General features: G+C 40.4%; 8 protein-coding genes, 1 non-coding gene and 1 pseudogene across 14 annotated transcripts; 6 read left to right on the forward strand and 4 right to left on the reverse strand.

The window, feature by feature from the left end:
* Positions 1-474: 474 nt before the first annotated feature.
* Positions 475-58173, forward strand: KMO (kynurenine 3-monooxygenase). Its single transcript, XM_086693489.1, is given in 16 exon segments — positions 475-600; positions 21771-21840; positions 22944-23041; positions 24240-24329; positions 31177-31225; positions 34707-34794; positions 36142-36307; positions 40216-40287; positions 41116-41237; positions 42950-43097; positions 45277-45334; positions 47338-47420; positions 55599-55700; positions 55792-55851; positions 57186-57317; positions 57320-58173. Coding segments are annotated over 16 exon segments (1461 nt in total). The 5' UTR covers positions 475-546; the 3' UTR covers positions 57389-58173.
* OPN3 (opsin 3) lies at positions 58002-108684 on the reverse strand. 3 transcript variants are annotated; one of them, XR_015245891.1, is made up of 7 exons: positions 108476-108684; positions 90463-90642; positions 89276-89457; positions 87715-87767; positions 87193-87340; positions 86960-87085; positions 62598-62730 (listed from the first exon to the last, which is right to left on the reverse strand). XR_015245891.1 is itself a non-coding variant. In XM_025926307.2 (4 exons), the coding sequence occupies exons 1-4, from the start codon at positions 101683-101685 to the stop codon at positions 59901-59903; spliced, it is 1209 nt and encodes a 402-aa protein (XP_025782092.1). In that variant the 5' UTR covers positions 101686-101820; the 3' UTR covers positions 58002-59900. The 3 variants fall into 3 exon arrangements, 2 of the variants coding, with proteins under 2 accessions (XP_025782092.1, XP_086549616.1); XM_025926307.2 differs by lacking the exons at positions 86960-87085; positions 87193-87340; positions 87715-87767; ... (1 more) ...; positions 90463-90642; positions 108476-108684 and adding exons at positions 58002-60164; positions 67534-67853; positions 101313-101820 and having other exon boundaries at positions 62479-62730; XM_086693490.1 differs by lacking the exons at positions 62598-62730; positions 86960-87085; positions 87193-87340; ... (2 more) ...; positions 90463-90642; positions 108476-108684 and adding exons at positions 97111-97190; positions 101313-101816.
* On the reverse strand, positions 94789-101452 carry CHML (CHM like Rab escort protein). The gene is made up of 2 exons (XM_025926306.2): positions 101313-101452; positions 94789-96883 (listed from the first exon to the last, which is right to left on the reverse strand). The coding sequence occupies exon 2, from the start codon at positions 96854-96856 to the stop codon at positions 94895-94897; it is 1962 nt and encodes a 653-aa protein (XP_025782091.1). The 5' UTR covers positions 96857-96883; positions 101313-101452; the 3' UTR covers positions 94789-94894.
* Positions 108685-108873: 189 nt separating the features above from the next.
* WDR64 (WD repeat domain 64) lies at positions 108874-255493 on the forward strand. 2 transcript variants are annotated; one of them, XM_086693487.1, is made up of 28 exons: positions 108874-109212; positions 115426-115556; positions 132297-132399; positions 133667-133770; positions 136867-136896; positions 138097-138207; positions 140670-140884; positions 146458-146592; positions 166148-166227; positions 177123-177262; positions 206096-206222; positions 209203-209351; positions 211645-211768; positions 213993-214168; positions 215999-216172; positions 222497-222627; positions 225641-225742; positions 226788-226857; positions 228477-228513; positions 229063-229202; positions 231314-231419; positions 236394-236452; positions 239932-240041; positions 242925-243113; positions 245153-245258; positions 248025-248105; positions 248940-249050; positions 254967-255493. In XM_086693487.1, exons 1-28 carry the CDS (start codon positions 109068-109070, stop codon positions 255048-255050), a joined length of 3270 nt encoding a protein of 1089 aa, XP_086549613.1. In that variant the 5' UTR covers positions 108874-109067; the 3' UTR covers positions 255051-255493. The 2 variants fall into 2 exon arrangements, with proteins under 2 accessions (XP_086549613.1, XP_086549614.1); XM_086693488.1 differs by lacking the exons at positions 108874-109212; positions 133667-133770 and having other exon boundaries at positions 115451-115556.
* A 37698-nt stretch (positions 255494-293191) lies between these two features.
* On the forward strand, positions 293192-293381 carry LOC112863233 (U2 spliceosomal RNA). The gene has a single exon (XR_003223890.1). It is a non-coding gene; the product is annotated as a U2 spliceosomal RNA (small nuclear RNA).
* A 15756-nt stretch (positions 293382-309137) lies between these two features.
* On the forward strand, positions 309138-347427 carry EXO1 (exonuclease 1). 3 transcript variants are annotated; one of them, XM_086694719.1, is made up of 15 exons: positions 309141-309331; positions 309694-310131; positions 312058-312231; positions 313100-313219; positions 315945-316068; positions 317070-317207; positions 318371-318583; positions 320210-320397; positions 321202-321298; positions 326269-326494; positions 330871-331114; positions 336812-337592; positions 340786-340887; positions 344278-344471; positions 346879-347427. In XM_086694719.1, exons 3-15 carry the CDS (start codon positions 312071-312073, stop codon positions 347018-347020), a joined length of 2730 nt encoding a protein of 909 aa, XP_086550845.1. In that variant the 5' UTR covers positions 309141-309331; positions 309694-310131; positions 312058-312070; the 3' UTR covers positions 347021-347427. The 3 variants fall into 3 exon arrangements, with proteins under 3 accessions (XP_086550847.1, XP_086550845.1, XP_086550846.1); XM_086694721.1 differs by lacking the exon at positions 318371-318583 and having other exon boundaries at positions 309138-309331; XM_086694720.1 differs by lacking the exons at positions 309141-309331; positions 309694-310131 and having other exon boundaries at positions 312080-312215.
* An 11248-nt stretch (positions 347428-358675) lies between these two features.
* On the forward strand, positions 358676-362362 carry LOC112863216 (microtubule-associated protein 1 light chain 3 gamma-like). Its single transcript, XM_025926332.2, has 4 exons — positions 358676-358733; positions 358844-358899; positions 359056-359171; positions 362155-362362. Exons 1-4 carry the CDS (start codon positions 358676-358678, stop codon positions 362360-362362), a joined length of 438 nt encoding a protein of 145 aa, XP_025782117.2.
* Positions 362363-395419: 33057 nt separating this feature from the next.
* Positions 395420-397879, reverse strand: LOC112863122 (large ribosomal subunit protein uL11-like; annotated as a pseudogene).
* Positions 397880-402573: 4694 nt separating this feature from the next.
* Positions 402574-403875, forward strand: BECN2 (beclin 2). The gene has a single exon (XM_025926328.2). The coding sequence runs from the start codon at positions 402574-402576 to the stop codon at positions 403873-403875; it is 1302 nt and encodes a 433-aa protein (XP_025782113.1).
* Positions 403876-446085: 42210 nt separating this feature from the next.
* On the reverse strand, positions 446086-451863 carry MAP1LC3C (microtubule associated protein 1 light chain 3 gamma). Its single transcript, XM_086693778.1, has 4 exons — positions 451728-451863; positions 451571-451626; positions 451287-451393; positions 446086-449196 (listed from the first exon to the last, which is right to left on the reverse strand). The coding sequence occupies exons 1-4, from the start codon at positions 451783-451785 to the stop codon at positions 448992-448994; spliced, it is 426 nt and encodes a 141-aa protein (XP_086549904.1). The 5' UTR covers positions 451786-451863; the 3' UTR covers positions 446086-448991.
* Positions 451864-461328: the final 9465 nt, after the last annotated feature.

Below are 461328 nucleotides of genomic sequence, written 5' to 3' on the forward strand. Positions count from 1 at the left end.
TTAAAGACAGTCTGAGAGGACCCTCCATGTGCTTGTCCTTACTGGTCTTAATGGCAATAATCCATGCACAGTTGGATTATGACTGTGTCACAGTTGTGACACGAAGCCACCTGTCTCTCCTAGAGAAGCATAAGATGCTTTGGGACTTCAGATGAGGGCAGTTTCATTCATGGTTAGTCATGAATGAAAATGAAAGTAAGAATGCATGCTTTAGAAAAAGAGGGAAAGCCTCAACACTGTACTTTAAAGAAAATCCCCTGTCTTACACGTAAGGTAGAGAGTGGGTGTCTTCACTTGGCTGGATTTTTCAAAATTTGGTTATTGCAATGAATTCTCTTTTTTCTTAAAGCTGAACAGTTTGTGCTTTAGGCTACTAAGGGGTTAAATGCTATACTCTAAGTTCAAGGGGAATTAGCCCTGCTCAAATCGCTGCTGGTTAACACAGGCAGGGCTCTGGGCAATATAAAGGCGGGGAAACCAGCGGCCAGGAGACACAGCTTCCTTTGTGACAGGAGCTACAACAATTATAAAAACACTTGGGCAGTCATGGAATTATCTGATATTCAAAGGAAAAAAATAGCTGTCATTGGTGGTGGCTTGGTAAGAATCTATTTGGATATATTATTCCTGTTAGTGATATTGTATTAGTTGTCGTTATTCTTAATAATTATTATAAATCACTTGTACAGATTGTTCATCTTCTTGTGGGACCTTTCTGATATTTAAAGACACCTACTTTAAATGTGGTATCGGTTTTCATGTGCTGTTTCTTAGGAAAGGAATTTTATTTCCATGAGGTACAAAAGTGTCTGTCTTCCCTTATCATTTCAGATTAGCATTTCCTAAAAACAGAAAATAGAGCAAATTGGATTTGATTTATCCCCATGTTGACTATGTTTATAGAATAGATATTAGGGTAAATAGTCATTTTAATCAAAACATTTGCCTCATCTGGTGAATAACTCAGTTTATATTGTCTAATAATAAGAATAAAAGCTAATGCAAAATCATTATGTTGGATGTTTGCAAGTTATTTGAGTAATTCGGAGTAGCACCTATTTGGTCGCCTGACTTACTTGGCTTGTCCAATGGAGCACGTAAAGTGATAGAGTGAGGGGCTCCCATGTCACTGAGCAAATGAGATTAACCTGCAAAGTCTTGCCCCACACCTAAAAAATGGGGGTGGGGGTTCTCTTCTGCAGCCATTGTTATCTTTTTTCTTTTCTTTTTTTTTTTTTTTTTAAAGATTTTTTTTTCAACGTTTATTTATTTTTGGGACAGAGAGAGACAGAGCATGAACGGGGGAGGGGCAGAGAGAGAGGGAGACACAGAATCGGAAACAGGCTGCAGGCTCTGAGCCATCAGCCCAGAGCCTGACGCGGGTGACGCGGGGCTCGAACTCACGGACCGCGAGATCGTGACCTGGCTGAAGTCGGACGCTCAACCGACTGCGCCACCCAGGCGCCCCGCAGCCATTGTTATCTTAACAAAGCTTCTTCTGTTTACTGTGGGGCTGCCTGAAGTAAACTATATTGTTTTCCTCTCTCAACGGAACTCCTATTTTGGAATAAAAATATCACTACTAGTAAAAGCTTAATCATTTTGTTTTCACCTTTGCTGTAATCATTTGCAGGCTTTTAGCTCATAAGAATTCGTTCATTCATTTACTCAACAAAAAATTTCTTAAGGGCCTAATATACACCAGACACCGTTCACGGCTGCATATAGATTAGTATAGTTTATACCACACATATATTTACATAGTATATGACAATTTTGTCTTTTGTTCTGCCTTCGCTATGATCTTTCCTCAAAGTACTGTGACAGAACATTTCTGGTTCTAAATTTCAAGATGCTAAGGAATGTTGTCACATGCCATGTTGGTAAATACACGTGACATATGTTGTCATTTCTTTATACTGGGCTTCAGTCTAATTCTTTCCTATCAAAATGTTGCATAAAGTGAGAATTCATGTATTCAGTGCAATGGGATTGAGTGCACACTGTTTGCCAGCATTGTTTTAGTTACTAGGAAGACAGTGGTGAGCATTCCATGGAGGTGAAGGAGAGTGGAGGAGAAAACAAATACATCATTTCAGTGAGAGATAGACCCTGTAAAGAAATGCAAATAGGGCAAAGCTGTAGAAAGTCCTCACGAGTGTCCATTTAGAGTGTGGTCAAGGGTGGCCTTGCGGAGGGTCCTGAATAATAGAAGGAAGCAACCATGTGAGGGGCTACAGAAAGCATTCCAGGCAGAGGGAAGAGCCTGAAGGGGAATGCTGAGGTGTTAAGGAGCAGACAGGAAGGCAGAAAGAACAAGGCTGGAGAAAAGAGAGATGAGACAGCCAGATCCTCCAGGGTCTTAGAGGGCGAGGCAAGAAGACTGGAGTTTACTCTGAGCACAATAGGAAACCGCTGGACCACTTGAGGCAAGAAAGTGAGTTCTGATTTGAAAAGATTCCTTGAGCTAGTGTGAGGAGAAGGCCTGGAAAATGTTAAGACAAGATAGACCCATTAAGAGGCTGTTGTGTTTGTCCAAGCCTTGGACGAGGGTAGCAGCCGTGACACCTCTTAAAATGTCGCTTATCAAAGGGGAGATAACTATGTGGTTGCATATATGATTTTGGAAGGCATAAAAGTGTGACTGTCATCTGTGCATTTCTCACTGAATAACATTTAAAGTCTTCATCATGCAGCCACTTCACTATCTGGGCACAAACATGTGCTAGAACATGGAAGACATGTATTAGAAGCAACTAAAATTCCTCTGCAAAGGAATTCTATCTACCTTATTATGCAGGCTCATACCCAGGAATCATGTTTGATTCCTTTTTTTTTCATTTTATGCAAACGCCTTTTCTTTTACTCCCCTAGTAAGCCTTAGTGATTTTCTTTTTTTTTTTTTAATTTTTTTTTAACGTTTATTTATTCTTGAGACAGAGAGAGACAGAGCATGAACGGGGGAGGGGCAGAGAGAGAGGGAGTCACAGAATCGGAAGCAGGCTCCAGGCTCTGAGCCATCAGCCCAGAGCCTGACGCGGGGTTCGAACTCGCAGACCGCGAGATCGTGACCCGGGCTGAAGTCGGACGCTCAACCGACTGAGCCACCCAGGCGCCCCAGTGATTTTCTACTCAAAATCGATTTCATCTCCGGCCATTGCTACCATCTCAGTCCAGGCCATCATCATCCCTCATCCACCTCCTGTGTGAGCCCCCAGCTTCTCCTCTTATCCACAGACAGTTCATTCTCCACATAGCAGCCACAACGGTCTGCTTTGATTTAATTTATTTTTTTATTCTTGAGAGAGAGAGAGAGAGCATGAGCAGGGGAAGGGCAGAGAGGAAGACAGAAAGAATCCCAAGCAGACTCTGCACTGTTAGCATGAAGCCTGATGCGGGGTTCGAGCTCACGAACTGTGAGATCATGACCTGAGCCAAAATTAGGAGTCAGATCCTTAATCAGCTGAGGCACCCAGGCTCCCCCCACAATGACCCTTTTAAAACATAAGTCTGGTAATTATCACTCTTCGCTAATACCTTCCAATGGTATCCCCTTGCAAATAAAATAAAATCCAACTCTTTACCAAAGGTCCTAGTTGAACTGAGCCTGTCTACCTGCCTGGCTTCACCCTTTCCCTGTTTTATGTTTTTAAATATTATCTATCAGCAACCCAAAATACACACTTTGTTTGTTCTGGGTTTTAACCTATTTATTAAATGTCAACTCCAACTACAATATATAAGCTCATATTTACCAATGTATTCCAGTGGCTGGAACCATGCCCTCACTACTGAATGTTATTATTTAGTTAGTATTTGATAGATGAATAAATAAGAGGGATGAAAATTCTCTTAAGGATATGAGCATGAAGGACATGTGACAATGGACGAAAGCTTGAGTATTGAGCATATTATGAAAAAAAGGTATTAAAGCAGTTCAAGAAGGTTAAATTACATCCATAGAGGACAAGTTAATTTTCTTGCCCATATTCTTTCTTGTGTCTTTTTGTTCACTTTCCAATTCTCTTCTTGCCCATGGGCCATATGCTAGTACTTTCTACCGTCTACCACATTGAAGGCTCTCCCTAGCCCCTAGGGGGAAAATTGCAACATAGTTAAGAGCTTTCACTTAGAAGTCCAAAGAAAACAGTGAATTCGACTTTTTTTCTTTTTCTTTTTTCTTTTTTTTTTTTTGGTCCAGTGGTGGCCTTACCTAGTGAAAAGTCACCCTCTAAGAATTGCCCTTGCCTTGCTGTAAGTGGCCGTCTGATCCTGTGATAGACCAATTAATTTCTTTTCTTTGAAGACAAGCCAAATCAAAGAGGTCAGAAGGAATCCACAGATAAATGAAGGAACTCTCATTGAGAAACTAAAGATGAAAGAAACTAAACCCTGAAAATTTTACAAAAAACCTTAATCTGAATATTTAGAAAAATCACTGTACGATTTAGACATTTTCCTCTTTCTGTGACACACTGCTTCCTAAACCCTTCTCCTGCAGATGGGATTACCTCCTGGCAGCTGAGGGATCAACCCATAAAGTCCTCTTGCCTCCTGGAAATGCCCACAGGGTTTTGTTTGCTTTTATCATATGCTGCATTCTATACAAGTCATTGATATGCATGGGTTATTTCCCCATGGAAGACATTTAACCTTCTAATTCTTGATATTGTCTTATCTTTGGGTCCTGCTCCCTTCCCTTTTATAAAGGTTATCCCAGTGCCTTATACTGTCAAACACACTAACATGTTTTGTGTGTTTGAGTTTGCTTTCAGAAGAAAGTAAGGAATCATGCATTTACAACTTGTGGGCAATCAAAAGAAAGACAATGTTTTCCATCAGAATGGTGTCATAAGGAATGTCATCCTTGAAAAAGGATTTGAAAAATAACCTCTGTGTTTCAGGCTACAGGTGTAGCTTTCCAATTCTAACAAGTTAGCCTCAGGGGAAAAAGCCCATAGAATCTTCTTTATTCTGTGTTATGTTTTCTGGTTTTTTTTTTTTTTTTTTTAAGTTTATTTTGAGAGAGAGAGAGAGAGTGAGAGCACAAGCGAGAGAAGGGCAGAGAGAAAATCCAGAGCAGGCTCCACACTCTCAGCGCAGAGGAGGATGCAGGGCTCAAACTCATAAACCGAGACATCATGACCTGGGCCGAAACCAAGAGTTAGCCGCTCAACCAACTGAAACTCCCAGGTGCCCCTATGTTTTCTCTTTTTGTAAAGTGACAAGCCAGTGAAGTCAAAAGAAAGTCTATCTAACCTGTCCAGTGTCCTCAAGCTATGTTCATCCTCAGGTCCTTGGTATTCAGAAATGCTGCTTCTGATGACTATTATCAGTGTTTAGCAATATGATAGAAATGGCCGAGCCGAAGGGCACTCTTTGGGTGACAGCTACAGCTCCTTGAGGCCTCGTTTTCTGTGTGAAGCCAGGAGCATTAGCTGAAAGAACTACTGAGGATTCCAGGCTCAGCTGTCACCACTGTTGAATGTGCCCACTGTTGTAGCACACATTCCAAAGATGTATCGCAGGGTGTCATTGAAGGATTTCTTCTGTCTCCTCTGCTGATAAGCAACCCCACTACACATTGTTTTGTGATTCATTCTCCCTATGATTGTGCTAGCAAAATTCTCCTTGAAAAGGTATTTAGAGGTTAAAGTCTTTCAAAATAGTCGATTGAGGAGAATAGCAAATTTTATGACTTGTTGTCCATAATCATGACCTGTCCGCTGGTATTCAAATCAGGTTAGTGGCCTCTGTTGATGAAATTGCCTTAGAAACAACTGATCCTTGACTCTAGGAGAGGGTGCGTGTCATGTCTATAGATGTCAGGTTCCCTCATGGATTTATAGGCTTAAAGTGGTCTTGAGGCTATATTGGCACAAGAATGTGTTTCTGTCCTGTATTCTTGGGATCTTTTGACCTCACCAGGCACTCTTCGCTCAGCTGATTGCAACAGAAGGAGCATTTGGTAATGAGGGGACTATAATCACTTGGGAGGACAGGAAATACCACAGAACACCAGATCGCTACCTCTTTTAACTCTAAAATTTGACTGCTTCCTTTTCACACTTTCTTACCCACACACCTCTAGCTTTGTTCCCAATCTGGTCTTGACAAAAGTAGAAATCAAATGTCACCTAGAATTTTTACTTTTGCCAAATATCCTAGATACGTCTAAACCGTCGATTATCTATAATCTTAGGTCAAGGCCTATAGATAGCCTGGTTCAAGTGCACACTTTTTATTTTCTGCAAATGTTAACAAGACAAACCATGTAAAGAACATAATTACTATGAGCCTTTATTCTTATTCTTATTTTATTAATATGAAAGTAAATAAAACTCTATTCACTCTACTCTTGACTTCTACTCCCTAGTCACCGAAACCTATATATGAGAAACGCTCATTTCTGCACTAATATCTATCCCTTCTTAAAATTTTTTAAAAATGTTTATTCATTTTTAAGAGAGAGCATGCGTGCACATGAGCAGGGGAGGGGCAGAGAGAGAGGGACATAGAATCCGAAGCAGGCTCCAGGGTCTGAGCTGTCAGCACAGAGCCCAATGCCAGGCTTGATCCCATGAACCAGGAGATCATGACCTGAACTGGAATTGGGCACTTAACCGACTGAGCCATCCAGGTGCCCCCACACTAATATCTATCTAGCACCTTCTACAAACAGGAGTGGAGTGGATTTCTCTGTGGCTGTAGAAGTCATCCTGAATTTGCTCTATGGCTAGGGACAAGTTTTGATCTGACTCTGTAGCTTTCCTCAGCCTCTTTTCTAGTTCTCCTTGTGCTTTGATCCCTCTCATCCAACAGGTTTATGATTAGTATTTAGCTGTATCTCTAATTCTCCAGGAGGTTTGACTAACGCTTTGAGATTTTTTTTTTTTTTTTTTTTTTGCTACCCAGACTCTTTTTTTTTTTTTAATTTTTTTTAACGTTTATTTATCTTTGAGACAGAGAGAGACAGAGCATGAACGGGGGAGGGTCAGAGAGAGAGGGAGACACAGAATCTGAAACAGGCTCCAGGCTCTGAGCTGTCAGCACAGAGGCCGACGCGGGGCTCGAACTCACGGACCGTGAGATCACGCCCTGAGCCGAAGTCGGACACTTAACCGACCAACCCACCCAGGCGCCCCCCCCCCCCCAGACAGACTCTTAAGGTGCCTCATAAACTACACTGTTACCTATGTAACACAGAGTTTGATCATTCACCCCTCAGTTTGCTCATTTACTGCTGTGTGAGCAGTACCCGCAATGGAACCAACATCTTTAGGGAGCTCAAAGCTTAACTGACTCGAAGCTTAACTGTCTGTTTTGCTTTCCTTATCATTTGTCCCCAAATACTTTTGGACAGTTTGTCCATGATCCACACATACATCTGTCCACTCAAAGAGAAAAGTCCTCACATATGAATGATTGTTGTCCCCTCATATATAGGGATCACTCACTGTTGGTGGTGACCTAACTTGGTACTTCTTTTCTGGAAGACAGTTTGAAAAACTCTGTATCTATCAATAGTCTTAAAAATGTGTGTGTGTGTGTGGGGGGGTGGATTTCAGAAAGCTGCACCAGCTATTTCGCTCTCGAAGCTGGCCTCAGAGAGGTATTGCCTTCAGAGGAACAATTATCCTTCAACCTAAGAGAGATGAAAAGCAATTAAGAATCTTTAACGTGGTCTCTCAAAAACACCAAGTCTGGGGAAATTCAAAACCTGCAACAAAACCTTAAAAATAATCTTGTCCCACACACTCTCAGTTTCTTTCACCTGCTTTGTAGCTACTCCAAAAACAAAACCAGAGAAGATCAGGCAAACTCCTACAACAGTCTAGGCTGTCAGCATCCTCTCCCCAACTTATTTCAGACCCCCTTCTTTCTCTCCACTCTATCTGCTTTCATTCCGCTATTATCTTTATTCCTCCCTGGTGCTAAGACCCAGGAACCAATGGGGCACCATTTCATTATCGCAATTTTATCAAAAGAAATAAATGGGTGCATTATGATTGTTTATAATCCAAAAAATTAAAATACTTTAATGTCCAAATATAAGGGCATTGCATACAAGGTAATGTAAAGCAATTATTTTAATATTTTGATTTAAAATATTTTCTGGGATTTCCTGGATGGCTTAGTTGGTTAAGCATCAGGCTCTTGGTTTCAGCTCAGGTCATGATCTCACCGTTCATGAGTTCAAGCCTTGCATCAGTCTCTGTGCTGATGGTGCAGAGCCTCTTTGGACTTCTCCCTCTCTCCCTCTCTCTCTCTGTCCCTCCCCTGCCTATGCTCTCTCTCTCCCAAGATAAATAAATAAAACTTCATAAATAAATAAAATAAATAAAGTATTTATGACATGGAATATATTCACAGTATACTATTAATTTTTTAAACAAAATAATAAAATAAAATCTACAATATGCTACCATTTTTAAGAGAAATATTATGTTTTATATACATAGAAAATTTTAACACTGGTTCTTCCTGATGGTAAGAGTGTGGAAGATTAGTTTTTTCCTTCACATTTATCTGTGTTTTTTAACTTTTTTATTTAAAAATGTTGAGTTCTTACTAAGTATCAGGTATTGTGGCTTGGACTAGAAATAGAAAGAGTGATAAAACATGAGTCTTCCCAATATCATTACTCTCTGGGCACTTACAGCCTATGGGAAAGTCTGACAGGAATGTAAGTAACTAATTCAGTTCATTGTGATTGATATTAAAACACATATATTCATACAGATATCTGCAGAATTATAGATTCTCCTCTTTTGGAGGAGGAGAGGCATCAAGAAAAATGGCACTGAGAACATGAGTCTTGAAAGAAGGCTAAGCATTTTACAGATACAGAAAGCAGGAAAGGACAGTTCAAGTAAAGGGAACATTATATTCAAAGGCATGGAGTATAAAAACGCATGGCGTATTCAAGAAATGTGCAGTAACTTTGGTATGCCCAAGACAGAGAATGGCAAAAAAATGAATTGAAAAGAGAAGTTGGGGTCACATGTAAGAATCTTTTAGTTCATGTTAAAAATTTGGGACTTTTTTCTGCAGACTTATGAGGAGCTAATAAAGGATTTTAAGACAAAAAAAAAAATTCATCCTCTAATTTTTGTCTCCTAAGAGACACCCCGGCCAGTGTGGAGTATGGCTTGAATAGGTAGAGACTGGGAAGATTCTTGGAAAACCATCACAGTAGTCCAGATGAAAGGTCATGACTTCTTTAGAGAAGTGTCTATTCATGTCTTCTGCCCATTTCTTCACTGGATTATTTGTTTTTCAGGTGTGGAGTTTGGTGAGTTCTTTATAGATTTTGGATACTAGCTCTTTGTCCAGTATGTCATTTGCAAATATCTTTTCCCATTCTGTCAGTTGCCTTCTAGTTTTGTTGATTGTTTCCTTTGCACTGCAGAAGCTTTTTATCTAAATAATCCAGTGAACAAATGGGCAGAAGACATGAATAGGCACTTCTCTAAAGGAGACATCCAAATGGCCAACAGGCACATGAAGAGATGCTCAATATCACTCCTCATCAGGGAAATACAAATCAAAACCACACTGAGATACCACCTCATGCCAGTCAGAGTGGCTAAAATGAACAAATCAGGAGACTATAGATGCTGGAGAGGATGTGGAGAAACGGGAACCCTCTTGCACTGTTGGTGGGAATGCAAATTGGTGCGGCCACTCTGGAAAACAGTGTGGAGGTTCCTCAAAAAATTAAAAATAGATCTACCCTATGACCCAGCAATAGCACTGCTAGGAATTTACCCAAGGGACACAGGAGTGCTGATGCATAAGGGCACCTGTACCCCAATGTTTATGGCAGCACTCTCAACAATAGCCAAATTATGGAAAGTGCCTAAATGTCCATCAACTGATGAGTGGATAAAGAAGTTGTGGTTTATATATACAATGGAATACTACTTGGCAATGAGAAAGAATGAAATGTGGCCTTTTGTAGCAACGTGGATGGATGTGGAAAGTGTTATGCTAAGTGAAATAAGTCATACAGAGAAAGACAGATACCATATGTTTTCACTCTTATGTGGATCCTGAGAAACTTAACAGAAGTCCATGGGGGAGGGGAAGGGAAAAAAAAGTTACAGGGAGGGAAGGAGGCAAACCATAAGAGACTCTTAAAAACTGAGAATAAACTGAGGGTTGATGGGGGGTGGGAGGGAGGGGTAAGTGGGTGATGGGCATTGAGGAGGGCACCTGTTGGGATGAGCACTGAGTGTTGTATGGAAACCAATTTGACAATAAATTTCATATGAAAGAAAGAAAGAAAGAAAGAAAGAAAGAAAGAAAGAAAGATCATGAGGACCCTAGAAAGAGAATGGAGACTATGAGTAGGAGGTCTATTTTGAGAAAGGTTCAAGAGGATCAATAGGCCTTGTTGCCTGATTAAATGTATATTGGCAAGTAAGAGGGGTGTTAAACATTCTCCGAAGTATCCTGGTTGGTTGAACTAGTGGGCAGAGTTGCCATTCTCTAACATGGAATCCAGAAGGTGGAGGTTTGAAGCCTGAGGGAGGGGAATAAGTTGTATTTGAGGCATGTTGAGATGGAGATGCCTGTAAGACCCCCAGGTAGAAAGAGGTTCACTAAACAGACACGAGTTCAGGAGAGGGATCAAGGCTAGAGAAAAAGTCCTAAGAACACTCACAGTAAGTGTGTGTGACATTCACTTTTTCATCATCAGAGGAGGACAATCAAGACTACTTCTTGGCTTCAAAGAACAAGTCCAGATGATACAGGCTGGAGAGTTCAGGCTAAGGCTTAAATATTAAAACATATATGCAATAGCACTCAATTCTAGCAGATGTAATCATTACTACTCAAGTATGAAGACATTTTTATGTGCTAATTTCACAGTAAGTGCAGTTAACAATCTGGTTCTTTTCATTACACTGATATGTCCAAAGATCAAATTCTTGAGAAATCAAAGTATCGTTCAATGAGTGGGAGATATAAACAGGCTTTTCTGTTTGGTGACAAACTTAGGAAGGCCTATGATTCTTAGGGAGAGTTTTATGTTTCATTAAGTCAAAAGTAGTCAACACCATTTAACATTACATTATCAGATTAATTTCAAACAGATAATAAAGAGGCATAAAATGCATGAAATTTTTATAATTATGATGCTCCTTCCTACTAGGGTCAGGATTTATAAATTAAAAGGTACAGTTTTCCTGAACAATCATTGCCAGAGAGGTCACATGAGAACCCGCAGAAACTTGGCGAATCTTCTTGCATAAAAATGAGACAGCTAAACACCAGAGATGCATACTTCAGTATTTACATAAAAGAAATTTTCAAATTTTTTTAATGTTTATTTTTGACAGAGAGACAGAGACAGAGCATGAGCAGGGGAGGGGCAGAGAGAGAAGGAAACACAGAATTTGAAGCAGGCTCCAGGCTCTGAGCCATCAGCACAGAGCCTGACTTGGGGCTTGAACTCATGAGCTGAGCCATGAGATCATGACCTGAGCTGAAGTCGGAGACAACCAAGTGAGCCACCCAGGCGCCCCTCAAACGATGTTTTTAATTAGTAAGTTAGGCATCAATATTATGGGCCAGGGTGGGGTCAAACATATGACTTGCGAAAAAGGAAGTCAGAAGAGACAGGAAAAGAAGGCAGAGAAACAGAAGAACAACGGGGTCAATCCATAATTATGTAACCAAGGAATCACCTCAGAGCTCTGTTTATGTACGAACAGGCTTGATTAGTTGTTATTAAAGCTTTTAACTTGCAAATTATTCTATGATCAAACAGTTTACTCTTGTGGACTTTTGGTGATTCAAAATAAATATAGAGACATTTCATAACTGTCTGCAAACTTAATAGAACCACCCTGTCTCCGTCAAGGCTGACCTCCAAGAACGCACATCATGGAAAGCCTGTGCTGCTCCTAGGTATCCTACCCTGCCCCATTTCTTCTCTCCTTTCACCTCTCTCATCTCTAGTTATGCTGAGAAACCAGCTTAACTGAGAGTCTGTGGTGGGCTCACAGTGGTTTACACACATTTTCCCTTCCATTTATATCTTTATGCCTTATTAGCTTTTTTGCCAGTGTAACAACTAAAGAAGGTGCTGACAGTTCCAATTAAGCACATTTTACAGAAGGTGAGAAGGGGAAATAAAGGTAGAATGAAAAAAGCACTTTATTAGCTATGTTACTAATCCTTCTAGCTGAGCTTGTATAACACCTACATATATATGAACACACTGTGGTCTTGCAGAAGACTTTTATTTACTTTTCTTCTTGTTTATTAATTATAATAAGAAGTAGTAACTCACCTCACCACTTAACACTAGAGTTAACACATTGCCAATGACATCTATCACCCTCTGTGCTAATTATAAACATTGCCCTGAATCTTGTGTTTATCATTCACTTGCATAAGTTCTATGTATATATGATATATTTATCTCCTATAAACACACATAAATAATTCACATACATGCTTCTAAAATTTACATGTATACATATATCTGTGGTTTAGGGTTGGTTGTCTTTATTTATCAGAGTGCCATGCAGAATGAAATCATCTGGGGCTTATTCTCTTCACTTATAGTACTACTAAAATATTCATATTACTTCCTTTCATTGTGTGAATATGCCATGATTTATTTTTCATTCCTCTTTGATGGCCATTTGGGCTGTTTCCAGTATTTTTGTTTGCCTGCTTTAGTTATGAAGAGTACTGCTCTGAACATTCTGACTTGTGCCCCCTAGGCATATGCCTTAAAGAGACATTGCAGATTTGTCAGATATATGAGTATTCAGTTTGACAACATCATCACTAGTAATGTATAAGAGTTTCCACTGGGCCTCATTCTCTCTAACACGTGATTTTTCATGAACCAAGATTATGTTTAATCCTATTGTGTCCACATCACTTGGCATTCCATCTCCCCTTGCCCCATGAGGAACCATGTATATGTGTTCAGTTGGCGAACACACAAGAAATGTTGGGTACTGGAGAGGGATCAATACCTGCCAACCTTAGAAAAGGCTGAAGAAGAATATCCACTCCAGGCAGCTTCCTCTCCCCAGATCCTGGAATCAATATGGGTCAAACAAAAGGAGCCTAAGAAACTCATGAAAGTAGACCAGTGGCCCCCCACTGGCTTGGAACTGAGTCTATTCTGAGCACAGTCACTGAGACTTGCTTTTACATCCTTTCTTGTAGCTGAGTTCCCAGGAAATGGATGAGGGCATTTCTTCCTTCTGTCTACTCTTAGATTATTTCCCACCTCAGGTTTTCACTGATCATTAGTCACCTAGATTGTGGCTTGTATGTGCTCCTTCTTTGACCTGTTTTCCCAATAAGGAAGATCAACTTCCACATTACTAGATGTAGCTTTATTCCAACATTCCTGACCCTGTTGGTCTCCTTATCAATATCCTTCCCAGTCTTGCTTTCCACCATAAAAGGAGCAGTTAGAACTATACACTGTGAAAGAAAGAGACATTTCTCAAGCCTTTATCTTTTTTTTCAGGGAGACTTAGTCCATTTAGGCTTTATTCACTTCTGTAATTGTTTTCTAATCTTCCAGATTTATTTTCACTAATACAAACTTATCACTACTATTGCCCTTACTAGATGTTCTTTAACACACAAATGAAAGGAATATAGATAGACAGGAAAGTTTTCATAAGTTGGAAGAGAGCAGAGAAGTAAGAAATTTAACATGTTTGTGTTTAAAAGAAGTAAATCAAAGGAGCTATAGTGGGGGAAAACTGAGTCTAAGGCTGTGCTGGAAAGAAGTTAAAAGTTATGGAAAAGATGTTAAGACACACAGTGTTCTGTGCCAGGCACCGAGTCATACTGGTAGTTGAGGCATCTTGACCACTGCTGAGAAAGTGATGCCAGAAATAGAGATGAACTCACTTCAGATCGAAGAATTGAAAGGAAAGCAATCAGATTGAGGGATTAAAAGAACAACTTGTAATGATCTCTTCAGACACATCAAATGCCAGCAAAGAATGTGTTCATAATTTCAATAGTGGCTACATGGGAAATAAATGGTTTATTTATTATGACTTTTGTTTAGAGCAGTTTTAGGTTCACAGCAAAATTAAGGGGAAGGTACAGAGATTTCCCAATATTTCCAGCTCCCACACATGCATCGCCTCCCTTGTTACCAGCATCCCCCACAAAATTGGGATATTTGCTACAATTGATGAGCCTACATTGACACATCACCATCACTCAAAGTCCGTAGTGTACATTGCAGTACATTCTGTGGGTTTGGACAAATGAATAATGACATGTATTTGCCATTAGGGTATAATATAGAGTGTTTTCAATGTCCTAAAAAATCCTTTGTGATCCATCTATTCATCCCCCACCCCAACCCTGGCATATTTATTTTAACAAAATAATTGAACAGGGATTCTTGGCTGGCCTTCCAGAATATTAAATATGTGAACTGCTTTGCAAAAAAATTAAATTTGAAACCTTTCTATGCACATAATGATTAAATAGGAGCAAAGTTTTAAAAATAACTATCATCAGTCTACAGAAATTGAATGATACGAAGGAAGTTTCGTGGCCACAGTATCAATGAATGGTGACAGGAACCCAAGCTTGAACCATTGGATTATTTAAAACAAAAACAAACAAACAAAAAACAAACATAGGTGCTTAGATGTGAAGGTGATTTGGAGCAGAGTAGGAAACACTGGCATGGAAGAAATAGAAGGCAAGGACTCGTGTTAGCCTGTGCCTGCTCCTGTACTGACATGCCCTGAACACTGAGCTGGTGCACGGCCCTCTCCTTAGCTCCTAAACCACCAGGGAGCTGCTGAGAACCTCTGAGGCCTCCCACCTCTGGGCTCCTGGAGGGAACCGTGGGGAGTACCCTCTCCCAGATGTGCCCCCATCTAGCTCTGTGATTCCTCTCTCCAACTTCTCACTGCTACCTTCCCTTCCAGAGGGTCCTCTGGATGTCAGTTTTATGGTAAGCAAAATTTCCAGTGTGTTCACTTTACTTGTTGACTTTCCCCTGAAACTCCTGGCTTTAGTTTAAAACTTGCGGCCTTCTCCCACATCTTGAGTATGTCTGGATGGGGAGTTGGCATGGTATCCTTACTCTACACTGCAACTTCTGGACTTGTAGGCTTCCGTGTTATTTGCAAGCCTTCTGAGGCTTGTGTCATCTACTTATACTCCATTCTGTTGTTGTCAATCAACCTGAGTCACTTCCCCCCAGTACTGAGGATTCCAGCACTTTCACATAATCTTTTTTCTAGATCCCAGCTCCACCATTCACCCTGAGGGACTATCAACATTCACATGGTTGACCCATGCAGTTCCCTAGCCCCTTAATCTTTGAACTGCATGCTTCCAGTTTCTTCAATTTCCACCATACTTCAGCCTCCAAGTCCCATGACCCGTGTTGGACTTGGACCTTGTCATCCCACAGCACTGCTCCATCTAGGACAACAGAGCCAGACCTTGGACTCTGATTAAAAACCTCCTCACTCCCTCACACAGTTGCCTCTACTACATCTGCTCTTCACAGGGACCTCCTACTTCTCCCTGTTCGGGAGCCTTCTGCTGCTTTCCTTGCATTTCATCCAACTTGGTGGTTACTGTCCATCAGTTCAAATAAAATCTTCAAGTTTTTGCTTTCCATCCCATCCAAATGGCCAAAACCCACCCTTCCTTGGTTCCAATGGGTTTCTTCCTCTGCACAGTTCAGTGCTGCAAGAAAAAATACAACCTAACCTCACATCTTGGTGCCACTATAAATTCAGTCTTCATCTTCAACTGTATCTCCAATGGTATCCAGACACACTTCTATTTTATTGATAAAGCCCTCATATTCTGGAACCAGACTGGATCCATTTGAATCTCCACATCAACTTCAGCACTCACTAACTGTGTAAACTTAGGTAAGCCATTTCACTTCTCTGTGCCTCAATTTCTGTACGCATGAGACAAGATAACAACAGTACCTCCTGAAGGAGGTACATGGCTGAAGTGCAGATTAAAGGAGTAGAGCAGTATACATCATGACCACTTCAAGGGCACTGTCCATCATCAGTATTGTTTCCTAAATCAGATTTGTTTCATTCTCTCTAGTAGTTACTTTTAATGTTTATCATGTGCATCTTCTACTTAGAATCCTCCTCCTTCAGTTACATTTTTTCTCCTGGAAGTCATACCCTATCCCACTCCACACCCTTAATTTGACTTGAGCCTCCTTCCTCGGTACTCTCGTAGCTGAACTTCCTCCACTATATTGTTGATCACCTTGTGTGGTAATTGACTGTAATCCCCTTGAGAGGCCTGGTATATCTTGCTCTCTGTTGTATCCCTAGCACCTAGCACATGGGTAGCACATAGGAATATGTGTATGTGTGTGTGTGTGTGTGTGTCAAATAATATTAGAAAAAATTGAAGACCTACATAGGACTGTGAGCTCCCTGAGGCAGCTATTTTCTCTGGATCACTTTTAATACCTAGCAAGGAATAGATATCTTGTAATACTTGGGAAGCAATAAGTATTTTTCAAATAATAATTTTTCTGCATCTCTTGAGAGTTGTTTTTATATTTCCAAGAGGATTCTTACTCTTTATCAACTTGCTTCTTCTCTACATATCAAAATAGTCTCATCTTTCAAAGCTCAAGTCAAAAGTAATGTTTTCCAGGAAGTTCTTTACCAATCCCTTTGTTCTGGTTATCTTTTGCTATGTAACAAACCACTCTAAAGCTTAGTGGCCTAAAACAATACTCTATTACCATGCCTCACAGTTCTGTGGGTGGTCTGTCATATGGCTGCAGTCATGGAGGGCTTGACAAGCTGAACGTCCAAGATGGTGTCCTCCCATGATAGCCAATGGGTATGAGCTGTTGGTTAGTAGACAGCTCAGCTGAGGCTCTTGATGGGAACTGCATATGGCCTGCCCTTGTGACTTGGGTTTTTCACACATGGCAGTCTCCAGTTATTTATTCTTCTTAAATGATCACTGGCTTCCAGAAGGCAGGAAGCAGAAGCTTGCAGGCCACCTAAAGACTATGCCTGGAAAAAGCTCAAGTGTCACATCTACTGCATTTTACTGATCAAGGTTATCACAGACCCTCCTGGATGCAAGGAAATGGAGAAATGAATTCCATCTTCTGATGAAGGAGTATCGAGGTCATAACTGTAGAATAGTATGTAGGATGGGATATACTGTTATGGCCATCTTTAAAAAATAAAATTTGACACATTCCTCAAGGCAAAATTTATCCCTTTCTTGTGTGTTCTCTAGGCATTTACCTTTTGTTTTGTTTTGTTTTGTTTTTTTAATATTGATTTCCACCTCAGAGCCCAGAATTATTTTGCTAGGAAAGGTCTCTCAACCTATAGCACACAGAATACTTGGAAAATTGAATAAAATTACATGACTCAAACATACAGTAGACCCTTGAACAATCAGAGTTCGAGCTATGTGGGTCTACTTATATGTTGATTTTTTGATAAATATAGTACAGTACTATAAATGTATTTTCTCTTCTTTATGATTTTCCTAATAACATTTTCTTTCCTCTAGCTTACTTTATACATAAGAATACAGCATATAATATACATAACAAAATTTGTGTTAATGTGTTATCGGTAAGGCTTCGGGTCAACAGTAGGCTACTGGTAGTTAAGTTTTCAGGGAGTCAAAAGTTATAGGTGGATTTTTGACTGTGCAGGGGGTCAGCACTCCTAACCCCCATATTGTTCAAGGATCAACTATAATTATTCTTGGGGTATATGTAAATATTCTGTGATTAAATTCATTATATATATTTTTAACCAACCTATATTAGAAATTTAAATGATGCTGGGTATCTGCAAAATGTTTATGTAAAAAGTGGGCATACTCAAAAATGGTTTACTAAGTATTAGTTGGTTTATATGTTTGTCTCTTCTTAACTGAATTAGGTGTTACTGCTCCCACGGACTTAGCTTAATAACCTTTAGATCTCTAAAGTGTAGTAGATTAAATCATATATCATAGCTGCTCAGTAAATTTTGGCTTGGTTTGGTTAAAAATTTTATTTAAAAATTTAAGCTCTACCATTCATTTATACAATCAACAAATATTGATCAAGTACTTATTCTGCTACAAACACAATGGTAGAGGCTAAGGATAAAATGGTGAGCAAACCCAGTTTGCAGCCCAGGAGGGTAGACAGATATTGACCACACAATCTCCCTAAAGCTGTAAACTTCCAATTGTGAAAAGCTTTTTAGTTTCTGCGGTCTGCCAAATACCACAAACCAAGTGACTTAAAGAACAGAGTTTTGTCGTCTTAGAATCCTGGAGGCTAGAAGTCCAAGATCAAAGTTTCAGCAGAGTAGTTCCAGCTCTCTCTCCTGGGCTTGCAGATGGCCAGCTTCTCCCCATGTCTCTTAATGTCATCTTTGCTCTCTATGTGTGTCAGTGTTCAAATCCCCCTTTTTATAAGGACACCAGTCATGTTGGATTAAGGTCCATCCTAATGACTTCATTTTAACTTAATTTCCTTTGTAAACATCCCGTCTTCAAATAAGTCACAGTCTAAGGCCCAGGGTTAGGACTGCAGCATGTGAGTTTGGGAGCACACAACTCAACCCTTAACATTTTTCAAAGGAAAAGTCTGTAGCACCATGAGAACTTAAAAGAAGGGGGTTGAGGTAGCTTGAATGAGGAAGGCTTCCTCGAGGAAGTGAAACCAAATGGAATCCTGAGGATGAATGGGGGTTTACCAAGTAAAGAGGGAAAGGAAAAAGGTTCTTGGCCATGGATATAGTATGTGCTAAATTCTCTGGTGGCAGAAAGAGTGTGGTGTGTACAAGCAGTTGAAAGAAGGCTATATGATCTACATAGTTTTCAAATATTGTGGAGAAAATTTGAGGCCTAAGATGCATTTTTCTCTAGAGAGGCTTCTGTTTGCTTCTGTCAGGTGGCTGTGGTTCACAGCAGTCCCAGATGAACATGATCCAAACAGGACTAGGGATGATTCCTAGGCAGTCCACTGTCCCTTTGATCATTGGCTCATTTCCAGTTTACCTGACTTCCAGGATGTACCTGTTTAGAGTCCTGACTCAAAGCCTGGAGATTTATTAAACACTCCCAAATCAGGGTTGCCGTCCTGAGTTCCAGACTTTATCCATCCAGTTTCATGGTCATAAACTCTGTTGAAGTTCCCAGTGGGTCCTGCAATTAGTAGATACCCTCAGACATGGCTCCAAACATCAAGTTCATCTCTATGTTTCCTTTACCTCGTAGCAGAAGTTAGTTCAGATAACCCATTTCACCATTACACCAAAAGGCTGCTTGTGGAGAATAGGTTGGCTGCTAGAATAGACAGAAAGCCTGACATTGGTCAAGCATAATGCTCATGATATGATAGAAGTGTAAGGGTAAAAATGAAAAGAAATAGGTAAAGAAACATTATAAGGTAGAACTGGCAGAGCTTGGAAGGGATTGGATGCAGAGAATGAGGGGGAGAGAAGTCCCAAGGATGACACTTCGGTTTCTAATTTGAGTAACTAGATGGATAGGATAAATGGATATCATTCATTTACATAGGAATATGTGGAGAGAATTGACACAATGCAGGGCAAAATCACACGTTTCAGTTTGGAGCCATTGATTCTGAGGTGCTTGGAGATATTTAGGAGGCTATAGCAATGAAACATTGTATGCATGAGCTCAAGAAGGAGATCTGGGTAAGAGATGAAAGTCTTTGAATCCCCATGGATGTGGATGATGGACTAGGCTGGAAGCTTGAGAAACTCCAATGTTTGACGGTCTTTCCTTGCAAGGATGAAAGAGAAAAAGAAGGAATGGCCAGAGATGTATGAAGACAACTGGAAAAGAAAGGAAGGTTAGGGTGTCAACAAGAGAGTTAGTTAACAACATTCAATGTTGCTGAAAATTCTAGTGTGATCACTGAATATGGATGATCTTACAAAATATAAGTTGTTAGCAATGAGGTGGTAAATAAATTGCTATAACCTACATAAAGCTGTCAGAAGGCAACACTATAAAGTCTTCAGAAGACAACAGACAAAAAATTCTTCATAATCTCAAAGTAGGAAAACATTTCTTAAACAAGATACCAAATGCATTATTAATAATGTCAAAGATGGATAAAGGTGACTGCATTAAAATAAAGAACTCCTTTTTAAAAGCCACTGTAGAGTCTCACACTTGAAATGAATAGGACAATATGTCATCATACTTCAGTAACAAAAAAATTCTTTAAAGATATTATAAAGTTTAAAAGGGAAGCCACAGAATGTAAGAAGACATTTGCAACATTTAAAAATGATGAAGACTGTACTCAGATCTATGAATAACTCAAGTTATCTGTAGGAAAAAAAGACAGATAACCCAATAGAAAATAGGCTAGAGGCTTAAACAGGCACTTTATGGAAGAGATCCAAACAGCCAGTCAGTATATGAAAAAGAGTTTGACCTTTCTAGCAGTCAGTCATATGCAGATCAAAACCAAGTGTTTTCCTATCTTACCCATTCACCAGAAGATTTAAAAGTTTGAGAACACCAAGTGCTGGCAAAAATAGACTGTCAGAAACTGCTGTTGAGAAAACACACTGGTACAAAATTTCGAAACAGTTTGACACAATAAAGGTGAAGATACATAAACCTTTGACCAGGAATTCCACTGTTGTGTATGAACCCTGCAGAAAATTTATGCACCTCTGCGCCAGAATACATGTACAAAAATGTTCTTTGCAGCATTGTTAATATTCCTGGGCCATCATTTCACAATGTATACACTTATCAAATCATGATGTTGTGTATGTTAAATTTATACAATGTTATATGTTAATTATATTGCAATAAAACTGGATTAAAATAGGGGCGCCTGGGTGGCACAGTCAGTTAAGCACCCAACTCTTGATTTCGGCTCAGGTCATGAACTCAGTTTTATGAGTTCAAGCCCCACATTGGGCTCTGGGCAGACAGTGCAGAGCCTGCTTGAGATTGTCCCTCTTTCTCTCTTTCTCTCTCTGCCTCTCCCCTGCTCTCACTCTCTCTTTCACAAAAAATAATAAACTTGAAAAAAACTGGGAAAAATATTCCCAGAGCAGAAACAGCTCAAATGTCCTTCAACAGTAGAACAGCTAAATAATCTGTGAGATGTTCATGCAATGAAGAATCATACAGTAATGAAAGTGGGTGACCTGGAGTTTACGTGCAGCTGTATAGACGAATCTCAGAAGCATTATGTTGAGTTAAAGAAGAAAAGATACCTAAGTGTGATTCTAATTATGTGATTCAAATGCAGACAAAATTAAACTATCCTGCCTTGGGATATATACCTAAGTGGTAAAACTATAAGGAAGCAAGGATGGATTATTACAAAAGTCAGAATAACATTTACTCATAGGTGAAAGGCTGGGAATCTTAATTGGAGAGCAGGTAGGGGAGGTATGGATGGGTAGAGTGGTGGTTATATGGATGTTTGCTTTCTAACTATTCTGTAAACTGTACACATTTTAAGATCTTTATGTATGAAAGTTATATCTCACTATAAAAATTTAAAAAAAACACCAAAGCTACCTCTTGAAATGATACCGTTTAATCCTGAGTTAATCCCACTATTTTTCCAATGGTGCTTTCTGGTAGTGACTGAATAAATCGATGTGACAGCCAAATACAGTACAAATACAATGACACATTGATGCTGCACTTTACCAGTAAAAATTCCCTATATTTGTGACGTCAGATAAAAATATGAAAAACGTTGCTTTAATTCCTAGGTTGGATCATTAAATGCATGCTTCCTTGCAAAGAGGAATTTCCAAGTTGATGTATATGAAGCTAGGGAAGGTAAGACATTACAGAAAATTATGAGATGTGGTTCTGATTCTCTGACTTCTTTCTCATTACATTTTCTTTTACTGATATAACCATCGTATATCAGTGGTATTTCAGAATAGCAAGAAAAAGATTTCCACTGTAAAACATTCCTCTATCATTTTTCTCTTTCCTTGTGTGTGTGTGTGTGTGTGTGTGTGTGTGTCCTTTAGGTATTTTATTTTTTTATTTTTATTTTTTATTTGTTAAAATTTTTTAATTAAATTTTTAATTTACATCCAAATTAGTTAGTATATAGTGCAACAATGATTTCAGGAGTAGATTCCTTAGTGCCCCTTACCCATTTAGCCCATCCCCCCTCCCACAACCCCTCCCGTAACCCTCAGTTTGTTCTCCATATTTATGAGTCTCTTCTGTTTTGTCCCCCTCCCTGTTTCTATATTATTTTTGTTTCCCTTCCCTTATGTTAATCTGTTTTGTCTCTAAAAGTCCTCATATGAGTGAAGTCATATGATATTTGTCTTTCTCTGACTACTAATTTCACTTAGCATAATACCCCCCAGTTCCATCCACGAAGTTGCAAATGGCAAGATTTCATCTTTTTGATTGCCGAGTAATACTCCATTGTATATATATACCACATCTTCTTTATCCATTCACCCATCAATAGACATTTGGGCTCTTTCCATACTTTGGCTATTGTTGATAGTGCTGCTATAAACATGGGGGTGCATGTGTCCCTTCGAAGCAGCACACCTGTATCCCTTGGATAAATGCCCAGTAGTGCAATTGCTGGGTTGTAGGGTAGTTCTATTTTTTGTTTTTTGAGGAAACTCCATACTGTTTTCCAGAGTGGCTGCATCAGCTTGCATTTCCATGTCTTTACATTTTAAAAAGAAATTTTTTTTTAGAAAGAGGAACTTCATTTTTTTTAACCTCAACTATCTAAATTTAACTTAATACAAAATTACTACTGTTAGTGTTTTCTTTAAAGGAGTTAACAAGGTCTTTTAACTTGGTCCTGAATGCACCAGTTATTCAGGTGCTATCTGCTCACTCTGTCCTAAGATAATAATGAGCTGTGTGTAATACAGAGTCTACTTTCAATGTCTTAGATCTCCGAGTGGCTAAATTTGCACGTGGAAGAAGCATTAACTTGGCCCTTTCTTATAGAGGACGGCAAGCCTTGCACGCCATTGGCCTGGAAGATCAGGTACCTTGTTAATGTATTTTCCTTGTAAAAGATAATACCTGCCATTTTCCAACAATTGCATGCTCTTGATTTCATCCAGGCTCAAAGCACCAATTAATGTCAAGAACCTTTGCATGGAAACTCAGTCTACAAAGGTTTTCAAACTTCTAAATTTGGCAGGAGGGTGAACATTGGGCACTTGAGGCAGCCTGGGGAACTGGGGCATGATGAGGGCAGGGGGATCCTGTGACTCTCCCTGATGATCTCTTCCGACACTGGGTTTGCAATCCAATGGTGGGTCTCAGCCTACAGGAAGTGTGACCTGAGGTTGCATCCAGGATGACAGGAGGCTGGCCTACAAACCTCATTCTTTTGACCATACAAGTCCATAATCTCTTACCCACAATTCTGTACTCCAAAGAGCTCTGGAAACAGAAAACTTTTCATCACTGATTCAGCAGCAAACTTGACCAGATGTGACGCTTTCTATGGCTTAAAAAAAAAATCTCGGTTAGTGTGAATATGTTTTGCTACAGATATTTGTGCTCTGTTTTGGGGTGATGCCTCAGAGTCCACTGGGCATTATGTGATATCCTTAGAATTACCTATCTAAAATTTGAAAACTTTAAAATCCTGAAACTGATGTGCCCTCAAGGGTTTGGGTAAGAATTATGGGTCCTCATGTAGTCTCAGCGTTGCCAAACTTCTCACTGTCTAGCAGTAGCGTGGAAATATGAACAGAAGTAATATATTTTTCGGCTATACTTTTGCTGACAAAGTGCCTTTTCAATGATCATATAAGCAGTATGGATGTCAGTTCTATTTCCAGTTTCCTCAGATATGTGTGTGGGAAAATACCTTGCATGGGGTTTTGGGAGTCCTGGGTTTTACTCCTCATTGCATTGCTCTGTTTTGTGATCATGAGAAAATCACTCAGCCTCTCTGACACTGACCCATTTTCCTTAATTGTAATATGTGATTTAGACCAGATAAAAGTTAAGTCGATTCCAAAAGCTAAAGGTTAAAAAAATCAAAAATTAAGTTCTGCAGGAACATAGCTTTCCTTAAGTTTCTACAACACCGTGCTTCCACGGCTCTTTGCATTATTTTTTTAATTTTTTGAGAATATTTGAAAACTCACATTTTAAAACCGATATCTATCTTATTCTATGATGCCATATTATGCTAATTGAAATTGATATTTCTTGGTTTATTTCAGATTGTAGCCCAAGGTATTCCCATGAGAGCAAGAATGATTCACTCTCTTTCAGGAAAAAAGTCTGCAGTTCCCTATGGGACCAAGTCACAGGTTGGTTTACCCTGAAGATAATGTTTACTTACGTGGAGTCTAATGTCTGGAACTTGACCCTTGCTTATTGGCCCTTCCTGTCTCTAGATCTGTCTTTGACATTGCCTGTGTCGGTCTGCAATTTGGACACATACACTAGTTAATAAATTAATCCATAGGAGATGAGATGCTTACAATAGGGCTCAGTTTCTAATAACCATTCAATAGAAGTAAGTTACATTGTCATCACTATTAGGCTCTTTGCCTCTATGCATTGTTCATGGTGGCCTGGGACACCCTTTCTCTCCCATCTCCTTTCAGTTACACAGAGAAGATTACTATGTATTTATTGTCAAGCATAAAATGCAAGAACAACTCTAGAGGGTTTTACACTGTTGTTACCTTCTCCAAACTGACTCTCTTGCCCTAAATTTAACTGTAATGGAATTTAGAGAATGAACCAAAAATGTGTTTAGTGCTATATAATTTCTAAAACAACAGAGGCCATTTGGTGAAATCAAGTTTACAAAAGAAAATCCATTATTCTGCTTTGTGTTTCTATTATCTTTACACAGTAACACACGGAGTGGGGAAAGTATGTATTTTTATCTAATATTTATACCTTCTAAGTTTGTTTCTTTGAGACAGAATGAGTGTACCAAACAGCTATCAACCAGAGAAAAACTCCAACTTGCTTTTCCAGCAAGGCCTTATTTTATTAAAGGCAGAGCCCAAATGAAGTTTATATTCTTTGAGTCTCTGAGCTCCCACAGAGCTCCCACTGCAGGCGGATTCGCGATTCTCAGACTCCTCTGGGATCCTGTTAAAGTGTGGAGTCTGATTCTGTAGGGCTAGAGTGAACGTAGAGATGATGCATTCTACACACACCCAAGTGGTGTCCATGCTGCTGCTCCATGGACCACACTCTGGGCAGCAAGAGATGAAGCACATGTGCTCATGGGAACAAAGTCTGTGTGGCTCTTGTGAGGATACAAGTGGCTGAAGCACTTCACACCCGTTAGGATGCTACTCTCAGAAAACAAGAATGAAAACAGAAAATAACAAGTACTGGAAAGGATGTAGAGAAGTTGGAATGCCTGCGCACTGTTGGTAGGAATATAAACTGCTGCAGCCACTGTGGAAAACAGTGCAGCCATTCCTCCAAAAATTAAAAATAGAATTTCCCATATGATCCAGCAGTTTCTCTCCTGGGTATGTATCCAAAAGAACTGAAAGCAGGGACTTGAAGAGATATTTGAACACTCATGTTCATAGCCGCATTACTTATAATAGCCAAAAAGTGAAAGTTACCCAAATGTCCATCAATGGAGAAACAAAATGCGGTGTCCATGTATGTAAGATAATAAAAAAATCTATATTGGTTTCTACCCCTAGTTCCTGGCACAGAACTCCTAAAACTCTTGTAATGTCCTAAGTGATAAGAGCACTAGGAGATCTTTTCTTCTAATATTTGGTCTTTGATTGTAATTCCTAATCCAGAGCTCCTAAATCCCTTGGAATTTCCTGGGTGATAAGAGTGTCTTTTGTTCTAATGAGGTAACTCTCAGTGGGCTCCTGGATGGGGGCTGGTCACCAGAAAGACCAAGCCTTAATTAGAAGTTTGGAATTTTCAGCCCCACCCATCTGAAGAGAGGGGAGAGGGGCTGGAAGTGGAGTTAATGATCCAACATGCCCATGTGGTGAAGTTGCCACAAAAATCCCAAAAGTATGGGGTTCAGAGAGCTTCCATGTTCGTGAACACACGGAGGTACTTGGAGATGGCTCACCCACAGAGGGCAAACACATATCTTGCCCTACACGTTTTTCCATCTAGATGTTTATCTGTACCCTTTAAACAGTAAGTCTACTGTTTTCCTGAGTTCTGCGAGCTGCCCTAGCAAATTAATTGAATCTGAAGAGGGGCTCATGGGAACATCTAACTTACATCTGACTGGTTAGAAGCCCAGTTGCAAACTGTATTGCCATTGGCATTTGAAGTGTGTGTGGGGGGGAGTGGGGGGTACAATCTCATGGCACTGAACCCTAACCTTTAGGATCTGAGGCTATCCAGGCAGACAGTGTCAGAGTGATTAAATTGTGGGACAGCCAGCTTGTGTCACTGAGAAATGGCCTGGTGGAGGAATCTCCCCCCTCCCCCCACCCCGCGAGACACATCTGGTGTCAGAGTGTTGTGCATGTGGTAGTAAGTGGGAGGAAAGAAGACATTCACCAGAGGAGAAGGGAGGTTTTCTATACAACATACACTGGAATACTATTTGGCCTTAAAAAAGAAGATTCTGACACCTGCTACAACATGGTTGAAACTGGAGGGGACTTTATACTAAGGGAAATAAGCCATTCACAAAAGGACAAATGCCAGATTACACTTATGTGAGGTATCCAGAGTGGTTAAATTCATAGAAACAGAAAGTAGAATGGTGATTGCCAGGGCCTGGAGGGAGGGAGAAATGGGGAGCCATTGCTTAGTGTGTAGAGAGTTTCAGTCTTATAAGATGAAGATTTCTGTGGATGGACGTTGCTGATGCCCATACACAGTGTGAATGTATTTAATGCCACTGAACTGTGTACTTAAAAAGGAGTTAAAATGGTAAATGTTATATCATATGTGTTCTCGATAACATGTATTTAAAAAGTGGCAGAAAGGAAAACATTCCAACAACTAAGGGCCTATGGGAGATGGGAGGGAGTGGGGAAAGATCCATTTTTTTTCCATTTAGTGACTTTCTAAAATAGTAACCTGCTTATTTTTGGCATGGTAAAAACATAGGTACAGAGTCTTAATGTATGAGCCAGGCAGGAGAAGGAAGGGGAAGAAGATCCACTGATCATCCCTGATCAGATAAACAGTTTTGGATAATTAACATGTCCTGTTCAACAGGCCCCAAGCTGGGCTTGGCGTTGTAGGAAAGGAACACAAGGTTTACACATAGCAGTCAAGGGTAAGCTATACGTACTAAACGTATCCTGTCATAAACACTAACTCTTCTGTGTTCCATACTGCGTGCTAGTGCTGGTTACTGAGGACTGGGAGAGGAGCTTGTAAGCATTGAGGGCAGACGGTAATCAAGTTCTTGCAAAAAGAACTCTGAGAGATGGAGTGCTCAGCTGTATGGTTTGGAGAAGGAAGAAGCTTCAGTTTTCCGAGAAGACCTCACGGAAAAAGCGAGGATTGAGGCGGACATTTTGTTTAAATATTAAATCGACAGCAAAATAGTGTTCTCCCAATTAAAGGAGCATCCGTCTATGGACGGAAGTTGGGTGAGACAAGAACTCTAAAAATATATAAATGTTTAAGTGCCCAGTGTGTATTGGGTAAGAACACTTGTGATGCACTTTCGCATTACAGAATCATAGCGTGATCAGCAACCTTGGATTCCTTGAATCCAACCACCTTGTTTTACGGATGATGAGACAGGCTGCATGAGTACATGAGGTCAACATCAAGGGAGGCACGGGCAGGTGTCCTCACGGACAGTGGCCAGCGCAACATAGGTGTTGGAGGAGCTCCCAGGAGTGCTGGGCAGTATTGCTAAGTTGTATTATTGCTTTTGCTAAATTGAGAGTGACCACAGTAATCATCCCTACCTTTGTCTTGGATTCACAGGGAGTTAGCTAAGAAGGCCAATTCTGACATCATTGCCTCCCCAGAGATTGGGTCAACAAAGTATGAGTAGACAGAGGAATAAAATGTGGTTCAGAATATCGGAACATTAGATGAGCAGAGGGAAGTGGACCTGAGCACCAAACTGAGTTTCTTACCCCCAGCACTGGAGTGGGGGTGGGACAGCTTCATTTCTACTGGTGCCCAAGAGGGTGAAGGTGTTGGTGGGAGTTACCATATGGGACCTTCAACACAGAAGAAGCAGGAAGTGATCACTCACCCACGGTCCTGTCATTCTCAATTCTTAAGAACTCAGTCAGTGCTAAATTTGCAGCCACGTTTCTTTCTTTGGTTTGCATCATTACTCTTATGACAGGGTTGAACATGGGGCCTCCTTTAAGAGCTACATAAAATTGCCTTGAATCACTCAATTCCACAGCCTGTGGAAGTCCAAAGCCCTCCCCATGACCCCAGGATTTCTGCAAATCCCCAGGCAGCCCATCTTCTGTTGGCATCAACCTTCTCTGAGCCTCCTTCCTCCAGCTGTTGTATTCTCTGCCTTTCCTCCCTGGCAGGGTCCAGACTCTTCCAGTCTTGCTCATTCCAGCCATCTCCCTCCCAAATTGTCCTGGGAACTATCAAAATATTCTCTGACATACAGAGCAGGTCAGAGCCCCCCAATTTTTTTTAATTATGCAGAGAAAAAATTTTTTAAATTTTATTTTAATTCCAGTGTAGTTAACATACAGTGTTATATTACTTTCGGGTGCACACGATAGTGATTCAACACTTCCATATACTACTAGGTGCCCATCAGGATAAGTGTACTCTTAATCCCCTTCACCTATTTCTCCCATCCCCCCCACCTCCCCTAGCTCCCCAGTTCCTATGCCCCAAATAGAGGAATAGAGCCCCCTTAGTAGAACACATTCCCTTTTACAGGCTTTCAGGATATAGGGTGTAAACATGTTTTTCTAAAATATCTGAAAAAGTCAGCACTGCAACTCTTGTACAAATCTCCAAAGGAGATTATCAAACTTCCTTTAGGTTTCATTGTTAATGTTTTGGTTACAAGGACCTCTTTATACTTCCTGACTTGTTTCTTCTTTTTTTAATCACTGTTGTATTTTATTAAGGACATTTGTGAAGGTTCGTTTGAAACAACCTGGTCTGTAAAATACAACTGAGTCACTAAGCAACAACAGACAGAAGCCAGTTTCAGTCTTGGATTAATGTTGAATTCATTTATAATTACTCTACTATATGTCTAGGAAGAATACATAGGATTTTTTAAAATGCAATATGATGAGTAAGGACAGTTGAATACTGACTCACAAAATAGACTAAATTGTAGTCATTTGAGCTGCTATTTTAAATTTATGGCTGCGAGCTGACAACCAGAGTTCTTTTTTGTTTTTGTCATTGTTGTGATAAATAAGTTCAATAAAGCTATCCAGACAGGAAATGTGGAGCTGGACTATGAGAATTATTTCTTTGTAGCCTTCACCAGAGATGCAGTTCCCCCCCCCCCCCCCGCCCCAGTCTTATTGAGAAACAATGGATGTTCATCACTATATAAGTTCAAGGTGAACAACGCTATAATTTGATTAACATGTGTGGTGAAGACTTGTTTGTTCTTATTTTTTCTTCACAAGACCAACTTTTTAGAATAGGCATTGGAGAAGTGGGGCTTGATGGGGGAGGCTCTAACTTTCGCCTGCAGATGCCAGGTAGAAGGACAGGGACTCTCCACAGGACCCATGTGTGTATCAGTTCCCAAATGAGGCAGATGTCAACCAAGCCTGGCCACTGATAAGGAAAGAATAGCTTCCCTCCGTATATGAGTTTCCCTAATTTAAATGTTTCCAAACATATTTTGAATGGCAAGTGTGGTTTCCATTGAAATTAGGTCATTAATGACACAGAAGACTGGAAAACAGAACAAAAGAGGCAGAGAATGAAGTCCTGTTCATTTTAATTCATAGCAAAGACACAGGAAGCCCCTCTTCAGTCATTGCCTCTGTAGCATGACCGAATTGTTTTTACACCAACTGTAGGGTTCACTGTTAATATTAAATGTCTACTTTGGGGTGAGGTGAAGATTTACAAAATGAGCGTATTTGTATGAAATGATGTGATGTTTCAAAATTTGGGAAACATACGCTTTAAAGTTTTAAAGAATAGGTTCACCCTGAACTGTGAGGTTGTATTATGACTTTCACGGGCCCTAGGTGGGCACTTTCGCCTTTGTGGGTCCCTCTCCCTCTGAAACAATAAATATTAAAAATTAGATTTTAGGAGGGCATTGGTATAAGGATGAAAATAACCCAGGCTGGGGTGCCAGGGTGGCTCAGTCAGTTAAGCATCCAACTTTGGCTCAGGTCATGAACTCACGGTCTGTGGGTTTGAGCCCCATGTCAGGCTCTGTGCTGACAGCTCAGAGCCTGGAGCCTACTTCAGATTCTGTGTCTCCCTCTCCCTACCCCTCACCTTCTCATGCTCTGTCTCTGTCTCTCAAAAATGAATAAACATTAAAAAAATAAATAAAAATAAAATAACCCAGGCTGGATTCATTCTCATAGATTCATTACCTTTATTTTTTTTCTTCTAATTTCAGTATAAACTAAAATTAAAACATTTTCGTGAACCCCTAAAAGTATGTGGACCCTGGGCATTGTGCCCACTGTGCCTTTTGGAACAGGCGGCCCTGTTTAATTGTCCTATAAAGTCAGAAATAAAGAACACATGTCCCAGGGAGGGCTGACCCTGCTTCTATGCACAATTTCCTCACCATTACCATCCCCCCCCCCCCAACACACATTCCTTTCACATTTAATGAATGCCTTCCAGGTAGTCTCTTTAGGAAAAACCACATTTATTCCAACGTCGCTGTCATTACTGAAGTTTTTCTAACACATCAATTTGTAGATCTAAGATGAAAATACAAGATGTTGTTAAAACTATCTTAGTAAAAATAACATTTTTGCTATAAAAGAAGGATTTGGTTTTTATAATATCAAACCTTGAAAAAGCCAAAGTTGTAACTTGAACCTTGTTTTATATGTATTTGGTTAAAGTGTTTATTTTTAAAAGGCTAATTAGCTAAATGGTTATGAAACTAAGTTGGCAAACTTCTGCTAAGTATTTCCTACTGCTGAATGAATAACAATGAATAATGTGAATAATAATGAATAATATTTGTCTATTCTTCAGAAGTAAACAGTATCTACTATATTTTTCTTGCAGTATATTCTTTCTATAAGCAGAGAAAATCTAAACAAGGAGCTGTTGACTGGTAAGTCCAATGCTTTATTCCGTTGTCACTTTCAGTAAAGCACGTAAGCCTAACCCTGTTACATGATTCACTGGGATTTGCTTACTATTCCTTTTCATGGGTTATTCATGGGTGATTAAGGGCAAGGCTATGTACAATACAAAGTCCTTGAAAAGTAGTAGTGATGCGTCCTCTGGCATCTCTTTTTCATCTTGTCACTGATCTAAATAAAAATCATTTGTTCAACACACGTTGAATTCCTATTGTCTTTTCAACACTGGAATGAATGAGTGTTCACCCCGGAAGAACTCATGGACTAGAGGAACAACAGACACCCTCGAACGATTTGCAAAAAGACACGATTAGGTCTTCACTATGGAAAGATCAAAAGCAGTAGTTGAAGGCTGAAGAGGGCTGCAGTCTTCAGAGTATTATGATAATCCCTGGGTGCATAAAGCCAACCCTGAACTTAAAGCCAGAGCACAGGGGCCAATTTGTAGGAATTGTAGGAAACCAAATAGCAGAGGGTGTAGGAGGTTGAAAAAAAGGAAGGCATAAAACATACCTTGAGGACTCTAATGTGTTACAGACACACCCATTAATGGAGAAGCCACTGGATTGCAAATTAAACTTGCAGCGTGGATGATCAGTGCAATCACTTGCCAGGTAGCCCTTGGCCATAACAGCTTTTTCTCCTCTTCAGTATTTGTGCTAATTAGATTCATTCCCTGCAGAACATAACACTTGAGTAATTCTATCTTTTTTTACATTTTTTAAATATGAAATGTATTGTCAAATTTTCCATACAGCAGCCAGTGCTCATCCCAAAAGGTGCTCTCCTCAATACTATCTTTTAAATCAACTCCTCTCTGTAATCCAGCAGCCTCTGAGTTCTGGAGAACAGAGTTTCTACATGACTATCTGTGTTTCTCCCCACCCTTCTACCCAGAATGATTCTGCAGTGTTTCTGTTGAATTGAATTGAGCTGGCAGGAGGTGTGCTGGGAAGATCACTCTAGCTGATTCACCACGGACTTCAGAAATAGGGCTCAATATTCTTCTTAATTTTACTTCTTGACTTACATTTGCAAGACCATCTTTTGGATGGGTAGATGGGGGGGGAGGTGGCTAGATATACTGATATTGATCTCAAGAAGCCACAAAACAGCTTTTTAAAAAGTGGTATGGCCAACCTAAGACAATCTCTTTAGAGCATCTCTGAATTTATTAAGAATGAGAGCAAACACTCACTGAGACCCCGGGGAGTGTGTTAAGTGCTCTATAGAGCACTCTATAGATGCTCTATAGCGCATCGATTTTTATAACCCTCCCAACAGCTCTGTGAGGGAGGAGCTCCTTTTCCCTCAGTTTGACAGGGGAGGAGGCTTCTCATGTTCCCCGAACAGCAGCCCACACTGCTAATAAGTGGTAGAGTCTGTGCTGGAGCTGGATCTGTTACTCCAAAGTCCACGCCTTTATCTCCTAGAGTCAGTGCCTCCAATATTACACATGAAATATCTGCTAGCAGTAGGAGCTACAACCTGGGAAGAGCTGATCTTGGTGGACAGACCAGAAGCTCCCATACCTGGTTTTCCTTGGGAACGTTCTGCACAGTGTGCAATTTCATAAATGCCAGAAATATGTGAATAAAGTGTACACACATGGACTTTCTCTTTTTTTCATTTCACTTATTTTATTTTTATTTTATCTTTTTTTTTTTATAAGTTTCAAGTTTTTATTTAAATTCGTTAGTTAACATATAGTGTAATATTAGTTTCAGGAGTATTTAGTGTTGCATAAAATACCCAGTGCTCATCACAAGTGCCCTCCTTAATACCCATCACCCATTTAGCCCATCCCCCCCCCCCCCCCCCCCCCCCGCCGAACAGACTCTCTTAACCTCTAAACGTTGTTTGGCATATAAACTCTTTCACACAGCTGTCCTTCCTTTACACAAACATGTGAGCTGCCAGCTCCATGTGCAAACACTCCCTCCTGACTGCACAGCCTCCCCTCTGAAGGTGTGGTAACAAAATCATTCCCCTGCATCTCATGTAGGATTGTTTCATGGTTCACTGTCCAGGGCTGGGAGGGAGGGGTTTGTTAATAATTGTTAAGCAAAGCAAGCAGGAAAAGGGCATGCAATCAAGTAAGTTTGATAAATCCTGCATGAAACAAGTTTTGAAAGTTTTCTTACAGTATTTCTCAGGGCCTTTATTCAGCTAGTCTGCATTGTGGATTTTCTAGGGCAACACTGTCCAAGATTTGGCCACAAAGGCCAGCCACTTGTATAATTTAACATTTTATATTAACCACATTTAAAGGCCTAAAAAGAAACAGGTGAACTTAATTTTAACAATATATTTATATCCAAAATATAATCATTTCAATGGGTCATCAACGGAAGACAGTGATGCATGAGACCTTTTTTATTTGGTACTAAGTTGTCAAAACCCAGTGGGTGCAACACATCTCCATTTGGACTAGCCACATTTCAAGGACTTGAGCCACATGTGGTTGAGGACCAGGACCGCACAGCCTAGAAGGTCAGAGTGTTAGCATTTTTCCAATCACTCTGACCACATAACAGTTTTTTCGGGAGCATATTCCAGGACTAGTGTTCTGTGGAAAATTCTTTGGGATGTATTAGTGTACATTAAAAAATAAACGTAATTTAATTTAATTTTTTCAAGAGTTAAAACACATTTAGGGTTTATAAAAGATATCCTTAGTTGTTCAGATAAATTCTGATTTCTCCATAGTTATTTGTCAAAAGATTTCTTAAACATAGATAAGTAGATCTGACTTGTAGCTTTAAGAAGAGTAAATAACCTATAATTATAGATCTATCCATGAGAATTAATAGAGGCAAAAATCATATTTTACTGCTATGGCAAGAATATGATAATTCATTAATTTCTATAGATTGCTAACAGGCAAAATAAAAAAAAAAAAAGCACCAGAATACTTTGATTCTATTTATTGAGAAGTTTTAGATCTTGTTACTCATTTTTTCCCTCAGTGTTCCAGTGTTTGATTACAAAAAGAATTAGTATCAAAATCTATATCTGTGACTTGACTCAGAAGTCTAGAGAACTACTAGAAAGAGATATAGAATGAGGCATAGCATGAGAAGAGGAGTTTGGCTGAGTATTTCTAATCACAAAATCCGAAACTAGAGGCAAATTTTAAAATATGTGATGCCTGCTTCTTTTCCAGGGTGACAACCATCACAGTAACGTAAGAATTTGCATAATGGAATTAGTTGTATTTTTTTAGATGAGGATAGTTGATTTGTATTCATCTCTTTTACTACCAAATTATCCTAGAACATTTGCCAAATAGTTGTCAAATTACCACTTTGTGCTAATTCATTATTACAGTCTTAAGAATAAACATCTCTATCATTACTGTTCTCAGGAAATAATAACAATTTCAATTTCATTAAGTGAAATAAGAATTGGAATTTCATTTCCATTTGCTCATTTTCTTTGTCTCCTCAGCTGTTGAGAAATACCCCAATGCAAAGGTGCACTTTGGCCACCGGCTGTTGAAATGTAATCCTGAGGAAGGAGGGATCACAGTGCTTGGGTAATCAGTGGTCTTGACTGCAGAGGTGAAGGGTTAGAGCAGTGAACTGTATCTGTAAACTTTGTTCTTTGGCTTCTTTGAAAGATTTAAATGATTACTGAAAGAGACTCAAAGAAACATCAAAAACCAGCCTTTGGATGACTTCTAAATACCAACACAAGTGATTCTTCTTGATTCTCGTGCGGGCTCAGCATCCTACCATGTTCCACACTGGTAGCCACACTCTTCAAATGCTCTCTGTCCTGTGTTCCCTCTCCTCCTTCTGGAAACTATTTGCCTCTCCTTGGCTGCCTCTATGTCCTCTAAAGTTCCTAGCTCCATGTCCCATCCTTGGGACATGTCATGGATTCCCAGTCCACTCAACCACCACTTAAAAATTCCCTTTGCTAAAATGAACCTCCCCAGCCCATGCCTCTGTCTCCCCTCTCAATCCTTCTTTCAGTACTGATCCATGTTAATGTTCTGTTAAACACCTTCACAAGCACCGCTTGCCATGCTTTCAAACATATCTTAAAACTTGACCATCTATTTCTCTCCAAGCATGTCCAGTCCTGACCTCCTTAATGCCGTTAATAATTAGAATCATTCTTGGTGTGCCCTTTTCCTTACTTTCTCTCATTAAATCTATGACCCTGCCCCATCTTTCTTACTCCCCGGTTGGGTTCAGAGCCTATGTCTTTCTTCTGAGGCCTAAGGTCCCTGGGTTCTCACACTTGCACACCCAGGCTACTGCAATCACCTTGTCCTCTCCTTGTCCCCTCCCCCCAGCACTCTGCCTCCAGTTCAATACCTCCAGTGCCGAATAAGTTTTCCTAAATTACCACTCTTCATTCACCATCCCCTCAATGGAAAAAGTTATTTTCTCTTTTGCCAGAAGAATGTATTTAAACCTTTTGTCTTAACATTAAAAATTCTCTTCTTCTCCTCCCTCTTTCCTTCCCCATATTGTACTCTTTTTCTGAGCTTGTCTTCCAATACCCTCCACTCACACTAAACACACTGTTCCTGGAAAGTCCTGTGCCATCTCTGCCCTGGTCCATCCCTTCCCTCACTCTGTCTTCTTCTCAAGACTCTCCCTTTGTGCAGGGGACTCAAGCCTTAGTCACATTTCAGTGGCCTGGCATGTCCTTATTAATTGGTGTACTGGTGTTATTCTCATTCTCATGAGCAACACCACCATAGAGATGAGGGTTGTCATCTTTATATCTATCAACTCTAAGCTCAAAATCAGATACGTACAAGTGAGGAGTGGCCCCCTTGAGTTGCTACTTTTTATATCCAAGAAGAGGAACAGCATCATTTTTACCACTAGATTATTTTTTTTGGATGGTTCATTTTATTTTTCAGATCTGACAAAGTTCCCAAAGATGCCACTTATGACCTCATTGTAGGATGTGATGGAGCCTACTCAACTGTCAGAACTCACCTCATGAAGAAACCACGCTTTGATTACAGCCAGCAGTACATTCCTCATGGGTACATGGAGCTGACGATTCCACCCAAGAATGGGGATGTAAGTCCTTTCCCTTCTTTGGCTCCTTCCCATAGCCCTCCTGCCCCTTGGACTAGTGAAGATGCATATTCTAATGCACTTGTTCTCAACAGCATATTTGGATGAGTTCTGAGGTCTGCTATAGTCCTTTGCAAAGAATAATAAGTTGGGTATACAAGTATCCTTTTAATATAATTTTGGGGATCCTGGATGGCTCAGTCAGTTAAGCATCTGACTCTTGCTTTTGGCCCAGCTCATGATCTCATAGTTTGTGGGTTCGAGCCCCTCATTCAGCTCTGTGCTGACAACCTGGAGCCTGCTTGGGATTCTGTCTCCCTCTCTCTCTGCCCCTCCCCTGCTTGCATTCTCTTTCTCTCTCTCTCAAAAATAAATAAATAAACATCAAAAAAAAATAACATCACTTCTCTCCCTTGCCTTCAAGATATGCTTTCTTGAGTGGTCAGGAAAGGAGAGGAATTACAGCTACCCTACTGGGAACACAGAGGGAATTTGTCTGACATAATAATGTCATTTTTCTCTTTTTTCTTGGTAGAAAAAAAGTGGGTCAGGAATCATTCTGTATACTGACAATCCAGAGTTCTTATACTCATGATTATACCAAGTAATGATTATTAAATCAAATGAATAGCAAGCTAATGCAAAGAGATTTTCATTGCATGTTTTCTCATTTCCTGGTTCCCAGGTTAAAACCTATGGGGCTTGAGGCAAATACATCATAGCTATGTTTTATATTGTCGTAGCAAATAAATGTAGAATCTTATTAAGGGAAGTTAAAATACCAACAGAAGCAATAAGGATATTGGCTTATAGGTAAAGATAAGTAAATAGCACTAATTTAAATTTGAGTTACATAAAGAACATCTATTTTTAAGGTATTTTTAAGATGTAATTTATCCTATCTGAAATTCACACATCTATAACATAGTTAGTCAATTTGTGATAGTGCTATTATATACTAGGTATATACCAAATTGTATGAGCCAGTCAAATCTATAATATATCACTAAATCATTGTTTTCCTAGTTCTTCCTCCTGGTCAGAAAAGTATTTAGTAATTCTTAAGTGCTAATTTTACATTTTTCAGGTGAACTTTGTTCTCATGGCCCAGGATCTGATAATTCTGGTTTACAAGATAATATGATTCTGTTAAAAATTGTCCCAGACTAGGGGCCCCTGGGTGGCTCAGTCAGTTGAGCTTCCGACTTTGGCTCAGGTCATGATCTCACGGTGTCTGAGTTTGAGCCCCGTGTCGGGCTCTGGGCTGATAGCTCAGAGCCTGGAGCCTGCTTCAGATTCTGTGTCTCCCTCTCTCTCTGACCCTCCCCCATTCATGTTCTGTCTCTCTCTGTCTCAAAAATAAATAAACATTTAAAAAAAATTGTCCCAGACTTGAGTGGAATCAGGCCTTTTAATGTAGATTTAAGATAGCCATTTATTTTCTAGCTGTTCATATTTAATAGTGATAATTATTGGTTAACAAAAACTCACTGCTTTTAATTTAATTTTTTTTAATTTACATCCAAATTAGTTAGCATAAAACTCTCTGCTTTTAAATAAGAAACACCGTTTTGACATAGCAATGGGACCCAGGCATGGGAACATTTTAATACGTCCTCAAAATAATCTCAGGAAAACTAATTTCCTTTCCTCCCTCCCTTCCTCCCTCCCTCCCTTCTTTCTTCCTTCCTTCCTTCCTTCCTTCCGTCTCTATCTCTGTCTCTCTGTCCTGCCCCTTTTAACGTAACAGACTCTTTCTTTTTTTTTTTTTTTTTTTTTAATTTTTTTTTTTCAACGTTTATTTATTTTTGGGACAGAGAGAGACAGAGCATGAACGGGGGAGGGGCAGAGAGAGAGGGAGACACAGAATCGGAAACAGGCTCCAGGCTCTGAGCCATCAGCCCAGAGCCCGACGCGGGGCTCGAACTCACGGACCGCGAGATCGTGACCTGGCTGAAGTCGGACGCTTAACCGACTGTGCCACCCAGGCGCCCCAGACTCTTTCTTTAATGTAACAGACTCTTCATCTCTGAGGACTGTGGAGTGGGGGAGAAAGATTGGGTGAGGGACAATACTGGGTGAATATTGAGGGAGTGCTTTTGAGAATTTAATGGGAGGCTCATCTCAAAGCTGCTTTTGCACAGCAAGTCCCTGTTTTGCTCAGACTTCATGTTTGGAGAGACTTGTGGTGAGCGCCCAGTGGGGTTACGGGAGCCTGACTTTGGAACTGCTCTTGGATAAAGATATCTATTGAGAGCATGACTTGGTAATAAAGAAGCTGAAATTATAAAGGATTATTGTATAGCCATGAAATATGTGTGAACATCAAAATCTTCTTGGTATCATAGTTGCTACATCAAAAACAATGTACAAATCACTATACATGCCAATGGTGAGGACAGGGGGTACATATTGTCTCCCAAACTTTTTCATCAGCCATTTTAACGATTACTAATGCAGTAAATGATAAATCAATTTCAACTGCCATTTCTCCACTCTTCCTTATCTTTTGGAGTTCTAAAAGGTCGTAGAAGTGGTCAAAAGATAGCAAGAGGGAAAAGCAATGACTTGTGCCTCATCCAGACTGGTCTCCTTATTCACACTTCCTAAATTCCTTCCCTAAAACATTGTTCATTTCTGCTGCCTCTGCTTTGCTCAGCAAGTTTACCCCCACCCAGAAGCCACTGTCCTTCTCTTCTTATCCAATCAATGAATCCTTCCATACTTTTAACCACTTCAACCCCACAGATGTCTTACCTGCCCAGCTTTTATTTCCTATACTTCTACCTCAGCATCTGCCTATTCACCTGTGCCATAACCTGAGGCCAGACAGTTATGTACTCACTCATTTCTGTGTCTGTGTGTTGAGCTTTCTTTGAGCCACTGAGATCAAAAGCCAGGAAGAAAGACACAAATAACTCCAACAGAGTGTGAACATGCTGGCTAGGAGCCTAGGCTGTGCTTTATGTGTTTTTACCATGTAAGAGACACACATGGCAGGGGCTCCACAACCTTTGTAAAAAGTAATGCAAACTCAGAATGGTTGGAAATTGATTGCATGTTCTTATGTATATCATACCCCCGGGAATCTCCAGAATTTAGGTCGGTAGATATGCCCAAGCAATCAAAACTCACTCAGGCTCTTACTGGGTTGTCACGGGGTCACTAAAGAGAACAGATTTCTTTCTATTATTTATGCTGTAGGAAAGAAGTGATAAGAGGCTTGTTTGTAAAATTTTATTTTTCCCATGAAATGTAAACTTAGGACCTTTCCATTATACAAATACGTCCTCAAGTAAGGTGAAAAATAAAGTATAAAGATAGTACACACACATATATATGTACATATACATATATAGTTTGTATATGCATATATAGTATGTACATATATATATGTATGTGTATACGTGTGTTTTTGTGTGTGTGCATGGAAATAGAGAGAACATCTTATAGTATGTTCTTAATTCTTGATTATATCTGGTATCAATTATATCTGATACCACCTAAGTTACATGAGTTTGTAAAGTCAGGACAGAAAACATTTTTAAGACCATTTCTACTTTATTTATTTATTTTTTTATGTTTAGTTTTTTGAGACAGAGTGTGAGTGGGGGAGGGGCAGAGAGACAGGAAGACAGAGAATCCGAAGCAGGCTCTACTGACAGTAGAGAGCCTGATGTGGGGCTTGAACTTAGGAACAGTGAGATCATGACTTGAGCTGAAGTTGGACGCTCAACTGACACCACCCAGGTGCCTCACCAGTTTCTACTTTAAATAACAGTAGATGTGCTTATCATCATGTGTATGATACTATTTGAGTTGCTATGGAAACAATTATAACATAAGCAGAAACAGTTTTATAGATGTGCTGCATTAATGCACTAATCAAACATTATACTTTTTCCCTACAGTATGCCATGGAACCTAATTATCTGCATATTTGGCCTAGAAATACCTTTATGATGATTGCACTTCCTAACATGGTAATACAGAATTTGCCAATATAATTTTATATCTGTAATTACTGTTTTTCACTACATACTTTCGTATTTTGCATGTATGCCTAAATTCTTTTGTACTTAGCATATGTATACCTAACATTATTGTTTAGTCTCTTCAGTGATTACATCATTGCAACTTTGGGGTTCTTGAGGAAAAACCTGAAGGAATTCCAATTATTTATAGTGGAAAGGAGATTTAATATATATAAATGATAAGCGATAGATTGTGGATGGTGGTGCCTGTCATCTCTCTCAAGACGGTGTACGAGGAAATGGTGTGCAAATAAAGTCAAAGAGATTCGGGTTCTACATGAGGCAGGACTTCCAGTCTTTGAGGTCTCTGGGACATTGGAATATACATTATCAAAAAAGAGCACGGCTGTTCTTCCATTAGACCCTAGAGACATTTTATTTTTTCGTTATATATCTGGCTCTGTATTTCTCTAGTTGGTCTATTTTCCCTTGGTAGCAACGCTGATGCCCAGTGCCTCTTAACACTGTTTGAAAAGGAGAGAGAGAGGGAATCAGTGGGAAGAAATTCAATCCAACCACTATTCAATCCAACCTATTAGTAACCCAAGGAGTGTAGTGTTGGCTCGGTGAAAATGGCTGAGGTTTACCATGTAGAAATTCTAATAACTGAGAAGCTGGGGAGTAGCTGGGACTTGGTGGGGCTTTTCTCTGGGAATGAGGTTTGGGAAGGACGCCTTTCCTGTCTGCCTGGACATTCCTCCCAGGTGCCCCTTGGCCACAGCAAGAACCTGAGGGTAGGGCTCCCCACGTTCTCTCACACGCTTCGTCTTCTTGCAGAACAAATCTTTCACATGTACTTTGTTCATGCCCTTTGAAGAGTTTGAAAAACTTCTAAGCAGCAGTGATGTGCTGAATTTCTTCCAGAAGTACTTTCCAGATTCCATCCCTCTAATTGGAGAGTAAGTTTCAAGATGTGCAATTGTGCCTTTTGCTCCACTGTTTTGGTTTATTCAAGATTCAAATAAAGGTCATGCACCTAGCTTCAGTTTGGATTAAATGTGACTGATCCTGATGTGACCTGGACAGGAAGCCTGCCTTCGGGCAAAAGTCTAAGTGGGCGTTGTGCTGTGAGCAGGGATTCTGAAAACCCCGTACCGTGGTCAACTTTTCCTGAGAAAAACAAGTAACCCATGTCCCCAGGCCTTTCTGCCTCCTGGGCAGGCTCTCAGGTTGTGCTGCAGAGCTGGGCTGTGCCTCCCTCTGCTGGTGGACACACAGGTCCAAGGCCCAGCAGATGCAAGTCTCTGGTTCCCCATGTGTTGGGGCCCTCACAGTAACATGGTAATAAATAGCAGTACCTGCCCCAAACGGCTGATGAGGACTGGAGGAGTTCATGCCTATAAATCATTTGGCACAGGACCTGGCTCATACAGAGCTGCCCGACCGGTAGCCAGCTTGTTAGCTGTCTGGTTTATGACCCATGGCCTCTCTGGCCCCTGTCAGCGCCACCCACCCCACCGGCATGTCATTTGGTCTCATTCTGCTCCCCCTGTCCCTCCCTTGAATCCAGTCCATTCTCTGCCTCCAGCGATGTTTTCGTGGAGGCAGCACAATGGTGCAGAAAGCACGATTTAATGCTGCTTCTGCCCCTTACTCCCAAGCCTCAGATTTCTTATCTTTTCAACGTTTTTTTTTTTTTTTTTTTTTTTTTTTAATTTATTTTTGGGACAGAGAGAGACAGAGCATGAACGGGGGAGGGGCAGAGAGAGAGGGAGACACAGAATCGGAAACAGGCTCCAGGCTCCGAGCCATCAGCCCAGAGCCCGACGCGGGGCTCGAACTCACAGACCGCGAGATCGTGACCTGGCTGAAGTCGGCCGCTTAACCGACTGCGCCACCCAGGCGCCCCAGATTTCTTATCTTTAAAACGGGCATCAGGATAGCTACCTTTCGGGGCAGTCATGACAATGACATGCACTATGTAAAAGGGATGACCCACTACCAGCCCAGAGCAAGTCTGTTTAAAACTGTCAGTTTTCATCCTTAGCTACAGATTTGGTGTTTGCTGATCCCTCCTCTGATGTTGAAGAGAAATCTCCACATGCTGCAATTTTAGTCCCTATGTTTCCTGCTTGTTTCTTCCTCTCCAAACAGACTTAAAACTCTTGAGGGTAGGAGCTGTTTTTCTACTTAGAGCTGCCACAAAACCTAGCTGGATATCGATTGTCCGCTTCCAAGTACACATAAATTAGCACTTCATTTTAATCTTGGTTTTGGTTCATGTGGTTTAGTCAGATGCACAACATCTTAATTTTTCCAGAAAAAAACTAAAACACACCAGAATAGTTGAAAAATTGCATGACCTGGACACATGATAATAAAATCTCATGGCACATAACACACACATATTTCAAATTATTAAAATGCAGTCAAACCTATTCTTTTTGTATGTGATTAAGATCATTGCAAACAAAACAGGTAAATGGAACAATGAGATTTCAGGAACTAGGAGAAACGTCGGTTTCTCCATTTCTTGTGTTCTTCCTGGCATTTTTTTGTGTGTTTCCCAATAAAATGCAACGGTAATGACGTCAGTCCATCTGAAAGAATTACGCAGGGTTTAATACCCAATCTAACATAATGGTTATGTTCTGATTGTTTTCCTCTTAAGGCAAGCCCTAGTACAAGATTTCTTTCTGTTGCCGGCCCAACCCATGATATCCGTGAAGTGTTCTTCTTTTCACATTAAATCACACTGTGTGCTGATGGGGGACGCGGCTCACGCCATAGTGCCCTTTTTTGGACAAGGAATGAATGCAGTAAGTCCTTTCTCCCAAAGTAAGTCTCTGACATTTTCCTGGGTCGGTCTCAACTGAAAAATCTTAGCTAAGAACCATGTCTGTGACTATCCTCACCTAATCTCTGACAAAACAATCAATTCCACAATCCTGCCAACGGTTGAGATTGATCACTAACTATAGTCAAGCCTTGGATTGCTTGATCCAGTAATTTCATGCAGGAAAGAGCATAAAGCTTAACATGGTTTCTATGCAGTTAGAAAATGTATTGATAGCTTGAAATTTGAGAACTCGCCTGTCAGCAATTCAAGACTTAATTGAAAATTTTTTTTCTAGAGATTATGCCTAAGTATATAAATGTTAGGCTCAAAAAAGAAAAGAGCCCAAACTGTCTTTTGTTTTCTCCACCCTTTCTTTCCAAATGAAAGGAAAATGCATTTGACAGAGTTGAGTAAAACTACGAGGGATTCCTGAGTGGCTCAGCCAATTAAGCATCCAACTCTTGATTTCAGCTCAGGTCATGATCTCACATGTTGTGAGTTTGAGCCCTGCATCAGGCTCTATGCTGACATCGAGGAGCCTACTTGAGATTCTCTCTCTCTCTCTCTCTCTCTCTCTCTCTCTCTCTCTCTTCTCTTTCCCTCTCTGTCTTTTTCTCTTCTTCTCTGCCTCTCCCCACTTTTGCATGCGCTTTCTTTCTCCTCTCTCTCTCTCAAATACATAAATAAACATATAAAAAATTTAAACAAATAAAACTATGAAACAGATTTGATGTTGAATACTATTGCTTTCATGGAAGTTTCTAAAAAATATTTCAGGAAAGAAATAGTGCTCAAGTATTAAACATTAATTTCAAGGAATCCTAAAATGATTATCTAGACAGACAATTATTTTGTGTATGTGTGTTTGATAACTATAGCTTTATAATCACAGTCTTCTTTTTTTTTTTTTTTAATTTTTTTTTTCAACATTTATTTATTTTTGGGACAGAGAGAGACAGAGCATGAACTGGGGAGGGGCAGAGAGAGAGGGAGACACAGAATCCGAAACAGGCTCCAGGCTCTGAGCCATCAGCCCAGAGCCCAACGCGGGGCTCGAACTCACGGACCGCGAGATCGTGACCTGGCTGAAGTCGGTCGCTTAACCGACTGCGCCACCCAGGCGCCCCTATAATCACAGTCTTCTATTGTTTCGGTGATTGAGATATATTTCAAGTATAAGTAGGCTATAAATCTAATCAATTATAGTTTTCCACAAAGTAGTGGCAAACATTTTGTTTTATAAAAACATAAGAACATACCAATTTTAGTAAGCTGGATAAGGGCCCAGGCTCCGGCAGTATGAGGCCCAATTCAAATCCTGTCTCCAGGATTTATTGCACTATATTCTTGCACAACTAACTTAACTACTTTCTTGTCTGTAAAATTTGGTTTTCAATAGTGCCTATATCATAGAGATTCTTGTGGAATAAATGAATTAATTAAGTAAAAAATGTAAAAGTGTTATTATTTCAGCCTATATGAAATTTTACATCTCTAAATTCCTGCAGCAATAGTCTATATAGCTGATAAGTATCTTTATTTGCTTCAGATGTAATTTCTATAATTGATGTGAAATTTTTTTTAATATTTACATATTTTTATATTGTCAGTAAAACTATCATTTGAATTCCTAGAAAGCAAGAAATCTATCTTTTGATTTTCTTCTCTCCACTTCGTTTAGCGTACAACCTTATTAGGGTTAATTTTCTGGACTTCTTGACATTGGAAGTTTACTTTAATCTTGGCTTAAGGGAACTAAATTAATATGTGGGTTCTATCCTGTCATTAATTGCTCTAAATGTGAGTCTTAAAGACCTGATTAGTTTAAATGTGACTCGAATATTCATGGTAGAGCAATATAATTATTCTTGCTTCTTAAAGAAGCAATGGAATCCTTCAAAATTACATGAGTAATTTAAAATTTTGGTCAAATTCCAAATCATTGTAATCAATATGCACCAGGCAAAGACAATCCATCAAGCATGAAGTTGATGGTCTTTTATAATTGTAATTTAATGCCAAGTGTGACTAAGCAGCTGTTGTGTGCAGGTTGAAGGTAAACATCCTATGAATTATAGTCACTGATGGAAAGTCTGTTCTAATTGCTCAGAAGCTTTCATTATTTCCAGATGATCTTTTTCCATTTTTTCTTATTTCAGGGCTTTGAAGACTGCCTAGTATTTGATGAGTTAATGGATAAATTCAATAATGACCTTAGTAAGTAAAATTTTTCAAATGGACATGGACTAGCCCTATCGATTAATTGTGGACCTATTTTTCACGCTGGATGATCACAAACCCTTGATACATATTTCCTGTTCAGGATTATAATTTTTCTATTACCAGCCTATGCCACTGTTGCCCATGTCCAGACAAGGAACACCCAGAGAAACAGGGAAACGGTTTCTTTTAAGGTCTGTACATGGAGGCCTGTGCAGTGATCCCCACAAACAACATAAAAGCTCCCAAGACCAACATTTGGCCAAGATATGCTCCTTATTCTTCCTTTCCATGAGGAGACCCAAACCTGCACCTCTTACAGCATGCCCCAGAAACACTTTTAGGAGTTCCAGCACTTCCTTGCATGTTGCCTTATCAAAATGGCAGCTTCTACTTCTATTTGCCTTTGGTTAAAGCTGATTCCACCAAATATATTGATGTGACAGAGACTGATGTCTAAAATTTTTATATGTAATGTTGAAATTAAATTAAATGTACACCATTTCATCTGTAAAAGAAGTTACAAACAATAGCCTGAGACCTGGATAACTTTTACTGCATCTCAGAATCACATGGTCTCAAAGGCTGCCTCCGAATTTAAACCTGTTTCAGGTAAGGGATAGATCCAGAGAACTGGCTTTAAACCTACCTCCAGATTCCTGTCCTGACTTTCCAACTTATTAGCTGTGAGACCTTTGGAAAGTCATTCCAGCTTTTTAAAGTCTCGGGTTTTCTTGTTTTTTTTTCCATCTGTAAAGTGGGGACAATAATACCAACTTCAGAGAGATGTGAAGATGAAATAAAATGATTTGTGTAAAGCTTTAAAAATAAAATCCTGGCACAAAATGAGTTCACAGTAAATATTTGCTATGGTGTTATGGGAAGTCCTTGGACACTGGTGTCTGGATCTGAAGACACTAGAGGGTCCAGGGTAAAGTTCTTCCAGTTTTCTGCCTTCTTTGTTCAGTCATCTTGCTCAGATGTTCTGGATCCAGAGGCATTTATTTTCTTACCTCCCTTATCAGCCCTGGTGTGATTGGTCTGCATATGATAGGGCTGATGGGATGGAGGGTTCCTATATCAGAACATACTGTCAACACTGGTTTTGGTTACTGCATAACAACAATCAAACAGTACTGATTATGACAATGATACTCATAACTAGCATTACTGGACATTTCATATGTGTTGGGTATTTTGCTATGTTTTTTAATTCATTTTCTCATATGGTCTCCATGGAAAACATGGGGCAAGGGTACTATTCTTGTTCCTTTCTTACAAATTTAAGCTTAGAGATGGTGAAGTGACTTGCCCTAAGTCATATAGCTACAAGTGGTATAGCTGGCACTGGCAACCAAGTTCTCTGACTTTTGAAATGGCATCCTTAATAGCTAGCGTTGATTGGCCATGTGGGAGTTATATTAGTTAGTCATTAATTTATCAAATATTTATTCAGTATTTACCATTTACCACGTTAAGATTTCAGACATGAGGAAAATAGGAGGCCTCCTCTGGGAGATCACAGAAAAATGATGGAGCTGATGGTTAGCTGATAAGGTCGCTTAGGCGCAATGAAACAAATGTGCATGGGGTAGCAAGAAAGGACAAAAAGGAGAGTAGCAGATTCTAAGCAGGTCTGGGGTGGTCACTGACAGTCATTTCTATGAACCGCTGTCCATTCTTAAAATAAAAAAAAAATAATGATTTGGTAACCAACAAATATATTATGTTAACTTCATCGTAAGTTTTATTTAATCACAATAGGTAATGCCTATTACTATGAATGTGTTACCATTCAGTATTCATAGATTATCGGTCATTCAGCCTGATCATCCAATGTTCTAAAAGATTAGAGAGAACAATGGTAGAGTACACACCATTTAATTTGATCGGTGTAGAGGCCAGCACATTCTTACAGACGATAGTGGAATAGATGTATTATTCAACTTGGTTGAATGTATTTCAAATTGGTTGGATGTATTATTCAACTTGGCTCCTAGGTGTGTGTCTTCCTGAATATTCAAGATTGAGAATTCCAGACGACCATGCAATCTCAGACCTGTCCATGTACAATTACATAGAGGTGAGTGAGGAGGTTGGGCTCCATTCCATGTTAAGTGTACTCTTACACATAGAATTGTTGAATCACTGTATTGTATACCTGAGACTAATGTAACACTGTATGTTAATTATACTAGAATTAAATTTTTAATTTTTTTTAAAAGAAAAGACTATTTGTTAGAATATCAGTGAATGATCTCGTCATGTTAAGTGTACTCTTAATGCCCTTCACCTATTTCACCCATTCCCCCCCCCCCCACCTCCCCTCTGGTAACCATCTGTTTGTTGTCTGTAGTTAAGAGTATGTTTTTTGTCTCCTTTTTTCTTTGTTTTGTTGCTTAAATTCCACATATGAGTGACATCATATGGTGTTTGTCTTTCTCTGACTGACTTATTTCACTTAGCGTAATACTGCCTAGCCCAATCCATGTCTTTGCAAACGGCAAGATTTCATTCTTTTTTATGGCTGAGTAATATTCCATAGTATATAGATACCACCTCTTCTTTATTCATTCATCAGTTGATGGACACTTGGGCTGCTTCCATAATTTGGCTATTGTAAATGATGCTTCAATAAACATAAGGGCACATATATCTTTTTGAATTAGTGTTTTCATATTCTTGGATAATCCCAGTAGTAGAATTATTCATTCATATGGTAATTCAATTTTTAATTTTTTGAAAAACCTTCATACAGTCTTCCACAGTGGCTGCACCAGTTTGCATTCCCACCAACAGTGCATGATGGTACTTTTTTCTCCACATCCTTCTCAACACTTGTTGTTTCTGTGTTTTTGATTTGAGCCATTCTGACAGGTGTGAAGTGATATCTCATTGTGGTTTTGCTTTGCATTTTCCTGATGATGAGTGATATTGAGCATCTTTTCATGTGTCTGTTAGCCATCTGCATGTCTTCTTTGGAGAAATGTCTATTCATGTCTTCTGCCCATTTTTAATTGGATTATTTATTTATTTATTTATTTATTGGTGTTGAGGTATATATTCTTATATTTTGGATACTAACCCTTTATCAAATATGTCAAATATTGCAAATATTTTCTCCCATTCAGTAGGTTGTCTTTTAGTTTTATTGATTGTTTCCTTTGCTGTGCAGAAGCTTTTCATTTTGATGTAGTCTCAATAGTTTATTTTTGCTTTTGTTTCCTTTACCTCAGAAGACCTATCTAGAAAAATGTTGCTAAGGCCAATGTCAGAGAAATTACTGCCTGTGCTCTCTTCTAGGAGTTTAATGGTTTCAGGTCTCACATTTAGCTCTTTAATCCATTTTGAGTTTATTTCTGTGTATGGTGTAAGAAAGTGGTCCAGTTTACTTCTTTTGAAGAGAGCTGAGCAGTTTTCCCGACACCATTTGTTGAAGAGACTGTTTTTTCCCCTTTGTGTATTCTTGACTCCTTTGTCAAAGGTAAATTGGCCATATAATTGTGGATTTAGTTTTGAGCTTCCCATTCTGTTCCATTGATCTATGTGTCTATTTTTGTGTCAGTGCCATACTGGTTTCATTACTTTAGCTTTGAATTATATCTTGAAATCTTGGATTGTGATACATCCAGTTTTACTCTTCTTTTTCAAGATTGTTTTGGCTATTTGGGGTCTTTTGTGGTTCCATAAAAATTTTAAGATTGTTTGTTCTAGTTATGTGGAAAATGCTGTTGGTATTTTGATAGGTACTGCATTAAATGTGTAGATTTCTTGGGGTAGTATGGACATTTTAACAATCTTTGTTCTTCCAATCCATGAGCATGGAATATCTTTCCATTTGTTAATGTCGTCTTCAGTTTCTTTCATCAATGTTTATACTTTTCAGGGTATAGGTGTTTCACCTCCTTGGTTAAGTTTATTTCTGGGTATTTTATGATTTTTGGTGAAATTGTAAGTGGGAATGTTTTCTAACTTTCTCTTTCTTCTACTTCATTATTAGTGTATAGAAATTCAATGGATTTCTGTATATTAATTTTGTATCATGCAACCTGACCAAATTCATTTATCAGTTCTAGTAGTTTTTTGGTGAAGTCTTCAGAGTTTTTTATATATAGTATAAAGTCATCTGCATTTAGTGAAAGGTTTACTTCTTCCTTACCAATTTGGATGCCTTTTATTTCTTTTTCTTATCTGATGCTGTAGCTAAAGACTTCCAGTGCTATGTTTAATGAAAGTGATAAGAGTACTATGTTTAATGAAAGTACTATGCTTAATGAAAGGACATCCTTGTCTTGCTCCTGATCTTAGGGGAAAAGCTCTCAGTTTTTCACCATTGACTCGGATTTTTCATATATGGCCCTAATTATGTTGAGGAATGTTACTTTTATACCTACTTTGTTGATGGTTTTTATCATGAACAGATATACTTTGTCAAATGCTTTTTTCTGCATCTATGGAAATGATTATATGGCTTTTATCTTTTCCCTTGTTGATATGATGTATCACGTTGATTGATTTGTGAATATTAAGCCACCCTTGCAACCAAAGAATATATCCCATTTGATTTTGATGAAGGATTTTTTAACGTACTGTTGGATTCAGTTTGCAAGTATTTTGTTGAGGATTTTTGCATCTATGTTCATCAAGAACATAGGCCTATAGTTCTTTTTTTTTAGTGGAGTCTTTATCTGGTTTTGGTATGAGGGTAATGCTGGCCTCATAGAATGAATTTGAAAACATTCCTTCCTCTTATATTTTTTGGAATTTTTTGAGAAGAACAGGTATTAACTCTTCTTTAAATGTTCGGTAGAAGTTGCCTATGAAGCTGTCTGGTCCCGGTCTTTTGTTTGTTGGGAGTTTTTTTTTTTAATTTTTGATTCAATTTCATTATTGGTAATTGTTATGTTCAAATTTTCTATTTCTTTCTGATTCAGTTTTGGGATGTTATATGTTTCTAGGAATTTACCGCTTCTTCTAGGTTGTCCAATTTTTTGACATCTAATTTTTCATATTTTCTTTGTCTATAGACAATTCTTTGTCTTTCTGTGGTGTCCGTTGTTATCTCTCCTCTTTCATCTCTGGCTTTGTTTATTTGAGTCCATTCTCTCTCTCTTTTTATGAGTCTCGTTAAAGATTTATCAATTTTGTTTCTCTTTTCAAAAAATTAGCTCCTGGTTTCATCTGTTCTATTTTTTTAATTCTTATTTTATTTATTTCTGCTCTCACCTTTATTATTTTCTTCCTTCCACTTTTGTTTGTTCTTTTTCCATTTCTTTTAGGTGTAAGGTTAAGTTGTTTGAGATTTTTCTTGCTTCTAGCGGTAGGCCTGTACTGCTATAAATCTCCCTCTTAGAACAGCCTTTCTGCATCAAAAAAATGTGGGGACCATTGTGTTTTCATTTTCATTTGTCTCTATGCATTTATTATTCCGTCTTTGATTCCTTGGTTGACTCATTCATTATTTAGTAGCATGTTACTTAACTTCTATGTATTTATGTTCTTTCTAGATTTTTTTCGTGTGGTTGATTTCTAGTTTCATAACACTGTGGTCAGAAAAGATGAATGGTATATGACTTCGATCATTTTGGACTTGTTGAGACTTGTTTTGTAGCTTAATGTGTGATGTAATGTGGGGAATTTTCCATGTGCACTTGAAAGGAACGTGTATTCTACTGTTTTAGGATGGGTGTTCTGAATACATCTGTTAGCTCCATCTTGTCTAATATGTCATTCAAAGCCATCCCTTGTTAATTTTCTGTTTGGATCATCTATCCATTGATGTAAGTTGGATGTTAAAGCTCCCTACTATTACTGTATTCCTACTGATTACTTTTTTTATGCTTATATTAGATTCTTTATATATTTGGATACTCCCATGTTGGTGCATAAACATTTACAATTACTTTATCTTCTTTTTGGATTGTTACCTTTATCATTATGTAATGTTCTTCTTTGTCTCTTGTTACAGTCTTTGTTTTCAAGTCTATTTTGTCCTGAATAAATATTGCTACCCTGGCTTTCTTTTCACTTCCATCTGCATGGTAAATGCTTTTCCATCACTTTACTTTCAATCTGCATGTGTCTTTAGGTCTGAAATGGGTCTCTTATAGACAGCATATGCGTGAGTCTTGCTTTTTTATCCATTCTATACCCTATGTCTTTTAATTGGAGCATTTAATACATTTACATTCAAAGTAATTATTAATAGGTATGTATTTATTGTCATTTTGTTGTTTGTTTTATGGTTGTTTTGTAGTTCTTTTCTGTTCCTTCTTTTGCTGTCTTAACTCATGGTCTCCTAGCTTTTGTTAGTAATATAATTGGATTCTTTTGTCTTTATTTTTGCATATATATTACTGGCTTTTCATCTGTGGCTTATACATAACAAAGTATGCATATATTTTATATTAAGTCTATATTAAATATGCATATAAGTCTATATTAAGTTGATTGTCTCCTAAATTTGAGCCCATTCTAAAAGCACTAATTTTCAATCTTCTCCCCCTACCCCACATTTTAAGTATATGGTATCACACTTTACATCCTTTTATTTTGTGGATCCCTTGACTGATTTCTATAGATTTACTTATTTTTACTGCTTTTGTGCTTTCTACTTTTCTTACTCTTGTTTATGGTCTTTCTCTTTTCATTCAGAGAATCCTTTTTAACATTCCTTGTAGGGCTGGTTTAATGTCATTAATTCCTTTAACTTTTGTTTGTCTGGGAAATTCATTATCTTTCCTTATATTCTGAATAATAGCCTTGTTGAATAGTGTATTCTTTGCTGGAAGTTTTTTCTTTCAGCACTGTGAATATATCATGCCATTCCCTTCTGGCCTGTAAGGTTTCTGCTGAAAAGTCAGCTCATAGCCTTCTGGGGTTTCCCTTGTATGTAACCATTTTCTTTACTCTTGCTGCTTTTAAAATTCTCTCTTTATTACTATTTGCTATTTAGTTACTATGTGTCTTGGTTTGAACCTTATTTTTGGGGTGCTCTCTGTGCCTTCTGGATCTTGATATCCATTTTCTTTCCAAGATTTGGGAAGTTTTCAGCTATTATTCAAATAAATTTTCTGCCCCCTTTTCTCTCTCCTGTCCTTCTGGGATCCCTATAATACAAATATTATTGTGCTTAATGGTGTCACTGAGTTCCCTTAGTTTAATTCCCTCTAGTGGATTTTTAATTTCAGCTATTGACTTCTTCATCTCTGATTGGTTCTTTTTTATGTTTTCTGTCTATTTGTTGAGGGTTTCACTGAGGTCCTCCACTCTTTTCTTAGGTCCAGTGAGTATCTTTATGATTATTACTTTAAAATATCTATTAGGCATATTGTTTATCTTCATTTAATTTAGGTCTCTTAGTCTGATTTTGTCCTGTTCTTTTATTTGGGACTTATTCCTCTGTCTTCTCACTTTATCTCACTCTCTGTGTCTGTTTCTGTGTGTTAGGAAAGTCAGCTACATCTCCTGTGCTTGAAAGTAGTGGCCTTTTGAAGAAGAGGTCCTATAGTGCCCTGCAGTACAATGTCCCCTGTTCTCCGGCACCTGATACTTCAGGGTGTCTCCTATGTTCGTTGCCTGTACCCTGTTGTGGCTGAGCCATATTTGCCTTCAGTCCTGTCATCTGCAATGTCTCTCTTTGCCTATTGTGAGCAGAGTTTTGTCACTGTGTTGTTAGTGGGCCAGTCTGGGGTTACCTTGGGTTTGAGTTGAATCAGAACAGGTGTTGGCCAGAGGTGTGGTACCATCAAACTGCAGGGCTCTCTCCCTGTTTGTCCCCTGAGAAGCTATTTTTGATGGGCAGGGCTTGCAGTCAGATCAGATGTTTGCTCCCAGCCCACTGCTAGGGCTGCAGTTGGACTGGTATGTGTGGTTATATTCCTCTCTCCCAGGGCAGGAGTCATTTTGGAGTGGAGTTGGCCCATTGGGGCTGCTTGCCACTGCCAGGCTTTGGCACTGATTTGGAAGGACTCCTGCCAAAGGTGTGTTGGAGGGGGCGGGTCTGCAGGAGAATGTGGGAGTGGATGTGCTCTTAGCAAGGTAGGTGGAGAATGTTGATGCTGCCTTGGTTTCACCAGGTGTCCATGGGTTGAGGCTAGGGGACAGGGGAGGGAAATGGCATGCATCAGCTCTTTTTTTCTTGAAGAAGTCTCCCAAGGATACCTGTCCCTCCAGCATATGCTCTGAGATTACTAAATAAATCTTCACATATTTCCCAGGTATTTTGCAAACTGTTGCTTCTGTGCTGTGTTGTATATCAGTGGGGATGTTTGTTATACTATCTCTTTAAGGGTGGGGACTCAGTTTCCATTCACCCTCTGGCTCTCCCCCAGTAAAGCCCTCTGATTTTTGAGGTTCCAAGCATTAAGCCCCACTGACTGTAAGAACTCTCCAAGATAGGCCCCTCTGGTTTTCAAATCCAAATGTTATGGGGATGCCTGGGGTGGCTGGTGTAGGGTCTCCTCCTCTACCCTCTCTGTGCCAGCAGTGTCCCTCCCTCTTGCAGATAGTCCTGTGGGTCAGTTTGGCTTCTGGCTGTGTCTCTGTCCTTCTTACATTCTTTGATGTGACCTCTTCTCTACTGTGGAGAGTCTGTTCTGCCAGTCTTCAGTTAATTTTCTGAGGTTTTTACACTGATGTGGTTGTTATCTGGGTGTATCCATAGGACCAGTTCAGCCTGGGAACTCCTACTCTGCCATCTTCCCCAGAAGTCACAAATGTCCTTTAATTTTTCTTTGCCCCAGCCCCATTGCATGCATGCTGAATGAGAACAAAAAGAAAACACACACACACACACACAAACACACACACACACACACACACACACACACACACACACACAGAGCCTTCCCTACACATGCATGGATTGTGATAGTAGACAGTGACAATGACCCACACACATCATCTCCATCTACATTTTAGGGACATTTAGGAGGTAACAAAGATGAAAAATTATCTGGTTTCAATCACTGATAAATTCACAGGCTTAAACCTTAAACATTTGGTAGAGCTAGTAATATGCTATTTTAATGAAGATATAATTTTTATATGTATTAATGTATTAACAAATTGGAGGGATGAAGAGATAGTAAATGACCTTAGCATTCTTAACATTATAAGTTGCAAGTTTAGAATAGCTTTAAATATTCTTTGGGGCCTTATGCACTGAAAAAAATACGTATATATTAAAGATATTCATGGTCAGAAGATTAACACTCAGAAGAAAAAACACAGTTACATTTTGAGCCAGTCACATGAAAAGCTCACAACAAATACTTATGGTTACACTTTTTAAATGATCAAATGAAAAAAATTTCAGGATAAATTTAAAGAAAAGAGTGTAGCTGTTTTCCTTCTTTCCTGAAGAGAGATAAAAATAAAGTGGACTTTAGTTTGAGCAGAATTATTACATATGTGGTGAAGGAAGTTCTGTAAGATACCGAAAATCTTCACTGTTGTAACTTGCTTATGTCTTTCTTTATTTTTTGAATCTTACAGACATTTATTTCCTGAAATATGGGCATCACTTATAAACAGAGCTTATGATTAATAACAAATGAACAATAAAAAATAACAAAAAAAATTATCTCACTTTTTCTTCCCTTCCCCTATGCTTATCTGTTGTGTTTTTCAAATTCTACATGAGTGAAATCATATGATATCTGTCTTTTTCTGACTGACTCATTTTGCTGAGCATAAGACACTCTAGTTCCATCCACATTGTTGCAATTGGCAAGATTTCATTCTTTTTCACTGCCAAGTAGTATTCCATTGTATATATATATATATATATATATATATATATATATAATCTTCTTGTGTCCTTAAAAATGAGACAGCTACAACAGAATATTTGTTCTGAATATGGAGTAAGTCAAGAAAGACATACCTTCAAGGATCTCTTCTTTCCATGAAGAAGATTACAAATTAATCAGGAAACAATGACAATTAGTCAAATCTTTGGTCCCACAGACTATCCCCAGATCTGACTGAACAAGATTTTTGCTGAAATAGAGTTCCCATATTGCCCCCTGAGCAAAATAGAGTTCTATAACATGTTTTGTGCAATTGCTCAACCTTTTCAAGGTAATGTCTTATACTTTTACTGAAAAGGATTGGAAATAACTGCTAAGGAAACAAGAATTTGACTACTTCGTGTCCAGATTTGCAGTGAATAGGAATGAAGTATAATAATAAGTTGTAGTAAATAAATAAAGGCTATTCATTTGAGATATTCGTTAAGACTCTTACATTATTGCAGATGCGAGCACATGTCAACTCGAGGTGGTTCATCTTCCAAAAAACCATGGAGAGATTTCTTCATGCTATTATGCCATCTACCTTTATCCCTCTCTATACCATGGTAAGGTCTGGATTTAAGACATCTCCTCATTTTATTCTTCTGTTTATCCATTAAAGAATCACAAGAATACTTTTTTTAAACTTCCTTATAGGTTGCCTTCTCCAGAATAAGATACCATGAGGCAGTGCTGCGCTGGCATTGGCAGAAAAAGGTCAGAATAAATTGAAGTTCATAGTGGTATGGTTATGATTCTTCAGGCAAATACAGAAATGATGTGATAGACACTAAAAGTTTGCTTCCAAATAAAAACTGTCCTGGGTACACAGAGGGAAAAGTGCCTAATGAACAAAATTACAAAAAGAGAAAGAGAAAGAGGGAGAGAGAGAGAGAGTGAGGGAGTGCTTCTGAAGGGAAGAAATTCAAAAAAGAAACAGATGCTACTATTTCTAAACTTCTTCCTTTATTTTAGCAACATGACTACTTTTATTTAGCAAATTGGCTCTTGCTTCTGAAATACTCTTATGGATTTAATTTCTAAAATTGGACAGAATTGAATCACTTATAAAACACAATCTAATTTCAATGTAATGCCATAGTTTATTTTGGGAAGTTGACCCAGAGATGTCACTAAATAGACATTCAGAATTCTGATCTTCAGATTTGGAAATCTAACAACTTTATTCATTCAACAAATGATTTTATTTAACATGTAGAGACAGAGCTGAGCATGGTGATGAATAAGCAACAGCCCCTCTCCTCATGTAGCTCAGAAGCTGGTGAAGACTGGTGGAGAGGCAGAGCTGCCCTGGAGAAGAATGGGAGTGGCCAGGGTGGGTGGGGATCCATGGGGCTGGAAGGCAGCCCACAGGTGTGAGAATGGCCAGAGATGCAGCTGGGACGGTAAGAAGGACCTCAAGGATTTTGAATATTATATTGAGGGAAGCAGGGAGACCAATGGAGGCTAATAGATTCAGGTGTGGATTTTAGAAAGATTGCTTTGCTGTGTGGAGCCTTGATTGGAAGAAATCTAGATTTATTCTTACAAAGATGAATAAAATAGGATCCCTGCCCTCAGGGAGCCAAAAGACTACTAGGAGAAAGACAGTGACACCAATGAGAATGCAGGAAACTTAGTGCCAAGTCAATTCTCATGGAGACTTTGTGCAGGTTCTGAGCAGTGACTGAGTCATTTGTGGCTTCAGCACAGTACTCTTCTAAAATAACACTCATAACTCTTTTTTTCTAAAGTATGTGGGGTTTTTTTTTTTTCATGGCTATACACAGGGAGACTGCAAAGAACTCTTTATACAGAACACATGGACTCAGTTATTTCTGGGAATGGAGAAAGGACAGAGATAGGAGGAAAGCTCCAAATTCTAGACCTTACTGGTCATTGTAGGCCTTGACCTAGTGGTCATTCAATTAAATTGCTGTTTCAGGTTAAAGAATAAAGAAGAAATTGTATACTCCTTGGTTGTTTAAGAAGGAAGTCTTAAGATTTTAATCTCTGGACAAATGAAATGAGACTTCTTGCTGTTTTTACAGGTGATAAATAAAGGACTCTTTTTCTTTGGAACACTGATAGCCATCGGTAGCACCTACCTACTTATGTGCTCCATGTCATTGAGACCCCTGCACTATGTCAGAAGACCATGGGACTGGCTCACTTACTTCCAGAAAACAGGACCTGTTTTCCTGCAAACTCCATGGAGTCACTAAAAGAAATTCCCAATGTCATTAGCAGGTGACATAAAGGTTCTGAAGTAGCAAATAGTTTAATTTCTTTATAACCAAAACTAAGGATCAAAACCATGTTTCTATCATCATATTTAATTCACTAGTGCAAGATATATGCCAGCTTACAATGAAATTCAGTATAGGATTTCTCTGTGTTCGTTGAAATTATTGGAAAAAAAAAAAAAGAAAAAAAAAAAAACAACCCGAAACCACCAGTTAAAGTTGCAAAAGGCAGTTTTCCTACAACACTACACATAGGTGTGGTCATTCTAAATATAAAAATGCAATGACTAAGATCTCTTTCACTTCTCCAAAAGTAAAACACCAGAGGCCTTGAGGAAGACAGACCACATCCTTTCTTTAAAGGACATAAAGAAGGTCATCATAAGATTGACTCAACACCTAGGACTAAAAATTACAATTTGGCAAACATGTTAAGTTCACTTTTGATCCCCTGGATGGAACTTCTCCAACACAGAACTCAGATTCACGTGCTAAAACTAGAAATGTAAATGAGGAATTTGGGGCACTCTAGAGAGTTACAAAATGAACAAATTTTACTTCACAGTCTTCAAAGGCCAGTATTACCTTTTGAAGATTAAAAAAGGGCCATTAATGCCATACTAAGTGAAGACTAAGAAGAGTTTTATTTACAAATTAAATAATATATACAACAGAGTGGAAAGGAAATAAGGGAAGACAGTTTTCATAGAAATTATTCCATTTAAGACTCCCAGAAGCAGTTTACTAACTTGCTATGGCAGAACCAGCAATAAACTTGATTTTGAAAATTTCATTTAGTGAAAACATTTTCTTTGGTTCTTCCTTCTTCAATAGGCCAACTGAATTACTTAGAAGTCTTTCAAACATGATTATTTATGTAGATGCTCCACTAAGTGGGATAGTCATCTAAGAAATAAAAACTAGGCAATACAATAAAATGATTCAGTTTCTGTTTTACATTGTCAAAGAAATCTTTGAGTTCTAATAATCCATGTTAAGTCTAAACAATGACTTATGGGGAAATGGCCTCTTTACTAACACTGAGCATTGATTGTCCAGTAGACTGATTGAAGAGCAAAAGAGATTAAATAATACACTTTATGAGTACTGTTTTACACTTACTTTCACCCCCTTCAAATTAGGTTTCATTTTTTGCTTGGAACTTCTTTTCTAAACCCAAAACTCTTGGCAAAATTGTGGCAAGTTGTTAAAAAGGATAATCTGGCCAAGTTATGTTTGAAATGAAACAGATGGAGATACCTATCTGCCATCAACACATCCTTCTTCATGTACACCCTCTGATAATGTATGATATCTTAGATGCTATGATTAGCTTGAAATTCACCATCTTTGCTGTGTGCGTTTTAATAACCCTTCGATAGCTTGCTTAGCAGCATATTCATCTGAAACTCATCTTTATCATACTGCATATATGGCAAGTCTTTTGTTTTGGAGGAATCCAGGGCACTGAATTTCTTTGTCACCCTAGAATTGACTCTGATAAATTTTATTGGTCAAACATAGGATGTGACAGTGATTAGGATCCAACACTACAGAAGATTCGAGATTTCCTAGTGATTTCACATGTGTATGATACAAAGTTATTTTTACAGCTATTTTTGAGCTGTAAATACAGCTAAGTATTTTTGAGAAAAACATCTATGTGCCTTGGAAAATAGTGTCATTTAAAAAAATATATTCAAAATGAAAATTTCCAACATGTTAGAAGTTGATGGTGCCAGATGCCCATCTTGTGCCATAAGTGATTTTTCATTGTGGTAAGCACCCATTGAATTAAAACAATTTGTCTTGCTCAGTTGTTTCCAGTGGCCAGAAAGCATATGGGCAATTCATACTTCCTGCTGGGCCACAAAAGTTCTGTTGATATTGTGGGGCCCTAGGGTAGGCTGCCCCAAAATATGCCACAATCGCATAATGATTACTTTGAATTCAAGTTATTAAGAAACAGCAAGTGTATAAAAGATGCTCTGACCTTCCTTTGTTCCCCTGAAAGCAGGAAATCTCTCACGCGAAAGATACCTCCCTGCACCAGAAGGTTAGAGGGACATCTGTATCATCAGAGACAGAGAATTCAGGGCTGAAGAAGTCTACATAAGCAAACCTTGTTACTTTTACTAAATTACTACCCCAGCCCAAATTCTGTTTAGAACTCTGCTAACTGAAGCTCCCAAACATAAGTTTCTTTGTCCTGACAATTCCTTATAGATTTATGTTTCTTTGTCTAAAACGTATGAAAGCTGCATGCCTTGCTCATTTCTTTGGGTCTCAATTTTATTACTTGGCCTCCTTGCACACAGAATTAAACTTTTTTTTCTCCTGTTAATCTGTCTGATGTTAATTTAATTCCTAGACCAGCCAGAAGAATCTTGTAGGGCAGAGGAAAATTTTTCCTCTCCAACAATATTAACATAGAATGAGGATTCCAAAACAGTCCTTATAATGGAAGCCTAAAAGTGGTTTTCAATACAAGGCCTTGTCTTTCATTACCACTATTCCTTCCTATAAAGGACGGACTTGGATTACATCAACTTTTGACACACTGGTTTTGTCACTGTCTTCAACTGACAGTGATTCATCACTGGTGATGATAAAAATGATGGAAGAAGAATTAAAAGTCACTTTTTTCTTTGGCCTGTCCCCATCTTTTTGTGACATCACAATGGGTCTGATCTGCATTTCACTCCCATTGGTTGGTAGGTCCTTAGCAGGCCTCTGGCATCTCAGCAGTCGGAAACATAGCAGTTGCAGAAGGGATCTTCGAAACTGGGCAGGGAAAAAATAAAGTTGAATATTAAGGCCCTTAATCTGGATTAACATTCAATAAAATTAGTTGAGTTTAATTTTGGTTGTTCTTTTTTATTTGTTAGCTTATGTGTGTATGGGGTTAGGTGGCAATGCTCAGATGTACCTAAATAAACCTGGAGTCTTATGTTTTCTATTTATTATAATTCTCATTAACAAAATCATATAGGACTATTATAACCTCTATGGATTCGAGTTTCATGCACCTTCTATGAGGGCAACTAAGTCCATTTCTTTAAGGAAGTTTGAACATCAATGCCTTCCACAAATATTCAGTGAGCACCTACTAGGTGATAGCCACTGTGCTACAATTTGGGAATATTTTAGGGCAGCAAAGAATGACAAGGCCCTTCCTGCAGAGTTTACAGTCTGCTGTCTCACTAATTTTCTGTTAACTAGGAAAAGAATTTTTTTTCTATCAAGATTACAAAGCATTTAGAGAAAAAATACTGCAGTGGAGAATGCTAGCATTCACCAGTGCCCATGATTCTTCCCTCTGTCCTGGACACAATGCTGAACCATAAGTTATTTAATTTAACTTTTATCCCCTTTTTTCAGAGCAAAATACATGGGCTTATTATACATAGGCTTTCACAGATCAGGGAGTAGTAATGAAAATTATGATAACCAGCTACATTGGTTTCTGTCTTCTTTAAACCCCACTTATATACAAGTTAGTATTTAGTTTATACTTACACTCAAAAATATTTGAGACTATTTCTTCATCAAATTACTGTTTATCAGGTTAAGTGCTAAAGATACATCATTATAAGGGTTTAGAATATGTATGCCAAAATATGTTTTCCCACATAAATGGTGAGCTCCTTGAAGATAAGGACTATTGTTTTATGTATTTGTTTGTTTTTGTTTGTTTATTGTATCTTTTAGACTTCTAGTTCAAAGTGTGCTCCTGGGAACCAGAAACATGGGAACCATGTGGAAACTTATCAAAATGCAGAATCTCAGGCACCCAGCATAGCAAATCTGAATATGCACTTTTGTTTTCACAATCTCTCCAGGTGTGGTGTATGCATTTTAAAGTTTTCCAAGAACTAATGTATGACCTATTGGCCCAGAGGAAGAACATAAAAAAACAATTGTTAGGTAATATATTTAAAACGTACTTATTTGCCTGTCGAGGTGGTAGTTCTTAAAATATGGAGGTCTTATACTTCTTCAGAAAATCAGTTATAATCTATCTTGCTAAAAACAATTCACATGTGAACATTCTTAAAAAGTTTTACGAGCAAGTTTCAGGGTTCTCATGACTCTCCTAAAGTCAATTCAAGTAATTCTCAGATTGTAAGGACTCCAAGTTGAAATTCTCTGGGTTCAAGTAAACAGTTAATGAAGGCAACATGAGAAAGAAAGATCAGTGAATACAGATCGAAACCATACGAAAGTAAGAAGAGAGAGGGAGATTTAGCAGTGAATATTATAAGGTTAATTGAAAAAATGCCGTTATTCCAAATTCTTGAGCATTAGTAGCCTGAGTAGTTATTATTATCTGATATTAGTGTGATCTGTTAACTTAAAATTCCAATGGAGTAATTAACTATTATTCATAACTTTTAAATTCTCTGATTTTTAAACTTTGCAACTTAGAGGCTTAGCTTCATAGCAATCATAATGAGGGCTTTCTTAGTTATAACTGACAACCACCAAGTCAAAACCTTTCTACCAAAGAAATAAGCTTCCCATTAGATCTAGAGGAGTTTCTGAAGCCAGATTAATTTGAGCTACACACTGGCCATGGTACATGAATAATAACCCAACTAATTGTTAATAGTATCTGTAACCCCAAGTGGGGAGCTATGTGTGTAGATTTTGGTATTCAAGCAAACAAGATTGGAATCCAGGCACCAATAATTCCTGGATCAGGCAAGTCATTTAACTTCTTTGACCTATGTTATAATTTATAAATAAAGTAAGGAATAGTATTGGTGCCTGTCTCATGGTGTTTTGTAAAAATAATGGGTAACCTCCATAGTACTATAAGAATTTTAAATGAATTTTAACTTTGAACATAAAATGTTTTCTGATAAATGTTAATTTCAATAGATTTTTACTTAAGATCTATTGGTAGATCTTAGAATTTTTACTATTTTCTTTGGGAATATCTTACATTTCTTCCTGAACACTTTAGTTTCCTCTAAAATTCTTGATTTAGGTTTTTATCACTGAAGCTCTTCTGAATAACCTCTATAAAAATATTATATTTCCAACAGTCACATATGTATAGTGAAAACAATGAGTTTATTATTATTATACTTACCTTTCTTATCATGAAGATATAAATAACTGGATTATATACAGTACTTGATTTAGCAAAGAGATATGAAACAATTGAGACTGTTGGAGTGACCAGGTGTCCATAACCATTAACCACCAAGAAACAGATCACGATATAAGGCATCCAAAAGATCAGGAAGGTAGATATCATTAAAAAGCACATTTTGGCCACTTTCTTTTCATATCTTAAAATCTTAATCACTTGAATTGTCTGAAGATCTTCAACACAACGAAGCTGCAGAAAGAAGAAAGAAAAGGTTGAAAATGAAAGAATCCTTTTCTTATGCTGTTTCAATAATAGATATGCAGACAACAAACCATAATGCTCCACTTCTCAAACCAGGCAGAAAGCATGTGATGTCAGTTGTGCCTGGTTAAGCTAGTCTCGATGAAACTTAATTGCCAGATGAATTCTTACTGCAAGCTATGGTGACTTCCAACTCCGAGCCAATGACTATACTACAAAGTGGGATCTGATGGGGACCTTGCTTATGCTTGGTTTCATCAGGACTCAGGTGCAGAGAATGCTTGTAGCCATATCCGTGTAAACTCAGCATATCTGATCTTAATTTATCCCCAGTAAAGGCACTGAGGAACAATGGTCTACAGTCTGAAAGTCGTTCAGGTTTCTTAAAGTTTCCTTAGAAGTTCCTTTTATTGTTATTATAAATGTATTTTTAGGGGGTGGGGGATAATATTCCTCTACACCAAAATCATGTTTTGAATAAAATAGTTTTTTCTGACCATTCTAAAAGGCTAATTTTGCTACAAAAATACAAATTTTTTTTTAAATTTAAAAAAGGTATTGTACATACTGTTTATACTTCATATATAATTTTAAACTGGGAAATTTATTGCATTTCAACAAATGTTCCTTTTGAACAACAAATGTTCAAAAGGTGTTACTTTTATTCTAGCATTGTCATAAAAATTAAGGAAAAAAATTCCAAATAAATCAGAACATGTGCTTATAGTATTTAAGAGTATATTTGAATTGATGTAGCTAAATTATTTATACTATCTAAAATTATATTTAGGAAACTATATTAGTAGAAACACATATTCATATCCACAGAAAATGGAAGGGTTAATGGGTGATTAAAGTGATTGAGTTTTTTAAGAGTAGAGGGAATGTGTAGGAGTGGGCGTGGTTGTCAAATGTCTGATACCATTATTTTCTGTGTGTGCAATTCTATTTAAATTTTTTTCATGTTTTGTTTTATTTTTTGAGAGACAGAGAGAGACAGAGTGCAAGCAGGGGAGGGGCAGAGAGAGAGGGAGACACAGAATCAAAAGCAGGTTCCAGGCTCTGAGCTGTCAGCACAGATCCCAGCGTGGGGCTTGAACCCACAAATACAAGATCATGACCTGAGCCAAAGTTGGACGCTCAACCAACTAAGCCACCCAGGTGCCCCATGTGCAATTCTATTTTAAAAGAAACTATTTTATTTAATATGATAGGATATTATTCTATTTTCACAACAGCATTTTTTGGGGGGTGGGTGGGAGATTTCCCCCCAAAGTTTTTAAGAAGGTTGTGGAGTTCTAGTAAAAGCTCTGGATTTGGAATTAGTTCTGGGTCCATATCCCAGATCCACCACTTTTGCCCTCTGTGTGACATTAAGCAATCAATTACTTCCTCTGAGAATCAAGACTAAAGGACATTCAAATGAATAACCTATTAGAGTTAACAGAAGTTGGGTCCCACTTCCATACATATGACTTTGTGGGATTGTTCTCAAGATTATTTGTTTACATTGGAATTATATTTGAAACTAATATACTTCTATGGATTTGTACTTTTATGATACTATAGGATATTAGGAATCATGAGTTTTGGCTCCTCAAAGTTTCAACTAACAAGTAATAAGATGACAGTTCAATCATCCATCCCCAATTCCCCACCACCTAGGGACCCACAGACTCATCTCTACCTTTTCTGGGTAATTCAGTCCCCATCCTCTTACCATTTTTCAAAGCAGAGCCCGCATTTATCATCTTGGGATTACATGTATGCTGCAGAAGTTAATTTAAGGAAAATATTGGGCTATACTTTCACAGTTCCTCTTTGGCATAAGGATATGATTCTAATGTTTTGGATTATTTGGGTTTGTATATGTGAATATACAAACATATTGACATATTTGACATATTGACATATTTGAATATGTCCATGATTATTTTTCATTTATCTCTTTTTTTACCTCTCTGTTTTATCATTATCTATTCTTTCACTCTATTCTTTCAATATTTTCCAAATAAAGAGCTCTAGTTCATGTCTCGCCCTATTTGTTCAATCATTTGAGTGTATTTTTCAAAACTGTTGTGGATGAAGCAAAAGCACATGCACAGTTGAATTTGTCCTGAAGGATGAACCACTTAAGACGATTCCCCATGTAGTTCCAGTAAAAGTGTTCTCTCCCTACACAAATAGTGCTTATTGATCCAGACACCTGCAGATTTTCAACAACTTCACTGTGAGTCCTCATTCTTATGTGAGAAGCTATTTCTCCATCACTGCTATGCATCACACCTCTGGATGAGGAAATAGAGGTGATTATGGTGCCAGGTTCTGAGTGGAGAATATTGCTGTCTAGAGTCAAATCTCTTTACCCTTGTACCACTTCTCCTTCCTATGAACACTGCCTGTAGCTCATTCCAAAAATAGTCTTTGATCAACTATTGTTTGAAAGTATTGTTCCAGCTATAGGTGAAAACTTAAAGACTGGGTCTCTGCTTTTAAGGAATTCACTGTATGCTGAGGGTGACAGCACACATGTTACTTCCGTAGGTGATACATGCCATGGAGGAGGTGACCAGAGAGGGATATGGGAACACACAAGATGGGTAACTGATTCAGATTGGGTAAGGGCTAGAAGATCCTGAGCTCAGACTTCTGAGGTGAGTAGGAGGCAGCCAAGTAAGGTGGGACAGAATGTTCCAGGGAAAGGAAACGTGTCAAGGCAAAGAGGTAAAAGAACCCATGTTAAGTTCTGGGAACAAGAAATACTGCACTTGGCTGGAGCCTGAGGTAGCAAGAGGGAAGGCATATTAAGAAATAAAGCTGGACATGCAGATAAGAGATGGCCTTGCAGGACCCTGGTAGTCATACTCAGGGGCTTTATATTTTTAAATCATGAAGGTAGGGGAACCTCTAAAGGATTTTAAGCTGGGAAATGACTTGAGAAAATTTGTATTTGAGAACAACTACTCTAATGGAAGTGTATAGAAAATGGATTAGATGAAAGCAAGAATAAAGGAAGAAAAACTAGGGCCCCTTTGAATTGAGTCTGTGGCAATAGGAGAAGGGATAAGGGACATATGGAAAAATATTTGAGGTTGAATAGATGAAATCGATAATTGATTGGGTGTAGAGGAGACCTGGATGAGGAATAGTCCAAGATTTACTCTATTATTTTTGGCTGAGGAATAATGACCATTTACTGAGAAAGGGAATGTGGAAGCAGCAGATCTAGGGGGAGGGATGACCAATTCGTCTTCACACACATAGAATCTGATGAGTCTGGGGGCTATTCCAGTGGAGGTGTGCAATAGGCAACTGACTATGGGATCTGACAGAGGTCAGAAGAACATCCTGGGTCAGAAATAGAGATTCCAAAGTCACCAAGCTATTGTTAGAAGGAGAAATCCTAAGAGCATATGAGATGCCGAAGGCCAGTGTGTAGTATGAGAAGAGGGCTAAACACAGAATGCAGGTAGGCCTATGGGAAACAGCCCTTGGCAGAGACCTAAGAAGATGGTCCGGAGTCAACAATAACTATAGGAGAGAATGGGGTTCTAGTGGAGGAGAAACCATAGTTCGGTGGAAGTTGTCAATAACATCACAAGTGTTAAATGCCACGGATGCCAGGAAAAAAATAGAAATGTGCCCATTGGAACTAACATTTAGTATATTATCAATTACCTCAATGAGGGCTGTTTCTGTGACAGTGTGATCAAGGAAGGAGACCAATTTGCAACGGGTTAAGGAATAACGACTAGCTGAATGTAAACTACAAACTCTTTGATACAGGAGCTATAAATTACACAGTGTTGTATTCTCAGTGCTTAGTAAATATCTTAGCTTGAGCTCCCCTAACAATATACCCTAGACTGAGTGGCTTAGACAACAGAAATGTATTTCTCACAAATATGCAGGCTGAGACGTTCAAGGTCAATGTGCCAGCATGGTGGGTTTCATTATGGGACCTCTTTTCTCAGCTCAGAGATGGCTACCTTCTCAATGTGTTCTCATATGGTAGAAAGAGAGATGGACAGAAGGGTGGAGAGATGGAGGGAGGAAGGGAGAGAGAGACAGAGAGACAGAGAACCAGCCACTGGTTATGATTTAAAGTGATGTATGTCAAGGCAAAGAGGTTTTATCTTTTTCTTTCTTTCTTTTTTTTCTTTTTTAATAAAACGTGAAAGCTAGAGGGGATTATCAAGATGAGCAGGAGACTGATGAGCAGGAGTTCTGAGGAAAGAAGACACAGAACAGGAAGACACAGTGAGTGAGTAAGGAAAACATACATGGGTAAAGTAGGAGACTGGCATATGGAGTGTGCCCCATACTGTCACTTCAGACTCCTTGCTAGCACCCAACAGGAACCCTGCTGGCAGTCAGTTCTTATGCTTTATGATTCAAAAGTGATTTCCAGAAAAAAATATCTGTACTATTCTCTAGTGGGTTTATGTGACCTTTGAATGAATAAAATGATAGGAAGTGTGGAATTTCCTTGGTTAGAGTTCTTGAAGTCTACGAGTGCTGGAGAATGCAGGTGTTCTTCATTGTTGTTGATTTTGTCTGTCTAGAACCCCTTTCCTTCCTCTTTGTGGTTTAGAGAGTGGCGTATATAGAGTAGATGTCATTCCTCATGGGTCTTTTAGCGTGCACAATTATATCAAGTGGGAAGTCCGGTAGAGCTGTTTTAGCTGCAGACAACCACTGTTCATGTAGGAAGAGTTTGACTGTTTTCCACACAGAATTTTCCACCCTGGACATAGTTTAGGGGAGGGACATTTGAAGTCTTCAACTCACCATGCGAACGGAATACAGAATATGGCCATAGCAATGGGCTATGACGCCCACAGGCACCACCAGGCAGCCAAGAAATAAGAAAAGCACAAAGGAGGAGTCATTGGCGTCCTTGGATTTCCAGTCCACAGAGCAGCCTAGTCCGTGTACATCCAGGATGTACCTGTTCCAGCCCAGCAGAGGTGCTCCAGACCATGCCAGTGAGTACAGCCAGATGTAGGTAATGGCCCTCCAGGCCCAGGAAAAATTGATCACTCTGGCATGGACCACGCGAATATAACGTTCATAGGCCAGCACAGTTAGGGTGGTAATGGAAACAGTCCCTGAAAGAAGAGAAAGTGGGACAGTGTAACATGGAGCAGGGGAAGACAGACATAACAGACAATTCATTGCCTACTGGAGACACATTACAGAGTATATGGAACCAACAACGGCTCTAAAAGCTGACATATCTAAGAGGAATAATGCCTCACAGTCTCCAGGAAATTTGATTGGACACATATTTACCCAGAGAAGAAAACAAATGGTGTGTGGATTGCAGCAGGACAAAAAAGCCCTAAAACCAGCTCCGCCCCAATGATACAGGTATTGTGTTATACTTCCTGCCAAAGAGAAACTCTGAAGAGAGTCGGGGAGAGTCACTGAGTGTCTCACTTGACTTTACCTTTTCTCAGTTGTGTCTGACTCAGGATTGAAGATAAAATTAAAGTGGGCTTCACAAGGATGAACTGGCCCAAGTTATGGTACAAGTATTCAGGGAGCTGCATTAACCTTCCTGCTAGCAGATATCAGCCTATGAACTATTCTCCTGCAAGACTGCTAACAAGGGAGTGAAGCCTTCTGTGTTCCCACGGTCTTCATTTATACCTCCGTTTTGCAACAGATACATGAAAACAATATTATTTATGTCTCTGCCTCTTCCCAAAGAGTGATTTATACATTCAGTAAGCTCCTACTGAGCACCTACCACGTGCCAGTCACTTTGCCAACACTGGAGGTTTAGAAGTGACAGAAAAGTGGAAATCTAGGTGCTTAGAAGGAATCCAGTTGTGTAAATAACAGTGAGATGGCAGGAGGTGTAAAGGCTACAATTCCCATACAGTGTCCTGTGGGAGTCACAGAACAGGGGGCCTTTGTCAACCAGGCAGGAGAGGCACATTCCAGGAAGAATTAAGAATTACGTACTGGAGCATAGAGACCATTTAAGGGTCTAAACCAGATGAGAGAATACAGAGGTGCCAGGGCTCAGAGCATACCGAGGAGAGAAAAGGTTAAAAGGAGCAGATGAGACCATACATAATGAGAAAGACTTTCAATTTCTTGATAAGAGTTTTTGTTTCTTTTTTTTTGGTTCTTAAAAAACAAAAACAAAAAAACTTTTCCTGTATAAAATAGTAAATTATAAAATCTGTTACTCCATCATGTGTTTTTTAAGTGTGAAGTAACAACAGTTAAGTTCTCCTTTTCCTCCTCCTTCTCTTCTTTCCTCTGAAAGGGCACTCATTCCTGCAGTGGTAGAGAATTCCAATCCTAGTTCAATGTATGGAGATCAGCTTGAAGGCCATTTCAGTAGTCCAGGGGCCCGAATTAGAGTACCTTTAAAGGTATGAACAGCAAAGTCTAGCTGCCAGAAACAATTGGTGATTGGTATCAACAGAACCCATTGGTTTATTGAATGTGAAGAGAAAGGGGAAAAAAGGAGTCAAGAATAACTCGAGAGATTTATAACCTGCGTGATGATTTGAGGGTGATTACATTAACAGAGGTCAAAACTACCAGGTGTGATGAGCAGATATAGGGGAGAAGATGAAATGTGAGCTCCCTAGAACACAACCAGCATAAATATTTGTTGAATGAGTGAATCAAGAGGGGTTGTATGAAAATGGTCCTAATGGAGAATGAAAATAAGACCTGTCTCAGGTAAGTAGGGAGAAGTGGGCAGGGAGTGGTGGTGGCGAGCTTCAAGAAGCCTGGAGTGATCCTAGCTCTGTGACATTGGCAATTCATACAATCTCTTTAAGTTAGTTTTGTTTTGGTACTCATATAATTGAAAAGCTCTTGACATCATCAAATTTTGTGACTATGCATCTATAAAGGTATGAAGGGAAGAGGTCCTAGACTCAGAAAGCCATTGTCAGACCACAGTTAATATCCATTTATACTGACAGGTTTGTTATTGTGGGGAGGACAGCATCCCAGTGTCTGATACCTGTGATGTTTAATAAATGTTCATTGAATAAATGAGTGAACGTTTAGTAAATACGCAAGTGACTGGAAGAATAAGACTGGGTTTTGTCATATGGTAGAGGAAATATTTCAGGAAGTAGTGTTATAATCATAAATAATGAAGTTCAGATTATGTTAAGTAATTCTGGACACAAGGAAAATACCAAGTTAGATATTCTGCCTTCTGAACTAAGAGTCAACTTTCACCTCATTAAATTTTTACGTGAAGAGTGATACCATCTTTTCTTTAACTGACCACATTCCCAGAAGGTAACCAAAACCCTAAAGATAGTGACATAATAAGACTCTCATGAAATATTGATGGTTTTATTTAGTTTACAAACTTTCTTATCAAATATAATGGTATTTAATTATATAATTGCCTTTAAATATTAAAATATAATTTTTGGCCTTCAACTCTTAATTTACCTTGAGTATGATTTAGGTCTTCTTCGGCAAGAAAACTTGCTGCAATTATGTTGTAGGTTAGCAAATCCCAGTATACCTTATAGATGCATAAGTAAGTTCTTCTGATTAAAGGAATAAGCTGCTATAATTTTAACCATCAATCACGTATTCATCCATGCATCCATCCATCCATCCATCCATCCATCCATGAACATACTGCTTATCCACACGTGTCAATCAGTATGCTAGGAAATAGGTACAAAGGGGAGTGAAATAAACGCCTCATAGAACTTACAGTCTGCTAGATAAGAGTGATGATGTAATCAAGTCAAACACGTAAATTAATGACGTGGTATCGAGGAGAGAGAACATGTGAGGGAGGAGGCGGCAGACCTAGAGTATTTTTTTTAAGTTTGCTTATTTATTTTGAGGGAGAGAGCATGTGGGGGAGGGGTGGAGAGGGAGAGAGAGAATCCCAAATAGGCTCTGCTCAGTTCAGAACTCTATGAGGGGCTTGAGATCATGACCCTAGCTGAAGTCTAGAGTCAGACGCTTAACTGACTGAGCTGCCCAGGCATCCCAAGGATGTGGCAGTATTAACTGGGAGTCGGGAAAAGCCTCATTGTACCCAGAGCTGAAGTATGGAAAAACCCCAGCTCTGTGATAAGTCAGGGTACAGGAGTGGAGGAATTTTCCCTCTTATTATTTAGGTCAAAGAGGTAAGAGATTTTTTTAAATGTGATAGTTTTTGGCCATGCCTGTATCATAGCAGGCACAATGAGCTTCCAAAGCCTGAATTCAGTTGCTGACATTCAGCACCATAACCAGTTAGTAGTCCCTGAATTTCCCAGTTTTTCAGGCCTTCCCTGACTGCATGGGTACATAAATGGTAAGCTTGTTTGACTAAGTCTTCTGGGGTGACCCATTTGAAAAGACCTAAACTACATCCCTTCCTTAAAATTGTTTTTTCTCTTAGCAATTATTTACTCATAAATTTTGGTCCTGCCTGAGTCAAAATTATGTTCTGTATTCTGGAGAATGAGAACAAGAGGACTGTGTGACAACTACTTCATACATACATCATAACTGATGTGGAGCCTAGCTCTCTATTCCCTTAACATTGTGGACAGGGAAGGGGAAGGTGACGGCCCCACCATGAGCACCCATCATATGTGAGGCCCCGTAATGGTCACACTACATACAGTGTCCCTCTTTGTGAAAAAGGAGTTTGGTGGCTCACAACGTATAAGAAATCAATAGGTGGCAGAGACAGTTTTGAGAACCTAGGACTGACTCCAAAATCCATAATTCTGCCTTTATCCACCTGTTCCCACAAGCTCTGCTAGGAGTAGCATGATGTCCCTGCTCTCCCTGCAAAGCTGTAGACTGATCACATATGTACTGTGTCTCCGCGTGCTGAGAATGGTCTTCTAGGAGGAACCAGAGATGCACGGTGCCTACCCTTGAGGAGACTGCAATGCTGTACATTCTTGTAAAGCCGAGACCAGCTTGATGCAACATTTGAGGGCAAGATAAGACGATAGGAAATTGGATGTTAAGTTTACCGTGCAACAAGCCTGAAAAAGTAAGACTCCAGTGGATTATGCTGTGGGGATGGCATCATGAAGATGAAGATTAAGCTGGGTCTTCAAAGATGGAATACGATTAAGAAACAGAAAGGACCAGGGCAGGCATGCTGGGGTGGAGGAACTTCTACAAAGGCAAAGTGGCCCTCCTGGAATTCTTGCACAACTGTCAGACTCCAGATGTGTGGAGAGGTACAGAGGCCAGGCACGACCAGGTCTGTTGCAAACCTGCCTGTGTCTTCTGTGGCTGGCTTTGGACCACAGCAGAGATCTTCGGCTTTCTTTCCTATTGCTTTCCCTAATAGAGTTTTGAAAACCTGTGTGCAATCTCATATATTTTTTTATTTTTTTTTAATGTTTATTTATTTCTGAGACAGAGAGAGACAGAGCATGAGAGGGGGAGGGGCAGAGAGAGAGGAAGACACAGAATCCGAAGCAGGCTCCAGGCTCTGAGCTGTCAGCACAGAGCCAGGCATGGTCACTCAACCGACTGAGCCACCCAGGCACCCCTGCACTCTCATATATTTAAAAAGCTATTGTGGGGTGCCTCGCTGGTTCAGTTGGTTAAGCGTTCAGCTTCAGCTCAGGTCATGATCTCATGGTCCATGGGTTCAAGCCCTGTGTTGGGCTCTGTGCTGACAGCTCAGAGCCTGGTGTCTCCTTCAGATTCTGTGCCTCCCTCTCTCTTTGTCCCTCCCCCACTCGCACTCTGTCTCTCTCCCTCTGTCTCTCTCTCTCTCAAAAATAAACACTAAAACAAATTTAAAAAGGGGCGCCTGCGTGGCTTAGTTGGTTGGGCGTCTGACGTTGGCTCAGGTCATGATCTCACAGTTCGTGGGTTTGAGCCCCACATCAGGCTCTGTGCTGACAGCTCAGAGCCTGAAGCCTGCTTCAGATTCTGTGTCTCCCTCTCTCTCTCTGCCCCTCCCCTGCTTGTACTCTGTCTCCCTCTCTCTCAAAAACAAACATTAAAAAAATTTTTTTAAAGATATGCTAAATTTTTTCACCTTAAGTTTAAAGAGTTGTGTAATATAAACACTTTAAAAGAAAACTATTACCCTGTTTTTTCAAATAGATCAAGTAATTCATAAATATGTTAGTGATTTCATATTTACATCTCTATCTATACACAGATATATATAGAAACACACACACAGAAAAGATCAATCATTTAAACTTACATTTCCATCCCACTTTTCCCCTAGTTTTATTCTAGTGTAATATATTGGTCTGACTAAAAGATTTTAAATTATTTGTCTTTTTCTTCTCTATTTAGAAGTTGAAATTTTAAATTTCTTGGATAGTAAGGCTCTAAACGTCAAAAAAAAAAAAAGGTCTTATAGAGTGGGTTATCAGTTCCTATTAGTATACAACTGATCAAAATATTCCATTAAATATTAGAAGAATTAATTAGAAATACCTCTCTTAAAGTGCAGCTTTCCCTCCCCACAAAGAATAGACCTATCCACAAGTTGTTCTTCCCTATGCTAGAATGATAAATTCTCTTCCTACTTTTCCTGTTTATAAAGTTAAAAAAAGATTTCTTGATCACACATGTATCCAGATCCGATGGAAGGAATTTTGTTATCTTTAATTCTTACTGATTATAAGACCATTCCTTCTATATTTAATTATTTGAAGTCTCCTGAATTTATATGCCAAAAATCACAGTGTGTTTATTGTCAAAAGTTGTATTTAATGATCAATTTTGTTAACAGCAAGTAACTGGAGGAGCACCTGGGTGTCTCAGTAGGTTGAGCATCCGAGTCTTGATTTAGGCTCAGGTCATGATCCCAGGGTGGAGGATCCAGCCCCACACCTGGCTCTGGGCTGAGCATGCAGCCTACTTAAGATTCTCTCTCTCTCTCTCTCTCTCTCTCTCTCTCTCTCTCTCTCTCAAATAAATAAATAAATAAATAAATAAATAAATATAACGCATAAAATTGGAAACCACCTAAGTGGTCATTCACTTCCTCTAGTTCTTCATCAATATTTTAAATTGTCCCTTTGTTTGCCATCCTGGAATTTCCTTTCACCTCTCCCTGGTAATTTTCCACCATAAGAGTTGGGACGGGCGAGGGGTTTATCTTTCGGTGTGAAGTGGGAGATGGGTGATGGAAAATGGGAGATGGGAGGGTCTGGATCACAGGGAGCTGGTTTCTAATACAAATTAAAGTTGAGAATTTCGAAGTTGATTCTCTTAAAACTGCCCTTGCCATTAGAAAGAGTCGCTATCGGGGCTCCTGGGTGGCTCAGTCCATTAAGAGTCTGACTTCAGCTCAGGTCATGATCTCACGGCTCATGAAATTGAACCCCACATTGGGCTTTTTGCCGTCAGCACAGAGCCCACTTCTGATCCTCTGTCCCACTTCTCTCTGCCCCTCCCCACTCGTGCTCTATCTCTCACTCAAAAATAAACACTAAAATTTTTTTTTAAAAAGAGCTGCCATATCGCAAGCAGCATGTATACTTCAATTTGAAGACAGAAGTCTATACAAACTTATCTCGTTGTCATATTATGGAGACTCGCCTTAATCCTCGGCATGCCTCAAACTGCCAGCCACATTCAAAACTGGCTGCTTTGACACCACTGTTCCCTCTACCTGAAATGCTGCCAGAGATCTCACAGCCTGAGGAGAAGACAGACATGTAAGGTAGTAATTTCAGGAATGGGGTAAGTACTAAACCAGAACTGTGTCTGCAAGCAGGAGGATGCAGTTGAGGAAGAGCGTATCTCTGCCTATGGAAATACTGAGGAGGGTTGAAGTGAAAGCGATATTTGAATTGATGAGTGAAAGAGAGTTTATCAAGTTGACAAGAGTGAGGATATTTCAAGGCCAAGGATATAGCATACAAAAAGCGTGGAAACGAAAAGAGGTATCCAAGGGTTAACTCTGCGCATTCGCTTGAGTCAAGTCAAGTTCTTTGTGATATAACTTGATGACAATGCATTCACTTACAACATTTATCAACAGGCCAATATCATGCACATGCAATATACCAGGCACTGTGCTAGGAAATGGGCAAAGATAAATTATGAAAGAAATAAACAATAGAATGATAAATTCTATAAGAGATGAATGTTTCTGAGGCCAGTCTTGGATTCAACTTCAGTTTCCATACATAAATACGTATCACTCTGGGAAAATTAACATCTATGAACCTCGATTTGCTTACAGTAAAATAGAAATAATAGTACCAAAATGCTGTCTCATCATGAGTGTGTTTGTATGTGTATTAAGTGAGAATATGACTGTATTTAGTAAGATGGTAATATATAAGGTATCACTATTATTATTGAATAGTTGAGTATCTAGGGGGAAAATTAAGTGGTAGAAATTGGACACAAGGAACAGAAACAGTCAGAAGAGCTCTAGAGCTTAAATATATGAGGACATACGGGCACTGGGATGGCTCAGGTGGTTAAGTGGCCAACCCTCGATCTTGGCTCATGTCCTAATCTCACAGTTCATGAGTTCGAGCCCTGCTTCGGGCTCTGTGCTGACAGTGCAGACCCTGCTTAGGATTCTTTCTCTTTTCCTATGTCTGCCCCTCCCCTGCTCTTTCTATCTCAAAAATAAATAAATGTTTAAAAAATATGAGTATATTAATAATTCACACAAATACTCAAGAACAGTCATTCTCCCACTTTGGCCACTAGATGTCCACATTGAATCGCTTATTTATAGTTCAGTGGTCTAGACTCTGTCATGCACTAAATAGAATAAGTGCATGGAAGATATAGTGACTGGACCTGACTCCAGATCTGTTAATACCTGTTAGATTAAAAAGTTAATAGGACATGGTCTATGTCTTCAAGGAGCTCACACTCCAGAGAAGGGCGCATAAGGAGAAACTACAAATCCAATAATACAAAGACTCTCCAGTTTAGATTTCCTCTGGGAAGAAGGCACTGAGTCTTGTGGATCAAGTACATTTTAACCAGGCAAGTAAGAAGGGATTAGAGGGGAAAGGACTGTCAATCCTATTCCAGGAAAAGGGTAACAGCTTCTGTAAACACATGAAGACCTGAGGAAATTTGCACAATTTGGGTTTCTGCAAATAATTCAATATGGTAGAAGCAGAGAGCTCTAGAAAGAGAGAAATGAAAGACGAGGGACTCTCCCAGGAAGACCCTTGAATGTCATGAAAGGAGTTTGGGATATAACCTGAGGACTCCAGGGAGGCATTGCAATGTTTTTGTTCTCTTACATCACTATACTATTATTACTATTTCAGAGAATTTTGTTTTACTTTCTTTTGGTTTTGCTTTTGCAGATTTTCCTTCTGTAAGGTCCCCTCTGGATGAGATGTGGAAAAAGGATTGTGGGGAGGGACAAGTCTGGCTATTGGGAAACTTACCGGAGACACACCATTCTGGTGATGAGGAATGGAACTGATGCAGAGACACTGGGGAAGGAGTGACAAGGAAGGTCAATAAATTTCAGGGATGTGAATCTCTTCAGACTGTGGGAATGAATGAAGAATCAGGACAAGTCTTGGGTTACTGGTTCGGGTGAATGAATGGTTGGTGTAGCACTGATTTGGAAGGAAAATGGATGAGATGGATCTGGGAAGGAAGATGATTGGGGGATAATGCACTTCACTGTGGGTTTCCTGGGTGATTTTGAACAAATCACTCAATGGTCTGTGTTTCGAATTCTCTACCTATAAAACGAGACAACTATTAAACCTACCTTGTAGCAGGTAAAATCTTACAGATCATACAGTAAAATCTTGCAAACTAACTGTGTGTACATTTTCTCCAACCAATGAAAATCCTAATTTTGTTCATTCAAAAACATGTAATGATTTGCAGAAAATTTCTAAATATGCAGCTTAATTACTTTCATACATGTAGTAATGGAAACAAAACTCTTTGAAGTTGCTTAATAAAGATACTACTTCATTAATTAGTGACCTCCACTTATTTGAACATTAAATAAGGAAAACAATATATTTAATATGCCTGAAAAAGCTTATTCTCTTAGGCAAGTAATGAATTCTTCTTTGAAATCTTTACATTGCTTGGTTGAGTAAGCTTTCTTGCTCCCTTTTACTTAATTAACAGGTAATTTCACCCAGGTAACATATTGGGCGTACTTCCTGGGCATCAGGTACTGTTAAGCAGTCTGTCTGCTTAGGACAGTACCTGCTTTAATCCTCACAGCTCTGTAAGACATGTGGAAATTATTATCATCCCCATTCTGTAGGGGAAACTCAGGTAAAAATGAGTTAAATAACTTGCCCAGGTCTCAAACTAATAAAAAAATAGAGCCAAGACTCAAATCAATACGCTTTCAAAGTCCACACTATGCTATCTCATTTTCTAAATCCCTTTGGTAATTACCAAAAATTTATACCAGTATAGTAGACACTAGAGAAAGCATATATAATCCATGTGTTACCTACTACATATGTTCTGTAATCTTGTCTACATTTGATATTAAAAAGGTAATTTTTTAAACTCAAGTTTTTAAGCTGAAGAATGTAAAGGAAATTAGAGATGACCATGCTAATTTGAATAGATCCCCAACCATTGGAAACCCCAGTTTCCATTTGATCAATAAAAGCAGTTCTTAGAAACACCCAAATGATGCAGGGTCTTTAGTACACATATTTTAGGCATTCATCAGCTGTCTATTAAGGACGAAACTTCGTTGTAGTTAATAATTCCTTCTTCCATCTCTGTTTCCCTCCCTTTTTCAAATTGCATTTTTCAATTGTTTGTTCCCAAGACAAATTTACTGTTCTTCAGGGTCAGTACACAGACTCAGTTTCAAAGAAATCAAGCATATCATGAAGGTTACAGCTCTGTGGGTTAAAAAGTTATGATTTCAGGTAAGCAGCTTAAACAGAGATTTTGTGTTGACTGCCATGTGGAAATCCAGCCACCATATGCTTGTTGTGCATTAAGAACTGGGACCATAAGAAACTCTTAAAAACTGAGAATAAACTAAGGGTTGATGGGGGGTGGGAGGGAGGGGAAGGTGGGTGATGGGCATTGAGGAGGCCACATGTTGGGATGAGCACTGGGTGTTGTATGGAAACCAATTTGACAATAAATTTCATACTTAAAAAAAAGAAAAAGAAATTATTTAAACACACACACACACACACACACACACACACACACACACACACACACAAATGGAACTGAGACCAAAAAAAAAAAAAAAAGAATAAAGAAAAGCTTGGAAAAAATTTAAAAAAGAAAAAAAAAAGAATTGGGAATCCCCCAAACACAAGGGTCAGTGAATCCTCAGAAGCGAGGGATTCCACCAGGCATCCCTCAGCGTGGGGTCTGTGGGTCAACTTCTCAGAGTTGACGATGTCTGCAGTTGATCGTGTCTGCACTATCGTCTCAGTTGTCCTTGCTCATGCTGCCTTCACTGGTATTTCAAGGGAGTGCATTTTCGCTCCCATTAAATCTAGTGATTTTTCACAGGGGAGGCAGGAGCAAATAGTTGTTGATGTTGTTGGCAAAATACAGGAGAGTTTGTCTATCATGTGTGTCCCTCCACCGAGGCTACCTTGGCATCTGCACAGTAGCTTGGAAATCATCCCAGGCTCATCTCCCCAAAGTTATCTTTGATTCTTTCAATATCAGCACCTCCACCTCACCTTCTTGGGCTTCAAACTTGGCTCCTTGTCTTCCTATTGCTCCATTTGGAAAGATAGCCCAGTTTTAGACTGTTTACCTTGTCTCTGATTTGACGGTTTTAGGGTTTGTTTTGGGGAGAGGGGAGAGCTCCATCTTGGGATATGTTCTCATTAGAACTTACTCTATATTTATGTCTGTTTGCCGGGGGAAGATATTGAAGAAGATAGCTCACACTGGGGAAAAAATGGATAATCATTACACTAACAGACCCCCAAAATACCCATTATGACCAGTGTGTACAGGTCCAGTGCAAAAGGACAGTTTGGATATAAAGTAACTGCTCTGCGGTCTGAAAGAGTGACAACATAAAACAGTCCAATGGAAGAATCTGTCAGGAATTGCGGTATTCTAAATTCTAAAAATTCGATTCTAAATTCTGATCCCAATTCAACTGCACTCATAGAATGGGAATGGCTATCACAAGTAAAATGGGAAGCATACATTCTTTATTTTTACCACTTAATCAAAATGACTTCTTGAACACGGCAATCTCGATCTCATGATAATCCGCTGCAACCTACCCAGGAAAGCTGCATCAGAGAACGCTCCTCTGACGGGACCTTGCCTCTTCTGGTCCATGTTAGGAACATGTAGACTTGTTAAGACTTCCGCTTCTCCTCTTTCCTCTAGCTCGCGTTTCCATTTCAAACTGACAGAAAGCTTTACTTTTGAAAAATCTCTAAACTTATCTCCGTGCTTCCTACCTCTCACTATTCTCAGGCAGGCTCACATCCCACAAGTGATTGCTCTGACTCTATTCCTAACTGATCATTTTTTTCCCTTTGTCCAGACTCATCGTCTCTCTTGCACAAAATACCAGTTAGAGGCTGGACTTGGTTTATGTGTCCTCCCAGATTTCCTTGACCCAGCTCACAAGCCCCCATTCTCCAATATGGGCCGTGACTATCTGCCTCACTCCCCAGAAATGGGAGTTCTGACTACAGTCACACCTCAGCTGGTGCTGCTGCTGCTGCTGCTGCTGCTATAGCAACCACAGGCCTCTGTGCACCTTTGCCCTCACTGGACTGGACACACAGAGGCTCTGGCTTCCCCCACTGCTGCTCTGACCCAGTTAGCCCAGCCCAGAGGCAAGGGGTTGTTAGTACCTCATGGAGCATAATGGCACCGTATGAGTCAACAGACAAGAAGGGGCCAGTGATTAAATTGCTTGCACCCCCTACCCATTCCATGGGTTATTTCAAGGTGTGCTAGCTTCATACAGCCTCTCTAAAGATGTCCTGCAGGATGAAGCAATCAGCTGTTTTAGGGGAAGTTATGGGCAGCCCAGTGGTGCATCCTTTGATATTTGGAATCCTTTTTTCCTTGCCTCTTCCTTGACTCTCTCATTCTTGATTTCCTGGATATATACTCCTCTATAAATTATTAGTCCATATGTTTTGCCTTAGGCATTATTTGGGGGGAACTTGTAGTAATAATCTTACAACCTTCGTAATCTCCCCTCTGGCATAATGACCTGCAAAGCTCCCTCTGCTTAATGTACTGGCATTCAAGGAACTCTGATTATTTTTTCCACTACCTACCCCACCTATTCTTTCACTATTTCTAACTTCCTTAGTGCATACTACACCCTGCTCATGCACGGCACAGAGTGTACATTCATGGTTGCTGTTTACTGTGTCCTGTATTGTGGTCACCATTCTATATTCTCATGTCTTATCTTCCAGTTAACTTGTAAACACCTCAGACATAGGGATCATGTCTTTTGTGTCTTGGCATCCTTCCTCGCTTCTGCAATGGTTAACAAGAGATTATTATATTTTTTGATGATAAAAGTTATGTATATATGGCCATATTTCTTCTCAAATAAAGAATAAAAACACTGGAGTAAACACAGGCACCCCTGTAGGTAAGCAAACACTAATGTGAAATGACGCTTAGCAACAGTCACAGTCAGATTTCAAAGAAAAGGAAAATATTTCTTATGGAATATAGCAATATATAGAAGAACAAAAAACCAAACCAGCTCTCTGCTATTTTTCCTAAGGGATCCCGATCTCAACTCAACCCACTATTCAATAGTCATCACTTGATATCTTCTGACTATTAAAAAGTCCCTACAAAATATTCATTTTTATAGATATCATAAAGTCAAGTGGTATTCCTGTTAGATTTGTCATCTCTTGTTCTCCAGTGACAATAACAAATTATAACACCAATTTCATATGGTGTCTTATAATTTTCAAAGTACTGCCCCATGTATGTTTATCATCAGTTCTTCACAGACCTGTGAGGCAAGGCTCATGTCCTCATTTGGTTAGGGTGTGAGAAAGGGGGCTGGGATTTGGGATGAGCCTAAGGTCATAAGACAAATAACATCTTGCTTGGAGGAGAGCCCACCTCTTCTGACTGCTAGTCCAGAGGTCTATTCAGATTTTCCTCAGAAAGATTTGACTAAGTGAGTTGGTTGTGATCAATAAAGCAGCATGAAGTCTTATGTTAACTCTATGGAAAAATTCAACACATGAATGAATTGTGGGATAGCCATGTGACCCCCTGCATGCAACGAAGATTCTAGTTTTTAAGTACTCCTTCCTGGATTATGAATCCGGCACCAAGATATGAAAATCTGAGATAGCCCAGAAGAGCAAATTAAAATATGAGGAAATCTGAGAAATACAGAATGAAATCTTAATTCAGTTATTCACAATTTACCAAACCCTCAAAGGGCTCTCAGAGTTTAGGTTTTACAGCAGGTGGTAACACCCTGCTTCCATTTCAAAATCATTTTCTATCACCTTGTTGCTGATGCAAATGGAGAGTACTGAAATACAGCCAATGACCAGTGTCACTTTTCTCTCAAGGATGAATACAACACACTCAGCTTTAAGTGTGTGTGTGTGTGTGTGTGTGTGTGTGTGTGTGTGTGTGTGTGTTAAGTAACTAATCAACTAAAAAGTGTGCTATGAGATACCTAATGACTATAAAAGGAGAATGGTTACAAAAGATAACAAGCTTGGCAGAATGTGTTAAGGACAAATATAATTGCTGTGTCCCCTGGGCCGTGCAATGCTGGGACACAATGCTTGAGGTTTAAAAGGCACATTTGAAGGATGCCTGGGTGGCTCAGTCAGTCAAGTACCCGACTCTTGATTTTGGCTGAGGTCATGATCTCACAGTTCATGGTATTAAGCCCACATTGGGCTCTGGGCTGACAGCGCGGAGCCTGCTTGGGATTCTCTCTCTCCCCCTCACCCTTTGCCCCTCCCCTGCTCACACTTGCTCTCTCTCAAAATAAATAAATAAATATTAAAATAAATAAAGAAAAGGCACATTCAGGAGGTGGGCATGTAAGGTAAAACCTATCTGTGACTACTGTGGAACAGTTTGGATAGGCAAGAAAAGATCATTTTCTTGTGAGTCATCCTGAGCTGGGAATATCAAGTGGAAAGAAGCTAAAGAAAGATTTACAAGTATTCTGCCTAAGGCCACAACTCAAAGCTAGCAGGTGCTGCAGTGGAGCTGATTTCCAGACCCATTCGTATGCTACTGTTTCCACCTTCTCTCCCACATTGTCAGATTGGGCTTCATACGGATTCTCCCTTGATGTTTAATTTAAAACCTTCTACATCTGAGTCTGTCTCCCTTGGTGGGAAGAGTGACTCCAAATGCCAGCTCTTGAAATAGCCACAAATGAATCTCCTGGAGAAGTTGTTTAAACGTCGGTTCCAAGGCCCTGCCCATGAAGATTCTGCTTTAGGGGGCCTGGAATGCAACCCAAGTATCTGCATGTTTAAGAGACCCCCCTGATGATTCTGACTGACTTTGGGAATGGTAGGTCTAGATTAAAATCAAATCTCCTTTAATATAATCTCTCTGTGGCTATTTGCTCATTTCCCAGGTTTTCCTTCATAGACTCAACACCAGTGGAGGAACACAAGAAACTAGTACTTCATTTCACAAAATGGAATCCCACAGGGATACCGAAGGCTGCGTCACTCACAAAGCTCCAGCTCTGAGGGAGGGGACCTTGTCTATGTAGTATCGACAGCTTTAAGTTTCATCATAGTTTACTCACCTCTAGCTTAATTCCTGTCTGCCCTTGCGTTTTGCAGTTCTGTATAAGCTGCCCCACTGCCATGTTTAATAGAACCAGATGTAACATAACGGGAAAATAGCTGAAGGTGATGTCATTTGGAAAGGAGCTTTTATAAACCTAACTAAATGGCCTTGTACACGTGAAGCCTGCCCTGGCCTAGCCAGTTACCGAGACTCCAGAACCCATTAGAAGTGAGAAGTGTGTTGGAAAGATATGAACAGCAGTTTCTTCACAGAAAGGGAAGCAGAGTAAAGACTAATGTTACTTCCTAGGCAATTTTCTCATAGTAGGGAGAGTAGAGTAAATCCTGTATGCATAAGAAACTTGAGGCATATTTTAGGCAAATAAGATAAAATTATTCCAGGACAAGTCACAGCTTAAAAGCAGACAGGTACCATGCCAGGAGCGTCTAAATCTTCCTTAAATATTTAAGTTGCTCTAAACATGTGGGGCTCTGAGCTTACTACTGGGAAAGCAAAGTCATCATATATGGTCCCTGATGTGAAGGGGAAAAGGCAGCACAGAAAGACAAACCAAAATACAAAATTGTATATTTGAAATTCCAAATGAGACATTCAAACCTATGTGCCATAGGAGCTCAGAGAGAGAAAAGATCACCAAGAAACTTGGGGGGGGGGGCTTTATATAAAGGGGTGGGACTGAAAGATAATTAAAAAAAACCCATTTGAAAATTTACCCATGCCCACCAGTTCCAAATTTACTTATATGCCCTAGAGCAGTGCTGTTCAATAGAAGTATGTGAGCCATATATTATTTAAGTCTTTTAGTGGCCACATTTTATAAAGCAAAGAGAAACAGATAAAATTAATTTTGATAACATTTTATTTAACCCAACATATTTAAAATATTCCAATTTGTTATCAACATAAACTAATTCATGAAATATTTTGTATTTTTTTCATACTAAATCTTCACAATCTGGTGTGTTATCTCAGTGTAGACTAGTGACATTTCAAGCACTCAAGAGGCACAGAGTAGTGTTACCATGTTGAACAGCACAGATCTAGAGAAACTCTTGTACATTGAGTAGAAGATGTAACTAGGATGTACTTTGAGGCACCATTTATTATGTTATAGTGAAAAACAGGAAATAGCCCAAGGTCCATCAAAAAAGGGAAATGGGTGAATAAATTGTGAGCAAAAGAACGGAAGCACTGCTTGGCTTCATGTTACATTCATGTCTGCAGTGACCTCTAGGAGGGAGCAGGTGGATTGAACTAAAGAGAGAAATACATAGATGTAAATGTTATCTGTAATTTTTAATTCTTTAAAGATAGGTTAAAATAAAATTAGGAAGGTTCATCTCTGTCCACTGTGGGTGGCAGATATATGGGCACTTTATCACACCCTTTGCACTTTTCTGTATTTAAAAAGTTTTAAATAATTTACAAAATGAATAAAATTCCTTGAGAATATGGAGGTAGCAAGTGGGAGGCAATCAGAAGACAGGCTCTTTAAACAAAGAACAGAACGGGGTGGTCACAAATCAAGAGGCAGCTGGGTTGGTGGCTAGACGGTAAACTGGTGGGGATGATCTGGGAGTGGGAGAGAAGACTCTGAATATGAACCAATAGCCTAAGCTTTACACCCCCTGCCCTTCTGAGTGACAGCTGAGTTCCATTTGGCAGCCTCCCTGAGGGCGAGTGTAGAGGGACCAAAAGATTTCACAGGGAAATGAGGGAGTAATGCTTTGGAAGCCACAGGGATACTCAGTGGGTCACCTTCTCTACTCCCTGGCCCTGAGGTCTACGGGGTATGTCAAGAGTTCAGCTAAGCTACTCCATGCCATTGCTGCCTCAGCATCCACTTTGTTTGGCCAAACAGCCTTCAGGGACTTTCACAGCAGCCCCTCATGCACCCTAGCCCCAGGAAGTAGCCTACAGACAGAAGTTCCTCATGTGACTTTCCCAACAGCCCTTGCAAGCAACAGTCTCCCCTCCCTGCCTGCCTCAGATAAGACCTTTGTGTAGCATACCCACACCACACTCTTTCTGGTTTGAATTGACCCATCTTGCCTTGACTGGGGAACCCCAAAGCACTCTGCCCATGGACCCTAATAAAGGCATATGTGCTAGGGTCCTGCCTCTCCCTGCCAGCACCCTGCCTTGATCTCCCTCTGTGACCCCTCAAGGTATGTCATGTGCTTCCTCCAGGACCTATGAGTAATAAACTATCTCAGCTTCTCTTGTGGTCTGTTGTTGAACCCCAACTCACCATCCAGCACCCTCTATTCTATTTAACAATGTTCACTTAGCAACATTATAATAAGGCATTGCGGCAGCGGGGGGTGGAGGGCAGTTTCTGCTTGGTGGTGGGAAACCAGGGTCCATGGGGGCTGCCAGCATTAAGGAAAAGTAAGGAAACAGAGATGTTCAGGGAAGAGGCTGAAGATACAAGAGAATTTGGTGCTCATGAGGAGAGGCTGAGCACACATGGCGGGAGCTCAGGATTGGATCAGATGGAGAAACACACCGGTCCATAAAGATTCGGGTCGTCACTGACCGGAGAGCCTTTCCCTTTTGGCACCAACTGGTCTCAGCAAGGATGTGAGGTATGATGGGATTTGTTCTGATAATCTTCAGGGGCAAGAGGAGGTCAAGAGTGTTTCCAGAGTCTGAGTCCTGAATGATTTGCTTGCTGGTATGTTGATTTCTGAGACATCTGCTCACTGCATATCTTTAGATTACTTTCAATTTTTGACTATCCTAACAATTCTGTGAGGAGAGACAGTACAACATAACCATCAAGGGTTTCAGTCTTATATCCTCCACTTTGTATGAAGCCTTGAACAAATTAATTTTCTGGGGCTTAACTCTCTTTAACTGAATAATGGGGTAATAGTATCTAACTACCTCACAGTGTTGGGATAAAGATTAAGAGTTAATATGCATAAAGCACTTATAACAATACTTAGCATGTAGTACACACCTAATAAGCATTAGTCATGGACATTATAATCTATCAGCTATATATTTCCATACATCTATGATTACCTCGTTAGGATAAATTCTTGGCAATATGATTGTTGGGTAAGATGATGGACAAAATTTTAATGCTTTTAATACAACTTGCCAAAATATGCACCAGAAGAAACATTAAATCCCATTGTATCCAACTAAATACCATTGTATCATCAGATACTTATTTTATTCCTACTTATTTATGTCACAAGGCATGACAACCCACTACCCACCCATCAATCAATTACAGTTGTCCTCTGTATACTCACCAACCCAGAATGAGGGAGTGGTGCCTGGTAATCTGTAGTTTAGAGATGTTCCCATTTGATTCATAAATACTCTTCAGTTTAAAGCCATTGTTCTAGAATTTTATCAACTGATAATCAACTGATAAATGTTATCAATTTAAATCAATTGATTAATGCTAAAACATTAGTATACCCAACCTTTTTGTAATACCAACACCTTAGACCAGGCTCTTTTTGAAATTCCCCTTGGCTTTTATAACACCTCTCCTACCTCATTTCCTATTTCTATGTCACTGTTTTTTCCTTTAGGGGAAAAAAAACCTGGATATTTTATATAACTGGGAAGTCTAAAGTGGCACTGGCTGCAGGCACATTGTCCAATAGAAACAGAACATGAACCATGTAAACTTGGGGTCTGAAATCATTCATCAGAGTGCTGCCTCTCTCCTCTCATCATTGGCTTGCTTGCTCTCTATGTGGCCTAAGTCTTGGATGGGCTCTCTGGTAATCAAGGTACTGGTAGCCTCTGACTCACACCCTTGAGGCTTAACAAGCCCAGGAGAAAAAAAAAAAAACAAACAAACAAAAACAAAAACACACAGACAAAAAACAATGTATACCCAAGAATCCTAGAATAGGAATCTTCCCCACCAGGAACTAATCCAGGAGCAGGAGTAACCACATCAAACCCAGCAGAGTGCCATGTTTACATTCCCAACATGTCCCTATCTACCAGTTCCTTCTCGACTGTCTTCTGATTTCTCTTCCTTCCTCAAAGCATTCACAACCAATCACTGAGTCATGCTGATTTAATGTCCTCAGTTGTTCTCAAGTCTGTCCTCTGTCCTAACTGCTATGACCTTGGTTCAGACTCTCATCATCTCTTTCCGTAGCCTTCTATCCGGTCTCCTTTCTACATTTCTGCTGCCCTTGGATTCATCCTCCATACATATCCAGATGCAGCCCATTTCCTTGCTTAATGACATTAAGTGCAATACCATTAGGACAAAATCAAAAATGCCCTAGCATACAAAACTCTCTAAGACCTTCCAGAACTACTCCTGATCCTTGTACGACCAAACCAAACTCGTTTGTTTTTCCTCAAAACCTGTTTCCAATTTTGGTTAAATGTGTTCCACTCATTAAGTACCAATGCTGAAAATTTAGTCATTCTCAGCTCTTTTCTCTTTCTTTCTATGTCCATGTTTTTCTGTTGCACTCTGACCGCCCTGCCCAGGCCATATATTTCTCCTCTTTACCAGTCATCCGCGGAGTCTCTGCACCTTCCCAGCTTCTCTCCACATTGCCATCAGGTATCCCTTTAAACACAAGCTTTACTTAGAAAAACTTCAGCGGCTCCTCATTATCCACTGAATACAAGTCCCCTGGTATTGAAAATATCACAGACTGGAAATTAGTATGATTCAACACAACTGAAAATTATCATGGTTCAACATGATTGATACTTTGGGCCCTATCCCCTGTGCCCCACCTCTCCACATCATGCAGGCAACCTCATTGTCCCCATGCCTGTTTCCTCTGTTCTCCGTGTGTGGAATGCTCTTCACAATGGCCTTTAGAAATCCTTCTCAATCTTCAGGGCCCTGGCTTTTTCTTCCATGAAGCCTTCCTAGATTTCCCTAGTCAGACAAAATAAATTCTCTGTGCATCCATTGAAGTTTGTCTATACCCATACCTATATCACAGAAGTGATCACAGCCTGATGGATGCAGTAGTGCACCAGTGTCAGCTCTAATGGCATGGGAGTTCCACTATTTCCCAATTCTATAACTTTGGGGAAATTATGAGCCTGATTTCTCATCTACACATGGCAACGTTAATACCTGCCTTATCTTAAAAATGAGATGATATGTATAAAGATATTAGAATAGTTCCTGGCACCTGTTCCTGGACTTGCTCTGACCCCTTCTGAAAACCCCACATCACATCTCAGTTACACCTGTGCATTCTGGAGTCTGACTCCCTGGCACTGAAGCCCAGCTCTATCACTTACCAGCTGTGTAGTTTTGGTCAAGTTCTTTGTCTTTGCAGTGTCTGTTTCCCCATCTGCAAAACGGGGATAATAAGTGCATGTACCCAACTGGGCTGTTATGAGGATTAAGTAAGAGGAATATAGCAAACACTTAGAGCAGTGCTTGGCATAGAGGAAGTGCTCAGTGTTAGTTACAGTTACTATCTCTGCATTTCAGGGATCCAGCAGAAAAACTGGAGGACAGTGTTCCATAAATGTGTCATTGTACTGAACCCTGTTTCTCTTTGCAGTGTAATTTAGTTAAGGTTCTTCCCCACATTAACAATGCAAACCCATTCCATTACAATTTAGGTATTGTTTTGCTAACCCCTGTTTATAAAATGTCAAGCTCTACACTCTCTCATTGCTTGGTGAACCATTAGTGAGTGTAAATGTGGGTACAAATCAATTATGGGTGGTTTATTTAGTCTTGGATTGGCTTCTCTGAAACTCACAAGATATTATTATATACATGTAATTTGATTAATTTGCCTATAGCCTGTCAAGTGAACTGCACCCCTCTAAAAAAAGTGTATTAAAATATTTTTATGTTGATTTTGAGGTAGTTGTTTGCAATATATAGAAAGATATCATCTAAAAGAATAAGTTAATATTACAAAAACACTAAAATAAATATCATCCTGCATTTCTATAAATGTTTTTGCAGAATTATTTTATTTCTGGATGTAATGATTAAAAAAAACCCCACAAAATCTCTAATCTATACTGACAATTGGGGCAGGATGAGATATATTCTCTAATTCTCTGAGTTTTGTTTTGGAGTTTGAGTTATCATAATGCTTCAGAAGGAAGCCACTGTTGATTATTGAGAGGGGCAGACAGGGGTGTGGGGGGGAATACAGGGGAGCAGCCAGGACTGCAGTTCCCACTGACAATGACCCTGCTGAAGAAGCACTTATAGTCAGAAGATGTGGAAGAAAAAAGGTAAAAGAAAGAAAAACAAATTCATTATAAATATTCAAAACTTGACTATAATGAAGTTTCTCAACCTTGGCACAATTGACATTTGGAGCTGGATAATCCTTGGAGCGGGGGGGGGGGGGGGGGGGCGGGGAGGGGGGGGCGGGGAGGGGGCTGTCTTGTGCACTGAAGAATGTTTAGCAGCGTCCCTGCCTTCTACCCACTAGGTGCTAATAGCACCCCCTTCCTAGTTCTAACAACCAAAAATGTCTCCAGACATTGCCAAATGTCCCCTGAAAGGCAAAATCACCCAGGTTTGAGAATAACTACCTTGATGGGAGAAAATTAGTAAAGGTATTAGGTGGAACATCTTATAGATTATTAAAAACGTTCCCTATTTTTAGGTATTTTTATTGACACACGTAGGCTTATCATAAAACTGATGATCTGTACTACCAATAAAAAGACCCCAGACCATGGTTCTGATACATTTCCCCAGAGATTAGCACCAGGAGTCCTCTGTCTGGGATGAGGTGATGAAGGTAAACGGGTGACAGGGAAGGAAAGAGGTGCTTTAAAGTGCCAGTTGGTCTTTCCAACCAGCAAATCTATTTTTGCCCACCTGTGAGGTGCAAGACACTGCAGAGAATGTGGAGGTACACTGCACTCAGACTTTCCTTTAAAGATTATACTTCCATGACAAATGACTTCCCACCTTCTGCTTTTTCCTTTTAATAAACACCTGGTTGGTATTTGTTTCAACAGAGGCCATTAAAAATAGTGTTATGCAGTCAGAAAACGGGACTGTTAAAAGAACAGAAGGACATACAGTTCATTTCTCCATAATACTTCACTGAAATCATTTTAGGAAATTAACAATTACATTAATTGCCTAAAAGCAAGATTCTCTGCTCTTCCTTGGCAGTACATTTCCCCCCAATTTCTTCTTTATAATTGGTAATAGAAATGCTGAAATTAGGATAAAGACTTTAAACTTGTCATCATGATGAAATTAACTTATAATGCAAAAATAACACTTCCCTATACTGACTTAGCAATATTTCTACTTTTAACTATAGGGGATGAATAAATAAAGGAACACAAGTCTCAAACAGACATGGTGTGCTCAAGAGGTTTAATTATGTGGCGAGTAATAAAAAGAACTGGCATAAAGTCCATGGCACTAACATCCGCAAGCATTCCTATTTCCTGAAAACTAGAACATGCCGAAAGATGGATCTCCTGACCCAACTGCAAACAGGTATTTACTTCCTATTAACCTTTGTCAACACTGAACTTCTGAAGCCATTGTTTCCTCTGACGGCAGACATGCCTTTATTCATATTAGTTTTTCAGAGTGTGTTAGAGTTAAACACATATTTAGCAACAGCAAAAACAGCAGGGAGACAACAGCAGGAACCAGCAGACACTGCCTATGAGAGATGAAGCTCTTGAAATAAGTACCAGGATACAGTCTGCTTTGATTTCGGGCGTGAGCTTGAGTAATCCTAGCCCTTCACCCACTTCCAACCCATCGTCCCCCACTTTAATGACACAAATCTTAATTTATAGGAAGATCTTTTGCTTTTTTTGGAAAACAAATGTACGCTCAGATTCTAGGAGCCACTTTTATAATAGTGATTTCTGTGTTACACACTCTTACATGCGACAGACCGCTCTGCTGAGAGTCAGGCAACCTGGCAAGTTCGACTTCGATTCTAAACACTTACTACAAGTGCGTCCAGGTCAGACACTCAATTCCTCCTGGTCTTATCTAGAAAATGGGTATAAATACCTGCCCTTTCTTACCTGACATAATTGTCCTGAGGTTCATGTAAGAAAAGGTAGTTGTCAAGAGAAAAAAGCACTGTGTTCCTACCGGTGCTGTGGCAGAATTGCTCTCATAATATGCATGTTACAGTCCAATTCTTTCAGCTGAATCAGCTTCTTTGTTCATGCCTTAGAGAGCTGGCGGTATTGTATCCCCTGCTGTTAAAATGTGAATACATTAGGTCATTGGTTAAAAGAATAAGAACTATACTAGAAGCAATGCCTCTTTATGATGAAGGTAAAAATACTGAAATAAAAATTTTAAAGTCTTCAAAGATGAGGCAACTACCCTAATGCAGTAAGAGAATGACTTCTGTTTGTGCGCCCAAGGGGAAGGAAATAAAAATAATCCTAATCAGAATTTCTTGACCTTGACACTTTATGATCTGCTTCATCGTTTTGGTTTATTTACACTTCTGACTCCCGGGGCTCTCAGTGCCCTGGGCTCCTGGGACCCAATCTCTTGTACCTTCTCTTTACACCTTCCCCTGAGCAACACAAAAAACCTCCGATTAATGTCAGAAACTTAATTAACTGAATGTTAGCTGAAATCGATTTCAGAAAGTATTAACTGATCTACCTTTTAACTCTTAAACTACTTGTTTCCAACTGTAGTAAACGGTTTGGGCACCCTACAAAGGAATGCTGTGCATCTCAAATCAGATTTCTCTTTTTCTTCTGGGGAAGGGAGTGGTGGTAGTGATAATGGAGAGTATGATGGATAGAAAACGTTTATATTCTCATTAAGATAAGAAGGTTTTATGTTCTCACAGAATGGTTCTCAGGTACAAAAGAACGTATCCATTTTTCTATTTTGAACTCTTAGAGTAATGTCAATTCATAACCCATAGTTGATATTCGACTGATGTTTGTTGAAGTCAATCATCTTGTTTTGGATCTGTCAGGCTGACAGGAAGAAAGGGTCTGGTAGCATCCTCAGTCCCCTGAGATTTGTCCTTAGCTGGTCTCCCTGAGAACTCCTGAGATGGAGGCTTAGCCATGTCTGTGAATCCAAATCCATCCTTCAGTTCCCTGGCATTCTTGGATTTGGGTCCACACTTAACTTAGTATTTAATGTCTTCATATTGATGTCCTAGAATGCCTTAATATTATTTCTATTATTTCCACCCTTGGTTCTGGGGTTTCCATTAAAAAAAAAATTGTCACAGTGTACCTTCTTATTTCTTAATACTGAGCAACGAAGAAAAGATACAAAAGATACAAAATCCATCCTAACCAAGAAGTCCCTTCCATCAAGAGTTGTAAAACATTCTGTCCATGTGTTTGGAATTATCTTTTGACTTTAACATTTTGACTCTAACATTTCTTTTTTTTAATTTGAAGGAGAATTTTAGAAGTTTCCAAAAAAAAAGTAACTTTATCACCAAATCAGTAAACCATGTTACCAATTATTTTTTATTTGTATTGCACACAATATTTTACAGAAAAAAAATAAAGAACCCCTTATTGTTAAACTCCAATTAATTACATGTTTTCTTCTGATTCTTCTCAATGTAGATACCTAAATTTTTACATAAATATAATCAGTACATAAAATAATTTAACACTTTTGAATCTCACTTAACATTTGTTCATACAATTTTACATATAGCAATATCATTTAATGACTATATAACAGTCTACAACAGCAATACCAATACATCAAAATCTGCTCATCCATTTCCCAATTTGGGGCTTTTTTTTTTAAACCCATATGAATGAAATTGCTAGAAATATCTTTGTATAAGTAGCTTATTTTTCTTTTAAATACTTCCCTAGGCATATGCTATTCGAAGTGAGTTGATCTAGCAAAAAAAGATTGGTTACAGAGCTCTTGTTGTAATCATCTATATAATTCTTTTAAAAATTACTAATATAATAATGCTACTGACACGAAGATACGTGAATTTTAAAATGTTTTGCTGTATTAGCATAAGCTAGGTCAAAGTTGTTTCAATTTGCATTTTTAATACTATTTAAATCTGAATTATCATTCCAAGAATTCACTTTTATTTGTAGCTTCTCATTTGTACTCTATCTTTTCATTAATATGCTTAGTAAAGAGTAGAAAGCCTTATGGATTTGCATCTACTTTTTAAAAAACATTAAGCACTTTATTCATGTGTAATGCTAGCAGCTTTTTTTTTTAACCCAATCTTTTCATTTTCTTCCTGTTTGGTGTCCATTTTTCATTTTTCTTTAGTTGATCTCACCTACTTTCCCAATAATGTTTTTCACTGCCATAAAGTTTTTTTTGTACTGCTGGGATGAGAATTGTAGTCTTTTTATTTTTACCTTTATAATCAACGTTTTAATTCATCTGGAATGAATGGCCTTATCATATGTAAAGTGGGCCCGATTCTTTTTTCATACTGACATCCAGGCTAGTCTTTCCACCAGTAGTTATTTCATAATTACTTGTTTTTTAATTGGTTTGTCTTTAAATCCTAAACTTTCTAAATATACTATGATGCTGAGTAGGGAGTTTAAGGGCAAGACTCTCATCGTTTTCCCCTAAGTTAAAAAGACAAATGTATCTTTCCTTGCCTATTTTCCTACTTTACACAATTCTGTCAAATTATTCAAAGTATCAGTTGGAATGGTGAGTGGAAGTGTAATAAATGTATATATTAATGTCATCTAGGGGCATTCCTTTGGATAGGATTTCATACATATTACCTAACTTAATCCTCACAATAATTCGGCAAAGTATAGTTCTATAGATGGTGAAATTATCTTGATGGGTTTAAACCTAAAAATATACCCCATAAAACCACTTTATCACATTCAAAATATGCATAAATATTAAGACCAATTCACGACTTGTTTCCAGTAAGCTGTAAATTTCTTAAATCTTTTTCTCCTTTTCCTCACCTTTTAGCCTAGTAACATCTGCATTTCTTATAAACATGTTGTTCAGATCAAAAGATACTCTAAAAAGCATTACTTTGTCAAAACTTAGCCAAATTCTGCTGCCAGGAGCTCCACTGCTCTAAACTATATTTTTAATTAATCCTAATCTTCCCATTTCCCTGATGAGAATCAGCTGAGAGACCCGAGTCTGGAGCAATGCTGCACTGACTTCCAGGAGCATGTTTCCCCTCCCGCGGTACAGGCACTCTTATAACAGTTAATGTTAGAAGAAAGCCTAGATTCCACTGTTGGCTCTTCTACACGTACCAGACCCTGAGCAAATTATTAATAATTGTCTTTCTTCTTTAAAAATCTATTCACTATCAGCCTCACAGGGTTGTTGAGAAACTGTAATTAGAAAGCACAATAAGCGCCTAACACATAGAAATGCTCCATTCCAGAACAAAAAATTGGCTTAATGGGCTCTCTTCCTATAGGATTATCATTCTAAGGAACAGAAACAGGAGACTGAAGTGGATGGAGTTTACCTCTTCTCGCAACTCCACAGATATTCACAACTGTAGTACAACAGTTTTGGCTTCTGATGGTTCTAGAAAAAAAATGTTTCTGTTGTTTAGAAATCTATGGATGGTTTTGAGAAACCATCTGTAATCCCAGGTTAGAAATGCCTCACTCCATTTCTTCTTAGGAATTTCATAACAGCCAATCTGAAGTACCTTTTCCTGGGGGCAAGATACTTTTTCCTTTTGGCCTGAGTTAGAGTTGTTGGAAGTTCTTTTCTTTTAGGTGCCAGCACAGGGCTCTGCAGCAATTTTCTGAAGTATTAAATCAGAACTAACCTTACGCCCTAGATTTCCTTTGGGACAAACTTCCCAAGAATGAACTCTTCAATGACTAAATGAATTCTCCAGCACTTTCTGTAATCTTTTGATTGTGGTGGTGTCCCTGACTCATAGGTTAACAAGAGTCAAATGGGGGAACTGAACAGCAAAGTGGAACTGAACTGCAAAGTGTATTGTAAACACCAGACCTTGACAAATAAAGGAACATGCAAAGCTAATCTTCTAACAGTTGGCACTTGCGTAAGTTGCTATTGCTACCATCATGTCTATACATTGATATCATATACAAAACACCCACATAATTTACTGTGTAACTATTCAGAGGTGGTAGCAACTGTAATAACTGCAAAACTAATTAAAATATTCCTTAGGTATTATTGTTGTTATAGACAAATACAATCGGAAGATCATTAGTAGATATATATTACCTGCCATTAAGCACAGTTGCTAATATGGAACCCTCACTTATACACCCAATACTAAAATAAAGTTAACCTTGTCCAACAGTCAATCAGTTACTGATAGGTTAACAAAGACATCCAATGACTGATGTCTCAAACAGAACTAAAGACAACATCTACACAGCATCCATCATATAACCAGTTCTAATTACTCATATAGGAAACTGTCCTCTAAATGAAAATACTCTGATGCCAGGACGAAGGCCCAAAATAGCACTTCCAGTTTGCTTCTTCCTAGTTTTCAAGATGTTTCCCTGGGCTTTCTAGGTTTTTGCTTCCCTCAGAGGAGTCTAGTTTGGCCATGATTATGTTATTGGTTCCAGAAACCTCTGGTTGTTTATCATCACCATCAAAGATAATGTCTTCTGGATTTGGAGGTGGGGGACAGAATTCTTCACTTGGAAAGATCTCCCGGAACAGTGTTTCAGCTTGCTTGACCGCATGCTCATTTCCCAGTCCACAGTCAGGCCCAGAGCAGACATAAACATTGGACGGTAAGCCATTATATGAGCTTCTGCTGACTCCGGAGGAATCTCTCATATTAAAATAAAGAGCCCACAAGAGTCTTGGCTTTGTAAGTTCCTCCTCATTTATTGCTGCTTCAGTATATGGAGTGAATAGTTTCTTTACTACTGACTCTAAGTCTTCTCTTGCTGTTTTAGAGGAGGAACAGGTCAGATGTACCAGATAAGTGTCTTTCATGCATGTCATGGTTGAAGAACATAATTCAGTGACACGAACGGCACATGTTCCTGAGTCCGCTGGAGGCACTATCAAAATGGAAATTTGCTGATCTGAATCTGTCTTTAGTATAGATTGATCTGTAATGAGCACTGCCCTGGAGATCTGCTTATACTGTATATTTGAGCATGTTTTCTCAGAAAGGTAACTATCCTCCACAATAAAATATTTAGCATTTATTCTTTGACCTAAGTGATCTATAATTGCTTTACATCTTCCAGATTCTTTGTCAACTACAAGGCATTGAACTTTATGGCGAAGACAATAGATTCCACCAAAAACTGCACACATCCTGCAGAAACACTGGGGAATTTCTCCTTGGCCATATAAGGGAAATAAAAAGGGAGTGTTGCCAAACCGTCCAAGACACTGAAGGAAGTTTTTTGTTGCTTTAAGGCCATCTATTGTAGTGCAAGATGATTCTGTCATTGCAATGGAGTGCAGTACAAAATGCTGGAGGTTGGGGGTTAATTTTTTAGTTTTTAAGTACTCTGAAAATGAGCATTGCATGAAAGCTTGGTATTGGTCAGGATGTTGTTCATAGTCTAAACAAAATGTAAGAAATTTCATTAGTATCCTCTTTTCAACCATAGTGAGTTCTTTGCTATTGAAGACATCTGCTCTGGAACAAGGCACCTGTTCTACTTTTCCTTCTCGAAATGCAAGAATCCTAGTGACATTTTTAAATTCTGCATAACGACTAACATTTGATTTGATTAAAAGATCAATCAGCAACCCTTGAGAATACAGGAGCTTTGATACCAAATCAATATTAAACCTCCTGCTTTCTTTAACTATTTGAGAGTAAGTAATCCTCTTTCTCTTTAGTTGATCAGTGTTGTCTTCCTCTATAGGTTTGTTTTCATCTGTATCTCCACCTGAAACTGTGTGTCTACAAGTTTCATCTCCACAATATTTTTCTTCTGCCAAGGTGCCCTCTACACCACTTACTTCTAGTGAAATCTCTCCATCATTTTTTGGAATGTCTTTGGCAGGCATTTCGTAGCTAGTGACATATGAGTGTGTTTCTTCAGACAAGCATGCAGAATCCAGAGGTTTAGTGAGAGTACTAGATGTCAGTGAGGAAGGATTTTTCTGCAGAGCATCAGTCTCTTGAATTTTGTCATCCATATCCTGATTGGCGTAACAAAAAACTTCTGTGTGTTGAATGGTTTCATCCGTCTTGCGCAGAGTGATGGCTTCTTCTGTTTCATGAATCAGGCCTTGCCACGAGGCAGTACTTTCTTCTGCAACATCACTCTTTTGCTGGTACTCCTTCAACCAGGAGAGCAATCCTGAAAAGTTGAAACTTGCCCAGTTTCCTCCATAGTAGCTTCTTGAATCGAGATGCAGAACCCTCTGACCACTTCTTGAACACGCAGCTGCAAGGATGGATTCAGGCAGACCTGTCCCTATTATGATCACATCGAATTCTGTGGGGAGACTGTCCGCCATTCTGGAAGATAAAGCGTCTGCTGACAACTGCCGATAAAGGAAACACGTATGAGTCTAGGCTGAGGGCTCAGCTGGGACGTGAATGTGCCGTAATAAATCTCTCCTTGTGGTATTCCAGTTCATCCCAGAAGTACTGAGGCTGCAGGTCCTAGCTGTTTAACTGTCACCCTTTCTTAATACTGTTTTCCTTAGGTCAGTAGCATAAAAATATGATAAAATATATCTAATCACATCTGAGAACACTAAAACGGATGTGTGGTTTTCATTTCTGTATTTCATCTTAGCAGTAAATGTCAAAATGCATCACACATGCATTTGTGACTGGAACTCTTCTCTGAAAGAAGAAAATTCAAGAAAGAATACAATTGTAAACAATATTAAGAGAAAAGTAATTTCATGCAACAGCAATTACAATCCACTGGAGTCTGATTTGTTGTTAGGACATAAGCCTCTATGAAAGCAAGTCATTAAATGCTTTCTTACATATTTTCTAATTTCTTGAAAACAACAGAGATTTACCCCCCAAATTACATAATAATGAAGAGGGGACATCATAATGTCCCATAAAAATAAAGAACTTTCGTAATACAATTCTAGAAGTTTTGCTTTTCTTTTTTTAAACATATATATTTTTTTACATTTATTCACTTTTTGAGAGACAGACAGAGTGCGAACAGGGGAGGGGCAGAGAGGGAGGCACAGAATCTGAAACAGGCTCCAGGCTCTGAGCTGTCAGCACAGAGCCCAATGTGGAGCTCAAACTCATGAGCGGTGAGATCATGACCTGAGCTGAAGTAGGATGCATAACCAACTGAGCTATCCAGGTGCCTATAAGTTTTGCTTTTTCTAATACTAATATCTGAATAAAACTATACAGAACTGTGAGCTTAGACTATAAGAAATGCGTGGTTCCACCTGTTTATGGAAACAGACTACATACTATGTGCACATTGTCATGACGAGGAATATTTCTGTGGCCAATTTAGTCAGTGGGTGTTTTTAGAACAGCTGAATGAAAGACATTTCCGTGCCAAAGCCTCCCGTAGGATCTCGTGGTAGCATCATGAGACTATTTTAGTGAATTAACCAGATTATTGCAAAGGGATTAATTCAGTGAAACAACCAGCATTTTGAAATATTTAGGTGCATAAAAGGTCTACTGAAGGGAACATGCATTTATAACAAATCTTTATATGAACGTACATACACACGTGTTTTTAGGTGTAAGTTAAAAAGGAGAATTTCTGCCTTTCTAAGTTAAAATATATTTATATAAATAATACCTACTTGTGAAATCCAAGTGAGCATGAGGTGGCTTGCATTTTGCCAGCCTCTGGCTCTGTGACCCTGAATCTCTGTATCCCAACATAAAGGCCTATCTAAACATCCTCTGCTAAGATTAATATGTTATTTGGATTTTTGGAGGGGGTGGGAGGTGGCAGTGAAGAAACCACCCCCCACCCCCCCCGTTAACTTCTGGCATAACGCTGGTTATACACCATGCACAGAACATTTGTGTGGCTAAAGGGGCAACAGCGAAGGGGGTGTAAGGCATACTGCCCTGGCAGTTTTCAGGCTGACACACTACATATACACCATGTGATGTCTCAGCCGTCATCGTCATCGTGCAGCTAGAGGGGGCGTTCTTTGAGCACTAATGTTCCCTACCAGTACACTCACTGAAATCTAGATCAGTACTAAATGGGCCTGCCTAGGCTAAGATGACAAATTACCTTGGACATTTGTAAAACAAGCCATTCGACCGAAAATTGGATTAAATCGACTAGTTCACTGAATGGACTGGTCAGTTTAAGTGAAATGGCGATCTTAACAGTCCTGTCTCGTCAAAGCCTCTGCCTCAAGAATATCAGGGATTCTACTTGCTGTCAGCATTCCCTGAAAAAACAGGAACTGAGCGGTGAAATGAGGCAGCCGCCCAGCCTGTTCATACATGTGTGTATGCATTACTTACCCTGCTTTCTCCCAGCAGGGTGTGCAGAGGAAGACAGAACCCAGGAAGGTATATGAGGAAGTGTAACCACACCATGTGCTTATTATTGGCTTAGGAGACAGAGCAGAAGATACAAAGCATAAGTGCTAAAACCAGGCGCCTTCTAACCCACAGATGTCCAAAGAGTCCTCAAAACGCCAAGCACATAGGACAGAACCACCTTAAAGAACATTTAGCTCACTCCTCCATGACATAACAAAACTGATGGCGGGAGAGTTTAGTGACTGGGAAGCTCCATACAATCGGTTAGCCAGGCGACAGAGCAGAACCCACTCTCGTGTCATCAGGCCAGTGGGCTTTCCACTTGATACGGCAGTGGAAACAAGCAGCCACTTTGGGAATTTTTAAATTTCCTCCCCCTACAACACTCCATGTTAGTTCTTGCTCAGGGAGAATGGGGGGTGGGGGGATGTACCCTCCCTTTCTTCGACTTTAACTCTTATCTAGGAGCACAATCCTTGGAATTTACTTCACGCAAAGAAATTCTTAATCCTGGCTAAGAACTTTTTAAGTTCTATCATAACTCCACTGTTGACTTGTCTCCCAGGGCTTAAACAAGTCTCTGAATCTCTTAGCCCAGAGTTTCCACCTCTAATTTAAAAACAGGGATAAAGTCATGGTCGAAAGCGTAACTGTATGCGCAGAGAAACACAGAAGTCAAAACACCATGTGGTGAACGTTTCTACCAGTTTTAGATAATCCCTTCTGACTAGGATGGGACCTGAGCAGGGAGAGGAATGAAGGAGGAAAAAGCAATGAAGAGAAGGAGACGCAGCAGCAGAGTGAGGTCACAGAGAGGAGATAAGGAAGAGGGAGAATGCTAGCACTAATAAAGAACTCCACACACCCTGTTTTTAAAGCCCCAGGCACAAAGTCCAGGTAGAAACAGAACTTCCCAGCACATAAAGAGCGCTTCTTGGAAATAAGAAATTTCATGTCTGTGATCAAACACCTGTTGCCCATCTCAGGGAGCGTTACTGATGATACTTCACAATTAAGCTTCGATCACCCTCTTTCTGAAAACTTAGCCTGCCTAAAAAATTGCCTGGCAGGTATTTTAAATATAAATAATATAATCACCTAGCCATCTATATTACCACCTACGTACACTTAACAGCCCCCTCCCAAGTTTCAAATCTTTGTATAAATGAAATTCTCACATTAATGCTTATTGAGGAGGGGGGAAGTAGTATTGGAATATTAGAATCACTGAATCAATCAAATAAATGAAATCATGATTTCTATTACTTTTTTTCTGGTTTCCTTTAAAATACCAAAGAGTGAGTTATATCAAATATTTGGGTTTGCCACAACATAGGAGATTGGTGAATAAGAAAATTTCTGATAATGCTGCAAAGATTTTGTTCTCAAAAACCTGCCAAGATAAAAGCAGTCATAAATTATCAATACATTTCAGGATTTTTTTTTTTTTTAAGGAACTTTAAGACCTGAGAAATACACATTCTCATTTCACAGCCTGTACAAATGAAATGCCTGGAGCACACACAAAAAGGTACTTGCCAAGCTTAGAAAATCATGTCCTCAACGATACATTGGGTAGATCATCCTTCAAAATGTCAAGTCTCAGTGAGACTTGAATCTTCCACAGGATTAGGAATATGGTTGAAATGAATCTTCATTTTGACAATCAAGTTCTACTTTAACGAAATCTACTGGCTGCACAGCTAATTATTTGTCCATCTAGGGTGGGATTCTCAGAGCCAGATGTAATCTCACCTTAGATTTTGGTGTGCTGGAACCACTAAGGAGGTAAAATATAGTAAAAATAGCTTATGAGCCACAAGTCAATTTGCATTCTGAAGACCTGAATGAAGCTCTTTCACTTCCTAGGAAGCATTCAAAGGTTTACATCTGCTAATGAGCAAAATTAAAGAAAAGAAATACACACTGCCACTCGGCTACATTTCTACTTCTCATTTTAGAAAACAGTATTGAGTGAATTAAATCTCTTCTCATCCCCCTCTCCAGCTTTCATGAGTTACTTTTTCTTGAATCTGTTGACTCTACAGCCCCTCGTTTCTTTCCTCAAAGTGTAAAGCCGCCGTTTCGTGGCCTGTTGAATTATATCGGGAGGTGAAAACAGAGAAATGAGATGAACTGGACAGTGGCTGGAGGGAGCTGGGAAGGAGCTGGGGCTGAAGCCGGGCCGGCTGCGTTGCAGAGGGGCGGCCACAGGCACAGAGCCGGGGCCGCCGCAGGCCGAGAGGAGGTGAAGGAAGGAGGAAGGAAAAGCCATGCGGCGCGGGGCGGACGAGCGGAGGCGAGGCCGGCGCGGGAGCTGAACCGCAGGGCGGGCTGGAGGGGAGGCCGCGCGGGGAGGAACTGGGAGTGGGCTGGGTGGCGAGGGGACGCGCAGAGACGGTGGCAATGCAGGGAACGGGAAGTTTTCAGAGGGGAGGATGCTTTCCTCCCAGCCCAACTCACCGAAAAGGCTGCTGCTAAACCCGTCCCACACGCAGCCCACGGTGTCCCAGACCCAGCCGTTCCTCAGGCAGGACACGAAGGTAAAGGTGACCCCGAAGAGGGACACCAGCAGGTCGCTGAGGCTGATGTTGACCAGCAAGAGGTGGGTGGGAGTGCGGAGCCGCTGGAACTTGTAGTAGAGGACAAGCACCAGCAGGTTGTTGCCGACGCCCAGCAGCCCGATAGAGCCAAGAAGCAGCGCCAGGCGCTCATAGGTGCCCGGGCTGAACAGCGGCGCGGGGCTGAGCGTCCCCGCCGGTCCCGGCCCCTCGGCGCCCGCGGCCCCGCCGCCCTCCCAGTGGCCCTGGCCGCCGCTACGGTTCCCCGAGTACATGGCCCGGCGCCGGCGCGCTCGGCGGCCGCGGGGCTCAGCCTCCTGCGCGGGCCGCGGCACGCTCCGCACTGGGTGGGGCTCGGGCTCCACCGCCCGCCCCGGCCATTGTGCGCGCCAGGACCTCGACACGTCACCAGAGGCCGCCCTCCTCCGCCCCTTCCGCCCGGCCCGCCACTGTAGTCCCGCCCCCTACCCCGCGCGTCGCGTTCCCGCCTCTCCCCGCTCCCCCGAGGCCCCGCCCCCTTCCCCTGGGCGCTCTCCTGTAGCCCCGCCCCTATCCCCCGCGTCGTGCGTTCCCGCCGATCCCCACACCTCTAGCTCCCTCTCGTAGCCCCGCCCTCTTCCGCGCCGCGCGCCCGTATAGCTCCGCCCCCTACACTCCCGCCCCTCAGAGCGTCTAGTTCCCTGCGGCTCTGCGCGCTCTCAACCTCCTCATAACCCCGCCCCCTCCTTCTGGCGCTTTGCAGCAGCTCACCTCTGGCGTATCCTCTGCTTTGCTCGCTTCTGGGGCTCCAGACTCTCCTTCCTGGCCCCAGCACCCACTGCCCCAGCGTGTGCCCGCACTAGTGGACAGCAGTAGGCGAGCAGCGAGGAGAAGGCAGTAGGGAGGCAAATCCACCGCAGTGGCTCCGCACATCCCATCTCCCTGCACCCAGCTTGAAAGCATCACACCCATGCACCCAATTCACTCGTGCATTTTCTCGTTTATAAACATTTATGAGCGCCTGCGCCTAACACAAGCTAATGAGAGGGTAGGTGAGGGCCTCCCATCTTGGGTTTCTCACCATCCCAGGAAGCTGTAATAACTTACTGCTAGCCCGCAACATTACTCTCATCTCACACAGGTAAGTGAGCCCCAGGCTGGACCCCTAGGCCCGCCATCGTTGTCCTTCCTGTCCTGTTACTGAGGCCTGCCAAAGCTCTTCACTGGTGGTGACCATCCAGGCTGTGCTGTCAAAGCTTCAACCTAAATCTAGCTGCTATAGAGAGGTAGGTGCTATATTTAGAACACACATTTTCCACTTGGCCTTTTCCCCAGTAGCCATGAAAATATAGTACAAGTCAAATATAGGTTGTGAACGTGATCATAGTCTGCGAGGGCTGCACCGCTGTCCCTGCACAGCCTGTAACAAGGTCCCACAGGAGGACCACAGTCCTGAGCCAGACCTGAAGGTGGCCCTGGGTGCTGGTGACAAGCACAGTGTGGAAGGGCAAAGGAATTGTCCTCTATGAGGGTGTTTACCCCTTCTACCCCTGTTCAAAAGACCAGTAGAAAATCACTAGCTTCACTGAACCCCCATCCTAAATTCCCTGGAAATGCAGAACCAAACAGGGCGGGGTGATCTCTCCACCCTGGTGCATTGAGCAGTAGCTGGGGGGGGGGGGGGGTTCCGCCCTCAAAACCTTGATTTGCCTTTAAAGATTCCAATCTGGACCTTTAAAAAATTCATCTAATTAAAAATTATTTTTTAATCTTTATTTTTGAGAGAGAGAGACAGCATATGAACAGGGGAGGAGCAGAGAGAGAGGGAGACACAATCTGAAGCAGGCTCCAGGCTCTGAGCTGTCAGCGCAGAGCTTGATGCGGGGCTGGAACCCACGAACTGTGAGATCATGACCTGGGCCAAAGTCGGACACTCAACTGACTGAGCCACCCAGGCGCCCCTCATATAATTTTATATTTTAGATGTATGCAAACATTTAACAAGTTCTAGATGTTTAATATGTTTAATGTTCACTATGTTTTCATCACACTTCCTATCTAGTCTACAGTAAGTTCTCAATAAATATTTGTTGAATGAATAAAGGGCTCACTATATTTTTTTCTAAAGCATTCATTCATTCATTCGTTCGTTCATTGGTGCTGAGTCCCTGCCCTCACAAAGCTTACATTCTGGTAGTGCTGGGATAGATAATAACCAAGTAAGTACATGTGTAGTGTGTCAGATGCTGATATGTGCCATAAAGAAAACATAAGGCAGAGAAAGGGTATGGGGAAGAGAGCGCAAAGATTATTTTATACAAATGGTTATGGATACATGCTAAGTTCTGCAGGCACAGGGAGCATGTACTGGGTTAGGACTGTTCGTAGCATTTTGGAGGAAAAACAAGGAAACCAATGTGGCTGGAGCAGAGGGGAATTAAGAAATGAGGGCAGAAATATGGGTGACCAGTGACTGGGCAGATCATGCAGGGCCATGGCCATTTTGGGAAACCTATATGGAAGAAGAATAATAGCAAGGAAGGAAAAAGAGGAGTAAGAGGCTTTTGGCAAATGCGTAAGGATTTTGATAGAGTCATTATTATAATACTATTAACTGCTAAAGATATTTATTGTACTCCACAGAAGCAGACTAATACCAGAAATATGATTTATATTGTCAATAATGATGTATATTTTTATTTATTTCCAGAAGTATGTTATGATAGGAGATGGCAAAATACCACACCTTAAAAAGCAAGTGCGTAAGGACAGACATAGACCAAGGGAACAGAATAAGCAAGTGCATAAGGACAGACATAGATCAATGGAACAGAATAGTCAAGATATAACCCTTCACGTATATGGTCAATTGATTTTTGACAAGGCTGTCAAGACCATTCAATGGGGAAAGGAAAGTCTTTCCAACAAATGGTGGTAGGAAACCCTGATGTCCAAATGCAAACAAAAAACAAACAAACAAAAAAATCAAGTTGGACCCTTCTCTTATACCATTTAGAAAAATTGACTCAAAAAGCAGCAAACCACTAAACTTAAACACTAAAACTGTAGAACTCTTAGAAGAAAACATAGGAGAAAAGTCTTCATTGCATTGGCTTTGGCAATGATTTCTTCAATACGGCACCAAAGGCATAGGCAACATAAGAAAAAATACATAAATGAACTCCAACAAAATTTAAAACTTTTGTGCATCAAATGACACCATCAAGAGAGTGAAATGACAGTCAATAAAATATTTGTGAATCATAGATCTATGAAGGATTAATATATAGAATATAAAAAGAACTCCTGCAACTCAACAATAACAACAACAACAAACCCCAAGCAACCCAATTCAAAAATGGGCAAAGGACTTAAATAGACATTCCTTCAAAGATATACAAATGGCCAACAAGTGCATAAAAAGATGCTCAATATCATTAGTCACTACAGAAATGCAAATCAAAACCACAATGAAATATCACTTCACACCTGCTAGAATGGCTATTCTCAAAAAGTAAAAACTAAAACAAAAAATGGAAAATAATAAGTGTTGGCAAGGATGTGGAGAAATTATAACCCTGGTGTGCTGCTGCTGAGAATGTAAGATGGTGTGGCCACTATGCAAACTGTGTGGCAGCTCCTCAAAAAGTTAAGCATGGAATTATCATATGATCCAGTAATTACATATATCTATCTATCTAATCTCCAAAAGAATTGAAAGCAGGGACTTCAACAGATATTTGTACACTGATGTTCATAGCAGCCAAAATGTGGAAATGAACCACATGTCCATTATCAGACAAATGGATAAACCAAATGTGGCATAAAATGGAATTGTATTCAGTCTATAGAAAGGAATGAATTTCTAGTACATTACAACATGGATAAACCTTGAAAAAATTATGCTAAGTGAAATAAGTCAGACACAGAAGGACGAATATTGTATGATTCCACTTACATGCGGTACCTAGAATAGGCAGATTCATGGAGATGGAAAGTCAGGGGCTGAGGACTGAGGTGGGAGGAATTGGGAGTTAGTGGTTAAGATCACAGAGCTTCAGTTTGGGATGATGAAAAAGTTCTGAAATAGACAGTGGTGATGGTTGCATGACATTGTAAGTATGCTTCAAGCCACTGACTTGTGTACACTTTTATGTTATGTATATTTTCACAATAAAAAAGTAGATGCAAATTGTGCCTGCATTTCTCAGAGTAGGAAAAGGAAACAGATGCAACCAGCTTATTGAGCAAGCCGGACTCAGCAGGTGTAAGCAGAAAGTAACTTTACTCCCTCCCATTACTGATTTCAAATGTCTTCTCTGCACCTGTTCTTTAACTGCCTTTGAATGATATTTTATGAGGTTCCAAAGCCTGTCTTCCTTGATTGGTAAAGTTGTCATCTGATGTTGGCACCCTCAGATTGTGGCAGATTTTAACTGCTGTCATTTTCTAGGGTGATTCGTGGGTTCTTTTGAGGACCTGAAGTGACAGAGATCTTTCTCTCACAAGTCCCTTGACAGAGGTAATGCCTTTGCCAGCTGTCTGCTTGCATCTCCACCTAGGACCCTGGTTAGGGCCCCCGGACCCTGCAGGCAGTCTTCTCCAGTAGGGGCCCTCAGAGTCTAGCATCTGCTCCTCTCGCAATGTATGCATTCTAGTCACACCAAATTCTGGGTGTGGACTGCTGTGGAGAACTGGCCAGCCTCAGTTTCTCCCCTCTGGTGCCCACTGGGTAGAAAGAAATCGAGAAAAGTCTCGGCCCTTTGACTGCTCTGAAATTCCAAGGAACTGTTAACTAGTGCTCTCCTCGATCTCCTAAGAAACTACCTTCTCTTCAGTAGTTTGAAGGTGAGAATGAGCTACTACCTGCAGAACTGGCTTCCCAGTATCTCTGTGCATCTTCCTGCATGGACTGTGCAGCCCTGTCCTTTAGAATGGGGGAGTTCTTCAGTTGTATTGTGGGGCCCCTTCCAAGGCATCAAGGGGTCCATTTTAATATCTTCCTACAGTGGAGCATTAAATCATCCATGTCCCTATATTCCAAGCAAATCCTTTATAAAATACAAGGGGGCAGTGAGGGGGAATGGAGACATGTTTTATCTGTCATTCTTGCATGGGATCACTGATAACCCCCAGCCTTCCGCATCATACACATGTCATGTGAGAGGGAACTTCAACACTTGCACAATCAAGTAAACTTCCAAGGACTGGGATGCATGCTTCCCTACTCTCTCTAACCTTGGTCCCTGGTGGGAAACAGAGCCCTTACAGAAATATCTTGCCACCTTTTGGGATGAGCACTGGGTGTTGTATGGAAACCAATTTGACAATAAATTTCATATATTAAAAAAAAAAAGAAATATCTTGCTAAATATATCTGCATCTTTTCCTGCCTTATGAAACATAATTTAATGAATGTAGTTGAATTAAAAAAGAGAGGGAGAGAGAGAATCTTGCATGTCTTCAGTTCTGAATGTCAGTTCTCCTAGTGCATATAGCTCCTCAGATGCATAGGAATCAGCTTGATGTATAAATTGTGTATCTGTCCACATTCCCCTTCCCCAATGCAGACGTTTAAACAAATGCATACATTTGTTTAAAAATGAAATTTCACTTAGAACCTTGCCCTTAAAAGCAGAGAGAGAGAGAGAGAGAGAGAGAGAGAGAGAGAGAGAGAGAGAGAGATCTCCACACCAATACCCATTGTAGTGAAATTTTTATACACTTGGGAGAAAAAGAACATGTATAAGCTTCCTTGTGTGCATGTGTGTAAGGGGCAGGGGATAAAAACAAGTTATGTACAAAGAATCAGGGATAGACTAGCTTATGATTAGCAGCAGAAACTGATTTGAAAAGACTTCTTGTAACAACATGAGAAACAAAAGACAGCGGAATAAAATCTTCAGAATATTAAACGAAAGTGATTTCCAACCTAGGATTCTATACCCAACCTAATATTAATCAAATGCAAGAGAAGGTTAAGAATATTTTCAAACATGCAAGGTATAACAAAAATGTATTTCCCAGGCACTATTTTTGTACGTAAGCCACCAAAATGAGGGAATAACAAGAAAGGCATAGGAGATTGGATAAGGAAATTTCCCAAATGGTGGCAAAGGTGGAGAGCAGTATGGCAGCTATGCCCTGATACACAGATGGCATCAGTCCAGGCTTCAGGAATGTGACTCAAGAGACAGGCACATGGAGGAGTGACATCAGGATGCCTTCTCTTGTATCATCTTTTTAGACTAGCTCGGGGAAACCATTTCACCTTGTAAATGTACTTTATTTTTTCAAGTTTATTTATTTTTTAGCAATCTGTACACCCAACATGGGGCTCAATCTCATGATCCTGAGATCAAGCATCACATCTTCTTCCAACTGAGCCAGCAAGGCACCCCTCTAGAACAGTTTTTGATTTACTGAAAAACAGAAGATAGTGCAGACAGTTCCCATATACCTTCTCACCCAGTTTCTCTTTTTATTAACATATTGTACTAGTGTACTTGTTACAACTGAGGAAACAGTTTTGATACTCGCTAATAACTAAAGGCCCCAGCTTAGCCAGATTGCTTTAGTTTTTACCTAATGTCTTTTTGTGTTCCAGGATCCCAACCAGGATGCCACGTTACACTGAGTAATCAAATCTCCTGAGGCTTCTCTTGACTGTGATAGTTTCTCAGACATTCCTCATTTCTCATGACCTTGATAGTTTGAGAAGGGCTGGTCAGGGTTTTCTGTTTTGTTTTGTTTTACTGAAGTATAGTTGACAAACAATGTCGTATTCATTTCAGGTGTACAACATGTGGCTTGACATTACTCAATGCTCACCATTATAAGTGTAGCTATCATCTGTTACCATCCTATATCGTTACAATATTATTGACTATATTCCCCATGCTGCATTCAACTAATAACATCTTGAAGAACTTTCCTCTCAATCAAAAACTACCCCTTCCCCACTCCTGCCTCACTTGATCATTTCCACTGAAGGTCAATGCATAAAGGAAGAAGAAACTTCTTTATTCCCTAGGACCTCTAAAGATAACTTTATTTGGGACAGAAATGACAAATGCTGAAATATACCTTCATCTTGAGAAGTTTTTGGTTCCATATCCAGCAAAGCTACAAGAATGAGTGGTAAGGTGACTCTCCACAGCATTTTGAGGAAGGCAGATGGTTTGAGGTAGGAAGAGATCTAGGAGAGGGAAAGTAATGCCAAGTTTCTTTCACTGGCCTTTACCTATTCGACTTCCCTCCAGATAGTGTACATACACACACACACACACACACACACACACACACACACACACACACGCCTGCACACAGTTTGTGGGGAAGGAAAGCTTAATGCCCTCCTTATGAAGGAAGGGGAGGTGACAGAGATATTATGATGCAATGAGGGCCGTTTGAAGGACACTGGTAACATTATGAGGTCAGGATACTTACTGAAATGTTTGCATATGTGAAATGCATTAGATTAAGTCAGCGTTCCTCCCTGCTAACATCCTAGTGACGACTCTGACTCCTACCCACAGTATGGGATTTTAAGACCGAAGGAATGAGACCTGGGACAAAACTGAGACAGCAGGGAGGCATTGTACCAACTGGAAGGTTTTCCAAGTTGGCAACTTTGTGCTATTTATTTCTGTACAGAAATAAATAACTCTATGTCCCTATGGATATCAAGGAGGAAAAGCATTTAAGCACTGCACTTCAGATTAGCAATTTCAAGACAGCCTTGAAAGGGTTTGAAAAATTGATTGAACATGTAGCAGCCCAGAAAAGAGATGAAAGAGCAGGCCTGTTTATACAAAAAGAAGGTAAGATCAGTGATTATAGGGCACCCAATTGGGTCTGTGGATTAGAACTGTCCAATGTTTTAAGCCATCAAAGAGAAGCAATGTTGCTTAATAGCAAAGACATTGACTGGGAGGCCTGAGTTCTGACTCTGTCCCTAACTAGCTAAGTCGTCCTGGGGAAGCTTTGTTCATTTCCTTGAACCTAAATTTGAGACATCAAAAGTAAAATTAAGGGGTTTCATTAAGTGGCATCTAAGAATTCTTCTGTGGGATCTACCTCTGATGTCTTGCTGGTTGACCTGGGATTCCCAGTAGTGCACAGTGACCATTAGCGAGCCATAGAAGCTGCCCTGCCACCTCTTAAGGGTATCATGAGACCATAAAGACATTCATAAGCAGGGCAAAGTTTTTCTGAAACTTTTGTTCACTGCCTGGGCCTCCCCTTATGTCTCTAGGATGGAATAATTTGGAGCATGCCAAGGTAAGGGGAACAAGGTAGGCAGTGGTCTGCCATGATCATTAACAGCAGAAATACCAACACAGAATGGAAAGTACACCACCATGGTCAGGACTCAAGGGGACAACTTCGGGGCACTGAGGACAGCAGTGACAAATAAGGCTTAACAGCAGAGTAAAAGACTAATGGAACAAACCCTGCTGTTACAAGAAAAGCAGCAGAGCCCATACAATTAATTGCAAAGGGGTCAGCATGGCCAGCCTCTTAATGTGCCAGGCTGGACAGCCACAAATGAGTTAAATTGTTGACTTTCCATATTCAAACACAAAACTGGTATTATTTGAATAGTGTTTAACAATTTGTAAATCACCTTTAAAAATATAATTTAATTGATTCTCACAACAAATATTACTGTTATTGCTATCACCCCCATTTTACTTGTTAAAGGTTGGGAAGTACAGGTACATCTGCCCAAGTCACTCAACCTCTATGTGTTAGAGCTAAGACTCAGGGCTTCTGGATGTAGTATTTAGATGATTGTGAACTTGGCTGGGCTTTCTAAACCTGTAGACAAAACTTTTATTTTTTTTTTTTTTTTAATTTTTTTTTTCAACATTTATTTATTTTTGGGACAGAGAGAGACAGAGCATGAACGGGGGAGGGGCAGAGAGAGAGGGAGACACAGAATCGGAAACAGGCTCCAGGCTCTGAGCCATCAGCCCAGAGCCTGACACGGGGCTCGAACTCACGGACCGCGAGATCGTGACCTGGCTGAAGTCGGACGCTTACCCGACTGCGCCACCCAGGCGCCCCAAAACTTTTATTTTTTAATTTTTTATATAGTTAAAAAAATCTTCCCCAGTCTGTTTACCTGTAATTTATCTGTAATTGATTTTCCAAACCCTTACCACTTTTGTTGAATCCTGTCTGGATCTCAGCTCCCCTTGGCCAAGCTTACATCATCATAAGAAAAAGCAATGCCAAAAGACAAGAATTCTCTCAAACTCCCTTTACTCCACTTCTGAGTTTCCCAAACCAGCACCTGTCATTCTTCGATCCCTCCTCTTCTCCAAAGCTATCACTCTACTGCAACAACTTCAAAATCTCCTTTTTTTTAGCTTTGTCCTCTCAAACTAAAAATACACCCAAACGTCCTGACCTTGACTTGTTCTTCCCTATAAGCTACCACTGTATGCCTTTCCTTTGATTCACCGCTAAATTTCCCCACAGTGTCACCACTTAATTTTCAATCTACTCAAGTCTGACTTCTCTCATCACTTTGCTGAAAATGCTCTTACCAAGGTATTTCATCACCTAATGCGGCTGCCGAATTCAATCAATTGTTTTCATTTTCCAGCTTACTTGGCTATTTCACTGCATTAGCATCTTGCTGCCTCTGCTTCCAGAAACTGTCTCCTTCTGCGTGTCTCATCACACCTCTCTTTTTTTCCCTTTCTCATTCTTTCTTTGCCTCCTTTTTTTTTTTTTTTTTTTTTTGAGCCTTGCCTGTGTTCTCTATCAACCTTAAAGCAGAGACTCCACCTACATAGTCTCCTGAGCCAGATATCTTGCTATATCCTTTGACTATTTCATGATGGTATCTCACTCTTGGGTTATTACAACAGCCTTTCAATATAATAGTCTTCTTGCCAAGTGTTATTGCCTTATTTTTGAATTTTTTTAGACAGAGAGAGAAAGAGAACATGAGTGGGGGAGAGGAGGAAAGGAGGAGAGAGAATCTTAACCAGGTTCCATGCTCAGCTGGAAACGAAGGCTCGATCCCACAACCCTGGGATCATGACTTGAGTCAAAATCAAGAGTGGGATGCTCAACCAACTGAGCCACCCAGGTGCCCCAAGAGTTATTCTTTTAATTTTTTTTTTTAAACTGCCACATTGCTGGCTTATTAACTCAGCTTTAAAGTCCATACATGTTGGGGCGCCTGGGTGGCTCGGTCGGTTAAGCGTCCGACTTCGGCTCGGGTCACGATCTCACCGTCCGTGAGTTCGAGCCCCGCGTCAGGCTCTGGGCTGATGGCTCAGAGCCTGGAGCCTGCTTCCGATTCTGTGTTTCCCTCTCTCTCTGCCCCTCCCCCGTTCATGCTCTGTCTCTCTCTGTCCCAAAAGTAAATAAACATTAAAAAAAAATTAAAAAAAAAATAAAAGTACATATATGTTAACTTGACATTCGGGGCTATTCTCAGCCATGCTTCAATCTACCTTTCCAGCCTCAGCTCCTGGAACTTCCCTTCATAAACTTTCTGTCCTAATATGAACTTTTCAGCATTCCCAATGACTTATGACTCTGATTTTGCATGTGTCATTCCCCAAGTGTAGAGTGCCTTTCCTCCCTCTTTTGTGCCTATAACTTTTGCTCATCTTTTAAGACCCAAATCAAATGTCATCTCTTTGTCAGAACTTTCCCCAGGCAAAGCCATCCTTAGCACACTGTTAACTTGCCATCTCGAGGAATTTCCCTGCTGCACCTAACCTGCTGAAATGTGTGTGTTCCTGCCTCTTCTTTGCCATAGCACTTGAACTGTGAGTGCTTTGAACGCTTTATAACCTTATGGTTAGCCCAGAGTCTTATATCCAGGAAGTACTCTTGAAATGTGTGCTAAGCAAACAAGTTAACCTTGCTTTCACTTAAAGCTTGCAATCACAGGGGCGCCTGGGTGGCGCAGTCGGTTGGGCGTCCGACTTCAGCCAGGTCACGATCTCGCGGTCCATGAGTTCGAGCCCCGCGTCGGGCTCTGGGCTGATGGCTCAGAGCCTGGAGCCTGTTTCCGATTCTGTGTCTCCCTCTCTCTCTGCCCCTCCCCTGTTCATGCTCTGTCTCTCTCTGTCCCAAAAATAAATAAAAACGTTGAAAAAAAAAAAAAAAAAGCTTGCAATCACAAAGCCACATTGAAAAATTTCCTTCCTCTATAGTATATATGTTTATGTGTACGTATATGTAAATATGTATATATTTTAATAGATATATAGCAATATATATTTTATATAATATTATACTATAATATGCCACAGTATAATGTACAATAGATATATAGATATACAGTATAGATTTGATTAAAAAAAATAAGTACAGATAAATTTCCTTCTATGAGAGAGGGACTGACCTAAAAGATTGAGAAAGAAGAAATATAATCTTAACTTTCATCAGACTTCTAATACTAGCATATATTCATATTTATTCATAAGTACTGGAAAATAGGGTCTACTTCTCATGACAGGCAAGAAGCTAAAAACTAGAGAGAATGTTTTTTTTTTAATTTTTTTTTCTTTTTTTTTTTTTTCAACGTTTATTTATTTTTGGGACAGAGAGAGACAGAGCATGAACGGGGGAGGGGCAGAGAGAGAGGGAGAGACAGAATCAGAAACAGGCTCCAGGCTCTGAGCCATCAGCCCAGAGCCTGACGCGGGGCTCGAACTCACGGACTGCGAGATCGTGACCTGGCTGAAGTCGGACGCTTAACCGACTGCGCCACCCAGGCGCCCCGATAATGTTTTTAATGTAACAGTGTCTATCTCAAAAATGATGTCAAGGAATTCACCCAAGGAATTCATCTGTGTAATACTACTGTTCGATCATCTTGTCAAGTGACCTGAGAGAATTAAAATCACCCAGGAAAGGAAAGTTTCATCATCCTCATCCAGTGGCATTTACAGTGAGACTCATTTACAAGGAGACACATCATACTCACAATGGTGTGAATTTAAAGCAGCTAAACTATTTGAATATCTCATAGGAATTTTACATTTAATATGACCAAGAGGGAATGCTTTATTCTCCCCCCTCCAAGACCCATGGTCCTTCCTCAGTTGCTTCTGTTTTGGTAAATAACACCAATACTTGCTGAGTTTTAAAACCAAAACCATGAGTGTCATTCTAGACCAGGATTTCTCAACTTTGGCACTATTGACATTTGGGGCTGGATGATTCTTTGTTCTGTGTATGTGTATGTGGGGTGAAAGAGGGGCTATCCTGTGCATCGTGGGATGGTTAGTATATCTGGCCTCTACCTACTAGATGGCATAGCACTTCCATTCCTAACTGCAACAATCAAAATTGTCCACAGTCAACATTGCCAATGTCCCTGTGGGAGATAGACGGCAAATCCTCCCCTGGATGAGACCTGTTGCTCTGGAATCCTGCTTGTCCTTCACTCCCCACTCCTGCCCCCAACAGCTTCCAGTTATAAGTCTTTGTCATTCTACTTCCAACTATATATCGCCATCGCCAGTGCTACCTCTCAGTGCCTACATCACTTATCACCCAATTGAGGACACTTTCAAGAGTGAAAGGGGTTGTTATTATTAACTAAGTTGAGAATATCAGTATAAATTGGACTTTCCAAGACAGCCCAGGATGTACATTGGCTAGCGCATCGTTCTGGCCAAGGCTCCACTACCTGAATCCCAGATTAATGCACTAGCCCTTGCTAGGTTTATAGCTGTCGCTCTTATAGCTGTCACTCTTATAGCTGTCCTTACAGCAGCCAGTGTGCTTTGAGAAAAGTTTAAGGCAATACCTTACCATCATGCTTACTCTCATACTTAGAATAAATTACAAACTACTGACTCCAGCTTAACCCTCCTTCTTGGTAATCTCACCTCACAGCGCTTTCCCTGTCCTCACTATACTCCATATCCATAGACCTTCTCAGAACATGAGTCTTTGGTTGGCCTCTGCCTAAAATGGTGTTATCTAGCTTTACACATGGCTGAATTCTTTTTGCTTATTAGGTCTTAGCTTAACTGTTTTTACTTGTGTCCTTAGAGAGGCTTCCCTGCCCACCAACACTGATAGATAGAGAATTCTCTCATAGCTCCCTATTGGTTTCCTTCCTAGCACTTAGCTCACTCTATACCTAATAACTTTTACTTTGCTCCTAAGGTATAATATGCATACATTGGAGCCCAAAGAACACAACTAATCTTAAGTATATAGCACAGAAAATTTGGACATTGGTAAACATACCTGCAGCCGTCAACCAGATCCAGACAAAGAACATTTCTAGCATCCCAGAGTCTCCTCATGTCCCGTCACCTCTCACATTACATAACCATTAATCGAATGTCTATCTCTAGTAATTAGTCTTGCCCATCACAATCTGTAAATACTTTATTTGTTGGTTTACTTGTTGATTTGCTGTGTCTTCCACTAGGACATAAATTCCCACAGGAAGGGAACTTGTCTATCTAATTTTGCATTCTAATTCCAGTGTCTAGCTCAGTTCCCACACATAACAAATTCTCAATGCACCTTTGCTTCTAATTCCTTCTTGCCTTTAGACAGAACAGTAGCTCCCAGGTGAATCACCAAGTTTGGCAAAATCAATATTCAAGTATAGTGTGTGTGTGTGTGTGTGTGTGTGTGTGTGTGTGTGGTGTCCAAATAGGTTCAAAGAACCTATCAAGAATTACTCCCTTTCCTTGAAGATGGGCTCTAGCAGACACCCTTGATTGGTAAAAATTTTCCTGACAGGAAGGAAGTAATTCACCTTCCGATCTTTGTATTCCTGAATAAAACTCGTAAAATAGTTGAAATATAAGTTTTGGAGGAAAAACTAAACACCAAAGTAAAATATTTTCTTCTAATATTTTAATCGACTAGTTCTGTTTCTAATTAAAAAAGAACCTTAAAATGCAGCATAATCTGGTTTTAATAGGTTGAAATAATGAAATAGATTAGAAAATAGAAAAAGGAGCTGAGAAATGCAATATAGTCCTTGGAGTCTGATAACGATGTTCCTGCACTTTGTTACGATGCAGATGCAATTGATTATGACAAGTTTTATGCAGCCGTGGAGCAACTCTTTGGTCCAGAAGTGAAGAATCAAGATGTGAAATGTTTTTACAGGAAGCTCTGCAACAACCCTGATGTGTCTGTAGACTGGTGTGAGGTAGTCATTTTTCATGTTCATTGTATGAAATCTGGGTATTATTTCTCTTTATTCAGGATGAATAATTTAATCAAAAAGTTACTCCCACAGGGGTTAAGCTCACAATGTGTACATGGTATGTGTAAATTCCATAAAGATATGGCCACCATTAGGGTGCCTGGGTGGTTCAGTCCATTAAGCATCTGACTCTTGATTTCAGCTCAGTTCATGACCTCACAGTTGGTGAGATCAAGCTCCGCATCAGGCTCTGTGCTGACAGTGTGCAGCCTGCTTGGGATTCTCTCTCTCTTCTTCTCTCTCTGCCCCTTCCCTGCTTGCACATGCTCTCTCTCTTTCAAAATAATAATAATAATAATAATGATAATAATAATTTAAAAAATGATGTGGCCACCATCCCTAACTGAAAGTGAGTTAGAGGTTTAAGTGTATTATTAATAGGTAACTCTTAGACTGAGCCGCCAAATGGAAGAAGTATACATGCCATAACAATAACCAAGATGTTAATTGCCTTGTTACATTCTAAATGAAATACTCCTTTTCAATTGTTTCATTGTATACAAATATAATACAGAGAAGAAAGAAAAGGATTATTGTTGACCACCTCTTACATTTCCTGAGTCTCTTCCTTGTCAATGTATCATTGAATGCCTTCCACCATTGCACATAGAAGCATGTTTGGTGAAGTGATCTATGTATCATGGCAAAGGAGAAAGGATGCCTCTGATCTTTGTTTAAACTCACAGAAGGCTACACTCTGTAGATATTTTTACAAACCAGATTTTTCTTATTCTAAAAGGATTAAGGTAGCTTACAATTTTAAAAAAATTGCACATGTGCATACAAAGCACTTAAAGTAATATTAAAAATTAACAGGCTCTTTTTATTAATCAGTAGATACCATAGACAAAATGAAAAGATTTAGAGGATTTGACTATCACTTATAATAAGCTAGTAGATATATAAAAATAGAACTTTGAACCCAAGTTATAGGTAAGACACATCTTCTCAACTATATGTGAGGCCATCAGAAAACTCTACGTGTATAAAGCTAAAAAGAACATTTCAATAAATTCCAATATAATAAAATTATAAACCAATAATAAAGATAGCCCAAATCCCCAAGAACCAATCAAACAAGAAATAATCAATTAGCTTTGGGGAAAAACTGCAAACAAAAAAAGTCTATCAAGCCTTTAAAGACTACATAATTCCCACATTATACACATTTTTGTACAATTTAGGAAAGGCTGAAAAGCTATCCAACTCATTTTACGAGACTAAAATAACATGAATTGAGCAAAGATAAAATGTCAGGGAACTATAGGCCAATAGTACTTATTAATACAAATGCTAAAGTCCTAAATAAAAGTTTAACAAGTTGCATCCAGCAGCACATTAAAAAATCATTCCCGGGTAGAATTTACACCAGAAAAAGTAAAGGCAATTTAATATTAGAAAGTCCCATAACAAATTTCATTTAACAAGTTCAAGGAGAAAAAATAATACAATAATCTTAATTAAAAGTTAGCAAACCACGACCCGTGGGCCAAACTGGACAACCATTGTTTTGTGAACAAGGTTTTTTGGAACACAGCGACACTCTCGCATCCACATACTGTCTGTGACTACATCTGTGCTACAACAACAGAACTGAATATTGTGACAGAGTCTGCAAGATTTACTACCTGGCCCTTTTCAGAAAAAGTTTGCTGACTCCTGATCTTAAAATAACATAAAAATTAAAAAAGATATTTGATAGAAATTCAATAGCTATTCTGCTTCTAAAAAGAAAAAAATCTTGGCAGAATAAGAATGATAGACATTCCCTTTAATTTGATTTAAAAAAAAAAAACTGTGCTCATTTTCTGTAGCTGCTGTAAAAAATTCCCACAAATTTGGCAACTTTTGCCCTCAGCTTTATTGACAAACAACATACTGTGTAAGTTTAAGATACACAACGGATTAATTTGTACATTTATCTATGTCAAAATGGTTATCGCCGTGGGGTTAGCTAACACTGCGATCATGTCACATAATTTCCGTTTCTTTTTTGTGGTGAAAACATGAAAGATCTACTCCCTTAGCAACTTTGAAGTGTATAAAGCAGCATTTTTTTTTTTTTTTCAACGTTTATTTATTTTTGGGACAGAGAGAGACAGAGCATGAACGGGGGAGGGGCAGAGAGAGAGGGAGACACAGAATCGGAACCAGGCTCCAGGCTCTGAGCCATCAGCCCAGAGCCCGACGCAGGGCTCGAACTCACGGACCGCGAGATCGTGACCTGGCTGAAGTCGGACGCTTAACCGACTGCGCCACCCAGGCGCCCCTAAAGCAGCATTTTCAACTATAATCGCCAGATTATAACTATGATCCCCAGAATGTATTCATCTTATAATTGGAAGTTTGTGCTCTTGGCCAGCATCTCCCCTCTTCTCCCATCCCCCATCCCCCAGAAACAACCATTCTAGTCTCTGTTTCTGACTTCAGCTTCTTTTGAGTCCTCATATGAGACCATGTCTTTCTGTGTCTGAGTTAAAACCTTAGCATAATGCCCTCAATGTCTGCCCACGTTGTTGCAAGTGGCAAGATTTCTTTCTTCCTAAACTTAACAACTTCAAGAAACACATTTATTATGTCACAGTTTCCATGGATCAGGATTCTGGGCACAGCTTAACTGGGTCCTCTGTTCAAAGTCTCACAAGTCTGCAATCAAGGTGTTCTCATTTGGAGATTCAACTAATGAAGAATCTGTTTCCAAGCTCATTCCAGTTGTTAGCAGAAATCATTTCCTTGTTGTATGACAAAGGGACTAAACTTTGTTTGTTTGTTTGTTTATTATTTTGAGAAGGAGAGAAAGTGAGACTGGGGGAGGGGACGAGAGAGAGAGAGAGAGAGAGAGAGAGAGAATCACCAGTAGGTTTCACACTGTCAGTGAGGAGCCTGATGCAGGCCTTAAACTCAGGAACTGTGAGATCATGACCTGAGCCGAAGCTGGACGCTTAACCCACTGAGCCACAAGGCACTTACTAAGGGACAAAGCTTTTTATTGGCTGGAAGCTGGAGACTAGAAGCTGCCGTTATTTTCCCAGAGGCTGTCTGCAGTTCTTTGCCATATGACCCGCCACATAGGCAGTTCACAGTTTTGCTTCTTCAAGGCTGGCAGGAGAATCTCTTCTCCAGAGGCCCCCCCCCCCAAGACAGTCTTATACAATGTAACAATCATGGGAGAAACAGTCCATCACATTTGCCTTATTCTTTTGGTTAGAAGCAAGTCACAGGGTCTATGCATACTCAAGGGATAAGGGTTATGCAAAGGGGTGACTCATTGTGTAGAGGGAGGGGAGTTACTTAGGATGTGCTCACCCTAGAGACTTATAGAAATCTATTTAAGTAAGGACCATTTTTAATGGTGAAATGCTAGAAACACTCTCATTAAAGTTAAGAACATGAAAAGGATGCCTGTTATCTTTACTACCCTTCAACATTTTACTGGAAATTGTAAGTAATGCCAAGACAAAAACAAAACCAAAAACAAAAAAAGGAAAAGGAAGTAGCATGTAATAAAAGTGTAATAAAAATATATAAATATATATAATTAAAAATGCAAATTGTCATTATTTGTAGATAATGTAGTTGTCTACCAAGAATACACAAAGGAATCACATGACAAACCCTTAGAACTAAGAGAGTTCAAGAGAATTCAAAGAAGATAAACATGTCAGAATCAATAACTTTCACAAACATAAACAATAACTCACTCCCAACATATGCACATAAATGTAACAGGAAGTTTCCATTCACAAGAACAACAAATAGGGGCCCGGGCGGCTCAGTCAGTTAAGCATCCAATTTTCGCTCAGGTCATGATCTCATAGTTCATGAGTTTGAGCCCCGCATCAGGGCTCTGTGCTGACAGCTTACAGCCTGGAGCCTGCTTCATATTCTGTGTCTCCTTCTCTCTCTGCCCCTTTCCTGCTCACGTTCTGCCTATCTCTCAAAAATAAATTTTAAATTTTTGTAAAAAAAAAATTGTTAAAAAATCAAGAATAACAAATAGTAGAAAATGTCAACAGATAAATCTATCAAGGAATGTATAAGCCTATCACACTTAACTGAAGGATTAAGAGAAGATCTGGAAAATTATTAAGGCACTCAATTTACAAAGATCTCAATTGTCCCCAGTAATTTGTTAATATTTATAAATGTAATAATTCAATAAAATAGATTTTTGGAATTAATACAGCTAAGCTAATAGATACCCAACACATCAGTAATTGAATTTTAATACATCTCTTCTCAATTTAATAATTCTTATAAATATTTCAGGTTGCTTTTAGAAATTGAAAAACATTCTCACAAACTTCTGGTGAGTACTAACAAGCCTGGAAGCTTCCAGTCTCCAGATTAGCATGAAGATTCTACTGTGTACCATATTTTTAAAGCTTTTTCTTTTTTCAAGAAATGAAAAGTAAAAATACGATGTTCACTTAGATCTTTACTTGATTATGATATCAAAAGCAAATATATGAAAGCACCATATGTATAAAAATATATATCTAGGTGGAAGTGGAAAGGGATTACCAGAGAACAAGGCTCATGTATCAAAGACAACGAATTGTAATTGCCAAGCTTACTTCTTTTTCCTTCTTTCTCTCCCTCCTTTCCTCCCTTCCATCTTTCCTTTTTGTTTCTTTTCTTTCTTTTTTTTAAAAGCCTGTTGTGCCCATGGAAATGTTTTAGCAGAGCTTGCATTATAAATATTTAAGCCTTCTGGGGGCGCCTGGGTGGCTCAGTTGGTTAGGCGGCTGACTTCGGCTCAGGTCATGATCTCGCGGTCAGTGAGTTCGAGCCCCGCGTCGGGCTCTGTGCTGACAGCTCAGAGCCTAGAGCCTGTTTCGGATTCTGTGTCTCACTCTCTCTCTGACCCTCCCCTGTTCATGCTCTGTCTCTCTCTGTCTCAAAAATAAATAAACGTTAAAAAAAATAAAAATAAATAAAATAAAATAAATAAATAAATATTTAAACCTTCTATTCAATGGTCACTTTTCCAACATGCCTTGGGTTTTCAGCTGAAGATTTCTGAGATTTCCAGCATGGTTACCTGATTTCTATACAATGGTGACCTGTTTTTCTGGAACTACCACGAATTAATGTTTGTGTTGCTAAAATTAGAGTGAATTATGGTCATCTTGTCAGAATACACTAAATGGAACTTTAAAGTAACTGCTGGTTATTCCTAAAGATAGAACACCTGAAATGAAGGTTGGGCCAGGACCTGATATGCTCCCTGCTTAGATGGTTCAGGTCAAACCAGACAGCTGTATTAGTAAGACAGTCAAAGAATGACTGAGAAACATTGGATTGTTTTTCCTCAGTGAAGGTACAACACAAAATCTCAAAGAAGCTTCACTAGGAGAGACCATCATCCTTGAGGTTGAACCCTTAGAAACTCTAGACCTGCACTGCCCAAAACACTTTGTCTAGCTACATGAGGCTATTTAGTACTGGAAATGTAACTAGTCTCAATTGAAATATGCTGTAATTGTAAGATACACACCGGATTTCAAAGATGTAATACACAAAAAGATTATAAAATATCTTACTATTGGTTACATGTGAAATTATATTTTGGACACATTGGATTAAACAAATACACTATTAAAATTAATTCTTTTTTTTTTTTTTACATTTTTTCATGTGGCTACTGGAAACTTTAAAGTTATATATATTGTTCTCATTATATTTTTATCGGTAAGCACAGAAAATGTCAAAAGAGACATAGAAGGAATTCCTCCTCATCAACAAAGATGGATTTTTGTTGACAAACAACTGAAAGATGGACAGACCATAGAAAGTATTCAACTTTGTTCTTTGGGAACAGTATCAGAAAAAAATAAGAAGATATTTGTCGTTGTTCTCCAAGAGCATAAGAATAAGAGAAAAAAGTTTAATATAGTGTGTTTAAATATCACAAGTTCAAAGAACATGATATAAGTAGCCACCATGATTGGAAATGTTTATCTGAAGAATGCGATGTCAAATTCTTTACTGTCAACTAGTTCTACAGAGAAGTCAAATGTACAAAACGTCCCTTTTATTTGGGCACAAGTATAAATAGAGGCCCAGATATCAAATATGTGAATATTTGATATATTCATATATCTATATATATATATAATATATATATGTGAAATTATAAATTCACATATATATATAATATGTGAAATTATAAATTCAGCTAATTGTTAAAGCAAATATGTTTTATCCTCCAATTTTGAAAATATGCCTTGGGGCACCTGGGTGGCGCAGTCGGTTAAGCGTCCGACTTCAGCCAGGTCACGATCTCCCGGTCCGTGAGTTCACGATCTCCCGGTCCCGCGTCAGGCTCTGGGCTGATGGCTCGGAGCCTGGAGCCTGTTTCCGATTCTGTGTCTCCCTCTCTCTCTGCCCCTCCCCCGTTCATGCTCTGTCTCTCTCTGTCCCAAAAATAAATAAACGTTGAAAAAAAAAAAATTAAAAAAAAAAAAAAAGAAAATATGCCTTAATAATGCCCTGGAAGTCCACGTTAGAATTTAAAATTCTCACACCTTGCAGTTTCACACTAAAATATAGAGACAAGGAGAGAGTTAACGCCAGCCCACCTCCCTTAATTTTGCACCAATGGCCCCATCCCACATTATGGGGGACCATGCATGCACATATATGGATACCTCCAACCCATATGTCTAAGCTCCTTCTCCATCAGCACTCTGCCTTGGGAACTCTTCAGTCCTAGGGGTGCACAAACCAGTGGTGTGTGGTCCACCCTCATGAGGATGTACCTAAAAGAGACTTCATGGGCCTGAAAGGAGGCTTGGAGCCCTTTAGGCAGGGAATTCTGGGGCCTCAGGAATCTAGGACATGGTTTAAAAGCATGAACTCCTGGTGGACAATGGCCCCTTAGCATCATGAACTAGAGTGGACCCTCTAAAGCTGAGCTAACCAACAGTAGCCACAAGTGCTAGTTACATTTAAATTAAATTAAATTAAATTAAATTAAATTAAATTAAATTAAATTAACAATTCAACTCCTCAGTTGTGCTGATTACTTTTCTAGGGTTCAATGAGGCCAGAGACTATCATATTGGATAGGAGAGATTACAGAAGAGTCTTGCCATTGCAGAAAGTTCAAATGGCTCTATAAGCATGGGTCCCAGGGCATGGATCTAAAGCAAGATTGCAAGTGCAAAGACAGTTGTTTTGTCCTTTTTAATCTACTAATTCAATAAAATAGAAGATAAATACACATATGAGCTATCTATCTATCTATCATCTATATCAACAAAAGCCCTTAACCACTGAAAGACTCAAAAAGTTTGAGAAATCAAATGAACAATAAAACAGTCAGTAATTTTGCAGGAATACAGAAATGGCTGTCTTTTTCCTAAATTTTGTAAGTGTACAAAATGAACGTGTATTTCCAAGGATCTGGGCTCAGTCACACTGTGTAAATCCTTTGGATATTGTCCCACCTATTGGTACCTTAAATTCTATGTCACTAAACTTTGAGTAGCCATGGTGTTGACAATCATCCTTACTGTTCTCAATTTTTTAATGAATATTTCTCACACACTCAATGGTTCATGTGCTGGAATTTCTAATGCGATATTTTTGGATCCCTAAAAATATGCAAATGAGTATATAACAAATGATTCATGTTGGGGTGCCTGGTGGTTCAGTCGATTAAGCATCCAACTCTTGGTTTCAGCGCAAGCCGTGATCTCACGTTTTCATGAGTTTGAGCCCTGCATTGGACTCTGCAATGATGCTGTGGAATCTGCTTGGGATTCTCTCCCTCTCTCTATTTCTCTCAAAATAAATAAATAAACTTAAAACAAAAACAAAACAAATGATTCACGTGAACATCAAATAATTTATGCATTTCAAGAAATAAAGAAGTCTGTTTATATTATATCACACACCTAGATTCAGGAAACCGATGCTCAAACCAATTAACTCTGGTTAATCCACTTACCTGGAGTTCTACATTAACGGATAATTTGGCCTCTGTGTATTTTGTCGGGTTCTCTGTTTTGAAGAGAGAGAAATATGTTACAAATGATTTGTTGTAAATAAACAAAACACTCTTTTGTTCTTGAAATAAATGAGTGAATGGATGAATTCAGTCAATCCAGATTGTTTCATTGCGTAGATGAGGAAATGCAGCCTTGTTCTTTCCCACATCTACTCTCTCTTTCTCCTTCTCCTGACCTTTCCTGTTAGAACACCAGAATTATCTCACATTTGTTTTTTCAGACACCTCCTTTTTATGTTCTCATTTAATCTTCATGACAATCCCCCCCCATGTAGATTATGGAGGATAATGTTATTACAATAATAAAGACGAGGACAATGAAACACAGAAAGGTTAATTGACTTACCTAAAGCCACAGAAAAAATGAGTTTTGATCCTGGATCTGAGATTTTCTCCTTCTCTGTCCAGTAATTTAATATGACATTATTCAGTCACATCACTTGGGTCCTTATAAATCACACACAAGTTTAATACAAACACTTGTGACCAGCCTCTGCACACTGTATGTATATAAAGGATAATGAGGTTGGAGAAAATAGTTCAGGAAGCCTCTTTTATTGTTCTGTCATTTTCGTCACAAACTATCTGTGCCAATGCTCCTAAGAGGCATTTCTATTTTGAGCAATGTGACCTAACCTTTCTGAGCTTCAGATCCATCATCTGTAAAATGGAAATTCAGTGCTGGAAGATTAACTTTTTTTCAGTTTGGATTACCATTTTTTTTTATCAGCCAGTGTTAATCTTATCAGGTAATAAGAACTAGGTTTATTCTTTTAAAGTCAGGCACCGAATATACAAAACTGTTTCTGAATATAAATTTCTTTATGGTACCAATGTCACAAAAAGGTACACTTTGTTTTTCTAGGTTTTTAGATGCAAATACACTTTTCCCCCTAGGTTTTAGATATAAACACAGTTGGAAAAACGGACATTTATAGAATAGCAAAAAATTATAATTCAACTAAAACATCTAGATCTCCCTTTTTAATTTATAAGGAGAAAAATTAGATGTAAAGAGATCTAAGTAATGTGATTGTCTTAAATTTATCAAACTAGTCACTGGGAGATTCTGACACAACAACACAATGTTAGTCTATGTTTCCAGTGGGCGATTCACAAACACATTTTTTTTCTGGGAGCAGACTCAAACTAATTTTAAAAAGAGGCATGCAACACCATATGGAATGCCTATAACGGTGTTCTCCCAAAAGTGAATTTAAAGTGAGTTATTATAAATCTAAAACTGTATCTGCTAACTTCAAAAATATTTTTTAAATGCTCCAGGGTAGGCTAAAAAAATAAGGTGCAGAGAGGCTTTCATTTTCTTCTGCTTTTTATTTTCTTTGAATATTCTACATATTCCTTATGTAATCAGGAAAGGTATAGTTAAATAGATGAATCACTTAAAGCATGGAGCAAGTCCTTTAAATAACATAATTAAAAGAAAATTAATATTCTAATGCATTCTTAATAGTTATATAGTTATAAAGTACTCTAAGCATGTCACATGCACAATTACCTGTCTAAAATCTGAATTGTTATGCAAAAATTCTCAATAAGATACTAGCAAATTGAATTCAACAGCATATAAAAAGAATTATTCACCATGATCAAGTGGGATTCATTCCTGGGATGCAGGGCTGGTTCAACATTCGCAAATCAATCAACGTGATACATCACATTAATAAAAGAAAGGATAAGAACCATATGATCCTATCAATCAATGCAGAAAAAGCATTTGACAAAATTCAACATCATTTCTTGATAAAAACCCTCCAGAAAGTCGGGATAGAAGGAACATACTTAAACATCATAAAAGCCATTTATGAAAAGCCCACAGCTAATATCATCCTCAATGGGGAAAAACTGAGAGCTTTTTCCGTGAGATTAGGAACACGACAGGGATGTCCACTCTCACCGATGTTGTTTAACATAGTGTTGGAAATGCTACCATCAGCAATCAGACAACAAAAGGAAATCAAAGGCATCAAAATTGGCAAAGCTGCAGTTAAGCTTTCACTTTTTCCAGATGACATGATATTATACATGGAAAATCCGATAGACTCCACCAAAAGTCTGCTAGAACTGATACATGAATTCAGCAAAGTTGCAGGATACAAAATCGATGTACAGAAATCAGTTGCATTCTTACACACTAATAATGAAGCAACAGAAAGACAAATAAAGAAACTGATCCCATTCACAATTGCACCAAGAAGCATAAATACCTAGGAATAAACCTAAGCAAAGATGTAAAAGATCTGTATGCTGAAAACTATAGAAAGCTTATGAAGGAAATTGAAGAAGATATAAAGAAATGGAAAAACATTTCGTGCTCATGGGTTGGAAAAATAAATATTGTCAAAATGTCAATACTACCCAAAGCTATCTACACAATCAATGCAATCCCAATCAAAATTGCAGCAGCATTCTTCTCGAAACTAGAACAAGCCATCCTAAAATTCATATGGAACCACAAAAGGCCCCGAATAGCCAAAGTAATTTTGAAGAAGACCAAAGCAGGAGGCATCATAAGCCCAGACTTTAGCCTCTACTACAAAGCTGTCATCATCAAGACAGCATGGTATTGGCACAAAAACAGACACATAGACCAATGGAATAGAATAGAAACCCCAGAACTAGACCCACAAACGTATGGCCAACTCATCTTTGACAAAGCAGGAAAGAACATCCAATGGAAAAAAGACAGTCTCTTTAACAAATGGTGCTGGGAGAACTGGACAGCAACATGCAGAAGGATGAAACTAGACCACTTTCTCACACCATTCACAAAAATAAACTCAAAATGGATAAAGGACCTGAATGTGAGACAGGAAACCATCAAAACCCTAGAGGAGAAAGCAGGAAAAGACCTCTCTGACCTCAGTCGTAGCAATTTCTTACTTGACACATCCCCAAAGGCAAGGGAATAAAAGCAAAAATGAACTATTGGGACCTCATCAAGATAAAAAGCTTCTGCACAGCAAAGGAAACAACCAACAAAACTAAAAGGCAACCAACGGAATGGGAAAAGATATTTGCAAATGACATATTGGACAAAGGGCTAGTATCCAAAATCTATAAAGAGCTCACCAAACTCCACACCCAAAAAACAAATAATCCCGTGAAGAAATGGGCAGAAAACATGAATAGACACTTCTCTAAAGAAGACATCCAGATGACCGACAGGCACATGAAAAGATGCTCAACATCACTCCTCATCAGGGAAATACAAATCAAAACCACACTCAGATATCACCTCACGCCAGTCAGAGTGGCCAAAATGAACAAATCAGGAGACTATAGATGCTGGCGAAGATGTGGAGAAACAGGAACCCTCTTGCAGTGTTGGTGGGAATGCAAACTGGTGCAGCCACTCTGGAAAACAGTGTGGAGGTTCCTCAAAACATTAAAAATAGACCTACCCTATGCCCCAGCAGTAGCACTGCTAGGAATTTACCCAAGGGATACAGGAGTACTGATGCATAGGGGCACTTGTACCCCAATGTTTATAGCAGCACTCTCAACAATAGCCAAATTATGGAAAGAGCCTAAATGTCCATCAACTGATGAATGGATAAAGAAATTGTGGTTTATATACACAATGGAGTACTACATGGCAATGAGAAAGAATGAAATATGGCCCTTTGTAACAATGTGGATGGAACTGGAGAGTGTGATGCTAAGTGAAATAAGCCATACAGAGAAAGACAGATACCATATGTGTTTACTCTTATGTGGATCCTGAGAAACTTAACAGAAACCCGTGGGGGAGGGGAAGGAAAAAAAAAAAAAAAAGAGAGAGAGGTTAGAGTGGGAGAGAGCCAAAGCATAAGAGACTGTTAAAAACTGAGAACAAACTGAGGTTTGATGGGGGGTGGGAGGGAGGGGAGGGCGGGTGATGGGTATTGAGGAGGGCACCTTTTGGGATGAGCACTGGGTGTTGTATGGAAACCAATTTGACAATAAATTCAAAAAAAAATCTAAATTGTTGAAAGAGAAATTTGACATCCTTGAGGCTATAGATCATCATACGAAAGATGTTTTCTGCTCTTTAAAAACATTACAGGGGCGCCTGGGTGGCGCAGTCGGTTAAGCGTCCGACTTCAGCCAGGTCACGATCTCGCGGTCCGTGAGTTCGAGCCCCGCGTCAGAGTCTGGGCTGATGGCTCAGAGCCTGGAGCCTGTTTCCGATTCTGTGTCTCCCTCTCTCTCTGCCCCTCCCCCGTTCCTGCTCTGTCTCTCTCTGTCCCAAAAATAAATAAACGTTGAAAAAAAAAATTTTTAAAAACATTACAAACATTGAAACATTTCCTTTCAAAATGTAAAGCTTTAGCTGTGTCTTTTTTTTTTTTTTTTGAGAGAAAGAGACACAGTATGAGCAGGAGAAGGGCAGAGAGAGAGATACAGAGAGAGGGGGAGACACAGAATCCGAAGCAGGTTCCAGGCTCTGAGCTGTCTGCACAGAGCCTGACCTGGGGCTTGAACTCACGAACTGTGAGATCATGACCTGAGCTGAAGTCGGGCGCTCAACCGACTGACTCACCCAGGCTCCCCTTTACCTGTCTCTTCTGAAGGAGTTTATCTGGTAAAAAGGTTTTTAAATTTTTCCTCAGAAAATTGTAATTTTTAGCATCCTTTGGAAATCGCTTATGGTAAGCATTGTACTATTGTGTAACATTATAAGAAAAAGTAGCACAATTTGTCATTTATAAGAGCAGATGTCCTGCAAGAGGGCACGTACCTATCTATAGATGTGACTATAAAACACACGTATGACTGACTGCATGGACAATGTGCTGTCTGTGCAGGTAGCAGGGGTGCCCAGTGGACAGTTTTCAGCTAGTAAAGAGGACACCTGAGCTCTGCTTCCCGTACTGTCTCATAAAATTGGGAATGATATTTACTCGAATGTTGACTTCGATTCAGTTCCTACCCAGCACGTGGTGCAATCTAGGAACTTTCTAATCTTCCGAGTTCCTACGTAATCCAATCATGATTCCCTCATCTGATTCTGACACCAAAGCATAAGGTTGGGGAATTATTAGTATTTTACAGATGGGAAAACTTAGGCACAGAGAAATGAAAGAATGTGCCCGAGGTCACATGACCTGTAGGTTTGGAACCTGCATTTGGACCCAAGTGCTAGTCTAAAGCACCAGTGTGGCCCCTCAAAGGACATCCTCCCACATCTGTTCTCAGACGTTTAACAGATATGTTCTCACTGTCTCTGTACGAATTTCACCAAAATTACAAATTGAGTTAAATGGCTATCTGTAAACTGCTTTTAAAACAGGGGCGCCTGGGTGGCGCAGTCGGTTAAGCGTCCGACTTCAGCCAGGTCACGATCTCGCGGTCCGTGAGTTCGAGCCCCGCGTCGGGCTCTGGGCTGATGGCTCAGAGCCTGGAGCCTGTTTCCGATTCTGTGTCTCCCTCTCTCTCTGCCCCTCCCCCGTTCATGCTCTGTCTCTCTCTGTCCCAAAAATAAATAAAAACGTTGAAAAAAAAAATTTTTTTTAAAAAAAAGAATCTCTTGTGGTTTGCCTCCCTCCCTCTCTGTTCGTAACTATCTTTTCCCCTTCTTGTTCTGTTAAGTTTCTGTTAAGTTTCTCAAGATCCACATATGAGTGAAAACATAGATCTGTCACTCTCTGATTCATTTCACTCAGCATAATACCTTCCGGTTCCATCCATGTTGCTGCAAAACGGCATGATTTCATTGTTTCTCATTGCCAAGTAGTATTCCATTGTATATATAAGCCAATTTGACAATAAATTATATTCGTAAAAAAATAAAATTATAAAATCAAATATAAGTATCATAGACACATAGAACGTTGTTTCAAATTAGGTGACAACAGTTCTCCTACCCCTGCGAAAAACTGGAATTCATCAGCACAGAAATAACATCATTAACATCATCATTTCACATTATTATCTAAAACTAATCTCACACTATTATCTGGAGTTAAATTGGTTGCTAGTGTTTGTCATTTTTTGTTGTATTTTGCACAAGTAATTTAAGTTATACTGAACTGCATTTTTATTTATTTTACTTATTGTTTAATGTTTATTTATTTATTTGGGAAGAGAGAGAGAGAGAGGAGTGGGGGAAGGGACAGAAAGAGAGAGAGAGAGAGAGAGAGAGAATCCCAAGCAGGTTCCACATTCAGTACAGAGCCCGATGCGGGGCTCAATCTCAGTCACCATGAGATCCTTAGTCAAAATCCAGAGTTGGACACTTAACCAACTGAGCCACTCAGCACCTCGGAACTGCATTTTTAAAATGAAGATATGATAGAGAGAATTCTAAAGGTGCCCTCCCACCAAGATTCCTGTGCCCTGGTTATTCAATCACACAGTGATTTTGCCACAAAAGGATTTTGCAAATGCAATTAATGTTACTAATCAGCTGAATTAAAGTAGGGAGATTATCCTGGGTTTTCTGTGTGGGCCCCATGTAATCACAGGAATCCTTATGAACAGAAGTGGATGGCAAAGGGGCTTCCAGATGCGAGGGGGATTTGAGGGGCCATTGCTGGTGTGAAATGGAGGGCCCATGTCCTCGTCTGAAGAGAGGCCTCTGGGCACTAAATGCAGCCCCAGCTCAGCCAGCAAGGAAACAGGGACCTCAGGCCAACGACCTGAATGAGCTTATAACAGATTCTTCCCACGTCTTCAATAAAGAACACGTCTCTATGGATATCTGGGTTTTAGCCCATCAAGACCCATGTTGGCCTTCCATGGAGCTATGAGCCACTAACTGGGTGTTGTTTGAAGTCCCTATGTTTGTAGTCACTTGTTTTGGTAGCAGCAGCAAACCGGGAGAAAGGGGAAAGGTGTCAAAATTCAAAAAGAGTGTGTCTGCTGTTACAACTACGGAAAACCAATATGCAGCTGTAAGAGGAACTCAAGTTCAACAGCAGTGGGAGGAGTTACAGCACTTGGAGCAGGAAGGTGGAGATGAGAAAAGCAAGACAGGGACTAAGAGTTATTTCCCATGATTGCCCTTCGGAGGCTTGTGGTATTTGTGTTTTTAAGATGTGCAACATTTGAACATGCTGAAAGGAAGTCCGGAGAAAGGGAGAAAGAAGGACTGATAAGGGGAGAGGTGACAAGCTCTGAGGGTGGCATGGAGGCAGAGAGCAGGTGGAGAGATTAGGACAAGAGAAACACATCTTCCTCTGAAAGGGATGGAAAGGAGAAAGGGCATGTCCAAACCCAGGTTGGGTTTGTACATAGGGTGGCAAGAGATGCTGGGGAAACTCTTGCCTGGGGCTTGCACTGTCATTTGAAGTGGGAGGTGAGGGCAGCTGTTGAAAGTGAAATGATGGTGGGTGTGTGTTTGGGACACGAGTGCAGCAAGCTGGACCCTGGTGCTGTGCACCATGAGCCAGATCAGCTAGAGAAGCACAGGATGACAGTCACCAAAGCCCCAGGAAGGTGGAGCTCCTCAACGATTGGTGGCCACGTCCAGCAAGCTGGGAGTTTTTCTCTGGGGGTGACCAGCCCCAGTGGTGTGGGTGCAAGGCACACAAGGGGTCGTATTTACCCAGCAGTGGGGGTTCGATTCCTCCCTCTTCTCTCCTTCCTTCCTTCCATCCTTCCTTCCTTCCTTCCTTCACTCCTTCCTTCTTCCCTTTTGTCTATGCATTATACGTGTGTATCAAGTGCAACAGAAACCATAAATCATATGGTTTATGATTGCATAATCATTTCATAATGAAATCATAAATTTCAGAGTTACTCCAAAAAATAAAGCCAGAGAAATATTCTGTGTCATTAGTTTATTTGAATTATACTTCTGCTTATTCATAAGACAATTGAAGGAAGCTATCTAATTTTTCAAATTCCTTGGAATTACATAATTTGACAATTTATTCACAAATAAAGACTACTTTTCCTCCCCAGGATTCTTTCCTAGTAATTTATTTTCATGCCTACAGACTAGGATTTGGAAAGGTTAAATAGAGAAACTGCACTGTCTCTTAAATGCAAAACTTCGCTGAGTAGGGATAAAAAACTTGCCCAGGAAGATTTATGGAAAATGGGCAAGAGTAGTCATTTGAGAGTGGCCAAATTCAATGTTAAGCTTCTCGGTTGGGACCCTGTATGATGACGGCTGATTTGCCTTCCAGACAAAAGTTAGCTCCTAAAAGAACTATCAGTCTGAGCGAGGACATCAGCCTGGTACACCAATTCATCCATCAGAAAGAAGAATCAGGGGGCACCCGGGTGGCTCAGTCAGTTAAGTGTACGACTTCAGCTCAGGTCATGATCTCACGGTATGTGAGTTCGAGCCCTGCATCGGACTCTGTGCTGACAGCTCGGAGCCTGGAGCCTGCTTTGAATTCTGTGTCTCCCTCTCTCTCTGCCCCTCCCCCCTCATGCTCTGTCCCTCTGTGTCTGAAAAATGAATAAACCTTAAAAATTAAAAAAAAAAAAGAAAAATCAATAACTGTTCAAAAATCATGCACCATCAGCACATGGTGTGTTGAACATAATTAACTACCTTCTCTTGCTATGGGCCATGCACTGGCATTTATAAAGCAAGGTGTTGACTATTCATCCAAATTAAACTTTAAATTTAACCAACATCAAATCTGTGACTTTACAGCCAGTTTTGAGATCTTCTACATGTTCACGTGTGTTGTTTGGCATTTTAGATCTTTGGATACTTCTCCTCTGAAGAAGATACTCTTGCTTCCCAGATGGATGAAGACAATTTGGTTTTCCTTGTTTCTAGAAAACAGCGAGTTGTCATTTCAGGTGATATTTTTAATTTCTTTTCCAAACCAATATGGGTTTTAATATTTTCTCAAAAGTAAATATTAAGAGTAAAATAGAAATTGTACGTGAGGTTAGGTTTGAAATATGATCATTGCTCTAAAGGACCCTAAATAAAGAATGTTGGGGGGAAATAATTCACATTTTTCTGGAAAGGTTCATATCTCAAGTGAGTGCAAGCTCTGTACGATGGCACCTCAATACTGCATGCCCAAGCACAAGATGAAATCAAATTTCCTTTAAAATTTTCTTAAATTTCATTTTTTTTAGTAATTAGAACTCCTTCCTACACTTCCCTTAATTATCGCATGGAAGTTTAACCCTATATCTCTAAAACTGTGAACTTGGGCCAATCACAGAGGAGGGTCATCTCAGCATAGAAGTCTCAAGAACTTACGTCATTTCTTTTTCAATTTGAGCCTGGGACCCATCCCTCCCCTCTGTTGACACTTTAGGTTTTCTTTCCTTTCTTCCCTCTGGGGAGGAAGAAGCCCACAAGGAGGAAGGCAAACCCCAGAATCTGCCCCTGCCCTCCATTTCATCCCAGACATTCTGAGATGAAGCATGTAGTCTAAGTCACATCTGGTGTCTCTTTAAAAAGAGCCTGAACTTCCTGCAGTCACTTGTGAACCACGCCCACCTTTGTCTTCCAACCTTCCTCAGCCCAACCCTTGGACCTCACCAGAGCTCATCATCAGGCCATGGAAACGATCATCAGACAACCGAAGCTAGGCAGCTGTCCCAGCTGCATATATGTGGTTTTATGAATTCAGTACATAGGCAAAGGAAAATGAAAGCGTCCAACGTTGTTTTCAAAACAAAGTAAAAACTAATGAACAAACAAACAAAGAAAAAACCCTTAACAGTATTAAGGTGGTTTCATTCTTTTATGCTGGAAAGCCTGAGATCATATTAGACTTTTATTCTGTGTAAACCATGAGGGTGACAGTTCAAAGAAAGGATTCCTGAAAGATGTGGAAATCTCAAAATGGAATGATTCATGAGCATATACACATTTTCTCTGGGAATCCATGCACCACATTGAATTGGAAAGGGTTACAGGTTCAGTTTAGTATCTCTGGGGATAATTAAAAAGTAACACTTGCTGGTTTTTATGGTTTTATTCTACTTTACTTTTTCAGCAAAAAGGTAAAAAAGATGCTTTACTCTTTCTTTGAAAACAAACCTAACAAATTAGTTTTAGGATCTTTAGTGCTGGGAGATGAAATGAATATTATGTTGTTGACAGGTAGTAGAAGACGGGATGTGATTAAATGCATCGTCAAGATCCCTCAGTTCGATTTACTAGTAACAGCTTCTCAGAAAGGATTAATAACAGTCTTTAATAGCCAGGTAATTTGAAAGTTGGATTCTTCCCTCTTCTCTCCCTTCCATCCTTCCTTCACTTCCTTCCTTCCTTCCTCCTTCCCTTCCTCCTTCTTTCTTTCCTTCCTTCCATCCATCCTCCTTGCTTCCTCCCTCCCTCCTTCCTTCCTTTCTTCCTCCTTTTTTTTCCTTCTTTCCTTCCTTCCTCTTTCCTTCCTACCTTGCTTCCTTCCTCCCTCCTTCCTTCCTTGCTTCCTTCCTCCTTCCTTCCTTCCTTCCTCTCTCCTTCCTTGCTTCCTTCCTTCTTTCCTCCTTTTTTCTTTCCTTCCTTCTTCCTTCCTCCTTATTTCCTCCTTCCCTCCTTCCATCCTTCCTTCTTCTCTTTTGTCTATGTGTTGTAGACACATATGTATCAGGTGCAGCAGAATCCATAAGCCATATTTCAGAGTGACTCCAAAAAGTAAGCCAGATGTCACTAAAATAAGGAGATTGCCAAGTTTTGGAGCAATTGCTGAGATTTTGGTAACTGCGTCTGGCAGTCTTCCTCAGGGAGTCTTACTGAACCATGTGGCATCGGCACAACTAAAGGATGATCCTGCAAAATTTCTCGGATAAAATCAGAAAAATTCACAAGCCACGTGATTTTGTCATAATCTTAACAAGTACAGAAGGTCCCAACAACAACCTTGGACGTGGAGTTAAAAGGTGGCTCATATTCCGGCTCCTCTGTTTTACCAGCTATGCTGTTAAACAGGAAACTTAATGAGCTGGCTGACATGTTTTCATGTCTCTCTCGCGTTTACAAAATGAAACACCCAGACGGGTCTTCCCTCCCTCGGAGCGCTGTGGGGGAGGTAAATGAGATAATGAACACAGAAGCACTTTATGAACGATAAGTACCCCTGCTCCTTACAATTATTGTCACTCGGTGCTAAATTTGTAGGTTTCAGGCTTCCACTTTCAAACTAGGAGAGATTTTATTGCAACATATAATGTTACAGACTACACAGTGTTTCACTATAACATTGAAAGGAATGGTGTTAAAGATCGAAAGCAAATCATTCCACCTATTGGTTCATTTTCAACTAGAGACAAGCTTTATACGAGTAGAATATATTTAAAAGAACCATCCCATGATTACAATTTCAACAGTAGTGGTTAGCCCTTCCGTGATCAGAGCAGCTGGGTTCTGGCAGTGGAGAAGGCTGCCGGGTCCCTGAGGAGGTGTGGTGGCAGGTGCCTGGTGGGGGATGCGGGGCTTGGCTGCCCTGTCCAGCAGGGCCCTTGTCATCTGGCACCTGGGCATGTTTACTTATTACCTCCATGCCCGACTCCTCTCAGAACCTGAGAACTTTTCTCCTGAGGTAGCTATGCTATTGGCAGGAGTTAATACGTACAAAGTGCTTGTTTGGCATCACTGTAAGTGCTCAGGAAGTGTCGGCTCTTACAATTATGGACAAATAGTGTGAAAACAGAAATGGATTGCCTCGTATAAATATGAAAGCTTTTCTCCACCTCTTTTTCTCCCTGGTGCCTTCTAATTTTTTAGCTTTGTTTCCTCAAAAATAGAGTAAGATGATATGTAAAGAAGAACATGAGAAGGAAAATAATGAACTTCATAGTGAAATAGTTCAGGATTATGTGAAATAAGTGAGGCGGCATTTTCATATTTCCAGAGACATCACGCCCATACATGCATGCATGTGAGCACACACACTCATTTACACGTTTATAGATGAACACGTGCCTACTCACAAACATGCAGACACATCTGTTTCTTACAAAAACCATGCAACTGGAGAGAAAAATTGCTTAAAAACTAATTTTTTTAAAGATTTGATACACCAAGAATAAACAGCATTTTGAAAGTTGCATGTTTTACAAATAGGATGACACATTCTGTGAACAAAATAATTGGTAGGGTAGGTCACAGGAATAGTTTATTAAAAGGTAGTCATTAATAATGCAAAATATCTCAGAATAGGTTAATCCATAATTTAGGCTCAATGTAAAGTACAATAAACACAGTTAAGGATATTCACGATGCTCTCTAGAGGGGTTGGTAATATAGACTGTAAATGTCATTAATAAAAATTCCTGCCAAAAGGCTGAATTTTAAAAATTCAGAAGATATTTATAAGGGTTATTGAACTTTTAAACATGATAAAAGAAATTTAAACACATGCTTTCCACTAAAGATAGAGGTAGAGAAATAGAAGAGGAACACCATGGGTGTTCTGTTCTCTGCTCACCAATTTCCTGAGGGCACTTAATTCCTCCCATCTGGAAAAAAAGTCCCGGTTGGAAAAAGCCTCTTTGAACTCTTCAGATGAAAGAGTCTGATGACCGTGACTAACAGTTTTAGTGATCTAATTTACTTTTCCCCCTTTTCACGTCTGTTCCTTCTGGGCAGCCTTTTTCTGTACTTTTCCCAAGACCACATGACCATGCAAAAGATATCAGGTCATTAATATACTTCAAATACTTACCTTGACCTTGAAAGCAATTAACATGCCCTAAGGGGAGATGAGTCTGATCAGGTTCATTATAGCTCTGCAAGGACTAAGTCTATGATTCTCAACCAACACAGTACAGGGCATAAGATTCATGCAATAGATACTTAACCCAGTAAAAGAGGAAGCACACAGGTAGAATGTTCCTAAGTCTCTCAGGAACCTGAGAGACAACTTTCAAATGAAACAGTATTTCTCTTTTCCATTTCAAGCTGTATTCATATTGACCTATCTAGCATTCCTTTGGACTACTCTTGACATTGCTGTTAGTATTGTTTTGCATTCCCAGTTTTTGATATCCAGTGTTGCTCCGAATAACTAAAGAATGTAAGGCAGTCTGCAAACAGGGAAAAACCATCAGTACAGTGTGAGACTCTACAGGCACAGTCACCAGGCTTTAATGACAAGCCACAGAAGCACAAACTGTGCCCGAAGCAAATAGTGAATTCTTCCACAGAGCTAGGTTTTTAGGGGAAAGGAGGAAATGCACGGAAGGCATACATGACAAGAGAGAGGAAACTGTGGAGACAATGTGTTGTTTTAAAGCCAAAATTCTCCATTTTAATTGTAGTGTCAACTAATTTTCATTATTCTCTTCCTTTGTTCATAGATGAGAGTCCAGACCAGCACCACTGTTAAGGTGAGTACATTTTATAAACTCCCAGTGCAGTCAGATTTGGGGCTGAGGGCATGGATCCTCAATAACTAATCACAAGCTCTATGCAGTGCCAAGTAGGCCCTAAGAAGATGTTTTCGTATTGTATGTCTATTGACTAGGACCAAAACTAGACCTTGAGCAACAGCAGAGGACCCTCACCTTGCTTCCTGAAGTTAAATTTATTTCAGAGAAGTGTTCAGAGATATCAGTCCCTGGAAGCTTCCATTTAAAAGCCTCACCAAAGTTTTTCCGGGCAGCTGCTATTGAGGAATGTAAAACCTGGACACAATCCAAGCTGTGAGAACAACAGGGAAATGGCCAAGGGATATAATTTGAAAATATTGTATTGGAAACTCGAAAATAGCATTGAAAACTTTAGTGCAACTTGTAATTTATTTAATCCATATCTCTAAGTGGAAAGTGACCTTGTGACGGTTGTAAAGCTATGATGAGCTGGTTTCAGAGTCGCACGATGGCTTTACGAGAGATGGGGACATGTCTGCCTTTCACCCTGCTTATAAGCACTGAATGCCCTGAACTACACAGGATGGAGCCATGCCGTCTGGCAGAGGAGCCTTTGCTTCTTAAGCTGAAACAGCTGTTGGAATCCCTAACACGCGTCTGGAAGGCAGTGTCCAGCACAAGTAGGCACTCATAAGTGGGAGCTGTTGTGCTGGCTTTGTCCTGTGTCTTTGACATGACAGATCCCACCTGTGCCAACTTGGTGACTTTAGGCAACACAAGACAAACTCATTGGACTCAACTTAGTTATTGACCAGATGATCACTAAGCTCTTTTCTGGCTAAAAATTGTATGCATGGGGACAGGATCAGAGAACTGGCTTAACTTGGGCTCCCCGTGTCCCCATGAAAAGGTGTTCTCACGAAAGTAAAGAGTGCTCACGGATGCCTGCTCTGTGGGTGGCTCTGTGCATCCAGGGAGCTGCAACAGACATGAGCTCATCATTCTCGCGCTGATGGTGCTGGAAAACTCAAGAGTCAAGTGTGAAAGATGAGAGCCTCTCTTCTAGACATCAAACCAGAGATGTTGCAAGGCTCCCCTGCAAATACTGGGGCAAAGTGAGGCTTAAAATGGAACTAACATACCCTTTAGTAACCATCACCAAGTGATAGACTAAAACATATTATGTCCTCCTCCCCCAATTCTGTGTTTTTCTACCAGGACACCTCCTGGATCACAGGATGTGATTACCTCTCACAGCTGAAAAGAATTGTTGCCACTACAGAAAGGACCATCATTGTCTGGGATTATAAAGCTCAAGGCAGTGGCCAGGTACTGTGCCCAGAAAAATACTCCTGGTCCTGAGGTTGTCTTTTCCATCCTGGTAGGATATGAGCTATCCACTTCCTCTACTGAATGTCAGTTTCCTCATACATAAAATGAGGCAGTTTAACTAATCAAGTTCATCATTAAACAAGTTCAGCATTAATATTCTGTGAGTCTAATTAAAAAGGAACATTCTTTTCATTTAGTGCGTATTTAATTTGGTGAGCAAAATAAATAATTTTGTCTTCTTTTGTTTTTGAGAGAGAGAGAAGCTGATTCCTTTCTTCTTTATACCCTTCTCTGAATTCAAGTATTAGCTTTTTGATTATGCTCGTGTTATCAGGTTCATAGCCCTTCTTTCCAGTTCAGCTTCATTTGGTAAGAAAATTACTAAAAATGAAGTGACCAATTCTGGTAAAATATCTAAGGGGAAAGATGTCAATATTATCCCTTCAGTGGGCGGAAATGTTACCGTTTAAGCAGTTTACAATATTTATTGAGCATTTGCAGACATATAGAAGTAACGAACACATTCCCTGCACTCAAACAAAACTGGTCTTGAAGGATCTCATGAAAAAGCATAATATGTAATACAACGGTGCAACAAATTATGCATTTAAAAAAAAACAAAAACAAAAACACAAGGGCATTAAGAGTTTGGGGAGAGGCAAGATTGTAAAAAATGCCCTCAGGAAGCAGGATCCTTTGAAGGATGAGGAGGATTAAGAAATAATTAGCCTTCCTCTGTGCCTTACTTGTCCCTAGGCTCAGTGGAAAACTAAACTTCTCATTCTTGTCCCCATAACCAGCTAGTGATGCCAGGATGACTTTAAAGAAGATAGGTTCTTGCTTCATGTACTTTATTATGTGATGTGTTAGGTCTCATGTTCTCTGCGGTTTGATTGCAATGTCTTCTCTGTCCAGTTCTGTCCAGTTTTCACTCCTGTTTTCCACCCCATAGAAGCTTCCAGATCCTTGAGAGCATCTTCTTCCACTCTCTGTCCCCTTGCCTCCTTCTCTGCCTTCTTGTCTTCACGACCTGGATGGAGCATCTGGGCTAAAGCCATCCCCACCCTCCATTTTCCTAAATCCTTTGAAACTCTAGTACTGATAGATGTGACAGCTTTTCTCTGCTTCTTCACGGCGGCTAATACCTCCTGGAGAAAAATACGAAGTCACACTGTTTGGCAGCACTACAATTCAGGGTCCGCAGACTCATCTGAAGACTCACTGGCTTCTGTCAACCTCTTTCTTGCCCCTGCAAATCACTTTCCCATCCCTGTCAATATTCCAAAAGGCCATTATTGTCCTCAAGCTCTGTCCCTTTCAGCAGATGGACTTGACCCTATTTTCCTGAGGAATCTGAGTCTATGAGGCTTATCCTCTTGTAAATTCTAGCTCTCCCACCTACAGCTTTAATGAGGACATTCTACTACCTTTCTTTCTTCCTTCCTCTCTCTGGGGGCAAATATCCCATCCCCTCCACCCTCATCCAGGACAAGGCTCTTTCCTTTCTATCTTTTTGACATTCAATTCTCCTTCTAAACCATTCCTTTCAACCACCTCTGAATCTTTCTGTCAACCAGTTCATATCCCAGATCAAAGGGCACCTTCCCTGACTATGGGACCTACAGTGGCTTCTCCAGTCACCATCACAGCACCCTGCTTTATTTCTTCAGCGCACTGCCCATGATCTTAAATGATCTGCTTCTTTATACCTGTATTCCTGCACTAGAATGGTAGCTCCGCAGAGTCAGAAACTTGACTTGTTCATTCCCACATGGCCCATGCCTACAATAGTTCTTGGCACATTGTAGTTGCTCAATAAATATTTGTTGACTGACTGAATGAAGCTCTAAATATATTCAAGTCTCACACATTCTAAATAAAATAAAACAAAACAGTTGTTTTAATAGTTTTTTTTTTCCCCTCTCTCTTAGGTAGAGAGTGAATTCTGAGAGAGCACTCGATATATAGCCCAGTGAACCCAATCCAATAGCCCAGAGTCAGCTTGATAAATGCTTGCTGACTATTTCTGGATGAACTTGGCTGTTAGGATATGTTTTTCCTGATAACTCCTTGTAAAATAATTGGGGTGTTAATACTTGATTTTCCTATTTACCATCCAGGTTTATGTCCCTGGTCTTGTAACACCCCAACCTTGTTACTTCCCATAAATTTGGGACCCAGTAACACTACAGAAAATCTCATTACATATTGAACCAAAGGTGCCTCAACCTTTTCCCTACAAACCCCCCAAAAGCACACTGATGGGATCATGGTGAATGGTCATTAACTTTTACTTGGTTAACTTTGGACATTTTTTTTTCAAGTTTCTTGAACACCGTGGGAGTATCTAAAATGAGATACATCAGAAAGTAAAACTTGTATCAAATAATAGGGCAATAGTTAATATGTGGATAGTAGAGCAATGTAATAACTTATTAAAAGCATTCTTCTGTTCCTAGGAAAACTATTTTGTCATAAAGCCTGTGGATCACTGCCTCCTTTGTGTGTGCGTAGTGTCTCTGCCTGACCAGGTCTGCCGAGATGACATCCTCTTGGGGGATGATGGTGGTTTCGTAAACAAATTCACAGTAAATAGTGATGACTTTGGACTGAAGCAGGCAAAAGCCAAAAAAAAATTACAAAACCAAGTCTTAGACTCAAAGAACTTTAAAAGGTAAGGGTAGTACATGGGCAGCTCAATTGTTTTAATATAGACTGTGTTCAAGTATTTATATAGTGAGCACAATGTGCTAGACCCCGTGGTAGAGATCTAAAATGCCAAGCTGAACAAGAAATGACTCTTAGGTCAAAGAACTTGCAGTGTAATTGGGAAGAGAAACGAGAAAATAATTAGCCCCTGAAATTTCAATTAACAATAAATCTATAGGTAATTGAATAAACGAAAGAGTTAAGTGAAAAAATTACATCATGAAAAAACTATAAAAGACATGTATGACTGTTTACTAGCACCTGAATGAAGAAGAGTATAAACATGAAAGCAGTGAATGCAAAATTCAAAGAAAAAATTGGATATTTGACAAAATCAAAATTTCTGGACATCAAGAGATAACATTTTAAAATAAGCTAGCATAAATATTTATAATAAATATGACAAATAATGGGCTAATACTCTTTAATAGATGTTGGAGTTTTATTAAAAAACAATAATTCCCTGAGAAAAATGGTCAAAGACTATGACCAGATAATTCACACACAGGCACTCACAGTACAAATACTCAATAAACATTTCAAAATGGTCATCAGGCAAAAATACTAACAATTATGTCCAAGTGATGAGATTATAGGTGATTTTTATTGTCTTTATAATTGTGTTGTCTTTGAAGTTTTTAGAGTAAAGCATATATTACTTTTATTAGCAGAGAAACAAATTTTGTATTAAATATATCCTCTCTCTTAATCAAAAAAGTACAACTTAAAATAAGATACAAATTCTCATTTATAAAATTGGAAGAGATTAAAAATGGGGGAGATTTTATGGATGGGCATTCTCCCACACTATTGGTGGTAGAAAGTATGAATTAGATCCCTTTCTGGAGGGAAACTTGAGCACACACATCAAGTGTCTGCATAAACCTTTACACATTAGGACCCAGGATGTACATGTGTTTAAAAAAAAGTATGGTTATCACAGCATTATTCCCAGCAGTAAAGTATCTAGTGTCCAACAATGGAGGAATGATTAACTTAAATGATTAAGTCAGTTCAATACTGTATAAATGTATAAAAGCTCTAATACAGTTTCTACAAGTATATATTTACCTATCTTATAAATATGTCCACATAAATATAATACACTTATATGTAAAATATATTTTTTGTCAGACTCCTGTTTTTTGTCAGATATTTAAAGTATCAAGAGCATTCAGTAAATCATAGTATTATCATAGTAGGGAATGCCATGCACTCCCTGCTTGTTTTTTGGGTGTGGAGCTTGGTTTTGGGTGTGGAGTATTGGTATACCTAATATAATATTAGGTAAAAAAATTAATTTTTCTATGTACATATGAATTCAGTTTTATAAAAAAAACACATAGATGTGTAGTATATTTCTATTTAGGAAAATATCGAATGTAAATATCTCAGTATATTAATAATGATTCTCTGTGGGACTTTGAAGAGGTGATTTTTATTTTCCTCTTTATGTTTTTCTACTTTCTAAATTATGCAATGAAAATTTTTCTTTTCTTTTTTTGAGAGAGAAAGAGGGCACAAGTTAGTGACGGGCAGAGAGAGAGAGAGAGAGACAGTGAGAGAGAAGTGGGGCTTCCCTGAAGCGGGACTCGAGCTCACCTATGTGGAACTGAAACTCAGGACCTGTGACATCATGACCTGAGCCAAAGTCAGATGCTTAGCAACTGAGCCACCCAGGCACCCACAAAATTTTCTTTTAGAATAAGAAAAAAAAAATACTTTTAAAAATACAGGATTATATTTTGTCGTTAATGTAACAAATATTTTATCCCAGAGTTAGAATATGCAATTTAAATCTCAAACTATTACAATTAGCCAATTTCTTAAAAAAAAAAAAAAAAAAAAACAATTAGCCAATTTCTGAAATCCTGATAATGACACAATAATTAACTATCTGGCTCCATTTTCCATTCTTCATATTACTTAGTTGCACAAGAGTATTAGAATCTGATGGGGAATTCCTAATATGTGATGTGCTACTGTATACACTATCAAGAATTTCATTCCACGAGAAAGTCGGGATAAAAGGAACATACTTAAACATCATAAAAGCCATTTATGAAAAGCCCACAGCTAATATCATCCTCAATGGGGAAAACCTGAGAGCTTTCCCCCTGAGATCAGGAACACGACAGGGATGTCCACTCTCCCCGCTGTTGTTTAACATAGTGTTGGAAATGCTAGCATCAGCAATCAGACAACAAAAGGAAATCAAAGGCATCAAAATTGGCAAAGATGAAGTCAAGCTTTCATTTTTTTGCAGATGACATGATATTATACATGGAGAACCCGATAGACTCCACCAAAAGTCTGCTAGAACTGATACATGAGTTCAGCAAAGTTGCAGGATACAAAATCAATGTACAGAAATCAGTTGCATTCTTATACACTAATAATGAAGCAACAGAAAGACAAATAAAGAAACTGATCCCATTCACAATTGCACCAAGAAGCATAAAATACCTAGGAATAAACCTAAGCAAAGATGTAAAAGATCTGTATGCTGAAAACTATAGAAAGCTTATGAAGGAAATTGAAGAAGATACAAAGAAATGGAAAAACATTCCGTGCTCATGGGTTGGAAGAATAAATATTGTCAAAATGTCAATACTACCCAAAGCTATCTACACATTCAATGCAATCCCAATCAAAATAGCACCAGCTTTCTTCTCGAAACTAGAACAAGCCATCCTAAAATTCATATGGAACCACAAAAGGCCCCGAATAGACAAAGTAATTCTGAAGAAGAAGACCAAAGCAGGAGGCACCACAATCCCAGACTTTAGCCTCTACTACAAAGCTGTCATCATCAAGACAGCATGGTATTGGCACAAAAACAGACACATAGACCAATGGAATAGAATAGAAACCCCAGAACTAGGAACCACAAACGTATGGCCAACTTATCTTTGACAAAGCAGGAAAGAATATCCAATGGAAAAAAAACAGTCTCTTTAACAAATGGTGCTGGCAGAACTGGACAGCAACATGCAGAAGAATGAAACTAGACCACTCTCTCACACCATTCACAAAAAGAAACTCAAAATGGATAAAGGACCTGAATGTGAGACAGGAAACCATCAAAACACTAGAGGAGAAAGCATGAAAAGACCTCTCTGACCTGAGCCACAGCAATTTCTTACTTGACACATCCCCAAAGGCAAGGGAATTAAAAGCAAAAATGAACTATTGGGACCTCATCAAGATAAAAAGCTTCTGCACAGCAAAGGAAACAACCAACAAAACTAAAAGGCAACCAACGGAATGGGAAAAGATATTTGCAAATGACGTATCGGACAAAGGGCTAGTATCCAAAATCTATAAAGAGCTCACCAAGCTCCACACCCAAAAAACAAATAATCCAGTGAAGAAATGGGCAGAAAACATGAATAGACACTTCTCTAAAGAAGACATCCAGATGTCCAACAGGCACATGAAAAGATGCTCAACATCACTCCTCATCAGGGAAATACAAATCAAAACCACACTCAGATATCACCTCACGCCAGTCAGAGTGGCCAAAATGAACTAATCCAGAGACTATAGATGCTGGCGAAGATGTGGAGAAACGGGAACCCTCTTGCACTGTTGGTGGGAATGCAAATTGGTGCAGCCACTCTGGAAAACAGTGTGGAGGTTCCTCAAAAAATTAAAAATAGACCTACCCTATGACCCAGCAATAGCACTGCTAGGAATTTATCCAAGGGATACAGGAGTACTGATGCATAGGGGCACTTGTACCCCAATGTTTATAGCAGCACTCTCAACAATAGCCAAATTGTGGAAAAAGCCTAAATGTCCATCAACTGTTGAATGGATAAAGAAATCGTGGTTTATATACACAATGGAGCACTACATGGCAATGAGAAAGAATGAAATATGGCCCTTTGTAACAATGTGGATGGAACTGGAGAGTGTGATGCTAAGTGAAATAAGCCATACAGAGAAAGACAGATACCATATGTTTTCACTCTTATGTGGATCCTGAGAAACTTAACAGAAACCCGTGGGGGAGGGGAAGGAAAAAAAAAAAGAGGTTAGAGTGGGAGAGAGCCAAAGCAGAAGAGACTCTTAAAAACTGAGGACAAACTGAGGGTTGATGGGGGGTGGGAGGAAGGGAAGGGTGGATGATGGGCATTGAAGAGGGCATCTTTTGGGATGAGCACTGAGTGTTGTATGGAAACCAATTTGACAGTAAATTTCATATATTAAAAAAAAAGAATTTCATTCCAATTATAATAGGTTCTTGGAGTAGAAGCTGAGACATATATTTTCTTTCTCTGAGATGTGTGTCACCTGTCAGAAAATTACATGGCCTCTTTTACATTCCTGCTTCCATTAGCTGAATGTTAGAAATTTGAGGAATCTGGGTACAGTTAAATAAATGCTAATTCACATTGGTTCTTTTGGGTGATTATTTACATGTAGATGATTTACTCATGTAGATGATCATAATGTACGTTATTTAAATTATTAAGACTGACATGTATAGATAAGCTGAGTGTTGAGGCATATTCTTACACCAAACAGATTCTTAAACCCAACAGAATGAAAAGGACTAGGGCCAAAGGGGTAATTAAATTCTGGAGCCATCATAATGTTTTCCTGCAGTTGATATCCACATAATACATTTATATCAGATGGGTGGTGGGGGGGGGTGTGGATAGGAAATACTGGTATGCAAAATGTTGTGCAAATTAAAGAAAAAAGTAGCCAGCACCCAGAGTCCAAAATTAAACGCAATCCAGTATGGAAAAAAGAAAGCTCTCTATTCTGTTTAATCTCATATTGTCAAACATCCCTGCCTTGAGTTATAAACACGTCCATTCCTCAACTAGAATCTAAAGAGCTTGGGAACAAGGATTTTGCCTTAGTCATGCTTATGTCCTTTTAACTGGGATACAGTAAGTGCTCAATAAGTGTTCATGAATGAGGAAACAAGTACACTGTAATATTTGAGTAAAGATAACACCAGGAAGATGGCTTCTTCCAGTTGAGGTAAGAATTTTGTCATAAAAATTTTGGCCCGTAATGCTAAGCGTCTCACTGAAGTGTCCTGTGAACTGGTGAGCAACACTTTGGCAAGGCTGTCGCAGCTTCAGCTTCACCAGTGACTGGGACTCCAAATTTCTCAGTTTTCCAGTTCTGAAAGTGTTCATGGAAAATACGAAAGTGCATTGACTCACCTAAAACCATATGAAACACAGTCCTTTTGGATGACCAGAATTTACCAGTAACGTAAGGATAATAGTGCCCATATTGAACAAGGATTCTTCTGGAGTATTCCTTTAATTCTGAATCTACAGCTCAAAATTTGATGATAAACTTTTATTTTTCCTTTAAATACGCCATATGATAAAAATTTAGTTAAACAGTTAAAAGTGGTATAATGCATTCGATGGTCTTGTGGTTGCAGGCTTTACCACAGTTCAGAGTTTTGACTTGGTTAAAATCAAATGAAATGCTCAATAGGAACTCAACATAATGTCTCTGTGTGTCTAACATAACACCTCCTTTTTTTCTTTTAATTCCCAGTGTTAAAAGGAAGCTGCATAATGACTGGGTTATGAAAATTAGATACATTGCAGCCCTAAGTTGCTTTGGGTCCTGCTCCTTAGACAGTGTCCATTCATTGGTTTTGGAATCCTTGAAGAGACTTGAGGATAATTTGTAAGTACAATAGTTTGTACACATGAACATTCTGTGACTTTCAGACCTTTTACAAGTAATAAGCCTATGACAGTATGGAGCTTTTTTAGAAAACATCAGATCTTAATGATTTCATTTGTTTGACAAGATTAGATTTTTAAGAGGAAACTGAAATCACTCATGCAAATCTGAATATGATGTGTCCTTCTCACAACAATTTTGCTCATTTGTTGTTTATTGACACAATGTATTGGAATAAATCAATACAGATATATCTATAGTTTCCCAGTATAGTTCGGTTGGTAAAACTTTACACTGTGAGGGGCACCTGGGTGGCTCAGGTTTAGCATCCGACTTCAGCTCAGGTCATGATCTCACAGTCCATGATTTCGAGCCCCACGCTGGGCTCTCTGCTGACAGCTCAGAGCCTGGAGCCTGCTTAGGATTCTGTGTCTCCCTCTCTCTCTGCCCCTCCCCCACTCACACTCTGTCTCTCTCTCTTCCTCAAAAATAAATAAACATTAAAAAAAATTTTTTTAAGCCTTTACACTTTGAAAATTATTCTTACAGGTCAATTGGCTAGCCTGTGACTATCTATAGCACAAACATCATGTTCCATGTGTAATAAATACATGAAATGGCTTTCTTATAGACAGGTGAATTTGAATAGTATGTAGCTTTATTTTTTATCTTGTTAAATATTCATTAATAACTATTAATATGTAATAACATTATAACTATATAGTACCTATGTGGGTTTCTTAAGTTTGTTTATTTATTGTGAGAGAGAACGTACATGCAAGTGGGGGAGGAGCAAAGAGAGAGGGAGGGAGGGACTCCCCAGCGCGCTCCACAATGTCAGCGAGGAGCCTGACCCAGGACTTGATCTCAGGAACCATGAGGTCATGACCTGAGCCAAAATCGAGAGTCACACATTTAACCAACTGAGCCACCCAGGTGCCCCACTACACTACTTATGTGTTAATTACATTAATATATGCTAACTGTAAAGCAGACACTATATTTTAATTTTCAGTTTTAAAATGCATTGAGTTATATGCTTCAACACGGATAAACCTCAAAAACATTATGCTAAGTGACAGAAGCCAGACACAAAAGACTGCATATTGAATGATTCCATTTATATCAAATGTCCAGAAAAAGCAAATTTATAGAGACAAGAAGTAGATCAATGAGTGCCAGGAAGTGGCAGTGAGAGCAGGGATCCCAAGTGGGCACAAGGGATATTTTTGGAATATTGAAAGTGTTCTAAAACTTATTTTGGTGATTGTTATACAGCTGTATAAATTCACTAAAAACAATTGAACCTACACATGGGTGAATTTTATGTTATATAACGTATACTTTAACAAAACTGTCTTTAAAAATACATAGACACTTCTAGTTTCCAGTCTGGCACATAAAAAGTTTGGAAGTCATCACTCAGCCCTAACAACAGGTAAAATAAATAAGTAAGTAAGTAAGTAAATAAATAAATAAATAAACCAGAAAATCAACACTTCTTCTTAAATCCATCAAAGAAGTGAAGTCACAGATCAAACTGCTGCCCCCAAATTTAGAGAGACAAGCAGGTATTTACTAAGAATCACAACTTACCAGAGCAGAAATCCACAAGCAGATACCTCTAGGAAACCAACATACTGTGATAGGAAAACATAAATCCCTGGGGGCTCAACATAGACAAGTCTAAGAGTTAAAAACTCCAGGGACCCAGTTATAGGGGTTCCCATACTTTTGTGCATTTTATTTCTGGGACCAGTTTCTCACAGTGAATATTGGACAAAAATCCTCTCCTGCTTCTGACAAGGGAAGAGGAAAATGCACCACATTCTGTTCTTTTTAACAAGTTCCCTTCAGCAAAACTACCGTACCAGAGCCTAAACTATTGAGGTTTTATCAGAGAAACTGATAGAGATCAGAGAAATGATCTGATCAGGGAGATCAGAAGGGAGACGGGAAATATCCACCTCTAGCCTACTCTAGCTTTCCACAATGGAGAAGGGACAAACCCAAACCTAGCCCACTCCAGCCATCCTGACCTACCTAAGGGGGAGGAGGGCTGCAGAACATTTGTGAAGTCTTCAGTTCAGAGGACAGTCTTACTAAAAGACTGAAATCTAATCAAAGGACTGTAGACCACTTCCCTTTCACCCCACCCACCTTACAACCACATTACTAAAGGATTATTTGCAGCAATTCCTTTTTTTACACAATACATTCAGTCCTACTATCAAGGAAAACAAATTACAAGGCATACTAAAATGCAAAAACACAGTTTTAAGAGATAGAGCAAGCATCAAACCAAACTCAGATATAGGTGGGATGTTGGAATCAGCAGACCAGGAATGTAAAATAACTATGAGTAATATGTTAAGGGCTCTCATGGATAAAGTGGACACCATGCAAAAAAAGATTGGGAATGTAAACAGAGAGATAGAAATTTTAATAGAGTCAAAAAAAGGGGTGCCTGGGTGGCTCAGTTGCTTAAGCGTCTGACTTCAGCCTAGGTCATGATCTCATGGTTCGTGGGATCAGGCCCCACATCAGGCTCCGTACTGACAGCTCAGAGCCTGGAGCCTGCTGCAGAATGGGTCTCCCTCTCTCTGTGCCCCTCCCCCGCTCTCACTATGTCTCTTTCTCTCTCAAAAATAAACATTAAAATTTTTTTTAAAAATCAAAAGGAAATGCTAGAAATCAAAAACACTGTAATAGAAATAAAGAATGCCTTTGACTGGATCAACAGTAGACTGACTACTTGAGGAAAGAATCTCTGAACTTGAGAATATGTCAATAGACACTTCAGAAATGATAAAACAAGGGACATCTGGGTGGCTTAGTCGGCTAAGTGTCTGACTTCAGCTCAGGTCATGATCTTGCAGCTCACAAGTTCAAGCCCTGTGTTGGGCTCTGTGCTGACAACTCAGAGCCTGGAGCCTGCTTCAGATTCTCTGTCTCCCTCTCTGCCTGCCCCTCCCTCACTCTCTCTCTCTCTCTCTCTCTCTCAAAACTGAATAAAAACATTTTTAAAAATTAACAAATGGTAAAACAAGAATAAGAGGTCTGAAAAAAAAAAAAGGAATAGAATATCCAAGAACTGTGGAACAACTACAAGAGTTGTAGCATATGCATAATGGGAATTCTAGGGAAATGAAGAGAAAAATGAAAAGAAGAAATATTTGAAGGAATGACTGAGAATTTCCCCAAATTAATGTCAGATACCAAACCACGTATATAATAAGTTCAGAGAACACCAAGCATGATAAATGCGAAAATAACAACAACAACAACAAAAACACTGAGGCATATCATATTCAAACTCGAGAAAATCAAAGATAAAAATTTTTGAAAGAAATCAGATGGAAAAAAGCGCCTCACCTTTAGAGGAGGAAAGGTAAGACTTACATCCAACTTCTCCTCAAAAAAAACCATGCAAGATGGGGGCGCCTGGGTGGCGCAGTTGGTTAAGCGTTCAACTTCAGCCAGGTCACGATCTCGCGGTCCGTGGGTTCCAGCCCCGCGTCGGGCTCTGGGCTGATGGCTCAGAGCCTGGAGCCTGTTTCCGATTCTGTGTCTCCCTCTCTCTCTGCCCCTCCCCCGTTCATGCTCTGTCTCTCTCTGTCCCAAAAATAAATAAAAATGTTGAAAAAAAAATTAAAAAAAAAAACCATGCAAGATGAAAGTGCAGTAAAATATCTGAAGAGTTGAAACAGAAATATACCAACGCAGAATTATTTTTTCTGCAAAATTATCCTTTCAAAGCGAAAGATAAATGAAAACATTTTCAGACAAACAAAAATTGAGTGAATTTGTTGCCAATGGACCTGACTTGCAAGAAATGTAAAAGGAAGTTCTTCAGAGTTGGGAAAAATAATGTATGTAAGAAATCAAGATCTAGGGGCGCCTGGGTGGCGCAGTCGGTTAAGCGTCCGACTTCAGCCAGGTCACGATCTCACGGTCCGTGAGTTCGAGCCCTGTGTCAGGCTCTGGGCTGATGGTTCAGAGCCTGGAGCCTGTTTCCGATTCTGTGTCTCCCTCTCTCTCTGCCCCTCCCCCGTTCATGCTCTGTCTCTCTCTGTCCCAAAAATAAATAAACGTTGAAAAAAAAATTAAAAAAAAAAAGAAATCAAGATCTACATAAAGATAGGAAGATCATTACAGAAGGAATAAGTGAAGGTAAGAATAAAAACATTTATTTCCTTACTCTTAATTTATCTAACAGATAACAGTTTGTTCACAACAATGGCAACAATGTGTTGAGATATATACAAATATATGTGATCAAGGTATATACAACAGCACTGACAGGAAAATTTATAGCATTAGATACATATATTAGAAAAGAAAGATCTAAAACTAATACTCTAAGTTTCCCTTAGGAAACTAGACAAAAATAGAAACTGTCCAAAGTAAGCGGAGAAAAAAAATAAAAATTACAACTGAAATCAATAAAATTAAAAACAGGAAATCAATAGAGAAAGTCAATAAAACCAAAACCTGGTTTTTTGAAAAGATCAATAAAATTGATAAGCCTCTAGCCAGGATAACTAAGAAAAGAGAAGACACAAATTGCTACTATCAGAAGTAAAGAAAGTAACATGACTACAGATCCTATGGACATTAAAAAAATAAAAGAATATTATGACCAACTCTATGCCCACAAATTTGATAATCTAGATAAAAATGGACCAATTCCTTGAAAGATATAATCTGTCAAAACTCACACCAGAAGGTAAATAATATGAATACGCCTATAATTTCTTAATGAAATTGAATTAATAATAAAACTTTCTAAAAGAAAAAGCATCAGGCCCATGTAGATTTAATGGTGAATTCTACTGTACATTTAAGGAAGAAATTATACCAATTCTCTACAATCTCCTGCAGATAATAGAAGCAGAGAAATACTTTCAGACTTGTTCAGTGAAGCCAGTTGTACCCTAATACCAAAACCAGACACAGGCATTACAAAGAAAACTACAGACCAGTGTCTCCCAGGAGTATAGATGCAAAAATCCTTGACAAAATATTAGCAAATTGAACTTAATAAGATATAAAAAGAAATATACACCATGACCAGGTATGCAAGCCTGGTTCAACATTTGAAAATTATTTAATATATCCATCATATCAACAGGCTAAGAAGAAAAATCAATTATCACATCAATATATACAAAAAAGCATTTGAAAAAAATCTATTCATGTAAAAACTCTAAATCAAGACACAGACCTTGTATTTCTCTCTCTCTCTCTCTCTCTCTCTCTCTCACACACACACACACACACACACACACACATCTCAAAATGGGCCAAAGATGTAAATATAAAACCCAAAACTATAAAACTCCTAGATGAAAATCTAAATAATCTTAGTTTTGGCTGTGACTTTGTAGATTCAACACCAAAGGCATAATCCATGAAAGGAATGAATGATAATCTGGGCTTCATTAAAATTAAAAACTTATGCTCTTCAAAAGACACTGTCAAGAGAACAAAAAGACAAACCATAGACTGGGAGAAAATATTTGCAAAAGGCATATCTGATAGAGGACTCTTAGACCAAGAACTCTTAAAACTCAAGAATAAGAAAACAAACAAATTTTAAAAATGGGCAAAAGATTTAGACAGACACTTCACCAAAGGAGGTATACAGATGGAAATAAGCACATGAAAAGATGTTCCACATTATATGTCATTAGAAAAATGCAAATTGAAGCCACAATGAATATGGCAAATCCACAGCTAATACCATACTCAGTAAAAGCTCAGTTTTTCCTCTAAGATCAGGAACAAAGATGCCCACTTTTGCATCTTCAACATAGTATTTGAAATCCTAGCGAGAGTAAGAAACAAGAAAAAGAAATGCCTTTTAGGCATTCAAATTGGAGAGAAAGTAAAACTGTCACTATTTCCAGATGACATGATATTATATATAGAAAGTCCGTGGGGCGCCTGGGTGGCTCAGTCGGTTAAGCGTCCGACTTCAGCTCAGGTCACGATCTCGCGGTCCGTGAGTTCGAGCCCCGCGTCGGGCTCTGGGCTGATGGCTCGGAGCCTGGAGCCTGCTTCCGATTCTGTCTCTCCCTCTCTCTCTGCCCCTCCCCCATTCATGCTCTGTCTCTTTCTGTCCCCAAAATAAATAAACATTAAAAAAAAAAATTTAAGGGGCGCCTGGGTGGCGCAGTCGGTTAAGCGTCTGACTTCAGCCAGGTCACTATCTCGCGGTCCGTGGGTTCGAGCCCCACGTCGGGCTCTGGGCTGATGGCTCAGAGCCTGGAGCCTGTTTCCGATTCTGTGTCTCCCTCTCTCTCTGCCCCTCCCCCGTTCATGCTCTGTCTCTCTCTGTCCCAAAAATAAATAAAAGTTGAAAAAAAAAATTAAAAAAAAAAAAATTTAAGAAAGTCCTAAAGACTCCACCAAAGAGCTGTTAGAACTAATAAATTAATTCAGTAAACTACAGGATACAAAATCAATATACAAAAATCAGATGTGTTTTTATAAAATAATAATTAACTATTGGAAAGAGTAATAAGAAAATAATCCCATTTACAATTGCATCAAAAACAATGCAATACCTATGAATAAATTTAACCGAGGAGATGAAAGATTGAACACTATAAGACATTAATGAAAGAAATTAAAGAAGATACAGATAAATGGAAAGATATCCCATGCTCATGAATTGGAAGAATTAATATCATCACAATATCCATACTACCCATAGCAATCTGAGGTTCAACATAATCCGTATCAAAATTCCAGTGGCATTTTTTTCCCCACAGAAATAGAGCAAGCATTCCAATATTTGTGTGGGACCCCAAAAGGCCCCCAAGTAGGTGAATCAGTCTTGAGAAACAGTAACAAAGCTGGAGGCATTATGCTCCCTGATTTCAAATTGTATTGCAAAGCTATAGTAATTAAAACAGTATAGCATAGGTCTAAAAACAGACACACAGATCAATGGAACAGAATAGAAAGCCCAGAAATAATCCCACACAAATATGATCAATTAATTGTGGCAAAGAAGCCAAGAATGCACTATGGGAAAGACAGTCTCTTCAATAAATGGTATTGGGAAAACTGGACAGCCACATGCAAAAGAATAAAATTGGACCCCTATCTCACACCATACACAAAAATGAACTCAAAATGGATTAAAGGCCTGAATGTGAGAACTGAAGCCATAAAACTCATAGAGTAAATGTAATGTAAGTAATGTAAGACATTAATCTTGGCTGTGATGTTTTAAATCTGACACCAAAAGCAAAAGCAACAAAGGCAAAAGTAAAAAGTGAGACTATATCAACCTAAAAAGCTTCTGTGCAGCAAGGAAGCCCTAAGAAAAATGAAAAACCACCTACTGAGTGGAAGAAAATATTTGCAAATCATATAACTGATAAAGGGCTAATATCTAAATATTATAAATATTTATACTTATATAAAAATATTTAATTTAATTTATTTATATAATTTGTTTACATATTATATATTTATATATGTTTTATATATAAAGAACTCATACAACTCAAGAGCAAAAAACAATCCAATTTAAAAATAGGCAGAAGATCTGAATAGAATTTTTTTTCAAAGGAGACATACAGATGACCAACAGGTACATGAAGAGGTGCTCCACATTACTAGTCATCAGAGAAATGCATATCAAAACCACAATGAGACATCACCTCACACCTGTTGGGATGGCTAAAGTCAAAAGTACAACACCAAATGTTCATGAAGATGTAGGGAAAAGGGAACCTTGGTGCATTATTGGTAGGAATGTAAATTGGTGCGGTCACTATGAAAAACAATACAGAAGTTCCTCAAAAAATTAAAAATAGAACTACCACATGATGCAGTAATTCCACTTCTGGGTATTTATCCAAAGAATACAAAACATTAATTCAAAAAGATAATATGCACCACCATGTTTCTTATAGCATTATTTACAGTAACCAAAATATGGAAACAAAGTAACGATCCATCGATGGATAAATGGATATGAAAGTTGGTACATAAATACAATAGAATATTATTCAGCCATAAAAAGAAGGAAACCTTGCCATTTGTGACAATATGGATGAACCCGGAGAGTCATACTAAGTGAAATAAGCCAGACAGAGGAAGACAAATACTGGATGGTATCACTTACATGTGGGATCCCCCCCCAAAAGTCAAACTCACAAAAACAAAGAGTAGAAAAGTGGTTGCCAGGGGCTGGGTTGGGGGAAATAGGGAAAAGTTAGAAAAATGTATAAACTTGCAGTTACAAATGAATAAGATCTGAGGATGTATTGGCGACTATCATTAATAACACTATATTGTATAACTGAAATTTCCTGAAAGTAGGACTTAAATGTTCTAGAAAGAAAAAAAAGGAAGGAAGGAAGGAAAGAAGGAAAGAAGGAAAGAAGGAAAGAAGGAAGGGAGAAAAGAAAGAGGAAGGAAGAGGAGAAGAAAAGAGAATGGAAGGGAATAGAAGGGAAGGGAAGGGAGAGAAGGGAAGAGAAGAGAAGAGAAGAGAGAAGGAAGGAAAGAAAGAAAACAAAGAAAAATACTCAAAGTGATGGTTATGTTAGTTAACTGGATGGGGAGGAATCCTTTCACAATGTATATACATATCAGATCAAAAAAAAAAAAAACCTGAAAAGATAAAAACAAAACAAAAGACTAAGGGTCAAAACTTAAAACAATAAAAATCTCTTCTTGATAATTTAATTCCCTTCTTTAAAACTCACTGTAATCATTTTTTATGAATTTCAGCTCTTCTATGTAAAGAACAAGAGATTGAGTCTTACCTATAGGACTTGGCTTTTCCCCTTTTACATTAGGGTTAAACTAAAATACATAGTAGAAAAAATAATGAATAGTGTTTCCCTAACAAAACACAAATGGTAACTTCCAGGTCCTTCCTATTGAGTTTTTTAACGAAATTCACAAAAAGTGAGAGAAAAAGATAGCCTCTACACATACAGGGCTAGAATTTTAATTTAAGAAACAGACTAACAAAATTAGAAATGTTATGGAAGAAGAGAATATCACATCTCTGAAATGACTGACTGCCCTCCATTTTCTTGAAAGTTGTAATCTTCATGAAACATATTTTCCCATCATCCAGAAAAAGATAAAAAAATATTTATCTTGACGTATAATATATTGCACTGAGAAGTGAATTAAAAACTTTTCACAGAACATTAAAAATAGTTTCATTTCTTAACACCAGATCTGATTCCATAAATATCATTTCTATGGCATAATTAATTTTCACTTAGTTTCTGTAACATAATTAACTACTAGTGATTGCACTCTGACGTTTTAAGGGAGTGCATTTCTGAAACATTTAATTAAGAATAGATGCAACTTAATTTCTAATTGATTTTGTATTGTGTTGGCAATTCATGATACATTTATAACCATAAAGAAGCATTTGTGAAAGCACATGAAATATAATATGCCCTGTGTCCTTATAGTAGATATATATTCTACTTCAACATCCAGAGAAAGGATTTTCATTTCCAAGATACACAAATCTACACACATGATTTTACCCACACAAATATTTCCAGTACATTCACCAGGGTAATTCTAACCATCAATATGGCGACCAGAAAGCTATACAGGCCATGTAGTTCAGCCTTGAATCCAGAAGTGTATCAGTAATTCAACAAATATTTACTAAGCCACTATGTGGTAAGCACTGTGGACAATACAAATATGTTTAAGTCGTGATCCCTGCCTTTAAATGCTTAAAATCTAGGTAAGATGACAAGAAATACAGACATAAAATCAGTGCCATGCTGGAGTCAGCTCATATCAGTTTATGAGAGCTGATTGCTAAGATTTCAGGAATTTGGCAAATTTCTTAAACACTGCCATCATTTAAAATTTATATAAGCTCAGAATTCCAGTATATTAAAACCAAAAGCAATAAATACTCCAAGCTCATCACTTTTTATTTTACTACATTTTACTATTATGTATATCCTCAAGGATTTTATGTCCTTAAGAACATGGGAATACTATATAATGGTGTATAACTGTGTATCTTTTCCAGACTCCAAGTTCAGAGACGTCACATTACTCATTTGAAATTGGCCACCATAGGAATATTTATACAATGAAAAACAGCAAATGTTATAAACAAATGCCTTCCCCCACCTCCACTTCCCTGGCCCCTGCTGAATATTAAACATTTACCAGCACACAACTGCATAGGATAATTCACATTGCAAAGCAAAGCATGTTAATTTCAGTTGAATGGTTTATGATTATGGGCAAATAGGAGCTTAGAAAAGAGAGTGATAAATGATAGCCCTCAAGGAAGCCTATTGGAGATAAGAACAAGCCTTATATAGGGGATGATGAAAATAAATTTAACAGAGATTCTATTAAACAAGAAAGGTCATAGCAGCTAACAATAAACATGCCAAGTCCATTTTTGGATGAATTAGGTGGCTTATTTCTTCTTAAAGAATATCTTTACATTGATGTGTTTAGTTGGGTATTGTCAATCTCACATTACAAGGTAGAAGCCCAGGGCACCTGGGTGGCTCAGTCTGTTGATCAGGGGCCAACTCCTGATTCTGACTCAGGTCATGATCCCAGGGTCATGGGATCGAGTCCTGGATTGGTTCAATGTTGAGTGTAGAGGTGTGCTCTCTCTCTCTCTTAAAAGAAATTAAAACAAAATGGAAATCAAAAGATTAGGCTGAATAATATTGACAAGCACCTAGAAGTTTTGTCTTCAGAATCCCCGGTATCCCTCTCTCTGGCCTCTCTGTCTTACACTGTTGGCTCTTAAAAGCTGTGACTCTCTCTGCGCCTTCTCAATGACCTCACTGAGGCCTCTAATACTTCATCTCCAAATTTTGTCAGTTCTCTCCTTGACTTTCTTGTCTCCTTCCTTACCTGGACCCCAGGTAAGTCATCTGAGCTCATGTATCACCAGCATTCTCTGCCCTGCACCTCATCTACCATGCACCCCATCTGTCAAGCACCAATCAGAATCCCAACCCTACTGCTCCATAAAGTCCTTATTTCACCCTCTCTGTTTACCTCAGACTATCCCCACCTCCATTGATGTTGGCCCTTCATGACCACAAAACCCTAAGGCCTTTGGAGTAATTCCCAACATCCCACATCATTTGGAATTTTCTATATCCACACCTATCCTTGATCTTTCTTTTTTGTTGAAATAGAAAAGCCTCCATTGGTGGCCTTGCTTTTTTTTTTTTTTTTTTTTTTTAGCTTGCTAATCTGTTTGTCCTAGTCTCTCATTTCCACCTACAATACTTAAGTCTCTTCTGATGTGAGTGATGCTTTTCTTGACCTATAACCTCCTTTGAGCTTTCATACGACACTTTCCCTGGAAAAAGTACTCCACAGTCACCACTTCCACTACCTCCACATTATTTGTTCCCTCCATAACCTTTTCTCATGCAGCGTCTCCCCTTCTACTCTGTAGAAGGGACTCTCAAGTTGGCCAATGATGTCTACATTGTCAAACCAATGGAAACTTAACATATCAGATAGCCTCAGGGCATTTGGCATTACTGATCTCACTCACCCTGAAACTCTATCCTCTTAGCTTTTGGGAAGCCAGAGTTTTCTCCTGGTATCTTATTATTCTTTTTCCTATGACTCCTCTTTTTGTATTTGCTCTTAAATGGGGTGTTCTCTAGAGTTCTGTGCTTAGCTAACTTTATTTTTTTTTTAATTTTTTTTTTTCAACGTTTATTTATTTTTGGGACAGTGAGAGACAGAGCATGAACGGGGGAGGGGCAGAGAGAGAGGGAGACACAGAATCGGAAACAGGCTCCAGGCTCTGAGCCATCAGCCCAGAGCCTGACGCGGGGCTCGAACTCCCGGACCGTGAGATCGTGACCTGGCTGAAGTCGGACGCTTAACCGACTGCGCCACCCAGGCGCCCCACTTTAATTATCACTTTCTAGGAACTTCTTGGGTGATGTTCCTATTGTCTAACATACGAACATCTATATGCTATGAAACCCAAACTATGTTGAACTTTGTACTTCGTATACCTGCTCACCATCTCCACTTGGATATTTCATAGCCCCTCAAACTCATGTTCACGACTGAACTTAAATCCTTCACCTCTTAAGCTATATATTTTACAGGATTTTTAAAATATTTTTTCTTGGTCCATCCAATTACTATGATCCATCAACTCATAGGCAGAAATCTGACAACCCCATATGATTCCTTCCTCTGTGCCCGCAAACAACCAATCAACATATCCTTCTATGTTCTCTTATAAACACTCATTGAATCTGTCTTATCTTCTGTATCTCTATATCCCTAGGCTATCTTCAACTAGCCTCTTGCCTCAGTTTTATCCCTGCCAAGACTACTGTCCCTTAATCTTCCAGAGTATTCTGATAAAGATGATATCCAGCCATCTCAATAACTTTCACGTTTTCCATCCCCTGCCATAGCATCTCCATGGTCTAGTCTCTTCCAGCCTCTCTACCTCATCCCCTTCACTGCCTTTCACTGCCTTGTACTTAAGCTCCTGTAACTCTGAGTTCGTGGCGGCTCTCAGGGTAGGAGCATGTACATGCTGGGATTTTATACCTGTTTGGTGCCTTAAATACTCTCCCCTCTCTTCCTCTCACTTCTATTCCCTCAACCTCCACAATCCTTTTGTTTGTTTGTTTGTTTGTTTGTTTCATGGAAAAGAGGAAAGTTTTTTGTTTTTAACTTTTTTCCAATTTTATTGAGGTATAACTGATCCCATAATCCTTCAAGGATCAGTTGATACCAACTCTCGGAAATTTTCCTGACCTTCTCCCAGAACCTCCTTTCCCAACTGATTTAGGTATCCTTTATGTGCCTCAGTCTTTTTATTTATCTTTTAATTATGATTAAGGGTGTGCCTTCCCAAGACACTAAGTTTGTCGAGAGCTTTTACTATATCTAACATTGTCTAACCAATTGTCCTATAATTTGAGGAATTTGATGAAACAAGAAGAAGCTCCAGAGTCTGAATCTTCATTTGTTCAGTAAATACTTACTTATGAGTTAGTATATTTGAGGCATTGTACTCTGTGCTGGTAATTTAAAGATGAATAAGACTAGTTCCTTGATCTTGTATCTGATGAGAGAGAAAACAAATAGATTCCCACAGAGGCTGATAAGTGTCATGATATAGATATTAGAGAGGTGTATGGGAGCAGAAAAGAGTTCTTAGAGCATCCTACATAGGATTTTGAAGGGAGAAAAATTGGGGAAGTCTTCCTGAAGAAGGGCTCATGCATGCTGAGTTTTGAAGACCTGATAACAATTAGCCAGGCAAAGCTATTGCATTGAGAGTGGATAAATAGCCCCATTAAAGAAATGACATTTACAAAGGTGTGGAAGTGAAAAAGAAAATGGCGAGTTCTAGAAACTGTAAGTGGATCAATATTATTGGAACACAGAGAGGGAGAAGTGTTGGGAAAGATGAGGAGGGACAGGGAAAAAATGAAAAAGCCAGTATATTATGCTGAAGAGTTGGAATATTAACCTGAGAGCTATAGGAAGCTATTGAATGCTTTGGCAAGCAGAATGGTCAAAGAAGTATTTTTGACAGACCACCTTAGCAACACGATGGAGAATGGATTGGGGAAAAGCAAGTTGGAAAGGAGAGAACTGGGAATATAGGGTAATAATTCAGAAAGGAACTGATGAGAGCTTGAACTTAACCAGTGGAAATAAAAATGGAGAGAGAAGAGATTCATGTAAAATTGATAAGAATTGGTGACCTACTGGATAAAAGAAATAAAGAGAGAAATCTAAATTTCATTTTTTCACTTGTAACAATATTCATTGAATGACTATTATAGACCAAAAACTGTTCCAAGAATTGATATAATGGTATACAAAAAAGATCAACTCTCTCCTCTCCTGGAGCACATATCCAAGTGGGAAAGACAATCCTATAAATAATAGAAATTTAGGAAATGAAGTAAGGTTACAGGATAGAGTGACTGCAGATAGTATTTTGGATAGGATCGTCAGGAGACACTGCTCTGAGGAGCTAACATTTGAGCAAAGAACTGAATGAGGTGAAGAGCAAATCATCCAAGATCCAGAGGAAATCTTAGGGCAGTAGCAGGCTGCTGGGTTTCTGTCTGGGAGGCCCATTTGCGTGGCTAAGCTATTTATTAAGAGAGAATGTTAGTAAAGGAATAAGTTTATGAGGAAGCAAATGACTTCTAATGTCACTTCTGCCACTTATTTCTTGGCCAAGTGGTCTTGGGCATGTTACTTATCTGAACCTCAATAGCCTCATTAATGAATGGGGAAAATAGTAACTTTGTTACCTCCCAGGACTTTTGCACTGCTCAAATGAGCTGAGATGAGTGAAGGTCCCTTGAAACTGTAAAATACTGTAATAATTTAAAGGTTTATTATTTGCTTATAGATGTTCATGCTCTTTCACAAAGAATTGATTTTTAAAGAACACGTTGATTTCCATGCACTGTCAAAACCCATAATAATGACAATACTGGGAGGGAAAGAAAAGCACTAATATTTTTCCTTGGGGAACAAGTTATGATGGGGCACATATTCCCTTTTTCCAAAGCTTAGGATCTATCTATCAAGTGGTGATTCTTGTGTTAGATTTTAAACAAGATGGTAATCTTCCTGATCTCATTTAGATTGTATGCCTTCTTTTTGTGAGGGAAAATATGCCCTTCAACTAGCATGATTCTAAGCCAATCTAATTTCTTTTCTCCCCCAGTGGAGTAACCTCAAGAGCAGGACTAAGTTGTTTACATTCTCCTTCACTTATTGTATTCCTTTTTATCCTGGATTCCAATCCATTTTCCCATGCATGCATGCACAGACATACACACACACACACACACACACACACATACACACGTACACACACAACACCATTCTATTGGGTTCAATGTATCTTTTTGTTTATACATTTTCTTCAAAATCTATATTTGTATGTATTTCTAATTTATGTAATGGTATTATAGGGAATTTAAATTCCTAGTCTCCACAGTGTTCCATAGATTTGGTACTTAGTAGTCATAAACAGATTGCTAGAAGATTTTATTTTCAAACTAGCCAATACTTCTGGTCTTTGCTCTGAAATCATCTATTTTGCAAGAGTCAGGAGTTTGTCTTTGAGCCCAATTCTGAGCTTCCTAGTATTTACCATAACTTCTGGAATGTGGTTGATGATACATTCAGCCTGAGGGAGTCAGGAAACTGAGATAAAAATACTCAGCCAACCTCAGCAAACGGTGATCATCGATCCATTCAGTAAGATTATGGCTGAGTTTTTCAACTATTTCCTTGGGCCACTCTCCTAAATCTAGAAGCTAAAGAGATTTCTCAAGTGATACAGTATAATAATGTTTTCCTGAACTGTCGGTGCCACTGGAGAGTCATCTCAATAGAAGGAGAGTCAGGTCCATTTCATCCCTAGATTCAACATATTCCTATTTCTGCAATTTCCTATAATGAGTCTTAAGTTGAGCCCGATGAAACTGCAATTATCCTAATACGTAATTGGCCAGCTGTTAAAATGGGAGCTAGCACAACTCCCAAGAAGGCAGGAAAAAACTCCTCTCAAAAAAATTTCCATTTCAAACATGATTACCATTTTGGTTATAATTTTGTATGGTAATTTCACAAATGGAGTTTTGTACCAGCAAGAAAATGAACATCTGCAATTAATTATACCATGTAAAGCATATGGGCCTGTTGCAAGACATAAGTTGAACCTTTAACCCTTCGATAGCTTGACAACTTCCCAGAGATGAACAACTAACTATTCAGCGTTACTTTTTCTCAGTTACCCAACTCAGAGGCAGGTTTTTATACTTGGAAGTATATACTGCCTCATAATAGGGTCGCTGTGGACCCAGACAGAGCTGGTTTCCATCCTAGTACCACTAGCTTTCTGAGCACTGAACACCGTGAACACAGTAACATTACCTCTTCTTAATCTGTTTCCCCGTCATTAGATGGGAATGAATGTACCTACCTTATAGTCTTAGGAAAATGACCTAAGTTAACTCATGTAAAGTGAGTACATGGTTAGTACTCAATAAATGTAAGTTCTTTTTTTGTTCCCTTTGTAAAGATGCTGAAAAGCAGCAAAAAATGAGTGTGAATACTAAGAACAGGTGAAGCTACTATAGAGCTGTCGTGGTTTGGGCCTTGTGCTCCGGCATTGAGAGTAGGGGTCATAAAACCACAAGGACCAAATCCATTAGGCCATCTGTTTTTGTTACATCTGCAAACCAAAAATTATTTTTACATTTCCAAATTGTTGAACAAGTCAAAGGGATGACCCATTTCATGACCCATGAAAGTTATGTGAAATTCAAATTTCTTTGCTCATGAAGTAGTATGGGAATACAGCCATGCTTACTCATTTATGTATTATTTATGGCTGTTTTCATGCCACAGTAGCAGAGTTGAGTAGTTGTGACAACAGAGACTATATGGCAAAGTCTAAAATATTTATTATTTGGCTCCTTAAAGAAAAAGTTTACCAACTCCTGATTTAGTTTTCTATTGCGTACTTACTTGTCCCTTGGGAATGGGCACACTATGGATCAGTGGCAGGTAACAATGCAGAGTGTGGGCCACTTAAAAAAATACCTTGATGTGAGTCACTCTGAAATTTCCTATTTCACATTCTCAAGGAGAAAACAAAAATACCTTCTTCCTTGCATCCCGCCTTCACTTCCACTAACTATCCTTACGTCCAAGGGAAGAAAAGATAGGAAGACACCCTACTTGCTCAATGGCCCTTCTTCATCGATCACAGGATCTCCCTGGAGTCCCTTTGTGTCTGGGCACCATCTTCCATCCAGTAAACAGCACCAGTCATGTGACACACATGCGCTAAGAGTCACCCCTTTAACTTCCTTAACTGACCTCTTCCCTCCCAGGCTTGGATTTGTGTAACAATAACAGGGAAGCTGAGGCGAAGGACACTATCATTCAGTCAGGGCCTTTTGAGAGTAGAGTGAGTTTTTATTTTTACTTTTTAAAGAAATTGTTAGAAAATGTTTCTCTTTCAGAAGTGCCATTGTCTCAAGAGTAGCAGGGAAAACTTCAGAGAGAACTTCCCAGAATCAATACATTTCTATTCTCTGTGATTCCAGAAAGGGGTGTTGTCTATCTGGTGTTCATATCTTAAGGATATTCAAACAAATATTTATTGGGAGTCTTCTATGCTCAAAGTGCCATGGTGGCTACATTTTCTTTTCTATGGAATGGACCATGTGGGCCTACCTTGTACATGAGACTGAGGCTGGTGCCATCTTGCTTTGGGGGGTGTTTACAGATAAGGGTTCACTGAGGCACCCTGGCCCTGTTCTTAACCTTCTGATTAAGAACAACTAGAACATTTTTGTAGGATGCTGAAAGTACTGTGAGCCTGAGGTGATGTGCTTTCCATGCCTAATGGACACATTCTTCTCTTGCCAGAGGGACCCAGGACAATGGGGAGGGGTGACACCTTTCTGTGTGGTGAGGCAGTGTGAATGTCCTGTGAGACACAGTAGATATCTTAGAAGCTGTGCTAACACAAAGTAGCCCAAGAGGCTGTGCTGTTGGTACAAAGTGACACCATAAGAGACCGTGTTTGGAGACAAGGGTAGAAGAGAGTGATGTCTTTCCTGGTGTGTAACCCCATAAAGCTTAGTTCAGTCAGTCAACCAACTACAGTTACCAAGTGTGTCATTGGCAAAACTTGAAATGAGTCACCCGCCAAAACTTTCTATTTCTTATCTGGGACATTTAAACATTTTAAAAATTCTAAATTCCGACTTTAGATTTCTGTTACTACATTGAGGCTTCTTTTCATGAACTTTGGGGAAAAGAAAGGGGAAGTATTTTATGTATGGATTTGGATCTTCAAGATATAATATGAAGTGAAAAAGCAAGGAACAGAATGATATATGCTGCCATTTGTGCTTAAGAAAAAAGGAAAGGAAATAACACACACATCCAAGGCAAGAGGAGATGAAGGCCAGCTGCTGTCTTTCCCCTCCCTCCCTGCTTCAGTGCCTCATTAATTCCTGATCCAGGGCTCCCTCCAGGTGTCCCTCTTCACATAAACACGTCTCTTCCTTCACCCCATCTGGTCAGATGCAGTAACAGCTTTCAACTATTGCTAGTATCAGAGGTCAGTATTATTATTATTATCTCATCTAATGAACAAGGAGGCATAGAACACCTGGGTGGCTCAGTTGGTTGAGCGTCCGACTCTTGATTTTGGCTCAGGTCATGATCTCATGGTTTGTGGGATTGAGCACCGTCTCTGGCTCCATACTGAGCATGGAGCCTGCTTGGGATTCTCTCTTTCTCCCTCTACCCTTCTCCTCCACTCATGCTCACTGTCTCTCTCTCTCTAAAAACAAAAACAAAAACAAACAAAACAATAAGTCAGAAGGCACAGTGATGAAGCCAGGATTTAAGCCCACACATTTTCACTGAAGCCTGGGCTCTTTTAAGTACAGCACAATACTACTCACAGATACTACATTAGCACTCAAAACCTATATACTAAAATTATATGGTAGATGCTATATGCTACAGGGAAAATAATATGGCACCAGGAGAGACAATAACACAAAAAATACTGCTTAGTTGGTGGGGGCAAGAGGGTGGAGTTGAGGCAAGGCTTTTCTGATAAAGTAGCTTTTGAACTGATGCTCACAGAAGGATGGGTGGAGAAAGGCCGGGATCTCAAGCAAGCACATCTTTGGCCTGTGCAGAATGTCTTATGGGGGGAGTGAAGGAGCTTAGTGTGGCCAGAGGGAGGGTGGCTAGAGTAACATGGCTGGATCACAGCATGAAGGGAAAGGAGAAGGCATGGAACAAGCCTGGCCACCCAAGGCCATGTGGGCCAAGTGGGCCAGGTGAAGGAGCTTGGATCCTCTTAGAACTTCAGGAAATCCCTGGACAGAAGTGGTGTGCTCCGATTCAGGTTTTAGGGGTCACCCTGGCTGTCACATGACAGCAGAACTTGAGGTGGGAATGTGGACAGGAGAATGGACATGGTGGAGGCTAAGAAGTTAGCAGTTTGTTGTAGAAGGTCTGGTCAGAGGGAATGGAGGCTTTAACCTGGACACTGTAGTGGAAACAGGAAGCAGGGGTAATATTTCAGTATATTTTAGAGGACTTGACAGAAGGTGGCGTGTGGGTGGTGGTAGAGGAGGATGTGTCCAAAGGCATTCCTGGTGTCGTGTTTACCAAATGGACTCAGTCAGCCGCCCAATAGCCTTTCTGGATTGAGAATGGTCGGTGTCTGACAGTCCTTCCATGAGCACAAGCATAGTTCCCAGGGTGGAAGACTTGATTTCCCACTAAGCAGAAAGAATACAAAGCGCTGTGGTAAATCACATTATGGAATGAATGGATTCTGTGGGCCAGTGAAGATGTCATCATTACTTACCATACTTCCTGATTTACAACCAGCTTAGAAATGAGTCTACTGAACATAACCTATGTATAAGTTAGAATTCGCTTTATAAAGAAAAATGTAGAAGCTTTACATCTCATTTGTGTTTCCCAGGCCTGTCAGAGAGTTCTCCATGCCAAGAGGAGCAAACACTTTTTGTTACTGTACAAAGGCAAACGTGATTGTCACTGGAGGTAAGGAAATAGTTCATATCATACAGAGATTTTCTACTTGGCAAACAGCGCTCTCCTTGATTAATATGGTGGTCCTCATAAGCCTACAGAATTTTACTCCTAGGAAAACATTTTAGAGAATTAAAAAATTTGCCTAAATCTGTCAGACTTTTTCTTTGTGCCTTCTGGATTTGATGGCACACTTAGAAAGTTCTTCCTTAGCACCAGAATATGTGATACACTTTCTCCTGTATTTACTATAGTTTTTTATTGCTTTATTTATATTTTACCTTCAGACCTTTAATCTCTCTAGAAGTTATTTCAACATGTGAGAGCATGAGTTCCTAGACTGGGTCCCCCAGGGTTTTAAAGGAGTTCTGGAGGCCCCTGAAAGCTAATGACACTTGTGTGTCTATGTGCATTTTTCTGGAAAGGTAGTTCCAAATTTGATCAAATCTTCAATGGGATACATGACCACCAAGGTCAGGGGCCAGTGTTTTAGAGTTAGGAGAAAAGAGGCCAGGGAGCAAGCCTTGAAACACACTAGTATTTAAGGGTTAAGTATGGTGTAATATAGGATACAAGGTCATCTGTGGAGAGTAAGGGAAAGATGATATTATAAGAAGCTTGAAGGGGAAAGTGGAGGATGAAGAGGTTCCTTGAGCCTCAGACTCATCGCCTATAATCCTGGGGGTTATCCAGGAGGATGGCTTTGAGCCTGAGCTCTGGAGTCAGACCTTTTGGCTGCAAATCCTGGTTGTCTTTCCAGCAAGTTGTGTGGCCTCGGGGAGTTTAGTTCATTCCTTTAAGCTTCCATCTACTGGAAAGTGAGACTGATAATAGTATCTATTCATAAGATTATATTAAGAATTCAAATTCAAATAAAGTACTTAGCACATAATAAGTGCTCAATACAAATCTACAAATAATAATACTAACAATAACAAAACCCACATATGGTGGTGTTTAAGATTAACTGAGATAATGTATGCCTGGCACATAGTTGCTTTTCAATAAGTATTAATTCAATCCATCTATAACACACAGGCAAAGTCATTTTGGCAAACATATGGGGGTTTTATTGGAATAAAAAGAACTCAGAGGTTCCAGTTAGGAGGCTGTTCCAGAAGTCATGAGTGAAGTGGTGAGGGTCTGAATTGTAGGAGCAATGGAAAAAGAAAAGAGAGGGCCAGTCCCAAAGGCCTGGGAAAGAAACTAGTCATAAAACCTGAAGTAAGAATGGCATTGGGATTAACAAGACGGATCAACCAGCTGCAAGTGTGTAAAGTAGGAGAAACAGAAGAGCAGCAGCTGTATTGTCACCCTCAGAGATCAGGAAGAGGTTGCTTACATGGGAACGAGAGCAAGCAGATCTCAAGTTTGAACTTAAATGTCACATGTGATTAGACACCCAAGAGGATGCTCCTTTTGGTGATGAAAAAAAGGCCTCGTTGGATGTAGGGGATGTGGCGGCCCCAGGCTGCCTACATGTGTGAGAAGAAGAGCTCCTGGGGTACCTCAAGGAGATCGGAGTCACCTTAAATAAAGATCACATAGACTTGAAAGATGTAAATGAACAAAACAGAAACTCAAACAAACATCAAGAAAATGGCTTATACTGGAGATCTGAACTTTATCAAGGGAAAGAGCAAACAAGATTTTTAAGAAGCAAGCTGTCACCAACAAACATACCATTTGGTAAATTCTTAGAGCAAAAATATTTATTAAAAGAGCAAAACTGTTCAGTGAGTAATGCAACTGGATCCTTCAAATTCCTTCCCCCAAAACACACACACCTTTATTTTCCTATCAAGAGTTTCCTATCATGCCTCAGCCCTGAAGTGCAATATTGATAAGTACAGTCCACCTTTCAACAATGCAGTGGTCAGGGACACTGACCCCCTATAGTAGAAAATCCCTACTTTAAGTGACTCTTAACTCCCACAAAACTTAGCTACCAACAGCCAACTGTTGACTAGAAGCCTTACAGATAACCTAAACAGCTGATTAACACATTCTTTGAATGTTTGATGTATTATACACTGTATTCTTACAATAAAGTAAGCCAGAGAAAAGAAAATGTTATTAAGAAAGTCATAAGAAAAAAATACATTTATAGCTCCATAGTGTATTTATAAAAAAAAAAATCCTCATATAAGTGGACCCACGCAGTTCAAACCTGTGTTGTTCAAGGGTCAACTGTGTAAAGATAGTCACACTGTCTCTGCACACCTGGGTAATCTCCCCCGAGGACATAAAGCTAAAGTTTTCTTCAAGTTTATATTTGAAGTTTATATTGAAATTTGTGCTCAGGTTTGGGCCCTTTCACAACACTTACTTAAAACTAGTTTATGGTTTGAATATTATTTTTAAAAAAATATACAGTAGTCTATCGAAGAGCAAAACAAGTAAAAACAATGCACTAAAAGTTAGAAGAGCTGGGTTTAGTCATAACCTGGACACTAACCAACTTTCTGATTTTCAGCAATCATGTAATCTCTCCCATTGCTCACTTTCCTTATCTGGTAAACAGAGGAAGTTGAACTACATCAATTCCAAGATTCCCTTGAGCTTAAAATACCCTGATTCTATTGTTTAAGGAAATTCCTGTTCATAGGGAGATAAATTAAAATGTTCTTTGGAAATTTTGGAACCCAGTCTGCTAATTAGGTATTACTCAATATATAGTCAGAGCTTTGTGTACTCAGAAAACTGAGGCATTAATGCGCCACAGACTTCTAAATTTCAAGCAAGGACATCAAGAAAGTAAAGCATATGTATAAGGAGTCTGCAGAGTAGTATGTGGGAGTCATGGCTTGCACAGGGGGCGAGTTTCCTGATGCATGGTGATGATAATTCTCAAAATGAACAGGGATCCAAGTCTTTAAGCTGTGCTAATTGAGGTTATCTTTTATTTATTTTTTTAATTTATTATTTATTTTGAAAAAGACAGAGATGGTGTGAGCGGGGGAGGGGCAGAGAAAGAGGAAGAGAGAGAATCCCACACAAGGCCTCACGCTGTGAGCACAGAGCCCCACACAGGGCTCAAACTCAGGAACTGTGAGATCATGACCTGAACCGAAACCAACAGTGAGATGCTTAACCCCCTGAGCCACCCAGGTGCACTGAGGTTATCCTTTAAAGAGCCCCGCACCGAAGTCTAGAACACATAAGAGATCACATGTTTTCAAAAGAAGTGATGTCCTTCTTTCACAATTTCTTGATCCCCATTGCCCTTTGCTGAGCCAATGACTGTCTTGGCTTATTCCTTGTGAGGAAATGATGCTGACCACTCATCAGAAGGAGGTAGGGGTGTTCTGGGGATGAGGGCAAGAGCACAGTGGTCCTGGGACAGAGAATAGAACTACCATGGACTCTGTCCCCAGCATGGCATGTCTTGAGTTTGGTGAAAATATAGTGGCCTCTATCCTAATTCAACTCAGACCCTCCTCAGGAAACCCTATAAGAAAGCAAAATAGCACAGCTATAGTGAGTTCTGATTCCTAAATTGGATTCTTCTGAAAAGACAAACTGTCACTTCCATCTTAATCGACTCCTTTGAACAGCCCTTTGTTCTCACACAAAATAATTCAAAATGTAAGAATTGACCAGGTTTCATATATTTTGTAATATTAGGTATTTTAATCATTTCTGAGGGGGAAAAAACACAAACGTGTTTGGTAAAATTCTGGAACTCAAACCACTTCAGTGTTTATGGAATACGGTATTTGACCTTCATTATAACTTCAGTGGTCATTATATTATAAGATGCCCAGCTATAGCTTTGAAATCTTATTAATTATAGGTTTTCTAGCTTTCTTACAAAACCAAAACATCTAGCAGTATGACTGACAGGCAACTGATACTTTTCACCATGCAAAATTTATTAAATTGTCACAGTTACAGAGCTTCTATTAGTAGAAAATGCAATTCCTCAATAACTGAAAACACATTTTCCTCAGGAGAATACTCTTGTTGATTAGTGACTCAGCCAAGCACATTGCTAAATGTACTGTATGTACCAGCTGATGACTCAAAATATACTATGAAAGTAGCTTTGCTAGGCATAGTTGAATGTGTGAAATATGCAGGGACATTTGATGAGCTTGAAAAAATAGAAGCTCTTGCAGGGAGGTAAAAAAAAAAAAAAAAAAAGCCAAACCAGGACAAGGTATTTACAAAAACAAAACAAAACAAACAAAAAAATTGCAAACTTCCTGAGCATTGTTGTAGTGACCATGAAGAATTTTTTTTAAAGCTAATACCCATCTCTATTGGCATTTTAAGAGCTAAACTCCTACTTTGGAAGTTCCAGTGTATAAAAACAATTCTCTGCCATCCAAGGTAACTTGGAGGCTCTGCATGCACTTGTTAATATTTCATTCAACAAATATTTCTTGCACAGCTTTACAGACTAGACATTATGTGTCATAGAGATCAGGTTGTATTTTAACCTTCTAGAATTCTAAATTTAATCATACAAATAAGACATATTAATACATAACTATAATACAACATCGATCATGAGTCAACAGATTAATAATCGTAACAATAACAATACAGATTAAGCACTGTAGACATTTAGAGCTTAGTATCATGTCCCTTTCTGATCATTCTGGCTCCAAATAACCACCACACAGACCACGTAAGGATTCCATTACTATCAATAAAAAACAAACCCAACTGGAAGACTCTGGTAGCACACAATGGGTTTCTTTCATAATGCACACTGGACAAAACTCTTCGTTTGCCACATTTCTCAAGTCATAATCTTTTATTGTATCCCTCTTCCTGTGTCATACAAGTCACAGATTTTCTTCTGAGGATAGCCTGGCTTCATCCTCCAGGAGTGGTAAAGCCCAACTACCTGTGGGCCTGAGGCTCAGGTTCTGAACATACTTGCCAATGAAAAGAGAATGCAAGGAAGATACTGCATTATAGGAATTATTCAGTATGAATCATGTAGCTGATAATCTGGAGTTTTTCTCATTACCTTTACAAATTCCTGGTTGCTCTGTACTCTCACTGTAGTAATACCCTCCCTCCACAGCACAAAATCATAAAACTTTAGAATGGGAAGGAATCTCGGGAGATCAAAATTTTGCAGATAAGGAAACTGAGGCCCCAGAAAAGAGAATGGTTTGCCTCAATTCATCATGCAACCGGTCGTCTCGGAAACCTGAGCTCGAGTCAGTTCTCTTTGCTCCCAGCCCCTTTTTGCAACCCCTGGACCACAGCAATCTGGTTGACACAGTCTCTCCCTCCCTTGCTTTTCTCTCTGCATTGAGCCAGCTCATCTCATCAAGAGTGAGGCATTTGGATCCACTGACTCACCAGCTGAAATAGGAGCTTGCTAAAGGAAAGAAAATCCTATCTTTGTATGTGGCCTTATCTAAATCACAGTGGAAAAAAAAAAGGAAGAGAGAAACTAAAATAAATGAAAAATAACAAAAGAACAAGGAATTAACCCTTTATGACCCATAATATATCATTTATAGTAGAAAATCCTACCTTCAGATTTGAAATATTTTCTATGAATGCTTACTTTACATCCAGATCACTCATGCTTGCCTTAGTGGTTCTACTAGATTATAAACTCTCAAGAGCAGGGCATGTTTTGTATCACTGTGAATGCATTCTTCTCTCTCTCCCCCAAACATTTCATATAAAATACATTGCACATGACAGCGATTTAGAAGAAGAAGAATAGAGTCGTAGTAATAGTCCACTCATAGTCCAGGAACTGTTCAGATTATCCATGTATGACCCCATTTAATATCACAATAAGGTTATGACAAAAGTTCCAGTCATCTCTGATATATATACAGATGAGAAAACCCAGATATAGAGAGATGAAGTCACTTACTTAAAGCCATAAGGCTAGTGAGTGATAGAGCCAGGTTTCAAATCAAGGTAGATTTTCCCCACATACATATTTTGTAAGCACTCCCTGAGTGACTCTACTAGCCAATTCATTCGCTTAGCAAACATGTATTAAGCACTTGCTATTTGTCAAACCCTGCTGTAAATGAGAAATATAAGACTCGCCAGATAATGAGTAAACAGATATTTAAGCAAAAAAATAATAATAATTAAATAGGGTTTGTGCTATAAACAAAACAGGAAGAAAACAACCTTAGAATGGGGAAGAAATCCTAACACCATCTGAGGCTGGGGAGAGTGATCAGGGGCAGCTTTAGGGAGGAAATGTTGGAAATAAGTTCTAGAAAGTATAAGTTTTGGTCTTCTGAAAAAAACTTTCAGTAGGGTCAGTATCTAGAATTTTTTCAACATCTAACAAAATGCCAAGCATGAAGTAATTTCTTAAGATATTTTTTTCTTGTTAATAAGAGCAACATGAAAGTTTTAAATTTAACAAAACATCCCCCTTACCCACTTAAAATATCTTGGTCACCGTCTTGGTCAGCTTAGGGTACCATAACAAAATACTATAGGCTGGATGGTTTAAACAACAGAAATTTATTTTGTCAGTTTTAGAAGTTGGAAGTCCAAGATCAAAGTACCAGCATGGTCAATGTCTAGTGAGAGCTCTCTTGCTGGCCAGCACATGGCCATTTTTTCCCTCTATCCTCACATGGCAAAGAGAGAGAAAGAGAGAGAGAGAGAGAGAGAGAGAGAGCATGAGACCTAGCTCTGTGGTGTCTCTCCTTATAAGAACAGTAATCCCATCATTAGGGCCCAACTCTCAAAACCTCATTTTAACCTAATTATCTCCCAAAGACCCCATTTCCAAATACCATCACATTGGGGGTCAAGGCTTCACCATAAGAATTCTAGGGAGACATGATTTAATCCATACCAGTTGCCTGAGAAATAGAAGGTAAGAGTCAATTGTGTCCTGAGATTTTTCAGCCTGTCTCTACTAAGATTCCATAACCCAACGACTTCTGGAGTGGAAGGAATCAGGCGAACATTCAACAAAGATTTATTTTTGTTTGCATACATGTTTTCCCAGTCTTGTGCCACTTGATAGTTAAACTTCTGAGCTAGGATTCAGCATCCCAAGGTTGAAGTTGTGGAAGTTGTTCAATAAATATTTGAACTCCCACTGTAGATTACACACTTGAGATACTATGATAAAAAAGAAAAAGTTCTGCCCTCGAGTGGATGGTAGAGAAAAATGAATAATTAATTATAAAACATGCTGGGGCAGCGAACACATAGGCAGGGGCACTTGGTTTTAAAGAATATGAAGACATTTTGAAATATTCTTGGAGGTAAAGGTATGCTAAGATTTGAAGAATGGATTGGAATACTCAAAGGAGAGAAAGAAAATACTATGTTCCTTTTTCTTTTTATGGAACCTGGCAAAATAGTCATAGAATTATGAAAACATTTGTGTCTAGAACATTTCTTTGGTCTATAAATGTCCAGCTGGTAAGTTATCTAATTCTCCTCCCTAACTGACTGGTGTGGATAAGTGTATTTCCATAAAAAAATCCAATTTATATCAGCAAATTCATCCTGTGGGTGGCCAAATATGTGATACCTGATTAACTCACATGGCCACTTTGAATTTTGTATTTTTTAATACACAAATTGTGTCTTATATAACGTATATATAAATTATACCTTAAGTTATAGTGTTATTGTACAATCTTATTTTTCTAGTGCCCTGAAGGTCCTTGATAATAAATTATCAAGAATGTGCCATAATATTCCTAATGTGATACCATTTTCTGATATGTGATTCTGGACAAATCACACTTAAATCATTAAAGTAAAGTAAATCATTTAATTGAAAATCACTTAATATGTAGGAGTTAGTTTCTTTTCTGATATAAGAGAGTTGGATTATATATTCCTAGGGTTCCAACTTGAAATTCTTTGATGATTTTATATGACTCAAAATGAGATTTAATTATTTGTGAAATGGGACATCCAATATATTAAAAATATTCTGTATTTGGGGGGCAACTGGGTGGCTCAGTTGGCTAAGGGTCTAACTCTTGATTTCCACTCAGGTTATGATCTTGTAGTTCATGAGTTCGAGCCCCGCATAAGGCTTTGCACTCTCAGCATGGAGCCTACTGGGGATTCTCTGTCTCTGTCTCTCTCTCTTTGTTCCTCCCCCACTCATTCTCTCCTTTCTCTCTATCTCTCTCTCTCTTTCCTAAAATAAATAAGCTTAATAAAATAAAAATATTCTATATTTTGTAAACTATTATACATGGTTTAGGTTGCTTGTTTAAAATAGATTACAACTACGCATTAGATAATGCTGTAACAAATTGTCACAGACTTTGAGTCTGGAGTTCTCTCTTGTCCAGCAAGAGAGTGGACACAAAATTGAATACGAGAGAGGCTAATGTCCAGGAGGATACAAGAACCCTGAGTAAAGATCTTTGCTCGGTATTTATTAGGATCAGAAGGCTTAAAAATGTGATGGACAATAAAACAGTGATCATTAAAGAGACAATAAAACAGTGATCATTAACTCATGTGTGTGAGAGAAAGGGGGTTTTAAAGGTATGAGGTGTTAGGTGTTAAGATCAATACAAATCAAAGTCCTGGCACTGAGCACATGGCCATTTACTACAGGCACCAGGTCCTGTATCTGTTTATCTTAACTTTTCTAGGTGCTAAGACAAATAGAACATGCTACCTCAGGGTTAACAAGGCATTTTTGTTGTTAACTAGCTCTCAGCCCTTTCACCTTGCTGCAGCAGCTTTCCACCTCTATCTGTTCTTGGACAGTTTCCTCCTGTGCAAGGGGCTTTCCACTCTGCTCTATGCTTTGTTCTACTCTGGAGGCACTTTTACCCTGTCGCAGCTTTCCACTCTAAGCCTTGTTAACCCATTGGTGCAAGGTCAGAGAATTCTTAAACTTATTCCTTACAATAAATCCCAAAATGTATAATGACTCAAGCAAAATGGAAATGTATTTCTCTTACTCATGTCAAATCTGATATCAATTATCTTAGTTCACTGGCTTAAAGTCAGTAATCTGATCACACCTAACTGCTAGGGAGTCTGGGAAATATAGTCCAGCTGTGTACCCAGTAAGAGACAATAAGAGTTGGTAAACAACTAGCTAGTCTTTATCATAAAAGTGGATGTGTGTGTGTATGCATATGATAATAAAATTTTATTAGGTTTTAATTTTTAAGATCATCAGAATTCTAATAGACCATGGGTAAAGTCTATGATTAAATAATTCATAGGAGGAGATACAATAGCAGATATACGTGGGAGAAAAAATTCAGCAGCATCAGTTGTCATATAAATTAAATAAAAACATAGTGTCATTTTAGACATTAAAATAGCAAACATTTTAAATTATGATAAAATCCATTTGCTGGCCCAAGTTTGATGAAACTGGTATAATCATATATAGTTGATGGCTTTGGAATTTGGTATGACCATTTTAGAAAACAACCTAACAACATGGAAATTTATCCTCAATAACAATATCCAAAAGAAGAAAAAAATACGTAAGTTGCTGAATAAAGTGAAAGACTAGAATTAGCAGGAACATTTATTGATAGGAAATGTTAAAAAATGATGATGTAGCAGCCAAAATGATAATTATGAAGGTGTGGACCTGTGCTTTTCCACAAATGCAAAAAAAAAAAAAAAAAATGGTGTGTGTGTGTGTGTGTGTGTGTGTGTGTGTGTATAATATGAATTATATTGAATATATAAAATTTGTATTTTACAAAAGGATACAAATTTCCAGTGATAAGATGAATAAGTTCTGGGGATATAAAGTCTACATGGTGACTATAGTTAACAGTATTGTATTGTAGAGTTGAAAGTTATGAAGACAGCAAATCTTAAAAAGTTCTGACGACAAGGAAAAAAGGTAACTGTGAGGTGGTCATGTGTTAACTAACCTCACTTTGCAATATATACTTATATCACATAATCATGTTGCATACCTTAAACTCACACAATGTTGTATGTCAATTATATTTCAATAACCCTGGGGGAAAAAACAGAAAGCAACTTGCCTTGTAATCCCCACATATAATAACATGGTTGGCCTCTCTCTGCATTCAAGATAGCATGCTGTGATTTCTTGGTAAAAATACATTTTAAAAAACAGTGATTTTTTTTATTTTTGAAACATTTATATTATATTTTTTAAATGTGTATATCAAAGATAAAAGTAATAGTGATTTTTTGTTGTTGAGAAATGGTAATCTAAATACCCCCTAAAAATAATTCAACGCATTTCAATACGAATGGAAAAGTGTTTTCCTTAACTCTGAAAATAAAAAGTTTATTTTTAAAAAAGAGGGAGAAAACAGTTAGCAGTGATTATCTATAGGGAGGTGAAGTAGGGATTCTGAGGGAAAAGAAGACATTTTTGACAAAATTATAGCCTTTTGTGTTGTTAAATCTTTTACCGTGTATGCATATGATTTTAACAATTAAAAAATAGTATGTATGCTATGATAGTATGTGTAAATTATAGATGCTTATGGATATGTGCTAGAAGGGAAGATGGAGACAGGAAAACAGTTGATTTGTTATAATGGTAGAGATTATGTGCAGTTTTCCTCTTCCTCTCAATGTGAAGACAAAAGAACATCTGTCTAAAATACCTTGGGAAGTAAATAAAATATAAATAATACATTAATGCATGAATGAGTGGGAAAGTACTGAATCAAGAAAAGGACTCATAAAATATTTATAAGAATTCACATTCGTGTGTGTAAATACAATTATTGCAAAACAGCCTGACAGGAGGAAGTGGCCCTGAAGCAAGCCTGGCCTCTTAGCAAGTCGATCATAGACGGCATCCTGGAAGAAGAAGAATGTGATTTGGTATTAGAAGGTTGAGAAGGATATGATTGAGTGAGAGGCACTTTTTAAACTTTGACCAGCTGTCCGTACAGCTGCCTGTATCCCTGAGAAAACGAATAACCTCCCCATGTCCTCCTTGTTAGGAGACGACAAGGTACTCCGGTTGTGGCATCCCAACATCAGCACCAAGCCGGTGGGGAAACTTGTGGGGCACATGTTCAGTATCACCGAGATTGTAACCAATGAGAAAGATCAACACATCATCAGCCTTTCCTCTGCAAAGGTAACAGAAAACAACATAAATGAAATAGACCGTTTTTTCCCCTTAAAATCAGCCACTGGAAAATCTAGAATACATACAATTTTTGACTGAAATAGCTGCTTGACACTGAGAAAAATACTGTCGATGTGGAGAAGGAAATGATGAGCCACTGTTCTGTTTCTGCTGATGAGAGCATGTAAAAGAACATGATTAAATATAAGCGTTAAAGGAAGGTCGTGCTGGAAAGAGACCAGGCATGGCTCTCCTGTTGCAGACAGGACATCATCAGCAAAGACAGAAAGCATGACGGTTCTGTTGCTGTTATTACACAATGTCTTAAATGTTCTAACCAATGTGCTAAAATAAGAAAAAATGAGTTATGAATATTAGATATATAATGACTGAGTCATTATATTTGCAAATAATAATGATTACCTCCTCAAAAAATACAACAAAATCAGGTCTTAATTTTTTATTTTTTAAATTATTTTATGTTTATTTTATTTTATTTTTATTTTTTAATTATAATATTTGGAATTTATTTGCCTGCTGATTAAACACATAGACCAAATATATATGTATGTTGTCTGTGTAAGACAGTTGGGGGAAATGAGAATACTAACTGGATTTTTATTTATTTATTTATTTATTTATTTATTTATTTATTTTTAAATATATGAAATTTATTGTCAAATTGGTTTCCATACAACACGCAGTGCTCATCCCAACAGGTGCCCTCCTGTATACCCATCACCCACCCTCCCCTCCCTCCCACCCCCCATTAGCCCTCAGTTTGTTCTCAGTTTTTAAGAGTCTCTTATGCTTTGGCTCTCTCCCACTCTAACCTCTTTTTTTTTTCCTTCCCCTCCCCCCTGGGTTCCTGTTAAGTTTCTCAGGCTCCACGTAAGAGTGAACACATATGGTATCTGTCTTTCTCAGTATGGCTTATTTCACTTAGCATCACACTCTCCGGTTCCATCCACGTTGCTACAAAGGGCCATATTTCATTCTTTCTCATTGCCATGTAGTACTCCATTGTGTATACAAACCACAATTTCTTTATCCATTCATCAGTTGACATAATTTGGCTATTGTTGAGAGTGTTGCTATAAACATTGGGGTACAAGTGCCCCTATGCATCAGTACTCCTGTATCCCTTGGGTCAATTCCTAGCAGTGCTACTGCTGGGGCATAGGGTAGGTCTATTTTTAATTTTTTGAGGAACCTCTGACTGTTTTCCAGAGTGGCTGCACCAATTTGCATTCCCACCAACACTGCAAGAGGGTTCCTGTTTCTCCACATCCTCGCCAGCATCTATAGTCTCCTGATTTGTTCATTTTGGCCACTCTGACTGGCGTGAGGTGATATCTGAGTGTGGTTTTGATTTGTATTTCCCTGATGAGGAGCGACATTGAGCATCTTTTCATGTGCCTGTTAGACATCTGGATGTCTTCTTTAGAGAAGTGTCTATTCATGTTTTCTGCCCATTTCCTCACTGGATTTTTTGTCTTTCGGGTGTGGAGTTTGGTGAGCTCTTTATAGATTTTGGATACTAGCCCTTTGTCCGATATGTCATTTGCAAATATCTTTTCCCATTCCGTTGGTTGCCTTTTAGTTTTGTTGGTTGTTTCCCTTGCTGTGCAGAAGCTTTGTATCTTGATGAGGTCCCAATAGTTCATTTTTGCTTTTAATTCCCTTGCGTTTAGGGATGTGTCAAGTAAGAAATTGTTACGGCTGAGGTCAGAAGGATCTTTTCCTGTTTTCTCCTCTAGGGCTTTGATGGTTTCCTGTCTCACATTCAGGTCCTTTATCCATTTTAAGTTTCTTTTTGTGAATGGTGTGAGAAAGTGGTCTAGTTTCAACCTTCTGCATGTTGCTGTCCAGTTCTCCCAGCACCATTTGTTAAAGAGACTGTCTTTTTTCCATTGGATATTCTTTCCTACTTTGTCAAAGATGAGTTGGCCATACTTTTATGGGTCCCACTTTGGAGTCTCCATTCTATTCCATTGGTCTATGTGTCTGTTTTTGTGCCAATACCATTCTGTCTTGATGATTACAGCTTTCTAGTAGAGGCTAAAGTCTGGGATTGTATTGCCTCCTGCTTTGGTCTTCTTCTTCAAAATTACTTTGGCTATTCAGGGCCTTTTGTGGTTCCATACGAATTTTAGGATTGCTTGTTCTAGCTTCGAGAAGAATGCTGGTGCTATTTTGATTGGGATTGCATTGAATGTGTAGATAGTTTTGGGTAGTATTGACATTTTGACAATATTTATTTTTCCAACCCATGAGCACGAAATGTTTTTCCATTTCTTTATATCTTCTTCAATTTTCTTCATAAGCTTTCTATAGTTTTCAGCATACAGATCTTTTACATCTTTGCTTAGGTTTATTCCTAGGTATTTATGCTTCTTGGTGCAATTGTGAATGGGATCAGTTTCTTTATCTGTCTTTCTGTTGCTTCATTATTAGTGTGTAAGAATGCAACTGATTTCTGTACATCGATTTTGTATCCTGCAACTTTGCTGAATTCATGTATCAGTTCTAGCAGACTTTTGGTGGAGTCTATCGGATTTTCCATGTATAATATCATGTCATCTGGAAAAAGTGAAAGCTTAACTTCATCTTTGCCAATTTTGATGCCTTGGATTTCTTTTTTTTTTTTTGTCTGATTGCTGATGATAGCACTTCCAACACTATGGTAAACAACAGCAGTGAGAGTGGACATCCCTGTCGTGTTACTGATCTCAGGGGGAAAGCTCTCAGTTTTTCCCCATTGAGGATGATGTTAGCTGTGGGCTTTTCATAAGTGGCTTTTATGATGTTTAAGTATGTTCCTTCTATCCCGACTTTCTGGAGGGTTTTTATTAAGAAATGATGCTGAATTTTGTCAAATGCTTTTTCTGCATTGATTGATGGGATCATATGGTTCTTATCTTTTCTTTTATTAATGTGACGTGTCACGTTGATTGATTTGCGAATGTTGAACCAGCCCTGCATCCCAGGAATGAATCCCACTTGATCATGGTGAATAATTCTTTTTATATGCTGTTGAATTCGATTTGCTAGTATCATATTGAGAATTTTTGCATGCATATTCACCAGGGATATTGGTCTGTAGTTCTCTTTTTTACTGGGTCTCTGTCTGGTTTAGGAATCAAAGTAATGCTGGCTTCATAGAATGAGTCTGGAAGTTTTCCTTCCCTTTCTAGTTTTTGGACTAGCTTGAGAAGGATAGGTATTATCTCTGCTTTAAACGTCTGGTAGAACTCCCCTGGGAAGCCATCTGGTCCTGGACTCTTATTTGTTGGGAGATTTTTGATAACCAATTCAATTTCTTCGCTGGTTATGGGTCTGTTCAAGCTTTCTATTTCCTCCTGATTGAGTTTTGGAAGTGTGTGGTGTTTAGGAATTTGTCCATTTCTCCCAGGTTGTCCAGTTTGTTGGCATATAGTTTTTCATAGTATTCCCTGATAATTGCTTGTATTCCTGAGGGATTGGTTGTAATAATTCCATTTTCATTCATGATTTTATGTATTTGGGTCATCTCCCTTTTCTTTTTGAGAATCCTGGCTAAAGGTTTATCAATTTTGTTTATTCTTTCAAAAAACCAACTCTTGGTTTCATTGATCGGCTCTACAGTTTTTTTAGATTCTATATTGTTTATTTCTGCTCTGATCTTTATTATTTCTCTTCTTCTGCTGGGTTTAGGGTTTCTTTGCTGTTCTGCTTCTATTTCCTTTAGGTGTGCTATTAGATTTTGTATTGGGATTTTTCTTGTTTCTTGAGATAGGCCTGGATTGCAATGTATTTTCCTCTCAGGACTGCCTTCGCTGCATCCCAAAGCATTTGGGTTGTTGTATTTTCATTTTTGTTTGTTTCCATATATTTTTTAATTTTTTCTCTAATTGCCTGGTTGACCCATTCATTATTTAGTAGGGTGTTCTTTAACCTCCATGCTTTTGGAGGTTTTCCAGACTTTTTCCTGTGGTTGATTTCAAGCTTCATAGCATTGTGGTCTGAAAGTATGCATGGTATGATCTCAATTCTTGTATACTTATGAAGGGCTGTTTTGTGACCCAGTGTGTGATCTATCTTGGAGAATGTTCCATGTGCACTCGAGAAGAAAGTATATTCTGTTGCTTTGGGATGCAGAATTCTAAATATATCTGTCAAGTCCATCTGATCCAATGTACTATTCAGGGCCCTTGTTTCTTTATTGACCGTATGTCTAGATGATCTATACATTTCTGTAAGTGGAGTGTTAAAGTCCCCTGCAATTACCACATTCTTATCAATAAGGTTGCTTATGTTTGTGAGTAATTGGTTTATATATTTGGGGGCTCCCATATTCGGCACATAGACATTTATAATTGTTAGCTCTTTCTGATGGATAGACCCTGTAATTATTATATAATGCCCTTCTTCATCTCTTGTTACAGCCTTTAATTTAAAGTCTGGTTTGTCTGATATAAGTATGGCTACTCCAGCTCTCTTTTGACTTCCAGTAGCATGATAAATAGTTCTCCACCCCCTCACTTTCAATCTGAAGGTGTCCTCAGGTCCATAATGAGTCTCTTGTAGACAGCAAATAGATGGGTCTTGTTTTTTTATCCGTTCTGATACCCTATGTCTTTTGATTGGCGCATTTAGTCCATTTACATTCAGTGTTATTATAGAAAGATATGAGTTTAGAGTCATTGTGATGTCTGTAGGTTTCATGCTTGTAGCAATGTCTCTGGTACTTTGTCTCACAGGATCCCCCTTAGGATCTTGTAGGGCTGGTTTAATGGTGATGAATTCCTTCAGTTTTTGTTTGTTTGGGAAGACCTTTATCTCTCCTTCTATTCTAAATGACAGACTTGCTGGGTAAAGGATTCTCGGCTGCATATTTTTTTCTGTTCATCACATTGAAGATTTCCTCCATTCCTTTCTGGCCTGCCAAGTTTCAGTAGAGATCCGTCACGAGTCTTATCAGTCTCCCTTTATATGTTAGAACACGTTTATCTCTAGCTGCTTTCAGAATTTTCTCTTTGTCCTTGTATTTTGCCAGTTTCACTATGATATGTCGTGCATTAGATCGACTCAAGTTATGTCTGAAGGGAGTTCTCTGTGCCTCTTGGATTTCAATGCCTTTTTCCTTCCCCAGATCAGGAAAGTTCTCAGCTATTATTTCTTCAAGTACATCTTCAGCACCTTTCCCTCTCTCTTCCTCCTCTGGAATACCAATTATGCGTAGATTTTTTTCTCTTTAGTGTATCACGTAGTTCTCTAATTTTTCCCTCATACTCCTGGATTTTTGTATCTCTCTTTTTCTCAGCTTTCTTTTTTTCCATAATTTTATCTTCTAGTTCACCTATTCTCTCCTCTGCCTCTTCAATCCGAGCTGTGGTTGTCTCCATTTTATTTTGCAGCTCATTTATAGCATTTTTTATCTCCTCCTGGCTGTTCTTTAGTCCCTTGATCTCTGTAGCAATAGATTCTCTGCTGTCCTTTATACTGTTTTCAAGCCCAGCGATTAATTTTATGACTATTATTCTAAATTCACTTTCTGTTATATTGTTTAAATCCTTTTTGATCAGTTTGTTAGCTGTCATTATTTCCTGGAGATTCTTTTGAGAGGAATTCTTCCCTTTAGTCATTTTGGATAGTCCCTGGAGTGGTGCGGAACTGTGGGGCACTTCCCCTGTGCTGTCTTGAATAACTTGCGTTGATGGCCTGGGCTGCAGTCAGACCTGATGTCTGTCCCCAGCCCACCACAGGGCCACAGTCAGACTGGTGTGTACCTTCTCTTCCCCTCTCTTCGGGGCAGGATTCACACTGGGGTGGCATGGCCCATCTGTGCTACTTGCACACTGCCAGGCTTGTGGTGCTGGGGATCTCGTGTATTAGCTGGGGTGGATCGGCAAGGTGCACAGGGGCGGGAGGGGCAGACTCAGCTCACTTTTCCTTTGGCGATCCACTTCAGGAGGAGCCCTGGGGCACTGGGAGTGAGTCTGACCCACCGCTTGAGAGATGGATCTGCAGAAGCTCAGCGTTGGGTGTTTGCTCGGTGCAAGCAAGTTCCCTGACAGGAACTGGTTCCCTTTGGGATTTTGGCTGGGGGATGGGCAAGGGAGATGGCACTGGCGAGCACCTTTGTTCCCCACCAAGCTGAGCTCTGTTGTCCGGGTTCAACAACTCTCCCTCCCGTTGTCCTCCAGCCCTCCTGCTCTCCGAGCAGAGCTGTTAGCTTATAACCTTCCAGATGTTAATTCCCGCTTGCTGTCCGAACATACTCCGTCCAGCCCCTCCACTTTTGCAAGCCAGGCTCAGGGGCTCTGCTTCACCGGTGGGCTGCCCCTCCACCCCGGCTCCCTCCCGCCAGTCCTTGTAGCACGCACTGCCTCTCCGCCCTTCCTACCCTCTTCTGTGAGCCTCTGGTCTACACTTGGCTCCAGAGAATCCATTCTGCTAGTCTTCTGGTAGTTTTCTGGGTTATTTAGGCAGGTGTGGGTGGAATCTAAGTGATCAGCAGGACACGGTGAGCCCAGCGTCCTCCTACGCCGCCATCTTCCTCCTCTCAGGTCTTAAATTTTTTAAATTGAAGATAGTTGACACACAAAATCAGTTTAAAATTTTAAGAGCAGATTGTTCAGTAAGGTGGTTTGTGACAATAGCAATTTCTAAAAAATAAATAAATTTCTATGTAAGAGCAATAACCACAATGGTCAAAGAGATAGCATTCACGAGGGCAAAAATTGTGAAATACCTAGAAATAATCTTAACAAGCAATATTCACCATTAATATTAAGATAATTAGGTTTTTCTGAGGTACTTTTATTGAAGAACATGAACAAAGGTATGTGCTATGTTTTCTGCATGGGAATAGGGTACTATAAAAGATATTCTCCATCAAATTGAACAATTTTTAATGCTATTATTTTTTAATGCATTCATGATCATTTTAAGCATCAGTTTGTGGTTTAGTGTTAATGTCAAACTACTGATATACAAGAGTATCTTAGAAACTTTGGAAAATATCATTATAAGCCAGCATTTCTTCCTCTGTCAGATATTAACACATACTCTTTTTTTTATTTTTTAATGTTTCTTTATTTTTGACAGAGAGACAGAGCATGAATGGGGGAGGGGCAGACACAGAGAGAGACACAGAATCCTCAGCAGGCTCCAGGCTCTGAGCTGTCAGCCTAGAGCCCAATGCAGGACTCAAACTCATGAGCAGTGAGATCATGACCTGAGCTGAAGTCGGATGCTTAACCAACTGAACCACCCAGGCACCCCAACACATATTCTAAAAGTTGCAATAAATAAAACAAAGCAGTATTAAATGCAGAACGAGTTAGACACATCCATGAAACAAAAAAGGCGAGAATGAATTCATGTGTGGGGGGGAATTTTTTATACAATAAAAATAGCAACCCAAGTCTTTGAGGATGATGGTAGTTCATTAAACGTTGGGAAAACTGATTAACCATATAAGGAAAAAATATATATAATTAGATGATCACTTCATAATGAACAGCAAAATATCCCATACACATTAAAGGTCTTACATGTAAAATATAAAAACATAGAAGTTCTCTAATTTTCCAGAAGAAAATACAGGTGAATATTCCTATAACCTTAGAGTAATTCCTAAGCATAGGACCTGTGACTACAGAAAAATAAATATGATGGTTTCCTGTCTCACATTCAGGTCCTTTTTCCTTTTTGAGTTTATTTTTGTGAATGTTGTAAGAAGGTGGTCTAGTTTCATTCTTCTGCATGTTGCTGTCCAGCTCTCCCAGCACCATTTGTTAAAGGGACTGTCTTTTTTCCATTGGATATTCTTTCCTACTTTGTCAAGGATTAGTTGGCCATACTTTTGTGGGTCTAACTCTGGAGTCTCGATTCTATTCCATTGGTCTATGTGTCTGTTTTTGTGCCAATACCATGCTGTCTTGATGATGACAGCTTTGTAGTAGAGGCTAAAGTCTGGGATTGTGATGCCTCCTGCTTTGGTCTTCTTCTCCAAAATTACTTTGGCTATTCGGGGCCTTTTGTGGTTCCATACAAATTTTAGGATTGCTTGTTCTAGCTTTGAGAAGAATGCTGGTGCAGTTTTGATTGGGATTGCATTGAATGTGTAGATAGCTTTGGGTAGTATTGACATTTTAACAATATTTATTCTTCCAATCCATGGGCACGGAGTATTTTTCCATTTCTTTATATCTTCTTCAATTTTCTTCATAAGCTTTCTATAGTTTTCAGCATTACAGATCTTTTACATCTTTGGTTAGGTTTATTCCTAGGTATTTTATGCTTCTTGGTGCAACTGTGAATGGGATCAGTTTCTTTATTTGTCTTTCTGTCACTTCATTATCAGTTTATAAGAATGCAACTGATTTCTGTACATTGATTTTGGATCCTGTGACTTTGCTGAATTCATGTATGAGTTCTAGTAGACTTTTGGTGCAGTCTATCAGATTTTCCATGTATAATATCATGTCATCTGCAAAAAGTGAAAGCTTGACTTCATCTTTGCCAATTTTGATGGCTTTGATTTCCTTTTGTTGTCTGATTGCTGATGATAGCACTTCCAACACTATGTTAAACAACAGCAGTGAGAGTGGACATCCTTGCTGTGTTCCTGATCTCAGGGGGAAACCACCAAAACCCTAGAAGAGAAGGCAGGAAAAAACGTCTCTGACCTCAGCTGCAGCAACTTCTTACTTGACACATCTCCAAAGGCAAGGGAATTAAAAGCAAAAATGAACAATTGGGACCTCATCAAGATACAAAGCTTCTGCACTGCAGAGGAAACAACCAACAAAACTAAAAGGCAACCAACAGAATGGGAAAAGATATTTGTGAATGACATATCGGACAAAGGGCTAGTATCCAAAATCTATAAAGAACTCCCCAAACTCCACACCTGAAAGACAAATAATCCAGTGAGGAAATGGGCAGAAAACATGAATAGACACTTCTCTAAAGAAGACATCCAGATGTCCAACAGGCACATGAAAAGATGCTCAACATCACTCCTCATCAGGGAAATACAAATCAAAACCACACTGAGATACCACCTCACGCTGGTCAGAGTGGCTAAAATGAACAAATCAGGAGCCTGTAGATGTTTGAGAGGATGTAGAGAAACGGAAACCCTCTTGCAGTGTTGGTGGGAATGCAAACTGGTACAGCCACTCTGGAAAACAGTCGGAAGTTCCTCAAAAAATTAAAAATAGTTCTACCCTATGGCCCAGCAATAGCACTGCTAGGAATTGACCCAAGGGATACAGGAGTACTGATGCATAGGGGCACTTGTACCCCAATGTTTATAGCAGCACTTTCAACAATACCCAAATTGTGGAAAGTGCCTAAATGTCCACCAACTGATGAATGGATAAAGAAATTGTGGTTTATATACACAATGGAATACTGCTTGGCAATGAGAAAGAATGAAATATGACCTTTGGTAGCAACATGGATGCAACTGGAGAGTGTTATGCTAAATGAAATAAGTCATACAGAGAAAGACACATACCATATGCTTTCACTCTTATGTGGATCCTGAGAAACTTTACAGAAGACCATGGGGGAGTGGAAGGAGAAAAAAAAAAAGAGAGAGGGAGGGAGCCAAACCATAAGAGACTCTGAAAAACTGAGAATAAACTGAGGGTTGATGGGAGGGTGGGAGGGAGGGGAGGGTGGGTGATGGGCATTGAGGAGGGCACCTGTTGGGATGAGCACTGGGTGTTGTATGGAAACGAATTTGACAATAAAATTCATATTAAAAAAAAAAAACAAGCACATTTTGCTACAACCTAAAAAAAAAGAAAAAGAAATATGACTATGTAAACATTTAAACATTCTGTGAATTATAATAATTACCATTTATCAAATATTCACCAAGTGCCAGACACTGTGGTACATATTTTACCTACTCAACTCACTTGATGCTAATAACAGCCCTATAAGTAATTATCATAATTTTGTATGCATAAAGGTAAATGAGACCTAAGTAACTTACCCAAGGTCACATAGCTACTTAGTGGCTAAATATAGTCCATCCCATCTGTCCCAACCCCAAACAGTTGCCCTATACATTATTAAAAATGTTAAATACAGATTAGCAGAGGGGCAAAAATGCAACAAAAATAACAAAAACTGGAATAAGATCCTTGAACAAATAAACTTTTAGGCATTTCTTCTTCTTCTTTTTTAAAATGTCTATTTATTTATTTTGAGGGAGAGAAAGAAAGCGAGTGGGAGAGGGGCAGAGAGAGAGAGAAACCATCCCAAGCAGGCTCTGAGCCATCAACACAGAGCCTGATGTGGGGCTTGATCCCATGAAACATGAGATCATGACCTGAGCCGAAATCAAGTTGAAGGCTTAACTGTAAGCCACTGAGGCACCCCTAGGCATTTAATTCTAATGTAATAATCAGGTAAGTGTCCAAAGACCCATGAAACAGGATGTTCATTGCACTGTTGCTTGTACACTGATTTAAGAAGGAACGAAAGTGGGGTGCCTGGGTGGCTCAGTCAGTCAAGCGGCCAACTTCGGCTCAGGTCATGATCTCACAGTCCGTGAGTTCGAGCCCTGCGTCGGGCTCTGTGCTGACAGCTCAGAGCCTGGAGCCTGCTTCAGATTCTGTGTCTCCCTCTCTCTCTGACCCTCCCTTGTTCATGCTCTGTCTCTCTCTGTCTCAAAAATAAATAAACATTAAAAAAAAATTAAAAAAAAAAGAAGGAAGGAAAGAAAAAAAAAGAGAGGTATGGGAAGGAGAGTGAGAAATTCAAAATCTAAAAATAGGGCTTTGATTCAGTAAGTTATTTTATTTACTTGTTTGTTTGCTCTCCAGTGTTACTGAAATATAATTGATACACAGTACTGCATAAGTTTAGGGTACACAGCATAATGGTTTGACTTACACATATTGTGAAATGGTTACCACAGTAAGTTTAGTGAGCACGCACCATCTCATGTAGATAGAAAAAACTAAAAGAAAGAAAGAAAATAAATTCTTTCCCTGTGATGAGAGCTCTCAGGATCTACTCTTTTTACAACTTCCACACACATCACACGGCAGTGTCAGCTACAGTCATTGTGGCTTATGTATCTTGTTCCTGGAAGTTTGTACCTTGTGACCCCCTACATCCCTAACCCCTCCCCTTCATTCAGTAAGTTGTGATGTGTCCTTTCACATCATAGTAATATCATACAGACTTTCAGTGTTATATAGATGAACACTGATGGGAAAATACCTAAACATTAGATAAACATTGGGAAATATAATGAAAAGCATGTAAGAAATTATTTTATTTTAAAACATTTCTTTGTCTATCATACATTACCAGGGGTGATTAGCAAGATGTTGTAATTACCTGGGTGACAAATTGTGAATGGATTAATTTTTTTCGTGTTTTTTTCTTACCTATTTTTTACAGTAAGTACTGCTTTTATAAGGAAACTATTTTTAATTTTAATTACATTTAAAAAATTAATGGTACTGGAAAGACAGTGAAGGTTTTGAGGCACTAAAATTAAACCATGTTATGAATTGAGAACTGGAGTCCCCTCTAGAGAAATTAAAGACAACAAAGATACCTGTCTAGCAAATATTTAGGCCATTCATGTCTAGAGGTGAAGAGACATAAGCGATTAGATTTCCCGTTTGTTGTAAGCGTAACAGGTGTATTAACATTATGATGCTCATTCAAACACCCCAGCAGCTTCACTGGGCAAATTACTTGATATCATTCCACACGGTTCTTCATGTGTAAAGTATATTTTTGCCTACAGGGTTATTATAAAAATTAAATGATCTCGTTCATTACTTATTCAGGAAGCATTTATTTCTCGAGCATCTATTATGTGACAGGTACTGCTCTGGGTTCTAGAGGAGGGAGCACTGAATGAGTCAGATAAGGCCCTTTTCACAGGACATTGACATTCTGGGGGAAGAGAGAGCCGAACGAAGTAGCAAATAAACAGGAAAACAGCATGGTAAGTATTCTAATGAAAAGAAATTACAATCATGTCATGTGACTGAAAATCACCTCTGAAGAGGTGACAGAAAAGCTGAACCCAGGACGACCAGAAGAGCCAGCTCCACAAAGATCTGAGAAATGAGCAATTTAGCCAGAGAGAACACCAAATTCGGCCCATACATGTTTTTTCTAGAGCTGCCATCATCATTTCTAGTAGTAATATCATTAATTACAGCAAAAATAGCATATTTTTAAACATCTACCATTCCTTCAAATTGCTTCATATAAACTAGTTTTCAACCCATCAAGCTTTAATAAATCACCAGCCAGGGGCACCTGGGTGGCTTCAGTCTGCTAAGTTTCTGACTCTTGATTAGGGCTCAGGTCATGATCCCAGGGTCATGGAATCAAGCCCTGAGTCAGGCTTGCACTGAATGTGAAGCCTGCTTAAGATTCTTGCGCGCGCACTGGTTCAATATCCGCAAAACAACATGATTCATCACATCAATAAAAGAAAGGACAAGAACCATATGATCCTCTCAATAGATGCAGAGAAAGCATTTGACAAAATACAGCATCCTTTATTGATAAAAACCCTCAAGAAAGTAGGGATAGAAAGATCATACCTCGAGATGATAAAAGCCATATACGAGCGACCCAACGCTATTATCATCCTCAATGGGGAAAAACTGAGAGCTTTTCCCCCTAAGGTCAGGAACAAGACAGGGATGTCCACTGTCACCACTGTTATTCAACATAGTATTGGAAGTCTTAGCCTCTGCAATCAGACAACACAAAGAAATAAAAGGCATCCAAATCAGCCAGGAGGAGGTCACACTTTCACTCTTCGCTGATGACGTGATACTTTATATGGAAAACCCAAAAGATTCTACCAAAAAACTGCTAGAACTGATTCATGAATTCAGCAAAGTTGCAGGATATAAAATCAATGTGTAGAAATCGGTTGCATTTCTGAATACCAACAATGAAGCAACAGAAAGAGAAATCAAGGAATCGATCCCATTTACAATTGCACCAAAACCCATAAAATACCTAGGAATAAATCTAACCAAAAAGGTGAAAAATCTATACACAGAAAACTATAGAAAGCTGATGAAAGAAATTGAAGAAGACACAAAGAAATGGAAAAAGATTCCATGCTCCTGGATAGGAAGAACAAATACTGTGAAAATGTCGATCCTACCCAAAGCAATCTACATATTCAATGCGATCCCTATCAAAGTAACATCAGTATTCTTCGCAGAGCTAGAACAAATAATCCTAAAATTTGTATGGAACCAGAAAAGACCCCGAATAAGCAAAGCAATCTTGAAAAAGAAAACCAAAGCTGGAGGCATCACAATCCCAGACTTCAAGCTATACTACAAAACTGTAATCATCAAGATAGTATGGCACTGGCAGAAGAACAGACACTCAGATCAATGGAATAGAATAGAGAACCCATAAATGGACCCACAAACGTATGGCCAACTACTCTTTGACAAAGCAGGAAAGAATATCCAATGGAATAAAGACAGTCTCTTCAGCAAGTGGTGTTGGGAAAACTGGACAGCGACATGCAGAAGAATGAACCTGGACCACTTTCTTACACCATACATAAAAATAAACTCAAAATGGATGAAAGACCTAAATGTAAGACAGAAAGCCATCAAAATCCTCGAGGAGAAAGCAGGCAAAAACCTCTTTGATCTTGCCCACAGCAATTTCTTACTCAACACATCTCCGGAGGCAAGGGAAACAAAAGCAAAAATGAACTACCATCAAAATAAAAAGCTTCTGCACAGCGAAGGAAACAACCAGCAAAACTAAAAGGCAACCAAAGGAATGGGAGAAGATATTTGCAAATGACATATCAGATAAAGGGTTAGTATCCAAAATCTACAAAGAACTTATCAAACTCAACACCCAAAAAACAAATAATCCAGTGAAGAAATGGGCAAAAGACATGAATAGACACTTCTCCAAAGAAGACATCCAGATGGCCAACCGACACATAAAAAAATGCTCAACATCACTCATCATCAGGGAAATACAAATCAAAACCACAGTAAGATACTACCTTACACCTGTCAGAATGGCTAACATTAACAACTCAGGCAACAACAGATGTTGGCGAGGATGCAGAGAAAGAGGATCTCTTTTGCTTTGTTGGTGGGAATGCAAGCTGGTGCAGCCACTCTGGAAAACAGTATGGAGGTTCCTCAAAAAACTAAAAATAGAACTACCCAATGACCCAGCAACTGCACTACTAGGCATTTATCCAAGGGATACAGATGTGCTGTTTCGAAGGGACACATGGACCCCCATGTTTATAGCAGCACTATCAACAATAGACAAAGTATGGAAAGAGCCCAAATGTCCATCGATGTATGAATGGATAAAGAAAATGTGGTATATATATACAATGGAGTATTACTCGGCAATCAAAAAGAATGAAATCTTGCCATTTGCAACTACGTGGATGGAACTGGAGGGTATTATGTTAAGTGAAATTAGTCAGAGAAAGAGAAAAATCATATGACTTCACTCATATGAGGACTTTAAGAGACAAAACAGATGAACATAAGGGAAGGGAAACAAAAATAATATAAAAACAGGGAGGGGGACAAAACAAAAGAGACTCATAATTATGGAGAACAAACTGAGGGTTGCTGGAGGGGCTGTGGGAGGCAGGATGGGCTAAATGGATAAGGGGCATTAAGGAATCTACTGAAATCATTGTTTCACTATATACTAACTAATTTTGGATGTAAATTTTAAAAAATAAAAAATAAAGTTAAATAAAAAAAAGATTCTCTCTCTCTCTCTCTCTCTCTCTCTCAAAAAAGAAACATTTAAGAAAAATAGTAACAAAATAAAATAAATGACTGGCCAGTCACGTGCCTATGACATGCCTTTTCCGAAGCCCTTACAGCAGATTTTCATCCTTCCTCCTAGTTCTGCAGACTTTCCACCCAGATAGTGTTTTATTCTGCAGATGTTAAAATTGTATTTCTGGTCACAGAGCTCAAGCATTTAGCCACTGAGCCACACCTCCTGCTCCTGAAGAGCTGATGAACCCTGACAGATGCAGGAAGAAACAAAAAGTGGGAAACATGGTGGTCAGCTTTCTCAAGCACAGTCTAGATACCAAAGGTCATTTTTCTTTTTGCTATGAGGAGAGAAATATACATGCTTTGATGACTTCTAACGATTGCAAATGGGTGTTTAACAGTTGCTTTTTTTCTTTTTTTTAATTTTCACTTTGGAAGTGATATGAAGGAACCTGAGAAAAGGCGCAGCTTGACTAGACTGGGAGTGTGCCTTAGAGCAAGAGTCAATGTCCTGAAGTCAGGTGCCAGGTGCATAATGTCAAAGCAAGCCAGAGGGGTTGCCTGCTTGGCCTGCAGTCTGCCTAGATGCCATCTTATTCCTGACCTTGTCTAAGATCCTGTCCTAAGTGACGAGGACACTACTGTCTTGCTCCCAGGCAGCATGGCTAAGAGAATGGCCTCCAAAACCTGGCAGACCTAAATTGAAGAGTGACTCTGACAGTTATAGGTGGTGTGACCTTGGATGAGTTATTTGAGGTCGCTGAGGAGCGTAATAGAATACCTTCCTCATAGGGTTGATGTGAGGATGATGCAATGAGATAAGGTAAGGAGCACGCACACAGTGCCTGGTATGTAACACCCCCCCCACCATTAACATCAGCAGTTATCAGAAAGACGGTGCTCCCCACTCTCCATAGTGGGGACAGGACTTGTATTGATCTACCTGCTTTTGTCCTGAGCCTCCTCTGCGGCCACACAGGGGTAGATTATGGGTGTGGTATGTGGCATGGAACAGGGTGAGGCTTTCCAAAAAGCCCATGCTTCTCATGCTACTCAGTCATTTATATTCATCTCATGCTGAACACCTGTCAAGTCTACATGAGGTTAAACAAAATCTACTCTCCCTGACATGGCTCTCACGCTCCACAAGCTACCTCATCTTCTACTAAGCTGACAATGTCGAGTCGCTTCATTAACTTCCATCTTAGCCACCTCAAAATATTTGTGTTTTTCTGGTTTTTTAGCTACTTTCTCTCTTTTCCTCCTGCCCAAGGCCAAAAATTTCTCTTCCTTCCTGAATCAAATCCCTACTCTCGTTCTCTTAGTCTAACCCTGCACCATTAAGACCCTTGTCGCATCAGTTCTCTTCTTACACTCAACGTCTCTATCTTCAAGATTCCTTAAAGGATCGTTTGGTTCTTATTTATCCTTTCCAAAATTCCTGCTTATCTAAAACTGAATTAATTTCCCACGTCAAATCTCCTTTTCCTGACTTCTGGTCTTCTTCTAGCTGTTAATGATAGCATCTGTTCCCCACAGAACCATGACCAACTTCAAAGTCACTTTTAAACCTTCTGACTCTCTAACCCCTCACATTGGCCAGTCTCCAAGCCTCTGCAATGTTTTTCGTATCGGGTGCCTCATTCTTCTTCCCACAGATATGGCCTTCGTGCAGACCCACTGAGAGGCTCCCAGTTATGTAGTCACATGAGAAGGCACTTGTGGTCCTCCTACTTCAGTCCTTCCCATCTCCCCATCATCCGAATATTACACTGTCATGTTGATCATCCTCTTACCTACTTAACTTTCTTACATATCGTCAAAGCCACCTCATGCCTTATAAATAAAGTTCAAATTCTCTTTTCTAGTTTTCTCTTCATGGTCTGGAACCAGATACCTTTTCTAGTTTTGTTGCTACTTACTTGTATTCAGATAGTCTAAACTTCACCCAGCCCTTCCCCAAAGTCTTTATGCTTTCCTGCCTGTGTCTGTAGATGCTTTCCTCCCATACTCAGCAGTTCTACTGAGCCTTTAGATGTCAGTGCAATATCACATCCTCCATGAAGCTTTCACCAAGAGAAAGCTGGAGTTCATCTCTTTTTGGCGAATAAGAAATGTGGGTCCTTGAAACAGACCCAGGGATAGGAGGAAAAGCTGACCTTTAAAAATATGTTACCCTTAACTCATAAAAATCAGAACTCTTTTCTGGTTTTTACTCCTTATGCCTTTTTTCTTGTATGAGATTATTCTATATGATGTAAATTCCAGTTGGGTTTTTTCCCCCTACTTTTTGGATAACTGGAAGCATCCATGATTAAGAGCCAGATTTTACTACTCTCAGCATTTTGTCACCTTCTGTCCTTCCTTTGCTGCTTGGGACATTCCATTTTGGGTAAACTGTGATTTGCAACATCCTCAGGAGGAAGAGTTACTTGCCTCTAATCTGTCCTCAAAGCAGACTGTTGGAAATTTTTCTGGGGAAGATCAATATATGTTAGGAATCCTTAGCTAGTAAAACCTTAGTGACCAACTGTAAAGAAAAAATACAAACTAAGAGAAAGGGACACATGCTTTGGGATTCAGACTCAACTTGAAGAGTCTGAAGCAGTCTGAAGAGTCTGAAAGCTTTTTGCTTACGTACACATCTTGCCTTCCTTCTGTCTCTAATCCCAGAATAGTTCATCAAACATCTTCAAAAGACTCTGTTGATAGTTCTGACTGATGGGAGACAATGTGCCCCACAAAACAGTGGAGAACCAGCCCCTACATGAAACTTCCTTCCGTTTGTGGCTGTCACTCTCTATTTGTATAACCTGGGACACTTTGTTGTCATTACACGTTTGCTTAAGATGGGCTATGAGCTTCTGAGTTTTGCCCTTTGGGACTATTCCCTCTTCACCCCACCCCTTTGCCCACCAGACCACTTGCACAAATACACACACACATTTGCATGTGCACACACACATATTCACTACAGTCTACCTAAGGTAGCTCTCCGGGTATACAGTTGTCATTAACTTTCATTCCTTAGTAAATGTAATTCTTGCAAAAGCCTGACATTGTTCTTTGGCTGGTAAACTGGATATATCTCAAAGCTATCCTCCTGAAAATCTTGACTTCCTACTGTGTCTATATGAATCAACCAATAATATGTGATCCCCTGCTAAGTGTCTAATACTGTATCAGGCCCTGTGATTAAACATCTTTTGATATAATCTCTGCCCAAAGGGAGTTAAAAATCTAGTTGAGTAAATAAGGCAAAACTTCCAAAAATCTTTGATGGCAAAACCTAGGAATGACAAAAACATCAAGTTCAGTTCTCTTACAGAACTGGAGTAAATTATGAAAGCTGGTTTTGCAACTTGAAATCAGGAAGTCATCAAATTGTAATCTTCTCAAAAAGCAAGGTTGACTTTGGCAATCTAACAAAACTTAAAACACTCATACCCTTTGACACAAAAATTCCATTTCTGGAATTTATCAAACAGGTATGTTTAGACTACTATAAAAAATTACATGTGCAAGGAGGTTCACTATCACTTTACTAAAAGAAAATAAAGGAAATAAGCATAATTCTATCAGCTGGGAACTAATTAAAATAAATTATGGAGCATTCATACAACAGAATACTATACAGCCATTAAAAAGAATGAAGTACATTTCAGTAAATATGCCCTCATATTGATGTAAGCTCTTTCTATATATGACCTCATTTAACGTTTGTGACAACTCTGTGAGACAGGTTCTGATATAATCTCCCTTACAAGTGTAAAAACTAAGGCTCAGAGATGTTAAGAGATTTGGCCAACGTCACACAGCTAGTAAATGGTGAAAGAGGATTCCACTGAGTTTTCTGCCTTCAGAGGCGGTATCTCCCAACAGTGATTAACCTAAGAAGTTGAACTGGAGATCCCAGAAGGAGTGGGTAGGTGGGAAAGGGTACTCTGGGTTTTGTACTGTTTGAAATTTTCTACCAGGCACATATAATAAGGTGGTAATTAAAAAGTTAATTTTTAGGGGCGCCTGGGTGGCACAGTCGGTTAAGCGTCCGACTTCAGCCAGGTCACGATCTCGCGGTCCGGGAGTTCGAGCCCCGCGTCAGGCCCTGGGCTGATGGCTCAGAGCCTGGAGCCTGTTTCCGATTCTGTGTCTCCCTCTCTCTCTGCCCCTCCCCCGTTCATGCTCTGTCTCTCTCTGTCCCAAAAATAAATAAACGTTGAAAAAAAAAAAAATTAAAAAAAAAAAAAAAAAGTTAATTTTTAAAGGCATGCTGGGTGTCCTCATTTCATTTCCGTTTTGCCAGTTATCACACAGGAAAAATGTGAGAACAAGATCACAGAATCAACAGTTTTAGTTCCACGTAGGAATTTTTTTTTCTTCTTGTTATTTGGAAGAGCTTAAAAAATACATTTTTGCATTGAATTCGCTACACAATCAACATTGAATGCCTACCATTTCTATTGCACTCTTATACATACCCCTGCTTTCAAATATAGTATTTGTCTATAATACTGTGTTAGCCCTCAAAAGAGTCATAATATCAGAGATCTTTAGGCTCTTCCTATGTAAAATAATGTAACCCTAATTTGATTCGTTTGGGGTCTAAAACCTAATTAACCTCTTGTAGACATTAGGTAAAATTAGGAAGGCTGGCAAAATCCCAGCTTCCCTTGACAAATCAAAAATGCTGAATTCCCCATGTCCCTCCCTCTATTAAATGACACTGCAATTCTAAAGACTTCTACTAATACAAGTGTTAGCATCCCACAATTGTTCAAACGCCTATTCAAATATAGCCCTCACAATGCATGATAATGTCATGTGTCATATCTACTCTCCTGCCTCGATGAGGGTCTGTCCAAGAACAGTAGGAATAGTGCTTCTACTGATCTTTTGTTTCTGGAGCAGCTAGCTCAGAGTTCCAGAGTTATTTGCTGTATAAGGAATCATGCATATCATGTTAGTTTTGCACCTTTTTACAATCCTTCTTCTATGCATCCAAAACCAATGTCTACACATCTGATATTCTGCTCTAGTCACTCTGTAATAAACACCCATCAAGAAAAAAAAGAGCAGTTTATTAATGTGTTTGGATAATAGTGATTGGCATCGAGTTTGCAAGAAAAGACCGAAAACCTGGTTGAATCAAAACAATCCTCACTCCTGGCTCAGACACATGTAGAGTTTCCAAAAATTTTTACTTTATCATTATTTATTAATTTTCCTCACAAAGCTTCAGGGGAGGCCTTCCTATTGTCCTTCTCTTTCATATTTGGGGATGAGTAACTTTATCCTCAAAGACTTGCAGCCTTGCAATTCAATTTTTCCTGATGTTAAAAAAAATCCTGTCACTGAACCCCTGCATTCCCAATTTGTTTGAAAATCATTTTATTATTTTTTAAACTGTCTTTTTAAAAAAAAAAAAGTTTATTTATTTTTAAGAGAGAGAGTGTGCGCAAGCATGGTTGGGGGAGGGACAGAGAGAGAGGGAGACAAAAAATCCAAAGCTGGTTTCATGCTGTCAGCACGGAGCCTGATGTGAGGCTTGAACTCATGGACATTGAGATCATGACCTGAGCTGAAACCAAGAATCAGACACTTAACCAACTGAGCCACCCAGGTGCACCTGAAAATCATTATTTTTAATGCTACTAGAAGGTGAATATTTTTTGTAATCTCTGTGTTAGATATGTAATAATATTTAATTTATAATTTATAAATACTGCATTCTGCATCCAAGGGCTTCTCTAGTGGAAGCCATCTATCCTCTCAGATTATTTTCTTTCTACAGCAGCTCAGTCTCTTTCTGAAATGCTGCCCTTCCTAATCCCCTTCAGGACCAACCTGGCTCCACTTCTGTCTCTCAGGCTTTGAGGCACTAACACCGGCCACAGGAACACTGTCCACCCTGAGGGAAATGAATAGAGAAGAGAACTAGAATCGACAGATTCTAGAGCCTAATTGATAACACTACCCTCCTTTCCTCCAAAGTAGCTAATACATTAAGACCACCTAAAAACAGAGCCAATGAATTATGTTTTCTGACATTACCCCGTTTATTAATTGATTTATCCGATTACAGCATACTGACTGCCTACACAGTGCTGCAACATTATAAATTCCTTCAAGGTCTGGACCAAGACAGAGAATAAGCAAGTGAGCAGACCAAAACCCAGCTAAGTAACCAACCTAACTACAGAGAACACAGAAGACACTGAGAAAACAATCAAATAGCACATGGTTTCTCCCTTAAGCAAGTCACAGTTTAGTAGAGAAGGCAACTGAGTAAATCATCATATGACATATGACATCATATGACAATTTCTAATTGCTATTACTGTATACAGATATTATGGGCATCTAGAGCTAGGAGGGTGACCAAAGAAGTTGACCTTTTGCTTTTTTGTTTTTGTTTTTTTTTCATTTTGAACAAGTGCTATGTTTTTATGCCAGTAGTACACATATAAGTGTCCCTAAACTGTAGATAGTTTTATTTTGCATGTTTCAATGTTCTTTATAAATATAGTGAATAAATCCTACAGAAATTTCCTTTTTTCCACTCACCACTATATGCTGAGATTGATCTGTGTTATAACATATGGCTTTAGTTCATTTATTTTAACGGCTATGCAGTATTCTATCGTATGTGTATCACATATTTATCCAACTTGACCAATGACCACTGGACTTGTTTCTACCCTCTGTGGCTTTGGGATTGTTGCCTTGGTTGAACAGAGATATTTTATTCTAATTCAGTTAAATGTATCAATCTTTTATGGCTCATGCTTTCTTTGCTTATTGAAGAAATATTTTTCAACTCTTAAGTGCATAAGGATATCCTCTTCTAAGTTTTTCTAAAAATTATAGTTCCTTTTACATATTTAGGGCTCTGTGTATGTGTGCACACACTGGCACGTGTGTCTGTATGCTCACTCCTCTGTATCTATAGCCTTTCCCCAGCTGTCCCCTTGGGATCCAGTCTAGAAATAGGTCTAGTTCCTGAGCCAGAAGTAGTCTTGGTTTAGTTCCAGGTCAGAAATCAGTGTCCCCCTCTGTCCCCGGTCTCCCAGTTTTCTCAACACTATACCTCCAGATGAAAGTAGAGCACAAAAAAGAGGTTAGTGTGGAGTTTCCTCAAAAAATTAAAAATAGACCTACCCTATGACTCAGCAGTAGCACTGCTAGGAATTTATCCAAGGGATACAGGAGTACTGATGCATAGGGGCACTTGTACCCCAATGTTTATAGCAGCACTCTCAACAATAGCCAAATTATGGAAAGAGCCTAAATGTCCATCAACTGATGATTGGATAAAGAAATTGTGGTTTATATACACAATGGAGTACTGCGTGGCAATGAGAAAGAATGAAATATGGCCCTTTGTAGCAACGTGGATGGAACTGGAGAGTGTGATGCTAAGTGAAATAAGCCATACAGAGAAAGACAGATACCATATGTGTTCACTCTTATGTGGATCCTGAGAAACTTAACAGGAACCCATGGGGAAGGGGAAGTAAAAACAAAAGGTTAGAGTGGGAGAGAGCCAAAGCATAAGAGAGACTCTTAAAAAGTTAGAACAAACTGAGGGTTGATGGGGGGTGGGAGGGCGGGGAGGGTGGGTGATGGGTATTGAGGAGGGCACCTTTTGGGATGAGGACTGGGTGTTGTATGGAAACCAATTTGACAATAAACTTCATATATTGAAAAAAAAAAAAGAAAGAAAGTAAAACACAGCCTACTGCTTCTCAGTTTCACTGACATGTTCTGCCTTGGAGCACTGAGGTGCTTCTGGTCCTGCCCCCCTCTTGTTTGGATCCATAGTGATATGTCTCTTGCTTTGAAGCCTTGTTATTTCTTTTACTTTCTCTCTCTCTCTTCTTTAATATTTTTTCTACTATTTCTCTGTGTTTGGAGAAGAAATGGCTCATCAGGGCATAAACTTACTGAACTGTGACTTCTTAATTCTCTTTATGACAGATTTGAGGAAAGAGTAGCAGTTAACTACACAATAGAGGGTGTTGAAAGGAAATTGTAGATGATAAGAAAAGTATGTGGTGTGCAGAGACCAGAAAAAGAAAGAGGGTTTTGGAAATTGGGAGCAGTCTAGTGTGAGGGTAACAGAGGCAACATGAGGGAGTGGGCAGCAGAGAGCCCTGAGACTGCAGCATGATCAGCAGTCACCACTTCCCTGAAACCACACAAAAAACCTGACGAACAGAACACTAAAGAAGAGAGAAACACAAAAAAAGAAAACAGAATGAGTCTATAGAAAACATTACAGATTTGAAAGCATGTTCACATCAATTCAGTGAGGTGCAGAGTGCTATATGTTATATGTCTGTTGTAGAATCAAGAAAACAGAGGCTCAAGGGATTTAAGTGATGGGCTATAACTGAAACGCAGATCCTCTTTTGCCTCATTCCCTTGTTCTTTTTAGCAACCACAATGCCGAACAGATACACATATAGTAAAAAGCCTGCCTCCCAGGAATGCATCTTGGTGAAAGCAATACAATCAGAAACAACTTGAATAGAGATAAATTTCTTTGGCACTCCTCAGTTTCACTTTTAGGTTTTTCTCCTACTTCTCTCTTATTCTGGGCTCTGAACCTAAATTCATAAATAGTCCGTTATACTCATTTACCCTATGATACAAAACACTGGTAAGGTTCAGTGTTCTAGCTACCCTCTCCCAAACTTGAGTTTTTACTAGAACAAAGGAAGTAACTTCCAACTGTACAAATTCTGAGTAACACTGACCTACAAAGGGTATGCATTTGAGGCAAAACTCCTTACCGGTATTCCCTAAATCACATGACTTAGACAACTTTATGCTCCTACATATAAGAATCAAATTGCCTTTGCAACAGTGAAGTTTTGAGCTCCTTTAACTCACTTACAAGTGCCTCAAATAAGAAGACAGTATATCCCTATTAACGAAACTACTTACTTTATAGGTAGTTCTTATAATAATTATTCATTTGCTCAACAAATATTCCAAATGATTAGGTTAATAGTAACTATTATAAAGTGAAAATGTTATTTAAGGATGCATGCTAGAAGATGTAACTTTGACCAAATCAAATTTATTTCTGAAATTCAATCACACTGTAACTTGCTTACAAAGACAGAATAATTAATAAGACTAAGACAGACCAGTTATCTCAAAAGACAAAGGGTAAACTTGACCTACTTTTGCTGAATTTGTACTTTATTGTCCTTTCTATTCTTTTATATCAATTCGAGCTCTGTTTGAGTAATTATGTAATTCTCTTTCCTTTCTCAAAGGAGAGCTTGAATAACCTATTCCCCACACTCCCACTATATCTATACCATCCCTAAACTGCTTTCTATAATACTTACATCCGTGGGCAGCAGGAGGGGGATGTTCTTAGAGACCTCATTTAGTAAGATGGTTTATCTTCTTTTTTTTTTTAATTTTTTTTTAATGTTTATTTATTTTTGAGACAGAGAGAGACAGAGCATGAACGGGGGAGGGCCAGAGAGAGAGGGAGACACAGAATCTGAAGCAGGCTCCAGGCTCCGAGCTGTCAGCACAGAGCCCGACGCGGGGCTCGAACCCATGGACCGTGAGAGCATGACCTGAGCTGAAGTCGGACACTTAACCGACCGAGCCACCCAGGCACCCCAAGATGGTTTATCTTCTTAAGTCATGAAAGAGCAATGTGAAACCCTCCATCTAAAATATAAGTCTTCGACAGGGTATCAGAATGGATAAAAAAACAAGACCCATCTATTTGCTTTCTACATGAGACTCGTTTTAGACCTGAGGACACCTTCAGATTGAAAGTGAGGGGATGGAGAACTATTTATCATGCTACTGGAAGTCAAAAGAAAGCTGGAGTAGCCATACTTATATCAGACAAACTAGACTTTAAATTAAAGGCTGTAACAAGAGATGAAGAAGGGAATTATATAATAATTATGGGGTTTACCCATCAGGAAGAGCTAACAATATAAATGTCTATCGCCGAATACGGGAGCCTCCAAATATATAAAACAATTACTCACAAACATAAGCAACCTTATTGATAAGAGTGTGGTAATTTCAGGGGACTTTAATACCCCACTTACAACAATGGATAGATCATCTAGACACAGGATCAATAAAAAAACAAGGGCCCTGAATGATACATTGGATTAGATGGACTTCACAGATATATTTAGAATTCTGCATCCCAAAGCAACAGAATATACTTTCTTCTCAAGTGCACATGGAACATTCTCCAAGATAGATCACATACTGGGTCACAAAACAGCCCTTCATAAGTATACAAGAATTGAGATCATACCATGCATACTTTCGGACCACAATGCTATGAAGCTTGAAATCAACCACAGGAAAAAGCCTGGAAAACCTCCAAAAGCATGGAGGTTAAAGAACACCCTACTAAAGAATGAATGGGTCAACCAGGCATTTAGAGAAGAAATTTAAAAATATATGGAAACAAATGATAATGAAAATACAACAACCCAAATGCTTTGGGATGCAGCAAAGGCAGTCCTGAGAGGAAAATACATTGCAATCCAGGCCTATCTCAAGAAACAAGAAAAATCCCAATACAAAATCTAACAGCACACCTAAAGGAAATAGAAGCAGAACAGCAAAGACACCCCAAACCCAGCAGAAGAAGATAAATAATAAATATCAGAGCAGAAATAAACAATATAGAATCTAAAAAAAACTGTACAGCAGATCAATGAAACCAAGAGTTGGTTTTTTGAAAAAATAAACAAAATTGATAAGCCTTTTGAGAAGCCAGGCTTCTCAAAAAGAAAAGGGAGATGACCCAAATAGATAAAATCATGAATGAAAATGGAATTATTACAACTAATCCCTCAGGAATACAAGCAATTATCAGAGAATACTATGAAAAATTATATGCCAACAAACTGGACAACCTGGAAGAAATGGACAAATTCCTAAACACCACACACTTCCAAAACTCAAACAGGAAGAAATAGAAAACTTGAACAGACCCAAAAACAGTGAAGAAATTGAACCAGTTATCAAAAATCTCCCAACAAATAAGAGTCCAGGACCAGATGGCTTCCCTGGGGAATTCTACCAGACATACAAAGCAAAGATAATACCTTTCATTCTCAAGCTGTTCCAAAAAATAGAAAGGGAAGGAAAACTTCCAGACTCATTCTATGAAGCCAGCATTACTTTGATTCCTAAACCAGAGACCCAGAAAAAAAAGAGAACTACAGGCCAATATCCCTAATGAATATGGATGCAAAAATTCTCAATAAGATACTAGCAAATCGAATTCAACAGCACATAAAAAGAATCATTCACCATGATCAAGTGGGATTCATTCCTGGGATGCAGGGCTGGTTCAACATTTGAAAATCAATCAACGTGATACATCACATTAATAAAAGAAAAGAAAAAGACATTTGACAAAATTCATCATTCTTTGTTAATAAAAACCCCCAAGAAAGTCGGGATAGAAGGAACATAGTTAAACATCATAAAAGTCACTTATGAAAAGCCCACGGCTAATATCATCCTCAATGGAAAAACTGAGAGCTTTCCCACTGAGATCAGGGATGTCCACCTTTACCGCTGTTGTTTAACATAGTGTTGGAAGTGCTAGCATCAGCAATCAGACAACAAAGGAAATCAAAGCCATCAAAATTGGCAAAGATGAAGTCAAGCTTTCACTTTTTGCAGATGACATGATATTATACATGGAAAACCTGATAGACTGCACCAAAAGTCTGCTAGAACTGATACATGAATTCAGCAAACTTGCAGGATACAAAATCAATGTACAGAAATCAGTTGCATTCTTATAAACCAATAATGAAGCAACAGAAAGACAAATAAAGAAACTGATCCCATTCACAATTGCACCAAGAAGCATAAAATACCTAGGAATAAACCTAAGAAAAGATGTAAAAGATCTGTATGCTGAAAACTATAGAAAGCTTAGGAAGGAAATTGAAGAAGATATAAAGAAATGGAAAAACATCCCATGCTCATGGACTGGAAGAATAAATATTGTCAAAATGTCAATACTACCCAAAGCTATCTACACATTCAATGCAATCCCAATAAAAATTGCACTAGCATTCTTCTCAAAGCTAGAAGAAGCAATCCTAAAATTTGTATGGAACCACAAAAGACCCCGAATAGCCAAAGTAATATTGAAGGAGAAGACCAAAGCAGGAGGCATCACAATCCCAGACTTTAGCCCCTACAAGAAAGCTGTAATCATCAAGACAGCATGGTATTGGCACAAAAACAGACACATAGACCAATGGAATAGAATAGAAACCCCAGAACTAGACCCACAAACGTATGGCCAACTCATCTTTGACAAAGCAGGAAAGAACATCCAATGGAAAAAAGACAGTCTCTTTAACAAATGGTGCTGGGAGAACTGGACAGCAACATGCAGAAGAATGAACCTGGACCACTTTCTTACACCATCCACAAAAATAAACTCAAAATGGATAAAGGACCTGAATGTGAGACAGGAAACCATCAAAACCCTAGAGGAGAAGTCAGGAAAAAAACCTCTCTGACCTCAGCTGCAGCAATTTCTTACTTGACACATCTCCAAAGGCAAGGGAATTAAAAGCAAAAATGAACAATTGGGACCTCATCAAGATAAAAGGCTTCTGCACAGCAAAAGAAACAACCAACAAAACTAAAAGGCAACCAACAGAATGGGAAAAGATATTTGCAAATGACATATCGGACAAAGGGCTAGTATCCAAAATCTATAAAGAACTCACCAAACTCCACACCTGAAAAACAAATAATCCAGTGAAGAAATAGGCAGAAAACATGAATAGACACTTCTCCAAAGAAGACATCCATATGGCCAAAAGGCACATGAAAGGATGCTCAACATCACTCCTCATCAGGGAAATACAAATCAAAGCCACACTGAGATACCACCTCACGCTGGTCAGAGTGGCTAAAATGACAAATTGGGAACTTATAGATGTTTGAGAGGATGTGGAGAAATGGAAACCCTCTTGCACTGTTGGTGGGAATGCAAACTGGTACAGCCACTCTGGAAAACAGTCGGAAGTTCCTCAAAAAATTAAAAATAGTTCTACCCTATGACCCAGCAATAGCACTGCTAGGAATTTACCCAAGGGATACAGGAGTGCTGATGCATAGGGGCACTTGTACCCCAATGTTTATGGCAGCACTCTCAACAATAGCCAAATTATGGAAAGTGCGTAAATGTCCATCAACTGATGAATGGATAAAGAAATTGTGGTTTATATACACAATGGAATACTGCTTGGCAATGAGAAAGAATGAAATATGACCTTTGGTAGCAACATGGATGCAACTGGAGAGTGTTATGCTAAGTGAAATAAGTCATACAGAGAAAGACAGATACCATATGTTTTTACTCTTATGTGGATCCTGAGAAACTTTACAGAAGACCATGGGGGAGGGGAAGGATAAAAAAAAGTTAGAGAGGGAGGGAGTCAAAGCATAAGAGACTCAAAAACTGAGAATAAACTGAGGGAGAGTGGGAGGGAGGGGAGAGTGGGTGATGGGCATTGAGGAGGATACCTGTTGGGAGGAGCACTGGGTGTTGTATGGAAACCAATTTGACAATAAATTTCATATTATAAATAAATAAATAAATAAATAAATACAAATCCCATTGTGAAAAAAATAAAATAAAATACAAATCTTCTATTTATTCTCCAATCCATAATGTAGAGAGATGGCTTCATTTGAACTGTAAGTCATGATCAGCCCTCCAGATTCTTAAAGAAGAATACTGTTTCTCTGTAATGATAGAAAAATCTAGTTCCTCTAGGCAAACTTTTAATCGCCGCTGCTATTTACTTGATATTAACCGACAATAATTGAACCAAGAACCAAATTGGAGTTTAGCAAATGTGTGCTCATCACATAAATCACACTTGCTGCAAGATTTTAAGAGCATACTGCAGGCTTTGAAAATGCTTCACCTAAATAGCTTTGAGTGGGGAACATAGGGTGTAAAAGTGGTGAACTGTGCTCTTTCTTTCCCCAGGTTTTCAGGGTGTGGGATATACAGACTCTTTCACTGTTACAAATCTTCCATGACAGCCAGGGAGGACCAGGAGATATGCAGATTTATTCTATGGTATATGACTCTAATAATGGCATGCTTATTACAGGTAAGTGTACCCAATTAATGGCAGACAAAACTCTTATCTTGACTTTTAACCTTTTTTAACTATCACTTGAAGAAAACTAACCAGAAGAAAAGCAAAAGTAGAAGGGGAATATGTAAACTGTGATTCATCACAGTAGATTTTATTTTTTTTTTTAGCAAGAGAGAGAGAGTGTGAGTGGGAGAGAGGGGCAGAGGGAGAGAGAGAGAGACAGAAAGAGAGACAGAGAGAGAGAGAGAGAGAGAGAGAGAGAGAGAGAATTGTAAGCAGGCTCCATGCTCGGTGCAGAGCCCAACTTGGGCCTTGATCCCACAACTGTGAGATCATGACCTGAGCTGAAATCAGGAGTCGGACACTCAACCGACTGAGCCATCCAGGTGTCCCCATCACAGTAGATATTTAATTCAGTTCCACCCTCTCCTGTCTTTCCATTACTGGGTAGATAAAATGTGTGACTGAACTTCCTCAAAAAGACCAGGTCAGTGCTCTAAGTTCTTGAGTCTAGGATGATGGCTTGGGTTGAGCAAGAAGTAGGATGTGATATGTTGCTGCATAGAAGGCAAGCCAGCTCTGTTATGACTCTCAGAAGCTGGAATATAATCCATTTTAGAGTGGCTGCATCAGATCGCTGAATCAATGCCTCCTTTGTTCAGTGAGGCAATTTAGCCCCATGCATTCTAGTGCTGAGACAGTCAGTTAGAAGGTGCTGACCCTCCCACCTGTCTTTGCTTCTAGACAATGAAGTGGAGAGAGAGGATAGAGTTCCAAATGACAGATCCCCAGGGCTGATGCTAACAGATTGTTTCCTTTTCTTGTTGTCTCTTAAAAAACAAACAAACAAAAAATGCTTCCTAAAGTCACAAAAGATTCTGCTAAGGCATTTAGGTTAAATGTGATTCACATGCATGCCTTCTGGCTTTAGAAGAAAAAATACACAATATTAACAGTACTTCTTCCTTCTGGAACACCAACTCAGAATGCATTTCCTAAGCATTTTCCCACTGACCACCTGTTCTGAGTTCCTGTGAGATTAATTAGAGCAGGGAAATGGTGCTATCTCTGTCGGTGGAGAATATAATTATTTTTTAACTCTGGGGGTCTTTTTCCAAACCAGCATTTCATACTTGACAATTTTCCACCTTGTAAAACAGAACTTAATTCTAGGTATAAGCACCCCTCCTCTTTATTACCTCCTCTGAAAATAACATGCTAATGACTGTAAGCATATTCTCCTGGTATCCCCACTTGCATATTTGATTAGTGGGCTCAGCATTTACAACCCACTTATCATCAGAGTAACTAAGGACTCAAGTATCAAGACAAAAGAAGGAAGAGGAGGAAGGAGAAGAGAAAATCAAGATTACTTCCCAGTTTTATGTAATCTTGACAGTACTTTACCTACAAAAATATAGAGCTCTGTGTATTGCTTACATCAACTGCAACCATCAACTTGACATCAGAATTACATGAAGCTTATCTCTCAGATTCTATTTCATGCTTTGATTCAAATGAAACCGCCATAGTAATCTTCTAAACCCCAATGACAGCAGCACCACATTCTGGAAATGTTTTGTAGAATATACTGTTGTTACTGTCGTTTTTATTATTCCTCTGTTAATACAACTAACTTTTGTAAAGTTCTTTTACAAAGTGCTTTCATGTACTTTCATTTGACCCACACAACCACCCCATGAGTTGGGAATTACTGCTTATCCTATTTTATAAATGACAAACTAAATATTAAAACAGTTCCATTGACTAGTTTTAAAACACAAGGTTAAAAGGTAGAGCTGGGATTCATTCCCAGAGCTTCTGGTTCCTGAAACCACATTCTTTCTCTGTAACTGCATTGTTTGCATAGCCAAAATGTAGAGCATTACCATTGGTTCATAAGCGTATCTAGCTTTGTTGATGTGAGTTCTGAAAAAAGTTAGTCACAATATAATGTTAAATGATCTACCAAAAAGCTCTGAGTGTTGGTTATTTGGTTACTATTTGCCTCTCACATGTCCATACTGGGACATTCAAACTGAGAAATATTACCAGAAAAGCCTTTTAAGTCCTTCTTTACACATGAACAGATTTCATCTTAAAATTTAAGCACCTTAGGAAAGTGCTTAGTAACTCCTGCTGAACCTTTTCCTACAGGTGCAGGTGGGATTGGAAAGTTATGAGAAACTCAATACAAAGGGTTTATCTTTGGTAATTTAATCTCCACATCAATAAAACAGAGAAGTTTCATTTTGTTTGATCTTTGAAATGCTTTGAGATTCTTATTTATATTTCTAGACATTACACTGAAACAGAATACACAGTTGATTTTGAGAGTTAAATCATATTTGCTATTTATATATTCCTGTAAAGCCAAACTACCCCCTTAGGAAAATGTAAATAAGGAATATCTGCTCTCCATCTACTTCCCCATGGTGATTTAGAAATTAATCTTATTTAATATTGATGTTGCAAGCACTGGCTTGCAACCATTCTTTCATTACATTTAATAGGAATGTGTTTACAGAGTGCTTTATCATTTGTTGGTTGGAAAAGGCTCTCTAACAATAAATTCCAATCACTAAATGGAAGTTTACCTTCAGCAGAAAGCTGACCTTTCAGCAGAAAGCTACTATATACCAGATGGAGAGGCATGTGGTAGGCTCTCTAAAAGAAGGAAAACAGTAGACTGTAAAAAAATAGAAAAATGGGGGCCACTGAAAATAGGATATCAGCGAATCCAAATCGCCTGTACTTGAAAATTAATGAAGCCGTCAAAATGAATGTTTTTCTCTTACTGAATAACATAGGCTTTATTTGTCAAAAATGTTTTAGAGAAAAAGAATGTGTTTTCACTTCATTAGATATCCTAGGAACTGATATTACTAATCCCACTGATTGGTTCTTTCCAAACACAAGTGATTGAGTAAAATCCTTTGTGATTCAAAACTTCTAATATTGGGTATTTGTGAGATACTTATTTCTGTTCTAGGATCTGGTGTCATGGACATGTATCCTCTGACGAGGATGGTACAAGATACAAAACAGATTCCTCACACTCATGAACGAGAGATCAATGTCATGCTTTACAACAGATATTTTCACCAAGTCCTTACTATCTGTTCTGAATCCATAATTAAGGTGAGTACATAGTGGCTCTTCAGAAAGAAAAAGAGCTAACAGAATTTTCTCTTTTTACAGGTAAGTCTTTGGGAAATTAAGTAACTGTAGTGGTGCATTTGATGAGACTCAACAGTAGAGCTATTTTTAAGTGTTCATGCACATGTGAAAAACAAGTATTTTAAGCCAGCTCAAACAGCTTGCTATCTTTCTTTCAAGAGAGAGTGCACATGAGCAGGGGAGGGGCAGAGGGAGAGAGAGAGAATCTTAAGCTGGCTCCGTGCTCAGCACAAAGCTCCACTTGGGGCTCAATCCCATGACTATGAGATCACAACCTGAGCTGAAATCAAGAGTCTGATTCTCAACCGACTGAGCCATGCAGGCACCCCTACACTGCTTATTAGGCCACACACTCAATTAAATATATAAAGCTCGTTTTTACTATCAGAATAGAAATTTTAAAGGAAATATATCAAGGAAAGAGAACTAGGATAGATAGATGATAGATGATAGATAGATGATTTTTAAATCTGAGCTATGGGAAGAAGATATGTTAAGAAGGAAGGGAAAGAAATTTATAATGTTTACTGTAACCCCTATAGGTGCAGGATGTATGCCAAGTGCCTCAAACCCATGATCTTATTTAATCTCCACACTGGTTTGGACACATAAAAGTTTACATTTTAAAGATGAGGAAACTAGGACTCATAGCAATCAAGAAACTTGCCCCAGATCATATAACTAGTAAGCATCATAGCTAGGATATGAATCCAGGTTTGCCTGATGTAGATACCTATGTCTGTTTCTCTGCATTCCTCTGCCCTGTCATTACTGTGTTCCCCAGGGGCCAGGGTATGTAGCTATCCTGAGTACACCTGTAATTACAACCACTGAAGCCATCCAGCAGTGATGGCTGGCAGTGTTTTCTTCAGAGTGTTGTCCTTTCATTTCATGCATGCTGTCCTTTCATTTCATGCATGATCTCCAAAAGGCGAGAGCTCGAGCAGTAGAGAGCATCCTGTGGGGACCCTTTAAATCCCCTCTCAATCTTTGACCTTTTGTGCTCATCTGCTGGAAATTTTCTCGGGCCAAAATCTCCTGAGTTCACTTAATTATCACCTCTTTCTGATAATCTGCCTACAAAATAAGTAAAGGAAAACTAAAACTCTGGAGAAAATGTCTTCCCTGTAAGAGAAGCAGTGGGGGAAGGAATGCATCTAGGTGAGTTTTCATTATGATTGATTGGTTGAAGAGTGATCCTACTTCAGGCCAGGAAACGGATGATGTCTGAAACCTGTTCATGCAGCATCACTCATTTCTCCCTTGAGTACCCTGTCTGAACTCGGGAGCACTCAGACGTTGACCACGTGGGCTCTAGGGCCAAACTGGCCTCATTCAGATCAGTTGGTGGCCCTCGGTTGGCTACCTGGCCTCCAGGTGATTCCATTGAGCTCCATTTGGTCCCTCTCTCCCTCTTCCAGCTGCAACACCTCTCAGCTCCCCGGAGGGACAATGCACCTTCCCATCTCTGGCCCTTTGCTTATGCAGTCCCTGTCCCCAGATACCTTGAGAGCCACCATTCTGTGCTTGCCAGTTCTGTTTTATTACTCACTGACAGCCTAGTTCACATGTGAGCATGACAGATCCATGAAAAAGAAGAGATTTAGACTGGAAGGCTGGAGGTGTAGAGCCTCTCCCGTGTTTCCAAAGAGAAATAATGATGTGTCTTGACATGTTTCTGGATTTTTCAGTCACATCCAGCCTGATTACACAGACAGCTTTCTCTGAAGTCTTTCTCTGTGTCTCTAAAAGTGATGCCTGTGTCCCTAATCAGAACACTTCTTGGAAAGGCCAGTGAGCTCCTGACCTTCCTCTGGGTTCTCTTAGATTCCATGTGTCAACCACAGATTCTGTCCTGTGACCATGGCCAATTTGGATAAATGTCAACAGGGAATAAATCCCGTTTCATTGTTTTGTCTGTTATAATTGTTACATTTCTATCTTGCTGCGAATCTTGCTTCGTGCTTACAGTGGCAAAATTGACTACTTCCTCCACAGCCAGAGTGCCTGGAATAGTCGCTGCCTGTCTCGGCCACCTACAGCAGACACAGTCCAGGGTAGCACAGTAACTACTAGACAGCAATGCATCTTTTAGAACTTTGTTTGCTCAAACCAACATTCATGGCAGAATGTTGGGAAAGATTTTAGAAGTGCATAGTACCAATTCTGGGGCTTTTTGAATGTTGTAAAATTTGCTAATAACTGAAGGGTATATGGATTATTTTATTTTTGTTGTTGTTGTTCTTTCCTACAGGTATGGGAAATCGAGACTGGCCTCCAAATATACCAGATTTTAGACCCTCATGGCTTCAGTGTTGAACTGACTTCTGCAGCTATTAATGAAAGTGGATTTCTTTTTGCCACAGGAGCATATAATGGTCAGACTCATATCCAGAATATGGCCTCCCTGCCTTAGTGCCCTGGGAATTTGTGCTAGGAACTCATTAGTTGTGTGGGTTAGAGAGAGCATGAATCAGGCTGGAATATGTCAGCATGCCAGAGAGTGCTCTGCCTTAGTGACTCTTCTCTAATGAGCACCAGAGCCCTGATATCAATACCTGAGATTACATTTATATTATTGCTTTAACATTTGCAAAAGTCTTTCCTGCATATCTCATTCTATCTTTGGTGGGATTTACTTGCATTGACTTGCATTGCATTACTTGCATTGACTCCTTTTGCCCTTTTCGTTTTGGGTACCTTCAGCTAAGAGATGGACATTACATTTAGTGCTTGCTGATAATATTTTTACTGACAGTAGACTTGAGGACCAGACAAAAATCCAGCCAACATTGTTATACAACACCTAGAATTCTCTGTTGGACTTGTTGATATGTCTAAGCTCTTTGGGAGCATACAGCAGGTCACACCTGAGAGGATATCAGTCTCCAGTGGTATTAGGTCACTTGCTGCTCCTTGTGTTATCTATCGAGCATTGTGTAAAACCTTCTGGAACTAAGCACTCCAGCTGCCTCACCTATCATGTCACCTTGGTCTGACCTCCCACAACAGAACTACTTCATCTAGACCATATGGTCAACTTGTATGCACTACTCATGGTTTATTTATTCTAGAGATATATTTGCCAAAGAAATTCTTGCTTGTAAGCCTGTTGGTGGGATGTGTGTACATGCTGATGTGAAAGTCTGATTTTTTAAAGTGTGGCAGACAATACACATAGCAGTACCTCTCCTGGCTCTCTATGTCCCCATTAAATCTGACTGCGAAAGTTCCAAAGTAGCAGGAAATCTGGGCCATGAGACTGTAGTCCACATATCCAGGACTGAATGGAAGCATTCTTTCTTTCATTTGTTTGCATGACTGTGTTCCTCCAACACCATAAAGTCCTTGAGGGCAGGAACGATGCCAGTTCACTTTTCATTCCCAGCTACTCGCACAGTGCTGAGTATATAGGGAGAATTTAGTCAGCGTTTAATGATGTTGTTAGTGAGTAAACAAATGGTAGGAGTTGTGAGTGTTGCTGATAGAGAGTACCTGGCATAAAGGGAGTAAAAGAACACAGTGAGAACATTCCGGATGTCCAGCAAGAGTAAAGCTGGGAAATAAGAAGCAGGAGACAGGGTGGGATTAGGGTGACACAAGGGGAGGAAAGTGACGTGAGGGGCTGTCCACTGGATTCTAAACCTGAGGTGACCCCTAGAAAAGCCTACATGAGATGATTCCTACATGGAGTGATGACCTAGCAACAAACATTCAACAGCCACGCAATGAATCAAGCCTCCTGGCCCCTCATCAAGTTCCCCTAAATCAAATGACCCAAGTTAATGACAAAGAAAATACGATTTCAGATGTAAAAAGAAACTCAGTACCCCTTTTGCATTTCCTTCCCATGTAACTAATAAAACAACTCAAAGCTTGATAGATTCCTACCTGCTGGAATTCTCTTAAATATTTTATTACCTAGTAAGAGCTAAATTCTTCAAACATGTCAGCACCTTAGGAAATGTGACATTATTGGACTGATCTTTCACTACAGCTGACGACTGTGACAAAATATTAGATAAATAGGAAGATATTGGAGGGTATTTAGTGAACTGGAGGACATTGGAAGAGTCAGGGCGGAAAGATCTACTTCATACAGAAAGCTCAGCTAGGAGAGTTTGAGTGTTTCAAAAAACCTGTCACAAATTTCAAAACATTGCCTAGTCCTGCTAATTTGTATTAGCCTGTGACAAATAAAGGCATACAGAGATTCATTTTTTGCACAGCAAGGCTAGGGAGACTCACACGTCATAGTAGGAAATAAACATAGGATAAATGGTAGATCAATTTCTTAAAGTGTATTTATTTATTTTGAGAGAGAGAGAGAGAGAGAGAGAGACAGAGAGAGAGAGCATGTGTGAGTGGGGTAGGAGCAGAGAGAAAGGGAGAGAGAGGATCCCAAGCAGACTGTTGGCACAGAGCTCTACGCAGGGCTGGATCCCATGAACCTTGAGATCATGACCTAAGCCCAAATCATGAGTTGGATGTTTAACCATCTGATCCACCCAGGCACTCCTAGATCAGTTTTGTCTGAGATAAAAGCCAAGCTTTCTATAAATTATTTTTATCTACATAGTTTTTTTTTTCCTGTGTGCTCAGGAACAATTAAAATCTGGGACTTTGGCAGCGGGCAGGAGATGAAAATGTTGCCTGAAGGGAAAGACTGGAAGGAGGAAGAGCACTGGCTACGGCGCCTGATTTTCCTGAAAGCTCAGGAAAAATACCAGTACTTGATCCTCACCTTGGAGCACAACGGGAAGATCAAAATGATCCAGGTTTGCAATCTCAGTTTTATATTTGTACCCTATGTGCTCTTCCTGGGGAAATCAACGGAGTCCACGGATGATCCCCATTTCACGCCTCTCTCACCAGTCATCTGAGGATAACATTTCTCCACGAGTCTTCCTAAGAGGCTCCCAATTAAGAGCATCCTTGTCCAGGTCCAAGCAAAGAACAAAAAAGAATAGCTGAGCAGCGACAGCATCTCGCCCAGCCAGCATTTGCTGAAGGATTAGTCAGGAGCCCCTGGAGCAGGTATCAGAAAGGTGAAACTGACCCACAGCTGCCACCTCAGACATTGTTTATACCCTCGTCCGGGGATAATTCCCTGGCGGAACTGCTCCCCAGCAGTCTCGGTGTAAGGGAGCAATGATTCCCCTGTGTTCTCAGAACTCATAATGCATTCAGCGATGCTCAAGTCACTTTTTCAGTTTGTCACCAAAATTGCTTTGTTTACTTTGAGGTTAACGATGCAATCTGCTCAGGGCCATTTCGGGAGGATTGAGGTAGGCTAATTTATTTTTTCTGCGAGTCTATTACCACCTAAGAATGCTAATGCCTTCTTCATATTTAAAATGAAGGCTAGATCATTTATCCTGGCTACTGAGTGGATCTCTCTCTGCCTGGAACTCGAGGACTCATTGAATTTATTATTTCCCTTCTGAAAGCTAAAATCAGAAAAAAAAAATCTTAAATTAGGGAAGCAATCATGAAATTTCAGCATTGATTAAGGTGACTGATGTCCCTGCTGCTGGAAAAAAGGAGCGAAAAACATCCCTGATGCAATATACTCTTCCCATGTTGTCTGAGCAATCCAGATAGCACCATAGAAAGGAATGTTTTAGTTATTATACACTCTCCCACATGACAACATACTGATTTCCCTTCTTTCAATGAGTGCAACTGGCCACCAGTATGCTTTTCCTAATATACAGTGTCTATTATAAACAAGCCTTTTTTAACCATTCCAAAAAAAAAAAAAAAAAAAAAAGCCTGGTGCTGTTCCCAAGTCAAAATTGGTTTTGGTTTTATTGCAGTATTGTTCATTTTGATTATTCTGGTTCTTCATGTTTTTTTTTTTTTTTTTAACGTTTATTTATTTTTTTGGGACAGAGAGAGACAGAGCATGAACGGGGGAGGGGCAGAGAGAGAGGGAGACACAGAATCAGAAACAGGCTCCAGGCTCTGAGCCATCAGCCCAGAGGCCAACGCGGGGCTCGAACTCGCGGACCTCGAGATCGTGACCTGGCTGAAGTCGGCCGCTTAACCGACTGCGCCACCCAGGCGCCCCAGGTTCTTCATGTTTCAAAAATCCATAGACTGAGCTTGATGAAGACTGAAAACCTCTCTTATTCATATTTGTATTCCTGCTCTGCCCCAAGCAGGTGCTGATTAAGGATTGAGAGAATGAAGAAACATAAGAAACCTTTTATAAGATATGTAATAATTTGTACAAATCTCAAAAGTATGATGTTAAGTGAAGAAATTTAAAGAATTCATACAGTTTGATAGCATTTATAAATAGGCATAAACAAATATCATTATATGTACACATATATACGTACAATAATATGTAATATATGTATATGCAGAATGCACATAATATTAAAACTTCCATAACTAACACTGTATTCAGGTTACTAATTACCTCTGGAGAAGGAAGAAGAAACAGGACTATATTAAAGAGATCTAGACAGGATTTAAGATTTGATAAAGCCAGATGGGGGGTACATCATTGAATGTTCTATTTTTCCTATACCTTTAAAACAGCTCAAAATAAAACAGTGAATTGAATTTTTCATATACTCACTGTATTTCTATTGAAGGGTAAGGAAGATGATATGTGCCTTATGGTAATATGGGAGCTGCCCAATGTGATGCCTATGCTACAAAGTGGGATTCACACTGTGCATCTGAGGACATCCCCTCAAAATAGGAGCATGACTATTCCTTTCCCACATGTCGAGTTGATAGAGAAAAACTTTTCTCAACGTGCTAATGTAAGTTCCATTTCTTCATTTCTTTCCTTTTATTATGGAAAATTATAAACATACAAAAGTAGAGAGAACAATACATTGAACTTCTATGTACTAACATGCAGCTTCAGGAATTATGTGTACATGGCCAAACATTCCTTTTTATTCCTACCACTTCCCACAACCACCACAAAAGAATTATTTTGAAGCAAATCCCAGACATTAGGTCATTTCATCCCCAAATATTTCAGTATATATCTCTACATGATAATGACTCAAAAAATGGAAGGACATGGTTATTTTTAAGATATCTTCTAAAATAATTTTTAAGAAGTCCTTAATATCATCAAATATTTACACAGTGCTCAAATTTCCTAGATTGCCTCATTTTTTTTTTTATGGCTTACAAGATTCAAATAAGGTCCATTTGTTGCATTTAGTTGATAAGTGTCTTAAATCTCTTTTAATCTATAAACATATTTCCATTTCTCTTTTTCCTTTGCAATTTATCTACTGAAGATAGGAAGAGTTGGTGCCATAGTTTCCCATTTTCTGGATTTTGCTGATTGCACCCCCTGGTGTAATTTAAGGAGTTCTGTCTGTACTTCCTCTAATCTGGCTTAATTGCATGAGCTTTGATTTTTTTTTTAATTTTTTAATGTTTATTTATTTTTGAGAGAGAGAGGCAGAGCATGAGAGGGGGAGGTGCAGAGAGAGAGGGAGGCACAGAATCCAAAGCAGGCTCCAGGCTCTGAGCTATCAGCACAGAGCTTGAGGTGGGACTCGAACTCACAAACCGTGAGATTATGACCTGAGTCAAAGTCGAACGCCCAACCAACTGAGCCACCCAGGTGCCCCTGATTTTTTAAATTAGATTCGATAGATTCTGTCATATACTTCCATTAGGATTCACAAAATGGTTGCTTTAAAAAATTAATTAGTTAATTTAAAATCTCTAAGAAAGTATTTTTGTGAGGCACTTGTATCTACTCAGTATGGCAGGAGCACGTGATCATTCCTGAGGGGTACAGTGCATGACATGTTTCAGGCTGAAGAACAGAGAAATAAGGAAGCTTCCCTTGTTCCCATAAGGATTCAGATCGATTGATTTTCTTGAGACTTTATCAATCTTATTTGCTTACTCTAATATTAGCTCAAGCCATTTATACTTTCCAGTTTTTACAAAGATAAGTGGTCAGATGCTAAAGAATGCAAGAAACTGAACATTATAGAGGGAGCAATTGAAGAAAGCCTTAAGGTTTTACCGCTGTCATTAGTGAAACAAACATAATTTAAGAGAGAATAATATAGCTTGTTTTAAAGAATTTGGAAACTGGGGCGCCTAGGTGGCTCAGTCAGTTTAGCGTCCCACTTTGGCTCAGGTCATGATCTCATGGTTCATGAGTTCAAGCCCCATGTTGGGCTCTGTGCTGACAGCTCAGAGCCTGGAGCCTGCTTCGGATTCTGTGTCTCCCTCTCTCTCTGCCCCTCCCCCTCTCATGCTCTGTCTTTCTCTCTCTCTCTCTCAAAAATAAATAAACATTAGGAAAATTTTTTTAAAGAATTTGGAAACTATTATTTCATCCTACATGGAGAGATAATTGTATTATTTTCCCTCAAATTTAAATGTTAGTTCAGCTCTACAATTCCAATTCCATTCTTGTTAGTTTATTTTTATTTTATTTTATTTTTTTTTTCAACGTTTATTTATTTTTTTGGGACAGAGAGAGACAGAGCATGAACGGGGGAGGGGCAGAGAGAGAGGGAGACACAGAATGGGAAACAGGCTCCAGGCTCTGAGCCATCAGCCCAGAGCCCGACGCGGGGCTCGAACTCACGGACCGCGAGATCGTGACCTGGCTGAAGTCGGAGCTTAACCGACTGCGCCACCCAGGCGCCCCCATTCTTGTTAGTTTAAATGATAAGTAGGTTTCATAGTTTGCTAAAGGACTTGAAATCAAAATATACAGTGACTGTCTCAGGATAACATTACCACATAATGTGTGCCAAAGCTGGATGAACAGAATGCATCTCCTCAAACACTCATTCTAGTCCCTTTCTTCCAGCTCCACCCAATTGGAAACACTAGGTTCAGTTTTATGTTCCTTGTTTGGAGCTAATAAAAGCTGAACAATGATTAATGCACAGTGAACTAGACCTGATGCAATTGGCAAGTTATTACATGGGTAATGAAAAACGCTTACTTTGGAAAAAATGAGAAAAACTTCTGGAATACATTGTTGAAGTATAATGAAAGTACCTTTATGGTTATAATAAAAATGTAAATTATCTCTGATTTTGAGCCCTTATGTTTTGTATTTATCATAATTAGCATTTACGGCGCTTCTTTTTTGCAACACATTTTGAAATTACTCTATAGATGGAAAGTTTGCAAAAGTCACTTAGGGAAAAAAACTTGGGTTGCGCATGGAAATTATCTTTCTCTAAAACTCTTCCATTTATGAAGGACTATTTATTGAATACCTACTTTGTATCATGCATTGTTCTTAGCACCAGGATTAACAGGTTGGTGGAGTTTGGTACCTATACCTACTGCACTCTGGCAGCACAGCAGAGACCTGGGAGGATTAGGTCAGGGGAGTTTCCTAAAAACAATTGCTGAATAGGTCTGAAAGAATTACTGAGATGTAGCTTGGCCCAGATAGGGTATCTAAAAGTTTCCAGCAGGAGTTGAGAAGACAAAGTGAATGCCGAGTGGAGGAGATAAAATGAAAAATGTCACAAAAGTAAGAAATTGCATGGTTTGTGAGGAATAACTGCAGGTACCTCAGTGTGGCTGAAAGAAGACGGGGAGTGAGAGAAGATGGTGATGGATAGATAGGTAGGGGCTAGATCATGCTCATAGCGTTAAGGTACTTGAATATTGTAAAAGAAATAGCCATTGAAGGGCTTTAAATGAGAAATGACATGATCAAATTTGTGGGTAGCACCTTTGATGCTGCTTTGATGACAGTTTATGGTTTTCTTTTTAAAGTTTATTTATTTATGGGGGGGGGGGGGGAAGGGGCAGAGAGAGATGGAGACAGAGAGAATCCCAAGCAGGCTCCACACTGTCAGTGCAGAGCCCAACAAAGGGCTCAGTCCCACGAACTGTGACATTATGACCTGAGCCGAAATCAAAAGTCAGACACTTAACCAACTGGGTCACCCAGGCACCCTTTGATGACAGTTTTGAATGGGACATGATTGCAGGCAGAAGATTCAGGCAGTAGGCCACTATTTTTGGTGAAGGAGATAAGGCCATGATAGGATGGTGGAAGGAGAGGTTTCAAACAATCTTTAGGTGGCAGATGTAGCAGAACATGGACTTCATTAACTAGTGATTGATGTTACGTAGTTGGGAGAGGAGGGTCCTGACAGAAAGGAAGGAATCAAGGACAGCATGGAGCTTCCTACTTGAAAGACGGACTGAGGGGGTGCTACCCAGTGAGCTGTAGAATGGAGTGAAGTAACATACTTGAAGGAGGTGAGAAATTATGCATGTTGAGATACCTGTAACATTTCTAAGTGATTAAATATGTAACCCCAAAGCTTATGGGAGGGGACTGAAAAGATCATTAGAACACTGAACTTGGAACAATTATTAAAACATAGATGATGAGATTGCCCAGAGGAGTTGGAAAAAAGAAAAAGCCAATGGGCTAGAGCTAAACCCTCAACATATTGATATTTCACAGGTTGGTAGAGTAAGAGGTACCAAGTAGGAAACAGAAAAGGAAGGGTTGTCAGACACAAGCAAAATGAGGAGCCTTATGTCAAAGATGTCAAGAGAGTAAGAAGTTTTAGGAAGGAGAGAGCAATTGAGAGTGACAAGAATAATACACCTATAATCTTTTTTTTTTTTTAATTTGAGTATAGCTGACACACAATGTTACATTAGTTTCAGGTGCACAACTTAATGATTTGACAGGTTTATACATGATGCTGTTTTCACCACAATGTAGCTACCAACTGTCCCATGACATTGCTATTACAATATCATCCACTGTATCCTTATGCTGTGACTTACTCATTCCATAACTGGAAGTCTATATCTTCTACTCCCCTTCACCCATTTTGCCCAGTGTCCCACCCCCTTCCTTTCTGACAACCATCAGTTTGCTCTTTGTATTTGTAGGTTCAATTCTGCTTTCTGTTTATTAGTTTGTTTTATTTTTTTAGATTCCACTTATGAGTGAAATCATATAGTATTTGTCTTTCTTAGTCTGACTTATTTCACCTAGAATAATACCTTCTAGGTTCATGCATTTTATCCCAAATGGCATGATCTCATCCCCTATTTCAATTTTAATTTGAGTATAGTTAACATATAGTGTTATATTAGTTTCAGGTGTACAATACATTGATTCAACAATTCCATACATCACCCAGTGCTCATCACCAGTGCAATCCTTAATCTCCACCACCTGTCTCACCCATTCACCCACCCACCTCCGCTCTGGTGACCAGCAGTGTGTTCTCTATAGTTAAGAGTTTGTTTATTGGTTTCTCTCTCTCTCTCTCTTCCCCTTTGCTTGTTCATTTTCTTAAATTCCACATAAGAAATCATATGGTATTTGTCTTTCTCTGACTGACTTATTTAGCTTAGCATTATATTGTCTAGCTCCATCCATGTCATTGCAAATGGCAAGATTTCATCCTTTTTTATGACTGTGTAATATTCTTGTGTGTGTGTGTGTGTGTGTGTGTGTGTGTGTGTGTGTATGTGTGCGTGCACGAGCACTCATGCATGCACACAGGTACACATATGTATGTATACACCACATCCTCCTTATCTATTTGTCTATTGATGGATATTTAGGTTGCTTCTATATCTAGGATATTGTAAATAATGCTTCAATAAGCATATGAGGTGCATATATCTTTTCAAATTAGTGTTTTTATTTGGTGTGAGGGGGTAAATACCCAGTAGTGGAAATATTGGACCATATGGTATTTCAATTTTTAATTTTTTTGAGGAACCTTCATACTATTTTCCAAAATGGCTGCTCCACTTTATATTCCCATCAATAGGGCATGAGGATCCCTTTTTCTCCACATCATCACCAACATTTATTTGTTTCTTGTCATTTTGATTTTAGCCATTCTAACTGGTGTGGAGCAATATCTCATTATGGTTTTGGTTTGCATCTCCCTGATAAGTGATGTTGAGCATCTTTTCCTGTGCCTGTTGGCCATCTGTATAATAGACCTCTACTTTATTTAGCTGTCACTCTTCTATGTTTCTAGAAAGTCTTATACATGCCTCCAATACAGCACTTTTAAATTGTACAGGGCTTTCTTTTTTTAATTTTTTTTAACGTTTTATTTATTTTTGAGACAGGGAGAGACAGAGCATGAACAGGGGAGGGTCAGAGAGAGGGAGACACAGAATCTGAAACAGGCTCCAGGCTCTGAGCTGTCAGCACAGAGCCCGACGCGGGGCTCGAACTCACGGACTGCGAGATCGTGACCTGAGCTGAAGTCGGACACTTAACCGACTGAGCCACCCAGGCGCCCCAGTACAGGGCTTTATCTTAATACTTTCATGATATGATAAGTTTGTCCAGGTCACAGACATTCTGTTTGACTTTGTATTTCAGGAACCTAACAGCAGGTGTCCAACAAATAGTTGAAGCAACAATTGAAGGGTGCCAAATAGCAGTGGCAATAGAGAGCGCTTAGTGATAAATAGAAAAAGTTTTCATAGAGAAGTATGGAGCAGAAGCCAAACAGTGAGTGAAGGGAAAGTCATAGGGAGGATCAACCAATATAGAATTTTTTTTTTAATTTTTTTTTTCAACGTTTATTTATTTTTGGGACAGAGAGAGACAGAGCATGAACGGGGGAGGGGCAGAGAGAGAGGGAGACACAGAATCGGAAACAGGCTCCAGGCTCTGAGCCATCAGCCCAGAGCCTGACGCGGGGCTCGAACTCACGGACCGCGAGATCGTGACCTGGCTGAAGTCGGACGCTTAACCGACTGCGCCACCCAGGCGCCCCCAATATAGAATATTTTTAAGAAGACTGAAGGAAAGAGAAGGATGGCAAGGGAATCTAATGGTTGGTATGCCAGGGAAGAATAAGTCAAGGCTGGGAAGAAGGAGCCAGTAGTTGAGGAGTACATTTTGTTGTTTTAATGAGTTCAACTAGTTAAAACAAACAAACAAACAAAACTCTAATGCAAAATTAAATCTATTTTACTAAATTTCATGCTCTGAATTTTAAAAAATCATAACGAGACATTTTGTTTTAATGATAGAATAACAAACTGTACACATAGCATTTCTGCTGTGGTCAGATACTGTGTTCATGATGGTCCATAAGTCTTTTTGCTTCCTTCTTCAGAATCCTGCCATCAGTATGGAAGTGAACTGCATTGATTTATTGCAAGTAGAAGGATATAATTTGATAGTTGCTGGAACCTTAAATGGTGTGATTATCTTATGGAATTTTGTAAACTCTACTGTCAAAGAAGTGTAAGTTGCATCTTTAAACAATATAAAAGCTGTACTGCAAAAGAGCCAAAATAACATTCAATACTTTTTTATTTTTTAAATTTTTTTTTCAACGTTTTTATTTATTTTTGGGACAGAGAGAGACAGAGCATGAACGGGGGGGGGGGGCAGAGAGAGAGGGAGACACAGAATCGGAAACAGGCTCCAGGCTCTGAGCCACCGGCCCAGAGCCCGACGCGGGGCTCGAACTCACGGACCGCGAGATCGTGACCTGGCTGAAGTCGGATGCTTAACCGACTGCGCCCCCCAGGCGCCCCTATTTTTTAAATTTTTTAATGTTTCTTTATTTTGAGGGGGGGGAAGGCAGAGAAAGAGGGGGCACAGAATCTGAAGCAAGATCCAGACTCTGAGCCTTCAGCACTGAGCCCGATGCAGTGCTCGAACTCATGAACTGTGAGATCATGACCTGAGCCAAAGTCGGGCACTTCACCAACTGAGCCACCTGGGTGCCCCACATTCAACAGGTTTTTTTTTTTTTTATTTTTATTTTTTTACATTTATTTATTTTTGAGACAGAGAGAGACAGAGCATGAACACGGGAGGGGCAGAGAGACGGGGGGACACAGAATCAGAAGCAGGCTCCAGGCTTTGAGCCATCAGCCCAGAGCCTGACGTGGGGCTCGAACTCACGGACAGCGAGATCGTGACCTGAGCTGAAGTTGGACACCTAACCGACTGAGCCACCCAGGCGCCCCTCAACACGTTTTTAAAAACAATAAATCAGTGGTATAACAGCGGTGATGCTCTCAAGAGAGGCTTTTCTGGAAGTTACATTCATGAGATTTGTTCTGCATGTCCAAATCCCAGAGTAATATGAATAAAAGGAAACTTAAGTATTCATATTCCCAAGTCCCTTGACTTCCACTCTTCTCCCTCTAATACATGCTTTCATGTGTGATCCTGTCCTAATTTATAACCTACACAAAAAGTTAAAATATGTATATATTTTAAATTTTTGTAATGTTTATTTATTTTTGAGAGAAGACAGAGAGAGACAGAGCGTGAGCGGGGGAGGGGCAGAGAGAGGGAGACACAGAATCCGAAGCAGGCTCCATGCTCCAAGCTGTCAGCACAGAACCTGATGTGGGGCTTGAACCCATAAAACCACAAGATCATGACCTGAGCTGAAGTTGGCACTTAACCGACTGTGCCACCCAGGCACCCCTAAAATATATGTTTTAAACACTAATCTCCCTAAAGCTTTAAACACACATATCTGGCAATGACCATCTGGGTCACCAGCAACACCCTGAAAGAACAAAACTGTGTCCCAGTCTTCCCCTCTCCCATGCATCTCCTTTTCCTGTATTCCCAGTGATACCACCATCTGCTCAGTCACCAAAGTTAAATGGTGAGTAGCATTCTACATGGGTTTTCTTTTTATTCACCACTGCAACGTGTGCAGTGCATTATAGGTCAATGCTAACAAGGGGGTGGCATATGCAATTAAATAAATAGATCTCAACCAACCAGATATGCCCTGCACCATAGCCAAAAGCTTTACCCACTCCCTGCTATCCATTTCTAAATATTCTTACCATTGTCTGTAAAGGAAGTAATGTAACATTGGATTATTTGCTACGGATAGGTTGTAAATAACAAACTCTCCCCAGTTCTGTAATTGGGCCATAAGCAAGGGCCATGTGTAAACATCCGGTATCAAGGGAACTTGCAGTGTTGTACTTTCAGGTACAAGGTGGTCAAGAACCTTAGTGAATGAATAAAAATAACATCAATCTATCTAAGCATTCAGAGGAAGGAAAGAGGGAGAAGAGCATTAGAAAGGACAAGAGGAAAGAGGAAAACAAGAAGAAACCTCTGCTTCTCTATTTACAGTGCCTTAAACACTCCTGGTCCATCTGGACCCCAGACCCCTTTCCAGTGTAAGTCTGAGCCTTTACCTTTAACCAACGTTTGAGGGGACATAGTCCTCTCTTGTTTGGATCCTGGATTTGTTCTCCTTTGAACCATTCGTTGACTTCTCCCTCTGTACCTCAGCCAGTGTTCTCTTGGGTCCTGCCCTAGAATTCCTGTCACCCTCCTGTTCCTTCCTTTCAACACTTGCCCTTGGGCTTTCTCATGACTGTAGACTTGTCACTTGATACCCATATCAATATGCACTGTGTGGTTCTTCAGCCTCTTATTAAAGCAGTTCTCATGCTGTGTCAGCTTGTGCGTGACTCACTACAAAAGGAAAGCAGAGAGACTGTAGTCCTGCTTCCACAGCATCAGGAGGGAAGCTCTCCTGAGAATATTCCCAACTTGAAGGAGGAGATGCTCCTTGTTGAAGTGCTAGTATTTTGCAAAGTGATGCATGTGAATCCAGCACTCAGTCAGAGGAAAGTAACGGTATGGTGAGCCATACATCATGTTCCCTTCCCATGAGAAGATGATTATACACAAGTAAGTGACTTAGAATCACTTTAGTCTTTTGCAAAACATACAATTTAGTACAGAACTGTCTAATGTAACTTGGGTCCAGCTTTCAAAAGGCTCTAAAGTTGAAAGTGGTTTCCATATTCATGGTGGAAGCCGTCTCTACCTCTGCTCAAATTTGCCTAAGATCACTTCACCAGTCAGGAGACCTGGCCTTTCTCTTCCTGTTCAAAGTCTCATGCTTTTTGGGGGGGCCCAAACTGGAAATTTGCCACTCCACTTACTCAGAGTAGAATTCTATTCTTCAAACTTTCTGAAACTTCCAGGAGGTTATATGTAAGTCCACTTTGACGTATTAGTAGAAGGTTAGACCTGCTGATTGGGTTAAAAGACTTTTAAACACTGAGTTGGTCATGTGGTTACACAGGGCTTTATTAAGGGAGATAGGTTCCAACTCTACCCCTCTAGGTTTTCTCTTCATGTTCGGTGCTGCAATTCCAGCATTGCAGGAATTGATTAGCTCTTCATGGGATGTATAAGTAATGCAAGTTGCCTAACTTGTAAATGTTTATCATGTAAATGTATGCTTCACTCCCAGGTACAGACCTGAAAATTGCTTCAAGGTGGACCCTGATTTGGATCCCAAACGCTTTAGAATCAATGACATACTGTTCCTCTTTCGACCCCCTGAATGTGCAAGGTAACTCAGTACTTACTGATGAAGAAATACTGTCTGGGACTTATGCGGATGATGTAAAAAGAGTTCTCCTTATCCCAGCACTAAGGAAGGTACAACTGAGGGAAGACATAAATTGGGAATGCTACTTGGCTTAAGCTTTCTTCCCTGCTACTATCTTTTGTAGGTAGGTGGTTCTCTGGGATCTGAGTTGCTGTGTGGGGTTCTCATTTCCCTTATCATGTCAGCCTCACAGCAATCTCTACACTAGTTAGAAGAAGTAGAAAGTGCCCACTTGACCACACTTGTGGCCAAAATAAGGAAGGACTTGCAGGGCAAATTTAAACCTATAGCAGAAGGTTTCATATGACATCTGCTAAAACTGAGCCATCTCCATTCATTTCTGAGGGGGAAGGACATTGTTTTCTAAATATTTAAGAAAAACTATTTTTTCTGTCTAGATGCGCTTCAGAGTTCTGATTTTCAGGCAACATGTAATGGGAAAGGAAATGAGAAAGCAAAGGCTTCCGCGTTGGTTTTGAGTCACCCAGCAGTGAGCAAGAATGCACCACCTTCCCTACCCCTTGACTTGAAATTGCCTTAACTGAGACTATTTTGAAGACTTGTTCCATATCAGTGCCCTCACTGGAACCTAAGTCACTTTCCAGTTCATTCCAGCAGAGCACGGCCGAGACAACCAGGCTAGACCTGGGAATTGCAGAGCAGAGCAGGGGTTAGCCAGGCCCAACCCCCAACCCTGCTCCTGCCATTTCAGTGTCAGCTCCTGGGAATACATCTAGCCCTGAGCAGTGGTACAGGGCATATTTTTATTTCCCAGACCCAGGCAACATTAAATCTTAATTACTGAGGCTCCCCAACAGCATCTACCAAAACCAGACAGATGAACATTTGTAACCCAAGATAGAAAGTATGATTTGTTTCTTGAGTGGCTCAGTATCCATAGATGATGAGAGAAGTAACCTACTGAAATTAAAGCAGAGAAGAGCACACTTTGTGTAGGATAGAATATCTTAACTTTCCTTCCTTGGGCTTTTCCCTCTTCCTGTAGGAGATCAAGTCAGGATTCTGTGTGCTCCTCATCACAATGTGATTCTAGTAAAGGTCCACAGAGTAGCAAGGTAAGCAACAAATATAAAGAGTATGTCTTCCTGTTATATCCAATGTTGGTTTAGAAATAGCGATTGGCCCCACTTGAGATGCTCTTTTGAGAGAAGGTCAAGGTGGAAAAACTCTGTGTGTACATGCAGGTGTAAAATCTGTTTTGTTTTGTATTTTCAAGGTTTTCATATCTGAAAATAAACCATACATATAAATAAAATACATTACATTACATATGCTATCTTTACATTTCTGAAATAATAAAATCAATTTTAGACAACCTCTTTTGCTAAAAAGTATTACACACATTACACAGGGAAGAGACGACACACAGAGTAATACTGTGGTTTTCAAACTCTGTTCTCGGTCCATAGATTTGGCACATTACATCTCTAGTAGGATTTTGTTTTATTTTGTTTTAATAGTTTTTATGTTTATTTATTTTTTGAGAGAGAGAGAGAGTTGGGGAGGGGCAGAGAGACAGGGAGACAGAGAATCCAAAGCAGACTCCAGGTTCTGAGCAGAGCCTGACCTGATAGGCTCGAATTCATGAACCATGAGATCATGACCTGACCCGAAGTTGGATGCTTAACGAACTGAGCCACCCAGGCTCCCCTCTAGTAGGATTTTGTTTTAAAGGAAACTTTTCCCTGGAAAAATTATTTTAAAATGACTAGCATGATGAAAAGAATAAACTCACAAGGATGTAAGAGTCAGACAGACTTGTACTTCAATCAGGTGCTCTGATTAGCTTTAGAGACATCACCTAATCTCTGAGTTTTGTTTCTTTATCAAATAAAGTCTAACTCACATGGTTGCTAATAGAATTGGAGATCATGTACACCAAGAACATGGCATGCATTACACACATAATTACTCGCATTGTTATGCCCTCCCTAAGCCACCAGAATGTTGTGTTACAGATACCATATTTATGAACATGACAATCTCTGCAATATACTTTTTAAAATAATTAATTCAAGAACAACTTCAGGGGTGCTTGGGATAGCTCAGTCAGTTGAGTGTCAGACTCTTGATTTTGGCTCAGGTCATGACCCCTGAGTTGTGGAATCAAGCCCCACATTGGGCTCTGCACTTAGCATGCAGCCTGCTTAAGATTCTCTCTCTTTCTCTCTGCCCCTCTCCCCCACTCTCTCTTTTTCTCTCTCTCTCCCTCTCTGAAATAAATAAAATAAAATAAAATAAAAACTTCAAAAAGAATGCTGAGAAATGTAAAATTAACAGAGAACAAACTGATGGTTGCCAGGGGGAGAGGATGAGGGATGGGCAAAATAGGTGCAGCGGAGGGGGAGTTACAGGCTTCCAGTTATGGGGTAAATAAATCCCAAGAAAAAAGATATAGATAGAGCATAGAGAATATCGTTGGTACAGTAACAGCATTGTATGGGGACAGATGGTAGCTACACTTGTGGTGAGCATGGCATAACTTAAAGACCTACCCAATTGCTGTGTTGTACACCTAAAACTAATGTAACGATGTAACATTGTGTGTCAGCTATACTCAAATGTTTAAAAATTTAAAAAAGTGTAAATGCACCTGAAGAATCTAACTCATCCAGTACCTCTCATTTCCTTACAATGTCACGGAAATGCTTTCTCTTTTTCTCCCCTAATTCAGGGGAGCAAACAGAGCATACATGACACTGAGGTTAAACGTAAGTATGAGATCACCTCTCTTTCTTGTAACAATTTCTTGTTCTAGAACAGTCTTATGAATATACATTATATCCTTTCTGTGGCTAAATGTTAAGGAGGTGGTATAAGATTCAGTAGTCTAAGAGGCAGAATTTCCATTATGATGATGCTGTTTTAAATACTAATTCTAGATTTTTAAAAATCCAATGCATTACTGAGCTTCTTAGTCTTGAGTCCGTTTTCCTAAAACTTATACTAGATTCATAAGCCATTTGGGATGTGTAAGACTTACACTGAGTATATATCTAGTTTTAGCTGTTATAGACAACGTGGAGGCTTTTGTAATAAGATGAAAAATGATTTCTTCCCCCCAGTGATCTAGGATTCTATTTGTTAATGCTTTTTTTGTTCTCTGCCCTGAGTGAAGTTATCTGAGGTTGAGAAAAACATTCTAGGGAAAAGAATGTGTTGTCTGACTATTTTCCTACCTGGCTCCTCTTTTATGTTCTAAAAAATTTGTAATTCCAAGTATTGCAAACACCCATGGTAGCTCGTTAACTTTCCTGTAGGTGAACAAACTGATGTCACAATGGGAGAGCAACATCCAGTGGACAAAAAACATCCTGGAGGCACCAATTTAATAGAAGCTCAGCCCCCTATCATTGTCAGTGCTCATGAGGATGGACATCTTCGTTTGTGGACTGTGGAGGTGATGGGACCCATTGTTTACCTGGAACAGCAGAGAATGAGAAAGATAAAAGTATTATGGAATGAATCCTAGCCTTCTAAGGTTCCAGAGAACATCCAATTCTAGTATTTTTCAACCTTCTAACAAATTGTGGTTCCTCAGCCTTCTCACTGAAAGTGCGACTCAAACATTACAATAGGACAGTTCTGTAACTCGGGTCAAATGATCAAAACTCCTAAGTTAACTATTTCAAATCTTTCTTTTCTTTAAATTGAGCTATGAGTACATGCCACTAACTATTTCATTGGATATTTAAATAACATTAGAGGATATTAATGATGTATTACAGTAAAAGAATAGAAGAACACTCAAATATCGAGTATGTATAAATTTTTAGTTATCTAAACTATTGGAAGAAGTTATTACATTGTACTGAGTGTCCTTAAGTATTTTACAATGAAAAAATAGCTTTTATTTCCCAGAAGATTTTAAATGACTTGGAGCGGAGGGTGGCAGAGTTTAAAACTAGGAAGACAGAAATGATGGAAGGAAGGATCTTGATGGAAGGTGCTGATAACAATGAAATCAGTAGAGAGGCAAGAAATCACTAGAGAGGCAAGTGAGAAAAGAGCCACCATTTTGTATGGCAGATAGCGAGACCCAGTGACACAGAATAGCGCAGGCATCTGCTGGGTAAAACGTCCAGGTCTATCAATAGATCTTAGCGTGTAAGTGGGAAAATCTTGGTTTGAAGATACAAACTTTTTGAAACAATTTTTAAATTTCATTTTAGAGAGAGAGAGAGACAGAGAGAGCAAGTGGGGGAGGGGGAGGAGGTAGAGGGAGAGAGAGAGAATCCTAAGCAGGCTCACATCCAGCACTGAGCCTGATGTGGGGCTCGATCTCACGACTGTGAGATTATGACCTGAGCTGAAATCAAGAGTTGGTCACCACCCAGGCTCCCCAAAAATACAAACTATCATTAACAACTTTTCCTGAGAGTATCTTGGTATTGGAGCAATGCCTTTTTTTTTTTTTTTTTTTTTTTTTTCTGATAGAGAAATAAGAGTGACAGAAGGAAGATTATACCCAAATAAATCTCAGGAAATGATTAGCAGACTCAAATTCTCTCTTCTTTTTTTTAATGTTTATTTATTTATTTATTTTGATGAGTGGGGGGAGCACAAGCAGGGGAGGGGCAGAGAGAGGGAGAGAGAAAGAATCCCAAGCAGGCTCTATGCTGTCAGTGCAGAGCCCCATGTAGGGCTGGATCCCAGGAACCATGAGATCATGACTTGAACCAAAATCAAGAGTCAGATGCTTAACCAACTGAGCCACCCAGGTGCCCTATCAAATTCTCTGTTCTGGGGTGCCTGGGTGGCTCAGTCGGTTGAGCATCCAACTTTGGCTCAGGTCATGATCTCGCAGTTGGCAAGTTCGAGCCCCTCGTAGGGCTCAGTGCTGACAGCTCAGAGCCTGGAGCCTGCTTCAGATATTCTCTCTCTCTCTCTCTCTCTCTCTGCCCCTCCCCTGCTCATATTCTGTGTCTCAAAAATAAAATAAAAATTAAAAAAAATTTTAAATCTCTCTTCTGAAGCAGGGATGTTTATTGTCTAAGTGAGGCAGTGCTTGTGGAAAATCCTTCCTGGTGCTGAGTTATCCTAAGCACTGAAAAATAATCTGCTGAATTTGAATCTCCTACAATCTCTTTATCCTGCACCAATTTTCAAAATAGATATGTCTGAAAACGTAAATGCAATATTACTGGTTGAGATACACTTAAACAAGTGAGATACACTTAAACCTGAAAAGAATGTTTGTTTAGAAGGGGAATATGTACCTGGAAAAGAGGTCTGAGGAAGTTCATGGAAAGGGTCATGGAAGTGCAAGAAACAACCCCCAAGAATAGAAGTGGTCTGTAATAATCAGAGTTTAGATGCTCTTAATAGTTGTTACAGCTTTATGAATATTTAATTTCATGGAAATAAGTCCCTTCAGATAGTTTCAAATTGTTTTTATTACAAAGAAGAGAATCATGTTGCAGTAGTAGAGATAATTTTTTAGATGGATTATTTATAGAGAAATTCAACTCTGAGATTAATATTTTATAGAATTTATTATACTTTATTCAGGGAAAGCTACTGAAAGATATGCTGCCTTTCACAAAACATTCTGCCATTTCTCTGACATCGCTGTATACTGATCCATGTACCAGGATACTTCTGACTGGAAATGTGGGTAAGTCATGCTTAGGTAGTCGTCTACAGGTTGCTCCATAACCACATGACATAAAGATGGAGGTAGGAAAATACATGACATTTGTTGAGACAAAAGAAAGAAAAAGAAGGATGCTGAAGCAGGAGAGAGTGTTATGAATAGCTTGCTGAATAAATAGAATAATGAATGAATAGAGCAATGAATAGAACCTATTCCATTCTGAGGTCTTTACTTAGAGCGAGACAATCTATTTTTTCCCATCTTTAAATGGGGTACACAGTTAAGAGTCCGACATTGGCTCAGGTCATGATCTCACCATTCGTGAGTTCGAGCCCCACGTCAGGCTCTGTGCTGACGGCTCAGAGCCTGGAGTCTGCTTTGGATTCTGTGTCTCCCTCTCTCTGCCCCTTCCGTGCTGATGCTGTCTCTCTCTGTCTTTCAAAAATAAATAAACATTGAAAAAAAATGTTTTAGATGGGGTACAGAACTACCTGTTCTCTTACCTTACATATTGGGAAGAATGTAAAGTTTTCATTTTCCATCTTGAATAGATTATGTTGTATTTATCTCATAAAGGGAGTAACAGCATTAATTAGGAAGGAGATGGATTCTTTGCTCTCATTAGGGGACTTTTGTATTGATTGTTAGAACTCATACAGTTGGTCTTTATTCTTTGATGTAACAAAATTCTTTTTTCTAATGCTTTATTTCCTTTCTTTCATCTTTTTAATTAATCATGAATTATCTTTCTTTTCATCTACTTTAAAAGATTATGTGAGTGTGTGAATGAGCATTCCTAGTGTAAAAACATTTTTAAATTTTAGTAGTGTTCACTTTTCAGTTTTTCCAAAAAACAGACAAAACTAACCAGTTTGTTAGAATTTAGACTGAAACAGCATCTTTTCAGTTAAACAAAAGCTTAGCCCACTTTACTCTTGCTTTTCTTCTACACCCACCCCTTCACTTATCATTTGCTACTGTAACCTTGATATTTGCATTCGGGTACTGCTATTACATTCATATTTAAATTTTAGGGGCACCTGGTGGCTCAGTAGGTTGAGCCTCCGACTTAGGCTCAGGTCATGATCTTGTGGGTTTGAGCCCTGTGTTGGGCTCTGTGCTGACAGCTAGGAGCCTGGAGCCTGCTTCAGATTCTGTATCTCCTTCTCTCACCTCCCTCCCCTGCTTGTGCTCTCTCTCTGTATCTCAAAAACAAATAAATGTTAAACAAAAAGTAATAATATTTAAATTTTACATCTTTTCTTGAAAGAACATTGTTCTCATTTCAAAACTTACTTTATGAATCAGTTTGTACCATCAATTATTTCAGTCTTCCGGAGATTATACAAAATTTTCAATTTTAATGAAGTACAGTTTACCAATGGTTTCTTTCACAGATTGTGCCTTTGATGTTGTTTTTAAAAAGTCATTGCCAAACCCAAGGTTTAGATTTTCTTCCAGTTTTATAGTTTTGCATGTTACGCTTAGAGTTGTTTTGATCTGGGTTTTTTGGCTTTTAGAATTTGGTGGGAAAAGCGTAACGTGCATTTCCAAATTGAGAGTTTTTATCATGAATGGGTATTGAATTGTGTCAACTGTTTTTTCTGCATCTATTGTGATCATGTGACTTTTTTCTTCTTTAGCCTGTTGATAGGATGGATTACATGAAATGATCTTCAAATGTTGACCACTGTGTATAATTCTTTTAATATGCTCATATTTTGATGGGGATTTTTGCATCTATATTCATTATATTCATAACAGCCATTGGTTTATAGTTTTCTCATAATACCTTTGGGTTTGGTATTAGGGTGTGCTGGCCTCATTGAACAAGTTAGAAAGTATTCCCTTTTATATTCTGGAAGAGTTTGTATATAATTGGTAAGATTTCTTACTTAAATGTGTGATAGAATTCACCATTAAACTCATTTTGACGCAGTGGTTTCTGTTTGGGAAGATTATTAATTAATTTCCTTAATAATATAGACCTGGGGTGCCTGGGTGGCTCAGTCAGTTGAGCGTCCTACTCTTGATTTCAGCTGAGATCATGATCTCACAGTTCGGTTCATGGGCCCATATTGGGCACCACACTGACAGCAAGAAATTTGCTTGGGGTTCTCTGACCCTCTCCCTCTGACTCCCTACCCCATCCATAAATAAATAAACACTTTTTAAAAATAATATAAGCCTATTCATATTATCTGTTTCTTCTTGGGTGAGTTTTGACAGATTGTGTCTTTCAAGGAATCAGTCCATTTTATCCAGGTTATTAAATTTGTGGGCATGGAATTCATAGTATTCCTTTGTATCCTTTTAATTCCCATGAGATCTTTTTTTCTAAGTTAGCCCGGATAGAAGTTTATCAATTTTGTTGATCTTTTTAAAGAACCAGCTTTTGGTTTTGTTGATTTTTTTCTATTGAGTTCCTATTTTTAGTTTCATTGATTTCCGTTCTGATTTTTACTTCATTTATTCTGCTTACTTTGGTGAATTTGTTTTTTTTTTTTTTATCTCATTCTAAAAGAGAAGTTTAGATTATAGATCTTCCTTTTGCTTCTAATATGTGCATGTAAATTGCCCTGTGAGCACTGCTTTTGCTGCTTCCCTCTAATTTTGGTGTCATATTTTCATTTTTATTTAGTTCAAAATATTTAAAACTTTCTCTTGAGATTTCTTTCTATGATCTATTATTTAGAAGTATGTTGTCTCATCTCTAATTATTTTGGGATTTTCCAGCTCCCTTTCTCTTATTGATTTCCAATTTCATTCCATTGTAGTCTGGGGACATACACTGTATGATTTCTCTTATTTCAAATTGGTTAAGATATAATTTATTGCCCAGAATTTGGTCTATCTTGGTGAATGATAGCTTGAGATTAATATGGGTTTTGCTGTGTTTGGATGCAGTAGTCTATAGATATCAATTATATCTAGTTGACTGATGGTGTGATTAAGTTCAACTATGTCCTTACTGATTTTCTGCCCCCTGGGTCTGTCCATTTCTGATAGATGGGTGTGAAGTTTCCAACTATAACAGTGTATTATCTATTTCTCCTTGCAATTCTATCAGTTTTCAGCTGCATATCTTGATACTGTGATGTTAGGCACATACATGTTTTTCTTTTAATTTTTAATGTTTATTTTTGAGAGAGAGAGAGTGGGGGGAGGGGCAGAGAGAGAGGGAGACACAGAATCCAAAGCAGGCTCCAGGCTCTGAGCTGTCAGCACAGAGCCCGATGCAGGGTTCAAACTTACCAACCGCGAGATCATGACCTGAACCAAAGTCCAATGCTTAACTGACTGAGCCACCCAGGTGCCCCGGCACATACATGTTAAGGATAGTTATGTCTTCTTGGAGAATTGCCCCTTTATCATTATGTAATGCCTTTCTTTATCCCTAATAATTTTTCTTACTCTGAAGTCTTCTCTGAAACATAGATGCTCTTCCTTTCTTTTGATTCACATTAACATGGTAAGTCGTTCTCTATCCCTTTACTTTTAGTCTACATGTATCCTTATATATAAAGTGGATTTCTTGTCAGCAACATACAATTGGGTGTTGTTTTTTAATCCATTCTGACAATCTCAGTCTTTTAAGTGGTTTACTTAGACTGTTGACATCTAAAGTGATTTTTGATATAGATCTACTGTATTTCTTATTGTGTTCTATTTATTCCTCGTTTTTGTTCTTATTTTTGTCTTTCACTCTTTTTGTGCCTTTTGTGGTTTGAAGTGACCTTTCATATTATTCTACTTTCTCTTAGCATATCAATTATGTATCTTTTTAAAATTTTTTGAATGGTTTCCCTAGAGTTTGCAATATACATCTACAACTAATTCATGTCCACTTTCAAACAAGTCTACACCACCTCCCTGGTAATAAGAGTATCTTATAATAACAAAATATTCCTAATTTCTTCCTTGTGTCACTACTGTCATTCAGCTCAAGTACCTATAAGTTACAATTGTCAAATACATTGTTGCTATTATTGCTTTAAATTGCTTTTACTTTATCTTCATTTATTCCTTCTCTTATGCTCTTCTTTTCTTTGTATAAATCTGAATTTCTTACCTATATCATTTTCCTTCTCTATCTTAAGAACTTCTTTTAATACTTCTTGCAAGGCAAGTTTACTAGCAACAAATTGTCTCCGGTTTTGTTTGTCTGGGAAAGTCACCTTTCTCCTTCACTTTTGAAGGACAGTTTCACAAGGGACATAATGCTAGGTTGATGGTTTTTCTCTCAACACTTAAATATTTCATTCCATTCTCTTCTAACTTTCATGGTTTCTGAGAAGTTAGATGTAATTCTTATATTGTTCCTTTATAGATAAGATATTCCCCCCTCTGGTTTCTTTCAAGATTTTTTTTCTTTCTGCAGTTTGAATATGCCTAGATGTAGTCCTTTTTGCTTTTTTTAAATAATTTTTTAATGTTTATTTATTTTTTGAGACAGACAGACAGACAGACGTGAGGGGGAGGGGCAGAGAGAGAGTGAGACCCAGAATCCAAAGCAGGCTCCAGGTTCTGATCCAGATTCAGCACAGAGCCTGATGTGGGGCTTGAACTCACAAACTGTGAGATCATGACCTGAGCCAAAGTCAGACATTTAATCAACTGAGCCACTCAGGCACCCTGTTGCTTTTTTTTAAATCTAGTTTTGTAACTATCATGTGGATTGTAGGATGATTATCTCTCTAATGGTTTGGATTCCATTTGGTACTGTTATATTCATTTCTATTTCATCTACCCTGACATCTAGAGGAAATTTGACTTTGAACATACATGGCAACAGTAAGTCACAAGGAGGCTGCCATATATCAGAATTCCTACGTATAAGTGATAAAATTTTTTTTCTTTCATTTCTGGTTTTTCAGATTCTATTTTATTTACCATTATAAATGCCTAAGTCAAATTAATTTGGCAGGCTGGATAGTATTTGCTTAGACAAAAAGGATATCTAACTAAAGATTCCAATGCTTACATTTTCTACAGAAGGACATGTTATCCTTTGCAGCATTAGTTCCTTCCTGGATCCACCTCACAATGAAAAGGTAGGGACTTTAGTTTTTAGTTTAATTTATGAACCAGAAACTGACCATTTTTCTGTGCTAGATACCACAAAAGACAGAAATGCAAGCCAAGACCTCCTACTCTGGAGTCATATATAATACTATTGAATCTTAACAGTATTTTATCTTGATGGGCACTGAGAAATGTATAGAGTTGTTGAATCATTATATGGTACACTTGAAACTAACATAACAGTCTATGTTAATTATACTTGAAATAAAAAAAAGAAAAAAGAAACAAGCTACATGCCAAATAATAATGGTTTACTGGTGAAAAGAAAGAATGAGTGAGTGAGTGAGTGATCTAGCCACTGGCCACATTACATCATCTTCATGTTTTGATTTATTTGAGAGAATCTATGTAGAAACCCAGAGCTTAAAAAAGTTCACAAATCATCTAGTCCTCCACAGTCAGTTTATATATCTGACATAACTTTATAGAAAGAGATGCTATTAAGAGACTCTTAAAAACTGAGAACAAACGGAGGGTTGATGGGGGGTGGGAGGGAGGGGAGGGTGGGCGATGGGTATTGAGGAGGGCACCTTTTGGGATGAGCACTGGGTGTTGTATGGAAACCAATTTGACAATAAACTTCATATATTGAAGAAAAAAAAAGAAAAATAAATAAATAAATAAACATTAAAAAAAAAAAAAAAACCCAGAAAGAGATGCTATAACTTTTCCTTACAGGCCTAATCTAGTGCCCAACCATTGGGGATGAAAAATACAGCATAGGGAATATAGTCAATAACACTACAATAACATGTTATCATGCCATCATGGTGAGCACTGAGTAATGTACAGTATGTTGTCCACTTGAAACTAACATAACATTACATGCCAACTATACTTGAATTTAAAAAAAAGAAAGAAACTCTTCCTCACATCTAGTCTAAATCTTCCTTGTGATTCAAACATATTTTAGGCTCTTTTTAGAGTGAACGCAATGTAAATGTCACCATCCTTATTTAAAACCACCTGAATATGAACTTTTTGTGTCAATGTGGATAAACAAATATACCTACATCTAGTATAAAGACTCAACTTGACTAATTAAAAGTTACAGCAAGGAAGCACTATTTTACCATAGACTTATTTCTCTTTAAGGTCATATTTTAAATCTAAAACATAAATAAATAGTATTTCTTTTGCTATTATTTTCCTATGGTTACATAGATTAAGATTGGATTCCTTGCAGAGTGTCACAGAATGGTACTGTTTCAAACCTTATTTCAGTTGATCCATAGAATTTTCTTTTTGTTTCCAAGAACCAATGATGGTTTTCTAATGTTCAGATGTTTATTTTTCCTATGATTATCTCCACTTTGCAGAGGGGAAATCAGAGACTGTCTTGCCTTAAGTCCATGTAGACAGTTAATGACTAAGTCAGGACTACAGCCAGGCTTCTTGTCCTCAAGTCCAGTGTTTTTTCCATATATAACACTCACTGCTATCAAATAGAAAACAACGTTCAAACAACTTGTGAAGCACAAAGTTTCACTTATCAACAGCTATAAATGGTCTGAAATCAAGTCATGTTGTAAGCAGAACAAAAACAAATGACATGCTTGAACCATATATAAGTGGAAAGTTATCTGTTCTCCCTTAATTTTGATGATTATCATATATTGTTATTAATTTTAAGGCACAAAAGTATGACCCAAAAAGCTTACAGTTTTGCAAATGAACTTTCTATAAACTGGGAAACAAGACCTTATAAAATTTAGAGAAAATCTTAAAAACAAAATTATAAAATAATATTGAATTAAACTATCAGTAGAATTTATTTTAAAGCATTTTCACCAATTTATAAAAGCAAAGAATTTATTTTAATCACTTATTTGAAATTACTCCATATTCAATGTCATTTCAACCTTTTTCTGTATTTGGGCAATGTATTTTTTCCACTTTGTACATGGCTGCCTATATACAACAGAATCCCATTATAAGATGCCTCATTATTACACAGATTACTATATATCATGAATTAAATCAGGTTCAGTTATAGATTACAACTAGTTACAATAAACACCTAATATGTCAGTGCATACATCAGATGTTAATCTGCTTCTCTTGCAACATTACTATTAAAAAGATGCTCTATATAATATAGATATTCTAAGGATAGGATAGTCAAAACCTGTCCACAGGAAGAGAAATCATACATATGATAATATACACTTGTCTACAAACAAAAAAAAAAGTCTTAGAGCAATGTTTTTCTAAATACAGGTTATAACCCACTAGTGGGTTATAAAACCAGTGTAATGAGTGGTGACCAGTATTTTAATTTAAAAGGGGAATTAAATGCAATAGAATAGAATAGATGATATCAGTGTGCATTGCACATAGTAAGGTTAAGTATCTGAAATTTGTCCGGTATGCATGTGCAGATATTGTATCTGTTGACATCTGTAAAATGTCTTTCTTACTATAGATATGTCCCATAGTAGAGAAACGCTTGCCTAAGTGAATCCAATCCCAAAGCAGAGAAAGAACCCTTGGATGGCAAGCTATTATTGAATAACTATGAGACAATAAGAAGTAAGAGAATGCAGATTTCACCCTGGTTGTCTAAGAACAACTAGAGGGGATTGAGTCAGAAGGTCAATAAATTTAGGAGGAATTGTGTCTGAACTTTGTTCAAGTCTAAATGAATAGGAGACTCATAAGAAAACTCCAAGCTGCCAGAATTCTAGCTACACATATATTCTAGGTAGATGACCCCAGAGGAAGTGCTTGGTGTGAGTTCATCAGTGATAGAGACAGAATGTGCTCTAAGGAGATGTTGCTACAGAGTCAGCTTTCCAGTGGACAACTCTAGTTCACACAGTTCAGGCCTGTTTAAAGGCTCTAGACTTGAGGATAAGCCACATCTTGAATCGAGACCTCTGAGGTCTATCAAAGAGAATGAGCCAGGCCCATTCTAATTGTTGATTCCTTGTGATATCATATATAACCCTACTACCTCCATCACCACCACCACCACCACCACCAAAAAAAGAGAACAAAATCACCAGGGCTATCTCTGGATAAAATTTGAAAACACGGAAGTTTTGCCCACTTCCCCTTCGGTCCTCACCTTTCAGCTCTGCTTCCTCCTGCCCCTGATTCCACTCTGCCTCTGCCTATCCCACAGCCTTTCTCCTAAGGCTTTTCTTTTGTCTACTCATCTTGTAATCCTCAACTAAATGCTCATCCTCACTTAAACGAGAAATTGCTAAAGACATAAGGTCTTTCTTCTCCCAGGAATACATGAGATGAACAAACACCTAAAAATGGAGTTAGGATACCTGAGCAAGGAAAAAGAGCTCACAGGGAGAGGGGTTTCAACCTGCACAGAGGTCCACACCCATTCACTTGGAAGCTTGGCTCATTCGTGGTTACTGGTTTTGCTTGAGATTGGATTATGATCAGCACATACTTATGCTACGGAATATGCTTTATTGTTGCTTTCTAGAAACTGAAGCAGCTGCTTGCCTGGCGTGCTCATTCTTTAGAAATTGTTCAAGTAATCTACGTAGAAGACAAACAAGTGGTACTTACTGCCTCCATTGATGGCTCAGTAAGGTATGGACCTTCATATTGTGAATTTAGGGTTTTGAGCACGAGAAGTAAAAATTTTAAGCTACAGTTTAAGTTTATACCCCAAATACTATCTTGATTGGATAATTAAAATAAATACATAAACAAACAAACAAAACGTGGCACGCAGAAAGGGCTTTGGAAAGATGGCCACTGGCTTAGGATTCTTTTCCATGCCCAAGGAGACAAGATGCCCTGCTCATCCATGTCAGAGTATAACAAATACTTCAATAAAAGTGTTTTTTGTGTACTCATTTCAAAGAATGAAGCCAGATGATTATCTCAGAGAGATAGACTCAAGCCCAGGAACAGCCACAGGAGACACAGGATCAGAAGGCATAAAGAAAGTCATAGCAAAGTGCAACTCAACACTGAGAAAAGTGAAAGCAAGCTAATGTTTTCACGGACACTGTGGTTGATTCTGCAAAGCCTACTTATTTCTAATTGCCTGGATAATGCTAAGGATACATACACCAATACTGAACACACACACACACACACACACACACACACACACACACACACAAAGAAAGGAAATGCCATGACACTTCTTGAGACAAATTGCTGCATATTAAAATGTGTCAAAATCATGGTAATGAATTATCCTCTTGGGAGAATAAAGTCAGGTAAGATCGAGAGTGGTAGAGAGGTTTCAAAGTGTGCTGGAGAGTTTAAACATAGTGAAGGCAAAAAGGAAGGAGTATTTTACATTGGGTAAAAGACCCTGTGTGAGCCTGGGGCTGATTTGAATCTTCACCTTGAAGGAAATAGCTTCCAAAGGATTTTAAGTGAAGGACTAACATAATCTGATTTACATTTTTCAAAAAAATAATGTGTAGGGAATGGATTTCAGAGCAGCAAGGTGGGAGCAAAGAGACCAGTTGGAAGTCTATGCTGAGTGCAGGTGCCTGGACTAGGGCAGTGGCAACAGTGCTGGAAGCAGATAGTCCGGATCTGAGAACTGTCCAGGAGATAAAATCCAGGAGACATAAAGTTTAACTGAAAGGGAAGGTAAGCAGAGGATGTCAAGCCTACCTCCTGCCATATACCACTCAGTGAACGATGGTACCATTCATTAAGAGAGGAGGCACTTAAGAAAAAAGAGAGAGAAAGGAGGCACTAAAAGAGAAAAATACTTTAAATATGGAAGGGTGAAAGTAAATTATTAGAAATGTTGAGTGAAAGGTGAGTCTGGTAGGGGGCAAGGTCCTAACTGGGGTTAAACAGCTCTTCCTCCGCCAGAAAGGGAATGTGTTATTTTATTTATAGGAAAAATTAAAAACGTGACATTTAATTATTACAGATGTTTTTCACAACTCTGTCCCTTGGGTCTCTGTTCCGGTTTATTTTCAGCTACCTGTCAGCAGAAGTGCTAATTGGGGATTGTAATACACACAGGCACGCACACACAAACGCAAGTGTGCACATGCACCACATGTCACATGTGCACACACTTCTGTTGTTATGAGCATTCCCTGCTCAGAAATTTCTTTTATATGATTCCTTCAAGTGGAGATCTCCCTAGATACTCAATTCAGAAAAAGTAGCTCTATGAATAACTATCTCAGATACACTTCCCTTTATAACTAAGCTATGTCCTTTTGCAAACACTGGCTGCCACTTTCCAAAGGGGTAGGGAATTTTAACATTCTAAATCTTTGTTATCAAAAAGATTGTGATATTATAATAGGAAAAAGTGTAATAAAGACTTAGCTTTTAGACAGAGGATAGACAGGGCTAAGATATTTATCTAAGACCCAGGAAATCAGTCTGAGAGGTGGGATCAGTCATCTGGAAGAATTCCACATGCAGCAGGAAACGTCACAAAACAAGATCAGAAGCTGCTTCAGTCCTGACCTAGAATAGAGTGAGTTTGGAATTGTCCTAAAGGTAGTCCTTACCCTCTAACTTCTGTGCTGGAAGGACTGGTCCATTTCACTTTGGTGAAGGCTCTGGCAAGGCAGTGTAGGAGAATTAGAATATGTAAGGGATGTAAAATGCTCATGTTACATTCTTAGGATGCTATTAGGTGTGAGGAGTCCTGGCTAGATACCTCTCCTCTGTCCTCTCCTCAATGCCTGCCCCCGTGACCTGGGAAACCACTTGAACTTGGTGGAATTTACTCTTACCTCATTTAGTGTGTCCTCCTCATGGGCCATGATGACTGCTTCCATCATTTGTTACTCTGAGGTTGAAGTCAAGATATAAAAGCAAGATCTTCCACATACTGTTTTATCTTTCCTTAAGATGCAGGGCACACACTCCTGCTAAGGATATTCTATAGGACTTTAAATCAAGTGGGCTGCTTAGAGGGATCTCACAGAGTGACCTGATGGTAAAACTATGCATATGGATAAAAAAACACTTCTTTTGTCACCTTATTTCATAACTCAGTTGTGAAAAATAGTATGGTTTTTCCATAACAGTAGGAGTTATGGATGGAGGTTGAGAGGATTTTGTTAATAGTAAAAGCATCCTTAGGAAACTCCTCCCACAAGCCCTACTGATGCTGATGCAGAGGTAGACAACTAAGATATAGCACACTGTAAGGCCTAATTCAACTAGCATACTGTCAGCCAACACAGGTTCTGATCACAATGAATGAACAGTGTTATGTTTTCTGATTTTAATGAATGGCCATCATAAGTACAGATTCAAATCAACATTTCCCAAAATTGTTGTTGATTAGAATTCTAATGGATAAAAATGCTTATGCTATGATCGGTTCCAAGTATTTAACAGGAATAGTCCTCGAATCAAGCTTAAAATCTCTGATGGACTAGTAGAAACCCATATAAATGATCTAATAAACAATAACTTTCACTGAATTCCAGTTACTTTCTTCTCCCTACTTTTGCCTTTCCTCAGGGTCTGGCATGCCCTCAATGGTCATTACTGTGGATATTTTGGACAGCGAAGAATGTTTGAAATATCACCAACAAATGATTTCATTTTGCCATGTGATGTTAATGAATATCCCATAGAAATAAAAGAAGAAAACAAATTCACAGAGAAGACGCAAAAATATGAATATCCTCTGGTATTTGACCGGCAAAAGTAAGACCATTGGGTTTTTCTTTAGATGAGCAGACAAGAATTAAACTCTATTTTTTTAAGTTTATTTATTTATTTTAAGAAAGAGCACAAGCAGGAAAGGGGCAAAGAAATGAGAGAGAGAATCTCAAGCAGGCTCAGTGCCATCAACACAAAGCCCAATGTGGGGCTCGAACTCACAAACCGTGAGATCATGACCTGAGCTGAAACCAAGAGTCAGACACTTAACCGACTGAGCCACCCAGGCACCCCAAGAATGTGACACTGTGCTGGACATGGAGAATTCAAAGGTGAAAAGTCCAGGACTTTTCAATAACATTGTAATCCAGTGGAGGGGAAAAATATGTAAACAAAAAGCTACAATTCAGTATAATAGTACTTCTAGGAAAATGTCATTCTCAAGATAATCACCAAGGGGTAAATGGGATGTAACCAAACAAGACCAAAGAGGCAACTTTGATCTTCTATGTTTACTTAAATCATGGGTAAGTAAAAGCACTAAATAATGAAAGACTATGATGTAGTTTTTCAAGACTGGGGGGTCCAGTGAGCAAGTAAGGACGACGTGGCGGGAGATAAAGCAAGAAAATTTTATAGATGCCAAATCGCAATGGGTTTTGTAACGGACCAACAGAAGGATTTTAAGCTTTACAGAAATCATAGTGACAGAATACAGAAGAGAAAAAACAAGTCTGAAGAAAAGGATAGTGCATTTGGTTTTGGACAAGTGTAAGTCTAGATGTTTGTGGGACATCCAAGTGAAGATATTTAATGAGCATTGAGATAGACCTGTCTGGTTGTTGAAAAGAAAACCACATGCACATGGTATGATGACAAGTAGTAGTGAGGACACATTTGCAGAACGTGGCAGTGAAGTCACATAGGACAACAGAAAAGTAAACACAAGATTGGCATTATTTCAGCTGATGACCTTGGAGAGGGTAATGTCAGTGGAGTGGTGGGTAACAATCACATGCTAGTGCTTGAGAAATAAATAGGAGATGTGAGGTGATGATAGTATATATTGCTTTGTAAGGAAGTCAGATAGCTCTAACGTTAGACAAGAGTTTGATTCATGGGTATGCTTGTGTCTCAAGGACACCTGAGCACTGCTTAAAAGCTTAGAAAAAGAGGACAGTTACCTAGTAGGGAACAGAGTGTTGGCAAAAGGTGTTTTGTGCTTTTGTAACATTCAGTCCTGGTTTTGATGTGGTTGAATCTTTGTCATTATGGAAGTGATTGGAGCTTAACTGAGCTCAACATCAGCAAAGCATGGGGGTCCTCCCTGGACTGGTAATATAGAGCAGACCAGAACAGGGGGAACTGACCAGATGAGTCAAAAATGGGAAGAAGCAGAAGGGATTGTCTAAAATAAAGCCCTTTAGGGAAATCGTAAGTGCGCCAAAGCTGGAGAGATTGCATGCCATCATCTAGTCCAACAGTTGGTAGAAGAAACAGAAATTGAAGCAAAGTGTCACAAGCCACACAGCAGCAATTTTAGAAGAATCGACAAGGGTTCCACGTGACTGCCAAGACTCCACTGAAGGGTTCAAGCCTTGCCTTGACTGGCCAGCAAGAGCTCCAGAGAAGAGATCATGCCAAAACATGAGAGGTGGTGTAGTAGAGTCAAGACTCATCAAGTTGTGGTAAAGTTCCCCACACACAGTTGATCAATGGGTAATTGCTGAGCCTTGAACATCCATTTATCTTAGTACTCAAAATAGTATATTCTAATTTGGTAATATGCATCTCCTTCACTAGCTCTGTGAGTTCCTTGAGGATTCAGACCATGTTTTATACATCTTTATATACCCAGTTCTTAGCTTAGTGCTTAGCACACAATAGGCACTTAAAAGGTATTTGAGTGAACAAATAAAGAATGACTAGTTAAGTGCAGAGGTAGCATCATTAGGACTGGTGCCATGAAAGCCAGAGAATTTGGGACCCAGAGAAAGAAGGATTTAATGGATACATGTGCAGTAGGCAGAGAATAAAAGATGTGGGTATGTGCTGAACAGTTTTTCTTGTATCTTTTTACACAGATGGAAAAAAATGAGCTCCATGTCTTTGCTTTTCAAACGTACACCTCCCAAGGCCTTTGAAGTGGATCATGATTTTAAGTTTTTCAAGTCTCTTTCTTCTCCCAAGGTAGCCTTAAAACAAACAAGTGAACAAAAAAAGATAAAGCACTTTGCTTTTGTTTTCCTGAATTTAGATCTCTCTGGTATATTAGTTTTCTATTATTGCTGTTACAAATTACTACCAACTTGGTGGCTTAAACAATATAAATTCATTATCTTATAGTTCTATATGTCAGAAGTCTGTCCTGGTTCTCACTGGTCTAAAATTAAAGTGTTGCCAGAGCTATGTTCCTTTTATAGAGGCTGTAGGGGAGAATCTCAATGCTTTAGTTGGGGGCCCTCCTCCTTCATCTTCAAAGCCAGACATATTGCTTCTCCCTGACCATCTTCCTGTGGTCACATGTCTGTGACCTATGGGAAAGGTTCTCTGTTTTTAAGGATGCCTGGGATTAGATTGGACCCACCTGTATAATCCACCTCAAGGTTCCTGACCTAAATCACATCTGCAAAGTTCCTTTTGCCAAGTAAGGCAGTGAAACCATAGGTTGGGGGTGGGGGAAATAGGATGTGGACATCTTTGGTTGCCATGATTCTGCCTATCACAGACTGACACACTTTTCTTCAGTGCGGAATTAGGAGAGAAATGGGTCCTGCTATTCATTCTATTTGCAATATTTGTAAAAAGTGGATATAGCATGAGTCTTTAGGCTAAGGTGTGGTATTAATTGAAATCAATTTCTTCAAGATCTTCAACACAATAAGCCAAACTTAACCTTTTTAAACTTATCTCCTGTTACTAACCTACCTTGCCCCACCCTCTACAGATCAGGCTAGTTGTTATTTCCTGAGCATTCCTGCCTTCTCCCCCAGTTCGCCTGAGCTGTCCATACCACATCTGTGACCTTTCTCTGTCAAGTCCACCCCACCTTTGTAATTGACAAAAGATTAATATTCAGAATAGAAAAGGAACTCCTAAAAAAATCAATAAGAAAAAAAGTCCAATTTAAAAAATGGTCAAATACTTGTACAGATACATCACAGAAGGAAAAAAAAATTGCCAATAAGCAATGATGAGATGCTCATTAGTAAACATGGAAATTCACATCAATAATATTATGAGATATCATTTTACACCCAGCAGATTGGCAAATGTCAGAGAGTCTGACAATATCAAGGGTCAGTGTGCATTTGGCACAATCAGAACACTAGTCTGCTGGCAGAAATAGTGTAAATTGGTAGAACCACTTTGGAAAACAATATGGCGTTATCTAGTAAAGTTGAAAATAGTTATAGTATCCTAGATATATATCTTTGGGAAACCCTTAAACACATGGTTAGGAGGCAGGTACAAGAATGTTCAGAGAAGTACTGTTTGTAATAGAAAAACCTGAAAGCAGCCTAAATGCTCACAGACATTATAATTGGAACATAATTATGGCATATCTATAAATTGGAATACTACAGAAGAGTGAATATAAATGGACCAAAACAACACTCATGTATATGAATAATTGTTTGACACATGCTATTAAATGGGAAAAGTTTTGCTTAAGAATATGTACATAATCATTTCATTTATATAAAAGTCAAGAAGAAGCCAAACTAAATAAAATATTGTTTGGGCAAAAATTTACATAAAGTAAAACTATATAAACGAAAGCAAGAGAATTAAAAGCACAAAGTTCAGGACCGTCATTACATTTTAAAGGCAGATGAAAAGGACTCAGAACCTCAAAGTTGAGGGTATTGTTTCAATACATAAAACAGAGCAGTGGGTCCATGGATGTTCATTATGTCATAATTCTTTCACATTATCAACTTCATAATTTGATAAATACTTAATATTTTCCAAATTAAATAGTTTTCATAAGTCCTGCCTTTCTGTCCAAATGGAACTCAGCTGCTCCCAGAGGGCAGGGTGACAAGGAGAAGGACAGGATGGGGAGTGGGACAGACTTAGGTTTAATCTTAAATAATTTTATCTCTTTATTCATCCGCAAATCCTTCAAAGTGTTGTGGTGAGGATTAGATGTGAAGATGCATACAGTTACATCACAGATTCTCAATAAATGTTAATTCTACATTCTCCAACAACCCTGATCTCTCCCTGCTTTGTGTTTTATAGCATATTCATTTACCATGTTCTCCAATGAATCAGTATTTTTTTGTGTACTCTCCTTTACTTCCCACTCACCACTGAGTCCTAAGCTCTTTATGGCCAAAAACTTATGCATAGCATATAACTCAATTTTGTTGAATAGGATTGAAATAGTACAACCTAAAAATAAAGATTGGTATGTCCTTTTAGTATTCTCTTCCAATTTGAAGATAAGAAACAATTTTTTAAATAATTTAACTGCAATATTAAATACATTTTGGGGAAATCTTTAGCAAAGTTTAAAAGGCCTTGAAACAATCAAATGCTGCAAGGATTGTCTACCCCTTAGCTCAACTTTATCTTCTCAATTCATTGGTAAAATAATAAAACATTAATGCTAAAGTTGAATTAAAACACCCTTTTCTTAGGAATCTCTGAATTCTTCCAGAATCTTGTTTTGCCTATTCCTTTTCTTTCTCAATTATATAAAATGTATTCATTCACTTCTTTTTGACATATCATTGTCAGTAATAATAATACAATGATAGTAAATCTTACATTTGAGTAACACACTATCTGTGTTATTTCATTTGATCCTCATAAATAGTCAACAGGGAAAGAACTTGCCCAAGATCATTCAGCTAATAAGCATCAGAGTCAGGATTTAAACCCAGGAATTTTGCCACTGATAGAATGTGACCACATCACTAAACATCCACTTCCTGTGTTTTGCAGATTCGAAGACGTGCCTTAGAAGGATTCCTGATGGAAAACAGAGAGGCAGGGATTGTTTTCGGCTCTCTTCCTATATATAGGGTAAATTGGAGGCTTCTAGAACTAGAGTAGTTAGAAAACAAGGAATCCGATGTCTCATTCCCGACCTTGGGCTACCCAACAAGGTTGAAGAAAATCACATAACCAAGCAGACTGATGCTTCTATGAGCGTGCTGCATCTGATCCCAAAGAAGTCTCTAGTTCTAGGTGTCCATGGTCTTGACCATTTGCCTCTGCCATTTCACGTTAAACAACACTATAGGAAACTATTTCAGATTTTAACCTGGCTCTTCATCGCCTACAGGATAAAATCCAAATACCTTTAGCCTGGCATACAAACCTTTCATAATCTGGCATCTGCCTGAACTGTATGATCTCATTTTCTATCACATTCTCCCATGTACCTTATACTCCAGCTGTGCCAAATTACTTGCCATTCCTTAAGCATCACCACTCTTCCCTCTTCTGTGACTTTGCCTGTGCTGTCCGTTGGCCCAGAATTCATCCTCTGCCCAGAATTTTCTCCTCCTTACTCATTCTCTTCCAGTCTCCACTAGAGCTAACCTCTGTTAAATTAAACAACTAATTAAACCAAGAATAATAAACTGAAGAAGAAATACTTCAACTTAACCTTAACTTATTATTTCATAAAATGTTATTTCTCCTTCCCAAGAACATGTTCCCTGTAATAGGGTCAAACACTTAAGCTACAGATAATGCTAAGGATGAAGTGTCAAGAAGTCATAGTGGGCATCTGGGAAGGAGGAGTATATTTTAAAGCAGTTGACCTTTCCCTATTCTCCACCCCCGTGAATTCACATTACAGGTGTAATCACCTTAAATATGTCTCACTAAATCTTTACTTATGGCTTCTAGGTACCAAGCCCCACTAGCCTAAGATTTCTTCCACTCATTGGTTCAGAAGCACGAAGGGAATCTTCTGACATCATTCCAGGAAAAAAGAAGGGAGGTCACACTCATGATAAGGTTAGTACTTAGAATTCCTAGTGTATTCCTTTTCTGTGTGGACTGTTAATTATTTCTTTGTTCCCAAGGACATTCTGGGCCTAAGATTTTCTCAGTCCATATTCTTATCATGAATATTCCAGGATGCATGTGTTTTAGCTCTGTGAGATGGAAATCATGAATTTGCCGGACAGAGAGGAAAAATTAAACAGGACCTCTGAAGCTGACAAATGAAATTTTTCCAGAGCTAATTCAAGACTTAGATTCACTGCCTAGTTTTAAAAGCTAGTATCAATTGATGAATGGATAAAGAAGTTGTGGTTTATACATATATAATGGAATACTACTTGGTAATGAGAAAGAATGAAATATGGCCTTTTGTAGCAATGTGGATGGAACTGGAGAGTGTTATGCTAAGTGAAGTAAGTCATACAGAAAAAGACAGATACCATATGTTTTCACTCTTATGTGGAGGCTGAGAATCTTAACAGAAGACCATGGGGGAGGAGAAGGGGGAAAAAAAAAGTTACAGAGAGGGAAGGAGGCAAACTATAAGAGACTCTTAAAAACTGAGAATAAACTGAGGGTTGGTGGGGGGTGGGAGGGAGGGGAAAGTAGGTGATGGGCATTGAGGAGAGAATCTGTATGGAAACCAATTTGACAATAAATTTCATATTTAAAAAAAAGAAAATCATATAAAGTTAAAAAAAAAAAAGCTAGGTAACATGACATAACATCTCTGAGGGTTGTATAGCCATCCTTGCTTCTGAATGTTATGGTACCTACAGGATGGAGCCATGAAATCAGTAAGCCTCTGTGTCACCAGCCACCTCAAGAAGTTGTTTTGTGTATTAATAGGCGTAGCTAGCGTTCAATGACTTACAGTTTACATAGTACTTTTAGAAATTATTCCCCTCATTTTCACAACAATTACAAAGAAAAATGTTATACCCACCTTAAAACTGGGAAAAAGTAGAGCCTAACCAGAGGGTAAGCGACTTGCCAAAGATCACATAAGAAATAAGTGATAAGCTGAGTTCTACTTGTGACTCTAAATGTCATGCTCATCCTACTAAGCCATACAGCCTAGAAAATTCAAATGCTGTCACTCTTCTACTAGTTCCAGGAAGCTTGTATTGGCTCAACTTAACCTGTGGCCATTCGTCTCATCTTTATAATAAAATAGATGAAATGTGGGGCTCCTGGGTGGCTCAGTTGGTTAAGCACCTGACTCTTGATTTCAGCTCAGGTTTTGATTTCACGGTTCATGAGCTCGAGCCCCCCACTGAGGTGAATAGCACAGTCTGCTTGGGATCCTCTCTCTCCCTCTCTCTCTCTGGCCCCCCTCTGTTCATGCCCTCTGTCTCTCAAAATAAATAAATAAACTTTAAAAAATGGATCAAACCTTAAGAGGAGGATCTAACACATGGTACTTCTTGTAAGCCTCATTTCATGATGTCAGACTGAAAACAGAAAGAGCTGGTTCATACTGTCTGTGCCTAATGGAATAAACGATAAAAATCATAACTCCCACCACCAGAACAAAAAGCTGCTTTATTTAATTATATAGAAATCTTGACCATTATTTTGTTAGCTTATGTACATAAATGATTCCTGTTAATCATCAACTCTACCAATTGTTTGAATATGAATTTTTGGCAATAGAGGATTTTCTATAAAATAATATAATTTACTGTTAATTGTTTTAAGTAGTGGATGAAACACAGTGGTATCAAATGATCCACAACTAACAGGTAAGCAAGAGAGTGTTTGTTTGGGGTTTTATAATTTGTATATTTTATGCTTGTATTTCCATTCTTATTTGTTTTGCCTCATCTGATATTAAATATACTTTGCATTCTTTAAGTACAGACTAAGTGAAGAAAGAAGGTGGCCAAATGTGTCTTAAATACCAGGAGGAGGACAAAAATGGAATAAAAGTTAGTCATGGTTAATCTACATAATGAATAATCTACACTTAGATCATCAGAAATTGATTCCACTACGATTAATTTTGTCAACGATCATGAAATATGATAAATTATTTCTCCAAATGCAAAGGAATTTTTAATATATCTACTGTTTTAATAGACATTAAAACTTTATTTTCTCTTAATAAAAAGAGAATAAAGCTTTCTTTCACTCTGAAAAATCATTAACCATACAAGAAGGGTAAAAGGAATAGATATCTCCGTTTGCTTATAGAAAAGGTAAAAATTCCCTTTCTAGTTTAATGCAGAAAAGAGTTAAGTATAGTCAGGGGTTAAAATCTGTTTCCAAAATAATATTAGGTCCTTTCCACAAAATTATGCACTTAGCAAGATGACAGTGAAATCTGGAAACTGGTATAGATTAAAGAATCATGGGGGCACCTGGGTGACTCAGTCTGTTAAGCATCTGACTCTTAACTTTGGCTCAGGTCATGATCTCACAGTTTGTGGGTTCAAGCCCTTCACTGGGTTCTGCACTGAGAGTACAGAGCCTGCTTGGGATTCTGTCTTTCCCTCTCTACCCCCACCCCACTTCTGCTCTCTCTCAAAATAAATAAATAAACTTAAAAAAAAAAAGAATCACTATGTTGATTGTCTGCAATTTAAAAAAAAACATACAGCTTAAGTGGGGAAAATAGTGGATGAGGTCAAATTAATAAATACCCATCAAATATCTATTTTCATGAAAAGCACTTCCAAGAAGCTAGGCATAATATTACTTCAGGAAATTTTGTGTTCAAATTCCAGTTTTGTGAAACAAACATGTACAGAATATCTTGAAATACCTACTAATGTGCCCTGCACTGTGTTGGGCACTAAGAAGCCATTCATAGATCAAAGAGCTCACAGTAAAGAGAAGAGAAAGTTCTCTGAGCAAATAGTCCAAAAACAGGTATCTTAATCTCTTCAACTGATTATTTTTAAATAATAGAAATGATGATTTCAATTATTAGTGTCTTTAAATAGCTTGTAAATCCCTTTAGAATTAAACAAGTTACAAAATATTAACCATAGCACAGGAAAGGATACATCAGAGCCAATTTTATACAGTGGACACTTGAACAACACAGGTTTGAACTACAAGGGTCCATTTCTGTGCTGATTGTTTTCAATAATTACAGTGCAGTATTTTCTCTTCCTGATGATTTTCTCAATAAATATACAGTACAGTATACCTTCTCTTCCTGATGATTTTCTTAATCACATTTTCTTTTCTGTAGCTTTCTTTATTATAAAAATATGGTATATGTGCTAATCCACTGTGTATGTTACTGGTGAGGCTTCCAGTCCACAGTAGACTGTTAGTAGTTAAGTATGGGGAGAGTCAAAAGTTATACGTGGATTTTCTACTTCATGAGGGGATCCTCAAGGGTCAACTGTAGCTCCTTTTCAATTTAAATGTGGAAGAGAGTGGAAGAACATGAACTTTGTGACATGTGATCCATTTACACAATTGTGGAAGCATAGCCAATAATAGAAAAATGCTTAAGTGGGGCGCCTGGGTGGCGCAGTCGGTTAAGCGTCCGACTTCAGCCAGGTCACGATCTCGCGGTCCGTGAGTTCGAGCCCCGCGTCGGGCTCTGGGCTGATGGCTCAGAGCCTGGAGCCTGTTTCCGATTCTGTGTCTCCCTCTCTCTCTGCCCCTCCCCCATTCATGCTCTGTCTCTCTCTGTCCCAAAAATAAATAAATGTAAAAAAAAAAAAAAAAAAAAAAAAAAAAAAGAAAAATGCTTAAGTGAAAGATATATAAGAATGCAAATATAGGCATAAAATATATGAATTACAAAACCCCAAACAAACACTCTTTTGACTACCTGTTAGTTTTGGATTATTCGTACAACTGTGTTTCACCCATTACTTAAAACAATGAAAAAATATATATATAATAGCATACTTTATAACCTTTCAAAGAATAACAGAAACACACTCACAATCTTATTTCAGGTGAAAGGGGATAAAAACCGTAACTGAGTGCTACCGCTGGTGATAATGGCTAACATTCGTGTTTAAATTAGCATGCCAGGCACAAACCTGTAGGTTCTATATGCACTCTTTCACCGAGTCTTTATAACAACGAGGGAGTTATGATTATCATCCCCATTTGATATTCAAGAACACTGAAGCACAAGAGGATAAATAATTTATTTAAGATCCCAAAAGAAGTAAATAGTAGAGCTGGGATCTAAATCCAGCAGGTTGACTTCAGAGCCCAGACACTTGAATACAATGCAGTGTAATTCAGGCAGTCAGGAAGCTGCTCGGTGTCTCCGGGTTAAGTAACCAGATGAGAGTCTGCAGGTAATGAACAAGGAAGAACTCTCCCTTCCCATCACTCTCTGTGCCCTCACCCTAGTTTATTTTTCTTCACAGCTCCAATCACTACCTGCTATCACATTTCATAAAAGTGGATTTATTTGTAATGATTCTCCCCCACTAGAATGTAAGATCCATGAAGGCAGGCACTTTGGCTTATTCTCTGGTGGATCTCCAGGGCTTAGAACAGACACATAAGTCACACACACACACACACACACACACACACACACACACAAACACACACACACAATTTGCTGAATGAAAGAATGAATGAGATCAAGAAGGAGGGGAGAGAGCAGGAAGAAATGGGCGAGAATAATGATAGAAAATTAGATTAGAAAATCAGTGCAGCTTGGGAATTTGCTCCAATTGGTTAGTGGATTGATCTGGGGAACTAAGTTTCCCACCTTGTGTCTCAGAGAGGACTGGTCAGGTGACTGTAAGCGTTCAAGCCTGAGAGATCTTTGGGTTCAAGCCTGAGAGATCTTTGAATTTTACCTTGGGGCTCTCTCTGTTTTTTTCTTTTTTTTTTTTTTTTTTAAATTTTTTTTTTCAACGTTTATTTATTTTTTGGGGGACAGAGAGAGACAGAGCATGAACGGGGGAGGGGCAGAGAGAGAGGGAGACACAGAATCGGAAACAGGCTCCAGGCTCTGAGCCATCAGCCCAGAGTCTGACGCGGGGCTCGAACTCACGGACCGCGAGATCGTGACCTGGCTGAAGTCGGACGCTTAACCGACTGCGCCACCCAGGCGCCCCTCTCTCTGTTTTTTTCTTTAGCTATAACTCTCTGTATTTCCTCTCCCTTCTTCCTTTCTTATTCTCCACAATAGAGCATAAAATCAAATTGATGTGTACTGTCAATATTAGCTGAATATTACTGACAAAAATTAGATACTTCTTGTTCTGAATTTTTAAACCAAATGAGTTTAACTTTCTATATGTATGTCTTCCAGAACTATCTAATTCAAAACTAATTTTCATTTCTCATTTGTGGGATCATCACTTGATTTTATTTTCCTATAAGTCAATGGACTCTGATGATATTCATATACAATATCTTTATGCCTGACAACAGCATAGCAAACTTCTGTAATTGGCTTTATTTTAATCAAACCCTTGCAGACTGGGTAGTTGAGTCCCAGCATGGGATAACTGCCCAGTCAAGTAGTTAGTCCAAAGCTTCTGCTTTTCCACCATACCCTTCTGGAACCCCACCTCCTGTTTTGTTTTGTTTCGTTTCATTTCGTTTTTCAGAGAGAGAGAGTGTGCGCATGCAGGCACGCACTTGAGCAAGTGGGGGAGGGGCAAAGGGAGAGGAAGAGAGAGAGAATCCTAAGCAGGTTCCACGCCCAGTACAGAGCCGAACGCGGGGCTCCATCTCACCATGAGATCATGACCTGAGCTGAAATCAAGTCTGACACTTAACCGACTGAACCTCCCAGGCACCCCTACCTCCAGTTTTTAACACATTTTTACCCTGGAAGCATACAGGATAGTTAAGCAACTAACTATACTTTCTTACTAGGAGGATTAAAATCTCTACATAAATTAGTGGTGCAACTTGACTCTAAAAATTGTATTTATCATATAATGCCAGTTACTAACTGACATGTCCTTTATTTCACAGAGTCAACGGAAGAAAAGTCTGAAAAGAAATTTCGTCCCACAAATAAATCTGGCTTCTTCCTTCTTCCCAGCCATCAACAAATGAAGAGAGAAAAATCAGATGTGACTGTGGTGGCCTGAGCTTCACATGTATGATACTCCAGTCTTTATTTCAGGATGAAAGTGTGGGTCCCCAAGACACTGTCATCCATATCTATATCCTCAGGCCATCCTTCAATGGAGAAGGTTGCTCATGGAGCCCAGGTGGCCTCAGATCTGAACAAGGAAGCAGCAAGCAGTTAGCCAACTTCATTCATAGATGGAAATCCACTTAATGAATAGGGAATGTTTCTTGCTTACTGTCAGCAACATGACACGTAAGGAAACAAAGAGAATCAATACCATAAGTAGACTGAAAATAACATGGTTATCAATGATCAGCTGTTTGCATCTCCCCCTTGTTCACCCGAATTCATAAGCAGAATTATCAGAATTTGTTTCATCCTATGTGTTATACAAAGAAAAACATTAAAAAGAAAAATGTGCAAATCAAGCCTCTAGCTCTTTATTTCCTTCATTTAGGGAAATGTCATGTGGAAGAAAATGTTTAGAGTTTCTTAAAGTTAGAAGTCATTTACATTTAGTCTAGAAATGAGTCCAGATAAAAAGAATTATCTGACCTTTCTTGGGTTCATCTTTTATTAATTATTTTACCAATTGATTTTGGTAATGTGGCCAAATCATTAATTTTACCAATGGGCACGCGTGTATTTTTACATTTTTTGGTATTTTTGTATTTGTATTTACAAATACAAAGCAAATACAAATACAAATACAAAGCATCTAAATATGATCAACAATACAAGAGATTTTAAATAAATCAGAGGCATGAGGAAGGTATCAGAATTGAAGCCTGCACATTCACTGACCTCACTTCTCTTTGGGAAATGATTCAGAGCTCTGAGTAATGAAAGCATTCCCATGTCAAGGGTTATACGCACCCAAAGCAGTTATATCCATGATACCACTTGGTAATAAAAAACTATGGTCTCTTAAGATTTGATTCTGCCTTTCCATTCTGAAGGGCTCCATTTCTTAAAGTTCCAACAACTTTGGAAAAAATAAAGAAATTTTTTATTCACATAAACTTTATACATTTCTATGTTTATTTTGAGGCGTGTACTAATTTTGGGTGCTTGTAGGAATGTGATTATTTCTCCTACTAATTTTCTTTTTCTTGATTTTAGCTCAGGTTATGATTTCCCAGTTCATGAGGTCAAGCCCCATGTTGGGCTCTGCGTTGGGCATGGAGCCAGCTTGAGATTCTCTCTTTCTCTCTCTCTCTCTCTCTCTCTCTCTTTCTCTCTCTCCCTCTTTCTCTCTCTCCCTCTCCTTCTGCCCCTCTCCCCCACTCACATTCTCTGTCTGTCTCTCTCTCTTATTAAAAAATAAGTTGGGGGGGGGGAGAGGCCAAGGTGACAGAGCAGCATGGAAGTTTTTTTTGCCTGTCTTGTCCCTGAAATGCAGCCTGATCAATAACAATCTTGCACACCTAGAAAACTTAATTGAGGATTAAAAAAAATCAGTACAACTTGAACCACAGAATTTGGCAGGTACATGGAGTGGAGAGGCAAACTGGGGAAGAGAGAAGCTGTGGAGGGCAGGGAGCTGTTTTTGCTGCAGAGAGAGGATGGAGACAGGGGGGAAGATACAGGAAAAGCACTCCCCCCAAAAGCACCTGGAGAGAAAGAGAAAGTGGAAGCACCAGCAAGGGACTGAACAAGAAAGGGAGAAAGGAGAGGGTTTAAATACCATTAAGATGCTATAAACAGGGGAGTGCAGAGTCTGAAACTCCACAGCTTGATACCTGGCAGAGCTCTGGTAGGAAGAGCAAATCCCCCGGAGCAGACAGCGAGGTCCAAGTGGTCCTCGAGCCACACAGGAAGAGGTGGTTCCCCTGCTGGGAGGACATTTGGTAGAGGCTGTGTGGCCACCCAGAGGTAAAGGTCCCAGTGGACCCTGGAGAACAGCCATGTTCACTGCTGTTGGAACAAGGACATTAAGGGTGAAGCCTGGCACCAGAAGTGTGTTGTGATTTACTGTAATCCCTGAACCACCACTGCTACACGATTACATGAACATTTTCTGGGGTGGGCTGGCATTCAGCCACAGTCTCTGGGCATCGGTAACAGCGTGGTCACATGAACGTTCCTGGGGACAGGCTGGCACCAGCCATTGCTCGGCGATTCCCGCCCCCAGAGGGTCTGAGCGGTTCAAATCTGCAGGGCCCTCAGAAGTGAGACGTTTGGAAACACAGCCCCATCCGAGATAAAACTCAGGAAGGAGGTGCGGCCTGGCAGGCTGATGACTTGGTTGCTGAAAATGTAGAAGCAGGGAGTGGACAGAAGCTGGAGACAAAGGAGGGGTGCTTGATTTCCAGTGACCAAGAGCACAGATAGTAGAGACTGGGTAGCTGGGTGATACCACTGTCAACCCTCCCACGCATGTGCATACATGCCTATATGCACCACAAAAATCAGCCCAGTAAACTAAGGAGTGCCATCTACTGGAGAACAGGGTGTTATGCCAAACTCTGTCCATCTGAGCCAACCATGCTCTAGAGGAACACAAGTCTCCCCACCTGCTTACTTTACGGACTATAAACTGCTTCATAGTTTGATTTCTGGGGGGAACTGGACATAATTTCGTCATATTTCATTCTGTCCTCTGGTCCATCTATTCAAATTTTTTTCTTTTTCCCTACTTATTCTTGAATGTAGAAAGAAAAAAATTATTTTTATTTTTCGTTTTTATAAAAAAGATTTTTATTTAATTTTTTGTACTGTTTTTTACTTTTTTGTAAATTTTTAAATTCTATTTTACTTTCATCATTTCATTTTTTACTGCATACATTTTTTAAGTTTTCAAATGATTTCCTTTTTCTTCCCTTTTTTCTTTCTTTTCTTTCCCTTTGTTCTCTATTCTGTCAAGCTTCCTGCAACAGCCAGATCAAAACACACCTAGGATCTAGCATCCTTTATTTGATTTTTTGTGTGTGTTGCTGTTAATTTTTTAAATGTTTATTTTTTTATTTTATTAATTCTTTTTCTTCCTCCAAAATGATGAAATGAAGGAATTCACTCCAAAAGAAAGAACAGGAAAAAATGACAGCCAGGGACTTAATCAACACAGATACAAACCAGATGTCTGAACCAGAATTTAGAATCACGATAATAAGAATACGAGCTGGGGCTGAAAAAAGCATAGAGTCCCTTTCTGCAGAGATAAAAGAAATAAAATCTACTCGGGATGAAATTAAAAATGCCATAACTGGGGCGCCTGGGTGGCGCAGTCGGTTAAGCGTCCGACTTCAGCCAGGTCATGATCCTGCGGTCTGTGAGTTCGAGCCCCGCGTCGGGCTCTGGGCTGATGGCTCAGAGCCTGGAGCCTGTTTCCGATTCTGTGTCTCCTCTCTCTGCCCCTCCCCCGTTCATGCTCTGTCTCTCTCTGTCCCAAAAATAAATAAACGTTGAAAAAAAAAATGCCATAACTGAGATATGATCTTGAATGTATGCCACGGCAACATGGATGAAGTAGAGCAGGGAATCAGTGATTTAGAAGACAAACTTACAGAGAATAATGAAGCACAAAAAAAGAGGGAAAATAAGGCAAAAGAGCATGATATAACAATTAGAGAACTCAGTGACTCATTAAAAGGGAATAACATGTGAATTATAGGGGTTCCAGAAGATGAAGAGAGAGAAAAAGGGGTAGAAGGTTTATGTGAGCAAATCATAGCAGAAAACTGTCCTAACCTGGGGAAAGACACAGACATCAAAATCCAGGAAGCACAGAGAACTCCCATTAGATTCAACAAAAGCTGACCATGAACAGGCATATCATAGTCAAATTCACAAAATACTCAGGCAAGGAAAGAATCATGAAAGCAGCAAAGAAAAAAAAGTCCTTAACCTATAAGGGAAAACAGATCGGGTTCGCAGCAGACCTTTCCAAAGAAATATGGCAGGTCAGAAAGAAATGGCAGGATATATTCAATGTGCTGAACTGGAAAAATATTCAGCCAAGACTTCTTTATCCAGCAAGGCTGTCATTCAAAATAGAAGGAGAAATAAAAATTTTTCCCAGAAATGGGCACCTGGGTTGCTCAGTCGGTTAAGCATCCAACTGTGGCTCAGGTCATGATCTCATGGTCCATGAGCTCGAGCCCCGTGTCAGGCTCTGTGCTGACAGCTCAGAGCCTGGAGCCTGCTTCAGATTTTGTGTCTCCCTCTCTCTCTCCACCCTTCCCCTGCTCACACTCTGTCTCTCTCTCTCTCTGTCTCTCAAAAATAAACGTTAATTTTTTTTTAATTTTTCCCAGAAAAACAAAAGCTAAAGGAGTTCATGACGACTAAACCAGCCCTGCAAGAAATTTTAAGGGTACTCTCTGGGAAAAAACACGGAAAAAAAAAAAAAAACAAAAACTAAAAGCAACAAAGATTAGAAAGGACCAGAGAACACTACCAGAACCTCCAACTCTACAGGGAACACAATGGCAATTAATTCATATCTTGCAGTACTCACTCTAAACATCAGTGGACTAAATGTTCCAATCAAAAGACATAGGGTAACAGAATGGATAAGAAAACAAGATCCATCTATATGCTTTTTACAAGAGACCCATTTTAGACCTAAAATTTTAGACTTTCAGATTGAAAGTAAGGGGATGAGAATCATCTATCATGCTAATGGTCACCAAAAGAAAGCCAGACTAGCCATATTTATATCAAACAATCTAGATTTTAAAATAAATATTGTAACAAGAGATGAATAAGGGCATTATATCATAATTAAAGGGTCTAGCCACCAAGAAGACCTAACAATTGTAAACATCTATGTGCCCAAAGTGAAAGCACCCAAATATATAAACAATCAAAAACATGGAGAGATCATCTAAACAGAAAATCAACAAGGAAATAATGGCTTTGAATGACAGACTGGACCAAATGGACTTAACATAACATTATTCAGAACATTTCATCCTAAAGCAGCAGAATACACATTCTTCTAGAGTGCACAGGGGACATCCTCCAGAATAGATCACATACTGGGACACAAATCAGCCCTCAACAAGTACAAAAGATAGAGACCATACTGTGCATATTTGCAGACCACAAGTTATAAAACTTGAAATCAACCACAAGAAAAAAATTTGGAAAGACCATGAATACTTGGAGACTAAAGAACATCCTACTAAATAATGAATGGGCTAACCAAGAAATTAAAGAGAAAATTAAAAAGTACATGGAAGCCAATGAGAATGATAACACAACAGCCCAAAACCTCTGGGATGCAGCAAAGGCAGTCATAAGAGGGAAGTATATAGCAATGCAGGCCTTCCTAAAGAAGGAAGAAAAGTCTCAGATATATAACCTAACCTTACACTTTAAAGAACTGGAAAAAGAACAGCAAATAAAACTCAAAAACAGCAGAAGACGGGAAATAATAAATATTAGAGCAGACATCAATGGTATTGAAACCAAAACAACAACAACAACAACAACAACAACAACAACAAACAGTAGGACAGATCAATGAAACCAGGAAAAAATTAACAAAATTGATAAACCCCTAGCCAGTTTCATCAAAAAGAAACAGGAAAGGACCTACATAAATAAAATCAAGAATGAAAGAGGAGAGACCACAACCAATACTGCAGAAATACAAACACTAATAAGATAATATTATGAGCAATTATATACCAATAAAATTGGCAATCTGGAATAAATGGACAAATTCCTAGAAACATATAAACTACCAAAACTGAAACAGGAAGAAATAGAGAATACAAACAGACCAATAACCAGTAAAGAAATTGAATTAATAATCATAACCCTCTTAAAAAACAAGAGTCCAGGGCTGGAAGGCTTTCCGGAGGAATTCTACCAAACATTTAAAGAAGAGTTAATTCCTATTCTTTTGAAGCTATTCCAAAAACAGCAATGGAAGGAAATCTTCCAAACTCATTCTATGAGGCCAGCATAACCTTGATCCCAAAACCAGACAAAGACTCCACTAAAAAGGGGAACTACAGACCAATTTCCCTGATGAACATGAATGCAAAAATCCTCAACAAGATACTAGCCAACCGGATCCAACAATACATTAAAAGAATTATTCACCATGACCAAGTAGAATTTATACCTGGAACGCAGGGCTGGTTCAATATCTCCAAAACTATCAGTGTGATACATAACATAAATAAAACAAAGGACAAGAGCCACCTGATCCTCTCAACAGATGCAGAGAAAGCATTTGACAAAATACAGCATCGTTTATCGATAAAAACCCTCAAGAAAGTGTGGATAGAAGGATCATACCTCAAGATCATAAAAGTCATCCATGAAAGACCCATCGCTAATATCATCCTCAATGGGGAAAAACTGAGAGCTTTCCCCTGAGGTCAGGAACACAACAGGAATGTCCACTATTGCCACTGTTATTCAACATGGTATTGGAAGTCTTAGCCTCAGCAATCAGACAACACAAAGAAATAAACGGCATCCAAATCAGCCAGGAGGAGGTCAAACTTGCACTCTTCACAGATGACATGATACTCTATATGGAAAACCCAAAAGATTTCACCAAAAAACTGCTAGAACTGATCCATGAACTCAGCAAAGTCACAGGATATAAAATCAATGCACAGAAATCAGTTGCATTTCTATACACCAATAATGAAGCAACAAAAAGAGAAATCAAGGAATCAATCCTATTTACAACTTCACCAAAAACCATAATATACCTAGAAATAACCTAACTAAAGAGGTGAAAAATCTATACACTGAAAACTATGAAAAGCTTACAAAAGAAACTGAAGAAGACACAAAAAAAATGGAAAAATATTCCATGTTCCTAGATTGGAAGAACAAATATTGTTAAAATGTCGATACTACTCAAAGCAATCTACATATTCAATGCAATCCCTATCAAAATAACACCAGCATTCTTCACAGAGCTAGAACAAAAATCCTAAAATTGGTATGAAACCAGAAGAGACCCAGAATAGCCAAAGCAATCCTGAAAAACAAAACCAAAGCTGGAGGCATCACAATCCTAGACTTCAAGATGTACTACAAAGCTGTAATCAAAACAGTATGGTATTGGCACAAAAACAGATAATCAGATCAACGGAACAGAATAGAGAACTCAGAAATGGACCCACAAACGCATGGCCAACTAATCTTTGACAAAGCAGGAAAGAATATCCAATGGAATAATGACAGTCTCTTCAGCAAATGGTGTTGGGGAAACTGGACAGTGACATGCAGAAAAATGAACCTGTACCACTTTCTTACACCATACACAAAAATAAACTCAAAATGGATGAAAGACCTAAATGTAAGACAGGAAGCCATCAAACTCCTAGAGGAGAAAGCAGGTGAAAACATCTTTGACCTCAACCACAGCAACTTCTTACTCAACACGTCTCTGGAGGCAAGGAAAACAAAAGCAAAAACGAACTACTGGAACCTCATCAAAATAAAAAGCTTCTGCACAGCAAAGGAAACAATCAACAAAACTAAAAGGCAACCGACGGAATGGGAGAAGATATTTGCAAATGACATATCAGATAAAGGGTTAGTATCCAAAATCCATAGAGAACTTATCAAACTCAACACCCAAAAAACAAATAATCCAGTGAAGAAATGAGCAAAAGACATGAATAGACATTTCTCCAAAGAAGACATTCATATAGATAACAGACACATGAAAGGATGTGCAACATCACTCATCATCAGGGAAATACAAATTAAAACCACAATGAGATATCACTTCACACCTGTCAGAATGGCTAAAATTAACAACTCAGGCAGCAACAGATGTTTGTGAGGATGCAGAGAAAGAGGAACCTTTTGTACTACAGGTGGGAATGCAAACTGGTGCAGCCACTCTGGAAACAGTATGGAGGTTCCTCAAAGAGTTAAAAATAGAGCTATCCTACGACCCAGCAATTTCACTGCTAGGTATTTATCCAAGGGATAGAGGTGTGCTGTTTCAAAGGAGCACATGCACCCCAATGTTTATAGCAGCACTATTGACAATAGCCAAAGTATGGAAAGAGCCCAAATGTCCATCCATGGATGAATGGATAAAATAAAGAAGATGTGGTGTGTGTGTGTGTATACATATATATATATATATATACACACACATATATATGTATACACACATATATACATATATATGTATGTATATATGTATGTGTGTGTATATATATATATATATATATATATATATATATATATACATATGGATGAATGGATAAAATAAAGAAGATGTGGTGTGTGTGTGTGTATACATATATATATGTGTATATATACATATATATATGTATACACACACACATATACATATATATGTATGTGTATATATATATATATATATATATATATATATATACACACATATATATAATGGAATATTACTCGGCAATGAAAAAGAATGAAATCTTGCCATTTGCAACTATGCGGATGGAACTAGAGGGTATTATGCTAAGCAAAATTAGTCAGAGAAAGACAAATATGATATGACTTCACTCATATGAGGAATTTAAGATACAAAACAGATGAACATAAGGGAATGGAAATGAAAATAATATAAAAACAAGGAGGGGGACAAAACATAAGAGACTCTTAAATACAGAGAACAAACTGAGGGTTGCTGGAGGGGTTGTGGGGGGGGGATGGGCTAAATGGGTAAGGGGAATTAAAGAAGACACTTGTTGGGATGAGCACTGGGTGTTATACATAGGGGATGAATCACTGGAATCTACCCCTGAAATCATCATTGCACTATACGCTAACTTAGATGTAAATTAAAAAATAAAAGTAAATAATTTTTTAATAATTAATTAATTAATTAATTAATAGCACTGGGTGGCTCAATCACTTAAGTGTCTGACTCTTGGTTTTGGCTCAGGTCATGATCTCAAGATTCTTGAGTTTGAGCCCCACATCAGATTCCACGCTGACAGTGTGGAGCCTGCTAAGGATTCTCTCTTGCCATCTTTCTCTGCTCCTCCCTGACTCACTCTCTCTGTCTCTCCCAAAATAAATAAACCTTAAAATTTTTTAAATAAATAAAATAATAATAATAATTTGAACAATTTACTCAAATGAAAGAAGAGACTCTAGAAAAACAGCATAGTTATAGAAAGTATGCACTTATCAATACCTAAGTAAACCCAAAGATCCTTTTTTAAAAAAGTGAGGTATAAAAGACATATCACATTATATTAGTTTCAGATGTATAACATACTGATTTGATATTAATATATACTGCAAAATGATCACAATAAGTCTGATTAACATCTGTCACCTACATAGTTACAAAATTTCTTTTATTCTTGTGACGGGGTTAAGACCTGCTCTCTTAGCAACTTTCAAATATGCAATACATTATTATTAACTATAGTCACCATGGTACACATTACATCTCCATGACTTACTTATCTTATAACTAGAGGTTTGTACCTTTGCCCAGAAGATTTTTCTTTAAGATTTCTAAAAGTAAAATTGAAAATTTCCAAGTTTACGAAAATGATTCCATTTTCTACCTTTTGACCTCATTGTAAGAGAAGGTCATTTTATCCCTAGGCACATATTTACTAAAGCAAGACCATATTGAACACCTGCCAAGTACTCAATCTCTTTAACATGCCATTCAGGACCTAAATTAGCAGCCCCTCCCTTTTTGACTGAGGAATTCTCTCAAACCTCTTTTAAAAGAAAGATACATTTTCTTGAACTTCTTAGGATTTACAAATTATATTTAAGCATTTTCACACATCATATAATAAGTGATTTCATGTTAGTATGTTGTTGAAATGGCACTATAACTAATTATTTAATTATAACATATAGCTTTAATGATACACATATTAAAATTTTTATCTTTTCTTTCAATTATCAAACAATGGGTTGACTAGATTCATCATTTGAGAAATGTTGAGAAAAAGGTCTTGACTTGTTGACAAATAATATACCATGTTTGGTGTGGCATGGTTAAAATGTTTACTAAAATATAGGTAATGATTTCTGCTTCAGGTAATGGTGAGACAAGTAATTTGGACCAACCACTCCCACTGAAGATAACTAGAAAACATAGACAAAATATTAAAAAAAAACATCTCAATGAAGGCATCTGAATGCAAATAAAATGGTAAAGCATGAACATACCAGACTCTGGGGGAGGACTGACGCTCAGGTAGGTGAGCCCAGCTTTTGAAGTCAGTTTTCCCATGCAAGCATGTGCTGATTCCAGAAGGGAAGAGTAGGAAGTTAAGAAGTTGAAGTGGTAACTAGGGCCAAGGGGACAGGGAATGGAATCCAAGCCTCATCAAGGGGTAAACCCCTCTCACTTTGGGTGGAGGCTCCACAGAACTACATAGATGTGGGTGATGCAAAGGTAGACAGCTCTTTACTGGGACTACAGTTCACCTTCCAATTATTTCAATTCCTGAAGTTGGACTAAGGTAATCCTAAATTGGTAGAGCCCCCAGGAGCCTGCAGAAGCAAGGGTAAACCCCACAGAGAAAGAGGACATCACTTTAGGTCTTCAGTTACATCTTCGTGATTCCAAATCTATGTCTGACACTCTATAAAAACTGACCAGTCACCTGAGGAGACAACAAGAATGCGAGTTGACAGGAGAAAAGCAGGTAACAGAAACAAACATACTTTAAAATACCTGCTTGCTTGGGACACCTGGGTGGCTCAGTTGGTTAAGTGTCTGACTCTTGATTTCAGCTCAGGTCATGATCTCACAAGCAGTTGTGGGATTGAGCCCCGCATCTGGCTCCACACTGAGTGTAGAACCTGCTTAGGATTCTCTCTCTCCTTCTCTCTCTGCCCCTCCCCCACTCGCACCCTCCTGTCTCTCTCAAAAAAATAAATAAGCATTTAAAAATAATAATAAAATAGAAAAACTGCTTTGCTCAACTGGAGGTAAAGCACAAGATTCAGAATTTCAGCAAAGAATAAGAATTTGCTGATAAGAGTCAAATGGAAATTCTAGAACCAAAAAACACAATTACCAAAATTAAAAACTCAAAGGTTATGATGACAGAGTAGGTCAACTAAAAAGAACATTAGTGAGCTGAAAAATACGTGGTAGGTACATAGGTATTTGTTATAGAATTCTTGCAAATTCTGAGTGTTCAAAATTTTTCCACAATAAAATGAGGAAGGGAAAAGAAGTCTAATGGGGAAATCAGTAAAACACATAAGGAAGAAATTAAGCCTCATCTAAATGCAAAGGTATATTTTGTTCATGGTTTTGAAGACTCCATTTTATAAAGACGTCAATACTCTGTAGGTTAATCATCTATTGTTGCATTTTAAAACCCCCAAGAAACTTGAGTGGCTTAAAACAACTATTTTATCTGCTCATCATTCTGTGGGGCAGTAATGGGGGCTGGGCCCAGTTGAGCACTTCTGATCTCACCTGGTATCAGTCATTGCAATGAGTGGCTGGATGGCCTAACATGGCTTCCTCACACATGTCATGTCGGAGCCAGCTCTTTGCTGGACCTCTCCCTGTATGTGGTCTCTCGTCCCTGCTGATGCTATCCTTCACAGGATAGTCTCAGGGTTTCAAGAGGATGAGAACAAAAGCTGCAATATCTCTGGAAGCCGAGGTTGAGGATTCCCAGAATTAAGTTACAAAGCAAACCACAATTCCAGGGGGGCGGAGAAATAGTCAAATTACAAAGAGGCAGCCATGCAAAATTAGGAAAAATGTGAACCTATTTTTTTTTGTGTGTGTGTGATCTACCACATTCTTTAATGCCATCTCAATCAAAATCTCTACATTTAATTTTTTGTTTTTTTTTAATTTAGGGGCACCGGTTGGTTCAGTCTGTTAAGCATCTGACTCTTGATTTTGACTCAGGTCATGATCTCACACTTCATGGGATGGAGCCCCACATTGGGCTTTGCACTCAGCATGGAGCCTGCTTAGGATTCTCTCTCTCTCTCTCTCTCTCTCTCTCTCTCTCTCTCTCTCTCTCTCCCCTTCTCACTGCCCCTCCCCCCTCAAAATAAATAAACATTTTAAAGAGTAAATTGACAAGCTTTTCAAAACTCTAATTAAGAATATAAAAAAGGGTCGGGGCGCCTGGGTGGCTCTGTCAGTTAAGCATCTGACTTTGGCTCAGGTCATGATCTCGCAGTTCATGAGTTCGAGGCCCTTGCCAGGCTCTGTGCTGACAGCTCAGAGCCTGGAGCCTGCTTCAGATTCTGTGTCTCCCTCTCTCTCTGCTCCTCCCCCACTCTCACTCTGTATCTCTCTCTCTATCTCTCTCTCTCTCTCAAAAATAAAGATTAAAAAAAATTTTTAAGAATACAAAAAAGGGTCAAGAATCACCAATAGTATAAAGAATAATTCTTCTTAAAAAATCAAAGAGTACAGATTGGCTTGGCTATTATCAAGACTTATTATAAAGCTACAGTAATTAAGACTGAGAGGTATTGGCACAAGAATAGACAAAGGGAATCACTTCTCTGCCTTTTGGCTAAGATCAAGTGAAGAATAGACAAAGGGACCAATGGAATGGAGTAAGAGCACAGAAAGCAACTCTCACATATCAAGACATTTGATTTATGTCATAGGCAGCTCTACAGCACAGTACGAAGAGGTTATCTTTTCCAAAAGTGGTCCTGGGAGAATCAGGTGTCTGCTCTGAAAAACACGAAAAATGACCTCTATTTAACACCATGCATAGAAATCAATATCACGTCATTATAATTCTAAGAAGGAAAGGTAAAATATAAAGTGATTTTAGAATTAAACAAAGGAAAATTTGTTCATGAGCTGGGAGCAGGGAAACAATTCTTCTTTTTTATTTCTTTTTTTAAAATCTTTTTAATGTTTATTTTTATATATTTTTGAGAGAGAGAGAGAGAGATACAGAGTATGAATGGGGTAGGGGCAGAGAGAGAGGGGGGGACACAGAATCCGAAGTAGGCTCCAGGCTCTGAGCTGTCAGCACAGACCAGCTGAGCCTGATGTGGGGCTCGAACCCACAAACCACAAGATCATGACCCAAGCCAAAGTTGAACATTTAACCGACAGAGCCACCCAGGTGCCCCAACAATTCTTAAGTAGTATACAAAAGTACCTGAACACAAAGAAAAAGACTGGAAATTTGAATTACCTTAAAATTTAAATTTCCTGGGGCGCCTGGGTGGTGCAGTCGGTTAGGCGTCCGACTTCAGCCAGGTCACGATCTCGCGGTCCGTGAGTTCGAGCCCCGCGTCGGGCTCTGGGCTGATGGCTCAGAGCCTGGAGCCTGTTTCCGATTCTGTGTCTCCCTCTCTCTCTGCCCCTCCCCCGTTCATGCTCTGTCTCTCTCTGTCCCAAAAATAAATAAATGTTAAAAAAAAAAAATTAAAAAAAAAAAATTTTAAATTCCTGTTCAACAAAAATATTATCAAGAAAGTAAAACAGGAAGCCACAGAATGGCTGACATTTGCATCATGCATAACTAAGAAAAGAATTTCATCCAGAATATATGAAAAACTCCAACAAATCAATATGAAAACTACAGAGAATCCAGTAGAATAGGCATGAGCTGAAACTTCCTAAGAGAGGATATCCAGATAGCCAATACACATGTAACAAGGTGTTCAAGCCCCCTAGTAATTAAGGTAAGGCTAACCAAAACCACATTACATACCTCTACACAAACCCCAGAATAGCTAAAATTAAAATTAACAATGCAATTGGCAAAGATACAGAACAACAGGAACTCTTATATGCTTCTGGGGGGAGTGGAAGTGTAAACTGATCCAGTCACTTTAGAAAACAATTTGATATCGTCAACATTGAACAAATGCACAGTCCTTGACTTAGTATTCTATCCTAGGTCTGCACACCCAACAGAAATATGTGTACATCTACACCAAAAGACAAGTAAAAGAACGATCACAGCCCTATTATTTACAATTCCTCCAAACTGGAAACAACCCACGTGTTTTTCATGGTGGAATGGACAATGAAATTGTCATAGATATTCATATAATAGAATACAATAAAAAGGAATAAACTACAGCTATACACAAAACATGGATGGATCTCACAAATAAGAATGTTGAGCAGAAGCCAGACATAAATTAACCTGAGCTATAGGATTCCACTAGAATAAATGTTTTCAGAAAAATGAAGAAATTATAGGGTTTTAGGTATGAATTACATACAGTTTTTAAATAAAAAGGAAATGCAAGGGAATGGCCACTATAAGAATCAGGATAGTGGTTACCTTTTGGGCAGAAGAAAAGTGTAGTTATTTGTACAGTGTCAGCTTATTTGTAACGACTTTTTCCAGAATTTTCCATCCTATAATTCTAGGTTAGCATAGACCATCTGAACTTGAGCACAATATGGAAGGCAAAAGTACGGCAGTGACCATATATTTTTTATGCACAAAAGGTGGTGCAGGGTGCCGTGGTTGACTTAGTGCATGCTGTCACTCATCTCCCGGTTCACCTTGGTCCTAGCCACAAAGGTGCACATGGGGCAGACCTGTGCTTCCACAACTACCCCAAACCTCCTTCTTCACCTTCTGTGACTCCTGGGCTGGACTGCCTGCTCTGCTGACTTCAGAACCAGCACAGGACCCAGAAGCAGCAGCTATGTATATATATAATCTATTCACCCAGCTCACACAATTGTGTAAGGGTAAATCCCATACTCTACGGCAATCTTCATCATTGTCTGTAATGAGACCTTGAGACCCACAAGGGGCATGACAGAGGCCTCTTGGGTGCTGAGAACATCCTATTTTTTGACTTGTGATGATAAAGTGAGCTTTCTGTCTACCTTTAGATCAATTTTCTATAGTTGTGCTATATTTCACAAGAAAAGTTAAAAAATCACTAAATTACATGTTAGAGCCAAAACAGACCAAAACTGCTGTCAAGACTTGTTTACAATTATTGCACTTTACACATTTAAAAAACAGTTTAATAATTTTTGTGTTTCATTTCTAAATAATGAGCCATCAGAGAAGGGCTCAGTATGCTAATTACAGGTTCTTCTCTGAAAGTAATACATTAAAGGTGTGTACAGCCTTATTTCTAACAAGGAGAAAGCCAAAATAGTTATAACCATCACTAAATTTTTGTCTTGTTTAATTCTACTTTGAAATGTTAGAGGCATATTGATGTGCTATTTGAGAATGTTGATCAAATGGATGTAATATGTGAATTTAGTTATGACCTTGAGGACATTTACTGAATTAAATGTTATTGTCCTTGTTGCCTTATTGCATTTCAACTTCAACATTTGTTACAATTCCTGCTTTCAACCCATATCCATTATGAGTATAAATTCAACAAAATATGAAAATGCTTAAAAGCTTATGAGATCCTTGCCAAGCTAACGTGACCTCCAAAAACTGTCACATGCATCTGGACTATATATACTCAGAAGCTCTCAAATGGTCCTATTCTAAGGAAGAGAAATATATAAAGTATTAAATTTTTAACTTTTAAAAATATTAGAGAATTTAATTAATAATAGAACAGGCAATATTAGTGTGCATTTGCACATAGAAACGTTGTGCCCTTTTGTGAAGGTACTGAAGCTTGTTCAGGATGCATGTGCAGATATTGTATCTGTTTACTGGATCATGAAGTAAAATGTATTTTTTACTCTCTCTCTAAAATAAATTTAAAAATATTTTCTTAAAAAACAACTTGAGAAAGTCTACACTGCCAGGTCTAGCCCCAAACTAAATATTCAGACTTATCTCCTTGCTAAATTTTAGGAAATCCAGGCTACTCACCACTCCCCAACAAGCTCTAAACTTTCCCTTATTTTCCTTTTCTCTTGCTCCTGGCCACCAAATATTTCCAATTATCACATTTGAAATGTGATATTTGAAATTATCACATTTCAAGGCTTGGGTAATTTTATGTCCTCCATAAAAATCTTTCCCTGTGCTTGATCTCACCAAGAGTAGGATCCCTCTTCTTTGGCTTCCATAGCACTTTTTCCCCCTGAACCTCCTTTGTAGTGTTTAACACATTCTACTTTGAATTAGTTATCTTGGGTACTCATATGTCTTTCCAGGTTTTCATGATTTGGTAGAGTTCTGGGTCAGAGAGAGAGATTTGAGGATCATGAGCTTTAGTGTTAGGCACATCAGTAGGTGTTGATCAGGTCAACCAGAGACAGTACGTAAGATAAAAAGATGAAAGAGCTAAGGACAGAACCCCAAGGACTATCAGTAGTAAGAGGCAAAGAAAAGGGTGCCTGGGTGGCTCAGGTGGTTAGGCATCTGACTCTTGGTTTAGCTCAGGTCATGGTCTCACGGTTTGTGAGATTGAGCCCCACGTCAGGCTCTGCACTGACAGCCAGAGCCTGCTTGGGATTCTCTCTCTCTTCCTCTCTCCTTCTCCCTCTCTCAAAAATAAATACGTAAACTTTGTTTAAAAAAGAGGAAAAGAAAGACTTGCTTAGAAAAGAAATTTGGAGGAAAATCGGGAGAGACTTGGACACACAGAAGCCAAGACTTTCAAGGAAGAAGTTATCAATGGTATGAAATTTGGCAGTGAGATCAAGGAAAACAGTGGGAAGCTCTTTGTGTTAGCTCATGATGTTTTTACTCAAGCTTCCTTGTGGTTCTGAGAATTTTGAGATATCTAGTCTATATTTAGTCTTTTAAAATAGTCTTTTATATCTAGTATTTTAAAATCAATATATTTTTGGCTGTGAAAGTAGGGTAGCCAGAACTGTAGGAGGGGAGGGGCTTAAACATGTTTAAAGACAGAAAAGTGAGTCAAAACAGTAAAGAGAAAAACTGAAGATATTGGAGATATCTGTGATATTTGTTGGAGTAAGATTTGCCTTAGACCAGAGTCAGTATTCATATTCCTCTGTGACAGGAAACAGTAAAAGTTGGTACAAACACAGATGGAATGGTAGTTGTCATGGGAGAAAGTTGAGGGAGTTCCTGGCAATTTGTCTCAGCTTCCCCCATGAATCATAACAATAACTAACATACATTTAATATTTATTATCTATCAATCCCAGGTTAAGCACTAGACATGGATTTCCCTCATTAAATTTTCATAATACAATGATGTTGTTAGTATTTAAATTTACATAGGAGAACACAGACGCTTAGAGAAGTTAAGCAATTTGCCCAAAGTCACATCTTCAGGAAGTGGAGGAGAATCAAATTCTGATTCCCAGACCCACGTCATTAGGCAATCAGAACTGGTAGTGAAATTGGGGCTGGGGCCTGAAAAGGTTGTTGAAAAGGAATGAATTAACTGATGAATGGATAAAGAAATTGTGGTTTATATACACACTGGAATGCTACTTGGCAATGAGAAAGAATGAAATATGGCCCTTTGTAGCAATGTGGATGGAAGTGGAGAGTGTTATGCTAAGTGAAATAAGTCATACAGAGAAAGACAGATACCATATGTTTTCACTCTTATGTGGATCCTGAGAAACTTACCAGAAGACCATGGGGGAGGGGAAGGAAAAAAAAGAGAGAGGGAGGGAGGCAAACCATAAGAGACTCTTAAAAACTGAGAATAAACTGAGTTGATGGGGGGTGGGAGGGAGGGGAAAGTGGGTGATGGGCATTGAGAAGGGCACCTGGGGGATGAGCACTGGGTGTTGTATGGAAAGCAATTTGACAATAAATTTCATATAGAAACAAAAAAAAGAAAAGGAATGAATGAGGAAACTTGGATACTGATGAAGAATGCAAGAGAGGGCTGTCTAGATATACCAAAGACCACCAGGTAGCATTTAAGGTCCAACTGAGTTTTGTTTTGTTTTGTTTTAATATGAATTTGCAATGGTTCCAATCTTTTTTTTTTTTTTTAATTTTTTTTTCAACGTTTTTTATTTATTTTTGGGACAGAGAGAGACAGGGCATGAACGGGGGAGGGGCAGAGAGAGAGGGAGACACAGAATCGGAAACAGGCTCCAGGCTCTGAGCCATCAGCCCAGAGCCTGACGCGGGGCTCGAACTCACGGACCGCGAGATCGTGACCTGGCTGAAGTCGGACGCTTAACCGACTGCGCCACCCAGGCGCCCCGCGATGGTTCCAATCTTTAGAGTTATAAGATCTTCTCTATATCTCTTGCAGAGACTGAAATCTCAGTGGTCTGATCAGAGATTTTACAGAATGAACACAATGGCAGGACAAGGGGCAAATGATTCAGCGAAAGAGCGAGGCAGTATTTTATGGCAAACCACAGTACAGAGGTTGATAGAGAAGATGGGGAACCTAGCAGAGTACTGGCAACCCAGGGAAAGTGTGTGGTCATGGACCACCTAATACTTTCAAAGTGTATTGAAAAGTAAGAGAGGTTGAGTTGTTAGTAGGCTGTGGTGTGGTCAGAGCAGGTTAATGACATTTTAGATTATAGAAGTAGAACAGTCCTAGATGTGAAGTATAGAGTGGATGGTCATGGGGAAAGAAAACTGGAAGAAAGTAGAGATGAAGTTCATTAAAACTGAGATCAGGAAACTCTAATGTTATGCATTAAATAAATTTCCCACAAGATATAAAAGACACCCAGGAAGATGGTGGGACTGAATTTGAATGAAAATACCCTGAGCCAAAAGTTCATTTTGTATGAGGGTGAAGGAGTAACAATTTTGGGGACAAAAAGTGGGAGCGAGGCTAGAATGTGTCCTTGTCACCATCTGACCTTGGGTTGTACTAAGAAGAATGGAGTAGTTTGCAAGTGAATGAAGGTTCTGGCAAGCCCAGTGGAAAGGACTAGCAAATAGGGCAAGAGTATGGGGGACAAGCCAGGATAGAGGAAGCCCAGAAGAGAACTAGGATAAAGGATAAGTGAGGACAGATGACCGGAAAGGCCCGGGATTTGGGGGGTGAAGGACAGCGGGAATGAAAGATAAAGTAATATTGGCCAGTCTCGGGATTCTGACGGTAACACATATTCAAAGATATCTTGCTGAGAGCAACCGGGGTCACTCGGTGGTGTCATAAGCTGCCCCAGTTTGGGGTAGGCCAAAACTGCAGCTCTTGTTGGACTTCCAGTCCCTAAAAAGTGTAAATAGAGAAAATCACAATAGCAGGAACTATTTTTCCCATTATGCATCTATTCCTTTGATTTGGAGCAAGTTCTACCCTTCTTTTCACTTTGCTACATCTTAGTTACCCTTTAGACCTACACAGCCACCAGCTGCTCCATGAAGTCTTTCTTTCAAGCGGAGGGAGATTTTAGACTCTTTAAGATCCAATTGAAATGGACCCTTGGGCTCATTCATTGTGGAAGATACAATTTTGGCCATCAAACTCTGGTTATCTTTATTCCATAATATCCTAAAACTCCATCTGCTATTTGATTCAGCCCAGTTTTGGGGCTGTGTGTGGCCAGGATATTTCAGGAAATTTCTTACCACATTTTAGGATGATATAATTAGATTTTTTTCCAGTCTAGCAGATTTTACTCCCACCAAGCTGAGACACGTCATAATAATTACCAATGTGATAATAATCACCAAAGGCAATTTTTACATGAGGCAAAAAAAAAGTCTAAAATATATAAGCCAAATATGAGCAGAGTATCAAAAAAGAGGGCTATATACCTTAGCCAGTATATCTGGCGTAAGAGGAGAATATTTTTCTCTCAGGGCACTTCACTTCCTTCAGATCTCTGCTCAAATATCACCTCATAAGAGTTCTTTTCTAAGGATTCTCATTTGCAATGGCACCTTCCCTCCCTGTATCCCTGTCTCTATTCATTGGCTCTCTGTCTTCCTTATTGTTCTTTATAGCACTTAGCACCAGCTGATAATATTCATTTGCTTATTTTTTAGTATCTGTTACTCCTCCCTCTCTGAGATTAGAGACTCTGGTCACACAACTTGCTGTGTCCCTAAGTTCTGGAAAGGTGCAAGCCCATAGAAGGTACCCTATAAGAACTTGCTGAATGTGGTGGGGAAAGCATTGGGCTTGGAATTAGGAGATCATTGTTAAGAATCCAGGTGTGGCCCACTCACAAGCTGTGTGAATCAGATAAATTTATCTTCCCAATCCTAGATTATTTTAACTGGAAAATAAGAGCATTACCTGTCCTGCTTACCTCTCAGCATCTTAAATACTATTGAGTGATGTGCTGACATCATGTGCTATTTTATTGTGCATGGAACACACCTGTCAATATATGTGAAAGGCAATTCAGATATATATTTTGTCCCTTGTATCATATCATGCTGTTTGGAAGCTTCCTACTTGGGCTACATTATTTTGGTAACCCGTTGAATTGCTTTCACTGAATTGTACTTTGGCTTTGTCAGACCTAAATTGAGGGACACTGTGATAAGCAGCAAATGGAAGTCTCTGTGGTACGCACCCCAGTGATACAGAGATGATAGCAGCATCCCTAGATCACATAGAGTCCTTTACAAAGACCCCAGAGAGTGCTCTCGCTTAGGTCTCAGGGCTAGGGAAGGCTATGCTTTGTCCAGAGAACTGATATGCTTTGATCTTGGGAACACCATAGTTCATATAAGTGGATGTTGTTTCCTCTTTTCTCTGATGGCTTAGAAAGTTTAGAGCCAAATTTGTATCCTTCCCTTAGCCATTGTTTTAGAACATGACTACATCTTATGTTCTCGCACAAATAGTCCTCTGGCCCAGATTGTCTAAGAAATTTATGTTAACCTTTTGCATGGTATGTATTTTTATAAATTAATTTAGCCCTTTCCTGAGATAACATCTAGTGTGGATGGACGATTATGTACACATATTTTATATACGTACACATATCTGTAGTTCAGGGTTTAAAGAATTAAAATGCACAAAATGTGTTTTCAAATTCTCTTCTAAGTCTCTAGTTCTCTTTTATGAATTGATCTTGTCTGTTTCTATGACGTTCCTCTGATGAGTAATAAGTTCCTTCTCCCAAAGCCGACCTGTTTTCCATAAAGCACAACTGAAATATAGCAGCCTATTTGCAAATCCAAAAGTCAGTAGCCAATGTCTGCAAATAAGAGTGCCTCCTTCCAAAGCGGGATTCATGAAACCTCTAATAAGTTAGAATAAGTTAGATCGTTCCATGTAAATAGGCCTCCAGGGAAAAGAGAAAAGAAGAATTAAAACCCTTTTCTTTATTATTAAAATCATGACAAGCCAAAAACCAAAATGAAAACAAAACAAAATCCACCAAAAACAGAACTTGGGACACGAATGACATTTGTCATAACTGATGAAGCATTCTTTTTTGTTAATATAATCCTTTTAATTGTTTCGAAAGATATATAATAAATATGGAGAATACATTGCCACTAAGCTATTCAGAAGGCCTATGAGAGATATCCAGCCATTAGAAAATATATTTTCATTGAGTAAAAGGTAAAAGGTTTCTTTAAATTTATTTGCTATTACATAAGAAGTTTCAGGGGGTTGAAATACTACATTGAAAATCTAATCAGGGGGCACCTAGGTGGCTCAGTTGGTTAAGTGGCTGACTTTAGCTCAGGTCATGATCTCATGGTCTGTGAGTTCGAGCCCTACATCTGTGCTAACAGCTCAGAGACTGGAGCCTGTTTTGGATTCTGTGTCTCCCTCTATCTTTGCCCCTCCCCTGCTAGTGCACTCGCTCTCTCTCTCTCTCTCTCTCTCTCTTTCAAAAATAAATAAAACATTAAATAAATACATATAAAGAAAATTTAACCATGTTTACATCTACTGTTTTAATCTACATGTTTTAATCTACTGTTTAGAAATGTAGGAAGTGTTATCTAACTTCTAAGTTGTTCTCAACTGAAATTTCAAAACTCTTTTGATTGGTTTGCAAATCCTTTTGATTGCAGAGGGAGGAAGTTAAATCTTCCTTCAAATATTTAGAGTCCCAGATATTTATCTGACCCCTTTCTAGACCCTCCTGTCATCCCTTCCTCTTTTCCCCTGATCCATCCATCTGAAGGAGAACCATATATTTCTAGATTCTAGAACATGAGCATACCATGCCATTGTGGATTCCAAATATAATTTTCTTCTACCTTTAAAGACATCCCCCCCATTTCCCCACACACTTGACCTCTACCAAAACCGACCTCATTTATCATTCTGCTTTCTTTTCCCCTCCCCCACACCTCTGCCAAAGGGATAATTTAGTTCCTGTTTCTAAGTCAATTATCATGGATCAGGAGACCTCTCTCTCACACTTTCCTTCAACTCGTTTACTATTCCACCTCTATATTCTTTTAGCTGTCTTAAAATTAGTAAATTGACCTTCCTAAGCTTGGGAAACTAATAAATACCCTACTGAATGTATGCAACACAAGACCTTTGAAGTCCATTTTGATGTGTATTAAAACTATGAAATTAATAACACCAACATCAATGGCATTAACTCTAACACTACAGAATTTCATTCAATTTGCCCTTGATTGACTCAGAAGGATTATTATAATTCCCCTGATAATATGCTACTACCTAGAAATCATTGTTACTTAATATTTTCCCATAGTCTGCCTTTACTTAGTAGCTCAATTCATCTATTTTTAAAATATTTTTGGTGATTTGTATGCTATGCCTGGCACATAGCTGGCACTTGATAATATTTGTTGTTTGATTTGAATTTCATGATTGCCATAACTAATTCTATTCCAATATGCCAGATGCTCTTGCTATTAGCACTGATTAGCAAAGCTGAATCATGAACCATTCCAGCATGACAAGTAAATTATATAAAAGTCACATAAAAAAAAACGCAGACATTTCACTTAGGAAAAAAATGGACTTACATTTTTCTTTTCTCTGAGCTTTTACTTTACAAAGTTATGAAACTGAAAATTTGTCTGAGTTTCTAAAAATTGTGTCACTAAAACTGAAGGGACAAATTAACACGGCTCTTTTAGTTATTCCCACAGCCAGATATTTCCACTGAGTTTTACTTAGGTGAAACATGGACCAGTGGTTTCTAAAAGCCAGACTATTGGCTGTGTTACAACCAGCTGATAAATTGTTTAAAAAAAAAAAAAATGCAGATTCTCAGGCTTAATCCCCTAAAAATGTTGATTCAGTTGTGTCCAATGTGGGTTCAAAGCATCCTTACTATTTTAAAGGTACCAAAGTGATTGTGATGTACAGACAGGTTTAGGCTGTTAAGACTGACTCAGGACATTACATAATACTTGTGATCAATTTCTAAATGAGTCAGCAACAAACATCTTTAAAACAGGAACCACATTTTTTCTTCATTTTATTACCCACTGTGTTTAACAATGCCTTGCTCACACTAAAGCTTAATCAATGCTTATCGATTGACTATAGTTAGAAATACCTACTCAATCATACCTTGTCCAATTCAGCTTTATTCTGTACGGGACTGAGAAAAACATCTTTGTAACAAACAGTTTTATATTTTGTCTGAGATACGAGGTTGTAAAGAAATACTCAGTCTACATAACTTCTCCTGGCTGCACCTAAAACCTTCAGAACTTTCTAACTTACCAGAGGTGATGCTGTATGGACTGAGTCAAATCTATTGGGAATAATTATAAGCAATGAACTGAGGGATGAGAAAGAAAAGGAAGGTAACATGAGTGGCAAAGTTGGAGAGTGTTTCTGTGATGCAGGCTCATGGTCAGGACATTTGGGCACTGGGACTGAACTGATGGATCTGAGTTGGAATGTTCTACTGTGTTCTGGTGGGCTTGGTATAGAGTCATCACATAGAAGCTAAGGTTATATAACTCTTTACAGTGGGATGAAATACTAAAACCGAACCCTTGCCAAGACCTGAGTATTCTTCAGTCACATGCTTAGAACAATCAACAAAAGTGGCCCACATTTTTATCTCAGGGATTCAGGTTATCCGTATGGATCACAGAAAACAGAGCCATAAAGGTAGGCTTCATTACTGTGCTTCCAGATTTACTTCAGAATGATTCAGTTGAGTCTGTAAAGGCATATCTGCAGTCTGAGTCATTTATTCAACAAATGTTTTCTGAGCCCCTACTTTTGGCCAGAAACGATGCTAAAAATGGAAGACACTATTACAAGCATTGAAGATAAGCTCTTCCACAGTTAATCAACCACAGAAGGAACAGATGCATAAATAATTATAATACATCAAGTGATAAAAGAGAAATCTTTTATCTAATGTAAAGGTATTACATTATCACCAAGTACAGAGCAACCAATTGTTTGGGGGCTGGGGGTCTACTGAGTGACGCAATGGGGAGAGAGGGGAGAGAAGCTTGTAGCATCTTGAGACATGCACCAGGAGATGCCCAGTATGTACTTTACAAGGAAGGTCTGGAACTGAAGACATATATTTGAGAGTTGAGGCCATGGCAATGGATAAGACTTCATAGGAAAAAAATAAATTAAATGCAGAGAAAGAGGAAGTGGAAGTGGGGGAAGAAAAAAGGCAGACACCAAGCAGTCTCCCCCATGGAAGGAGCAGGTGAGACAAGAAGAGGTAGTCAAAGAGCCTGGGGATGAGAGAAGGTTGGAGGTGGACCAGGAGAGAAAATGGCTCCATTGTGTGTCTACGAGAAAGGAGGGGGTTTTAAGAAGGAAGGACTCGTCAACACTGGACATTTTCAAAGGTGAGAGAGGTTAAGAGCAGAAAGTTGTGCTGTAAGTTCTTTGAACTAAGACAAGTTTGAAGACCTTTGAAAGCAGAAGGGCAGAGTCAGAAGCAAGCTGCGTTGTAGAGCAAGGTGGGAAGCCAGGCAGCGAAGACAGTGGAGAGATGACAAGCCTTTCCAGTTGCTTTGCTGGAAAGAGAGAGAAAGCAATGCGATTGCAAAGTAAGGGGAAAACAAGGTGGAGAGAGCAGGTTTTTCTTCTCATTTTTGTTTTGGAATGCGTGATAGAGGTAGGAGCCACCATTTACATCGTCGAAGGAATTGATGAATGGAGATTCCCGGAAACTCTGGGCACACTGGGGAGGCTACATAGGAACAAAGTACCCAGAGAAGAAGCCCCAGGCAGGACAGCCAGCACAGAGTCCAGTAGAGCTGGTTCCAAATCCTGATTGGCCCTTTTCCTAGCTGTGTGACCAAGCAGATTCAGATTCAAACCTTTGCAGGATTCAGTTCTCTCATGTATGTCCTTAGAACAGAATCCCCCTCAGAAGCTCTGGTGCAAGGTGCCTAGCACAGTGACAACCAGGTACACGAGCTTCCCTCCCTTTCCTTTTGTTCTCAGCAGAAATCAAAAAGGATTTAATAAGAGCATATACATGTGTTTACTAATCTTGAAAGAAATATGTACGTGGCAACTGAAATTTACAGAAGTACCCACCCAGTAACTTTAGATTTGAAATGTAATAATGGAAAATATAAACATTTGATATTCAGAAAACCACCTGAAACAATGGAAATATAGAATAGGTATCTGTAAATTCGATGAACAAATGAAATAATGCAACTATAATTCCCACATGGCATGTTAGCACACAGAGTCTGGAAAAGACAATTTGTTAATGCTTATGCTGGCTAGGGGAGCAGGCTGCTGACTGACAGCCACAAATCCTACCCAAGACACAAGAGGCTATTCATGGGGCCCTCCTCGTCCTTGCTGATACATCCCCGCCTGGTTGGCAGATTGGTGTCCAAGGAGGGGTGGTGCAGAGGTAGTCCTGTGTGGACTGTGCATTTGCTCATGTGATCTGTAAAGTGGGTTCCAAGCCTAAGGATCTATGATATGCAGACTTTGGGGTCTGGAATACGGGCCCCAGTCAGTTTCCCCTACCCAAAAAGGAAGGACAGACAATTGAGAATGCTCTCTTTGCCAGTGAAATCAACTGTTGAAATGATTATTCAGATTCCCTGATTCCCTGCCAGCTTATTCAGGCCAAGACAAGAGGGCTTCTGTCAAGTTACACGTAGGTAGTGTGAGTGGTGAGCAGTTACATCCACCATATCAATCCCATTTGCAAATATATGCAGCATTATTTAGACTGCTAGTCTTCCAATGTCTAATCAAGCATATCATTCCTGAATCCAGATCTCCAACCCTACCTACAGGTTGAGCAACAATCTGCTTTTTTAAAGGCATTTGAGGGGTATCCTCCTGGGTCATCCAATGAAAACATTGTTTCTAGAGGTCTAGAGAAATCGACATATGCCCTCTCCATGAATATATCCCTGAAGACTTGTTTGTCAGATTATCTGGTACTTCAAAAGGCTGAAAAAGAAAGATAAGGCACACAAAGGTAAGAGAGGCAGGCAAGACACGTGTGTGTGTGTGTGTGTGTGTGTGTGTGTGTGTGTGTGTGTGTGTGCATGGTGAGGTAAGAGCTGGCAAAAACATAGAGGGAGCAGAGCAACACAATTATAAGCTCTTAGGAGTGAGGGTCAGGAAGAACAAGTCTAGAATATTCACAATAGCCAAACTATTGTGGAAAGCAGTGGTGGAGGGAATCTGGAAATCCACACCTGATTTTTTTTTTTTTTTGGCTTTGAAATACATATTATGATATTTTTGTAGCAGATATACCTCCAGACTTTGTTGTGGCTTAACACTGAGGACAGTTGTCATCCACCAAATACATAACAGCAGAATAGGTGGGGGGGAAATGGCTACAAGCATGCTAGATGGCAGTGGAAAATTTAGCTAGGATCCAAAATGTCTCACAGATAATGCAAAGCACACAATTGCGTACTCAAACACTAGTAAAATGGACTGTATTTGTGTGGCTTGTGTTTGTGTGTGAACAAAATGCCTGCACTCATTTCAGTGATAGATGTTCCTACATTTTGTGTATGTGTTTTCATGCCCTCTCTTTCCATTATCTAGAGGTGCTTTAAAGAAAGAGATCATGTCTATCTAGTATTTCTTTTCTACTTTCCTTAAATACCTCGTTCAGACATTATTAGAGTATAAGTGCCTCAGAACTGATTTTTTTTTTTTTTTAAGTAGGCTCCATGCTCAAGGTGGGGCTTGAACTCAAGTCCCAAGATCAAGAGGTGTATGCTCTACTGACTGAGCCAGTCAGGCACCCTTGTGTCCCCAAATTTTAATTTACCTCTTTATGAGCTTGCTTATTTATATTTTTCTTTAACATACCAGTTTTTAAATGGATGTATACGTAATTAGGGAAGAAACAGAAGGAGACATTAATTTGCTCAGTAAATATTGCGTAAAAAACTAGAGATACCCAGGAAAATATGAGATGATCTCTATGATACTCATCACCTAGAAGAAACACAGATGGAATCAGAACCGAGTACTACAGGTGTGCAGATGGAAGTCAGTACAGGTGTCACATGAACATGGGAAACCTTCTAATTCTGACAGACACACACCTGTACTTGCAGTGACAGTCATCATCTGTGCAGCGGCCAGAAAGGAGGAAATATTTATTTTTAAGCTGAATGAAAGCCATTCTCCAATTTGTATTTTATAGGAAATGTGCACCACATTAAAGGCAGGAAATAATACATAAAAGGGTCAACAAGATTTGGCAGTAGAAATGGATATGAAAATGACCAACAAAAAGGATTCCTATTTATACCACCAGTCCCGATTTTATATGATTAAATGCTAGATGATTGCATGTGGCATCTAAGTCAAAATAAGCTTTCGTTTACAGCTACATGCCATCTGTAAGTAGCTACATCTACTTACTATTTTTATAATGGCAACATGTTCGAAGAAGCATTTGGTTTTAAAAGAAATGTCATATCTACTTTTAGAGTTATTTTCCTACATAAAAGGCTGGAGACAGCAAGAAAGCTCAAAGGCATCGGTGGCTAAATAAAATTTTTCAATGAATAGAAATAAACTAAACATCCCTAACATTTCCTTAAAATGTCGTATGTTATCAGAACAAATTGAACAAGTTAATGCATTGCTCATGCACAGCATACTTTACTTGTGGTATAATGACTCAGATTTGGTGCTTGGCTAGTAAATTCAACTTCTGCATTTTTGTTCACTGCCCGGACATATTATTTTTCTGCCATACTGACTTAATCATTCATGAACAAAAGAAGATTAACATGTTCGGAAGAAAACAAAAATAAAAGGCTTCTGCTACATAGAACAAAGGATTTTTTATTAGAACAGTCTTACAAATAGGTGAAAATTATATGCTGAAACAATAGTTAAGGAATTTCATTAATTTCACCATTTATGTTCTTCTGATTAAAATAGCACAATAAGAAATGTTACATGCAGTTATTTGCAACACTGGTTCAGAAATCAGAACAACACAAAGAATATATATGCTTCCAATTCACCTGTACAGGTGATAATCATGTAGATTGTCCATCAAACATAACGGTAAATAGAATTCCTCTTTTTCTCTTCAGATGGCCAGGCCAGTTCAGTCCAGAACCAGAATATGGTTTTGATCTGGGGTTCCAGGACTGTCTCTGGTTGTTCTAAAGGTTTTTCTGGAGGAGATCGACCATCTGGATCTAGTCTAAAGATCACACTGGCCACCCACACTTCCCTTGAGTGGCACTGAATCCTCAGAGAAACTCTGTAAATTGCTACTGTTCATAATTCACAGAAGTAAATCAGACTTATTTTTGTGGTAAAGAACACAGGTTCTGGAATTAGCCCCCCCCCATCCCCCACCAGATTCAAATCCTGTCTCCACATGAACATGGTTTGAGGCAAGTTCTTTGAGATCTCTGTGTGCAAGTCTACTTGTCTCCAAAATGAAATGATAATAGTACCTACTTCATCAAGTTATTATGCAGAATAATTACATAGTGCATGTAAAACTGCTTAGCAAAATATATATTCACATATATACTCATTTAATGTACACTTTATATATGTATAGATGATAGATACATGTGTGCATTTATACTTTTTCAGCTTTATTTCACCTAGGTATTCACCCCACTTTGTTCTTGCCAATATTATACACAAAATATTTTCTGATATTTCCTCCAACATTGCACTCCATTTTGTACTGCCCTTTCCTGAATGAACACAAGTAACCTAATAAGAAGGAGACAGAAAAAACAAAGCTCACATCTTAGAAACTGTCCATTTTTTATCCATGTCAGTTCTTCTGACATTTCCCTCATTGCTTGAAATAACACGAAGAAAAATGAAAAATAGCTTGGGTCACCGATAATGTGCTTTTCCTTCACTGATTCTAATTCTGAGATTCTAGACCATCTTGTAGGACCAGCTTTCTATGGGTTTTCAGAAAACATAAACAAACCCACATAGCTTTTATTGTCTGCAGAGAAAATCCTTTCTCTTATGAACCTCAACTTATTTTTTTTAATCTTTTTAAATGTTTATTTGTTTTGAGAGACAGAAAGACAGAGCATGAGTGGGGGAGGGGCAGAGAGAGAGGGAGACAAAGAATCTGAAGCAGGCTCCAGGCTCTGAGCTGCCAACACAGAGCCTGATGCGGTGCTCGAACTCACTAACCAGATCCTGACCAGAGCCGACGTCAGACACAACCAACTGAGTCACCCAGGCGCCCTGGACCTCAATTTAGTTCAAAAGCCAATCTGACTCTAATCCAAGATAGAACAGGATGGAAAGTTTTTGTTTTGTTTTGTTTTTAAGTTTATTTATTTTAAGAGAGAGACAGAACAGGGGAAGGGCAGAGAGTAGAAAGAATCCCAAGGAGGTTCCAGACACAGAGAAGCCGGGTGTCCTGAGGGACGGTTCTGAATGCTGCATGTCTGGTGTTACCCAAACTGTCTTGCAGCTTAGCTGCAGAGAGATGTGCTCCCTGGGTTCCTTCTTAGCCTCGCTGGGCAAAAGGGGCTGCATGAATTCTGAAGAGCAAGCTGTCACATGGTGATATTAGTTTCAAACCTTTTCTGGCACAGAACTTCCAAAATCCTTGGAATTTCCTAGATGACCATAGCCATAAACGCGTCTTTTGTTATGTTAATGAATGATTGTTGGAAACTCCTAGGTCACTTAAGGATGGGAGCCTGGTTACCAGAGGAACCTACCACGTGATTAAAAGGTTAAAACTTCTTAAAACTTCGGAGTGCCTGAGTGGCTCAGTCGGTTAAGCGACCAACTCCGGCTCAGGTCATGATCTTGCAGTTTGTGAGTTCGAGCCCCACTTCGGGTTCTGTGCCCGACAGCTCAGAGCCTGGAGCTCCTTCACATTCTGGGTCTCCCTATCTCTGTCCCTTGCCTGCTCCTCATGTTCTGTCTGTCTCTTAATAAGTGTTAAAAAAAATTAAAAATAAAGTAAAAGGTTAAAACTTCTGGGAGAAGAGCGGACAGGAGATTGAGTTCAATCGCCAATGGCTAATGATTTAATCAGTCGTGCCCATGTAATGCAGCTTTCATAAAAATCCAGAAGTCTGGGGTTTAGAGAGCTTCCATCAGCTCCCATAACAATGGGGGTTTTCGCACGCTCGGCAAACAGGGCAAGAAGAACCTGGAAGAGGAGTCTCTAAGCTAGAGACCAGAGCTTGTTTTAATCCCACTGACCATCTTATGATGTAAAACTTTATTCATTTTCCCAACACCATTAGAAGGGTATCTTTGCCTAAAATAATGCATTCCTTGCTAATAAATTTCTTTCTTCTGCCCCTTCCTGGCTTTAGAAAACTTCCATTTTCTACAGCTTCCTGGAGCTTTCCGCTTCTTGGATCTAGATGGGATCCTGCCTGATTATGAATCATTACATAAAGCCAATTTGATCTTCAAATTTACTTGGTTGAATTTTGTTTTTTAATAAACCCAAAGAGGGAGTCATGGGAACCTCTGGTTTATAGTTGGTCACAAGCAGAGGGAACAATCTGGACCTGCAATTTGGGCATCTGAAGTGTAGACAGTCTTGTGGGGCTGAGCCATTAACCTGTGAGATCAGATACCATCTGAACAGAGTTGAATTGTAGGACACCTGGCTGGTGTTGGAGAGTTGCCTGGGTGTGGGAAACCGAAACAATGGGACTGGAATCAGAATCAGAACCATACAAGTCAAGATAAAGAGCTGCTGACCTAAAAGTGCTATAGAAAACTGGGATCAAAAGGCCAAAAACAAGACAGTGGCCCAATGGCAAGGTTTAACACAAAATGAGATACTTATCATCTTCTTCCCAGCAGTTATCATGACTAAACCAGGAAAATTTGGACTAGTCAGTTCTGGTTGGAAGAGTGCCATTGGAGGATAATTTAAGGAACCAGATTAAGGAGAAGCAACACCACAACCTGAGAGGAAGCTGTCACAAATTTGCATGTCCTTTTCTCCTCCTGACTGGGCCTGGCAGTGAACCAGTCCTGCCAGAGTTGGGATTTGAGGGGCTAGAAGTACATGTGAATTGCCTGAGAAAGCAAAAGTCAGGAAAGCTTAGAAGAGGAAGTATAAGCCATTGTCCCTTGGAGAGAGTGAGAACCCAGCTCAGTGGCAACAAATACCAAGCAGGGGCTTGAAGCCTCAGTGAGCCAGAGTTCAAAGATGGGCTGAGAGAGCAGGAACAAGGGAGGACCAAATGGAATAGGATGATTGCCAGGAAGGAGCCAAGCTTCCTTTCCAAGCAAACAAACTGCCAAAGGCTCTCATGCCCCATGAATCTTCAAGACTAGGTCAGCTGCAGGGTGTAAGGCTAACAGATATGCAGAAATCAAAGACAGTTCAAATTAAACATCAAATTCAAAGAGCTTGTTAGTATGATATCTGAGCCTTGCTCCAAAATAATGGGGAGAGGAACCTCTTGTGTACAGACTAAACAAAACTAGCCTTCCCAACAGTATGGTATGAGAGCTCTTTTCTCATTCAGGTTACATCATTCTGAATGGAGATGACAGTAGCTAAAAATTAAACACATTCATGAGAGGTATGAGCTAACATTGTTAGTGAGGAAGGAAACATCCTGTAATTCAAAATTTCCCCTCAATTTACATCTACATAAGAATAAGAGAACATTCACGGAAGGAACCATCTTTATGCAGAGATTGAGAGCAAAATCATAACGTTTCTTTCCTAACACTGACATTTTTATTTTTTTATTTTTTTTTTTAATTTTTTTTTTTCAACGTTTATTTATTTTTGGGACAGAGAGAGACAGAGCATGAACGGGGGAGGGGCAGAGAGAGAGGGAGACACAGAATCGGAAACAGGCTCCAGGCTCTGAGCCATCAGCCCAGAGCCTGACGCGGGGCTTGAACTCACGGACCGCGAGATCGTGACCTGGCTGAAGTCGGACGCTCAACCGACTGCGCCACCCAGGCGCCCCAACACTGACATTTTTAAATAAAGGACAATTCTACCCTTAAAGCTTATGGTCTTATTTTTATAGTTTCCATTACCAATATTCTATACTATCTTACAGCAGCCCTGTGGGAGAGACAGAGCAGTGCTACTATGCTTATTTTATGGATGAAGAAAGTAAGGCCCAATGGGATAGAAGACCTTGTTTCAACCCAGCCGCCTTCATAAGTAAAATAGTCAGGACTCTTGAGACTTAATTTGTTGGCACCAAATTCAGGCCCTCTTTGCTATGCCATTCTACTTGGCCCAATTTCATGGGATTCTTCTAATTGTCAGTTGGTATCCCAAACTGGTACTTTGCCTTGCTCTGTCTTTCCAACCTTGACCTAATAAATGATTGAAATGTCGTTTTGCAGTACAGCTGACCCTTGAACAACATAGGTTTGAACTGCGTGGGTCCACTTATCCACGGACTTTTTTTTTTTTGCTAAATACAGTACAGTCCTATAAACGTATTTTCTCTTCCTTATGATTTTAATAACATTTTCTTCTCTCTAGCCTACTTTACTATAAGAATACAGTAACACATATACAAAATTTGTGTAAATTAATTGTTCATGTTATCAGTAAGGCTTCTGGTCAACAGTAGGCTATTGGTAGTTAAGTTTTGGAGGAATCAAAAGTTAAATACAAATTTGCAACTGTGTGGGGGTCGGTGCTCCAACCCCCGTATTGTTCAGTGCTCAACTACATTCTGGTATGCCGGAATATCAGGCTATTTTTTGAAAATCCAACTATCTTGTGGTATTTTTCTTAGTGTAGTCCCATTATTTCAGTATTTCAAAAATCTAACCTCTGAGTTATGGACATTATGACACATATCCAGAAAGTTCTATACTCCATTTACATTTTGTATTAAATAGAGGTGACTTGCTAGAAATCTCTCTCACTGCCTCACTTCCCTTTTAAAATCTGTTCAAAAAAAAAAGAAAGAGGGGCGCCTGGGTGGCGCAGTCGGTTAAGCGTCCGACTTCAGCCAGGTCACGATCTCGCGGTCCGTGAGTTCGAGCCCCGCATCCGGCTCTGGGCTGATGGCTCGGAGCCTGGAGCCTGTTTCTGATTCTGTGTCTCCCTCTCTCTCTGCCCCTCCCCCGTTCATGTTCTGTCTCTCTCTGTCCCAAAAAAATAAATAAACGTTAAAAAAAAAATTAAAAAAAAAAAAAAAGAAAGGAAAGAGAAGAGAAAAGAAGAGAAAAGAAAAGAAAAGAAAAGAAAAGAAAAGAAAAGAAAAGACCTGTTCAAAGTATCCTTGGTTGCATTAATTTCAATGTTCTAAATTACAGATGAAGGTGAGCACTTTGTATTTCCCAGAGCTAGTTTGGGCCCAGTGTCCAGAAGTCCCTGATGGAATCTGGATGGGGGTGAGGGTGGGGATAGGGAGTTAGGAAGGGGCCCTGGGGAATACGTAGTATGAGGGAAGGCATAGGGTGAGGAGAAAAAGAAAAGATAAGGAAGCTCTGGATTAAAGGTTCCTCCCTTTCTTTCCTGAGAGCACCAAACCCATTTTCATACAAATAGATGGTTCTCCCCTAAGATAATTTATTCTAACTTCTTCCAAGCTTACCCTTTCTAGAAAGATTTAGGCTAGAAGGGCACAGGAACAACAGTCCTTGGCTCTCTCTCAAGTTCATGATTTTCTCATGACAAAGTGTAGATGACCACACCATACAATTATTTTCTTAAATAGAAGACTGCCAGTAATACCAACATTTGTGCCAGTATTTCAGGATTAAGAAAATGTAAATATGGCCAGTCCTGTTATTTCTCTCCAGTGTTGCAGTTACTAAGCCTCAGTCCTGGAGCTTACCAAATCGACTCCTATGGCTCCTCTCATGGCCTCCCTCTGCGTCAGGCCACCTGCCAATGCTGTCACATCCAAATATCGATGGCCCTGATCACAGTTCCCAATGCTTGGCAGCTCTCTGCTGTTTCCACTGCCACAGAGTGGATACTGCTCCAGTAAGAAATACTCCTGCTCTGGGCAAAACTGGGATTCTGGTATAACCATCCTCATTCTCATTCTGTATACCTTGGTACATATAATGCAATGAATTTTTGCGAGAGCAACTCAAATTTCCATTAACAAAGGACGGGTCGATTCATTTATAGTACATTCACACAGTGCATAATTATAAGTCATTAAAAGAGTGAGTTACACTTGTATGTACGGACATGAAAAGTCAAGCTGGACTGTTCTGGTGAAAAAGGCAGGACTGAACAGTTAAGCCCATTCATGTAATTAAACATATAATCTCATTCATGTAACTGAAACTTCATAACCAGTGTTCTGCCAGGCTTCTATTTCTCAATCAAGTTGGTTTTCTCTATGTCTTTACAAAAAGAGTTCTGTAGAACTTATTGGTCTGCCTGAGAATACTTAAATGCACATAAAATTTACTTAGCACACAAATAGATATAGTATCCGATTTCTTTAAAGTGTAAAAATAAATTAGGAGGCAAACTATGAATTGAATCCAAAATAGTTTTTTGGCAGGGAGGAAGCAGGCTGCCAGCCAGTGCAGTGATGCTAACTTCAAGGAAGCCAACAAAGCGAGGAAGTGTCTCTAAAAGAGTGAAGCCAACTGCCCCGTCCATAAGGCGACTCTTCCCACAAGGGACGAGGTGCTCAGTGTCCCCATCGTGATAACAGCAACACAGCTGCCCTCTTTTGTTAACAGTCCATTACTGAGTCATATTCAACTGAATCCAGCGGTTCTCTCACACCCTTTCTCTCCCCCTTCCTTTTATGAAGAGTCAGTGACAATTCTTTAATCTCTGGCTGAGGAAAAAGAGGAAGCAGGTCAGAGTGATCATTGGCCATTAATTGCAGCTTTGCTGCTGGAAAAGGGGACATTGGTACCCTCTTTTCAGTAGCTGCCACTGCAGCAGGCTGAAGGATGGGCCACATAACTTGACCATCTCACTCACAATACAAGGAGGTATTTAACCTAAAGTTCAAGGTAGGAGTCATAATATAACAGATTTCACAGACACTAATGTCCATTAATGTTCATGCTTATTATACATATTTTATGATTTGCTTCCTAATTTTCTTAATGACTGCTAAGAACTTAGTCTTTTTTTTTTTCCTGGTAAATTCTCTCTCTCTACACCCACCCCCAATTATTTTAAAATAGTCCTAACTTTTACTCTGCATCCTAAGTGTTTATTCTATCAATAATGTTTCTATGTACAACAAAAAGTTATACAGCTTTATTTGTTAGTAGATTCTTACTTTGCTCTTTAAAAATGAAGACAGAAAAAAATGTAAATGTGTTATTCTCACATGTTGTGTCTATATACCTGAAAAACCCAAGATAATTAACTTAAAAGCCATTATAAACAAGAAGAAAATTCAGCAAGCTGTCTAGTACAAAATTAATGCAGAAAAAAACCAACAGCTTTTCAGTGTGCATATAATAATTAACTAATAAATATTTTAACCCTATTGGGAAACAAAAGCAAAAAGAAACTATTGGGACCTCATCAAGATAAAAGCCTTCTGCACAATGAAAGAAATAATCAGCAAAACTAAAAGACAATAGATGGAATGGGAGAAGATATTTGCAAATGACATATCAGATAAAGGGTTAGTATCCAAAATCTATAAAGAACTTAACAAATTCAACACCCAAAAAGCAAATACCGGTGAAGAAATGGGCAGAAGACATGAATAGACACTTTTCCAAAGAAGACATCCAGATAGCCAACAGGCACATGAAAAGATGCTCAATGTCACTCATCATCAGGGAAATACAAATCAAAACCTCATTGAAATACCCCCTCACAATGGTAACAGTGGCTATAATTAACAACTCAGGAAACAACAGGTGTTGGCAAGGATGTGGAGAAAGGGGAACCTTCTTGCACCGTTGGTGGGAATGCAAACTGGTGCAGCCACTCTGGAAAACAGCGTGGTGGTTCCTTAAAAAATTAAAAATAGAACTACCCTACAACCCAGCACTTGCACTACTGGGAATTTATCCAAAGGATTCAGGAGTCCTGATTCAAAGAAGTACATGTACCCCAATGTTTATAGCAGTGCTATCAACAATAGGCAAATTACGGAAAGAGCCCAAATGTCTATCAACTGATGGATAAAGAAGATGTGATATATAAATATATATATATATATATATATATATATTTTTTTTTATATATATATATCCACACACATACATAAATACATACATATACACACACACACACACACACAAATGGAATACTACTCAGTGATAAAAAAGAATAAAATCTTGCCATTTGCAACAATGTGGAAGAACTAAAGGGTATTATGCTAAGCAAAATAAGTCAGTCAGAGAAACACAGATATCATATGATTTCACTCACATGTGGAATTTGAGAAACTTAACAGGTGATCAAAGGGGAAGGTAAGGAAAAATATGATAAAAACAGAGAGGGAAGCAAACCATAAGAGACTCTTAAATACAGAGAACAAAATGAGGGTTGATGGGGGTGGGGACAATGGGTGATGGGCAATGAGGAGGGAACATGGGATGACCATTGGGTATTGTATGTAATCTACTCCTAAAGCCAAGACTACACTATATCAGTTAATTGAAAATAAATAAATAAATAAATAAATAAATAAATAAATAAATAGCATGAGGCTTCCAGCTTTGTTCCTTTTTCTCAAAATCATTTTGGTTATTCACGGTCTTGTGGTTCCATATGAATTTTAGGGTTGTTTTTAATCTATGTCTGTGAAAAATACCTTTGGGGATTTGATAAATTGCACTGAATCTGTAGATTTCTTCGGTTACTTTGGATCTTTTAACACTATTAATTCTTCTAATACATGAACATGACAAAGCTGTCCATTTATTTGTCTGCTTAAATTTCTTTCATCAGTGTTTTATACTTCTTTTTTCTTTCTATTTTTTTTAGTATAATTGACACACAATGTTACTTTAGTTTCAGATGTACAACTTAATGATTCAAAAAGCTTATATATTATGCCCTGTTCACCACAAGTATAGCAACCATATGTCTCAATACATCACTATTACAGTATCATTAAGTATAGAAGGCACTTATGCTGTGCCTTTTATTCCCATGACTTATTCCTTCCATAAGTGGAAGCCTTTATCTCCCACTCTCCTTCGCCCATTTTGCCAATCCCTCCTCCCCTTTAGCAACCATCAGTTTGTTCTCTGTATTTGTAGGTTTGGTTCTGCTTTTTGTTTGTTTATTCATTTGGGTTTTTCATCAGTGTTTTATACTTCCTAGTGTATAAGTCACTCACCTCCTTGGTTAAGTTTATTCCTAAGTATGTTATTCTTTTTGATCCTATTGTAAATGGGATTGTATTTGTAATTTCCTTTTGGGATAGCTTATTGTTGGTGTGCATAAATGCAACTGACTTCTATGTTGATTTGTGTTCTGTAACTTTGCTGAATTTGTTTATTAGTACTAAAAGTTTTTTTTTCTGTGTGTGTGTGTGTGTGTGTGTGTGTGTGTGTGTGTGTGTGTAATCTTTAGTATTTTCCATGTATAAGATCATGTCTTCTGAAAATAGAGACAATTTTACTTCTTCCTTTCCTATTTGAATGCCTTTTCTTTTCTTGCCTTATTGCTCTGGCTTGGACTTTCAGTATGATGTTGAATACAGGTGATGGCAGTGGGCATTCTTGTCTTGATTTTGAAACCTATTAAAATGAAATAGTAATCAAATAGTCTACTACATGCACATAAAGAAATATACAGATCAATCAACATAAGAGTCAAGAAACATACAGATACTTATGGGGACAGTTTTGAGACATGAACACTTCAAATCAATGGTAAAGATGAACTGTCAATAAATTAGTCAGAGAGTTTTGGGGAGCCAAGCATCTAGGAAAAAAATACTCTGGATTACATCAAAACAAATTTTAGCCGATTAAGTATACTAAAGGGAAAAATGAGATAATGAAAATACTGGAAGGAAATATGGAAGAATTTTAAAAGCAGTCTCAGACTTGGGGACCTTTTAAAACCTGACATGATGTGGCTTCTCAGCCTTTTAGCTAAGATCAAGCATACTATTTGTTCTTATCAGTTTAATCTCTGGTATGTCCTCTCTCCAAGGGCAGTATATCAAACGGATTTTTGGACCAGGAAATGGAATAGGAGCTTGCTCTGTCCACTCCACGCATCAATCTGGAATTGCAGTACCTCCAGTAATGGTGTACCCCCTCAGGGGAATAAAAAAATAAAACAAAATAAAGACTGATAAAACACACAAAAGCCATATAAGAAAAAAATCGATAGTTTTGCTACATAAAAATGTTAAATTTATGCTAATAAACTCAGGGAAATTATTTTCAACATATAAAAACAAAGGGCTAATTTCCATATTCACAAATATCTACAAATTGTTAAAAAAAAATGCCTTACAACTATATGGAAAAATGGGAAAATGGGCAAAAAACATAATCAATTCACCAAAAATACAAATGGTTTTAAAATAGGAAGATGTGAGGGGTGCCTGGGTGGCTCAGTCAGTTGAGTGTCCAACTTTGGCTCCTGTCACGGTCTCATGGATCGTGAGTTCAAGCCCTGCATAAGGCTCTGTGCTGACAGCTCACAGCCTGGAACCTGCTTCAGATTCTGTATCTCCCTCTCTCTCTGCCCCTCCCCCAGCCACGTGCGCACTCTCTCACACACAAATATAAATAAACATTAAAAAAGTTTTTAAGTAATATAGGAAGATGTTGAAGTTTTACCCATATTAGGAGAAATGAAAGTTAAAATCACAATAAGAGTCTTTTTTTCACCCAATATATTGGAAAAGACCAAAAAAAATTGACAAAAAGCAATCTTGGAGAGAGTGTGGTGTTAATATAAATTGCTACATCCCTCTGAAGGACAATTTCAGCACTATTCACACACAATATGCTCATAACTTTTGATCCATCAATTCCTCTTCCAAGTTTCTATTCCTAAATTATATTCTCACAAAAGAAATACAGGTACACAGAAAATCACTTAATTATTGTGGTGATAGTCAGTGCCTGAAAACAACCTATATGTGTTTCAATGGGAGACTAGAGAAATCAACTCTGGTATGTTCAACCAATGGAATACTTTGTAACCACTAAAAAGAATAAGACATACCTCATTCTGTTCTAACTGACCTGAAATGAAAGCCAAACTACAGTTGGCCCTTAAACAACACAGAGCTTAGGGGTGCCAACAACTCATGCAGTTGAAAATCCATGTATAATTGTTGACTTCCCCAAAACATAACTGCTAGTGGCCTGCTGTTGACGAAAAGGCTTGCAAATAACAAGAACAGTCTGGCTCACTAGATTAAGCATCTGACTCTTACTTTCGGCTCAGGTCATGATCTCAAGGTTTATGGGTTCAAGCCCCTCATCAGTCTCCAGGCTGACAGTGTGGAGCCTGCTTGAGACTCTCTCTCTCTCTACCCCTCCCCCACTCACACTCTCTCTTTTAAAGTAGATAAACTTGAAAAAAAAATAAAGCAAGGTATGGAACAATCCCTATAACCATACTACCATTTCTGCAAAAAAAAAAAAAAAAAAAAAAAAAAAAAGGAAAGAAAGAAAATTCACATGAATCAGATAGGAAGAAACTGGCAATAAAATGATAGTTTTTTCCACCTCTGGAGAGTGAAACTGGGAGACCAGAGGGTGGGGGTGGAGACAGAAGGATAGTGTGCTTTCAGAGAAAATAATTTTCTGCTTATTAGTTACACATACAAAATGACCCTTTATCAATTAAGAGTTAAAAAAATAAACTTTATGAACTAATTCGTGGCTTTCTTAGTACTTGTAAATGTGTTCTTACAGTTGTACATCCTGCTTTTGTAAGTACTAAACTGAAAGTAAACAGAATAGACATTAATTCGAAAGTGTTTTATAATGTAAATTGTCATGTTTAAGACGTGTTTTAGTTGATCATTAAAATTTTACCTTGTCTTACATACAAATATAAAACTTTCATGCATTTGTTTGAATTCACATACAAATCGCTTCTTAGATCATGGACTGTCATTTTGATTGAATTCACATGCAAATTGCTTCTTACAGCATGGGCTGTGATATTTGATATGAGATAGCTGCCGCCCTTAGGAAGGGACACCCCAGAAACCAAGTTCCAACCTGACATATGCATCTTTGTATAATAATAGTGCCTTAGGGGTACCTGGGTGTCTCAGTCGGTTGAGAGTCCGACTTCGGCACAGGTCATGATCTCATGGTTCACAGGTTCGAGCCACGTGTCGGGCTCTGTGCTGACAGCTCAGGGCCTGAAGCCTGCTTCAGATTCTGTGTCTCACTCTCTGTCTGCCCCTCCTCCACTTGTATGCTCTGTGTGTGTGTGTGTGTGTGTGTGTGTGTGCGTGTGCGTGTGTGTGTGTGTCTCAAAAATAAACATTAAAAAAATTTTAGGGGTGCCCAGGTGGCTCAGTCGGTTAAGCAACCGACTTCAGCTCAGGTCATGATCTCTCAATTTGTGAGTTCGAGCCCCATGCCGGGCTCTGTGCTGACAGCTTGGAGCCTGGGTCCTGCTTCGGATTCTGGGTCTCCCTCTCCTCCTCATGCTCTGTCTCTCAAAAATGAATAAACATTAAAAAATTTTTTTTAATATTTAAAAGAATAATAGCACTTTATTTTCATGTTGTTTTCCATGTGGGCCATGATTGGATCTTGATCCTTTCTTCCAGGACTAAACAGAAGCAGCTCTCTATGTGTAAAGAACTGTCTTCAGCTGTCTTTTTGTATCTTCCTAGATAAAAGAATTGCAGCCTTGGTAATTGATTATCCTTTCTCTTCTACCTTCTTCATTCCCCTCTTTCTCTTCCTCCTTTCCTTCCTCTGTGGAGTTGTCTACTTTTGTGTCACAAGCATGATTTTAAGAATTTTAATGGGACTCAGAGAGGAAGCATTTTTCAAGGATTGCTTTAAGGTCAGCATGGACCTTTTGTACAGATTGCCTCATTGGAATTAAAACACCGATTTTTTTTTTTTTTTTTTTTTAGCTTGAGAACAGCTTTTGACTTGGTTGTTTGTGTAGAAGCTACAAAATATGAAGCCAGGAGAGCTCCCTGCCTTTTCAGAGCAAAGAAGGGTAGAAAAGTAGAAAAAGTCATTACTGCTGTTTCTCATTACCTATCTCTTATTTACTAATGTTTTATGTAGATTTTGAATAGAGGTTGAACCATTTTTATTTTTATTTTAAAACTAAAACTTTCGGGGCGCCTGGGTGGCGCAGTCGGTTGAGCGTCCGACTTCAGCCAGGTCACCATCTCGCGGTCCGTGGGTTCGAGCCCCGCGTCAGACTCTGGGCTGATGGCTCAGAGCCTGGAGCCTGTTTCCGATTCTGTGTCTCCCTCTCTCTCTGCCCCTCCCTCGTTCATGCTCTGTCTCTCTCTGTCCCAAAAATAAATAAACGTTGAAAAAAAAAATTAAAAAAAAAACTAAAACTTTCTTGGGGCACCTGGGGTGCTCAGTCGGTTAAGCATCCAACTCTTGGTTTCAGCTCAGGTCATGATCTCACGGTTCATAAGTTCAAGCTCTACATCAGACTCTGCTAGCAGCTCAAAGCCTGCTTGGTATTCTCTCTCTCTGTCTCTCTCCCTTTGCCCCTCCCCCACTCGTTCTCTCCCCCTCTCAAAAATAAACATTAAAAAAAACCTTTAAAACTAAAAGGTTTTTAGTTAATTTTTTAAACATTTAACTGCTTTACTTGTACTTTTTGCTTTTATTTTTTTCACTAAAAAAACCTTGGAATTCTTTTGATGTAATTCGGTAGCCTTTTCATTTTATTTTAGACCTTTTCACATAGTTTCCAGTCATTTAATTTAAATGGAAATTACTTATTTTTAGCTACCTTCCTTCCTCCCTTTCAGAGAGGAAAGGATGAGTTTTAGGAAGGCACATCAGTTTCTTTCAGGGAAGTGTTGGCCCCTAGTGGATCAAAAGTGATAACACACTTTTTGAAACAACTGGCTGGCGTATTGGGAAGACTGTATTTGGGGAAAGCAGTAAAACAGATAGGTTGCTAGTGCAAAAGAAAACATAATTCACTTTGTCAAATGTCATAAATGCATTGGACAAAATCACATTATACCATTAGTAGAAGTGACTACCTACTAATTTAAAATAGAAATGTATAAAATAGCATGACAAAATTAAAAGTAAAATGAACTGGATGAAACACTTCTGACAAATATGATGTACAAGTAGAGCAAAACATACAAGAGACTTGGAAATCTACAAAAAAGAAAAAAAAACAAATACATCAGAAAATATTTTAAAAACTGCAGAAGTTCTATGATTAGGCAATATACACAAGAGAAAACCCAAATCGAGATGCTCAAATTCATTAGCAATCAAAGAAAAGCAAAGTAAAATAATACCTTATTACTCTCATCTGTTAGAGTGACCAGTAAGTATGGGAAGAATGTAGGGATTTAGGAATTTTCATGCACAGCTGGTGGGAATTTAGACTGGACTAGCCTTCTAAAGAGCACTGGCTCAATAGTCACATTAGGTATAACCTAGCAATTCCACTCCTGTTGAATATGCACATATTCACCCACCATGTAGTGCTTTGCAGCAGTTAGAAGTACCAGATACACACCGAGCAACATAGATGATCTTTAAAATTGCTGTAAGTGAAACTGAGAAGCAGACGTAAATGTAATATGCAATACCATTTCATTTATATCAATCTAAAATATACGCTTATAATAGTATCTATTTTACAACACACATGAATGCGTATACTAGGAAGCTTACATGGGGTGTGGGGAGAGGCAGTAGTAAGATGGGAATCAGGAATCAGGATGAAAGGGAGCAATGTCCATGAAAAGAGGAATATCACTAACTCAACTCTTTCTCTGAGGTCCAATATTAAAAGAGAAAGAATAGAAAGAAAAAAGAAAACTTGAAAACTAGTAAAAAAAAAAATAATAATAAGCAGAGGACACAACGAATGAACATAGAAAATAAATGCAAATAAGGAAAAACCATACAAGAAACAATGCTCAACTTCTTAGTAACCAAAGAAGTAAAGGAAGGGTGTGGTAACATCTTTCAGCTAGCCCACAGTCAAAATGTTTCTTAATGAGAATGTCCTATATCACTGGGGGAACATTGGAAGAGGAGAAGCACTCATAATGAGTTGGTGGTTTAAATTGCTAATCGTTTGTGGAAAGGCAGTCTGTACACATCAAGGACATTAAGGATAAAGATAATCAAGTTCTGCAATTCCTCTTCAAGGAATTGATTCCAAGGAGGTCATGGGATAAGAGGATAAAGATATAATTATGTCCACCATTTATAAGAAAAGATAAAAACAAGCTAACTATGCAACAATAGGTAAAGAGTTAAATTATTATGATTCATTTATAAGGAAGAAATATATAATACGATGTGTTCAAAATTATTACTGCACAGTAAAATGCTCATGAGATAATAATGTATGAGAAAAACATGAGATTATGTACATATATACATATATACAGTGCCAGAAAATACATTAAATGTTAACAGTTCTCTCTGAATATTATAGTCTTCCTGGGAACTTTTGTTTTCTTCTCCATACATTTCTGTATTTACCTAAGGTCACTACAAAATATACAATACAAAAATATATGTTTCTATAATAATTAGAAAATACAAAATAATTTAAGAAGCACAAGGACATCTTGACTTGTCATGAACAGATAATCTGAGGAAGAAGGCCGTGACATCTGGTCTAAGCAGAAATACTACCCAAGGATGACAAAGTGATTGCCAGGAGCATTTCTGCAGTTGCTACTTTTTAGGAGCCAGATCTTTACAAAATATACAGTGTAAAAAAAAGGGATGAGCAGGACTTGTGGTGCATTAGGATTCCCACTGCCACAGCCAGATCATTTAGAGGAGATGTGATGTGCAGAGTAAAACAGAGGCAATAAATGGTCTGCAGTCCACTCAGGTTCACTATCAAAAGGTCACTCAACCTGAGAAATTTTGATGGATAAAGTCAGTGTCCTTTTCAAACATAAGGTTCTTTGTATCATTACAGTTTGAAACTCAAAAGGGATTTCTAGGGAGTTCTGATAATTTCTAGAAAGCTACTAGCCACATTTCACCAGTATCAGTTACAGATATAACTGAAAATTCAAAGTTTCAGAAAAAGTAATTATATCATTTGAAGAGCTATTGAAGACAGGTGTATAAAGATAAAATGGTATGGAGAACGGGGTACTGTATCTGGGTTATGCAAACCCAGAAATGCCAGAAATGTCAAAACTATTTATAGATTCCACACTGCTTACAGGAATTTTGATGCAGAAAACCTAAGTCTATGCCTAATGGAGACAGACTCACAGTGGAATGGGGTGGACTCACCATGACTGACACAATTCTTGAACCAAGCCTCGATAGTTGATGATCCACCCCTACCTAAATCCTTAAGCTACTCCTGCACTTTTCAGCTATAAGAGGGTGTATTGCCTTGCTAGGGCTGCTATAAAAAAGTACACGGATCAAGTGGCTTAAACAATAGAAGAAATGCATTAACTCACAGGTCTGGAGGCTAGAAGTCCAAGATCAAAGTGTTGGCAGGTTGGTTCCTTCTGAGGGCTGTGAGGGAGGGCTGTGTTCCAGGTCTCTCTCCTGGGTTTGTAGATGGTAAACCTTTCCCTGTGTCTCTTACATTGTCTTCCCTCTGTGCACATCTCTGTATCCAAATTCCCCTTTCCATGAAGACATGTCACATTGGATTCTGTCCCACCCTAATGACCTCATGATAACTCAATTACCTCCATAATAATCCTATCTCCAAATAAGGTCACATTCTGAGGTAATGGGGGTTAGAGCTTCAACATATCTTTTTTGAGGGAGACACAATTCAACTCAAAACAGAGGGAATATGGGGCGCCTGGGTGGCGCAGTCGGTTGAGCGTCCGACTTCAGCCAGGTCACGATCTCGCGGTCCATGAGTTCGAGCCCCGCGTCAGGCTCTGGGCTGATGGCTCGGAGCCTGGAGCCTGTTTCCGATTCTGTGTCTCCCTCTCTCTCTGCCCCTCCCCCGTTCATGCAAATTGGTTAATGCATGTACAGACCTTAAGCTCTTAACCAAGTGAGGCAGTATGTAAAGGATAACAGAAGGCAGCTAGATATAGATATGCCTATAGATATACAAAAGAACAATGGAACTTCAACATATCTTTTTTGGTTAATGCATGTACAGACCTTAAGCAATCAAATTGGTTAATGCATGTACAGACCTTAAGCTCTTAACCAAGTGAGGCAGTATATAAAGGATAACAGAAGGCAGCTAGATATAGATATGCCTATAGATATACAAAAGATATACAAAATTGGTCACAGATGTTTGGCAAAGATATTTATTAGATTTTAAATGGTGAGATTAAAGCATGTGTTTATCCTCTGCTTCTGAAAATAGAACTGCTGGCTGAGTAAGTGCCCTGAGTAAGTGCCCTCTCTCTGTCCCAAAAATAAATAAAAAACGTTGAAAAAAAAAAAAACAGAGGGAATACGTTCCCTTTTTACAAGAGCTAATTTAAGTTGGGCTTCTGTCATTTGCAACTAAAAGACTTCTGCTCAGTAAATTTCAATTTCCTTCCCTTACATAACTAAGTATTCCTTTAAGCCCCTGCATATTTCCAGAAATGGGCGACAATATGCACAGGCACAATTTTTATGTAACCAATTCAGGTCCTCTGAGTAGTTCTTGAGGGAATCCGGAAGTTCAGGATGAGTTCTGGCAGGAGGAGACCTAGGCTCCTCCTAGTATGAATGAAGTTGGCCAAATCAGCTACAAAAAGAACAGCAATTTCATTTTAAGGGGAAGTAACATAAAAGTGTGGAAAAGCCATTAATCTAAGGATTAAAATATCTTTTTGAGAGAGAGAGAGAAATAGCGAGAGAGAGGGAAAGATAGAAAGAGAGGGAGACACAGAATCTGAAGCAGGCTCCAGGCTCTGAGCTGTCAGCACAGAGCCCAATGTGGGGCTTGAACTCATGAGCCATGAGATGATCACCTGAGCCGAAGTAAGACTGTTAACTGACCAAGCCACCCAGGTATCCCAAAAATGTCTTGTTAGATAAAATATTCTGAATCTACCATTTGCTCTGTGGTATTATGTGAGCCCCTGAATGGAGCTAGAAACCTCCTACCTTTTTATGAAAAGGACAAACCTGGACTGTCTCACTAAGTCATTGTGAAAACCAAATAAAAATTGTGTGTGAAGGCTCTCAGCACACTATAGATCACCACACACTATTAAATATTGTGGGCTTTTTTTTTTCACTTAACCAATATCGAGACATTATATTTGCTTTACGCAAATCATCTCACTTAATATCCAAAATCCTATGAACCAGTTAACCTAGATCTATTATCCATTGCAGTTACAGAGAAACTGAAAAATAAGGAGACAAGGAAATTTTTCCCAAGTCAGCTAATTAATAGCTAACAGGTGGTATAGTCCAGATGTGAATCTGAGTAATGCATGTACAGACCTTAAGCTCTTAACCAAGTGAGGCAGTATGTAAAGGATAACAGAAGGCAGCTAGATATAGATATGCCTATAGATATACAAAAGAACAATGGAAAAATTGGTCACAGATGTTTGGCAAAGATATTTATTAGATTTTAAATGGTGAGATTAAAGCATGTGTTTATCCTCTACTTCTGAAAATAGAACTGCTGGCTGAGTAAGTGCCCTGGAGGCTGAAAGACCAATAAATGGACAGGAATTCATTATTCTTTCATTCTGACAGCAGCTGCTTCATGCAGAATCTGGCTCTCTAAACACAAGGACCACTCTGCCTCATAATCAATGTGACTCCTTTGTTCAAGCTCAGCCTCTCCATCTTGTATTTCTCCTCACTCAGCAGGCTGTTTCTGGTTGTTTTCTCACTCCGTTGATGTATTCACGTCTGCTTCTTGTTCCAGGTTGTATTTCACTGAGTTTTTCAATACAAGTGTCCCTTCCAGCTATGTGGTGAATGAGTGTTCCCCATCAGCTTACCACCTTGGAACTGTTATTGTGACATCCTACTGCAACTCACACCTTCCCACTAAAGTCGAAAAAGCCTTATCTATTCTGTGCCTATGGAATGACTGTTCCCAAGCTCACCAGGAAAGGGGATAGCATTCTCTGAACTTTTTTTTTTCTCATTTTGTTTTCAAAACAAAACCAAAGAGTTGAAGTGTTGAGATGAGTGAGTAACCTTGGGCCATGAAGAAGTCATGGTAACAGTGAGGATCATTGGAGGTGTGATTGCCACTCCAATGGCAGGAAGAGGAGTTTCCTGTCTGAACCACTGGACCCAGTATGTGTGACTTACTAAAGTCCTCCTCCCAGAATGAAGAGTTAGCTTGGCTGTGATCACAGGGCCCCACTCCACCTACTCTCCTAGCACTCACGTGGCAAGGAAACCCCGAGGGCCTGGGTCAGGAAAAGGCATCTGTTGACCCAGAAATTCTCAGCTGAGATTGTGTCTTCTGTCTTCCTGATTCCACGGCCCCATTACAGCCTGTTCCCAGCTGGAACTGTGTGTCACTCCCCCTGTCCCGGGGCTCCACTGTTTAGTGGGTAACATCGGTTTTCCTCCCTGTAAATCATGGTGAGGAGTATGGGTTTTTGGAGACCTAGTTTTGAACCACATTTGAGTCACATCACATAATAATAGCTTTAGGATTAGGATAAGCTTATCTGCTTCTCTGTGCTTCAGTTTTCTCTTCTGTAAATGGGGCAATAATAGTCATCTTCCAGAGCCATTTTGAGGATTAAATGAGGTAACATACAAAACATGGTAGATTCTAAATAAAGGTTGTTCTTTTCCTTTCTTATTCCCAAAACAACTAAAAAAATTAAAATAATACCTTTGAAAATGTAACAATATCTATGTGCGTGGGTAAGCATCTATAATGGCCATCCAAAGGTAGTGGGTCAAAGCACAGGCTCCAGAGTTAAGCTACATGGGGTTCAGATCCCTTTGTAGTTCAGTTATTTCATTTATAAAATGGGGATCATAAATTTACCAACCTCATAGTATTGTCACGAGTGTTTAAACAAGATAAGCAGGTAAAACATACAACAAACTTGAAGGACACTAGGTGCTTCCTAACTGTTATAATTCAATATTCTCATAGTAAAACTTTTATTTAGGGGCACCTGGGTGGCTCAGTCGGTTGAGCGTCTGACTTCGGCTCAGGTCATGATCTCATCAGTTGATGAGTATCAAGCCCGTGTCGGGCTCTGTGCTGACAGCTCAGAGCCTGGTGCCTGCTTCAGATTCTGTCTCCCTCTCTCTCTGCCCCTCCCCTGTTCATGCTCTGTCTCTCTCTGTCTCAAAAATAAATAAACATTTAAAAAAAAGATTAAAAAAAAACTTTTATTTAGACAGATAGATAGATAGATAGATAGACAGATGTTTATTCTAATGTTTCAATCCCTAAAAGAGAGCTTTGCCAAATATCTATGCCAGCTTCTCTAAAAAGCACATTTGGGGATATTATTTTTTGGACTTGTCATTTTGTGTAAATGTATTACATAGAAAGGCCATTTAAAGTGTTTTCTCTCCATAGTAGGGAATGAGAAGCAACATTTATTCTTTCTGCATTTTATGTACTAGATTATTGAAATAATACTTGTGTTGATAACTTTTTGATTGTTCAATTTGACTGTAAAACAGCTTGAAAATAGCTATATTATTCAAAGTTCTAAAAATGTCTGTGACTACTTTATATTCTGGCTGGTAGTTAATTTTAATATTTACTCTCTCACTTATTCAACTGGTATTTACTGGGAGTCTACATGTCAAGCCGTGTTATAGAAGAAAAAAAAAAATCCCTATCCGTGTAGAGATTTCATTATAGTGGGGTGGAAGACAGTCAATAGACAACTAAAATGCACAAATATGTCAAACTACAATAAGTAACATGGAGGAAAATAAATCGGGGGAAAAAACTGAGTGTCCCAAGGTAGGGACAGGAATTTAATTTTAATGTAGGTAGCATGGTTAGAGAATGCTCACTGAGAGGAAGTCTATCAGCAAAGGCCTAAGAAAAGTGATGGAGTAAGTCATGTGAATATCTAGAGGAAGAGCATTCTAGGAGGAAGGCCAAAGACCTAGAGGTGGGCATGTACCTGGAATGTTTAAGGAATGGCAAGGATTCTACTGTAGCTAAAATAAAGTTAGCAATTGAATTACTATGTTGTGTGTCAACTACACTCAAATGAAAGATAGATAGATGATGATAGATACATAGATAGATAAATAAAATAAGAACAAAGGTAGTAGTTGTTCAAGGAATGGTAAGGACCCTTGTGGGGCTGAAATAGAGTGAGCAAGTGCAAGACTAGTGGGAATTGAAGTCACACACCAAGTCACAAGAATGTTCATAGGAGCATTATTAATAGCCCAAACCTAGAAACAACTCAGATATCCATCAATGACAGAATGCATTAATTGTATATATATGTAACTGAATTACACATAAAAATGAAAAAGAAAGAATATAGGTTCTCTCAACAATATGGATGAGTGTCATGATGTTAGGTAAAAGAGGCCAAGTGTTAAAGAATAAAAACTACATGGTTCCAGTTCCATAAACTTTACAAAGAAGACAAAACTAATGTATGCAGTTAGAAGACAGATCATAGTTAACTTTGAGAGGAAAAGAGATATTTGCAAGTGGAAAGGGGGAACAAGGGTCTTCAGGGAGGGCTGAGTGAGGGTAATATGTTATGTTCATCTTGGGATAACTGGCTTAGCATTTGTGCCCCTTTCTGTACATATTTATACATGAATTAAAAACAATACACAATAGTGAACGGAAGAATTTGAGAAAGCAAGAACAGACAATTCTTTTTTTTTATCCCCTCACCCCAGACAATCCTGTCAAGACATTTTACCATAAGGGGAGCTGAGAAATGGGACAATGGCAAAAGGGTTATTCTGAGGCTGGGAGAAATAAATGACTGTTTGGGAAACTCCACTTACTCATATTTGCCACGAGAGAGAAACACCTGTCCTATTATTTACTTACTACGTCTTCTTTAAATTGACTCATTTTCAACTTAAATTTATTTCAAATTATAAGTGTCACTTGCCATAATAGAAGCAACTAAAAATACAAGGAAAGCATGTCATTCACTTGAAATCATTAAAAAATGTAAAAACAAAGAAGTGTAAATAAAAATCAATCAAATTGAACTACCAAAATGAACACTTAAAAACCAGCCCATCAGTCAAAAAACTAGAGCTGTTAATGACCAGAGAGAGGAGCACTGTGTCCCATGTCTTTACAACAATCACCACCATCGTCTTCACCCTTACACTCTAAGCATCCTTTTTCATACATTCATATTGAGTTCAACAGAGGACCGAAATGAAAATGCGGTCCCCACAACTCTATGACAAAGGATGCTGACTTTCCCAGCACCTCAGGTCATTTTCAGTTCCGCGTCTCCATGGCTTGGACGGAAATTTGGTGCTGAGAAAAAGCCTCCTGTGCTGCCAACAAAAAGAACCCCTGTTCCCACATCTTTTCCTGGAAAGTGCTCACTTTTCTATGAGTGGTGGGGTGGGGGTGCCAGTCTGCTGTGGCTGTAGCAAGCCTACCTTAAACCAGGCAAAGGTAGAGGGGCATCCCAGAGAGGCCCCTAACAATCACCCCTGTTCCTCATTTTAGAAAACACTGCTCCGTAACAACAGAGGTAGTATTTTCTAAAATAAAAATCAGAATGCATGACCTTTCAACAAATTAAAAATCAGAGCTGCAGTGGCTCTGCCTGCCTTAGTTGGTAGAGCATGTGACTCTTGATCTCAGGGTCATGAGTTCAACCCCATGTTGGACATGGACCCTACTTAAAGGAAAAAAAGGGGAAAGAAAGAAAGAAAGAAAGAAAGAAAGAAAGAAAGAAAGAAAGAAAAGAAAGAAAGGAAAAAAAAAGGTTAAAAATCAGAGCTTCCCAGAAATTCTAGAATGCATAGTGCTGTAGCTAGGACATTCATTTATTAGTCCATAAATTCAGACATTTTTTTTTTATCAATACCAGTGCGAAACACCAGGCATATGAAAATTAGGTTTCCAGATAAAAATACAGAATACCAAGTTAAATCTGAATTTCAGATAAATATGGATTTTTCTAGTCTATGTCCCAAATATCGCAGTAGACATAACTAAAAATGTCTCCTATGTTTGTTTGAAATTCAAATTTCACTGCGTCTATATTATTATTACTTGCTAAATCTAGGGGCAAAGTCCATAAAATAGAGAGTATGAAAAGCCTCGGGGCAAAGTGGTCATCACAGGGTGTCTGGGTGCACGTCAGGGAAAATTTCAGAAAGCCGGTGGCATTCAGCAGAGTCTTCAGCTGAGAACTTATGGGCTGTACCATTCACTGCAGATTTTAATAACACACCATCATGGTTTGCTCCTCAACTTTTTCATGAATCCATGTTTTGTCTGCATAACTGGATCCTAAGTTGCTTGAGGACAGAGACCATTTCTTTGTGTTCCGCTACCACTAGGATGACAGGCACACCTCGGGCACATTACCACATGGATTGATTCAAATGGTTTTATCCCTTCAAAAAGTTAAAAACATCCTGTTCGATGAAATCATTTTCCAATTCATGTTTTCTTTTTTAGTTTCAGCCTTCACATGCTGTGGCCAATTCAAATGCTGCAGCCAAGAATCCAGTCTGACACTTAAGGAGTCAAATTAGCAGTAAAGGTATGAGCTGTTTCCAGTACAGCCATCTTCTATGTTCGCTTCATGATGGATTCAGCGTGGCTGGAATGGGCACCTTTCTGATGCTTGGGTGTCAGGAAGGGACCCATATGTGGCATATTCTTGGCTGGATCTGATGTATGAAGCACTTACTACAACTCGATAGTCCAGTGACTGTTAGAACGTTTCTCTACAAACACACCCCACCCACCCTTAAGTTCTGCTCTACCCTATTGCAGTTTGGAACTGACCCCCAGCTTCCCCTACAGTTAGCTCCACGCTGGTCCAGGATGAAGTCTACCCATCGCTGTTGGAAGCACAAGGAAAGCTAACTTTTCTGACCTCCTCTCCTAGCCTCAGCTCTAAAGACCAGACCAGGGAAGGAAGCAGCCCTGAGCACATAACCCAAAAGTGGCACCGTTTCAGCAGTTTCTAAGGGAGAATGTTGGCATGATTGATGTTAAATTGATCGTGGAAAGACCTTAAAAGAAGGAGGGAACCATGTAGAGAAGCTCATCAAATGGGGAGCATTTTGTTAAACGTGCTTAATTCTTTGCCATCAGCTCTTTAAATTGAGTAGGAATTATCATTCCTCCCCATCCCTGGGTCCAGAACACACTTCGTGGTCTGGTCTAAGGTTCTTTCCCAATTTTTTACCACAGTAGCTCTAAGAGAACAGGACAGATACAAGGTCTAGAGTGTTATGAGGATAGGAAGCCTCACCCAAGTGATTACCAGAGTCCAAACTGTCTTTAAGTTCTGCAAACCATAAGGCTCATTTCCATGATTATTTGGCAATAAAGGTTCCCTCCCGCCCCCGACTTAGGTCAAAGATGAACAAAGCTGGACACCAGATAAAGTGGTAAGGACAGTTTTAATCAGCATTATGCTATTGCAGCAGGATGCAGTCCAGCTTTTAACTTTGATTTGTGTTGAGGTGGTGCAAGGGGAGGGCTATTTTAAATTTTTTTTTTCAACGTTTATTTATTTTTGGGACAGAGAGAGACAGAGCATGAACGGGGGAGGGGCAGAGAGAGAGGGAGACACAGAATCGGAAACAGGCTCCAGGCTCTGAGCCATCAGCCCAGAGCCCGACGCGGGGCTCGAACTCACGGACCGCGAGATCGTGACCTGGCTGAAGTCAGACGCTTAACCGACTGCGCCACCCAGGCGGGGAAAGGCTATTTTAAAGAGAGAATGAGGGGGTCGCCTAGGTGGCTCAGTCAGTTAAGCAAGGGACTTTTGATTTCTGCTCAGGTCATGATCTTACAGTTGGTGAGAGGCCCACGTGGTAATGTGTGCTGACAGCTCGGAGTCGGCTTAGTAGTCTCTCTCTCCCTCTCACTCTGCCCCCCCCCCGCTTGCACTCTAAATAAATAAACAAACAAACAAACACACTTAAAAAAAATAAAATGAAGACAGAGTGAGGGGACAGGGAGGGGTGAATGAGGGCTCAGTAGAGTCCGAGAGGTGAAAAATGACAAAACCCAGGACGGGAGAGTAAGTGAGTCACCTGGGACTGTTACCAGCCTTGTAGAAGTTAGGCTCCTACAGACCCTGGGAGACAGAGACCCTACTATCAGATGTAGGCTGGAACCAGCAGTAAATCCTAGGGATGTGGCCTTGAACTGTTAGAAACTGTGTTAGTGTTTTGTTCAAGTCTTTATGGGCCGAGGAAGGGACCCAGTAGACAGGGCTCATAGCAGTCTGGGCTGAGTGTGGTCAAGAAGTAACTCTTTGTCACTTCCTAGTGACGTTGTTTTCTAACCGCTCTCTCTCCCCCCCTCGCCCCCCACCCCCACCCCAAAGTCTACAGGAAGGATCCAAAAAATAGAACTCAAGAGGCATCTTGTTTCCCTGGAGCCCACCGCGCATCTGTCTCTGAAGAGCCTCGGGATTTACAGCACACCACAGAAATTAAGGGAGACTAATTTGCAGCAGGATCTTTTTCAGGTTTAAAAAAACTCCACACAAACACGCGATGGCGCTCTTTAAACCTTAGCAGACCCGACCTGAGGCCGCAATCAGCAGAGAACTACAACTCCCAGCAGCGCCGGCGAGTGAAAATTACCAACTTCCGGGGACTGTTTCCCGTGGGTCAGCTGCTCCAGCTCCACCCGCGCCATCGGAAGGCAGCACAGTATGCAGGCGGGAGGCGGCGGCCGGGGTCGCGGAGTCGCGGGGTCGCGGTGTCTCAGGGTCGGGGCCGCCATCGCTTCCACGAGGAGCGAGGCTCACGTCCCGGAAGTGGAGGCCAAGAGAAGCGGCGCCGGCGTCGCGGAGGGGCGTTCTGGCGTCACTTCCGCTGGGGCGGGGCCTCGGGCTCTCCCGCGCAAATTGAAAAGTCTTTGGTGCCCGGCTGCCACCCGGCCCTCTGTGTTCCGAGCCGCCTGCCTCGGGCGAGCTGGCCCAGGGTGAGTTGGGCGCGTCGGGGGTGGGTTTCGGAGCCCCTTCACGGCTCCCTTGGGGCGGACGGGGAGAGCCCTGCCCGGAGAGGGAGCGGAGCGGGCTACGCGTGGGCCCTGGGTGGCGTCCTCTCGGGACTCCTGTCTTCCAGCACGGGGGGGATGGGTCCGGCGAGGTCTTCTCGGCCCGGCCGCAGAGTCCCGAGTGCACATCGCGGTGCGGGCCGGCGCGGGGCTGCCCTTCGGGAGGGCAGAGAGGGTCCGCGGGCGCAGGCTCCTGCGTGCGGGACTCCTGCAGGGCTGCCGCCGACCTAGCAGTCTCCCCCGGCGTTTAAATGTGGAAAGTGAACTGTCTTCTTGATGTCGTGCAGGCGAAAGGAAGCGTGTTCTCTGGAATGGGCTTGCGGGCCGCTTGTGCACAGCCTGTGAACGGGAGTGGGGCGGCGAGGTCGCCGGTGTTGTAGCTGGCGTGCCGCTGGCGGGCGCCCTGAGATGATGCCTGCGCAGCGGCCCCCGGCCATTCCCACCACGCTCCAGACGAAACGTTTATGCGAGCGTATTTACCCAGCTTAGAAGACACATCAGCTTCACGGAATGTGTGTTCCGTCAGTTTTCCTCAAAGTGGAAGAGAACTCTTTTTAGAGGCATTGTCTGAGAGGTGGGAGGCTGATTGTTTTTCTCAAACTGCGGCTTGAGGAGCACCTGCAGCCAGATTACCTGGATTTAAACGTCGGAATCCCCCCACCTGGCTCCGCAGCTGGTGAATGCGCTGCTGAACTAGAGCATCCGAGTTTTGATACAGCATCAAGGTGAGGCTAACTTGCCACCCTGTGCCTTCTTCCTTTCCTTCCAAACGTAGTTTGGTGGGAGAGGTTGATGTTAGGAAACACCAAGCAGCTGTTCAGCCTCCTTGCTTTCAATTTTTATCATGAGGAGTGGGAGTGGGGGGGTGGGTAGGCCGGCTGACGCTTGAACAACAGGGGATTGAACTGTGAGGGTCCACGACAAACAGATTTTTTTCGATACAGTACGGTACTGGTGAAGTTCCTGGGTGATGCTGCGGTGGTCCAGAGCTGATGGCCAAGAAAGAATTCTTGAAGAAGTCTTTGGTACAAAAAGATGATTTTATTGAAGCACAGGGACAGGACCCATGGGCAGGAAGAGCTGCACTGGGGTAACTTTGGGGGTAACTGATTATATCCCCTCAGGTTGGGAGAGGGTTAAGGATAGGGTAGGTCTCTAAGGAATTTTGGAAGCAAGGTTACCAGGACCTTGAGCTGCTGTTAGGAAAATGCCATTAATTACTGCAGTAATACCTGGGATTAGTAAAACCTGGGACCCTTCAGATGCATGGCAGGGGAGGTCATAAGCTTGGAGTATGATTGCCAGCATATATCTTGGGGGAGTTGAGATGAAGGACGTTTCCCAAGGAATTTTTATGCTAAAGTAAACTGACAGTGGCCTCCAGGTTGGGATAATGTTAAGCTAAGATTACCTTTTGCCCCTAGGAAAGATTACCTTTTGTCATCATCAAGGCAGCTGAGCTCCTTTACTGTTTCAAGGACTTGTCAATGGTCTGTAAGCAGTAAGGGGATTTAATTTTTCATTTGCCTTAGTTTCCCACATCACCATGGCAAGCACTTACACCCCTTTCCTTTGTTCTTGGGTAGCCAGGAGGTCTGAGGAATATCACACATATTCCACCTGGTGGGGGTGGGGCGGGTGCTAATAGCCTGTACTTAGCCCTCAGCTTGCCCCACACCCCCTCGTCAGTACTGTAAGTGTGGCTTATGGTTTTCTTAACATTTTCGTCTCTCTAGCTTACTATAAGAATACAGTATATAACACATGTAACATATGAAATATATGTTAACTGACTTTATGTTATTGGTGAGGCTTTAAGTTTGGGGGGAGTCAAAAGGCATATGTGGATTTTTGACTGGGTAGGGGTGGGTGCAAATAATCCCCCTCCTTGTCCAGAATTTCTGTATAGAAGGGACTTAGGGGCTTCTTTCTGGGCGGGACGGGGTAGGAAGTGAAAGAAGCATTCGTCTGAAATTTTGCACAGCAAGCACACTTTCACATTTCTTTGGAGTAACTTTCAGAGAGTCTGATGGAGTTGTCGCTGGGCACCATTGCTGCTTATTAACAGAATGTTGGTTGCTTGGAATAAGACATTCTGATGGCAGTGAATTTAAGTCCTAAAAATGTACCAATTTACTTCTGTAATTCTGCTTATTTTCTCAATTGAAATGTCTACTTTCCTTCTCTTTGGAGTTTCCACTCCTACGCTGATGTGCATGCTGGCTCTTAACATGCTTGTGTAGAGGCAGTGTGATGCCTTAGCATGCACGGTTTTGTGGCTTTTAGCAATGCCTTTTTGGAGAGAGAGAGAGAGACTCATGCTCTTTTAGCACTTTCTGTGTGCCTAGTAGTGTGTTAACAGCTTGAAACATACATGATGATTCCAAGTGAGAAAGCACTTTGGAAAGAATAAATGTTAAGGAACTATCAAGTGACATTAGAGTTAGTGTTAGAGATTAGCGAAAGTATTCTAGATTATGGAAATTGTTGGCAGGGAGGAGCCCAATTGAGTATTAAAGAGGTGATTCTCAAATAAGCAATAACAGTCGCTATATCAATTTCTGATCTCTTCTTATTTTTCTAAACCTTTTGGATAAATATGTTTTGCTTTAAATATTGCTGTTTTCCCTTTCTCCCCTCGTATCATGCAGTTAACTTGGCACAATGGGGATACAAGGATTGCTGCAATTTATCAAAGAAGCTTCTGAACCAATCCACGTGAGGAAGTATAAAGGACAGGTAGTAGCTGTGGATACATATTGCTGGCTTCACAAAGGAGCTATTGCTTGTGCTGAAAAACTAGCCAAAGGTGAACCTACTGATAAGTAAGTCTGCACCTTGTATTAACTCTTTGCCAGTTAAGACTGAGACTTATATTAAATATCCTTTTGTTTATAGATGAGGGAAGTTGTGATGTAGCTCTTTTTGTCCAGTTAATTGCTTTGCCAGAATAGAGCACTAAATGCAATACCTGATCCTTGTTTGGATCCTGGACCGTTGCAGGGTAGGATGTAGCAATGCTGTGCTGCAGCCAACTCATCCAAGTTCACAGTGCACCACCGTCTTCTCCCAGTTCAGCATTCCGTGACCCCGCATTGGTAGTTTATCCACCGTTGTAATACATTCATGTCAGGGAAATGGACAGATGCTACGGAACAGGCACCTCCTCTTGCCAAACCGGTTGTTAAATCTTCACCAGAACACACTGGTTATAAGAGCTGTTGAGACAGTTGGACAAAGTTTAGTACAGACTGTATGTGAGATGATATTTTGTTGCTGTTAAATTTCTTGGGTGTGATAATGGTATGGTTGAAGGGATCAGGTATTTATTGTACTATTCTTTCAACTTTTCAGTAGATTTGAAATTTTTCAAAGCAAAAAAAAAAAAAATGGAAAAAAGGCAAGATTTGGAACCACAAAACATCAGAACTGGAAGGGATGTCAAAGCCTTTTAATCTGTAGATGAGAATGTCAATAACTCATCAGCTGTCACATAGCCCGTTAGGATCCAAGGCAGGATTTGAACCCTGAAGCCTAAATTAGAGTTTTCATGTCCTGTGAAAACATTTTGCTTTAAAAAAAGAAAAGAAAGAAAAAAAACTTCCCTGTTCATAATCCATCTCCTCTGGTTTTAAAGAGTATTACTTTATAATACGCAATGCACCTAAAATTTTTTTTTCTTTATTTTCATAGGTATGTAGGATTTTGTATGAAATTTGTAAATATGTTACTCTCTCATGGGATCAAGCCTATTCTTGTATTTGATGGATGTACTTTACCTTCTAAAAAGGAAGTGGAAAAGTCTAGAAGAGAGTAAGTTGATTCTCTATTCACTCTAATTGCGTTAAGGTCTGATGCTATAGTCTATACCAATTTTCTTGAATTTTAATTTATTGAGGCTTGCTTCATAGCCTAGTACTTCAACAAATTTCTTGAAGTGTTTCATGTGTGCTAGAAAGGAATATGTATTTTCAGTTATTAAGAGGAAGATTGTCCAGTAAGTCAAACTTATTGATTATGGTGCTCAAATCTATCTTTGTTGTTTTGTTTGGTTTTGTTCGTGGGGGGGTGGGGGTAGTGGAATTGTCAATTACCTTATAGTTCTGATCATTTTTGTTTTATTTTGAAGCTATTTTATTGGTTGCATTCAAGTTTAGAATTAGTTACATTCTTGTGGTAACTATTTTACTAGTGACTCTTAGTCCCTAGTTTTGATTTTTTGTTCTAAAGTCTTCTGTCCGATTATAACCGTAGCCATAACTTTTCCTTCTATATTCCCACTGTCTTTTTTTATTTGTTTACCTACAGCTTACTACTTCATTGGTTTTAAGGTTTGTCTCTTACAAAGAACACATTACTGTGTTTTGTTTTTGTTTTCTTATCCAGTCTGTCAATCTTTGCCATTTTTTGAAAAAAAAAAATTTTTTTAAGTTTATTTATTTATTTTGAGGGAGACAGAGCACGAGCAGGGAAGGGGCAGAGACAGAGAATTCCAAGCAGGCTCCACGCTGCCAGCACAGAGCCAAATGGCAGGGCTCAAACTCCTGAAACTGTGACATCATGACCTGAGCTGAAACCATGAGTCAGACTACTCAACCGGCTAAGCCACCTAAGTGCCCCTGAAAATCTTTTAAATGGAGAGTTTATTCTTTTCACATTGACCATTAATTACTAATATATTTTAATACATTGTTTCTCTTGGTATTTTATATTTGTCCATCTCTCTCTTTTTTTGGGGGGGGAGGTTAACCCCTACCTTGCTTGACTTCTGGATTGTTTTTTCTACCTTTATTGTCTCTTGTTTCTAGTTGAAAAGTAATGTCTTCTATTTCCCTTAATAGTTAACCCAGAAATTTTATCATTCATGTTTAACCTCACAGATTCTAGTAAGTTTCTAACAACAGGCCTCAGAAAGAACTTCTGTATTTTAATAAAACAGGTATCCTCCCCATATTCATTTGCTCTCATTTGTCCCTCCCCCCACACCCCCCCTCGCATCTGTGTTTCTAGGTCCCAGAGTCCTTGTGTTGTATAGGAAAGACCCCTGGGCTTAGTTGTCAGAGCTAGTGTGAATCACACCCAGACAGAAGTAAGCCTCGCTGAGGGAGCCATCTGTTAGGGTGCTGCTGTCCTGGCTGTGCTCTCTCTCGGCCTAGATAGGTTAGAGAGTTTTTCAGACCTAGGTTTTGGAACCTAGCTGTACTTGGAGGGCTCTGATTCACATACAGAGTCAGATCAGTTTCACACTGGAGGGTTCTGATTCTTAAAGCCAGAACTTTATAAAGACTGTTTATAAAGGAATAACTGAAACTGTGTGAGCCCACGTTCTATTACAAATAATGTACAGTTTACCAAATATACTCTCAATAAAAGTTAGTTCATTCTAGGTTAGTTCTGAAAGGATTGGTGACAGACCTAAACCAGAGCGGCTGAGAGACTAGTCCAAACCACATCCTACCCGGGTGTCGCCCACCGGGTCTTAATTCTAATTGCAGATACTTACTAATTTTCTCTTGCTAAGCTCAAGAATGGCTAAAAACATGTCTCAGCTGCCTGTCTCTGTCCTGCATATTCTTTTTGTCTTTGTAAGATCAGCTTTTTCTGTGCCATTGTAGCAGTGGGAGGAGGCACTTAAAATCCTTTCCTACAAGTCTCTTCCTCCATGAGCCCAGTCTGTGCAACTAGGGAATTTGTATATGTATGCGCACATTTACTTAAAGATAAAAACCTCATAAGTTCAGACTGATTCTTCCAAGTCAAACTCAGGACTCAGGGTTTTTACCTCTTCTGCAGTGTATCTTCACCTCCTTTCTTCATACCTAGAATCCTTATTTTCAAGGGTAAAGGGATGATGAAGTTGGAGTATCTTATAATTACTCATTTGTTCTATCCCAAAGTAAATGCACGTATTTTATTATACTCAAGAATAGATTCAGAATAAAATACTGATACCCGTACCAATATGATTATTGAAAACGGTTAAAATTTCTTTCTCCTTTTGCATATGCTTTCTTCCCACTTAAAAATAGTGGTTCCATATTGTTAGAATGTGTGTTATCACTGTCTCTCTGTTTAACCTGTATTTAGTATTCTACAAATTACCACATACTTGATTATTATTGACAGTTTTTATGCAGATGTTATTTTGGTTTTTCTGAAATTTGTTGTCTAGTAGATTCCACAGAAAAGCTCAGAAACAGTATTTCTCAAGTTCTTTATATGTCCATAAAGGTGCACCCTTTATACTTAAAAGTTTTGATGGTATAAAACCCTTGACTCATATTTTCTTAAGTGTCTTAATTACTGCATTTTCCCTTGACATAAAGCGTGATGTAAAAAAGTCTGAGGATACGCTTGTGTGTGCGTACATGATAAATCACCTGTGTTCTTTTTGACTCGAAGCCCAAAAGATCCAGATTAATGTTCTCAAGCACCTGGTACACACTGTCCAATGAGTCAAAGTTTATTTTTTTTCCCCTAGGAAAATTTCTTGAATTTCTTGAAGTCAGCCTCTTACTATTTTTTTTTCCCCTTGCAGAAGACGACAAGCCAATCTTCTTAAGGGAAAGCAGCTTCTTCGTGAGGGGAAGGTTTCAGAAGCCAGAGAATGTTTTACCCGTTCCATCAATATCACACATGTGATGGCCCACAAAGTCATTAAAGTAAGCCCAATAGGAAATGAAGCCAAAGAGAACAAATGGCCAACTTCATCGAAGCTAGTTATGAGTTGTATATTGATGGGAGAGCAAGAAAATGAAGGGAGGGAAATTACTCTCGGTCTAACTCAAGGAAGTGGCAGGTCTCAGGAAGAGGAAGCGGGATCTTTTGACAGAGAAGAGTCCAACAGTCTCCAGGGGGAGAAATCCTAAGGACTAAGAGACCCTCTCCCTTTTTAGATAAGTGACTTAGATGAGCTCCATGGGCACCTTGTTCTGTAGAGACGGAAGTGTTAATTCCTGGAGCATCAGTCTCACCCCACTGCCCTGTAGTCTTCAACATGTATAACCTTCACAACTGTAGGCCGTCAGGTCTGTAGAACCAGCCTCACTGACTCCGGAACTCTCCGACCCTAGTCTTCCTCAATCAGCTTCTGCTTAAAAGCATCTTACAACCATAGACCTACTTCAGTGGCCCAAAGTCCCAGCCCTCACTTACCCTCCTTCAGGCCTCTGTTCAAACTGCTTGGTAAACAAATAGGAAAATAAATATAGTGATTAAATTCTGTAGTTTTATCAAAACAGTGTCAGGTAGACTTCTGTAGTGTGAAAAGAAAATATATTTTCGTAGGGAAAATACATCCAGAGCTCCAAACAAATGTCTTGTATGCTTTTGGAGCATAGCCATTCTGAAGATGCAAGCTTTCTACAACTTGAAATAATTAAAGTTTTCTGGCTTCTGTTTTTTTTTTTTTTTTTCTCCCTCTGCATGTACAGCTATTTTCTCCAAATTTATAAAGTGATTTTTTAAAAAAGAATTTTTTAAATTCTTTGTGGCTATATGATTAGTTCAATATTTGCTAGGACTAAAAGTAGAAACACTTCAAAGGAAATGATTTCTGAAAACAATTATCAGCATGTGCATGTTGAGGCTGGTAGTAAAACGGGAAATTGTTCAGTGCTCTCCAGATGCCATCCTGGAGATTGACCATGATCCTCTCTGGCAGGCTGCCCGGTCCCAGGGAGTGGATTGTCTCGTGGCTCCATACGAAGCAGACGCGCAGCTGGCCTATCTTAACAAAGCTGGTATTGTACAAGCCATAATCACAGAGGACTCTGATCTCCTCGCTTTTGGCTGTAAAAAGGTACTTTACTACTTCATACTGTTTTCTGTGCAGTTGGCAATGGTGTAAATCAAGGCACTAAGGTTTTTCTTTTCCAGGAATCATCACTTTATTTTATTTAATACCTGCAGTTAATATCTACTTTACAATGTTAATAATTATTTTATTTAAAATGCAGGGTTTTGGGGCGCCTGGGTGGCGCAGTCGGTTAAGCGTCCGACTTCAGCCAGGTCACGATCTTGCGGTCCGTGAGTTCGAGCCCCGCGTCAGACTCTGGGCTGATGGCTCAGAGCCTGGAGCCTGTTTCCGATTCTGTGTCTCCCTCTCTCTCTGCCCCTCCCCCGTTCATGCTCTGTCTCTCTCTGTCCCAAAAATAAATAAACATTGAAAAAAAAAAAATTTTAAAATGCAGGGTTTTGCTGCTTGACATTTGTGTAATCTGGACACTTTTTCAGAGTAAGCCCTTACGGTTAAAAGGTTTTGTTTTATCCGAATTCTTCAGTAGAGTGTAGACTTGCTATTCTTATTTTTGGTAATAATTTATATGCTTTATTTTTTTTCAACTAGGTGAGGTAAATAACTTACCTAACAGGATGTTTTGCAGTTACTTAGAATTATGTATAAAACTGTTTAATGGAAAATTTTATCATGACATAGTAAGGGAGGATTAAGATACAAAACTATAAGATCTCATTTTTGTTACTGCCAATGTTATTCATATTATCTATATATTTTATAGATGACTAGAAGGATCTGTTGAAGGGTTAATGTTGGGTAACAGTGACAAATGAGAGGTGTCAGGCAACTTTGGTTTCCTTCTTCCTGAATTTCCGTTTTCCAAATTCTCTACAATGAACATGTATTACTCTAAGAGAAAGGATTTCTGTATGGATTGTTATTTGATCGCCATGACAACTCTGAATGTCAGTAGGGGGTAAGAGACACTCTTTCTACCAGAGTCAGGGCAAGGGAGTCCTGGTGCAGGACCCTATCTAGACATAGTGTATGTTTCAGTTTAATTTATTTACAAATTGCACAGTGATTACCTGGCCTGTCTCTCTTCTCAATGTGATGCTAAATAACAAGAAAGAATTCTTAGGAATATTACAATGGGTTAGATCACGAAACATTAAAATGACCCTTACAGGTACTTAGGTATTTAACAATTTCCCTTCCTTTTGAAGGTGATTTTAAAAATGGACCAGTTTGGAAATGGATTAGAAATTGACCAGGCTCGGCTGGGAATGTGCAGGCAGCTTGGGGACGTGTTCACCGAGGAGAAGTTCCGGTATATGTGCATACTTTCAGGCTGTGACTACCTCTCCTCACTGCGTGGGATCGGGTTAGCAAAGGCCTGCAAAGTGCTCAGACTAGCCAATAATCCGGATATTGTAAAGGTGGGAGTGATTTGATTCACCAAGTGCCATATTCAGTTTCCAAACCATTTCTTCCATCATAGATACACCCCTCAGAATATGAATTTTAAATATTCTATCCTGTCCACAGCCCATGTTGTGTCATTGAAAGGAAAAAATGACCAAAACACTAGAATTTTGTTTTTGGCAACTGATGAACCTGTTTTAAGCAATTGACAAATTTTTTAAATGAAGACTTATATAAAGAGACTTAAGGGTAAAGTGTTCTAGATAAAATTAATGTTAAAATTATCTTTCAGTTTCTGTCCTATTGTCTGTTGTAAGTGGTTCTCAAACTTTTTGGTCTCAGGATCCACTTACGCTCTTTTTTTTGTTTGTTTTTTTAATTTTTTTAAGTTTATTTATTTATTTTGACAGAGAACAGAGCACACAAGCAGGAGAGAGGCAGAAAGAGAAAATCCCCAAGACTTTGCGTGCTAGCAGCACAGAGCCCGATGTGAGGCTCGAAGTCACAAACTGAGATCATGACCTGAGCCAAACTGAGATCAGCCAAACTGAGATCATGACCTGAGCCAAAGTCAAGAGCTGACACTCAACTGATTGAGCCACCCAGGCGCCCCACCACTTACACTCTTAAAAGCTCTTCGTGGCAATAATTTTTGTTTAATGGGTTATAGCTATTGATATTTACTGAATGAAATTCAAACAAAACTAAAATGTTTATTAATTTAAAATTAACAATAATAAATTCATGGGGCACCTGGGAGGCTCAGTCAGTTAAGTGTCCAAGTCTTAATTGCAGCTCAGGTCATGATCTCATGGTTCGTAAGATCAAGCCCCACATCGGGCTCTGTGCTGACAGTGCAAAGCCTCTTTGGGATTCTCGCTCTTGCTCTCACTCTCAACATATATAGCATATTCTAAAGAAACAGCCGTGTCTTCTAAAAACATGAAAATGACAGGAACTGCACATTTATGTAAATCTCTAACATGGCTTGATAGGAGACAGCTGAGTTCTCGCATCTACATCCTCATACAATCTGATGCAATATCATGTGCAGGGTATCCTCTGGAAAACTGAGACTCCTACATCACCACTCTGTCATTTCCCAGATAGCTTTACCTTAAAAAATAAGTATATGTTAAGCTAATTTCCACCACCAGCCTCGGGCAGTTCTCATCAGGAGTTGGTAGTAGAGCCGGGAATGGAGCCCTGGGCACTAACTAGCCTGTGACTCCCGGGCCTCTGAGTCTCACTCTCTGGCTCTTCACCTGTGAGTGTGATGCGATGGTGACTCCATTTTTAATTCTCAGGTTTTGTGTGTTGTTTGCTTTTTTAGATAAAAGGGACTTTGAGGGTGAGGAATGTGTCTTAACATCACACATGGGAATATAAACTTGACGTTGTAACTGAATTGTTCATTCTTTGGGTTAATAGAAAAATCAAAGAAGATACTGTCATAGAGACAGTTTTTAGTACTGCAACATGATTGTGTTTTCTGGTAGAGGTTTTTAATGTAGATAAAATTAGTTGATTTTCTGTCTCGCCTCAGCCTCCTGTAATGTGAACCAGTTGGTCCTGGAGATGATACATTCCCTATTCTGTATTTGTAGATAACCAGTAAATATTTTTACATCCATTATTAGGTCATCAAGAAAATTGGACACTATCTTAAGATGAATATAACGGTACCAGAAGATTACATCAAAGGATTTATTCGGGCCAACAATACCTTTCTTTATCAGCTAGTTTTTGATCCCATCAAAAGGAAACTCATCCCTCTGAATGCATATGAAGACGACATTGATCCTGAAACACTGAGCTACGCTGGGCAGTATCCTTTCTGAACCAGAATAGAATTTTGTATTTCTTTCTTATTTTTATGGAGATATTTTTAGTGAAACATTCAGTAAAAAGCCTGTAAATTGTTTTCTGCTTTCTTTTTTATAGTGAAGCCTATCTTTTGTTAACTTTTTTTTTTTTTTTTTCAACCTTTATTTATTTTTGGGACAGAGAGAGTCAGAGCATGAACGGGGGAGGGGCAGAGAGAGAGGGAGACACAGAATCGGAAACAGGCTCCAGGCTCCGAGCCATCAGCCCAGAGCCTGACGCGGGGCTCGAACTCCCGGACCGCGAGATCGTGACCTGGCTGAAGTCGGATGCTTAACCGACTGCGCCACCCAGGCGCCCCTCTTTTGTTAACTTTAAATACCATGCTGGTAAATTTAGAGCAGCTTTTTGTTTATAACTTGCTAATTACTTGGGTTGACTTGACAGAAACATGTACCGAGTCAGTCACTTAAGGTACCCATGGCAAGGGCGGCATTTCTCGACAAACAAGCTCGATTTATTAGGAGGGCCGTCCTGGGCACGTGTGCACACCGTGTGCCCTGCTCCTAACCCGGGCTACATACACTCAGTGTGGTTCAGAGCCCTGGGTCACGTATGTGATCTACTAGTGACAAGTAGACACTAGTGAACGACACCTGTGGTTTCAGGAATGCTGAAGGTAGAAAGTCAGGATCTGCTGGAGCCCTAAACCTGAGCATTTTCTGCAACGATAGGAAACACTTTTCTATCGTAGTTATATTCATTTGGTTGTTAATGAAAGCATTTTTCCTTAATCTTACCAACCTAGGTATTTTGATGATTCCATAGCTCTTCAAATAGCACTTGGAAATAAAGATATAAATACTTTTGAACAGATCGATAACTACAATCCAGACATTGCTACGGTAACGTCTTAATGAGTTTTTTTTTTTTTAAGTGACTTCACTTTTAGAGAGCATGTTTTAGTTATGTCTTAGGAACTGTGACTAAAGGCAAATCTTCATGTAATAAACATCTTCTAAGGATTGCTGTATCCCAGCTGTTTGCACAGTGTGGGTTTAAAACAACTTCATGCTAGAGAAATTGTCTGTCTTAGAACATAGGTAGATTGGTTAATTTCCTTAAGTTAAAAAGCAACCACATGATATATTACCAGACCTTTAGATGTGAACATTTCTTTTGTGTCTACAAGCCTCTTCTCATCCCACGCCATTCGCCTCTGGCCTTTGGCATTTTGAAGATTCAAACCTAGCAATGCTACCATTGGAAGGAAAAGCTGGTTTTTTTGCTCAATGAGCAAATATTGAGTGCCTCTGAGCTCTGTCCTTGAGCCCCTCCATGTTTTCTTCTACTTTTTCCGGTTGTGTATATCCCTTCTGACAACCTCCCCCCCCCAACCATTCTCTCCTTTCTCTGTTCTCTTTTCTGTTCATATCTATTCCTAAAATAAGTTCAGATGGCTTTACTTATGCAGAAACCTCGCACATCTTTAACCCTATCTCCAGTCTAGTACCAGCCACGTAATTCTGAATGTTTCTTGGATTTCTACATAAATGTTTTCCTAGAACCTTAAATCCATCCACAGTCAAGAACAAACTCTTTGGGGAGCCTGCGTGACTAGTCAGTAAAGTGTCCGACTTTGACTCAGGTCATGATCTTGTGGTTTGTGAGTTCGAGCCCTGCGTTGGACTCTGTGCTTATATCTCAGAACCTGGAGCCTGCTTCAGATTCTGTGTCTCCCTCTCTCTCTGCCCCTCCTCCACTCATGCTGTGTCTCTCTCTCAAAAATAAACACGAAAAAAATTAAAAACAAAAAACAACTCTTCATTCCTTATCAGCTTTCCTTAATAACATTTCTCCTTTTTCTTTTCTAGCACTTTTCACTACATAAATTACATCTCAATACTTGACTTTGTGAGTCTTCCCAGCAGAGTGCAATTTTCATAAAGGCAGGACATTAAGAACTTCGCTGCTATATTATTTTTACCATGTTTATCTATGGAAGGAATGAATATCAGCTACATGATCTCTTTCATTGCTAAGTCCTTTTGCTTTTAAGTTGTCCTCCTGAAGGATAGTTTCTTCTCTCACAAAGCTTCTGGTCTAATCCAGGTCTTCCCACCCTTGCTCACTAATTCAGTTCCTGACTTAGCATTTATTAAGCACTGTAATTAGCATAGGTTAGCTAGTGTTCTGGAATATAAACAAAAATAAAATCTAATTCTTCCTCTCTGGTGCTCATTCCTTAGGGGAGGGAGACGTGGTTATATCGATAGAAATAAGGTAAATTCTGTAGTAGAGATGTATGCTAGGCTCCATGAAAAAATAAAAAGACCATGCACCTAACTCCACTGGAGAGAATTCTTCATAATAATAGTAGCAAACATTTACGGGGCATTACTATGTTCTAAATACTATTCTAATAACCTTACGCATAGTGACTCATTTACTCTTCAACAAGCCTGTGAGGTCAATATTATTATTCCCATTTTACAAATGAAGAAACAACAAGACAGAGGTTAGGGAAGTTGCCCAGATCACACATTTAAATAATTGGGGAGTTAGGATCCCAGGCCAAGCTTTGCTGTCTCCTTGTGGAGAAACACGTGTCCTGGGTTTGCAAATGTCAGTGGGGATTTTCAAGATGATGAGTGACTACAGGTTGAAGCATGGGTGGAAGAGGGTAGTAAGCAGTTCATTATGGATGGCCCAAGAATGTCCTAGTGTTCCATGTGAAGGAAGCAGAGGGCCTTGAGAAAGAAAAAGAGGTGAGCCTGGAGAAGGTGGCCGCTGATAAACTGGCGACCAGTTGAGCGTTGAAAAGAAATCATTACTGTCAGCTGAAATAAACCAAGCCTACCAAGAGGACACAAATCCCTAATGCTACTAGGAAAGAACCTTATGTTGATCATCTCAAATCATGTAAACCTTCTTTGTTTTCCTAGAACCTCTCTATTAATTAGATGTTATTTCTTAGTCCTCTAGTTTTTCTTATTCATGTCTTTGTCCTTTGTTTTTTTCTGGGAAACATTTGTCTTCCAACTTTGTACTATCCAGTGTAGTAGCCAGTGGCCACATGTGGCCTATTAAATTAAAGATTCTGTTTCACGGATCTTTCTCTGAGAACACCAATTATAATTTCTTGCACATTTTCTGCTCTGAATTGTTTTTTTGTTTTTTTTATACTTGTTTTGGCCTTTTCTCTTTCATAGCGGAGACTTTTCTTCAAACATCTGAAGCTTCTTGTCTAGTTGTTCCTATTTGAGAGGCACCGAGAAGCTCGAGAAAATTTGTGTGAACGAGTGGGGCCTACAGTTTTGGGCTTTACCCTTGGGTGATCTGGTTGCCAACAAGCTGGCTTGATTTTGTGAAGTCTCAAATGTCAGCATGTTTTCTCTGCAGAGTTCCATTTTTCCAAAAAGGGATCCTACAATTTCTACTGGCACATGGAAACGTGGCAGTTTGCTTTTTTTTTTTTTAATGTTTAATTTTGAGAACGAGAGACAGAGCATGAGCAGGGGAAGGGCAGAGAGAGAGGGAGACACAGAATCCGAAGCACACTCCAAGCTGTCAGCACAACCCAGTGCGGGGCTCGAACTCCCGAACTGTGAGATCATGACCTGAGCTGAAGTCAGACGCTTAACCAACTGAGCCACCCAGGTGTCCCCGTGGCAGTTTGCATTTTAAGAGCCGGTTAGGGAAAGTGAGTTGGGGTGAGCCTTTAATTTGATATCTGTCTTTAGATAAATGGATCTTCCCACCTTCTGAAGTGCCTTCTGTTTCTGGGTTTCAAATGAACAGTTACTCTGGTTCTGAAGGCAGGGAGGTGTGAGTTGACTGGTCAGTTGGAAGATAAAGGACCAAGGGTCAAATAATCCTCCTTTTCTTAGCCCTGCCCCATGTAAAGCCTGTGTGATAACTGGTCCCTTCAATTCCTGAGCTTTTCTCATGTTTGTGCAGGTGAAGTTGACTTCTCTTTGGTATTTTCTGCAGACACTTGGGCTTGATCTCTCTTCTGCTGAGTTCTTAAAATTCCTCTGTCTATACTCTGATCGACACAGATATCCTAGTTTTACTGCGGATGGAGTTTGTGTTTTGTTCTGGGGGATAATAATCAAAAGAAGGGGACTGAAAAGTGTATACTTTGCTATCTTTACACATTTGAATTATTGATAGTATAATTTCATCAGGAATGATTCTTAAGTTGTTTCTTTGTCTCAGAAACTCTATAATATTTGGCTGTATCGAATCTATCCAGTCATCTGTCCAGTGAGTCATTATGGCTCACTAAGATGTCCATCCCTTTATAGAGAAATTTCTGTAGGAATCCTTAACTGTACAAGCGAATTAATCCTTTTTATTTAAAATTTAGTCTTCCCAGTCTGGTTTTCTACTTGCCTGTTGTCTTTTTCAGTAAAACTGTCAATGGGATCTATTGCCATGAGCCATTACGATTAAGCTGTTTTTTATAACCGTTTCCTCATTTATTCCAAATTACCTTCCTTGTTAATTCTCAAAGCGTATCCTGAATAATGTCACCTTGTTTTATTTATTTTTATCCTTTCTTTGAGAGCTTAGATTCATTCCAAGTTAGGTGGGATTTTTGTTGACTGGAATTCATGCCCTGAGTACCAACATTTTTTATGCCTTTGTTAATTTTTCCCTTTGCCTCTCTATTAGAGTTTTATTGATATCCTCTTAATATATCCATGATGTCATTGTGAATAACTTATATTAGCATTAAGAATGACTACTTACCAGCACTTACTGTCAGCAAACTCTTTGTCAGAGAAAGTTTTATGCAAGACTCAGTGGAGACCAAAGTAGCTTTCTGTTTCTCCAGATTGTCCACTGAAGATGGTACCAAGTATGGGTCTAATAGAAACTAGAGTTTTATAAATTAGATTGTTTTGGTTTGAATTCAACCATTTTCTAGAGGTGGGATGGTTGATTACTTTAAATACACTGTTTTATGGTTTAACTTTCAGGTGCTTTGTAAAGAAAGGGTGTGTAAATGACTATTCAGAGGCTTATTACCAGATGCTTGTTAAACTAATTACTATTTTTTGAAATAATACTGGAATTTTAAAAGTACTTTTTTTTTGGAGCGCCTGGGTGGCTCCGTCTGTTAACCATCCAACTCTTGATTTCAGCTCAGGTCATGATCCCAGGGTCTTGGGATCGAGTCCTGCGTCAGGCTCTGCACTGAGCATGGAACCTACTTAAGATTCTCTCTCCCTCTTGCTCCCTTACTCTTGCACACACACCCACATGCTCTTTCTCTAAAATAAAAATAAGTAAAATGTTTCTAAAAAATAAATTTAAAAGAAAGTACTTTTTTTCTGGCTACATTTGTTCAAGTGCATTTTCATTTCTTGCACTGTTCATCTTAGGAAGATTCACTTTTTCTTAGAAATGAGCTAACAAGGTCACTTGAGTTTCATTACGAGAAGCAGACCCAGGAATACAAGACACATTTAATGGAAAAGTGTAGTACATCAAAATAGAAAATGTTATTAAAGAACAGATACTTCCTCAGGGTGCCTGGGTGGCTCAGTTGGTTAAGTGTCTGGCTTTGGCTCAGGTCATGATCTCACAGCTCATGGGTTCGAGCCCCACATCGGGCTCTGCTGACAGCTCAGAGTCTGGAGCCTGCTTTGGATTCTGTGTCTCCCTCTTTCTCTGTCCCCCCCCCCCCACACACTGTCTCACTCTCTCACTGTCTCAAAAATAAATATTAAGAAAAAAAAAACATATTTCCTCAAAAACTATTCAAAAGAATAAGTTAATTGTTTACTTATAATTTATGTTGAGAAGGGAAATGATTTGGCTATTTTCCTTCTTCAAGTAACCCTTTTCCTTTTTACTATTGTAGCCTGCCCAGTCAAGAAGTCATAGTTGGAATGACAAAACATGCCAGAAGTCATCTAATGTTAATAGCATTTGGCATAGGAATTATTGCCCTAGATTTGAACTGAATATTGCTTCAGATGCTATAAGATTGAAGGAAAGTCCAAGTACTGTGGGCATTGAACAAGTGATCAGTGTTAAAGGATTAAATCTTCCAAGGAAGTCATCCATTGTGAAAAGACCAAGAAGTGGTATGTATTTTGCTTGTGGTACATATTGTGAAATATTAGTGAGTGTTGATCACATTTAAGAAATCTTTGCCAAACCCAAGGTCAGTAAGATGTTCTCCTTTATTTTATTTATTTTTTCCTAGAACTTCTATAGTTTTAGGTCTCAGATTTTGGTCTTTGATCCATTTTGAATGAATTTTTTATATGGTGTGAGGTAAGGATCAAGGTTCACTTTTAGTGTATGTGGCAATCCACTTGTTATACCACCATTTGTTAAAAGATTGCCCTCTCCCCATGGAATTACCTTGGCAGATTTGTTGACAATCAGTTGACCTTAACCATATATTTGTGAGTCTGTTTTAGACTCTATTATTCTGTATCATTGGTCTTTTCCCATCTTCATGCCGGAACATTGTCTTAATTACCATAGCTTTATAGTAAATCTTGGAATTAAGTAAAAGAAGTCCTCTAAGTTTGTTCGTGTTTTGCAAAGTTGTGGCTATTCTCTGATTTTCATAGTTCCATACAATTTTTAGAATCAGCTGTCAATTTAAAAATAAATAGGGGCACCTGGGTGGCTCAGTCAGTTGAGTATCCGACTTTGGCTCAGGTAAGATCTTGTGGTTCCTGAGTTTGAGCCCTGAGTCAGGCTCTGTGCTGACATCTCAGAGCCTGGAGCCTGCTTCAGATTCTGTGTCTCCCTCTCTCTCTCTGTCTGCCACCCCCCCAGCACACTCAAATAAATAAACATTTAAAAAAATGTTTTTTAATAAGTAAAGCCTGCTGAGATTTTGGATTAGAATTTGGTTGAATCTATGGATCAGTTTTGGGGAGAATTGACTCCTTAACTATACTGGTTTTTTGTTTGTTTTGTTTTTTAATGTTTATATCTTTGAGAGAGAGACGAGTATGAGCAGGGAGGGGCAGAGAGCGAGGGAGACACAGAATCTGAAGCAGGCTCCAGGCTCTGAGCTGTCAGCACATAGCTGGACGCTGGGCTCAAACTCAAACTGCGCGATCATGACCTGAGCCAAACTCGGATGCTCAACCAACTGAGCCACCCAGGCACTCCACTATTTTGGATTTTCTGATCTGATTAGTGAAGTCTTTCATTTTTCTTCAGCAGTGTGTTGTAATTTTTAGTGTGTGGGTCTTACAGACATATATTGTCAAATTTATCACTATGTTTCAGATTTTTGATGTTATTGCAAACACTTTTAATTTTGATTTTTAGTTATTCATTGCTAGAAATACAGTTGACTCTTGAACAAGGATTTGGACTGTCCAGTTCCACTTATATGTGGATTTTTTTTTTTTTTATAAATACAGTGCAGTAAATGTATTTTCTCTTTATGATTTTCTTAACATTTTCTTCTGTCTAGCTTTATTACAGTACAACATATAGCATACAAAATATGTGTTAATTAGCTATGTTATCAGTAAGGCTTTTGGTCAAGAGTAGGCCACTAGTAGTTAAGTTTTCAGGGAGTCCAACGTTATACACAGATTTCTGACTCTGGAGGGGGTCAGTGCCCTTAACTCTCATGTTCAAGGGTCAACTGTACAATTGACTTTTGTGCTTTAATCTCCTGTTTGACAACCTTACTAAATTTATATATTGGTTCATAGTGTCTCTTCTGTAGACTCTGCAGGATTGCTGTATCGATGACCATACTGCCTGCGAATAATGGTAGATTAGTCATGCTTCTCCTTTTCCACTCTAGATGCTGTTTGTTTGTTCATTTGTTTTCCCCTCCTCCTTTTATTTCTTTTTCTTGTCTTCTGGAACCTCCAGTACAATGTGAGTGGCAGTACAATGTGAGAGTGGCATACTAAGTATTGGGCAAAGAAAGGTGTTTCACTTTTCTCCTAGAAGCTGTGTAGAAGTAGAAAGGATAATTGCAATCTGTCCCCTCTCTCTTTTCCTCAGATAGCTACATGAATGAATGAAAGTCTAACAACAAAAATAAAACAAGCCCTTTGTAAATTTAGGTATAGATGATTCATCTTTTGTCAAAATGTATTGATTCCTTCTGCACCTAAATCTTTTCCTGATTATATCTCTGGAGCTTTGTTTCCTTTTCTGAAATGGGAACGATGTTGCCTATTCACAAATTTTTGTATATGTTCTATAGGGTAACCTCTAAAAGCCCCTGGTATGTATCAAGTACAGTATACATGTTAGTTCCTTCCTTCCCTTCTGTTCCCATGAAAATCAGCTATTCATTTTATGTAGGGAGCTTCTTATCTGTAAGTTCTTTATGCTATAACTACCACCTATCACTGGATTTTGTGCCCTGGACACACATCTAAACACAACAACAGAACAGAAAACAGTTAACCCCTTTAAAAAATGCTTTTGAAGGTTTTTGTTTGTTTTTTTGAGAGAGAGACAGAGCATTGAGTGGGGGAGGGGCAGAAAGAGAGGGAGACACAGAATCTGAAGCAGGCTCCAGGCTCTGAGCTATCAGCATAGAGCCTGATGTGGGTCAAACCCATAGACCCACAAGATCATGAGCTGAGCCAGAGCCAGACTCTTAACCGACTGAGCCACCCAAGAGCCCCAAAAGTTTACCCCTTTTAGTCAGCAGCCTGTCATATATTTAGAGACAGCCACTGTGACTCTCCTAAATTTCTTTCCCCAGCTGTTTCTTACCTACCATGTTGTGTTTTGGATACAATGTAGTTTTTAATGATTGCGTGACTATTATAGTCAGTGATTGTTGAAATACAGTCTTCTTACCACAGAGCACAGTAAAAATTAAGAATTATGTCACTATTTCAGCCCTTCACCCAGAGACTATGCTTTAATATTACAAAATAAGATAGCATTAGCTTTTATTAACATTCCTGTCATTTTGCTGCATTTACTGTTTATAATCAGAATCCACTAGTTGTTAAACCAGGTACAGTTATATGTTTAAACTTGAATGTGAAGTAAATTATCTGTATTGAGGCAATCTTCACTATAATCCATTGTTCTGCCTTTATAAAAAAAAATCTTCGGATTGTCTACTTACATATGGGTATTATCTGTGTCACCTGGAAATTAGAGAAGTATGGCTCCCTGTGTTAAAATGTGTTTGCTTGTGTAACATTTGATGGAATCAGCACAAGTAGAGACACTGAGAGAACGTACACTAGGTGCCAGACCGCCGTTCAGCCTGCAGTCTTTGGGGTTCTTCAGTTTGCTGCAATTCCACATAATAGCTAATTTACAGTTATTTTGCTTTGCATTGTCCACCAGGATAATAATGAGACACACTGAGGTGTCCTGCTCAATTCAAAATATGCTAAATCCGTGACATTCCCCCAAATAGCTAGTCTAAAACCTTATCACAAAAGGAAAATGAGGCTAGCCTGGCATGGCTGCTTCTTGGAGAAACCTTGCTGAGGATCCTCAGCTTTTGTTTCCTTCTTCCATAAGGGCTCACAATTCTCTGCATAATAAACAAATGTAGGCTTTTGCCAGGAATCAAAATCAAGTTTGCAAATCTGTGGCTTCTTAAAAATCTATAGGTTTTTAAATTTGAGGCATCATCGTCTCTCTAGTGTTTGGTACCTGCAACCATTTTTCTGACCTTCTAAAGTAGTGAGTACTTATTCCTACGTGAGTGAGGCTGTTCAGACAGAATTAGTTGGACTGATTTAAAGCACCATCTCTGGTGGCCTATGTCAGGCATCAACCTATTGTATTATTTAGTCTTATGATTTATTCTAATGCCATAGAATACATCTGTCACACAGGTTTCTAGGGCCCCATAACTCGGTAATGAGGATCAGAACTGGAGCATAGATTACTTCACAACATGACAGTCACATATACTTCCGAGACTGTAACGTATGGACGGTGTGTAGAAATGGCTGCTGGTTTTATTGGAACATTTTATTTATCTATTTATTTATTTATTTCGTTAGTTAGTTAGTTAGTTAGTTAAAGCACAAGCAGGAGAGGGGCAGAGAGAGAGGGAGACACAGAATCCAAAGCAGGCTCCAGGCTCTGAGCTGTCTTATTGGAACATTTTAAAAGTCAAACAGTAAATCATACATTGGCATGTAAATTGCCTTAATTTCTTTTTTCATTCAAAATCAAGCCTTTGGTATAATAAGTATATAGCCTTACATAATTGATCGTATCCTGAAATTTTGGTTTCAGTAATTTCACATAAAATCATAAAAACAATGGACATTAAATCTTAACTAATTTGTGAAATTGTAAACCACAGCTTAAGGGAATTTCCTTTTTCCTCTAAGTCATTCTTGTATCTCCTTTCGGGATGCACTGTTAAAGAAATAAGACTTCATCCTTAAGACAGTGAGATGTGGGCTGTAACATTAAGGCTGAGTCTGCACACGGCAGGCATAAAGATTTACGGACTGTTTTTGTTTCTGTTTAGAGGAGCTGTCAGAAGACGATCTGTTGAGTCAGTATTCCCTTTCATTCACAAAGAAGACCAAGAAAAGTAACTGTGAAGCTCATAAATCATTGAACTCTGAAATGCTCATGCCTGACCTGGTAGATGGAACTACTGTTAAAAAAAACATAAGCACACCACCTACGACAAGAAATAAATTTGCAGCATTTTTACAGAGAAAAAATGAAGAAAGTGGTGCGGTTGTGGTTCCAGGGACAAGAAGCAGGTACAGTTTATCTACAGGATGTTGTGTGTCTGTTGTATTATCTACTCTGTTGATATTTATTTCAGCTGTCTTAAATAAGCAGTCCATGGAGTAGGCGTGGGCTTGGCTTAATCCCTTGACCATTTGTATCATGTGTAGCTGTAGTCCTGACGTAAATGCACAGCTCTTGTCATGCGGACACAAAATAAGAACTGTCGACTTATTATATTTTGCATTAGAAAAATTCTCTTGTTTTGGAGGGTCCCCTGCTTCTTTGTTTCTACTTTTTTTAAGAGCTAAAAACAATTTGTTAGGGTATTTTTATTATTATTTTGAGCATTTATTTTTTTATTTTTTTAATTTACATCCATGTTAATTGGCATCTAGTACAACAATGATTTCAGGGGTAGATTCCTTAATGTCCCTTACCCATTTGGCCCATTCCCCCCGCCACACAACCCCTCTCTAGTAACCCTCTGTTTGTTCTCCATATTTAAGAGTCTGTTTTGTCCCCTCCCTGTTTTTATATTATTTTTGCTTCCCTTCCCTTGTGTTCATCTGTTCTGTGTCTTAAAGTCCTCATATGAGTGAAGTCATATGATATTTGTCTTTCTCTGGCTAATTCATTTAGCATAATACCCTCTAGTTCCATCCATGTAGCTGCACATAGCAAGATTTCATTCTTTTTAATCACCAAGTAATACTCCATTGTATATTATGTATACCACATCTTCTTTATCGATTCATCCATCGATGGACATTTGGGCTCTTTCCATACTTTGGCTATTGTTGATAGTGCTGCTATAAACATCAGGGTGCATGTGTCCCTTCAAAACAGCACACCTGTATCCCATGGATAAATGCCTAGTAATGCAATTGCATCTCCCTGATGATGAATGATGTAGAGCATTTTTTCATGTGTCGGTTGGCCATTTGGATGTCTTTGGCGAAGTGTCTATTCATGTGTTTTGCCCATTTCTTCACTGGATTATTTGTTTTTTGGGTGTTGAGTTTAATAAATTCTTTATAGATTTTGGATGCAAGGTATTTTTAGAAGTACATTTAAATACAGATGACTATAGAGCTCTAATATTAATTGAAAACCAATACCACACTAAGCATTGGGTTACAAAAATGAGAGCCCTAGTATTTGTTGAGAAGCTTATACTCCGGTTGCAAAAATAGATCTGTAAAGGAAATCTATACAGTGTGGTAGGTACAGTGACAGAAGTATGCCTGAGGTGTTCTGGGGGCATTAAATGGACGTCTCATGCGGATTGGGTGGTTGGAAAGGGTCAGAAGGAAGGGGCAGGGTCAGGTGCCATTACAAAGAATGCAGCCTCTACCTTCCCAGTAGAGGCAGGCAGCTTGGGCAGAGGGATGGAGCTGGGCAACAGCATGGGGCAGGCATGGGGACAGCTTCTTGCTGTCAGTTGCTCTTATTAGCTGCCAAAATGCAAGTCTGGAAGGATGCTGAGGGAGCAGAAATAGGCACAAGGCCAGTTCAGTTTGCAAGCCAGGCTAAGGAACTTCTCGTCTTTAGAGGTGACAGGAGATATTTGGAGGGTTTTGATCAGGTATGACTTGATCATACCTGCTTTTGATGGGCCACTCCAAGTGTGCCATGAAGGATGGATTCTAGAAGGCCAAAGTGGAACAGAAAGATTGGGTAGGCTGTTCTGTAGTCCCTGTGAGTGATGATGAGATTTTGGGGTCAGGATAATGTACGGGTCTGGAGTTTATACCCTGGGATTGGACCGCCTCGATTTGAATCCCATCCTGTTCACTCATGAGATGTTTGACTTAGGTAAGTGGACTTCTGGGTGCTTCAGTTCCCTCTTTTTTTTTTTTAATGTTTATTTTTGAGAGAGAGAAAGAGAGCATGTGCATGAGTGGATGTGGGGACCAGAGAGAGCGGGGAGAGAAGTCCAAGCAGGCTCTGGGCTGTCAGCCCAACACGGGGCTCAAACTCACAAACTGCGATATCATGACCTGAGCTAAAATCAAGTCTGACGCTTGACCGACTGAGCCACCTAGGCGCACACTCTTCAAAAAATGGGACCAACATCTCTGACAACCTCAGGGCCACTGAGAGGATTAAATTAATACTGTAAATAAAGGTGCCTAAAACAGTACCTGACAGATGATCAGTACACAATGAATAGCTCTTCTTCTGTTGTCTGGGTGGTGAAGTCACAACGAGCAACAGGACGTCTCAATGTTGAAAGTTATGTGGGCACATGAGGCAGCAACTCTGAGAACGGAGCAGCCCCCGCATTCCCCTAGGAGACTTGGAGAGGCTGTTGTCTTCAAGTGTATACACCAGGCTGAGCCAGGCTGTCTGACCATGACTGTGGGAAGTGGGCAGGAAGGAACCACCCACTGCTCCTCTCCCATCAGGCCTTCTCAAGGGAACAGCCACGTCCCAATTAAAGGATCATTTTGATTCTGCCTTTCCTAGTCACTGTCATTAAAGATGGCATTACCAGTGCAGCGATGAAAAAGGAGGCTGCCAAAGATGAAGAAGGCTCTGGATGATACACACTGATTAATAACATTCTAGAAAGTTGGCTTTTCTTACTTGGAGAAATTTTTAGAACTTGCGTTTTGTTTTTCCATGTGGGAGAAAATAAAATTTCCCTTTTCTGTCACTCAGTGCCCACCTCTTCTTCGAGGACGGGCTAATGAGAACAGAGTTCGCATATCTCTGCAGGCCTCACCTAGTCACCAGCGAAGCTTAATCAAATTTCCATTCACAGCTGCACATCACTGCTTTAATAGTTTAGGTAGATGTGGCACTGATAAATTGTTGCGAGATGTTCGGAAAAATAAAATTTTTTTTCTGTCACTTTCCTATGAAATAATAATTGTAAGTCTCTACAGTTTTCTGACCTGGGTGGTATAACAACATCTAATAACAACTGAGTGTTAGGAAGTTGGTACTCTTAGCTAATTTTCAAAGTTCTTTAACATACTCTCTTCCTCCTTTCAGGAAAATTATGAGACATTCAGGGTTGTTGTTATTTTCTCCATTTTGGGTTAAGACATTCAGGCTCCAAGAGGTTTAAAAAAAAAAAAAAACTTTCCCAGGGTGGCATAGTTAGGACTGGCGATGGGAGAGGTCCTGGTGCTCCTCAGCATGGTGGGTGGAGAGGAGCACGTGATCTGATCAGCCTGGATGTGAATTCACACTGTGTCATCACATTGATTGAGTGATCCAGGGCACCTGGGTGGTTCAGTCATATGAGTGTCTGACTCTTGGTTTTGGCTCAGGTCATGATCTCACAATTTTGTGAGTTCGAGCCCTGCGTCTGGCTCTATGCTGACAGCTCAGCGCCTGCTTGGGATTCTCTCTCACCCTCTCTCTGGCCCTCCCGTGCTTGTACTGTCTCTCTCTTAAAATAAATAAATGAATTAAAAAAAAAAATTTAATCGAGTGATCTTTCACACCATTGAATTTCCCTGAGCCTATTTCTTTATAAAATATGGATCAGCTGTTCTGAAGACTAGCAGAAGTATATCAAGCACCTGACACAGTGCCCAGTCAGTAATATATCTGCGAGAATTTATCATCACCCCACTCTTTAATGTGATTTGTATTTAATGTAATATCACCCCACTACATTAACCTAATGCAACAGGAGGTATTAAATATGCCAAAGTTTGTCTTCATCCTGTCTGCTTTTTTATTTTTTTTATTTTTTTATTTTAAAAAAAAAATTTTTTTTTCAACGTTTATTTATTTTTGGGACAGAGAGAGACAGAGCATGAACGGGGGAGGGGCAGAGAGAGAGGGAGACACAGAATCGGAAACAGGCTCCAGGCTCTGAGCCATCAGCCCAGAGCCTGACGCAGGGCTCGAACTCCCGGACCGCGAGATCGTGACCTGGCTGAAGTCGGACGCTTAACCGACTGCGCCACCCAGGCGCCCCCTGTCTGCTTTTTTAGAAGTCTGTTTTAACTCTTTTATTATATAGATACTTTATCCTAGAAACATGCCAGTTTATCTTTTGAGATCTAGAAATATAAGTTAAGCAACAACATACACTAATTGGGAAGAGGTAGCCATGATCTGGGAGGAGTTCTGGGTTTTAATTCTGCTCTCATGCTGATTAATTTTATAACCTTGGGCACTCTTACTATAACTTTTCTTACCTATGATATCATACCTGGAAGAATACTTGGATATCATAGGGGTTATTATTTTAAAATGAATTATGTAATCAGATCTAGGAGCTGTTTTGTGCTTAGTGACTAGCCTAGTAAGACCTTTCCTTCCTGCCCTGTACCCACACCTCAGCTGGGGATTAGATGAAGGATAGAGAGGGTATTTTTACTCTCTAGCATTTAGTAAATATTCTGTTTTTCATCTTGGATTTGAACTAATTAAAGCAGTAATTTCTCTTTAGGCTTCATATTTATCTGATCATATACTCTGGGAATTTCCTTTTTAACCTAAAAACTCTCTGAATATATCTTCTCTATAAGGATACTCATCTTTCTTTTCTATTGGAGTGTTTATAAGTGATGTTTTAAAGCTGCCAGACTGAGTAAAACCTCTTATTAATATAGAATTTAATGATTGATGGTGAAGGGCACCTGGGTGGCTCAGTTGGTTAAGCGTCCGACTTCAGCTCACGGTCCATGAGTTCAAGCCCCCAATCAGGCTCTGTGCTGACAGTTTGGAGCCTGGAGCCTGCTTCAGATTCTATCTTTCCCTCCTCCCTCCCCGACTCGTGCTTGGTCTCTCGGTCTCTCTCTCTCAAAAATAAATAAACATTTAAAAAAATTTATAAAAAAAATGATTGATGGTGAAAGTCATAACCTCACATATTTAAAATAGTGTGAAAGTTTATAGGATATTTATTTTAAAAGCCAGTAGAGTATGGACGACTACAGGTTCCCAGATGATTCACTACAATGGACTAACCCAAGATAAAGAGTAAATGACTAAATTTTTTTATTTTGCATTTACAAAGTAAGAGACCAGTAGTTGTAAATTGTCCTTTCTATTGCATATTTCCATATCTCCTCAAATATTTGAATGTCAGCCGTGTGTTAGCCACTATTGTAGGTACTGTGGAGGACACAATGGCTTGGATGGTAGCTGTCCTCAAGGAGCTTCTGGTCTGTTGAGACCAGTCTATTCAGTGAAGGTTAGAGGAAAGGATACCTATATGATGATGAGGTATAGATAAATTATGCCAGTTCCAAATACACGAATGTAGAGAGGACTGCTTTTAGGAAATCCTGTCTACAACTTCAAGATTTCAAATAAATTTCTTTTTTTTTTTTTTTTTTTTTTTAACATTTATTTATTTTTGGGACAGAGAGAGACAGAGCATGAACGGGGGAGGGGCAGAGAGAGAGGGAGACACAGAATGGGAAACAGGCTCCAGGCTCTGAGCCATCAGCCCAGAGCCCGACGCGGGGCTCGAACTCACGGACCGCGAGATCGTGACCTGGCTGAAGTCGGACGCTTAACCGACTGCGCCACCCAGGCGCCCCTCAAATAAATTTCTAAATGTGTGAATGTTGTTATAATCAAAATTTAAACTTTCAAGAACGGTTTTCTCTTTATTTATGAAATTATGTATTTAGGAGACTTTTTCTTGAAGAAACAAGACCATTTTTCCATTTTTCATTATCTGAATCTTATCACCTTTGTGAGAAAACTCTAAAACATTTATGCATTCTTTGTATTATTTTTTTTGTTAGGTTTTTTTGCAGTTCTCTGGATTCTGCCAACTGTGTATCAGCGAAAGCAGGCGGTGAGCCCCCAGAAAAAAGTGCTGTCACAGATGAAGAGGCCAGTGTAGCTGAACCAGATCATCAGGATGGCAAGAAGCTGACTGGTCCAGATGGAGCACATAATTCAGATGATGAGGTTCCATATGAAAGTTCTGTCACAGATGAAGAGGCCAGTGTAGCTGAACCAGATCGTCAGGATGGCAAGAAGCTGGCTGGTCCGGATGGAGCATATAATTCAGATGATGAGGTTCCAGATGAAAGTTCTATTGCAGATGAAGAGACCAGTGTAGATAAATCAGACTGTCAGGATGGCAAGAAGCTGGCTGGTCCAGATGGAGCATGTAATTCAGGTGATCAGGTTCCAGACAATGCAACTATGATTGCTGACGACTCTCTATGTTTGGAGACCAGCAAATTCACAAGGACCATCTCACCACCCACCCTGGGGACACTCAGAAATTGTTTTAGCTGGTCTGGAAGTCTTGGAGATTTTTCACGAACTTCAAGCCCCTCTCCAGGCGCAGCACTGCAGCAGTTCCGGAGAAGGACCGATCCCCTCACTGCGGCACCGGACCAGAGGGAAGCGTCTGCTGTGTCCCAGTTAAAGAGTGAGGAGTCTGGTGATGGAGCGCCTCCCGTGCGGGCAGCGGCTTGGTGTCCAAAGTCTCAAGGAAGCCCAGAACTGTCACCACACAATTTAAATGTGTCAAAACTGTCTCAGCCTTCTAGTAAGGATTCCGACTCAGAGGTAAGTCACATTATGAAGCCTTTGTTTTCAAATCCATACATAAGAGAAGATCTGGTATTAATCAGATCACTGGGGAAATTTTGTCTACGTTATGGAAATAATTGGCTGTCTTAATTTTTTTTTTAAGTTTACTTTTTTATTTTGAGAGAGAGAATGCACACAAGTGTGGGAAGGGCAGAGAGAGACAGAGAGAGAGTCCCAAGCAGGCCCTGCACTGTCAGCACAGAGCTGGATGTGGGGCTCAATCTCAAAAACCGTGAGATCATGATGTGAGCTGAAATCGTGAGTCCGAAGCTTAACTGACCGAGCCACCCAGGCACCCCTGCTGTCTGAATTTTTTATTCTAGGTCTTACTGTGTAGAAACTTCACATTTTATTCATTGTAAGGACTTCTCTGTATGCTTAATACTTTAAACTCTTGTACATTCAATCTAACTCTATCTCCTGAGTTACTTACATGCTGTGGAACAGTTAAGACGTAAGCAGAATGGTAACTTACAATACATTTAATATTTAATTCCTTAATATACTTTTGGATTCAAATAACATTTGAAACCTTATAAGTAAATGGCCTTATTAATTTGACGGTGTTCATCTTAAGCTTTTAGTACTTAGAAATATATTTTCATTTACCCTTCTTAGTCCTGCTAAACTTCCCCTTTCTAACAAAACAAAATGGTAATGCATGTGATTTTGTCATTGTTTTAAGTTAATAAAAGCATCCTAACCATTTTTTCCCTTGTTTATGAAATATCTTTTAGTCTGACTTAAAGCTTCAAATATGTACTGCTCATAAGATGCCGTGATGTTGTAAATGACATGACGACAGAATAGCTTCCTTTACATCTGAGTTACCTCAGATTTACCAATATAACATACTTCGTTTTATCTTCACCACCTGTAATTACCAAGTTATAAGAACAGTTATAGCCGCGGTACTACTTGAGAGAATTTTGATAATCCTCAATTTTGGAGTGTGTCTATCAGGATAGCTTGTATTTATCAAAAGGAAAATATTTTATTCAAGTTTCCAAAGGAAACTTGGGTTGTATTGGACTCAAAGTAAAGAAAAAAGCTAACTTACAATGTGAGAACAAATTGTTTTCATTTAGAGAAAGCTGAAATCAGTTAATATGTTGAATTCAAACTGTTCCCTGCGGTATTGAAGTGTGAAGACTAGGCCAGGCCACCCCTGGGCTGCCTTGGAGACGTGTGCTTTTTCTTCTTCCTTTCGTTTGCTTTGCCCTCAGTTCATCCATACTGGTCTGCAACACTCTTTCTGTTTCTTTTAATATCCATTTTAGGGGCGCCTGGGTGGCTCATTTAGTTAAAGCATCTGACTCCGGCTCAGGTAGTGATCCCAAAGTTCATGAGTTTGAGCCCCACATCAGGCTCTCTGCTGTCAGTGCAGAGCCCGCTTTGGATCCTCAGTCCCCCTCTCCCTCATCCTCCCCCGCTCACGCTCTCTCAAAAATAAACATTTGAAAACAATACTATAGGGGCGCCTGGGTGGCTCTGTCGGTTGAGCTTCCAACTTTGGCTCAGGTCACGATCTCGCGGTCCGTGAGTTCGAGCCCCGCATCCGGCTCTGTGCTGACAGCTCAGAGCCTGGAGCCTGTTTCAGATTCTGTGTCTCTCTCTCTCTGACCCTCCCCCGTTCATGCTGTGTCCCTCTCTGTCTCAAAAATAAATAAATGTTAAAAAAAAAAAAAAAAAAACCAATACTACAATCGTCCATTTTAACACCATCCTTTTCATTTTGTACTGCATGCTGCATTTGCCCTTGGCCCCATTTGGGTGCCAACACAGTAGCTGTCTCTTGAACATCTTTCATGAAAACATCATCTATTTATGAGACTACTCTTAGGTCTGCTGAGCTCTTTCAAGGCAAGTGCTTTCTCCTTTTTCAACAGACATCTTCCTGTTTCACTTTGTAATCTTTTAGCCATGTGTTGCTGAGAAGCATACCAGTTCACAGGCTGTGGGCTGGTCATGCTGATGAACTTTCCACATTTCTGTCTTCTAGCTAACCATTTTTTTGTATTAATCAGTTACAGAGACATGAACCCTCTTCTCCCTTCCTCCCCCACAAAAACAACTACCCACCTAAACTAGAAATCATTCATTAAGTCCTCTCTTGCCACCAGATGGAGTAAACTCCTGTTAGGATAAATGAATTGTTAATTCTCAAAGAATTAAAACACTAACAGTTAACATAAAATTACATAATCTTTCGTTGATTCAGAAAATGTGTCAGAAAGCCACAGTGCCACTGGGCTTCATCTTTAATATTAGTTTTTACCGTGTGGCTCTGAAGAAAATATTTCTGTATCGGGGCCTTCCATTGGTAGTTCACTGTGAAAAGCAACAGTCTTAGATTCTGTGTGTATTGAGTTCACTGACCCTATTTGAGGTGAATTAATCTTTTGGCCTTACTCATGACCTTTATTTTAAGAAATGATTTAACATCTGAAACAAATGTAACATGTGTCAACTAAAAAAAAAAAAGAAGGAAGAAAAATAAGCAAATGATTTGTCCCTGAGTCACCACTACTGTTAACTATGAGCAAGGAATATTAGAGTTTCTGAAAATTACAGTCATGTTAATGGAGTACTTTTCACTTTGGGATTATTTTTTAAGTATATAATACTCTAAAGAATCCCAAAATAAGTTGAAAAAAAAATCCTCTTGAAAAATGCAGAAATGTAAAGTCTTCATTCATTGTCCTTTTTTTGAGTTTCATGGGAATCCAGATTTTTCTGTGTAAAGAAAAGCTTTATATGATGGGATAGGGCAGAGGTTAGATCTCAGCGGCATTGGGAAAAGTAACTGCATTTGACGCAATATTACTCTACTTCTTGAAAGCAGATGCCTTTTTTTTTCTTTAATGTTGAATGTGTTCCACAATTAAAGATTTGGCTGTACTGTTCAGCTTTTTGTAGCTAGTAGTTTACAAAACCTATTAGCCGAGCTTGGATAAGCAATAATACTACATCAGGAGACTTTTGTCTAATCAGAGTCAGCATTTTGACAGGCTCCTGAAAGGGTTAGGAAAAGTCTTCAAATTCAAATGTATCGTTTCGTTTATACAATTTACTTGAGGTAAAACATTTTGCTAGTTTGTTGAATATTGGTTAGTTGTCATAAATCCATAGTAAAAATCTTACTTTATTTTTTTATTGGGGAATCTAGGAATCTGACTGCAATAATAAGTCATTTGAGGATCAAGGTACTCTGAAATCCAAGCTACATTTATCTCAGTATTCAAGAAAAGTCACACTTCTAAAAAACAAGGTAAAACAAACATCTAATTTTTTTAAATTTCAGAAGCAGTCTGTGTTTATTACCAAAAGATGAGAAATATCAACAGAATTAAAAATGAAAATGCGTATATTTTAATTTACAGGAGAAATGTTTACTTTCAGTCCTTCTAGGGCCATGTTTATGCCTGATTGTAGGTGGTAAAGTTGTTGAAGAAACCCTTATCTTCTGCACTATAAACCTCTTTTTCTCATGTGCTTCTACAGCGTTACTTATGATGACTAATAGCCATTGGATGAGTGTAGCCAGTCCTCTATGTTTGTCATTTAACTAAACACTCTTTGCAGTAGCAGACAAGACTGCAACCAAGAACTTGTGGATAAATATTTACGTGCCGTTCTTGATTATTTCATAGGGATGAATTCCATGGAGTGGTATTGCTAGTCTAAAGGCACCAGAATTAGAGCTTTGATATATATTGCCAAAAGACCTTCTAGAAACTGTATATCCGATAAGTCAGGTTACTTTTTTTATCAAGATACATAAATATTTGCGTGACTGCAAAAGGAAACCTCACAAGCTAAAGCATATTTTATGTATAAAGTGTTCTACCCATTAATATGAAAAATGCTAATTTCTAACTCAAAAATGTACAAGGGACATATATAGTACAAAAGAAAGAGTATAAATGGTTGGTTAACACATAAAAGCATGTTCAACCTCATTAGTAATCAAATAATGCAAATTAAAATAATGAAACATAATTTCTTACCTCTCAGATTTTCAAAAAATATTTTTAGTTGTACTCATTTTTATGAGACTATAGCGAGACAAATAAACATATTAATTGTGTATAAATTGCTCTGCCATTTCAGGAAAGCAATTTGAATGAGTTTAAATAATTCAACCCAATTTAAATAATTCAAGTTCCAATTCTAGAACTTGTCTAAGGAAATCGTGAGAGTTTAAGTACATGAACACTTGGGGCGCCTGGGTGGCTTGTTGGTGAAGCAACCGACTCTTGATTTCGACTCAGGTCATGATCTCATCGTTTGTGACTTTGAGCCTCAAGTCAGGCTCTGTATTGGCAGCATGGAGCCTGATTGGGATATTCTCTCTCTCTCTCTCTCTCTCTCTCTCTCTCTCTCTCTCTCTCCCTCCCTCCCTCCCTCCCTCCCTCCCCCTCCCCCTCCCCCTCCCCCCCTTTCTCCCTCCCTTCCTCCCTCTCCCTCCCTCCCTCACCCTCCTTCTCCCTCCTTCTCCCTCCCTCTCCCTCCCTCTCCCTCCCTCTCCCTCCCTCTCCCTCCCTGTCCCTCTCTCTCCCTCTCTCTCCCCCTCTCACAGCCTCTCCCCTGCTTGTGCTGTCTGTCTCTCTCTCTCTCAAAACAAATAAATAAACATTAAAAAAAAGGACATGAACACTTAGCCTGCATTAGTTACAATAGTGAAAAATTGAAAATTGCCTATCTAAAAATAAGGGGGTGAATTATTAAATACATTACTGGTTTTAGCTCTTAGGTGGTAGGAATATAAGTGAATTTTTTTCTGTTGTTTTCCCCTGTTTTTCCATAGTGAACATATTATTTTTCTAGTAGCATAAAAACTTTTTAAAAATTTCAGTAAATGGTCTGCATATTGATTTGAAAGAAGATCCCCCATCTCCTACTATACAAATATAAATCCTAGATATATTAAATATATAAATGTGGAATATGTAAATATAAGATTATTTTGGGGGGCTCCTGGGTGGCTCAGTTGGTTAAACGTCTGACTTAAGCTCAGGTCATGATCTCATAGTTTGTGGGTTTAAGCCCTATGTCAGGTTCTGTGCTGACAGCTCAGAGCCTGGAGCCTGCTTTGGATTCTGTGTCTCCCTCTCTCTGCCCCTCCCTTGCTCATGTTCTGTCGCTCTTTCTTGCTCAAAAAAAATAAACATTAAAAAAAGATTATTTTTAAATCTTTGAGTGCAAAAGCCTTTTTCAAACATCCTGTCTCAGAAAGGTATCCATGTTTGTTTTTGTTTTAAGTTTATTTTATTTTGAGAGAGAAAGAACAAATAGGGGAGGGTCAGGGGGTTGGCAGAGAGGATCCAAAGTAGGCTCTGTGCTGGTAGCAGAGACCCTAATGTGGGGCTCGAACTCACAAACTGAGGTGACCTGAGCTGAAGTTGGACTTTTAACTAACTAAGCCTTCCAGGCACCTCCATTTTATTTTTGAGTAAAGAGAAAAAACATGGAACGTATGTATGACATGGTGTTTTTGTTTAAATATTCACAAATACTCAGGCACACTGTGTTATGTTTATATAATCACAGTAGAAAGTCGGAAAGATACCAAAATTATTTACAGCGACAGGACTGGAACTGTAGAAAGTACTTTTGCAAAAGAAGTTATGTCTGGACATTAAGGCATCTTTTTATTATTATTCTTGCTCTCAGAAGTTGTCAGGAGTCTGTCACTCCTGTTTTAGTGAAACTCCCCAGAATTTTCCCCCTTGCTCCCCAATATCCATCTTTAATATCTAAAATAAAACCTTTTTTTTTTTTTTTTTTAAACATTTATTCCTTTTTGAGAGAGACAGAGTGTGAGCGGGGAAGGGGCAAAGCAAGAAGACACAGAATACAAAGCGGGCTCCAGGCTCTGAGCCGTCAACACAGAACCCGACTCGGGACTTGAACTCACAAATCGTGAGATCATGGCCTGAGCCGAAGTCAGACACTTAACCAACTGAGCCACCCAGGCACCCCAAACCTTTTTTTTCTTAACCTCAAACCTCTCAGAACATTTCTGTCTGTTACATAAGTTATATTATTCTCTTTGCCATTTAGCTTCAAAATCTTAGGGTTATCCTTTTTCTTTCTGCCAGCTCGATCCTTCTGCAGGAGATAAAGAAAAACCACCACACATCGGTACCTATCCAAGTTCTAATCTTTCTTTCTTTGTCTTGTTTCTTGCTCTCTCCCTTTTCCCCTCACCAACACCCCAAGACAAGATTTCATCTTTCATGTGTGAACTTTTCCGTTCTTCGTACCTCCTCTGGTAGTTGCATCATTCTGAAAGCCTTGTTTTATCTTCCTCACTCTTTACTATCCTAAACAACAGCAACAAAATGTTGATGGCTCCATGTTTCCCACAGGGTAAAAATCAACCCTTGGATAGAAAAGGCTAAATGTGAGTAGCGATGTGTTTGAACAACTTATTCAAAACAAAATTCACTTCTACGTGTAAAAAAGAAAACTATCCAAGATACATTACTAAGTAGAATCGAAATATATTAAGTGAACATGTTTACACATTGCTTATCAGTTATTTTTCTGTTCTGTTCTAGTAGAACAGTATCTAGTATCTACAGCTACTAGTTCAAAGTTAACTAAAGGTAGTTGCTTGAACAGAACAGTGTTAAAAGGAGCATTTATTCTTCAGATTCCCGGGCTGTATAAATCTAGTTCTGTGGACAATCTTTCTGCGACCAGGATCAAGCCTCTAGTTCCAGCCCGAGCCAGTGGGCTCAGCAAGAAGCCATCAAACATCCAGAAGAGAAATCATCATAATGCAGAGAACAGGCCAGGATTGCAGATAAAAATCAATGAGCTCTGGAAAAATTTTGGATTTAAAAAGTGAGTTGCCGTGTTACTTCTAAGATAGAATAAGTTATTGTTTTTTTGTAACTTCAATTACTTTCTCCCATTTCTTTCTATTTTCATTTGAGTCAGTTTTGTTTTCTATTACCCTATAAGAATTATTTTTCTCTATTCTCTTTAGCTCTTTTTAAGTATATTTAATTTTAGTGTCTATGCCTTCCTGTGAAAAGATGCCAGACTGAAAATCCTGAGTTCCTGGTCTGGGGTCTTTTGTTTAAGCAGATTACTTTTTCTGGCCTAAGTGTCTCAGCTTTGTTCTGTTATCACTCCGGATTGTGATGAGAGTAGGGTTGTTCTAGACACGGGGATGGGATAATAATGCTGCATCACACTTCTTGATTTAAAGCAATTTGTTTCCCTAGATCATCACATCTAAAGTGGGGAGAATCATCCAGTGTCTATGATGAATGTGCCAGATTTCTAATGTAGGGGGCAGACACTATTTTAATAGAATTGATCTTCTGTATATGTATGTTTTTTGAGCCGTAGTACTTCCTTCTGTTAGACTACAAAATTAGCCTTGGAGTAGCTGTGATTTATAATTAACTTATTCTCTTGTTCTTCTCAATAAAGCAAATGTGCTAAGAGTAGAGGGAGGGAAACTTACATGGGTGGTGGGATTAAATCTTATCTAATAGAAATGTTGTCACAGTCAGATTAAATGGATGGTATGAGGGGACACGCTTTAAATAAGCAAGTGCCAGACAACTATTTTTTTACTTTGCATTGTGTAAAGTCTAGGATTATACCATATCGCAGCAGTTCTCAAACATTTGCTTCCAGGCATCTTTTACACCCTTAAAAATTACTAAGGGCCCCAAAATACTTTGGTTTACATGATTATACCTGTCAGCACTTAACTATCTTAGAAATTAAAATGGACATTTTAAAATATTTATCTTTAACAGTGACAAGCCCATATTAAAATCAATAGTATATTATTACATAAAATAAGTATGGTTTTTTTGCAAATCTTTACTGTGGTTTAACAGGATTAAACTGGATTCTTATGTCTGCTTCTGTGTTCGATCTGTTATGGTAGATTGTTTTGGTTGAAGTATAGGACTAAAATCTGGCTCCACACATATTTTTGGCTGGGAAACATATAATTTAATAGACTTTTTGTTTAGTTGTAAATTTTCTACTTTGACATTATACCAAAATTCAACAAGTGATGGTTTCTTAAAGGTTGCAGTGTAGAGTCTGAAACTTGTCAGCCAACTTTGCATATTGTTACATTACCATCCATTGGTCCAGATTGCACCTTGAGTGCCTCTTTTATTCATGCATGAAGTGGTCATTTAGGAAATGTTGTCTTACTGAGTTATCTTCCAAATGTTGACACATTTCATTTTACAGTATAAAGAAATCACAATCTTATCAGCAAAGTCTTTAAGTATTAGGAAGTTTTCCAAAATCTTAACTTTCTCTTGAAAGCTTGAATTTTATCCTCGGCAACAAATACTGTTAGTCGATCACCTAAATTTGAATAACCCTAATAGTGTCACACGTGCTTTTTTTTCCTGGAGATAACCATCACCATCCTTCAGTACCAACAAAAGTGCTTCCTTGGTTTCCCATTTTCTCACACTAAGAGGTTGAAGGTTGAGATTTAATAAAATTAATGATTTTTACTGCTTTTTTAAGAACATTCTTAAGCGAGGCTGGCTTTTTTTAACTACAAGTGCATGGAGCTGGAGAATACAAATACTGCTTGTATTTCTCGCGTCACTTGGGGCCGCTGTCTTGACTCGTGCTAAGTTGCCAGTAGTTTCTACGTCAGTTCAGCTTTTGGATGAACACGTGTCAGCACGGTGGAAAAGGCAGATAAAGTGTGAATATTATTATGAAATAGTTTTGATCTTGTAAACCCCCCGAAACGGTCTTGAGAATTTTTAGGAGACCGTGGGCCATATTTCGAGAACTGCTACTAAAGAGAAATTGAGGCTGCAGAAGTATTCCTAAGTGTGTTCCTAATAGGATGTTTATAGACCTAGAGATTTTCAGCCCAAAAAAAAAAAAAAAAAAGGTTGTGAGGAGGCAGGAGTAAAAGATAGGGCTTAAACCTTATTCATGCTTCACTTAGGTTGGTTCTTAGCCAGACTGGAGAAGGGTGCTAAGGAGAAAGGAACTAAAGGTTCTTTATTGGAATCATTCTTTCTTAGCTAGTACATATTTAGCAGTGGCCTTGCACCTGCTTTAAAAGGTGATTTAGGAAGCAGGAAGGGGGAACTGAGAAGCAAAACTCACATTTTATTGGGATACTCAGAAGAGAGACAAATCAGAAGGTCTTGTCTTCATATATCTCTCTTTTGTCTAGGTAGACTATTCTCTAATAACTAGTACCCTAAAAACACCAAATTCATTTTCTTGTATTTTGCAGAGATTTTGAAAAGCTTCCTTCTTGTAAGAAGCCAGATCCCCTGTCGCCAGTCAAAGATAACATCCAACTAACTCCAGAAGCAGAAGAGGATATATTTAACAAATCTGAATGCATGCGTGTTCAGAGAGCAATATTCCAATAAATGCAGGCAGCTGGGAGGCTATTGCCTGCAAGACAATCTCTATCAATTTGAAGTGCTGTTACCAGACTGAAAGATTTATGCATAGATGTAATGCCATTTTTTAAATAGAGTACATTTTGTATATTAACTGTAACTATTTCTTTTGTTCAGCTTTTTATATTTTGTAAGAAGCTAAAATAGAGAAATAATTTTATCTTTGACAGTTTTTGGAAGTTTTGATGTTTTGGGGCAAGGCCCCTGGAATTTAGAAAAATCTACTCTGAAGGTTTCTGTCATGTTGTCAAGTGTAAGGATAGTAAATGAAAAGCCACAATTCTGTAATCATTTTATCCTGGAGGGAATCACTGTATTTCCTCTCAGGGTTGAATTGGAAATAAAGTTTCTGAAATGGGAGGGGTAGCTGGAAAGGTTAAAGTGTGAGCTGAAAATCCCTTAACTAGAGTCTTAGGTGTGGTGTAAGACACTAAAGCATTAGGGTCTGTGAAGGGTACACTCGACAGGGGTGGTCAGGTGTCGCAGACTAGGAGTCTGGAGTTCTCTTGTCCAGAAAGAGAGTGGATGCAGAATTGAATACGAGAGGCTAATGTCCAGGAGGAGACAAGAGCCCAGAACAGGGGTTTCGTCTCCATATCTATTGAGCTCATAAGGTATTACCCATGTGGTGAACGTGAGGAAAACAAGACCTTATACGTGTGAACATGGAGAAAACAATCAGACTGTAATCATTAACTTGTATGTGTAAGAATCAAAAGGTCTAGGGGGCAAGTGGAGTTTGTGATCAAGGTATATTGGCTCCAGACGGAAAGCAATTTCCTGCAGGTGATATAACAAGTTACTTGTGATCCCATTACAATATGTCACTAGCTAACCTTGGGTGCTTTCGCCCAGTGGTGGTGGCTTTCCACCCTAAGCTGTTTTTCTAACCCATTTATGTAAGTAGAACCTATTTCCCCACAGTCAGGTACCTAGAAAAACCCAGCCATGCAGGTGAAAAAACCAGCCATGCAGGTGAATATCTGAAGGAAGGAAAACTCTGGCAGGGGGCAGAGGGTTTACCTGAGATACAGAGGATAAAGGAAAGAGATCCAAATTATTTTAATTTTTAAATAAGATGTGATAGAGGACTCTTGGATAAAGAGTCAGAATGGGAAAAAAAAAAAGTAGGAAACACCATAAAAATTTTTAAAAACCAACAATCTGGAAAAAAAAAAAAACAAATTTGAACTCTGAATGTTTCCTGTTATAGAACAAATTAAGAATGTGAGTCAAACATTGTCTACAAATGTTTATCTCCTTGCCCATTTAAATTTTTTTTTTTTTTCAACGTTTATTTTTGGGACAGAGAGAGAGCATGAACGGGGGAGGGGCAGAGAGAGAGGGAGACACAGAATCAGAAACAGGCTCCAGGCTCTGAGCCATCAGCCCAGAGCCTGACGCGGGGCTCGAACTCACAGACCGCGAGATCGTGACCTGGCTGAAGTCGGACGCTTAACCGACTGCACCACCCAGGCGCCCCTCCTTGCCCATTTAAAATGCCACTTAACTGACAGAAAAGGAATAAAACAGTTTAAATCCATAAAGGTTAACCGAGGAAGAGACATCAGGCAAGGAAATAGATGGATAAGTGGTGAGTGATTTAGCAAAGAAATGATCAATTCTGCAGTGGTAGAAGCCAACAGAAGGCAGACTTCAGATGGGCTCAGCAACTGGCAACACAGCTTCCTTCAAAACCAGGGGCCGGAGGTAAATCTGAAAATGGAGCTGGCTGAAAACATTCAAAACTGGTATAGGAGGGTGGGGAGATGGCAGCCATGCCATGGATTATCAGCCTCCAAATCCCCACATAACCAAGTGGATATCAAAATCAAACACTTATGAACAGCATTACGACACAGGTGATGGAGTTTCCTTAAATCCCAAGATATAAGTGGGTGAAGACAAGCTCCCAACAGCAAGACCACAGGATGGTGGAGAATCAGGAAGGCAACAGGGAGTCTACTGGAGCTGAAAACAGAATTCCAGAATAACCATTAAAACGTAGTAGGTCATGTTGGACCCAGGAAAGCCTTCCCCACTCCCGTGGTAAGTGCTTGGGGCCTGTGTGACCTCTGAAGGAACTAATGCTGACTGGTCCACGTGAACTGTTGCCATTTAGCTGCCGACTTGGCCAAGGCTCCTTCTGGGACAGGGTCCCCCATGGAAGAAAACTGGTGAGAGGAAGCCCGAAATTGAGCAGGACAAACAACAGAAGCAAAGGAGAGAGAGATGGTTGAAATAGTGGGAGGAGCAAAGGATGACCAAGAAATCTCCGCAGAATACCTGTTTTTGAACACTTAGAAACATTTGATGTTCAAGAAGCTCCCATGAACTGTGCTTCCTTCTCAAAGAAAACTAATTTTACTTGAAACCACGAGAAAGCTTTTGGATCAATCTCATATGATAATTTAAAAAGCAGAATAACATCTTTATAGATATTGAAAATCTACCAAAAAAAGTCCACAGAGCAGATGAAAAACAGTCCGTTTGAAAAATGTAAAAATTAAGAAAAAGGAATATAGATATGAAGGAAATTTAGAATTGGAAAAATTTAAGGCAAACCCAGAAAAGCATTAGAAATGGACATTTCAGAAGTGAAAACTAAACCAGAAGTAATACAAGATAACAGATACTACAGATAATACCTTACAAGATGGGAAGTAAAAATCTGGACAAATCGGAAAGAAAAAAGATTAGGAAGCAGCAAATATTGAAGATAGGGACAGAAGGTGCAATATACAGGTAATAGTCTCTAAAGGAAAAAAATTGTAATTTCAGAAAACTCTCCTAATAAAAAACAAATTGAAACTTTTTAAAGGGCACTCATACCCAAGATTATTGATCCAAAACATGCAACACCAAGACCTAAGTAACAAAGTTACTTAAAAAGAAATCCTTGGGGTAAGCAAAAACAGATTTTTCCACAATTACTTTTTACTTGAAAATGAACATTTTGGTGGCACCTGGGTGGCTCAGTCAGTTAAGCATCCGACTTCAGCTCAGGTCACGATCTCGCGGTCTGTGAGTTTGAGCCCCGCGTCGGGCTCTCTGGGCTGATGGCTCAGAGCCTGGAGCCTGCTTTGGATTCTGTGTCTCCCTCTCTCTCTGCCCCTCCCCCGTTCATGCTGTCTCTCTCTGTCTCAAAAATAAATAAACGTTAAAAAAAGAAAAAGAAAATGAACATTTTGAACATACTCCAGGCAAGAATTTGGGGAATAGTGTTTGTTCCCTTAAGTTATTCCTGAAGAACCTATCAGAAAATGAGCTCCTTTACAAAACCAAAATAACTAGAGAAATAGCATCATAAAGACTAGTGGTGGGCATTTAATATAGCAGCCTGTGTATATAGAAGTTGGAGTTAAGGGGCCCCTAATTGTCTCAGTTGGTTAAGCATCTGACTTCAGCTCTGGTCATGATCTCCCAGTTAGTGGGTTGGAGCACCACATCCGGCTCTGTGCTGACAGCTCAGCCTGGAGGCTGCTTCAGATTCTGTGTCTCCCTCTCTTTCTTGCTACCTCCCCTCTCCGTCCTCCCCACCGCCACTCATGCTCTCTCAAAAATAAAACCTTAAAAAAATTTTTGTATTTTAATTGGAGTTACAAGCAAGACAGTGTGATGTGCAACGGCTTCATGTCCAGATGATAGTAAAACTAAAAAAGAGGAAAGCAGATGCAGAAACATTTGGCTTAGCTCATGGTATCTGATAGTGTTGTTAGTTTAGACTGTTGGGTGTATAATGTGGACATTTATGGGATATTTTAAAAATTTTTTTTCAATGTTTGTTTATTTTTGAGAGAGAGAGTGTGAGTAGGGAAGGGGCAGAGAGAGAGGGAGACACAGAATTCAAAGCAGTCTCCAGGCTCTGAGCCGTCAGCACAGCCTGATGTGGGGCTCAAACCCGTGAACCATAAGATCATGACCTGGGCTGGTCAGGCACCCAACTGACTGAGCCACCCAAGCGCCCCTTTAATCCCTGTAGTTGTAAATTTGAGTTGGAAGTAGTGATAGAAACTTAAATATGTGTGTATGTATACACTCGTTATATGCATATATGCTGCATGTATACATGCTGAAGAGACCTAGGAAAAATTAACTAATCCAGTACTAGTAAGCATTGCTCAGCTTATAGGCTTTTTTTTTTTTTTTAGACAAGTCTTTATTTTTTTTAATGTTTATGTTTAACAAGTCTTTCTTAAAAAATTTTTTAATGTTTATTTTAAACAAATTTATTTTTTTTCTTTTTTTTTAAATTTTTTTAAGGTTTATTCATTTCTCAGAGACAGAGAGACAGAGGGTGAGTGGGGGAGGGGCAGAGAGAGAGGGAGACAGAATCTGAAACAGGCTTCAGGCTCTGAGCTGTCAGCACAGATCCCGATGCGGGGCTTGAATTCATGGACTACAAGACCATGACCTGAGCTGAAGTCAGACACCCAACTGACTGAGCCACCCAGATGCCCCTATTTATTTATTTATTTGTTTGTTTATTTATTTATTTATAATGTCTATTTGGGGAGAGAGAGTGTGTGAGTGGGCAGGGACAAAGAGAAAGAGGGAGAGAGAGAATCCCAAGCAAGCTCCTTGCTGTCAGCACAGAGCCTGATGAGCAATTCAATCTCACAAACAGATCATAACCTGAACCAAAATCAAGAGTCAGATGCTTAACCCACCGGGCCACCAAGGTGCCCCACTCAACTTTAAGTCTTAAAATACTATTTTTTATCAAAGGAAACCAGAACATCTTGGGGGGGGGGGGGGGGGGGGAGTGCCTGGCAGAAAATATATAAGAAAGCCCTGGAATAGCTTATTAAAACAGAAGCTAAGATGGGAGCCAACTTGAAGAGGCCCAAATATGGTTAAAGTTGATCTTGAAAAAAGGGTAATAATTGCAACTTACTGAAATGCATCAGAAACAGATTAAAGACAAATGCTCACCTTCAGAGTGATAGGGTATGCAACTCATCATCTTGAAAACAGGGAAATAAAGGAGAAGCATCAATCATTTTCTTCTTTCCTCTGAACCGCACCACTGTGTAACCAAACAGATGCAGGAGGGAAAGAAAACTTTTTAGTGTTCCAATAATGAAAAAGAAGTGAGATCATAGTCACCGTTTTGCAGCCACTGGTGGATTAATGGATTTACACGTTGAGCGTCAGCTGCAGTTAAAACCCCAAAAGAGACAGCTGGACACATTATACCTCTTAGTGAAAGAACTCAGCATCCTCTTACAGTCTTGCCAAGGGATGGGAGGGGAGTCTGGTCATGCCTCTAGGTGCAGCTGCCAAAATGTAGGAACAAGGAGGACAGAGGAACGTGTGGAACTGTATCTTAAATGTGCAGTTAGCACAGTCCAGAATGGGAAGCCACAGATTTAATACGCTGGGATTTTCAACGGGCGAGCTAAGGAAAGGGATAAGGAGGGGAAGTCCGTATTTTTTTGAAAGCTGGATAAAAACTGAAATAGATTGTTTAGGGATGCACACTGTTGATAAAGCAATAAAGATACAAGGCAGTGATAACTAAAATTCAGGCGAGTGGTTACTCCAGGGAGGAGGAGGGCATTGATGTTAGGAAAAAGCACATGGAGGGGATTCTGGGAGTGGCTGGCAGTTTTATAAGAACTTAAGCTATTTAGCTCTTTTGTGTAGTTTTCTGTTTTATGATATTTTTAAATAGTAATTCATCATACTGAAGATGTAATTGATTGTAAGGGGCACCATTATTTTATTTTTACCACTGAAAGAAGAAAATCTGTTATACTGACACCACCAACTTTAAGACACACTATTTTCAAAAATGTTACAATGTGTACCTTAGACTAGATGAAATGCAGCACTTAGACATCACAGGTCTTGTCCCTCATACACAAAATCCAGCAGCTATCCCCACTTCCCAACGACTTGAAGTTTACTCTGGACAGTCAACACCAGACAGCTGCTGAACTTTAAAGACCAAGAGCATAGTGGAGGGACAGGTGGGGTGTTGCCGTTGGCAAGAAGGAATGATGAGAGCTAAGCTGACAGTGTGATCCCCAGTCCCTTCTCTCTGCTCCCATTCTCACTTTTGCTGCTGGGATCTCAGTTACACCGTGTCACACTTTCAAAATTGTCCCATACTCTTAATGCTGTTATGTCTACCTTCTACTCTGCTTTTCGGTTTTCAGTTTAGGTCATTTCTACAGATCCATTTTCAAGTTTACCAGTTCTTTACTTGGCTCTTTATCTCTATTGCTGTGTTTTTGGTTTTTATTTCTAGCGTTTCTATTTTACTCTTTGTTTTAAGTTTGTTTAATCTTTACTTTTAAGAGAGAGACAGAGTGTGAGCAGAGGAAGGGCAGAGGGAAGAGGGAAACACAGAATCTGAAGCAGGCTCTGAGCTGTCAGCACAGAGCCCAACGCAGGGCTCGAACCCACAAAAGTGAGCTCATGACCTGAGCTGAAGTCAGATGCTCAACTGACTGAGCCACCCAGGCGCCTCTCTATTTTACTCTTCTAGTGCCCATCTCTAGTGATATCCCCCATCTGTTCATGCCTATTACCTACTTTTCCTGCTGGAACACAGTCACCATAGTTATTATAAATTATTTGTCTGATATTTCCAACATCTGGCTCATCTCTGAGTCTGGTTCTGTATCTTGTGTGTTTGACAGTTTCTTTTGCCCTATTTATTTTTGTGTTTGTGTCATTGTTTTTGGTTGAATGCCATCTATGCCGATATAGAACTATAGTGACTGAAACAATGTCTATGCCCAGAAGTGGGCATGCCTCTTCTATTCATCAGAGCGGGGCATTGGGAAAGCTAGTCAGGAGTTTAATGGGGTTGGATTTGTTGTTACTACAATCATCGTAAGGGCACCACTGCCTTCATGTTCCTCTAGCGTTGCCTGTGGTTGGGTGGGGCTCTGGTGCCAGGGTTGTATTGTTTTCATCAGTGTTCCTGCAGTACCCTCAGCGTCAGCCTTCCTCATGCACCTGTGGCCCAGAAGGGGTCTCTCTCCACACCCTTGCCCCTTCCCAGCAGTAAGCGGCTGTTCCTTATTTGGTGCTTGTTTATTGACGAGGTACAGCCTTGAGGTTACCCTATTATTAAATGCTATTATCAAATGTGTCAATTATATTAGATTTTGCAATCCACTACATAATAAAAGCATTATCCTCCTTTGTTTCTCAACTCCCAGCAAGATCCTGGCAAAAGGGCCAGTGTTCCTCATTCCTCTTATTGACGTCTAGCTACCAAGTGCTGAACGTTATACCACACCTCGTGTCTTTCAAAACACACTTTGGTGTTTAACACTTGTTGACTTATGATTTAGGGGAGGCAGAAGAATCATTGAAGAATTCCAGATAGTAATCTATCTGCCTAAAATAAGTGACTTTGGGTTAACCACAGAAGCCGTGTTGTCTTTTTTCTTGTGGGACAAACATGAGGGGTTGCCATGTAACTCAGAAGTTTACAACTCCAAGATTCGGGGAATAAAACACAGTGAATTGATTTCTGAGTAACCATTTAAAGACTGTTCCACAAGATCCACAAGAGGGCAGCCCCTCCACATTGCTTGATATCTGAAGGGCGAGGACAAGCACCTGTAAGTCTATTTTAAAAAATAGAGCACAAATGTAGTCTCACTTACAAAAATTCTAGCATTACACACCAGCTTCAAGTCTCTTTTGATTAGTACCCCAATCCTAATCCCCTCCCCCTATTATCAGGTTGATGGAAAATTATGAAGTTTTATTTTATGTGATTTTTTAAAACACGATTTCTGCAGCTAACTTTTTAAAATCTACATGTGACTTGAATATCTTTTCCTGTTAATATACATAGATTAACTTGTTTTTCATTCTTCTCCATAACACGTGTCATGGTTTACTTAATTGTCTCTCAATTAATGCTTTTAGATTTTTTTTTCAGTATTCAAACATTTCCTCAAATATTTCAGTACTGCATTTTGAAAAAAAGTGAAGAGCCTCACGAGATTTCATAGTAAGTGAGATTTTAAAGTGAATTTATTAACCAAAGTAGGAATATTTTTAAAATTTTACTAGCCACAAATATATGAAGTCAATTTATAGAAAAGGGACTAAAAGGGAAAAGCACTTGGCAGCCTTCCTTGGAAGCATTAGATTTACTCCATTCCCTGATGTAAATCATCCTGGATGCCATGCCTGTTAGGGCATTTTACAAGTGTATTTTTGTCCTAGACTGGATCAGACCCAAGCAACAAATGGCCTTGCTGATGCAGAGGACAAAGACAAGAAAGGAGTGACCAAGTGTGGTCATCCCAGTGTGGGTCGGAGCTGTGTCTTAGTTATCTCTGTATCCTCTGCAATGTTAAGGAAATATTTGCTGGAAATGAGCCAGAGTTATTCGTATTTCATGTACACAAGAGAAGCTAAATATAAATATGTCTGACAATGCAAAATGAGTTGTACCTACAGCAAGTATTTCTAGGGTAAAGGATAGGCCCCTCTTTGGGACTTTTTAGGATTTACAACCTGACGGAGCTTGAATGGGATGTATGTGATGGAGATCGATAAGAGGCAGTGGGGTGGGGAGTGCATTCTGCACAGGGACTTTGTGTGAGCAAAGCTTAGAGAAGGAGATGCACAGAGTGTTAGCACAAAACAGACCAGCTGAGCCAGATCAGGGGGTTTGCACCAGGGGAGCAAGACGGGGGTTGGAAGTTCAGGAAGGGGCTCAGACTGCTAAGGTCTTAACCGGAGTTTGGACTTGAACTCTGGGCAGTTCCAGTGAGCAGTTATTGGGTGTGAGTGGGTAGGAAAGGGAAGGGATGGACGGGTAGGCCAAGAATTAGTCACTGAAATATAGCTCCACTCAGAATGCCCACTGGCAACCCCCAGGTAATTGTCCTCACTTGAGATCTTTCTTTTATTTGTGTATTTGTTGTTATTGTCTACTCCTCAGTAAGCTGTAAGCTCAATGAAGATGGAAAGACAGAAACTATGTAACTGTAATGACTGCTTTCCTTAGCACTTACCACAGTGCCTGTGACAGGGTAGGTATCTAAGGATTTTTTTTTTTTTTTTCTGAGTGGGTAAATGGATGAATAAAAGTATGTTGCTGTGGAGTTAAAATAATTATTTCCATTATTATAGAAGAGGAAACAGGAGCTCATAGAAAATATCTCCTATGGTAGCCAGCCTCATGATGGCCCCTGATGATCCCTGCCTCCTAGTATTCACATTCTTAGGTGACCCACAAGTTCCAAATCCGTTAGGAACAAGCTATTGTATAAATCAATCAAGAAATCAATTTAACCAACAAGAAAGAAAGAAAGAAAGAAAGAAAGAAAGAAAGAAAGAAGAAAGAAAGAAAAGAAAGAAGAGAGAGAGCAAGAAAGAAGAAAGAAAGAAAGAAAGAAAGAAAGAAAGAAAGAAAGAAGAAAGAGAAAGAAAGAAAGAAAGAAAGAAAGAAAGAAAGAAAGAAAGAAAAAGAAAGAAGAGAGAGCAAGAAAGAAGAAAGAAAGGAAAGAAAGAAAGAAAGAAAGAGAAAGAGAAAAGAAAGAAGAGAGAGAAAGAAAGAAAGAAAGAAAAGAAAGAAAGAAGAGAGAGCAAGAAAGAAGAAAGAAAGGAAAGAAAGAAAGAAAGAGAAAGAGAAAAGAAAGAAGAGAGAGAGAGAAAGAAAGAAAGAAAGAAAGAAGAGAAAGAAAGAAAGGAAAGAAGAGAGAGAGCAAGAAAGAAGAAAGGAAAGAAAGAAAGAAAGAAAGAAAGAAAGAAAGAAAGAAAGAAAAGAGGAGAGGGAAAAAAGAATTTGCTTAGAAAAAGCAAATTAGTTTTCTCCTCTGAACATGTGTAAGCAAAGGATTTTGAGAAGACACAATTGCAAGTGTAAAGTCACATGGGCACCTGAATTTCTTCTGGAAGAGAGCCAAACAGGAAAGCCTCCCACGTGAGGTGCGCTGTGATGTGGGAAGAATCAAGCTTTTGTTATGTTTCACTAATGGATGTGGCGTGTATTTTTTATTGCACAGCCTGTTCTAACTACAAAGTCATTAAATGTCAGTAATGATCCTTTTTTCCAAGTAAAATATAGATAACTGTGGAAAGAAATCTTGTGAAGTTGATATGGAATATATAGAATTCTTTCTTCTTGAACATTAAGAAACAATTTGAAAGCCCACAGCTCAAGGGATTGGTTGAATGATATGCATGGAGACAGGGAAGAAAGAGACATGAGGCTAAGAGAAGAATGAGAAAGAGGTCCCAAGGCAGTTGTGTCTCTGTGGAAGATATGCCAGAGCCTGGAACTGGACTCTGGTACCTCAAGTCTCTGCCCTGACTTCCCCCACTGGGCCGAGACAGGCAGGGAATGATGTTGTCCATGGAGAAGGAGCCCTTGTATTGAAACCACTGAGAAACGCTCTACCTACTAAGTCCACATTCCCTTTCCTCTCTGTGGACTCAAAGACTCAGAGTGAGCTCAGCAATCATTGTCCCAGCCTTCTAGGCAGGAGGAAAGGCAAAATTAAAATAAATAAAATAAAATAAAATAATAAAATAAAATAAAATAAAATAAAATAAAATAAAATAGATTTTAAAAAATTATATAAAATACTACCTTTCCTTCTGTCCCTCAACAACCTGGAGAATGTTTGGTCACTTTCCTCTACATCATTATCATTTGGCAGAAGACTCTTCAAATGTCAGGTATCTCTGCATGGAATGGTGCCGGGGACACCCTCTGAAGATCACGGTGTCTCCATTCGCTATAGAGGAGATGCAAAGGGTCCTGTTTATTCTCAGGACAGGGATAGGTCTGAATAAGACAGAGGGATGTGAGGTGAGGAGGCAGCTGACCTCAGTAGCAATACTGTGTTCCTGAAGGGGAAGCAGTCACGAAAGCCACACTGGTGCATAAGACAAGCACAGTGGGGTAGAACATCGTGGCCCAGAAAGGAGAACGGATCTGCCTGTTTACTGGTTCTTAGGCCAGTGAGTTCATTTCTGTGGATCCCAGTTCTATCACTTTCTAAATACAAGACCCTGAGCATGAGCATAACTGTCCTACCCACATTCCTAGAATGCATAAATATGACAAAACGTGTTGGAAAACTGCAGAGTAAAATGCTACTTTCATACATACCTGGGTTTTATCCCGTTTCACCTTTTTTTATCTGGGCAAATCACTCAACCTTTCTGGAGTATCTATTTCTTACGTGAACAATAGCAGTGTGTTTCGGGGTGAGGTGAAATCGATCTTCAACCTGCTCCATAACTATATTCAGTGTCCTCATGAAGCTGTTTCTACCCAGGGGTCCTAAGCTTAGGCCCATCGGTAAGCATTAGTGTGAGGACCAATGCACTACATTGTAAATCTTAATTTCTTCAACAAAAACAAATTCCTTACCGGTTGTGAGCAAAGCGGCCTTCTCAGACCAGCAAGCAGGGGGCTGTTCCAGGTCCTTCCTCAGGACTGACCTCCTCCTGCCCAGGGAGGGGCAGGGGAAGGCGGGTTGGAGACGCCTGATGTCACACAGCCCTACCTAAGGGCCTCCTTTAGGCAGGTGGTTTGGAAGCAGCTGGAGGAATGAATTAGGTCCTGGTTGTGGGATTTTTTTTTTTTTTTTTTTAAGTCAGACACAGACACAGCTGTTGAGCAAAATGCAGCCTCCACAGAAAACCCAAAGCCTCAGACCCTTCAAGCAGAGGAAGAGTTTAGGTAAAGTTCTCAGAGTAGCTGTCTGGGTTCTGGCCCTTGAGACAGGGAGGAGAGGAGATACAGACTTCTATTACATGCCGATGTATTAATTTGAACTTACATGTTCACAGCAACCAGAAGAGAGGAAGTCGCTAGAATCCAGGCGAAGTTCCCCAGCAAGATCCTGGTAAGACTCCGTTGTGCTTCCTGAGTGGTGCCTGCAATATCCTGTTCTTTGAAAAACCAAAACTCACCCAATGACCTTCTCTCTGTTCCAAGTTCCTAAGACACAGAGAACTGAGCACATTCTTGGACACTTGCTTCCAAAGAGATTCACGCAGAGACTCTTAACAGAGTAGTATTGGAGCACTACCCCAGGGAGAGGTTCCTGCCCCCGCTGGACAAGACTCGGTTCCTGGTCCTGCAGGCACTGACCATGACCCTCTTCCTCAGTGTCATCTGGGAGGTGACAGAGCGCACACTGGCACGTGTGCTGTGTATGCCCAGGATTCTTAGAACAATAGGATCTAGCAGAGGGAGGCAGGGAAGGAGTCCTGCTTGGCCCTTTTCCCTTCAATTGTGCCTTTGAAAAGGATGGTCTTGGGGTGCCTGAGTGGCTCAGTCAGTTGAGTGTCCAACTTTGGCTTAGCTCATGATCTCTCAGTTCACGAGTTCAAGCCCTGCGTCAGGCTCTGTGCTGACAGCTCAGAGCCCGGAGCCTGCGTCAGATTCTGTGTCTCCCTGTCTCTCTGCCTCTCCCCCACTCACACACGCTCTCTCTCTCTGTCTCTGTCTCTCAAAACTAAATAAACATTTCAAAAAAATTTTTTTTAAGAAAAAAATAAAAAGGATGGTCTCATGAATAAACAGTCATTAAAAGGTTGCAAGGACCTTACAACTCTAAAGAGAGTGGGGGCTCTCAATTTGACAGAAGAGCTGTTGTCTCTTTTATTTTTCAAAATTTTGCTGGTACTGTGTTCTAATTTCTGGCTTCAAATTTCTCTGAGAATCTTCCAAAGGAACTTTGGAAACGAGTCCAAAGAACCGTCCAGTGTCAGGTGTTTTAAATGTCCAATGACGGCATTTTGCCTCTAAGGAATTTTTGGTAGAGCAATGGTCTGCCCACCTGCTGGAGTCACTGAGCAGAGGAGCCAGACCTTCCCCATATCCAGCTTCCTCCCACTCAGAACAAGGAAGAGCGAAGTCAGACAAGTGTTGCTGGCTTTAAAAATAAAGCTTAAGCGATGGAAGTTGTCACCTGCCAGCTGGCCTCAATAAAAAAATGACATGAAAACTAAAAGTAGCTGACTGGGGCTCAGTAAGTATGGCTGGCGTGAGTCTCCCTGTACTGGAAACCACCTCCCAAAGGTTTTGGCTGATGCTGACAGTTTCTTCACAGTGTTTATTATGATTTTTTTTATGAGCCCTTTTAGAACACTCCGCATTCTCCTCTGACCTGCTAAGGGTTAGGTTGATCCAGTGGAAAGTGGGGGCAACTGAAAGAAAACCGAAGTCAGCCTTAGATCCCAACTCCGGTCAGACTCCAGATGCTGGGGGACAATGGTGGCTTTACTGGAAAGTGAGTTTTGACCCCATTTCCCCCTTTTTTCCATATAGATGTGCCTCCAATTTTCAGGCACTCCCCATTCTCCATCCCAATAACTTTGAATCTCTACATTAATGCATTTAAACATATTGATATTAAGCACCCATTGTGTATCGAGCTCTGCAGGAAGAACACCAAACAAAACAGATGAAAATCCCCGCCCTGAACATCTTCCGAACCACAGCGTTCACTCTTGGGGACCCCTCAACCTTAACAAAAGGACCGCCTGGTGGAAGAATGAAGGTGAAGGTGCAATTTTGAGGCGCGAGGTTGCAACAGCCCCTCCCCCCAGCCTTACCCTTTCCCAGAAGGCAGAGTGGCCATTTGCTCCCTGAGGGAGAGCAGCGCAGTGGTCAGGGTTTGGTCTTCAGGTTATCCACCTTTTGGTAACCAGGATCCGAAACCATTTCCCCTCCCACCCACCACATAAATGTAGCCCTCATCACTGTATCCCAGGAGCGCCCTGGCTGTGCCCCGAATGTTTGGGCGAGGGGGAGTAGACAGGGCTAACCATCACCAACAGACCCATCCAGCCGTGCACTCCAACCAAATGGAGCTGTTTCTCTACAGCATTAACCCGAGGGGAGGAATTTCAGACCTTAGGGCAGTAATTCCTTTCCAAATGTTACCCCAGAGCTGCTTAAATGACGTCAGAATCCCCAGCTTTCCATATTCTCTTGTCACCACACAGGAAATTCTTTGCTTTAAACTCATAGCAAACAGAGACCTATTTGCTTAGCATTTTGGTGCTGTGAATAGTTTTTCTAGCTAGTGATGGGGTGGCCTTGCATGTTGAGCCCGTCAGAGGGTCCCAGGGCATTTTTAATCCCCAGGGAAGGGAACAGTCTTTCTGCAGGATTCCAACAACTCCCTTGTCACCCCAGAGACACTGCAGAGAGCTGTTCTTCCCTTTCTTTTATTTTTAATCGTGATAAAAATGCATCTTAACTATTTCTAAGTGCACAGTTCGGTGGCATTAAGTACATTCCCACAGTTGCACAATCATCACCACTGTTGAGCTCCAGAACTTCTTCATCTTTCCAGATGGAAACTTTGTATTCATGAAACGCTAACTCCCCACTGTGTCCCCCAGCCCCTGGCCACCACCAGTCTACATTGTTTCTCCGATTTTGCTACCCTGGGAACAGCATGCAAGAAGAATCATACAGTGTCTTTTCCTGGCTAGTTTATTTCACTTAGCATAAGTTCTTAAAGTTCATCTATGCTGTAATAATTTCTTGTCAGAATTTCCTTCTTTATAAGGCTAATGCTCCATTGTGTGTACAAACCACTTTGGTTTATCCATTGGCCTGTTGATGGACAGTTGCTTCCCTCCATCCAACCCTTTAACTTCTGTGCTTTGGTTTCTTTATCTGTTATTAGGAAATCAAATGGGACAAGAGATGAAGTTTTGTATAAAAAGTTGAGTAATGACGCATATAAATTATTGTTTCAGCAGTGACCGGTAGAGGCAGGGAAATGTATCTGACGCTTTGAAAGCCTCCAGGCAGCAGCAAGGGAAGCAGGTGGAAGGACTGTGCTTCTCGAATAATCTTTCTCAAAGTCAGGTGTGCCTCTCTTACAATCCTGCAGATTCCCAGGCTGCTTCCTGGATCTACTAAGCCCAAATCTGGAGTGGGGCCCAGGAATCCGCATTTTCAGCAGGCACTCCTGGGTCATTGTCAAGTTTGAGGACCATTCCTAGAGCGGGGAAGTGGGCTCCTTGGGTAGACATGTTTGCAGTGAACAAACAGATAAGTCAGGCCTTGGGTCAGGAGCCCATGCCCTGCCCAGTTAAAGTTTCCTTTTCCTGTCCCCACCCCCCCACCCCCCGCCCAGGAGCCGCCTGGTCCTGGGGGCCTCTGAAGCCTTTTACTTGCTGGTGAACAATAAGAGCCTGGTCAGCATGAGTGTGACCATGGCAGAGGTCTACAGGGACTACCAGAATGAGGACGGCCTCGTGTACGTGACCTACGCCTCCCAGGAGATGTTCGACTGCCTGGGCTCCGGGAAGACCCTGCCGTCCTCTGCAGAGCATGTCTAGAACCTGGTGTCACCCCATGTGGGTGGACTCCATGTGGGCTCGGTCACTGGGAACCTCAGCCTGGGGACAGGTCTCTGGGGAATCCCCGTGTGGGGCCTTATGAACCCACTCATTTGGGGGCAGGGGTCCTTATCTGTGCCATTCCCGAGATGATTGTTGTATTTCCAGTCTTCACTCCCACTTGGCTTATTTCCTCTCGGATTCTGTTTCATCTGTTTATGCCACACGGATTTATGCCAAAGATGCAACTACTCAGTTCCAAATAATTTGGATGAGCAGTTTTCCTTAGAATAGAATTTTTTTTAAATAATGGCTTTCATTTAAATCTTCATTATGGACTAGACTTTGTTCAAAGTAGTCTATAGGTATTAACTCCTCATAATTGTCCTACATGTTAAGTACTTTTATTCCCATTTTAAAGATAAGGAAATTGGGTCAGAGAAAGGTCAAGAAACTCCCCAAAGTTCCCACAGCTGGCAAGCAGCAAAACTAGGTTTTGAAATCAGTCTGGTGTAGAACCCAGGCTCATAACACAGAAACTTCCTCACTTGGTGACAACCTGCTCGTCTTGAATTGAAGCTGAATTCCACTTGTTCACCTGTCCACACAGGAGACAAAGAGGCAGACACATGCCTGCAGAGGACCTTGGTCAGGTAAGAGCAGTTAAATACTAGTTACAGGGCAGCCCAAAGGCAGGACCCTTGGTCACAGAGGGCGTCCCAGGTTGTGAACTTTGACCTAGGTTTGGAGACTGCAAAGCCTCTTTTTAGGAAGGAATTTTTTTTTTCTTGTTTTTAATTCACTTACGGCGAATAAACATCAAATAGGCATGTCTTGTGTGCCAAACGCTTCTAACAGTGGGAGCGACAACGGTGAGTGAGACAGGTAAGCGACCAGCCGCGTGTCGCTCTGTCTAGTGAGGGAAGAAAGAAAATAGAAGCATTCTAAGTGGTAGGAAGACCGATGAAATGGGGTCAGGGATAGGGCTGGTGTGGGGACACCTTGCCTCAGTGGTCCGGGAGGTGACATGTGCACTCAGTCCCTCGAGTACAAAGGAGCCAGTCCCACGTGGATCTGGGAGGGGAGCCTGTACGTTTTGCAGGACGGCGGTGGGCAGAGCCTGTGCAGGGTGGTGGTGAGCAGAGGTGGTATTTTGGTTTCTGGTTTGCGTTGTTTTGTTTTGTCTCGTTGTTGCTGCTGCTTCCCTACATGCTTTGGCTTCTCTGTCCGGTTGGATAGGGTTATTTTCGGTGGCTTTATCTACAATGGGCACACAGGGCAAGTTCAGCAAATATTTACTGGCATCTTCCTTCATTTGGTCATTTTTCCAGACGCTGGGTCTCCAATGAGCCCTCCTTTCTCTGTCCTCATTCTTCGTTTTACTCCATTTGACCGTTTCTTTGCCACCCCTGCAAAAACAATAGTGATGTGGGCCAGTTTTTGTTAACAGCGAACACTTACATTGAACCAAATTAAACTAAGCCATTATTCTAAGCGATGGCATTACATTCAGTTAAGCTATTACACATGAAACAACATCAGTGAAGAGTATCCCCCCGGGGGCGCAGAGGGGGGCGGTCGAGATCTTGGAACAGAAGGGGCAGGCAGGGCAGATGCGGGAAGATCCAAAAGAACATCCCCCCAGGACCTATTTTGTCTCCTCTGCTCTAAGCCCCATTTGATGTTCCAGTTGGGTTCTTCCTCTTCCTTTTTCCTTCAAGCCTTTCACCCTGGGGTGGGGTGGGGGGGGGGGGGGGGCGGGGATTAGGAAACAAAACAAACCACACCCCAGGTTTTGTTAACTGCTGTTGCATAACAAATCACCTTAAACTTTGGTGACATAAAAGGAGGATTTAGTCTTCCCCATGGAAACCGTGGGAATTCCATGATGCTGTGGGAAGGGGGGAGGATTCTCCCAAACCCGCGCGGGCAGGTGGGCCTGGCTGTGGGCTGGCGGGCTTGGACCACCCGCATTGCCTCTCAGCCTCCAGTAGGCGGGGCCAGCTCCCGAGAGCACGCTTTCGGGGCTGCATTCCAAGGACCCAAAAGTGCAAGCTGCAAGTGTTCTTGTGGCCCGGCCCTGGTACCTGCCCGGTGTTCGTTCTGCCACATCCTCGGGTCAAACCTGTGTTTAAGGTGTGGGGAAATCAACACCTCTTTTTTTAATATTTATTTGAGAGAGAGAGAGAGAGAGCGCACATCCAAAAGCACACACACAAGTGGGGGAGGGGCAAAGACAGAGGCGGAGATCCCAAACAGGGTCAGCGCGTTGTCAGCGAACAGCCTGGCGAGGGGCTCGGTCTCACGAAGCATGAGACGGTGACCTGAACCGAAATCGAGAGACTTAACCGACTGAACCACCCAGGCGCCCCCAACAGCACCTCTTAATGGAAATATCCAAGAATTGGTGACCTTATTTCATTTACCATACACTTCCAACAAGCACACACAACCTATTCCTCCACCAGCCACACCCTATACTTCCTGTAATTTATAGCCACAAACAGTGGCGCCTGGGTGGCTCGGTCAGTTAAGCATCTGACTTGGGCACAGGTCAGGATCTCACAGTTGGGCTCTGTGCTGACAGCTCAGAGCCTGGAGCCTGCTTTGGATTGTGTCTCCCTCTCTGTTCCTTCTGGCTGGTGCTCTATCTCTCAAAAACAAACGTTAAAAAAATTTTTTTTTAATTTATATCCATGAATAAATGCATGAATAAATCCCTCACTATTCACCTTTCATGTACTGTCTTCCTCCAGTCCTCTGCATTCCTGAGCCACCTAACACATGTATTAGTTACTTTTAAAAGTGTTATCATGCTGTTGTTAGTTAGAAAGTAGCATACCATAGGTTCATAGTGAAATACATACTTTCAAACTGTATTTCATTCACTAAACAGATCCCTACTGCATGCTCACAATGGTTAGCACTTTACAGTGCAGTGTGGTAAGGGGTGCAGTGTTCTAGACAAGCACTTACAGAGTCTAGCTCAAATCTGGAGTCTGGCAATAACCCTTGGAGGAAGTGATATCAGAGCAGATAGATGATGAGAAAGAATTAGGCAGACCAAGAAGACGAGGAAAAATATTGTGGTCGCAGAAAATGGGATGGACTGTCTGAAGAGCACAAATCATTTCAATGAGGCTGGACCTTTGAGAAGTGAGTGGAGTGAACAGGAGCAGGGCGCTAGGAGGCAGTAGAGGGGTAAGGACCTTAATAAAGGATAGATAAAAAGAGTGAACTTTCTCCTGAGAAGACCAGAAGGGATGGTTAGCGCTTTTAAAGACTGCAGTGCCGTGGTCCAGGTCTCCTGTTAGAAAGATCACTCTGCCTAAGAAAGAAAGCCATTGGAAGCTTTCAGTTTTCTCTTTAGATAGGCCATTGTCCGGGAGTTACGAAGGATATTATTTTAAAATATGCTAATAGGCCATTGAAAGATTTTTAAGGAAAAGAATGACGGAATTTGATGACTATTTTAGGGGTATGATGTTCTGGAGGAAGTTTCAGGACATAAAAAGACGAGGCACTGAGGAGGTGGAGAAGGTTTGGGAGGGAGGGACGCGTGGGCGTCAGGAGCGCCGTGTGCGTCACTGGGAGGCAGGATGAAAACCAGTCCCCAAAACTGGACAGGCTCCCGGAGATGCTGGCCTCAGGCTCACCCAGGACGCCGCAGTTCCTGTTGTCCACCACAGCTCAGATTGAGGCCCCAGAGGGAGGCAGGTGCTCTCTGGCCACAGGACAGAGTCCCCTCCAGACCCTTCCCCAACAGTTGGAACAACACTCACAAAATGTCCCCCAAGTTCTATCCCGATTGAGATTTGTTTCAGGAAAAACTCAAGATCACTGGGGATATTTCCCCTCGATCCAAAGAGACCTGACTCTCCCACCGTGTGAGGAGACCAGCAGGGCCCCTCCGTGGGCTGGACTCTTCTCTCCCGGACAGAAGAGGGGCAGGGGTGGAGCAGAACTGCAAACCCAGTCTGGGGACGCAGGAGCTGAGGGGTGACAAAGAAAGGAAGTGCTAGGTGGAGCTGGGGGCTGAGGCAGAGAGAGGGTCATGAAGAGCACCAAAACAGAGCAGCTCTGGGTATTACAAGCAGAGATGTTTAATGGAAGAAACTTGCCATGAGATGTTTAAAAGCAGGAAGAGAAAAACGGAGAAGAAGGTTAGCTAGAGGGCAGAAGGGGTGAAAGAGAAGAGAGACTGAGGATCTGGAGGGAGCCTCAGACCTCAGGCGGGCACCTGCTGCTGCTCTTAGGCTCTGGGCCTCCCTGGGGCCCAAAGCAGGAAGGGAGTGAGTCCCCCCTGCGGCCCCCACCCCCACCCCCCCGGGGGCCTCAGTGGCCAGAGGGACATGGAAGAGAGAGATGCCAGGGGCAGCGGGTTGCAGAGATGGAGGTGTGGTTCCCCAGCTCCTCCAGGGCTTCAGGCGCAGAGAAAACAACCGGTAAATGACCTGTACCTGCCCACTTCCTCGGACTTGTATTTTTGTGGTCCAACAAAATATTTTTTTAAATTTATTTTATGTTTTATTTTTTAAGGTTTACATCCAAATTAGCATATAGTGAAACAATGATTTCAGGAGTAGATTCCTGAGGGCCCCTGACCCATTTAGCCCATCCCCCCTCCCTCAACCCCTCCAGGAACCCTCAGTTTGTTCTCCATATTTATGAGTTTCATCTGTTTTGCCCCCTCCCTGTTTTTATATTATTTTTGTCTCCCTTCCCTTGTGTTCATCTGTTCTGTGTCTTAAAGTCCTCATATGAGTGAAGGCATGTGATTTTTGTCTTTCTCTGACTAATTTCACTTAGCATAATACCCTCCAGTTCCATCCACGTAGTTGTAAATGGCAAGATTTCATTCTTTTTGATTGCTGAGTAATACTCCATTGTATATATATATATACCACATCTTCTTTATCCATTAATCCATCTATGGACATTCAGGCTCTTTCCATACTTTGGCTATTGTTGATAGTGCTGCTCTAAACATGGGGGTGCATGTGTCCCTTCAAAGCACACCTGTATGGATAAATGCCTAGTAGTGCAACTGCTGGGTCGTAGGGTAGTTCTATTTTTAGTTTTTTGAGGAACCTCCGTACTGTTTTCCAGAGTTGTCCAACACTATTTATGGCCATTTAGATGTATCAATTTTAAGTTTAGTGGCTTTCAGTGCATTCACATTTCCTATGCAACCATCACCCCGTGTCCTGGGTGAGCCATCTTCGCAAACTGAAGCTTTGTACCCTCCACTCTCCCCTCCCCAGCCCTTGAAAATCACCATTACACTTTCTTTAAGGATTTTTTAAGCCCCATCAGGCATTAATTGTGCCATAAGTTTGCCACTTCCTTTATCATTTCATTTATTGAGGTTTGCTGGTGATAAGCCCTCTTCTTTTTTAAAAAATTTATTTTTAACTTTTATTCTAAAAATTTTCAACCACATATAAAAGTAGAATTGTAGGGGTGCCTGGGTGGCTCAGTCGGTTGAGCGTCCGACTTCGGCTCAGGTCATGATCTCACGGTTTGTGGGTTCGAGCCCTGCATTAGGCTCTGTGCTGACGGCTCAGATCCTGGAGCCTGCTTCAGATTCTGTGTCTCCCTCTCTCTCTGCCCCCGCCCCCCACTCACACTCTGTCTCTCTCTTCTTCAAAAATAAATAAACATTAACAAAATTTTTTTAAAAAGTAGAATTGTATGATGAAATGAATCTGAATGGCTCATTATTCAGTTTCAACAATTATCCAGTATTTTGCAAATTATTTTTATTATTTTAATCCAAGTTAACATATAGTATAATAATGATTTCAGGAATAGAATTTAGCAATTCATCACTTATGTAGAACACTCAGTGCCCATCCCAACAAGTGCCCTCCTTAATGCCCATCCCCCCAAACCCTCTTTTTGTTGACCTAAAAATTAAAAATGTTTTTGTTTTATCTTCATCCTTATACATGTTTTCATTCAGTATAGAATTTTGGGTTTTCAATTCTTTTGTTTGAATGCATTAATGAAGTCCTTGTATATTCTTTTGGTTTCTATCTTTGCTAATGAGAAGTTAGCTATCAAATTAACTACAGCTGCTTTGACGGTAATTCATTCTCTCTGTCTCTGTCGGTCTCTCTCTCCCTTCCTTCCTCCCTCCATGTTTTTAAAATATTTTCATTGATTTTGATTATCTGCAGTTTTACTGTGGTGTGTTTAGGTATGACTTTCTTTTTATTTGTCTTTCTCGGAGTTCATTAGGCTTCTTGAATTTGTATTTTGGTATGGTTAACATTTCTGGAGAATTCGCAGGCATAACCCTTTCAAATAGAGCCTCTGCCAGTGCCCTCTCTCCTTCTGGAAGCTTCTTACTCTTCCCTGAAGTTCTCTCACCCTCTCCTCCTAGTTTCTATCTTTCTCTCTCTTATTCTGTGTAATACCTTCTGCCCTATCTTTCAGGTATGTCATTTTCTGTGTTCAACCTGCTTTAAATACCATTTTACTGAAACATTAATTTGTTTTTTTTCCATGTAAAAAGGTTTATTTGTTTTTGTTGTTGTTGTTGCCGTTGCTTTTACAAATTTGTTATTTCACTTGTTATAGTTTCCTATTTCCTGAGGATATTTTTCAGTCTCATATTTTTGAAACATAGTTATCATTAAAAATAATCTGCTGCTGGACACCTGGCTGGCTCAGTCAGTAGAGCACGTGACTCTTGATCTCAGGATTGTGAGTTCGAGCCCCATGTTGGGCGTGGAGCCTACTTAATAAAAAAAAAAAAAAAATCTGTTGCTAATAATTCTAGCATTTGAAATCTTTGGAGGCTAGTTTATGCCAGTTTTTCTGTTAGTTCCTGTTTATTGCACCTTATTTCCTTGTTGTACTCATTTCTTTAATTTTGTCCTACTTTCTTCCCTTGAACATTTATCTGTGAGATTTTCCAGAGACCCAGGATGAACATTTCTTCAAGCAGAGAGAGGTTGTGCATTTGCAACTCCAAGCACCTGGGTACTAGGAACTGTAACCATTTAAAAGTAAACATGTCTCATAGCCAAAGTATGGAAAGAGCCCAAATGTCCATTGATGGGTGGATGAATGGATGAATGGTATATATACACAATGGAGTATTACTTGGCAATCAAAAAGAATGAAATATTGCCATTTACGACAACGTGGATGGAACTAGAGGGTATTATGTTAAGTGAAATTAGTCAGTGAGTCAAAGATAAATATCACATGAGTTCACTCATATGAGGAATTCAAGATACAAAGCAGATGAACATAAGGGAAGGGAAGCAAAAATAATATAAAAACAGGGAGGGGGACAAAACATAAGAGACTCTTAAATACAGAGAAAAAACAGCGTTGCTGGAGGGGTTGTAGGAGGGGGGATGGACTAAATGGGTAAGGGGAATTAAAGAAGACACTTGTTGGGATGAGCACTGGGTGTTATACATGGGGGATGAATCACTGGATTCTACTCCTGAAATCATCATTGCACTGTATGTTAACTAACTTGAATGTAAATTTAAAAATAAATTTAAAAAAATTAATATGTCTTCATGCCTGATATTGTTAATTTTGGCTGCAAGTGTTCATAGAGTCAACATTGGCCTTTTAAACTCAGGGGCATGTCTTTTTCTCCACCTGATCCCACTCGAGAGGCAGTAGGAAAGGGATCCAGGCGCACTCTGGTCAGTCTGTCTTTTTAAGGCAGCTCTATTTCAGCTCACTTTCTCAAGCTGTTTCCAGCCAAATCTGCAAATACCTCCAGAGCCAGAGTGAACCATAGCTCACCAGCAACCTCTTGTTTCTTGACTTCCAAATTTTGAACGATCTTCTCTAGAACGTTTAAGAAGCTATCTTTTCAATAACTTCTAAGAAGTTTTTTCTGATTCTGTCATTTTAAGTCATCTTCAGTAGGAATGTGGTCCAAATAACAAAGCCTGCTGTTATAGAAAATGGAAGCCCCCTAATTATCATTCTACCTATTTTCTCGTTTCTATCAAGTTTCTGCACAGTCCAATGTTAGCCATAGGGCTTCCTCAACTCTAATATGGGGTTAATCATTCTTTCCCAGCCCACAGAGTCAGTGTGAAGGTCAAATAAGGTACTGTTAGTGGAAGTTCCTATAAACCTATGTGTCATCCAGAGGGAACAATTAGGAGGGACGTGAGCACAGTGATTTGATCACTTGTGTGTTCTTCTCAGCTCTAAAATTCCAAGAGTCTATATTTTGGATGAATATGTCTCATCTCCACTTACATATATAAATCTTTAGACCTTTCTCTCCCCATTTGTAATGCCAAGTACCATTTTTTTTCCCCCTCTGTGACTCTACCTTTCCTTAAAAATTCATGCAAGTATACCTTCTACAGAAGGGGTCCTCATGATGCCTACAAGAATCCAGATGTGTGATTGCCAGTTAGACCAACTTAATCAGAATCTCTGGTTGGGGTGTGGTCCAAATGAAGCTATTGTATGGCCAAGGTTAATAATCATGTTTTATATAAAACCTTTCATGCCTTCTGAATCTGATCTTTTTTTGACTTTATCATTAATTGGGACAGAGCCCCCAGTGCCTCATGAGTTAGTTATCTTGTTGAATTTGTAAATGTCTTATCTTTCAAAATAGAATACAGATTCGTTTATGGATAATCTAGCTTTACCTCCCATATTGCATTTGCTTCCCATATCCCTTGTGAATAATAAAGCACCTAAATGTGTTTCCATAAAGGATTGTTATCAGGTGTAGGAAAATGACCTGTTTGTCCTAGGTAATATACTGATGCCAGTTTCTAAAATAAAAAAAAAAACAAAAAACTTCAATCAGTTACATTTCTATACACCAATAATGAAGCAACGGAAAGAGACATCAAGGGATCAATACCATTTACAATTCCACCAAAACCCATAAAATATCTAGGAATAAACCTAAGCAAAGAGGTGAAAAATCTATACACTGAAAAGTATAGAAAGCTTATGAAAGAAATTGAAGAATACATAAAAAATGGAAAACATTCCATGCTCATGAATTGGAAGAACAGATATTGTTAAAATGTTGATACTACCCAAAGCAATTTACATATTCAATGCAATCCCTATAAAAATAACACTGGCATTCTTCACAGAGCCAGAATAAACAATCCTAAAACTGGTATGGAACCAGAAAAGACCCCAAATAGCCAAAGCAATCCTGAAAAAGAAAACCAAGCTGGAGGTATCACAATTCCAGACTTCACGATGTACTACAAAGCTGTAATCATCAAGACAGTATGGCACTGGCACAAAAACGGACACGTAGATCAGTGGAACAGAATAAAGAACCTAGAAATGGACCCTCAAACGTATGGCTAACTAATCTTTGACAAAACAGGAAAGAGTATCCAATGGAATAAAGACAGTCTCTTCAACAAATGGTGTTGGGAAACTGGACAGCAACATGCAGAAGAATGAACCTGGACCACTGTCCTACACCACATACAAAAATAAACTCAAAATGGATTAAAGACCTAAATGTAAGACAAGAAGCCATCAAAATTCTAGAGGAGAAAACAGGCAACAACCTCTTTGACCTTGGTCATAGGAACTTCTTACTTGACATGTCTCCAGAGGCAAGGGAAACAAAAGCAAAAATGAACTATTGGGACCTCATCAAGATAAAAACCTTCAACACAATGAAAGAAATAATCAGCAAAACTAAAAGACAACCGATGGAATGGGACAAGATATTTGCAAATGACATATCAGATAAAGATTAGTATCCAGAATCTGTAAAGAACTTGTCAAACTCAACACCAAAAACAAATGACCCAGTGAAGAAATGGGCAAAAGAAATGAATAGACATTTTTTCAAAGAAGACATCCAGATGGCTAACAGACACATGAAAAGATGCTCAACATCACTCATCATCAGGGAAATAGAAATCAAAACCACAATGAGATACCACCTCACACCTGTCAGAATGACTAACATTAACAACCCAAGCAACAGTAGATGTTGGCGAGAATGCAGAGAAAGAGGGTCTCTTTTGCACTGCTGGGAATGCAAACTGGTGTAGCCACTCTGGAAAACAGTGTGGAGGTTCCTCAAAAAATTAAAAATAGAACTACCCTATGACCTAGGAATTTAACTACTAGGTATTGATCCAAAGTATACAACAGTGCTGATTCGAAGGGACACATGCACCCCAATGTGTATAGCAGCACTATCAACAATAGCTAAAGTATGGAAAGAGCCCAAATGTCCGTTGACAGGTGAATGGATAAAGAAGATGTGAGATATATCTCTCTATCTCTATCTCTATCTCTATCTCTATCTCTATCTATCTCTATCTATATATATAATGGAATATGACTTGGTGATCAAAAAGAATGAACTCTTGCCATTTGCAACAACATGGATAGAACTAGAGTGTATTTTGCTAAGTGAAATAAGTTAGACAAAGACAAATATCATATGACTTCACTCATATGTGGAATTTAAGAACAAAAAAAGATGAGCATAAGGAAAGGGAAGCAAAAATAATCTAAAAACAGGGAGACAAACCATAAGAGACTCTTGCGTACAGAGAGCAAACAGGTTTGCTGGTGGGATATTGGGTTGGGGGATGGGCTAAATGGGTGATGGGCATTAAGGAGGGCAGTTGTTGGGATGGGCACTGGGTGTTATATGTAAGTGATGAATCACTAAATTCTATTACTGAAATCATTATAACACTATGTTAATTAACTTGGATTTAAATTAAAATAATCAATTAAAATTAAAATTAAAAAAATAAAAATAAAAAAACAACTTCAAAACATTAGAGAATTGGTTGAATAAATTATGTGTTAACCTATGGTGGAATACATTATAGCTATCACAAAATATGTTGGAGAAGACTATTGAATGGTAAAATGATTTTGGTACATTACACAACAAGCCATAAATTACAAACAGTATGCAATTTTCAAAATTTAGGGAAGAATTTATGGACAAGTGGTATTCTTGAACTTTTTTTAATTCTTTTTTTTATTTTTTAGAGAGAGAAGTTTGGGAACAGAGGCAGAGGAAGAGAGAGAGAAGCTAAAACAGTCTCCTCACTCAGCATGGAGCCCAACACCGTTTTTGATCTCATGACCCTGAGATCATAACCTGAGGCACAATCAAGAATCAGAGCTCAGTCGACTGAGCCACCCAGGTTCTCCTTGAACATTTTGTATTCAAAAAGCAAAATAAAAACAAAAGCAGCATTGTTTTCCTAAGATGCCTTGCACAAGTGGGGGAGGGGCAGAGAGAGAGAGAGAAACAGAGAATCCCAGGCAGGTTCCAAAGCTGTCAGCACAGAGTCCAACGAGGGGCTCAAACTCAGGAACAGTCAGATCATGACCTGAGCTAAAGTCAGATGCTTAACCAACTGAGCCACCCAGGCACCTCTCACCACTGCCTTTTAAACAGTACCTCTCTTTTCTAGATTTCCATCCAAGATCATTGTCATCCTGGGAAGTGATTTATCTGGCACAGAGGCACCACCTCTCACGGTTTTGCTGTCACCCTGTTGCCAACATCTGCTGTTTCCCTCCATCTAATACAAGATATATGGGCTGTGGACGTAGCCTACAGGTTTGAGTGTAAGTATGATTGGTCACCTGGCTAAATCCTGGTTATTAAGTATTTGGATTCACTAAAGTTCTAAAAGCATGAAATAGAATATAAAAGGAAGCTATAACAAGGTTCAGCTTTTTATAACATTGGGTGGGGTCAGCGATGTGAGTGATGTGGAAAAGAGTGTGATGAAAAGAGTAGGTCACTTTTTTACTTGGAGAATAAAATAGTTTTACAAAGAAACTAAAGTAAAACTGTGTGCCAAAGGAGCCCAAGATATCAAAAAAAAAGAAGAAGGAGGAGAGGGAGGGGAAGGGGGGGAGATGTGGGGGAGAAGGAGGAGGAGGAGGAGAAGAGGAAGAAGTAGGAGGAGACGGAGAAGAAGAAGGAGGAGGAGAAGAAGAAGGAGGAGAAGGAGGAGGGGGGAGGGGGAGGGGAGGGGAAGAGGAAAGAAAAATCCTGCAAGAGAATATATCAAAATGTCACCTGCCATCAGAACTCATCCATTTCTGGCTGGAATGTTATTTGGTACAAACACCATTGAAAACAGTTTGGCGGGGCGCCTGGGTGGCGCAGTCGGTTGAGCGTCCGACTTCAGCCAGGTCACGATCTCGCGGTCCATGAGATCGAGCCCCGCGTCAGGCTCTGGGCTGATGGCTCAGAACCTGGAGCCTGTTTCCGATTCTGTGTCTCCCTCTCTCTCTGCCCCTCCCCCGTTCATGCTCTGTCTCTCTCTGTCCCAAAAATAAATAAACGTTGAAAAAAAAAATTAAAAAAAAAAAGAAAACAGTTTGGCAATAGCTATCAAAATTACAAATTCACATATCTTTTGAAGCAGCAATTCCACTTGTAAAGGTAATTTATGATATGCTCACACATTTGCAAGATAATATATGTGCGCCCTTAACTAATGCAGCATAGTGTGGAAAAGCTTGAAAATAAAACATCCATCAGAAGGAACTTGTTAAATAATTATATATGACTGAAGTTTACGCAACTGTAAGATTAAAAGATAAAAACACTTTATGAACTCATACAGAATAATCTCCATACACAATTTAAATAAGAGAGGGGAGAAGTAATATGCGTACTTCTCAATGTAGTATGTATATAAAATTTGGTTGCCTTTAGGGAGAGAAAATGTGTGGAGATAAGGAATTTTTTTTTTTTAAAGACTTAATTTTTCAGAGCAGGTTTAGGTTTACAACAAGATTGAGAGGAAGGTACCAAGATTTTTTGTATAGTTTTTGCCCCCACATGCATTGCCTCCTCCGTTAACAACATCAGTCGCCCAGAGGTACATTTTTTCTGAGGATGAACTAACATTGACACATCGCAATCTCTAAACGTTCACAGTTTACCTTAGGGTTCACTCTTGGTGTTGTGCATTGTATGGATTTGGAAAAATGTATAATGACATATATCCATCATCATAATATCATACAAAATATTTTCATTACCCTAAAAAGGAAAGTTGTCATTGTGCACTCTTTTGTTGCTCTTGAATTTGAGCCATGTGAATGAATTGCCTAGTTAAAAAAAAAAAAATTAATTAATTATTTAAAATAGTTTTAAAAATAATGTAAAATATTGCCAACCTGCTGGAGTGTAAGCTTCCTGGAGGGGGAAGGACTATGTCTACCTTGTATGTAGTCCTGTGCCAGCACAGTGCCAGCATAGAGTAGCTGAATAGTAGCTGATCAATAAATGAATGATTAATATTTAGTATTGGGTTTTAAGAGGTTTTTTTTTTGTAATTTGTAAATATTCTAGAACATAGAGGTAGTGATTTTTTAGTGATCAGAAATAGAATTTTTAAGTGGAAAGGAAAACTCAGATACATTATAACTTTTAGACCCAAGCAAATGGCTCCCCTGCTCTGGGTCAGCCTTGTGCCTCACGTAGCCCTGTGCACTGGAGCATCTTCCTCAAAGTTTTCTTGTTGGACGGGACCAGCTGAGCCTGTAGTGCCATTGAACAGGATGCTACAGGTGTGGACCAGATCCCAAGGTGCTCTCCAATCCTCGCCCACTGTCCCCCTGCCAGGGGTGACCAGATGCCCCAAGCAACTCCAGGATTTGTGTCCATGCATTATCCCTGCCTGGCCCCGTGGCTGGGTCCTGCTTCCAGGAGGGTGACCAGAGAACAGATAGCTTTCATTGGCTGGTGTGGTATTTCTTCTGTGGAATTGTGTGGCACGGGCCACCAGCTGGTTCTGATACCCTAATTTTGAGTGACTGTCACTCAAGTCAGACACAGTGTAGTGGGTAAGTTCGGGGCTTGACCACTGAGGGTTTACCACGAAGCCTTGGGCTTTGCATCCTCATAAATCCCGTTCACTGGTCAGTTCTCACTCATCCATGTTCTGACATGTCACCAAGTTGTTTACAGAAGCCAGGACACCAAAAAAAAAAAAAAAAAAAAAAAATTTGCTGGGACTCACATACCCCAAGGGTGGCCCTGTTTCTAATACAATCATTTGTATTATTTGAAAGATTTCAGTGGCAGCAAATGGAAGTGTTAACATTCTGACAAATCAAAGCAGACATTTTGTTCTAGAATAGAATAAAGGAAATAAAATGGAATAGAATAATGTTGGTAGGTGAGGGAAGAGACCTAAACCACTGGAGTCAGAGTCCCTACCCACCAAATCCAGAACCAGAGGAGCCCAGTGAGTTATACAGTGGGCTGTTTTCACAGCTGAAGTCAGTAGTTATACAGTGACTTAAAAAATTATATGTATGAATACATAAGCTTCAACCCCCTTGCCCATTCTTGGTAAGTTCAGAAGAGGTCAAGCCCTATGACTCCAGCACAGCAGCTCTGGACCCCCTGCCGCATGAGGCTATGGCCCACAAGGTCCACCTCATCTTGCATGGTCATCTCCCTGCACACCCCAATACACTCTTCCAAAGAAATTGAACTTTAGAGAGAGCGGAGGGTCAGAGAGAGATCAGCCCGAGAAGAGGCCACGTTAGGAAGACAGTCAACTTCTTTCTCCTAAAATCAGAGACTGAAACCCTCTTAGTTTTCTGCTCTTCACCTTTGGCATGTATCTCTGAGCTGAATCAGGCAACTCTGTACGATCCAAAGAAAGTGCCTTGTCGCTGACTAAAAACCCGTCGGTCCTTCCCTACTCTAGACCAGTCCTTTCTGCTCCCTCCAGGAAGATCCAGACTCTAAGTCAGACCAGAAGCTGTGGAGAGACCCTTGCTGAGGCCCACCAGCTCCTTCCCTGATGTCCTAGGAGGCCACAAAGGCAGCAAAGCTGTGACTCATAACTTACGTTAGGCCAACATGCTGTTGCACTAAGAAATCCAGCAGGGTCTCTTTTTCATTTTCATGGATGTACCTGTATGTTGCATGTGAGGAGACGTGTATGCTGGTGCAGGCAGAGAAGGAAGGGGTGACACGGATAGAGCACTTGTCACTGAAGGCTGGATCCAGCTGGGTACCGTGGACACACACACCACTTACGGGGCTGTGTGTCACGGGCCTGAGGATGTTTGTTTGGCTCCTGTCTCCCCAGCATTGCTCACCATGCCATCAACATCTTGATTCTGCCTAATCCACAGAATCTGAGAACCTTGTGCAGCTCCTTGTCCCTCACCCTCTGCCCCAAATTGAGGGAGAGCCCATGCAACCAGACAGGGAGGCCTGATTTATTCTGGAAAAGAGTCACAAGTACCCTGGGTCAGAATGTGAATATCTAGTAGTTTATGAGTGGAAGTCAGGGAAGTAGATATGTTCAAGCAGCCAGTTTTCGACTGTCTGCTGATGCTTGGGACTGAACATGTAGGTGTCAGCAATAGACAAAGCCGGGTGGAAGGCAGGCTAGTAAACATGGGAGGAAGCACCCAAAAAGTACTGTTAGTGGATCGCTTGCTGCTGATGCCCATTCATGCATTTATCAAAAAATACATTTTAAGCACCTACTATGGGTCACTGCAGCAGAAGACTCAGCTCAAGTATCTGTGCCTGGTCTTGCATCAGGGGCAGAGGGGGGCAACATACATCTAAACAGATAAATGCAATAGAGTATTCCTGATCTGATGATGGGGAGGTTCTGACGTGGAGCTGTGGGGGCCTGAAGGACAGAGCGGCCCCTTGTACCTTGCAGGTAGGGTGGAGGGACAGATGCATTTTCATGCACAACATGGAACTTCAAAGGTGAGGAGGTAACTGTAGGCAGTGATGAGTCTAGACATGAACTCTCAGTAGAGGGAGGAAATGGCACAAAGGGGGTGCATACAGGAAGAGTAAGGGATGCTGGGAGTGGTTTCACTAGTGGACTTGGCCTGTGTGTTGGGCTGGAAATGGGAGAACAGAGAGCTGGGATGGGTGAGTGGTCAAGGGCTGTAGGTTTAGACTTATCTCACGGGTGATGCTTGGGAGGGACCACAAATCATGGCTTTGCATTTTATTGTATTTCAATTTTTTGATATTAAAAAATCCATATTCTAGTTAGGTTGAAATACATGATACAAAATCATTCTGTTGTATCAAAGATAAGAGCAATATTTTTTGTATTATCCCTAGATAAACATCTGCAAATATTCCCATTTATGGAAGCAAGTTCATTACTATAAATCAAAACAAGGCAGTAGATATAGCCATAGAGAAACCTGTGCCTTGGACTTTTTTTTTTTTTTTTTTTTTTTTTTAAAGTTTATTTTTTTATTTTTGGGACAGAGAGAGACAGAGCATGAACGGGGGAGGGGCAGAGAGAGGGAGACACAGAATCGGAAACAGGCTCCAGGCTCCGAGCCATCAGCCCAGAGCCCGACGCGGGGCTCGAACTCACGGACCGCGAGATCGTGACCTGGCTGAAGTCGTACGCTTAACCGACTGCGCCACCCAGGTGCCCCTGCCTTGGACTTTTAAAAAGTCACAGTGGGACACCTGGGTGGCTCAAGTGATTAAGCACCTGACTCTTGGTTTCAGCTCAGACCATGGTCTCAAGTTTCATGAGTTCCATTCTTGGTTTTGGCTCAGGTTGTAATCTCATGGTTCATGGGTTCGAGCCCTGCATCAGGTTACAGCGTGGAGCCTGCTTGGGATTCTCTCTCTCCCTCTTTCTGCCTCTCCCCTGCTGACCTTGTCTTTCTCTCTCTCAAAATAAATAAATAAACATTTAAAAAAAAATAAAAATAAAAGAATTTAAAAACCACAGCAAAAGCAATTGAGGGGATGGGTTGTCGAGCACCAATGCTTGCAGAATAGGCCAAGTAGAAGGGCCTCAGGGAGGGAAATGAGTGGTCTTGGTCAGCGAGTTGGCCAAAGACCCTAGGGGAGCCGGAGGGGACAATAGGAAGCTGAGGAGTTGGGGAGGAGAGTGTTAAGAGGGTAGATGTCAAGGGAATGTGATCAGAACAATTTGGCAAGTAGGAGATCATGGGCTATTTTGTCCAAGAATGTTCACTGGAGTGCTGGGGTAGGAGCCCAAAGACAGCAGCAAGCAGAAGAAGGAGATTGAATGAGGAGGGGGAGCCAGTGAGGGTGCAGGCTAGTCTTCAGGATCCTGGTTCTTGCTGGATGGAAGGAGGTAGCTTCCCAGCAAGTGAAGCAGTGAAGGACCTGAGTGCTATTGAAGCTGAGAGAAGGGAAAGGTTAGTAGGAGAAGGAGAAGGTTAAATAATAGTAGGGGTAGGGGAAGCCAAGCCAGGGGATATGACCTGGCAGCACCAGAGAGAGAACCAGAGAGATCTCTGGAAATGTAGGGGTCATTCCAGAGCAGGAGGAAAGACTGGGGCCTAGAGGAAGGCCCTAGTTTGGAGCAGGGAACAGGAGGCAGGGTGACTTAGTATCATTCTCACCACCATCCTGAAAGTTTAAAATTATTTCCGAATAAACAGTTTTGAAGATTGTGAGGCATTTGTAAGTTATATTTATATTTATTTTTTTTAATGTTTATTTTTGAGAGAGACAAAGACAGAGTTTGAGTGGGGGAGGGACAGAGAGAGGGGGAGACACAGAATCTGAAGCAGGCTCCAGTCTCTGAGCTGACAGCCCAGAGCCAGACGCGGGGCTTGAACTCACAAACCATGAGATCGTGACCTGAGCCAAAGTTGGACGCTTAACTGACTGAGCCAGCCAGGAGCCCCAAATTTGTGATTTATATTTTTAAACAAAAATGGAATCATAACAACTATTTTGAAATCTTGCTTTTTTTTTTTCAATGTATCTTGTTGATAAGATAATAAGACATAGCATAGACAAATCTCCATCATTCTGCTCTGTGGCTGGGCACGATTGCTTTGTCTGGATGAAGCATAATTTATCCCATCTACCTCTTGGTAATGAACTTGGATCTGTCCACAGTTTTTGCCTTTGCAAATGACATGTGACCATAGTTTTGAGCAAACACTGAACAAGATTTGCTTCTCACAAATACCATGAGTTTAAGCATATATTTCTGTTCTCAGCCTCAGTTCTATCATTTGTAGAATGAACATTAAAAATACTACGTTGATTTAGTGGTTGCAAGAATTTAATAATAAAGTACTGTGCATAGAACCTGACATACAGGAGGCCCGACTCTTATGACAACAGCACCTATTATGAACGCCTTCTCTGGACATCTCTCTGCACGTGCACGCACGTGCATGTGTATATGTGTGTGTGTGTGTGCGTGTGTGTTGTTCTCCCTATATAATGTTTCTGGCAGTGGAATTCCTGGCTCAAGTCTATGGATATTTCACACCGTGGTAATTATCACTGACTTTCTCTCTACAAAGTTGTCCCACTGCTATCAAAAGTGACTGCCCCCCACTTGATCATTATACTGGAAATAGAAATCTTTAAAAAATATTTACCAGTCTGAGGTGAAAAATTGCCCAGAGCTGCTTTATTTTGTGTCTGTTTTTCAACACCTGTCAAATGTTTATGGCAGTTGGTACTTTCTCTTTAACAAATTCTGCGTATTTGGGGGTGGGAGGGAGCTCACCAATTTTCTACTCTCTTGTAAGCCTCTTTGCACATTAGAGAAATGTGTCTGCCACGTGTGCTGCAAATCGGTGTCTTTTCATTTTGTTTACGGTCGGCTTTTCTTTTCTTATAGAACTTCTAACTTTTTTACAAGATCCAGTTTTTTGCTCTTCTCCTTTGTGGCTTCTGGGCTTCTTGTCCTGCTTAGGATAATTGTTCCACGATTATAAAACATGGCACAAATGCTTTGCGTTGTTTCTAATACTGTTAAGATTTTGTTTACTTTACATGTAAATCCTGATCCATCTGGGATTTATATTAGTGTAATAAAGGAAGGAAGGATTCAACTCCCCCACTTCCCAGATGCTTAACGACTGTTCCAACCCATCTATTGAAGAATTTGTCTTCTGGCCCCGACACCAGCTTGGCTCTGCTGTGATTGCTGTGTGTGACCTCGCTGAGCTCTTCAAGGGCCAGGGACACAGGGTTTTCTCCTCTCTGACCCCCAGGGCCCCTAGCAGAGCGCTGAGCACAAAAGGTCAGCTCCCGGGCTGAGAAGACAAACTGGGGAGCCCATCTGGAGTCTCAGCAAGGGACCATGGCTGTGCTAGAATGAGGTCTGGTCCCTCTTTGCCCTTGGCGGTGACCTGTGACCTCCCTACAGATGGAGCCAGCATTTCCTTCCTTCATGACCTTACCCAGCTCAGTGGCTCTTTCAGAGGCCCCTCAGCAGGAAAGGCAGGTAACAAACAAGTAACGGTTACCTGAAACTGGGCTTGCCTCTTGGTGCGTGTTGAGCCCAGACACAACGAAGCCAAGGAATAGGAGAAGGAAAGGTTTTATTTGCAAGAAGTAAATGAGAACATCATCAGGGATCTTTTCCAAAGCACTGTCTCCCTGGGCAAGTTTGAAGCTAAGGATACATTCATCTTCATGGAGGGTTTGCACAATGAGGAATTCATCACAGAGTTGGGGTAGAAGTGGGGCATCTGGGTGGCCCAGTTGGCTGAGCATCCGACTTCAGCCAAGGGCAAGATCATGAGTTCCATCCCCACATCGGACTCTGCTGTCAGCACGGAGCCTGCTTCGGATCCTCTGGCTCCCCCTCTCTCTGTCCCCCTCCCCCCCCGCCCCTGTCCCTCCCTGCTCATGCTCTCTCTCTCAAAAATGAACAAACATGAAAAAAAAAAACATTAAAAAAATTGGGGAGAAGTCATCTTAAGGTGATAGAGTCCAGGTCTTAGTAGATGGAAGTCATGAGGCCTGCAAGGGTCGGCACCATGGATGTTCTGGCTCCAGTTGGTCAGGTACCCAGTGCTCACAGGGGCTCAGATCCTACAAAGATAACTCGAATACGCTCCAGGTCAGTCTCTACTTTTGAATCAGCACTGGGAGTTTCACCACTGATTTATCATCCCTGATATAATTAGGCTACCTCTTGGCCTGACAGCTCTTACTTTTTTTGTTCCCTTAAAATTATTAAGGACTGAGGTCTATTTTTTCCGCAATTTCAACATATCCCAGGAAGTCCTGCAAGAAACGTGTTTGGGGGCAGGTAGGGCTGGTCAGCCAGAGATCACAGGACGGCCGGGGGCCTACAATGACTTTTCTTGTGTCTATGTCTCATCTTTCTTTTTCCAGGGACTCCTGACTCTTTCTGCTTACACAACCATTAACAAAGGGGAGAAAGGGTCCTCTGTTGTCATCTGTTCACCAGAATATTACAGAGCTGCAAAAAAGTGACAGGAACCACAAGTACCTGAATACTTGGGAATGTGTTTATAATATATTAAATGGAAATAAAATTATATAAGGGAATATATAGATAATCCTGTTTTTGTAATAAACAGTTCATGTAACCATTGGAAAGATCTGGAGACACACAACCAAGTATTCTGCATGGTTGTAGCAAGAGGGTCAGAGAGCTGAGTAGTGGTCCAGAAACGGAAGAGATGCCACAGGCCCCTGGGCCTCCAATGGCCAAGTGAACTCAGGGTTCACTTCGGTATTCACATTCTCTCCAGACTAGAACGGGAGGTGCTAATCACATAATTTTCAAGAACCTTCTGGTTATAAAGAGGTTTCCCATGCAAATAGGCCTTTAGGGAGAGAATGTCCAGACTACATTGATGACATAATCACCTTTAGTCAGTACATTGTGTTGTGTTTTGGTTTTTACCTTTACCTGTATGAGCCCAGAAAACACAAGTCCACTAACGAGTGCTGGATCAGTGCGCCCCGGTCAGCGATCAGGGTGCACTGACTCTTCGTTCACAGGACACTTGCCAAGGACAGACCCAGGAGTAGCCTGCCACCCACCCCTCCCAAGCTCCCTGGCAGCCTGCAGGGCATCCTGAGACCCTTTCAATGCAGCACCCACCCCCTTAGGCTAATGTCAAGCTTAGATAAAGTGTCCCATGTGAGCCAGGGTGCCTGGAAAACAGTGCTCAGCGAAGCCATTGCTGTCTCTCCCTCCTCTCCTATTCATCAAAGGATTCTGCTTTTATGGAGGGGATTTGTTTGCTGGCTGTCCTGTTTCCCCTCCCCTGGGATTAGTTGATCTTTTAGAATTCCAATTTAAATTGCATAATTGACTCTTAGCTACACTTCCTTGGTATTATTATTATTATTTAGTGGCTCCTAAGTTATTGAACTATACATTGTTAGCCTTTCAGAGAGTTAACAGTGCGCCACTTCACATAAAATATAAGATCCCTGCACCCATGCAAGGCCATTCCCTGCACAATGCAAAGTTACAAATCTTTGCTTAAACATTCCTATGCATTTTAAAGGAATCAAGAGAAAAAAGTAGTCTTTAATGCTTACCCACATCCTTATTATTTCCAGTGCTTCTGCAAGGGACTTATGCACTTGGAGAGCAAGGACAGAGGTATGGTGTGAGCAAGAAGAGTTAGGGGTTCCCGCAATTTTCAAGACACCAGAGAAGTCTTTCAGGCCCTCCGCTTTTTTCCATGATCCCTACTTGCCCAAGCACACTTCTTGCAGAACTTCCTAGGAGGTGTCAGAATTTCAAAGAAATGGGAAAACCTCAGCAGTTAAGGATTTTAAGGAACAAAGAAAATGCAAGAACAGTCTCTACCAGGCCAGGAAATAGTCCAATCATATCAGAGACAATGAAGCAATGGTAACCCACATCCCTCCCTGCTCAGTGCTGACCCAAAAGAAAGCAAGGCCCTTCATTCCTTATGTCAGACAAGGAGCCCAGGACCCCATCCAGTTTATATGAACTCTCAGAGCACGTCCAAAATCCCTTCTCCTTATCCAACAGTTACCTCTGCTTCATTATAATATTCATGTCTCCAAAGGAGGAGCAAAAGCTCATTAACATAAGATGCATGTACAGTCTTGTTTTCTAAGTACACCTGCACAGTCTTATGCCCACATTTACATGTGATGACAAAGCTCCCCTTTCTCCCCTTCCTTAAACACTGAATAAAAAGGGCCCTCCCATCCCTGCTCCGGGAGTCATGGACTTGGAAATTATTCCCCATCATCTCCTTATTTGCTACAAATAAAGTTTCCTTTGAGTGACAACTGCCCGTGGTGTAGTCTCCATCTGTACCTCATCGAGGAGCAAACTCCCATTAGTTTGGTTACAATGGAAGCCAGAGAGTGGGGGGGGCGCCTGGGTGGCGCAGTCGGTTGAGCGTCCGACTTCAGCCAGGTCACGATCTCGCGGTCCGTGAGTTCGAGCCCCGCGTCGGGCTCTGGGCTGATGGCTCGGAGCCTGGAGCCTGTTTCTGATTCTGTGTCTCCCTCTCTCTCTGCCCCTCCCCCGTTCATGCTCTGTCTCTCTCTGTCCCAAAAATAAATAAGAAACGTTGAAAAAAAAAAAATTAAAAAAAACAATGGAAGCCAGAGAGTCATCCAAGACAACATACAAATATTGTAGAATTTATAGGTCATGGAGGGGCGCCTGGGTGGCGCAGTCGGTTGAGCGTCCGACTTCAGCCAGGTCACGATCTCGCGGTCCGTGAGTTCGAGCCCCGCGTCGGGCTCTGGGCTGATGGCTCGGAGCCTGGAGCCTGTTTCTGATTCTGTGTCTCCCTCTCTCTCTGCCCCTCCCCCGTTCATGCTCTGTCTCTCTCTGTCCCAAAAATAAATAAGAAACGTTGAAAAAAAAAAAATTAAAAAAAACAATGGAAGCCAGAGAGTCATCCAAGACAACATACAAATATTGTAGAATTTATAGGTCATGGAAAGAGTCCCAAAGAGTTGATGGAATTACCTGGGTGATTCAGGTACTGACCTTTGTCAGGGAGGAAGAATTTCCTCTGCCTTTCAAGGTCCTTCTAGCTGGACTTAGAAAGAAACTGACATGAGACAGATCAACAGGAGAAAGTCAAATTTAATAGCGTACGTATGGGGAATCCACACAAACATGGACATTCCAAAGACAGACATGATACTTATATGAGCAAGGAGAGGGACAGGATCTGAGGACACAAAAGGGAGAAAGACCATTAGCAGGAGGGTCAAAGGACTTGATATTTGGAAAGCAAAGTTTGCCCTGTTACATAGAAAAATTTCTTAGGTAAAGAGGCATCTCTGGTAATAGCTCTCTTCCTGGTAAAGTGGGCAGTTGAATGGGAGGTAAAGAGTTTTTCCTGAATCTGCTGGGTTTTGATTGCTTTTAACTGAAAATAATGCTCATGCCAAAGTAACCCATCTTGGGGTGCCCTTCCTTCGGTCCCTACACCTTCACTTTTCAGGGATTGGATTTATTTCTCTGATCAAATATCTCAAGACATGTGGAATTTTCTTTTTCCTTTTCTGCTTTTATGAGTTCAGATCTAATAAATTCACTTGTACCCTCTGTCCTCAAACATTTTGGTTCTGCTTGATGATTGCATTTTAGAGGAAGAGTAGGGTCTTTGTTCCATCAGTGGAAACACTGCAATTGCTTCTCTTAAACCTTCCTGGAGGGTCTGTGTGGCTCAGATAAATGCATCCTTTTGCTCTCCTTTAGGGAGACCATTTGCAGGAGGGACACAGCAGATTGGCCCTCCCAGCCCTCAACCCCTTCAGCCTTTCCTGCTGATCCCCGTAGGCCCAGGAGCACACAGCCTTTGTTCTGAAGACTGTCAGAAAGTCAGGAGTTTGGATCAGGAAGTATGGAGAGAAGCAAGTAGAGAGGTAGGCAGGGGAGAGATCAGGCAGCACCTTTATGATGTCAAGAATTTATTCTAAATGCAGTGAGAAGTTATTACAGAGTTACAAGCTCAGGGGTGAACATGGGATATATAAATAAAGACATTTCATTTCATGGGAATTGGCCCTAGTACTAAATATTTGCAAACTCATTTGAGCCCCCAAAAGTAAACCTCCTGCTTTATCAAACTTATCTCTAACCTCATAAATAAAAATGTACAGTTAAAGGAAAATTACTTACTTCTCAACAACCACAGTGATTGTGCAAAATAAAAAAAAAATAAAATTAAAACTGAGGAATTATAATGAGGAAAGTGTGCAGACCTGCTTTTAACCAAGGGGGAGGGATGAAGGCAGGTCACTAGCAGGGATGGGCATGTCATTCTATTCCAGAGACAAAATCACAACGTTTCTTGGAAAGCTTACAAATAACTGAAATTACCCTCCCTGACAATTCCCCTTTGCTCCTTTTCTCAGTTCTTGGCCTGAGACAGAGGAGCAGTCCCTGAGCCAGGAGCCTGCCTGGCCCATGGGGTCAGCCCATGGGGTCTCCAGTGGGCATAAACAGTTTCACAGAATGAAAACACCTCGTGACAGAGATGGATCAGACAAACCAAAGCCAATCCCTAATCATGTGTGAACACAGACAAAAGCAGGAACTGTCATCCAAACCACAAAACTGACCAGACATCTTATCCTGGCTAATGAGTGATGGCTGATTCTTTTTTTTTCCTTTCTTTTTTTTTTTTTTTAAGTTTATTTATTTTGAGAGAGAGAGAGAAAGCCCAAGCAGAGGAGGGGTAGAAGAAGGAGACAGAATCCCAAGCAGGCTCTGCACCATCAATAGAGAGCTGGATGCAAGGCTTGAACTCACAAGCTGCAAGATCATGACCTGAGCCGAGATCAAGAATCAGACGCTTAACCAACTGTGCCACCCAGGTGCCCCATGATGGCTGATTCTTGATCAGATATAGCATTAGCCACCATCTGTTCTTTCCACCTTCTAGGTATGAATTATCTAAATATCATAGAATTAGCCCTACTGCTAATCTGTAGCAAAGCCTTGTGTCCTAAACATTCACCAAATCCCTCACATAACCCCAAATCCTGTGAGTCCTTTCTACCCCTTTTACTGGGACACACCATGGTGTGAATTGTGAAGAGTTAATAAACTCAACTTTGTTCAACTACAGCTGTGTTCCTGGAAAGTACTGACAGGCCAATTAATTTACATAAGGAAGGTGAGGGTCACATTCCATAGACAACAAATTTGCTTTTATAAACCCTGCCTTGCTTTTGTTTATAGACTAATCTGGTGATCTAAACATTTTATCTTAATGATACATCTCCCTTTATCCCTTAGAATGCTTTTTACCTTAAGGTAAATTTAGTCTGATGTTAATATAGCTACTTAGATTTGGGGGGAATTAGTATTTGCATGGTATTTTTTACTCTCAGTCTATATGTAGGTTTAAATGTATCTCTTTTTATTGGATAATAAATTACAATAAATTTTCCTTGAACTATTGGCCATTTACATTTAGTGTAAAAATGTGATACATTTGGATTCTATTGTACCATCAAACCTATGATTTTTATTTGTTTTCCTGTTTTTTTTTTTTTCCTGGTCTCCATTCTTTATTTAACATCTATTATTTTTTATTAATCTACTTTTCCCCACTTTACTAATTTAGAAGCGTTAAAAAAAAAGAAAGAAAGAAAGAAAGAAAAGAAAACCTCAGGCCCAAAATAATATCACTTAGACCAGGTTCCCAAATCAGGGATTAATATCCAATCTAATTGCAGTTTCAATGTCCCCCAGAAATATGGCTTTAACTGATCAGTCAGGAATTTTTTTGTCAGCACCAATAAGTTAATTTGTCATTGGGCCCTCTCGATTCCCCAAATGAAGATAAATCATCGGAATGATAAGATTCCCTTTCCCTTTCCCCTAAAAGAAAGTGACCTTGCCTGGGACAATCTTTTCTTTTCTTTTGCTAATGACTTCCTTGCCCCACCCTCTTTCCTGTAAAACCTTCGATTTTGTAGAACTTGGAGTCCCTCTCCACTTGCCAGATGAGGTGCTGCCTGATTCTTGAATGATTTAATAAAGCCAATTTCTTCAAATTTACTTGCTTGAACTTTTAAAAACAGATTTTATGTATTTCTGTTCTTGTGGTGGTCAAGAAATTACAGCGTGCTTTATTAATTTATTAATGTCTAAATTCAACTTATTTATGTCATCCTTGATAATAAAAGCAATTTAAAACACTTTACCTCCATTAACCACTCCAACTTATTTCTTTGTTTCATGTCTTTCAATTTTATCTTGTTTTTTAATTTACTTTCTTAATTTTTTAATGTTTATTTATTGAGAGAGAGGAGAGAGAGGGACAGAGCACAAGTGGGGGAGGGGGAGAGAGAGACAGAGACACAGAATCTTAAGCAGGCTCCAGGCTCTGAGCTGTTAGCACAGAGCCCGATGCAGGGCTCAAACCCACAAACCTCGAGATCATGACCTGAGCCAAAGTCAGCCGCTCAACCGACTGAGCTACCCAGGCGCCCCTATCCTGGTTTTTTTTTTTTTTTTTAAACTGTATATGTTATTCTTTTTCTGCTTGATGAAATCAAAATCTGCCCAGATATTTCCCATATTTACCACTTCTTTTAGAACTTTCTTCAGATGAGAGTCTACAGGTGAAGAACTCTCCTAATGTTTACTTGTTCTGAAAATACCTTTATTTTACTCGTGTGCTTAATAGACAATTCATTCAACATAGGTTCCAGGCTGACAGTTTTTCTCCAGCCAAGGGATGGCCTTATTTCATTGTATCTTAATGCAGCTAGAAGTCAGCGTCCAGTTTCATCTCTGCTCCTTTGAAGATAATCTATTATTTTTTTCATTGACTGCTTTTAAGGTATTCCCATTATCTTCTACTTTCTTCAGTCTTACTATGATATACTAGGTATGTCTTTTTAAATATTTATTCCACTGGGGCACCTAGGTGGCTCAGTTAATTGTCTGACTCTTGATTGAGGCTCAGATCATGATCTCAAAGTTTGTGGGTTCCAGCCCTGTGTTGGGCTCTGTGCTGACAGCACGGAGTCTGCTTGGGATTCTCTGTCTCCCTTTCCCTTAACCCCTCCCCTGCTTGTGTTCTCTCTGTCTTAAATAAATAAATAAATAAACATTAAAAAAATATATCCATAGGCCTTAACCTAACTGACCAATGGGCCACTTACAACCAGCATAGTTACCAAAAAAGGGAAATTTCTATACATCCCTATGCCTCCTCACCTTCCTGCTTCAATTTTTTTTTTAATTTTTTTTTAACGTTTATTTATTTTTGAGACACAGAGAGACAGAGCATGAATGGGAGAGGGTCAGAGAGAGGGAGACACAGAATCTGAAACAGGCTCCAGTCTCTGAGCTGTCAGCACAGAACCCGACACGGGGCTCGAACTCACAGACCGCGAGATCATGACCTGAGCCGAAGTCGGCCACTTAACCCACTGAGCCACCCAGGCGCCCCATGCTTTAATTTTTTTTTAATATTTATTTATTTGAGAGAGGGACACCAGGGTGTGAGCAGGGGAACGGCAGAGAGAGATGGAGGCACAGAATCTGAAGCAGGCTTGAGGCTCTGAGCTGGCAGCACAGACCTGATGCAGGGCTCAAACCCATGAACCCTGAGATTATGACCTGAGTCAAAGTCAGAAACTTAACTGACTGAACCACCCAGACACCCCCTCACCTTCCTGCTTTAAATAATCCCTCCCCCACTGCCTGGTTGCAGAGAGTCTCTCCTCTGCCGTCCTGCCCACCCTTCCCTTGCAGTGTATTCAATAAAGTTATATTTCCTTTGTTCTGCTTTGGATGAATTCTTTTACTGCCTGAGTCACTGGCTTCCATCAATTGTTGCCCCACATTTGGGGATTCCCATCTGATGGAGACAGACACCACAGCGGGTACACTTGTAATGCCCCCGATTTCGAATCTGAGAGACCACCAAGGATACCGATGCAAATGCACGAGGATTTATTTGCAAGCTCGAGCTTGGGCCCAAGTATACCCGACACAGCGGAGCAGGGACTTGGACCTCTAGGTTAAGAGGGGTAGCAGTTTTATAGGGGCCAGTGGCCAATGAGATTGTAACACACACAGAAAGCTGCATAGTCACGTCAGTCCACACGCAGGTGGCCAATTGAATTACAATTACCCTATAGTAACTGTTCGAACTAGCCTATCACTCTGGTTGGAATTGGCGCAGCAAGTTTGGCGGGCAAAAGGCGGGGTTTACATTCTTTGGCGGTTAGGGGTTCCTCATTCCTATATGAGCCGGTTTCCAGTAAGGGTGTGCTCAGCGGCTTGACTAGGGTGGGGGAGTGTCTTAAGCAATAAGTAGGTCATGTGGGGGTTCTACATGAGATGGTGGGTGTAGCACAAAATGGAGTTAGTCTTGCTCTGCTTGTCCAGGGGTAGGGGATTTTGGTTAAATTCCTTGGGTCCCACACACTCTAGTCATTGTTAAAGAAAAATAAAAACTCATTTACATGAAAGTAAACCTCTATGTACACAGATACGTAAATTATAGAAAGGAAAAGTTAGTGAAGTTTCTGCAGCCAATTCCAATGTTTGTGTCAGAGGGGAGGGACATTTTCCACACCAACAAGCAATTCTCCAACACCAGCTGTGTGTCCTACATTCAACTCAATTCTGACACGATCTACCTGCATGTAGCCTCAGATCCTACAGGTTAAAAGCTCAGTCCTCCAAGTCTGTCCCTACCCCCGAGTTCAGACACCAATCATCATCTAGATTATCACCTGGGCTTCTGACTGACTGGCTGTAGACTGGAGGTTCTTACAACCCCATTTGGGTTTGATTAATTTACCAGAGTGGTTCACAGAACTTAGAGCAACATTTTACTTCCTAGATCACTGGGTTATTATAAGAGGGTAATACAAGTCAGGAATAGCCAGATGGAAAAGTTGCATGGAGCAAGGTATGGGGAAGGAGTATAGAGTTTCCATGATCTCTATGGGCACACCACTCCCCCTAAATATCATGTGTTTACCAACCTGGAAGCTTTTCCAACCCTGTCCTTTTGAAATTTTATGGAGGCCTCATTGCGTGTGCATGGTTGATGAAATCATTGTGCATTAGTGATTGATGAACCCCTCTACCCAGCTTAGAGGTCTGGGGGGCAGGACTGAAAGTTCCATCGATCTAATCACATAGTTGGCTCAGCTGGCACTCAGCTCCCATCCTTTGGCAGGGTCCAAAGGTTGCCTTATTAACATAGCAAAAGACACTTTGATCACTCTCCTCACTTAGGAATTCCAGGGGTTTTAGGAGGTCTGTGCCAGGAAGGGGGTCAAAGACCAGATATATATTCATTATAAATCACAATATCAGTTAGACAAAAGGGAACGAAAACTTGCAAAGTTTACTTGGCAGAAGGGGAGAGTTCAGAGGTAGAGAAGAGAGAAAGGGGGACTTATTCTATCTACCATTGCCTTAGAAGTACAGTAAAACCTTGGTTTGTGAGCACAATTCATCCCTGAAGCATGCTTGTAATCCAAAGCACTTGTTTAATTTCCCCATAAGAAATAGTGGAAACTCAGACGATTCATTCCACAACCCAAAAATATTCATATAAAAATGTTTACAATACTGTAATATAATACAAAATAATAAAGAAAATACAAAATGTAAAGAAAATAAACAAATTAATCTGCACTTCCTCAAAACCTTCGTGGCTGGTATGAGAGAGATAAGATAGAGGAGGGTTATTATTATTTTTTAAAATTTTTATTTTTGAGAGAGAGAGAGACAGAGTGTGAACAGGGGAGTGGCAGAGACAGAGAGACACAGAATCCGAAGCAGGCTTCAGGCTTTGAGCTGTCAGCACAGAGCCCAATGCGGGGCTCAAACTCACAGACTGTGAGATCACGACCTGAGCCGAAGTCGGACGCTTAACCGACTGAGCCATCCAGGCGCCCCGAGAGAGATGGGTTATTATGTAAGATGACTTTCACTATCACTAACAGAATCACTGCTATCTATTGGCTCAATGGAATCTTTTTCTTTTCATGCAAATTTAACAAGGAATCTATCCAATGATCCAAAATGAAGCAAAACTTACTCTAAATGGAAAAGCAAAGGACTGTCCATACATGCTTTGAAGTGACAAAAAATATGCTAGTGCCAGTTGTGGGCATGTTTTAACATTCCGAAAAATCACTGATTCTGCCAAACATTGCAGCCTGAGGCCAAACATCCGAGCATGGGAGAAAATAACCCACAGTCCCACAGAGAGAGAAAGAGAGGGAAGAACCATTGGCTCAGTTGTGATCATGTGACATTCGATGTCACGTACTCCTTGCATTGCAAGACACTGCTTGTTTATCAAGTTAAAATTTATTAGAAATGTTTGCTCTTCTCAGGAAAGACTCACAGAACAAATTACTCACAATCCAAGGTTTTACAGTATTTGAAATCTCTGTAGCAGTAAGTCTTCATATATTACTTAGGTGATACAATTAAGCAACATTTTTTTTTTTTTTTTAAATCGGGACAGGGGCACATAGGTGGCTCAGTTGGTTAAGTGGTCAACTTTGGCTCAGGTCATGATCTTGCAGTTCGTGGGTTCGAGCCCAGCATCAGGCTCTGTGCTGACAGTTCAGAGCCTGGAGCCTGTTTCAGATTCTGTGTCTCCCTCTATCTCTGCCCCTCCCCTGCTCATGTTCTGTCCCTCTCTCTCTCTCAAAAAGAAATAAACAGTAAAAAATTTTAAAAGAGAAAAAAGAAAAATTGGGACAGAATTCAGCAGTTAATAGCAAAATGATAGATACCTTCCAGAGTTGATATGACGGTGCAATCAGTCACTCATGCATTTAGTCACGTCACTGAGTGAGCTCCTGAGGGGCCGGGAACTAGCAAGCTAGACGGTCCCTAACATGACAGAGCTCTCATCATGTTGGGAAAGACATGATAAACAGCTAAACCACAAGTCACTAGTTGTGGATGGAATTAAGTTTGGTAAAGGTGCTCTAAGGGAGGGTGTCTGGGGAGCCCCACTGTACAGAATGGCCTCCTTGGGAGGTGAAGCCTAAACTGAGGCCCCAAGAGTGATGAGCTGCCCCCTTCCTGGGAAAAGGAAGGAGCAGACTCAGGGGGAGGGCTCAGCATGTTCCAGAGAGAAGAAGAAACTTTCCAGTACTGCATAACTGGGAACAAACAGTCTTCCAGAGCTGGTGAGGTTTCAGGCTGAATAAATTCCCAGACACCAGAGAAACAGGATGGGCGGGGTTGAATACTGTCAGAGGAGTTTCTTGATAGGCCACACCACCATGTTCAGCTGTCTTCAGGGCCAGTCTGACCCTAAATGCAGTAAATTTGGAAAACATTTCTGGCTAACTGCGTGAAGGCCTACTGTCCTTTCCTAGCCGGTTTCCAAACTGCCTTTCTATCCCATGTTCCATGTTTTTCACTTTCCTACTTTCCAGTGGTAAGGGATTAGTAAGCCCTGCAATGCTTCTTTATGCCAGAGCATCATTTTTCATCCCAAGGGTTGCAAACACCTGCAAGGATGACTCAGGAGAGGAGAGGAGCCAGGGTTTTCTGGCAGAGGAATGTGGGAGCTGAGAAACAGGGTCACATTGTTTCCACTCTTCCTGAGGGTACTGGAGCAGTCTGATTGTATTTCCTCTGGATTCTGATCTGTGTCTCCTCCTGACTGTACTGTGTACTTACACAGGTGTGAAGGAGAGAGAGAAGGGGCTCTCAGCAGTGGCCATTTGCATCCTTCAGGCATCTGAGGCTGCTTTGCTGATGCAGAACCCCCATCAGGACATCCATTCCTGGGAGGATCTGGGGCTCTTGTACCCAGGGCTCTGAAGGAATACTCAGTTGGCATTTTCTCTAAGTCCACTTTTCTATGCTAAGTCAATTATTGCTCTACTCATCAAAGACCAGAGTCATCATGTTTTAATGCAAAGCATGGTTTTTGATCAGGTGTCAGATACGCCTGGGCCCAAAGCCCAGCACCTGAGGGATTCTGACCCTCACCTGAGATCCTGTTGCTTGTTTCAGAAACATTAACACGAGGAAATAGATGTAAGGTAATTAACACTCTCTCGATTACTCAGCTTGTGCTGTGATAATAACTGCAAGTTTCAGGGGTTTACAACCCAAGCATACATTTCTCACTCCAAGTTTTGCAGGTTGGCTGGCCTGGGTTCCAGATGCCTTCTCACTTGGGAATGGAGGGGAAAGGTATAGCTCCTCCATGGGATATGCTGTTCTCACGGTGGAAGCCAGGAGCACAAGGGCGGTGGGGGAAACTTGGGCTTGGAACCAGCACACTGTCACTTCAGCCCACAGTCCACAGTCCAAAATAATTCCCATGTGGAGGGAGAGAAAGATGAATATTTGCTTAACAATAATACAATTGCCACACTAAACCAGGAACATGTCAGGTCCTCCAAAGTTGTTAGCCTCCACCCCTCTTCCCATGCCTACAGTAGGATTCAATGAATGCATGGCCGGAATGATGAGCGAGCCCTGTTGCCAGCCCAACTTTGAATGTCAAGCCAGCTGGTCAGTGTCCATTCTGGCCCCACAACCTTGACCTTCATCCTATCCCACCTGCCTCAGCTTCCTCATCCTTTCCAGACCCTCACCTCACTCTACTGTGTCGCATACCACGTAATCCTGTGTCCTGACAGCTGGTGGTAGCCCCCACTTTCTACCTTCTCCATGATCCCAACAGGCCACGGTCCATGTAGTTTCCTGCCATTCCAGGCCATTGTGGGCTCTGATTGCTAGGCCCATTGTGAGTGTGTAGACAAGAATATGACATCAATCACCAACTTTGTCATTGAAAAAGACCGCTGAGCCTAAGGTAGCAAAATAGGTGAAAAGATAGTCTGTGGTTATATCGCCTGGCTATCTTTAAGAATAAGCCTATGCCTTTTAACAAATTCTGGTCCTCAAATTACTTCTCAGTGATATTATTGTGGGGGTTAGGAGAGAGTGTGGGGTGGGCACAAGAATTAGTTGGCAACCTGGCCTAATAAGAGGTGGAAAATATATAATAAGTGAGGTTGTGAGGACTTTGAATATCACTTTTTCCAAGTCCCTTATTTTACAAATAAGAAAACTGAGAGGTACAGAGAAGAACTTTCTATAGTAAATTATGAAAAGAAACCAAGCCCCTTGAGTCCTGGGCCAAATCTCTTCCTACTGCATCAGAACAAAATGGAAAAAATCTTTAGGCCATCAAATGTCCTGAACCCCAGAATAGGCTATAAGAGGGAGGCTATGTTAACTTAGTCTTCGATTGAGAAGATGTTAAATGGGGCCAATGGCATGGACAAAGGCATCAGAAGCAGTAGGCGTTGTCCAGGGGTGGGGAGCCTTTGGGCTTCAGCCGGTTTGGCCTTAGGTATAAAATACAGTCCTGCCTGGGAGCATTCAGGATCTTGAAGGGACTGTTTCAAGACATCAAGACTTTGGCTGCTTTCTGAGGACTTTCCTTTCCTTGCTAATGCTTATGAGGACGATAAAAACAAAGGTCTGAGCCTAAATATTGATGGTGGTGCTTTCCTTGTTCATATAGCAAAAGTCTTGGGGAATGAGTGATCTTCACAGTCTTCTGAGGGAATGACATGTCATCATCAGGAATTTCTAAAGGCATTCCTTGTGACAACGGAGACTAATTCAGTACATGCGATAAATTGCTACTCCTAGATTTTCAGTCTAATTATGATTATGCTAATCATTATGATTAGCAGGCAGTCCTCTGAAAAGAAAATTACCTGTATATTTTAGTAGAATGAGCTGTCCCCTGGAGGGAATTATTTCAGTCAGAGTCATGGTGTCTAGAAGCCCTTCCATAGGAATGAAAACAAAAGGAAAGAAGAAAATAAGGAGCAAAATGGATGAATGGGTGCTAAGGATACAAGATGGATTTCAACAATATTGTCAAGAGACGTTTAGTGCATTGGAAGGGCAGATATGGCACACGTCAACCACCAAGACCAATGGATGCACGTGCCAGGGTATAGGTGAGAAGTTTCAGTACCCACAGGCGGATTGACTTGGAACGTTCTGCCCTTCAACTGGCATTGACTGCCAACATTTTAATATTGATTATAAAGAGTTAATGTTCTGTAATGCCCAGTAGCCAAAAGTCTATTTGTAGAAATTCTGTGGATCTTTTTGCAAAGAATATTTGTTTTATGCAAACACGTTAGCTCTGCATAAATCTGTATTTTGTTTTTCTGGCATGGCGTTAGATGGGGATTAGTGGGGGGTGGCAGGAGGGGGGAGCTCCAGTCTCTCAGGCAGAGCACTTCCATGCATTAGTAATGCATGCAGAATCTAGCAACAGTTTACTGAACATTTACTTGACACTACATGCTGTGAAGAGCACAGAAGGAGTATGGTGTAGATGCCTTTGCCCACAACAGCTATTGTGAGCAATGGCTTATTGCTAGCGTTGCATCCGTTTCACAGAATTTAACTAAGCAGACTGTGAAGTTAAGTGGTTTCCTAAATCAGCATCTGACCTGGGACAGAAAGCCAGAGCCTTGGCTCTTTTGATGGTTTGAGTCTTAAAAACTATCCCCAGGGCAGCTTATTGTGATTAACTTCTGTGGACTCTCACCAGCAAGGAGGATGTTGGCTAGTCTGACGCAAAGCAAAATGAAGTAAAGCTTCAAATTTCTTTTAGAAATTTCTTATGTGAACCAGAAATCTGGGCTCCCCTGTAACGATGAGCATTGCCTTCCCATCCTGTGTGAGTCACTTCTGGGCCCGCAGGTGTCTGGCCTCTGCAGCCACAAGAGTCCTTCCTCAGACGCTTACATCGCCACACTGGTGTTTGTGAGGCCACAGTCAAAGTATGTGGAGGCTTACAAAGGAGACAGGGGACATCTGAGGCCCATAAGCCAGTGCAACCTTGAGGTTTTTAAACTGTGGTAAGACACATCACACAAAATTTTTTCGCTTTAATCATAGCAAACAGAGGCATATTTGCTTAGCATTTTTGAGCTGTGGCTATTTTTTTCTAGTTAATATGGGTCTTGCTCTTTGAGCCCATCTGAGAGTCCTGGGGCATTTTAAATCTCCAGGAAAGTTTCTAATAGCTATCTTATCACCCCAGGGACACTGCAGAGAGATAGAGAGCGGCTTTAGAGAGGTCCTTTGATTTCTTTTTCATTTTTATTTATTTAGTTAGTCCTTATTTATTTATTTATTTAGTTAGTTAGTCCTTTGTATTTCTTACCTGGCTGAGCATTCCACTGCATCACTATTGATGTCATGAGGGTGGCGGCCATCAACATTGCAGCCCACAGACTGGGCGGTCCCGAAAATCTCTTTAATGGTTCCAGAGAGTTCTCTGGATCAGTGCCACATCTGTTGGGCAACATTGACGATCTCATCAAAAGTGATATTTCTACTGTGCTTAATGTTTTTCTGCTTCTTTCTGTCTCTTGGCGGTTCCTTGAGGGCTTCGATAATCAGGTCAGAGACAGAAGGTGCCATTTCTATCTGGGCCTGCCTGTTCTGAATGGTCGGTTTCACCGTAATCCTCAAACCCTTTCAATCACCTGTTACCTTGGCGATGTCATCACCAACATTTTTTGGAGACAGAGCCTGCGGGCTGATTTTTGGGGCCAGGGCAGACGTGACACCAACTTCACCACCGGTGCACCTCAGGTATATGACTTTGACCTCATTGGGGTCGAACTTAGGCAGCATGGTGGAGGTAGTTGGTGTTGGATGAACCTGGATTAGGGACAACCAAAGACAGTTGCAGCATGGCCTCCTCTGAGCCGAAAGTCAAAAGCTGTTTTTTTAAGCTTATTTATTAATTTTGAGACAGAGAGAGAGAGAGAGAGAGCATGAGCAGGGGAGGGGCAGAGAGAGAGAGAATCCCAAGCAGGGCTCTTAACCTCCTGAGCCACCCAGGTACCCCATCTAAGAGAATTTAGAGGACCTGTTCCAGGAAGGGAGCTATCACCATAGATAACTATAGTATAATATGAACGAGAAGAAGCAGATAGGGACAAATTTTCTTTTTACATTTTTTAAAATGTTAATTTATTTTTTGAGAGAGAAAGACAGAGCATGAGTGGGAGAGGGGCAGAGAGAGGGAAACACAGAATCTGAAGCAGGATCCAGGCTCTGAGATGTCAGCACAGAGCCCCCACACGGGGCTCAAAATCACGAACTGTGAGATTACAACCTGAGCTGAAGCTGGTCGCTTAACAGACTGAGCCATCCAAGCACCCTACACAGGGAAGAATTTTTAGCAAGGTCTATTTGTTAAAATTCCTCTCTGTGTTCCATTGTTTCTGAATAGCCTAGCAAACGCTTGTTTACCAAACATTTACCCTTTTTCATCTTCCTGTGCATTGTTTTCCTTCCCTTAAAAACCCCAGATCCCAAACCTTTTCCTTAGTTCAGGATGACTTATACACCTCATTTTTGCCTATCTTTGGAATTTAATGTTTCTGTGGATTCCCCATATGTATGAAATTAAATGTTACTGTCTCGTGTCAATTTTTTAATTCATTTTTTAAAATCTTTATTTTTGAGAGAGAGACAGAATGCAAGCAGGGGAGGAACAGAGAAAAAGGGAGACACAGAATCTGAAGCAGACTCCAGGCTCTGAACTGTCAGCACAGAGCCCAATGCAGGGCCTGAACCCACAAACCATGAGATCATGACCTGAGTTGAAGTCGAATGCTTAGCCAACTAAGCCACCTGGGTGCCCCTGTCTTATCTCAATTTAATTCTTAGGCATACTAGAAGAACCTTGAAGGGCAGATAAAGTTTTTCCTCCCCACATGTGCAACCATCACCACCATTCATCTCCAGAACTTCCCAAATTAAAACTCTGTACCCATTAAACACTAACACTAGAATATTCTGACACTAACTAGCATTCTGCTCCCAATTCCAGTGTGTGGGTATTTTCCTCACATCAAACAATTCTGACATCAAATGATTCCCTTGACCCCTCCTCAGATTTTATTAATTTCCTAGAAGAGCTCACAGAACTCAGGAAAACATTTACCTACTAGATTACCAGTTTATTATAAAAGAATATAACTCAGGAACAGCCAGATGAAAGAGATGCATATAGCAATGTATGTGGGAAGCATGTGAGCCTTTCATGCCCTCTCCAGGCTCACTGCTCTCCCCAAATTGCCACGTGTTCACCAACCCAGAACTTCCCTGAACCCACTCCTTTTTGTGTTTTCATGGAGGCTTCATTACATAAGCACAGGTGATTAAATCAATGGCCATTGGTGATCCATTTAACCTCCAGCCTCACACCCCTCTGGAGGTCAGGGGGATGGAACTAAATGTTCCAACCCTCCAATCACATGGTTGGTTCTCCTAACAACAGGCCCCATCTTTAGATGCTTTCTGATAGTCACTTCATTAACATAACAAACGGCACCTTGATTGTTTTCATTGCTTAAGACACTCCAAGGGTTTAGGAGCTCTGTGGCATGAACAGAGAAGATCATGTATATATTTCTTATGTAAAGTATAATATCACAGTGATTTATAGAGAGAACCCTTCTTCCCTCAGCCCCTGGCAACCACCGTTCTGCTTTCTGTCTCTATGAATTGTATTTGATTACTCTAGGTACTTCATTTAATGGAATCATGCAATATTTGTCCTTTTGTGATTGGCTTATTTCATTTAGCATAATGTCTTCAAGTTTGATCCAGGTTGTTGCATGAGTCAGAATTTCCTCCCTTTTTAAGGCCATACTTCATTGTATGTATATACCACATTTTGTTTAGCCATTTATTCACCAATGGGCATGTGGGTTGCTTCTACCTTTTGACTATGATGAATGATGCTTCTATGACCATGGGTGTACAAAGCCTTGAATTTTTAAAGGAGATTTTTATTCACACTTTGCAAGCTTCAGAAAAATTTAGTTGTCTATCTCAAAGACAGATTTTTATTTTTTAAAATTCAGATGTCTTGAGTGGCTCAGTGGGTTAAGCATCTATCTCTTGATTTTGGTTCAGGTCACGATTTCACAGTTCATGGTTCATGAGTTTGAGCTCCCTCCTATTGGGCTCTGTGCTAACAGCATGGAGACTGCTTGGGATCTCTCTCTGCCCCTCTACTACTTTATTTCTCTCTCTCAAAATAAATGAATAAACAAAAAAATTCAGAATCTCTTGGTGGGACAAGGCTCAGCAGGGTGGAAAAGGAAGATCAGAGATCCAGGAGAATCAGAGACAACAATCCTCTAGAATCCAAATAAGGACTTTGTTTTTCTCTTTCCACAAGGAAAGGATAGCAATCACTTCGAATGTTAAACAATGAGTCCCAATTTGGAAGAGAACAGAAAAGATGTTTTGAGATGTGCTATTTAAGAATCCACTGCTAATCTTAGCAAGAACGATTTTATCCCGTTAATTGTGGAGACAGATGCCAGATTGCAAAGGTTGAAAGAGGTATGATGAGCATATGGAAACAGTGAGAAGTAGTTAACTTCTCTTTTGAGAAGTTCAAGGTTCATAAGAAGAAGGAGAAAGCCAGACTATGGTCACATAGGAGACTGGTGATGAGAGGAAACTAATGTCAGATTGAGGTTCTAAACATCATCTTGTTTAATCATCAAAGCAATTCTCTTAGGATGGCTTCTGTTTAATTCATTTTCAGATGAAGAATCTGAGCATCAAGACGTTTAAGCAACTTGTTAAGTTAAGCAAAATTAGAACCCAAGACCGACTCCAGAATACTGTGTCACATGCCAGGAGGTTGTTTGTTTCAGGATGTATAGTGGAAAGATGATTATAGATCATGGGGAGCAAGTCCTCTGTTGTGTCTATTTCATGCACACCCTTCGACTACCTCTTATATTTACTCCTCTGGTCTGATATCCTGACTGCAATACTCCTTCAACCTCTGAGAACAGAAACACATCAGCTCTCCCACCTTTTGGCTGTGTCTCCCTCCCATGCCCACCCTTCCTTACCAGTATGCATTGAAGTCAACCTTCCTAACCACTTCCCTGCTGGCACCTTCTCTCCTGCGTCCCTGGTTTAGTCTTGCTTGCTTGACAACACCCATTCAGGTGAGTGACTGGCATGTATACCTGATATGTACACATGACAGCCAGTCCCATGTGGACCTTTACAAATGAAGAGCAATCACACCATTTCTCTCCTCTATTCAATCTCCTACTCACTGAGGTAACTCTCACACACATCTCTTCCCCATCTTCACTTTTGGCTGAAGAACTTGCTTCTTATTCCACTGAGATTAAATTTAGCAACACAGATAACATTTGTGACCTTGTTATGAGGACTTTCTATAGAGCGCTGAAATTAAAGTTGAATTATGATGGCTTTCAGAGAGAACAGAAGGAGAAGAACTGGAGACAATATGTACAGACAAGTCTTTCCTAGAGGTTTATGACAAAGCCCAAGAAAAGGAACAAAGTTTGGACAGGGAAGAGGGGACAAGGCAATTTATCTCAGTGCTGATGATACAGTAGTACATAAAACCCCTGCTCCCAATCCTTAGAATCCTCTTTACTCTTGGGCTTCTCAAGCCCTCCCAAAGGAGACCCAAGAATGAGGACATAAGAATTGGAGGGAAGATCTCCAGAAATCAGGGATTTCCTTCCTAGCTGAAAATGACACTCCAGTTCCATTCATTCCTTCACTAAAGGAAAGCTCCAACAGACTGATTCTGGATTATCCAGGAGGCATCATTCAGTTGTTAGATAAACCACAGTCTGAAACAATCTCTATTCCCCTTCAGCTATGTTTCCTTAGCTTGTCTCTCTGGACTGGATCAAACCCAAAGCCAGGTATGGCTTGCATTTGTTTGGTTTTATTGGGTGGGTAGCTAAAATGAAGTTCAGCCATTAGAAATGAATACGCTTTGCCATTCTACTCCCAAGGATGAATCAGGACTCAGAATTGACCATGACATTGAAAGCATTTCCAAACTTATTCTGCTGTTCCCCAGCTCTTTGGGGAGAGGTATCAGGGTGAGGAAAGGCATAATTTGTGTAGTAGATCCTTTGCAATCATTACTCCAGGCACCGTGGAGAAGCCATGGGTAAAGATAGCAGGAAATTGGGAGAGAAGCTGGGAAAATGGACAGAGGCCCTGGTGTCAGGTTAAGGTGATGGGATTTTATTTTAAGGTAAGACAAGAGCATTAAACCATTTTAAGGAGGGAAGTGCCACTATCAGGACTTAGTTTAGAAGTACTCTTAAGATATGCCTTGGAAATGTTAAAGGACAAAGTGAGATGATCAGATTTGCCTTCTAGAAAGAATTACTTGTCTAAAAGGAGCTAAAGGAACCCTAGAGTATCTAAGGAGGGCACCAAAGTAAGGGGTTAAGAAGAGCAACAAGATGAGATATGCATTTTGAAGGAATTACTCCTCTAAAGAAGTTTAAAAAGGTATAAATGGGCAAGTAAGTGGGGAGCCAGAGGAAACTTAGAATCAAAGTAAGAGCCAAGGCCTCCACCATGTTCCCCATCCGCTTCATTTGCCAGTGCTGCAAGCAGCCGCTAAAGCTGAATCAGTCCATGGAGACCTCAGGTCTTGAGACCACCCAAGAACCTACAGCTTCCACACTCTCAGCTCAGTGGGAGCCAGGAGAAACTCTGGAAAGAGGCCCTGCATCCAAGGCAGAGACAGATACTGAGAAGCTGCAGGATAGTACCTCCTGCTCCACCCTCCCTGGAGATGATGGCAAGATGTCCAGGGACAGTTCTAGCAACTTCATCTTACTTGGAGAGTTTGCCCCTACAAGTATGCTCAGTAACGCCCAGAAGACTGCTGGGGACATTTTTGACATCCTGACTGGTGAAAGAGATGTGGACCATGCCCTGTGTGAGGACTGCACTGACAAACTTTTAGAGGAGCTGGACACCCAACTCATTCTCACAGAAACAGAGAACCAGAACTACAAACACTGGAGGAAGAGAATACATGACGGGGAGCTGGAGACACTGCAGGAGGAGCTGGAGGGCCTGGAGCTGGAGGAAGCAAGGCTGGCTCAATTGCTGGAGGAGGTGGAGAAGAACCAAAGAAGAGTAGCAGAGGATCTCGAAGCAGCCAGAGCAGAGACTCAAGTGCTGGACCAGCAGGATGAGCAGCACTGGAGGGACTACAGTAACTTACAATGGCAGCAACTGGAACTGCAGGATGAGCTGACCAGCAGGAGGAACCAGCTGGTACATGCCCAGATCCAGTGGGACTGGCTGAAGAAGACCAATGTCTTCAGTGCCACCTTTGAGATCAGGGATGATGGCCCTGTGGGCATCATCAATAGCTTCAGATTGGGCTGCCTCCCCACTGTCCCCGTGAGCTGGAATGAGATCAACATGGCCTGGGGACAGACAGCCTTGCTACTTCATGCCCTGTCCAACAAAATTGGGCTGGAGTTTCAGAGGTATCAACTCTTCCCCTGTGGAAACCGGTCCTATCTGAAGTCTTTAACGGATGACACCATTGAGCTGCCATTGTTCTGCAACACGGGGCAGATTACTTGCTTGGATGTCAAATTTGACCTCGCAATGATGGCTTTTTTGGACTGCATGCAGCAGTTCAAGGAAGAGGCTGAGAAAGGCGAGTGGGGTCTCTGCCTGCCCTGCAAGATTCATGTGGAAAATGGCCTGATGGAAGACTCTGGAAGCACTGGTGAGTTCTATTCCATCAGAACCCGCCTGAACACGGAGGAGCAGTGGACAAAGGCACTCAAGCTCATGCTTATAAATTTTAAGTGTAGTCTTGCTTGGCTGTCTTTAAAATATTGTCAAAAATAACTTTCTATGAGGGAGAGGGAGTTTTTTTTTGCTTTAAACTATTTGTGACCATATCACAATTGTAAAATTGGAAGAGATAACATGCTTATAACTTTAAAAAGTTAATGGCAACAGGGGCACCTGGGTGGCTCAGTTGGTTGGGTGGCCACCTACAGCTCAGGCCATGATCTTGCAGTCTGTGGGCTCTGGCTGGCCACTCGGAGCCTGGATCCTGCTTCCAATTCTGTGTGTATGTCTTCTCTCTCTGTCCCTCCCCAGCTTGCACTCTGTCTCTCAATAAATTAACATTAAAAAAAAGGGATCAAGAGATGCAGAGGGAAAGCACTGGGGTGGGGCTGGAGGAAGGTGGGGGGTGGGGAGAAGGAGAAAGCTGGAATCTTCATAAAGTGTCTGGGTCACTAATGTATGTAGCAGAACTTTATGGGGAGGGTGAATATTCGAAGATTAAGTTTTTGTTGCGATATATAGTGTAAACCCCTCCTTCATCCCTGAGAAACTTTCAATAAACTTCTCATTTTAAATCATTGAAGAATGTATAGAAGTGTGTCCTATTGGGCTGTGCCATTATGTTGAGACCAACCTGGTGGGGTTGTGTGGCCAAAGAGGATGGTAACATCTTGGCTGATAAGTCAATCCAATCATCAGTTAAGAGTCATCAGATGAAGTCTTACAGAGACCTAAAGATTTAAAAAGAGTCAGAGAACTTTTTTAAAAATGCAAGTTGCAGGGCACCTGGGTGTCTCAGTCGGTTAAGCATCCGTCTCTTGGTTTTGGCTCAGGTCATGATCTCAAGGTTTGTGAGTTCGAGCCCTGAATCAGGATCTGTGCTGACAGCTCAGAGCCTGCCTTGGATTCTCTGTCTCTTTCTCTCTGTCCTTCCCTGTGTGTGCTCTCTCTCAAACATTTTAAAAAAATGTATCATTCAACTGTTGTTCCATTGCTCTCAAGACAAAATTCAACCCTGGGTCTCCCTGTGTGTCTCCAGGCTCACCTCACACTTCTTCCAGCACCCTCTTATTCCAATACATGCTAAGTCCAAACTTCCTCTGCCTTTTGCCTAAGCTGTTGCTTATCTGCAAGATCTTTTAACCAAACAACTCCCTGAGAGCTATGTTAGCTTTGTAGTCCATAGATAGTGCCTGTAATAGCTACGGCTGCATACATACTATCTATAAATAGAAGTCATTGTGGAAAATGAGAAAAGGAAGATACTTAAATTTTTTTTAAGTTTATTTTTGAGAGAGCACGTGGGAGTGGGGAAGGGGCAGTGAGAGAGAATCTGAGGCTGACTCTGTGCTGATAGCAGAGAGCCCAATGTGGGCTCAAACTCAGGAACCGTGAGATCATAATCTGAGCCAAAATCCAACATTTAACTGACTGAGTCATCCAGGTGCCCTGGAAAGTGAATAACTTGTCACACATTAAGAGACTAGGAGATTGGTTACATAAATTAAGGTCTAAGCCTATGATGGAATATAGAGTAGGTATTAGGATGTTAAGAGGAATATTTAATTAACATAACATTTGAGACAATACTTGTATAAATATATTAACTAAAAATATTAAGTTATAAAACATATGAAAACTCAGAAAAGTAGGAAAAAATAAAAAAAAATGTATTCCTTGAATATAAAGGTACTTCCACAAGTTTTGGGTTTTAAATTTTTTTTTTTTTTCAACGTTTATTTATTTTTGGGACAGAGAGAGACAGAGCATGAATGGGGGAGGGGCAGAGAGAGAGGGAGACACAGAATCGGAAACAGGCTCCAGGCTCTGAGCCATCAGCCCAGAGCCCGACGCGGGGCTCGAACTCACGGACCGCGAGATCGTGACCTGGCTGAAGTCGGACGCTCAACCGACTGCGCCACCCAGGCGCCCCGTCAAGTTTTGGGTTTTAAAAAACTCTCCATTTGAGATTAGGAGAGACAGGATACTGGTTACTGGCTATCAGCATTTCTATTTAACATGTGTTGATCCTCGCCAGTACAATATATAAAAAATTAAAGGGATAGAGACTAAAAGGGAAAAAATAAAATTGTTGGGGTGCCTGGGTGATTTAATTGGTTAAACGTCTGATTTCGCCTCAGGTCATGATCTTGTGGTTTCCTGAGTTGGAGCCCCATGTTAGGCTCTGTGCTGACAGCTCAGAGCCTGGATCCCACTTCGGTTTCTGTGTCTCCCTCTCTCTCTGCCCCTCCCCCACTCACACTCTGTCTTACTGTCTCTCTCTCAAAAATAAAAAATAAATTTTAATAAAAAAATTATTTTCATATGAAATAACTATGACAATATCTAAATAAAACAACAGATAAATCATTAGAATTAATAAGTGAATTAAGAATCCAGTGACTACAAAGTCAATACAAAAATAAAATGTATTTTTATATAAAGGCAACAATTAGAAAAAGAATTTTGAAATAGTTCAAACTGTCAAATACCTAAGAATAACCTGACAAGGTCCTTAGCATAGGAAACATGTTATCAATTGCCTGTAGAGCAAGAGTTGGAAATTTTTTTTCTTTAAAAGGCCAAATAGTAAATATTTTAGGATTTTTGGTCCATGTGATCCCTCTTGCAACTACTCAGTTGTGGCAACTACTCAATTGTGCTGTTAAAGAGTAAAACCAGCCACAGAAAATACACAAACGAATGGGCATAGCTGTGTTCTAGCGAAACTATATTCATCAAAACAGAAGGCTGGATTTGGCCCTTGGGCCATGGTTTGCTGCCCCTTCACCTAGATGAAAGCTTTCATGGAGTCATGGGTTATGTCCATCTCATTTACACTGTGTCCCTAACTGCACGATGCCCACCACTAGTCAACGCTCAATGCATAATTGAATGAATAAATCACCGAATTATACTGAGTGATGGGATTATGGGAAATTTTATTTTCTTCTTCATGGCTTATAAATATTCTCTGGTCTATATGTATTTGTTTTAGGATAAAAGAAATTAGGGGATGTGACTAGACATCAAGTTAACCTGCTGTTACATCATTCTGTCCCATTTTGTGATGATCCATCTCCTTCCCTTCTCCCATCCCTCACTTCCCACCAAATTTCTCATACGCAAATATTTTCCAGTGAAATAATTTGAATGGCATAAACTAGTAGACGAAGAGATTTTAGGCACCTGCAATAAAAGGTAAATCAGTTTTTAGGTTTTCCTTTTACGTGTGTGTGGTAAGAACACAATATGAGTTTTCCCCTCTTATTGGATTTTAAGTGTGCATTATAACATTGTTAACTATAGACACAATGTTGTCGTGCTAATCACTAGAACATAATCACCTTGCACAATTGAAACTATACCCATTGAATAGCAACTCCCCATCTCCCTGCTAGTCCCTGGCAACCACCATTCTATTCTGTTTGTATGTGTCTGACTTAGACACCTCATAAAGGTGGAGTCATAACTATGGAATTATGAGGCAGTATTTGTCCTTCTGTGACTGACTTATAACTCACATTTATTATTTATTTATTTATTTTATTTTATTTGTTTATTTTGAGAGACAGAGACAGTGTGAGTGGGGAAGGTGCAGAAAGAGGGAGAAAGAGAATCCCAAGCAGGCTCCATGCTGCCAGCACAGAGCCTGATGTGGGTCTTGAACTCACAAAACTGTGAGATCATGACCTGAGCCAAAACCAAGAGTCAGACTCTTAGCCTACTGAGCCACCCAGGTACTCCTTTTTTTTTTTTTTTTTTTTTTGTTTATTTATTTATTTTGAGAGAGAGTGCATGCAAGCACAGGAGGGACAAAGGGAGAGGGTGAGAGGGAGAATCCCAAGCAGGCTCCTTACTGTCAGCACAGAACCTGATGGGCTGGAATTCAGGAACCATGGGATCATGACCTGAACCGAAATCAAGAGTCAATACTCAACTGATTGAGCCACCCAGGTGTCCTGATAAATCACTTTTAGGAGAGACATTCTGGGGTAATTGGGTGGCTTAGTTGGTTAAGCATGTGGCTCTTGATTTCTGCTCAGGTCATGATCTCATGGTTCATGGGATCGAGCCCCACATCAGGCTCCATGCTGACAGTGCAGAGCCTGCTTGGGATTCTCTCTCTCCCTTTCTCTCTGCTCCTCCCCTGCTTATGTCTCTCTCTCCAAATAAATGAATAAAACTTAAAGAAAGAAAAGAGACATTCTGGTCTCCTCAAAGTGATATCTGGAATAGCTGCACAGCATCACCTATGAACATGTAAGAAATGCAAACTTTAAGGCCCATCCCAGATTTACTTAATCACAATCTTTATTTTAGTAGAGACAGATGAAGATAGAAAGGCACAGTCATGGAACAGCCAGGAGCTCAGTGTCTACAGGGGGTTGGGGGCAGGGGTTGCAGTTGAGAGAAGATAGAAAGATAGGAAAGAGCACTGTCTTGGAGGGCCATCGATGTGATGCCAAGGAGTTTAAATTTCTAGTCAGTGGAGAGCCACTCATCCCCACCCACCTTGGCCATGGTACACAAGCCCCCAGAAGTCACAGATTCACTTTTGGAAGCAGTGTAGATTATAGAGGATTGAACACTGGTCAAGTTTGCAAGTGGGGAGTGGGGTATCCTCAAAAACATCAGCCCTACCCATGACATGGCAGGGACTGTTAGAAGATTAAGCAAATGACCAGAAGTGAGAAAGATAAAAGGGGAAGAGGTTTCCAAACAGGCAAGAGAAGAAAGAAAGTGCCTAATGGCACTTAAGAGGTTTTTGCTGGTTTTGATGTGAGGATTCTCAGAGCAGTAAGGCTGAGATCCAGCTGGGGAGAGTGAAAGGAAAAGAATTAGAGACAATGAATACAGACAATTCTTTGAGACCTTTGACAAGGACATAGATGAAGCAGAAGCTTTGAAATGAGGACAAATCTGAGAATTTTTATAGTATAAGAGGACAGTTGTAGGGAAAGAATACAAATACAGCATGTGTGTGACATAAATTGATAATGTGAGACAAGAAAGTAGAAGTCAAACCATGAAGGAGGTTGGGAGGACTGCTCTTGGACAGGAGGAAATAGGTCCCTCAGATGAGGTGGGAGGGAGTGAAGATACAGATCATTTGTGGTAGGAGTGTGGGTTAACAGGAAGCAGCTCAGGCGGCTTTGAGGAGGTTGGTGGAGGGATGGTGCACATGGTGGGTGAACAGGGATCGTGAAGGAAACTGTAAACCAAGGTCCGAAGCCTGCAGTAAATGAGGGGGAGCGCGGGCCATGGATGACAGGTGGAAGAAGGTAGGAAGTTTATTATGGAGCAGGGACCATAAAGAGGACTGCACTGAGATTCAAGACCACAAGGAAGAATCTGAATGAAGACAGTGGAGGGAAGTGAGTGGTTATGGTATGTGAGAGGAGAGCTCTCAGAAATGCTGGTGTTGGACCTGTGGTCAAGGATGACAGACAGGAGGCCTGCCTGGCCTGCCTGCCCTCATGTTTATGACCAGTAGAGACTGAGGTTTCCACTGATGTTGGGACTGACAGTTGCGCTCACACCTTCTTTGCTCCATTGCTCCAATAGGAAGGTGCTAAGAAGGTGGTCTGGGACCTTTGATTTGAGCTCACTAGAGAGTGAGGAGGGTCATTTGGGTCCTGGACATTTAGCACCCACAGTTGATCCCTAGAGAGCTCTGGGGGTTTGTAGAGAAGGGTCAAAGAGGTCTGATGCCCTAGAGAGAAAAAATAACCCTTAACTAGAGTTTCCTTCAAGCACTTGAGAGGAGGTTGGTTGAATCCCAGATGGTTGCCTCCTGATGGAATCTCAGTGGCTCCCAGTGACCACTAAGTAGTTCTATCCACAGAAAGAACTCTCTTATGTAGGAGAAAATGGTCTAGCTTCTAGACAATGTCTTGGAGCAGAGCTTGCTACAGGGAGCTAGACAGGGGTTGAAGTCCATTGACATGGCTAAAAAGCCATGGGTAGTCTACAGATATGAACAGCAAAGAGGAAACAAGTCTTGAGGAGAGTTCTTCTCATTCTGGGTCATCTCAAGAGAGACATTTAAACTCAGAACTGCACACTCAAATGTCCTTAGCTAGCGCCAAGATGGTAACAATGTCTGACTTGGCACAGTCCTACCTAAAGGGGTCACAAGTTTTGCAGCTCCAACCAGTTTCAACCTGCAATCCAGGTCCCTGTATCAAATCTTCCAACTTTTCTGGAGAACCTAGATATCTGGATTTAAATAAGAAATCCCGGGGGTACCTGGGTGGCTCAGTCGGTAAAGCATCTGACTTTGGCTCAGGTCATGATCTCACAGCTTGTGAGTTTGAGCCCCATGTCGGGCTCTGTGCTGACAGCTCAGAGCCTGGAGCCTGCTTCAGATTCTGTGTTTCCCTCTCTCTCTGCCCCTCCCCCGCTCACATTTTGTCTCTCTCTCTTTCTCAAGAAAAATAAAACACTAAAATTTTTTTTATATAAATAAGAAATCCCTTGGTTTCTAAATCACAACACCTAATGAAAATATTGGAAAACATTTTGAATCAAATAAAACAGTTATGGGACCACATGTGACCCTATGGCCATTAATTTGTAACCTATGGCTTATTTCACACGGTTGGCCTGAGAAGTAACGATATAAAGTTTATGAAAGACTTTTGTCAGTGAAAAAATCCTATAAGAATAAGTTATTTTTTCTTGACAAGGTTAACTGGAATAAGGAGATCTCTGCTTCTTAGAGGTAGAGATCTGGGGCATTAGATCTTTTATATAATGTTTGGGCATCAATCAGCAATTTGCAGCAAGTCAGATACAACACAAATTCCAGATCTTTGAAGATTTTTTGTAAAGAAGAGTAGTATCAGGTATCCAGTACAGGGGATCAAGTTTATCATATTTTTTTTAATGTTTATTTTTTAGAGACACACACACACACACACACACACACACACACACAGAATGTGAGTAGGGGAGGGGCAGAGAGGAAAATACAGAATCTGAAGCAGGCTTCAGGCTCTGAGCTGGCAGCACAGAACCCTACAGAGGGCTTGAACTCACGGAGTACAAGATCCTGACCTGAGTCGAAGTCAGATGCTTAACCAACTGAGCCACCCAGGTGCCCCTATAATTTGAAATAAAATAATTTAAATAATAAGGTATACTGGCAAATAAATTTATCAATATTTGAACTGGAAATATTAGTATGAATTCTTGTGTGTGTTGTGTGTTTCTGGAAGCAATGATAAGCTGGCTGCTGTAAGTGCCCCACGAATCAGATCTTGGTTTCCCATTCTCCACGGAAAGGACACTTCTCAGAGAAAAAGTGTTTTATCATTTCCCACCTCCCGCCCCGCTTCCGTCTCCCCCCTCCCCCCCCACAACCTGATGTTGAATTTTAGCTGTATCAATATCCTCAGATCATGATAAATGAGTGTTTTTCTCTTCCATTCTGGAATCATTCTCCTTCCATTTCTGGTACCACTAAGAATTCATGGATTCTTTTTTTGGGAGAAACTGCAGTTCACCCCCAGATGATAAGGGAACATTCTTTTAGAAAAATGACACTTTATAAATGTAGAAGGAACAGTTGAATAGAAAATAACCATTTTGCAATACCTGAGGAAATAATTGAGTCAGGTAAGGATGATCAGAGACCCTGAAGAAGGGCCCTGGGGAGGAGGATATTTGTGGAGTACCAATATCCCACGGGCTCACTGATGTATGTTTATGGTTGAGAAGTTTACTGCCACATTTTACTCAGGTTGTGAAACAACATCACTAGTCAGGAGATGATCTAATGTTATGAATCTCCTCACAAGATGTATTAACCTCATGGCATCACCTGTAAAAGCTTTTACGCAGAAAGTTTAATTACGGCTTATCAAGCCCTTAGACCTATTTTCCAATTTACAGGAACAAAGTAAATGCTATCACAAAGAAGTAATCAGATTAATCCAGAATGTAAGATTTTCTACAAGACAATTGGACTAGGTTTCAAAAAGTTATGGTTTTTTATTTAAAAAAAAAAAAGGTTTTTTAAATGTTTGTTTATTTATTTATTTTTGAGAGAGAGACAGAGTGTGAGCAAGGGAGGGGCAGAGAGGGAGACACAGAATCCGAAGCAGGCTCCAGGTTCTGAGTTGTCAGCACAGAGCCCGATGCGGGGCTTGAACCCATGAACCGTGAGATCATGACCTGAGCAGAAGTCAGACATTCAACCGACTGAACTACCCAGGCGTCCCTGTTGTTGTTGTTTAATGTTTTTATTTTTGAGAAAGAGAGGCAGAGAGACAGAGAGAGATACAGAGTTTGAAGAGGGAGGGGCAGAGAGAAAGGGAGACACAGAATCCAAAGCAGGCTCCAGGCTCTGAGCTGTCAGCACAGAGCCCGACGCGAGGCTCCAACCCACAAACCATGACATCATGGCCTGAGCCGAAGTCAGACGCCCATCTGACTGAGCTACCCAGGCACCCCATGATTTTTTAAAAAGCAGGAGGGATTTATTAGGTTAACAGACACAAACAAGCTGTAACAACCCAATATGATGTGAACTCAGAGGAACAACTACTGAAGTGGGCCTGCCACTAACAACTAGGCCCTGGATTTCTCAAACTGAGCATAAACAACTTCACAGAACACCAAAAATCAGGTCACTCTGTGACCAGGATAGAGCAAGACAAAAACCAGACCACTCTGTAATCGTAAGGACAGACAAAAACAAGAACATTGTCCAAACCACAAAAATGGCCAAACATCTCCCGTCCCTGCTTTGTTCTGCCTGATCCAGAAAAAAATTAAGAAAATCATAGAATTGCCTTTGCTTTTCGACAGCACCCAATACAGAACGAAACCACACCCTGACCCCTTACCAAGAATCATCTTCAGCCCTCCGCTGGACTCTTCCCTGCCCCACCCCTGTTGCAAAGAGCCAGTAAATCCAGCTTTGTTCAAGGTGAATCCGGCAAGCGGGTGTCAATAACTCAGACTAGATCCTGGTTTAGAAACAATAAAAGACAACTGTAAGACATGTGGGGGAAGAATTATGGAATTCTGAGTATAGTGTGGTATTATGTGATCTATAGTAAATAGTGAATTTTCTTAGGTGTGATAATGGTATCATTATGTTAGAGAATAGAATTTTGTTGTATATGTTTAGGCTTAAGATGTTGTGTCTTCAGTGGACTCTGAAATGATTCAGCAAATTAGGAAAATGTATTCATAAAGTCATTGTGGTAAAATGTTGAAACTTGGTGGTGAATAGTTTTGTGTTTATCATGCAATGTCTTCAACTTATTTTTTCATTGTGCACTTTTCTGAGATAATTGATGTACAACATTGTATGAGTTTAAGGTGGACAATGAAAGGGTGGGCCTACGCCGGCCGACTCCATCTTGTTCTGTGTCCTTCACCTAGACCACACCTCCTCCCCTTGAGTAACCTCCCGCTCACCCATTCAAACTTCCTGATCAAAACACGCCCAGTGACCTGCGTAACAGGACTCTGACCCTTCCCCAGCCAATCAGCTGAGGCCACAGCCATTACCTCACCAACTGCCCCTAGACCCCTATAAAACCTTTGTGCTTTTGAAACTCGCTCTCTCTCCCTGGTAACTCACCGCTGCGTCGGTGCAGGTAGGGGATCGAGCTAGCTCGAATAAAGGCTCTTTGCTTTTCATCGGACTCAGCTCCCTGGTGGTCTTTGGGGATCACGAATTCTGGGCATAACAGACAACATAATGATTTCATGTATGGGTCTATTGCAAAATGATCACCACAGTAAGTGCAGTTATATCCGTCACCACACAGTTAAACAATTTTTTCTTGGGATGAGAACTTTTAAGGTTTATTCTCTTAGCAACTTTCAAATATACAGTACAGTGCCATTAACTGTAGTCACCATGCTGTACATTATATCCCTAAAACTTATTTATCTTATAACTGGAAATTTGAATCATTGACCCCTTCACTGCCTCCCACCCCCTTCCTCATGAATCTGTTCTCTGTATCTGAGTTTGGGTTTTTTTAGATTCGACATATAAGTGAAATCATAGAGTACTTATCTTTCCCTGTCTCACTTGCTCTGTAACTTTTTAAAAGAAATAGTACAAAAGACACACTTTTATAATTTTTAAAATTTTGAAACATGCCATAATTAGAAGTTAAAAAAAAAAATCCCTACTCCCTGGCTCTGCCATTTATAAGCGAAATGAATGGCAACTAGGTGCTCTCTTTAAAAAAAGTTTTTTAATGTTTTATTTATTTTTGACAGAGAGACAGAGCGTAAACAGGGGAGGAGCAGAGACAGAGGGAGACACAGAATACGAAGCAGGTTCCAGGCTCCGAGCTGTCAGCACAGAGCCTGACGCGGGGCTCGAATTCACAAACCTCAAGATCATGACCTAAGGCGAAGTGCGACCCTTAACTGACTGAGCCACCCAGGAGCCCCAAAAATGTTTATTTATTTTGAGACAGACAGAGAGCAAGTGGGGGAGGGGCAGAGAGAGAGGGAGACACAGAATCCGAAGCAGGCTCCAGGCTCTGAGCTGTCAGCACAGAGCCTGACGCGGGGCTCAAATTCACAAACCTCAAGATCATGACTTAAGGCGAAGTGCGACCCTTAACTGACGGAGCCACCCAGGAGCCCCAAAAATGTTTGTTTATTTTGAGACAGACAGAGAGCAAGTGGGGGAGGGGCAGAGAGAGAGGGAGACACAGAATCCGAAGCAGGCTCCAGGCTCTGAGCTGTCAGCCCAGAGCCCGACGCGGGGCTCGAACTCACGGCCCGTGAGATCATGAACCCAGCCGAAGTAGGACCCCCAAACGACTGAGCCACCCAGGAGCCCCGAGGTGCTCTCTTTAAACTTCAATTTTCTTTTCTATGAAGCAGAGATAATAGTATTAATCTCATAATTGTGGGGATTCAGTGGTAATATTTAAAGTGCTCAGCAAAGTGCTTGGCATGTTTTATTACTTGTATTATTATTATAATTATGAAGATGTTAACAACTTTGTACTTAAAATTTGTGGGTACTTATATGACTTGTATTTCTACATCGGAAGTTTCTGGACAGGGAATTTCTGGGTGAACAAATATGAATATTTTTTTAAATTTTAAGTTTTTACCAAATATTGTTCCACATGATTAGACCCGGAACTATCCTAACATTTGTGGGGCCCAGAACAGAAGTATAAGTGAAGATGTACATATAACATGTGCGTAAGTACTTAAATCAAGCTACACACTGCTCAGTAAAATATGTTCTATCCTCCTTCCTTGACAAATACATCTTCATCATTAGAAGTCCAGTTTCAAATGTAGAATTCTCAGACTCCTTGAAGTTGTAGGCTGGGATGTTCTGAGCGTGTCCACAGCCCATGGACCATCTTCGCTTCTCCTCCCACCCCTGGTTTGACTCTACAAGGCAGAGTTTCTTGTGCCTCATGTGAACACAGCTTCAAGCTTCATACCCAAGCTTTATCCATGGCCCTGAAATCAGCCATCTGTTGGGTATGCCCCCCAGCCAGAGAGGCACACACCAGCAGCACTGTCTGCCTTTGAGGCACCAACTCCTGAAAGAAGAGTCCTGTGTAGTTCCTGACATGGACATTGTGCCACTTTCACAGAGAAGTGCAGTGCTCTAGATGTCTGGAGAAAGATCTAGAAGGGGTGTGTGTGGGGGAGGGTGGGCTCTAGGTGAGTCTGTGGTCTTAATGCTATAGTCTTCCTCACAATGGGGAGGTCTGCAGCAGATCAGGGTCTGAATGGGGTCTTCTGAATTACAAAGATGACTGTGCGGGTTTTGCCAGTTTATATTCCCACTGAAGGTGCCAATTCCATCACAGCATAATTAACACTGGATAATATCAAGCTTTAAAGAAATGTTTACTAATCTATTACATGAAAAGAAATCTCAGTATTATTTCAACTTGAATTTCTACAATCATTGTTAAATATTTTGGTGTCTACAGGCCTTTTGGATTTCCTCTTTTGCAACTAAGACTCATTTAATTTTTAATTTTTCTATTAAGTTGCAAGATCTTTTGTTTATTAGAGAAATCAGCAGTTGACCATAGGAGTTACAAGTATTTTTCTCTTCAGTTCTCCCTTTGATTATAATTATAGTGTTGGTTATCTAGAAATTTTTATTTTCATTTTTTATGTGGTCAAGATTGGTAGTCTTTTCCTTTATGACCTCTGGGGTTTGTGTCGTGCTGAGAAAAATGGTCTCCATGCCAAGGCTGTCAAATTATACACCCACGATTTGTTTTCTTCAAGTATATTATGGTTTCATTGTTTTTACATTAAAATATTTGATACATCTGGAATTTATTTTAATTAATTAATTAATTAATTTATTTATTTTCAAAAGGCTGAGAAGTGATGGAATTTATTTCAATGTAAGATTTGGTTTAGGGCCCATTGTTCCCTTTTATTCCAAATGGCAAGCTCCATGTCTCAATTGCATTTATTAAACAATCCATCCTTCGGCACAGATAGTCTGACTTGCACGTGGTATGATCGTATTTTAATCCTTAACAACACTCTATGGTCCTCAAGGACAAAGACTACCTTTCTTTTCCTGGGGCCTCATGTCAATGGGCAGATCTCAGGTGTTCAACAAATACTTGGGAAAATGGGAGAACTTGCTGCCATCTAGAGAGTGGTTATTGCAAAGATGAAATGAAATAATACTTATGAAGTTCTTAGAATAATAGCACTGCCACATTTTAAGGTACTATTGCTATTCTTTTGTTTGGGTTTTTAAAAAAAATTATATCTAATGTTATATTTAGATATTGGTATTAACAATATATTAAAGAGAAGAATGATTGTTGCCCTTTTAGTCAAGACTTTTATTCCTTGCTGGCTTTAGCGCATGAGTCACTCCTCCCTGCCCCCCCCCCCCCCCATTTTCCATCCCCTTAAAATCACACAGTGGCTAATAACTCAAATAGCTCTATACATATTCCCAGTTGACCTCAGGTTTTGTTGTTGCTTTTGTTTTTGTTTTTAATACACATGGCTTACCATCAAGATCGAAATCTTATGGGGGAAGAGGAAGTAAAACACAATAGTAAAGGGGTTTTGCTTGTTTGTTTTGCTTTTGTTATAATAATGAAGAAAAAATCTTTTTCAAAACCTATGTTGATTTCATATTTACAAATATGTAATCCTGGCTGTGTCAGTCCCCCCAGGTCTGTCCCAGCCTGTTCTGTCTCTGCGTGCTGGTCCCAAAGCCTGCAATGAGATTCTAAGTGGGTAGTGTCACTTCACTAGAAACTGCTTCCTGTCTGTTTCCCACCAAACTTCCCCAAGGTCAGAGCTTCTCAAGGCACATTGATCAAGTCACAAGAGCCCAGGTCTAGTGTCTGGACAGTGCTGGGCAGTATGACCGCTCTGTTTCTCTTCCATCCATTGGGGAAGTGCCCTGATTTCAGTGGATCCGTGTCCATTGTGTTTCAGCTCTGGTAAAACCAATTCAACAGCATGTTTTGAGCAAAGACCTTGGCCAACCATGGTCCTGATGGCTGAAGTGCCTTGGAAAGAGCCTGGGCTTTATAATCAGACAGATTGAGTTTCAAAAGATGTTCCTGGCACTGTGGGCCTGAGAGAGTTACTTAATCTCTTTTTTTGGGTTTAACCTGATCGTGTGATTTGGAAAGATCCACATGCAAATAGGCAAGACCGGTTTTCTGTAGCAAAGTAATCCGGAAATGAGAAGGTCCAGAGAGAGTCCCCAAGAATAAAGACCACATAGTGAGGTCACTGGCGAGACTGCCCCTCTGCAGTGTGCCCTTGTCACTGGAACTCTACCTCTTTCTCACCTGTGAGATGGGACAACATTGCACTTGCATCAAAGGGTTTACTGAGAGGATTAAATGAGGTGACAGGTAAAGCACTTAGAATCACTCTGGCCCCTCGTAAGGAACTAGCTATCCCATCATCATGTCTTCTGAAGTTTTGTTTTGTTTTGTTTTTAATTTTAATTTTTACATCTTTAGATAGTGGAATTAACATGTCTAAAAATGTTAAAAGAGAAATAGTTAATTAACCTTTTGGTTCAGAGACTCCTTTATGACTGTGAGAGTGTGGAACAAGCAAGTCACAAGTGACAAAAGATTAATAATCATCATACTGTACCCGTGAAACTAATACATTGTATATTAATTAACTAAAATTAAAATAAAAACTTAAAAAGATTAATAATCAATATACTTTAAAGTTATTTACCTTACTCTTAACTACAGAGAACAAACTGATAGTTACCAGAGGGAAGGTGGGTGGGGGGATGGGTGAAATAGGTGATGGGGATTAAGGGGTACACTTGTGATGAGCACCGGCTGTTGCATATAAGTGCTGGGTCACTAAATTGTACACCTTGAAACTAGTATTACACTGTGTGTTAACTAACAGGAATTTAAATAAAAACTTAAAAGAAAATAAAGTTATTTACCTTACTCAAGCCTAAAGACATGCAAATTTAAAAGAAAAATAAACATTTCCCTCTTACTGGAAGAGAAATGTAATAGGATATCAAATACATGTGAAATTGGCTGGGGGGAAAGGTTGAGATATTTACTGTCAGGATGGATATGTGGGAAAAAGCTCATACACTTTAAAACAGTATAAATTCATGTAACATTTTAGGAGGATAATTTGGCGTCTGTCCAAATTTTGAATGAACATTCTTATACACAAATTATCCCTGTTCTAAGAGCCCTGGGATATTTGTATGAGTGTGCAAAGCAGACAGGCATGCATTCAACAGATACTTTGTGAGCATCAGCTCTGGACTAGGGTCACTTCTAGGCACAAAGGGAGGGGAAGTTTTTTCAAGAACTAAGAACCAAGACAGAGAAGAAGCATAGAGAACTACTATAATTTCAGGTTTCTTTAAGAAGTGACAAAGAAAGTGACCCTATGAAGAGAAAGCAAGTCAGGGAGAACGGGGTGAGGGATGGGCGACTGATGCCAGGATGGGCTTCCCTGAGGGAACCAAGGGCAGGAAGGCACTGACCAGGGGAAGGTGTTGGGGAAGAGTGTTTGGCTCTTTGGGGAAACAATGTAATTCACCATAAACAGAGGCATAAGTAAATAAAAACAAATAAAGATAAATCAGTTTTATGATATATCATGCAGTTGCTAGGAAGAATGTTTTTTTTTTTTTTTTTAATTTTTTTTTTTTCAACGTTTATTTATTTTTGGGACAGAGAGAGACAGAGCATGAACGGGCGAGGGGCAGAGAGAGAGGGAGACACAGAATCGGAAACAGGCTCCAGGCTCTGAGCCATCAGCGCAGAGCCCGATGCGGGGCTCGAACTCACGGACCGCGAGATCGTGACCTGGCTGAAGTCGGACGCTTAACCGACTGCGCCACCCAGGCGCCCCAACTAGGAAGAATGTTAAAAACACGTCTGAGATATATACAGTTTGGGAAAAAGAAAGTACTGAACAATATACTGTATGTAACTTTGAAAATATAAATATACATATGAGTGAATATTTTTCTTTGGTATGAAATTCTTTGAAATATTAGAATCGGTTACAATAGATTTAGATTATATTACTATTTTTTAAAAATTGTATATGTATACATAATATTATTCAACATTCAATGAATTGGGGCAACTGGGTGGCTCAGTTGGTTAAATGTCCAGGTTAAACAGGCTCAGGTCATGATCTCATGGTCCGTGAGTTTGAGTCCCACATGAGGTTCTGTGCTGACAGCTTAGAGTCTGGAGCCTGTTTTGAATTCTCCCTCTCTCTCTCTGCCCCTCCCTCCTCTCTCTCTCTCTCTCTCAAAAATAAACATTAAAAATTATTTTTAATTAAAATAAAATTCAATGAATTGTATGAACTCTTTCTCAAGGACATGGGAAATATGGACAAATTTTTCATATCCTTTTTGGTGGTTCCTGTATCAGATTAAGAATTCATGATGCAGGGGCTCAGTCGGTTGAGCATCCAACTCTTGATTTCAGCTCAGGTTATGATCCCAGGGTCGTGAGATCAAGTGTAGAGCCTGCTTAAGATTCTCTCTGTCTCTCCCTCTGCCCCTTTGCTCCCTCCCCAACTTGCATTCTCTCTCTCCCTCTCTCTAAAATAAATAAGTAGGTAAGTAAGTAAGTAAATAGAATTCCTGATGAAAAGGTTAGGAAAAGGAGAAAGAAGAATGAGTCATGTGAGATCAGCATTGTTTCTGAGCTGTTTGGAGGGCAAACCACACTGTATGTTGGGGATTTAAACTCTTGGGAAGAATTCTTGAGGCTGTTAGCTCTGGAGCTTAATAATCACATAATTTGTCTTGTTTTGTCTCCATATTCATCAAGCAACCGTCTGACTATAACTTGGCCTCTCGTGTGAATTAGTTTCTAGGGAGGAAATATGCTGATTACATTGGTCAGTTGATGGTGCTTCTTTTAAAAGTTGTTCATGACCATTGGGGTTTCTCATTGATCTTAAGTTTAGTGGACATGAAATTGTCAATGAGAGGTAGCCATCCACTGGGTCACGGACAGGTAGAGGCCAGGATCATGAAGCCTAGGAGGCTTGCTGTGAAGACACAGCAAGAACATGGATGTCTATGAGCCAAGGAGAACACTCTCATCAGAGACCAAGTGCCCGTGTGCCCACAATATCGCCCCAACCGCACCCAGTTGCTCAGGTGGATGTGAAGATTAAATAAAATACTAGATGCAAAGTGCGTGGCTTGCTTGGTGCCTGGACAGACAAGGTGCCCAGTGGTGTTAATTTTGTCTACCACTCCTTGATTATGCATCAAAGATACCTGCTCTCAGAGTTTATAATATTTTCTGAGAGAATGGATTATTTAAAGGAAACTGGAGAAAAATATACTACAGTACCAGGTTAGAACAATAATATAAAAATTGGCAGAATTTGTAAAGAGCTCAGGAAGTCACAAAGGGCTGATGGAATTATCTGGATAAGTCACATTTTAAACTTGACTTTCCCTCAATTTGATTGCATTTCCTTGGTTAAAAATCTTATAAATTGTGTGGATTTGTTTTCTTTTGCCTATTACAGGAAGGCCTGACCTAATAAAATGGGGTCACTTGCCTGTCTTTAAAAGGTTTATAGCAATTTGGTTGGACTGTGCAATACCTTCCCAGGGCAAGAAGTATTAAGAGCCTTCTGTCTCTGTCTCATTTACCAGGACATGGACACTTTGACCTGGAGACTCCTTTATAAAGGTTTTGAAAAGGGAACTTGTTTAGTCTTCCAAACAGACAGCAGTTCACAGAAAAGGGGCAGCAAGATTTTGGTCCTTGCTGCCAGATGGCCCTGGGTTTGTATCCTGACTCCTACAATTTCCTGTGTGACCTTGGGCAAGGCATTTAAACTTCTTTGCTTCCATTTCTTTTCATTGGTAAAATGGGGGCGATAATAGTACTTTCTTCACAGAATAGTTGTGGGAAGTAAAAAGAAGGTAGAGGTTCTTAGGAAATCACAGGGTCCATTGTAAACCCCCAGGATATATTACTATCGAGAGAGAGAGAGAGAGAGAGAGAGAGAGAGAGGAGTTTGAGAGGAAGAGCGAGACAGAGAGGCTTAGAGATGCCCTAACTCAAGAGTTCTCAAACTTTAGAATCATTTGGAATACACGTTAGCAATGCAGATTCTTATGGACAGATTGCTAGGGTGAGAGTGACCTTCCTGTTTCTGCAGTTTCCTCAGACTTTTTGAGCTTAAAATATTTAATAAGCCAAGTTACCATATTTGGGGGTAGCATGTCCTGAACCCCATCGAGCCTATGGTGTGATTAGGTTTAGTTGAAGTCATGAGGGTGGGGTCCCCATGATGGGATTAGCACTTTTACAAGACACCAGAGGGCCTGCTCTGCCTGCCTCCAGCCGCCCCATGTGAGGGCACAGCAAGAACATGGATGTCTATAAGACAAGAAGAAAACTCACACTAGAAACCAGGTTGACTGGTACTCATATCATGGGATTTCCCAGGCTCCAGAACTGTTAGAAATACATTTCTGTTACTTAAGACCCCCAATCTGTGGTATTTTGTTAAAGTAGTCCCAACAGACTAAGACACCTGTTGTTGCCACCACCCCTGGTCCCTTTAGATTTGTAGGTCTAGTTGGGGCCTGGAATCTGCCGTTTGAATGGCAGGATCTGCCTGATACTGATGCAGACCTGAAGAAGGGCACAGGATAGTCTCTTCACTCTCTGAGAACTTGGTGTCCTTCCTGCTTTATATCTGTCCTGTCCCTTTCTATCATATGCCCTCCTGCCTCCTGACGACTCTGCTGTTTCATAGTCTCTCGGGAGTTTTTCTTTCTTTCTTTTTCTTTCTTTCTTCTTTCTTTCTTTCTTTCTTTCTTTCTTTCTTTCTTTCTTTCTTCTTTCTTTTTTTTTTGTTTGTTTTTTTCATTTTTATTATTTTTTTTTCTTTTTTTTTCAATATCTGAAGTTTATTTCAAATTGGTTTCCATACAACACCCAGTGCTCATCCCAAAAGTTTCTTCTTTCTTCCAAGTTTATTTTGAGAGAGAGAGAGCAAGCACACACAAGCAGAGAGGGGGCAGAGAGAAGGAGAGAGAGAGAATTCCAAGCAGGCTCTGCACTGTCAGCTGGAGCCTGATGTGGGGCTCAAACTCACAAACCCGTGAGATCGTGACCTGAGCCGAAACCAAAAGTTGGATGCTTAATCAACTAAGCCACCCAGGTGCCCCTTGGGGGCTTCTTAAATAAAACCACCACCAATTCCTCTAAAAGGTCAAGGAAAAAGTTATATTCAGATCTTAATATTTGTAACTCTTCAGAAAGGCAAAAGATGTGATCATTATAAAGGTTTAAAATACATTATGGAAAGGGCGCCTGGGTGGCGCAGTCGGTTAAGCGTCCGACTTCAGCCAGGTCACGATCTCGCGGGCCGTGAGTTCGAGCCCCGCGTCGGGCTCTGGGCTGATGGCTCAGAGCCTGGAGCCTGTTTCCGATTCTGATTCTGTGTCTCCCTCTCTCTCTGCCCCTCCCCCGTTCATGCTCTGTCTCTCTCTGTCCCAAAAATAAATAAACGTTGAAAAAAAAATTAAAAAAAAATACATTATGGAAAATTAAGAGGAAAATAATATGGTTGAGATAAACAGGATAGAATTATTACCGAGGCCTTATTAACATTTCAAAACGTAATTAAAAACATATAGACACTCAGCCAAACGATATTGGCTCCATTCTGTAAAATGGAGTGAAGCTCTGGTCACAGCTTGCTATTTTTGGCTTGCATTTCCACCACCAACTTATACCAACTCTTTTCTCCTTGGTAGATGCCTTTCTAGCTTACCTTTTCAGGTTGCAAAGATCAGCTTTTCTCACTGCCACCTCACATTTCCTCTTATTTATCCATTAATTCAAAGAATATGAGAAGGCAAAGGTGAACAACCCATAAATGGTGTGTGTCTTCAAGAATCTTCCATTTTGGGGAGCAAAAATAATATAAAAACAGGGAGGGGGACAAAACATAAGAGACTCTTAAATATGGAGAACAAAGGGTTGCTGGAGGGGTTGTGGGAGAGGGGATGGGCTAAATGGGTAAGGGGCATTAAGGAATCTACTCCTGAAATCATTGTTGCACTATATGCTAACTTGGATGTAAATTTAAAAAATAAATTGAATGGGGGGAAAAGAAGAATATTCCCTTTCATTGGGAAGATATATGAAGACCAAGACAATCTAAAATTGTTGGGGTGCCTGGGTGCTCAGTCGGTTGGGCGTCCGACTTCGGCTCAGGTCACGATCTCGCGGTCCGTGAGTTCGAGCCCCGCATCGGGCTCTGTGCTGACAGCTCAGAGCCTGGAGCCTGTTTCAGATTCTGTGTCTCCCTCTCTCTCTGACCTTCCCCCATTCATGCTCTGTCTCTCTCTGTCTCAAAAAAATGAATAAACGTTAAAAAAAAAAATTTAAAATTGTGATGAGGTCAGAGGTGTCTGGGTGGCTCAGTTGGCTGAGCGACCGTCTTTGGCTCAGGTCATGATCTCACAGTTCGTTCAAGCCCCACATTAGGCTAGCTGCTGTGCAAGCTGCTGTCTGTGCAAAGCCTGCTTCAGATTCTCTGTCCCTTCCCCCTCTCTGCCCCTCCCCTGCTCACATGTTCGCACTCTCTCTCAAAAATAAATAAACATTAAAATTGTGACAAGGTCAATAAAGAAACCAAATATAACAAACAAACATGGGTTGGAGAGGGATGAGGAGAATAGAATCTATTTTGTAACTTTGTATTATGGATATTTCCAATGCATAGAAAGATGTGATGAATATCCATCACACAGTGTCAATAGTCTTCTAGACACGGCTAATCTTGTTTTATCTGTGCCTCACTCATTTACTCCACTTCCAACTACTTGGAAGCAAATCTGAGACATCATATCACTTCATTCATAAATATTCTTGTATATTTCTTCTAAACCAAGCCATGAAACCATTACCACACCTGAAGAAAAATGAACTCTTCTTTTTCTGTCTACTCAGTGATGGACTACTGCTCCTACTCTTACTCCTACTTTGGAGAAATTGGTCCAAAAAGGCTTCTTTAAGATTAGATTGGAGACCCAGTGCAATGTTGCCTAAATTATCTATGGTCAAGAACCAGTTTTTCTGCTTTTTGTTTTTTTGGTTTCATTTCTGATTGGATGAGCACTCTTGTGAACTACAATGAAAATAAGTTGCCTCCTAAGCAAAATTTGAAAAGATTACATAGAACAGGTGCTGGGAGGTTGGCCTTCTGCCAAATCAGGCCCACACCCTGTTTGTCTATGGCTCATAAGCTAAGAGTGTTTCTTTACATCTTTAAATAGTTGGGAAAAGTAAAAAGAATATTTCATGACATGTAAAAAGTATGTGAGATGCAGATTTCAGTGCCCACAAGAAAGGTGTGTGGAAGACAGCCCCTTTCAATCATTTATGTACATTTTCATATGCTTTTGGGTACACTTTCATACGGCTTTATGTTGCAGTGGAAGAGTTGAGTAGTTATGACGGAGTTGCTCTGAGGTGGGCAGCAGAGGAAGGAGACTTGCAGGAGGAGCATCCCAGACAATGATTAGTAAAAAACTCAGTCACAGGAAAGAGCATGGCCTGGCCTAGGTTGATGAGTTGATGGTCATGGGCAACATTCCCATATGGTATCTTTTGGTCCACACAGGGTTTTAAAACAAATTAGAATTCTGTACCAGAGGTTTTGCATGGAGTGATTTATTTTCTTTCTTTATTTTTTAAATGTTTACTTATTTATTTTGAAAGAGAGAGAGAGAGAGAGAGAGAGCGAGCAGGGGACAAGCAGAGAAAAAGGGAGAGAGAGAATCCCAAGCAGGCTCTGTGCTGACGGCATGGGGCTTGATCTCACAAACCATGAGATCATGACCTGAACTGAGATAAAGAGTCAGATGCTCAACCAACTGAGCCACCCAGGTACCCCTAGAGTGATTTCTTTTAAAACCTGGATTTCTGAGTTCTTTTGAGAAAATCTGAAAATGTGGCAATCGTGGACCCACATAGGGATTTAATAACTCTAGGGCAGAGAAGCATCTTCTTGATGGAAGGGGATGTGTGGGTTCAGTTCAGGCATCTGAGCCTGTGACCCCTATTTCACTAGGTCAGGGGTCTGAGGCAAAGTGAACAAGGGGAAGGTGGGTGGGAACTGTTTGGAAAGGCAGGTGGGGACCAGACCTGTCAGGACTGATGGGTGCTGGAAAAGAGATTAGATGTGAAGAATTCCAAGTAAGGGTGTGAGTTTGGATATTAAGGGCAATCTTAAGATGTATTGTTAACAGACTGAGGTAAGAGTGACAGGACAATGGCTGGGAAGCTGTGGCTGAAGTCAGGGGAGAGATGGCAGACTGGACTGGGAATTGGGCAGAGGAACTGGGGAATTCAATACATATTTTGTAGGAAAAATCAGTAGGACTTGTTGGCACATTTGAGGTGGGGTTGGGAAAAGAGAGAAAGCCAAGGTGGAGGATGACATCCAGGTTTCTGACTGGATCCACTGGAGGGGCAGTGTGGCTATTTATGACAGGGGAAGACTTGCAGAGGAAGGAGACGGGGAGATAGTGTTCAGGAAGAACGCCCAGAGGGCCATCTTGGACGCTGTGTGAACTGTCTGTGAAATTCAGAAATGAAGCTGCAGGTGGCAATTGGCAAGAAAAACATGAAGACGGCATACGGGCCGTCTTAGAGAAATAAACCCAGTCCCTCTGAAGATCACCACCCTCTGCTCCACACTGTCCCACCTTCACTCTCATCCCCAACATCCAGGCAGCAAGTGCAGGAATCACTCATTGAAGATCTTTCTATGAGGCAGTCCCTTAGGAAGTACAAAAGTTGTAAAAATCCCTACCCTTATAAAGATCACGGTCTGAGGGGAAAATAGTTTTACTCTGAGCTTTGCAGCTCAGCTAACTGCATCACACTTCGTGGAAGCTGTGGTCTGGGAGGGTGGGAACTTGTGTTGGGGGGTGAAGAGGTGGGTGTGTAGGGAGGTGGAGGATGTGGGGGGAGGTCGGTTCAATGCCAGCTGATGGAATCCAAAGAAGATGAACGAGATAAGGGGGCCAAGTCTGGGAGGGGAGTCCACCAATGACAGGGAGAATGGTGATGGAAGGACGGCCCTAGCACAGTCCTTGAATGGATGAACCTTGCAACTCCAGGCACATCAATCTCCTTCTCTGGCTTTAGTCTCTTCTCATCAATGCAGGGCTTTAGACTAAACAGACGGTAGGGAAATGGTTGCTTTGTGATCCATCATGGGCATTGCCCCACTATTTCCTAATTTTATGAAGTACTAAATGATGCAAATCATTTCTGCTGTATATTGAAATGAACTGAGTTTATTCTTCAGTGGGAGAGCAGGGTGGAATTATGCTAAGTGTGGATCCTACATGTGTCCAACATTACCATAAATATCTTGATGAAGGAGAAGTTTGCAAAACCTTCAGACTAGACCGTTTGAAACCCTCTTCCAGCTGTAATCCGTGGTTTTGAAGTGCTTTGTATGGAAAGCTAGAAGAGACTCGGTATCTTTCAGAATCACAGCAAATTATTTCTGAATTAAGCTAGGATATAAATAAGAAAGTAACACATGAGATTACAATATTTTAAATTCCCATCGTTATTTTTTAAGTTTTGGAATTCCTGCGTGAGAAAGAGAAAAGCCCATCCTCTCACACCAGGGAGCTGACCTGGTGCTCAGTCGCACAGTGTCCTCCCGAGGAACATAACCAATTTCATAGAGCATCGACCCCAGACAAGGCCGTCCTGAGACTTAGTCCAGGACAGATCAAGAGAAACACAAGACCTCTCCATGATCATGTCTGAACACAGACAAAAATATGAGCATTGCCCATGCCACAAAAATGACCAAAGAACCCCCTCCAGGCTGATATGAGTGACTGCTGCTTCTTTACCAACTACAGCTTTAGTCTTGTTGCCTTCTTCTTCCCATAGAGATTGTGTTGATTAAGGTACTTAATTACAGAATTTCCCCCACTTCCTGACAGCATCCACTCAAGAGAATTGCCTTCTTCCTTAACCCCGCCCCAAATCACCTAACACAAGCCAAAACCACCAACACCTTTCTGTCATCTCTTAGTGAGACACCCTGTGGATGCCCATGGTGTACATTGTCCATCACCGTAATGGGGAATGAACCCAACTTGTTTAACGGTAGGTATGTTTCTGGTGGCTTTGGCTGGAAAGCATGAACACATTCCAAGCTAAACTATCCCGAAGAAACTGAACCAAAATGACCAAGTGTAAATGTTTGTTGTCTCTCACCAAGAAGCCCGGGGCCTTCTCAAAGCAGGATATAGTTGACATTTTCTGGATTTGTAGAGCATGTTACTCAGCGCCTTAGGGTTTAGAAATACCCAAGCAGTAGTTGGCCATACACATCAAAAGGCCTAAGAGATTTTAACAACCATAAATAGGTGAATGTGAATTGTCTGAAACCACCTCAGTTAGTTGGGGGGTGAGGGTAGGGTTGGATAAGGCAGCAGCATACGGCCTGCAGATGAGTGGACCACACAACTCTGGGGGCCTCCACTTCCACTGACTGCAGTGAGAACAGAAGCCCCCGGCCTTGTGTGGCCCGTCAGTCCTGGGTGAGATACCGTGTGAGGTGAAAGATAGCTAGGGATGTGAAAAGAGTTTCATTTGACTTGAATATTAACCGAAGGGCGCCTGAATTGTCAGTCAGCTGAGAATGCCTCCCTGCTGACAGGAGGAATGCACAAAAAATCCTCATAAAGGAAAACACAACCTCGGAAGCTCTCACACTACCATGACAACAGGAGCTCACAAATGATGCAATTGTACAGGCAGCTGAGGGTGCGCATGTGACCGTCGGCAGCAGGGGGGACACAGGAGATGAGGGCAAGGTCCCACCATGAGGGAAATGGAAACCAGGCAAGGGAAAATGTAAGCTAATCCTGGTAACAAAAATAAAATCAGTCACAGCTGTTAGCTGTAAGAGAGGGAAAGGGGAATAAGTATATTTTACTTTTGCACGGTGTCTTTCATCAGAGGTTATTAAAACACACTTCACTATCATTAACTCATTCCTTGGGCACCACGCTGAGTGTGCAGGCACCCATTTTATGGGCAACACGGTTAGCTCAGTGAATCATGTTTTGGGACAAAAATGAATAAAACATTCCACAGCAAATGGCTGTGGCACTAAATACTGCAAACTTGTCTAAACTCCCAAATTCTCCTTTACCAAAATGTATTTAACTTTACTTAATAAAGTTGCACATTAAAAAAATAATGTCTTGGGGCGCCTGGGTGGCGCAGTCGGTTAAGCGTCAGACTTCAGCCAGGTCACGATCTCGCGGTCCGTGGGTTCAAGCCCCGCGTCAGGCTCTGGGCTGATGGCTCAGAGCCTGGAGCCTGTTTCCGATTCTGTGCCTCCCTCTCTCTCTGCCCCTCCCCCGTTCATGCTCTGTCTCTCTCTGTCCCAAAAATAAATAAACGTTGAAAAAAAAAATTAAAAAAAAAATAATGTCTCTCAAAATGGGTAAAATGAGATCAGTTGGCTAATCTTGTTAAAGGTTATTGTGTAATTTTTGTAATTTAGATATACATTTGAAATCTATCAAAATACAAAGTTACAACAAAATAATTAGAGCCTCTGTGCCTGGTGCTTTATGAGGGCAGGGCTTTCTGACTGTTGTGTCCATTGCTATGCCCAGCACCAAGTCCAGAGCTCAATCAATGCTCATTGAGTGGATAGTAGGCGTTCAGTGAACCGTAACAACTCTTAGTAAATGTAGCTTGCCAATGCCTTCTCACCAACCAAGCAGTTCCCACAAGTTCTGTACTGTGGGACATTTTCTGATGACTTCCTTGGCCACTGATATTCTTTTATTTATTCTACACATATTTCCCATGTCTTCGGGGTGCTAGGAACTGTGTCAGATGTTGGATATTCAGAGTTGATGAATATCGAGCATGTGCACTGGTTAAATTTAATCTGGTGAGGGAGACAGACATGAAACACACAACTCACAAATGGGAATTGACCCCCAGTGGTGACAAAGGCTAGAAAGAGAAGGTACAGGATGCCCAGAGTGGCTGGGGCAGGGAAAGAGGAGAGACTAGGAAGAATGAGACACATGTAATGAGCAAAGAAGGGAACGATATACCACCAGCCTGGAAAAGTGGATGGAGACAGATGTGGGGGAAGGGGGAATGAATTTTCCTCCACTATTCTTTTTTTTTATTTTTTATTTTTTTATTTAAAAAAAATTTTTTTTTTAACGTTTATTTATTTTTGAGACAGAGAGAGACAGAGCATGAACGGGGGAGGGGCAGAGAGAGAGGGAGACACAGAATCGGAAACAGGCTCCAGACTCCGAGCCATCAGCCCAGAGCCCGACGGGGGGCTCGAACCCACGGACCGTGAGATCATGACCTGAGCTGAAGTCGGACGCTTAACCGACTGAGCCACCCAGGCGCCCCTTTCCTCCACTATTCTGAGTTCTTGACTGAGATCCCTGTAATAAAAGACAGATTCGTAAGAAAAGAACAAGAAGTTTAGTAACATCGTAGGGGCTGCGAATATGTCATCCCAAATATGCCATCCTGGACTTGCACCTTTTAGAGATCCTTCAAGCTACTGTCAGAATTAGAAGTCCTTTCCACTGAGTCTTACTGCCAGGCCTTTTGAAGGGAGAAGGTGCAATTTCTAAAATCTCACAGAAAATAAAGCCTCCATCCTGGCATATTAATTTGAAGGTACTTGAGAATCAGCCAATGCAAAAAAAAAGATACTCTGACCCCGCCTTGTCCCCCTGGTAGCAGGAGACAAATCTCCCATGGGAAACATAGCCTCCCTGCTCCAGGAGAGTAGAAGGCATACTTATCACCAGGGATGAGGAATTCAGAGCCAAGGCCGTATAAAAAAACATGTTAATATTTCACCAATTTTCCTACTCCAAGCCCAAACCGTTTTGCCTTGCCAAGCCCTCACAAATTAATTGTTTCTTTTTCTAAAAGATTTGAAGGCTTCCTACCCCGGTCACTTCTTTGAGTCCCCTATTTTTACGGGGCACCTGTACGTATGTACTAAAATTAAATTTGTTTTTCTCCTGTTAATCTGTCTTATGTCAATTTAATTACTAGACCAGTGGAAGATCCTAGAAGGGAAGAAGGAAAACTTTTGCCCCTCCAACATATGTCATGGGAGCTACCTACGGAAAAATGAGTAATTCCCTGAGATAGCTTAGAATTCAGCCTTAAATGCAGTCTTAATAGAGAAAGGGGAGAAGGGGGTAGGTTTCTTCGGGGAGAGTGAATGATTTTTAGGGATGGTGACTGCTCCCTCAGAAGGATTGTTGCCAGGTCTGATAGTCTGTGACTAAGCTTTTCTGGGTGTGGTGAGAACTTCTAGGGTCCTCTGCTGTGATTAGAGGACTCAATCCTCCCGGGATGATGAAACTCCCAGGGAGTTGATCCCTTTTGGAGCATCTGTCCTTAGGCAGATGAGGGGAGTTCAGGGAAAGCCTTTCCATGCATTTGCTGTTTTTCAAGTGCCTGCGGCTCAAAACCATCCATATGCCTAAGTGGCTATTCTGCCTCAGCATATTCTGCTACCCACCACGGGCCATGCCAGGCATTGTAGCCAAAGCCAGGGGCTGAGTTTTTATGTCAGAGCAATGGGAACCCCGGAGGATGTCAGCTGGAGAAGGAGCCTGACTGGACTCGCACCTTTTAAAGATTCTTCAAGCTATTGTCAGAGTCCGAAGTCCTTTCCACGGAGTCTCACTGCCAGGCTTTTTGAAGGGAGAAGGCGCAATTTCTAAAATTTAACAGAAAATAAAGCCTCCAATGGTGACAGCTCCATGAGGCAGTCAAGTGCACGGACGCTCAGCAAGCCAACTTCCTGAGAGTAGTAGCTAATGCTTAGCTAGTGTTTAATCTTTGCCCAGCATTATTTCAAGCTCATTATACACGTTAGCTCATTAAATCTCCATTAAGATTGTGAGGTAGCTGCTGTTTTTATCTGCATTTTTACAGATGAGTTCTCTGAGGCGCAGAGAATTTTAAGTAACTTTAGTAAAGTCACAGAGCAAGTAGGGGAAAGTATCCTCATTCCAGCAGGCTGGATGGTGGTTAAGGGGATCTGGATGTGCCAGCCCAAATGTGCCACTCTGGTATAAGGGTTACATGGAGCTGAAGGCAACTGAGAATCAACGGTTTTTTATTTTTTTTATTTGTTTGTATTTTTGGGACAGAGAGAGACAGAGCATGAATGGGGTAGGGGCAGAGAGAGAGGGAGACACAGAATCGGAAACAGGCTCCAGGCTCCGAGCCATCAGCCCAGAGCCCGACGCGGGGCTCGAACTCACGGACCGCGAGATCGTGACCTGGCTGAAGTCGGACGCTTAACCGACTGCACCACCCAGGCGCCCCTAGGCAACTGAGAATCAAAAGATGCAGGAACGATTCTCTGCCCTCCCCCTTATCTGCCTAAAAGCAGGGCATAGCTTTCCCTTTGTAAAATTGTCCTCTGTACCAGGAGGAGAAGAACAACTCTTACCACTAGAGATGAGAGGATTGTCATGAATAAACCTTACTGAAATAGCCCCTGTCTTCCACTAGTTTCCCCCTATATTTCCTAGTCACTTTGCTAATTTATCATTCCCAGAGGCCCAAACCCTTTTCTTTGGTAGATAAAACCTCGAATCTAACCACATCTTCTTTTATGTGAACTCTCCTGCACATAGATATGAATGATCCATCTTTCGTTAGCTTAATTTGCAGGCCCTCAGGAACTGAACAAAAAAGAGTAGACGAAAAGTTTTTCTCCCCTTGCAGTAGTAATGGGAATCTAGATGACAGAGGGATGGGACAGGTCACACAACCCTGTGGCTGCCCTGAGATTCAGACCCTTAGCTCCCTGGATCCCAAACCACTGTGAAAGCACTTTGGTGACAGAAAACATCCACAAAGTAAAACATACATCAAACACAACTGAAAAACAATAACTCCCGAAACCCCTTGGATTTTTGTTTCACAGCCCTGGTTTCTCCTGTCACTGGTAGAGAACATTTCCACAAACATCAAAGGGAGTTCAGCCCCAGCCCTACACCCTCCAAAACCCCTTCCTTCCTGTTGGGGCTGGGGCTCCTGGAAGTCAACACCCAAGACTCAAGCCCACACCACGTTTAGGGGGTCCCTTCTCTGGCCCTTCTGGGGCCTCAGGCTGTCCCAGAACTGGCATTTTACTGTGTTCTTTGCCTGCTGCCTGGCCTGGATATGAATTCCTTTTGTCTTGCTTCCCTCTTGCCCCAAGGCATCTCTGATGGATGGTTGACCAATGTTCTGGACCACAGTCACTGCTGGTTCAGGATGCAGGTGATACCTGTAAGTTATTACACAGCAGTGACTGACTGCCAGCAGGGCTGAAACTCTCAGGTTCTTGAATAAATGAGACAGTGGCCATTCTAGAGTTCTGGGCCAGGGGTTTCAAAGTGTGTGGTTTCCAGACACTGTTGCCAGCAACAGATCACCTGGGAACCTGTTAGAAAACTTCAGGCTCCGGGGCGCCTGGGTGGCGCAGTCGGTTAAGCGTCCGACTTCAGCCAGGTCACGATCTCGCGGTCCGTGAGTTCGAGCCCCGCATCAGGCTCCGGGCTGATGGCTCGGAGCCTGGAGCCTGTTTCCGATTCTGTGTCTCCCTCTCTGTCTGCCCCTCCCCCGTTCATGCTCTGTCTCTCTCTGTCCCAAAAATAAATAAACGTTGAAAAAAAAAAATTAAAAAAAAAAAAAAAAAAAGAAAACTTCAGGCTCCTCTCTAGATCTTGTGAATCAGAAACACAGGTGAGGCCTTCCAGTCTTGTTTAAAAAGTCCTTCAAGGGGCGCCTGGGTGGCGCAGTCGGTTAAGCGTCCGACTTCAGCCAGGTCACGATCTCGTGGTCCATGAGTTCGAGCCCCGCCTCGGGCTGATGGCTCAGAGCCTGGAGCCTGTTTCCGATTCTGTGTCTCCCTCTCTCTCTGCCCCTCCCCCGTTCATGCTCTGTCTCTCTCTGTCCCAAAAATAAATAAACGTTGAAAAAAAAATTAAAAAAAATAAAAATAAAAAGTCCTTCAAGGGAGGTTGATTAATGCTGTGGCAGAGCCACGAACCCAGGTCAGGCTCAGCAAACTGTGGCCCGTGGGCTCAATGCAGCCCACCACCTGTTTTTGTAGAACTTGCAGCTAAAACTGGCTTTTACATTTTCAAACCCTTGGGGGGTAAAATCCAAGGAAGAATGACATTTTCAAGACATGTGAAAAATTATTTTAGTTTTTGAAAAATTATTTTACATTCACATTTTAGTGTCCATGAATAAAGTTTTATTGGAACACAGCCACACCCATTCATTGACATTCACATATTGCCTCTGGCTGCTTTTGAGCTATGAAGGCAGAACTGTGGCAGAGACCGCAAAGCGGAACATATTTACTATGTGGCCCTTTGGAGAAAAGTTTGTTGACCCTGCTCTAGGCTAAACTGTTTTGAAATCAGCAATGTTTGGCGAAGTGTGACAGCTGTCAGCTGCACCCCACACAGGCTAGTCGCAGAGGGGAAGTGGTGATCCCAGACCTTGCCGCGTAGAATCCATTTCTGTGCCACGCAGTTAAATGAGTTTGTCTCTAAAAGATGCTAAAAATGGCACTGGGATTTAGAAAAGTTCCCAAAGGCCCAACCAGTCCCAGATCCAAATAAATAAATCTGATTTTCACACCCCAAAATTCTGCTTCCACTGTTGGAAATTTTGCCAGATATGCCCAGCTGGTGTTTATCTATGCCTCTGTAGGGCAAATCTAGGCAAGGAGTTTGATGGTCTTGGGCTGATTCAAAGTGTCCTTGGAAGAAGATTAATGAGGATAGGAATCCTGAGGTCAGAAGTCTGAAGGTTAAGCTTACCTTGAGCTAGGACTCGGCCACACTGCGCTGACAGAGCAAGCCACATGCAGAAGCTGCATTCACTGGCCTCACCTGAGGAGGGTCTGAGGAAGGTCTACAAAACGTCAACCAAATCTGTCTGTAGCTTCTGGTATAAGAAGCAGAGTCCTGGGGCGCCTGGGTGGCTCGCCAGTCAAGCATCCCACTTCAGCTCAAGTCATGATCTTGTGGTTTGTGAGTTCAAGCCCTGCAACTGGGCTGTCTGTTGTCAGCACAGAGCCTCCTTCGGATCTTCTGTCTCCCTCTCTGTCTGTCCCTCCCCCACTCACGATCTCTCTCCAAAATAAACATTAAAAAAAAAAAAAAAAAGCAGAGTCTCGAGAAATGAGTCTAGATAGGTGATTAGATCTTTGAGGAGCTTGTATAACACTTCGTGGAAGCTGGGGTTTGTCCAGCATATGTAACTAAGGATCATGGTCTGTTTTAAAAATGGGGGAGTCACATCTCCTTAAAGCCAGGTTGTATTAGGTTCCAGGGATATAAAATAATGCTCTTGCCCATAAAGAAAGCATGGTCTAGTGGGAGAAACATAGGTAAAGAGAAATTTTTAACACATTAAATTTTGGACTAATGTTAAGGCTTTTGGAAATTTGTGAATCCAAGAACAAGACACCTTAACTATGGGCATGCAGCTTCCCAAATACCCCCAACCTCCCACAGAGGCGCGGACTCAGGAGGACTGAGTGGGTCTGCCATCCAGGACGGCTGAGGTTGGGGTGGGGGCATCCTCATGGAGGGGGGCACTGGTGCAGGCAGTGAAAGAATTCACCTAAGGCAGAGCAAAAGAGATAGAAGTTTATTGAATACACCTCAAGGGTGCAGCGGGCAGGACAGCAAAGCAGAGACGATCTGCAAGGAGGGAGTGGTGAGGGGCTATAGTTACAGGGTGGCGCGAGGCTGTATGAGAACATATGGAATTTTCCCTTGTTTGGTAATCTTAGGAACCGTGTATCATGAGCACGCTGTGAAAGCACACACACAAGTTGTGTCTTTCCACGCAGCTTATTCAGTCTTCAAGCAAAGTGCACCACAATTACGAAGCAGGTTCAGCATTCCAAACTCAGTGACATTTCACCATGTGATTAAACGTGGCTTCTTACACGGCACATGGGACGGAACATACGACAAGCCACACAGCCAACAGGATATGGGAAGGTGTAGGGAGCTAGTGAACCAAACGGGAAGGCCATGGGCGGGAGCACAGTTGACAGGAGGTCGGGTCCAGGTCAGCCCCCAGCACTCACTGCTTATTATGTTCAAGCAGGGAAGGATCTCGGTTCTGTTCACAGATCAGTCAGGCAGAGCCCTCAGCGGCAGCTGCTTTTAAGTGGTCAGACGTAGAGGGGTCACGTCTGACGAGTCTGACAGTTTGCTGCAAAAACCCTCCCCTTTTTAAAGGGATTTAACTCATCTTGGGCCCCTGCAGACTCCCCCTGCTTCTGGGGTGTGAGCTGATGCTGGTCCCTCCGCATCTTGTAGATGCAGCACCTTTAAGTGCTTGCGTCTCTGACACGGGCTTTTCTGTTGACATGAGAGACTCCATTTTGCTCTCTACACGGTGCCTGGTTGTAATTGGTCAGTTAGGGTCTTTGGCTGTTTTGAGGTGGGTCGCTTAGGAAGTCTGCAACAGCTGGGTGGTCGCTGGGGGCCCTTGTGCCCTGCTCATTTTTCCGCTGCTGAAGCCTGTTGCCTAAAAGTGGCCTCTACATGAGGCAGGGAGTCCCGACCACCACAGGGGCCACTCAGAGGGTCAGCTGGTAACAAGGCAGTGGGCAGGAGGGGCTGTGTCTGTTTGGGGAAGGCCAAGGTGTTCAGTGTGCCTGGGATTGAAGACCCCCGCAGGTGACGAGCGGGTCGCTGCTTGTAATGAGGACCAGGCTCCCATCTGGCTAGACAGAGTTCAACCCCCAGCTTTTCTCTTACCTGCCGGGTGGTCTTTCTTTATCCTGCTGCCTCTCAGTGTCCTCAAGGCTAAAATGAGTTGTGCTTACTTTGTAAGAATCTTGAGAGGCTTAAACGAAATCTTTCATAGAAAACAGGTTAGCACAATTGCTCATTGCTGTCAGTAAATGTTCCCTATTTGTTTGTTAACAAAAATTTAGCTGAGTAAATTTGAAGATCTAATTGGCTTTACATGATTCATGAATTAGGCAAAAACCCATCAAGCAAATAGAGGGGGAGCTCTGAGGAGTGGTACAAAAGGAAAGGTTTTTATAGGAAGGAAGGTGGGGCAAGGAAGTTATTAGCAAAAGAAAAGGATTCTTTCAGGCAAGGTCACTTTCCCTCAGGGGGAAGAACAGGAGTTCTTATGCAGACGACTTCACTATTGTTGACTGGGGAGGCTGAAACTACAATTAGGTTAGGTACTTAGTCCCTTGCCAAAAATGACTCCATTTCAAACCTGTTCTTTTTTACCATTAAGACTTAAGGGGCACCTGGGTGATTCAGTCATTAAGCGTCCAACTTCGGCTCAGGTCATGATCTCGAGGTTCGTGAGTTCGAGCCCCGCGTCGGGCTCTGTGCTGACAGCTCAGACAGCAGCCTGGAGCCTGCTTCGGATTCTGTGTCTCCCTCCCTCTGCCCCTCCCTTGCTCGCTCTCTGTCTCTCTCTCAAAATAAATAAATATTAAAAAAAAAAAAGATTTTACATTATTGGGGTAGGTGGGTGGCTCAGTCGGTTAAGTGTCCAACTCTTGATTTCAGCTCAGGTCATGATCTCAGGGTTCCCCGTGTCCGTCTCTGTGTTGACAGCTCTCTCTCTCTCACTTTTTCTCTCTCAAAAAAAAAAAAAAAAAAAACTTTTAAAAAGTTAAAAAAAATGTTACATTATTATTGCTTATGAGTTCCAAACAGTTAAGCCGGAAACATATCAAGCCTTAACATAATCTGCTACCTTAACCCTGTTTGTTTGCAAAAGGGACTTTGCGGGGTGAGCACAAAGGAGGATGGGGGTCAAGAGGTACAGACTTTCAGGTACAAGTTCTGGGGGTATCATGTACAAATGGCAACTACAGTTAACAATACTGTATTATACACTCACATTGCTGAGAGAGTAGATCTTAGAAGTTCTCATCACAAGAAAAAATAGTTGTAACTGTGTGAGGTGGTGGATGGCAACTAAACTTATTGTGGTGCATTTGCAATATATACATAATATCAGATCATTACACTGTATACCTTAAACTAATACAAGCTCCTATGTCAATGATATCTCAATAAAATTGGAATAAAATCCCAAACAGGCCAAGGTCAGGAATGACCTCACTCACTGCTTTCTGAGTACATACCTCCTACGTACCTTTTTCTAAATTCTTTTTTTCTTTACTTAGGTCATTAGTGATGAGGGAGCCTGAGGCAGGCTGAGGGCAAAACACAAGCTAGAACCCCCCTCCCAGGTGGGGCATGTGTGATGTTCTTTGGACACTCCCAGCTACCCCAAAAACCAGGAAAGGACAAAAAAACCAAATGGCCAAATTGATAAGAGTCTCCACCAATCTACCAGAAAAAGGCGATCCCATCAATGGCCTAAAGTCTAGGAACTCACTACTGTCACTGTTAATGCTTTGCTAGAGGTAAAAACAACCTTAGCTGGACAAAGGCTGGGCCTCCAGAAAGTCTTTAGCAAGTGAAAGTCTTTTTGGAAACTCCCTTCTGATTTTATCTCCCTGGACTCCTTAAAACAGTCACCTCCCACACTCACATTGCACTTCTTCCTGCCCATAGATCCTGTCCCCATACTTTGATAAAATTCACCTTTTTGCACCAAAGAATTGTCTTCAAGAATTTTCTTGGCCATTGGCTCCGGACCCCAAGAACCCCCCTATCACCCCAAAACTTCATCAATCAGAATCACTTAGCACATTCATCATGACATGGTCAATATTGAAGCCAAGATTTGCTTTCACTAAACATTAATAAAAGATGTTCCCTAGGCTTCAATAGTGGCTTCACAGAGGCCACTGTGGGAGATGTGGGGGTCTGTGGGGGAGAGAGGTTGAGGGAGGGAGTCAACCACAAGGGGAATTTGCACGGTTTCACATTAAATGCTGGTTTCAAGTTTCATTTCAGTTTGCTTTTCTTTTTAACAGTTTTTTTTTTCATTTTTTCTGAGAGACAGAGAGTGCAAGTGGAGGAGGGGAAGGGGGTGGGAGTCAGAGGATCTGAAGTAGGCTCCATGCTGACAGTAGAGAGCCCAACGTGGGGCTTGAGCTCACAGAGAGATCATGACCTGAGCCGAAGTCAAGAGCCAGACGCTTGCTTAACTGACTGAGCCAGCCAGGCGCCCTATTTTGCTTACTAAAAAGTCCTACGTTTACTAAAAAGACTACAGACAAGTTAGTTTGATCAAGAGGGAATGAGAACATTTTCTTGAAGCAGCCATTGTAAGGGTTAAATTGTAGTGTAGGGCTAACCGCTAGCTTGAAAATAACAACTTTGTTCTGACACTGAAGGTCAAAAGATAACAGCCTTGCTTTTCCTCTTGTAAATCAAGCTTCATACTCTTGTGAATCAGGCTTTACCAATGAAGGAAACAAAAGCTCAAAGAAGAGCATCAGAGACAAGGTCAAGGAGATCCACCGGTTGCAATTTAGCGGCAGAAAGTCTAAAATAATCACCTCATTCGATAACTGTCTCTAACTCATCTGGGAACTGTTTCTCTGTTCTGTTCCCAAAGAATGATAAAACGATGTGATCGGCTTTAAAAACTCCGTACCCCGGCTGTTCGGGCGCACTCTTATCAAGAGTGTTGGTCCCGATTGGTCAGCCTCGCCTCTCATTGTAATAAACTTTGTTGTGACTGTCACTGGTGCCCGTAGCATTCTGTTTCAGGAGCCGTGTGGATGCAACACCATGATTCTGGTTCCCTGTCTGCTTTCCACTTTCATTTCATCTGCTTTATTTCAGGATCACACAGTAAGGGCTAAATTTCTGTATATCCCTCAGTCCTCTACCCTCAAGGACTACAGTCTCCATTTAAAAAGTAAACCGAGGGCGCCTGGGTGGCGCAGTCGGTTAAGCGTCCGACTTCAGCCAGGTCACGATCTCGCGGTCCGGGAGTTCGAGCCCCGCGTTGGGCTCTGGGCTGATGGCTCAGAGCCTGGAGCCTGTTTCCGATTCTGTGTCTCCCTCTCTCTCTGCCCCTCCCCCGTTCATGCTCTGTCTCTCTCTGTCCCAAAAATAAATAAACGTTGAAAAAAAAAATTTAAAAAGTAAACCGATTAGAAAACGAAAAGAAAACAAACAAGCAAAAGTGTTGGGATTGTCCTCAAACTAGAAAAGGAAACTTCTGTATAGAGTGGAATAAGCACTGCTCAGGACTGTCACTGTGGGGTCCACACCCCTCGCCTCCTGGGCTCCCCATCACCCATCACACAGACACTGGCGACTGCCCTGACTGGGCAGGACAGGACAAAGGCATCCCCTACCCCAGCCCCAGGCCAGCTTCTGCCTGACTCCTGGAGGTTTTACAGAAATCCTCTGTTTTCCCCGGAACTGGCTTCCCATGTTACTTGTGGACACTGGTGCACGATCAGAGTCCCGAGTCCCTTGCCTGCCTTCTGCCCCTTAGTCCACTGGTCCCAGCTGAGTGACGCTCCAGGCTGGTTCACAGCCCTCTCGGTAGCCAGCTTGTCTGGTGCACGCCTCCCTGGTTCTTGTAGTCGAGTCACTTGTACACTCTGCACGGGACCAAAATGATGGGACCTATCCTAAGGCTGCATGTCAGTAAAGCAAGACTGAATACCTCACCTAAAGGCAGTTGCAACCTCCCCTGGACGGGAACCTGTAATCAGCCAAGACTGGAATTCTTAGGTCAACTGTAGGAGGCAATCCCCCGGGATTTCATCATTTCATTATGCCTGCTACAGTTTTATTTATTTCAACGGGTCTGAGGATTACTTGACTCCCAGTCCCCTGGGCAGTTTTTAGCTGTGTCAAATACCTGCTGGTATAAAAAGATGTCAAACTGGCTGAAACTGAGTTAAACTAAATCAGTTTGTCTAAGAGCCAAGTAAGATGGCAGAAAGTGTTTAAAATGGTCCTGAGACACAGGAAATGCTCCCAAATCATATTCAAGAACATTCGGTCCCCCTAGCTGCCTTGTTTCCCAGTGGAAACAAAGGACCAACTCGAGGTTTTCACCACTTCTGGAGGCCCTCGGCTCTGGCTGGTTGGGGCTTCTCTGTGGCTCTGAGTGCTGAGCAGATCCCGGGATCTCAGTGACTCAGGAGAACGACTGGGAGACCCAGACTGAGAGATGTCCACACTGATTTGGGGGCAGTGGTAGTTTTCCAGAAGTTGAGAGTAAGCCATAGGTTTAACCTCAAAGTCATTTAAGGAATGATCGTCCCAGCTTGAATCAGGACTTAAAAGGGCCCTGAGATCTATAGCTGGAGACAGAGAACTTCCTATTTTTTAAAAAAGTTTATTTATTTATTTTGAGAGAGAGTGAGCGAGCAGAGGTGGGGCAGAGAGAGACGGAGAGAGACAGAATTCCAAGCAGGCTCTGCACTGTCAGCACAGAGCCTGATGTGGGACTTAAACCCACAAACCGTGAGATCATGACCTGAGCTAAATCAAGAGCTCAATGCTTAACCGACTGAGCCACGCTGGTGCCCTGAGAACTTTCTATTTAAGTGACTCTGCAGCCAGAGACAGATATCCGCACTGTACCTTGAAGTCAGTCTCCCCCAGAATAGGTCACTACAAGGCCACTCAGAAAATGTCTTCACAGCTGTGCAAAAGTACTACACCCTAAGATTTGGCTTCTCTTACAGAAGGGACTTGGAATTTCCAAATCTAATTTAGAAAACAATTTCGGTGGGGCACCCGGGTGGCTCAGTCGATTGAGCATCTGACTCTTGGTTTCAGCTCAGGTCATGATCTCATCATTTTGTGACTTTGAGCCCTGTGTCAGTCTCTGTGCTGGCTGTGTGCAGCCTATTTGGGATTCTCTCTTCCTCCCTCTCTTTCTCTGCCCCTCCCCTACTCACAGTGTCTTTCTCTCAAAAAAATACATAGAACCTAAAAAAAATTTTTTTTAATGTGTCAGTCCTGAAGATTAAAGAAAGGGGCAGCTCTAGTCTCTTTTCTACCCCCACCCCCACTCCATCCTTAACACACAGAGCCAGCCCTCTCCCCTCTCCACACTCCACACTCACCTGGGTAATTTCTTTAGGTTTCAAGGTGAAAAATCACGTTTTCTGAGCAGTCTTCAGTACTATCACAAACAGTATTGTAGTTATTCATTACCTTTCCCTTCGCTTGATCTGATTTCATGATTTAAGTATCTGAGTTTTGTTAGTCATTTCTCTGAACATACTATGGACTCCAAAATCTGGGTCTTTTCGTTACGACATCTTCATGGAAGACATTCCAGGGTCTTAACTCATGTTTCTGTATTTTAGCAACCACCCTGTTATCCCCAAATGGATAGGAGTCTATTTGAAAAGTAAATACAAAGAAGTTGAGAATATGTTCATTATCTTCATGATGGTTTATTCATTCATTCATTCATGTATTTAATTCACACATGCAATCTTAGTTTATGTTGATTCTCCTAGGCAAGGTACTAATCATAATAATTGAGACATTGTAGAAAAAGCAATAATAAATGTAGGCACAAGGTATGTGTGCAGGAAGGGCAGGGGGAATAGCCATCCATACCTGGGGTGGTAGAAGCCAGTTGACTTTGGTTTTAAAGGTTAAGTTGGCATTTTCCAATGAATCAAAGTGGGGAATACCCCATGGAAGGTTTGAGACCCAGAAGGTGGGTGTAGTTCTATTTGTTCAAAACTTACTGTGTAACATAGAGTCTTAAGGTGCAAGGCTATTCACAGCCCATACTAGAGCCACACATGGGGTTGCCTGATTTAGAAAATAAAAAATGCTGGACACACAGTTAAATTTCAATTTCAGATAAACAAAATTTCTTTTTTTTTTTTTTTTAATTTTTAATGTTTATTTTTTAATTTTGAGAGAGAAACAGAGCATGAGCAGGGGAGGGGCAGAGAGAGAGAGAGACACAGAATCCAAAGTAGGCTTCAGGCTCTGAGCTGTCAGCACAGAGCCCCATGCAGGGCCGGAACTCACAAACCATGAGATCACAACCTGAGCCAAAGTTGGACGCTTAACCGACTGAGCCACCCAGGCGCCCCACCCCCTCTTTTATTTATTTATTTATTTATTTATTTATTTATTTATTTTAATTTTTGGGACAGAGAGAGACAGAGCATGAACGGGGGAGGGGCAGAGAGAGAGGGAGACACAGAATCGGAAACAGACTCCAGGCTCCGAGCCATCAGCCCAGAGCCTGACATGGGGCTCGAACTCACGGACCGCGAGATCGCGACCTGGCTGAAGTCGGACGCTTAACCGACTGCGCCACCCAAGCGCCCCCCCACCCCCTCTTTTTTTAAGTGTAAGTATGTCCCATGCAATGTTTGAAACACAGGATGATACAAATGTGAGTTTGATCTGTAGGCTTATTGGCTCTGTGCCTTTAGGAATTTTATTTGACTTTTCTTGACCTGGGTTTCTTCATCCTTAATGGGAATAATAACAATAATAAGTATCTTTCAAGATCTTAGTGAATATTGACTATGAATTGTAGGGTCATTATAACTCCCAAATAAATAAGACTCATGGATGAAATGGAAGGAGCACAGAACCAAGTCAAGAAGCTGCCTTGGATCTTGAAGGACAAGCAGGAAAATGTCATCCCTAGAGGGAGAGACACTCCAGACATGAAAGAACATGAACAATGACCCTGAAATGCTTAAAAGATAATAAAAATAGAGCACAAGCAAGACAGGATGAACCAGTACATGAAACGTTTGGCAAGAGGTGACAAAGACACAGAATGAGGAGACAAGGCAATGTCTTTGAGGGCCAAATCGAAAGGTTGCTGCCACAATGATGTGGCACTAGAGGGAACCATGATACTTAAGTTCACAAGATACTGTCCATTTTGTTTTATCATTGGGGCTGGTCGTTTCCAGTGACTGAAAATCCTTTGTTCCCCATTTGGAGCACCCCTTTCTTCCAAAGTACCACAGACGCTGAATCTAGTTGAGGAAATTCTTGCCCACTGACCCCATCCACCCCCAACTCAGATTCTGGTCTCCTGTTGACTTAGAGGTTCTACACGGTTGATTTGCAGGTATTAATCTAATCTTAGGAACTGAAAAGCTACTCTAATACCATAACTCAGTGCCTAGGATGCCTGGGTGTGGCTGAGCTCTCTGAACTAGGTGCTGGAGGAGGACTAATATTCATGAAGCATGTATCTTCTGATAAAAGGCATCAAATAAAGGTAAAATGACATTTGGGACTTGTTTTATTTCTGCTACTACTAATTCTCTACTGTTATCCCTCTCTTGACTTCCTTTCCCACATGGTGTGGGAGTGTCCTCACTCTCCAACCCTGTTCCTGGAATCCATCTGGGCCATTTGTGTCTTTATGATGGTTCTGGTTTCCATGGCAGCACCAGGATTTCGGAGGACCCTGCTTTCCTTCCTGAAGGTTTTGTAGCGTTAACATCTGAGCAGTTCTTTCCCATGGGCTGGTTAGCATTCACGTCAAGGAGACACATATAATGTTCTGTGTACTCTTCCCCAACATTTATGTCTGATTTCCTCTTTGGCTAGAGCTAGCCTTTTCAGAGTTAATGGGGAGTTACCCCATTAGTGACTTTAAAATTGGGGGGATTTAGCTTTATTGGCAGCAAACTGCTTGGCAATTTCTAAACCTAATGAAGTGGTGTTGGCGCCACCTGGTGGCACTTGTCGGCTCTGACATAAATGTCAATGGAGACCCTTGAGTTCTGAACTAGTGAGTTCATAGGGTAGAGGAAGCCGCTCCGGGTATGGTCTTGCTAGGGGGAGCCTTGCTGCCTTTGTGACTTCATCACTTGTGAGAAACGTTCATATGTGATTTAAAAACTTTGATACCAAAAGTGTGCTGATCTTTCGTCAATAACCTGCTCAGAAGGCCCACGTGTTCTGAAACACAAACGAGAGATTTTTCGGATGAGGGCACTGACGTCGATTAAATAATCCCCCAGACACACAGGGGCAGACTCTTCTTTTGAACTAGGTTTGTCAGATGACAAAGTTCCGGCTCGTCCCAGGACACCAGAGTGTGTGTGCCAAATTGTGTGCTCACAAAGTTGAGAGAGGAGGGTGTAGGTGGAGCACTTTCTGAAGAGGGGGGAGAAAGCCTCAGGGCTGTTACTACCCATAATGTCTGGGCCCGTGCTTCTCAAACTCTAAAGTGCCCGTGAATCACCTGCGGGATCTTGACAGATTGTAGGTTCTGACTCAATGGGTCTGGAGACAGCCCTGAACTTCTGCATTTTTAATAAACTCCTAGGTCAGGCTGACCTGCTTGTCTACAGACCACACTTCTGGTCTAGAGTGAACTTGAACTGTGGTTTTGAGCAGGGAGCAATTTCACCCCCCAGAGGACATTTGACAATGGCTGGAGATTTTTTTGGTGTCACTACTGGGGTGAGGGGACAGTGCTACCGGCTTCGGTAAACAGAAGCTAGGGGTGCTGTTAGTCTCCTATGATACCACGGCAGCCTCCACAACAGAGAATTACTTACCCAAATTCCAGTTGTGCACAGGTTGGAAAGCCCTGCCCTGGATTTAGTCTTGTGTGATGGGCCTGTGTACTGTGAGCAGCTGAGGTCTCCTAACCCAAAGGGAGTTGGCTGGGAAAAGGGTATGAACTGGTTTCTTTTGTTCCTGAAAGGAAACAGTTCACACTAGAAATCCCCCATCCATATTTCAGAGGCAAATGAAGGGTGAGTGGGCCTGGAGGAGACTGGTGAATATGAACCATGATTAGTAGTACCTTTTGGCCGGTGGAGAACTGTATGTGTCTACATTCAGCGCCTCCAGTCAAGGACTTAGCAACACAAAATCAATGAATCCAGCGACTGGGAAATTTCCTTCTCATCTTATATAGGACCAAAACAACAACAATGAAAAGAAAGTTCTTAATGTGATTTATCCCCCAGGACATCTTGATGATAAAATTATACTGTAAACCTGGACTAGGGGATCAGCAAACTTCCTCTGTGAAGGGTCAGACAGTAAACATTTTTGGCTTTGCAGGTTATATGGTCTATGTCACAAATACTCAACTCTGTCATTGTCGCACAGTAGCAGCCAGAGCCCGTGGTGAAGAAATGGCATGACTGTATTCCAGAAGTACTGTACTTACAAAAATAGCCCATGTCAGATGGCTGGAGGCAGTAGGCTACTGTTTGCTTATCTCTGGTCTAGGCAGTCAAGTGCATCAGATCAGCTGTAGATTCTGTGATAGCTGTGACATAAGCAGATGCATTTTTATCTGATCCTCTTTGGTTTTATGGGAGAGGATGGTTCCTGCCCAGAAACAGGCACTAAAACCAAAATGGTTTCCTGGCTGAGCTGATCATTGTAAAAACAAGCAATGGCACAATCCCATCATTCTAGTATCTCCCTCTGAAGTGGACAGCTCAGGTTGTCTAATCTATCACCAAGCATTGATTAGCCAAATGTGTTTAGCATTACCAAAAGCCATGCGGAATCCAAAAAAGGAAGGCCACAGTCCATTGTTCTTAAGCATTCTTTTGTTATTATGGTACTAAGACAAAAACGCATAACCACAGCGAATTCAAATACCATGGACAACTTATTAAAAGTGCTGGTAACACTTGGTTAAGCATTGAAACTGCATACTTTCTTTTGTTACCAAAATAAATTCCACTTCATTCAAATACTTAAATGTAAACAAAATGGAAACATAGTGCTAGAAGTAAACACAGGATGGGTATATACTTTTTATAATCGCGGAGTTAGGAGAAACTTTCTATTGAGAACATGAACTCAGAATCCACAAGGAAAAGATCACAGAAGAATAAAAAGGAGTTATGTAAGACAGTCTGCCATAAACAAGACCAAAGGAACTGGGTAATTATTTTTAATACATATGGTATACAAAGAGGGAATCACTCAACTTTGTGAGCTCGTAAAAATCAATAGACAATGATGAATACTGTAACAGAAAAGTAGTCATAATTTACAGAAGTACACATTGCCATTTAATCTTATGCATCTGAGTAGATGCTAAGAAAATAAAGGAAAAAAAATCCGGACCAAAATCAATTGGACTTCATCACCTAGGGACAGGTCAGCTGTGGTCTTGGTTCCTCGGATCACATGCCCTTCCACTTCTCCTTCTGAGGATGGCCATCCTGGAACCCACACTGGGAGAGGCACATGGAGCTCCTCTTGTCTCAGCTGGGCCTGGCCTTGAGTCATCCTAGCCCAGGAGTCAGACGTGAGACCAAAGACGCCTCCAGATGATCCCAGCTCCCAGCCGTTCAAGTCACTCCCAGCCCTCGGGTCTCCCAGCTGAGTCCCCAGACAGCAGGGAGCTGTTGCCACTGTGCACTTTCTGGTATCTTTACTCACAGACTCCATAAGTGCAAAAAAGCCGTGATGGTTTCATGCACTGAACTTGGGCTGGTTGGTTATACAGCAGGAAACTGGACACTGTCCACCACAAACGAGGCAGCCTGAGGTCGATGCAGGAGGGAAGCCATATCGGGAAGGGTCTTGGAGACAAAACAGAGCACAGCAGCTCACCCAGCTACAATCCAGAGGGATGATAATCTTAGATGCTGGATTCAAGAGCAGCCGCAGGGATGGGTAAGACTGGGAACAAGAGCACCAGCCCCGGGCACGGCCAGTTATGTGGATGTCCAGGGCCAACCAGCTCTCAAAGTCAAAGTCAATCTTGGGAAATGGACTCATTTAGGAAGAATATTCACTGCTCAAGGTGAAGCAAAGGATACATCTGGAGAACAAATCTGGGAGGCGCTGTTTCACTCAGCAGATGGCAGAGAGGACTTGATGGATGGGTGTTAGAGGAAGTGAGTAGAGCAGGAGACCAGGCAAGCTGGGCATGGGAAGGACAGCCACAGGCAGGAGAGTGGGCTGGCTGGTGCCTGGGAGCAGTGAAATGCAGCCTGGAGCAGGACGATGGATCCACGGATCCATGGACCCAGGAGTGAGCAGAGGGCAAAGGCCATCTCAGTGCCACTGGGGGATGTTAGGGAGATCACACCTTCACTGAGTCTCTCTCTCTCTCTCTCTGTCTCTGTCTCTGTCTCTCTCTCTCTCCAGTTAGAATGCTTCTCCTTTCCCACTTACCAACCTTAAAATAAAACCCTAACACCTTAGCAAAGTCGACCCTGTAGGACTGGCCCCTGCCTAGCTTCTCTCCCCTTCCCTGGCTGCAACCACGCTGGAACCCTTTCCGTTTGTAAAGCTCTCAAACCTTTGGACCTCACAGCCACCCTTCCCCCTGGCGTGCTTAGCCTCCACCACTGGCTCCTTGTCATCATTCGGGTCCAAGTGAAAGTTCCTCCCTCCCAGAAGCTCTCTCTGACCCTCCTACATAAAGGATTAAATCTGCTAATTACCTTCTGTTTTGTTTTGTTTTTCTTTATTGTACTTATAAGCATGGAAACTCATCTTGAATACTGTCCTTCTTCCCTTCCTAGAATCAATTGTGACCCCTGAGGTCTGGGACCTTACCTGTCTTGGTCAGTGTTGTCTTTCCAGCACCTAGGATAGGACTTCCCTTTCAGTAAGTGCTCAATAAATGTATGTTGAATATAAATAAATAAAATTCCTTTCTAGACAAACTCTTATCCGTGCTTCAAAACCCAGCTCAAGTGGAACACCCTACAAAGCCTTCCCTGACGAATACCCTCCAAGCACAGTTGGAGTGCGCATACTTGGTGCTGCAGCTGCTAACCCAAACACCCACTGTCACTTGTTCCACGAGTTCCGAACTCTGCTACACTCCCCAGGTTGCAAGTCTCCCTGGTGGGCTAAGTTGATGAAAGTGGGCTCTGTGGCTCAAGCGGCCAGTCTGAACTCTCAGAGTAACCTCATCAGATGGAGGGCCTCGCAGAGGGCTAGGAGTGTGGCTTCCAAAGCCAGACTCTCTGGGCTCGAGTCCCAGCAGATCGTGTTGTGTGAATTTGGAAAACATTTTTTATCTCTCTGGGCCTCAGTTTCCTCATTGTGAAATGGTGATAATGATAATTAACCAGAGAGAGTTGTGATGAAACACTAAGACACGTGGCCTGCTTACATAGCTGGCACAGAGCAAACACGTACGAGTTAAGTGACTCTATACTGAACAGTTGTATCTTTGGCATAAATCCATATGGTATAAACAGATAAAACAGAATCTGAGAGAAAAGAAGGTGGAGTGAAGGCTGTGAAAATACAATAATTGTCTCCGGAACGACACAGATAAGGACCCCTGCCCCCTGAAGAACGCGGGGGTTCCCCTGAGACCCGTCCTCAGGCTGAAGTTCTCAATGACCGAGCTCACACAGGACTCCTGCCCACACGGGGTGACACCAGACTCCCCAAGAGCCTGCCGGCCTCCACCACAGAAGACACTTAGATCCTTCTCCGGCTCATCGTCGGAGAACCATAAAGATCTACTTAGAAAGGACTTACTATTTACACGATTCCCAAGAGCGAGCATGCCATCTTACATGGAGCACATGGGAGCCTGGAGCCTCACAAAGGAGACAGGGGTGGCCAGGTGTCCCTGTGATGGCTGGTGCTGATCACTGCCTGCCGCACACACTGGGGCTGGTCCATGTCTCCTCAGGTTTGAGAACAGGTTCTAGACATGCTCTGCAGAGGACGGCAGGGTCTTCCCGGAGCCCAGGCAGCCGAACATCTCCTGGGAGGCGTAGGTCACGTACACGAAGCCGTCCTCATCTTGGTAGTCCCTGTAGACCTCTGCCATGGTCACACTCATGCTGACCAGGCTCTTATTGTTCACCAGCAAGTAAAAGGCTTCAGAGGCCCCCAGGACCAGGCGGCTCCTGGGCGGGGTGGGGGCCGGAAAGGGAAACTTTAACTGGGCAGGGAATGGGCTCCTGACCCAAGGCCTGACTTATCTGTTTGTTCACTGCAAACATGTCTACCCAAGGAGCCCACTTCCCCGCTCTAGGAATGGTCCTCAAACTTGACAATGACCCAGGAGTGCCTGCTGAAAATACAGATTCCTACACTCCACACTTAGAGATTCTAATTCGGTTTGCCTGGGAAGCATCCCAGAGGGTTGCAGGATCGTGACACTCAGGAAGATAGAATTGCTCCCTACTCTTTTCCTGCAGCTTTAAAATACCATAAGTTCTCCCAGTTGGGCCAAAAGGGTGAGGCGATCCTATCGTTTACTAGGGGACACACCAACACAAAAATGCTAAGCAAATAAGCTCTTTGCTCTTAAACCAAAGGTCTGCACATCCCCAGACATACAAAGGTGATTACAATATCTTCCAGCATCTCACTGTTAAACAGCCTTGGGATGACATTTTAGAAGGTTGCTGCCTCCGAGTGTGCCCTTCCCCCAAACCCACCTGCCCCTGGCCATCTCTCCCCCACCTCAAGGAAATGGAGAAACAGCAAAGTTCAATTGGACATGCTGTAAATGTCAAGGTCAGTCTGAAGCCTGGCTCATCCTGGAGTGGAGGACGATGTGATGATGTAGACACCCAGGTAAGGGCTCTGCACCCCCTGCAGCACATTTCCATGTGCTCTGCTTGCAGAGGCAGCCCAACCTGCCCACTCTGGCCTCAAAGCTTCGAACCTTCAGGTCCATGTGGATTTGGGACACAGGTGGCTGGAAGCTGATTAATTTTACAACTAGATAACCCTTCCTAAAATAACCCCAGAGATTCTGGCTTTGACAACTGCATGGCTGTCTTTGGGTAAAAAAGAAGTGTTCTGTGATGGGTATGGGTGGAGCTGGGAACGAGTGCATTGCCTTCAGCTCTGCAGGGAACTCTGCTCCTAGAGTCTACACCCCCATCTCCTGTCCTTGGCCATGCTCTCTTTCCATGGGGGTTGTGGCATTCCTTGGAGGAGGAGGCTGTGGACAAGGAATTTTGTCTATTCTTTCACTGCTGTAAAGACAGAGCCCAGAAAGAACACAGAACATAACTGATGCTCAACACACATCCTGGAGCATCAAAAGTTGGGATGGAGAGTGGGTCAGGGCTGGTGGAAAGGAGATGACTCTTGTCTGGGACGGAGAAAAAGAATAGCTCTGGGAACTCAAAGGGTTGTTTCTGAGGGAGGTGGGGGAGGGGAGGTCACCCTATGTTACATCAACATGTTGGGATATAATCCTAACTTTCATGCTCCCTTAGCAACCTCTGTTCACACTGGGCCAACGTAAGCTTCCCTGAGGAGAGGAAATCAGGATGCTCTTAAAGAACTCACCAAGACAAACAAAACCGAGAGCAACACACATTCATAATGAATTCTCCAAGCAACAAGCATCTAGGCAGCTTGCAAGGGCTGGCCTCACCGGACTTTTCAACCCTGTGAAGAATTACCTCCCGGGTGGTATTCACATTACTCCCAAGTCATTTTTATTGAATCCATGTGTCGGGTGACACTACTTAACCCTCTGAAACTTTAAGAATTGCTCCATTTTCTTCACTGTGCCTTAACCCAAGGAAGGGGCACGTGTGGGCACTCCTTCCGTGTTCTGCCACCCAGGGTCTAAGCAGTGCACGGAGTATTTGCCTTTTGAAGAGGTCCCCAATCCCCTGGTGCGCACACCCTTTAAAGGTACTGTGTCTCTCCTGGGAAAATGCAGACTGGGTTTTAAACAGCACGTAGAGGAAAGGCACTTTCGGTCTAGTTTCAGAGCCTTCAAGACTACCTCTGAAACATTTTAGAAAAGTTACTCTCTTTAGATTTGTTATCTGTGGGGTTCCCCCACCTGTTTAAATTGGATTAGTTCTCAGAGCATCTTTCCTGGGCACTACAGATGCTAAAAGGTGAGTCACAGAGAAAATTTTTTCCCTCTCTTCCAGAATGCTCCCATCCTCAAAACCAAACCAACTAACAAAGCAAACAGAAAAAGCCCAGCACATGCCGCCGCATGTACTTTGTCACCTACCGGATGATGCTGAGGAACTGGGTCATGGTCAGCTCTTGAGGGACCAGGAACTTGGTCTTGTCCAGCGGAGGCAGGAACTTTTCCCTGGGATAGCGCTCCACTATCACCTGTCAAGAGGGTCAACCCCTAAGAATGTGACAGAGCTCTCACTGCCTTAGAAACATAGAACAGGGAGAGCCAGTGGGGATTTTTTTTGTTCTTCTTCTTATATTTGGGGTTTTGTTTTTGTTTTTGTTTCAAGACACAAGGCATACTCCTTTTCAAAAAGCACAATGGAGTCTTACCGGGATCTTGTTTGGGAACTTTGCCCGGATTCCAGCAACTTCCTCTTGTCTGGTTGCTGTGAATATTTTAAAGACAAAAGAATAAGTAAACAGCAAGAGAAGGCTGTATCCTGTGCCCTCTCTCTGGCAACCCAGACAGCGACTCTGAGAACTTTACCTAAACTCTTCCTCTGCTTGAAGGGTCTGAGGCTTTGGGTTTTCTGTGGAGTCTGCATTTTGCTCAACAGCTGTGTCTGTGTCTGACTTAAAAAAAAAAAAAAAATCCCACAACCAGGACCTAATTCATTCCTCCAGCTGCTTCCAAACCACCCGCAGGAGTCTAAAGGAGGCCCTTATGTAGGGCTGTGTGACATCAGGCATCTCCAACCCGCCTTCCCCACCCCCTCCCTGGGCAGGAGGAGGTCAGTCCTGAGGAAGGACCTGGAACAGCCACCTGCTTGCTGGTCCGAGAAGGCCACTTTGCTCATGATCAGTTCAAGATATTTCTTTGCTGGAGAAATTAGGGTTCACAGTAAAACCAGGGGCTGGGTAATCAAGCAGACTATGTCTGCACTGAGGACTCTGGAGAGGTCAAAGAGCTGTGTGCTAAGGACATTCTTGTGCTTCCATAATGAACTATCTTGCAGGTGGGCCAGGATGGGGCCACCCAATGCTGAAGTAGGCTGCTTAATTCTCACAACAGACCTTGTCATTTTTCACAGAAAGAAACCTTTGATCAGAAAGGGAAAGGCATTTGCCCAAAGTCACACAGCTAGTAAGAGAGGCCGTTGAGGTTAAAACTCGGAGTTGGTGCAAGGTAGGGCTACACTCTAGTATAGGCTGACATTTTATCTTCTCTGCAGTAAAGGAGAGAAGGAAGCCCAGTGACCCCAGAGATCTCCCTTTAAGAGATAAAAAACAGGGGCGCCTGTGTGGCTCAGTCGGTTAAGAGTGGCTCTTGATGTCGGCTCAGGTCATGATCTCCGGCTCTGCATCAGGCTCTGTGCTGAACGTGGAGCCTGCTTGGGATTCTGTCGGTCTGTCTGTCTGTCTGTCTGTCTCTCTCTCTCTCCCCCTCTGCACCTCTACCCTGCTCATGCTCTCTCTTTCTCCAAAAGAGAGAGAGAGAGAGAGATAAGAAACAAAGGCCCATGAAGGTTAACTGATTTGCCTGGGATCCAATGGCTGGTAAGAGGCGAGACACAGATCTTCTAGGTCCCAGCGTCCAGGGCTTGCCTCCAGACATGTACGCCCATCATCCGGGCAGACCTCTGGACTCTGAATGTACAGACGGTTTACATTCCCTGTACTTATTTCCTGGAAGAGTCACTCAACAGTGAAGAGTTTTTGAATGAACAGAGAGTGATAGGAAGGTGATGATACACCCTGTACATTTACTTAGTGAATCAAAGAGTGGGAATCTCAGTGCTTTGCTTAATCATCAGGAATGGACATCGAGTGATGAAATGATGGCCTCACTGACAAGTGGCCTCATCCTCTCTGTTTCCCTCTGATGCCCTTTAGAAAGGGCGCAGGCCCTGCACGTCTGTAGTCAAGCAACTTTCAAATGCACAATCTCACTTAAACCTCAGTCGCCTTGTGGGTGGGAAGGGCAGGCAGGACGCGCACTTTGCATATCCACACCTGGCGAGGTGCACCAAAGTGGAGTCCCCTCCAGAACGTCCAGTTCCAAGAGTGGTTCCCCACACCCAGGACCAGCAAAGCTGGCTCTGGGCCTGGCCCTCTAAGTACCACCTCAATTTCTGATTTAGATCAATCACTTCACTTTACTGACATGGTTTTCCTTGTTGAGAACTGGTTATTTTTACCTGATTAAAATGGTTTTTTTACCTCATGCAGAGTGGAAGCGAGACTTGAATGAACTCATTTCTGTGCAGGTGCCTGCACAGGGCCTGGCACCAAATCCCCCCACACTGGGCCTCCCCAACCCCCCACAGGCTGGGAACGTGGACGTGCACAGAGGTTCGAAGGCTGAAGGAAATAGCTCTGGGTTGGGGCCAGGGGAAAATAAGTCCCAGCTGCAGTGTTTGGTTATTAGGGCTTTGAGATGTTTCCTAACTGAGCTGCATTTGGCTTTCTCAGCTGGCACCTGGGATTATTATTTCAGCCAGGCCTACCTCTCCGGATGGAATGGGAGTGAAGGGGGTAGTAGAATAAGGGAATTGGGAAGAAAATAAAATGTGGCAATATTCATAGAGTGTATTGTCATTCAGGAAGAGAGTGGGCCAGATCATTTTTCTTTTGTGGAAAAGCTTCTTTTTTTGAGGGGAGCAGTGTGTCCGTGGGGGCTGTGTAGCCCCATCATGCTCCTGGGGCTGAGGGGCAGGACTCAGTCGGCCAGAAGGTGACCAAAGCCACATAATGTCAATGCTACAAGGACTGTGGGGAAGGAGATAGGAATAACACGTGGTAAATGGCTGAAGCAAGAGTGCAGGCTTGATCTGGAGTCCTGGCTATTGATGTTTAGATAAACAAAATCCAGCTTTGTTCTTCTTAGAGCTCTACCTGTCTCGCAGACAAGGCATATGAATGATGAGATGGCTGAGGTCGTTCTGATTCACCCACCCCACTCTCCTCTGTTCTGGGGCCTGGACAGAGCTCCTGGGAGGAGAGAGAGCAGGTGAGATGAGATGTAGGGCGCTTGCAGTGGGATTAGGAAGACTTATTTCTCCCCACCGCCTTAAAATAGCAACCAATCTTCCCATGACTCTACCAGACATGTAACTGTCATGGAAAGGACAGCTTTGAAAACAGACCTGGGTCCCAATTACTTCTTTGAGCCTCATGTTATTCATTAGTGACACGAATATGCTTTTTTGCTCATCTCGTGGGTTTGTGTGATGATGAAATGTGGGGGGCTCTGCGGTGTCCATGTATACGTGGCATGGCACAGTGGGGCTCAGGAAACACAAGTTCTTTCACTACCCAAGTCCCATAGCCTGTAGCCTAGTCCGCTCTGCTCATGCTTCCGGAACCTTCCGCAAGAGTTGTCGGAGCTCACTCTTTCCACTGAGCTCACTGCCTGTCCCCTTCTTCAGCTGCGGTCTGGAGTCTGTCCCAACATCAATGTGTACTCTTGGGAGGTCAGCAGTAACACATACAAACCCCTCTTTTTAATCCTCGTTTCATTTGGTCTTTGATCTGTCAGCATCTTCTCCTTCTGAAAAGTCTCATCCTTTGGATTCCAGGATCCCACTTTGCCCTTTTGTCCCCGCTTCTGAAGCTGCGAGTTCTCCTTAAGTCTCCTAAGGAGAGAAGTGTACTCTCCATTGGTCTGGATTAAATTCACATTTATCTATGTGAATAAAAGCATTCACAAAACATCTCTGTATTTCTTGACCTGTGGCCATCTGCGGATTGCATCGAATGCCTGGAAGCCTGTGGAAGTGCAGCGTCCCCCTGGGATCAGCGTGCTTCCAAACCCCCACTATGGGGCGGGGGGTGCTGCCCTAAGCCCCTGCTATGCACAAAGTTTAGAGCCACCAGGCTCTTGATCTTGCCACCACCCCACTCCTCACCTTGCTTCATATGCTTTCCTGGGATGATTTTAACTATTCCTGAGGACTGAGGTGACTCGGTTTCTCCAGTGTGATTAAAACCAGGCCTGTCCCTGGGCAAATGTAGATGTTTGGGGCTTACAGAGGGACTAAGACAGATCCACTTTTCTTTCCCATCCTATCCTAGTGTGGCCACTCTTATTCATCCTTCCTGGCGACAAGCATTTATTCCTAGGAAACAGGTGTGGAAAGTTACCGCCATATGGAAGTGATTTGCGTGTACATCTCCGAGAAGTGGCCGCTGCAGGTTGGAGGGCTTGAGTCGAAGGAAGTCTCCATCACTGTGTCCATTTCAGACAGGACGGGTTCTGGAGGTGGCCGCAGAAGGCCACCTGACTCCTCCAGGGAAACTTGCCTGGACTTTGTGGCTTCACAGAGGCACCAGGGGAGCCAGACGGGAGATGAGTGGCAAAGGGGACCTCTCTGCTGCAGAGATGCCCGAAACTTCCCACCCTAGATAAGACTCACTCCAGGTGGGAAGGCGATGTTCACATCCACAAGGTAGAAAGCTGAAATTCCAATTCACTTCATTCCATCTTGTTTTCTTCATCAAGTGCCCTTTAAGATGCTGCTTACCAGCAAGACTTGTTTATCTGATCAACATCGATGAAAATACTTTGAGTCAGATCGTCAAAGAAAAGAGAAGTTTCTGGTGCCCAGTCCCAAATTAGCCACTGAAAGATGAAGTCACTTGAGCTCAGAATTTGCTTAGTTAGCCCATGAAATCATTTCAGTGCTGGTACTTTGCTATCATGTCCCAGGGACAAAAGTAATCCACAATAGCTATTCAACAACTGAGAGTAAGACCCTGTCTGTCTGTGCAGCCCCAGCACCTAGCACAGAGCTGGACATACAGTTCATGCTCTATAAAGTTAAATGGATTTATCTGCATGCAAATGTCTAACACAGAGAAGTGCCCACATGGTGGTGTTGCCTGAAGCCCTGCATGCAGGAAAGACAAACTCCTATCCAGACTATGTATTGGTTACATTCAGATCATTTGCAGCATCTTCTAGCAGTAAAATGAGGCTGATGGGATCTGTCGCCATTGGGTAACTGGTTGACTTCCTTGAGGACTTCATGCTCTCAGGGATTTGGCATCAGTCTCCATTGGGTGATTCGACATGTGGCAACAGTGCAGTGGTAGCTAGATCTGGTGAGTTGGGATTCATGCTGCCGGGCCCGTGCCTAGCCTCCATCCCATGGAATTGCCACCATGGGTATTCCTTCACACGGTCATTGTTCCAATGCTGGGAAAAGTGGGTATTAGTGCCCAAAACCAACTGGATGACTGGCCACATCATTCTGTGTCCTCGGTTGTTTAATGCCTTCTTGGTGGTAGATCTCTGTTGGCATTCATGTGTGTTATAAAGACCTCCACACTTCACACCTATGCCCATAGGTGTGTCTTCATACCTCTTTCTTAGATGTCCCTGTCCCCATTCTTCAGGTGTTCTTCTCATAGCTCCTGACCAATCAGCCAGGACCTCTGCCGCTGCCCAGGAATCTGTATTTACCCCAAGTGAATGACGGTGCATTGCCCAAAGCTCTGCCCGGGGGCAGGACTGCCTCTCACCGCTGACTCCAGGGCATAGGAATGGGGCTGGCGCGTCCTGCACCTTGCACATATACTGAGCCTACACACCTGTGAATTCAGGGCAGCCTTTTCCTTCCTCTGTCAGTGGATTGTAAGCGACCCTCCCCAACAACAACCAGAGTGAAGGAAGGAAGCACATGGGCACAACAGTGGCAAATCACACAGGGGTCTGGGCTACCCGCAAATGCAGTGTTCTGTGCTCTTGGCTCTCTGTATCTAATCCTACCTCTTCAGCTTTATGATGGACTGTTGCTGGGTCTGACAAAATCTATCTCATAGTGGCCAGGTCTTAATGTCCATGATCAGCTAATGTTAAATGATGAATCATTCTCTGTTGCAGGTGACATGGCTATTCTTTGGAGCCCTAGGGGTCTAAACTGTGACTCTTTTATTGGGGCTGACCATAAACCCAACACAACATGTTTTTTCATAACAGATACCATGAGGTCTACATGGTCATATGGCCCAAGAGACATGGCTACTTGCTACAGAGATCTTTCTTGCTGTGGCCACACTCAAAGCTGGCAACATGTCTTCTAGTATATTCTCAAGTGCAGAATATGCTGTCTTTGGAACCCAGAAAAGGCCATCAAGCATTGCATTTCCTTCTTTGTAGTGGGAGGTGTGCTATACAATAATTTGTTCTTGACTATTGAAAGGATGTCCCAACATACCCAGACCACAGACTCCCTAAAAGCTTGATAGCTTAGGCAGGCCCCTGAGTCACTGAAAGATTTATATCCCACCTCTGGAAAGCATAAATGTGCCTCACAAAGGCTTCCAATGTACTTGCTACTTCGTGCTCATTTGAATGGATCAACATCATATCATTGATATATTGGACCGATGCCATATTACTTGGGATGTCTGGAGAATCTATTTCCCTCCAGACTATCATATGACAGAGGGTAGGTGAACGAACATAGCCTTGCATTATCTGCTCCAAGTAAATGCAAAATGTTTTTAGTTCTTTTCGATAGGGATGGAAAAGAATGCACTTGCAAGATCGTGGGCCATATACCACGTATCTGAGGCTATGTTAGTATCTTACATCTGGCAGAGTAGCTACAGTGGGGCTTCTATTTTGGTTGAGCTTCCAAGAGCCAACCTAAAACATCATGGAAGTGGCATCATCTTCTATGTTCCTTGCCAGGATATCAAATCCTTGCAACAGGGAAAGGCTCTCACGTCAGTAACCTCTCCCTTATCTAACTTTATGTTTCATGTCTGCCCACCACATGTACCTCTCATCCAGCACATTTAGAATCAAGACCTATATGTTCTCTCCTGGCTCCAGGGGTATTTTTTGTTAAGTCCTACATCTCCTCTGAGAGGAAGATACACCCCACCTCTCCTACTGGCCATTTTATGCTAATGACCAGGTTTAGGTCACAATTTACCCAGCTGCTTATGTCAAACTAAACCTATTTATTAGCATAATGGCCAGTGGGAAAGGTGTGGTAGTTGCTAATCAGGGACGCATGTTCCCCTGTGCGGTGACTGTCTCTGCATGATCTTCAGGGGAGGGAGAAAAACTAGCTTTTACCTGGAAAGAGCAGACCAGATCTTTCAAGGGCACATAGGGGCTCAAGAGTTTCAAATTAATTGAACCACGTGTATGTACCTCAAATCTCAGGCTCCAGTCATTCCCAACCAGGACACTGACCTCAGAATAGCAGACATGCCTACACTGAGAATTCATCCTTCTCTGCAGTTCTATTCCTCTTGTGATCATGCTGTGGCCCTGAAACTCAGTTCCTCTGTCCTCCAGCTGAAAGAGGAGGCCCTTTCAAGGAGGCCCTCTGGATTTCATACTTTGCCTTTAATTGATAACTAATCAATTTTAGTCTTTCTCTTACTTTCTGGACAGCATCATAGCCCCCAGCAATAGTTATGGGGCCCCATCATCCCTATAATTATCCTTTGTTTTTTAGTTCTCGGATGCCTGATACACTATGTCTCTAGCACACGCCCCTTCCACTGCTTACCACCCCACCTCCTGAACACCCCTGCAGCTGGGGAGGAAGTGCTCCAGCCCTGGCCAGGGGACTTGGTCAGTGTCACTCAGCATGCTCCCCAGGCTTTATTCAGGTTTGCCACTGTTACCTTCACTCATGGAATCATATCATGCATGTCCTTAGGCTGGGGGTGGAAGCTAACATCACCTATACATGACAGGTTAATCCATTTTCTCACTTAATCCTTCTGAAAAGAGATAAAAAGACACCTGAAGGTCAGAAAGTTTAAGTAATTTGCTCGAGAATCCCTCAGCTGGTGAGATTTGAGCCTATGACTATATTCCACCAAAACCCATTATGATATAATGTTTTTCATTCTAGAATTTTACAAGTTAGCTTAAAATAGAGCCATTGCTATCAGGGAAAACACTTCCTGAAACGTTTCCCTAGCAGCTCCAAGCTTAGGTCTTCACATGCACAGAACCTCTATCCCTTCAGCAAGGGATCCCCAAATTTTATTATTATTATTATTTCTTTTTTTAAATTTTTTTAATGTTGATTTTTGAGACAGAGAGAGAGACAGAGACAGAGCATGAGCGGGGGAGGGGTAGAGAGAGAGGGAGACACAGAATCCGAAGCAGCTCTAGGCTCCGAGCTGTCAGCACAGAACCTGACGCGGGGCTCGAACTCTCGGACCGTGAGATCATGACCTGAGCTCAACCGACTGAGCCACCCAGGCGCCCCATCATTATTATTATTATTATTATTATTAATTGAGGTATAATCGACATATAACATTGTATTAGTCTCAGGAGGACAATGTAACAATTTGAGATTTGTATATATCGCGAAATGATCACCGGAGTAAGTCTAGTTACCACCCATCGCCTCGTAGACTTAAATTATTTTTTTACTTGTGACTCATCACTTTCAAGATCTACTCTTTTGGCAACTTTCGAATATATCGTAATGGTAACTATAGTCACTATGTTCTATATCACAGCCTCAGGACTTACTTACTTTATAACCGGAGGTTTGTGCCTTCAGACTCCCCTTACGCTTGTCACCCACTCCTCAACTCCCACCTCCGGCAACACCCACCTGTTCTCTTGTAGCTATGAGTTTGGGTTTTTTGTTTGTCTTTTTTTTTTTTTTTTTTGAGAGTCCACCTGTAAGTGAAATCACACAATATTTGTCTCCCTTGGACTTATTCCACTTAGCATAGTGCTCTCTAGGTAAGGAGCCTCCGAGTTTGGATTAAGGACAGCTAGTGTGCTAGAGCTCTCTCCACAAGACACACAGTCCGGGTGTCCACCACTGCCCACGCTGTGCAGCCACATGAAGACCGAGCTGCTCACACAGCGGCCCAGCAGGCTGTTTGCAGACGCTGTGGTGCCAGAGGGAAGAGCTGTGGCCCCACCTGATGGGCTCCCAGGCCCTGCCGGTGGTTCCTCCTCCCTGACTCAACCTACAGGTGCTAATGTTCCACCTGGGAGGGGAGAAGATTCTCTGGTGCAGGCATTCCAGGGCTTGCCAATCCCTTAGCCACAGGAGAGCAGAAAGAGAAAAGAAGTCTAACGTGGAAGAGGAGAGAGCCCTGCAACGGGAGGGGAAGGACTGCAGGAAGGAGCTGGAGCTCGGGTTTGTAAGAGCCAGAGGCATTTCTTGTTTTTGGCACCTGTTGCACTCAGGGTTGACCTGTCCAACTGGGCAGCAGTCCTGGTGTCTGAGAGAAGCCCCACTTCGGGCATCTTCAGAAGCTGGGGGAGCTTGTACATGGCCTTCCAGGAAGGTCTGAAACCCTGAGGCCCCGGAGTTCACTCAGCCTGAACCCATCACACAGAGTCACCTGAGTCAGCTGAATCCTAGCACCCTGATTCTGGAAGCTTCCTTCTTGTCACTGACCTTCAGATTCTATCTTTAGAATGGAGACGATTATTGTGGCTTCACGATATAATATATTCATGTTTTTCACTCCAAAAATATTTATTGGATACCTACCACACGATAGGCACCCATCCCTGGTCCTAGGGATGTGCCAGGGAAGTAAAAACAAACAAGGTCTCTTAGTGCAGGCCACGTACAGCTTAGTGGGGAGGCACGTGATGACAGAACACACAACTGTGGTGCATGCAGTGAAGGGGGGTCATTGTGCTTGGGGAGGACCTGTGAGGGGGTCTGGGTTAGTGGATGCAGAGGCAGGTGGGGAAAGGCTTCCTGAAGAAGCCATATTTGAGCACACGTTTCCAGAATGGATAGGCACGAACCAGGCAAAGTGAGGCAGTGGCAGAGATGGGAGTGGGGGCTACGGAAGTGTTTGAGGCAGAGGGAAGAGGGTGACTAACAACAGGGTATGGCGTTGTTGGGAGAAGTGCTGGCTTCAGTATTGAAAGCCAGGAGGGAAGGGTGCGGAATGGAGCTGCAGAGCCTTGGAGCCCATGGGCCCTGCAGCGTGATTTTTATCACAAAGGCAACATGAAAGGGCCCAAGCAGAGCATAATGGATTACATCTTCAATCTGAAAAAACAGTTCAGATAGGAATGTGGAGAATGGCCTGGAAGCAGAGCTCTTGTAGTGATTTAAGGGAGCAAAGAGGGAAGGTTGGTTCCAAGTGGTCATGGTGCAGGTTTACAAACTGGGCACTTT

Source organism: Puma concolor, chromosome E4, assembly GCF_028749965.1.
Source record: "Puma concolor isolate L17-30 chromosome E4, mPumCon1.1.hap2, whole genome shotgun sequence".
In the NCBI taxonomy this organism is placed as follows: domain Eukaryota; kingdom Metazoa; phylum Chordata; class Mammalia; order Carnivora; family Felidae; genus Puma; species Puma concolor.

Bases quoted from the DNA above. Each gene is read 5' to 3' on its own strand.
- CHML (XM_025926306.2), bottom strand. From the start codon at position 96,856: ATGGCGGACAGTCTCCCCACAGAATTCGATGTGATCATAATAGGGACA.
- OPN3 (XM_025926307.2), bottom strand. From the start codon at position 101,685: ATGTACTCGGGGAACCGTAGCGGCGGCCAGGGCCACTGGGAGGGCGGC. The intron at 67,854-101,312 runs GTGAGTTGGGCT...CTCTTCTTTCAG, and splicing joins GTTTAGCAGCAGCCTTTTCG to GGACTGTTTCCATTACCACC. The intron at 60,165-62,478 runs GTAAGTATAATA...TTCCCTGCCCAG, and splicing joins ATATCTTCATGATAAGAAAG to TTTCGAAGATCCCTTCTGCA.
- WDR64 (XM_086693487.1), top strand. From the start codon at position 109,068: ATGGATATCAAGGAGGAAAAGCATTTAAGCACTGCACTTCAGATTAGC. The intron at 136,897-138,096 runs GTGAGTACATTT...TTTTTCTACCAG, and splicing joins AGACCAGCACCACTGTTAAG to GACACCTCCTGGATCACAGG. The intron at 226,858-228,476 runs GTAAGCAACAAA...CCCCTAATTCAG, and splicing joins AAGGTCCACAGAGTAGCAAG to GGGAGCAAACAGAGCATACA.
- EXO1 (XM_086694719.1), top strand. From the start codon at position 312,071: ATGGGGATACAAGGATTGCTGCAATTTATCAAAGAAGCTTCTGAACCA. The intron at 326,495-330,870 runs GTATGTATTTTG...GTTTCTGTTTAG, and splicing joins TGTGAAAAGACCAAGAAGTG to AGGAGCTGTCAGAAGACGAT. The intron at 344,472-346,878 runs GTGAGTTGCCGT...TGTATTTTGCAG, and splicing joins AAAAATTTTGGATTTAAAAA to AGATTTTGAAAAGCTTCCTT.
- LOC112863216 (XM_025926332.2), top strand. From the start codon at position 358,676: ATGCAGCCTCCACAGAAAACCCAAAGCCTCAGACCCTTCAAGCAGAGG. The intron at 358,734-358,843 runs GTAAAGTTCTCA...ACATGTTCACAG, and splicing joins CAAGCAGAGGAAGAGTTTAG to CAACCAGAAGAGAGGAAGTC. The intron at 359,172-362,154 runs CTGGGAGGTGAC...CCACCCCCCGCC, and splicing joins ACCCTCTTCCTCAGTGTCAT to CAGGAGCCGCCTGGTCCTGG.
- BECN2 (XM_025926328.2), top strand. From the start codon at position 402,574: ATGTTCCCCATCCGCTTCATTTGCCAGTGCTGCAAGCAGCCGCTAAAG.
- MAP1LC3C (XM_086693778.1), bottom strand. From the start codon at position 451,785: ATGCAGACTCCACAGAAAACCCAAAGCCTCAGACCCTTCAAGCAGAGG. The intron at 451,627-451,727 runs GTAAAGTTCTCA...AAATATTCACAG, and splicing joins CAAGCAGAGGAAGAGTTTAG to CAACCAGACAAGAGGAAGTT. The intron at 451,394-451,570 runs GTAAGACTCCAT...CCCTCTTGACAG, and splicing joins AGTTCCCAAACAAGATCCCG to GTGATAGTGGAGCGCTATCC.